The sequence below is a fragment of the Candoia aspera genome, chromosome 2 (genome assembly GCF_035149785.1).
Source record: "Candoia aspera isolate rCanAsp1 chromosome 2, rCanAsp1.hap2, whole genome shotgun sequence".
Classification (NCBI taxonomy): Eukaryota; Metazoa; Chordata; class Lepidosauria; order Squamata; family Boidae; genus Candoia; species Candoia aspera.
In genome coordinates, this window is record NC_086154.1 from 250,376,815 (window position 1) to 250,953,530 (window position 576,716).

A 576,716-nucleotide genomic window follows, 5' to 3' on the forward strand; every position below is an offset into this window, starting at 1 on the left:
GAGAGTTTTCAAGAAGTTTCAACTATGGTGAAAGTCATGTCACAAATATCTTCAGTCCAGAAAGGGCAGGTTTCAAGCATGATTCAGAGGTAATGGGATAGGCTGTTTTTTCTTGGACTCTGACTGTGCTGAAGTATAAAAGTCTCTTGATTCACTTTTGCAATCACACAGAAATAGCAAGCCCGAAGGGGAATTGTAGATGAGTTTTCCTAGTGTCTGTTTGGTAAAGCTGTAGCAGCACTGAAATGCTGATGGAACTGGAAAATAGGGGGGAAATCAGAAATAAGCTCTATCTATCTATCTATCTATCTATCTATCTATCTATCTATCTATCAAATTTGTCACCGCCCATCTCCTCCGAATGGAGGGACTCTGGGCGGTTTACAGCATAAAACAATAACTATACAATAAAATTCCAATATAAAATATAGACTAAAACAATTTTAAAAACTACTGAATATAATAAAATCCTATGTAGTTCTTTTTCAAGTAAACTGTACATATTCCTTTTAAAAGTGCAATGCGTTAATTGGAATTTAAAGAAATCTGTATATGAAATGTTGTTCACTGGCAGGGATATTCAAATGTGATCTTAAAAGTGAACCAATTCAAATTCTGTGCCAAGAAATTGGCATTTTGTAGATAATAGGGGATATACAATTAGTGATTCCAAGACCTTGTATCACATGGCACCCCAAAGAAAGACTTGGATGTAGCCTCAAATCCTTTTCTGAGATTTGGTTAATATACTGTAATGCTTAGTTTTCAGAGTGATAAAGATTCAGGAAATGATTGTGTAGACAGTCACTTCCAAGCTCCCGTGTTACAGTATCAGTGCAGACACTGGCCGCTTTATTGGTTCAAAGAAAGACAGCTGGGGGATAAAAGAGAATATCTATACTCTAAAGTACTATGGATATATTGATTTTCAGATGGGAAGTAATTAAGTTGCTGGAATTCTTGCAACCCTATCTCTTTTCTCAATAAAAGAGACTGTAAGAGTCATGTGTAGCAGTGAAAGACTTTGTATTTCTAGGTGCGAAGATTACTGCAGATGCTGACTGCAGTCAGGAAATCAGAAGACACTTAATCCTTGGGAGAAGAGCAATGACAAATCTCGATAAAATAATTAAGAGCAGAGACATCACACTGACAACAAAGGCCCGCATAGTTAAAGCAATGGTGTTCCCTGTAGTAACATATGGCTGCGAGAGCTGGACCATAAGGAAGGCTGAGAGAAGGAAGATCGATGCTTTTGAACTGTGGTGTTGGAGGAAAATTCTGAGAGTGCCTTGGACTGCAAGAAGATCAAACCAGTCCGTACTCCAGGAAATAAAGCCAGACTGCTCACTTGAGGGAATGATATTAAAGGCAAAACTGAAATACTTTGGCCACATCATGAGAAGACAGGACACCCTGGAGAAGATGCTGATGCTAGGGAGAGTGGAGGGCAAAAGGAAGAGGGGCCGACCAAGTGCAAGATGGATGGATGACATTCTAGAGGTGACGGACTCGTCCCTGGGGGAGCTGGGGGTGTTGACGACCGAAAGGAAGCTCTGGCGTGGGCTGGTCCATGAAGTCATGAAGAGTGGGAAGCGACTGAACGAATAAACAACAACAAGAGTCATGTGTAGAAAAATGTTACTTTTAGTTCAGGCAGATATCAAACAGCCTGAAAAATTTTGTAATTTTTGATAAGTAGAAAATTATTACATAAATTGGAATTAAGCTTGTTAACTACAATGCAGTTTAATTTTGAAGACATTTAATCAATGCAGTTTAATTTTGCAGGCATTTAATTTTATATTAAGTTAAAGCCAATTTAGTTTTTATGTTTGTACTGCCCACTTTTGCCATGATGTCTGCAGGAGCTGCTTTGCAGATGGATGGTTTATGTGGTGGTTCAGAGAGCTTGAAGTAATGGTATTACTTTTATAAAGGGGGGGGGGCAGGGGGAACTGCTGGATTAGGAGAGATTGACCTGCAGTTAAGACCTGCAATAAAATGTGCTCCTGTACAATGTCCCTGAAAATCATATCGAGCATGCTCATTCTCAGTGGGGACTTGAGCTTGAATGGGTTCCTTTGCTATTTTTGTCTGAAGAATGCTTTGTACTTCAGGCCTAAGGATCATTCAGACATGCTGACATCTTCCAGGCAATTAAATCTAATCAGTACTCACCACTTGAGATCATTAACAGAAGTGATAACACAATATACTGTAAGTAGTAACAATAGTTATTTGTTAAATATTCAGTTTATGAATATTCAGACAACTGCCTGAGTTGTTATGGGTTGGGTGGCCTTATAAATTTGATTTATAAATAATAAATAACCTGAGTCACATCTGGCTCATATGACTTTTCTCCCTAGCTGATGTTAATATAGTAGCTCATATTTCTATAACAGTACTGAGGTCATCTTTATAATGGTTTGGTGACACCAGAAGATACTAGAAGTGACTTGTGGAGAAATGGCCTACATCTAGATTGAATCCACTGCTACTTTGAATATTCCCATTCAAAGCAAAGATGTCCTGGTCAGTAATACAGTCCAGCTATCGTGGTAGCAATCTGCTTCCACAATGTCTCTTGCTCATTCAAGTCCACAATCTCAGCCTCTCTTTGCAGGATTGCTATATTCCTGACACGAATCTGGAATGTGGCTGGCATGTTGGTTTCGCTTTGATAGCAGGAGACTTCTCTTATTCCCGATCCTTCTTATGTAGGCCCTCTTCTGGATGACAGCAACTGAAGATGCTTTCTCTGGAATATTTTTTCCTCCTTTTATGATGAAGATAAATGATGATTGTGTGTACCTTTTCTTTTCTTTGTGATAACTGTTGCTTTTGATAAACCTGATCCCTGCTGAATGATAACTAGAGAGTTGCTGACATGTTCTGCATATGTGGTGCATGTCCCCAGTGGCTGAACAGTTTGAGGGAGAAAATCTGTCACCTTAGTAGCCAGGACACAGACGAAGGAATTCATTTCAGTGTTTTTGTTCTTATTTATTGGGAATAGTGATTTTTCTTGATATTCTAAATGTAGTGTTCTATGTAGAATTCGTCACAGACAGAATGTACAGGAGGATTATGGAATCTGACTGAGTCTGGAATAGGAACATTGACCTAAAATATTAAAAATTTCCAGGATCCAAAGTCCAAGGTAGATAGATAGATTTATATTGCTTTATATATATTGCATATCAGAAGGAGATGGTTTATTAGCTGCTTGGAAAATGGAACTGCTTATTTGGTTTGGACATATAAGATTCTGGGAGGCAAATTTGGGATAGGAGATAAACAGAAAGTGCTAAAAGTTATGGCACTTAGGCACTTACCTATGATTCCAAAGCTCTTCCTCCCTCCCTCCCTATTATTAAATTATTTGCATACTGCTTCTCATGTGTATAAATCCTGAAGTCATTTCAAAGAGGGAATAATGCTTTAAAATATTAGGGGAATTAGTGGTCAAAGGATGTATGTATGTGTGTGTGTGTGTTTGTGTGTATGTATGTGTGTGTGTGTGTGTGTGTGTATGTGTATGTGTGTGTGTGTGTATGTGTGTGTGTGTGTGTGTATGGTATTCCCCATAATAACATGGCTGCGAGAGCTGGACCATAAGGAAGGCTGAGAGAAGGAGGATAGATGCTTTTGAACTGTGGTGTTGGAGGAAAATTCTGAGAGTGCCTTGGACTGCAAGAAGATCAAACCAGTCCATCCTCCAGGAAATAAAGCCAGACTGCTCACTTGAGGGAATGATATTAAAGGCAAAATTGAAATACTTTGGCCACATCATGAGAAGACAGGACACCCTGGTGCTGATGCTAGGGAGAGAGGAGGGCAAAAGGAAGAGGGGCCGACCAAGGGCAAGGTGGATGGATGGTATTCTAGAGGTGACGGACTCGTCCCTGGGGGAGCTGGGGGTGTTGACGACCGAGAGGAAGCTCTGGCATGGGCTGGTCCATGAAGTCACGAAGAGTCGAAGCGACTGAACGAATAAACTATATATATATATATATATATATATATATATATATATAACCAGCATATAGTCTTCTAATCAGCCATTTGCTGGCATCCTTTTGAGAATAGGAGAGTAGAGCAATTTGCTTCAAGGGGTCTCCCTTTCCCATTCCTATCCTTATTTTTGAAAAACAAACAAAGGGGAGCAGAGTCATAACCTGAATTTGTTGGATATATCATTCCTCTCCATCCTGAGTCATCTGGAGTGGGTGGCTAAATTAAATCAAATTAAATCAAATTAAATTGTTTCCGTAATGGTGCAAAATAGTGTCCCACTTTCCATCTCTATTATGTACATAGATGGGTTAGGCCTGGAATAACCAAAGGCCCCTCCCATTGGACGGTCCATACTAATTATCCACTATGTTGTTCCTGTGGCTCTGCAAAGTTCTGTCCTTTTGGTATAGATATATAGATAATGTAAAGTGGGTTTTTTTGTCCCTGTCTTCTTCTTTTGTCTGCTTTTTGTCCTGTTGTTGCCAGGTTAGGGGGGTTTTTTTGCTGATGTTTCCTAAATAAAATCAAGCTACAGTATCTTTTTTAGCTAGCTGTGCTGAGTGGTGTGTGTGCTTCCCCTGATCCACATATAGGGACTGCCTGAGAGTATGCAGGGTTCAAACTAAACTGGAAATTACCTATGGTAATTTTCCAATCTTCAGCAAAGGATCGTTACCTTGTCGTGGTGCTGGAGCTTGAGCACCTCAATGATGCCATGAGCTAAACCATGAAGGGCCACCCAAGACGGGAAGGTCATGACAGAGAGGTCAGACTAAATGCGATCCCTGGGGAAGGTAATGGCAACCCACCCCAGTATTCTTGCCATGAAAACTAAATGGATCAGTACAACCAGAGAGATGTCAGTATACCATCGGAAGATGAAACCCCCAGGGAAGATGGTCAAAATGCTACTGGGGAGGAACAGAGGATGAGTTCAACTAGCCCCAGACGTGACGATGCAGTTAGCTCAAAGCCGAAAGGACGGCTAGCGGCCGACGGTGCTGGTGGTGAACGGTGAATCCGATGTTCTAAGGATCAACACACCATTGGAACCTGGAATGTAAGATCTATGAGCCAGGGCAAATTGGATGTGGTTATTGGTGAGATGTCAAGATTAAAGATAGACATTTTGGGCATCAGTGAACTGAAATGGACTGGAATGGGCCACTTCACATCAAATGACCACCAGATCTACGACTGTGGACAAGAGGACCACAGAAGAAACGGAGTAGCCTTCATAATTAATAGTAAAGTGGCTAAAGCAGTGCTTGGATACAATCCAAAAAACGATAGAATGATCTCAATTTGAATTCAGGGCAAGCCATCTAACATCACAGTGATCCAAATATACGCCCCAACCACAAATGCTGAAGAAGCTGAAGTAGAGCAGTTCTATGAGGATCTGCAGCACCTACTGGACAACACGCCTAAAAGAGATGTTATTTTCATCACAGGAGACTGGAATGCTAAGGTGGGCAGTCAAATGACACCTGGAATTACAGGTAAGCATGGCCTGGGAGAACAAAACGAAGCAGGACATAGGCTGATAGAATTTTGCCAAGACAACTCACTCTGCATAACGAACACCCTCTTCCAACAACCTAAGAGAAGGCTTTATACATGGACTTCCCAAGATGGACAACACCGAAATCAGATTGACTACATCCTTTGCAGCCAAAGGTGGCGGACATCTATACAGTTGGTAAAAACAAGACCTGGAGCTGACTGTAGTTCAGATCACGAACTTCTTACTGCACAATTTAGGATCAGACTAAAGAGATTAGGGAAGACCCACAGATCAGCTAGATATGAGCTCACGAATATTCCTAAGGAATATGCAGTGGAGGTGAAGAATAGATTTAAGGGACTGGACTTAGTAGATAGGGTCCCGGAAGAACTATGGACAGAAGTTCACAACATTGTTCAGGAGGCAGCAACAAAATACATCCCAAAGAAAGAGAAAACCAAGAAGGCAAAATGGCTGTCTGCTGAGACACTAGAAGTAGCCCAAGAAAGAAGGAAAGCAAAAGGCGACAGTGATAGGGGGAGATATGCCCAATTAAATGCAAAATTCCAGAGGTTAGCCAGAAGAGATAAGCAATTATTTTAAAACAAGCAATGTGTGGAAGTGGAAGAAGACAATAGAATAGGAAGGACAAGAGACCTCTTCCAGAAAATTAGAAACATTGGAGGTAAATTCGAGGCCAAAATGGGTATGATCAAAAACAAAGATGGCAAGGACCTAACAGAAGAAGAACAGATCAAGAAAAGGTGGCAAGAATATACAGAAAACCTGCATAGGAAGGAGAACAATATTGGGGATAGCTTTGACAGTGTGGTCAGTGAGCTAGAGCCAGACATCCTGAAGAGTGAGGTTGAGTGAGCCTTAAGAAGCATTGCTAATAACAAGGCAGCAGGAGACGACGGCATCCCAGCTGAACTGTTCAAAATCCTGCAAGATGATGCTGTCAAGGTAATGCATGCTATATGCCAGCAAATTTGGAAAACACAAGAATGGCCATCAGACTGGAAAAAATCAACTTATATCCCCATACCAAAAAAGGGAAACACTAAAGAATGTTCAAACTATCGAACAGTGGCACTCATTTCACATGCCAGTCAGGTAATGCTCAAGATCCTGCAAGGTAGACTTCAGCAATTCATGGAGCGAGAATTGCCAGATGTACAAGCTGGGTTTAGAAAAGGCAGAGGAACTAGGGACCAAATTGCCAATATCCGCTGGATAATGGAAAAAGCCAGGGAGTTTCAGAAAAACATCTATTTCTGTTTTATTGACTATTCTAAAGCCTTTGACTGTGTGAACCATAACAAATTGTGGCAAGTTCTTAGTGGTATGGGGATACCAAGTCATCTTGTTTGCCTCCTGAAGAATCTGTATAACAACCAAGTAGCAACAGTAAGAACAGACCACAGAACAACGGACTGGTTTAAGATTGGGAAAGGAGTACAGCAGGGCTGTATACTCTCACCCTACCTATTCAACTTGTACGAAGAACACATCATGCGACATGCTGGGCTTGAGGAATCCAAGGCTGGAGTTAAAATTGCTGGAGGAAACATTAACTATCTCAGATATGCAGATGATACCACTTTGATGGCTGAAAGCGAAGAGGAACTGAGGAGCCTTATGATGAAGGTGAAAGAAGAAAGTGCAAAAGCTGGCTTGCAGTTAAACCTCAAAAAAACCAAGATTATGGCAACCAGCTTGATTGATAACTGGCAAATAGAGGGAGAAAATGTAGAAGCAGTGAAAGACTTTGTATTCCTAGGTGCAAAGATTACTGCAGATGCTGACTGCAGTCAGGAAATCAGAAGACGCTTAATCCTTGGGAGAAGAGCAATGACAAATCTCGACAAAATAGTTAAGAGCAGAGACATCACACTGACAACAAAGGCCCGCGTAGTTAAAGCAATGGAGTTCCCCATAGTAACATATGGCTGCGAGAGCTGGACCATAAGGAAGGCTGCGAGAAGGAAGATAGATGCTTTTGAACTGTGGTGTTGGAGGAAAATTCTGAGAGTGCCTTGGACTGCAAGAAGATCAAACCAGTCCATCCTCCAGGAAATAAAGCCAGACTACTCACTTGAGGGAATGATATTAAAGGCAAAACTGAAATTCTTTGGCCACATCATGAGAAGACAGGACACCCTGGAGAAGATGCTGATGCTAGGGAGAGTGGAGGGCAAAAGGAAGAGGGGCCGACCAAGGGCAAGGTGGATGGATGATATTCTAGAGGTGACGGACTCGTCCCTGGGGGAGCTGGGGGTGTTGACGACTGAGAGGAAGCTCTTGCGTGGGCTGGTCCATGAAGTCACGAAGAGTCGGAAGCGACTAAACGAATAAACAACAAATTTTCCAATAGAACATTCTCACTGAACTTCAGTGGGGTGCTGGAGGGCTCCAAATAGGGTGCTGGGATTCATGCAGTCCACAGCCTATGGAGTGCCTTCCCTTGTATTCAGTGATTTCCTTCCTTTGGCCTCATTTGGACTTCTGCATTTTATTTTATCTGGTCAACAGAAGCAACTGGGACTCAGAGGAGGGGTCTTTCTTTTTGTGATCCACAATCCACTTGAGTGAGCCCCAGGGGAAGGGAAGGCTGAAATGGCTGTTTCATCCTCTTATGTTTCCATCAAGAAAGTCAGTTTTTGGGTTTCTTAGGTCTGGTTTTCTCATAACACTTGCAAATCAGGTCTGGATCTTTCTCAGAGAAAGAGATGGTTCTTCATATGCTTCAGGGCCTAGTTCCATGTATATTTTTCAGTCTATCTTCTGCCTGCCTTAACCAGGTGTCCTAAAGATCTGTCTCAATATTTCCCTCCATTCTTCTCAGCACAAGGGAGGCATTGGCTGACAGAGTTCTGAAGCTAAGGAAGATCAGGACAAGATCCGGTTTTTTTAAAAATAACTTTATTGATTAGTCAAATGACCATATCAGAAAGTTGGGCATCAGCCACTATAAGATATAAAATATAAAATATGATACCATAAAACAGCTAAAATACAGTAAAATTAGCTAAAATATACTATGGTGAGATAAAATACGATAAAATACAGTAGGGTAAAATAGAGATAAAATTGTAAGGTAAAAATGCAAGATGTAATAAAACAAGTAATAAAATACAGAAACAATGTGAGTTTAAATGAATTCATCACCTTTACATGCCACCCCAATACATTATATAAATTGCGTTCTCAGTTGGACAGCCCTAACTATAAACTTAACAGTTCTATTGACCACATATGTATTTATGCTCTGGAGGAAATAACATAGTCTTTTGTTACGGTCCCAGTATGTGGTTCTGTCGATTAATGTCTGAAGGTACTGAGCCCTTGCTGAGGCATATAGTTGGCAGTTAAATAGGACATGTACAATGTCTTCTATTTCGGGTGCTCCACAAACACATGTCCTCTCAAGGTAAGGCACTTGGTGGAATCGTCCATATTTGACCATAGAATCTAGTTGCTCAAATCTTGCTCTAGTAAGAGCTATCCTATGGTATTGAGTCAGACCCATTGTCAGGTATTTTTCTATTTGAAAGGACAGTTTATTCTTGGCCAGCCATTTTGACAACCTATTGTGTGCAAGTGACTCAATGTCTGTTTGGGCATTAACATCCAAGACTCTGAATATTGCCTTGGCCTGGTCTCCAGCTGAAAGTAAGTATTGTGATGAAAAGCCAAGGACTGTGATAGTTTGGAGTTGATTGATCTCCAGGTTGAGGTGTGCCCTCAATCTCCGGGTTGAGGTGTGCCCTTATGTTCTTCAAGGCACATTTTTGGTAGATCCGGTTTTCAGATCTGACTATGGACAGCTACTGAACCAGAATGGAGAGCTGGAATCTGAGCAAAGGGTTTGAATCAGTGAACAAGTGACAAGGCTGAATACCTCAGAGGTTGAAGGAGTTGTTATTGCCCAGATGTGTCTTTTGTGACACATGCAAACAGGTGAGAGATCTCAGTTCAGGCTATGGCGACTTACAAACTTTCCATTACCGCACACCATAGTGCTGGCTGCCCATATTCCAGTGCTAACAATTATAAAATGCTGAACTACAACTGGGGAGCCCCAGGTCCAAATCCATATTTGGCCATGAAACTCACCAGCCAAGGTAGAACCTATCAGGCTCAGCTACCCCATAGGTTTCTTGGAAGGATAAAAGGGAAGTAAGAGAACTATATATGGTATGAAACGCCTGCAAGAAAGGTGTAATATAACTTTAATAAGTAAACTGAAAATAGAAATATTTGCACTGAGGTCACAGAAGGGTGAGGCAAGAGGTTTGCAGTTTGCTTTAACCACATCCTTTCTGCTCCATCAGAAACTGTTCCTCTCACTTCACTCAAGACGTGACACCAACACATGGAAAGCCCCTGCTATCTGAAGATATGACTTCTGTGTTTTGAATTTCTGCTGCCTGAAACCCTCAAACACATTTTAAAAAAAAGAAGAGCTACTGTGAATACACACAACTCCACATGTATTAGAATGTAAATAAATAATTTGCTACATGCATCAGTTGTTTGGATAACCTAGAGACAGCTGCCCATTTTCATTTTCCACTCTACCACCACCTGCAGAGTAGGCAGACTGATCAGATGATGTTAGCAAGATTCCAAAGTATTTACTAAAAGGTTAAGCATAATTTAAGCAGAGGTTTTATTAAGCAACCAGAAATGGAGCTGACTTTTGCAGAAAGCTAACACTGAACTTTGATTGTAGAGAAGTCATCTAAATAACCTGTGTTGTGGCAAAAAAATGAGTCATGTGGTATATTAAACACTAACATTTTTATTACAGCATACTTTTTCATGGATTATAAAATGAATAGAATATGTTCTCAGAATATGTTATCCTAAGAGAGGATCATTATATATACATAGACTTCATATAAATATTTTTGCATTAGGCAAAATTGAAATGGTGATTGTGTGTGTGTGTGAGAGAGAGAGAGAAGGAGAGAGAGAGAGGGAGAGAGAGAAAGTGTATTATAGTATGTACTTAACCAAACTGCACTAAATTAAACAATTTTTAAATAAGGCTATAAGGTGGATGGATGATATTCTAGAGGTGACGGACTCGTCCCTGAGGAAGCTGGGGGTGTTGACGACTGACAGGAAGCTCTGGCGTGGGCTGGTCCATGAAGTCACGAAGAGTCGGAAGCGACTAAACGAATAAACAACAAATAATCATTTAATGAAATATATTTGAATAGATAATGAATAAATAACCTGGGGCTACATCCTCTGTTTTTGGAATGTATTCTAAAATTAGAAGAATAAGAGAAATACTGTACTTCCAGTGGTAAACAGGAAATTAAGAACCCTTTTTCTTTTAATCAAAGTATAATCAGTTTGTACTGATAGATTTCAAATGTATCCTATGTAAAACAAAATAAAATATAACAATACATAAACATAGCATAAAACTTATAGAACTCTCCTTTTCTTGGAAATTTGCTAGCAAATGTTAAGGCTTTCTTCCGTGGGCAGAATAATAGCAACCAGGATTAAGCTGGGTAATCTGTGGCATAGAAAGAAAAATATAAAGACTATTTTGATTAACCAGGCTGAGCTCTATGTTCCTGGAAACTAAAAATTGGATGGGAAGACTGGAAAGATCTTCAGACAGTCACTTATGCTTTGGTCACCTCTCAACTGGATTACTATTGTGTGCTGTACATGGGGTTGCCCTACAGACTACTAAGAACTACAACTAGTCCAGAATGCAGTGTCACAGGCAGTGAAGGGTGGGTCACAGTATGCACATGTGTCCCCACTGCTTCACAAGCTGCACTGGTTGCCAGCTGGCTTTCGGGTGCAATTCAAGGTGCTGGTATCACTTCTAAAGCCCTGCATGGCATAGGGGCTGGATTCTTGAGGGACCACCTGTCTCCATATCTTTCTGCTCATCTGGTGAGATTAGCTAGAGTGGGCACACACCAGGTCCCATCAATTAAGCAGTGTTATCTTGTGGGACCTAGGAAGTGTGCCATCTTGATGGTGGCTCCTGCCCTGTAGAATGATATTCCCCTGGATATTCATACTGGTCCCACCCTTTCGACTTTGCACAAGCTGATTAAGACCTGGTTGTTCTCCCAGACCCTGGGCTAGGATGGTAGTTGAGCCACTTTGGTTGGGTTTTTTTGCTGGTTGACTTTGGTGTTTTGCCTCCAGTGAGTTGCCTTCTTTTTACTTGATACATTTTGTTGTAATTTTTATCTGTATGCCACCCAGAGTTGCTATGGAATTGGGTGGCCTCGAAATTGAAATAATAAATAATTAAATAAAATATCCTGTTGTTTGTGCTCAACTCCTGGTAAAGGTGAAGCCTTCTTTGAGTTGAACTCAACTTCTGGTGATTTCATGGACACATTCATGTAGTTTCCTTGGCAACAATACAGTGTTTTGCCATTCTTTTCTCTTGGGATGGTTTCCCAACTTTCTAATCTAATCTACAGTGCTAATATTTCCTGATGAGTTTCTCACTGAGTATTGTACTAGTCCAACTCTGCTTAATTTTCAAGATCAGCCAATATTGGCTAGACTAGATAGAATAAATCTGGTTACTGCTCCACAGGTTCTTATGAAGATGCAGCAATTATTCAGAAAGATTTATTCAAATATTTACTCCAATATTACTATATTTTCAAAATATTTCATCATGGCTTGGGCTAAAACTATAGATGATTGGGAACTATAAACATGAATGATCCAGTCAGAGTTAAACAAGTTTATGTCCTATTGATTGTAAAGGAAAGATTCATCATGGAGTTAAATTTCTCCCATTTGGGAAAAGAGTCTTAAAAAAAATTAACTTTTATCTGAACATGCTGTAAAGTTGCAAAGCTTCAGTACCACAGGGTATTAGACAAACCTTGTTAAAATTAAACAGGCTTTGCACCAAGTCCTAATGTCTTAGCTTACATCAATTATATAACAATAAACAATCTCATGGGTCATCCCTGAAGATAACTAGAACAATGTGCCTTTATGATTCAGCATAATCATATGCTGGATCAATTTTTTCTGTTATTTGGTTTACTTGTTGATTAGCCTAATACTGAATTCCTTTATGTGCTTCTTTCATTCTTTTTTTCTTCAACCTGTATTTTCCAGACAGAGCAACAAGAAATTGGCACTGAAACCTCAGCATCAATCAAAAAGGATCAAAAACTATTTATAACAGACCCTACATTAGATGAGAGACTTGTTTTCACACCCTCCCATGTAAAAAATGTTTCTGGAGCTGTTGAAAATTCTGCTTTGCAAAAGGTCCACAGGAAAACTGGATCTCAGATGGGCAAAGTAACTTTGGAAAACACTGTAGCTCTTTATGGAAGTGATGGAGCTCATGAGGCTGATGAGCAGAAGCCAGGCTGGGGTCAAGCTCCTCATCTCACAATGGTGTATAATAGGGCAAGCTGTGATTACCCCAATGCCTTATGTGATATTCCAGCGTCCATGTTTGATGTACAAATGGAAAAGGCATGCATAGGAAAACCCCATGAAGTCAACAAAATAAAAATACTCCATGACATTCCTAGGGCTCAACATCAATCCAAAGACAATTTCCAGAGCATCTTGGAATCTGCAGAACTCAAGGGCAGAGATGCTGATTTATCATCAACATGTGAGCACTTCCAGAAACGTCTTTATGGGAAAGAAGACTGGGGCACTGATTTCAGTTGCACCAGGAAAGAGGTTAAAGGTTTAACAGCTGGGACTGCTAGTGCCAAATTGGTCAGAGGACTGAAAACGACTGTGGATGTAAGTGATAGGCAACATGTGCCAGGAAATTTAACAAAAAATAATCAGCATGTCTCAGAATTGGCAAAAGAAATGCAAGTCCAAAGGGATTCTAACAGCTTGCTAAAAACAGATGAAGCATGTACCCATACATCCGAAGTCAATTCCACAACATTACCTGCAGAACCAGATTCCGTAGGTCTGCACTCTGTCTTTCGACATAAAAGAGAAAAGCCATCTGTTCACCTTTTAAGGAGCCATCTCCAAAAGGGAAAATGTCCAGATAAGCAGAGTGAAGCCCGGCACGATCACAATGGATCCATTCAGAAGGCTGCTAATCAGGAAGAAACAGTTACGACTGAAAAAGCTTTCCAGTGTTGTGAGCAAGAACCTGTATTCAGATTTGTAGATGCTCCGGACAACCCTTTAGAACCCAGCCAATTTTTTTTATCAAAACAGCTTCCTAATAATCTTGGCCAGTTCTCTCATACTGAACAGAATGTTAATTGGAAAAGTGACCACATAGCCAAGCAAGCTAATGAGATACCTCTGAAAGAACGAGGTCTAATAAGCCAGTCAAGAATAAAAGACTGTCCATTGAGAGAGAATTCATCCAGAAATTTATCTGGGAAAATTATGGATCCATTAACAAGTAAAGAACACACTTCTGTTATGGCAATCAACAGAAGTGCCAAAGAAGAAATTCAGGGAAGAGGAAGTAAGTCAGAACTGAATGCAAAAAGAGACAGGAGTTGTGGTATTTATCGCAATAATAGTAACAGTAAAGATTTTAAAGCTGTACCTGATGCACAGAATTATATCTACCACATTCAGGAGCATAATTCACTAATGCCCACTGAGCCTAAAGATGACTGGCAAGCACTAGAGAAAACAAGCCAAGATAAAAGTATAGAAGGAGGTAAATTGAGACCCATATTCACAGCATCATACAAAGTTAGATTTTTCACTGAGGTGCTGTTAGAAATTAACAAGAATTTTAAAACCAATGCAAGCCAAAAGTGCACAGACATTGCTGCAAATCTGGAACCAACTCTCCTGGACGCCAAACGTGTCTCAAGGCTGCCACCACCCAATTCCCAACAATTAGTATCAGAGAAAAATTCTACTCCTGTGAAACATTTGAATGAGGGCATTAAAAGCTTAGGTTTGGATTTGGCCTGTTCTCCATTTGAAACAACTACATTAGCAGGTCCAGACACCATGCAGTCTTCAACTCCTACCAGCACTGAGAATTGTGGCACAAGCCAAAACGCTCAGAATGGTGTGATAGGCAAAATAACAGTGCATGGTCAGGATATAAACAAACCAGAAAAAGCATCGGAAAGTTGCAGTGCAAACATACTGTCAATATTTGAACATCTTGGGCAAACTGAATCCATTCAGACTGAAATGGACAGAAGCATGGACACAAATACAATGACACCATGGCAAGATAACTATAAAGGGATAGAAGAAACCCAAAAGACTCAAATAATACAGTCAGAGAAAGAAAGTGAAGTGTTTGTTGCACCTGATCTTGAGGAAGCTGAAGTAGAACCTTATATGAGAGCTCTAATTGATTCAGAACAGGGACATGTTAGTCATGGTGAGTATCAAAAAAGGGAAAGACAAAGTCAGAGCAAAATTATGCCATATGAAATGGATACCAGGGAAACTGAAAAGTCAGTTGGAGACAACCTGGAGGAAGTTGAAGTGGAGCCTTACATGAGGGCACTCATTAATTCAGAACCGATATATTCTTGGCATGATTACCCAGACTCTATGCCTCCATTCATGGATTTTTCCAATGAGCAAGCTGCTGTTCTGGTAGGAAGATTAGAGAGTGGATGTACAGTTACAACCACAGACCACAATCAAAGCAGAGATGGTGAGAGGCAAAATTCTTCTGAGCATGGAGTGGGGATTTTAGAGAGCCCCTTGCCCTGTGCTTCTGAGAACAACTATCATTCTGAAAAAGCATTACCACAGGTCAAAACTCAGTCATGCACATTAGGAACAAATGGAGGAGATATTTGTGCATTAGAAAATGAGAGGACAACATCACAAGAAGCTTCCAAAATCTCTAAGCCACCATCCCCTCACAAAAGTGCTGATGACATGAAGAGTGGGCAAGAAATAGTAAAGAAGATGATGGCTAAGGTGCAGTTTAAGAAACCATGTCTTGAAACGAAGGAAAATGTCTGTAACAATACCAGCTGCATTACAAACATCTGGAGAACAGAGGCTGATTTAATGCCCAAGGAAGATAAGAGAGAAGAACGGAAAATGCTGAGCAAAAAGGACAACAAAGGTATGTCTAGAAAGTTAGGGGTTTTTTTCAGTTATCTTTTTGTCAACAGTAATTCCCTGTAAACGTTCCCCCAGATATTTGGCAGAGGTTCTTGCTTCCTGAGGATATTTGTAAGTAAAGATGCAACTATGATTCTCAGCTTCTCTCCTTGGTTATTCTAAAGTCTGGACCCTTCCAAATCCGAAATTATTTAATCAGTGAGAAACGGAGATGCAGCTTTTGGGGCACAAGGGCCTTAAAGCCGCAGATCATTGGCTGCATTCCAAAATGAGTTGTTTTTAACTAATTAAATTGAATTTATTACATCAGTTAATATAATTTGTCCTCATTAGTGGTGTACAAAGCATTTTAAATTCAGAACATCTTGTCTGAAATTTGCAAAAGTTGTTTCAAGGGCAAAACAGCCTAGTTCATAATCAAAAAGGGTTATTTTCTCCCAAATATTCTGGAAGTGGTTTGAACTTAAAACAGCTTTTTTCTCCTAGTTTGAAATGCTCTGTTTCGAGCTCAGAATACTCCCCAAATAATTAAAATAGCTGTTGAGCATGTGGAGAACTAATCTAAACTCATAATGGGCATTTTAATTTAGGAACTTGGAATTCAGAACTTTTGTACACTCTTGTCCCCTTGTATTTAATATGTCACATTAAAAATTACAACTCAGTGGCTACTTTTAGAGGAGATTTAGGATTTGTGGGTCACCTTTGATGTAGGCGTTGCCATCTGTTGATTAACTATCCCAAGTATGCTTTCGTTATCTCAGCAAAACAGTTCTCAACTGTTCAGTTATACGGTAACCAGAATGTCCACCTAGCTGTATAACTGTGCTCTTTTTTTTAATTAAAAAATACAAGTAGGGGACTTGGAGTTATATGAGATATAAATTGACTTAATCAAAGCATGCTCGGTTAATTAGTCTGCAGATCCCACAGCTTAGTTTCAAATAGGGCTAGTGAGAATTTGGATGGTGGGACACACATTCTGAACTTGGTTGTCTTTTTTGTGAAACTCAGTAGTCTTAAAGGGAACAATTCTAGTGGTCTTATCTATAGTCTAGGTCAACCTTTCTCAAAACCTGGTATCCTCTGTGTTGGACATAATTCCTATCATACTTCGTGAGTTGTAGTTTGGACAGCAAGAGAGTAGACAAGGTTGCTCAAGGATGACATGCAAGAATTTATTTTTTTTAATTAACAAGAACTCCATAAAACATCTATGTTTTCTCTACATTCAATATATTTTTAAGGAATAAATATATATACACGGAGAGATAAATAGTCAATTGAAATGGCTTAAGGGCTGATCAACGCATAATATCTAAATTAATCCTCAAATGCTTCTGTACATACGTTCATCCTCAATAACTCATTTTTTAAAAAATTTCAAGCACCCATACTGCTGAGGAAAATCCAAGCAGAACTGTTTCCTGATTTCTCTGGAAATATCAAATTATGTTGCCAGTTTGGAGAAGTCCATTCAGATTCCACCATTACCTGGACAAAAGATTCTAAGCTTCTTGCTCGAGTTCACAGAAGGTAAGGAGAGCCAGCGTAAGAAGCCTATATTAGCATGTTTTGCAGTGCTTTTGTGAAGCGAAGGATGGGGGTATATATTTTATTTATTTATACTTCTTATTGCATTTTGTGGTGGTGAAGGTGGTTGCTTTTGTCTTGTTAAACCACTCACAGATAGGGGCATCCATGGGGTGCAGATTAAAAAATGTAGAATTTTAGGACAAAGAAGACATGGCAGGCATTGCCTTATACTTTCAATATTTATTAACTTAAGTATGCCTGATTTAATGTTTCCAAATTCTGATGCAAACCGTAAGTGCTATTACTGTGTATGTTCATTCATACCATATTTTCAGGTTTCAGACTGATGCTCCATAGGAGAATTACACTTAAGCCAAAGGGAGTTAAGAATCAAATTATGGTTAAGAAGTGATGAATGCATGATGGGTAAGAAAATAGAAAAATGTTAATTATAGAGAGATTTTTAGAGAATTAAATGATGTATTAGACTGGCAGTATTCAAACTTGACTGGTAAAAGCTGTAGAACTGTTGGGGTTTGGAGGACCCTAACTCTAAGTATAGTGAAGAGAGGATGATGGAGTCCAGACAGACATGAGAAAACCACATTAGGTTTAGCCCAGATAATCTAGGAATCACTGGCTGGGTTCACACTTGTATTCACTTGAATACACTTGTATTCACGTTTAATGCTAAGTCATAAACCATGGTTTACAAACTACATTAGCTGGGTATATATTTCACTGAGCCAGAGCCAGGAAGTTTGCCTTAGCTCCATGTCTGAATGTAGCTGCTGAATAATGGAACAGACCAGACTGAACAGGAATGAATGAAGAGGTAGGTATCTCTCTTATTGTTTTGGTTACATGAAAAAGGAAGGGGTTTCTTTGGTTGAAAGAGGAGAACTATATTACGATCTTGTGAGATGAACTTTTCCAGTCATGGTTGAGAAATGAAAGGTATGCATAATGTGCAAATGGGACTTTCTTGTACTGATGTTAGCTAGAAGTCTCTCATCCTAGTGGCCAGTAAAGTTTTAACAGAGCAGAGAGGCATAACTTGGTTCTGTGCCTTGATGACTTCATTAGGTGAGGGCAGAGTTAGGTAATCTAGTGTTTTCCAGATGTTTTGGACAACAGTTCTCATAATTCCTGACCATTCGGTATCTTGGAAGAAGTTAGCTTGCAAAACATCTGGAGGCTATAAAGAGAAGTCAGTAGTACAAACTGCAGCTATCTTCTTCTGAAGTATGAAACCTTTCAATTTGTATGCAAGGGAAAGGTGTATTAGGAAGTCTGTAAAGGGAAGTGAAGCAAAAGTTCTCAGCAGTGGCATTGCTGGAGGATTAGGAAATAATGATTACACAGTATTATTATTATTATTATTATTATTATTATTATTATTATTATTATTATTATTATATTTAAATGTATGTGTGACCTGACTCCCAGTGGCTCTAGATGGTTGAAGCATTGGAGATGTTTTGCAAAGGGCAGGAAGACAAATGATTAAAGCCTTTTGCAAGGATCATGTGATGCAAAGTAAAAGATGCTGCTGCTTTAATGAACAGAGTTGCTTCATTTGCACTCTTGTAAGTTGCAAAGCACTAGTTCAGATGCATAGCACAGCCCTACTACACAAGTTCAACAACAGTCTGGAGCATTCTTTCCTAGAGATTGTAGGCCTTACAAATGTTTTACACAATTTGCAGAATGAAACTTGTGCCAGGGCTGGGGGAAAAAAAAAGATAACCTTTCAATTTTCTGGCTGCTTTAGATATCTACAATTCGGACATTCATATGTTTTGATTTACATGCCTGATTTTCTGGCATGACCAAATGTGATATTTTTAGTGTTCAACAGAGAGTTGCTAAAGTTTACATTTCCTTGGTTCAGACTTCTAATTGGCTTGGCTTAGTTTTCATCTTAAAACTAAGGCAAGCATTAAGGTGCTCAGTCCCTTCCTGGCTTTAAATCTACACCTGAGAAGATTACCCCATTACTTGGTTGTTGTTCCAACAGAACAGTATTTTATTGCATTCCAACAGTATAGGCTTGAAGGTTGGAAAAAACCTAATAAAATAAGAGGGGAGGGAGACACTTTTAAAGAATTAAAAGACACACGCCTCTGAAACATTAATCAAGTTGTGTTTTATTTTTTGAAAATATTAACCTTCAATGTTGATGTATTTTCTAGTGCAAGAGATGACCTTCCAGTATCTCTGGCAATAGTTCAAGCTGGGAAAAAAGACCAAGGCCTGTATCATTGCTGCCTGAAGAACATATATGGAAAAGCAACTTCAGAATTTAACCTGACCTCTGAAGGTAACATATGATGAATTATTCCTTAAACATAAAACACAACTTCAGTTAACAGTTTATAGTCTATATTCTGACTATATTGCTTTTCATCTCTCTGCAGTTTTGGAACATCTTTCCAGTCTTCAGGATATTGAAGGTAAAAAACTATGTGATGGCTTTTCTATATAAACTGTTGCAGAATTATGGAAAATTATAATCAAATTGGTGTTCATTTTGCATAATTCTTGACAAATTTGAGCTGGGATGCCTCAAGGTTTCACTCCCAAACGTATACGAATTATTTCCATGCTGAAACAAGAAAAATGATATGGAATAAGATAAGATCTATCTGAGCATTTTCTGAGGATCTGCATATCAATACTGAGCAAACTGATTCTAAAGATGAGACAGCTAATCCTGCAGTTTGACTTCATCCTTAAAAAGAAGCACAGCACCTAAGATTTTTCACAATTATGACTCAGAGATGATGCTTCACTCACTTGACATAAGCTGTTGGTTTGCTTGCAAGGTCAGGGAACCCTTTTTGCAATGAAGCATATGAAGAACCACTTAGACGCTTCACTGAAAAAAAAGAGCTGGAACCATGATGGGTTTTGATAAGAGTTTTCCTAGTTCTTGAACACATGTCCTTTGCAAACACCCATGCTATGCAACACTATGGGCTCACATGCATGTTCCCCAAACTAGAGCATGAACATACCCCAGGAACCACTTTTTATTCCATGTTCATGTCATTCCCTTCATCTTAGAGGTATCCTTGGGGGCGGTATTAAAAAAAAGTCACGATGGCAACCATGATGGTACCATCAAAGCTCTGCCTGTTTTTAATGTGCATCATATGGGCAGCCCACATAAAAAAAAGAGTTGATTGCATCATCACAGCCACCATCTTGATGTTTTTGACCAAACCCTAAGGATACCTCTGCTTCATCTTATCCCTAGTCCCAGAGGAGGCAGCCTAAAAATTGTCCTTCAATATTCCAGTTTTAACATAGTGCTTCCTCTGCTCTCCAGACACAATTTTGGTCATATACTATATATAATCTATTAGGTTTATGCCCATTTCCTATATCCACATTTGAAACTGGTCTAGAAGACCCCAATGGTCCTTTCTACTTTAAGCTCCTATAGGAATGACTCCATCTCTCTAGCCTCTGGGAGCTGCTGGTTTTGAAGAGTTTGCTGAAGTCTCAGATATGAAGCTCCAGAGGGAGGAGGAAACATGCTCCCAAAGTTTTACTTTCTTGAAAAATAATTCCATGATCAGGAAGAAGCTGAGAAAAGAAAAATCTAAGTGTATTACAATTTAACTTCCCTGGTCAACTACTCTTGAGATGGAAGAGAAAATTTTATATGTATTGATTTGGGTATAGTAACTCTCTCCCCAACTAAATTGTGGCTTCTCCAGCAATGAGAAGGCCATGTGACCATCTCCATGGGAGTGAGAGATTATTTATCTTAGTTCTGTGCTGCCTTTGCACCTACTTGCTCCTAAGTGCCTTACCAAAGATCAGGAGTAAGACATAGAAAACTTATACAAACTTAAAACAGCAAGCCCAGAGGAGAAGGAGAAGGAGAAGAAGGTAATTAAATCTTGTGATCCAGGTTCTATAGCAGAAAGTAAATCTTGATGAATCCACTGACTGTGGTGGATTTCAGCGGTGCCACTGGTTCTCAGGAAGGAGGGAGCACATTCCAAGGAGGTGGAGGAGATAAGCGGAGGCACAGTCCAGGAAGCAATGGTGGGAAAATGAAGAAGCTCAGGATAGCCCCGCCCTAGAGCCTTCCCAGGTTATTTCCCCTTAGGTGAGGTAGAGTAGCTTTAGTCTGGCAAGATTCTGTCTATACGGTGTGAGCAAATAAAGAACTGGAGTTTGAATGGACTGACTCTTCATTGTTCTTGGGCTGGGCCTGACATTTTGGCTTGTTCCATGGGGTTACAGACCTGGTGAGCAAACAACCATGTCTTTCTGAACCAGGGAGAGATAGCATTTTACCCACCAGTCTTTGAGTCCTCCTGGGTGTCCACAGGATATGGTCAAAATGTGCCAACCTACTTTTACAACAGCTCAAGGACTGGTGGATTGCACTTGAACCTTTCTGTCTCTCTGTCTCCTATCCAAAGAGAAAGGCAACAAATTATGTTATGAAAAGTTTTCCTCATATGTTACTGATTCTTTAATCACATCAGCATGTGGACTGCAGTGTCTGCGCTAAACATAGACAACGCTTTTGCCAACAAGTTTTGTCAATGCCGTATATAACATGTTACTCAAGTTTTGCTTATTCAATCAACTGAATGGTGACTTGTTCTGACTCCTCAAGAAGCAGGATTAATTGTTCCATTCCCTTTAAAACAGGTGCATGGTTTTTCATTTACTAACTGCAAATGTTTCCTTATGTATTTTTGGTCTTGAGATTTGATGTATGCTGGGTGTTGTTAAAAGGGAATTTGTATGAGTTAAACTGAAGATAACTCCTCTATCACAACAAGACAATTGCACATAATAACCATGGGTTCATTATGTTCACTTTTAAGTTCTGGGAAGCAAGAGGTCATAGTGGGTAGACAATGATGCAAAATGTCTTTTGGAGAAGGATTTTGCTGTAATTGGTGTCTGTGTAGTAATGCTTCTTCTTTGTGTTAAACATGTTTTAGAGCTTATTATATAACTTTCTAGCTGTCCCTGCCTCAAAATGTGAGGAATTTTGGCCATTGCCCTATCAAATTTCAGAAGGGTATTCAGAGAGTATGCCGGGCCCCTCAGAAAGGAGATATGCAGGTTGCCACCCATGGATACCTACCATCTGAGAATGTAGAAATTGGCATTCTTAATGACATAACAAATGTTTCCATATATTTATTTGGTGAATTCATTCATCTATAAACTGTCCAGAAATCTATAACCATTGACCAGAATAGCAATGCAATTAATACATAGCTGGATTCTTAGGATGCATGAAATCTGTGATTTTCATGCAGGAATAGAAACTGTTAGTTCTTCTGATGATCTCTCCATGTATATGGAAACATAATCATGTCTACATTCCATCCACGTGGCCTTCTGATACACTGGATTATAATTCTTCCCACTCCCCCAGTATGACCATTGATTATGGTACTTGGGGAATATGGGAGTTGAAATCCAAGATCCAAGTTGGAGAAGGGTAAGGAATGTCCACATGGGAGGACAAAAAAGTCAAGATGATGGCCATTACTTACGATGAAGTTGATTCATCGTAAATGGTTTTCAAATTATTGGAACAATGTGAATGGAATAGACATTTTTTCTGAACATTTTACTCACTTGATGGAAGGCTTCATTGTTTTTTATTATTTTATTGTAAGATTTGTGGTGTGACTGTCCTGTTGGAATAACGCAGCAGAAAATAATGAGAAGAAATACTGTAATGCCACAACAAAGTTTTATGGTAGACTAAACCCAATCAATTAAAGGCTCCATTGATTAATCTCATTTCATTTCAGCTAATTAATTACATTGTGTATTATAATTATCCACTTTGAGTGATTACCATCAAGTTTTGCTTTAACAATGAAAATGAAAAGCCTAACAGATTTCCTTTCTACCAAATTGCCAACATGTTTACCGACAGCTTCTGTGCCCAGACGTTTCTGCTAGTCACGGTGCAATCTTAGGTCCCCCAATTCAGAAATACGTTCCACCAATTCCAATGGACTTTACTCCCCAATAACTATATGAGATTCCTGCCTCAGTTGCATACTATTTCTAATGGTGCCTGTATTCAGCTAAGCAACAGAACTATCTGTTTATGAAGAGCAATATGCTGTCACAAGAGAAAAGCAGTAACTGTGAGTCACAGAGTCATATGAACAGATCTTAAGAGAGGGTTCCAGTTGCTGGGGTTGTTTTAGATCAGAAACCACAAATTTATTGAGCTTCAACAGTGCATCTTCAAGAATTATGAGAGTCAGCAATAGGAAGAACAGTCTGAAACCTCGTATTAGTTTGTAGACATCACCTCCAAACTTACCCTTTTGTTTTCTCCTCTGGATTGGTTGCTTTGTAACATTGTGGTGATTGGGCATTAGAACTGTCAATCAAGGCCTGATAATACAGGGTACCCCATTCCAGTTTAGACTCTGGAGGGCACAGAGACTGAGAAGAAAGAAAGGGATGTGGAGAACTGGGTGGAAGGACAACTCTGGGGGGAGGTTGGAATCCTAGCTCATTGTATGTGGGAATGACCTTGGGAGATGGGATGAAGAGATGCTGCCCAGGGAATGGTCAGATAAGAGACAGCACAGCCCACACCTGGATAATGAGAAGGGCAAGAGGCTCAGAAGGCACCCTCCTTAGATTCTCGGGCTGTAAAGGAGACAGGGGGAGAATTGTACTTTCAGACCTGCAAGATTCTGTTAATATCACTTTACAATAAAGTAGAATTAGGTCATCTGGTTCGAAACCGCGCGGCGGGGTGAGCTCCCGTTGTTAATCCCAGCTCCTGCTCACCTAGCAGTTCGAAAACATGCAAATGTGAGTAGATCAATAGGTACCGCTTCGGCGGGAAGGTAACGGCGTTCCGAGTCGTCATGCTGGCCACATGACCCGGAAGTGTCTATGACAACGCCGGCTCCAAGGCTTAGAAACGGAGATGAGCACCGCCCCCTAGAGTCGGATTCGACTGGACTTTACGTCAAGGGAAACCTTTACCTTTACCTAGGTCATCTGGTCATTTTTCCTGTCTGGTCTACCTAGTAAGGCTGACACCCATCTCGCAGAATTAACAGGTTAATTAATTCAGATAGTGCTCGTTTAGTGACCACACTTGGGACCGGCAATTTGGCCACTAAGTGAAGCAGTTGCCAAATGAAACTGCAACTGTGCTATGTTCTTACTACATCTTTCCTTTGCTTTACAGACCTGCAAAGGTTGTAAATGCAAACATTGGTCATAAAGTTACTTTTTCATCACTGTCCTAACTGCAAACGATAGCTAAACAAAGCAGTCACTAAATGAGGATTACCTGTATATATTTAGTGCCAGGGAAGGCAAGGATGGACAGACCATAGCAACAATGCAATATTAAAGGAACCTGCGGGGGTGGGGGAGAGAGAGAGAGAGAAGAAACAGAAGTGAAAAAAAGTAATTTCCAAATCAGGAAAAGGTTTGGTGGTAGCAGTGAAACCAATACAGATCATTCTAGATTATTGTAATTCTGTTTTAGTTCTGAAGGAAAAAAAGATAAAAATGAAAATTTTACAGCCCCACAACAAAGAGGCTGTATGACAATCTTTTTTTTTTCTTTATTTGCCTTCATGTTGCAGTCCGTACAAGCACACTACCTTTCCTTTCTTTGGATTAATACATTTATTTACCTATTTAGCAGGCTTGGAAGAGATAGAATTCTTACAGCTTATGTTCAGGGAAGACTTCATCTGCGACAGTTACTTGAGTAAAAGTCTGCATGGAAGGATTACAACGGAAGAGTTACATTTTGGGGAAGGGGTGCATCGCAAAGCTTTCCGAAGCAAAGTGTTGCAAGGTTTGGTGCCTCCGCTCAGCCCAGGTCACCCCTGTGTTCTGAAAGTGCACAATGCCATTGTGTATGGGACCAAGAATAACGACGAACTTGTGAAAAAGAATTACAAGTTGGCGCTACAGGTAAGTGCTTGCAGCAGCCCCTTGTAATTGAGACCACCAGGGCAGTGGTATCCATGGGGGGAGAAATCAAAACAGGCAAGACGGTGGTCACAGCATTGTGATAGGTGCTTCACCCCTTTGCACGTTGGTCACTGATATATGTACAAAGGAGCGGGGCTTCACTCGTGATGCTGTGACCACCATCTTGCCTGTTTTGACCCTCTCTGTGGACAGTGCTGCTCCAGGAACAAGCTGGTGTTCAAATATACATGAAACTGACTGACTCCTTTTTCAATGGGTTTTCTCGCATATAGGAATGTTATGTTCAGAACACAGCAAGAGAGTATGCCAAGATATATGCTGCCGAAACACAACCTCTGGAAGGCTTTGGAGAAGCACCTGAGTGAGTAGACTTTTACAGCTTCCTGGAAAAATGAATATAAGCGTTGCATGATGGATGTCACTTAGAAGTAGCTCTGTTGTTAGTAAGGAAGGACCCTGAAACTAACATGTGTCAGCTACTCTCTGCAAAGGATCTCTAGTTTACTCTTAAGCCGTTCTTTTGGGGAATTTATTGGTCAAAGTTGGGAAGATTTATATGTGCATGATTTTCTCCTCCCACCACCAGCAGCCTTGACTGGATGAATGGACTTTTTCTGCATTAGGTGGCATATACATGTTTGGAGGCTTCAGAAAAACTAGAAGGCCTTTAATTAACTTCCTGATCTTCCCAATTATTAAGCCCCACAATTTTAATCAAGTAATAGAATTTTTAAAACATTTGATAAGGAGGCTGGTCCAGAGACCCAGGTGCTCCAGATCCATCCATGATTCAAGGACTACTGCAGACCTGCCACTTGCTCTTAAGTGGAACAGAGTCTCATGTTTTTCTCTATCATTTCAAACTAAATTCAGGTTGAAATGAAAACATCATGTTATAGCCCAACCTAAGTTAAAGCCTTGTGTCCTCAAAAAGTTTAATGAGGAAAATGTAATTAGAGATTTTACTTTCCTGACAAAGCACGATTAAAATGTGTACATTTTCCTGTGTCGTGCCCTGAATAATTCAGTTATTTTACTATATTCCGTGAGCTTTGGTGTCCTTTTTTGCACCCTTTACTTAGTTACATTAGAGGGAGCAGCTGTCAACTGTTCTTCCAATCTGACTGATCTTTTATCGCAGAAACCATATGAGAAAAAGATGGCTTAAAGACAATCCAGTTGCAACTTTCTTTTTCCCTTAACATTTAGTAAACCTTGTCAAGTGGATTATCCCAGGCATGGAAAAAGTTTTATTCACAGCACTGGACATTCTTGAAGGTGTCTATGTTTAGCATAAAAATGCCCTACACGAAGCAGATGACCATCTATAGAAAGGGGAAGCGGGGAGTAGATCTGATTTCTGGGCAAAAAAAAAATATCCTTCCAACCTGTTAAAGAAGTATATGAATTAAGGACAGACAACAAAAATCCAAGTGTTAGAGAAGACATATTATGGTGATAGAGTCCATGGTTTGCACTGGAGTTTGCAAAAATGTTCAAAGGAGGTATTTCGTAGAGTTTATTAGCAGAAACAAATCACCTTTTTTTGGAACGATTAAAGCAGCTGTGTCCTTTGCAGGGCTTATAGAGGGCTGTCCCTGACTGCTTTGTAGGCTGTCCCTGACTGTCCATGTGTAGATACACAAATAATACTACTGCTGGGACTGCTAGCAGAGTGACGTGGCTGCACATGCACACTGACACACGCACTCCAATAGTCAGGGACAGGCTTTCAAGCAGCCACCTGTATTGTCCCCTGTAAAGAGGGTACTATAGAACAGTGTTTCTCAACCTTGGCAACTTTCATATATGTGGACTCCAATTCCCAGAATTCCCCAGCCAGCCTGCTGGCTGGGGAATTCTGGGAGTTGGAGTCCACACATTTTAGAACATTTTAATGGAAGTCCTGACCTCTAAAACCAGTTATGTTAAAATTAACTATGGTTCTTGATATTGACTGTGAAAGCATCAGCTCATCTTGAACTTTGTAAGGAAACACTGCAGTGAATGGCTGCTCCAGCACATTCAGATCTCTTACAAAGAACTTGCTGCTTCAGGATCACCACATACACAGATCAGTTTCACAAAATGGTGCTGGAATTCTTCTTGCCCATAGGTGACATTTGGAATAAGGCTGGCCTGTGGTTTCCATATGACTTGAGAGATTGCTTCTGATAAATCAGAATTCTTTGAAAATGGTGAAGTAGAAGAGTCCGACTTCATACACTGGCCACCCTTGTTAACAAGATTGCTGGGCTCCTGCTCCCATCGTTGCATGGGGGGAGAAGAAAGAGTTCGTTAGAAACTTGCAGAATATCTCTGGCTCTCAAAATTATTTGGGTGATTATAGTATCACGAAGCTGGAAGATACCATGTAGGCCACTGTGTCCAATTCCTTGTCCGTACAATTATGCCCGTGCCTTTCATCCGACTGCTCTTGTTTCATAAAGCACCATTAAAAAAAGAGAAACCTAGCGATGGGCAAACCTCCCCCATTCACTTTTGTCAGCATTCTCATTTTTTAGGCACAGGTTTGTTTCTTGGTCATTTGGGTCAAAAAAGGGCATTTCTCCATGTGTTTTCAGATGGCTGAAAATTCAGGCACATTCTCATACATATTTTCTTCCAATATGTACATTTTCAAGTAATTTTTCTTAATATAGGCCTTTTGGGATATGCATATTTTAAAAAGATGTACGCTCTTTCTATCAATTTTTCATGAGGCACACGGAAATCATATAAGGTGATGGGAGAGCTAAAGGATAATTGTGTTTCGATTTATATGTTAGTTCAATTGTTGCAAAATAGGCTGTTTTATTTTAAAATCTCAAGCATACTTTTTTTGTCTTTGATCCCTTGATAATCCAGCCTACTTCTATTCATTAAGTCTCTTTGCTCTGCGAGGCTGCTACCTCTTTGGCAGTTCTGGGGTTTTAAAAAAGTAGTTCAAACAAGGTGAAAATGCAGAACTAAGAATAGAATTGGTATATGGGGAATCATGAAGGAAAGCTGTGAGCAGATCATCAAAACACATTGTGCTGGAAATGGAAGTAATGATGGAATTGCCTTAGGAGTCTTATGTACATGTCACTCTATCTGTGAAGAATTTTCCATATGAATGCGCAACCTACAAGGGCTGGTGAAATTTGTTACTGTTGAAACAATTTTTACAGTGTTGGGTGCTTGATGTCCTAGGCATACCCAGTGCTATGACCTTTTTCTATTTTTCTCAGAACTGAATTATACCTCGTTTATGCACTGTGTTTTACAGATCCTATCAGTGAAATCTACAAAAAAAGAATTTTGCTTTGTCACATAGAAAATCATAAATTCTAGAAATAAAAATCAGAGCAATGAGGAATTCCTAACACCTGACTTTAATTTGGAAAAAAAAGATGAAGTAATTTAGAACTTTGTGATGGGGGGGATAAGGCATTTTGTAAGGAAATCCTATCCTAGTATCCTCCAAATGTTTTATATTGTAATTCCCATTGTCCCTGATCACTGGTCATGCTGGATGGGGCACACGAAATTAGGGAAGCATGTTTTCTCCATGAAAGCATTGATTATATCCCAAGCTCTAACTTAATAAGTCCTTAAAATATGTTTTCTAAAATTCTTCCTGAAACCATAAATTTTCAGTGTTTTTTTTTCCACTGGTTCTGCTTTCAGAATCATTCCTATTTTCCTTATTCATCGGCCCAAGAATAATATCCCTTATGCAACAGTGGAAGAAGAACTAATTGGAGAATTTGTGAAATACTCTGTTAGGGATGGGAAAGAAATAAATTTCATGAGAAGAGACTCGGAAGCTGGCCAGAAATGTTGCACGTTTCAGCACTGGGTGTATGAAAAAACCAGTGGCAGCTTGCTTGTAACAGATATGCAAGGTGAGAACCTTACCTGTTGGGCAGTGGTTAATGGTAAATGTAGTATTACGGCTAATATTTCCACAAACAGGCGCACAAAGAGACAGTGCATGTCTTGCTATACCCAGATTCTCAGCTGATGATTGCAGATCTTTATTTTCACAGAATAAATTCCACCTGCAAGATAATGAATACACTGTTGTAAATCCAGTTTTGTAAGTATTGTAATATTACCAAACTAATGAAGCCAACAGAAAGCAAATACACAAATGCAAGTAACCTCTAGAGATGCCCATAAATTTTGATTACTGCCTCACAAATTAATCATCTTTTATATCTTTTCTATCTTTTGTTTGACATTTGAACACCTTAAGGGGAACTCAAGATTCATAAAAAATTATTGCAAAGGCCTGATTCCCAATGGGCTGGCAAACAACAGATGGAACAGGCTTTTTCTTTTTAACCTATGTTTTCCCAAGCTGTGGAGAAAGGAAGTCGTGTTTTGCTAGAGCCATCAATGAAAAAGAAGGTTCTATGCCTGTTTTTTTTACAATCAGCTGAAAGAAATTAAGCAGTGTTAATATAAGACTTAGCTCAAGACTCATGAGTAATAACAACAACAATAATTTCTTCAACTTGTATGGCTGCCCATCTCACCTAAGTGACTCTAGGTGACTCACAACAATCAAACAAAGAAATTACAATTAGGAAGGAGCTCCAAAATCGCTACTGAATATTGTAATAAGATGTAAAGTGGAGAAGCCAAGGCGCTTCAATCATATCCAGCAGTTTGAATTGAATCTAAACTGCAACCTAGAGTAGATGATGGAGCAATGCACAACTAATGTCTCATGGATATCAGATGGGTAGGGAAGGGAGAGATCTTTCTCTATTTGCTAAAGTTATTAAAGTTATCCAATTGTCTTCTAAGATAGCTGGTGTACTATATATAGCAGCTATGGGATATCAGCTGATCCATGAGGTCATCAGTCCAAATTTTGCATCAGCCACAAAACCTCTAAGTCACCCTTCCCCGAACTGATGTCCTTCAGATATGTTGGACTACAGCTCCCACAATCCCTAAGTAGCACAGCCAATGTTGAGGTTGATTTTTTTTTCATAATTTTTATTAAAGATTTTAATTACAGTCGTAAAAACAAATACAAACCAAACTCAGAAAAAGAAATAGAAAGAAAAAAGTGCAAAGAAAGAAAAAGAAAAAGAAATAAAATACATAAAGAAGTGACTGCTTCTATAGATAGACTGTGTCCAAAAGATATTAAATCTGATGCAGAAATATTAGAACCAGAAGTATTGGATAATAAAAAAAAAAGTGTGGATTACAAGATAGAGAAGGCAGTTGAAGTGGAATTACAAATGACAAATTACTCACTTTCTGCTTTACATCCTAACCCTTCTTTGCAAGTTCACAAAGGTAAATATTTTATTTTGCCTGTCAAGTTGGCTGCTTTGCCTGCCTGACCCACTCCAGGACATGTTGAAATAACACTTCTGAATATTTCACAAGCTTCAGTCCTTGCTAGTATCAAAGTATGTGTTCTCTCTACCCTACACCATGTTCCCTTTTGACATCAAAAACTGCTCCCCTGCTACACTCATGAAGGTAGCTTTGTTTTGCTTGTAAAGAGGCCAAACCTGTGCCATGTGGATTTGGCAGGTATTCTGTACAAATCCATGCATAAACAATTCAGGATTTGGGAGGTATTTGGTTTGCAAGGCATGCTAACAAATCCCAGATGGTTTCTGAGGCATGTGGAAGGATGTTCATCTATCCGTATAATATTGGCCGACATTAAAAGACTGCTAAGAGGACTAGTGAGATAATGTATGGAAAGTAGAAAAACATGGATAAGTAGAAATACCGTTTTATTGTCTACATTAGTAAGTCAATAATTCTTACTTTGAAAAAAAAAACAATTTACTTTTACAGTTCTCCTTATCATAAGAAGCTTTTGCTAAAAGAATCATCTTTTGCTAATGTACAGTGTGACCCAGGTTCTGCAAGAAACCTTTCTTTTAATATAAATTTACTTGATCTGTTACATATATTTCATTTGTATGTGGCTTAAAAAAAGCTTCACTTGATACTACTGTAATACAGTGCTTCTCAAACTTGGCAGCTTTGAGACATGTGGACTTCAACTCCCAGAATTCCCATTCTTCCTTGAACAGAAAAATAGAAAACACCACAGGTTTACCACTTTTCCTGCCTGTAAAGGGAAAGTGGCAGAATTCTTGTCAATGTCATCCAAGTCTTTAACTGTTTCATCAGTGAACTCCTTAAAAAAATAGTTTTCAACTGTTCCACTGATAAACTTGTGGGAAAAAAGGGCCATGGAAGGCAGGGACAGGGAGTTCCTAATGGTCACTTAACAACCATTCGTTTAGTGATGGTTCAGACTTACAACAGTGCTGAAAAAACTGACTTACAGATAGTTCTCACACTTACGACTGTTGCAGCATCCCAGCAGTCATGTGATCACAATTTGGGCACTTGGCAACTGGTTCACATTTAGGACCATCGCAGCATCCTGCGGTCACGTGATTGCCATTTTTTACCTTCCTGGCCAGCTTCTGGGAAGCAAAATCAATGGGGAACTGCATGATTCACTTAACAACCACATGGTTCACTTAACACCCGTGGTGATTTGCTTAACAACCGTTGCCAAAAAGGTCATAAAATTGGGTTGGATTTGCTTAATGACCGATTTGCTTAGTAACCAAAATTCCAGTCCCAATTGTGGTAGCTAAGTGAGGACTACCTGTAGCCAAGTGGAATGGAGGCCTTGGTTACAATGAAAGGTAGCGCAGGGCCAAACTGGACAGCATCCCTTGAGCCAACACAAGTCAGAAAACATTAGTTTTGACATGTAGTAGAAAAAGATGGGTGGAGGCTGCTTTCTTGGTGCACTAGGTGTTGGTAGAAGATGCCATCCCACACTCTTTGCCCTTGAGAAATGGTTGGTGGCCTGTACCTGGGCAAGATGGTCATGCAGATCAGCCCATAGTAACCAAAGCTGTGATAACACCCCAGCCTTGCCAGGATGCAAGTGATGGAGTTTTGTCAAAATGTAGGGAAGTAGATACTATTGTAGTTTAACCAGGCTGAGAAGCATCCTTATGGTCATGAAGCTCACTTGGACTGCTCCAGTTTGTTAGTGCAACAAGGCTCTTTGGCTGATTTCCCTGGGATCCCATCCTGTGATCTGATCGAAATGGCCAATGGAGGCTGAAAATCTGATGGCTGTCATCACATTACCTTTTCATTTGCCCATCCAGGGCTTGATGTCTGCAAATAGAAAAGACCCAAAATAGAAACAGTCACCCTTCCTCAAGTTGTTGTTGTTTATTCATTTAGTCGCTTCCGACTCTTCATGACTTCATGGACCAGCCCACGCCAGAGCTTCCTGTCAGTCGTCAACACCCCCAGCTCCCCCAGGGACAGGTCCGTCACCTCTAGAATATCATCCATCCATCTTGCCCTCGGTCGGCCCCTCTTCCTTTTGCCTTCCACTTTCCCTAGCATCAGCATCTTCTCCAGGGTGTCCTGTCTTCTCATGATGTGGCCAAAGTATTTCAGTTTTGCCTTTAATATCATTCCCTCAAGTGAGCAGTCTGGCTTTATTTCCTGGAGGATGGACTGGTTTGATCTTCTTGCAGTCCAAGGCACTCTCAGCATTTTCCTCCAACACCACAGTTCAAAAGCATCTATCTTCCTTCACTCAGCCTTCCTTATGGTCCAGCTCTCACAGCCATACATTACTACAGGGAACACCATTGCTTTAACTATGCGGACCTTTGTTGTCAGTGTGATGTCTCTGCTCTTAACTATTTTGTCGAGATTTGTCATTGCTCTTCTCCCAAGGATTAAGCGTCTTCTGATTTCCTGACTGCAGTCAGCATGTGCAGTAATCTTCGCACCTAGAAATACAAAGTCTTTCGCTGCTTCTACATTTTCTCCCTCTATTTGCCAGTTATCAATCAAGCTGGTTGCCATAATCTTGGTTTTTTTGAGGTTTAGCTGCAAGCCAGCTTTTGCACTTTCTTCTTTCACCTTCACCATAAGGCTCCTCAGTTCCTCTTCGCTTTCAGCCATCAAAGTGGTATCATCTGCATATCTGAGATTGTTAATGTTTCTTCCAGAGATTTTAACTCCAGCCTTGGATTTCTCAAGCCCAGCATGTCACATGATGTGTTCTGCGTACAAGTTGAATAGGTAGGGTGAGAGTATACAGCCCTGCCGTACTCCTTTCCCAATCTTAAACCAGTCCGTTGTTCCGTGGTCTGTTCTTACTGTTGCTACTTGGTCGTTATACAGATTCTTCAGGAGGCATACGAGATGACTTGGTATCCCCATACCACTAAGAACTTGCCACAATTTGTTATGGTCCACACAGTCAAAGGCTTTAGAATAGTCAATCAAACAGAAATAGATGTTTTTCTGAAACTCCCTGGCTTTTTCCATTATACAGCAGATATTGGCAATTTGGTCCCTAGTTCCTCTGCCTTTTCTAAACCCAGCTTGTACATCTGGCAATTCTCGTTCCATGAATTGCTGAAGTCTACCTTGCAGGATCTTGAGCATTACCTGCCTGGCATGTGAAATGAGTGCCACTGTTGGATAGTTTGAACATTCTTTAGTGTTTCCCTTTTTTGGTATGGGGATATAAATTGATGTTTTCCAGTCTGATGGCAATTCTTGTGTTTTCCAAATTTGCTGGCATATAGCATGCGTTACCTTGACAGCATCATCTCGCAAGATTTTGAACAGTTCAGCTGGGATGCTGTCATCTCCTGCTGCCTTGTTATTAGCAATGCTTCTTAAGGCCCATTCAACCTCACTCTTCAGGATGTCTGGCTCTAGCTCACTGACCACACGATCAAAGCTATCCCCAATGTTGTTATCCTTCCTATACAGGTTTTCTGTATATTTTTGCCACCTTTTCTTGATCTCTTCTTCTTCTGTTAGGTCCTTGCCATCTTTGTTTTTGATCATGCCCATTTTGGCCTGGAATTTACCTCCAATGTTTCTAATTTTCTGGAAGAGGTCTCTTGTCCTTCCTATTCTATTGTCTTCTTCCACTTCCGCACATTGCTTGTTTAAAAATAATTCCTTATCTCTTCTGGCTAACCTCTGGAATTTTGCATTTAATTGGGCATATATCCCCCTATCACTGTTGCCTTTTGCTTTCCTTCTTTCTTGGGCTACTTCTAGTGTCTCAGCAGACAGCCATTTTGCCTTCTTGGTTTTCTCTTTCTTCGAGATGTATTTTGTTGCCGCCTCCTGAACAACGTTGAGAACATCTGTCCATAGTTCTTCCGGGACCCTGTCTACTAAGTAAATCTTAAATCTATTCTTCACCTCCACTGCATATTCCTTAGGAATATTAGTGAGCTCATATCTAGCTGATCTGTGGGTCTTCCCTAATCTCTTTAGTCTGATCCTAAATTGTGCAAGAAGAAGTTCGTGATCGGAACTACAGTCAGCTCCAGGTCTTGTTTTTACCGACTGTATAGATGTCCGCCACCTTTGGCTGCAAAGGATGTAGTCAGTCTGATTTCGGTGTTGTCCATCTGGTGAAGTCCATGTATAAAGCTGTCTCTTAGGTTGTTGGAAGAGAGTGTTTGTTATGCAGAGTGAATTGTCTTGGCAAAATTCTATCAGCCTATGGCCTGCTTTGTTTTGTTCTCCCAGGCCATACTTACCTGTAATTCCAGGTGTCATTTGACTGCCCACCTTAGCATTCCAGTCTCCTGTGATGAAAATAACATCACTTTTAGGCGTGTCGTCCAGTAGGTGCTGCAGATCCTCATAGAACTGCTCTACTTCAGCTTCTTCAGCATCTGTGGTTGGGGCGTATATTTGGATCACTGTGATGTTAGTTGGCTTGCCCTGAATTTGAATTGTGATCATTCTATCATTTTTTGGATTGTATCCGAGCACTGCTTTAGCCACTTTACTATTAATTATGAAAGGCTACTCCATTTCTTCTGTGGTCCTCTTGTCCACAGTAGTAGATCTGGTGGTCATTTGATGTGAAGTGGCCCATTCCAGTCCATTTCGGTTCACTGACACCCAAAATGTCTATCTTTAATCTTGACATCTCACCAATAACCACATCCAATTTGCCCTGGCTCATAGATCTTACGTTCCAGGTTCCAATGGTGTGTTGATCCTTAGAACATCAGATTCGCCGTTCACCACCAGCACCATCGGCCGCTAGCCATCGTTTCGGCTTTGAGCTAGCTGCGTCATCACATCTGGGGCTAGTTGGACTCATCCTCTGTTTCTCCCCAGTAGCATTTTGACCATCTTCCGACCTTGGGGTCTCATCTTCCGATGGTATACCGACATATCTCTGGTTGTACTGATCCATTTAGTTTTCACGGCAAGAATACTGGGGTGGGTTGCCATTACCTTCCCCAGGGATCGCGTTTAGTCTGACCTCTCTGTCATGACCTTCCCGTCTTGGGTGGCCCTTCACGGTTTAGCTCATGGCATCATTGAGGTGCTCAAGCTCCAGCACCACAACAAGATAACGATCCTTTGCTGAAGCCTTCCTCAAGATAGTTGGGTATTTCCTTTACGTGGACCCACTCATGTTTGTATCAACAATCAGAATATGATGCCTATTGGCAACGGAAAGGAATCAATTACTGCCTGCTGTGTCAAATATTTCACTCCCACACTGATACTATATTGAACTGATATAACAAACGCAGCAAGACATTCCTAGATTATGTCCCTGCTAGAAACAGATTGAAAACAGGGTCAAATAACATAATGTGTGCTTGTAATAGGCATGCAGTGTGTATTTCAGCTCACCTGTTATTCCACTGTCAACTCCTTGAAATAATGAGGGGATGTGGCCATGGTGAGTCTAGCTTTACTCATATTTTAACAGGAAAGAAAACAGTCCATGACCGAATCACACAGTTGCCCGATTCCGCTGGACAATTCTAATTAAGATCAATTGGAGATAAATTGCAACTAATTTCTAGGCTGCTAGTGACTACAGGTAGTCCTCACTTAACAACCATTCGTTTAGTGATGGTTCAGACTTACAATGGTGCTGAAAAAACTGACTTACAACTGGTTTTCACTCTTACGACCATTGCAGCGTCCCTGCAGTCACGTGATCATGATTTGGGTGCTTGGCAACCAGTTCACATTTATGACTGTTGCAGCATCCTGAGGTCATGTGATTGCCATTTTTGATCTTCCTGGCTGACTTCTGGCAAGCAAAATCAATGGGAAACCTCATGATTCGCTTAACAACCATGTGGTTTGCTTAATGCCCACGGTGATCTGCTTAACAACAGCCATAAAAAAGGTCATAAAATTGGGTCAGATTTGCTTAATGACTGCTTTTCTTAGCAACCAAAATTCTGGTCTCAATTGTGGTTGTTAAGTGAGGACTACATGTACTGCACAAAAAAAAATCAATGTTCTGTAATCCAAGAGGGGATGGAAGGCTTTTGGCTAGAGAATGTTGCTGGCTATATATTCAGATGTCATTTCCATGTTATGCAGTCAATATATTGAGGTGGGAGAGATACAGTATCCACCATTCCATGTGCTTTGGCTGTCCTTGGTTTAGGAGACCTGTGAATGAGTCTTCTGTTTACTCTGGCATCACATATCATGATGACAGAATCTATCAAGAGGTTTAAATGTTTCCAATGGTAGAGAAGATGTGCAGTTCAGGGTTGAGCTATTGGGTTCTTGGTGTTCTCTGAGCTTGGTTGTGTTCTTGCAGACATTCCTTGCAAACAAATCCACAGCACATCCTCTCCAGCAACCCATACCCAGAGAAGCAGGTAAAGAATTAGGGAAGAATCAGTGCCATGATCAAAGAATCATCAAGGAAAAAAAAACCCCACAGATCCCAACTGAGACTGGGAGGGTAAGCTAATCAACCAGTGAGCTGTCTCCCATGCACTGATGATGTTACCTAGCCTGGTAATCAAATATCTTCAGGAAAACAACCAAGCTCAAAGAATACCAAGAACCTAACAGGTTTAAATGTTTGGGCTGATTATTTATCAAAAATGAGGTCCTGCCCTTCCAAACAAAGCTTCCCTGGGGCAGCTTGCAAATAGCATACAATCCACCATGCTGCGATGCTATACATGCTTACATGGAAATAAGTCCATTTTAAGTTCTGTGAAGCTTACTTTGGGATAGATCCCTACAGTGGCAGTGGGCATCATTTAATATTCAGTTCAAGATGCTCCTTTACTAATTCACTCCTTAGCTATTGTGAAACAAGCAGTACAGACTTCTGTACCTTTAGGTGGGCTCTGGGACCAAACCTGCCCCACTGAGTTTTTCCTTCTGCTCGCCCATTTCTTGCTTCCCCCCCCTTGCCTCTCTTGTTTGCAGCATTTTCACACTTTCTGCCGTTTCTTCTGGTCTTCTAACTCAGTGGCTTATCTTCCTTTATGACATAGCAGTGGCCCACTTCTATGCTTTTGAAGTGTTAATTGATAACCACTTCAGCATTTACTTGTCCCAAGCTACTTTGAACACATATTGGAAAACTGGCATATGCATAAAAATGAAGGTAATAATAATAATAATAATAATAATAATAATGAAGGTAGTTATCATAAATGTGGGGCAACAGTAATAGTAGGCAAGTCAAGCTGCTGCTTAGATCCCAGAAGCGACAAAGGTTGGATGCCAGAGCTGTAGGGAGCGCCAGCACTGCATTGAAGCCAGGTTCAACAGCAGCTCCAGGAAGTAGGACCTTAAATAAGAGATGTTGAGTACTGTAGGTGAAATATGACAGTAGTCGTCAAACAAGCACAGATTCACTCTCAGGGTTATAAATAAGGGGACATTTGGTGCACAAATCATAAGGCACCTCCATAAAATCCAGGACAGGACATGTGGAGCAAGGAAGGTGTACATTGGTCTGCAAACCCATAACATATATGGCTCCTGATATTGCTTTTTCCCAAGTAACACATCCTTCATGCTTTTTTTTCCAACAAAGCACTAAACCGAGAGCAAAGGATGCTATTAAGAACAAAGCAAAATGAATTGCTTGCCCTGGAGGAATTAAATATTTGTGACAACTTATATATATATATATATAAATAAAGTGATGGATAACATTGGTGATCAGTAGCAAGACCACTAAAAATGACAGTGATGTATTAAATGTTTCTGTACCTGATCTCCTCTGTGGTAATGCTGGCTTGCTGTTTTGTTTTTTAGGTGTAGGAATGAAACTAACTGATGTTGGCATAGCAACGCTGGCCAAAGGGTGAGTGAAAAAAAGCCTATGTCTCACAGGCCTGCTTTGTGAGTTGGGCATCAGTCTTGTGATGGTGCAAACTTAGTAAGAAAGGTTAGCGCACAAAGCATCTATTTTATATCACAGCTCTTGAAAGCAAGTGAAATCTCAGCTTTTCCTATTAACTACCAGTTGATAAAATGTTAATGGAATGGACAGTGAAAGTTAAATCCTTTGGAAGGGGTGGTGATACACACATCACAGAGAGAGTGCATATTTGTCCTATAGATTCATGTCTCAGCTAATTGAAATGATAAGTAACTTAACAGGTATGCTTCCTAGGAAGACAATCAAAAAGAGAGCCAAAAGAGGTTTTCTTATTATGTTATTCAAGTTATAATCTTATTGAAAGATGCTTCAAAGCATATACAACTCAAGATCATATATATAATTTGAGGCCCAGTGCAGACACTGTAGGATTCATGCACAAACCCTTGGTCAGTTTCATAAGCTATAATGGGCTGAATTTACAAAACAGTCTAAGCCTAAACCCACCAAAACACTCTTTGAATTATTTGAAAATAAGTCAGTATCTTGCTGATCATCATATTATTGATTCCTTAAGTATTTAGCACTTGAGCAATTTAGATCTAAATTGTGGCTAGCCTTAATATCATTGCAGACCTGAACATGCACCATGGAGGGAGACAGAATAATTCCACAGTAAGATGTGGAGAAGTGCATTAAACATTCAGTTTAATCTTCATTTCTGAACTCTTAACTTATTATAAGTTCTCTTTCAGTGAATTTACAGAGTGAACACTGCTTTACATCTATATTGTTTAGATTTTTTAAAAAATAGTTGATAAATAACAATTGGATGAAAATTAGAATTTTGATGTAAATACAGGTATTTAAACAAGTTTGTTGATATATTTTGATAAAGAACCAGAAGTTTTCATAGGAAAATTTAACTGATTTTTTTCCCCTCTGATTGTAAAGATTGCTTTTCTGCACTACTTAACAATTTTATCAGCTATTTTATCAACTAGAGGCACAAAACTTTCACCAAGGTCTGTGGCTCTACTACACACTTCTGAAAGGTTGTTTAGATTCAGTAACAGCCTTACAAACTGTAATAAGAAAATAGGGAAGATATAAAGGACAAAACTAATTTTGGGACTTAAGAGGTAGGAATATTTTTTGAAACCATCTGTAATGGCAGTGAATATTGTCCTTCAAACAACTAGGAGGAAGAATCAAAGGATGTAGTAGGGAAGACATATGAAACTGATCACTGCTGGAAGGAAATACAATAATTCCTTGTGACTGCAATTTCAAATTGCCCCAAATACCTTATTATGCAAAGTAGCAAAAAATCCTGAGGGTAATTTGCAAGCAAAATCAGAGGTGGGTGGACAGCCTTTCTGAAGGCTGTGCTGAAATGCCATCCATCTGAACAGGCAAAACACTCTACTGGTATGAGATGTGCTTATTCCTATCTTGTTTATATTGCTTCTGCAGTCACCTGTTTTCATCCAGCCAGGATGAACAATGGCAAGGCCTAATAGATCTTATATACCTTGAGGTGGCTCTTGGATACTGTCAGAATAAGAGAAAATATTGCTTTGCTCCAGCTAAGGGTGACTTAAACCTCTTTCACTCTTGGGTGCAGATGAGGTAAAGGCAATGTCATGGGGACATGGCAAAATAGATGTTGCTAAGGCTAAGCACAAGTGGAAAAATGCCCTAAGGCACCTCAATTGGATGAGGATATCTGGGTAAGTGCATTAGTATTAGTAGTATTAGTAGTTCTGTTTAGTATCTAAGTGCAGTATAAGAGCCAGTTTTTCCCCCTAATAGCAATCATGTGAAATAAGTTGATTGAGAGAGAGAGAGACGCATCCAAAGTCATGCAGTGAACTTCCATGGTGGAGGGTAGAGAACCTCAGTCTCCCAGCTGTTAGTCTGATACCATCACCAAACTAGATCTTGGGCTGAGAGAAAAGAACTGGCCCCAAATCCCCAGGGAGCTTCTGTGGCTGAGCAGGGACTAAAATCTGGATCTCTCTTAGTCCATCACCTTAACCACAGCAGCAGTGACAAATCACCAGTGTTCCAGATAGAATTCAGAAAGCCACAATAAGAGGATGAAACAGATGACAACCGACCTGGCACCCACAGAATGTCATTTTTCATCATGGATATCTGGAACTGCCATGGGTCATTTCCACACTAGTGACTTACAAGTGTCTTTAGAGTACCATCCAGACATCAATGAAATGATATAAATCCTCAAGAGAGGCCTTAAACTATGCAGATCATACAATATTGCTTCAACGTATGCAACATAAGCAGTAGGCTTCTATACCAGGCAATTGTTGTACAGTATCGTTCCTCAACTTGGGGTTCTACACGCATGCTGGACTGCCATAATTTCTAGCCAGCAAAGCCAATGCCAGTGATGGTTGGTAATTATGGGATATGTAGTTCCATCCAGTGGAAGGCACAAGACTGGGAAAGGGTGCTATAAAGATACTTGCCTTGCCCCTCTTTTACCCACTTGTGTAGCTCTGGTCTATTCCTAGCCAAGGATCAGGATGCTGAAATATATTTGAGAAATATATAATATCTTACCATAACTCATTATTCACAGACAAACAGAAAGCATTATGAATAATGCATGAATATTTATTTTCCTTTCTCTGATGTTATATATTTCCAATGAACATACCATAAATGTTCTAGGGAATTACTCTAATTAATATTCTGCATATTGTTCCCAGCTGTAGCCAGAGGCCATTAATCTCTTCTTACTCCTCTTAATACTTAATACTTACTCCCATTAATACTCCTCTTAATACAGGAGTATTCTGGGAATATAGAAGGGGACTGTAGGAAAAAAAATTTCTGGTGGGTCATTTTTTTTCTCTCAGTAATAAAAAAAAATCCCTTCTCACCCCTATGGGTGGTATGTGTCTTCCTCAACCTGGGGTCCTCTACCAGAGGCCTGGGAGTTTGAGGGTTCTGTGCAGGATCTCAGCTGTTCCTAGCACTGCACTCGTCTGGACAGAGAGCTGTGATGTTGCTCCTGGGATCTGTTGGAGCTACTCTCTCAGCTTGGGAGTCACAGCCCCGAGTGCTCCCATCACCACTGGGACCCCTTTGGCCTTCACTTTCCACATCCTCTCTAGTTCCTCCTTCAGGCCCTGGTACTTCTTCAGCTTCTCATACTCCTTTCTGATGTTGCTGTCACTTGGCACCACTACATCTATCACCATGGCTGTCTTCTGGTCCTTGTCTACTACCATGATGTCTGGTTGATTGGCCAGTACCTGCCTGTCTGTCTGGATCTGGAAGACCCATAGGATCTTAGCCCTGTCATTCTCCACAATCTTCTGTGGAATCTCCCATCTGGACTTGGGAGGGTCTAGCCCATACATTGTGCAGATGTTCCTGTACACAATGCCAGCTACTTGGTTGTGCCGTTCAGGGTATGCTGTTCCTGCCTACATCTTACACCCTGCCACTATGTGTTGGACTGTCTCTGAAGCCTCTCTGCACAGTCTGTACCTTGGGTCCTGTCTAGTGTGGTCGACCCCTGTTTCTATGGATCTGGTGCTTAGTCAGGGCTGCAACTAGTGGGGGCAAGTGGGGCATGTGCCCTGGGTGCTTTGCTGGGGGGGCGGCAAAATGAGCTTTGGGGGGGCACCAAAATGAGCACTGGGGGGTGCCAAAATGGGCACGGAATCCATGTTTGCCCCAGGTGGCACAGACCCTAGTTGCAGGCCTGTGCTTAGTGCCTGTTCTTGTGCTATGATCAGTGCCTCAGTGCTGTCTTTTAGTCCAGCCCTTTCCAGCCACTGGTAGGATTTCCCAATATATATACATATATATATTCTCACTATAATACATTTACAAAATAAAAGGAAGGAAGAAAACAACAGCAGAATCTTCTTAATTACAACAGAAGAATTCACTCTGTCCTTTAAATAAGTTTGCGAAAGGGTTTGCTCATAATCTTGAGTCTTGCTTAACAGGAAAGAGCCTTGTTCTCTCTCTGGGGTAGCTATGAGGAATAAGCAAAAGCTTCTATGGCCACTTCCATTGTAGAATAATCCCTGGTTAACATAAAATTTGGGGCAGTCTTAGCTATAGTTTGTTGAAGCAAATTCTTAAACTTTGGGTGGATTGCCTTGTTTGAGTGAAACGGAGGTATGATAGGTTGCAGTTTATCAAGTCTGATGACACTACAAGCAGCAGTTAATCAAAAACGTGAGTGAAGAACCCTGCATTTCCCAGTCGGTTTGGGAAAGGAAATGCATGGGCCAGAGGACTCTTCCAGACAGGGGTGTATATCTATAACAATGGATCAAGCTACCACCCACACACATACACACATATTCTCATTCCATCACCAGATCCATCTGGTTGTGCCAGGTCTCAGTTCTTCTGGCTTCAGTCATGCAGTTTGGCCTGACTAGCACAGTCCAGGGACTACATTTAAATAAACTTCTCTTCAGTTGCCTGAATTAACCATCATGTGATTTGTCTCCGTCACCTTAGCATGTTATGCGAACAAAGCCATTGGAGTCTATTAGCCATGGTTTAGCTGGGGTACAAGCATTGGCATTATTTCAGCAAGAAGCAAGCTTTTAAACCTCTACTCTTGGGATTCCCTGAGGATCATCTACAAGCCATGAGAAAGGTCTGAAAAACTCTTCCCTCCTTATGAAGAAACCTGATTTCTGATGATAGCTGGGTGAAGTTCAGCTCCCTTCTCAAAACTAGAGGAAGGACTTTAGCTATTTTAGGTAGACTTCTTCAGTTCACAAAATCCATATTTAAAAGAGCATGTATGTGTGGGCCTTCATCCTAGTCAGCAAGTTCAAGGATGTCTCTGTTGAGAAATCAGAGTCTAACAGCCCCATAAAGTAGACTGGACTAAGAAAACAATGCCAGATAGGTCAGGACTATCTTTACTGTAACAGTGATAGTAACAGAATCTTGCAAGTCTGAATGTGCTTCCCCCCTTCCACTTTATCTTAGTTTCTTGGAACAGGCTCAAACTCTGCTTGTCTGATTGTTGCCTTGGTAGTGGCTCTTCCTCCTGTCCTACAAGGCCAATCCCTATGCCCTCTGCAGGGGCCCCATGATAACCCTTCACATTCCCAGAAGCAATTGCTGTCCATTGTTATGAAGAAAGGTGTGCTTGGAGCAGGTCCCCCTTAACAGTTCATTGACTGTCTCCATGTACTGACTGCCAGCTGGTATTTCTTGTTGGTAATTGTCGAATACAATTATTTTTATGCCATTTATGTATATAAGTAGGGGTGGTTAGCACCCTAAAGACACTCCCTGGAAATTTAATTAATTAATTAATTAATTAATTAATTAATAGCCTATTAAAATTAATAACCTGGGGGTGGTTAGCACTCTAAAGACACTCCCTGGAAATTAAATTTATAACTACCCCTTGGAACATATTATTTATTAAGAAGATTGTTTTTATTTTATTGTTTTATTTTATTTTTATTGTTTTATTGTATTTTAACTAATATTTTATTCCTACTGTATGTAAACCACCCAGAGTCACTCTCTGAGTGAAATGGGCAGTGAATAAGTTTGATAAATAAATAGATAAAATTTCCTTTTCTCCTGGGTCAACATATATAGACTGATGCAATTCTTTTGCTGGTGTAAAAGTGATAAATCTGCTCCAGTTTCATTGGTTTAAATATAGATTTAGTCTATTAAGCCTGTTATATGTGGTTGCTCTTCCAATTGCTCTGAGGATTGGTATAGTTTATTTGAATGTTTGTAATATAAATGGAAATGCCTCATTCAAATTTTAGCTTTTGAGCTGAAATGGAATTAATAGAAAAGTGTTTCCCAACTTCCTGATCTATGGACTTCAGCTCCCAGAATTCCATAGCATGGCCATTGCTGAGGATCCTGGGAGTTAAAGTCCATACAATTGGAAATGTTTAAGGTTGCTAAACAGTGAATTAGAGCATCCTTTCTCTTTACAGCAGGAAAAGATTAACAGCATGCTATATAGAAGTTTCCTTCCATTCAGCAGGGGGCATACTTTCTCCCCTTTTCAACAAATAGTAGTATTCATCTTCTGAAACACTCAGCGCCAATGTTGGGAAATCAACTTTGGTTAACCAAATATCTAATGAAGCTCACTCTGCAAAGTCCAAACAGATAGATTCTTGCACCGGCCAACTGAACACAGGCCAGATGTGAAAGTATACAGGAAATAGGTCACTTCCAAACAGCCCATGTAGATCACTGGATCTAAGTCACTGCTCAGTGCAGAAATCTAAATGGAAGCCCCTTGACTGATGGATGTCCAACACATCAAGTGAAGGGAAGCCTACCATCTCTCCACAGAATTGGTTCCAATATTGAATTATTACTGTTTGGAAGGTTTTTTTTAATATTCATTGAGAATCTGCTTTCCTGTAATTTAAGATGATTATTCTTTATCTTGTGTTCTGGAATGAGTCTTCTAATGTTAGCTGTGACATCCTTTTATTTATTTATTTTTCAAATTTCTGTTACCCCCCATCTCCCCCAAAAGGGGGACTCTGGGCGGTTTACAGTAAAATCAACAATTAAAACCATAAAAATATAAATTACAGTATAAAGAAACCAATAAATAAGAATAAAATAGATACAAAATCCAAGGGGCGAAGATCTTATTCGTTAGGGAGAGATCTATGGTGCCAGCCACCCCCAAGAAGAACTGTTGCCTCTCCCACCCCAGGTGAGGCAGCAGAACCAGATCTTCAAGTTCTTCCGGAAGGCCAGGAGCGAGGGGGCCTGCCTCACCTCCGGGGGCAGAATATTTTTTTATCCAATACTTTTGGATATATGGGCAATGCTATCATATCCCCACTCAGCTTTCTTTTCGCAAGGCTTGAGATACCGAGTGTAATGGTTGCCTATTCTAAAACACTATCAGACTCATGAGCAGGAATTCAAAGATATCTGATTTATTAAAGAATAGTGTGCAGGATCACAGAGAAAGCTGAGAATGATAAAAGCACGCCAAATGCAAACTAAAAACCCTCGGTGTAAATGAAATCCCTCCCCCTGTAGAATCTTCCCAAGTTCACAATCCCAGGTGCTCCTAACAGTTTCTGATGGTCTGCGGGAAAAGGCCTTGAACAGAGAACATAACCCAAACACATTCCATTGTAATGAACACAGATACAGAGCTTGGTACAAGGTTTCACAGCAGCTCCCTCCCAAACAGAAACGCGCGTCAGCGCCATGGCATGTGAAACGTTACGATGTATCAACTACATTGAAACAGTGAACATGACACCGAGTCTCCTTGTCTTCTCCTCATTGGAGTTTCTAGTCCCCTTATCATCCTCATTGTCCTGCTTTGCATTTGTTCCAGTTTCTAGGAGTCCTTCTTAAAGTCTGGATACAGAGGTTGAGGTAGCGTCTGACCAGTCTGGAATAAAGTAGTGGTATTACAATGTGTTATTTGGAAACTATTCTTCTGTGGATACAACCATACATACATCCAGGCATATCCATTGTCCTAGTCCCTTTTGTGTTAAACAACTGTATGTACAAGAGAGCCAGTTTGGTGTAGTGGTTAAGGCATCAGGCTAGAAACTGGGAGACTATGAATTCTAGTCCTGCCTTGGGCACTAAGCCAGCTGGCGACCTTGAGCCAGTCCCTCTCGCTCAGCCCTAGGAAGGAGGCAATAGCAAACCACTTCTGAAAAACCTTGCCAAGAAAACTGCAGGGACTAGTCCAGGCAGTCACCAGGAGTCAACACTGACTTGAAGGCAAAAAAAAACCCTGTATGTACAGCACTGAGGAGTAAGAAATAGTAAAGACCACCACCACAATTTATTATACTTCTTCATCCTTGCAAACCATCCTTGCTTCAACCATCTCCATAGATGACCAACCACTTCATACACTGCCTTTTGTTCTTTAAATTTCTCACCTCTCTCTTTTCCAAAATTTCATCAACTCTTCCTTTCTTCCCCTTAATCTCAAACCCCTTCATTCTCTCCAAACCACCTCAACCTACTTCTTTTATATTGGTCAGTCATTTTGGTATTCAGTTCACATTCATTCATCTATTCATTCTTGGCCTTATATCTTCCTGTTTTACTACACATACTTCAAAAATATCTCATTCCTACTGTACTCTTGACATACCCAACTCATGCTTCCCTTAAAAAGGTGAGCAGAAACACACTTTTGGGGCAAATGCTCATTCCTCACAACTGCTGTTAGTATGTGTTGCCAGCCTTAGTGGTACCCATGCCAGATGCAGTAATTGCTGCTAATGACATGAACAGGGCCAGCCAGTTTTAGTACATTACGGTCAGTAGTGTAAGCAAATTTCAATTCTATCCAAAGTGGGCTTATGCTGTTGACTGAAACCTAGGATCTCTGTTCAAGAAACTACCTTGCAAGCCAATTCACTGTTGCCTGCATTCCACCAGCTAGGAGCTATATGCCCACAACAGGATGCAGCCTAAACCCACCCTTGCCTTTTTAGCAGCCTCATCACATAGCTGACTCCCGTTCAGGTAATGCTTGGCTACATTCCAGGGCCTTTTCAGAGATACCCTTATCTACCAAGCCAGGGTAAATATTTTTCTCTTTTTCTTAAGTGAAAAACTTAGCATGTGTTTTGGTTAGATTTCATTCTGTTGTTTTCAGCTCATTTCTTTCAGCTCATACCAAGGTTATTTTGAATTTTGTTTCATTTGATAAACATTCCCTGCATGGTCTAGGCTTGTAATGACAGTAAGAATGTCATTGTTTACCTTATGTATGTGGGAGTGCAAGAAATCTGCAGAGTGTACAGATGTTTGAGGAACATTAGGCTATGTATAACCCATTGCAATCTTGAGCAGGCATTACGTGTTTCCTCCCAGTCTGGCGTGTGAATATTTTTAATTAGTCTTTCATTAGGTGGAATGATTGATATTCAGAAGCAATGCAACTTGAAACTTTTTATTGCTTTTTTCATGTTAAAATCTTGAAAGACTGGTGCCAGGTTGCAGAGGCATGCTTGTGTACTTTCAAATGCTTCACTGCTGTCACACACACACACACACACCCATGGAGAATTGCCTTCAGCAGAGATTGTTCGAAATGACAGGAGTCTTCTTAACAGGAGAGTTGTCTTGGAAGAAGCTGTTAGCATTTTTATTAAAACAAGGCAAGGCAGGCAGAACTGAAAAAAAAAAGTTTCTTGCAGCTGTTAACATCACACCATATTTGTAGCTTTTGTTTTCCTCTTATTTCTGTATGGCATCATCTGCTTTTGTCAGAGTGTTGTGAATGTCTCTGACAGAAGAGAGATGGAGAGAAAAAGATGAAATACTAAAGGGAAAAGTACAGGTAGTCCTCGCTTAACAACCATTCATTTAGTGATGGTTCAGACTTATGACAGTGCTGGAAAAACCCGACTTACAACTGGTCCTCACACTTACAACTGTTGCAGAGTCCCTGCGCTCGTATGATCATGATTTGGGTTCTTGGCAACTGGTTCACATTTATGACCATCACAGTGTCCCATGGTCATGTGATCCCCATTTTTTTACCTTCCCGGTTGACTTCTGGCAAGCAAAATCAATGGGGAACTGCATGATTTGCTTAATGACCACATGGTTCGCTTAATGACTGCAGTGATTTGCTTAACGACTGCAACAAAAAGGTCATAAAATCAGATCAGATTCACTTAATGACTGCTTTATTTAGCAACTGAAATTCTGGTCCCAATTGTGGTCATTAAACAAGGACTACCTGTAAATGCAATAATGACATTTCAAGGGTAGTGGAAATGGTTTCCTACCATTGTCTCCTTTCCAAACAATTGTACAATGTTTTCCCCCCATTCCTGGAGTGTGTATGAAAAAGGAAAAGAAAAGCAAATAGAAAAAGATTTCCTATTTTCAGCGTGATTTAGCTTTAGCTAGGAAAAACATGAGCTGCCATACTTCCTCTTCACAAACCCTCGATGGGCTTTGCAACAATTACCAAAATGCTTGTATAAAGGCTTCTTTTGGAGAAGGGAAATGGTTGAATGAAAGATTAACCCAGTTAAAAATGATATGCTGTTGTTAGTTATAAGTAAGCTGCTTGGTGTGCCTTGGCGGAACAATACTTAACTCTGGAATTTTACACCAATACAGAGAAAAGATACTTCCAGAAGATAGATGTTGCATTGTAAAGACTGGCATATTTTCAATATAGACATTTTTATGAATTGCAGATCAGCTTGAAACAATAAGCATATATACACCCATCCATGGAAGGAAGAGAAATTTGAGTAGTGAGATAAGAAGGAAATGAAAAGTAGACTTTATTACAACCCTACACATACATACACATAAAAAGGCCCACCTTATTAGCAGTGATTGGTTTTTCATTTTGTAACCAGATTTTAGTCACATCATCATTTACTACAGGTAGTCCTCACTTAACAACCACAATTGAGACCAAAATTTCAGTTGCTCAGCAAAGCGCTCATTAATCAAATCTAACCTGATTTTACGATCTTTTCTGTGGTGGTTGTTAAGCAAATCACCATGGGCATTAAGTAAACCATTTGGTCGTTAAGTGAATCACGTGGCTCCCCATATACTTTGCTTGCCAGAAGCCAGCCGGGAAGGTTGAAAATGGTGATCACGTGACTACGGGATGCTGTGACTGTCATAAATGTGAACTGGTTGCCAAGTGCCCAAATCATGTGCACATGACTGTGGGGATGCTGCAATGGTCATAAGTGTGAAAAATGGTTGTAAGTCAGTTTTTTCAGCACTGTTGTAAGTCTGAACCATCGCTAAATGAATGGTGGTTAAGTGAGGACTACCTGTATAGATGATGATAAAACAGGAAACAAGTGCCTTTGGTTAATCACTTTGTATTTTGTTCAATATATTGCTGAATTTTTCTTTTATTCTGGCATCAACAGAGGACAGCATTTATCGTACCTACACTGACAAAACACCATTTTCCTGAGGATAAAGTTGGTGACATTCAGTTTAACTAGGGTGATACCAGCAGGGGCTATATGGGTGGATACAGAGAACACACATTTTTCTCATAGCTGTTTAGGAGGATTAAGCATTTTAGTGGAATTTATATAAAAAAAAAAAAATGAAGCCAGAGGATTTAAATTTACTTCTTCTTCCCTCTCCTTTTGCAGGTACAAAGGCTTCAAAGGTAATTGTTCCATCTCGTTTATCGATCAGTTTAAGGTTCTCCATCAGTGCAACAAATATTGTGAGATGTTGGGACTGAAACCCCTTCAAAGTAGTGGTCTGAAACAGAAGAAGCCTGCAGTCTCCAGAATCAAGGCACAATCAAATTCAAGTATTGCAAAAAAAAGGTTTGTCAATCCACAGGCTGCCAAGAAAACATAGGATCATCATTTTTTCCCCCCAAAGAAATATTTAAGACTTTTATCTTTGTAGCAGGACATCTTTGGAACTATATATTGATTTTGTTGTTGTTTTCTGGATTGCAACGTGCCAGCAATGGCCCTTCTTCCAAGCAAACTTTGTAGCTGTAATCAGGCATGTGTGTGGATTACATAAATAGACCAGAGACGGTTTACATCACCTCTCTTTTGGTGGTGGCGCCAAACTTGGGAAAATTTGGATTTAATGGATTCCTTCCATGTAAGTCAGCTGCTACGAAACCACAGAAATATATGTAGGCTGTTTCCAAACACTTGCAATGAATATATTCCACATTTTTCTTCTTGTGGATTTGCTGCATCTTCACTCTAAAAACAGCTACTACTTTTTCTCAGTGTTTCTGGATATTTGCCCCACTGATTAACCTTTTTTAAAAATGGCATAAACAAGAGAAGAGGAATATAACTCTGGAGTTTACATGCATTTTGTTTATTGTGCACTACTGTATTTGGAATTGAGAGCTGTGTCAAATATGTGATAACTGTATTTACAAAACCCAGAGTGGTAATCTTCAGGTGATCTGAAAGCTGCATGGAACTTACGACCACAACAATGTTATTTCATAGAATCCTAGAGTTGGCAGTGACCTCAGATGGCAGCTAGTGTAAACCTCTGCTCAGTGCAGGATCTGTCATTTGTAACCTCATATCCCTAATTTTCCCTGATACAAGTCCTGGGGCCTACAGATACTGCCACTGACTTTAGTGTAGCATAGTAAGTCTTAGTAGATCCAGACACTCAGTGCTTCCTGGCAAGTGTGTAAATGAGAAAAAGAGACGAGGAACAACAGATGTAGAAACAGCTGCACAGAAGAAGGTATGGAGTCCTTGGTGCTCTCTGAGGTTGGTTGGTTGCTTGCAGATGTTTCAGAAGAAGGTATGTCTGCATATAGTATGTGACACAGAGTTTGCAATATGACTGAGATATGGTAACTAGAGATCCCATCAGATCCAATGGAAGTTCCATTCAATCTGGTATCCTGTTTTGTACCATAAACCAGAAGCTTCTAAGATGCTGACAAGCAACATATGAAAGCAATCACCTCCCTGCCTTGCTAAACATGCTGTTAAACATGGAGTTTCCATCAATATATTTCAGGAAGAGAAGGAAATTCTAAGTTCAAAGCAAATCATGTATCATTATGCCAACATACGTACATCAGTGTAGAAATCTGGCATCATGTTGTCTCTTTGCAGTTTGTAATGCATAGATCTCAAAAGAGACTAAATCATTTTATTACACCAGTTAGATATATCTTAGATCTCAATCATCTCTGGTTTTCTTTCCTACTCGTTTGCACAGTTGATACTTCTTACTGTTATACTCATGTTCCCAATTAAATTCTTTCCTCCAATTAATTATGATGACTTCACTTTACATGATGCAGGACTGTACCAGTCTTTTCTGCATAATGGCTTTTAATTCATTGTCAGTCATTCTGATATTTAAAGCAGTTGCTTCTGGCAAAGGAAATGTTAACCTTGAAAGCATTCAGTCATTGTATTGACTACAGCTTCATAGAAGTATTAAGTAAGACATAGTAAAATATTTCATTATTTGTATCTAGAGTAATAACCCTATATTGATTACAAACTGCTATAAACAATTATTGTTGGAGTGTACTAAATCAGCTATTCAGTAGTATAGAGATGCACAGAATAAGAAACAGATGTTTGCAGTACATGAATGTCAGTGGAAAGCTATTTGGACATCTATATGTCACATTTCTGCAGGTTTAAAATTATAATTATTTCAACACTAAAGACATATGTATGTGTTCCAGACAAAATGGAGCACCGCCCCTAGAGTCGGACACGACTGGACTTTACGTCAAGGGAAACCTTTACCTTTACCTTATATGTTCCAGGGGGACGCGGTGGCGCTGCGGGTTAAACCACTGAGCTGCCGATCGGAAGGTCGGCGGTTCGAAACCGTGTGGCGGGGTGAGCTCCCGTTGCTAGTCCCAGCTCCTGCTCACCTAGCAGTTCGAAAACATGCAAATGTGAGTAGATCAATAGGTACCGCTTCGGTGGGAAGGTAACAGCATTCCGTGTCGTCATGCTGGCCACATGACCCGGAAGTGTCTACGGACAACGCCGGCTCCAAGGCTTAGAAACGGAGATGAGCACCGCCCCCTAGAGTCGGACACGACTGGACTTTACGTCAAGGGAAACCTTTACCTTTACCTTATGTGTTCCAGACAAAATGGATGAGTTCAACTAATTGTTGAATATGATGGTGCTCCAAAAGCGACATTGATTCATATGATGTGGTCTTGTGCTATCTGCAGCACATTTTAATTTTATACTGGATGGCTGATTTGTTTTTGTAGATATTCACACTCTTTTGAATTAACAGGAGGACAACAACAATGGACATTGTATGTTTTGATGAACACAGAAAGATTGATACTAGAGAACTAGAAAAATGTCAATTCTCCATAATTATACAATGGCTCAATGTTTTTCAGTCTCAACAGCTTTAAATGTGTGGACTTCACTCTGTCTGGGGAATTCTGGGAGTTAAAGTCCTCACATCTTAATGTTGCTGAGACTGAAAAACACTGCAAGGGCCCAGGGCATCTTAAAATAGTTAGGAGGGCATCCATGACTGGGCAATTGAAACCCTCCCTTTTTTTACATGCAGCACACACAAAAAAGGGGCAGGACTTCAACTAGAAAGGCTGGGCTGCCATCTTAATTCTTTTGATTCCCTCCCATGGTTGCCCCAGCAATGGCCTGAAGAATTCCCTTCTGTTTCTATACTGAACGAATACTTTGTGACCAGCAGTCTGATTGGAAGACTTTTTAGAAATTTGGACTGCATTTACTAAGTTGTATGTTTAATTACCCATTTATTTTTCTATTGTTAAGAAAAAAATATTTAAATGTTGATAATGTCATTATACAGCAATACAAAGTATATATATATGTAAGACTAGATTTTATTAATATATGACAGATGTTTGTTTTTGTGGGCTTTTTCCTCCTTTTCTTTCTTTCTTTATCTAAGTAAGTCACAGTATATACTGAGTCTAAGGACAGTAAATATGAGTGATTTGAAAGATTAATAATTCACTAGTTGGGGCACAGTTACATATAATGATCTACATTTTTTCATGCTGTGATGCAGTGTGCAACTTCTAAAAAAGGTACACATTGCATACATTACCGACTACAACATACACACTGCATACATTAAAGACTACAACATACAACATACATCTCACTTGCAAAATGTATATATCAGAGACAAATTCAGGCAAAAAATGTGAATATTAGAAGAAATCATGATCAAAGCAACTGAGCACAGACACTGATAATGACTGAGTGAAAATGTGCTTGTAGTAACAAGACTCAGTTAAAATAGGGGTGTCAACTGTATTTTATTTATTTATTTATTTATTTAATTATTATATTTATAGAGCTGTCCATCACACAAAAGACTGACTCTGGGTGGCAAATTTTATAGAGAAATTCACAAAACTGGTCAAGAAATTACAGAATTGTCTCTGTATCTACAATAAAATAGATAATTCCTGACCGCATCCTGGTGCAATTAAGGGGAAATACTTTTAGTGATTAGACACATTCACACAGGAATCATACAGCCAGTTTTGTGGAGTCACTAAACCGACTGATTTCTAATCCAAGTCACTCTAAGCAATTCAAATGATACACTGTATATCATTTGCTATATAATTTCCAATACTTTGTTGATCTTGCACCAGATACTTAAAATGTTGCACCATTTGATGAGTGGTTGATGTACATGAACCAGACATATCCTCCATACAGTAATTGCTATTCACTCTAAGAAAGGGTTCTCCATAGTATCTAAAACATCCCTTAAAATATAGTGATTTTCTCAAGGCAAGCTTGACCCATGATAGCTACCTGTCTGTGTCCATGTAGTTTTCTTACCAACATACAAAAGTTATTAATTATTCCCTTCTTGTTGGATTTTTATTTCTTTATTTTGCATTCTGGACTACCATCCTGAGATTTCCTGACTGTCTCCCATTTGTCCAACTCTGTTTTGCTATGTTTCAAAATCAGCCAAAGTTCCACTCAGTGTTCCTACCTGCTCCCTACTAGGAAACTAAATGATACATTCACTATTCACTAAATTCACTGTTATTTGCACAAACATGTATTCAACCTTCTATGTATCCCTTCTACCAGGAGTTCCCAACCTTTTTGAGAGAGCATGTTGGAAGCTTGAGAATGTGAACATGGGCCCTCTCACAAAGCAGTTGCCATGTTTGTGGTTGTGTCTATTCACAAAACATGAAGTTACCACCCCTGTTCTTTACCATCTCAGTTTTGTCTTTTTTTCTTGGAAACATGGGCACAATTCCAAATAAAGCACTAGGCTGCCATACATGTCTTTCCCTTATATGACATCTACAATTGATTCATAACCATTTTCAGTTTACTTTCCATGAAAAATAACCCCATAAGCACTTTTTGAAACTAAAAATGATCCTTGAGGATAACACTTTGCTTTGAAGGACACTAACTTTCCATGTATTGACTTTTTATTAAAATTAAATGTTAATTGAAAGAACCCACAGCAGGTAGCAATACCTGGCTGATCTTGTTTGATCTGGAAGCTAAGCAGGGTCAGGCCTGGATGGTAATTGGGCTGTAGATTAAACCAGGAACATCCTGGAAGAAGACAATGGCAAACTACTTCTGGATTGTTGCCAAAGAAAATACCAGATTTGTCCAAGAAGTCACAAGAATTCAGCATGACTGAAAGGAACCAACTTAATTAAAATAAAATCTCCTGGAGCATGGAAAATATCACCGGGCATGGCAGCACCCATGGACACCTTACACTGTGACTACCTGACTTCCTAGGGATCCTTTGCTGATACCAAAATCAAAGGAAAGTTTCCTTTGGAAAAAGGTCATTTGCAGAACATGAGCTGTCGCTAAGTTTGATTCATTAATGGAACGTTTAACAAGTGTCATCATCAATAAGTGCTGCAATCAGTTGCCATGAAAATTAGCAGTACTACATCCTTTATTTAAATGGACTAATAATGGGGAAAAAAACTGGTGCAGGAACTCATCAGCCTCATCAGAATGCCATTACATACTAGAAAGAGACTAGATTTTTTGCTGTGATTTTTAAAAAAAGACTCTTAAGTTTGAAGTCCTTTTATGGTCTTCTTGCTGCTTTGGAACAGCTCTAAAGTTATTTAAAAAATATCTGGGAAGATTTGCCCTTTGTATATCAAGGCAGAAAGTTTCTTATAAGTCAATCCTTTGCATGCTTACTGAGAATTAAGGTTGTTATTTAAAACTGCAAACTGCTACAAGAAAAGCCACATTCTTTTAAAACAAACTAATAATACTGTTTAACACTTAATGCAAATTTAACATTTCACACAAATTGGCACTATGCATGGATCAATGCACATCTATTTTTATACAAGTTGACTTTGCTTGCATAGTGAGATTTCCCTATGCTTTCCTTTCTTCTGTGCTCCCCTACCACCACCACCACCACCCCATATCTGCTCCAGAGGTCCCACAATTTCTGCAGCATATTTGAGTGTGGAGTTGAAGATAGAAATACCATTTTTATAGTATTTTTCATTTAACAGGCAATGGCCACGCTGGAGGCTAAATATGCAGACCAGGTGTCAAGACAGGGCATGAAAAACATCAATGAAAAGGATCTCACGAAATATATGGCTTAACTTTAAAGTCGTTGGTGGTAAAGCAAACAGCTATCTGTGAGAGAGGAATTCCAGTAGTGAAAGCATCACAGTGACAATGAGAAAATGTGGGCAAGAACCCAGGTGAGTCAGGATGAACAAGTAGATCAGCTTGAACAGGGAAAAAAAAGGGGGGAACATAATGAAAAGAAAAAGGAAGAAGCAAGAAATTTAAGATGCGCAGTTCTTAGGGAATAGTGCAAAATAGGTTTATCTGATGGAGCCAGAAGAAAAAGGAGAGGGAATCAGCATTCTGAGGAGGAAAATTAAAGATAAAGATAAAAATGTTTACACCAGTAAAGAAATAAAGGTACTTAAATGGCAAGCAATATTTTTAGAAAATATTGGTGACAGAGCATCATTTTTCCATCAGAGGAGCAGGCCTGTGATTTGGGGTCCACTTTGGCTCCAGGCTCCTGCTTAGAGCAGCAAGTGGAGGCCAATATGGCCCTACCTGGACCAGAAATGGTTGGCAACAGAGATTCACATCCATAGTGCTACGCTGTTGGACTACTGAACTGCATAGAGCGACTCAGAAGCTACAACTGGTTCAGAATGCAATGGTGGGATGGCTGGTGGGTAGATCCCATCACTGCAGAAAAAGACCTATTCTTGGTCATTGCATTGGTTGCCAGTGTGCTTCCAGGCCCAATTAAATTTGTTACCTCTAAAGCTTTACATGATTATGGCAACCCGCTTGATTGATAACTGGCAAATAGAGGGAGAAAATGTAGAAGCAGTGAAAGACTTTGCATTTCTAGGTGCGAAGATTACTGCAGATGCTGACTGCAGTCAGGAAATCAGAAGACGCTTAATCCTTGGGAGAAGAGCAATGACAAATCTCGATAAAATAGTGAAGAGCAGAGACATCACACTGACAACAAAGGCCCGCATAGTTAAAGCAATGGTGTTCCCTGTAGTAACATATGGCTGCGAGAGCTGGACCATAAGGAAGGCTGAGAGAAGGAAGATCGATGCTTTGGAACTGTGGTGTTGGAGGAAAATTCTGAGAGTGCCTTGGACTCCACGAAGATCCAACCAGTCCATCCTCCAGGAAATAAAGCCAGACTGCTCACTTGAGGGAATGATATTAAAGGCAAAACTGAAATACTTTGGCCACATAATGAGAAGACAGGACACCCTGGAGAAGATGCTGATGCTAGGGAGAGTGGAGGGCAAAAGGAAGAGGGGCCGACCAAGGGCAAGATAGATGGATGATATTCTAGAGGTGACGGACTCATCCCTGGGGGAGCTGGGGGTGTTGACGACCGACAGGAAGCTCTGGCGTGGGCTGGTCCATGAAGTCACGAAGAGTCGGAAGCGACTAAACAAATAAACAACACAAAGCTTTACATGGTATGGTGCCAGGTTACCTTAGGGATGGCCTTTTCCAAAATGAGTGAGCTGGTGTTACTGAAGCCAATTAGTGGACAGCTAGGACCACTGAATTGGAGCAGAGTTTAACACAGTGGAGGAGCTGTGCACAGAAAAAGAATATTATCTTAGTTTTAATGAGCATGTCAGAGAAATACACATTATTGATCTTACACACTCAGTCCTCCCAATCATAAAGAATTACACACTTAGACATAGTAGGTTTAAAAGTAAAGTAAAAAGAGTCTCACTTACTTTTATTCTTGGTTCTGTTATATCCATCTCTGGTGGGAAAATGAAGTTCCTTGTTTCTTCTGTTCTTTAACTATACTTAGTGATCTCTTAGCCCTATAGCTGCTAAGAGCTGTGTGGAAGAAAGGGCTAGGCACATGGCTTTAGGCCCAAGATGGAGACAGAAGCAAAACATGCTTGTTCTTCGATGGTGAAGGAGGAAGAGAGAGAGAGGAAGTGGGAGTGGCAACAAACAAGCATGGAGAGTTGCATCCTGGGAACAAACTCAATTTACATGCTAATTGAGGCATGATGATTTGCTAACACTTCCAACAGTTACAAGGTCATCAAGAGAGGCTTTGCTCAGGCATCATCCCTGTGTGAACTAAGGAAGGACATGGGCCTGAAGACTAACCTCCTCATTTGTGGCCCTATCTTTATGGAATATGGTGTCCCTGAAGATATGTTTGATCTCCTGCCCACCCCATCCCCAGCCGTTAACAAGTTTTAGAAAGAAGTTCTAAAAGTTCTAACAAGTTTTTAAAAGGAGATACTCTATTATGGTTTTTGCTTGTTTTCATTTATGTCCTTGTTCCTATTGTAAGATTCATGTTTGAGATTTAATACATGGCTCAGAGTTTTGATATCGGGAGGTATAAAAACAATGATGGAGTGACTGATAAATACATATATTCATAAGTAAGTATTGTGTGGGGAAAGGATGGGAAACACTACTTTAAATCAGATCAGCTAAATTCAAATTCACAGCCTCAACTGCAGACTGCAGGTGAGATGAAGGGAATGGTGTGAGATTTCCTTAGGAACATTTATTGAGCCATCTTCGTGGAAGGGCTATTACCATGCTTCTCCAGAGGAATAGTTGCCTAACCCCTTCTCAAATTCTTTCTGAGTACAGTAATGCTACTGCAGTGCTTTTCAGCATGCTGGCTGGGGACTTCTGGGAGTTGAAGTCCACACATCTTAAAATGGCAAAGTTTGAAAAACACTGTCCTAGTATATGTGTGCATGCATGCACGCAGAATAATCCATAAAATAATAATGAAGAAAAATGGTAGAATCAGTAACTTCCTGATCCATAATCTGGAGAGCTAAGTTTAAGGCAGCTTGCTGTATTTTTGGCACCGAACTGTCCTGCAAAAATTCCTCCCTCCCTGCCTTTTTCTTTCCCCCTGATTTTCTGGTGGTATCTTCTCTGACCATTTTCAAGCTGTTTAATTTTGGCTGAGTTGGATTTTTAATTTAGTCTCAGTATATTTTACACAATAATTGCTTTTTATTATTGTCTGCTTTATGGGTTTAATAGTTCAGCATGCTCCATGTTCACAGCAGAAAATGCTGTACATATGCATATTGCATAAATAAAAATGAAATGCAAATTCAGCATGGTTTTCGATGGTGCAAGAACAGTAATAAGAAAAATGCGTTTAGCCTTTGAAAAATGTACTTGGCTGATTGGAAATGCAACTAAAAAGAATGAAGAAGTCTAAATTGCAGACTTAATCCAAAACCCATTGCAGCTGTCAGAAACTTTTCTTAAATGTCAACTTTGGGTGTTATTTGAGTTCAAAAACACAGATTTGAGATGGTTGTTTTAAGGAATGCCATGACATTCTGGGGCAGGACAGTATTTTGCTTTGAGAAAAAACAAAGCACTTGTTTTTAACCTTATGAGAGTTAAAGGATAAGATGGGTTTCTACCACAGAACTGAGTCATATTTAGTGCTTTCAGCAAAGTGCTTGGATGTCTTAACCCCTCAATAGCCTGGAAAGCATTGCATCTGTTTTTCAGTTCATTCCTTTAGATCCTTGTCATCTCTTGTACCAGTGTTTCTCAACCTTGGCAACTTTAAGATGCGTGGACTTCAACTCCCAGACTGGGAGTTGAAGTCCACACGTCTTAAAGTTGCCAAGGTTGAGAAATACTGTCCTATATGAATTACTGTAATTTGGTCTACCTGGGTCTGCCCTTGATGACTACCTAGAAACATCAATTTACGCAAAACTCAGAGGCCTGTATGCTTTCAAGACAGTCTTGTTTCTGTCATGTCAATCCTTTGCTGCAGAAACTGCAACGGCTACCAGTCTGTGTAACTGAAGCTACTAATCATTATGACACCCCACCCAGCTCCAGCAGGTTCCCCTGGTCCTGAATGCATTTACATCCCACCATTTTCCTTCTGACTTATAAAATGCTAAATATTTTCAGCTGTATTTTCTCATATGGCAACTGATAAACATGGGTTCTATGTAGGTTTTGGAAGTGTCCCGTGATAGGATCGTATAGAACCACGAGCCCTGGCAGTGGAACATAAGGTAAAGAATTAAAAGAGATGCCAGCCAAGCAGAAGAAATTACATGGGGGACTTTTTTTGAAGGCTTACTAGCTGTTGTTGTTGTTTACAGAGATGGGTTGCAATCCCCATAAATTGGTCCACCTGCATGTTTCTGGCAATCTGTCTGCTAACCTCAAATTCTAAAAAAAAGAAAGAAAAAGAAAAAAAAATCCCCCACAACATTAACATAAAGGCTCAGATAAAATAATTTGCTTTCGTGCACAACTCTTATTGTATTCTCTGCTGGGTGTACAAAAAGACTACCCCATGTAGGATGCACACAAAATGGCTTGCCATTGATTTTGCTTTTGATCCCCCGTGGAAGTTTCTAAGAGTAATACTGTCAGAGTGAAAGACTCTTTGTGTGTAAATCTCTTGAGGGACAATTTGCAAAAGACAGCAAACCTCTCTCTGCTTATTATTCTTTTCACCTGACTGGGGAATTTCTCAACAGTGCTTCCCTTGACTTTTGAAACAGGAGCTGCATTTTCCCTAGGCCTTCCTCACTTTTACATATTTAGCTGGCTTAAAATTTGTCACTCAGTTTTTTGGTGCTGCAAAGTCATACCACCAGCAGAACAATCACACTAAAACCACAATGTGCTTAGGTTTCAAGTGAGTTCGGCTGGTTTCAGAGTCCTAGTTTGCACCTAGTCTCACCTATTTTGTGTGAACCTTGTAGTTAGACTTGCACAACTTGCTAAGTAAAAAAAGGCTGTGTGAGTTCGATCAGATGCTCTGGGAACGTTTGATTGGGGAGCATGACAGCTTTACTAATAGCTAGCTAAGCCCTAAAAACTCTAACATGAACACAGTTTCATTTTAATTGGATGTTCTACTACTTAATTGCTCAAAGTGCTTTCGGCAGTCTGCTTACATTTAGGAGCACATCCTATGACAAGGGCTTCTCTTGAATTCAAATCTCCAATGTCCCCTCTCACATAAGCCCCCTCAGCTTTCTTTAAAAAAATAAATAAATAAAGGGTTGGCAACTCCAGCCCAGTGTATTCTTTAGAAGGATGTCTATCTACTTCTAAAGGATCTAGATAGGTATCCTTTATCCTTTATCTAGATCAGCCTTTCTCAACCTTTTGACCCTGGTGGAGCCCTGGAAATATTTTTCAGGCCTCGGGGAACCCCTGCACAGTCAGGCTCAAATATAGGCCAGAAGTTACAAAATTATTATATTCGTTTCATGGGTAGGCCTGTATATATGCATTAACAGTGTCCTTAAACTGAAAATAAAGAATCAAACTTACTTTTTTAATGTGAAGTTACCCAAATTTGAAATAATATTTTAAATACATTGTGATCTCCCAGAGAACCCCTAGTGACCTCTTGTGAACCCTGGAGTTCCACAGAACCCTGGTTGGGAGACCCTGATCTAAAGGATATCTATCTAGATCCTTTAAATAGGGTGGAAGAGGGACTAGAGGTAGAAGGCAGACAGAATGCTGATTCCATGGCAGCCATTTTGTGAATGGATAAGCCCCCTCAGCAGCCATTTTGTGGAAAAGCCCAAAGATGCAAATAATCTCAGAATGGTTGGGACACCTTGGTTAAAAACCTTCTCAGTAACCGGCCTTTGGAGCACCCTTTTCCCTGGGATCTGGCAGGCCCCAACCCTCCAACCTTCCAAAAAGTCTTGACAACCTGGCTTTTCCTGCAAGAGTTGGGGTAGTGTGAGGCTGAGCCCAGTAAAGTTGTTGGTGGATATATGGGAATGTGTGGTGTTGGGGGGCACCAGGAGTTTCTGTGTTGTTGTTTTTTTTTTTTTACTGTTTGTATTGCTGTTTGTCTTCAGCAAAGGATCGTTACCTTGTCGTGGTGCTGGAGCTTGAGCACCTCAGTGATGCCATGAGCTAAACCGTGAAGGGCCACCCAAGACGGGAAGGTCATGACAGAGAGGTCAGACTAAATGCGATCCCTGGGGAAGGTAATGGCAACCCACCCCAGTATTCTTGCCGTGAAAACTAAATGGATCAGTACAACCAGAGATATGTCGGTATACCATCGGAAGATGAGACCCCCAGGTCGGAAGATGGTCAAAATGCTACTGGGGAGGAACAGAGGATGAGTCCAACTAGCCCCAGACGTGATGACGGAGCTAGCTCAAAGCCGAAAGGACGGCTAGCAGCCGACGGTGCTGGTGGTGAACGGCGAATCCGATGTTCTAAGGATCAACACACCATTGGAACTTGGCATGTAAGATCTATGAGCCAGGGCAAATTGGATGTGGTTATTGGTGAGATGTCAAGATTAAAGATAGACATTTTGGGCGTCAGTGAACTGAAATGGACTGGAATGGGCCACTTCACATCAGATAACCACCAGATCTACTACTGTGGACAAGAGGACCACAGAAGAAATGGAGTAGCCTTCATAATTAATAGTAAAGTGGCTAAAGCAGTGCTCGGATACAATCCAAAAAATGATAGAATGATCTCAATTCGAATTCAGGGCAAGCCATCTAACATCACAGTGATCCAAATATACGCCCCAACCACAAATGCTGAAGAAGCTGAAGTAGAGCAGTTCTATGAGGATCTGCAGCATCTACTGGACAACATGCCTAAAAGAGATGTTTTTTTCATCATGGGAGACTGGAATGCTGAGGTGGGCAGTCAAATGACACCTGGAATTACAGGTAAGCATGACCTGGGAGAACAAAACGAAGCAGGACATAGGCTGATAGAACTTTGCCAAGACAATTCACTCTGCATAACAAACACTCTCTTCCAACAACCTAAGAGAAGGCTTTATACATGGACTTCCCCAGATGGACAACACCGAAATGAGATTGACTACATCCTTTGCAGCCAAAGGTGGCGGACATCTATACAGTCGGTAAAAACAAGACCTGGAGCTGACTGTAGTTCAGATCACGAACGTCTTATTGCACAATTTAGGATCAGACTAAAGAGATTAGGGAAGACCCACAGATCAGCTAGATATGAGCTCACTAATATTCCTAAGGAATATGCAGTGGAGGTGAAGAATCGATTTAAGGGACTGGACTTAGTAGGTAGGGTCCTAGAAGAACTCTGGACAGAAGCTCGCAACGTTGTTCAGGAGGCGGCAACAAAATACATCTCGAAGAAAGAGAAAACCAAGAAGGCAAAATGGCTGTCTGCTGAGACACTAGAAGTAGCCCAAGAAAGAAGGAAAGCAAAAGGCAACAGTGATAGGGGGAGATATGCCCAATTAAATGCAAAATTCCAGAGGTTAGCCAGAAGAGATGAGGAATTATTTTTAAACAAGCAATGCACGGAAGTGGAAGAAGACAATAGAATAGGAAGGACAAGAGACCTCTTCCAGAAAATTAGAAACATCGGAGGTAAATTCCAGGCCAAAATGGGTATGATCAAAAACAAAGATGGCAAGGACCTAACAGAAGAAGAAGAGATCAAGAAAAGGTGGCAAGAATATACAGAAGACCTGTATAGGAAGGATAATAATATTGGGGATAGCTTTGATGGTGTGGTCAGTGAGCTAGAGCCAGACATCCTGAAGAGTGAGGTTGAACGGGCCTTAAGAAGCATTGCTAATAACAAGGCAGCAGGAGACGACGGCATCTCAGCTGAACTGTTCAAAATCTTGCGAGATGATGCTGTCAAGGTAATGCATGCTATATGCCAGCAAATTTGGAAAACACAAGAATGGCCATCAGATTGGAAAAAATCAACTTATATCCCCATACCAAAAAAGGGGAACACTAAAGAATGTTCAAACTATCGAACAGTGGCACTCATTTCACATGCCAGTCAGGTAATGCTCAAGATCCTGCAAGGTAGACTTCAGCAATTCATGGAGCAAGAATTGCCAGATGTACAAGCTGGGTTTAGAAAAGGCAGAGGAACTAGGGACCAAATTGCCAATATCCGCTGGATAATGGAAAAAGCCAGGGAGTTTCAGAAAAACATCTATTTCTGTTTTATTGACTATTCTAAAATTATTGACTGTGTGGACCATAACAAATTGTGGCAAGTTCTTAGTGGTATGGGGATACCAAGTCATCTTGTCTGCCTCCTGAAGAATCTGTATAACGACCAAGTAGCAACAGTAAGAACAGACCACAGAACAACGGACTGGTTTAAGATTGGGAAAGGAGTACGGCAGGGCTGTATACTCTCACCCTACCTATTCAACTTGTATGCCGAACACATCATGCGACAAGCTGGCCTTGAGGAATCCAAGGCTGGAGTTAAAATCCCTGGAAGAAACATTAACAATCTCAGATATGCAGATGATACCACTTTGATGGCTGAAAGCGAAGAGGAACCAAGAAGCCTTATGATGAAGGTGAAAGAAGAAAGTGCAAAAGCTGGCTTGCAAGCTAAACCTCAAAAAAACCAAGATTATGGCAACCAGCTTGATTGATAACTGGCAAATAGAGGGAGAAAATGTAGAAGCAGTGAAAGACTTCGTATTTCTAGGTGCGAAGATTACTGCAGATGCTGACCGCAGTCAGGAAATCAGAAGACGCTTAATCCTTGGGAGAAGAGCAATGACAAATCTCGATAAAATAGTTAAGAGCAGAGACATCACACTGACAACAAAGGTCCGCATAGTTAAAGCAATGGTGTTCCCCGTAGTAACATATGGCTGCGAGAGCTGGGCCATAAGGAAGGCTGAGAGAAGGAAGATCGATGCTTTGGAACTGTGGTGTTGGAGGAAAATTCTGAGAGTGCCTTGGACTGCAAGAAGATCAAACCAGTCCATCCTCCAGGAAGTAAAGCCAGACTGCTCACTTGAGGGAATGATATTAAAGGCAAAACTGAAATACTTTGGCCACATAATGAGAAGACAGGACACCCTGGAGAAGATGCTGATGCTAGGGAGAGTGGAGGGCAAAAGGAAGAGGGGCTGACCAAGGGCGAGGTGGATGGATGACATTCTAGAGGTGACAGACTCGTCCCTGGGGGAGCTGGGGGTGTTGACGACCGACAGGAAGCTCTGGCGTGGGCTGGTCCATGAAGTCATGAAGAGTCGGAAGCGACTAAACGAATAAACAACATTGCTGTTTGTGAGCCACCTAGGGTTATGTTGCATAAGATGAGCAGCTATATAAATCTTTTAAATAAATGAACAAATAAAAAGCCATCATGCCATCCATAACTAGCTCATTAAGAGGTTTGGGAAGATATTTTGTTGTCCTATGGAACAGAACTAGGAGATAAGTAATCTCCTAAGGTGACTGCTTTCAAATCAGGAGGTTCAGCCTAGATCAGAGAGACAGGAAGAGTCTAACCTTCTGATTCCCAGGCATGTTTTTAACTATTTGCTCAGATGGAAAAGAAAGATGCTGCTTTTTCCAATGGAGAAGCTACACATCACAATGTCTAGATGCTTGTGAGTTGGGTACATCATAATCCCTTGCATTAAAATTATTTCTTGATGTACCCTGTGGATACCAAATGGATTTCTTGCTATAAAGTACAGGGTAATATATTTAAGCATGGTAATGCAAAGAGTTGAGAGGCATTTTAGAATGAATGAATGAATGAATGAATGAATGAATATGTACCTGGCGATCCACGTCAGACAATACATTCCTAGAGGTGTGCCTAAGAGGTCTGAAGAATTCCTTTATAAATGGAAGCTGTAAATATGATGCACACATGTTTTTAAACACTTTTATCACACCAAATTAATAGGTGAGCCATGACTGGGATCCCGCTTGAGAGTATACTTAGTAGAAAAACTGATTTTGGTATCATTGCTCAGAGTCAACTATGTTTGGAACAGCATAAAAACCTAATAAGTAAGTACATAAATAAATTAAATAGACTTTAAAAGTACAGTACAACCAGTTGATGAAAAGTACAGTGTTATCTTTACTGATATTTAATAGACATTTTGCCTATATATGAGATGATGGTGATGGTGATGGCGATGGCGATGATGATGGTGATGGTGATGATGATTCCAAATCAGGTTGGGATAATACAGTCAAAGGTGGAAGTTAGAGGTTGAATCCTGATGTGACCATGACAGTGGATTGTACACAGCCCTAATTCCGTCTTCCCATTGATTTCAAAGATAGGTGCAACAATGGAATATTTATTTTGCAGTTATGGGAATGGATCATGGTTACTTTTCTGCCAAATTTCAGACAATGTGACAAGCTGTCTTCTATTCTCTTTAGCATCTAGCTAGATGATGAATGTATTCACAGCTGGGCTGCGTGCAGCTGAGTCCCAAACAGAATTATGCTTTTATGATCCAGCTTATTTATCTAAAGTCAATGCAACAATAGAGCCCCTACTCCAGACTAAAATAGCCATAACTATTAACTTGTTAATAAATGGAATGAATACTTAATATTGGATTATTATGAAGGAAAAGAGAGACAGTTGTGTGTAGGCTGTGTGTTCCAATGAATCTACATAATCATTTGCTCTTGAGCAGTCAAATTTTCCTGCCATTGATGAAGATAAATTTGAGTCATGCCATCTCAGCAAAAGTAGTTGGATCACATATGCACTTTTAAGAAAGCAAATGTATTATTTATTGTATGGTATTTTGGCAATGAAAAGTACAGAGTTGTCACGACATGCCACTGTGGTGTTCTCTCGCAGCTGCCAGAAAATGCATTTCTCAAATATTCTTCTCCTCCTCCGTCACCACCAACACCTCCTCCTCCTCCTCCTTTTTTTTCTGCAGCTGATGGTTTATCTAACAGTAGCTATTTAGTGTGATAATGGCGTTTGACAGATTGGATACAAACACCATTGTCACACTCCAAAGCTCCAGCAGGAGGGAAGTCTCAGAGGAATGAAACTTTCATAATTCTAGATTTATGGAAAACAGCCAAAAGGACCTGCAGTAAAGAGAAAAAGGGTCAATGATCAGAAATGAAATAAAGAAGAACAGGAGAAAATACTATCAATAGAAATGACATAAATCTTGAAATAGCTGTGGACCAATTTAGAATGTTGTTTATTCGTTTAGTCGCTTCCGACTCTACGTGACTTCATGGACCAGCCCACGCCAGAGCTTCCTGTCGGTTGTCAACACCCCCAGCTCCCCCAGGGACGAGTCCGTCACCTCTAGAATATCATCCATCCACCTTGCCCTTGGTCGGCCCCTCTTCCTTTTGCCCTCCACTCTCCCTAGCATCAGCATCTTCTCCAGGGTGTCCTGTCTTCTCATGATGTGGCCAAAGTATTTGAGTTTTGCCTTTAATATCATTCCCTCAAGTGAGCAGTCTGGCTTTATTTCCTGGAGTATGGACTGGTTTGTTCTTCTTGCAGTCCAAGGCACTCTCAGCATTTTCCTCCAACACCACAGTTCCAAAGCATCGATCTTCCTTCCCTCAACCTTCCTTATGGTCCAGCTCTCGCAGCCTGGACCATAAGATCCTGCATGTTACTACGGGGAACACCATTGCTTTAACTATGTGGACCTTGTTGTCAGTGTGATGTCTCTGCTCTTCACTATTTTATCGAGATTTGTCATTGCTCTTCTCCCAAGGATTAAGCGTCTTCTGATTTCCTGACTGCAGTCAGCATCTGCAGTAATCTTCACACCTAGAAATACAAAGTCTTTCACTGCTTCTACATTTTCTCCCTCTATTTGCCAGTTATCAATCAAGCTGGTTGCCATAATCTTGGTTTTTTTGAGGTTTAGCTGCAAGCCAGCTTTTGCACTTTCTTCTTTCACCTTCATCATAAGGCTCCTCAGTTCCTCTTCGCTTTCAGCCATCAAAGTGGTATCATCTGCATATCTGAGATTGTTAATGTTTCTTCCAGAGATTTTAACTCCAGCCTTGGATTCCTCAAGCCCAGCATGTCGCATGATGTGTTCTGCGTACAAGTTGAATAGGTAGGGTGAGAGTATACAGCCCTGCCGTACTCCTTTCCCAATCTTAAACCAGTCCGTTGTTCCGTGGTCTGTTCTTACTGTTGCTACTTGGTCGTTATACAGATTCTTCAGGAGGCAGACAAGATGACTTGGTATCCCCATACCACTAAGAACTTGCCACAATTTGTTATGGTCCACACAGTCAAAGGCTTTAGAATAGTCAATAAAACAGAAATAGATGTTTTTCTGAAACTCCCTGGCTTTTTCCATTATCCAGCGGATATTGGCAATTTGGTCCCTAGTTCCTCTGCCTTTTCTAAACCCAGCTTGTACATCTGGCAATTCTCGCTCCATGAACTGCTGAAGTCTACCTTGCAGGATCTTGAGCATTACCTTACTGGCATGTGAAATGAGTGCCACTGTTGGATAGTTTGAACATTCTTTAGTGTTCCCCTTTTTTGGTATGGGGATATAAGTTGATTTTTTCCAATCTGATGGCCATTCTTGTGTTTTCCAAATTTGCTGGCATATAGCATGCATTACCTTGACAGCATGATCTTGCAAGATTTTGAACAGTTCAGCTGGGATGCCATCGTCCCAGTTTAGAATAACAGATTATAAACTTAACATTAGTGGCAACTCTTCAGCTGATTTAGAATTTGCCTGGGACTGCCTGGGCTGCGTTGGTTGTTGGTTGACCACAGCAACTTTGTGAACTTTCCTGAAGAAGAAAGTCATGGTGTGCTTGTCAATATTTCTGCTTAGTCAACTCTCTTTTTCAACTTTTCTATTACACTTTGCAACGTAGTCATTAAATTGCAGGAATACAGCATCAAAAGTAACAATTTAAAACTCACTATATTCTAAGAAGAGCTGGATCTGCATACTAGACTTCAGAAAAGCAGATTCTGATGAACTCTGAGGGAAAGGAGGTCACATGCCATGTCTTTAAATCTTGAAAGAGAAATGTGTCCACGATGGATGGGCGGTCCCATGAAATGAGATACTGAAGATGCAGTTGCAAATAATTCCAACAAGAAGGAAAAATGGAAGAAATCTAAAGCCAGTGTGGATAAATGCAGAACTCTCTAAAATGCAGATGAAAAAAAGGGACATGTATAAGAAATGGAAGGAAAGGAACATAACCAAAGAAGAATACAAGGGAGACTTCAGAAACTGTAAGGACAATGTCAGAAGAATATTGAATGAACTGAGGCTTGCAAGGGACACCCAAAAGAACAACAAAATGAGTCCTTTGGCTCTCTTAGAAACAAATGAAGAACCAAAGTGACCTGGCTTTTCCTGCAAGAAAACATATTAGACATACTAGACATCAACATACTAGAAAAAGTATTAAATGGAATGCCACTGTCCTAAGCCTTGTGCTATTCAACATTTTTATGAATGATGTAGATGGAGTTGAGGAGAAGCTTATCCAATTTGCAGGTGACAGCTGAGAGGCATGGCTAATAGAGAAAGAGAAAAGATTCAAAAAGATCTGCCTAAGCTTCAGCAGGGGCTGAAATTAATAGGCTGGAATGTAACAGGTGAAATGTGAAGCTCTGCACCTGGGGAGGAAAAATGTAAGGCACAAGTCTAGTAGGTGGTTGGGGGGAACATGGATTGTAGTAGTACATGTAAAAGGGCTCTCAGTGTCACACATGACCCAGAATGTGATGCAACTGCTAAAAAGGCAAATGAGATCTTGAGGTGCCTTAACAAGAGCATAGCGTCCAAATCCGTAGAAGTAATTGTTCCAATCTACTTCGACTTTACTGAATCTCATTTGGAGTACTATACCCAGTTCTGGGCACCACCATACGGAGGATGGTGACAAACTGGAGCAAGTTTAGAGGAGGGCTATCAAGGTCAGGAAACCAAGCCCTGTGAGGAATGATTGAAGGTTCTGAGTGTGTTTAGCTTACGGAAAAGAATCTTAAAGAGAGCTATGATAGCAATCTTCAAATATCTGAAGGGCTGTTACATAAAAGAAGGAGTGAACTTATTATCCATTGTCTTAGAGGCAGGACCCAGAACCAATGGGTTAAAACAACAAGGAAGTAGCTTCAGGCAAGACACCAAGAGGAACTTCCTAACTATATGAGCTGTCAATCAGTGCAATAGGTTGCCACCCAGAGGTCAGTTTTCCTTCACTAGAGGTCTTCAAACAGAGGCTAGATAGCCAATTGTCAGAAATGCTCAAAATCCAGTTATTAGATTTTTCTATTTCTCTCTGCTGCATTTTACTGTTTGTCTGGAGTCTTGCAGCTCAGATCTGGCAGTCCTATACTATCTATACAATGCTTATTTCTAATGATGCTTGCAAGCTCTTTGCTTGAAAGGTTGGGATGTAACTCCATGTTCAAAGAGACTTTGGGTCAAGGATGCAGAAAGTACAGTTTACTAGGATCATTTTTCCAGCTTCCAGAGTTCTCCCAGAATGGGCACAGCTAGAATTTGGCATCTATTTCACCCCCTAAAAACTGCTCAAGCTCCTTCTTCTATACCTGTCCTACTTTGGAGTCTGAACGCCCCCCACCCCCCTTTACAGTACTTCTGGAGTACAGTCCCTCATATGCTAGACACAACATAGTGCAACCCTTAAGCCAAACTAAATTCTAGAGTGGAAATTTGGAAGGGAAGGCACCTGTCCAACTTTCACATGAACAGAATTTGCAACTCTGACTTTAGCCAAAATGGTTCTCCAACAAGACAAGCTATAGGAACAGATACAGAATGAAGCTGTGGTCATGCTTGCATTAGTGAACTTACAGTGTTTTCCTAGCATCACCCAACCATTATTTTGGCATAACAATAGCTTCAGAAGACTCTGTAAATTGCTGGTACAGAAATGACTCTACTGCTGAATAAAAGGAAAATCTCATGAGATAGAGGTGGACCTTAATAGTGTTTCAGCAATAGTCCTTGTAATCTGATTCAACTAGACTTAACTAATCAGAGCAGTAAAATCTTGGCTGTTAGTGATATTGCAACTTCTTGTGTCACCTATCTTATATATTTTTATTGAGAAAGAATTTTATACAGGATTAAAAACTACAAAAACGTAAAGGGAAAAATAGAAGGAAGAAAAGGTATGAAAAAACAAAAGAAAATGTGAAAAACAGTAAAAGTCAAAGAAAGGGGAAGAAAAAGAGAAAGGAAAAGAAAAATATCTGAAGAAGCCACTTCTGATCTTTGCAGCAATTAAAAACATGGTTATTACCAGTTCCACCCTCCCAAATTACATATCATTGCCTTCTTCCCATAAACAACCCTTTTTAATCAGTAAATCCGGAAATCACCAATTCATATTTTGTCCATTTTCAGCCAGAAGTCCATAAAGAGTTTCTAGTAGTTATTGTTCCTTCCCGAATCAGACAACTTGTGTCACCTGTCCTCATTGCTGTTATATCAACATAATGATGATTGGATGACTCTAGAAGGTGCCATAGATGAAATCTGGGGAAATGGCCCTAGATGAGTGCCAACTAGCCTAGCCTTTCAGAGGGAAGCAGCATGTGGGAGAATTGCAGAGTTACTCTGTCCTGAAGAATTTCACTCACTGCTCTGCCTCAGTCTGTGATTCTGAGGCTTCTCTGTGGTCATGCTGGCTCTGTGGACAATGCATTTAGAGGCCACCAAGCTATGGATCAGTGGGATGTAGCTTTGGTTGCTGCACTGCACAAATACTTAACTGACCAAGTCAACTAATCTTTGTAGACTTTTGGTTCTGTGATAGGGTACAATGTTCACTCTCTAACCACTGTTTCTGAGTTTGAAGAGGTGTGTAACACCAGGCAGCATAGCTTTTGCAAACAGAATTACAGTGCAAGTTTATAATTAAATATACATACTTACTACCTAGAAAGCCAGTTTGGTGTAGTGGTTAAGGCACTGGGCTAGAAACTGGGAGACTGTGAGTTCTAGTCTCACCTTGGGCACAAAGCCAGCTGGGTGACCTTGGGCCAGTCACTCACTCTCAGCCCCAGGAAGGAGGCAATGGCAAACCACTTTTGAAAACCTTGCCAAAAAAACTGCAGAGACTTGTCCAGGTAGTCGCCAGGAGTCAACACTGGCTCAGAGGCATGCACACACACACACACACACACACACACACAAAACCCTTATTAATTATCATTACCTTCTTTCTTTTCCCCTTCTTTCTTGTTTGGAGATTTAAGGATCAGCACTGGCACTTCTTCTGCCTCAGACTTTAATATCAATACAGCGTGTACATAATCACTAAAAGTGAAGATGCATTTAAGGAAACTTTCTGGATTTGTCTCAAGCCTTGGTTCTTGACCCACACACTCTGCAAACAGGAAAAGAAAAGCAATTTTAAAAACTGAAGATAAAATCTTCAGTATCAGTTTTACTTTGACTTTTAAAAAAATCTCACTTCAAGACCAGTTTTGTTTTGCTTTTTCCATCTCCACCACTATTTTTTGCTTTTCATTCAAATTTCGCTGCGGGTTAAACCGCTGAGCTGTCGATCGGAAGGTCGGCGGTTCGAAACCGCGCGGCGGGGTGAGCTCCCGTTGTTAATCCCAGCTCCTGCTCACCTAGCAGTTCGAAAACATGCAAATGTGAGTAGATCAATAGGTACCGCTTCGGCGGGAAGGTAACGGCGTTCCGTGTCGTCATGCTGGCCACATGACCTGGAAGTGTCTATGACAACGCCGGCTCCAAGGCTTAGAAACGGAGATGAGCACCGCCCCCTAGAGTCGGAGACGACTGGACTTTACGTCAAGGGAAACCTTTACCTTTACCTTTACCTTGGTTGGGGTGGGGAGAACAGTCTTTTACTAGCCTGATTGAAGTGCCATTGTGAAGTGAGGCCATTTCTAAAATAATTAGTTTTCACTAGGAATCGGCATTTCATTTTAGTAAAGGTCCACTTTTTATCCTCTTCTTAATGAAGAAGAACAGTGAAAGGAGATGTTTTGTCAACTTTTTCAGAAGTAAAATAGAGAAGTTGTCAGAGAACTGAAAGGTACTGTTATCTTGCTATTGTTGAAAGCTTGGCTTGCAGAATACAATAAGGTGGAAATCTTTCTCCTCCCTTCCTACCCACATTTGATTGAATGCTTCTGAAAGAAAATCAAGATAATTTAAGACACTTTGGCTGAGAATCAAAGCCTGAAATAATAGACATTCAACTGAATCAGAGGGGGATTGCCCCAATAATGTTTCATCCAATACAATCATTGGTTTGCATGCATGCATACAGGCCTCTACTTGCACACTTTGTAACAACATGTAATGAAATTATTGACAAGAAGCAATAACAGGTAGAGCATTTACTCTGAATGCATAAGGTACCAGGTTCAGTTCCCAGGATCTCCAGGTAAAAAGAACTGGGTTGCAAATGACAGGAAAGATCCTTCTCTACCTGAACAGCCAACACTAGTTGGAGTAAGTAATATTGGGCTCAGTGAAAAACCTGATGTAATGATCCAGCCAGTTTATTGTGACCTGGCTTCCTCTTACATAGATAGTTCTGGTGATGTACTGGCGCATGTTCCTGGCTTTTTTGAACCTCTGGTTGGGGTCAAAACTGGCAAAGATAGCGTATCAATTCAGCCTTCTCTAGTCTTCCCTACTTAGTACCGTCAGTTGAGTTATGTCGATCCCCATAATTCCCAGTCAGCAAGGCCCTTGGCTCCTGGAAATTATGCCCAAAGCATTTGGAGAACTCATCATCCAAGAAGGCTGTATTAATTAAATCACGGGGAAAAAACAGTTTCCTGTCGGAACAAGCTTCCAAATCAGAAGATTATAGTGCAATCATCAAGCCTTATTCAAGATTTTCTATTTTTAATCAAAGGTTCAAACTTTGATGTTCTCCATCTGTTATCTTTTTTTATTTTTCTCCCTTTTTTCCCAGCACGTTTCTTTCTAGTAAGAACCTTTTGAGGAAGATTAGATGGAAAAACTGTACAGTGCCTTTGGACTGGCAGTGCTTGGAGCCTCTCTCACACTTATTCTCAATGGCCAACGTACGTCTATACAAGTAATGAATTAGGCCCTTTTCTCATTTGCAATTTACAGCAGCACTAGAACCCCAGTATCACATGACACTGGCCTTATCCAGTTTCATGTTCTAAATAGGCTTGTGCCAATCTTTCATGTTGTGGAAAAGAAGCAGTTTTTCCTGCTTCATTCAACACTAAGCCATGGGGTATAAACTTAATCACACTTCCCCCTCTTTGGGGAAGAGGTGTTAGCGTGACCTGTCCAACCTTCATCATCCATTGGTGCATTTGATGGAGAGGTGCTGGGTAGGAGATCAACCAATCAGCATTCTCAGAATATTCTTAAACCCACCTACCCATCTCCTGCTACAAGGAGGATAATCTGTTTTACCAGCCAGCCGGGTCAGCAATGAGGATCAGCAGCAAATCGCTATCCTGGTAAGTTACGAGTAGGGCTGAGACAAATCTTTTATACCTCATCTGTGGAAAAGTAGGGCACGTATGCACACAAGCAGGGGTGTCCATGGGACAGAGGGGTCAAAAAAGCCAAGATGGCAGCTACAGCCATGCGATCAAAGTCTGCCCTTTTTTTAGATGTGCCACCCAATGCGTGCCTCTAAAGGTGATGGTCTTGTCACATAATAAAAGAGGTAGATAAGTACATTTTAGAAAGGAAGATATATTTGGAATAGACAAGGTAGAATTAGGCAGTATTTGCAGCAGATAGCTGAGTCTCAAACATTGTTTAGGAGGATCTAAAAAAAGGAGGCTACTTTTAAGTCTCCTTGTCTCCTGTAGAGTCTTGCACCATAAAAAGAAGCATGTGAGGTGGTGGGAGGGTGGAACAAGGACTGGTAACAGAAGGCACAGCTTGGCTTTTGAAAGCAATGTTGCTGCCAAGCATGGATGCTAAGATGACTTTTTTTGTAGGCAGTTGCCAAATCCAGGTTCAGCACTATATGAATCTTTGCCACCTGGGTCATTTGCTCCCAGTCACGTCTCTCTGAACTGGCACAGTATCTGTAGCCATTTGGGAAGACTGGAGAGGAAGGGGAAGCCAAACACAAGAATCTGTGAACCTGAATCATGTATCTGTGTGCAGAGATTCTAACTTGGTAGTCTGAATAAGATGAAGCACAGGAATGAAGGCATAGACTTAATGTGTAGAATCTACTGCCATCAGAGGAAGTGATGCTATTAATTTAGCCATTTTCAAAATGTGGCTGCAAAAATTAATGGGGGATTTGGCTACCAATGACAACTGGCTTTGACTGCTATTTACTACCTCCTTAATCACTGGCAGTTGCTGGGGGCATTTCAGAGGAGGATGGCTATCACCTTTTTCTCTGTATTTCTAAGCTTCCAGGATACATCTGGTTGGCCGTTGTCTGGCACTGTGGACTGGCGATTTGCCTTATCACAAAGCATTTTCTTTATGTTCTTATGAGATGGAGGCAAGAGATAAGCAGAACTACTCATTTTCTGTCTGTAAAGAATTATTCCCAGAGTTGGGTACCCTTTTATGAAATCTGGGGATCAGCTTTCCCAGAGATCTTAAGGCAGAAGGTTAAACATTGACTCCAAAAGATGCTTCACTAGAAAATGCTTGTGGGGAGTTCGGTAGAATAACAGCTAATAATCTATCCTGTAGACTCTCAAAGAATGTTAGATTATATTATAAGTAGTGTGATGCCACCAAAGAAACCATTGTGTTATAAAAATACATAAGCAGAACCTGCAAAATGTAAAATTGTAGAAAGGGTTGGCCAAGCAAGTCTAGATAGAGGATAGCTAAAGTGAAATGTAACTTAAGACTTGAAAAAAATAATCAATTACTGTAAATGGCTATCAGTGAGAAAATATTACTTTGATTAGCAGCAAAGTGTGAAAAAAAACACAGTTATCAAACAGAGGAAGAAAGAAATGCACAGATTAAGAACAAGAATTACAGAATCCACTTCAGGGATCAGCAGATCCATATTCCAGAGCCTGCTGCCCTCCAGATACCTTGGATTATGGAAAATAGGAACGGCACACACTAATCGCAGCAATACAGTAAGAAAATACATTGTTTGTGCCCCTGTTAAATTAGTAAAATGACCTATATCTAACTGTACCTTGTCGTTGCTATCTCACAGTAAATTATCTCAATGAAAATGCTAAAACGTTTTTTGGGGGCAGAAGGCTGAACCAGCAATGAGACTAAGCTTAAAAGACTGATCTCTCAATTCTTTCCCACTGCATGGAAATCAAGGGCCTGCTTTTGTGCATTAGTTATTCAAAGGGAAGCAAGCAGCAAATGAAAGATGAGTATTGTTCCAATAGCTTATCATTATTTCAGGACTGCGTGACTGCAAGATGTGCAGCTAGAGAAAGGGTTATATGTAAGTACAAAGTAGAGGTCTGCATATTATTGCTGGTAGTTTCTGGGCATCAGAAGCCTCCCTTTCATCAGGTTCTTGATTTCCCCCCTGGTGGACTTCTGGTTGAAAGAATGATGTGAATGCTGAATAAAAATTTCCACTCAAACCAGCAGAGACAAAATGCCAATGAAATACATTGGTATCTTTGAACTGCACAGAACGAAATATTGGAAAAAGCTGCTTGTTGTCATTTATACTGTAGACTATGATGAAAAATATCAAAATACACATATTACAATCATCCTTTGAATTCTGACAATTATGAATCCGTTGTGTTCTTTGTTCTAGAGTTAAGAGCACAATTGTTTTTTCTATAGCAAGAAATCATACATTCAGAGATTAGTTCTACTATTTCCCTGGAGCCAGCAGGAAGAGAGGGGGAAATTTGCTGGAAACTCATAAAATCCTGCCTTCTCTTTCATGAATGGGAAAATCCAATGTGACATTTTTCCAGTCTATAGAGGAAGATCTGCAGTCTTACAAGAGTTCACATCCTTGATATCTGGTCTAAGAGGTTAATTCTTTTTTCCCTCAAAACTTCCTATCATTGACAAAAGGCCTACCGAGAAATTTGGAAAATACTTGAGAGTATGATCTTCCTTCCTTCCTTCCTTTCTTTGTCTACTGCTGATTGTTTGTGTAACCCCTAAAGCAGTTGATTTCAGGACAATAAAACAATCCTATAAAATAAATAGGGCAATCCAATAAATATCTCAATATTATTCTGTCACTTCTCACTAACAGAGGTTTTCTTGAAGAGTGAGTTGTCTATCAATTGTTTAGCCTACAATTCCTTTTTAATGAAACATACCCATAGAAATCACTTACCATCCCCCATAACAGCTGTATGATCCTATACGATGCTCATCCATCTTTTAAGGTTCTGGGGCCTTCACGTTTTTTCTCTCCAAAGCCAAGTGAGAGCTGCTGTCTCTCATATATGTGGCTGCACATGTACAGTATTATGGCAGGAGTTCAGAGCGTCTGTTTCTAAAAACTGACTCTGCTCGACCTTTATGGGATCCAGAGCTTTTAAATAAACAAGCCAGTCTGATAAGTCACATTAAAATATTGATCCTTGTGGGATGGCTCTTGGTCCTCTACATGAATGAGGACTGCTAGTTAGACGTAGTGAACCTAAGCACATGTCCATATGCACAGACACAAGAGCAATCACAGCAACGGTAACAACATTTACTCTTTTTGCTGGGGGCAGGTTTAGAATAACCAGAGAGAAGAAATAAAAAATAAAAGATAATGGGAGGAAATTCACAAGTACTTCCAAGCAAGGTCAATAGAGTCTTCAAATGCCTGTACATAAAAAGTAAAATACTGTAAAAGGTCACACTTGCAGGCACTTTATTTTCTGACATGGAAGATGAGATGATCAGTGGTATCTTTCAGATGTACTGGAGTACAATTCTTACTCCTAGCCATTATGGCAACATTTTCCCCGACATATATGAAAAAGAGGCCTTACTATTCCTATACCTCTTGCTGCAAAAATCTAGCATGCCATAAGATAAAGCATTTTTTAAATCTTCCAAATACTTTCCAGAAGATGTAAGTCATCTTCAGGGCCAGTCCTATCCTTAGAATGATTTCCCTTAGCTTAAATTCTAATTTCCAAAAACGAAGGGTCACCAGCACAGTGTGTGTGGACATCAAGGGGATCCATCAGGCTCTCATCCCACCTACCTTTTTAAAGGAGTTTTTTAAATTAAAAGAATAATAAACCCAACAGTGGACATGTTGCAAAACAAAGCACCTGCCTCTAGCACCTTGTTTATTTGCCTTGAGTTTCATAAAGGTTCCTTTGAGATGGTAGAAGGCATCTCAGGAGGATCCACAGAAAGGATCCAAAAAGTCAAGATTGCACCTGCGACTTCAGGATCACAGATCCACCACTCTTTTTATGTGCATTGTACACACAACACATATTGAAAAAGGACAGGGTTTCAATCATGCAGTTACGGCCACCATCTTGGCTCACCGAATCCCCTTCCAGAGCATCCTGCAGGGCTAGTTCTCCGTCTGATAAATAAGTGTTTTGCAAAAATCTGTTCCCATTTTAGCAGCCATTTAATGAATACCCAAATCTCTGATAGCGACCTTTATGTGAGTACATAACTCTGCTTTGAAAATCCAAACATTATCCCTGGCCCAAAAGGTTTGCCTGTTCCTGCTGCAAACTCCCAAAATGGCAGCTATTATGGATTCAGATGATACTGTGAGCCTAAGGCTCTGGATAAAAAGCTGCACATGATGGTTTGTGTGTCAAACGACAGCATGCACTCACTGACCTTGCTTCTATGCTTGGTGACACATGCCCTCCCTCAGGGGGTCAAAGCTGGCAAGATGGTGGACAGAACAACGTGATGGAACCCCCACCCCGTGTGTGTGTGTGTGTGTGTGTGTGTGTGTGTGATATACATATTAAAAAAGGATGGGGGCTTGTATCATGAAGCTCCTGTCCACCATCTTGCTGATTTTGACACACACACACAAGCACATCCTGCAGACACTGCAGCTCTGTCAAATGTCTCACCACCATGTGCCAGCAGTGCCTCATCCAGCATGAGCCAGTTGTTTAGCCATCACACATATTCTTAGACCTCCCACCACCACCAAGGGGGCTAGGAAACTGTTATTTTTTCCCTTTCTCTCTCCTGTTTTTATATGTATTTTCCACCTGCAAGAGTGAGAAAAACCTGTGATAATATGATTCCTGGTTGGTTTTACTGAGGATAGAGTTGGGTGGGGTCTTATCTATGCCCATCCCTTTCTGTCTTCTTGTCATCTCTTTTTACTCCACCCTTTCTACTCCACCCTAGGAGGGCTGAAAACTGAAATGGCAATAGAGATGGAATACCTAGAAGGACCATTTCTTTTCTGTGGAGTGGGGGCCTTACTGTGGGGAAAATCACTTTCAACCCTCAGTAGCCCTGGGAATGTTTGGGGCTAAAAGCAGCCTGCTCAGGTTTAGCTAGCCAGGTCATTTGTCTGGGTCAGACTACTTGATCACAAATACTGTGCGTACCTACATAATCTTTACAATTTGGCCTTGAACTGGCATTCAAAATCAGGAAAAAAATATGGGTGTATATATGCATGTATATCTTTGTATGCAGTATTATTGTTGTTAATATGCTTCACGGGAATTACTGTGTGGTATCTACCTACCTACCTACCTACCTACCTACCTACCTACCTATCTCACCTATCCATGAGGACCTCAGTATGGCATACTGTACATAACACTCCTTTCTCCAATTTTCCCCCCAAATAAGAATGAAGGGAAAGTAACTGAAAGTTACCAGTGAGTTTTCATGGATGAGAGTGGATTTGAACCAGACCCTAGTCTATTTTAATTGCTCTACCACCATATTCGATTTGAACCATTTAACTTGCATTGATTAGTTATTTGTGGTCTTTACAAGACCCCCATAAGAAAGCATTGGCTTCCCCCAGTATATGTTATTTTTTTCCCCTTGGGGAACTGCACTGAAAAAATCAGGGTGAATTTTGAAGAATGGCTCAAGTTTGGGTTTGAAAATGCAAAATTATTTAAACTTGTGCATAAATGTGCATTGATCAGCTTTCTCATTCTTCCTAATGTATCTCCTAACATTTTGGCTCCAGTGCATATTGTATAGATAAATGTTTTGAACTGCAACAGTTGTTTTAATACAGGCTCTCTGGCATGTGAGTTTTGGTATGGATCACCACCAACAACATTTTTTGTTTCAGAAACTTCCTTTCTCAAGGGCACAATAAATACATCACTAAACATACCGAAAACTCATATTACAAAATAGTTGTCTTCCTAGCTTCAGTGGAAATAAAACTATGGAGATTTATGTGACCGAATAGATTCTTAAATAATGGAGTTTTGTCAGGAAAAGGTAGCGAATACGAGCAGAGGTAAAATAATATTTTTGGTGGCAAGGAGGAGATCTTGACATTTTTAGTGTATATAAATGCTTGTTATTATTTTTGTGTCTCTGTGTGGGTCTGTCTCAGTGTGCGCCTTTGAGTAAGTCTTGACTCCTGGTGACCACACAGACAAGTCTGTATAGTTTTCTTGACATTTTCCGAAGTGTCCTTCTTCGCTGGGCTGAGGGAAAATGGCCAGCCAAGTCACCCAGCCAGCTTCATGCTTAAAGCAGAACTAGAATTCACAGCTTCTACTCCAGTGCCTTTAACTACTATACCAAACTGGTTCTGAGTGCTTTTGAGCCAGTCTTGACTCCTTGCAACTACATGGCAAGTCCCTGAAGCTTTCTTGGCAATATTTTTCAGAAGTGGTTTGCCCTTACCTCCTTCTTAGGGCTGAGAGAGAGTGACTGGCCTAAGGTCACCCAGCTGGCTTTGGACCTAAGGTAGGACCAGAACTCATGGTCTCCCGATTTCTAGTTCAGTGCCTTTACGCAGTCCACCAGACTGGCTCTCTGTAGCAGTCATACTGAAAACAAAATAAATAACTTGGGCTACCTTTCAGGTTGCCCAACTGACAGGCTGCTGGCACAGAGATGCTGTGTGATGGCAGGCTCTCATTGGAGCTAGTTCAGAACATGTAACTAGCATTATTCCAGGAAAGTGGTAGATATGTGTCCCCCAAAACATCAGGTTTATTGGCAGTGGCACAGTAGAGAGGCATAGGACAAAGCAGGAGGGACCATGGAGAGTGCCAGCTGAGCTCTGTTTCACCTTACTGTATATATAGACCCACTTTTTTTGACAGATCAATGTAAAGATCAACCAGATTGCTAAGATATCCCATACAACTCCCAGTGAATGCAATGTAAGTAGCGAGAAACAGCAATCTTAACAGTTGGCTTGTTGATCTGCATAGCAGTCTTGCTGCTGTTCTCCAGTCCTGTTTTTTTTTTTAAAAAAAAGTCTGAAAGAGAAGTGCTCTCCCTAAACACTCTTTCACAAGAGCACTGAACACAAGTTTTGAAAAAGGTCTAGCACTGTTCCACTAGAACAAGGAACAAATATTAACAAAAAGCCCACCCAGAACAGACTTGGGCATCAGAAAGTATGCCCAAAAACAGATGGGGGAGGGTGTTTGCAGCAGCCAATAGGAGCTGGGCAGCTGCTGTATCATAACCATCTTATCTTTCTACCATAATGCCAGAAACTGTGCATTCAGCAGGGCTGGGATTGGGAGATGGAAAATACCAGTTCAATATGAGATCAACGAAAAATGAAATTAGGCAGCCTCAGGTATGAGCTGGGCATCAGATGAAGGTAGCATCCTGAAGACATGTCCTTAAAGATTGGTGAGCAAAGCATCTTTGAGACACCATTAGAGGAATGAGCAAGTGAGCCCTAAGAGAGGAGGCCTGCTGGATATACAGATCTTGGACAAAACATCAGTCATAGCTTTGGGGAACATCTGGCTGCCCTGGATGCCAACAACACAAGCATTAAGTATAGAAGGAAGCCAATACTTTCTGCACTGACAGGAGATACTGTGGGTTTTTTTAATTCTTTTCCATACAATCTCTTTGGCCTTGTGAACTTTCAGAAGTCTAACTGCTATATCAAATGACTCACTGTTAGGATCTTGCGATGGAATCAACCCAGGATTAATATTAGACAATTGTCTTTCTAGAATAGGCAAAATTTTCCCCCCAAGGTAGAAAATTCCGTATTTCAGAACAGGCATGGAGTCAGGTATCACCTTCAGAACTAATGAACTTTATAGGGGCATCAGCTTTTGTGAACAGCAACCCGCTTTGTCTGAAGCATAAAGCAGATTTGCTTAAGTTGCTGCTGACTGTGGTGGCTCTGCCCCACCACTTCCATATTTCAGGTTTTCCACAATGCACTCCCAATTACTGGACAATTGTCTTCAGTGGACAAAAACAATGGAGAAAAAGAAAATTATAGCAATGCAGGATGCAATGAGAATATTGGTGGTGAGGCACTCAAATGAAAGTTCTGAGCCGGGGCCTCTCCTGATTTCAGAAAGATCAAGGGTGAAGTAACCCTTGAACTGTATACAACCTATAAAGTGTCCTACTGAATTAGACCCATGGCCTATCCAGGCCAGTTCATGGCTCCCCCACAAAGAGTTGGGGGCATGTTTCCTTCCTCAGTTCCTCAATCCCCCCTCCTTTCTTTCCATTCTTTCTTCCTGCCCCTTTTCCATTTCCTCTTTCCTTAAGTAATCATTTAGGTTCACTGTAGAGCAAAACAGGGCCTCTGGGGAGGATGGAAAGGGAGAAAGACTAGGCTCTGTTGGAATGAATCAATGAATAAATGAATAAATCTTAAGTGGCTCCTGCTGAATGGGAGGAGTCTGATTTCCCATTATGGGCAGCTGGACTCAGGCCTGTAGTAAACATATATTTCAGCAGGAGCAAGCCAGAATAGGTAAACTCAGTGATTCAGACAACGACTGATTTTAATTCTGTAAGCCTCCTAGAGTTACCATGTGTGAGTTGGGCAGCCATTTAAATTTGTTTAATAAATAAATAAAATAAAATAAACCATAACCCAACAGATCTGGAGGGCACCAGGTTATCTACTCTGCTTCAGATATTGAAGACACACACACAGCAGAGCATCCAAAGAGGTCAGAATCAAATGCACAGGATTGTGGCTGTTCAGATGCATTGTTTGGGCACCTCTGCAATTTGCAGGCCCCACCATCTGCTGATGCCCCAGAACACTCTGCAAAATGGCTCCATAAAAGAAGCAAAAGGTTCAGGGTCCCCCATGATCCCTGCTGCATTCCAGGAGTGCACAGTTGCAAAATTGCTTCAAATGCACCAATGCCCTGTGTTGACAGAGATGAAGAAAGGGCTTTTTATTTGCTTGGGGCTGATAGCGAGGGGGGAGATGCTGGCTCCTGGAGGAAAGAAAGGATGACCAGCTCTTCTGGCCATTCGGTCATCAGACTCCAGACCTGAGTGACAAAGCTATTCAAACAACACTATTCAAACAGATGCTGGCTGTGCAGGTAACATATAACACACACACACACACACACACACAACTGCTTGGTACTGGATTATCCCAGCCTGGTTTCCTTACCGGAAGCAGAAAGGAAAGCAGTTTTCAATAATTGCTGGTGGCTTTTCATGATCTGAGGTTCAACTGCCCCAATGGGTTATATATTGGAGTCTGGCAGGGAACCGTTGCGTAAAAATGAGGTCTCGGCAGGCTGCAAGTAGGCCATGGAGAAAAGTGGGTGAGTGCTGGAGGAATACAAAAGAACCCTGAAGATTCGCAACAAGCAACAAACAAAGAACCCCAACAATCAAACCAGATCAGGCCTGCAGAACTCCCTCTCTCTGCAATGAAACATTTTATGTAAGAGTTGCTATTATGTAATACTTACAGAAAATAATCTAGGAACTTCTTCTACTTTACCTACTTATTGAGCTGCAATTGGTGTTGAGAGCATCTTAAACTGATGGTAAGCTATGAATTTCATGGGAAAATGAGATGTTGGCAACCCAGCCAGGAGACATGTTTATTGTCACCTGAATGCTGAGGCATCTCCTTTCCTTGGGCCCTTCACCCATGTTGAAGAAGGCATTTCTTGCATCTTCTTTTTAATGGAATAATTGGCAGAGTTGTAGCATAAGCATCTCTTACAAGCCACAGTGACATCAAAATGGCATCTGCATAGTGATATTATTGCACCAATGATAGAGTGATGCCATTGTATCCTGATGCCTGACACAAGGCACAATCGCAATAACATCAAACCCCAGTGTTGACGTTGGAGCCCCCTTCCCTCCAGGATGCCACTGAATCCCAGCCATAATGCAGTTTGTTTGGCTGGGACATAGCAGATTGTGTGAACTAAGCTATTTGGGATATGTAAATCATGGTTTATACCATATCATGAAATGCAAAGCCAGCCACTTGGGATCAAAATAGACAATAGCTTATTATAACAGGTGAACCTAGCCATTAAAGAAATAGGGCATCTTAGATTTTAGTACACTCATTTCTTTTCTGTGCATTGTTATCCTCATCGAAGAGGATCCCCCCACCCCAGGTTTCCAAAGCTCCTGAAGATTCACAAAACCTGAAATATGAAGAGTGTGTATAATAGCTGAGGGCAATGATTCATCTCCGTTAAAAAAATTCAATTTCTGTAGCCACACAGAGACAAATATGTAGGACTACCAGATCAAGGCTGCAAAACACCAGGCACTCACTAGATGGTGGCAATGTGCTAATGTTTTCTACGTCTCTTTGCTGCCATCAAAGGATCACCCAGATTTTTGCAGCAGAGAGCAAAAAAAATGTATCTGATAGATGCACACACAAACATACATACAGGCCTGATTCACAAATGGTTGAACCTTTGATTTTTGGCTTGACACGCTAAGGGAACCCCTCCACTGTGGCTTGTAAACCGCAAGCGTCATGTGAACATGGTTGATTGGGGTATGACTGAATGCTTAAGGCACCCATTTAACCTTTTAACATTTCTGAAACTCTTCTCCCACTCTGAAAACTTGGTTCCTCCCCCTTTGAACCTTGGCCTTCAACTTGCAAGAAGATGTGCCTCACCCAGTGTAGCTCAGTCGATGAGTTCAGGCTTCTGTCATGCCAATCCCCCACTCCCCACCAACCAAAGAACCCAAGAAGACAGCACTTAGCTAAGAATCTCATACTTTTACCATGCTGATAAATATCATTTTCTTGAACTGTGTAATTGGATTTCCCTTTGCCACAAATCTGGAAGATAACGATCTCTATCAAAATGGCTGAACTGCTTCTCAGAGCCATTGACGCTCCCCTATCACTGGTGTTAGCCAATTGCCTGGGATGAATGGCTTTCTCAGGAACAGCTGCTGTCTCTACCCATTCATTCCTTATGGAATGAGCCTTTGTTCTCTTGTTTGAGCTCAGTGGAGCAGGGAAGGGAAAGGGGAAGAAATAAGCACCTTTGATTTCTATTGCACTAAGATACATAAGAGTGCAAAAATGAAAAATCCATTGTCTGCATGGAAGTCTTCTGGGGGGGAGGGACATCATGTGATACACATTGTATAATTTGCATTATTTGTGCATTGAAGACATGATTTGCATGATGTCATTGTGCCTTCTCCCATCACCTATGATTGTTTGAATTCCTGCACCCTGAATTCATGGCCCATTATGCTGGGGAAGGTCAAGAGAAGCCATCTTGGCTGAGAGCTGGGAAAGGTCAAGAGAAGTCATCTGTCAGAAGCTAGCATTGCTAAGTGCATAGACAGTTTCAATTTGTTATGAATAATTCCCATGAATATCTTCACCAGATATCCACAACGCCATGCAGTCTTTTAAGGTAAGGTCCACCAAAGGCAAAAGCAGACATGCCATCAAATGTATAACATGAACTACAAAATTATATGAAATTATAATTTCAGCAATGATTTCATGGTATATGATAAACCATCATGTGCCTTCTACTGGCTGTACCCACAAGATTTTTTACAGCCCTGATAAAAAACTTCTCTCTTTCTCTCTCTCTTTCTCAGAAGTAATCTGTAGTTTTTCTCCAATTTTGATACCCAGCAGAGAAAAGTCATGTAGATAATGAATAATAGCCACTTATTTACATAGACCATGTGTACAGAGCTCTTTACAAAGAACAGGTTTGATAGGTTTCCTAACCCAGAGGTTTTGCAATCTAAAAATAGGTACAGGGAAATTTAGGACAAAGGAGAGGCACAGTGAGGCTGGCAGGATACAGGATAGGAATATTTGATTATTTCAGTAACACACCTGCAGCAGTGGTTAACAGTGAATTCAAGTTCAGGTTCTAAATGAGAAGCTTTAGAATCACAGGAACATAGAACAATAAAGTTTGCTTAAGTTAAAAGCATCCATAGGATCTTGCTGCATTTGGCATTGTGACAGAAAACAGTGTCATAATGTGCTGCAAACTCTGTCCGTCTGGGACATGCATACAATGTTGTGGCACACATAGAAAAGGGTGGGGCTTGCATCATGCAACTCTGATGCTGCTGGCTTCAGTATGACCCCCACTGTTCCCCCCTGTTGGTGTCATTGGCACTGTGATTGGCACCAGTACGTATTTTTCATATTCAGAAATTAATATGTGAATGAAGGAATATGAAAATCAGTGTTCTATTTTTATCTCCAGCTTTCAAAATCTTGTTCCCATGTAAAAATTTCCACACATTTTATGATTTATTCATTTATTGAGACCTGGGGAGACCTCCAGAGAGCAAAGAGATACTTGGTGTTTCTTCACCGCACAACCCACTCTGCTGCCCTTCCCAATCTGGTGCTGGCACTGTTTTCTGAAGTTCCAGGAAGAAGCAAGAGTGAATTGGGAATCTGCCAAGTCTATTTTCCATCCAATTGTTCCCCATCACTGTGTTTAGATTTGATGCTTCCTCAGCTGTGGAGATATTCTTACTGGTAGGTTATTTAGTTAAAGACTTACAATTAATTGTAGCATGCATGAAAATGACTCCTAATAAACAAGGATTGATAGTGGAAACCATAATCCATCATGATCTTCCATCTGTATACAATTTCTCAGAAGAGTTGTAAGAGAAGGCTTCAGCATTTCAAATCAGTCCATTGAGATATATTAATGTTTTTTTTCAGAGCTTGGCTTGAACAAGCATTGCAAGCATGAATCTTATTTGCAAAACAAAAGTCCCAAATGACATTTGTCTATATATTATGCATGATCTATTGAGTTTTTCAGAATTCAGAGCACTTCTTGTGTCTTTTTTTAATCCCCTGCCTTGTTGATTTCAATATTTTAATAACTGCTCAAGTTCTACAGAATGGGAACTATCCATCCAAAGAAGACACATATTTATTGCAATAAAAAAAACCCTACCTTTAAGCTAATGGAAACAGTACATTTGCCTTCAAGACATATATTTATTCAAAGGGGTCTGCATAGGGAAGGTATAGTCTTACCTTCCCTATGCAAAACCAAAGGACTATTTCAGAAGTGAGGGCAATACAAATCTGTAATAATAGAACCATAAAATTATGAAGTTGGAAGGAACTATAATGGTCACCAGTGTTCTTGCAAGATGATGCTGTCAAGGTAATGCATGCTATATGCCAGCAAATTTGGAAAACACAAGAATGGCCATCAGACTGGAAAAAATCAACTTATATCCCCATACCAAAAAAGGGAAACACTAAAGAATGTTCAAACTATCCAACAGTGGCACTCATTTCACATGCCAGTCAGGTAATGCTCAAGATCCTGCAAGGTAGACTTCAGCAGTTCATGGAGCGAGAATTGCCAGATGTACAAGCTGGCTTTAGAAAAGGCAGAGGAACTAGAGACCAAATTGCCAATATCCGCTGGATAATGGAAAAAGCCAGGGAGTTTCAGAAAAACATCTATTTCTGTTTTATTGACTATTCTAAAGCCTTTGACTGTGTGGACCATAACGAATTGTGGCAAGTTCTTAGTGGTATGGGGATACCAAGTCATCTTGTATGCCTCCTGAAGAATCTGTATAACGACCAAGTAGCAACAGTAAGAACAGACCACGGAACAACAGACTGGTTTAAGATTGGGAAAGGAGTACGGCAGGGCTGTATACTCTCACCCTACCTATTCAACTTGTATGCAGAACACATCATGCGACATGCTGGGCTTGAGGAATCCAAGGCTGGAGTTAAAATCTCTGGAAGAAACATTAACAATCTCAGATATGCAGATGATACCACTTTGATGGCTGAAAGTGAAGAGGAACTGAGGAGCCTTATGATGAAGGTGAAAGAAGAAAGTGCAAAAGCTGGCTTGCAGCTAAACCTCAAAAAAACCAAGATTATGGCAACCAGCTTGATTGATAACTGGCAAATAGAGGGAGAAAATGTAGAAGCAGTGAAAGACTTTGTATTCCTAGGTGTGAAGATTACTGCAGATGCTGACTGCAGTCAGGAAATCAGAAGACACTTAATCCTTGGGAGAAGAGCAATGACAAATCTCGATAAAATAGTGAAGAGCAGAGACATCACACTGACAACAAAGGCCCGCATAGTTAAAGCAATGGTGTTCCCTGTAGTAACATATGGCTGCGAGAGCTGGAACATAAGGAAGGCTGAGCGAAGGAAGATAGATGCTTTTGAACTGTGGTGTTGGAGGAAAATGCTGAGAGTGCCTTGGACTGCAAGAAGATCAAACCAGTCCATCCTCCAGGAAATAAAGCCAGACTGCTCACTTGAGGGAATGATATTAAAGGCAAAACTGAAATACTTTGGCCACATAATGAGAAGACAGGACACCCTGGAGAAGATGCTGATGCTAGGGAGAGTGGAAGGCAAAAGGAAGAGGGGCCGACCAAGGGCAAGATGGATGGATGGATGATATTCTAGAGGTGACGGACTCATCCCTGGGGGAGCTGGGGGTGTTGACGACCGACAGGAAGCTCTGGCGTGGGCTGGTCCATGAAGTCATGAAGAGTCGGAAGCGACTAAACGAATAAACAACAACAATAACGGTCACCTCGTCCAACCCTCTATAAAGGTGAAAGAAAACCAATTAATTCATCCCTGAGAGGTGGCTGTTCAGCCTTTTCTTAAAATCCTCCACAACCTTCATAGATCCCATTGTTATACATATCTTACCATCAGGAAGTTTCTCCTTACTGTATACTTAAATGAAATCTAGGTAGCTGCCGCTTATACACATTATTTCCTGCCCTAGTTTTTGTGGCAATGGAAAATAGTCCCTGACCATGTTTCATATGGCACTCTTTTATGTATCTGAACACTGATCCCATGTCTTCCTTCAGACTGAACATCCCAGGTTCCTCAGCCTGTCCTCATATATCATCTTTACCACCCTTTGTTAACTTGGGCTCTGTTGGGTTACCAGATGTCCGGCAAAAGGAGGACATGTCCTCCTCTTTCTCCTCATGTCCTCCATACAACAGGCATAGCCTTAAAATCAAATATTGTCTGGATTTTTAAGTGTCTTGGGAGGGTTTTTTGTTTGTTTGGACTGTTTTCACAACAGTAGTCATTCAAACCTTTGTGTATTGTGACCTTGTAAATTACCTGCTTCTTTGTTTCCCTTGTCTGTCGATAAAGACTCAAACAGCCTAGATTTACATTATTTAATTTATTTCCTGATTGCAGCAATCAGCTTCAGTCCAGCCCCTTTCAAATCTATGATCTGTAGATTACATGACTCATCAAATGTTTCTATAGTGAAATTTGAAAAGTGTGTTGTTGATTCTATATTATCACTAGCATTTGTTCTTCAAAATAAAGACTTGTCGAAAAAAAACATTGCAGTTGAAAAACCAGTCTTTCTAATGCTGGAACAAATGATTTCATATATATGTAGGCCTAAGAACATTTTTTTGGCAGTTTTTTTCTGTAACTTTTGTCACATATGACAAGTAACAGTGTGTCCTCTTTTCCCCTCCATTTATCCTCCTTTCTAAATGTCCGTGTCATCCTTTGCCTATTCAGGTATCTGGTAACCCAGCTCTTGTCCAATTTACATGTCATGAAACCAGCTATTCATATTATCACAAAATGTATGGAAGAAATCAACTGAAATTAACATCTTTCAGGTTTCTGAAATCATACTATGATCATGCTTGCTTTTCTATATATCCCCAGTCCTTTTCTCCTTCTATGCTAATTGTCAGCTTGAAAAAGAGTTATACAAAGATTTGGTTGGTCCTAATTCTGTTGATATTTTGATATTTTTATTTCAATAAATAAATGGAGTAGCAAACATTTCAGGAATCCATCAGGTTACTTCAAAACTGTTTCAGTTCGATTGGTTAAGTTTACACTTAATAAACCACAAAGATTGCTTAATTTTTCTTCCCCAACCCCTTCTTTCAGCTTTCAACAGTCATTGTCAATATATATTTAAGAATCTATAGAGCTGTATACTTTTCAACAAAACTTAGTTTTCATTTATTTGGTATGACCCTTTTAATATGCTAAATTGTGCTAAATCCCTAATTCCAGATGCAATGTTTCTCGGAAAGAACTGTAAGATGCTTATGAAATAAGCATTTAGAACCTTCCATGGTTTTTTTTAATTGATAGTCATATATGTCAATGTGGGTGTGGGAGTGTCATGTGTTAGTGAGTGAATGATAAAATGAGAGCAGTATACATTTAGTTTTGAGGCTGTAAATAGCTAGCATTGGCTCCTACTACGTCTGAGATCAATGTTTCTGATTATTGAGTCTCATCGGCTGTTTCATCGGCTGTTCCTCCCTTTGATCTTTGCACCTATGGAACTAATTGTTTTTGTTGTGAACATGTCACACAGAGAAGGACAAATATTTCAACCTTTGGATCACTTCAGATTCAATGCCAAAAAGATGCTTCAGAGCATGCAGGAAGTACAAATGCGCACCAACTATGGGCAGTGACTTCATGATCCCAGGAAAAGAGCTGTCGCTTTTAAAGAGTGGCAGAAAGGTGCTAGGTTTGTTTTCCAAGTGCACTGCAACATATTTTTGGAGAAAAATCTGAAGTCCTGCCCAGCTCTACTTTCAATGTACAGGTAGTCCTCATTTAGTGACTGCCTTAGACAGCGACTGTTCGCAATTAGGATGGTGATGAAAAAGTAACTTTGCAACCAATGCCCGCAATTACCTTTGCAATGTCTCTTTCTCTCAGTCATGTGTTCGCCATGACAGTCAGTATGCGTTGTCTTGTGCCTGACCTGGTTTTTTTCTTTCTCTCCCTCTTAAAGAGTGGAGAGATTGCCTAAATGAGCTATCTCACCCTGAGCTGTTTTCTCCATAGCACAGCACTTCCCTAAAATGGGCTATCCACAAGTTAACAAGCTCAGGCCCACTGGCGGCTGCTGCCTGACACTGACAAGACCCTAATCAGTTTCACACTTTTTGTTTGCCTCCTTAGGGGCCTGGGGCTCACAGCTGCAAGTGCACTAGGCAAGCAGCCAGTGCTAGAGCATTCCTTTCAATGTGTGTTCCCCATTGTGTGCCTGCTTACTCCCTTGTAATCCCTTCCCCTCCAGTGAATGTCCCAAGAACATTGTGCAAGATATGGATAGAAAGTAAGGTAAGTAAGTGATACCTTTCTCCACTTATGCTTAGGCTCTTTCTTACATGGAAAGTTTGTATATGGCTGAAAGCTAGCTTAAGTATTTTATAGAAATAGGCCATTTGCAGTAATACTGAAGTTCATGCAGAATCTCATGAGGACTTTCACCATGTTAAAGCTGTATTCCATCAGTTTTTCATGGGAGCATCAGGGCGGGGGGAGTAAGAGGGAATGGCTTGCTGAGAGAAAGTGACATTTTTCGAATTGGAATGTCCACAGGTCACACACAACCAATATTTGCCAGCCATCGATCCCCCTTTGTTTGTTGTTACTCTTTAACTTCAACCTAAGGTTCAAAGTTCTGTCCTTTTGTTTAAAAACTGATTTCATTGCTAGGGCATGTCCTCTACCTAATCTAACAGATGACAGAGTGCCAAAAAAGGGGTGGGGGTAGAGAAATAAGGCAAAGCTAACCAAGTAGAATTGCCTCCCATACTGGAACAGAAAAGGGCATATATTACAGTTTGGCACATGGACATGACAGAACATGGTTAAAATGAGCACATTATATAGTATAGGAATTAAATGTCATACGTTACACAACACCAAAGCTATATGTTCCTCTGCGTGAGCTTTTCTCATAGAGCTACATTCAGGCGTGTTGGTGGAAGATGGCCATTGCAAAGACATGTTTCTAATGCCCACAGCAGTCATGCTTCAGTGTGCACTGTCTAATGCTTGTGCAAATGGACATCCAAGAATGGAATGTGTGACTTTTAATGGTTTATGCACATTTCCAATACTGAAAAAGTTTCTTCAGCAAAAATCCTCTAGGTCTTAGCCAAGCTTGATTCAGGACTAAAACTTTTTTTTAAATGTTAATCTCATTCATTTTATTAGGGACTATATGTCACTCCAATCCATATTGACCCTGAAAGGCTTGCACACCCATTGTCTCTAAATAGAAGTAAAACAATAGAGCAATAATTACAATCATAACAAAACAACTGCTTTCACTTACGTCCCAAGGAACTTTAAAACTTGGTAAAACAAATGCCTCATTAAAGAAGGAACACATCTGCCCCCAGAGGCTGGTTTCAATGGCTTTCCTAATGCCCAGCAGAATAAGGGCCATTTGGATGTTCAGGAATATATGTTCAGCAAATTTTCTAGATTTGTAGCTGGCTAAGAGAGCAGCACTGCAGGAATTCAGGCATTGTTCTAGTCCAGCCTTTCTCAACCTTTTGACCCTGGAGGAACCCTTGAAATATTTTTCAGGCCTCAGGGAACCCTTGCACATTTAGGCTCAAACATAGGCCACAAGTTACAAAATTATTATATTTGTTTCATGGGTGGGCCAGTATATATGCATTAACAGTGTTCTTAAATTTAAAATAAAGACTGAAACTTCCCTCTTTAATGTGAAGTTGCCCAAATCTGAAATAACTTTTTAAATAAATCGTGATCTCCCAGGGAACCCCTAGTGACCTCTTGGGAAACCTCGGATGCCATGGAACCCCGGTTGAGAAACCCTGCGCTCGTCTGGCCTTGGTACACAGTTGTACCGTGAACCTCTTCCCAAATGAGCTAAACTATGAATTAAGATAATTGCTGGAGGCTATGTTTTGGTAGGTATGTATCAGGGAGTAGGACTTCTTTGCATGGGCATCCAGGTGTGCAACATTTGTAAAAAGGTATGGGGTTTCAATTGCACAATCACAGACACTATCTTGACTTTTTTGACCTCCATTCCAGACATCCTGCAATCAGGTTTCCCTCTTCATTTAGGATAGGGGAACACACATTCTACACAACACATTAAATCACATATGCCCTGTTCCCCAAAGCCTTGGTGTGAACTTTGTTGCCAAACTTCAGTTTTTAATGTGACAGAGGAAAAAAAGTATTACATGTATATAGGGAAGGAGAAGATAATTGAACATAGAACACACAGTGTTCAATTAATTTAATTTTGATCTGGTTATGTGCCATCAAGTTGGTGTCAATTCTTAGCAACCACATAGACAGATCTTCTCCCAGATGAGCTCTCCCCAGCCGGGCCTTCAGGTCTTCCAACAGTGCACCCATTGTTGCTGTAATAGAAAATTTATTTTTAATTAAGGCTATATTATTATCATCACATTAAAGTGAAATAAGGTTTGGCCTGTCTTTGCTGAGGTCTTTGTAGCAGCCCTTCACACTTTTGCAATGCAGCCGGTCAAATGCCAAAAGGTAGTCACCAGTCTCCCCAGTGCTGTAGGAGTGTGCCATGAATAGACCACTATGCCTGTATAGATTTGTTTTCTCTGACATATAACAAATGAAAATGGGAGTCACCATTTTTTTTTTATTTCTTTATTTTCTATCCTGCTTTTTTCTATTTTTATAAATAACTCAAGGTGGGGTTACATACCTAATATTCCTTCCTCCTCCTCCTTTCCCCACAACAGCAAACCTGTGAGGTGAGTTGGGCTGGGAGAGAGGGACTGGCCCAAGGTCGCCCAGCCAGCTTTCAGGCCTAAGGCGGGACTAGAACTCTCATATCACGCCTGATTGGCTCTTGGGCTGAGAGAGGGACTGGCCCAAGGTTACCCAGCTGGCTTTCAGGCCTAAGGCAGGATTAGAACTCTCCTATTACACCTGATTGGCTCTTGGGCTGAGAGAGAGGGACTGGCCCAAGGTCGCCCAGCCGGCTTTCAGGCCTAAGGCGGGACTAGGACTCTCATACCACGCCTGATTGGCTCTTGGGCCGAGAGAGAGGGACTGGCCCAAGGTCGCCCAGCCAGCTTTCAGGCCTAAGGCGGGACTAGGACTCTCATACCACGCCTGATTGGCTCTTGGGCCGAGAGAGAGGGACTGGCCCAAGGTCGCCCAGCCAGCTTTCAGGCCTAAGGCGGGACTAGAACTCTCATATCACGCCTGATTGGCTCTTGGGCTGAGAGAGGGACTGGCCCAAGGTTACCCAGCTGGCTTTCAGGCCTAAGGCAGGATTAGAACTCTCCTATTACACCTGATTGGCTCTTGGGCTGAGAGAGAGGGACTGGCCCAAGGTCGCCCAGCCGGCTTTCAGGCCTAAGGCGGGACTAGGACTCTCATACCACGCCTGATTGGCTCTTGGGCCGAGAGAGAGGGACTGGCCCAAGGTCGCCCAGCCAGCTTTCAGGCCTAAGGCGGGACTAGAACTCTCATATCACGCCTGATTGGCTCTTGGGCTGAGAGAGGGACTGGCCCAAGGTTACCCAGCTGGCTTTCAGGCCTAAGGCAGGATTAGAACTCTCCTATTACACCTGATTGACTCTTGGGCTGAGAGAGAGGGACTGGCCCAAGGTCGCCCAGCCGGCTTTCAGGCCTAAGGCGGGACTAGGACTCTCATACCACGCCTGATTGGCTCTTGGGCCGAGAGAGAGGGACTGGCCCAAGGTCGCCCAGCCGGCTTTCAGGCCTAAGGTGGGACTAGGACTCTCATACCACGCCTGATTGGCTCTTGGGCTGAGAGAGGGACTGGCCCAAGGTTACCCAGCTGGCTTTCAGGCCTAAGGCAGGATTAGAACTCTCCTATTACACCTGATTGGCTCTTGGGCTGAGAGAGAGGGACTGGCCCAAGATCGCCCAGCCGGCTTTCAGGCCTAAGGCGGGACTAGGACTCTCATACCACGCCTGATTGGCTCTTGGGCCGAGAGAGAGGGACTGGCCCAAGGTCGCCCAGCCAGCTTTCAGGCCTAAGGCGGGACTAGGACTCTCATACCACGCCTGATTGGCTCTTGGGCTGAGAGAGGGACTGGCCCAAGGTTACCCAGCTGGCTTTCAGGCCTAAGGCAGGATTGTTGTTGTTGTTTATTCGTTTAGTCGCTTCCGACTCTTCGTGACTTCATGGACCAGCCCACGCCAGAGCTTCCTGTCGGTCGTCAACACCCCCAGCTCCCCCAGGGACGAGTCCGTCACCTCTAGAATATCATCCATCCATCTTGCCCTTGGTCGGCCCCTCTTCCTTTTGCCTTCCACTCTCCCTAGCATCAGGATCTTCTCCAGGGTGTCCTGTCTTCTCATTATGTGGCCAAAGTATTTCAGTTTTGCCTTTAATATCATTCCCTCAAGTGAGCAGTCTGGCTTTATTTCCTGGAGGATGGACTGGTTGGATCTTCTTGCAGTCCAAGGCACTCTCAGAATTTTCCTCCACACCACAGTTCAAAAGCATTGATCTTCCTTCTCTCAGCCTTCCTTATGCTCCAACTATCACAGCCATATGTTACTACGGGGAACACCATTGCTTTAACTATGCGGACCTTTGTCGTCAGTGTGATGTCTCTGCTCTTAACTATTTTATCGAGATTTGTCATTGCTCTTCTCCCAAGGATTAAGTGTCTTCTGATTTCCTGACCGCAGTCAGCATCTGCAGTAATCTTCGCACCTAGAAATACAAAGGATTTCACTGCTTCTACATTTTCTCCATTTGCCAGTTATCAATCAAGCTGGTTGCCATAATCTTGGTTTTTTTGAGGTTTAGCTTGCAAGCCAGCTTTTGCACTTTCTTCTTTCACCATCATCATAAGGCTTCTCAGTTCCTCTTCGCTTTCAGCCATCAAAGTGGTATCATCTGCATATCTGAGATTGTTAATGTTTCTTCCAGCGATTTTAACTCCAGCCTTGGATTCCTCAAGGCCAGCTTGTCGCATGATGTGTTCTGCATACAAGTTGAATAGGTAGGGTGAGAGTATACAGCCCTGCCATACTCCTTTCCCAATCTTAAACCAGTCTGTTGTTCCGTGGTCTGTTCTTACTGTTGCTACTTGGTCGTTATACAGATTCTTCAGGAGGCATACAAGATGACTTGGTATCCCCATACCACTAAGAACTTGCCACAATTTGTTATGGTCCACACAGTCAAAGGCTTTAGAATAGTCGATAAAACAGAAATAGATGTTTTTCTGAAACTCCCTGGCTTTTTCCATTATCCAGCGGATATTGGCAATTTGGTCTCTAGTTCCTCTGCCTTTTCTAAACCCAGCTTGTACGTCTGGCAATTCTCGCTCCATGAACTGCTGAAGTCTACCTTGCAGGATCTTGAGCATTACCTTACTGGCATGTGAAATGAGTGCCACTGTTCGATAGTTTGAGCATTCTTTAGTGTTTCCCTTTTTTGGTATGGGGATATAAGTTGATTTTTTCCAGTCTGATGGCCATTCTTGTGTTTTCCAAATTTGCTGGCATATAGCATGCATTACCTTGACAGCATCATCTTGCAAGATTTTGAACAGTTCAGCTGGGATGCCGTCGTCTCCTGCTGCCTTGTTATTAGCAATGCTTCTTAAGGCCCACTCAACCTCACTCTTCAGGATGTCTGGCTCTAGCTCACCGACCACACTGTCAAAGCTATCCCCGATATTGTTATCCTTCCTATACAGGTTTTCTGTATATTCTTGCCACCTTTTCTTGATCTCTTCTTCTTCTGTTAGGTCCTTGCCATCTTTGTTTTTGATCATACCCATTTTTGCCTGGAATTTACCTCCAATGTTTCTAATTTTCTGGAAGAGGTCTCTTGTCCTTCCTATTCTATTGTCTTCTTCCACTTCCGCGCATTGCTTGTTTAAAAATAATTCCTTATCTCTTCTGGCTAACCTCTGGAATTTTGCATTTAATTGGGCATATCTCCCCCTATCACTGTTGCCTTTTGCTTTCCTTCTTTCTTGGGCTACTTCTAGTGTCTCAGCAGACAGCCATTTTGCCTTCTTGGTTTTCTCTTTCTTTGGGATGTATTTTGTTGCCGCCTCCTGAACAATGCTGCCAACTTCTGTCCAGAGTTCTTCCGGGACCCTATCTACTAAGTCCAGTCCCTTAAATCTATTCTTCACCTCCACTGCATATTCCTTAGGAATATTAGTGAGCTCATATCTAGCTGATCTGTGGGTCTTCCCTAATCTCTTTAGTCTGATCCTAAATTGTGCAAGAAGAAGTTCGTGATCTGAACTACAGTCAGCTCCAGGCCTTGTTTTTACCGACTGTACAGATGTCCGCCACCTTTGGCTGCAAAGGATGTAATCAATCTGATTTCGGTGTTGTCCATCTGGTGAAGTCCATGTATAAAGCCGTCTCTTAGGTTGTTGGAAGAGAGTGTTCGTGATGCAGAGTGAATTGTCTTGGCAAAATTCTATCAGCCTGTGTCCTGCTTCGTTTTGTTCTCCCAGGCCATACTTACCGGTAATTCGAGGTGTGATTTGACTGCCCACCTTAGCATTCCAGTCTCCTGTGATGAAAATAACATCTCTTTTAGGCGTGTTGTCCAGTAGGTGCTGCAGATCCTCATAGAACAGCTCTACTTCAGCTTCTTCAGCATTTGTGGTTGGGGCGTATATTTGGATCACTGTGATGTTAGATGGCTTGCCCTGAATTCGAATTGAGATCATTCTATCATTTTTTGGGTTGTATCCAAGCACTGCTTTAGCCACTTTACTATTAATTATGAAGGCTACTCCATTTCTTCTGTGGTCCTCTTGTCCGCAGTAGTAGATCTGGTGGTCATTTGATGTGAAGTGGCCCATTCCTAGAACTCTCATACCACGCCTGATTGGCTCTTGGGCTGAGAGAGAGGGACTGGCCCAAGGTCACCCAGCTGGCTTTCATGCCCAAGGTGGGACTAGAACTCTCATACCACGCCTGATTGGCTCTTGGGCTGAGAGAGAGGGACTGGCCCAAGGTCACCCAGCCGGCTTTCAGGCCTAAGGCGGGACTAGGACTCTCATACCACGCCTGATTGGCTCTTGGGCTGAGAGAGAGGGACTGGCCCGTCATTTCTTTTCAACCTTAACATTCCACAGTAGACTCTGTCCTGGTCTTGAACAACCATTACAGTTATCCTGCTTCTCCCTTTTCACTATAGGCACCTATTTATCTTTTTTTTAATTTCCTCACAGGAGCTATCGCCTTCTCAAAATGCCTCTACCCTCTTCACTTTTTGCCAGTGTTAAAAAATGAAGAAAGATTTATGCTTAAGCAAATGGACTGTTTGCAAATAAATCTCTCTGAAGGGAACAAGCCAGTTTATGTAGATTCTGTCATGTTATTGGATTGTTATGGTAGTGAACTTTTTCATTAAATAGTAAAATTTACCTTATGTGGAACCTTTAGGAACAATAAATTGTTCATAGCTCCTGGTGGAATATGCTGTAATAAACCAGAGCTTAAAGCACAGTAAATAGGCTCATTTTTAGAGTGCCACCAGTTAAGTCAGCCTTTTTGCTGCTAATATGGTGACTTCTTTGGAAATGAAAAATAATTTCTCTCAATCTATTGTTTCTTAAGCAATTAGTTGATTAAATGTTGCAAACCCTCAGCCACATTGCCCTTTAAAGACTTCTGTATGGGGCAAATAATGGAATAGAGTCTCTTGCATTAGAATTCACTCTTTTCAGCCAGCGTGTTACTGTTGAAGGTCATAATTGAAGGTTAAAACTGCAAATTATTGGCTGCAATCTGTCAGCAGCCCACATGCAGATTTCAAAAACAAGTAAATAGTCGAGATCTACATATCTTAAGAGAAACCCACCCCAACATCCATGGAGCAAGGAGGAAAACTAAAAATTGAAAGATGGCATAAATTGGAATGGGGGGAGATATGTGTTGATTTTGGCGAGGTCCATCTACCACCAGGGTACCCCCCCTCCCACATTACTTCTGAAAGAATGTGACCCTTGACATAAAAAGAGGGGAAAATCTTCTCTTTGCTATTCAGATTTATCTAGCAATATGTCACATTGTATTCAATAGAACATGATGCAAATAAAATGCATACGGTTGCAGCTCACTGACAGATTTCAAGCATCCCAGTTCAGCAAAGCTGTCATACCTAATGGCTAACATCAATTAAACTGAGTAAAGTTTGCCATATTTCTTGACATCTCTCAAATTATGGATTAATTTTGGGGAAGGGAAGTTGTGGATCATAGTGTCCTATAGCATACATAGGTCTTTGTTCATTACATCTATAATCACAAATATGCATATTTGTTTATGTACATTTGTAAGGCAGTATGCCCCTCCATATATATATACGAAGTTCAAAAGAAGAATTGATCCTTTTGAATAATCCCTTCCCCATAAAAACATCTGAACATTTTGCAGGCTAGCTAGTCTCTTGGAACTTAAATTTAAATTTTACAGGCTAGTCTCCTGGAAATGATTCTGTTTAAATACATTTCACTCAATGATAATTTATTTCTTGCAAACATGATTTTTCCTTTATTAGATATTAGTGCTTTGTTTTCAGCCCATGCTGATTGCTGTTTCAGATGGAAATCTGTTTTGCTTGTCTGTAGAGTGTTTTGCTAGCAGTCTGTGATACAACTGTGTAATGATTGCCTTATCCCAATGAAGTCAGTCTCACCAGAGCGTAGTGAATAAAACTGATTTATTGAAAGGATAGTATGCAAATACGAAGAAAGCTGAGAATAAGCAAAAGCGTGCCAAATACAAACTAAAAACCCTCACCTCCAAACCGATCCCGCCCCCCACCCTAACATCGCAACCACCCCCTCCCAGCATCGGCAAGCGTCACACATCGGCCTGGGAAAGTAACCTTGAAAACATGTCATAACCCAAACACACATTCCTTCAGGGTAACGTAAAAATAACAACCTGGCAGGGCTGGAATTCCCCACCCCACAGGCGATAGACACGCATCAGAAACATGACATGCGAAACGTTACGATGTATGCAAACCATTGGAACGATGAACATGACATACCGCCCCCCTTAAAGCAAAGAAATGACCTCACGGAGCAGGCTTAGTGGGATAAGCAGCGTGGAAATGGGCAACTAGAATAGGGGAGTGAACATCATGGGCAGCAACCCACTCAGGATGAGGGTAATGTTTCCAGCGAACCAGATATTGCAAGACAGAACGACATCGTCGGGAATCCAGGATTTCTCGGACTTCAAAGTGTTGTTGACCATCAATCATGATAGGTGCAGGGGGTGGAGGTTGTGGATGCCAGCGGGCTGATTCGTGGAAAGGCTTAAGCAGGCTGCAATGAAAGACAGGGTGTAAACATTTAAGATTAGCGGGCAAATCGAGTTTAAAAGTAACAGGATTAATTTGAGCAATAACAGGAAAAGGACCAATAAACTTAGGTACCAACTTTTTTGACGGTTGCGTAGACTTGATAAATTTGGTGGAAAGATACACCTTATCCCCCACTTGGAAGAGTGGCGAGGTGGATCGCTTGGAATCTGCATGTCGTTTGTAAGTGGCTTGAGCATCAGCAAGCGCCCGTTGTATTGTTGGCCAGGTAGCTGTGAGACGTGTAGCCCAATCAGCAGGTGAAGATGGGGGGGAGGCTGGCTGAGGCAGTTCTGGGATCGGGACAAAGTCACGGCCGAAAACGGTATGGAATGGCACCTGGCCAGTGCTTTGATGAACAGCATTGTTGTAGGCAACTTCTGAAAATGGTAGGAGGTCGACCCAATCATCTTGCTGATAATTGACAAAAGCACGCAGATATTGTTCAAGGGTAGAATTGACCGCCTCCGTATTTCCATCAGTCTCCGGATGCGACGCAGTGGAAAATGCTTGGTTAGTACCCAGTAATTTCATAAATTCCCACCAAAACTTGGACGTGAATTGTGTACCTCTGTCCGTCACCAAGCGGGCGGGGCATCCGTGAATCTTGTACACGTGTACAATGAAGAGGCGGGCCAACTGTTGTGCAGATGGGATGGAGGTACATGGGATGAAATGGGCTTGTTTAGAGAAAAAATCTTTCACCACCCAAATGACAGTTTTCCTCTGGCTAGGAGGTAAATCAACAATGAAGTCCATAGAGATCTCTTCCCACGGGCGGAAAGGATTAGCCACTGGTTGTAATAAGCCCTGTGGCTTCCCTACTTTTCGTTTAGAAGCAGCACATACTGGGCAGGAATTGACATATTCTTTGATGTCGCACCGGAGCGTTGGCCACCAGAATTGGCGTCTAACCAGATGAAGGGTCTTTCCAAATCCAAAATGTCCAGCCACTCTGTCATCATGGGATCGGGACAGAATGGTTTTGCGTAACGTCTCAGGTACATAGAGACGATCACGCTTCCATGCAAAAGCTTGTTTAAAAGTAACTTCGTTGAGGTTTGCTTGCAACCAAGTGTCAGTTTTCAACTCGGAAAGAAACTGTTGTTGCAAGTCTGAGGGAAGAGGCAACCGAGGTGAAACTGAAGCGTCTGAACATTGCGCTCGGGTTTGGCTGCGAGTCACAGCTGCCAGACTCATTTGGGGCTCTGTCCAGAGAGTTCCTACAAGATCTGGCACCGTACTGGCATCCTGAGGCTGGCGCGAAAGTGCATCAGCCAGGAAGTTGGTTTTTCCAGGTATAAATTTCAGTTTAAAGTCAAAACGACTAAAGAATTGAGCCCACCTAATTTGTTTTGGGCTCAGTTTACGAGAGGCTGTCAGTGCCTCCAGGTTTTTATGATCAGTCCAAACTTCGAACGGGTGGGTAGCCCCCTCCAATAAGTGACGCCAGCTTTCCAAAGCAGCTTTGACAGCAAAAGCCTCTTTCTCCCAAACGTGCCATCTCCTCTCCGTCTCTGAAAATTTACGGGAGAGGTAAGCACATGGCTTTAACTGTTCGAGGTTGTCCCTTTGCATTAACAGAGCTCCAATTGAGAAATCAGAAGCGTCCACCTGTACCACAAATGGTTTGTCAGGATCAGGATGCTGCAGAATGGGTTCGGACGTAAATAGCTGTTTAAGGGTCTGAAACGCCCTCTGGCATGCGGGTGTCCATTTCAGCAGCGCTCCTGGATTTCTCACCCTCCGTGTGTCCCCCAAACCTTTAGTTTTGAGTAACTCAGTGAGGGGTAGCGCAATTTCCGCGAACCCCTGGATGAAGGGCCGATAAAAATTCGCGAATCCAAGGAGACTTTGGAGCTGCTTACGCATGCGTGGCGGCTCCCATGCCAAAATGGCTTCAATTTTAGCGGAATCCATTTCAATTCCCTTATCAGAAATCCTATAGCCCAAGTAATCAATTTGCGACTTATGAAATGCACATTTTGATAGTTTAGCATACAATTCTGCCTTTCTCAGTTTGCTCAGAACTTGTCTGACTAGATATACATGTTCCTCCATCGTTTCAGTGTATATTAAAACATCATCTAAATATACCAATACCCCTTTAAATAGGTGGTCATGCAAGACCTCATTGATAAGTTGCATAAAAACCCCTGGCGCCCCTGCCAGCCCAAATGGTAGTACTTTATATTGAAAAGCACCCAAAGGACAATTAAATGCAGTTTTCCATTCATCCCCATCCCGTATGCGAATACGGAAATATGCCTCCCTCTAGTCCAGTTTAGAGAATATTTTCTCCTTTGCCAGATGTGTTAGCATGTCCTTTATCAGGGGCAAAGGATATTTATTTAATATCGATACTGCATTGAGCCCCCGGAATTCTGTACACAGTCTCAAAGTGCCATCCTTCTTTGGTCGAAACAGTACAGGTGCGCCCACTGGCGAGCTGGCCAGTTCAATGAAACCCCTAGCTAGATTTTTGTCAATGAACTCTCATAGTGTTGCCAGCTCCTTCTGGGTCATGGAATAAATTTTTGGACTAGGCAATTTTACATTAGGAACAAATTCTATGGCACAGTCAGTTCTGCGATGAGGCAGCGGCCGGTCCACCTCTTTTTTGCCAAACACATCTGCAAAGTCCTGGTAATGCTCCGGCAGCCCTTCCAACGGCTCAAGGACTTGCAGAGAAGTGGTTGCTGCCCGTCCCACCTCGTTGTCGTCTAGTTGGTCTTTCGCAGGGGCTTTATAAAATCCATCTGCGAACGTCACCGTTCGATGCACCCAGTTAATGGAGGGGTTTTGCCGTACAAACCAGGGCATCCCCAAGATGACCAAAGGTCCCCCTACCGGTGCTACAATAAACGGTAATTTTTCCCAATGGCTGCCCATTTGCAAAGCAACCATCCCGGTAGAGTGGGTAACTGGTTTCCCCCCTGCCATTGTCCTGTCCAACTGGGTAAAGATCATCGGCCGCTTTAAAGGGAACCTGGGTAACCCCAATGCAGTAACCACGTCGGGGTGCATCAAGGACCGTGAACACCCCGAATCAATCATGGCCCACAGTTCTATGGTTCGGGTGCTGGACCCCAACTTCACTCTAACGGTCAGGGTCGGGAAATCCCCACTCACCGAAACATGGTTGTGCCCAACTTCCTCTTCTTCCACCTGCCCCACGGCGCCCTTCAAAGCAGGTGGCTGGCGTTTCCCGCCGGCTCATCGGTCTCCTGTCCACTCTCCTCTCCAAAGAAGGGGCTGCCGTCAGGTTCCACCTCAGCCAGGGCAGCTTTCATCTTCCTTGGTAGGGATGGCGATTTCCCAGCTGATTTAGCTGGGCGATCCTCAGCTCATCTTTTTGGGCACGCCGCCGCCCGGTGGCCTTCCTTCCCGCAGCGCAGACATTGCCCTTTAGCAAAGCGACGCTCCCTCTCCTCTTCCCACGCACGCTGGCTGGGTCGATCTGAAGAGATCGGAGCGCGGGCGCTTTTGATGGTTTTGCCTTGCTTCACTACCTTACGATGGGCGAAGGTTTCCAGGGCGTTTTCAGCGCTGCCCGCTAGTTGAATCCACCCATACAAAGTCTTTGGGTCATCACGCCCCAGAGCCCACCGAAGGACCTCAGTTTCCAGCCCATCTTTAAACAGCTCTACTAGTGTGGACTGGGACCAATCCTCAACTTTTCCGGCCAGTGCTTTGAATTCTAACGCATAGTCTGCCACTGAAAGCGACCCTTGGGCCAGGTTCTTCAGAGCCCGTTTCGCCCTTTCTTGTGCCAGAGGGTCCTCAAAGTGTTGTTTTAGCGCCCACAGGAACTCCTCGAAGTCCTCTAGCTCTGGGGCCTCCGCTTGACACAGCTGGATGTACCAATCCGCCGCCCTCCCCTTCAGCCTATTTGCAATGGCATTGATTTTCCCCCTCTCAGAGCGGAAGCTCTGCTCCCAATCCTCCATGTAGCTATTAGCATTGGTAATGAAGAAAGACAGCTTTGTAGGATCGCCGTCAAACTTCACAGGAAAGGGGGGGGGGTCTCGCCACCTCCAGCCGTTTGGCTGTTCCAGTCACGTCTAGGGTCCTCCTCCCTGTCGTTGACTGTCGGAACCGAGTCCGACCTCTTCTCTGCGGAGATGGGGGTGGTGACTCCGGGTTAGCGCTCTGATCCCTAGCGCCCTTTCGTCTTCCCTCAGCCGACCCCGACTTCCCACGGTGTTCCCTTAGCATTACCGCCAAAGACTCCAACTTCTCCTCCAACACCTTCATTCGCGCGGGGGTGACCGATTCTTCAGCCGCACCGGTTACCACTACCACTGTAGGTGACAACGGAGGTCCTGGTTTCCGGACTTCTTGGGCGTCCCCTACAGCGGAGTCCTCGTCCTCGTCCCCCATTCTATATTCGGCCCCTGACGTACCTGTCGTCTCCGACGTTACCACCTGCTCGCCGGGTTGTAACCCCAGCTGTTCTTGGCGGGCCGCCCTCTCCGCGCGGGCACTCCGGGCCACCCGCACTGTCGTGGTGTCCGGTTCCTCTTCAATCCACTCGGCTTCTCGTAGTAGAGACATTGCTAGCGCTCCCCGTCACAGGTAACCTGGCTAGGGTCTAGCGGGGTAGATTTCTTTGATGATTCTCAGCTTTATGTAATGATTGCCTTATCCCAACGAAGTCAGTCTCACCAGAGCGTAGTGAATAAAACTGATTTATTGAAAGGATAGTATGCAAATATGAAGAAAGCTGAGAATAAGCAAAAGCGCGCCAAATACAAACTAAAAACCCTCGCCTCCAAACCGATCCCGCCCCCACCCCAACATCGCAACCATCCTCTCCCAGCATCGGCAAGCGTCACACATCGGCCTGGGAAAGTAACCTTGAAAACATGTCATAACCCAAACACACATTCCTTCAGGGTAACGTAAAAATAACAACCTGGCAGGGCTGGAATTCCCCACCCCGCAGGCGATAGACACGCATCAGAAACATGACATGCGAAACGTTACGATGTATGCAAACCATTGGAACGATGAACATGACAAACTGTGATTTTAAAAATGAAAAATAGAAAAAAATATATGGAAGAGAAGCACTTGAAATTAAAAAATAACCTTAAAAAGAAACAGTCGAAAGATTACAATAATATCTTGTATTCCTTATATTATAGTAGTGAATTCATTGGTAAACTAGTGACTATTGATAAGTATAAAATATAAGATTTTTTTCCTTCTTAGTTTGTATCTTTAATTTGTATCTTTAATTTTTTTAAGTTTCTTTTTCTTTTTTTGGTAAGATTAAAGATTGTTTTGTTAGAAGAAATAAAAATATTAAATGAAAAAAAATGAAAAAGAAAAAAGAAACAGACCACATCACTTAAAGTACAAACTGTGTCAAATTCCATAACACTTTATTAAACTTTTTAACAGACTGGATCATTTTAGTACAATGCTTCATTTTGTCATATTGACCTTTTGCCATTAGGAAAACAAAAGGCAACCATTTCTTGTAAGAAAATAAAATGGAAAAAGATTATGATCTTCAATTAAAGAGATTTTCACTTTTTGGGGTACCAATATAGCCATATATTTAAACAGACTCCATTGATGAAAATGGACTTATCTACAAGGTTACATCCAACATCATGGATGTGAACTTTGGCTTATGCAGAAGACCTTCTTTTATTCTCTCCTCCACATGCTACTTGTGTGGTTCCAGATCTGATTTGAAAATCTTCCTCAACATTAGAGAACAGATTAGAAGGAACCGGAGGTGACAGAAGGAATTTACTCTCCCACTGGACAGCAATTTTGGATAAACCCAAGTGTGTCATTCCACTCATTTACTTACAAGTATTTATAGACACTGTATGACAAAGATTTCAAGGTACATGTATTACCATCTGACTGTTGGAACCACAAACACTTTGGCAAAAGCATTATTTCAGGTAGCTTCCCCTTTAAAAAGCAGTTGTACAATCCAAAAAGTCAGGACACGTGGCGAATTTTATCTGGAACGATTGCAACCGTTTACTGTTTGGAAGTGATCCTCTTTCAGACTGAGATATTGTTTCAAAACTTCAACACAGCAAGGTCACCGTCCAAAGGTTTCATGTGGATTCTAAAACAAAGACAGATATTGCCGTTCTTACTTTCTTGTTTCATCTAAATCCCAAGAGCAGGAGTTTCTTCAGAAAGAGAAATATTTCACTGACTGGGCTTGGGATATTATGTGCATTGAAAGAATTAAATGAAATTAAAATAAATCTGTAGAAAAGACCAGTTTAGGATTACAAACTGGAATAGTTTCAAAGAAGAAATGACACCGCAACATGTGAAAACGAATGTATGACTTGGTGCATGGATGTGAAGAGAGAACAGCCAAGTGATTTTGTTTAGCCTTTTTTCCCAATGTTTATATAATTGAAGCAAATGAATACAAACTGCACATTCAAGTGTACTAGTAGTGTTTTTCCTCTAAATAACGGTGGATTCCTTTTTCAAAATTCAGCCACAGGCTCAAACTGGCTTGGGAAGGGTCACATTCAATCAGCATTTGCCACTCCTGCTTTACAAAACTGTCTCCATCAGCAAAAGCTGGAAGAGAGATGAGTCCCATTCATGCTGCATCCATCACCTGCCCCTGCTCCAATCCTGCAGTGGCAAGGCACTGAATTATATCCTTGACCAGTCAATGAATGTGTAGTTTAACAACAGAAGGACTTATATCTATGGGATTCATTACCTCTTGTGGGTCTTGAAGCTAGGCCTTGGGCCTTCTGGACACATTGCACAAGTGAAGAGAGTATCTGTAGCTCAGGGTTGAACTGTGGAGTCCTTGGAGCTCTCTGAGCTTGGCTGTTCTCTTGCAGATGTTTCGTTACCCAACTAGGTAACATCATCAGTGCTAGTGAGTGTGGTGTTTGCTCCCTGTTTATGTACTGTTTATATACTTGTTTATAATTATATAATTATACTTATATAATCAAGGAACTACCAAGGAGAAAACCACACCACCACCAACACTGGCAGGGCAAGCTACTGTATGTACTGATCTGAATGGATGCATTGCAAGCCTTCCTAGGCCTATTAGGCTGTATATTAAAGAAGGTCACAAAACATCTGACACATCAGTTCATCCTTCCTCAATTCCTCTGGTTTTCTTAGTCAACAGTACCATAAATCAGGATAAGTTCAGGTGGCAATCTGACTTTCCTATATTTTCATTCCTTACCTACCCTAAGAGGGATACACTACTGACCCAAATGTTTGGGTCTGGCCCTTGGAATCCTTCCAAAATTGCCACCATATTTTAAATTTAAATATAACAGAAAGATTGGGAAATGCTCAAATACAGAGCAAGTAATTTTAATTGAAATTCACCTAATTACATTTTCAATTAAAATAAGTCTCCCCCCCACCCACCACCCACCCACCCCCACTTAATTTTTTGCCAAGTATGGCCATCACCCCTCCTAATTTGGATACACTGCAAGACAGGACCAGCACCTGATGGCACCATAAATTCAGAAAACATGCTACTTTCTCTATCCATTGCAGTACTATTATGCCCACATAACTGGCTAGTAGATTGCAACAAGAATTAGGGAGAATTTGCTTACCACCTTAAACTCTATTAACTGCATATCCACTTTATTTTTAAATTTGTTTAGATTCTCTGGGTTTGTATTTTGTTTTTAAGCATTGTCTTGTGTTTTTTTAAGAGCCTCCTTTTTAATAGCTAAATTAGGCTTAGGTTTTTGGTTGCAATGAGTTGCTGCACCCAATAAAATTTGACCAGTAATTAAGTCTTGTAGCAGTGGGAAGAACTGCTTACTAATTATATGAGATCATGCAGTCTTCAAATCAACTTTGTCCTAGAAAGTAGAAAAGAATGAAACTTCTATGGACATTCTCTAAATTTAGGAGGAAGCTTCACCTCTGGAAGAAGGTCAAGTCCCAAAAATATTCACTTTCTGCAGAAGATGAGCTGTTTTCTTAACCGTTTGGCATCTAAAGCACTGGCAGGCTAGATTCGTTTCTAAAGTGGTTAAATTCATTGATGTAAATATTGCCAAGAGGAAAAAGGCCAGTTAAGAGGAAATATTTGCATTCCATTTACTCTTCTAAAGTTTCATATCCTGGATACCCATGCACACAAATTGGTCAGACAATTAAATAAGTTGCTTTGAAGAGACATCCTATAATTAAGAATAAAACCCTGCAGGCAGGGTTGATAAAATTCTTGCCTAAAATCCTGGATAGCAGTTCGTGTTAGTGTTAGTTAGTTAGTTAGTTAGTTAGTGTTTACAAGATTTAATGGAGCAGTGGGCTGTTGTGCTACCATCTATGACTTTTGCATTTTAGAAGGATATCTGCTGAGAGGAAAGAGGTAGATGGTTCTTAGGCTCTCTGGAAAGCAACACAACCACATCTTGATCAAAACTGGGAATTTGTCATTTGAAACTTGACTCACTGTAGCTGAAGAACATAAAAAGTGATTTAAAAATCACCCATATGGGTAAATAGATGTTTCTGGTGAGATACTGGAAGCTGTGCCTACTTGTGATTTCAGGGCCTTGTATGACACAATAATAAATCATGACATTGTATTAGCTATCATTTCAACTTTGAGAGTTGGGTATTTCGTAGTTATACTTCCCTTTTAAATAGCAAAACAGGTATTTACCAATAGATGTCAGAAATGTAACAACTTGCCTTCAAAGTTTTTGCCAAATTTCCACTTACCTCAATATATAAGAAATAAATAAATAAATACTATATTTTGAATTGAATAGGATCAACAAAATCAATTTAAAAATTAAAACTCAGGACAGGAGAAGGTATACCTGATGCATACAGTACTCCTTTCTGTATAGAAATTTAAACTAGAATTTATCTCTTGTTGTATCAACCTCAGCCATGCTACAGAGAGAATGCTGGAAAACTGAATTTGTCCACAACATCCCCATGCATTTTCCCTTTTAATTTTTAACTTTAGTGTTCTTTCTAGAACTCCAGAGTAATGAAGATCTTTAAAGGAGGGGGGGAGGAGTACTTGAGATTTTAATCTCAGCAACTGCCCCTATTCTGTAAACGTTTATTGGTCTAGCTTGTTTTCATGTTACTTGTAGGAGACTAAAACAACAGAGAAGAGTACTGGGCTGTTCATGTTTCCATCAAAGCATAGAGATAAAGAAATCCAATCTTGTTCTTTCACAGGTTACAGTTCCAAGTGGCTTGCTTATCTGCAGATAGAATGCCAATAAACTACAGCTTTGGAGATGGACAGTCCTGGCGCCACACACGAGTGGAAAGGACAAACACACAAAACCAAATATCAGTCAGATCAGTTGCATATTGGATGCAGAGGAAAGGGCATAGGATGAAGAAATGCACAGATACTTTGCAGAGCAACATCCTCTACTAGTTGCCCAGTCAATGGTCTAAGACACAAGAAAAAGGGGGAAAAGCCAAGATGAAAGAAATACAGGTAGCCCTTGACTTACGACCATTCATTTAGTGACCGTTCAAAGTTATGATGGTGCTGGGAAAAGTGACTTATGATCAGTCCTCACACTTACGACTGTCACAGTGTCCCCACGATCATGTGGTCAAAATTCGGGTGCTTGGCAACCAGCATGTATTTACAATGGTGCAGTGCCCCAGGGTCACATGATTGCCATTTGCAACCTTCCCAGCCGGCTTCTGACAAGCAAAATCAATGGGAAACGGCTTTATTTGCTTAATGACTGAGGCAAAAAAATGTCGTAAAATCAGGTGCTGTCATGTGATGCCTTGCTTAACGAGCACACCACTTAATGACAAATTTTCTGGTCCCTATTGTGGTTGTAAATCGAAGACTACCTTAGAAGAAATACAACCAGAATGTTCCCTAGAGGCAAAGATAACTAGGCTTAGACTCTCATACTTTGGGAAAGTATGGGACATCGTCAGGAAAGACCGATTGCTTGGGAAGGACATCAAGTTTGGTAAAGTCGAGGGCCAGCAGAAAAGAGGAAGACCTTCAATGTGATGGATTGATACAATTACCGCAACAATGGATGCAAACATTGGAACAGTCAGGCATATGGCGCAAGTCCGAACAGCATTTCGTTCTGTTATACAGAGGGTCGCCATGAGTTGTAAACGACTCGACGGCAACTAACAACAGCAACAACCTGTAAGAAGAGCCTTCAAAACAATTCCCTGGAAAGAGTAGTTCCTGGTTTTCTGGGGCAGCTGCCTTGCTCACTCCGAGTTGTCTCCACGTTCCTAACTTTAGCTACTATTTTAAATGTCCACAATGTACCTGATAGAGTGTGGGTCTGGATTGCTCCAAGGGTGACTGGTATCAGTGCTGATACAGAAGATACAGAAGACCCACTGACTGAGACAACAGCACACCGGAGATTATTTAACTGGTTATTCCAAGCCTGGAGATAGTTTTGCTTCCCAACGCTATCACTCTTAAGGCCCATTTCCACCATGAGGTGCCTTTCTAACATTATCCTTTGGTAGTACAATGCCATTCCAGGTTGTTACCAAATCCCCAAAAGAGTTCTCATGACATGTGAAGATGGCTCCTTTTCACACAATAGCAGTTCGCTTTCTGGGAAGGAAAAGGGCTATCTTGTAGCTGCTTTTCTGTCTTAGGTGAAGCCTGTGATTGAACTAGGAGCCTATGCTAGATATGGGTGGGGGAGAAATCTAAGCTATGAAGAGATTGGAATTCACTTCTATACCCTCTCATTAGCACCTTCAGGGCCGAGATATGCTAAACATTTATTTCCAAAAATGCAAATAAATGATACCATTTGGGGAGGAGGATAGGAATTATGGTAGACCACCTGCTAGAAAGGTGCATTGGGACTTATGGCTCAATGTCAGAAGAGATGGAAAAACAAACATTTTTTTGGATTGGCTCAAAGTTAACTCAGCTGAATGTTTGTTCTCCCCTGCCAACCAAAATTCTGGCCTGCTTCTGTACTTATCAGTGTACTTTGACAGGCCAAAGTTTCAGAATTTGTTCAGAGAAACATCTGAAATGAACATCTGAAAATTCCAGAATTTGTTTATATATACAGGACATCTATAATTTCCAGGCAAATGACTGAAGATGGATCAGGAAGAGAATAATATAGCAATGCTGTAAAGCATAATAGTGTACAAACTTAAGATGCTGAATTTTCCCCAAATAATTATTTGTGAACTAGAAACAAGGTTGTCTATACTGACTTAAAAGACTTGAGGAAGATGTTGAAAACAAAAGAAGGAGCTAGAAGTGCAAATGACTGCACACCACCTCACTGCTTGAGGGTAGTTGAGTTTGAAGACTGACACTTGGAGCGGCTGTTTGCTTGGTGAATCCAACCGTTTCAGAATTCCTTCCCTGTCCAATTATTATGGCAGCTCCATCAAGATTCACCCCACCTTTGTCTTTCATTTCATCCCAGAGCAGCTACATTTTGCCTTTACACCATCTCCAACCTCTATTTAGGGGGGGGGGTTGTGTATTTTTGTGTTTTTGTTTGCCGTTTCATCTGGAAAAAGGGATAGGAATATTTGTGTGTGTTTCTGTAAGGAAGGTTTAAGAACAGAGAATGGTCAGTCTCATATATAGATATGAGATCACTGGTGCCTTATTTTATAGGAAACTAAATTTGATCAGGAGTTATAAATTCAATGACTATTAATCTATCTTGTTGCCCTTGCCCTGCCCTTCTTTGGCTCCTAGCAGGAGCACACAGTCACACAAACACACACACAAATGTTATGGGCACATATTTATTCAGGGGACAAATTTATTTTTGCTGAAGTTGGCAAGCCTAGTTGACAAAGAGGGAAGCTGGGCCTTGCACAGGACTTTTGTCTGGGGTTATAATTCACATCTACTCTTCCTTTTTTGTGGAATGGATCATTTAAATTTAGGGTCTTCTTCCTTTCAGGTAAGTATGAGAATAAAGGCACAATAATGGTCTGAAAGGGACAAAAGAGCAAAACTAATGGAAGATTATAGAGAATATGTCTATTTGGGCTGCCATAGAGTGGAGATGCTACTTCATATCTTTGTACATTCACAAAAAGTATGATATAAAGACTTCAGACATTTCAGAAAAATAGGTCAGTCTTTAGAACTCAATTTTGTGACTCCAGAGTTGAACAACCAAGATAGTCTTCTCCAACATGGCATTATTGCCACCCTCAGCCATCTTGCCTATTGCTAAAGCAAGACCAAAGCAAAGATTTGTTCATCTGAAGTCCTATGCCAGGCCTCATCAAGCCAAAGGCAAGTCAAGATTTCTGTTTCAATGAGTTTTTTCCTTTGGGCAATTACTTCCATTCTGCTCCTCCACCCCCCAACAATGTTCTCCATTAATTTCAGACCCTAACTCAGAGCTGAGCTGAAATATAGCTTTATGTCTACACAGACAGACAGACACACACAGATGGAATGTGTTCCTGAAGGAGGGGGTGATGTGGTGGAATTCCACGCTGCTGCCCTTGATTCCCAGGAAGGAGGGAACACGTTCCAAGCTGATAAGAGGACTTGCAGTCTACAGAGACTTGGCAAGGGGGTCAGAGAGACACAGGGTAGCCCCGCCCCAGACTGTCCTAGGTTATTTTCCCATAGGTTAGTTAGGATAGCTTTAGTCAGGCAAGATTCTGTCTATACGGTGAGAACAATAAAGAACTCGAGTGCAGAATACATTGACTCAGTGTCGTTCTTGGTCCAGTCCTGACATACACAGAGCAACTCTTTTTGTCGATGGGGCCAATCATTGCCCCATTCCTTAGGCTACAGACCTCTTACGGATTTCAGGGGCTCTGCACCACAGGTCACCGGATGTGAGACCCTATTCCTTAAACTGAGCTCTAGGATCAGTTGGGACTGTTGCTGCTGTACCAGCCTCTCTGCTTGAGCTCCTTGACACCATTTATGGGCTGGCAGTGGAGTTCCCCAGACTTATGGTCTTGGGGGACTTCAATCTGTCTTCTCTAGGAGTGGAGACTGAGGTGGCTCTGGAGTTCATGGCCACTATGACAGCTAAGGGCCTATCCCAGATCATCCAGAGCCTGACACAGGACAGTATTCACACACAGGATCTGGTGCTCCTGTCAGAGCAGTGGCTATGTGATCTGAAATTGGGGGAGTTCTTGGTGTCTCCCTTGTCATGGACAATTCACGCCCTGATTACCTTGGGGTTCTCTAGCATCACTATCCACTGCATGGAGGCTAGACACATTAGATTAGTCCGTCCCAGATTGATGGACCCAGATGGGTTTCAGAGGGAGCTGGAGGCTGTTCCTGCTGGTTGCTGCATAGTCCATCTGAAGCCTTGGAATAAGTGGGCAGATGAGGCTTTGGATCAGATCATGCCAATGCAACCTCTCCCTTCTCAGGGATCCTGACACTCTCCATGGTTTACAGAGGAGTTGCGGGAGATGAAATGGGAGAAGAGACATTTAGAGCGTTGCTGGCACTCAACCAGGGATGAACTTGACCAAACAAGAATTAGAGCCAGTATTAAGGCCTACCTTGTGGTGGTAAGGATGATGAAGCATTAGTACTTCTCCACTCTTATTGTGTCCACAGATAGCTGTCCCATGGTCCTGTTTTGGGTTACACAAGCCTCTTGGATGGGGAAGGGGCTTGAAGAACCTCTTGCAGGGATGTGGGGAGGAATTTGTTCAGCATCTGTCAGACAAGTCATTCAGGTTCGCTCAGAATTGGACGCTGGCCTTGTTGCAGGTCTGGAGGAGATGCCTGGGGAGAAGTCTTGCCCAGTTATCTGGGAATGGTTTGAACCTGTTGGGCCTGAGTGAGTGGACAGGTCCTTAGGACTGTGTCTACCTGCTCTTTAGATCCATGGCCCTCCTGGCTTAATAAAATGGCCCAGGGAGTATTGTGTACATGGGTGCTAGCAGTGGTTAATTCTTCTTTGAGTGAGGGGGTTGTTCCTTTACATCTTAAGTTCCTTTACCTTGGTTATCCCCCTCCTCAAGAAGCCATTGCTGGACCCTATACTGGACAAGTTTTGTCCAGTATCTAACCTCACCTTTTGGGGGAAGGTGGTTAAAAAGGTGGTTGCACAGCAGCTTCAGAGGACCTTGGAAGAAGTGAATTATCTGGATCTCTTTCAGTTGGGATTCAGAGCCAAATATGGGATTGAAATGGCATTGGTTATGCTTTTGGATGTCCTCTGGTAAGGGCAAGATGGAGGTTGTGCATCCATCCTTGCCCTACTTGACCTTGTGGCAGCTTTCGATACCATCAACCATAGTATCCTTCTGGATCAGGTCAGAGGATTGGAGGTTGGTGCATGGTGTTTCTCCAGGGTTGATTCTATTCGGTGGTGATTGGGGAGGACAGGTTCCACCCTCGGCCCCTACTATGTGGAGTGCCTCAGGGTTCGGTGCTCTTTCCTCTTCTATTCAACATCTACATGAGGCTGCTGGGTGAGTTCATCCATCACTGTGGGGTGAGGTATCATCAGTACACTGATGATGCTCAATTATGTATCTTTGCCCCTGGTGAACTAAGTGATGCCGTAAATGTCTATCCTGGTGCCTGGAGGCTGTGAGGGTCTGGATGGGGAACAACAGGTTTCAGCTGAACTCTGGCAAGACTGAGTGGCTTTGGGTATTGGAGCCTGCTGGGTCTAGGGCTATGCCACCTTTGGTGCTGGATGGGGTTGCACTACCCCAAACAGACCCTGTGTGCAATCTGGAGGTCCTCCTGGACTCACAACTCCTGCTGAAAGAGCAGGAGGCAGTTGTGGCCAGGAGGGCCTGTGCATAGCTTTGTGCTGAGCCCCTGTTGCACCTATTCCTAGATCAGGGGCTCTGCTCAGTCACTCACGCCCTAGTCACCTCCTGATTGTCATGTGCTCTACATGGGGCTGCCCTTGAAGAATATCTGGAAGCTTCAGCTGGTGCAGAATGCAGTGGCATGGGCAGTTATGCATGCTTCTAGAACAGCGTGTTACACCTCTGCTCCAAGAACTGTGTTGCTTGCCAGTTTGCTTCTGGGTCCAATTCAAGGTGTTGTTTTTGAATTTTAAAGCCCTTCATGCATGGGGCCGGATTATCTGAGGGACCGCCTCTCCGATTATATCTGCGTGTCCCATCAGATCTGGCAGATAAGGCATCCTGCCCATCTGCTAGGCAACTACACTTGGCAGGTCCCAGGAGGCAGGCCGCCTCTGCCGTGGCGCCTGCCTTATGGAACGTTCTCCCCCCATGAAGTGAGATTAGCTTCATCAGTTAATGTTCCCGAAGTCCCTCAAGATCTGGCTTTGTCATCAGCCTGGGGGTCCCAGAGGACCAGTTAAACCCTGAGATGGCTCTATGGTTAACTTTGACTCTCTCTTGTACTTTGTGGTTTTTATATTTTAATAATGACTATTTATATATATTTATTGTTTTAATTAATTGTTGCATGCTGCCCAGAGTCACTTTTTATGAGGTGGGCAGCTATATAAATTTGACAAATAAATCTCTACCTGAAGAATCCAGAATTTGGGAATACAATATCCCAACATGGGAGAGCTTATCTACCTGTATTTCCAGAAGCAATGCATAGACTCCCAAAGCAAAAAATGTGTACCATTTCAGGCTCAAGGTCCATAATAGACTTTTAACAATGTGCAGAAGCAGTATTTCTCAACCTTGGCAACTTTAAGACATGTGGACTTTCAACTCCCAGAATTCCCTGGCCAGCCTGGCTGGGGAATTCTGGGAGTTGAAGTCCACACATCTTAAAGTTGCCAAGGTTGAGAAACACTGTGCTGAAGGTTTATACTCCCAGAAAAAGTGGGTGAGGTCCAAACAAAAACTGACTTGAATTCATTTCACTGGCATTTATATTTGAAGCAGTTAATACCTTTACATGAGGGAGTAATTGCATTTAATACTTCCCCTCTTCTGTGCCATTAAAAATTACAATTGTTAAGAGTTTCTGGACTTCTCAGGTTATGCAACTCCGTATTTGTCTTATTTCACAATAAATGTCCATAGTAGTTTTCTGCCTGGCCCTTCTTTCCACCCTCCTTGTCCTCCATTGTGTTTTTGAGGCTGTCAATAAATACAAGAGATTTAGACCTTATTCAGCATGCTTCTTTGATCCTGTCTGCTGCCTTCGAAACAACCTATAAGGAACCGGGCTGTCAGAACTGTGGCAGATGAGGATAAGAGGGAAGAAATACGTAAGCAAGATTTGACCCAATTGGCAATGTGATTGCTCAACTTTTCCCCCCCAGTGAATTGGGTTGTTTTTTTCAAAGAATACACTCATCTGAGCTTTCCACTACCTTACTAAACATTTACTGACCCTTTTTCCATGTTACAAAATTGGTCCTGTTAAGTCTGTGTAAGGTGACTAGCCTTTTTTATAAAGCCTCTCATTGAAAAACTAACACCAGAATAACTTTCACATTGTCAGGGCAGGGCAAAGAAACGGCTTTCCATCCAGCCAGGACACCATGGCAGTCTTTAATAGCACACTACTATCCTATTTATTTTTAATTATTACTTCTTTAAAATGTTTTATCCCATCCTTCTACTTAAACAATAGTCAGAAATGTTGTTTTAATCCTCACAAACTACTGTGACATCCTTTTTTCTCATCTCCATTTTCACTAAGTTTTTTAGTCAATAATCCTATATTTCAGCCTTTCTGATCTGGCTGACCATGCTGCCTCAGAGTTCTGGGAGTTGTAGTCCCAATCTGGAAGACACCTTCTTGGAAACCTGTTGTAGCCATTTACCTGGGACTAAGCCCAGCTGAACTCCATGGGTCTTATTTCTGAGAGCATGTGCCAGAATATATTGTCAGCACAGGTGGGAGAACCATATATTGAGAAATGAAGGTGGGCTGAATGAATACAGAGCCAGAGTAGACTGTCATTAAATATTTTCAAAATGTCCAGGTAAGTTGAAAGAACAGGAAGGAAAAAGATGCTGTATTCTACCATGGATATCCAGTAAAATCAGTTAGTCTTGCATCTACAGCATGACAACATCTGAAAGGTATACAGAGCTTAAAAGAAATCCAATTAATTAGCTTGTCTTCAGCTTTGAGCCAGAAGGTCCTTCTAATCTAAATTGGGTTGTACGAACACTTTAGAGACAGAAAACAAATCAAGAGGGAAGGAAAAGGGGAAACACCAATAAGAACCTTGTTTTGTGGAAATACCTACATGTAATTACTCAATGGCATTATGTTCAGCAAACAATACATTTTAGGTAGTGAGTACATTTCTAATTTTCAGATGGTGCTGAAGGTGGGTACTCACAAAATAGTTTCCACAGGGCAGGTCTGTGCTTTAACAAAATGGCTGCCATGGAGGATATAATTTTCCTCCAACTTGTTTTGCCTTTGAAGATGCTTTCTGCAACTCCTTGCTTTCTTTAAGTGTACCTCCCTCTCAACCCACAGATAAGTCACAGTGTATCTACCCAGCAGTTCTTATTTTATAAGAATGACTGTGAAGCCTATATGGTGACCCGTTATATCGTTGGGGGCAGAGAGCAATGTCAAAGACTGGTCCTTTGCTTAGCTGAATGCCAACATGTCCATTAATCTATTTTTTTATTAAAAGCCATATTTAGAAAAACCAAAACTTGGGTGTCAAGGGAGATGTTTGCAGACTGTCTAGCATCACCCTAGTAGTCTACTTAAGTCAGCAGCCTTCGTTGAATTGTTACCCATTGGCTGATTTTAGATTTGAGGGCAAAGACAAGCAAAGCCGCCCTGAATCAGCTTTGTGATTTATCAAATATGTTCTGTGATGAGTCCTCTTCCAGTGGATTAGAGAAACTGTTTGTTCTTTCCCTCTTAAACTATTACATAACATTTACAAGACAAGCATTATCATTTATTCATGCAACATGTCATACGTTATAAAAGTGGCTAGATAACTGCATTTATTAAATAAATTTTGGTGGGGGTGGAGCCCAACACCACAAAATACAACTATTATCTCTAAGTTCAGCTCTCTCTAGCTTTTTCTGTACTTTGTCAGCCATTGCCAGGTTTCACAACTGAAAGATATTGCACCAAAATGACATGGGCAAGGAGAAGGCATACTATCACATTAATATTTATGATTAAAAAAAAAAGATCTCCATGTGGTACATAAAGTGCTTCTAGAATTGGTGCAATCAAAAATAAAGGGGGAAAATCCTTCTCATTTAGATACTAACAAATGCATACAAACAGAAAAGTACTTTTTACAGCCTCGAAATCAAGCAAGATCAGGATTCATTCAAAATGCCTCCACTTTGCAAGAGGAGAGAATTAGTAAAACAGTCACTATACAACAAACAATCAGACATTTCCCCACCCCCCCCATGACAACAGTGCCCAAACCCATCACCAAAAATGCTATAATACATATAAATACTATTAAGAAATAGGGAGGGAATTTCCTTATTGGAGGAGAAATTTGGCATGCTGGAATATGTTATGATCTTCCTGTAAATATTCTGATGATTTGTAGAAATATTGTCTCCACCCCATCACAAATTTTGCTTTCCTTGCTCTCTGGAAACCGCAATGCACACATCTAAAAAGGCATTGGGAACTTTGGGGTATTATTTCCAATTGCAGAAAATACCTTACAAAAAAATTACTAATTCTAAAAGACCAGAGGTGCATGATGCTAAAAACAAAAAGCATATTTGGGGGGAACAGAATGCTTCTGGCATACAGTCTAGACAAATTAAGAGGAAACAAAGTGAGTTCATTCTTCCAGTACATTATTGTTTTTTAATTGCAGGGAAATAAAACTTGAAAATCATTGTTCCAAAGTAAACGTGAACTGTAATACTATACCTGTAAAATGATTAATTCCATTCATTGCCATTAGAAAGTATGTAAAACATTTATTAAGGGCTTTTGCCTACAGAGGCACAACATAAATAGACAAGTCCTGCTGAAATGTCATTAGAGAATACATCAACCAGTTGGTAAATTTGTTGTGGAAATTTCAGAAATGCTATCCACAAGTGAAAGAAAGTTATTTCCCATTGCTGGATTTAGACATCGGCACTGGACAGAAGCTCCTTGCTCCATGAACCATCCACGGTGCAATTGTTCTGCTCCATCTCCTGCAAAGGTCTGCCTGGCAAATCAAAAAGTGCTTCCAGAACTTGCTCCGAGAACCGAATCTTTGTTTTAATAATAATAATATAACAATCATAATAACAATCATAATAAGCAGGAGCAGCCACCAACTTAATCCACTCCTTCAAATCCTTGAGCATTTTCAACGGCCATAAGGAGCTTCTCTCGCAGTTCTTCAAAGGATTCATACGGAGGTAAGTCAAGGCGATTAAAGCTGCAATGGAAGGGGTGGGGGGAAAAGGAGCAAAGGCAGGTTTGCATTCATTTCAGATCAGTATCTGTTTTTCAGAGTGTGAAGGGACTCATTGCGTTTCTGGGCAATTTCACCTTAATTGTTTGTTGTTGTTGTTGTTGTTTTGGAAAGGAACCTGTCTGAGAGGTGACCAAGGAGCAAAATTCCTAGCAGGACCTTGAGGCAGGACCTGGTCAGTTTGGATTCTGCAGTGTAGGGGAGATGTGTATGACTGTGAGCTCAGAGGCTGAAAAACATGAAAACCTAAGGTTTGCAGTATTACTTCTGGCCAATTGACAGACTAAATCTGAGTCCATATGTGGACTTGTAAGGAACTGAAATGGAAGAAAAAGGGTTAAGCTCTCACAGCTTGATTAGATTCCTTGGGTGGACTTCTGTGGGTGACATGCCACAGTGGTAGCCAATGGTGGCTTTGAATTTTTCCCCATTAAATCCCCCTTTTTTTGCCGCTGGCCCTCTCGCTCTATGCCATTTCCCAGTCTATCCAGAAATATCTCCCAACCCTGAGATGTAACTTTTCAACCAGCACAGGAAGACACTTTCTGCTCCTATAAAGCCACTGCTAGATACATTGCTAGATACTAGAACTGTATTTGCCCATGTTAGCAGCGTGCTAGACAAAGCTAGAAGAAATGCGTTAAAGGCAAAAATTGAATTTTCATTTAAATCTAGCTTAAATAGAATTAATATTAGTCCTCATTTATTTAATAATACCACCATGACCCAGTTATATTAAAAAGTACACTTTGATGCAACTATGGGACCTACACCCAAGGTTTCTGGAAATCATCCTAGATTTCTGGAACAATGAAAAGTAACCATCTTTCCAATTTAAGTTTAATAAAAACTCCTTTCCTCCCAAATCACTGTGCCATGGGTAGACAACGAGTTGCTCTCTGGATCTCCTGAACTTCAATATCCATTATCCCTAACTGCAAGTCCAATGGAGAGGATTTCTGGGAGTTGTATTCCAAATTTTAAGGATGGCACCTTTCATCCCTGCAGAATGTCACTGCAGGTGCAAACTAGCTATGTTCTGCAGCTGATTAGCCTCATGGCAGCAACAGAAGCAGAAATGCTTGAGCAGCTGGCTGCCATGAGGCTATCCTTACTAGGTATTTCAAAAGGCAAGGAGCAGTCTGTGCCTAAGGAGAATTGCTTCTGAAATATCCTTTGTTTCCTTGAAGGGCACATACTTCAATACTGGGGTGGGGAGGCTGGGGGGGAAGAAAGACAAGTTTTCTTGACTTGGAGACACCTTTCAGATAATTTCATCTACGCATGAAAATATCTCAGTGGACCTGCTGAAAAATACACTTTCTTCAATATGTAGCTCAACAAGATCTCAGCAGCTGCAGCCTCTTACAATGAGATGTCTTCAGTCTATGTATTTTTCATTCACATGTTTCCCACAAAGTTTTCTCCCTCTCCCCCTGCACCCCACGCCAATTTTCCAGGGAAGAAGTAGATCTCTGCTCTCTCAGATCTTTCTCCCCACCTTCCTTTTTCCCTCAATTTATTCATTTTTTTATAATGAAGGAAAGGCAAGGGTACTTATTTGATCCTACTTTTAAGGCAGTGCACTGAGAAATGCTTAAAGCTCTTATCAAACTTGACTTCTTTCTCTAAGCATTTTTATTTTCAAGAGTTTTGGTAGACCGTCTTAGGATTAACATTAACAAATATTTCTCCCTTTCACAAATTAGCCTGGAAATATGACATAAGGGTTGTCTGGAAACTTGCAGCTTGAAAGCTTCAGGACTGGCATGTGAGAGATGATCAGGTTCCCTTACATAAGTACCCACGATATATTAAAAAGGGGGATTGCCCAGACTATACATTGCCCGATATACATTCGTAAGGTGAAAGAACCATAAGGAGGGATTCTTTAACAATTGATCTTTTGGAGCTCAGAGTACTATGCTGTTGTCTCCCCTTCCATTTCAAGACTGGCCAGCTGGGGGAAAAATTCGTATAGATAAAAAGAAGAGGCAAAAAAGATCACCAATCCCCACAGATCCTTTTAAGGAATTTCAGTAGTATGAAAATGAGATCCTTTATTGCTGCCTTCAGAATAATTAAAAAAAATAGCAAGGGGGGATTTATAGATGCAGTTGGGGTAAATGTAGACTCTCTAGTGCTCCATTCCTCAATGGAAGTGGATCAGGATACGCAGAGCATTTTTGAACTACATTTTGATCGATTAAACTGCAAATTCCAATCCAATCTGCAGAAAACCACATATCATTAAGAAACAGTAGAAACTGACTCACAGAAATATTTTAGATCTTTGTTGCCCAAGATCTTTTACCCCACAAGATAGGGTTTTATACAGTGGAAAGAAGCTTTATTCAGACAGATTTCAAAAGTAGATGTACAAACAACATCAGGATTTTTCAGTGTGCCTAGTTTGTTCTGCCACGAATATATAAGGAATTCCTCAGATAGACATTTACAGTGGCACATGCTGTTCTCTTATGATACAACTTGCTATTTCAAATCAATCTTGGCAAGCCTAATTCAAGCTGAATACAGATTTTACAACAGCGTTAAGAGCAAGAACATTTTAATCACTTCTTTTGGCATCTATAAATACACCCATCTAATATATGAAAGTTAATGTGGAAGGTTTACATTGGGAAAAACTCTCATCATACTCAGCTGAAAGTACATTCCTTGGAGATTTCTAGAAAAATGTCAAATTTAATTACTGCAAATATCATGCTTGATGTTTTATTACTCACCATGTGTGAGCTCTGGGTAACTTATCAGGGCTTCCCCATTGCTCTATTGTAAACAGCTGAGGACCATTTGAACCTGGTTCAAGAGAAGCACAGAAATGGATCAGATGGTCATAAGATCAGATTTGTAACCACTGCAGCTTGTCTACCTCTTTGACTTCAGCTCTGCTTTCCAACCAAGTTAGCAGGAGTTTTAGCAGTTCCAATATGCCTAGAGGGGAGAGGTTGGGGAAGGTTATTCTAACTTAGCTTAGATCCCTAAGGAAGAGTGGCTCCACCTGGAAATGTATCTAACACTCAAATATGTCTAAGAATGTGTCTGCTAGGAGTGAATAAAATACTTTCCCTATTAATGAGTTGAACAGTGATGAGGAAGCCAGAAGAATTAACTAGGTCGAAAGGATCAGGATGCTTGGAACAAGATTGTGAATATGCCCAAGAGTGAACTGAACCTAAAACTTTTGAGTCAGTAGCATTTAAAGTAGAAGAAAACACCACATGGCCAAGATGCTTCTGAAAGATTCATCCTATCTATACCATGATCAAGCCATACTGTGTGTTATGGGTTGAGAACAAATGAACAAATGAATGAATGAGCATCCATCCATCCATCTGGCTCTGTAGACATTCAGCGCATTTAAAGCAAAATTCTTTGTATGCTGAATGCCTAAATTCCAATCTTTAGCAATTTCCATTGAAAAAAGGATTTGATAACAAAGCTGGAAAGTTCATTATCTGGAATTTTGGCAAGTAGGAGGAAGTACTCTTACTAGAAACAGTAATAATAATTTGATACTGTAACGTTGCTTTATAACTTTCACAGAGTTCTCTTCCTTATTTCTCCAATTAATTGTTAAACCTTAGCACCAGGGTGGCTCCAAAGCAAATATGCTACCAAACATACGCAGTGGTGCAAGCAGTAATGGGTACTTCCTGGTTTGCCCATGTGTTACTGCTGCTACACAAGGTGCATTGGTTGCCAGTAAGCTTCTGGGTGCAATTCAAGGTACTGGTCGCCACCCATAAGGCCCTTCATGGCACAGGGCCTGGTTATCTGAGGAACCACCTATCTCCAATTGTTTCTACCTGCCCAGTATGTTCAGGCAAAGTGGGTGTGCTCTAGGTCCCATCCATCATGTGGGATTGAGGAAGTCTGCCTTCTCTGTCATAGCCCTTGCATTCTGGAAGAGCATCCCCACCGAGGCACCAACAGTGCCCTCTCTCCTGGGTTACAGAAAGCCCTTAAGGCCTGGTTGTGTCCTCAGGCCTGGGAGTAAAGTGGTTGTTGTCTACTGGTGGTCCTCCATCCTATTTTTGTACTGTCTGTAATTCTAGTTGTTGTAGTTCGGGCTGCCTGTTAATGTGGGTTTTAACTTTATAAATGGTTATACTTGGTTTTTTTGTGTGCAGATTTTGTAAACTGCCCAGAGTCTCCTGGAGTGGGTAGCCATATCAAATCGAAAAAATTACATTAAATTAAGTAAGGGAAAAATAACACAGGATTGGGGCTGTGTGTGGCTTTGGTTTTGGAGGGGAAAAGGTGGAGTGTGGATGCTTGAAGCATCTACCTGCAACTTCAACCCAAAAGCATCTTTTCCTGATATTGGATTGCTGTTGCGATGCAATGCTAGGAAAAAGATGCAACTCCTTTAATGAGTTGGGGATGGGTGTTACATTCCCACTTCTACATTCTCTGAAGCACCTTTTTCCCTTCAAATCCAAAGCACTACACTTTTGCTTATTGATTTCATTCCTGTGTTAGTGACCTAGGGTGTGTGTGTGGTGGTTTCTCTTAGATTTGCAGCTTCTGCTAGAACAGCAGGTGGAGGCCATGGCTGGGGGCCTTCACCCAGCGTTGATGGGTGTGCCAGCTTCAGATCCTACCTGGATAGGAGGACCTTCCTATAGTGACTCATGCCCCTGTCACCACCATTTAGACTGCTACACCCTGCTGTACATGGGGCTGCCTTTAAAAACCATTCAGAAGCTGCAGCTGATTCAAAGTGCAGCAGCCTGGGTACTAACTGGCATTCACCTGTGGCAGCACAGGTACTAACTGGCATTCACCTGTGGCTGCACAGGCTTCAACCCTACCCTGGTTACCAATATGCTTCTGGGTTCAATTGAAAGTGCTGATGCTAACTTGTAAAGCCCTACATAGCTTGGCATCAAATCAACCTGGCTGATTCAATCTATGTGAGAAAAGCTGCTAATGGTCCCTCAATTTAGGAGGGTGGGGTGAAGGTTTCATGAAGTTGCTTTTTGGCTGGAACGGCCCCCAGCGGACATCTGATTCCCATCTTGATAGCTTTCCAGAAGCAGTTCAAAACAGAACTTCTTCTGGAGGCTTTTGGGCTGTGGTACCATCTTAGTTGGGTTATAGATTGGCTTTGTAATTTAATTTGTATTCTTTTTATTAATTGGTCTGTGGATCTTTTAATTGTGTACTTTTATTGTGTATTTTGTCCTGTGAACCACTGAGAATCCTTAAGGATTATGGTGGTCTATACACGTGATTAGTAAAGAAATATTTTCATATAATTGTATTTAGGATGGAAAGAATATGGCAGCATTGTTTAAAAGAGTGCGATATTCAAGATATCCCATGCAAAAAATTAGAGATCGTTAAAATCACTTTCACAATAACTCACCATAAAGTTCAGCAAATCCATTCATAGGCACTCGTGATGTCCCAGTTACAAATTGCAAAAGCCGGATACGTTTCTCAGCATCCATCAGTAAAACAGCCTATAAAACATATTGTTATGGAAGCTGATGAATCCGTTCCCAATGAATCTCGCACCCACAGGCTTACTGCTTTTAATCAGGACTTTGTAACTGATAAGGCAATTTGAGAACAGGCTGAGATCTTTTCAAAAAAGTAATGTTGGTTAAAACAAAGTGGTCAAGTGTTGGAGTTAAAGCACAGCATCAGAATGAACCAGTGTTACCTTCCAAAACCACTGAATGACAGGATGGTTTGGACAATATCCATTCTTGTAGATCGCATGTTGTCTCCAGTCATTCACATCAACATCGCCAAGGCCGCACATTAGCAACTGTGAATGAACGAACAACATTTTTGAGAAAGGAAATCAGGTCATGCACTATGAGAATTTTTTTTCTATAAAATCACAGAGTTGTGATCAGGGAAGTATATGCAGGTGCGTGTGTGTGTGTGTGTGTGTATTGTGCTACAAGTTCTTGTAGACTTTGCACCAGCTGATACTCCGGAATCATTCTCTTTCAGTACAGTACAGTACTGTGCATAACCAGCTATTTTACTTCTACAAAACATCTTCATGAAAAAAATAATAATTTCAGAACAAATGTTGCAAAACATCAGGCTCAGTTAAAAGACAAGCTAAAATATACTAACCACAAACAATCCTCTCTGTGTTCACTGAGGACTAAGGGTTACTGTATTACTGTATAAAGTACTCTATGTCAATGAAGATTCTCAGTCGTGCAGGTGGAATTGCCTGTAGGTTGAGTCACGGCAACTGGATTTCCTTCTTTTTGGTAGAAACATTTCGCTGCTTGTCCAAGCAGCTTCTTCAGTCTGGGCAAAGGTTGGTGAGGGGCCACCCTGGAAGATCTATATGGGGTCCCCTCACCAACCTTTGCCCAGACTGAAGAAGCTGCTTGGACAAGCAGTGAAACGTTTCAACCAAAAAGAAGGAAATCCAGTTGCCATGTATAAAGTACTAGTACTTTAATATTACAGACTAAGGCAGTCTGCACGGGTTTGATTACCTTTTTGTATGGGAAAAAGGCAAAACGTTTTTATTTAGTTATAGCATTCATATCTTTTTTTTTAACATTACTTGAAGCAAAATACAGTTTGAAAACCTGGCACACGTTCTAAGTTAGTTTCCTTCATTCCTATTTCCCTCATTTACTCATCTGCATACTATGTTTCATCTGATCCAAAAACTGAAAGCAGTCATTGCTTTTACCTTTGCCTACTCAGCTAGGAGTAAGCACCACTGAACTTAGCGAGACAATTTTCTGAGTGAAATCTTACGTCTGTCTGTGCAGAAGTCAATTGCACAACTGCAGCTAAGAAGGCTCAGGGAAGCAGCCACAAATGTAAATTAAAAAGGAGTTGATATTATGGAGCCAAGTTAAATTTTTGAATGAATGAATGAATGAATGTACATTCACACACCTATGCTGCAACCCTAGAAACTGAATGGGCCTTTCTAATGATCAATGATGTAATATAATGTAATAATCAAGTACAGGATTGGGCTACGGGGTTGTTTTTTTTCCTGAGGTTGCTTAAATGTTTAGCAGGCAATATAACTCTGAGGACAAGCTTGTGTGTTATTAAAAAGCCCCATCTAAAGCAAGAGAATTGTAGGACTGCTAAGCATGCATGGAGACACTTTGCAGAATTTAGGCCAATAGGATTTTCCCTCCTCCACCTTGAGAGATGCAACAAGCTTTCCAGTTGCTTCCACCAAAGAAACTCCTATGTAAAGACAAAGTCAAAAGGCAACTAACCTCTAGTTCATTTTCATCAAAAATTTTAATTAAGTCAGTGGGCAGGAGTTCTGTAAAACCCTGAAACCGGAATGGGAGAGAAAAGAGAAGACAAATGGATTTCAATACATTTTCAATATTTAAGTCTCACAGTTGAGCACCACTGACGCATCTTAACATTTCAGAGTGAAGGAGAGGGGAGAACAACAACAAACAGCTTCTCATTCAGAGAACATGGGCGATGTGGGGAAAAAAGTGAAACCCTGGAGGTCTGAAAGAAGGTGTTCTGTAATCTTAGAAATTTAGGCAGCTTCCACAAGGAGTTGCTCATTCTTGCAAAGAGTAACTCCATGTGACAGATGGTGTGCCTTCAGCTCTCCACAGGGTTCTTGGGTCTGTTTGAATCGGAGCTAAAATGGTACATGCCAGTCAGAGGGAAGAAAGAATGACAGGCAATGTTCATCCGTGTCTTTTGTTTCTTGGATCAGAACATAAAGAATTATCGTGCAGAAGTCAGAAGGATTTGGTGGTGAAGGAATGCATGTAATTGTTAAACCAAAGTTCAGTGTTCTGAGTAATGAGCATGGCTGGGTCATACTGCAATGAACAATTTTTTCTCTGTATCACAATTTTGTTTTTGAAGGCGTGGCACTCATTTCTTACTCCGCTGCCCCTGAAAATTTTCCATACAGAATCCACTGTCTTTCTCTGATTTGCAAGGATGTAGGAAGGAGAAATGGAAGATGGCTCTACTGAGCTGAGGGAGGACCCTGTACTGATTTTTTGTATGTGTTCATATAAACTCCTAATGTTTTGAAAGCCTGCTTGATCCATCCATCCATCCATCCATCCATCCATCCATCCATCCATCCATCCTTCCATCTTTCCATCCATCCATCCATCTCCCCAAATCTGATTCTTCAACAGAGCGGACCAGGTGGCAAAAACAAAGAACAAATCATTAGTGAAATGTCTTACCTCAAGAAATGCATTCATCTGCTTTTGAACCCGGTTGACAAATCTCCACTGGATGACTAGGCTACAGGACCCAAAGAAAAATGCAACGTGAGTTTTGTTGGGAGAAAACATGATTATTTAAATAACTTATTCACCCTAACTTTTTCTGGCTTTCCATTTTGAGCTTCAGCAATCTTTCATTTCACTGAAGTAAAAAATAAACAAAACAGATGATGCAAATACAATCCTTCCCATTTCAAGATCCAATTTCAGTATCTGCAAAACACATGAATACATACAGCCTTTTGGTGCCTCAAAAAGGCTCCGATGTTCTTTCAGAGCCCAGTGAGATGGTTAAAGAATATTACTGATGAACATAAAGGAGTAATTCAAAGAGAACTCTGTTCCACTTTTACAGCCTGGCATTTAAATAGATTTGCATATGTGCCTTAAAGTGTAAGATATAACCTTTCCAAGAAGAGGTTTGCTGTATAGAAATGGGCTGAAATTAATTTTGTGTCTTCTATGCAGATGACAGTCAATGTATTGTATTTGTGTAAGAAGAATTAAATTCTCTATTTAAAAACTGCCTACAATGGGGTACTTTAGGGAGATATTGCCTACATTTCATAATTAGGCTATGCTATATATTACATTTGGACTGAAACCTTTTTCAGTGGAGGTAATTTAATATAATTCTTTGAATGCACAAAATACTTTTGTTCTCTCCTATATACTCATGTTTAAAATGTCAAATTCTTTCCATCACACTTATGAAAAAATATGCAAATTTTTGTCGATCATTGACTGAATAAATATATATTACTACTTCATGACATGATATTTGTCTTGATAGGTCGTTGGTTGCCATGCCTCTTCAAATGAAATAAATTACAAATGCTTTTTATAGAGTTTCAGGTATGAATTGTCACATAAAAAAATAATTACGTTTTTATCTTGGGCTTTACACACAAAGAAAATATTAAAGTGTGAACTTCAACTCCCAGAATTCTCATGGCTGGCTGGAGAATTCTGGGGGCTGAAGTCCACCCATCTTAAAGTTCCCTGTTGCTGTAGTTAAGCAAGGATCGCAGGTCCTTAAGCAAGGATGTCACGTGACTGGGACTTGCAACTTCTTGCCAGATTCCAACAAGCAAAGTCAACAGGGAAGCTGGCAGCAGGTCCCAAGTCCCAGTCGTGAGAAGCCTTTCCTTTCACGGCTTGCAAACAGGCTGGCAGGTGGGTGAGTGCTATGAAACGCAGGCAGGTGAGGGGTGGGTGCTTCGGCATGGCACAAGTGCAGGTGGGTCTCCTTGAGAGAAAAAGCAGCGGGAGCAGGAGCGACTTACTTTATACAGTATTAACTTTACATTAACTTTGCTTGCTGGAAGCCGGCAGAGGTCACAAATGGTGATCAGGACGCTGTAACTGTTGTAAGTATGAGCTGGTTGCCAAGCACCTGAATTGTGATCACGTGACTGCGAGGGGTGCTGCGAAGGCCGTAACTTTGAGGACTCGTTGTAAGTTCATTTTTTCAGCGCAGCTGCTAACTTTTAATGGTCGCTGAATGAATGGATGTAACTCAAGGACTGCCTGTTCTTTTAATCTCTTTCTACCACAAACCCTAACCAGGTTTTCTCCAAATAGGTATCCAGCTAGATATTAAGTTCTGCTGAAGCAGGGAGTCACTCATTTCAACAGGTGGAAGCTACATGTGGGAAGACAGATCATCCTGATTATGGAAACCCTTTCATTGAAGGTTTGACTGGCACCAACAATTCCATTTCAACACAAGGTTATTTAAACCTTACTGAGTGAAGTTTAGTACGTTATGCTCTATTTTAATAACAACAGGGTTTGGCCTTTCATCAATTTAACCTGCCATGGCATCTATATTGCAGAGGAGGTAAGAAATATTTTAATAAATAAATAAATAAACAGAAACAAATGATCATGGTGTTGTGGTGGCCAAGTCTAAAACTGCTTCTATAAGAGTTTTAACTTGGTACCGTTTCTGCGGTAGTCTTCTTGAAGTCCATTTTTACCATCTAAGCCATCCAGATTGCCAAAACATTAAATTAAGTAAATAAATAAATATATATATTTAAAAATATACACACTCTATATATTCTCTTTTATTTTCATTTGTGACCATGATTTCTGACCCATTTGGCTTCAAGTCAACTTGATATGTCTGCAAAGATAAAAAGATAAAGAGACCTATTTTAGAACGTTAAAAACCGGTTACAGTTACCAGACATCAATCCATTACATTTTGAACTGCATCAGTTCTCTGCTTTTCTAATACTTTTTTACACACAATATGGGTCAAGCTATTTATAGAGGATTCCAATTTTAAATTTCCTTTTAGTTATTTAATTATTTTAGTTGTTACTGACAAAATGTTCTGTGCTTAGATTCCAAGAAGGGTTGAATAGATGTAGTGTCATTGATAAATCAGAATCAAGCACCATGTTTCATTAGCAAGCTAAAGGGAAGACAGATTGGCAAGTCATCTGTTCTGTTATAAAAGAATTAACAGTGTTCAGTAGGGACATAGATGGCAGTTTTGGAATGCCAACTAAGTACTGTTTGGTGTCTCTTCAGATCCAATAGCTTTGCATTAGCTGTAGGATTAAAACAAAATGTATGTGGTTCTTCTGGGATGGCTTTAACATGCGTCAAACAAACAAACAAATTCCAAGGCAAAGCATGCTGATCGTGAACAAGAAGTTTCTTAAGTTTTTTAAAAAACAAACTGGAAGGCATTTGTGTGGCAACACACAAGACAGCTTTACAAAGTAACAAGAGGTAGTGAGAAAAATTGCAAGCCGCAATTTTTGTTGTACACCTGCGTAAAAATGCAAATCTAAAACTGTGTGTTTGAATAAAATTGAGTCACGCATGTCTTTTGAGATTGCTGTATGAAATGAGCCTTAACAATGTTTCCAACACACACACACACACAAACACAAATGTCACGCTTTCAACTTAAGAAGAGGGTCTTTCAGAAACACATTCATGAAACTTTTAATCAAAATTTGAAAAGTACATGTGGATTTCATGCGATGTTTCTTTTCATGGAATTTGCTTGTATATATATATTTCCTTCTAGATCATAGCAGATTTTTCTTTCAAATATCAGTGGTGTGAATTTGGTTCAAATTTAATTTGAAAGCACCCACTCAGAAGAAAAATATATTAAATCAGACTGGGCCTTGCAGTATTTATGTGAGCCATAATGTGAGCTTGGAGTGACCAGCATGAGCATTTCCTTCTTTTGGTTTCTCCTCTGGGACTTTAAAGCAGCCTGAAGAGCACTGGACCACACCTGGTTTCCAATTATAAAAGGAAAATGCGGAGTGCACCAGAGCGTGGATGTGGAGCTGTGTTGTGTTGGAGAACAGAAAGGAAGACTTCGCAGCTGAGGAAGTGGAGCAGCCGTCAGTTCAACAGACAACTGATGATAAAGCAGGAGCAGGCTTGGACTTCACCAAACCAGCAGCAGACAAACTGAAAGGGAAAGCAGGACCTGGCAGCTTCACCACTCCAGCCGCAATCCTGAGAAGTGCCAGCCAGCAGCTGGTAAAGCACCTTCTTTTTCTCTCCCCAGCACAGACTGAAACTGCCAAGCCAAAGCTTTCAGTTTAGAACAGCAGCTGACAGTAACAGAAGCCAACTTGAAGGTGGGTAAATGGTAGCTAAAGGCTTTGGTGTAAGCTCCAGCAGCAAAGGAGAACAGAACTGTTATAGACATTCAGGAATAAAATATACACATAGGTATAGACATAGGTGTTATACATGTTAGTATAAGTATTACTAAGCATAGGCTTAGTAATAAGTGGTAAGGTAGAAGTTAAGAAAATAAGTAAATTTGCTAAATGATTTAATAAAAGCTTCCCTGGAAACACAGGGAAGATACAAACATCTGTTAGTTGCTGGTCTGTACTATTTCCCCTAGGACCCCCTCACACCATATGGAGATCTAAAGTCAGCAATCATAATTTCTTCTGAGTCAGGAATCTCTGCAGTCATTGGCACAATTAAATAGCCTGATAAAAATTCAGACTGAATGTAAACTGCAGAAGCATGTATAAAGAAAATCAACTAGAAAAACCTTTTACTCAATATCCTCCCAATTTATTGGTCTCCAAATGCAACAATTCTGTTAGCCAGACTGAATGGGAATTATGAGAATTGAAATCCAATACATCTGAAGGGCACCAGGATGAGAAAGGGTTAACACTGGGGAAGGAAATTTCTCCTCTCAAAAGGTAAGACAGAATATAATATAATATAATAAAAATAAGATTATTGCAGTGATTTATGGCCCCCAGTTCAGAACTCGCTAGCTGGAATAAATGTATGTCTTGAAGCACATAATGAGCTAAGTCTTCCCAGGAGATGGGGAACATGACTGCTTCTGCTACGCAGTTGAGACACTCCAAAATGTACCCCAGGTGGGCTAATTTACAGAAAAGTTTAGACTTAAGAGTCACAGCAGAGGATAGATTAGCAGCAAGTTTAAGGAGAATGAGCTACACAATGGGGAATAGAGGAGAAATGCCAGTTGAAATAGGTAAGGAAACTAATGAGAACACCTAGCTGCTTTGAATGAATTTAAGTCTCTAGACGGGGTGGATAATATCCCAAGGTGCTAAAGAAACTGTCTGAGATCTCTGAGAACTCCTGGAGAACAGGGGAAAGGCCAGAAGACTGGAGAAGAGCTAAACTTGTTCCCATCTTGGAAAAAAGGGTGTTACAGGTTCTCAGCTTTGAGTATAAAAACAATATGGTACAAGAGGCTTCAGTGGAAAATTATAAAATTTTCCATGTATCTGTCTTCCGAAGTCCCAAAGGAAAGTTGTTTTAATCCAAGGAAAGAAGTTGAACAAACTACTGTAGTTAGATGCAATCTAAATCTAACTTCAAATCAGGTTCAAAGAACAGTATTTATTTGAAACAACTAAGGTACAGAATTCTGGCACTGTATACATTACGGCACAGATGCTGAACAATAGGAGCCAGCATTGTATCTCCAAGGTTGCAAATAATCAACATAGTCAAGGGATTTGTCTGGGCAAGCTTTTCATCCTTGAGGGAAAATAAATGTTCTGAGAAGCTCCAGCTAGCAAACATGCATTTTGAATGTAATATTTTTCATTCCCACTTTGTGAGAAAGCTCAGAATTAAGTATTAAAAATTGTAACCCTGCCATGGTAACCTAATTATAAAGAAATATAATCATTTCTATGTTTCCTTCCTCTGTTCCAGGGACCTCAGGTTCTCAAAAAAAAAAAAAAAAAAGCACTGTACGATAACAATAATAATAATAGTCCATTGGAGTTGGGCACCTAATAAATTCAAAATAATAATAATAGGACAAAAATGCCAAACCACTCTAAACATCAGGCTGTGTAATTATTATTATTAAACTTATATGCTTATAACATCTACCATGCATTCTAGTCTTCTACTAAAAAGCCTTCACCTTCACAATTAAGGATGCTGTAATGGATACTTTTTCAAGTTCATCACAAGCTTATTCATCTGTGACTTCAGATGTGGTGATAAGCTCTTGCTAGGTACATTCTGGCTAGCAAGTTTAAGTTTTTCTCAAATCACAGCATTTCACAGGAACATCAAGGGTGACTGTCAGCCTGAGGGGTTACCCAGGAAGGACATTTTCATACCTGACATTAAACACCAGCAAGTGAACTATCACATTTTGTCTATCGTATATGAAACTTCTTAATGAGAATAATTCAGAGAGAAAAATTACTGTAATGCATCTCCCAGCAAATCTAGAATTGAGATTTATATAAGAAGGTTTTAAAAAGACTCATATATTTTTATTTACAATACTTTTATCCTAGTTTTATGTAAAAGAAAATTCAAAGCAAGAGCTAACAGTTTAAAAACCTATTCATGACTGCAGTAGAAAACCTCGGTCTGAATGCCTTTTCTTTAAAAAGATTGAAGCAAGGGTTTTCAAACTTTGGGATCTCTCTCTCTCTGGCAAGAAATATCTATCTATCTAACTATCTATCTATCTATCTCACTTATTTTTAATATTTACAATTTAATCTATATATATTAGGGGTTATGTTATATGTATAGAGAGCCAGTTTAGTGTAGTGGTCAAGATACCAGGCAAGAAACCGGGAGACTGTGAATTCTAGTCCTGCCTAGGCACAAAGTCAGTTGGGTGACCTTGGGCCAGTCCCTTTCTCTAAGCCCCAGGAAGGAGGCAATGGCAACCCATTTGCAAAAAAATTTGCCAAGAAAACTGCAGGTAGTAGTCACTAGGAGTCAACACTGACTCAAAGTATGCATGTCCATGTGTGTGTGTAACCAATGTGTGTCTGTCTTTGTGTGTGTGTGTGTACCAAAAGTCAGGCCCCATCACAATATGTTTTCTTTATTTTCTTTCTAGAGAAAATGTTACTGTACTTAGGTATGTTCAAAGGTCATGCCTTAAATGAGTAAGGAAGAGTTTAGAAAAAAATAGCAACCAATTCAAACGTTTAATGTAATTTATATAATAATTGTCTACGGGGATGGATATACTGTATATATACTGCAGTTCTACTGCAACTACCCAATGGAAGCCATCTGCCACAGGCAAAGCAGAGAGCAAGCTTGACAGTGTTCCCACTTTCCCTGGGCAGGCCTGAATTTTTCAGTTGTTCATTCTCCCCTAGAGGATTCTGATCCAGAGTTTGAGAACCCCAGAACAATGGTGTTCTGGGAAGAGCAAGCCCTGGAATATTTATTAAAAAGTGTGCTACATTTGAAATCTTATTTATTATGCCACAAACATCTTCGCACGTATCATTCTGTTAAAAATTAGTTATTCTTTGTCCAGTCTCTCTTATGTAAAAAAATAAACAAACCCAAACTGAGATATTAGGAGCAGATTGTTATTGTGGAGTGCCAAATTTAGCATTAATTTTTGTTTAAACTTGTTCAAATGTCTTATCCATTCTCATGGTGAAGTATATAGCACAATACAGTAATTTTTAAAAATGCAGACCAACGTGTTAGAATAATGAAAGAAAGCTGCTGGAATAACATGCACATACCTGCCCAAAGTTTTCTTCATCTATGCAAAACATAAGATCCAGTTCTGTAGGGTCATTTTCCAGAATCCATTTCAGGGAATTATAATATTCACTATCCTGTAGAAACAGCATTGCTTTCTATTAATCATTGTTTTGGAAATGTAACAATGTATTGAAAGAGGTCTACCAGCTAATTTCATTTGGGTCAATGTTCTTGGCATACTCCTAATAGTCTTAAAATGTGTCGCAACATGGATGAGGTGAATGTTATGGAACATTGATATCAAGGCTTTAGATCTTTCAAACAGCAAATCTAACTTCCCAACTGCAGGAGGGTCCTTTGGATCTTCCAAATGTCAGACAGCCAACTTGAAAACCTATCAAGTGAATCACTTTTGTTAGTCTTATACCTGGGCTTCTTCAGCAGTTGCCTTTTCTTGCCATTAATCCTGTTAGCTATTTGGAGTTCAACAACAGAACAATGAAGAACTACTTTGACTTTCTACGAAGTGAACTTATGAAATGGAATAGCTATATATTGTAATTTTTTTTAAAGGCTCAGCATAGTATCTGGCAAATTTACCCTCACTTTATGGGAGGTCAGCATAATGCGCACAAGACTGAATACAGCCCTCATGTTCTAGGCAGCCCTATTCTCTAACAGAAGAGAGAAGAGAGAAACTCAGACAAACAATCAAGCAGTCAACAACGGCCTAATCAAGGAACTACCAAGGAGAGAACACCACCCCCAGCAGGTCAGGGCAAGCTACTGTAGATAAACAGAGAGCAAACCCCACCCCCTTCTAGCACTGAAGATGTTGTCTAGTTGGGCAACGAAACATGTGCAAGCAAACAACCAAGCTCAGAGAGAACCAAGGACTATTCTCTCTCTCCTTGTTACACCTACATAGGGCCATCCTGTGAAACTATTGTGTATGATAGTTTAAACATGGGTCCAAGTGCAACATTTTCATCAGTGTATCACAATGCTTGAGGTGAACAGGATTCATGGTCGTCTTCACCTTTTATTAAAAGAGTGCTAAACTTATTCAAGAAACTTAGAATGCTCATATTTTCTTTCATGGACATGCTTCCAGCGACTATCAAACTTTTAATTAAAAAACCCTACCAAAATATTTTGCTAATTGTTCATTTCATGTTGAATCTAATCATGTCAGGAATTTGAAATTGTTACCTTGGTAGTTTTTTTTAAAGCTATATTAGAGAATTAGAAAGTAAAATCCAAGCAGCACATATCCCTGATCTCATGATGCTAGTCGAGCTCCAAACTTTGAAGCTTCTAGGGAATACTGACATTTCAAAATTTCCCCAGAGAAGAAGTAATGCACATAATTGAAAATGTTAATAGGGTTTTCAGTGTTCACTCACCACAGACTCCATGTCTTTTAGGGTTATTGGTTTTCCCAGCATCATCTTATAAAAGGGCCTAATGAAGAAACCTGTGCACAAAGGAACAAATTTTAATTAAAAATGGCTCCCTCCTGCAATATCAAGATAATGTAGAGAGGATATTCTCAGTATTAAAGTGGTAGAAAAAAAGACATAATGGTAGATTATCAAGCAACATGTTAAAACTGTCACCACCGTCAATACTGGAGACAGTCAATACTCTGGAGAGAAACCATGATGTATAACCAATATACTGTATACTCATAGTATTCCTTAGGAGTAGAGCCAGTTTGGTGTAGTGGTTAAGGCACCAGGTTGGAAACTGGGGAACTGTGAGTTCTAGTCCTTCCTTAGGCACAAAGCCAGCTGGGTGACCTTGGGCCAGTCCTTCTCTCTCAGCTCTAGGAAAAAGGCAATGGCAAACCACTTCCGAAAATCTTTCCAAGAAAACTGCAGGGACTCATTCGGGCAGCTGCCAGGAGTCAACACTGACTTGAAGGTACAAAATATATAAATTAAAAAATCCTTAGGAGTAATGCTGCTCAAAGGTATTATTATCCCTAAAATTAATTCCTCACTTTCTCATGATTTTCAATGAGGAGTCAAAGGGTCCTCAAGTAATATTTCTTTTTATGCAAAGGTTCCCTCTTTTGAAAAAACAGAAGCCCTGACATGCTGAAAAGCGAAGTACCAGCCTTTACATCAGGTTAATTTACAATAATATCTTTGGACCCCTGACAGATTGTATAGGTATTCTTAAAAAATAAAAAAAATTGAGGGTCTGCAGCCAAATGCTTTGTTTGGAAGTATGCCCAGAAAAATGTCCCAATCTCAGCTCATAGAAAAACCAAGGATAGAATCCCTGGAGACTAACAAGGATAACAGCAAGCATCCTTGCCAAGTTTTTTCCTATTAAATGGATGTGGTGGTTGTTTTTGTTTTTTGTTTTGCAGCAATCTCCATGGCTCACACTTTGTGAATGTGCTCACAATTTGCTCTCAGTATTTCAAGTTTCTATTACCCTAAAACAGTGTTTCTCAAGCTTGGCAATGTCAAGACTTCAACTTCCAGAAATGCAATTTTAGTTGCCCTAAAAGATGACCTATATGAGTTCTTTCATATTGTCTATATTACTGCAGGGGTCTTCCTATCTATTCTTCCCAAGGTTGCTTTTCAAAACCTGAGAGTAAATAGAACTCTAGCATAAACTACCCTCACAAAACCAAATCTACAGATTGTATGTTGTTGTTGTTTATTTGTTTAGTTGCTTCTGACTCTTCGTGACTTCATGGACCAGCCCACGCCAGAGCTTCCTGTTGGTCATCAACACCCCCAGCTCCCCCAGGGACGAGTTCGTCACCTCTAGAATATCATCCATCCATCCATCTTGCCCTTGGTCGGCCCCTCTTCCTTTTGCCCTCCACTCTCCCTAGCATCAACATCTTCTCCAGGGTGTCCTGTCTTCTCATTATGTGGCCAAAGTATTTCAGTTTTGCCTTTAATATCATTCCCTCAAGTGAGCAGTCTGGCTTTATTTCCTGGAGGATGGACCAGTTTGATCTTCTTGCAGTCCAAGGCACTCTCAGAATCTTCCTCCAACACCACAGTTCAAAAGCATCGATCTTCCTTCTCTCAGCCTTCCTTATGGTCCAGCTCTCGCAGCCATATGTTACTACGGAGAACACCATTGCTTTAACTATGCGGACCTTTGTTGTCAGTGTGATGTCTCTGCTCTTAACTATTTTATCGAGATTTGTCATTGCTCTTCTCCCAAGGATTAAGCGTCTTCTGATTTCCTGACCGCAGTCAGCATCTGCAGTAATCTTCGCACCTAGAAATACAAAGTCTTTCACTGCTTCTACATTTTCTCCCTCTATTTGCCAGTTATCAATCAAGCTGGTTGCCATAATCTTGGTTTTTTTGAGGTTTAGCTTGCAAGCCAGCTTTTGCACTTTCTTCTTTAACCTTCATCATAAGGCTTCTCAGTTCCTCTTCGCTTTCAGCCATCAAAGTGGTATCATCTGCATATCTGAGATTGTTAATGTTTCCTCCAGCAATTTTAACTCCAGCCTTGGATTCCTAAAGCCCAGCATGTTGCATGATGTGTTCTGCATACAAGTTGAATAGGTAGGGTGAGAGTATACAGCCCTGCCGTACTCCTTTCCCAATCTTAAACCAGTCCGTTGTTCCGTGGTCTGTTCTTACTGTTGCTACTTGGTCGTTATACAGATTCTTCAGGAGGCATACAAGATGACTTGCTATCCCCAAACCACTAAGAGCTTGCCACAATTTGTTATGGTCCACACAGTCAAAGGCTTTAGAATAGTCAATAAAACAGAAATAGATGTTTTTCTGAAACTCCCTGGCTTTTTCCATTATCCAGCGGATATTGGCAATTTGGTCCCGAGTTCCTCTGCCTTTTCTAAACCCAGCTTGTACATCTGGCAATTCTCGCTCCATGAATTGCTGAAGTCTACCTTGCAGGATCTTGAGCATTACCTGACTGGCATGTGAAATGAGTGCCACTGTTCGATAGTTTGAACATTCCTTAGTGTTTCCCTTTTTTTGGTATGGGGGTACAAGTTGATGTTTTCCAATCTGATGGCCATTCTTGTGTTTTCCAAATTTGCTGGCATATAGCATGCACTACCTTGACAGCATCATCTTGCAAGATTTTGAACAGTTCAGCTGGGATGCCGTCGTCTCCTGCCGCCTTGTTATTAGCAATGCTTCTTAAGGCCCGTTCAACCTCACTCTTCAGGATGTCTGGCTCTCTCTCTCACTGACCACACCATCAAAGCTATCCCCAATATTGCTATCCTTCCTATACAGGTCTTCTGTATATTTTTGCCACCTTTTCTTGATCTGTTCTTTTTCTGTTAGGTCCTTGCCATCTTTGTTTTTGATCATACTCATTTTTGCCTGGAATTTACCTCCGAAGTTTCTAATTTTCTGGAAGAGGTCTCTTGTCCTTCCTATTCTATTGTCTTCTTCCACTTCCACACATTGCTTGTTTAAAAATAATTCCTCATCTCTTCTGGCTAACCTCTGGAATTTTGCATTTAATTGGGCATATCTCCCCCTATCACTGTAGCCTTTTGCTTTCCTTCTTTCTTGGGCTACTTCTAGTGTTTCAGCAGACAGCCATTTTGCCTTCTTGGTTTTCTCTTTCTTCGGGATGTATTTTGTTACCGCCTCCTGAACAACGTTGCGAACTTCTGTCCATAGTTCTTCCGGGACCCTACCTACTAAGTCCAGTCCCTTCAATCGATTCTTCACCTCCACTGCATATTCCTTAGGAATATTAGTGAGCTCATATCTAGCTGATCTGTGGGTCTTCCCTAATCTCTTTAGTCTGATCCTAAATTGTGCAAGAAGAAGTTCGTGGTCTGAACTACAGTCAGCTCCAGGTCTTGTTTTTACCGACTGTATAGATGTCTGCCACCTTTGGCTGCAAAGGATGTAGTCAATCTGATTTCGGTGTTGTCCATCTGGGGAAGTCCATGTATAAAGCCGTCTCTTAGGTTGTTGGAAGAGAGTGTTTGTTATGCAGAGTGAGCTGTCTTGGCAAAATTCTATCAGCCTATGTCCTGCTTCATTTTGTTCTCCCAGGCCATACTTACCTCTAATTCCAGGTGTCATTTGACTGCCCACCTTAGCATTCCAGTCTCCCGTGATGAAAATAACATCTCTTTTAGGCGTGCGGTCCAGTAGGTGCTGCAGATCCTCATAGAACTGCTCTACTTCAGCTTCTTCAGCATCTGTGGTTGGGGCATATATTTGGATCACTGTGATGTTAGATGGCTTGCCCTGGATTCAAATTGAGATCATTCTATCGTTTTTTGGATTGTATCTGAGCACTGCTTTAGCCACTTCACTATTAATTATGAAGGCTACTCCATTTCTTCTGTGGTCCTCTTGTCCACAGTAGATCTGGTGGTCATTTGATGTGAAGTGGCCCACTCCAGTCCATTTCAGTTCACTGACGCCCAAAATGTCTATCTTTAATCTTGACATCTCCCCAATAACCACATCCAATTTGCCCTGGCTCATAGATCTTATGTTCCAGGTTCCAATGGCGTGTTGATCTTTAGAACATCAGATTCGCCATTCACCACCAGCACTGTCGGCTGCTAGCCGTCCTTTCGGCTTTGAGCTAGCTGCGTCATCACATCTGGGGCTAGTTGAACTCATCCTCTGTTCCTCCCCAGTAGCATTTTGACCATCTTCCGACCTGGGGGTCTCATCTTCCGATGGTATACCGACATATCTCTGGTTGTACTGATCCATTTAGTTTTCATGGCAAGAATACTGGGGTGGGTTGCCATTACCTTCCCCAGGGATCGCATTTAGTCTGACATCTCTGTCATGACCTTCCCGTCTTGGGTGGCCCTTCACGGTTTAGCTCATGGCATCACTGAGGTGCTCAAGCTCCAGCACCACAACAAGGTAATGATCCTTTGCTGAAGACAGATTGTACTTAGTGAAGGACAATGCTTAACTACTTTAAGGGAATAATCCACAATCTTGTGCACTTCTCTTCCAGAATGGCCTCAAGGTAACTGGAATTTTCTGCTTTTGCTTTAGATCAATAATAGCTTAGTGTTATGACTGAACCTGAAATCATGATTACTCTTATTGGAGTTAGCAAAAAAATACAATCAATAGATTCCCCAAATGCTTCTCCCTTCATGAAAGGATAAAGGGGGAAATGCCAAATTGCACAGAAATGTTCAGGGTTGCCTTATTTAAAATTAAACATGCTTCCTTTTTCAGATTAAATTTTCTTGTCCTGTATATGGGGGAGGGATAGCATGATTTGCAAGAGTTTTTCTATGCATCCTCGCAACAATATTACATTTTGATAAGACATGAAGATGGGCCCAATTCCATTACCACACCAAGCCAAGATTACAGTATGGCAGATGGGGTTTGGCATGTCTTTGTTGACATTCCGTGAGTCATGAACGTAAACTAGAACCAAAAATTGCGTGAATGGTACAACATATTTTTCGACTGATAAATTACAGTATTAATGTGGAAAAGCAGAGAACGAAAGCAGGTAAGTAACAATAAATATTCTACTGATTGCTTGGAGATAATGATGGGAGGAGATGGTTGGTGATAAATTTGATAAATAAACAAACTTCAGTAATTGACCCAAGTTCATTTCTTGTAAATGAACAGTTTATAAGTTTACAGTGTACAAGTTAGGCTTTCAAAATATTAAAAATGGATCGTGTGCCTAGTTCTTAATTTATGAACTGATTAGCCCAATGTGCGTGCTAGGAAACTTCCATGGAGTTCCATTTCTTGAAACCCCAGAAAGAAGTGAACAATTTCTAATAGAAACAAGCTCTTATCATGTGAGAGCAACAAACCAGTCATTGTGGGGAAAAATGGTAATGTTTCTCTGAATATGGGGATATAAAATGTTTCTTACTGTAGCAACAGATAAGAGCAAAACAGCTTCAAAAAACAGAAACCATCCTTACTATGGATGATCCAGATTTAAAAGATGCACTGGTAACTATTTCAACTGAATGTTGTTCTTTATTGTAAGGAAGAATGGTTAGAATTTAGCTCTTTATGGCAAGCTGTTAGCAGTGCGCAAAAAGAATATGACAATATTCCTCCCTCAAATATGGGTGCAGGGAGGAACAAGCTGGTAGGTCTCTGCAATCCACAGGGTAGCTGGGTCCTGAAGAAGATAAATGATGTTGGTTTACTGCTACACAAACATATTCAATGTGAATAATTTTCTATCTGAGAACAAGCTTAATGATTCTCAATGAAAAAGTTCTCCAGAGAACAAAATTGTACACTTTCTTTGTATGTCCTAGTAGTCTAGGTTGAAGTCACTAATCAACATTCAGTGTCTATGCCTGTCTGGAGGATCCCAATACTCAAGGCATTACTTGAGTCATGTACTTGAGATGGGGAGGTTACATAAATAGAATAATTAAATAAAGGCAGAGAGAATATCTACATAGCTATGTGATGTAACAGCTAAAGCACTAGGTTGAAACTCAGGAAGCCCATATTCTAATCCTTTCTTAATTGTGTAGCTTCAGGAAATTTACTGAACAACTTGGTAGAGGTCTTCATCTTATCCAAGCAATCTCAAAGGACTGCTTTTCACTAGGAAGAAGACACAGAAAGATTATACTCCAGTGTACATCTAGCTATCTTTTCCAGAGATTTTAAATACTTCCGCAGACAAAGAAAAAATGTAGCTCAGAATGTAGTCCAGTTTATTGTCTTTACGAGGCACTTGTGGGGTGGGGCAACCTTGAAAATGGTCTAGGACAGTTATTTCTATTATTTCTATAATATAACCAGGGTTCCATGTCACCCTAGGGTTCCATGAGAGGTCACTAGGGGTTCCTGGGAGATCATGATTTATTTAAAACATTATTTCAAATTCAGGCAACTTGACATTAAAGAGGTAAGTTTCATTCTTTATTTTTAGCTTAAGAATACTGTTAATGCATGTATACAGGCCTACCCATGAAACGAATATAATAATTTTGTAACTTGTGGCCTATATTTGAGCCTGAATGTGCAGGGGTTCCCTGGGGCCTGAAAAATATTTCAAGGGTTCCTCCAGGGTGAAAAAGTTGAGAAAGGCTAGTCTAGTAGCTGCAGCTGGCCAAGCACCATCCATGTGTTGAAAGAGCTACACTAATTGCTGATTGCTTTTGAAGCTAAATTGATGTAAAATCTTTTTGTGGCTTAGGCGCAAGTTATCTGCCGGCCTGCCTATTTCCACATAGCCTGCCCCACAGTCTTACATCTTCAGCAGGGCACTCTTTGAAGGTTTACTATAGGTATGTCTAACACTGATAATAAATTCTTTAGAGGACTGAAATGCACATTGTATTATAACTTAAGAGAGAGTTTTTACAAAATGATGTACTGTTGGTATATGACACCAGATAAATTATCTAAGATGTATAAAGGTACTTCTAGTCAATGCTGGAACTGTGAAAAACATGAAGGGACATTTTATCATGCGTGGTGAACTTGTGAAAAAGCAAAAAAACAAAAACAAAAACAAAACTGCAAACAAATACATATGATGATACAAAGAATGTTGAAGATAAATATTGAGATGAAAACCGAACTCTTGTTATTGGGATTCATGGACAGTCAAATAGAAAAAAACTTATGGAAGACTGATTTTATATATGGTAACTGCAGCAAGATTATTATATGCACAATGATGGAGAAATACCGAAACACTCACAACGGAGGAATGGATTGTGAAAATGGCAGAATTAGCAGAGATGGCAAAACTGACCTGTTTGGTCAGGGACAAAGCAGTAAATACTTTTATAAAACCTTTTATGGACTTTTTGCTGAAAATGGAAAAAAGTGACATGGTGGTTTTGGGATTTGATTACTGAAAAAATATTGAATAAGGGGCTGAAGAGATTATTGCAATGTTAAGGAGGGAAGAGGAATAATGAGTTTGCAACTGCTATAAAGAAGGGTGGAAGTTGCTTCTTTAACTATCTTTTCTTTCTTTCTTTCTTTAACTGTATTCTTTTCTGCATTATTTTTCTTTTTCTTTCTTTTCTTTATATATTCTGTATTTGTCTTCTGGCTACATAAAAACTTTTAATAAAAATTATGATGATGATGATGATAATAAATTCATTAGAAACAGCCACCCAGTGCTATTTGGAAATGGGTGGCATATAAATGTATAAATAAATGACTGAATAAAAAATCTTCAGCTCAACGGTGAAAAGACAAATAAAAAATATTTAAAAGCAGCACATGGGAAGATTTATTTCTTGCCTTTTTTTTAACACATACTTGCTGCTTTTTCAGAATCCAGCTCCATCTTAACAATTTCATTGTTTCTTCAAGTCATTTATGGGCAGGAAAAGATATTTGTACTCACAGATCCTCTGAATGATTTTCATCAGTTACAGTATTTTACTCATGTAAAGCACTATACTTTTGAAGCCAAGGCTCTCTTTTATGGTTATCCTCCATTATTCAACTCACCATCTAAAAGCTTCCCATGATATACAGCCAATCCAGCAACACGACCAATAAAGGTGAAATAAGACAAATGGTCTTCATTACAAAGTCCAGAATTAGGATTGATCTGAAGCGTGTAGTTGTCCCTTATTGAAAAAAGAAAGACAAAGGAAAGGATTGAAAATGAGTTTCATGCATATTTGATTTTCATTTTCCATCAAGCTGCAAAAATATACCTTTACAGTGTTACTTGAATGGTATAACTTATTTGATACATACCAGAAACGTACTTGCTTCCAAACCAAGCCAGCAGACAAAAACAAACTTAAGAGTACTTTGACAACTAAAGACTAACAGATTTCATTGCGGCATATGTTTTCATGGTCTAGAAAATGTTATCCTCATTTGGAGGATGAATATTTGATATAGCTAAATAAATTTGACCTTTGCATCAAAAAGTCACAGGTTGTACATCTCCTGGTCTTTTGACTCCAGATTTATTTCTTAGCAGAGAAGCTGCACTGAAAATGATTTTACACAGAAGACTCTGTGACTACTCTGTTGAAATCAAAGTTCAACAGCAGCAGCAGCAACAACAAAGAACTTAATAATCTGGGACCTATTTTGACATAGCCGTTTTGTGTAAATATGAGAGCAAATTCTTGGTAAATCAGCCAATAAATGCTAAACTATTGTTGTTCTATGTGATATTGTTCCAATCCACAATCACAGTATAATGTTATAGTGACAATGCAGCTTGATTGCCTTCTTAAAACATTTGCTTTAATATATGAGAGCCTGAATCTAGAGAAGAGGACTATTAGGAACAGGATATAATATGCACACTCTTTGACCTCTAGGCATTCATCTAGGAGATCTGAAGACAAACCGGGTAGCAATGGCTTGAACATGAATACAGCTTTCCTCAGGATCCCAATAAGTTCCCAGAACATGCCAAAGAGGTAGTTGCATTCAAGTAAATGTAAGTAAGAATGTCTCTTCAGTTCACCCACTGGACCCCTGGAGGTCTGGGGTTCAAGGCCACTAGGTATGTCCCATTTTCTACTTGGAAAGAAGCTCTCCATTTGTACAACTGAATGCCAAAGAGGGCTACTCTGTCGGTGAAAGTACAGCAACATCTATACTTTACCAAGAGTGCTATTTTATATCCTGTTCCTAATACTCCGTGTCCTATGCAGACTGTGAAAGGAAATCAGTACAGTATTGAGCATAGGGAAGCATCTCTTTACCTCTAGTGACAGGCACATTTTCCAGTATGTTCAATCCCTATAAAAGCTATATAATACAGGTATGGACATCTTGCATGACAAGTGTTGGCTTTAATGAATAGATAAATCTTTTGACTAACCTGTTAAGTGCCTAAGCAGAACATGGAAAAAATGACTTTAAAAATGAGATAATACTTCTAGGGGAGGGACTCTTATCATGACAATGCCTTTGTGAATGTATTACATTAATATGTAGTAATTCACTACTAGCACTGTGATATTGTTGAGACATGACAGGTGAGAAACTAATCACGGCTCCAAACATGGATTTCTACTGGATATGCAGCTTAAGATATTGTAGTCTGTATGGGTTTGATGGAAACCATCTACCTTCCAATACCTAAGTCTATTCTGCATGGATCAACCATATTGAAGCAAGTTTAAATCAGCCTGGCATCCAAAGCTGCTCTTGGCTAGTATGCAATAGTATTATGAAGGAAAAAAGTGTGTTGATGTAGCAGAAGGAGGTATTCTGATGATCTATTGCATGGTTAGGACAGTTTTAACACAACAGTGTGGGAATAAACAAGATGAGGTGAGCTATTCTTGGGTTAGGATTATGAAGTTTTATCAGTATCTGTGTGCCTATACCTGAATGTATAACTAGTACATTTAAATAATAGTTTATCGCACCCAGAGGGATGTCTCCAGGTTCTAACATAATTCTGTGTTGTTTCTTGAGAATCTTTCAACTGAGACACCAGTAAAGGAATTAGGAGGAGAGCTTCTGTAGGTGAAATATATTTTTCCATCAGCAATCAGGCCTCTCCTTAGGTAAGAATGCTACTAAAAATTCTTACTCTCCATGATAAGAAGGCTCCTGGAATGAGTTTTGTATATGTAGTACTTGGAAATATCTGGATTAGAACTTGCTTTTACACTTCTGACTTTATTGGGGGGTGGGTTATTTATTCTAATTCAAAATTGGGGAATGGGATACTACAAAGTCTGTACCGCTCTTGCTTCTTTCATTACCAGACAAATTTCACTTGAGTTTGTTAACTACCTTGCATCTGATTTTGAGCAGAAAGGAAGAAGATAAACTGAAATAATGAATGAATGAATGAATGTTTAGTTTGAACACAGTGGAATGTGTCCAGACTGGCAATGCTGCTTGATTCACAGAATTCTTGTTTCCTGTCATTAAGGGCTGTTTCAAAACTATTCTCTCCTTTGCACTCTGTAACTGCAAAACTCCAGCAAAAGCAGCTGGTCCTTAATTAAATCTCTTCACAAAGGAAAACTTTCTCGCAAATTAATACCAGACTACATAATATACATGAATAACAAACAAAAGGCAGAAGCTGGAAACGACTGGCCAAAATCAGTATGCCATAGTACAACAAACTGTTCAGAGTTCAAAAGGGTACATCTTCTGTTGAGCAAGCACATTGAACTTTTAAATATAAACACACAGAGTGAAATGTATACATGGCATGTACTATAAAATTCGTAGTCCAAATTACACACTGAAAGTGAAGTACAGAAAGAAGGTCACAGAAAACATTCAGTACAATTAAAGATATTAACCTCATATGTGGTTTTGATTGTACAGAATGTTTTTTATATTACTGGTCTGTCTTTCCCTTGTTTTCATCCACAATATACTTACGTTGCTGAATATTCGAAGAGGCCATAGTAGGGGTTAAACATTTCTTTGGACAACAGGAAGAACCATTCTCTGGCCACTCCTCCGTAGTCAAGGCCTTTTTCTGATTCAAATTCTATCCAGAGTCTGGCTTTTAATACGTCAGGTCTCTTCACTGACATGATTCTTCTATACGATTCTTCAAAAATATTATTTCTGTGGAGTTTCATCTCAAATCTGTTTGGTATATCGGCCTTCATGGAAAAAAGCATATTCCATACACTGACTGGTCTGAATGCATTTACTACATCAGCTATTTATAGAACAAATAGTACCAATCGAAGCAAAAATTTATAGCTAAGGGTTGAACTGTGGAGTCCTTGGTGCTCTCTGAGCCTTGTTGTTTTCTTGCAGACGTTTCATTGCCAGACTAGGCAACATCTTCAGTGCGAAGAGGAAGTGGGCCTTGCTCTCGGTTTATATTTATTTATTTATTTATTATTCACATTTCTATCACCGCCCATCTCCCCCTAAAAGGGGAGAGATACTGTGGCTTGCCCTGCCTAAACAACGTTTACATACCATTCAAAAGAGACAATAGAAAAGCCAAAAGACCAGAACACCTCCTTGCCAGCAATCAACACCCAGATATACAAAAATCAACACTAGGATTAACACCAGTTGAACCATCAAACACCACAATACACCCTAATCAAGGAACTATTAACTCAGTCAATCAACCAAGCAGCAAACAACAGCCCAATCAAAGAACTCCCCAGGAGAGAACAACACCCCTACCAACACAAGCAGGGCAAGCCACAGTATCTAAACTGAGAGCAAGACCCACTCCCTCTTTGCACTGAAGATGTTGGCTAGTCTGGCAATGAAACGTCTGCAAGAAAACAACAAGGCTCAGAGAGCACCAAGGACTCCACAGAACAAATAGTCTTGCTAAGAGTGTGACCAAGCATTATTCTTTTCTTTTCAATACAGTGGCTGCACAGGTTCAATTAAGAACATCTAGAATTCTTCTAGGTGACAATGTGTCCTGCTGAACTGCAATTATTCTATGAAATACATCCCTGTTTGTCACTCACAGGCCTTTCTCATGGCCAATCAATGAGCAGGTGTCCAGTCTCTCTCGCTGCCAAGGCTAAAAGGCCATAGAGGTACAGTGTCTAGTGACTGGACAGGGAGGGGGTGTTTCCACAGCAGACTTGCTGAACCTGAAGCTGAGTAAATCACTGTTTTTGGCGGTGTCACCTCCAGGCTCATGCCCGAAGTCTCTTAGATTGTCTACATGGGAACTGTTGTGATGGAAGAAGAAGGAAAACACCATTTCTAAACTGGGACAACTAAAGACAAGTCTATGCTGTCTTAGCAGTGGGCTGGGGATGACACAGAGGCCCTCCGAAATGGTTCTTTGACGAACAGCTTCTTTGACAAACTCTCAGTGGCAAAAATCTATGTGAATTTGGTTGTGTGGGACCCTGCTTTAGAGGGAAAGAAAAGCTGTGAGCTGATTAAATGGAAACAGTGGACAGCTGGAAGAATATGGAACAATGCAATGGAAGTTGAAAGAGAAAAAAAGGGAAAAGAGAAAAATTATGCGTAATTAGAAACTGCAGCGTGGCATAGTAAAATGTATTGTAGAAAGCAACATATGATAAGAGGAAGGTTTCCTTCCCTATACTAAGGCTACCAACTCTATCACAAAATAAGTATTTACTTACTGGTTTCTTTAACTTCTTCCTGAAGTAGTCATACTTCTGTTTAAACTCCCTGGAATATGGAACAGCCTGGAAGACATGAACACTGTACTGTTAGCTTAAAGCATCAAATGACCATGGAAGATCTACATTGGGACCACCCACTTCTCTTTAATTACTCATCTCCTTAGCCCTCACTTGATGCCTATGGGTCTATACGATACATTCACAAGTCTGTTTAGATATGTTATTTCCCACCCCTACAGGAGCTGAATGTTGAGCATTTTAAATTGCCTACTTGTCTCAATATACACTGAAATTCTTCTGGTTAGGTAGTTACCTAAGAAAGAAAGAAAGATGCAATTTAAAAGAAAGCTTGGGCTGGACTAAGACTTTCACCAGAACCAGAAATGGATTGAGTTTTTGTGTGTTTGCATTCTGAGGTTTCATCCCAAGCTCAGGACAAAACAGAATGTGCGGTTCCATGTTATTTTGAGTGTTCTGCCTTGCAGAACAACAGAAACATGAAAGAAAAGTTTGCTCCCTTGTTTTTGATTTTAGAAACAAAAGTAAATGAGGTAGTTGCCCATATTCAGTGCACCCTAAACAAACAAACAAACAAACGTTTAAAAAGCCATTCCTTTGGCCATAGAGTCACTGGTAGGTAGCAGTCAGCATGGACACCCATCTACCTTGGTGACTGTGGGATGAAAAACAATGATTTGTTTTAAGTTGACGGTGGAACACTTTGAAGCTTTTTTCATTGGAACCCAACTCATTCAATATGTTCCAATGGAATGTTCTGAATGGAATAGTTGATTTTAAGCTTAGAATAAAAGGGTTTTTTTTTCATATTTGCATATTCCTATAGGCTCCAAGCCTTCCTAGATATCTCCATTATTTCTAGATATCTCCATTATTTTCAAGAGAACAAGAAATTTTGCTCTCTTGAAAATGCTTAATTTTCTACTAAAGACATAACCTATTTGCAAACTAGTTTTATTATCTCCTTTGGGAAAATGAAGACTCCTGTCATAGCTCCAGAAGGATGCATGGATGAAATAAGATTCCAGATATGCCGAAGCGGGAAATAGCCATCTGCTTGCTAATGCTATTTCCTCACAATGGGAAAAATTCTGTGCAGAAGTTAATAGAGCAAAACACACACTATTCGTCTAGTCAACATCTTGAAAGCTATTTGTTTTGCAGTCTACAATGAAGATAGGTAACAATTATGCTTATATTTGATTGTTGGGTATGGAAAAGGGCAAAACAGCCCTTTTCCATACCCAAACTGTAAGTTTTATCTTTTTTTCCTTCAGGAAACTGAAAGTCATAAAGTGAGGTCAGGGTAGTGGTAGTAATGGGTCAAAGTAAAACTCTAAATTAGATTCTTAAAAACAACTCTTTTGTGAGTTTATGGAGGAGCTAAAAGAAAACTGGTTTCCATCCTTCAATTTATATCCAAAGCTAGTTTGAACTACAGCAACCTTACAACAGAGAGCATCCTATCTGTTTTCAGTTCTACAGGACACTCTAGCTCAGCGTTCTTCAAACTTGGCAGCTTTAAGATGTGCGGATTTCAACTCCTAGAATTCCCCAGCCAGCATGAAATCCACACATCTTAAAGCTGCCAACTTTGAAGAACACTGCTCTAGGCTGACATTGGAACCATACTGTGTACTCAGTATGGTAAGGGGTACTCAAGTACTGGCATCCAGTTGGCATCTTCTTTCAGTAAATCTGGAATAATGGTTGATATGGGATTAGATGGACCAATGTTTCTAACTTCAGAAAAGGCTGTTTCCTCTCTATCAGACTGCTGATAGGTGAGTAAGAATGGAAATTTGTGTATGATTTGGAATGGGTTATATTCTCTCTGCAAAACCAAGTTCACTGTTTGGGATTCTTTTTTAGCACTTAGAACTATCTAGAGAGCTAAAAGGTTGGATGAGAAAAATGGGTGTTATCAGTGCCACTATAAGGGTGGACCACAGGTTCAGCCTCCAAAGTCAGCCATCCTCTTTACTCATGATGTTCTTTCGAAGTTCAAAAAGTAATCACAGCAGCCTTTTTGCAAAAGAATTCAAGCTTTCTGGGTAGTACTTACTGGACCTGTAATAGCAGGATTCTGCAGTCTGGGGTCTTCCCACTGGGTAATTTTATTATCTGAAAATTAAACAAGAAAAATTGCAACACGAGTTCTTTTCTCACATTCCATTTTTAAAACAAAAACAACCACAACAAAACAACAACAGTAGATGCTCAGGTACCATCGAAGTAAAAAGGACTTTATAAATGAAAGGATCATTTTAATCAGCAGCAAGGAGCAATCAACTTTCTTTTGGTTTCATCTAGCTATCTGAATCCCATGTAAACTGACTCTATCATGCAGAGATTCCATTCTAACAATGGGCAAAGTATTTTGAATTTAACAATTTAAACCAGCTGTTCTGAGCTTGAAACAGCTGTCTGATGCTCAAAATGTTTCCAAAGTGGTTGGGTGGGGGGGAACCCACTATCAATGTAAAACAATTGCTTTGCACTTGGAAATTTTGAAATCTGAATGATTTGAATTCAAAATATTTCACATTTGGATGGCACATACTTTAATGTGATCCACTAAAAGGAAAATATTTGAGTACACTGAATGTAGCATGATTGCAATAAATTTATTACATATATTATGTAATATATTTGCAATCCCTAAGCAGCACTTTGAATGGACTTTAAGTCTGGGGATGTGGCAGTTCTAGTTCAACATATCAGGGGGAGGGTGGATGGGTGCCAATTTGGGAAATGCTGATTTGAGTGTTCCAATCAAGCTTCTGTACAACACAGTCCTTAAACAAACATTTAAGTCCTTTCCAGACTACCTTTCTGGCTTCCCTTTGCTTCTCTTTCCAATTTTAGTTCTAGTGAGGCTCCATCCAGATCCCTCTAGAACATACTGATTTGCCTACAATTAGGGAAAAGATTTCCTTATTCTGAAATCTTTATTACAAAGAGCAGAGCAAGGTTAGGAGTTTAAAGACTGCAATAAAGAAGTAACTTAAGACAATCCAGAGAAAGATCTTCCCTGAATAATTTGTCTAACAGTTTTTTTTTAAACAGGGCATTTTATGATGGTAAAAGATTAAGCAGAGGAATGAACTGCTGTGCATGCTTTGATGAACTGGGGAAGCACCGAAGCTGGTACCCAAATCATATGATTGGTTTTCTCCGGATAGGAGAACCACTGTGCAATTCTGGGCACCTAATACAAAACTTCTTTCCACAGTTAGTTGCCAAATGTATGTATGTACGTTGCTGACTTCTAATTGCTGGTGATCTGGCAAGATCTAATTGAATTTTTGAGAAAACAGACTCTGTTTTTCATTCCCTAGTATAATAGAAACTATTTTGTTTGTTTTATACTTTTTGGAATCCTCTTTTTCACTCTGTGCTTAACATATTTTAATAAGGAACAACCACCCTTCTCCCATACAAATAATTTAATACCCGATGCTCACAAAATATTTGTATTAACTCAATTTCTACATGTTAAGCCTTGCTGCCTAGAAGACAGCTTTACCCTTCCCTTTCTTTCCTTTATCCTCACATTCTCCTCTTCTCCTCTTCCAGTGAGGGAGAGGAGGAGGAAGGAAAGAAGGAAGGGTATTATTCTTCCAACTACCAAGAAAGGTTAATTGGACATGTACCTTCTTACTAAATAGAATTTGGTTAAGGTGCAGAGGTGATGAAAGGGAATATTGTCTATTACTTTTCCCTATGTAGTCTAATTCAAAATTCTTATTTCACAAAATAGATTGTAGATTTTCATAGTACAATCTTTTTTCTTAGGAAATAAGCTTTTGGGCAGCACCCACAAACAAGGAAAAACCCCCACACAATTTGTCTATAATGCATAACATTGATATGGATTCCGAAGTACAAACTGCATTTTTCCAGGAAAAGGCCTAGCACAACATCACAACGCTCTGATGACGTTCAGAAAGCTATTAAGGACCTGGCTATTCTCCCAGGCTTTGGGGCAGAGTGAAGGTTGAGCCCCTGCTGGATGGGTCTTTTGGGTTACATGTTGTTTTGGGATGCTCATGATTTCTTTCTGTCTTTTGTAATTTTTTAAAAAACTTTTTAAATTGTAAGCCACCCAGAGTTGTTGGGAATTGGGCAGCCTATAAATTGTATGTTGATATGAATAAATAAATAAAAACAAAATAGCACTATTGTAATCCTGTGCTGTATGACTGTGGCTGTATTCCTTTCCCAAAGTTGTCAAGGCAGCTGCAAATATTGGTAAAGCCTAGAAAGCTGTTCAACACTGATGAGCTTTTAAACTGTCCTTTATCAGAGGAAAACTATGAATGGTTCACATTGATGACACCCCACTCTGCTTTGTTAATTGGCAAAGTGGTTTAGAAGAAGTGTTGTTTGAGAGTATGATGCAATCAAGAATGCTTTAAACTGATTTTTTTTAAAACAGACAGCTATAATGGTTATCAAGAAAAACTCCAACATTCACAGTCTAAAAATACCCTTACTTTGGCCCTACTAAATGAATTTCCCAGGTGTAGCTGTTGGAAACAGTGAAATAAATATAATTAAGATTTCTCTCAAATTTTCAAGTGTTTGCAACAGAATGTATTTATTTGCTAGATTTATATCACATCTGTCCTTTGGGAGCTTAAGGCAGCGTACACAACACCACCTTCAATTATTCCACATCAAACCAACCCTGTATGGTAGGTTGGGCTGAGTGATAGTGGTGATCCAAAGTGACCCAAAAGAGACAGATTACAAGTACTTTATCAATTAACAATTGTAATGTGTTAAAAACCCATTGTGTTTGTTGAGACCTTCTGAGATTGCCTGAAAGCTTTAGGTGTACACAAGCTCAACAATTTCTCACTTGATGGGGCTGTTAAAGACCCACTTTTCTAAAACAGTCACTGTTTTAGATAAACTGTGTTTTGTGTTTTTTAGAAAAACAGTATTGTTTAGTGTCTTTTTAGAAAAGACTGTTTTGTGACTGTGGTATCATCACTTTGGCAGCCGGGCTCAGAAGATCTCAACCAGTCTTGGAATTTAGAGCTGGTGTTTTTCCAGTTGGGTTATGATTACATGCAACCTGCAACTGCAAAACCAACGTATCTCCCCTCCTTACCCCACCACCCCCACCCTGCTGTTTCATCCCAACTGAAATCTTAGATCAGTCTAGCCACTCTATGATGAAGATCTGAAGTGAGTTGCTCATGAAAGCTGATGCCCTTTACTAAAATGTGTTAATTGGAAAAAGGTGCTACCAGATTCCTCCTGATTATTTGCTACCATAGACTAACACAGCTCTCCTCCTACAATGCCAAAGTTAGACTTGAGCCTGCGTCTTCCCAGTACTAACCCAACATCTTAAACCCAGGTCCTTTCATTAACAAAGAGCTCCAAAGAACAATCTGCTCCAGTCCTTGTGACAGAAATGCTGGTTTTGACCTATAAAGCCTTACATGGCACCTATAGGGCTAACTTTTCCAACCAGAACTGGAAGTGCTGGGAAAAGCTGTTTTCCTTCCTGGGAAAGCTATTAATCATTCCCCATTTCCATGAAGTGAGGGGAGCTGAGGCCAGGAAGAGTTCTACTGCTGCCCTGGTCCTATGGATAGTCTCCCCCCAGAAATCAGGTATGCTCCTTCCCTGATGGGATTCCAGCAAATGCTACAAAGATTTAATGCACAATTGCTGCCATTGTTTTCCTGGGATTGTTTGTGTGTTGAGGTTATGTGGTTTGGAATATCCTGAGGAGTGAAGGCTCTATTTGAGCTGCAGTAGCTTATTTTAACATACATTTACTTTTATTGTGACATCTTAATTTTTAAGGTTTTCTTACATTTTCATTATTGTATTTATAATGTTTTCTCGTGTTTTTATTACTGTAAACCTCCAGAAATCCATGGTTGATTCAGTGGGTTATATAAATGTGATTAATAAAATAAATTCACTGAAATAAAATAAAATCTGAATCTAGCAGTGAAACTGGCATGGCCATCAGTCTTATTGTGCAAGAGAAACAGATGCACCACGCAAGGCAAGAGACATATAAGCTTGCATGACTGCAGTGCTTCAACCAAGCTGGTTCTAAGACACTTTTAATTGCAAACAGGGCAGAGATTCACTGAGCTGTGCCTGATTTTACTCTGCTCCCTTTACAGCAGCAGAAAAAATATCTATTGATACTGCTGCAACGAAAGACAAGGCCTTACAACTGATGGCAACAGAAAAGAAATGTTTAATATGCAGTGCGCCCACTTCTGTGCCAGTGCAAGATTTAGAAAAAGGAGATCTACTATTCTGAGGCTGTTAACAGAGGCTCAGACAGACCTGTTTTGGCCTGGAGTAACAGACATTTGGGGAAGCAGAACTATTTAAGAAGAAAAGGAAGGTCAACAACAGAAAAGGTAGACCCTAACTACTGTCATTTCTGTCTTCCAAAAGTAATAATAAACAGAGAATTGGTCACATAGCATTTAGGCATTTCTTAGCTAATTCTGTAACAATTCTCTGAAGAGCTTGATCTGGTCCCAAATACAGACTCCATTCTTTATTTTAAAGAATATGATTCTACTTAAAATCTATTCATGCATTTTCAAGATTCAGAAGCTATTTTATACAGGCAATCTTTATAAATAAATAACTTAAAATATTATGCAATTAAGTATCATGGTTAATTGATGGATATTCAAAGACAACAGAGATGACAACACTGGTGCAATATTTTTAAAGGGTTAATTTTTCAAGTTTCATACAGCTGCTTTCCTTTCACATTCTAGCTGAAGATGTTGAACAATTATTTATGAAGATTTAAAAAAAATCACAAACATTCCCAGCTGAAAAACAATTATTTCTGTTGCCACTTGAAAATCAAAACACAACAAAGATCCACACACTTGTTCAGAAGTGCTGTAATAGGACATATCTACAATGAAACGCCATTTAGACTAGGACTTCAAGGAACAAAAGTGGATAGAGATTAACAGGGTGGGTGCAAACTAACATGCCACAAATAGAAAATAAGGTCAGAACTGGCGTTGCCCCAAGACCTTCTTTAATTAATTTGTGAGGGGAGATTCTATCAAAAATTTCTTCTACTACATATGTATATACAGACTCATGGCTACATCATTTGTTTTTTCTCATCTTATTTTCTATTCCTAGGGTGTGCTTCCATTTATTAATAAGTGCATATAAGCCATGGGATCCATCCACAACACCAAAGAGAAAAAATAAAAGAAAATCCAAAAAATTCAACAAAAACAACCACAAAGAAGAAATGTTAATGCTTCACAAGATCAAATAGGGACAAAGCTTGATGAGCCAATTAAAGCAAGCTTTTGGTGAATTGTACAGTACCGTAAGAGGGCACTAAGTCTCGGGTATGAATCTCGCCACATAGCAACACCTGGCTTCCTAAATGAAGAGTAAAATTACAAAGCTTTCACTTCAATAATGATTACCTCCCTTCATCTATTTGCTGTAGAACCTGCATGCCTACTTACTATGATCTATATAAAATGTTCTTCCATCCAAATGAATCCTTTCCTCCCAACCAGGCTGTAATTAAGAAAAAACAACAAAAACAACATCAGAAGCAGAGTTAATATTTATTGCTGTATGTTCAAACACTTCTTTTAAAACAGGCATATACTTTCACTTATTCTCCCTCTCCTTCTAAAGGATGTTTCATGCATTATACCCTTAAATTGAAATTGTAGAGTTCACCAATATGCCCTGATCCATGCTTGGCACAGGCAAATTCTTTGCAAACGCTGCCTTTGGATATTGAATAGGAAGAAAACGAATTCTACAGAACTCCATGGCGATTTGCTTCTTCTAGTAAACAGAAGTTGTTGTAACCAGTGATTTATAAGTCAATCCCCTGACTCATGGTGCTACTGAAACTCGCCCCCCAAATCCCAGAGCATACGTAGAACACATAAGGAAGGGAAGAGAAATTACTGTTCAACTAGTCCAGATGTAGCAACCTTTTGAGGTGGTAGGCATCTCTATGCAGTCTTGTACATTGTTACCAACTCTCTCCTGAACCAAATTTATGCATTAAAAATACATAGGTAAAGGTAAAGGTTTCCCTTGACGTAAAGTCCAGTCGTGTCCGACTCTAGGGGGCGGTGCTCATCTCCGTTTCAAAGCCTTGGAGCCGGCGTTGTCCATAGGACACTTCCGGGTCATGTGGCCAGCATGACTCACGGAACGCCGTTACCTTCCCGCCGAAGCGGTACCAATTAATCTACTCACATTTGCATGTTTTCGAACTGCTTGGTGTGCAGAAGCTGGGACGAGCAACGGGAGCTCACCCCGCCGCGCGGTTTCGAACCGCCGACCTTCCGATCAACAGCTGGGTGTAATTAAAAAAATGAAAGGTAGCCAAAATATCATAAAGTCTAACATAAGGACATAGAGATCTTATGAAAATTGGCTACCTTGTGCATTTTTTACCACCTTAATTAATTTTATAATGTTGGAGGTCAGGTAATAAAACATTACCAACCCTTGAGCTACCTCTTTCCAAGACATATTATATCACTTTGCTTCTCCAGGAGCCTACAAAATCTCAAAGAGAGAAGAGAGAAAGTACATCTTCCTCCTTCTACATCAGGAGTGGGGACAAGATGGCTTCTATTTCATTAAAAAATATTTTTTTTAAAAAAAGAAGATAATATATAAATGAACAAATGAACGAATGAATGACAGCCAGACAGTTTGGTGTAGTGGTTAAGGCATCAGACTAGAAACTGGGAAACCGTGAGTTCTAGTCCCGCCTTAGGCACAAAGCCAGCTGGGTGACCTTGGGCCAGTCACTCTTCCTCAGCCCTAGGAAGGGGCAATGGCAAACCACTTCTGAAAAATCTTGCCAAGAAAACTGCAGTGTCTAGCCAGTCTTCGAGAATCAGACATGATGGAACAGATAAAACACACACACACAGAGTATGTATGTATGTACGTGTGTGTGTGTGTGTGTGTGTGTATAAAATGTTATTAAAAGATATACACACACACATATATACTGTGTGTGTGTGTGTGTGTATATTCTATTTCACAAGTTGTGCATATGCAGAAAGGGCCAAAAGTACAGTTGCTCCTGCTGCTGCTTCCAAATCCCATCTGTTACCACACCCTAACTTTCTTTAAAAAATAAAATAAAATAATTTCTTTCCCTCTCATTAGCATTTTGCAAGAGGGAAGAGTAGGAAGCCATTCCTGCCTTTTTCAGAAAAAACCCAACTTGTTGGATGAAAGCTTCCATAGAGAAGATGGTAACTTGGCACTTTTTGCAAGAATTCAATTCTGTTTGGGAAGGACACCACTTTTTCCTTTTCTCCATGGGGAGAAAAAGAAAAGAAATGGTGTCACTCCCACATAGAACTTTTTTGCAAAAAGTTGCCAGGTATCTTCTTCCTATCTACTCACACTGGGGTACAGTACGTGTGAAGTCCCTGTTGGTTGTGTTTTTTGGTATATGGGGTGTGGTTACCTGGATGCGTAGGATTTTCTCTTTACTGTTTTCTATTTTTAATTGTTAGCTATTCAGAGTCATTCTGGAATTGGGTGACTTCTAAATCCAAAAAATACCAGCAACAATAATATTGCCGAAAATTAAAAAAAAAAAAAAAGACACATGCCCACAAAATAATATAATGGAATGGTTAATGAGCTAGTCCTTCTTTTCTCCAACAAGGACAGGACTCACAAGGATTGTGACAGTTCCTTCCCATTGTGTTTTTTGCAAGAGGGAAGAGCAAGACACGACTGGCAGTTTCTGCATTGACTTTAAGCAGAGTAAAACCAGTTTCTTTACTCCTCACAGTTGAGGAAGAAAAAAAAAGTTTTTCTAGTGAACTGAGGATTTTGGAGACAGTAAGAAGAACAAAATCTGAACAAAAAAGGAAAGAATCTACCTCTTGTTTGTTCTACAGAATGCAGCAAGGAGATGATGCTGGTATGTTACAGGTATTTTTTTAAAACAGCTCAAATTACAGGAAGATACACAACAAAAAAGCTCTTAAAATAGAGCTTTTGGGAGGACAGCAAGGGCTTGCCGAATGAGAGAAGGCATTCACCTAAAGAAAGATTTATCTAATTGTACTTGCAACTAAAGGAACGTTTTACATATAATCTGGAGTATTTACATTCATAAGAACAGCATGATAAGGACATTAATCTGTTCTTACATTTGAGAAATGTAGAATTAAAGTACAGAGATAATACAGAAGGTACTGTTGAATTAAAGTACAGAGATAATACAGAAGGTACTGTTGAATTAAAGTACAGAGATAATACAGAAGGTACTGTTGAATTAAAGTACAAAGATAATACAGAAGGTACTGTTGAATTAAAGTACAGAGATAATACAGAAGAGCAAAAGAACCATAGCTTTGCTGTGCGTGCAAGACAGGGAAAGGAACTTTTATTCAGTTCTCAAAAAGCTGGATATGAATATTCTCAGGTTTACAATATAATATACTCTAGTATTTTATTTATTTATTTATCAAATTTTTATCACCGCTCATCTCCCCCACACAGGGGACCCTGGGCGGTTCACAATAAAAAAACAACTGTTTTCTTAACTTGAAAACAGTATTTACCTTGCCTTAGCCAATAATCAAAAGGTGAGTGAACTGTTCTAGGGATTCAGTACATTTTTTTTTTAAATCTGGTAATTAAAAACGAATCTAATCTTCTTCCTAGAACAATTAACATAGAATAAGATAATGACACTAAGTACAGAAGGCCAGGTTTGGAAAATACATCGATATTAAAGATGGCTTGATTGAATTACTATCTACTGCAACAAGAGTCTACACAAAATGACTTCCTGTTGGTGGCATAGTTTATCATTATTTTTAAAATGAGAACCAGGAAGAACACATGGCTAGACAAGGGCTCAGACCATAACCTTGGACAGAGATTCCATACCAATAATACCTGAAAACTTATGGATTCTGGATGAGAAGTTCTCAGTAGCATATTGTAATGGTTACTGAAGCTGGGTTGAAAGAGTGCGCTTGAAAAGTGGACTTTTTTTTTTAGACACAAATAATAGCATAAATATTGTTATTTATAAAGATAAGGTCTTTACTCAACAGTAGGCTCACTGAGTTCAGGTCAACTTGCTTTCAGTTACTTGCTTAGCTCAGTGTTTCTCAACCTTGACAACTTTAAGATGTGTGGACTTCAGCTCCCAGAATCCCCCAGCCAGCCATGCTGGCTGGGGAATTCTGGGAGTTGAAGTGCACACATCTTAAAGTAGCCAAGGTTGAGAAACACTGTCTTAAACCACTGAGCTACATTAAACCAACCTGTTTGTCTGTTCTTTTAAAAAAAATTAAATGTATAGATGGCTAGCTGTGATGAAACTGTGGTTTATCTTAAAGAGGCAGACAAACTGAGAGGGGGAGAATCCAGACCACTGAAAATAGCAACAGTGGTTCTATTCTTTCTTCTGAAAAGAAAGCAAAATGGCAGCATCTTTGCCTCTAAGTGTAATCTTATGGGGAAAAAAACGAACAAAACAAAAGCTAAAATTGCAAATGAAGTCAACCAAATAATAAGCTGAGTTTGTAAAGGCTAATAAAACACAGAGAAAATGTAAGCAGACATTTAAAAGCAATCTGCTGTCTATATTATGAAATTAGCCAAATTCTCACATGGCAAGTAGCATTATTCCTTCCAATTAAATCCTGTTTACTGGTTTTGTTTGAGTAGTAACCATCATATATGCAGGACCTGCAAAGCCATAACCATCACTTACGGCTATTGTACCATGTTGTACATCACAAAGAAAACTCAGAGGAACCTATCTTTTCACAGTGAAGCTTTTTAATGTTGCAATCAAACCAATGACTATTGACATAATCATACGAACAATCATTCTCTCTCTCTCTCTCCCCCCGCCCCCTGCACCTGGGTACTTTCCAGATAGGTATGCTCAGCAATTCTTTGCAGGGTACCCAGGCAAGGAAAGGTTGCCCAACTACAGTGGCAGCAAGCACAAAGGTTTCATATGTTCAAAGGTGCAATACAGATACTTACAGGAAGGGGCCCCAAGTCGTTTGGGTTTAAAGCCGCTTTTGACCGCAAGTGTACTGGAAATTTCAGTCGGGGATCTTCCTGAAGTGATAAGCAGATTGCTGTAAGAACATCCTTACTGAAGCTACATCCTTATAAGGGCCTATGACACTAAACTTACTTTCTTGTTCAATCACACTTAGATTTCAGAAAGAATAATCTTTGGCAGCAAAACATTTAACATTACTACTTTTGCAGGCTAACGCAAGCAAGTTATGCAGCCATTTTCAAGAGATTGTGTTGGGTTATGTAGTTTCTCTCCTTTTCAGTAAATTAGGCTAGAGATGACCACATTTACCAGGAGATTGCATAGCAAACCATTTCTTTCTCCCTTATACCTGCAGAACACCTGGAGCTGAGAAGCACTGCATTATGCCTTGGCTGTGATCCTGTCAGACCTCCAAGGGAAGAGGTTTCTATGGCAGTGAGCAGAATCAAGTCATTCTGATTTCCCCAACCTGGTGTTATCCAGACATATTGCTTTGTGGCATGTGGAGAGCGTCAAAGTGGGGAACCTTTGAAGGTTGATACACATCTTTCAGTTTCTTCACCTTACAATAACTTTGTATACTGAAATCAGATGTATCCTCATTTTTTTTTGTTCTGTGTTAAAAGAAGTCAACACATGTAATATTTGGCAGAAAGAGGCTGAAGGGACAACTTAGATGTAATACTGTAGTTGAAGCAGTATGTTAAAGAAAGAGCATGCAGGTATTCATTGTATCTGTACAATGTTCCATCTTTGCCAGGATAAACTCAAAATTCGGACAGTCTGTTCACAGAGCTTCCAGCCTTCATTTGAGAATCCTAATGTATCTTATGAGCTTCATGAGAACAGGGTAGAAACCATTACCATTTCCCTATCCTTCCAATATCAATGGTTAATTACAACTGTATAATTATTTTATTGACCATACAGTAATGTATGAACAGCTGACCCTATTAGATTTGGTTGGATAAATAGCATTTCACTCAGCACAGAACTGGGCTATTGATGTCATTTTAACAATTTTTATATTTCATTTTTATCTGTAAAACATATGGACCTCTTTTGTTGTTGGCTGCCTTACCTCATGGCTCCTTATTCTACAGATATGTGAATAGCCACACCGGAGTTAAAAGGAAAAATCTCAGACTGCCCTGTATGTTTCTTAAGACAAAGGTAACCCTCACTTCCTTCTCTTTTATATTAGTCCAAAATGCTATGTATTATGATGTAATCATTATTTGCTGTTGGAAACTATGAAAAACTGGTTATTTTTAGCCAGAGCATGATTTTGGGTAGGAAAGAAAAGAAGAGGACGACCAGCAGCAAGGCGGATAGACTCAGTTACAGTAGTGATGACCGCACCATTGGAAAAGCTGAAGGACCAGGTTAGGGATAGACCATCATGGAGAAAATCTATCCATGTGATCAGTAGAGTCAACAATGACTTGATATCAATCAATCAATCAATCAATCAATCAATGATTTGGGGTGCAGTGGCATATGTTTAAAATATTGTAAACTGAATCTGTAAGAGGAGAAACATTGTTGAAACTTGTTACCAGAAAACAAAAACTAGCAAACTGAAAAAAAATACAACCTTAAGTAGCAAAACAACAACAACAACCTTTACTAAGTGGAATTACATTTAAAGAATAAATAAGTTGTCTAATAATTGTGTGGACCCAATCTTTGGATTGTCCTCTACTGAACAATTATTTGGATGCAGTGTTTCACCCTTCCCTTATCCCACCCTTCCCTGATCACACACATACCCAAGAGGTGAAAGTTCATCTTACCCATGTAGTGGTCTTGGTGTTGTGATCAATGAAAAAGGGTCTGCCATTAGGTGCTATTCGCATCTCCCAGCCAGGAGGTAAGAAGCTTTGTGTCAATTTATGCTGTGGTTTTGGAGAATTATATGGAGATGGCTGAGGAGACTGTGGATTGGAAAGGGTGTCCTTCACAGCTCTTCGCACAGGAGAGTCCTTGAGAAGTCCCTAAAGAAAAGAGAAATTTTAAGAATTACAGCTATCACTTTGGAGTGTAGTATGAATGACAATCAGTACCATGACCTACTCAGATCCAAAACCAAAACAATGGAAGATGTCTCCACCATTGCAGTGCCTGGAAAAGAACTAATTACATTGTCATGAGTGTGCACAACATATTATTTCTTTTAAGCTAGGTAGGTTTTAGTCCCAGTAATTAGACCACTCCTCCCAGTCCAAGAAGTGGGCTTGTCACAGGACTGAACATGAAGTCTTGATACACCCAGTGACAAAAGTTGCACTCTTCTGCCTGTACTTCTGATGTATCTGTCTCTAGGAGACAGTGAAGCTGCTGTCTCTGCAGAACAGGTCCTGGGAAGCCCATGGTCATGGGCTGGTGTTGATGCTCCAGCCAGAAGCACCTGCACACTCCATTCCTATCAGACCTGATCCAAGGCCATTGCCTTGTGCTGGGCTTGCAGATGCTGCCACCCCACCCCATGTATGGAGAGTCCTTCCATCTGAGGACCCTGGAAGGGTGAGGGAGCAAGACTATGACAGCCTGGGCATCTGGGCATGGAGGTGTGATCTCTTTTCAGCCTACAGCCTAACAAGGAGACAATGGGAGCAGTCAAATGGGTAAGAGCAGGTCCTGGCCTTGGCCCCAGCACTGGTCCTGATGGTGCCTTGAGTGCAGGGGCCCCATGGCCTGCCCTGCCTGAGCATGGAGGTCTTCTCAGTGTAAGAGAAGATCTAGTACATGGTGCCTGGAGAGATTTCAACCTCTGCCTGCTTCCAACAATCATTATTTTGCTTCACATATGAGGCACTATTACTCTGAGCTCTATCTGAGGTAGTCCTTGCTTAACAACCATTAGTTCAGCGACCATTCAAAGTTACGACGGTGCTGAACAAATGGTAGTTACAACCAGTCCTCGAAGTGATGGCCGTTACAGCACCCCTGCGGTCACATAATCAAAATGCAGGCACTTAGCAGCCGACCTGCATTTATGACAGCTGCGTACATGTCAACTCCCTCCCACCTCTGCCCTTTTGGCTGCCCTGCACTCCACCACCACCTACCCCTGCCACCCCCAGCTGACCACCATCTTCTTCCTCCCACGACTAATGAGGCATGCCCGGCTGAGGCAGCTGCTGGCCCTTTGCAAGGCCTCCCGGACACCACGCAGGCCTCCCTGATGCTGCTTGGGAGGAAGAAGTTGTTGAAGATCAGCTGGAGGCGGTGGGGAGCAGCAGGGATAGGCAGCCGCGGCAATGTGCAGGACAGCAAAGGGGCAGAGATGGGGGGCGATAGGTCGTGGGGAGTTGAAGCAGAGGCAAGCATGGCAGGGCAGAAGTGTGAGGTCCTTGCCTAGTGATGATGTGGTCCTCGGCTAACAATTGCAGCTGGGACCACTGGGATTACCGGAACTGCCATCACTAAGTGGTGTGGTCACATGATGTTTTGCCTAACAACTGCTTCGCTTAGCGATGGAAATTCTGGTCCAAATTAGGGTTGTTAAGTGAGGATACCTGAATCTTCTTTTGAGGTTGATGACCAGTCTTGCATACAATATCCTGAGTCTAGTTGCATCATATATTTATAAAAGCATTTCAATTTTTATCCCTTTATCAATGATTCTCATCACATTCTTAAAAATATAACTGGGTTTAAGCCCTGCCAAGTTTTCCACTAGAAGTCAAGATCCCTTTTCCTTGCTGGTCATCACCAGCTCAAATGCCATCACATGAAATTTGGATTCCCCTCACCTTCTATATGCATCTCTTCACATGTGCTTATGTTGAACTGTATTTGCCACTTTAATACAATTTTTCCAGTTTGAAGAGTCCCTTTTTGTTGCATACGAGATAACAAAGAAATCATAAGATCATCTGCTCTACCAAAGGGGTGGGATAAATGACTTTTCTAAAACAAAGAAATCTCTCTTTCTCTCCTTCTCTCTCTCACCCAACCTCCACCAGGAGGATTCTGCAGCTATGCAAAATGCAAGCCATGGAAGTGCGTGGGAAGCTCAGAGAAGGGAACCAAACAATCCAGTAATTCCTGAGATGGATGGATTTATCAATCAACCAACCAACTAATCAACTTGCATGCCACCTCAACCATGAAGTGATTCTAGGCGTTTTACAGCATGAGATTAGAACATCAAATTCAAAAGGAAAAAGGGACCAAAGTCAGTACCTTTCCCCTTGGGGAAGGGCAGTTAAACAAACATTCCACATCAACCACCATGAGGGGCCTCATTGCTACACCCTACCAAGTGGATGTGAGAAGAGCCAGGTTTTTACAGCTTTATGAAAGTACAACAGGACTGGGGCCATGCCATCCTCAGGGGGAACACTATTCCACAGGGGTTGCATCATAAAGGCACCAGAAATCAAGCCCTAGCTTATCAAGCCAATGGAAATAAAGCAAGTATATTGAAAGTATAAAACATCAGATATGAAACATGAAACTCAAAACTGAAATACACACATAAAGCACTGAAATGTGAAGAACATTTCTAATACAATGAGCTTACAAGATGTGAAGGAATACTCGAAGGAGCACATTACCTATTGGAAGATGAACAAACTAAGGGTGAAGGGAGATAATCAGCTGGAAAAGCAATCCAATCTTAAATTGTTAAATGTGGAAAACTGGTCAGAATAAGCAAGGGTAATATTACAAAATGAAGACAAGTACAAACATGACTGAGGTGCAAACAAGACATTGTACAGCTGGCTGGAGAGCAGAAATGGTGAAGAGAATTAATGAGATGGGAAGAATGAAAATCCAGGAGGCAAACAAGCCTGGTTTGGGGGAGAGAACTTCTCACCTCAAGTGGTGCAGATAATGTAACTGTGGGAGAACTGAGGCTACGAGGCCGTCTTATCTGAGGCTCGCTTAGATGGTTGTTACTGTTTGATGCTGACCCAGAAGCACCATCTTCAGCAAGCTATATCAGAGGCAAACACAAGTTAGCTACAAGTTATGACCTCCTTTACTGAAAACTAAACTATGGTATAATAAAGTATGTCCAAACTGGACAAATCATTATTAACACACCCACCCAACCACTCCTGCTTTCAATAAAGCATTCCAACGTAGGAAACATACTATAAACTTCTATATGCATCCCAATATGCTTATTTTAGGGGCATTTTTGAATGAGTGTTTTCTCAAATTAGAGGTGAATAACTATTGACTTCTGCATGTGTCACAGAAGCTTCTATCTAGAAACTCATTCATGACCTTGTGCTTGAAGCCATCTCTGGTCTATAAATCAAGATCTGGAAAGACCTCCCGTTATGTACTGTTACCTATAAATTCCTTTTATCGGTGTAGGTTCCTGCATATTTATGTAATCTGTTTTCAGCAGCTTCCTCTATACTAAATTTACTAGCCCTTGCACCCTTCCATTTTCCTGGATAAATCATCTACATTTTATTTCACTTTATTTCTTGACTGATGAACTATACGCCTTAAGAAGTTCCCTGGAATTGATGTTAATTGCAGATAGCCAAGGAAATACAAGAAGGAATAAGTTTAAATCAAGATTTGAAAAGGATTAGTTGGAGATTTATCAGAAAATCCTGCTTAATTTGACCTCATGTTTAATGCTGCTAAACTGTAATTAAGGAGTGGGTTTACTCCAAGGGGTGTGTGCAGTTTGGAGTTAGCTCCTAGTTTCTTAATTGCAATTAACTATGTTACAGCCCCTGGAAATTGCAATTTCACTCACTGCAAGCTGACAACTAGAGTTTCATTGAAGTTAAGCAGGAAAAGATAAATCTGCTTTTAATCATCCAGTTGTAAGTCAGAACACAGTCTTCCATTGGCCAATTTCCCCCCTTATCACAAATGTGGATGTCAAGGGTGGGCCTGCGTTACAGTGCAGATCTTCCAAAGTTTGATGTACATGGAATCTGGCACTGGCCCATGCCACAGCAGATTCTGCCATAGCTAATGCACATCTTTTCACTGAGAGATAATTATTTCACCAGAAACTGTCCTCCCACATAGCTTTCATCCTGAAATCTGAAAAAGCTGCAAATGATTATCAAGGTCCAACTGCTTTGCTGGAGAAGAAGTCCATACCTGCATGATAGGCCGAGTCCAAGTTGTAGTGCGATTGTTATGATTGACATAATAAGTACGTCCCTTAGTATCTTTCCTCTCTTCCCAGCCTGAAGGTAAGCCCGGTGTAGTATGAACATAGGCCACTGATGGCTGTTTATGCAAGAAATTACCATAGTGTTAATTTGTGGCAGTTGGTCATTCTTACAATCAGTATTTGCAACAGAATAACTGAGAGATATGTGTCGGCAGATCCCTTCCTTAAAAGTGTCACTTTCAGGAAAATAAAGATTCAGGTCCATTCCCAAAAGCAAGGTTAGTAAATTCACAAGTAAAGAGCAAGGCACTGAAATGTACAGAAGCTATAAAAGCTATCCAGTCTGACAGGGGTGACTGCGATTTTATCTTTGCTGAAGATGAGATCTGTTCATTAAAGGTAGACAATCAAAACAGCGGAAGAATATAAAAAGCCTGAACATAATCAATGCACAACTACTAGGAGGACTGAGAACAAAGATGGTTAGAAAAGCATTTATACTTTAAATGATGAAAAATTGACTTCATTTCCTTCACTAAAATGGTACCAATCAGACAGAAATGGTCCCTAGTGGTTTACTATAAATGCCTTTGGCTGGGTCACAAGCTGAGTAGACTTCATTTCAAAGATGTTAGTTCATAACTAAAATGACAGGCTCATTAGATTGCTTAATATATGAAATTTCTGAGAACCTGAGCATTTTCTTTAAAACTTCCTGCTAATAGCTGCATTCCCTTTGAGCTGCACTTTGATGTAATTAAAAGCTTCCATTAGGAAGAACTGTCCTGTAATGATCAACGTTGGAATCGGGGATTCTCATCCTGCAATATGTTGCCTCTGAGTTTGCATACTGAACCCAGAAATAACTGGAATATTGAAAACCTGGTCATTCTTAAGACTGACAAATAAGATACCTCCATGAGATTCTGCCTGGACAAGAACAATCAACCACGTAAACATGCATCATTGCATGCAGCTCTGTATTTGTATGCACTCAGAGATGGGTACATATTTCATGAGCACATATGCATGTGTGCATGATACATTTTTTGTTTTTTAGAAGTTAATTAAACAGACAGGAGCCAGGGAAAGCTTTTGATTGAAGCTAGACAATCTTTACAAGTACCAAAGAATGCTTGTAGTTTTTGCTGCAGCAAGCTAAAACATGGTTACTTGTGTAGATTATAAAAGGTTATAAAAAGATACTATCCTTTCTTCCTTCTCTGATTTTAAATGTTTGCAATTTTGACATACTGATTCTATTACTCTCTGATTCAAAGAGTAACTGCTATAAAATAATAGCAGGCCAAGCAGATTATTAAAGTTTGGGATCTTTCTACGGAAGGAAAAACATCTTGAAATAATGTCTCCAGACACAAAACAAACAAAATTTACCATTTTTACATGGTGATGCTCTGACATATATTTGCTGGAATGAAAAGAAACATTTTTAAAAAACTTTTAAAAAAGTAGCTAAGGAGAAATATTTCCTGGTTCCTAAAAACATGGAATTCTTTTTAAATGAGAATAAGGATCATTGCATAGGCCTGAGATGAAAAAGCCAGGAAAACGGGTTACTCAGTGACATCAAGTACAATAATAGAACAATGCCAGAGTGTGTAAAATCAATTTTAAAGCCAAACAAACTTTATTCTCGGGTGGCACCTCATTTTTATGCATAGGCTTTTGTTCTAAAAATGGTTCCCTTGACTTGAAAAAACCCCTAATATTCATTTTTTGCAGATGGCAAAGGATTCCTGGAATGTTCTGAGGCCACAGGACGCTCTAGTGGTTCTTCCTGATTATTTTCTATTTCTCCCTCAACTTGAGCTATAATTTTTACCCCAGATTCTAACATCAGCATAAATTTGGTAAATTTAGAACCTTCTTTCTGTGCAGGTAAGCCCTCCCTTCTCTGATGGGTGCTACTCTAACTCACTGTAAATTGATCCACAGTTGATTCATCCAACTGTCTCAGATAACAATGCATAGCAGCTGCAAAGTCAAAAATATTCTATGCAGGAAAATTGTCTAGATTTAGCTGACATTTCAAAATCTATAGTTTTAAATGTTGATAAGGCCTCAATAAACCGATTAGTAGAGAAGAGAAACAAGGCCTCTTGGAATAAAATAATTATTTGCTATTAAAATAAGAGACTTTTCATAGAATGTTTTTCCCCCAACCCATGGTATACAAAGAGTAAAAACAGTAAAGCTACATTTTAATAACAAGACATTTCTCCTGGTTCCTCCTATTATCATTACTCCTCCTTTATCCTCCAATTTATAAGCAATCATAGATAATGAGAAAACTGCCTCCCTCTCTTCTTGGCATCTATATTCCTGAAGAACAACCACTGCTAACAACTGGAATTAATTCTGGTTACTTGTGTTGGCTGTTTGTGTCTTACCTGTGGACACGTTTTGGATTTTTCCAGTCGTTTGATTTATAGGTTTGGAGTCTGGGAAATAGGCTGTGCAAAGCATTTGCAGGAGGTGGTTTCCAACACCTGCAAACACAAATGAAGCATCTCTCTCCAAATAATTAAAGCCGTCGTGTGTGTGTGTGTGTGTGTGGCCCATATGGTTACTTGGAAAGAAGTTCATGTTTGCCTCCACACGTGTGTGCATGCAAAGCCATTTCGCTTTGCTGCTGATCCCCCAGAAGCACTGAGGGATCTGCTTGCATGCACAGGTAAGTTCAGACAATCCACAACAGGCAGTTGTGCCTGTGGCAAGGAACCTGGCTGGCTTAACAATTCAAAGAAAGGTGCTTGGTTTGCGCTAATACATGTTGCAAACCACCTCTTTTAAATGCTTTGCACAATTTCACCCGTACAGGCCAAGTAGATTTCTTCCAAATTTGTTTTAGGAATTTTCTATGCCTTTCTGTTATCTAGAAATTGACATTCCCATTTATGTTGTAATTATCCATTCCTACATTGCAATATTCTCTGCATGATTCCAATGAGAAAAGCTCACACAGGTGCATCCCCACTACACAGAAGTCAGAGATGGGATAATTACTTGCTCATTAATATAACCTACAGATTGTGGGGAGTAAGTTCTACTCCACCTCTAATTTTTCTGCATGTATGCACACACAGACGACTGCTTGCTTTTCAGCTATTTCTCCTTCAGTATAAGAAGGAATTGGGAAGCAACGTTTTAATCAACTTTCAAAATGCCACAGTTAGGGGCAGGGAGGAGAACATAAGTAACGCCATGGGAAGTAACAAATTAGATGCTGAGGATGTTTCCATAACAAGAGTGTTGGCTGAAGTAGCTGAACAATTACAGGAGATCCTCAAGTTGGGTGAACGGTGGGAAGAAGCACTTTATTTTACTACTGAGGTACGTAAGTGTGGTATCTGCAGAGTTGCACATGCAGATAAACTTCCAAAACTGAACTGCGCACACTCACAATCTAAAAGCGGAGGCATCTCCAACACACCACAAGGCCAAACTGACAAGAGGTGTGAGGTGATGTCACCATGCAAATCTGTACCTGCCCACATGCCCTCCAACGTCTGATGGAAGTATTTTCATTATGACATCCCATATGTTTTGTCACTTGCCCCACCTATCCCTGACACTCATACCTGAAAGACTGATATGCTTACAACAAAGGAAAAAGAAAAGGAGAGAGATCAGAATGACAGAGGAGGAGGATATATATTTGGCTGGATAAAAGTATTATTACCGTTGACTCTTCACCCCCAGTGACAGTGGAAGAACGAACTCTCCTAGATGGGCCACTTGGCTGTTAAATAATAATAATTGTTATAGTTAAGGGATGATCATGTCATATATTGTTCACTATCTTCAGGAAAGAGAAGAAAAAGCTCTCCTTTTACATTTGGGTAAAGCACTGCATTAACTTCACAAGGAAGGAAAGAACCTATCTGACATTATAATGAAGTGAAAGTATTACTTATTTGTACAGTATTGTATCTTTCACAACTTACTAATTTGAAATAATGGCAGCTTGATAAACATTTCTGTCTTCATTTTACACCAGAGATAACAGCAGCAAATAAGGTCAATTCTAGAAATAGATGTTATATATATGCTTTTAGTCACATCATTCATGTCCATTACACGCTAGGACCCACCAGATTTGTTGAGACTGCAAATTACAGAATTGCTTGCCACCATCCTGGGAGGGTATGCTGAGAGCCACAGACCCAATATAGATGTAGGCACCAGAAAGAAGAAGGCAATGTGTTAAAGATCATTAATTTTTTTCCCCTGGAGGGGATACAAAGATAATACCTACAAGGGAAGTGTGAACAATTAAATGAAGCAGGTTTGATTTGGCCACAACAAATGCATAGGTTTCAGGAGAGTCAAGCTGAAAAGAAAGAAGCTGATGCTGATGATTTTACCAGAAAAAATCTTAATAGAGTGCAGAAGAGCAGAGCAAAAACCTTAGCTGCTAAAAGGAGAAAAATGCTGGCAGTTTGTTACAGTTCAATCACATACAGGAATCCCAGATTAAAATAATTAAGAGTATATTCTTGCCCACAAAATCTGCCAAAGGTTAGCGTGAAATTTGTGTTTGTAGAATACATCCTCGTAGAAACAAGAACAGAGTAACTGAACAGAGCGTATTGCAGGATAATTTTCATATGGGTTACAGTGAGAGAGGATTTATTGAAGACTACAACAGATCACGTAATCAAGAGGTATAAGCCAGAGATCTAATTTGCAGTTACCCAAGACTGACATGTAGCAGAGAGTTATTCAAGTTTGCTCAGAAAGAGGGATGTGTAAATATTTGTTTAGTCCATATTTGAAGTGAACCGGCCTTATCTTTTCTATCTAGGACAACATCTGGTCTGCTTCAGATGTTGGACTGCAACATATATCAGACCCAATTAGCATGAACAACAATGAATAGGATTGATGGAGTTGCAAATCATGTTGAAATGGCTGGTCTAAGCTAACTCATGGATTACACTATTGTTATTGTTATATTTTATCGTAGCTCTGGATTCCAAAGTTACCAAAAACATATAAAAAATATGTATTTCAGGATAAAATACACATAGCAATGACTATTTCTTGATAAAATAGTTATCTTTATTCTTCCGGAAGAATTTGAAAACCTGGTTCTGCTGCCTTGCTTGGGATGGCGCCATAGTGCCCTCCCTATTGAATGAGAGCTTTTTGCCACATGGATCTTATATTTATCTATTTATAATGATGGTTTGTATTGTAATTTATGTCCTACGGTTTTAATTGGTTTATTTTGTTGTAAACTGCCCAGAGTCTCCCTTTGGGGGAGATGGGAGGTGACAGAAATTTGAAATATAAATAAATAAAATACTTTCAAAATACATATACTGACATTTCATATGGTTTTCTTTTTTAAAAAATAACTAGAGTGGAAAAACTGTTTTCAAGGGTGACACGCACATCTTAAATACATCCCTAAATAAAAAGGCAACAGGAAAGAATGGATTTGCAAATGGACTCTTGCAAAAATGACACAAGCAAGCTGTTCAATTGGGCTCATTTGCAGATATGATTTTCTCCTAGTAAGCAAGAATGTATTTTATTTTGTATTTTCAAAATGATGGTTATGTATGGGGGGAGAGGGACATTCTCTAAAATATGCCCATCCTGCAATTATATGACCTGGGGAAAAAAATCTAGTCCCCAAAATAAAGTATGGTACCTCCAAACTCAGGGGGAGTAAAGTACAATAACTGGTGTTTATTTTAGAAGGAGAAAAGCAAAGGAACTTTCAGATAGATCAACAATTTAAAACAATTCTTTAAATAACAAAGAAAAAAAAAGCATTGTGGAGTACATAAGATTTTTTTAAATATCATGTTTAAATGGTTTCAGTCCCTTATCAATAAATAATATGTATATTGTACAATATGTTTGGCAGAAAATAGAAGATTGCAACATTTAGTGCTGTTCTTTAGAAATGAGATGCTCTCATCTTTCTGCCTGTTTGCAGACTCTCATATCAATCTCCCCTTTCCTTATAAACTCTCTTAACAGTACTTCTAATCTCTTGATACCTTTCCCTCTTAAGAGCCATCCTAAGAGTCCCTCCTTCTAGCAGACAAGAAAAGTAGATGGTTGGGTTCAGGTAGCCACCAGGAGCTGGAGCTCAACTCGAGGGCAACTTTAAAAAAAAAATTACACACATGGAAATACATCTATTGTAATAAGGAAAGAGATATACCCATGCATCTCAGAACTCAAGTACACTGTGACACTCTGAATTATATATCAAATCACCACCCAAATGGAAAAACACCAGCCCTAAATTCCAAGGATGGTTGAGAACCTCTAAGCCCATGTATCAAAGTGATGATACTTCAGTCACAAAAATGACTTCTCCAGACAGTACAAAGAACATTTTTGCTATGTATTTACTGAAGTTAAGCTTCCTTTTCATTAACCTCTCTTTTCCAGAACCTCGATTCTATGCCATTTTGCACTAGGGAAGTAGGCATTAATATGGGTGAAACTGAAATAATATTCAAAGCAAAAAAATACCATGCAGCCAAACACGTTTAAAACGGAAGTTGGTAACACAAATGCATTCTTGAAGATTCCTAAAAAAAACAAGAAATAAGAAACTCCTACTTACCAGCGATAAATGGGACTGATCAGCAACTGCATCAGTTACACTACAAGATCGCAACCTTGCAGAAGGATCTCTTTGCTGGAATACAGAAAACAGAAAGGATTATTTTATTTACATTGTGACCACCATTTCCCTTGGCACCATATATTTACTTTACCCTTCTTTCAGCCACTCGATTTGATTGCCAGAAATCTTACTTTCCATTTCATGAACAAAAACCATGAATTCAATTTTAAATGCCAGAAATATGTATGTATTTATGTATGTATGTATGTATGTATGTATGTATGTATGTATGTATAGTTTTAAAAAATTGCATAAATTAATATAGTATTGGAAGGAGTCAGCATGGACAAGAAGATAATAGTACCATTACTGGAAATTTAGTTTCCTCAATCCTGGACAGACAATTGATAGGACAAAATAAATAAAGCTGTTCATGAGTGAATTTTTTAAAAAAAACAACTTTATTTCATCTTCAACACTTCCATTTATTATTTGGGGAACAATTGTGAGTTTTCTCAGGATGGTCCAGAGAAAAACTTAAAATCTTATGAAGCATCTTCTGAAAAGATTCTTGCAAGATTGCAGAAAGAATATTTGTCTTTCAAGAGTATTCTACTAGAAAAAACCTACAATAAATAAATAACTTAAAATACTTTTTCATGACAGTCTTCTGTTTTCTTACTAGTAACAGCAATCCTCCTATTTTTCACAATGGAACACTTAAATTATATATCTAATAAATCCATTTACAAAGGAACAATTTTCAGAACAATACAGAATGATTACTTATTGCCGAAAGTGCTGCAGTACTGATAACATCTGTAAGAAAGTTCCATCTGGTGGGGTCCAGGAAGCACGCCTTCTCTGCAGTGGCATCCGCCCTTTGGAATATTCTTCCCCCAGAGATAAGGTAGATTCCATCTCTTGCGGCTTTTCGTAAACAACTAAAATCCTGGTTTTGCCACCTTGCTTGGGGCGGGAGGGGGAGTAACCACTCCTGGAGATGGTTAGTGCCCTGCATGGCCTCTTAGATATATGTGAGCGATTTTCCAACTAGCTTTGTCATCTGGATTTCATATTGTATTTGTTTGTATATATTTGTATTTATATTTTTATGGTATTTTAATGTTTTATCCTGGCTGTAAACTGCCCAGAGTCCCCCCTTTGGGGGGAGATGGGTGGTGGCAAAATTTGATAAAAAAATAAACATCTTAAACCCTTTCCTTACTGTAAAACTGGATATATTGGTATTAAAGCACCTATATAACCAGGTGTCTAGAAGAATCAGAATACCTGCTACTTCCTGGTTGATAAGAGAGAGGAAAAAAAAGCCCTGCTTTTGCCTGGGTCATACATGTATACTGTTTTTAGTTTAGGAATTAATTATTGGACCTTAATTCCCTTCCTATTCCCTTTCAAGTAAAGCTCCTAAAGCCAACACAATTCTTCCCTATTGGTAGGGTTAACAATGCTGGAAAGACAAGCATTTCTAAGAAACAACCAAGAGAGAAAATAGCTATGAATGCTTTGTTACATTAACTAGGGTCAAAATTGCTCCTTGCGGTTTAAGGAGAATCTGAATTATTTTTTATCCAGCTCTTTTAGAGAAGATGAAGCCTACTTGTAAATAATGGTAATGATGCAATGATGATTGTACAGACAGGCTACATGTCAGTCAAAAACACAACAGATTTATCAGTCTGGTTTGCTTTGTCTGGCACTCACAGCATTCACTTGATCAGGAAGACAGTCTGTAAGTGATTTACACATTTCAGGAAAATTTACATCAATCATAATAATTTATGAGAAATGTGTTATATGGATCCCCAAGCATATAGTACATATAACTGTATTAGAAAAGGTTCATTGAAAGCATCTTCTAAATTCTATCTCCAATTTTTTTTAATGGACTCATGCATAGGAATATCCATTTATGCAGGACTTCACAGCCTGCTTAACAACAAAGCAGTCTTTTATTGAATTTTTTCTTTGAACTTAATATCTATATTTGTTGAGGGCTTGGCTTGACAGCCAGATAAAATGTGAGACTGACCTCTGTTGCGTAAAAGGACTTAAATGAAGAATATTCTTAGGAAAAAGCAGAAATAAGCCTTCAGAGAGTACACAGATTTTTTTTCACATTAATAGGGGCACAACGCAACATCAACAAAAGCAAAATGGAGATTAGGAATGTCAAATTTATTTTGATAGATTTCAGTTGAAACAATTCATATTATTGGAAAGCTAAACAAAATGGTTAACAGGTAAAAATTGAATTTGCTCTTGACTCTCCATTAGTCAAAACTGTTATAAACCCATAATCACAACCATCATTACAAGCTTGGTTAAGATAGAAACATATTTTCATTTCACTATTCAAATGCAAGGAAAAATTGGCTCCATTTAATGTTTATCACAGAAAGAACAGAAGCAAATTCCAATGTCGTTCAGATTAAGCAGAGTCTATTCTTCATAAATCATAAATTATTTGAATAGTGGCATGATTATTATTTTTTAATCATAAGGAACTTTCATCAATTTTGTATAAAGAATTTATATCTCAAAAGTCTTGAAAACTTTGATACCAGGATTAGATTTTAAAGGAGAGCAAACTTCATGGAATTTTGCTCTCCTTTAAAATTCTTAAGAATGCTTAAGAATTTATTTTAAAGACATTTCAGCAAATCATCAAGAAATGATTTTGAAATGATTAGACTAGACTAATAATTCACTGGTAGCATTATCTGCCCATGACACTGCATTATATTAATCTAAATCTTTTTAGACTGAGATCATAAGCAAGTTTTGGTGGCAATGCCCAAAGTTTTTGATTAAAAGTTGTGGATGAAATTGAGAACATTTCCCAAAACCATTTTAAAGGGAATCCTGTAGTATGACAGTTCTTTGTATTTCCCAAAGTACACAAAACAACGCAAAACTAAAGTATTTCCTAAGGTACACAAAATTAAGAAATTAATTCAACTTAGATTATTAATAGCTAGATTTGTTTTTACTAAAGATTGAACAAGGAAGGCACATTATCATTGGCTCGGTGGTAATCCACAGTGTCAAAATGACACTGGGAAAAGCACTAACTCAACAATTTTTTTTAAATAAATCCTATTATAAAGAACAGGCTTAATCATACATGGACACTATTTATTATTGATATTAATCCATGTTTTCCTGATAGATTACGCCTATCAACACAAATGTCATTTTGAGTAATGTTTTTATTTTCTTCAACTCTATCTGTATTAACTTTTTATACACCTTTTTAATATAATTTTTCTTCTTTAGTATGGATTGTGTATTTTTGTTGTTTCATAATATTTAATTTTGTAGAGACCCTGTCTAGTTTTATTTTTTCCCACTTTGGTTATGAAAAAATATATATTTTCCATATTTTGGTTTCTTATTACCTGAACATTAAAAGGCAAACTGATAAGGTGTCCTGTTAAATTTATATACGGCAATTTTGTATATAACAATTGCTGATTAAAACTGTTTGCCTTCCTTTATAGGATAGGAATCTTACATTCACTGATACTACCAGCCAGATGATATTCATCCTACCCCATTAATGCAATTGCTGAGTTAAGGGAGCAGGCAAAAGTGCTTTTGATGTACTAACATCCCAATACACAGGTTTTAGTATAAATTATCCAGTTATATCCTTTTGCCATATTTACATATGAAAATAGATTCTGTTAAAATTACTATACGGGCATAGCTTTTAAAAATAAATTAGAAAAGAAAATTCCACCTGGTATTTATTTATTTACTAATCTCAATGAAGCATTCAGAGAATCTCTACTTTGTTAGTCCAGTTTGCTGACATCACATTTAAGAATAAACATCTCTTTCAAATGAAGTTACAAGACACAAATAATAGCATAAATATTGTTACTCAGTTATGGTCTTTACTCAAAAGTAGGCTCACTAAGTTCAGGTCAACTTGCTTTCAGTTACTGGCTTAGCTCAGTGTTTCTCAACCTTGACAACTTTAAGATGTTGGACTTCAACTCCCAGAATTCCCCAGACAGCATGCATGCTGGCTAGAGAATTCTGGGTGTTGAAAACCACACATCTTAAAGTTGCCAAGGTTGAGAAACACTGGTTTAGCTGAACAATTGAATTCATTGGAATTTGCCCCCAGGTAAGTATGCATCGCATCACAACCGTGATGTATTGTAGAATGGTCCAATAATTTTAATTAAACTAAGAGGAACACACACACACCCTTGTAGCCTGAAGCCCCATGCACACACAACATTATTGGTTGCATTGACCCTGAAGTAAGTTCTACAAATCAGAGTAAGCATGTTAGAAGAGCAGTAAAAGAAGTGTTCAAGTCCCTTACAATCATAGAAGAGAGTTGTTCCCCATTTGAGTCAGGAGTGATCTGAAGTCTTCTGTTCAATTCCTCAGAGAACTCCTGAGGGCTGGTCCGAGAGACAGGGGAAGCAGGTGGGGGTGGCAAGGACAGGCTTAAGGAATCACCAGTTGTGTTCACTTCTTCAGAAATGGTTTCCCAAGGCTGAGAAAAAGAAAGTGCACCAACAGTGAATAGGCCAAAGAAACCATCTTCCCTACAATTTGCTTGGCTACCATCTGAACCTAAAACAATCCCATATATACCTTTAAGATTTAGAACACGATTAACATCTGACAATCAACTTTGGTTCTCTATATGCTGTACTGTGAGTATTACGTAAGGCAGTGTTTCTCAACCTTGGCAACTTTAAGATGTATGGATTTTAACTCTCAGAATGCATGCTCGCTGGGAATTCTGGGAGTTGAAGTTCACACATCTTAAAATTGCTAAGGTTGAGAAATACTGATATAGGGAGCAAAAATAAAGCTAGCAAGTAGCAAAAACCAGGGTTCTTACAAAGGATTGGAAGTCTGCCATGGTCTTCCTTTCCATCCCCCACAGGTGGAAACCAAGGCAGCTGTGAGATATCCCCCCCCTTACGTTTATGGCCTGGTGGTGGATCACAGAAGTATTTAAACTTCTGAGGAGTGGGGGATAACAGGTGACCTAGAAAATACACACTTTAATGGCTATTAAATACTCCACAGACTTATACAATTCATTACCTATAATTTCCCTTTATCCTGCAGAAAGAGCATCTACTACAGTAGTCTTTAGCAGAGTCTAATTCAGAAACTCAAACCCTTTGTTCAGGTAGTTTACTGTTGCAAACATAAAACTATTTTTCTGCAGGACTTTGGGCTGGGGCTGATATGTAACCTGTTGTTGGGAGGCACTGACTGGCAGTTTAATGTTTTATTGTATTTTATCTTTGATAGCATAGATCAGCCTTTCTTAACCTTTTGACCCTAGAGGAACCCTTGAAATATTTTCCAGGCCTCAGGGAACCCCTGCATATAGGCCAGAAGTTACAAAATTATTGTATTTGTTTCATGTGTGGGCCTGTAGATATGCATTAACAGTTCCTAAACTAAAAATGAAGAATGAAACGTACCTCTTTAATGTGAAGTTGCCCAAATTTGAAATAATTTTTTAAATAAATTGTGATCTCCCACGGAACAGCTAGTGACCTTTCGCGGAACCCTAGGGTTCCACAGAACCATGGTTGAGAAACCCTGGCACAGATAGTGATTTTAGCAGCTTTACTGCTTTTGTGTTGTTAATATGGGAACTCCCTGGATTCATTTTGGAGTACAGTGGCATACACAAATTTCAATCAATCGGTGAATCCCAGTTAATTTTTCTTTTTAGCCCAAATATCATTAATTATCAGAGAAACATGACTGGAGAGCAAACATCTACATTATTTCAATATGCCTGTTCTTTAACCCTCTTTAACTGTGTTTTTCAGCCCTGCCTTTTTGCTTGGAAATGACAACTCCAAATTAAGCTATTTTAAAGGATCAGTCTGCCCTGAGTCATGAGAAATTAGGGTGATACAGAAATTTTAACAAGTAAATAAATAAACAAATAAAAAAACCTCAGTTGAGTAAAGCTACTGAAGAATCCATTAAAAATCCAGCACATACTTCAGGGACATCTCCACTCTCCAAAGGTTCAGGATCCAAATCCTCACTAATGTGCCGCCTTGATCGAAACCGTCGGTGGGCAGCCTCTTGATTTATCTGCCTGATGTTGTTGTCAGATTCAGAAGCCACATCCCTGAAATGTTAGATTGGTGAAAGAGTTATGCGTCAGAAGGAAGAAAGACATCATGAGTTGAAATACATCTAAGTTACCACAAGCACGTGCACGCACGCGCGCACACACATTCACCCACTAAAATGTCACAGCCTATCAAATCTCTACTGCGTCTGGGACTTATTAACAAAGGAGACAAATGATAAATTATTTCTCAGAGTCTCTGGCAAGTTAAATTAAATAATGATCAGTCTGTCCTTCAAAGCAAATAAAAGCTTGTAGTCTCAAGCTATTAGCTTGATTAAAGGCAAATTTCAATAATCACAGCAGCAACAATTAAGAACAAGGTCCATGTCCAAGATGGTAGAATACATATGATATGGCATTTAATATAATCCTATTGCCTTGTTGATACAACTGTGTTTGTTATGCATCCCTATGATTCAAGGGAAGCTTAACTCATGCTCCATTGCTTATTTTCTCTTTGATTTTTGAGGAAAATTGGTTTTAGTGAATGTTTAACTTACCACTATATCTTTAATAATAACTGGTTCTGCATGTGAAATAGAAATCTCATGAGCTATTTTCTGGGAGTTTCTCATTTTCCCCTAAGATTTACTGGGTAGGTGGATGGTGTAGTGGAATAGGAAACAATAGAGGTTGAAGGTAAAAATATAACCCTACAATCACAAACACATATTTGTGTACTGAATGAGCACAGTTATAGATATAGCTTAAACAAAATTTGGACACAATAGGTTTCAATATCATATTATATCTTTCTCCAACTGAATAAATAAAGGGAAATGTAGCTTTAAGAAGGATCCACGGATCACTGTCAGGCAACATGCTGTCTGTGCATAAATTTCCCAGTTCAGTTCCTGGCATTCCTAATTAAAAGTTCTCACAGAAAAACTACATAAAACCACTGCCCATATAAAACCACTATCAGAGTATAGAAACAGTTCAAGAAAAGTCTAATTCCTCTCTTTTCTGCACTGGTCTGACTGTACCTAGAATACTGTATCCAATTCTGGCCACTATATTTTAGGGAAGATGCTCTTAAAGTAGAAGGCATCCAGAGGAGAGGAACCAAGATGATCAGGGTCTTGGAAAGAAAAACTTATGATAAATGTTTGGAGGTCCTGGGCATGTTTAGCCTGGAGAAGAGAAGACTATAAGGAGACATGACAGTTGTCTATAACCTTCTAAAAGGCTGTCATCTAGAAGATGGGGCAAAATTTTTCAAATCTGGTCCAGAAGACAGGAAAAAGAAACAATGGATTTCAATTACAAGGGAACAATTTTGGTTGGATATCAAGGAAATACCCTAATGATGACAGCTGTTCAGCGATGTAACAGAGTACCTCAAGAGACAGTGGATTCTCCTTTGCTGGAGATGTTTACAGAGGCTAGATGGCCAGTGGCAGTAATTTGGAATAGATGATGACCAAGGTCTCTTCCAACCCTTACACAGGGCCACAACTAGGGGGGGGGGGGCAAGCGGGGCATGTGCCCCGGGTGCCATGCTGGGGGTGTGCACCAAAATGAGTGCTGGGGGGGGGGCGCCAAAATGGGTGTGGAATCCATGTTTGCCCCTGGTGACACAGACCCTAGTTGTGGCCCTGCCCTTACATTCTGTAATTCTATGATTACCAATGTGATGCCCCACAAATATTTTTGACTACAATTCCCATAATACAGGCTAGTATGGTCAATGATCAGGAATACTGAGCGTTGGAGATAAAAAAAACAAATGGAGGCCACTCGGTTGGGGAAGGCTGCAATCAATCACATTGGGCTAGAGGGAACAAAGGTACAGTTAAACTAGCTTGTAATTCAAATGTCCTTTCAAGGAAGAAAACTCTACCATTAAATATATTCCATATCACAATTCTATCATTTGGTATTAAGAATCCTATATTTCAATTGCCATTTTGTATTTAAATGCCACAACCTTGAGTTTCATAAATCAACTTCCCCTGCCATACTGACCAGTGCAACTAATATTTTAATAATTTGGTAAACAACACTCTATCTAGGGTATGTCTACAACTATAAATTGGATAGAAGATGAAACAAACAAGCTGAGAATTATAATCAAATGGCATAATGAGTCAGACTCAAGGGATAAACAAAACACTTTTCCTGAAATATTTGTATCATAGTGGACAGAAACCAACCACCCAACCAGTTGCTTGTCAAAAAACCTGATATTAAAGTAAAGTCCAGCCTCAGAAAACAGGTATACCATATTTAAATTACAGATGGATTGAGAGTTAAGCTTTGTATGTGAAGAATTTGTGAGTTAGGGTCTACTGAACTAGGATTGCCTGTCTCATAATAATTATTTGTCCTTCCAGAATTCATCTTTATCTACTTTCTTCTAGTTCCTCAATCTCTACTTCACTTTCATTTATTAGTATCAGCCTTTAGATGCTCAAAGTGCAGTGTAAAGGCATGCAAATGGCTTGAGAATAAATCTCGTGTCCAAAGAACAGGCTGGCTAATAATCACTGTTTCATTACTGCTTCCATCACCACAAAGAGTCAGAAACTAGAGGCTATTTAGCTGTTAAAGGGAAGCTGCTCCAGACCAGGGATTAAGCTCTGTGTGTGCGTGTGTGTGTGTACACGTGTGTGAATTTTCTCCTTGGGCTGTTGTGGAACCTCAAAACAGCAACAGTGGAAATCCACAGCCTTTTTCAAAAGCATTAAAAAGTCAAGACAATGGTAAAGAAGAACATATCTAAAAACTCAACAATGACAATAAAATAGGAACAAGGAGAACTATTTTATTTCAGTCCATAGTTTACTGAATCACCATGAGTGGGGTTCACAAACCATACACAGGGGTTCACAAACTACAAGACCAAAAGACTGAAAGAATGGAGAATTTTCCCTCTTGAGAAGAGAAGGGGGATATGACAACTTGGAAGGTCACACTAAAGAAAGCCAATCTTTCCTCCATTCCAGCTTACAGGGTATGAAACAACCACAGGAGGACAAATTCGGTCGGATGTCAGGAACAACCTGTTACTAGTAAGAGCAGTTTGACAGTAGAACCCATGAGCTAGAAAGGCCACGAGTTAATTTTCAGTAAATGTATTCAGTAAATGTAGCCAGAGGTTACACAGCCATTTATCGGAGATGTTATAATTTGGAATCTTGTACTAGCTGGCCCCTTCAAAATAATTCTATCAGTAAAACAGTCTACAGCAGTACTTCTCAACCTTAGCAACATTAAGCTGTGTGGACTTCAACTCCCAGACCTCCTCAGCCAGCCATGCTGGCTGGGGAATTCTGGGAGTTGAAGTCCACACATCTTAAAGTTGGTAAGGTAGAGAAACACTGGTCTACAGGATATGCAAATCATGATGCTGAATCGTAATCAGAAAAGAATGTATAGACTGTGAACAAAAGCTTTAATACCTTTATATAGAAGAAACTAGATGTGTGGCGTAGTGTTATTTTCTTTAAAACTGGAATTTCTTCTAGCTGCATACATGTGTATATCATTAACAACTTCCAGATTTTAGCAATCTGCTCTATTTAGACTTTTCCTTGAGAGGCATTCACTCCTAATGTTCTAAAAATGATTTAATATGGCTTTATTGTTCAATTGCTTACAAAGGTCTCCATACAGGCATCCAGGGTTGTACAGTTTAAAATGACAAAGAAGCATTAGAGGTGCAGTTTAATGTGGCAATATTCCTGGCAATGGTCAAGAGCCTTGTTCCAGAACTCTGTTGAACATGCCAACTGAAAGTGAAACTATAAACTCATCTGCCCACACCCCTTCCAACAGTACTGAGTGTAGGTTGGAGATCTTAGTTGAAGCCTTGCAGAATAAGAATATCTGCTACTGAAAACTTCCTTTTAACTTCCTTTTAAGCTTCATTTACCAATATGAATTGATTCCATAGGATTGTGATCCTACTTATTCTCCAAAGACCATTCACAATTAGTTTCAAAATAAGTGGGTGGGTACTTTGCTGCCTGCTTGATACAAGTCCACCTACTGTAACAGAGCCGAAGATGGTGATTCAAACAAATGTTTCAGCCTTTTCAACACGGTCACCTTGTATAATGTATAAATCGAATAATCTATATATTCTGGTTGCTTTCCATATGTTAAAGCCCTAGGGTTTGTCATATGCTGCAAATACGACATTGCATGGCATTGATATTAGAGGGAACTAGACAACCCATGACCCATTGGGTCATCCTTTCAATGGCAGAGGGGTGCACAGGTGGGGGAGACTTACTCGAGCAACTTGCAACCTTCCCTGCAAGGTTCCCCATTGACTTTCTCCCTGCAAGCTTCCCAGGCAGGAAGTTAAAAGCCCAAACCTGCCACCACGCTGCTGTCGTCAGCCACGGTTATGTGATCCCATTGACTTTCTCCCTGCAAGCTTCCCAGGCTTCCCTATTGACTTGTGGGAAGCTGTCGGGGAACATTAATGAGGGTCACGTGACCACAGCTGACCGTGGCAGTACTGAACAGTAGCAGCGCAGTGGCATTGAAACAGCAACAACTTTCCCAAATTCCACTCCTACAGGAATAATGAGTCCTGGCATCCTGTAAGTTGGCCCATTTGAGGTACCTTCATTGAAAAGATTTTGCCCTATGATGCAGCATTTCACCCAACTGAAGGTTACACAGTATCAAACAGACACAAGAGTTTTAGTAGTATATAGGTAGACTATGAGTGTATTTCTTAAAGTGTTCCTATTTAGAGAGACTGTGATTCATATATCTCTAAGTACTGGTTAGTACAAAGATGGTTTCTTGGGTTAGTTGCCAAGTTCACTCATAATGCTACATCATTAACTACAGTTTCACAAACTAAAACAGCTGTGTTTACACATAGTGCTAAGCCAGCCTTTCCTAACCTGGTGATCCCTAGAATTGTAGAGCTCCCCCTTTACCCTTTGTTGTTGCTATTATTGATTAATCAATTTATACATTTGCAAGCTCTTTACAGATTCTAGGCAGCTTACACTGAGTGACAGAACATCAAGTACAAACTATATAGTATTTCTTGTACAATTTAATTCACCACTAGCAAGACTAACACTGAGAATTAAGGGAACTGTCATCCTAACATGGCCCCTTGTTAGAGAAGGCTCCGCTCAATGAAAACTAAAACAAGCCATATTATGCCTTTGCACAAATGTATGATCCCTGACAATGCCTCTAAGGACCAGGACTGAAGGATGCACTGAGGTTGTCAATGTGTCTGGCCCATATTAATACCCCGGAAAGGGAGGGGGTGGGGAGGAGAGTAATGGCCTATTGTTCTGTGCATGCCTATTAATGCTCTGTACAACAATTATCTCTAAGAAATCTGACCTCAGCAGCAGGATAATAAATTTCCAGACTTGGCATTCCAAATTTTATGTTTGCTGAGTATCATTTGCTTCACCCTTGGCTTGTGTTATGGCCAAACAAATGTTGATCATAATTTATACCATTTGGCTGGGATTGGAATTGACAGATGAAATGGAATTGTTTAGAATAAGAAGGCCATTATTATCTGGTCATGTTACTTCACTGAGTATGCATTATTTTATTGTAAACTGCCTTGGAAGCTGGTGGTCAGGCAGAAAGACAGGATATAAAGATAAGTTCACCATAACCAGATTAGTGCTGGGGATTCTTAAGAAGTAAAGACTTTTGAGAAGGTTCAGTCCCATGCAGTGGTGTTTTGAGGTTTTGAAACAGGTAATTAAAAATGCATCCAGAATGAAGATAGCATGTTCCACATTCTAAATATTTCATGAAGAACTGTGGAAGAAAGAGTTTCCTTAGGAATGGGGAATGAAGAATTCAAAGATAACCACAATTGAAAGCTACTGGCCTGCATCAGGAATGGGCAATCTGTGGCATTTGTTCTAATTTTGTACAGCTTTCAATTTCCTTTTACTGCACAAAGAAGAAGAAAAAAAACATTGAAAAAATTAGAAAAGAAAAGGAAGTTTCAGAAAGGCTTTGGTTCTTGTTTCTGTCCCATCTGTCTTTGGTATTCAACTTTATTCTGGAGAAAATCTGCCCTATTGTAATAGCATTACAGGTAGTCTTTGATTTATGACCATTCATTTAATGACCATTCAAACTTACAATGGCACTGAAAAAAGTGACTTATGACTGATCCTTGCACTTACAACTGCCGTAGTGTCCCCACGGTCACATGATCAAAATTCGGGTGCTTGGCAACAGGCATGTACAGTATTTATGACAGTTGCAGTATCCTGGGGTCACTTGATTAGCATTTACGATCTTCCCAGATGGCACTTGACAAGCAAAATTAATGGGGAACCACATGATTCACTTAACGACTGTGACAAAAAAGGTCGTAAAATTGGGCATGACTCACTTAATGACAGCATCACTTAGCGATGGAGGTGCCGATCCCAATTGTGTCAAGGACTACCTGTATTTCTACTGTGAATGCATGCTACATTCCCACTCCCTCTCTCAAGGAAAAGTCTTAAAAATGAGCATCGCTTGCTGAATCTATTATCAGCAATATTATACCGGAGACAACTCCCAAATAGAGCAATAAAATGTGACAAATCTTTACAAGAGCAAGTGCAAGCTTCCATCCTAAAGGGATAATTTGCTCCTCATTTTGCAGTTTCACAGCCCTGAAGACTTCTGAGAACTAATCAATATGGTGAAGCAGACTACATTTTATGGAATTAAATTGGAATGTTGACATCATAGAGCAATCCTATAATTAAGGCCAAGAATCAGTCTTTTAGAAACTCAGCCAACATCCCAGAAAGGTCCTTTCTTCCAAAGAATGCAAAACCTGACTGAAAAGTCCAGATGACAGTGCATTTAAAAAGCTCCGTTTTCAGACAATGTATATTTATGAACACACTATGTGGCAGTTGCATTGATTTCCCATATAACTCAGGTCTAAGTAGCATTTAAATTATGGAGCCTCACCCCTGAACATAATAGGTTTAACTGTCCAATCAAATGTATCCTTACTCACTGGACTAAAATAGGATTTAACCCTGAAGTGCTTTTCAGATGAGTGCCTGCATGTCTCACTAAGCCTTAATAATTTAACTGAGCTTTGAATTAGGCAGCAAATCACACAAAGTTGGAAGGAAAATAATGAAAGAGGCAAAAGAATCAGGATAAGTATAAAAGAAAAAAATCGTATGAAAACACATTAGGATATTAGACTTTTATAATAACTCTGTCTTAAGTATCACGCTTCATAGTCAACAAAGTTAGGTCCTTCACTTTATAAATTAACAGGATTTAACCCAGTATTTCTCAACCTTGGCAACTCTAAAATCTGTGGACTTCAACTCCCAGAATTCTCCAGCCGGCTGGCTGGAGAATTCTAGGAGTTGAAGTCCACACATCTTAAAGTTGCCAAGGTTGAGAAACACTAGGTTAAGCATTTGGACTTTGCTCTCCTGCAAAGCTACCACTTGAAGATCTAAGGTGCTTCCTCCTCTTGAAAACTTGCATGTGGCTCTTTGAGGCTCTCCTCACATCTTCTGGGCATGCTCAGATTATGCAAAGAGACACTCAAGGAGCTGCGCTGAATCTTCAAGAAGGCCCAGAGCATCATAACTGCAAGCACAGACTCCCTTAAACTGCCCCTCCAAATAGTTTGCACAGCTTATAAACAAACTCTGACTTACCCTGTAATGGCAAAATTAAACAGTGTGAACTGAAAAAAACCCCACCCTTTAAAATCACGATTTCCAAAAGAGTCACTATATAAGTTCGTTGTAGCCACATGATTCTTACAGGCTAATTCATTAACTGCAGCAGAACTTTTGAAAACAATGCCTCCTTTATTAGAGACAGGACTTTAACCCAAGCAATCATTTTATCTCAGCTTAATAAATCAATATATCAAGGAGCCTTTCCACATGCCCACCACTCTTTCATACCTGCCATCATGGTTGAAGTCATCAAACCAAAAAGTCTCTCATTGTCAATAGTTTCCTGTTTTGTCTGAACTATATGGGTACCAGTGATGGAGCAAGGCAGGAAGATAAACCAACCATTGTTTCCCAATCAGGTGAAACAGGAAGCTGAGGTTAATTAGAGGCCTCCTGACCTTCTGTCATGCAACAGAAGGAGAGAAAATGCTGTAGACAGATGTCTACAAATAAGACATGTGCGTGCAGCATTTTTCTTCCTTCCGTTGCATGACAGAAATCAGGCCAGGTTATTACGCTTAGACTATTATTTATTTATAGTTTATCCTACCTTTGTTTTGGTTAAGTCAAGGCAGCATACATACTTAATGCTCCCACTGCCTGTTCCCACCCCACCCCCCCGCAACAACAACCCTGTGAGCTGAGTTGGGCTGAGAGAGAGCAACTGGCCTAAAGTCACCCAGCCGGCTTTCATGCCTAAGGGAGGACCAGAACTCATTGGCTCCCAGTTTCTAGCCCTGAATCTTCACCACTACACCAAACTGGCTCTCAATTAGACTATCTCTAGTTAGCAACAATATATTTGTATCCATGAATGTCTACCAGCAGTAATCTCATTTCAGATTATGAGGAGGAAAGGAATCCTGGTTAGATCAGATCAAACATCCTTGTTTTCAATGATAATGAGCCCCTGAAGAAAACCCACAATTGTGATATGGAACAAAAGGAATCACATGTTTATTGTAGTATGATTCTTTGGGGTTCACTGCCTATGACCACAGAGATTCCAGCTTTTGATAAACCTACCCTTTATGATTAGCCCTTTACATCAGTGTTTCTCAACCTTGGCAAACTTTAAGACATGTGGACTTCAACTCCCAGAATTCCCCAGCCAGCATGGCTGGCTGGGGAATTCTGGGAGTTGAAATCCATACATCTTAAAGTTGCCAAGGTTGAGAAACACTGCTTCAAACCAATGGAGATATCATAAAATCTGATGAAGTTACGTGTTATGTGCAAACAGGAACTTACATTAAACTTGGTCGGTGCCACTGTGTCGTTCTGTTATTATGATTGACATAGTAGGTGCGCCCAAGGTTGTCCACTTTTTCTTCCCATCCAGGAGGTAAGGGAGGTGGGGGTAATTCTTCCTGGCGCTGAGAGGGGGAATCTCCGGAGTCTACCACTTCCCAGCCATGCTTTGAAGGGGACAAATTGAAAAGCTACAGTTAAAGCCTGAAAGCCTTTATGTGTGCAATTATCATTATACACAATGGAAGGAATTGTTCCTTGCCTCCATTTCCAATAATCACATTAATCTAAAAGGAAGATGAGCCAGATTTAAGATGATCCCTTCAAAAATGGAAAAATGGTCAGACAAAACATGTTAAGATGACATTCCCATGTGAAAGATAAATTATTTGGCAAAACACCCACTCTACTTTTCAGAGTAAATTGCCTCAAATCTGTAGCACTTATATATCAAGCATTTGTCTACAAACTGGACAAGATCTCACTTTGGTGAAAGCTAGGATAAAGAACTGGGCTTCCATCCATACATCTAAGACAGTGAGAGGAGGAACATGTTGAAGGAAGTGCTTCTGAAAAGGCACATGCAGAAAAGTGACTGCAGAGGACTTTGACTCCAAACTTTTAACTGAGTCAAGAAACAAACTGCTGGCTACTGCCTCTTCTGCAGAGCATCTCTAAAGTGGAAGACAAGGCTGCAGTTTTCTGTGTTGGGTACTGTTTCCTAGCCATCTTTGAAGGCAGTCTTATGCAGAGCACACTGAAGTATACATGGGGTTACCAATGGTCAAGCTGGAGTTAGCACATGCATCCAAACACTTATATTTCAAGCTATATTATAACATCAAGCTTTGCAGAGTAAGAGTTGCTCCCACCAACCTAACACTGTTAATCAGAATAACAATTCAGTTCTGAAACATGATGCAGGAAGGAATGTAAGCTTCCTTCATATCCTGGAAGAAGAATTCATTCAACTAGGTTTGAAAAACAATACTTCATGCTAAAGGCTATTCTAGTGTAAAGAGGCTAAAATAGCTCAGATCTGATGATCCATCCTGTGATGATAAAAAGGAACTTGTTCTGCTTGCAAGGCTGATTCAGTCTAAACTGTGACATAATGAGGAGGCTATACCTTCAATGCTACTGCTTTACCACCTTCTAAAGTCACAGAAGTCCATCTACTGTAGCAAGAGTTCAAGATATTGGAGGCATCTTCAGTTTGGGCAATTTAAGCCCTCACTGTGACCTAACCAGGAGACCTGCAAAACAGTAGGTCAATCATCTAGACCAGTGTTTCTCAACTCTAGCAACTTTTAAGATGTGTGAACTTCAACTCCCAGAATTCCCCAGCCAGCACTAATCTAGACAATTCAGGAAAAATAAAAACACATATGCCTGATTCAACGAGCTTACCTCTGAATCTTCTCTCTGATCACTGTCATCCTCTTGACCACCATTTTTTGGCATGTAAGCCATCTTCAGCCTCAAAAACCCTTTTACTCGAGATTTGTGACTATGGAGGGAAAAACACCATTGTAAATGAAGTTGTGATTCAGAATACTATTTGGAGCTAGACAAGCACTTTAACACAAAGGAAACTTAAAAAAAGAAGAAGTAGGGTATATAGAAAAGATCTCACCTTCTTGGCTTGAGAAGGAAATCTTTAAACGTATAAGGCCTTTCCATAGTTGGGTCTTCAGTCTATTGGTATAATAAGAAGATCAAATAATTAATGCTGAAGGACAGAAACCTAAATATCTTGGTAATAAGAAACCTACAACAACCTTAACAAATGTTTAACAGAAATGCTTTTTTGGCATGGCAGCAGTTCCATAACTGAGCATTTCCACTAGGTGTCACCCCCAATGCCACTAATTGCTCAGACCAACTATCTCTGCCTTGGTGTAAAAATACTTGGGGGTTGGGGAGGCGAAGACACACATTGTGGAGTGACAACTACTTCAAAATTACACTTCCAGGCATTTACTCAGACTTTCTCTTTAACTATTAACTGGGTTAACACACCACACTTAAAACCATGTGTTGTCAAATAAACTATTATCAGCTGACTCTAAATAATACACTAATAATGAACTAAGGATTGCAAACCAGAATGGCTAGGTTCACACATTACAATTGTCATGTGAAAATACACTTACTTGATGCAGAAACTTTACACAAAGAACTATTGATACCTTACAGAGTATATTGCACTCATGCAACAAGTTCACTACCACCACTGCCTAAAGACTATCATGGAGAGGAAATTTGAAAAAGGTTGTCTGAACATCTTGAGGTGGTTGTCCTGATTCTGGAGCTTGAATAGCCATTGTTCAGTGGCCTCTAAAGTTCAATCCCTGATACCTTCATGCAGATTTGGAAAAGGATATTGTCTGAAAAACTGGAAAACTGTTTCTAATCAGCACTAATATTGCTGAACAGATGAACCAATATTTTTTATCAAGTATAAGGCCATGTCTTACAGTCTTTCCCATCACCGCCCAACGCCTCTGTAACAGATTTTTCCCATAAATCTTGCTTTAAATAATCATCAGACAGTTATTATTTATGAACAAGCTGTGATAATGTTAGGACTCAGAGATGTAATCTTTAGAATGGAAACATGTTTCTTCAATAACTCAGCATGTAAAACATGTTCAAGCAAAGTCACTAACAGTTTAAAGCAGAGATCTGAGAATTATAAAACAATTCAAAATAATTCACATTATTTTGTTGGGGATGTTTTGTCTACAGAAAAAAGGTGCATACTTTCATGTGGAAAAAGAGATTGAAATGGAGAATGGCAATTTTGGTTCTGGAAGAAATTACTCAAGGGGCATCTAGTACAGGTTACAATACTGTCTTTAAAGATGTTCAAGAAAAGGGCATTAAGAAATATTTCAGATTTAAGTTTGCAAACTGGTTTACAATTCTACATGTACATTATCAGTATCTGTACACATGTCAGATTTAAATAACAAATACCTTCTATTCTATTGGAAGGTACCTTTACTTTTACTGTCTATCCAACCTGGTGCTTCCAGACAGGCCCGCAACTAGGGTCTGTGTAACCCGTGGCGAACGTGGATTCCGCGCCCATTTTGGTACCCCCCTGGCGCTCATTTTGGTGGCCCCCCCAGCACGGCGACTGGGGCACATGCCCCGGTTGTCCCCCACTAGTTGTGGCCCTGCTTCCAGATATGTGTTATATCTAGTAACGGTAAAGGTTTTTCTTGACATTAAGTCCAGTCGTGTCCGACTCTAGGGGGCGGTGCTCGTCTCCGTTTCAAAGCCGAAGAGCCGGCGTTTGTCCGTAGACACTTCCGTGGTCATGTGGCTGGCATGACTAAACGGAATGCCGTTACCTGCCCGCCGAAGCGGTACCTATTAATCTACTCACATTTGCATGTTTTCGAACTGCTAGGTTGGCAGGAGCTGGGACTAGCAACGGGAGCTCACCCCGTCACGCAGATTCGAACTGCCGACCTTCCGATCGGCAAGCTCAGCAGCTTAACCCACAGCGCCACTGCGTCTATCTACAGCTACTGTAATTCCCAGCAAGAGTGGTAGAAGGCTGACTTGGAGATAGAGCAGAAAGGAAACGTGAAACCTCCAGGCTGCATCCATCCCTGAAAAGTCTTAGGAAGAATCATCAGGAGACCTTCCAACATTATTACCAAATTATAATGACAGAAGGAGAAAATGTTTAGTGGGCAGAAATTGTATTGACCATCTTTAATTTTCATTTGTTTTAAATATAAACCAATTCAAATCATTTAGATTTGCTCTGGATTCTAGTCCTCATTTTTGGAGTGCAAAAAGGGAGATGTTGCATGTCCTTGAGTTTTGGTGGCATGGTGTGCTGAGAATGAGATTGGCAGCACCTATTCAAATAATACAGTCTCAGTCCCAAAAGGACTGAAAGAATGCTTAGCTTCACTCTCCCACCAGTAACATTTGGACAGCAAAACTGGCCTTAACATGCTGTAGCAAATGACAATATATAAAGTGCACTTTCAGAAGAACAGGGAGATGTGTCATTATTGTTAATCATAATGCTGACGACAGTGGCTTAATTCAGGACCTGCTGAGATAATGACTTTAAAACTCAGAAAATGTGATTGGAAGACTATCAAGAACCATCAAATATCAAGAAATATCAAAAGGGGAGAGAAGTAGCATGTAAAAAATAAATCTCAAAGTAAATAAAATAAAATTCAGATGGTTCCATCTTTGCTTTCCACACCAGTGCAACCATAGTCCTTTCTCACAGGATTGTGGTAGAATAAATGAGATTGCAATGCACTCTGTAACAGTTAACAGTAATGATTAATGATAGGAATAAAGTGGTGTATGCTGATTAAAGAAATTGGAAAGGTCCTGGTCATGTTGTAAATTTTTAATACAGATACTTAGCCCAAAAATGAAATTGCAGAGAGACTTCTTTAAAACTTCCAGTACTTAAGGAAATCAACCAGAACAGCTGCAGCAAAGACATACTAAATTCCCAGACAAAGATGAACTTATACAACTCAGGACACCAATGAAGGCAACAGAAAGTGCTAAAACAGTCTGGAATTATTCTCTTTTTCCTCTCATTATAATTGCAAGTCTCAGCAAAAACTTGGACTCTTTCCTGATCTGATATTTTAGTTGTCTGTTTAATACCCAAAGTTTAATACCCAAAGGATTCTTTACCAAAACACTTGGCATCAAGTCATTCCCTAAAGGAGAACAAGAGTATTTTCCATTATGACACGATATGGTTTCATTTATGAGGAAAAATGCCCTTCAAAACTGTGGATTTGTATATTATCCGCAGGGACCAGTAAAAAATGTCTTCTCTAGTAGGGAAAAACCCAACTAATGATGGTCCAAACATATTGACCAGCATGTCCTTTGTGGGAATACGCCCTCCCTCCTTTAGAAGAAATTCTTGCAAATTCATATGCACAAAATTTTATATTTTCTTGCTGGTTCTCTCACCTATCCAGACACGTCTTACATTTGTTGCTGAAAAGCATGTGTAGTTAAAACTTTGCTATATAGCAGAGAAGCATCTGCTACTGGATACCTCCATAATTGATTCTACACCCTCCTGCAAATTAGATATTTACGTCTTCAGTGGACCACCCCAGCTTTCAGCCTCTTAGGGAACTATAATACTCAAGGCAAATGCAAACATCTTGGAAAAAACAGCTGACAAAGCTCAAAACAGCAAATTAATTCCTACAGAACAGCTGCCTGGCAAGTAATGAAAAGTCTCCATCTAGCCTGTTATTTAGACTGTAGGATTATATAGTCCTTGAAATCCACTGTCAATTCTTCTCCTTGGTCACTCACCCCTAAAAGTTCCTGTTTTTTTCCCATATCAGGAAGATGGAAAAGGAAGCGTCTTAAGAAATAGGCAGGGACGGACCAGGAGGGCCTGTTCTAACACTCAACTCCTGATTCAAGGAAAATTTTAGAGAAACTCTTTTGTGATGGTGGAATAAATGATATTCAGATTAAGATGAAATCAGTAAATTTGATACTGGTGGAAAAAACAAACAAACCGGATTTTCATTGTCTGCAGCAATACCTCTTAGTCTGCTGGAACTTGCCAGCCAAAATCTGTAATTACCCATGTGAGATGGGAAATGTCCAAAATAATTCTTCACTGTTTATTTTCTTTGGAACAAATTCAATTTTTACAAATGCACTATTTAGTAGCATTGATTAGTATTATACAAATGAATGGATGCAAATTTGCAATTGGATGCAAATTTAACCATTTGGCATCGGATTCCACAACCTACCAAAGCTGAAATAAGAGGTGAAATTACTATTTGCATCTGTCCCTGCAAAGCACATACAGATATATGCATGCAGCCGTCTTTAGTGGCTTCAATTTTTTCTTTAAAATCTGAATGATGTAAAGAAATCGCTGCATACTGAGTTACCAACCCTAACCGTGTAAAAGGTTGTATCTAGTGCTGGTCATTCTGTTAATGAGAAATACCTGATAGTGGACCAGGGAGGGCAGCATATGAATAGTGTGACTATTTCATCAGTGCCATGAAAATTCCCTCTTCATCTTACACAAACCAGTAAGTAAACCGCCCAGTGTCGTCATAGTACGAGTTGGGCGGGGAGAAATATGACAGTAAATAAATAAAAGTAACTCATCATGGAAAGAAAGAGAAAAAATATGACTGACTTCTTTCTTTTCAGTAGCTTTAGGAGATCCTAAATTTCTTTCCCAAAGGTTTATTTATTATATCATTATCATTATCATTTATTAAATTTGTTATGGCTGTCCACTCCAAAACACTTTGGGCGGCTTGCAACATCAGACTATACAATTAAAAACAAGACAACATAAGCACCTGGATGAGAAAACAACCGTAATAATCAAATAAAACAAGACAGGGGCTCCACCAACACACTAACCCCTGGTCTGGGAACCAAGCTGGGCTTTAAGGGCCTTCTGGAACTCTCTGGAAAGTATTATTACCCATTGCAGAGCTTGATACATAGCTAGTTTTCTTTAAAATATCAGCTCCATGTGAAATCCTTAATTTGTCAAGTTGCAACACAGTCTTTTCAGTTTTGAACCACTGCAAGCCAGTATCTTCTCAGTAAAAAAAAAAGGGTTTCACTCCACAGGCAAATTGAAAAAAGAATGTGCAAGAATCCAAATGCACTGTAACTGTATGACACTGGGGAAAAAAAGGCCTAAAAATATGCTGGTTTCTTAACTATTTTATCGAGATTTGTCATTGCTTTTCTCCCAAGGATTAAGCGTCTTCTGATTTCCTGACTGCAGTCAGCATCTGCAGTAATCTTTGCACCTAGAAATACAAAGTCTTTCACTACTTCTACATCTGTTGTTCCGTGGTCTGTTCTTACTGTTGCTACTTGGTCGTTATACAGATCCTTCAGGAGGCAGACAAGATGACTTGGTATCCCCATACCACTACGAACTTGCCACAATTTGTTATGGTCCACACAGTCAAAGGCTTTAGAATAGTCAATCAAACAGAAATAGATGTTTTTCTGAAACTCCCTGGCTTTTTCCATGATCCAGCGGATATTGGCAATTTGGTCCCTAGTTCCTCTGCCTTTTCTAAACCCAGCTTGTACATCTGACAATTGTCGCTCCATGAATTGCTGAAGTCTACCTTGCAGGATCTTGAGCATTACCTGACTGGCATGTGAAATGAGTGCCACTGTTTGATAGTCTGAACATTCTTTAGTGTTTCCCTTTTTTGGTATGGGGATACAAGTTGATGTTTTCCAATCTGATGGCCATTCTTGTGTTTTCCAAATTTGCTGGCATATAGCATGCATTACCTTGACAGCATCATCTTGCAAGATTTTGAACAGTTCAGCTGGGATGCCGTCGTCTCCTGCTGCCTTGTTATTAGCAATGCTTCTTAAGGCCCATTCAACCTCACTCTTCAGGATGTCTGGCTCTAGCTCACTGACCACACCGTCAAAGCTATCCCCAATATTGTTATCCTTCCTATACAGGTCTTCTGTATATTCTTGCCACCTTTTCTTGATCTCTTCTTCTTCTATTAGGTCCTTGCCATCTTTGTTTTTGATCATACCCATTTTGGCCTGGAATTTACCTCCAATGTTTCTAATTTTCTGGAAGAGGTCTCTTGTCCTTCCTCTTCTATTGTCATCTTCCACTTCCGCGCATTGCTTGTTTAAAAATAATTTCTTATCTCTTCTGGCTAACCTCTGGAATTTTGCATTTAATTGGGCATATCTCCCCCTATCACTGTTGCCTTTTGCTTTCCTTCTTTCTTGGGCTACTTCTAGTGTCTCAGCAGACAGCCATTTTGCCTTCTTGGTTTTCTCTTTCTTTGGGATGTATTTTGTTGCCGCCTCCTGAACAATGTTGCAAACTTCTGTCCAGAGCTCTTCTGGGACCCTATCTACTAAGTCCAGTCCCTTAAATCGATTCTTCATCTCCACTGCATATTCCTTAGGAATATTACTGAGCTCATATCTAGCTGATCTGTGGGTCTTCCCTAATCTCTTTAGTCTGATCCTAAATTGTGCAAGAAGAAGTTCGTGATCGGAACTACAGTCAGCTCCAGGTCTTGTTTTTACCGACTGTATAGATGTCCGCCACCTTTGGCTGCAAAGGATGTAGTCAATCTGATTTCGGTGTTGTCCATCTGGGGAAGTCCATGTATAAAGCCGTCTCTTAGGTAGTTGGAAGAGAGTGTTTGTTATGCAGAGTGAGCTGTCTTGGCAAAATTCTATCAGCCTATGTCCTGCTTCGTTTTGTTCTCCCAGGCCATGCTTACCTGTAATTCCAGGTGTCATTTGACTGCCCACCTTAGCATTCCAGTCTCCCGTGATGAAAATAACATCTCTTTTAGGCGTGTTGTCCAGTAGGTGCTGCAGATCCTCATAGAACTGCTCTACTTCAGCTTCTTCAGCATCTGTGGTTGGGGCGTATATTTGGATCACTGTGATGTTAGATGGCTTGCGCTGAATTCAAATTGAGATCATTCTATCGTTTTTTGGATTGTATCCGAGCACTGCTTTAGCCACTTTACTATTAATTATGAAGGCTACTCCATTTCTTCTGTGGTCCTCTTGTCCACAGTAGTAGATCTGGTGGTCATCTGATGTGAAGTGGCCCATTCCAATCCATTTCAGTTCACTGACGCCCAAAATGTCTATCTTTAATCTTGACATCTCACCAATAACCACATCCAATTTGCCCTGGCTCATAGATCTTACATTCCAGGTTCCAATGGTGTGTTGATCCTTAGAACATCGGATTCGCCGTTCACCACCAGCACCATCGGCTGCTAGCCGTCCTTTCGGCTTTGAGCTAGCTGCGTCATCACGTCTGGGGCTAGTTGAACTCATCCTCTGTTCCTCCCCAGTAGCATTTTGACCATCTTCCGACCTGGGGGTCTCATCTTCCAATGGCATACCGACATATCTCTGGTTGTACCGATCCATTTAGTTTTCATGGCAAGAATACTGGGGTGGGTTGCCATTACCTTCCCCAGGGATCGCATTTAGTCTGACCTCTCTGTCATGACCCTCCCGTCTTGGGTGGCCCTTCACGGTTTAGCTCATGTCATCATGGAGGTGCTCAAGCTCCAGCACCACGACAAGGTAACAATCCTTTGCTGAAGATGATATTCCTATTTGCCTAAATAATGATAGTAGATATGGAACATCTGCAAATTCCTTTCTCTAACTTCATATTTTCAAATTCTTGAATTCCCCTACTTTTTAGAATAAACCATGGTGCGGCATTTAATCCAAATTCATTTAAATACTAGTCACAATGTTACAATAAGCATTTAGATGTCTGCAGGTAGTGCTTGCTTAACGACTACCCTGTTTAGCGACCATTCAACGTTACAACAGTGCTGAAAAAAGTAACTCTATGACTGGTCTTTGCATTTAAACTGTCACTGCATCCCCACAATCATGTGATTGAGATTTGGGTGCTTGGCAACTGGCGGGCGTTTACGACTGTCACAGGGTCCTGCAGTCACACGATCACCATTTACACACTTCACAGCCAGATTCCGACAAGGAGAGTCAATGGAGAAGCCAACAGTAAAATTGCAAGTCACGGTCATGTGATATTTCACTCAGCAGCCATGTCGTTTAGTGACAGAGTTGCCAGTCCCAATTGTGGTTGTTAAGTGAGGACTACCTGTATGCTTTGATTCAGACATGCGCACATCTATAGAAGCCACTGTCAATGCTGAGTGCTATCCTAATAAATTGTTTGAAATTAACTACTGTTTGCATCAACAGTAATGGCTATGCAAAGTGGCGCTATAGCTCATTTGGAAATGGAGAAAATTCTCAAGAAAGGGAGGAAAATTATCTATTGCCTCATTTTATCTAGCACTGGTCATAAATGTGGACATCTTGTCCTTTGTTTTTTCCCACAATTCTTAAATGTGATCTTCTCTCCTCTGAGTTTTTATTATAAGTGAGACAGCAGGGTCAGAATTTTAGACAGATACAGTTTTAAAGAAAGGTAGACAGCCCTTTCAGTGGGACCAGTTAGTTTGCATATGTAGTATCTAAAAGGGTAATCAGTGAGACTGAAATAAATGGAAATCACTATTTTTATGGGAGCACAGTGGCATTCTTTCCTGCAAAAAACAGAAAGCTAGAGAGAGAACGAAATCCTCAGTATGAAATATCTACAATAAAGTCCCTAAATGATTTCATTTTAGAACAATGACTGGCAACTTTGCAGATGCTTGATGACTGATTAATTTCAGTATAGGAGATGAGGCACAAAGTCCTGCTCAGTCATGAAAATGGAAGGTTTTGACACAGATACCACTATGAGATTTTATTGAGCATTATTATTATTATCTAGCTTGCTTGCTTGCTTGAGGTGGCTGTATGAATAAAGGGTGACATAGAAATAGCTTAAATAAATAAGTATGAATAAATAAAGCAATTAAAATTGAAATGAATGAAGCACTCAACTTTTTCCTATAGAGTGGCACATCACCAATATGTTGGGTAATGCTGTTTAAGGCAAGGCTGACTAAAGCAGCACTGGGATCTATTAGTAAATCCCTGAGTAATTTGCAAGTCATTTCCCATTGGCTTAACCATGACAAGAACAAACATTTTTTTAAAAATATTTTCAGTTAGGATCTAAAATCAAGGAAGCTTGGAGGAAAATGAGTATGTTTCTCTGTCAAAGTCAACACATGCAAATTTCCAGTTCTGGAACTTGAAACATATTCCTGGGCTGAGGCTCTAGAACGGAGTTTCCTGTCCTTGGAAACTTGAAGATGTGTGGACCTCAACTCCCAGAAGACTTCTAGGAGTTGAGGTCCACGCATCTTAAAGTTTTCATGGTTGAGAAACACTGCTCTAGAAAGTGAACCTTGTGGGTTTCCAGTGAAAAACAACAAAGATCTTGCAAACAAACTCTGTGTAATGGTTGCCTATTCTAAAACACTATTAGACTCACGAGCAGGAATTCAAAGATATCTGATTTATTAAAGAATAGTGTGCAGGATCACAGAGAAAGCTGAGAATGATGAAAGCGCGCCAAATACAAACTAAAAACCCTTGGTGCAAATGAAATCCCTCCCCCCGTAGAATCTTCTCAAGTTCACAACCCCAGGTGCTCCTAACGGTTTCTGATGGTCTGCGGGAAAAGTCCTTGAACAGAGAACATAACCCAAACACATTCCATTGTAATGAATACAGATACAGAGCTTGGTAGAAGGTTTCACAGCAGCTCCCTCCCAAACAGAAACGTGCGTCAGCGCCATGGCATGTGAAACGCTACGATGTATACTGTACATTGAAACAGTGAACATGACATACTGCCCCCTCAAAAGAAAGAACACATTAAGCAGCAGGCTTCAAAGGGTAAGCAAGGTGGAAACAGCGAACTAAATCAGGAGCATTAACATGACGGGCAGACACCCATTCAGGATGAGGAAAGTGTTTCCATCGGACCAGATACTGAAGGGTGCCTCGAAGCTTGCGAGAATCAACAATATCCTTGACTTCAAAGTGTTCTTGGCCATCAATCATGATTGGAGCAGGAGGAGGAAGTTGAAGATGCCAGCGTGAGGAGCGGTGCATAGGCTTAAGCAAGCTGCAATGGAAAACAGGGTGCAAACGTTTCAAATTGTGAGGCAGGTCCAATTTAACAGTAACTGGATTGATAAGATCAACAATAGGGAAAGGACCAATGAACTTGGGAGCGAGTTTTTTAGAGGGTTGTGGTGACTTGATAAATTTAGTAGATAGATACACCTGATCCCCAACCTTGAAGTCATGTTGTAAGGAACGATGCTTATCGGCTTGGAACTTGTAAGCAGCTTGGGCATCAGCCAAAGCTTGTTGAATCACCGGCCAGGAATCAGACAGCTTAACAGCCCAGTCAGATGCAGAACATGTTTGGGAAGGGGGCTGTGGCAGTTCAGGGATGGGAACAAAGTCGTGACCAGAAACCACACGAAAAGGGGTTTGTCCGGTACTTTGATGGACGGCATTGTTGTAAGCCACTTCAGCAAAAGGTAATAACTCCACCCAATCGTCCTGATGGTAGTTAATGTATGCTCTAAGAAATTGTTCAAGAGTGGAGTTCAAAATCTCAGTAGAACCGTCAGTCTCAGGATGGGAAGAAGTAGACAGCGTTTGTTTGGTGCCAATCAATTTTAAAAATGATTTCCAAAACTGGGAAGTAAACTGTGTCCCGCAGTCACTGACCAAACGGGAGGGGCTACCGTGGAGGCGGTAGATATGGAGGAGAAATAGGCGTGCCAATTGTGGGGCTGACAGGAGGGAGGCACAGGGAATGAAATGCGCTTGCTTGGAGAAAAAATCTTTTACAACCCAAATAAGTTTTTTTCTGACTGGGAGGAAGATCCACAATAAAATCCATAGAAATCGCATCCCACAGATGGGTAGGATTGGCCACTGGCTGTAAAAGCCCCTGTGGTTTCCCCCCTTTCTGTTTTGACATGGCACAAACAGGACAGGAAGCAACATAATCTTTTACGTCATGTCTCAATGTTGGCCACCAAAATTGGCAGCGAACCAAATGTAGGGTTTTTACAAAACCAAAGTGTCCAGCAAGTTTATCATCATGGGAACGATGCAAAACATCAGCTCTTAAAGCTTCAGGCACATAAAGGTGGTGGTCCACCCATGCCAGACTGTTTTCAAAAGAAACATTGTCTCTATTAGCTAGCAACCAAGTGTCAGATTTCAGTGCCTGGATAAAGTCCCTCTGTAACTGAGAAGGCACTTGCACTTTCTGCTTTTCAGACTGAGCTGGGGGCGGGGTTGCCCGTGCATGGATCTGGCTCCGAGTGACAGCAACCAAGCCCAGTTGTGGCTCAGTGAGAACAGTCCCAACCACATCTGCCCCCCTGGTCAAAGTCCTGAGGTAAACGCGACAAAGCATCTGCCAGAAAGTTTTTCTTTCCCGGGATAAATTTTAACTGGAAATTGAAACAACTGAAAAACTGAGCCCAGCGAATTTGTTTAAGACTGAGACGCCAGGGGCTGCGGAGGGCCTCCAAATTCCTGTGATCGGTCCAAACCTCGAAAGGGCATTTAGCGCCTTCAAGGAGGTGACGCCAGGTTTCTAAAGCGGCTTTTACAGCAAACGCCTCCTTTTCCCAAACATGCCAATGGTGTTCGGTTTCAGAAAATTTCCTGGACAGATAAGCGCAAGGTTTAAATGATTTTCAGAATCCCTCTGTAACAAAATAGCCCCGACTGAGGAGTTAGAGGCATCAACTTGGACCACAGAGGGGCGTTCGGGATCGGGGTGCTGTAGAATAGGCTCAGCAGTGAAAAGGGATTTCAGTTTTTCAAATGCTGCCTGGGATTCAGGTGTCCAATTCAGCACTGCCCCAGGGTTTTTTACTTTGCGTGTCTCCCCCAAGCCCTTGGTATGGAGCAAATCAGTGAGGGGCAAAGCAATCTCAGCGAACCCCTGGATAAATTGGCGACAGTAATTACTGAACCTGAGGAAACTTTGCAATTGCCTCCGGGTGCGGGGACGTTCCCAACTTAGAATCACCTGAATTTTTGCAGGGTCCATTTCAATGCCCTTGTCAGACACCCAATAGCCCAGATAGTCAAGTTGGGTCTTGTGAAATTCACACTTGGAAAGTTTGGCATAGAGTTTGGCATCTCTAAGCTTGCGTAACACCTGTTTGAGGAGGCGTTTGTGTTCCTCCTTGGTTTCAGTATAAATGAGAACATCATCTAAGTAAACCAGGACCCCTTTAAACAAATGAGCATGTAAAACTTCATTAATCAACTGCATCCGGGTGCCCCTGCTAACCCAAAAGGAAGGACTTTGTACTGAAACGATCCTAGTGGGCAATTAAAAGCAGCTTTCCACTCATCCCCAGCTCATATGCGGATGCGGAAATAGGCTTCGCGAAGATCGAGCTTGGAGAAAATCTTGCCCTTTGACAAATGAGCTAACATGTTCTTCATGAGCGGAAGAGGGTACTTGTTGAGAATTGAGACAGAATTTAACTCTCGATAGTCCTTACAAAGTCGAAGCATGCCATCTTTCTTTTCCTGGAATAGCAGAGGGGCCCCAACTGGGGAATTAGCAGGTTCAATAAATCCCCTTGACAGATTTTTGTCAATAAAGTCCCGTAATGCCTCAAGCTTCTTCTGAGTCATTGGATAAATTTTTGGCTTGGGTAATTGAGCATTGGGAACCAACTCTATTGCACAGTCAGTTTTCCGGTGGGGGGGGGTAGCTGATCTGCTTCCATTTCCCCAAATATGTCTGCAAAGTCTTGGTATCGATCAGGCAAGCCTTCTAAATGTGCCAAGTTAGGGCGCGGCGTGGCGATCGCAGCCCTTCCAACCCCCGCACGTGCAGCTCTCTCCGCTGTGGGAGCTTGGTAAAACTCATCTTCAAAAGTCACAGTTCTGTGTTCCCAGTTTATATAGGGGCTTCGATAGGTCAACCAGGGGATCCCCAGAATTACCAAGGGATTGCCAACAGGTGCTACAACAAATTTCAAAGTCTCATGGTGGCTGCCCATTTGCATTGCGACAATTCCAGTGAAATGGGTTGCTGCCCCCCCCCCCGCCGTTGAACCATCCAACTGAGTGAAGATCAAAGGCTGCTGGAGGGGAAAGCTAGGCAGGTCCAAAGCAGCAACCAGATCAGGGTGAATTAGACACCTGGAACACCCAGAGTCAACTAAAGCCCAGACCCCTGCAGTTTTCGTGCAGGAGCCCAATTTCACTTTTACTGCTAAAGTGGGACAGTCAGCACTCACCATAGCATCTTCACGTCCATCCTCCTCCACCTGCCCGCAGACGCTTTTCATGGCAGATGGCTGGCGTTTCCCCCCAGCTCCTTAGAGTTGTCTTCAGCCTCTCCCAAGAAGTAGAATACTTCCTCAGCGTCGGCTGCACCCTTGGCTGCTGTCATCCGCCGCGAGGGGTGGGGGCGATTTGGCTGGCGGCTTCCCCACTCGATCCCCAGCCTTGGTGTTTGGGCAATCAGCTGCTCGATGCCCTTCCTTTCTGCATTGGAGACACTGACCCCTCGTGTAGCACCTATCTCTCTCCTCATCCCAGGCTCTATAGCTTGGCCGGGCAGCAGTCACAGCACTTCGGGGTCTCCTCATGGTGGCCGGTGGTCTTTCAGATCTTCTAGCGTGCATGAAGTTATGCTGAGCATGCTCAGCCTTGCCTGCCAGACAGATCCATTCATACAATGATTCTGGGTTGTCTCTACACAACGCCCACTGTAGGACGTCCTGGTTGAGTCCCTCTTTAAACCGTTCTATTAAGATTGACTGAGACCAGTCGGGGATTTTCCCAGCTAGAGCCTTAAACTCTAGGGCATAATCAGCTACGGACATTTGGCCCTGGGTAAGATCCTTCAGCGCCTGCTTAGCTCTTGCCTTGGCCAGAGGATCCTCAAAATGCAGCTTTAAAGCCCACATGAATTCATCAAAATAATCAAGTGCAGGGGAGTCAGTGTCACTTAATTGAACATACCAGTCAGTCGCTCGTCCCTTCAACTTGGTGGCAATGGCAGTTATCTTAGCCTCTTCAGAAGGGAAGTATGCTCCAAACTGCCTCATGTAACTTTTAGCATTAGTTAAAAAGAAAGATAACTTTGTTGGATCCCCATCAAACTTGACAGAAAAGTCTCTCACCCCCAGTCCGGTTGGAGCAGAATCGGCAGCTACTTGAGTGGTTGGGCCCCAGGTTACACTAGCTTTCCCTCTTCGGGGTGGGGACACTGGTGATCAAGCCCTGTGGGGTGGAGATTCGTCCCGGAGCCGTCTCCAGCCCCGCTCTGCCGGCAGCCCGGATGGGAGGATGGGGGATGGTTGCGGGAAGCTGGGATCTCCTCCGCGTCTCCCCTGCTCCTCCAGTGATAGAGACAGGTTTCTTAACATGTACTCTATCGATTCTATTTTGGCTTCCACCACTCTTAGTCTCTCAGGGGTTTGAGAGCCCTCTCTCCATCGCGTGTTCGGCTTTCTCTCTGTGGACACCGTAGTAGATTCTTTGTCTGGGGTTAGCAGGAACCAATACTTCCGGGATGCCTGGGACGTCCCTGGCTGGGGTTCTCCCACTTCATCCCAGGTGATCAACTCTGTGAGCAATTCGCTGGGTGCCAGTTGCTCTGGTTCTCCCCCATTGTCAGATTCCTCCACCTCAGGACTGGAACTCAATTCATCCCAGAAATCTGAAGGTTCTGGGGTGAGGCTCAGTTCTCCGCTCTTGACCGTTGACTCGGGCATCAAGCTAGCCGTCTCCTCAAGTCCCCCGGTCATGAGCTTGGACTTGGCCATCGTTAACTATTTTCCCTCGCAAGAACTAATCTTGGTAGAAGCTAATGGTACAACTTTGGTGATTCTCAGCTTTATGTAATGGTTGCCTATTCTAAAACACTATCAGACTCATGAGCAGGAATTCAAAGATATCTGATTTATTAAAGAATAGTGTGCAGGATCACAAAGAAAGCTGAGAATGATGAAAGCGCGCCAAATACAAACTAAAAACCCTCGGTGCGAATGAAATCCCTCTCCCCGTAGAATCTTCTCGAGTTCACAATCCCAGGTGCTCCTAACGGTTTCTGATGGTCTGCGGGAAAAGTCCTTGAACAGAGAACATAACCCAAACACATTCCATTGTAATGAATACAGATACAGAGCTTGGTACAAGGTTTCACAGCAGCTCCCTCCCAAACAAAAACACGCGTCAGCACCATGGCATGTGAAATGTTATGATGTATAAACTACACTGAAACAGTGAACATGACACTCTGCCTACCTTTGACTTAGATCATTCTTCCATTACCTTCTACAAAACAGAGGGATGAGAGAAGTAAAAAATCTTACCGGAAGATGATTAAGTGGCACATCCACTTGACCCAGAAAGTCGTCTCTGGTCTGTTAATGAAACAGAAAAGACTTAAAATGATTTGTTATTAAATCAGTGTAGTCACTGGCATTAATTTCAAGTCAGTTTTTGTAATCACCTTGAATTATAGTGTAATTATTGTACATTCCAAAATCTTGGATTTGTCAGAGAATTCCAGCTACCTGTATTTCTTATATTGTTTTTGTCCTTGTGCAGCCTGAGTACGCACACACACACACACACACACACACACACACAGAGAGAGAGAGAGAGAGAGAGAGAGAGAGAGAGAGCCTAAAGCTAATATTAACTTGGAAATACTTTTATTTCCCCCCTTAAATTCAAGCAAGCCACAAAAAGAGCTGCAGCACTAAATCTTGGAATTAGATGAAGTGACTGATCATTTTATTTTCTTTGACTGATCTCAAAACAGGCACTCTACTCTTTAATGATAATTTTAATAATAATAATAATAATAATAGTAATAATAACAACAGCAGCAGCAGCAGTGTTATATATATGTACAATGTGCACTCCAGGGTGTTCCCAATGATTATCAGGATTTTCATGCTGGGAAAAGCAAGTTATTCTGTCTGAAAAGATTAATGTCTCATTTAAGAATTACGTGAACACTCCTTTCCTGTACATGTCATCTTCCCTGTTTGCTGCAGTAGACAGATCTAGCTCACATATGGAAAGCACCAAGCAATTTCTCCAGGAAGGCAGGCAGACAGGCTATACAGAGATAAATTGTGTGTGCATATCTGAAACACAGGAAGCTGAGGCAAATTTTGGGTTCCACTAACTTAATATTACCTTCACTGCATGGATCTCCTGACAAGAATCTTCTAGAGATGCCAAGATTTGACTTCTGCATGGAAAATGTGCTCTGCAATTTAACTACAGCCCTTTCCCGTTTGACAGTAAACTCTGGATTGGGAATGCCAGGGCTGGCCCTACCTGTAATGGAATGTGGGAATGACCTTGAGAGATGGGGTGAAGAGATGCTGCCTAGGGATTGGTCAGGTAAGAGACAGCACAGCCCGCAGCTGGATAGTCGGAGGGGCAAGAGGCTCAGAAGGGACCCTCCCTAGTTTCTCAATCTGTAAAGGAGGCAGCGGGAGAGTTGTACTTTCAGACTTGCAAGATTCTGTTAATGTAGCTTTACAACAAAGTACAATTAGCTCATCTGGTCGTGTTTCCTGTTTGATCTACTGATAAGGCTGACCCTACCATCAGGCAGTTTGAGGCAATTGCCTCAGATATCAGACATTGCGGGAGTGGCAAAACTAATCTCCTAGCTACTTCTAACCCCTTTGCAAACCTCTACTGAAATAGCTGCCCTGTATCTATTGCTCAGATACAGTGGAGGACTCTAATCTATAATCACAACTGAAATTAAACCAACTGCCAGTCCAGTGCTAATGATTACTGGATATGGACTGGAAGGGGCTTGGAATATATTACAGCCTTTCCCCACGTGCATCTAAATATGGATAAAACATGCCCTAGCAACTTTTTTTTTCCTGCTGTCCTCATGATGGACCGGCTTCTGGACCAGCTTTAGGGGTTAGTTCTAGGGGTACAGTCTTGTGCCGGGTCTATTTCTTCTTCCAGGGTAAGTTTCAGCCAGTTATGATCAAGGGCTTGACACTCTCCTTGCTCCTATTTAACATCTACATGAAGCCATTGGGTGAGATCATTCCATAGTATAGAGTACAGTATCATCAGCATGCTGATGATACCCAGTTGTATACTGCTCCTCTATCCTGGTATCTGGAGGTTGAAAGGGCTTGGATGAGGAAGAACAGGCTCTAGCAAGACTGAGTAGCTTTGGCTTTTAGGGCTCCCCAGATCCAGGGATTTTCCATCATTAGTTCTGGCTGAGATTGCACTCCCCCAGACACAACTGGTGTGCAATTTGGGGGTCCTCTGGATTCATGGCTCCTGTTTAAGGAGGTGGCAGCTGTGGCCAGGAAGGCTACGCACAGCTTTAGTTGTCCATGAATTGTGCCCTTTCCTGGACTGAAGAGTACTGCACATGGTCACTCATGCCTTGGTCCCATGGAGTATTGTAATGTAGTCTATTTGGGCTACCTTGAAGAACATCTGGAAGCTGCAGTTGGTTCAAAATGCAATGGTAGAGGCAGTTCTTGGTGCTTCCTGTTCACCCATGTAACACCTTTGCTAGGTGAGCTGCACTGACTGGCTCCCAATAGGCTTCAGGGTGCAATTCACGGCATGGGCCCTGGAGCCTTGAAGGACCACTTCTCTCTGGTAGTTTCTACTTGCCCTATAAAATCTAGTAGGAAGGACATGCTTTGGTTCTGTCAATTAAAAATGCTACCTTTCTATCTGTGAATCAGCTGTCCAGCAGGTTTGTCTGACAGTGGGATTAGCTTAGGGAAAATCAAAACAAAACATCCGGCAGGTGATCGCTGGAGCTGCCAAGTAAAATGGGAGAACCTTTCCCATTTTGCCAAGCAGATTCTTCTCCCTGTGGATCAGCTGTCTGTCAGGTTTGGGGAGATACCAGGTTCTGCAAATGGCTAACCTGCAAGTCTAGCCATTTTTTAAATCCATCCCCCAGTCACAACGGCCTTGTGATTAGCAGATGGCTTTTCATGCTGCTAACATTCAGAAAGCAGGAGGGCAGCAATGGCCCAGGCTTACACCAATGATTTCGCTTGACTTGTCCTGCATCCCCAAATTCATAACAGCACCACCAGCACCCAGCAGCACACCAGAACAGTGGCCATGCAGACAAGATAGGAATCAGTGGTGAGCACAAAAAACCTATTTTGGTATAGTTTTCTGTCTGCTCAAGAATGGCTGGAAAGCATTTTAACTACCACACAAAGAAAGGCCTGTAGACGGTATTTATTTTAAGATAGCGAAGAACAGACAATCTCTAACATCTGAGAGTATTTTGGCAGATGAAAACAGAAGGGAGGTACAAAGATGCCGCTACACAGAACTCTGCGTAACTATTATAAACAATCTCCCTATTCCCATCTGGTAAACCTGAAAACTTGCAATCTCAGCAGTGCAAATTCAGAACCCGAGAAGAGTTTCACTTCACCAACAGAGGCCCATAATGCAATTAATATCCACAAAGCCGAAAAAGAGCATCGTATCACAAAAATGTTTATTCTCACACACTTTAGAGAGCTGAAGTTTTGCTTGTTCGTATTTTCACATTTTTGTTATACTTGGTGAGTATGTTTTTAAGTACAGGTCCCTTTCTTCACATTACAGAAAATGAAAGACCCTGAAGCAGAGAAACCTGAATTGTACCTGTCTAGGTAATCGGAATCCAGACTTGCCTATAGAACAGAGTTATTAGAAAGCATTTAGAAACGTGAAGTGTAAGCTAACGCAATGGCTAATTCCCACACTTCATCAAACCTTAATTCATTTGGTTTGGATTTAATGTGATGTGTGAACTCGCCCATTAGGACTTAGCATCCCGTGCAAACAAACATGTTATGGTTTGCTTAAGAAATCACAGATAAATAATTCTGGCTTAGTGATACACATGGGTGCAGCCAGGGTTTTACAATCTTAAAATGCATGTCAGCTTTACCCTAATGTGACACTGAAAACAACAACATATTAATTAGCTAGCTTGTTTTTTTAGCCAGAAAATCTGAAGAAAAAAAAAAAAAGGCCTCTGGAACAATATAGAATAGGATCTCCCATTTCAATTTTTTTAGATTTTCCATTTTTATTTTGCTCCTGAAGAAATAAGGTTCTGTGCATTTCTATCTGTGTGTGTATATGTCTCCTTATCGTGTCATTTCCTATTATGGAAGGAACTCTTTGTGTACACCACCATACACAAAGAAACACCATACTTCTCTAGCTGGGAACCACCCCACTGGTGTTATTTGCACGGTTAATGAAAACAGAATCAAACAGAATTCTGTTGAAAGCAGAATTCTGGGAATTGAAGTCCACACATCTTAAAGTTGCCAAGGTTGAGAAACACTGGTCTCAGAAATAGCCTAAGAGAGTTGCCTCCAAACTTCATGTTTCATTCCACCTGTAGTGTGCTTCCGCTTTTATCCTTCCTGCATAATTAAGAGCAAATAATTCGGATTGGAAACACAGAACATCAACTGGCAGGAATATACTTTCCTTCCTTAGCTGTTTTGGTTCAAGAATGTCCCACTTAACCCTACGCCACAGGGATATACAGTAAATGCAGGAATTTAAACAATTTCCTGTCTGATTGGATTCTACAGATGAATCTGATTGAATGTTAGGAAAAACTTCCTAACCATTAGAATAATTTGACATTGGAACCAATTACCAAGCAAGGCAGGAAGTTGTTGGATGTGCTGAGGGAGAAGCTGGGCATTCAATCTGTTGGGGACATTTTAAACTGGATTCCTGCACTGAGCAGTGTTGACTCTGATAACCTCAATGATCTCTTTCAATTCTGATACCACTGGAGGAGGGGAGAGAGAGAGAGAGAGAGAGAGAGAGAGAAAGAGAAACACCATCTAATTCACCTTAATTGGCAAAATATTTTGAGCTGGTTCTTTTGACCTCCTACAGCCTACATTCCAATTTTCCTCTTCTCCTTTTCTTCTGTTGTCTAACCTATTTCATATTTAGGCTATAAGTTCCTGCAGGTTTTTTCCTTAAGTTGTTTTAAAATGTTGCTTTTAAAGGTCAAGAAAATTGATATAATAAATGCAAATAGAAGCCATGAGACTGGGTGCAAGTTGGTTCATGTATTGCCCCAGGCTAGTTACTGTTTGCTACAAGTTTTTCTGAATTATCCTTGGTACATTCATGGGGACTATAGAGACTCTGGCTGATCTAGAAAGCCAAACAGGGCCAGTCCTGGTTAAGGTCTGGATGAGGAAATAATCTGGGAAGTCAAGTACCAGGAAGTCAAAAAAAAAAAAAAACCAGAATAAGGCAATGACAATTCATTGCTATATCACACCAGGGAAACTGCATGGATGTGTCTGTGTAAGTCATCAGGAGTCAAGCTTGACTTGGAAATGACTATACATTCTTTAGGTCTAAATGTATCACTCTCTGCCTAAATTAAACTCTGCTTCTTCATTCAAAATAAAAACTAAAATTAGACCTTGGCTTCTGACATATTCAATTATTATGTCAAACCAGAAACTGCCCATTATAGCTAAGAAAAAGCAAAATGACTTGAATTTCAATTGCTTATTCCAGTAAACTGAAGTAGGGGGAGAGAAAAATATGGTCAGCAACACCTAAATTAAAGTGTGGGGTACAGATCACAGATGGTCAGTTGAGGTCCATGTGGTGGTTGACTGTAGCCTCCCCACATTCACAGGAGAGTACTTGCTTGGCAACTCAACCCTTGTTTCTTCTGTACCTTGATGGTCTACTGAAGAGCACCTTCTCAGTGATTTAGTTCCTACCTCCCCATATGTTCTGACAGTAAATTGGTTCACAAGAATGAAATGAGCAGATTCACTACAATCTAGCACAAGGAACCCCAAAAGAATCTGTCAGAATAATACATACAGTCCAGTTTTCTTTACGTTCTGAGAGAGAGGGGGGGGGAGAGGGAGAGGGAGGGGGAGAGAGAGAGATGTATGTTATGTTCCTGTTTATGAGGTTTTACTTGATTTCTACCCCTTGTTGAGGAGGGGGAAAATTCTCCATTTTTACATAGTGTGGTGTTTTCATTATATTGGCCACAGGAAGCAGCACATGAGCTGTTTCATCCTTATCAGAATTGTCCCCTAGTTACGTACATCTGATGATTCCCCGTAAGGATGAAGTCAGTCACATACTGCCTCCTAAGGAACCCAAAAGTAAGTGTGAATTGGAAATACAGTGATGAATATCTAAAAGAGGAACTAATGGCTGGTTTACGAGATGAAATAGGACAGGGCAGGGCAAGATATGATGATTTGCTAATGGTGATCCAGTAAGTTTAATGAGTTAGAAGTAAAAAAATTAGGTTTCTCAGTTTTAAATTCAGTCCTTTCCCAAGCCTACGACTTTGGATCCATTGTTGCTACTGCTACTGAGTCTTCAGCAATACGTACTGCAAAGATTAAGGCTGTAATCCAATATAGTCATTTAACATTGAGTTCAAGATAGAAGATTAGGACTTTCATCTGATTAACTGTTCACAGGATTGTGCTGAAACATGAAGCTATGATCCAGCAAAACGGACAACCTTGCTGCTTTTCAAGAAAAAAGCTAGCTCATCTTCTGCAAAAACAAAATTGCAGCTTTTAAAGCAATGCTCTGTCCTGTTCCCTCTAAGACTACACTCCAAATATAGTGTAACTGCTTGTTAAATCACACTAAGGGGATTCTTCTCATTAGTCAGAAATATCTGTCACCTTTGTATACTGCAGAAATCACACATCGCAAATCAACGAACAAATCAAATCGCCATAACTTCAGATAACTGACGTTCTTGTAGCTGTTTTTAAGGTGCTAAAATGCTGCCAATGCCTCCTACCACCTAAAGTTATCACCTACATCACTGTATCCGTTACACAAACACATATTCACACATACAGTACATCTGTGTATGTGTTACGTGTATGTGCAGAGGTGTCTGCAGGGGTCCAAAAAAGTTAATATGGGGTCCGTAACCATGCAGTCAAAGCCCACCCCTATTTTAGGTATGTTGTGACGCACGTTAACAGGGGGCAAGGCTTTAATTATCTGGTCATAGTTGTTATCTTGACTTTTTTTGATGCCCTCCATGGATGCCCCATGTATGTGTATGCATATATATATTATTACAATTTATATGCTGCTCTGCTTCTGGAGACTATGAATGCTTTACAGTATTAATATCAGAAGACTGAAAACAAAAATCAATTAACAGAATTATAATCAATTAATCCATTGCACCACTATTTGGGGTAGAATTTTTGCGGGGGGCTCCAAGTTAGTGTTGACTCCTGGCGACAAGTCCCTGCAGTTTTCTTGGCAAGGTTTTTCAGAAGTGGTTTGCTACTGCCTCCTTCCTAGGGCTGAGAGAGAGTGACTGGCCCAAGGTCACCCAGCTGGCTTTGTGCCCAAGGCAGGACTAGAACTCATGGTCACCCGGCTTCCAGCCTGATGCCTTAACCCAGTGTTTCTCAACCTTGACAAGTTTAAGCTGTGCGGACTTCAACTTCAATGGCTGGCCGGGGAATTCTGGGAGTTGAAGTCCACACAGTTTAAACTTGTCAAGGTTGAGAAACACTGGGTTAAGGCATCAGGCTGGAAACCGGGTGACCATGAGTCAAGGTTGGGAAACACTGCCTTAACCACTACACCAAACTGGCTTGTCAAAATTGTCTCCAATTTCCCTTCTGAAGAATCATGTGTTTGCAGAGGAAGAAAGGCAGGAAAGAACTGAGCGATTATAACTTCTAGCCCTCTGGTCCTTCTTAGGCATGGAAGTCAAATGGATGACTTTGGGCCAGTAATTCTCTCCCTGCCCAACCCACCTCACAGGGTTGTTGTTGTGGGGAAGATAGGAAGAGGAAGCATGGAACTTCTACAAAATAAAGGTGGAATAGCAATCTGACAAATAGATATATCTCCTTTACATATGAGACAATGCCAGATGCAGTGCATGCACAACATTATATTTATGTTACAGGCAAGTAAAGGAGAGAACAATGTTATGTTAAATTTCTAGTTACAGCTTTCTTACAAAAGAGAAGGCAGCGCATTACATGGAAGTGGTCATAAAATAAATGTGGCTGTCAATTTATATCTTAAGCATTAGGAGGGACTAAACTGAGACCTCTCCAAGTCCAATGTAAAATGTAGTAATTCTTAAATGCCACGACAGTTTCAACAGTGCTGAACAAAGAAAAAGCAACTATTTGTAGAATGCACCGTGCAGTATACTTTGTGACCAAACATATCTTCACAGAATCATTGCTGCAATTTTAACATGTTGCTTCTCTGTAGTTTATTAATATTATGTTTACTTCCAACCAAAAGCAGTCAGCTGTATGTTCACCTAAAACAACTGGCACAGCTATGTGTTAAGTGATTGTTAATTGACTGAAGCATTTCTTCTCCTTTTCAAACAAGTCTCGGTAACAGTTACCCTATATAAAGTACCTTATTAAGCAACTCATGGCCTTTTGGTATCAGTTGAGAAGGATCAAAACAAAAGATATTTTTCCCCACACCACCTTTTCTGAAGGATTGCTCACTGAAGGTAAATTCCAATTTTGGAGAAGATTCTGAAGTATTGTCTACTATGCTTTTAGATGCAAAAGTATTACCTGAAACTTGGATAGAAAGGTACACACAAATAGTCCTCTCCCAATTTTTTCTTACAATTATTCTTTCCATACAAATTGTTACTTGCTATTTTCCACCTTATCCTTCCATTTTTCTTTTATGGTTCATACATAATCCATCATGGGGTTTGTGTTTTTGGTTTAGTGCACTGTGAAACTCCATGCCAAGGAAGAAGGCAGAGTCTATAAAGCCACAAGAGGTACATTCACACCCCAGTGTATGAAACAGACCGACAGTATACAAAAGATGCATGGTTTCTCTGCAGAATTTGAACATAGTCATAGAGATAAAACAGTGGGAATTTCAGTGGAAGAAAAGTACTACATGTATTTTGAACATCATACTTAGAATTGGTATAAGATATTCTACCATTGGTACACTACTCTAGTATTGATTGACGAAATGAATCATCCCTTTTCTAAAAAATGCTGGAAATGTAACAAACAGATTGGATCCTTTTTCACATGTGGTGGCAATGCTGTAAAGCCCAACAATACTGGATAGTAATTGATAGCAGAATGGAACAGATTTTGAAGGTTCTAATTCCATTACAACCTGAGATAGTCTTATTAAATTTCACAAATCCATATATTCCTTCAAAATTCACTGAACTAGCATTGTATATAATTTTCTCCCTTTCAATGCAAAAACCTAGTTCCTCCTTAAACTCCACCATCAGTATCAATAGCCCTCAAGGAGGTTATCATCTCTGAGGAGGACTACACCCTTGTTGCTCTTGACAACTCAGAGGTAACCAGCACTGATTATTATCGTTTCAATTTGTAGTATGAAATCCAGCCCAGGTGGGTTAGATCCCAGTTCTCTGGATTCTAGTCTTACAATGAAAACCACATATAATTTCATATACCTCTAAAATGTATTTATAATTACTCTATTGTTTGTTGGTCTTTCGAGGGCTTCTTTGAACTTTTGAAGCTTTACAACGTTCTCCAAAATCAGAGCTTCCTAGAGCCTTTGCACCACTGTTATGTACAAAGGCATTATGATACCAGCAATATTGTTATTATTCTTATTTATGTTTAACTAATTTAATTGTTTCAAGTGGCTTTTATAATATGTTTTAATTGTTGTTTTTATTGTATGCCACCCAGTCACCTTGTGTGAGATTGGCAGCCGTATAAGTTTGATAAATAAATAATGCTATTTTTTACTCCATTGTGTTTTCTTTTTTGACAGCAAAAGTAAACTGGGTTGACTTTTTTCACAGGGCTATCTAAAATAACCCTAAGGTAACCTTTTGTGGTGAACCATCAGTTCAGACTCTATCATTCTTTATGTGGTAATCATTTTTCCTCCTATGTCCATTATTTTCCATTTGCTTACTTTGAACGACCTTTGTCATGTTAAGGCCCATTCAATTTGAAGAGTTCCCTTTGAAGCTATTTTCTTTGTGTTTTAACTACCCTCTGGAATTATCTGCAAATTTGAGCACTTCACTCTCAAGTCTAATTTTAGAAGATTTAGGAAAGTTAAAAAGCAATAGTTTCAGATCCCAGGAGGTCTCCATTAATCACATTTCAACATCCGACTGTCAATTTATTCATTCTTTCCTTTCTGTTCTTTAACCAGCCATCAGTCTATTAAAAACTCTTTCTCTTCCAACAGCTAAAATTCTTGATTGGCTTTATCAAAGATCTTCTGAAAGTCCAAATAAACAATGCTGATCAGTCCACCAGTTGCACTCCTAAAGAATCCGGAAATGCTACTGAGATAAGAACTATGTCTTCAGCAATACTTTCTGTTCCACACATTAAATAATATTTTACGGAATAATGATTGTAATGATTGTAATGAAGAATTAGTGACTGCCTGCTGTTTTAGAAATCTGTTTGCTTCTAACATACTGGGCCTATGTAACTGCAGGAAATAGATACTACAATAATATTTAAGGCTCAACTAGTGTTCCAATTGCAATGAATCTAAATACAATGTATTATGTTCCTGGACATCTCCAAACAAGGTAGAGCAGAGAGCAGATCACAAGTTACAGAAAGAAGGGGCCTGTCCCAGAATGGACAACTAAAGGAATTCAACTGTATTATTTTATCAATGTATGTATTTATATACTTATTATACAGTAGATCATCTCCTAAAGGGCTCAAGGCAGTTTATGTATTTATTTATTTAAAAAGTATTGGCTGCCCCATTCCAGTGGACTCTATAATATCACACAATGAAATTCTCACAGTCTAGTTAACTAAATAAAGCAGCCCAAGACTATCAGCACTCAAATGGTCTGTGGAATAAAAAATAAATTAAGTTCTTCCTGAAAACCAGAAGATTAGGGGCATTTTTCATCTCAGCAAGCAAGGTGTTCCAAAGGGTGAAGAGCAGCTGCATCACTAACCTCCCACGCCTTTCACCTTCCATGGTGTGGGAACACTCAGCATTCATGCCCTTGAAGATCGTATGGGCTGGGCCAAGTCCGGCTAGTCCCAAGCCATGTAGGACTTTCAAAGTTATAACAGTAGTTAGAACTTTATGTGAAGGGTTGTACGTGGGTGTGTTAAAAAAGTCAAGATGGCAGACATAACTGTGTGCATTACAAATGCATCACTCAGTCACGGCCATCTTGAATTTTTTTGATTTCTCCTCGAGGAGACCCCGTGAATGCGGAAGCAAAGTGGTAGCTAAGGCAGCAACAACATTCTAGATATTTTATTAATTCTGCTAAATCAGCTCTCCCCAGTTAGCAGACAAGCAGTTCCTTGAATCTTTCCCCTCAGCTTCTAAGAACAAATGAAATACATTGAGAGTGCCTGACCAACTTTATAAAATGAATTTTGACATTAAGAAAACTTTTATTAGGCAATTAGCATGCAAACATTTATGTTCTGCAGAAGGCTTTGGGGAAAATGGTAAAGCAGGTAGCTGGAAAGAAGGCAAAAACATATCTGGTGTTCTAGCCACAAAGTCTGCCTTTAAGTGCAGTCACAAGATGAAAAGAGGGACATTCAGATTAGACCCCTATCACCAGCTGAGATGTTTTCAGGTTGCACCTAGCCCTGGATGCTATTATAGTGGTTAATTTGAATGTTTTCAGCCTTCTCTTGTTGCATTTTAGAACAGCAATCACTAGTCATTTCTTCCCCTTTATTTACCTTCTTGCCTGATGAAGGGTTTTGGAGAGCTGAAAAATTTAAAACCTATTTTGTCAGGACAAAGGCACAAAATAACCAAATGGTTAACACTCTTTTGCCTGAAAAGAAATGTGATCAAGCTGGCATTTGTGATTCCACTATCAGCCTAACTTACAGTACATCTTAAATATAGAAGCAGAGGAGCTAAGTTGCGCCTGGAAGCCTAATGCAATATTCTCCAGAATTTATCCTCCAAACAATCCTAGGGAGTTACTGGGCTTGTGAGTACAGAAGAAGAGTTCTGTATGCAGATTCTGGATGCTTGTTCCTAACTTTAACGAATGAAGGTATAAGTTAATATTATTTCTGGAACGTTCTCTCATTTAAGGCTTAAAAGACTGTGCTTGGAATGAAGTTCTTATACCTCTTTGTGAGAGTCAGCTGCTCCTAAAATGACAATCCTGGCTTCCCAAGCAAGACAAAAATAAGTAGAGGAAAGGTACTAAGGAGATATTAAAACAACAGCAAGCATAAGCTTTTTAGGAGGCCAGATAGCTGGTAGCTCTTTAACAATGAGATGTACAACCTAAGACACAAGGATCTGAACACCAATTTTGCTATAAATAACACATTTGATGCACAGCAACCACTAAAATTCTTTTCTAATGGCTTCCTAGCTTTTTCACAATAATACTCCTGAGCAGAAGTTCCTTGATTCTTGTCCACCTATTTTAATGGTTTAATTAAATTGTTGAACTGGTCCAGCTTGCAGGGAGAAGCTTAACATACAGCTGCTTTTTAAGGCGGAGGGTGTGTGTGTGTGTGTGATTTGTTGTGTATGGGGTTTATTTGCTCACCATCATTGTTTTCCAAATCCCAGCGTGTCCAGAGTGGGCAGAATATAAATTTGGTTTACTGGGCCACTGCGCCATATCTGATTCACAAGTGTATTGGGAGGTGGCATCTTTTACCACCACAGTTTATGTATAAATAAAAAGAATATTATCGATATTTAATTTTAATTACATTAAAATGTTTTTACAGTTATGTTGACGCTGAAATATTGGCTTCATCCGCTATTTTTTGAAGTGTGGCCCATTGCACTCCATCCAACTGTTGAGTGTAGCCCTCTTATTTGAAAAAGTTGAACAGCTCATCAGGAACCAAATTAATGACTGGAGTGGTTTCTAATCAAATGTGGGATTTAAAAATAAAAACAGATATCCAAAGAAGGTGTATGCCTGGGTCCCCTGCCATAGACGAGGCAGACTGAGGAAGGTCTCTGTGTCCTTCTGTGCATGAATGTGTAGATGCTAAGAAATGAAAAGGAACAGAACTGAAAATCCCAGTTGGGAAGAGAGAAATGAAAGAGAAAAAAACAGAACTGGGTTTTGCTTTGGGAGCCACTGAGAATTTGATAGGGCCAATAGATTTCCTGCTAAACTTGTTTATATATAAATAAATTGAAATGCAACTATAACAGCTGTCTCTTCAACAGGAAGCCAACTACAGGTACGCACTGCCCTTGAAGCTTCTCGCCACTCTGAGAAGCCAAGACTGAGAATACATGATATTCCACAAATCTATCTTGATACAAGAGGGACGCGGTGGCGCTGCGGGTTAAACCGCTGAGCTGCCGATTGGAAGGTCGGCAGTTCGAAACCGCGCGGCGGGGTGAGCTCTCGTTGCTAGTCCCAGCTCCTGCTCACCTAGCAGTTCGAAAACATGCAAATGTGAGTAGATCAATAGGTACCACTTCGGCGGGAAGTTAACGGCGTTCCGTGTCGTCATGCTGGCCACATGACCACGGACGGGTCCTTACGGACAACGCCGGCTCCAAGGCTTAGAAACGGAGATGAGCACCGCCCCCTAGAGTCGGACACGACTGGACTTTATGTCAAGGGAAACCTTTACCTTTACCTATCTTGATACATGTTCAGCTTTTCCATTGCTCTCTTTCTTCTTGCCATTTTCTTTCATTTATCATTTTGTCTGGAAGTCTGCACAATAGGAAACTGTTTTACTTAAGTCCCCTCACTCCGCTAACATCCTCCCATCCCATTTCATAAAAATCTCTCTCAGCATTGCTTCATAAATCCCACCCACGCTCTTCCCGACAAAAGTTCACATTGTATTTGAAAAGGCTAAGGATATGCTCTTCCACACACACACAAAATCACCCAAGGGAATTAGAAGACTGAAAATATTAGCACCAGCAACTGGGATTCTGATTTATATCTTGCTTTGAACTTTGTGAGAAAGCTGCATGGCAAGGCAAGGATCACACGCTCAGCTGAAAAGGCCCATCAAGGGACTGGTTGCAGCCGTTAGTAAAAACCTTGGCAGTACAACAACCAACGTGCGCTGCCCTTTGGAACGGCCAATACTTGTGTAAATGTTAGCATCATTGTTCTTCTGACATCTGTTTCTGTTCTGTGTCACTATCACAGACCAAGGGAGATAAGAATGGCATATGGCTTGGAGGTTGGAGGTGAGACTTCAGGATTGAGTGGGAAGTGTTGAAATTCCTAGAACAGGACTCTGCTGATGTGAGGAAACAACACTTCAAGGTTACTGACCTGGACCAGCACATTCATGCTCAGTGTTAGAGTACAGATTTCATTTAGTGTTACATGACAGTTTACTATCTGCCTGCACCAAAATGAGAGTCTATCACACTTACAATGTGTTTGATACAGGAAGGGAACAGACCAAACGAATGGCAAAATGTGAATGTTGCTTTAATACCTGAAATACTGCCTGGAATACTTTATAGAAAGTTAGGATATATATGCTAAAAATAAAACAAGATGGAGAAAGTATGCATAGCATGGCTTCTATAACACTTTCCAGCTCCTTTACCAGCATCTGTATTTTCTTCTGTATAATGAGGTAATCTGTTGTGATTGTGTGTGGTGTTTCTGATCTCCTTTTGTCTTCCATCTGTCTGTGTCTGTCTGTCTGTTTGTTGTATGTGTTTGTCTGCACTGGGAAATCCAGGGCAGGCTGCATCCGCTCTGCCGTGGGTCCTGTGACTGGGTGGGAGGATGGAAGGAAGCTTAGAAAGGAGCAGTTGGCAATATTCTGAACCTCTGCCCAACTGGTCCTCCTACATGGATGCACTGGGAGAGTTTTCTTCTCTGCAGCCTCCAGGTGGACCTGACCCATTGTCAAACACTACCTTTCTTTTGCCAGCTTCTGTTGCCATACCAATATTCATCCTCTTCTGATTTCAGATGGTTAACTTGCTGAAAGAGTTCTGAAACCCTTTACATAATTTCTTTCCAAGATACTGTTGGGTTGGAAAAAAAATTCTGGAAAATAGGACCACATTTGAGACAATCTAGAGATACCCTGTGGATATCCTTGGGACAAGGTTTCTGCCAAGAGCATAAGCTGCATTGACTACCATTTGTTAGAGCATCCCTACTTAATTTGGACAATTCTACCAGTTTAAGTTTGTACTCGGTTCCAAAGATTATTTTGCCACACAGCTAAGCTGTTTAGGACTAACAGCCGAACATCCAGGAAGTTCTCCAAACTGGAGAAAGCACAGGTCAACAAACCATACAGTCTTTCAGAGTACTCATTATTTAAGAACTAATTTATTATATTACATCAGACACTTCTGGAAATGAAAAAAAAAAAAAACCTTTGACATGAGATACTGTAATAAATATGTTTAGACATGTCACAGTACAAGAAACTTTGTTCATAAGTGCAGATTTAGTTTTCAGGTACCCTGGAAAAGTATCTTAGCTTTCTCTAACCTGGATCCTTCTAGATACATTGGAATTCAACTTCCATAATTGATGACTAAAGTTCTGATGTCTGAGACCCTGATGTTCCAGCATTTTATGTGCCAGGGAGTAATTAGGATATATTCATACCCAGTTCCAGTTATCAAACTTTTTGAGAGATGTATGAATTATGGATAAGACTGACAAACCATGAAGAAATCTGAAATCATATCGCATTTATGGAAGAGGCAGAGGAGAAATTTTGTCATACACACTCCCTTGGTGTACTGTATATTATCGCTCCAAGTTGTTTAACCCTCATGAGATTCAAAAGTCAATAAGTACATTTTAATAAATACAACCTTTGTAATTTGAGCTAAAACTTTAAAATTGGCTTATGATAAGCTCAGTTGGCACTAGGATATTTTCATATGTTGCTTTCAAATTAGCTGCTTGCTCATTTCTGGTGACAACTAATTTGGTTTACCTCTCTCTTATCAGTGTGTAGAATTGGAGCACCTTTCTGTATTTTACATATTTCTATCTTTACAAAGCAGTATTTACATATACATTTGTAAACAGGGTTTTTTAAAAAAAGGAAACGAACAGAAAGGACTGAACACTTGTGAAACAGATAGGGGTGAGGGGGATCTATGTACCTATCCATGCCTATGTTGCACTGATATATATGATTCATGAATTATGGCCATTCCCAAGTTCAACATTTGGTCTTAGACAAAAGCTAAGAAGTAATCCAATTTTTGCTTCTTTTCCTTTTACTGGTTAAGAGTTACACATATTCATAATTTTAATGAAGCAAAAATCTTGTGGTTGTTTCATTGCTTTTCCAACATTCCATCATCAAAAATGCATGAAAATCAAGCAAAACAGGGAACTCATTTTTTACTCTGGAAACAAACTGGCATACAATCTTCCCCCAGAACTGACGCATCCCTATGAAAAACAGGGTCACCGTGCCAAACAAACAAACAAAAAAAGTTAAAGAAATTGAAGCTGCTGTTAAATTTCTAGGAAAGGAGTTTGAGGAATTTTAGGACTTTGCTGTTTTTCTGCCAGGCTTATTATTTCTCAGTATTACAACCAAGTTTTCTTTTTTAAAGAGAACTATGCATTGTTTCTCAAAATTTGCCCACCTACATTTGTGCTTAAAAAAAAAAGTGCAGTGCATTAGCTATGTTAAATTTCAGATTTTAGTTCGTTCAGTTGATTTAGCAACTGCATTGCAAACAAACAAAAAAAACTTCACACATTATTGTGCAATCTAAAAGGAAAGAAATTTCAATTATAATAACTCATTGCCATCTTGTCAACTTTTTGTCTCATCAAATGCTATAGTTATGCTGCTACACTCATTTGCACATTTCTCCAGTGGGGCACTGCATGAGCGCTGGCTATCCAATTACTCCAAGATATTTTTAGCCTGAATATTTAAAATAAACATTTTATTCTCCACTGTCCTTTTCTTTGTAAACAGTGGATCTTGCAGCAGAATGAGCCTATTCTTTTCATAATGCAGTGAACAGGACAGTGATTGAAAAGGGATGAATATCCCAGACGGAGAATGTTACAGAATGTTAAGCAACTGTTTGTTGCAAAAGCTCTTGTTCGCTTCTAGTTTTGTAATACAAGTAAAAGATTCTGGTGCAGACTAGGTTAACACAAACCAAGTTCACTTAACTTGCTAAGCATGGCTTTGCCGAAACATGGCTAAATCTCTCACTTGGTTAACACAGAGGACCCAGCAAGCCACAGTTGGCTATAATGTGCTATTCTCTCTTCTTTTTTTTATTGCAGCCCCAGCAATCTTTATCCTGGCTAGCATTTCCTAACTTTCTTTTGATTTTCACCTATCGTGATCTGATCCGGGTTTGGGAGACAGCACACAGATTGAGAGTGAACTAATCTTTCTACTAATCTCTCTGTTTTCCAAAGCAGCCCTATCATAAAACCAAGTGGCAGCTAGTCTCTAGCTCAACCTTGGCAACTTGAAGGCGTGTGGACTTCAACTCCCAGAATTCTGGGCTGGCTGGGGAATTCTGGGAGTTGCAGTCCACATGTCTTCAAGTTGCCAAGGTTGAGCAACACTGCTCTAGTTTTATTTGAAAGACCAGTGAAAATTAGGAAGTCACTTCCACAAAACCTTCTTAAAGATAAATGAATCTAGCATGTGGATTTGAGTGACAAGATAAAGCAGTCCACACTGAACCCAAAGTGGTTCAAATTTGAAACATTTTGCACAGCATATTGTACAAACATGGTCCTGCTTCCCCATAGGAAAATATATTTAAGAGTTATGATTAGTTCTAAGTCCTTGGATCACAGCTTATGTCAGTGTTTCTCAGCCTTAACGACTTTCAGATATGAGGACTTCAGCTCCCAGAATTCTAAGCTGCTAAGGTTGCAAAACACTGTACTAGCAGCCATGCGAGGCTTGGAACAATCCAAAGGCAAGAAGTTGAACAGTCACCACAGGTATTTCTCCCATTCCTACCCTCATGGCAGAAGACAGAACGGAGAAATCTTTTGTAACACTTAAGAGCACATAAATGCAGACGTGAAAATACGCCTCCCAGAAGAAATATGTGACCTCTGAAGCAACCGCAAATTACACATCGAAAGGAATGCTGTAGAACTGGAAAAGGTACTAGAAAACACAACCCAAATTATTGTGGCCCTTGCAAAAAAGGCAAGTAAGGAGGATATGACAGAGACATATAAAATAATGAAGAAAAAGAACATGGAAGAAGTTTCCCCAAAGCGGAGGCTCATATCATGACTCTGAAGATTGGGCAGTTTGAAACTGATAAAAGGAAGCATGTGGTCAACAAGGGAAGTAAATATCACACAATACAGGAGCAACCATCCAGCTTTAAGGAGGGATTAAGCCAATTCATGCAGGGTGAGATTATGGATGACTACTAGTTATGATGGCCATGTATTCCCTCCAGGATCAGACCCAGGATGCCTCTCTGTGTCAGTTATTGGGAATCAAGAGCTTGACTGAATTGGGTTCACAATTGGTTTTCCATAAGATTCTGGTTGGCCAGGGTTAAAAGAGAATGATGGATAGGTCAGACTGAGGAACCTGTGGTCCTCCAGAAATTGCCAAACTACTAGTTCGACCATCTCACTCAACTGATCTTGCCAGCTAGGACTGCTAATGACTAGAGTTCAACAACAATTAGAGGATTATTTGGTCTGACCTAGCAGGGTTCTTCCTATGTTTTGAAGTTTGAAGTCTCTGAGTATCTGGCTCAACTCCACCAACAGGCTGAAGGTACTGCAAGCTAAAAATACAGCTCAGCTTGGTCCATTTCAGTAGCAATTATCAATAGCTGCATATAAAGTTACATCTGTTAATGATGCTGCATAGTGTCTGGTAGTGCTAATAGGTTCTAGAGCAGTATTTCTCAACCCTGGCAACTTTAAGATGTATGGACTTCAACTCCCAGAATTCCCCAGCCAGCATGTCTGGCTGGGGGATTCTGGGAGTTGAAGTCTATGGGTCTACAAGTCTACAAGTTGAAGTCTATGAGTCTACAAGTTGAAGTCACCTATTAGCACTACCAAACACATGTGTGGACTTCAACTCCCAAAATTCCCCAGCCAGCATGGCTGGCTGGGGAATTCTGGGACTTGAAGTCTATGGCTTAAAGTTGCCAAGGTTGATAAACACTGTTCTGCAGACTGCACAAGGCATGTTATGTTGTTTGTTCATACTGTAAGGGTATATTCTCTTGCTTCTAAAGAACTGAAAATAATGTCATTATGTTCCTATTTTGCATTATATTTGCATTATATTTTAACATGCCCATGCCGTATGACTGTTACTGCAGGGCCAGTGGCAGTAGGTACCTTTTCTGAACAAGCTTGTTCTCTGCAATGCCACCAAACTGGCTGTCCATGACTTTAGGAAATTCAAGTGCAGTATATATGCAATGAACCTGCGTTCTCGATAAAGTGATCTTACCAGTCTTGGTCACAAAAAGCTGCAACCAAGCATATATGTGAAGAGGCAGGGAAAAAAATCAGGGGAAGAAAATGGGGTTAGCTTACCCATGCTTTTGTCAAGCTGTAAAATGATGGATTTATGCACTTTTCAGTCAGCATCAAAAGAAAAACAAAAAAGTTGTAGCAATGCACACAAACAGCCCACATATATTTGGATCATGGGACATTCAGGCATTATTTTCTCTGTATGTTTCAGAGCACAATGTGCTTTCTAAGTCTTTCCTGGAGTCTTTTCATAATATAGTTTTATTTATGTGTTTATCTATCTGGGTTCTACTCACTGTTCTGTCCTCAGATACTCAAGGTGGTATTTATTTATTTCTACCATAAGGTAATTTCGACCATTATAAAAGACTTGCTTAGTGCCGTCCAGCAAAAACTGAGCTGTGTTATCAATTGAATCAAATGGTACATTTGTCTCTGTATCTGGCCAGTCTAAACTGCTTATAATTTTAGAGCCTTTAAATAAACTAGCCACGCACTGCCATCCTACCCCCACCAATCCTTTTTTGTTGTTGTTAATTCTGTTGTGTTTTGTTCAGGACGTGTCCTTAGGAGGGGACTCAAGTGCAAATCCCATCTACCATCTGAAATAATATAGATTAGAAAAGGACGTGCCATATTTGAGTTGGCTTTGAGCTGCCTGGCACGACAGCAAGGCTAACAGGGTGCTCCCACCGCTCAGTGGCAGAGCATATGCCTCGCATGCAGAATTTCTCAAATGCAATTCCTGCTACCTCCAACAAAATATTCTGGCACCGAGAGGAGAGATTCTTCCTCCCTGATATCAAGAAGTCGTTCTACGTGCAAAGGTATGCCCTGCTCTTTCTCTCGGCTGAATGCTGTGAAGGTATGCAGCGATTTGATGTGACCAAATAAAGGATATTTATACTATTAAATGTAGAATGTTCACCTTCTCGGTCTCTATTTCCATTTCCAATAATAAAAAAAGTCTTCGCTGCTAGCTTGGAAATATGTAAGGGGAGTTTCATAAATTAGAAGATACTTGCTTTCACACATGGCTTTCAGGAACAGAAGAAAACCATGCAAAGTGAAATAAAACGATGGCTTTGGTTGCTGGGCCAAATAATACACATTGCAGAATTCAGCTTTTTACAATCAAAAGATTGAGTTACTTGGTATAAAATGTTGGGCTTTTTACGCACAGCACAAACACATACTTCTGAAGCAATATTTAAACTCTCTAGCGCACAATTTCTGCTTCCATCATGACGCAGCATGGAAATATTTTCCCCAACTTCTCTTTACATCTCCCCCACTGCAACATGCTAATTTATAAGCCTAACACATAATACATAGGGACAAGTAATCATGGAGAAAATCTATTTATGTGGTTGCTAAGAGTTGACACTGACTTGATGGCAACCACTATATTTGTGTCTGATAATCAAACAGACACAAATATAATACACAACTTTCTCTAAATTATGCACAGCCAACTTTTTTAGAGGCCTCTAAAAACCATGGGTGAGGGTGGAATAGAACCATGAAGAAATCAGCTGAGGGGCTGGGGGCATTTTTAGGCCTTTTTGGAGGAGCGGGGTGTTGATGGATTGAAACCAATTATTTGATGAACTGGAAAGTTGTTAATTTTTGAGAGAGAAAGGTCAGAGGGAGAAATGAGTTAAAATCCACGGAGTCTTAAAATACCAATTTTGCCCCTTATTTTTTGAGTGAAAAAAGAAAAGAAAAATTATCAGTCTGTCTGTATCTTCCTCCCTCAGCTTTTTTTGTCAAATTTCAATCTGGGGTTACAAAATGGATCCTTGTAGGCTCTGCGCATTGGTTGTTTACCGTATTCTAAACAACATTTGCATCTTACCCCAAAATCTTAGGATTCCTATTTCTGCTGTAACACCAAAGCAAGAACATATCCAGCAATTATGTTACTTTTGCTCCTATTTTCCCATTATTGAACTCCAGGTATCCTGAGTCAGGTGTTTAGTTTCAGTAAGATTACTTCAAACCCTGCATAACGAACCAAAATTAATGTGCTCTAGACACCATCTCCAGCACCCAGATTTCAGACTCCAATATTTAACACTAAGTATGCAGAATATCTTACCTATCCTTAAATCTGCTGCCAATCTTACTTTGATTCTCTGGTGGTTGATGATGGTTGTTTTGTTCCCCAAGAGTACAGAGTAAAAGTGTGCAAGATATTTTAAATTCAAATTATGTTAAATTCAACACATCCTGTTTTGAGTTTGAAACAGTTATTTTGTGTGCAAAACAGGTATTTTGCATTGGAAACAGGGCATTTCAATCATTTTTAGAAGTATTTTCAGCTTAAAGCATTTCTATTATAATTGAAATACCCTGTTTTGAATATAAATCAATTGTTTCACTCTCAAAACAGTGCATTTTGAATTTAAAAGTTGTTTAAATTTGAAATATTTTGCACATACCTGTAGGGAATCTCAGAGCAAAGATCAATACTGCTTGCTTTTCAGTTTTAAGTTCTCCACAAAGACCCTGAAGCCTGAGAATACTGGAAATAATTACATGCATAAATATTCTGCATCATTCATGAATCAGTTGGGGGAAGGGAAGTGGGGAGGAAAATAACTAATCATTCAATTTTGAATTTTTCCCTTACCAGTGAATGACAAGAAAAATTATACATACATACACACACACATACATACATACATACGTACTGGAAAACCAGAACAGGTCCAAATTGCAGAATAATGTTGACAAGAAAAACCCATATAACTTACTATTGTCTCATTTGGAAATAACTATTTTAAAATACCTGTCAAAGTTTGTTTACAGATAAATCATCTGTCCTCAGATGTTTTGAACTTCATCTCCTACTGTCCAACAAGGTCGATGGCAAAGGATTACAAGAGGTGTGGGTCAAAACATCTGGAAAAACTATTCTTCAGACATTCTGTCTGCTAAAGCACTTCATAACCTGATAAACTTACACAAGAATGAGATATGATTATTTTTCAGTCACGTGCAGATTCAGAAAGAAAAAACAAGACCTGAAGGAGCCAAATGACCAAAATAGCAACCGTTTGCTCTGCGTGCACAGTATTTGAATGGCCAGCTGTAAAAAAAGCAGCATATGAATGGGCCATTCTTTAACATTCGTCCTTTACCATTTGCCTTACACATCTGGCTTTGATGGTGACATTATACTCAAGGGTCAGCAGGCTAATCACACACTATATTTTTCTGCGTGTCACATGTAGGGTAACATGTTATAAAATTGCAATAAGCAACGGCACTTGGGGAGTCAAGCTTTCACAAAATAGAGCAATGCTGATACGGATCTTCCTCTATGCAAGAAATTTGTTCTGTGCGCTAGGCACTGGCACTAGGTCCTAGCGAGAGAATGCTGTACAAAATAACGAAGTCCTACAGAACCAGCACCACACAATCACAACCGAAATAGCTAAAACTGTTCAGTCCCAGGAGCGCTAATGGAGAGTCTCTTCTGAGGGTGAGTTTGCTTGGGGTTGCAACCAACATATTTTATAAAGTTCCAGAGTGTTACAAGGGCAATGAGAAATAAGCTATACTGTCCCACAGATTTTAAATTTTAATTCTAGAGTGGCATTTTTTTTTTGGCCAGGATTAAATTGTTAAAAAACAGCTGTAGCTATCTAGCCTGGAAACACAGAGTTGGTACTAGATCTAGTTGGTACTAGATCTAGTTGGTACTAGATCTAGTTGGTACTAGATCTAGTTGGTACTAGATCTACAAACAATGTTTGACACTCATTATCTGTAAAATGTTTTTCTACAATGAATATGTGAAACAGCAAATACACTTCATCTGAAAGTACAGTTTGTTGTTATTTATTTAGTTACAAGTAAGTTTTATATAATGACCATTTGTCCTCTCCCATCAAAATGAACAGGATTTTGAAAAGCAGCCTGGCTTAATCTCAGTGCACTTTATTAAGAAACATGCAGGGCTTCTCTGCAGTCCCTGAATTATAACATCAACATCACAACAAAAGAATAGATCCCACTATCCCTCAAGGAGGAGATAAGCATTTCAAATAAAACAGGTGGCAGCACCTCACCAACTTTGTTTGGGTTTGGAAAATAAGCAGGGTGGAACCTGGTTAGTATTTAGATTGAAGGCCACAAGGGAATACCTTCAATTCTTGGTCTAAACTGAAATCAGTTGAAACAATAGTTTATGAGAAGCTGACAAAACCTAGAAATCAAGGTTTCTAGCTGGTTGGAAGCTGGTTTGCAAAACACATTGATTGATTGATTGATTGATTGATTGACTGACTGACTGATTGATTGATTGATTTTATTACTCATATTTAGCCACCGCCCATCTCCCCCAGAAGAGGGACTCTGGGCGGTTTACAGTAAAATTCCCCATAAAACATAAACATTAAAATCACATAAAACAATTATAATAAAACCTAATAAATAAATAAAATCCAAGAGAAATGTAAAATCCAGGCTGGTGGGAGGGACTCTAGGGTGCGAACCATCCCCAAGAATGGTTATTCCCTTTCCCGCCCCAGGCGAGACGGCAAAACCAGGTCTTCAGGGCCTTCCGGAAGGTCAGGAGAGAAGGGGCCTGCCTCACCTCCGGGGGCAAGATATTCCAGAGAGCGGGGGCCACCACAGAGAAGGCCCGCTTCCTGGACCCCACCTGTCATGAGTACTGATGGCGAACAGGAGGGGGCCTCTATCCAGGGGGGAAAACGCATGCGTAGTACTGAGGAATTAAACAGCCATTCAAAGAGACACAGATCAGACCCGCCTTAACTTTTGGGGTTTATCTGTCTGGGTTTTCCCATGCTTCTTCGGTTTGTTAGGATTCTGTCTTATGTAGCAGTAATAAATACTAGAGACCTACTCCTCGTCTCAGTGTGATTCCTGACTGTTAGGACACCACCAGATGAAATTCTCTTATGGACGGGGTCCTTAACATGCCCTCTCTGGATGATTGGGTGGGGCGGGCTGATGTAATGGGGATGAGATGGTCCCTCAGGTAACCTGGCCCCGTGCCATGTAGGGCTTTAAAGGTAATAACCAACACCTTGAATTGGACCCGGAAGCAAACTGGCACCCAGTGCAGCTCACGCAGCAACGGTGTTATATGTGCCCACCTAGGTGCACCAAAAATAGCCCGCGCAGCTGCATTTTGGACCAGCTGAAGCTTCCGGATACTCTTCAGGGGCAGCCCCATGTAGAGCACATTGCAGTAGTCTATATGGGAGGTAACCAGGGCGTGAGTGACTGTTCGGAGGGCTTCACAATCCAGGAATGGGCGTAACTGGCGCACAACCCGAAGTTGTGCAAAGGCCCTCCTGGCCATGACTGCCAGTGCCTCCTTAAAGGTGACCGGGAACACCCCCTCCCTCAAGGATGTATTTACCATCGCTTGGACCCAACCACACGTCACCTCCCGAGCTGCCTTCACCAGCCAGGAGGGGCATGGATCTAAATAACAGGTGGTGGCATTCACAATCCGGAGGATCCTGTCCACTTCCTCAGGTCCAACCGGATCAAACTGCTCCCAGATAACAAGGCTAAAACGTTCCCTCGGTATCTCCACAGACCCTGCTTCACGCATGGAGTCCAACTTAGACCGGATCCAAGTGATTTTATCCTGCAGATGCTCAGAAAACTCTTCCGCACGGCCCTGTAGGTGGGTCACTGGGCCCACCTTCCCCAAAAGGGTACGTGTGATCTTAAACAGGACCGTTGGACGGCAATCTGCGGATGCAGTAAGAGCAGAGAAATACTGCCGTTTTGCCGCTCTTACCACCACAAGGTAGGCCTTAATAGTGGCCCTAGCTTGTGTTCGGTTGGATTCGGTCTTCGTCTTCCTCCAGCGGCGCTCTAGGCATCTCTTAAGCCTCTTCAAAACTCTCAGCTCCTCCGTGAACCACGGGGAGTGTTGGGTTGGATGAGGCAAGAGAGGCCGCACAGGCGTAATCCTGTCCAAGGCCCCGGCCACTTCCCTGTTCCAGGCAGCAGCCAGGGCCTCCGCTGAACCATACAGCAGATCCCTGGGCACCTCCCCCAGCTCCCTCTGAAACCTCACTGGGTCCATCAGTCACCGGGGGCAGACCAATTGAATGGGTCCTGCCTTCCTGTGGAGCGGCATAAGAGAATCTCAGGGCCACCAGGGCGTGATCTGACCAGGACAATGGGGATAGATGCAGCTCTTCCCTCAGATCACGTTGCCACTGCTCCGACAAGAAGACCAAGTCCGGAGTGAGACCACTGTCTCGAGTCGGGTCCCGAATGATCTGGGACAGGCCCATGGCTGCCATGGTAGCCATGAACTCCCGAGCTGCCTCCGAGGCACACCCCAGGGAAGGCAGATTGAAGTCCCCCAGAACCATATGTTTGGGGGGCTCCACCGCCAAATCTGAGACGGCCTCCAGCAGCTCAGGCAGGGAGGTTGCTACGTAGCAGGGGGGCTGGTACAGTAGTAATACTCCCAGTTGTTCTCGGGAACCCAACTTGAAGAAGAGGGTCTCATACCCGGCAACTTGTGGGGCAGGGTGTCATGAGTACTGATGGCGAGCAGGAGGGGGCCTCTATCCAGGGGGGAAAACACATGTGTAGTACTGAGGAATTAAGCAGCCATTCAAAGAGACACAGATCAGACCCGCCTTAACTTTTGGGGTTTATCTGTCTGGGTTTTTCCCACGCTTCTTCAGTTTGTTAGGATTTTCGGTCTTATGTAGCAGTAATAAACACTAGAGACCTACTCCTTGTCTCAGCGTGATTCCTGACTGTTAGGACACAGGGCCCCCGAAGGCCACAAGAGACTCTCGGATGACAACAGCCACCCCTCCTCCCCTACCCTGGTATCTCGGCTGGTGCCACACCCAAAACCCAGCTGGGCACATTTCCGAGAAGGCTACCCCACTTTCTGAGCCCAGCCAGGTTTCAGTGATACACGCCAGGTCTGCCCCCTCTGCGATCAAATCGCATATGAGGGGGCCTCTGTTGTTAACTGACCTGGTGTTAAGCAGCAGCAGCCGGAGACCAGGGCCCTCAAGGATCTGCTGTCCAGGGCTCGGGTCTGAATTCGGCGGGCCGGAACACGCCACCGGTAACAAACACCGGGGCTGTCTTCCCCAAAGATGGCCCGCCCACCGGTTCCCGTCATAGCATCCCTGACCCGTCACCACCTTGATGATATACCCCGTTCTATAGCCCCCAGATTTCCAGGCCCGGTTGCCTCCACTCCCAGACCCCCAGAAACCCTGGGTAAAAATAAGGGTCTCCTCCCCCATTCACCCATTCTCCCGAATCAGTCAACAGCCGGGCAATGGACTTAACTGTGCTTTGTCACAACTGAATTCATAAAGCAGAGATGAACCACGGTTTCTGATGTGACTCTACTGGGACAGACTGTTTCATAGAGATGTAAGCCAATCTATAATTGGACAACAAAAGATAAAATAGCCCAGAAAGACAGTACACAACATTGACTTTTTTGAAATCTCAAATTCTGATGCTGAGAATGGTTTGCTGACAACTACAGTTAAGACCCAGACCAAACCTAACCATTCATCTAGCCCAGCGCTCCACACTCTGGCTTGACTGCAGCATTCCAGGAACTCCCCATCATCTGCCACTTGATTCTCTTATAAATGAAACGCTACTGAAATCCCAAGAGTTTCTGCTGCAAAGCTTGTATGGTGTGAACTGAGTTGTAATTCTGCTAATGCTTCAATAAGGATTTATTTTTCACTTTCTCTTGAAGGCCTAGCTGATGGTAATGTCCTAACGGTGAAGAAGTTTGAACAGTGAACAAGGAAGTATGCCTGATGCTTGTTTATTTATAACATTTATATGGCCACCCAACTCAGCCAAGGTTACTCTGGGAAGCTTACCCCTCTCCCCCAATCAACAAAACCTAACAAAAAATAACACAAAACCACAATATATAAGCCTACAAATAGTAATGAAAGCTTGTATCTTATTTCAGATTTTATTTCCCAAGCATTTTTAATCTTCCGGACCTGGATTTGGGGCTATGCTATCATCATCATCATCATCATCATCATCATCATCATCATCATCATCATCATCATCATCTTGCATGGTGCCCTACAAACTCTTGCCAGAACAGATTATAAATGGTTGGAATTAAATTTTGCGTAGACTGTCTTTCTGCATCTGCATCTATTGACCACTAAAGACAACAAATGTAGAAAGAGGGACTTTGCACTTTTTCCTCCTCTCCTTATCTAAAAGACTTACTTTTCATGCCTCAAATGTTACATAACTCCTATTGGTTAGACTCATATTCTCAGGGCTTCCATCATTTCCTTCCTCTCTAAATTCAGTTCTTTCTCTTCTGTCTTTGACCTGTGCAGTCTTTGACCTGTCTTACTCTATCCCTTTTACAAAAGAAAGCACACTACAGGCTCTTAGCTGAAGATAAACTTAAGGAAACCCAAGTTTATTTACCTTCCTATCACCATGCTGCTTCCTAAATAAGCTTGTTTTTATTTTTCTCTCCTGCAAGCACCAGCCTCAAGGATATTTTCTTATAAAAGTTACTACTCCTAACTGTAGTGTTTTTCTCTCCATGCATTTTGTATAAAGCTATCTGCCACCCAACATAAATCAAAGACACATACATGTGACATCTGGAGCTACTGCTTCCTAAATTCAGCTAGGTCAATTCCAATCTATTTTTTCTCCAGTTGAAAAAACAACAAACTCGTTTCGGTAACAGGAAAATCGTGCAAGGAATTTAAGGAGGTTAGAGCTCTTCAGGATGCATAATTTTACAATTCTGAGGTTGCCCTACAGGATATTCTGGTTTCCTTTTCTCTTGGATATAGGCTTCTTTTTTTTTTAAATTAAAACTAGGGCTATAAAAATCCAGACAACCACAAGATGACAAGAAAGAGATACAGAAAACTGTAAAGCTATCACTTAGTGGTCCTCCAGATTTTGGCACCTACACGTGACAGCTCTGAGCATGTCATTATAGTATTCAAAGTTCTTCCCAGAGGGTTCCACAATCCCTAAGTTGCAAGTCAGTTTTACAGCCTTAGAACCTGTAATTACAACAACAAGCTTTTACCACCTCGAAAATATGTTACCACTCTGATAGTAAATTTAGCCTAGAAACAGATCTTTAGGAAAAATCATAATCAGAAACCAAAGTAAACAAATAAAACAACAACTGCAAGAAGTGATGACAGGTTGGGTAGGTGGAGGAAGAGAAAACAATCAAGAATCAGGACCTTCAGCTGGCCTGAGTTGGTTTGGTCTAGCAGACTTGCCAGCCTTTTCAAATCATATTAAGAAAAATGAAGCAAGTCCACCCTTCTTGTTGAATGATTGAATATTTCTGAGAACACCCCAAGGACAAGTCTGCTCTCATTCAACCCCGAGCTCTTATGTGAGAAGTCTTTATTACAATAATTCTTTGGCATTGTTTCTGTCCTTTAAGGGCAGTTCATTAGGAGCTGCTACCATATGGACTCCCAAGATATTATGAATGTCCCGATCAAAAGCCATGCTCTGGCATTCTTTTGCAATGCCTAGCATCCAGACGCTGGACCCACACGGATTAAGGCAGGTTGGAGCTTCTGTGACCAAGGGAATAGGGGCCCCTAAAATAGTCACAGCTGAGTGAAAATAAGCACAAAACACAGACAGACCAGCCAGCACCAACAATTAGATCAGCCTTGCTGGAAAATGCCTTCTCTCCAGATGTCTGGCCATTCAGGAGTTTTTCCGACATATCTGAAAACCACCAGGCTACAGAAGTCATCTGTCAACGTCTTGAAGGCAAGCTTATTTGTACTCCCAATAATTAAGGAGATAAATTCTGAAACTTGTGAGGCTTAGAAGAAAAGTGAGAATGGCAGGTTGTGATCTAAATAAGGAATGCAAAATTAGCCTAATTGTCTTCTCCTGGCATTATACTTGCGTAGCAGTTCTTCAGAAAGTCTGCTTTCAAAGTGTGTGTGCAGATGCGTTCCTAGGGACAGACACACACACCTTTTTAAAGCATAAGGGAATGGGGATATAGACCCAAAGTCTGACATGCTATCTCGTTTTTTTGTCCTTAAGTATGAGAAAGGGCAGAAGATTCAAAGCAGAACGTTTAATATGCATGCAAAAAGCTCCCAAGTTCAACTCTCTTCCTCTGGCAACTCCAGCTATGAGGAAAGAGGCGATTTGAAGACCTACTGATGGCTTGCTACATTCAGAGGCCATCCAGAGACTGGAGAAGTCTGTCTTAGAATATCTAGAGCAGTCCATACTGTTCAGCATTCCAAAAGGCCTGCAACTTGCATACTGTGAAACATGGTTTGCAGCAAGTAGGTTCCAGGTTCAATCCCAATAACCTCCAGATACAGCTGGAAAAGACCCTTGGCTGAAATTTAAATTACTGCCTGTCAGAGAAGTAGTACTAGGCTAGATATATCACAGTTCTGACTTGATTTAAGATGGCTTATGTTGTTAAAATTCATAAGCAGGGACCTTGAGTAGAATTGGAACCGAATCCAATAGCAAGGCACTTAGCTTCATTATCATATGCCAAATGGTTATAGATTGCATTTAAATGCCCTCCTGCATGTAATTAGGCACATATCTCATTCTTTGGCATATACAACACAGTGCTTTGAAAAAATATCTAGCAATTCTTCCTCTTATTTTCAAATGAGAAAAGATCCCTGAACACTTCATATCGAAAGAAAATCTGTACGTACGTACATGTTGGTAAAGGTGTATACAAAGGTTTAAAATGTTTTTAGAAAATGCTAGCACAATCTACATTCACTTGAACTATCGTGGCAGAGTGACTTTGACAATCAAGAATATGAATTCCTGCAATCCTTTCTGCTTGTCTATCAAATACAGTGAAAGAGACATTAAACAATTCACCATCCTAATGCTTTAGCCTGCAAGAAAGCTTCACTCCATAAAATTGTTCACAAAAAGGCTATTACTTCTGCTCTATGTAGATGGAAATTTGGACCGGGATGCAAAAGAAAGTCACCAAATTCTTTGAGAGCACAATCATGCTCTGTTGTGACAGAGAGCGGGAATGCCTAGATTATAAGCCTCTGTCATTTCTGGCTCAAAAAGTTGCAAAAGGCCATTTGATGGGTAATTGTGTACAAGAGAAATCATGCATTTTGCAGGTACAAATACTGTTCATTACATAAAGTCACAATACCATCACATACAATTTTTATTTTCCTTTTTTAGGAAACATTTGGGTGGAACAGAAAGCATTATTTTCTTTTCCATCCAAGTATTTGCTGGAAATAATACTGGAAGAGAAAATAGGTACTCCTTGTTTAGCAACTTCCTCACTTAGTGACCGTTTGCAGTTACAACGATGAAAAAGTAATTTTGTGACCAATCCTCTCATTTATGACCTTTGCAGGTCTGTAAAGCAAAGGAAAACTGAAGTAAGATTGTAAGCACAGTCACAGTTTCACTTAGTGAGCACTTCACTTAATGACCAAGTTGCCAGCCCCAACTGTGGTCGCTAAATGAGGACTACCTATAGTTAGAAAGTGCAGGCAACAGTAAAATAGAGACTGGATTTGTCTGATCTGCACATCCCAATTAACAAGAGAGAACTGTGAAATAATATTCTCCAGCCTGATGCTCTTCAGATATCCTGACAACAACTTTTACCCACTCATGCCTCTGAGCTCTTGGCTGATGGGGATTTCAGATCAGAACAGGCTGGGACTGGGTAAGAGAAATGCTAAAAAAATCAGGCTAAAACATACAGTAGCATATAATTATGCAGAGAGATTGCTTCACTTGAAAAAATACCTGGCTTGTGAATAATCCCACCATTCTATTAATCTCTGATGAACAATAGCTAACAGCCACTCACTTATGAGATATTGTATCTATTCTATTTCATCAGTGTAGGGCACCGATTTATTTATATGTGCCAAATAGGAAATAGTTGGCGATGATCTTTGGACACTGAAAAATTCAGATCCAAAGTAACCTCAAGAAAAGCTCTTCCCATATTCTTCTCTCTATGCCCTAAGCTTTGAAGGAAAGTCCTTTTTTTATATTCCAGGCACTGTTGGAGTCAAGAGAACGGATCTTGTATGCAGCAACATCTATACTGCAATGTATTCTTTTAAAAAAATGTATCTTGGAAAACTAAGCTTTCTCATGATATTCTGTCACACAGAAACCTCTTTTCTGCTTAGTTAAGTGTCAGAGAGAAAACTTTTCATGAACAGCCTATATTTTATCTGCTACAGTTATCTCTTTCTTCTTAATTCTTAAAAACAAAAGCCTAGAACATTTTCATACCTTGTAACTAATTTTAGTTGTTGCTAGCTACCCTGAGTGGTAGGTATTTCATTAAATGAAAAAAACATTAAATGGTATAGAACGTTACTCCACAATTTCATCTGAAGCTCTGAATTCCGAAAGAATTATCACAGTACTGGTTTAGGAGAGAAATGCATGGATTGGGTTGCATTTACAGTTAGATGCATTTTTATCTGCACTGCAGGATGGATGTATATTTGTATGCACATCCAAATGTGCATTCTTATTCATACTCTGGATCAGACCGTAAATAAGTAGGAACATATAGTATACTTCCACAGGAAAAAAAATCTAGAAATTTCAGGCAGAGCTGAGAAAATCTTCTGCATCTTTACACTTGAGCTGTTCCAGCACAAGATGGGGATCTTACATATGCTGCTTAGCAAAATGACACCAGAGGAAAACTGGCTAATTCAGCCAACTACAATTCTCACTCTCTCATGGGATTTGTACACTCATTTTCTAACTCCATCTTTTCATCATCATTCAGTAAAAATCACCAGTGTAGCACTTCAGTCTCTGGAAGATGCCATGAATTTTGGCCAACCCTACCTAATGGAAAATCCCAATGAATTAAGTTCCAGGGATGTGGCTCTATTACTCTACTGCAGAAAAACAGTGACTAGATTTGTGCAGTCGTAACGGCACAAACTTCCATGAGTCACAGATTATTGTAAACAGGCATGAAATGCTCAAAGGACAGACAGGCATGAAAATATGATGAGAGACTCCCAGCCAGGGAAACAATAGGTGAACTGCAGAGTTCAAATGGCAGTAGAATCCAACCCAATAAGGTAAGATGCAATTAATATGAACATGACTCACTTTTAACTGGTAGTCTCTGGAAATGAATAGCCATAGCAAGGTCAAGAAGTTAAGTGAACAGCTAAGGAGGACCAATTACTTACTGGAGTGAGCTAGCCATTCCTGGATTCTGCTGAGTCAGAGTTCTTTGGTGTCACATTTGCTAATGTATTCCAACTCAGGAAGGCCTTGGAAACTCCTGGAGTATAAGATTAATGACTTTAAAAGCTCTGTTGCAACATGCATGGAGAGATATAACAGCAACTCTGCTGCAAGTGCTATCACCTTCCAAGCCTGGTTTGTGTCTGTCTGTTCTCTAAACCTAGGACAGCCTATGTAGGCCATCTAAATGACAGAAAGATATTGCTAGGCTTATAAGCTTCATTTTGTCACACAGAAAGGCCATCGTCTTCTATGTTAATAGGCCAATAGAGGAGCACTTTTCAGAAATCCTTCATTGGTCTGGATCAAGGTTCAGTGTTTGCAACCGACATAATAACCCCATCCCCAGCCAGTGCTTCAAGGAGGGTTGAAAGAAGCTACTGAATTGGGGAGGCTATGAGGAAAAGGGAAGGGGGTAACCTTGAAAATACAGTGGAGGCACCTTCTGCAAACTGAATGGAAATCTCTCATTTCTCAACACAGTGGCCTACCATTAAGGTAAAGGTAAAGGTTTCCCTTGACATTAAGTCCAGTCATGTCCGACTCTAGGGGGTGGTGCTCATCTCCGTTTCAAAGCCGAAGAGCCGGCGTTTGTCCGAAGACACTTCCGTGGTCATGTGGCCGGCATGACTACACGGAACGCCATTACCTGCCCGCCAAAGCGGTACCTATTAATCTACTCACATTTGCATGTTTTTGAACTGCTAGGTTGGCAGGAGCTGGGACTAGCAATGGGAGCTCACCCCATCATGCGGATTCGAACCGCCGACCTTCTGATTGGCAAGCTCAGCAGCTCAGCGGTTTAACCAGCAGCGCCACCGCATTCCTTTTTGGCCTACCATTAGGCAGCATTAATATTTCTCTTTGTACAGTATCAGGAGGACAGACATGGGAAGAAAGGGTTCTTCCATTTGGTACACACCAGAATCAGATGCAGTCTGTTGCAATTAACAGTTCTCCATCCTTTTAATATACATGAAGATTTTTCAAAAACCTGTAAGGGCTAAATTTTAAAATAAGCACACTGACGTTATGTGACAGTATTTTTTTTTTTAAAAATTGTGCTCAGAACATCATCTAAGTAGGTATGGGGCAGCCCAATGTATATTTTCAGCCATACTGAAAATGGAATGAACACTTGTAATCAAGAGGCATGTGCCTCTGGATCAACCGATTCCCTATGGAGCCAACTTCAGTTCTCAGAATGGATGGGAAAGCCCAAGCTGTAGGCAGAATAAAGCAGCTACCTCGGAATAAAGGAGCTGATTTTGGAAGTCATGAAAGAACAGCAATCTCTTAAATATTTATTTATTTATGATTGCATTTTTACTGCCCTGGAAGAGAAGGATTGTCTATGTCCTCACTACTGGAAAGATTGCCATGTGTTAAGAATAAGATCATTCTGTGCTAGTTGCAGAGTTATGGCATGTCATACTCTGTGAAATCCATGACTGGATTCACTCATCAAACTACTGCACAGAGTCCCTCTCTGGGGTTAGATGGGCGGTAGTATAAATCTGAGAAATAACTAACTAACTAACTAACTAACCCATGCTTTGCTTAAATAGGATTTCTTGAATAAACTACAATTACTTAGGCTGACATGCATTAAACCATAAACGATGGCTTGCAAAACACAATGGCTGGATTCACACACTATGCTAAGCCAAGCCAAGCCAAGCCAAGCCAAGCCAAGCCAAGCCAAGCCAAGCCAAGCCAAGCCATTATGGTTTAGCAATGTGTGAATCAGTTCTACTTAAAGCAAATAAGTAAGCAAAGTGTACATTTATGTGAATGAATTATTTCTATTCAGCTTAGGGTTTCTTTTTACTTCATAACCGATGCCACAAATTGGCTGTTACTTTAAATTAAACTCACAGAAATCAAAGTAAACCTAGAAGTTTTGTGGATGTTTATTATTTGAGGACTGTATCCAATATATAAGCCTTACGCTAAGCTTTTTTATACACCCTAACAAGTTCAAATTATTTCTAAATTATTCAAAAAAGATTAACTATTCCCATTACAAACTCTGCTGATAAGCTTATTGCTCAGTTTTTTCAATGTTTATCCATTTAAACCATAAGCAGTTTCTCATATGCTATATGCTGTCATTTTTCTTTGAGGAAAAAAAAAGATCCAGCTGTTTTCTTGCAAGCACTTTGTCTATTTAAGCTTATTTTTGTTGGAGCAAAAGCAAGTTCCCTCACAGGCTTTTAAATAAGTAAAGAACCATATGTCAGAATTATCCTCTTAAGAAAGCTCTGTTGAAAAAGTAGCTACATTTGATTTTCTTTTAAATAAGCAATTGTTTGTTCTGGAATGTCAGGACTGGCCATATTTTAGTAACATCTTGGCTGGACTATTGAAATACCCCTATTCAGGTCTCATTTTGGAAATGTCGACTCACGCATGTTATGATAGCAGGTTCTCCTGGGTTTGGGGAGAAGCTGAACTAGCTCCAATTTATCTGTAATTTTTTATTTTTTATTGTTATTCCCTTGGTTAAAAGACCCCAAATAAGCTATAGGTCTGAATGGCTCTTCCTTGTCCTGCCCTTCTTGATGTATTCTCAATTCCTTTCTCAGTCTGCTTTAGTACGAAATATACTTAGCTCCTTGTATTTAACAATATCCAGTTCCCTATTACTCAAGTTTTGCAAACCAAATTCTGATTATATGATATTAGTGCTCATGAAAAAAAAATCTACCCAACTCCTGAAACAATACTTTTGCTCCCCATTGAAGGAATAGGATACCCCATTTTCCTAATAGTTAAAATAGATGATTTTCTGCTATTTCATATTCTTTCTAGCATTTTTGACACTGTAAACTGTTCAGGGCACAGAGAATCATGGGTAATCCCTGCAGGGCTTTGCAATTGACTTTAATATCACATATAATACTATACTGTCAAATGATCAGAGCTAGTTTTGAAAACACCATTAAATACTTTCACTGAACCTATGAACTAGCTTAATAGCATACCTAGAACAGTGGTTCTCAAAGTTGGTCTGTGGACCCCTGAGGGTCCCTGAGGCCCTCTCAGGGGGTCCACAAAGTCAAATAAATGAATAAACAAACAAACAAACAGATAAATCTCAGTTTTAATTTCTAATACAGTAAATATTGATAGATATTACCCACATAAACCAAAGCTCTTTGGGGTCCTCCTTCATTTGGAAGAATGTAAAGGAATCCTGAGACCAAAATCTGTGAGAACTGCTGACTTAAAACATACAGGAAAACAAAAAATTAGCCATCACTTACCCAAGCTATAATTCCATTGTGGAATGAGAAGTTTATATACCAAGATACCAGAAGCATAAGATCTTTATCAGAAACAACAACAATATTCATCTATTGCAGGGTTTCTCCACCAGGGTTCCACGGCACCCTGGGGTTCCGTGACAGGTCGCTAGGGGTTTCCTGGGAGATCACGACTTATTTAAAAAATGATTTCATATTCAGGCAACTTCACATTAAAGAGGTAAGTTTCATTCTTTATTTTTAGTTTAAGAACATGGTTAATGCATATATACAGGCCTACACATGAAACAAATAGAATAATTTTGTAACTTCCGGCCTATGTTTGATCCTGAATGTGCAGGGGTTCCCTGAGGCCTGAAAAATATTTCAAGGGTTCCTCCAGGTTCGAAAGGTTGATAAAGGCTGATCTATCGAGTTGAAGACAGGAGCATACTACCCTATAGTTGAAGCGCATGGAACTGAAAAAAGGAAGGTCAGTTCACATCATAGGAATAAATTCTGTATCTGCTGCTCTGCAGAATAAATGCTTTGAAATAGTTCCCTATCTTTCCAAACTTCCAGATGATGCATCAAATAACACTGTTGGTTTCAAAGAACAGAGAATGGCAGAGAGGAAGACTCATAGGGCTATTTAATAGCTTACTGTACAAGGTGTTTTTTTTTTAAATCACATTTTGACTAAAAGCCTGAGTGATTAATTAGGCTGTTTCTATCATTTCTATTGCAAATAACTACTATAAAACTTGTAGATAGCATGCATTTCTTTACAAAATCATTCACATTTTATCGTACACGTTTTAAAGATCTGTACTGTGACCATGTCTGCACTGTGTTGTGGATAGCAGTGCCACAGTGGGATTGATTTAAAGCTATTCTTTTAACTATACGTTAATCTCTGCAGATTTATTTATTTATTTATTTTAATCCCACCTTTATTATTTTATAAATAACTCAAGGTGGCATTTATGCAGTTTATTTATGCAGTTCATCGACTAAGATTTCTTTAAAATCAGACCATATTCCTGAGTAAAACCCAGCCTGAGCCACTTGTCATTTTAAGAAATTAACCAATGCATTTTTAAGGATTAGGCTGTATTAGTATAAATTAACTCTATTACTGTTGCATGGTAACACACCGTGTTTTGCTATTTTTATAGGAGCAATTCAGTTCTGGACAGAAGAAACACAAGATTTCAACAATAACTGAAGAAATCAGATGGGGATTCAAAGAAATGGCATTTTTACTAGCAGCGCAACCCTATTATGCATGTTTATTCAACTGCAAATGCTGCGGCATTCAACAAAACTTACATTTAGGTATGTTTCTTTAAGAACAAACTTTGTATTACATCATGAACTTCAAGCACTACAAAAAATTGCCACTGGTTAGTAATTATGAGTGGGACCAAAGGGGAAAATATTAAACATACTCAAACACAGTTTAATTTATATACTTTTATTTTAATTTAATTTAAAACAGATTTCTTTCCTGCCCTGTCTTACCTACTTTTCTGTTCTGCTCAACCACTGGCATGCAATTCAAAGGCCATGTGTAGTCTTCAGCATCAGAAAGCTGAGCATCTCACCAGAACTTATTGAGAACTTACTTCTCCATATGCATGCATAGGATTAGTCTATTATTTGAGGTCAGAAGAACCCACAAAATAGTCTACTTAACTATGTGAGAAGGATGTGGCACATCACTGAGGAAGATACTCATGCCATACTGAACCACTGCAGAAAGCCAGGCTGCACATTGAGCTCTTCCTTCTATTAGTAACCAAAGAATAGTTCTGATGGATCAGGCTAACAGCCCATCTAGTCCAGCCTTCTGAAGGACATACTGGCTAACTCAGTGTTCTGAGAAAGCTCACAAGCATGGCTAGAAAGGAGATAGCTCATTTCCACTGTTGCTCTCTAACAGCTGGTATTTAAGGCACGTTGCCAGGGATTTAGAAGGTCGTAAATGGCCATCATGGTGAGCAACCACTGATAGCTTGATCCTTAGTTCAACTGTCCACTCCCCTTTTCAAACTGTTTAAACTGATGGCAAATATTGAGACAATTCCAGGCATGCAAAAGAAATACGCTCACCAAAAGTATTTGCAAACTGATAATTGTCCCCAGGACTGATGCCATGGGAGATCTGAGCTCACCCAAGTCCGCTGTATTATGATTAATAATTAATATGTTGACAACTGTTCTAACTAGTAAAACCATTTATGTAGTTCTTTGTAAAATGGTTCTTCTGGAGACTACGCTTTGCTTGCCAGGCTTGCTCTACCGATGTTTGCAATTGTTATGGTGGCACAAACACTTACAAACTTTGCCATGTATCTGGAGAAACAATTATGCTGATGCCTGTGAAATTCCTGGCATGATGAACAGACCACATCTACATCATTTGTGTATATAAATTAATAATAAATTAAATCGTCTAAAATGAAATCTGTTTTATCAGAAAAGGGAAAAAAATTAACCCTTCCTCCCCTATTTTTTAAAATAGAAATCCTATCAGGAAAAATTATTGGAAGAAGTAATAGCTGAAGCTGATTTTTTGAAGGAAGGAAGGATGGAAGGATTCAGAGAGGATTCATCCAGCCCTTTGCAAATAACTACTCACAGACGTAGCTTGAAATTTTAAGCAATATAATGACAGGAAAGGGAACAATTGTGGCTTGATGTTAAGCAGAGGGGAAGGAAGGTTAACTGCTTGATTTTGTAGTTTTTCTAATAGTGTGAAGAGTGGGGAGTCAACCATTATTCAGCCTTTCACTCAGAAGCTCTTAGAGTTAATAAAGTCTAATCTAATGTAACACGCTATAAATGTTTGGGCTCCAAGTCCATGGCCTATTTTTTTTTAAATACCTTATTTTCATTACCATCCAGCTTGTTTAAGAATTCAGATGATCTCTCCACCCACAATTTTCTGTTCCTTTAATTTTGATTTATCTTAATTAAACTTTCCCCTATTGTGGATATAGGCAATACAGGTAGTCCTCACTTAACGACCACAACTGAGACTGGAATTTTGATTGCTAAGCGAAGCAGTCATTAAGCAAATCTAATCTGATGTCACAATCACTGTATACAAAGTGAATCACTGCAGGCGTTAAGCAAACCACGTGGTCATTAAGCAAATTATTGTTCCCCATCGATTTTGCTTGTCAGAAGCTGGCTGGGAAGGTTGAAAATGGCGATCACGTGACCATGGGATGCTGCGATGGTCATAAATGCGAACCGGTTGCCAAGCACCCAAATTGTGATCACAGAACTGTGGGGATGCTGTGATGGTCATAAGCATGAGGACCAGTCGCAAGTCAGGTTTTTTTTAGCACCATCGTAAATCCACACCATCACTAAACAAATGGTTGTTAAGTGAGGACTACCTGTAGAGGTATTGCAGGTGGTTAGGAATCCTGACTCATTCCACAAAGCCATTAAAACAGAATATTAATCTTCAGGCTGCCCTAGATCTGTTAAACCAGCCCAGCAGCACTGGTCTGGGGACCATATTAAAGTGGCAGAAGACCCTCCCCAATAGCCAGAATATAGGAAAATGGGAATCCTGCAGCCAAGAGCACGTGCGATTACAGTCCAAACCACAAGGGTCTTCCTCACTGCTTCACTGTTTGCCAGGGTTTCCATCCTTTGGGCTAAATATCTAACTCAGCTCCTCCAAAGCACAAAAGATGAACAAGCAAGCTACAGGCACTGCCTTCGTGGTGGGCTCTAGTCTAAATAGTGCCCAGTCCTCAGCCAGAGACACGGCAGCCAACATGATCACCAGGAGGCAAGACTATCTGTGCTCTTACTAATAATTCAAGGTCGGTTCATTCAGCTTGTTGTTAGCCTCCAGAGTATTCACAAAAGGGTTGGTGACTGTCATGGCCCACTTCAGATCCTAGGGATAAATGTGTATCCATATATCTATATCTATATCTATATCTGCTTATCAGTCTCCACTGATGGAGAATGAAAAGAAGGACCGTCGAGGACAAGGGCTACTTAATGAGTATGCTTCTTCCAAGACACAACCTACAGTACCATTCTGGATACCTAAAGAGGCTTAATTTCCTTGTCAAAGGAGGGAAAGGAGACCATCAGCAATTGGTCATGTCAGGTTCTTAGATCCAAGGCAATATGGACCTCCTGAACTATGAGTAGCATGCCTTGCTCTGAAGAAGTTCCAGATTCTTCTTAAAAGGTGACCATGTCTTCCTTCTAACTTAGATGAAGGTAAAACCTACCTCAAGAGCGAGGGAGGCAGAAGATCAAAGCCTGCTACTTTTGCATGGCATATAAGAGCACCAATATCTCTATGAACACATCCCTTGACACACAACAGGCTCCCTGGTATGTAGCAGATGGGTAGGTGTGTGTTGTATGTAGCTAAAAGTGAGACGCTGGCATACAGTAAAGCAAAGCACTAGCCTTCAGCATCCCCTTTACTATAAATACTGTTTCTGGACCATAAATGAACCCTACAAGCTTTCTCAGAAAATAAAAACAATGGGAGGCTGCAGAGTTTGTGTGGGAATGTGTCTTGCTGCCCAGAAAAAGGATAAAGCTAAGCAGATGTGGTAGAGAATATCCTGTGACAGAAGGTACACAAAGTGTGGCATTCTGGTAAACTGATGCTTTATAAACGGCTATAGCAGCTCTTTGTGAGTGCATCCACCACGTTTACAAAACTCCAAATGTGCCCACCAGCCCCCAAACATAGGGGACCTCAGGTTTAGACCAATGTATGAACCCAATCAATATGGTTTAATGGGTGGTCTTTCAGATCCCATTATCAATCATGTTATCATCTATTGCAAGAACTAAATTATGTACATTACTATGCACATGAATACTTTTATACTTGTTTATTTGAATATAATCTGTACTTCAATGCTATTGGAGGTGATATTCAAAGTAGGTACCAAAACAATTTCAAATCACACATGGTTTTAGTGTTCTTACCACAAATAGCACGGGGTTTTTAATGAGAATACGGAGATCCCATGGTACGAGATGAGCCTGTGATGGTAAAACCTGAGACTTCAGCCACTTTTAAAAACTATGGAGGCTGGTTAAACAGTGGTCCATAAAAAATTAAATGATGATGCAGAAGTCCATATAAAAGAAGAAATTGGCCACTGCCTTACAACAAATCAGCACAGTAGGCCAGTGTTATGACTTCCTAGGTTTCCTAAGCAATTTCATTATACAGCTGAGATTCAAAGCTAGAATTACTTGATCACATTTTATGCTCTTGGAGACATTGCTGCATAAAGTTTTCACTGGGACTGTGCTGCTGCATGAACTAATATAAAAGGTTAGAAGAAAGCCACTCACTTCATTTTATATAACAAAAGCTGAAACTTCACACATAGTTACTTGGGGATAAATCTTGATCTCAAATCTCTCTTTAAAAAGCACCAACTGGCGAATGCAGTATTTCTTGTACAATCCTGTCTAAGACTTTATCATTTGCTATAAACATAAAATCAATTATTCAAGGCTCCCTGCATCCTCAATTATTTCACAAGCATCCTACACATGAATTTCCACTTTTGAGATCACTTACAGCAGTAAATAAGAATGTCTAGAGTAAGTGTTAGTAATGAAATGTCTTTTAATGGCAACAAACATTTGTAAAGTCATATGTAGACATATGTGTCTATCAGTGAGTAAGAAAGAAAGCATAAAGATGTCTTTATTTCTCTTATTTAAGCTGTTCCTCAACAACTTGAGACAGGTTTATAATCTAAAAGACAAAACAAAAGAAAAAGAGAGAGAAGAAGAAAATAGGCAAATTTGAGCAGCAATCATTTTATTATGAACAAATAAAATGGAAACTGGTCTCTCTGCAGAGCTGATGGAAAGGATTTGCTTTTCAACACTTTGCTGACTGCCAGATGCAATACGCATGGGACATATGTTGATATATTACATGCATATCAGGCCTCATAGAATAGCTGTCTTGATACTAGCTGCATTCCACAGAAAATACCCTTCTGTCCTCCTTTTCACATTTTCTCCATTTCAACCAAACAAGACAGTTCTGAAAACCAATCAAATTACAAACACTATAAAATCTTGGCTTCTGGGAAGTCTTTTTTTCCCCCCAGAACAAACTGTTAGTTCTTGATAATGATCTCAGAAACTACGGGCAGTCTGAACAGGATTTCAGTTTCAGGAGGTAGTGTTACGAATGTCCTGCACTGACCTTTTTGACCTTTCCCCATGACTAATACAAAGGCAATAAATCTCGCAACCTACACAGATCTAGGCAAGTATATTCTTAATGTGCTGCTTTTTTTTTTTTTTTTTTGCAGTTACAGAATTCAGTTTTAACTTGTGCAGAAATCTACTTTTTTCCTCTCAGAGGGATACACATTCAGGAAGGAACTGCAGAGAGAGGTAAAACCCAACAATACTTTGGTGATTTATGGTCTCCCCCACCCCCCACCCCCCGTACTACAATCAAGGAAAGGAGGAATTTTGTACAGGCCACACTTGTCTAAACTAGACTTTGCCAGCCTGACACCTTCCAGATGTGTTGGACTGCAATTCCCAGAATTCACAGCCAACGATCTAGCCAAGAATTCATAGAACTGAAACTAATTACATCTGGAGGACATTAGGTGCACAGTCGCCAACGTCTCAGGCTAAGTCATAAAGAAGTTTTCTTTAGACATTGGCTTAGCAATGTGCTGTGTGAGCCCAACTGCTAATGGATCTCAATTTAGCATCTAGGCATCATCTCAATTAATGGGCAATGTTTGCTACCTTTTATATAATCCAGGCAATTCATGTAATTTTACATCATCTGTATCTATTTAATTCATTTGTTTAAATTAATGCAAACGATATAACTTCATGTTTAACAGCACCCTTTCCCCAAATGGTCTGTTAAACGTAAGTTTCACTATAATTTGTGCACGTGTTTAGTTTGATTTAGTGTGTGAATCCAGTAGTAGAAATGAGGAGATGCAACGGTCCAGAGCCACCTCCCTCCATATGAGGCCCTCCAGATGTGTTATGGTACAATTTGTGGCATGGAACCAAGTTGGGGAAGGTTGTCCTAGAGCAGGGTTCTCCAAAGTGGTCCATATTGATTCCCAAAGGTTAATGGGACTATCCAAGGGATCGATGTTGTTGTTGTGGTTGTTGTTATTTGTACTACTATTAAAGTAGTATTTATTACATTATTTTCATATAATAAATGTTTGAGGGTCAATGAACAATTTGAAACTTCATGAAGGGGTCAACGAGTTGAAGAGTTTGTGGACCTCTACTCTAGAGTTACTCTCATGAAATCTTTGAGTTTACCCACTGAGTTTGGAAATAATTTGCATAGCTAAATATAAATTATTAATTTCAATTTAATTAAGGCCAGAAGCCACATCTTGCTCTTACACACATAAATGTATCATTTATATGGTAAACATCATTCACTGTCACATGGCAGAATAGGCTTGGACTTCCTGAATGGGTCCAGTGAAATAGGAACTTCAATACAACTACAATCATGTAATTGATCTATGCAACAGGGAGGAAAAATGTTTGTTGACATTTCCTGATCATATAAAATCATCAATGTACACCATTTGATTGTGGTATAATCTTAAATCAAGGCCATTAATGGTTTGTAGAATTCACAGCATGGGAAAAATGAAGGCTTAAAATAATAGTGGAAGAGAAACAATTATTGCTACTCCAGTCCCGTGGAAAATTAAGCTGGCAGCACAAATTAAGGACATTGGCTTCTTTGTCCCTCCTCCTGTTCCAACATCTGTTTTGGCTGCCCTCAGAGGCAGGCATCCTGATCAATGTCACCTAGCCAGAAACTATTGCAACTTGCTATTCAAGCAGAATACACACCAGAAAATGTATGCAAGATCACAAAAGTCAAGAGAACAGCAGCTCCTTGGCAGTCCTAATGAAAACCTTGCTGCTTGGCACAACCAACACTTCTTTGAATTTCCTTCCCCTAGCCTTGAAAAGACACAATCTTCTAAATATTTCCCTTACTGTATTCATGTGTAACAAAAGGCTGGGAAGCAAATGGAAAACAAGCTCTCCATGTTAATGATGATGAAACTTCGGCTTCTGCCTACTAGGAAAACATGGTATATTTTTTCAAGTAGTCCTGGGAAAATGGCTTATGGGAGCCATTCTGAAGAATGGAACTTTAAATCAGGACATCAAGCTTCCAGGCACAGAATTCTCAGTGAAAGATGAATCAGTTTGCTTGAACTTAAGCCAAAAGATCTGTGCCATCATTCCTGGTTTATGTCTCTCACACAATCAAGATCAACTCCTTCTAACACTCAGAGCAAGCAGACCAGATGAAGGTTCAGGTCCAAAGGAAAAATATTTGGATTAGAAAAAAAAATCCCCTTGTAAATAAAAAGCTATTCAGGTAGTCCTCACTTAATGATCATTCATTTAGCAATGGTTCAGACTTATGACAGTGCTGAAAAAACCGACTTACAACCAGTGCTCACACTTATAACCGTCACAGCATCCCCAAGGTCACGTGATCACAATTTGGGTGCCTGAAAACTGGTTCACATTTATGACTGTTGCAGCATCCTGTGGTCATGTGATCAACATTTTCAACCTTCCTGGCCGGCTTCTGGCAACCAAATCAATGGGGAAACCACATGATTTGCTTAACAACCACGTGGCTTGCTTAATGGCCATAAAGGTCATAAAATTTGCTTAATGACCGCTTTGCTTAGCAACCAAAATTCCAGTCCCCGTTGTAGTCATTACGCGAAGACTACCTGTATAGAAATAGGGACCTAGTCAACAAGAGGAATTGTGTCTACAGCAGTGTTTCTTAACTTTTGCTATGTTAAGATGTGTGGACTTCAACTCCTAGAATTCGCCAGCCAGCTATGCTGGCTGGAATTCTGAGAATTGAAGTCCACAAATCTTAAAGTCGCTAAGCTTGTGAAATACTAGTCTAGAGAGACTACTAGATTGCTGAAATAGGGCCTGAGTATGATCCAGGAATATTCAATAGTCAGACTTAAAACAGTATGAACTAATTCAGGGCCAATTTAGATACAGTGGTGTTTGACTGACCCAGAAGCCCATTTATAATTTCTGTTTGCTTGCTTTGTCCTTTTTCTGAATTCTTGTGGCCAAACCTAGGTTATTTTCTTAACCACGCTTCCAGTCGATTATGAGTTTTCTATACTCTACCTACACCAATCATGAGATAAAGTTTTTTGAGGATTTTGAAAGCAAAAAAGAACAGATCAGAATATCCCTTTTGCTTTGCTATTGTTTCAAAATATTTTATTTTTCTAACAGAAGTTAATTATACTATCCACAGAATAAAGCACAAAACAAATCTCTGTACAATAAGCAATGCCTTAAGACCAGTCAGGGAGGAGAATGTTTTTATAACTTACATTATTTTACAATAGCCTTCCCTTATCTGATCTCCTGAGAGACTGGAAATCCCATAATTCCCAGCTGCCTTTAGGAATGGCAATCCCAATACAGGAGTGTGCCTGATGGAGGACATCAGGTTAAAGTAACTTAATTACTTACTGCATTTTATATCTGGCTCGGTGTCATGACTACAGGACTGAAATCAAGCAAAGAGCAACCCATCTATCTGAACTAAAAAATGATACATAGAATGGGCATATTGCCTTCTTTTGTCCCCTGTGCAGTTAGGAATTTCAAGGACCTAAAACCTCTATGAAATTTCTGTTTTGCTTAGAGCTCCTTGGCAGGAATGTTTATGTCCTAAGAGTGCCTTTCCAAAATTGCTAAGCAATTTCCAGTGTCATGAATCCCAGAAGGTGAATTTTCAAGACTGTATCTTTGTGAAAACTGTTCTTTCTGAAGACTGCCCTCACAAATATCCTAAGTATTCAATCCACGTTCATAGTGAAAATTCATAATTTGCTTCATTTGGGAGGGGGGGATGCATTTTCAAAAGAAACAGCATCAAGCATCTTAATTTCTGAAGGAAGCCCTGCCAATAGGATTTGTGTACCTTGTACCCAGACTTAAATGGCTGCTTTGAAAGATTAGTTTCCTCAAGCCAGATTGACAGCTTTTTTTGTGGAAGTGTAATGCGCCTAGTTCCCTTTCTTAAAACTGAGAAGCAAATTGAGTGTCCTTGTACTTAACTATCCTCCTTTGTAAGGAATGTATAGCTCATTTCTAAATTTCCCAGTCTTTCCCCCATTTTTACAAAGGGAGAAGGGTTGGGTAAAAATTACTTCTCTTTCAAAAAAGGCCCTGCAATATATTATCCCCTGACAAAGAAAAAGAGAGAGGGAAAAACTTAAAATCAGTTTGAAGGGATTGGAATATGCGATGTGCCTGCGGCAAAGTGAAATCTTGTTCTGCAATCAAGTGCTGCTGTTGTCCAAAGGCAAATTGGGACAGGCCGCCTGCTAAGCTAAGCCTGTAGCCAAAAATGATTCCGGCAGAGCTGCTGCTGAGGGCAGCCTGACCCCACAGGCGAGTCTTGACATTATGCTGCCCTATCCAGAAAACCTTTGCATGGGGTAAAGCGTTGTTTAGTGTAACAGTGGGACCATTATCTGATGCAATAGAAGACAGGTGCAGGCCACTGTACGGGCATAACACAATGACATTCCAGGGCTCTGTGAGCCTCCACGTCACCCTCAACACTTCCTTAAGAATCCAAATGTTAGCACGTCACGTTATTTTCCAGTTCCAGTTCTGGGCGAGCATCATTCACGCCATGATCAGTTGCCTACGTGCTTCTACAGATTGCTAGGGCTTGAAGACATAGGTCCAAAAATTCACATATCCCAGTGTGCAAAAATATGGCTCCCCCCCTCACTCTCTAATATAGCCAGATAAAAATATGGGTGAGACTTGTGATATTATCAGCTGAAGAAGTCTGCAAGATGCCTGGTGTTAACAAAAAGATCTTACATTTACGTGGTGGGCCACAGGTTTTATTTTATTTCTTGTTTTCTGATAGTACATCCTGGCTCCTTCAGATATCTGAAAGGTCATAAACACTCTGTGGCACTAGGACTACAGACGCCCGCATGCATGTTTTCACTCTAGATAAATAAGGCTTGAAGCAGCTGCTGCCTACAGACCAAATCCTGGGTCTTATATCAATCAAATGCACTCAAACTAGCCAAATTGGACAGGATAAAACACATTTTGTCCAAACAGCTTTTGTAAAATTTATGCTCCTCTGCTGTTTGGGTTGAAAGGAGATGACAGGCGGGACAGACTATTCCAAACAAAATGGAGGTCATATGTAGCTATCCTCTCCTAATAGCTGCTTGAAATAGGAGAGGTCCGTTTGTCAGCCTCCTTGTACTGGTGCAGTGTTACTAGTTTGCAGACACCATACTGGAGAAACTTACTGGAAACTTCTACTACGGGCAATGGGTAGAAAGGAGACCATGAGTGGGTAATGGAAAAACGTCCTTGTCATTAGGTATCCCCACAATTATCATTAGATATGGAGCTGTAGTATGTGGTGGGAACAAATGCTACATAAAACAGGAACACAGCCTCACTTTATAAGCATTAATTCAAGACTGAGCAATTCTAATAGGGTAACGGGGCAGTGCTTAAAAGTCATTCCAACTATCAATACAGTTCCTATCTTTTTTACTGTTTAATTAAAAAAAACAAGGTCCTTGCCCCCAAAGAGATTGTAGTATAAATAATTGTGTTACATTGAAAGGACAATTTCAATTACACAGTTCATTTAAAGATTATTTCCCAATGTCCTTTTTGCAAATGGAATTTTGTGGGCAAGCCTACATAACAGCAAAAGTTCACATCTCCAGCAGAGAAGAAATGATGTTGAATAGATGGTCCATCTGTCTAATTGTAAGGCTGATACCTATTTTATTATAAATCTAGATATGACTTTGGAAAGGTTAATACTGATGTCATTGTTAATAAAGAAGATCGCTCAAGTGAAAACCGGCCACTTGGTTTTGGAAAAGACATTTATGGAGTAGATAAGGTGCATATATGCAGAATTAAGTCATGGCAGGTATCAAAATTATCTAGATCATACATTTCAAAAAGAAAAAAAAATTCTTGAGTTCCCCATCCTTCAGATATTTGACTAGCTCTACTTCAAACCTATTACGATTCTAAAAGAGCAATCATGCTAGATGATTGTATAATGAATAGCCTAAACACAATCGTTCCAACCTTCCTTTAAAAGTCTTTCTTCTAATTGTGTAAATTTCATAATAGTAAGTCCTTATTCCTGCAACTTCTTTAGTATAATAAAACTGGTGTATATCCTGCAACACCTCAGAAAACCTTAGAAAAAGTAAACAATAACCTGGTTCAGATGTAATGGTTAATTACAAGATTAGGTATTATGAGAACAATCTTTATACTTTAATACTCCTCTCTTTCCTCCTCCTGTAAGGTGAGAATAAAAATTAACATCCTTAGTTTATTGCCATTAGTAAACAAGCCACATTCAAAGCCATGGTTTGGATTAAATACAGATGGGATAAAAAACAGTTTTCTGAATTTCAAACTTGCAGAAAGTTGTTCACGAAAAAAGAAAAACGGAAGTTTGCTGTTGACTTAAGTGAAAAGGTGGAAAAAGGTGTTCAACACAGTTTATTCTGGTTTAGCATCAGATCTGACTGGGTTACCAACCTGTCTCCCCCTCCTCTCGTAATATATAACATAATATAAAATTGAGTTCAGATATTGCATTGAGCCATTGCTCATTCGGTTATGGTTTACTGAATGAACCTTAAGTGGCTACATTTGCACAGCGCAATATGTCACAAATGATGGCTTACTAACCACAATAAATGGATTCTGAAGGCATATCAGGGCAAAACAAACTAACCACTTTATGGTTTAGTGAAAAGTAGGAACCCAGCTGCATATGTTGACAATTAAGCATCCTCATCAGTTTTCATTTGTAAGCACAGGATTTTTTCTTTAACATTAGACTGAGTGAAAAAGCCACAGGCAATTTAGATGAATATCTGGGAAATGCTTATTTAAAAGAATATTCTAGCCACTATTCAGCCTCCACTCAAGCATCAGTGTTAACATACAATGAAAAGCATAAATCAGTTCTGTCCACCCTCGAATTCTGACAAGGCGCTCAATGCTATTCAGAATGTGAAAAGAATTAAAACAAACAAGCATTATAAAATACAGACCAAAAGAACATTAGAGTCGTTCCTGTATAGTACCATAACATGGCCACTTCAGTGGGAAATCTCGTACAATAAACACCTAGCATCTGACAGGCCTTTATAATTTAGGAGGCAACGTTGTATAATCTGATTATAATTTGCACGATTCCACAACTTTACAACGGTGAATAACAGTGGCGTGGCAGTGAACAACAAAAGGTGAAGAAGATTGTTTACAAGCAAAATGGTGTTAAAGTTGGAAACTTCCCCCAGAAATTTACTAAACTACACTAAACAGAATTATACAGTCTTGTCTAATTCTACATACACAGACCCTTCAGCAGAACCGAGAAGACGGCCAAATACAAATCAATTATAACTATTACATATAGAACCGACACCATCAGACAGAAGAGATGAGCAGCAGCTCTACAGCCAATCACATGGGTTCAAATGGATGCTGAACACCTCACTCCACTTGCACACTCTGAATTGAGAACTACGTTTATTCCTAAGGTAAGGGTGGTTTTCCTTGGGTCAATGATTCCCAGTATACAGGCTGATAGATGGAGGAAGAACCAATGCAAACTTTAGGTCCAGAAAAATCTTACATGCAGCGTGGCTCTTATGATATTCTACAAGCCCAAGCCAAATTTGGGGAAATAAAATATTTCAAAGCAAAATGGACATTTATTGGCATTAGAAAAGTTCAACTCAAATGGGCTTCCCCTGATTTCTTTGGAAAAACTCCATTTGTTTTACCCCCTCATTTTATATCAGCTTGAACTGACCACTGTAAATGGGCTCTATTTAAATATAAATGGTTGCCATTTCTGTACTTCAGAATCCACATACTTTTCAAAACAGTATTATAAGATATAAGAGATCATTTTGAGTAGCCATCGGCTCCACATGATCAGGTTGACATGCTGCAATTCACCACAGATGGGAAGTATCTGTCTTTCTTGAATTATTTTATATAATTCATGAGATTCAATGGCTTAATACCAGCTACTATTAACTTTCTCATTATGCAGTTTGCTTTTAAGTTCTGAAGAGTTATTAGAGCAAGCCTCTTAGAATCTAAGATGAGACAGACATAGATTTAAAAAAAAATCCTAGCTGTATCTGTAGTTAGTAAACATATACATATATATAAATACCATACATAAATATGGTGAAGTCCTCATCTTGTCAACAATACAAGTTTAAATTTTGGGCTGCATTTTAATCATACAGTATAAAATGCATTTTAAAAAATCAGCTTCTATTTTCCTAACTGAATTTCTCTGTTCTTCTGTCATGAGCCCTTTAAAGGGTATGCCCATCTATTTAATTCAAAAACCTCTGTGACCCTTCGGAACAGGGAATTATGTACATTTAGCAAATAACATTGCAGAAAATGTACACAATGAAGTTAAAAATTTCTAAAATTCTTTCAAATAGATCCTCACAAGGTGGCGGAAAGCCTTTACCTACTATTATTTACTCATTGATTGATTATGTGCCATCAAATTGTTTTTGACTCCTAATGACCACACAGATTTTCTATTCTATATTCTATGAAGTGATATTCTATGATATTCTATGATACTCACTCAAGTGTTGTGAAATAAAGGCCACTCTTCCAGCCCCTCTTTGTCAAGTGTTCATGATCTGCAGCACAATTTAGGCACTTACTCCTCCAAGGTCCTTGCCCTTCAGCTTCCCTCAAATACATACTTTACATCTCCTTTTGAAACAATTGATGAAAAATCTTTTTTTTTAAATAGAAGCATCAGTGCAGAACCCTTATGATTTTTTTAAAAAGGACACCCCCAGAAATTAGCTCAGATAATCTTAGTGTGATTTCAGTATGCCCGCAATGAAACCTGAGGGATGTGGCAGGGACAGTAAAATCTCAGGAGGAACCAAATAGTTAAATTTGGGGTTCTTCACTTTTCCCAAAGCAGATAAGGAAAAATAACAAGGACTGTTATGGGCACAACTTGCATTATATAAAGAAAATAAAAGTTACTAACTTTTCTATAGGCTCAAATTTTGTTTCTATAGGCTCAAATTTGGCTTTTACTGCTAGGGTGTCCTGAATCTTTTCAAAATACACATGCCCCAAGAATTAAAATTAGTGTGGAATAAAGCTTTTAGTGTAACTCCTGCTATTAAAGCAACATGTATTACTTCCTCCTCCTATCAGCAGGCACTGATTGTGTTATACACAAGCTATGGCAACAAGAAGGCCCCAGACCTGGCATGCTTTCACACAATATTTATTATTCCAGAGCCCACATCACCTGGCTTGGAAACTCCAATGACTAGTGATTAACGGCAGCAATACTGGAACTACACAGTTACACTCAGGCCTTAATCTTTCTTGATTGATTTGAGTTTTTATGCCACCCAATAATGTAAGGGTCTCTGGGGTATTACAGTAACTCAGAACACATGAACAAAAACCTCAATCAATATAAAAATACATAAAAGACTGTATAAAAATGTGTATTAGAAAATAACCGATCCGTGCAACAGGTAAGACAAAAAGAAGGGACAGTAGCAATGAATACAGCATGAATTCTGTATTCACTCTATGAAAGCAGAACCCAAACAGTGAATTTTGAAAATACCAAAATGGTTCTTCAAATGCTTGGAAAAATACAGTGTTTTCACCTGGAGCCCAAATAGGCCAATATGCGAGTAGCATAATGTAGAACCCTGGCAAAGCTTCTATGTACACTATGCCACAAATCCAATACCTATTATATTTCAAAGCTGAATATTACCACAAAGTGCTTGTTCATTGTTACATCTAACGGCTGTAAAACTGAACTGAACTGAACAAATCAAAACATTTTGAGGTTTCATGCAGCTTTTTCAAGGTGCTAGAAATTTATAACTAGGTATCAAGCAGCCCAATGCACAGCGAACAGCTTAATTAAAAGCGTTCCTATTTAAACAACCAACAGTGCAACTATTTAAACAACTAAAAATATTGTAAAACTGTTAATTTTAAACTGTACCCTCAGTTCCTTGATAGTTCAGTTCTGTCTAAGTGTATATAATGTGCACGTCGTATATTAACCACATTTCAATTATTTGAGGCTACAAAGAGCACTGAATTTTTGAAATCCTAATTTATCTGCAAACTTACAAAGGGGCACTATTTATAAAGAGTGATATAGCAGTTTACAGATCTGTTACAAAAAAAATCCAATTGTATTTAGATGATGTCACATTAAATTAACATTTGAGTCAGTAGCAAATATAAAAACACTCCTCTGGATGTAGTCGTAGCTTAGCAAAGAAAGATGCTCTAGGATTATTCTGGATGTATACAGTTCTTTCTAGCAGCACAGAGCTGTGTTGCAGAATTGCATAATGCACCCTGGATTTATTTGTTTGCTTATCTATTGCCCCAATCAGCAAAGTGGACATTTAAGTTGCCAGGATATTGGCGTTTCTACTTACTGATGAGTTGGCTGCCACTGGAGCAGCTGTGTTAGAATTTTCTTGCCCACAAGGTTGATTTTTCTCATTAGTCCCATGAGTTACAAGAATTCTGAAATGTTGCTGCCTTGAGTTTTGATCCGGACAAATTTTAAATGTGCATCCTTGCCCTGGGGAAACCCGCTCAATTGAATTGCTTCTGGACATTTCGGGGCCATGCTGGTCATTTGCACAATGTACCGAATTCATGCCATCTTCTTCCATGGGGCTAATGCGCTCTGCCTGCGGCTGAACTGGGTATGAGGTGCTCCTCTCCAGGCGTATCCGTGGGTACCGGACCAGCCTGTCACCTTTTGTTCCGGTAAAACCAAAATTATAATCTGCTCCTGCACTATTTGACTGAGACTGCTGTAACTGAAAAACAAATAACTTTTTCCCAGAATTGACTGACCCATCTGGCAGGTGTTGCAGAGACCAGCGTCTGGGTTCTGAGGAAGGAGCATTATTTTGGGTCTCTGGACCAAATGGCATCAGCGTAACATGAGGCATATCCACACTTGAAGCTCGATGCTGAATCCTTACCCCACTAATGTTTAAATCCAGCGCCGGTTTGTTTGTGTCCTCATCTTGACCACTGGCTGCACCCTTGTTATTCCAGTTGTTAGAAGGTATTGTACAAAATATTGTGTGGTTAGAAGGTCCTCCATTAACCTCACGGCCCATGCTCTCCAGTTCCCGAGGTGGAGAATTCTCTGGAGTTACCTGTGAACTACTTGGAGAAGAATGGCTTCCATCAAGAGATGTACAGCGCTCTCCTAGATCAGAAAAGTTACATGACTCCTCTGGAGGAGACCCACATCCATCAGCATGTCCATCTACAGCGTTGCGCTGAAGGGAGATCTGCACGGATGAGCTCCTCATGGGACGCGCATCAATGCTGCTCAGAAGCTGTGGGATAAACATGGACGTGCTTCTTTTCAAGGAGTTACCTTCCTGCAAACGGCCACTGCCATCTTCGCAATCAACTCTGCGCCTGGAGAAAGGGTGAGGCCCATTCCTTCTTGGCAAAGTGTGGAATGCCATGAAAAAGTCGTCATTATCTTCCCTCTCGTGGTCTAGGATCTCCAGTTCAGGGGCCGTGTTGCTTCGTCCTGAGCCAAAATGAAACCGCAACCGATGGGCCATGATCTCGGGCGAAAGCAGAGGAGAGGGAAGGCAACAAGCCCAGGCACTGCCAGCAGTTAAGAACTAAAGACATAAACTCCAAGAAAAAGTGTCCCATCTGCCAAAGGGTTAGCACTGCTGCGCTGATAGCGACAGATAGCAGAAATAGCCCAAGTGGCAAGCGACATTCCACGCGTGGTTGGGTAAGACCAATCGGTGCTGCTCCACACTGTGACATAGGGTAGGAGGGCTGGCATCACATGACCTGTTTTCCCCTCTCCAATACAAGCGACTATTTTTTTCCCCCTCTCTTCTGGTATTAAAGAGCCTGAAACAGCACCTTCCCAGCTGCTCCTTTTCCATCAGAAAGGATCGGTCCCAGCGGGAGATCTCTCACAGCTGACTAAGGCAGCAAACACACTCAGCTCTGCTATAAATCTAAACTGCATCTTATTCACAGAACGCTTTTGCGTTATGCCAAAAAAGAAAGAAGAGGAATGGAGTAGGGGGAAACCACACACACACACACACACGAGACTTCCCCCCTCCCCGGTCAAATTGCCCTTGATATGCTATCAAAATTCTCAGGCTGACCAGATATTGCCGAAATGGCTGGGGGAAGGCATGTGCCTGCACACACACAGACGCACACAGAAAAACTTCGTTTATTTAAGCCTCCCTATGTCTTTTGACTATTGCAAGTAAATATCAGCAAAAGGGTAGGAACTCACTCTTTCTCCCCTTCTGCTGAAAAGTGACTTAAGCAGTCCTCTCTCTGCCGTAGCAACCGACACAGATATCAGGTTGCCAGTGCAAACAAGCTGTAATAACCTACTTCAAGCACATTCAAACTTTTTCAGGAGAGAAAAGGAAAGAGACTCTTACACGCACAATTCAAGAAGCAACCATCCATCTTCCTTTCCCTAGATTTTAGGAGGCAGAGCAGGCAATAATAGCTGGAACAGGGGTGGGCATGAAGAGAGCTGTACAGATTTTGACTTAAACCCCATACTAAACGGTGGCAGCCTTCCAGCGAGAAAGTGAGCAGTATTTGAAAGGTTGAACTGCCGGCGAGAAATACAGCTCGGCTTTGTTAGGAGCCAAGAAGCATCAGAAGAACAGACGGATAGACTGTAACCCAAAATTAAACAATGCCCGAATTCGGTTCTGCTGTGAGTGGTAGTTCAGAAAGGGGTGGGCAGATACAGCCAACCGTCGGTCTCAAAATGTGCGTGAATTAAAAACTGGTCAATGAAACCAAACTGTTTGTTACAGAGATAAAATAAAACCACTTGCTTCGTAAAGGAGAACCTCCTTGCAAAAGCTATAGGGAAAAAAAAAATACCGGGAATGTCAACCCAGAGTGATGTGTTGGATATTTAAGACTTGGTTTTCTAATGGTTTATTTCACATGGAGAAAGAAAACAGTCCCCAGAGGGAAAAAAGCTTTCAATAATTAAAATGCCAAAGGTCAGCATAACCCTGTTTTGTTGGACAGGCAAGATAAAAGCAGGAATAGCAGCAGTAAGGATCATCATCTTCTGCTGCCGGACTGTTGCTTGCCACTGAAACATCTTTGGTGTATTTAACACAATTTGGGGGCATATTTCCATCTTATTTGATTAATCAGCGTAACATGACACTAAAACTACCTTTGTAACCTTTTTCCAACAGCTTTAGAGTTTATTCTAATCATTTTAAGCACTTACAAATATATGTTTGGAACTCCAGAAAGAATATACATCAGTAACAAGTGAGTTGTAATGAATACAGGCTAGCAATGTACAGTTTAAATATCCATTTACTTCTGTTTCTACTCCAAAGCTTTTCATTTTCTTTGAAATGTATCTATAGGCTCCATTACTTACAATGTGCATTTTAACTTATATATTCAATTTAACACATTTTATATCCCCACTTTCTACCAGTATAGGTATCTGCAATAATTTACAACCACCTACATTGTCCATTATAACAAAATCAGAGCAAAATTCCCTGAGGAGAGGAGAGGAAAGGAAAGGAAGTAGATAGATTAAAAAACAAAAATAAATGGGCACTCAACATTCATTCGATCATATAGAAAAAGAGCATTACATACAGTTTTTAAAGACGGGCTTGGTTCAAATTTTTAGTTGAAATGTCAGCAACGCAGAGACTATGTTGGGCAATGAGTTGGGCTAAAGAAGTTTGGGAGCTACCATAGCAAAGCCTCTACATCAGTGTTTCTCAACCGTAGCAACTTGAAGATGTGTGGATTTCAACTCCCAGAATTCCCCAGGCAGCATGCTGGCTGAGGAATTCTGGGAGTTGAAGTCCACACATCTCCACATTGCCAAGGTTGGGAAACACTGTTCTACATTTATCAGCCCCTTACTGGAGGAGAGACAAAGGAGTTTTTCACCTGAGCGGATTAGTATCGAAGCCTGAAAGCCACGCCACACTGTTCTTCAGTGATTATAAAAACCAAGTGTGTGGCAGCCAGCTCAAGTTAGTTGACCCTTTGTTAAACTGGTCTCTCATCTAACACTTTTGAACATCCCCTTTCCCGATCCAAGCCCAGAAATCTTACTGCCTAAATTGAATTAGCTTATTTTCTACATTTCTATTACATTTGACATCTCTCTCCCAGTAGCAAAAAAGATTTACCACCATTAAGTCCAGGTTCTGAAGCCACTGAAGGGCTTAATAGCTATTTACTCTCTTCTTGTCAATCTGCAAGGGAACTATATTTGTTAGCCTCTTACTACTAATGCATACTACATCTCTCCACATCCCACTTTTAAGAAATATTTTCCCCAGTGGGGAGAGGGAGAGAAGGGAAATTTAAATGTATGGCACAATGTTCTCATGTGTAAAGTCAATAAATATAGGAAAAAAACACTCACCAATCTATTTTCATCAAACACTTCAAACAGCAGTCTATGATTAGATGGATTTACCTATAAGAGAACAAACAGAATTCTATAAATCTAATCTCATTTGGCTCTTGCTTTTCTTTCACCCATGATGCTTCTTTTAAAAATGGAGTTTTATTTTCTCCAAGACTTCCACACTGGGTCTATAAAAGTGCATACGGAAGAACCTCCCCCCTTAGGTCATATTCTTTACTAGGCCCACCCCCATCAGGTGCCAACATTTAGATGACTTTGGTCAATCCCAGAAAGATAAACAGGGTCAAATCTGATTAGGATGGGATGGGATGGGAGAAGCCAGGACACCCCAAGGCTGTAAGCAGATTGAGAAGTTGAAAAATTTCTCAAAAGGGAGCAACAGCCAAGCACCTCTTGGTCTCCTCTCCTGCAAACCAGAGGGAAGGACAGACAAGGTGGCCAATGAGATCTCCAGGTTGAAACCTGGCAAGACAAATGCAGGACTGAAAAAAGGAACAGTATGAAACAGAGGTCACATATCTACTCAAAAAACCTTTCTGCAGCTGTACAGGTTGTCCAGCTTTTCATTCTGAAAATTGCTTCTCTAGAAGCAATTTCTCAGCCTCATTAATTCAGAGTAAAGTACTTATTGTCCATAATATTTTACTCCAGTGAATAAACCTCACACGAAGATGATGGAATAAAGGAGCCACTGAGGAATTCCATGCTCTCTTGTGTGTGCATGATGAATGTCATGGAAACTAGCAATGACCAATTCTCTCTCCCAGCCATGGTCAGGGGATGGGAAAAAAGGAGATGCTTGGACAATACTGGTTGACAAATTAGGCCTAAACATTGAAAACAAATGAATGAATGAAACCTGACTTTAAAAAAAAACCAAAATAAAGCAGCAGTATCCATAATGTGCCAAGTGTTATATAACCAGAGTAGACTGTAACAGTAATCTAAATACAAAAAGGGAGAAAACTCCAAAGCCAAATAATCAAATGTTGATCTCTTAAGTTCTAAAGTCTAGCTGAGTATAATCTGTTCTCAGGATCTTCAATATGCTGGACCATTCTCCAGCACCAGACAGGTTGCCTGCCCATTCGATTTATTCAACAGTAATAACTACATGGGATGTAGGAATATAAGAACATAACCAGTGCCCTGCTGGATCAGACCTCTGCCCCATCTCATCAAGAATTTGCCTCCTTTCTAGACTAAAAAGCCCACCAGATGTTGCGATGTGATGGAATGCGAGGGCGACCTTGGAGAACAGAGGGAAGAGATGCTGCCCAGGGAATGATCAGATAAAAGGAAAGGGGGTCCGAGAGAGGGTGACGGTCTAAAGAAGAAACTTAGGAAAGATCCGCCTTGACCACTCAAGGGATATATAGGGAAGGTGGGAGATTTGTACTTTCAGACTTGCAAGATTCTGTTAATGTAGCCTCACCATAAAGTAGAATTAGTTCATCTAGTTGTGTTTCCTGTCTGGTTTACTTGGAAGGGCTGACATGCAACCTTTCCTGGTAGGGAAGGTGATCCATCCCCTTGATCATCTTACTTGCCCTCTTCTGAACCTTCTCTAGTTCCAGTATATCCTTCTGAGGTGACCAGAAGTGCACACAATATCCCACATGAGGCTGCACCACTGGTTTATATAATATTTATATTATATAATATTTATGCATTTATTATATATTTATAATATTGGCATCTCTACTTTCGATACTGTCTCCTATTATCCCTAATGTGCCATTGGCCTTTTTTTTATAGTGGACACACACTGTGTCATCACCTTCCTCATCAGCTACTGTTAGTTCTGATCCTATTAGTTTGTATGAGTAGTCAAGATTTTTGGTTCCAATAAACATCAGTGACATCAACTGTTTTGATGCCCACTCCCTTAATATCCAGAAATCCCTTTGGAGCTGTTCCTAGTCAGCAAACCTGGCTATTCCACTAGTCATACCTGGTTCTGATAACCATAAGTTATGGTTATAACTTATGGTTATAATTTATAACCATTTATAAATATGTTAAAAAGCACCAGTCCTTTGATTTTCCATTCTTTAGCCAGTTGCTTATCCACAAGAGGAGCCGCCTTTTTATTTCATGGCTGTTAAGCTCACTGAGAAGGCTTTGATGAGGGACTTAATCAAAGGCTTTTTGAAAATCTAAGTAGCTGATACCTGCTGGCTTGCCCTTATGTTGATTAACACCGTCAAAAAACTCTTGCAGATTAGTAAGACAGGACCTTCCCTTACTGAAGTCCTGTTGGGTATCCTTGAACAAGGCCTGTCTCTCTAAATCAGTGTTTCTTAACCCCAGAAAGTTTAAGATGTGCGGACTTCAACTCCCAGAATTCCCCAGCTGGCATACTTGGTCCAACAGTCAGATAATGACACTCAGAATGACCACATATGTCCCGCACCCTTGCTGGCTGCCTACCTTCGTATCTATTTTGAAAGATATCTATTTTATTTAAATTTAATCTTGTTTAGTCTGGTTCCTAAATTTCTGGAAGATCAATTATTATTATTTTTTTATTTTTAGGTTTGAATTTTAGCCCCTCAACCATCTCAAGAGCTCTCTGATTTCACCCCCTGGTTGCTAAGGAACAGGAAGTCCAGGAGCTAGCCCAAGCCAGAAAAACATTCAGAAATATACTCAGAAACCTCACTTAACATATGGATAAATCTCCCCCCAAATCTCACACTTAATTCCTTCTCTCTGTGTCATTTCTTTATGACCAGTTTCTACCCAAGCTTCCAAGTTTAGCATTCTCCGCTTCTTCTCTGCTCCAAGCAGCTCCGAGCAGCAGCAGGTGCTCAGCCTTAATTACAAAGCTAGGCACCACCACAGACACGCTTATAAAAGTGTAAATAGTAGATAGATGCAGCTGAATGCAGTCGTCATCATCATCTATCCATCCAACAAATAACAAATATCAGTCTTTACATCTAACTATTATCTTTTAGTAAATTGGGCATGCTCAATTTGGTGAACAGGCAAGCCCCTACAGATAGTAATCATTGTGTTAGGAGGCCATAAGAACTCTCACATTTCAGATGTGTTCATGGCATCTGGTATATTTCGCCATTCCTCAATTCCATGTTCCAAGTTTCTGCTGCTGGGCAAAACAGCAACACCGCTGCAAGCAATGGACTCCAGGGTTGGTTCCTAGCATCTTTCAACAGGAACAGGAATGACAGCACCTCCCTGAAAAGAGCCAGTCCGAAGACTTCTTTAACCAAATACTTTTCAGATGTCCACCTAGCCCAGGATGGTTTACTCTAACCAGCAGTGAGTCTCCAGAGTCTCAGTCAGAGTTTCTTTCCCTTGATCACTGCAACTCGAGATGCCAGGGATTGAATCTAGGACCTTCCATATGCAAAGTAGAAGCACTGTTCTTGGCTATACTGATAGTCCTCATTTAGCAACCACCATTGGGACCGGTAACTTGGTCATTAAGCGAAGCAATCACTAAATGAAACTGTGACTGTGCTTATGATCTTACTTCAGCTTTCTTTTGCTTTACAGACCTGCGAAGGTCATAAATGTGAGGATTGGTCATAAAGTAACTTTTTCAAACTGCAAAACAGTCTCTGTACGAGGCAGTCACTAAACAAGGACTACCTGTAATTCCTCTCACTGATAGTCTAATCCCTCTGAGGTTAGGAGAAGCTTCCCCTACTGAATACTAAGGATAAATTGCCACATCTTTTTTTTTAATTCAGGTTAAAACTGAATTAGCTTCAGGGCTGTTCTGGATATTTTATAGTTAGTGAAATGTAATTTACAACAGTTTGGAATTTATTTTACTGAACAGATGTGATTGTGTCTAACAGTTGTCAGTTACTTTTCTTCCTCATGTCTTGCTTTGCAGGGGTGAAGAAGTCCTACAAAACTAATGATATTTGACCCACTGACCCACAGTTCCTGGAACAGCTTTATTTTTTTTTCCTTTGTAGCCTTACCATTTTATGAATTTTATCAAAATATTTTATCAAAATATTATCAAAGACTTAAAGTCCGACAAACACTCGGACTTAACCAACTGTATTAAATGGTGAATGTGTGTTTACTTGGAAGCAAGTTCCACTCTGCCCTGATGGGACTTATTCCCACATAAAAATGTACAAGATTGCCATCTCAAAACTGAATCCTATGCATGCTTACTTGGAAACAAGCCCCATTGCGATTAACTGGGTTTACTCCGCAGTCCGGGAGTTTGGCATTGCAAGCTTTATTAACATAAAGTGCAAACTGACCAAACACAAGTTCTGGTAGAAAGATTCCTATGTATTAAACTTTGTTATGACTGGAATGGAAAAAGCTGGGACTAGACATTCAGTGCCAAGGCAATTCTTAGGGATTGTGCATTACTAATCAAAACAAATTTGATCCACCCTCAACTCTGTCTCTCCCTCACCCCTCCCGGCCATTGCCTTGGATTAGAGAACTCAGTGTAACTACGATATACCTGCAGAAATCAAATCTTAATTCCCACTGTTTAAACATGCTGTAGAAAACCTGATTGAAAACCACTTACAATGCTACTAGTTGAGACAGTGCCAAAATATTGTTTCTAGAACACTGAGCAAAAAGCAAGCCAACTGCACAGACACTGTCTGAAAAAGACAGTAGCAGTTCAACAGCCTACAATGCCCCAGTCTGTTGGCAGACAGCTGCTCCCAAAGATTAAATTTAAATTGCTGGAATTTTACCTTGCCCCCTTCCTACTTGAGTTTTTTCTTTCACTCTCTCTTTTTAAAGAAAGTGTGAAGGGAGAAGTGAAACAATACACTGCTCGGTGTTACAGAACTTCAGTTGATTAAGTGTGAAATGGTATAATTTCTAGCTAACAAATACTTGCTGCCTTCTGTAGCATAACCCAACTCCAAGCAAGTGAGGAAGATGTTTGTTAGAGACCAAGAGGTGGTTGGTGTTGGTGTGTGTGTGTAAAGAAGTCTGTAAGCATGTAATTATAGGGATACGGGACAAGTAACACAAAGAACAGCAATTGTCAATCATGGAACTGTGAAAATATGGAAACATGACTGGGGATCGTATTACAGCCACACCAACAACATACGCTAAGGATGCCAATCTGGATCATGTACACCAAAAGCAATCATGTTTTGTGGCACATTTGGACATGACCAACGCACCATTTTCTATCTAGATGCTCTGAGCCATGTTGTAGCCCAATAGTCTGGCCTTCTTCCCCTAATCTGTGTTTTGCAGCTCAGTAGATTAGGAAATCAAGCATTCTACTCCAGAAGCTGCAGGTTACAATAGGGACCAAAATGTAAATTAGAGGGCACCAGCATGGATAAGTTTTATAGGCTACCAATGCACCATTTTCTATCTCCCATTGGTTTTGTTTAAGTGACATGAGAACGCAAAAGGCATTCTAATAAAGAGGAGGCATGCTTGGTGGCAGTCATAGCAGACTACATATATCTCAGATTTTATCCCAAATAGTTCCATTTAGAGGGGGGGGGTAGGACTAAACCAGAAAAAAAAAATCATCCATGGAGAGAAAGTGCAGATAATGCTAGAATGGGATGGCTCGGTATGAAGCTGCTTCCTATGTTATTATCCCCTCATATAAGTAAGGTTCTCCCATTTTAATATGTGTCTTGCAGGACATTGGATCCTGGTTTCTTTGACATGCCTTTGTTTTTTAAGGAGGGAGGATGCACTATCACAACTACAGAGAGATGGGCAGGAGTGTGCAGAAATGGAAGCTAAGCTGTCTCCTACTCAGTGTGTTTACTTCTACCCAAGGATGCTAAGAATTGGTGGCAGTTAGATCAGCATGATTGGGAATGGAAATTCTCATTTGAAACTAACAGGGATCAGCAAGGGGAATCTTGGTTAGCCACTACTTTGAAAGTGTGTGATTGCTTATTGCCTTGCCACAGTCAGTCCAACCCTCATGGGACATCTAGTTTATCATCAAGCACACCACTGGCCACTGGTAATTTTAGCCACTCTCTGCCACTGATAAAAGCCAGCAACTCCTCTTCAAACCTTAATACCCCAGTGATTACAACTAGAGCTTTCTATAACTATATGATTATCATCAAAGATTGCAGGACACGTGCTGCATGCTGCGTTGCCAAAACTTGTGCGTCTTTGTAAGAAACAACACTTCAAAGTGTTCCTCTCCACCACCCAAGAGTATGCATCCCTTCTGAACAATCTCTAAAAATGTCCTTAGCTTTGCTTGCATGAGCTCTTGAGAAATCAAGCTATGATTAACCAGAAAGTGGCTCAAAGGGGAGATGCAATAAATCTGGGAGATCTGGTTGAAGATCTGGGACTTTAGATCTGGTGAAGATTTGGGTCTTTTCCCATGCACAGATACAATTTCAGCTCTCCCCTCTGTAAAAAAAAAAAAAAAAAGGGAACACTAATCTAGCAGTTTTCAACTTCTTAAAACCTGGTCCATCAACTTAAATACCAGCCTGCACATTAGGACCTGGTTCTTTTTAACCAAATATGGTTGCCTTTTTTCTAGTCTGCTCTTTTTGCCACCTATATCTGTTTATCTTTTCTTCACCCCTTTGTTCTAATTAAATAAAAAATCCAACTAAGAAAATGAGGATGCTGCAGCATTCTGGCCACCACCCAGAGCTGTTTCTGAGACTCTATAAACAGACTACAAAACATTTTTGCAAATTGCTGGTACATACGTATTATTGAATGACATTCAACATAGAGTAAAATTTCTTAAAACCAAAACTTACTCTAAAATAAAATTCCTCATTCCATTTTGGATTTAGAGTCTGTAAGAAAAAAAGGGGTGGAAATTTTAGTAACACAAAACTTTAGAAAATGCTGCAAATCTACAGTACAATTCATGGTGAATTACAATAGAACAGAGAGAGGGAAGAAGGAAGAAAATTCACAGGCACAGCTTTCATCAGCAATAAAGACATTGTTGTCAAAAGGCTTCGAGTTCATTTGCTGAGCAAACTTCTTGTGGGTAGCCATGTGAAGTGGGATAAACCAGAAATAGATGCCACTATTATTAGGAACTGCACAGTGGGAGTTGATCATTGATGACCTGGGCAGAGATGTCTTAATGAAGACAGTTAAATGCTTTATTATTAAAATTCTTCAGCATGTCATTGGGGAAGTTACTGGAAGATACAATGAAGAATATGCCAGCAGAAAGATGATTTAGATCCCCCAAAGCCAAGTTATTTACACAAACATAATTTATACCCCCCACCCTGAAAAAAAGAATACCAAAAACAACATTTCAAAATACGGTTTGATAATCTTATTTATTTGTATATTTTCCAAATGTATGTTCAGTCAGTTAGCACACTGGGGGTACCTGAGATAGCTTATAAGAAAAACCTTTATCTTATAAGCTAAAAAACTAAGTTTTTTTTAAAGCATGAAAAACATCTCAATTTATATTTTTTCCCAAGCAGCAAGAGCATCACAAGGAAGAGAATAAAAAGAAGCTGGGCAGCTGATCATCCTTCTGAAATAACAATCTTTATCCAAACAAACCAACCTGATAAACTAGGTTTGGTAAAAAAAAACTGAGAAAGTGGATACCAACATTAACAAAGTCCTAATCCTTAAAATTGCTGGGTTTCTTTCTGAAGTTCAGGAGAAACGGAGCAAAACATCTTTTCATATATTCAGATAAATATGTATAAGTTAAGATATCAGGTGATCTTTACCTGATCTTAAATCTAGACCATTAATAATTACATTACTACCTACAGTGACTAAAAGGTGAACTTGGTTTTGGCCTAAAATTCAGTGACACTGTTTCAGAATTGATGTAACATGTTCTTTGGCTGAGATTGAAATTCAATGTTTCAATTTCAGTGATAGTTTTCTCACATACTATGCCAATGGAATATTATTAGTGAACATGGGCTACAAGGGCTTTGCTAAGGCTGCCAGATTTAGACTGCTGCAAAAATTCAAACCACCACCAGATGGCAGCAAAGATGCATAAAACCCTATAACACTTTTCTGCCACCTACTGCCCCATCAGATTTTTGTTAATTCTAAATTCTGCAGCCTAGATTTTGAGATCACTTCAATAGATCATCATCAAAGTCTAGCAAACCAGCTGATAGGCTTGTAATAGACTTTTTCAAAAGTGACTCCAGCTCTATGGAATTCTTGGGTATAAATCTTTCTTATTTAAATATAAGGAAGAAATCCCAACATTTAGCAATTTTAGTAATTTTGATAGCCAATGTGTTGCATTAAATTCAGAATCCAGCTGAGATCCCCATTCAGATCATGGATGCCCATGGGATGGTGACATCACACATGGCATGATATCATCACACAAATTTAGTAATTTGTGTCAGTCCACAACTACTGCAAATTGCATAATTCACATCACTTAGGAAATTTTATTATGTCCCATGTGATGTCACTTGGCTTGAATCAGACACCTGTGATTCAGATACAAAGATTTAAACAACTCATTTTATTAAAATAGAGGACATACTTAAAAAAGAATGCCCTTTTTGAAAGAAGTGTGAGAAATACATGTTTGCAAATGCATGCTTCTTATTTCTACTTACTTTTTTAATAGTTTTTGTTTGCACCAGGGCAAGTTCTCGGTTTTCATCTGCTACATACAATGAAAGTTTCACATACGGATCACTGCAACAGAAAAAATTGCCATTAACATTGCATAATTTAATTTCCTCAGGCAACCTGTTGTCAAGCAATTGTATTTATATATTTATGAAATTTGTATGCCAGCTAACCAGTCCAACTCCCTGAGGCTCGCAACAAAATAAAATACAACAAAACATCCATCATAATGAAAATAAAAACAAGCATAAAACTTCCATGACTCACATACACATACATACATACAATCATACTTAAAGAAAACTATTGCTTTCCCCCCAAAAGGAGCTCCTGACTGTTTCATAATTATTTAAAGTGGTAACTACTTTATTTTAAAATGGCAATCCTAAATGGTCATATATTACGGCTCATTAAACCCAATATGTCTTACTTCTGAGCAACTATACGGAGATTGTGCTGTTAAAAGCTTTAATGCTTTGGATATGACAAACCAGCATTACTCATTGCACAAAACAAACACATTATCAACAGCAGAAAACAGCATTTTCATTTTCTCCTGGAATAGGCATACCTTTCAGGAACCAGGCCAAGAACCACGCTGAGCCAATATTTCCAACTCTAGTCCGTTATTGTTCTCACCATATAGACAGAATCTTGCCAGACTAAAGCCACCCAACTAACCTAAGGGAAATAACCCAGAAGGGCTCTAGGGTAGAGCTATCTTGAATCTCTTAACCTTCCCAGCAACAGTGTCCAGGCTGCAAAGCCTCTTATCTGTCTAGAATGGGCTTCCTCCCTGGGAACCATCGGCAGCGCCAGAATCCACCACAATACCACTGTCTCTTGGCCTCAAAGGATAAACTTAAGAATGGATACAAAGGAAAAGGTTTGCCACCCTCTAGGGATGATGGATGGATGGATGGATGGATGGATGGATGGATGGATGGATGGATGGAAGGAAGGAAGGAAGGAAGGAAGGAAGGAAGGAAGGAAGGAAGGAAGGAAGAGGGAGTGTGGAGGGCAGAGGGAATGGCCTTGAAGGCAGGAGGAAGAGCCGCTACCAAGACAACGGTCAGATAAAAGAAACCTGAGTCCAGGGCAGAACTGTACTCCGAGTAAGCCACTCAAACAAGACCCTCCCTAGTTCTCACGAAGATAAAGGGAAGGAGGGGGGAAGTGCATTCAGACTTGTAAAATTCTCTTACTATAGCTTTACAATAAAAGTAGTGTTGACCTACATGACATTGGATGCCTAGTCTGGTCTACCTTGAAGGGCTAACAGGGCTGGAGGAGGGAGGAAAGGAAGAAAGTGGGTGACCATCCTAGATGTCATGAGTGCCGTTGAGCTAAAGTCATCAGCGCAATGGCACTCATGACAATGACAAGGAAATAGGTGAAGGGGTACAAGTTAAGTAGCCATCAACCCACAACGACTAACGGCTAACAAACAATAGCTAAACGGATCACGGAGCCACCCAAGCCATCAGCGGCAATACAACGGGGATCGCCCAGCTGAAAGCAATCAGCAGAAGAATGAAAACCTGAGGATGGCCGATCCTGGAAACCCTCAACCAATGGCAGGGTAACGCATGGGACAAAGGGGGGTGACGTGACCGAGAGCGAGGGGGCGCTGACCGGCGCGGGGTATTTAAACCTCGCCCCGGCGCGCTCCTGTCACTCTCAGCTTTTTTCTACCAACGTTGTACCTACTCTGAAATAAACCAGAGCCTGCTTTGCAAACCAGTGTCTGAACGTTATTCAGAGGTAGGCAGCGCATGACATAAAGCTGAGAGTCATAAACTCAGCCTCGCCGAGCCCCACCGGACGACAACGAGCCGCGGGAGGAGTAGACGGCGAGAAGACCAGCAAGATGAGGCCGGAACGACGCGGGCAAGGAGGGCGAGCCGCGCGGCAAGAGACAGAGGAGGACCGACCGAGGCCAGAGGCACCGCGGACTCCCGGAGCCATGGACGCCCACCCCACCCGACCCGAGCCTCAGCTCCAACCCCAAGGGGAGATGGCGACGGAGGCAACCCGACCGCGGGAGGGAGCAGCACGACTTCCGAAACCAGCGGAGGACCCCGCGCCCCACATCGCACCCCAGCAACGGGCGTGGAGCGACAGCCCCACGATGCTCGACACGGAGGAGGACGACGGAGACACCCATCAGACGGAGGAGGAAGCGGACCCGCGGCGGAGGGACGATGAACCCCACCGGCAACCCACCCCCGAGGACGCGCCAACGGAACCGGCCCCAGCGGCGGCGCGGGCTGTGGACGAGGAGGCACGAGCTGAACTCGCGGCCATGCGGGCTCAGCTGACGGAACTCCGGACCATGCTCCAGGCGCTCATGCCCCCCGCGCCACCCAACGACGTCCCCGCACAAGCCCACACCCCGAGCGAAGCACCGAACACACACGGGCCAGCGGAGAGCCAGCAGACGGCACAGGCGGCCGACACCACACCCCGGGAAGCGAGAGGCGGGGCCGCACAAAACGCCCGGGCCCCAAAGGACTTCCCCATCTTCTTCGATGGGACCCCCTCAAAACTCTCGTTTTTCGTGACCAACGCTAGGGAGTTCATGGGGAGGCACGGACACTCCTATGACTCCGAGGCCGACAAGATCGCCGCCGTGGCGATCAAACTCCAAGACAGGGCGGCGGACTGGTACGTCCAACTGTACGAGTCCAGCTCCCCCGCCCTCGCCACCTTCCCTGCTTTCATCAAAGAGATGAAAACCTACTTCGAAGACCCCCTAGCTAAAGTACGGGCGAAAAGCGCACTCCAGAGACTTAAACAGGGCACACGCACGGTCCCTGACTACGCCCTAGAGTTCAAAGCCCTCGCGGGAAAGGTCTGCGACTGGTCTGAGACCACCCTGCTGGAAATCTTCAAAAGGGGGCTCAACCGCGACGTTCTCCAATGGGCCCTCTACCGCGACGACCCAGAAACGTTACACGGGTGGATCCACCTCGCGGGAAAAGCCGAACACGCGCACCGCACCTTCCTGATGACAACCACGGAAGACACAAACTATGTCGGGAAAAAGGTACCCGCACCACACGGGGGGATGGCCGGCCCCATATACCCAAAAAAGAAGTTCAACCGGGAGCCCTGCGGGAGGTGTGGCAAATTAGGGCACAAGACGGCGGATTGCTTCGCCAACCGACCGCCGACCAGCGCGCCCAAGCCCGCCCCGAAAATTAGCCCCAAACCACCCAACCCGGGGCCGCCCCCTCACCGCCGAATGACCGTGGCCACAGCGACACCGGAAGAGGGCTGGGACACTTACTGGGGGGAAGAGGACAATACCGACCCCGACCAGCCGGCGGGAAATGCTCCCCGCTTGCTCTGAGACGCGTGGCGAGGCAGGCGGTGGGACAGCAACGCGGACCACCTCAACGAAACGACAAAAGCTCCGTAATATTGGCAGCAATTCAACTCTCTGCCGGCAACGGAGCCACCACGGCCGCGGCACTAGTGGACTCGGGGTGCTCAAAAAACCTCATCCACCCCGACCTAGTCGCCAAACTCGACCTCCGCTGCTTCCCCCTCCCCACGCCGCTGGCATTCCACCAGCTGGACGGCTCTACAGCGGGAGGGAAACCAGCCACGCTACAAACCGAGCCGGTCACCCTGCAAATGGGCACTCACACCGAGCGCACGTCGTTCGTAGTCACGCCCATCGGACGGCCCATTGCAGTCCTGGGGATGCCATGGCTCGCGAAAAACAACCCGCGGATCAACTGGGCGACCCGCACCTTCACATTCGGCGACGGCGAGTATCGAGCACCAGTACCAGCTGGCGAAAGCAACCCCACGGTAGGACGAGCGGAGGCGACCACACAAGACAACGCCGCTACCACAGCAGACCTACCGGAACAATACGCCGACTTCTCCGAGGTCTTCGGAGAGGCAGAGGCAGACCAACTACCCCCCCACCGCAAGACGGATTGCCGGATCGACCTACTGCCCGACGTCCCCCTACCTAGACCAAAGATCTATTCGATGACCCCGAAGGAGATGGCAACCCTCCGGGAGTTCATCGATAAAAACCTAGACAGGGGATTCATAGAGCCAGCATGCTCACCGGTCGGAGCCCCCGTCTTATTCCGGGAGAAGAAAGACGGGACCCTACGGCTCTGTACCGACTACCGGGGCCTAAACGCGGCTTCCCTGTCCAACAAATACCCCTTACCCCTGGTGAAGGACATGCTCGCCCACCTGTCCACGGGCAAAGTCTTTTCCAAATTGGACCTGCGCGAGGCGTACTATCGCATCCGAATCAGGGAGGGGGACGAATGGAAGACGGCGTTTAACTGCCCCCTAGGCGCGTTCCAGTACAAGGTACTGCCCTTCGGACTCGCGGGGGCCCCTGGGGTGTTCATGCAGCTCATCAATGAGGTACTGCATGAACATCTGTTTAAAGGGGTCCTGGTCTACATCGACGACGTCCTCATTTACACAAAAACATACGAGGAACACGTAACCTTAGTCAGGCAAGTCCTCGACAAGCTCAGAAGGGCGCAGCTCTATGCAAAGCCCACAAAGTGCGAGTTTCACAAAGAGCGCCTAGACTATTTGGGGTATCGAATCTCCGGGGACGGCATCGAAATGGACCCCGCAAAAGTCGAAGCGGTGCTAAACTGGGAGCGGCCCCGCAACAGACGGCAACTACAGAGCTTCCTGGGATTCGCGAATTTCTACAGGTCCTTCGCCCGGGGGTTCGCTGAGATAGCCCTCCCCTTAACGGACCTCCTCAAAACCAAAGGGGTGGGGGACACCCGACGCGCCAAGAACCCAGGCACAGTGCTGAATTGGACTCCCGCGTGCCAGACCGCATTCGACAAGCTGAAAGCGCTGTTCACGACGGAGCCAATCCTCGCGCACCCGGACCCAGAACGGCCGTTCGTGGTCCAAGCCGACGCCTCAGACTTCTCCCTGGGAGCCATCCTGCTACAAAAAGACTCCACGGGGCTCCTGAAACCATGCGCCTACCTGTCAAGGAAGTTCTCCGAGACAGAGAGGCGATGGCACGTCTGGGAGAAAGAAGCCTTCGCGGTGAAATCGGCACTAGAGACATGGCGTCACCTACTCGAGGGAGCCACCCAACCATTCGAGGTCTGGACGGACCACCGGAACCTCGAGGCCCTACGAACGCCTAGACGCCTTAGCCCAAAACAGGTCCGATGGGCCCAATTCTTCAGCCGCTTTGATTTCCAGCTGAAGTTCATGCCGGGAAAGAAGAACTTTCTGGCCGACGCCCTCTCCCGGCTGCCCCAAGACGAAGAGCCCGCCCCAGACACCATTGGGACGGTCCTATCCGCCTCGCAACTGGGGATGGCCGTGACCACCCGAAGCGGCGCACGGAGGCAGCTCGACGCTACGGCGCAGCCGACGGCGGGACAACCGGCGACGGAAAGAAGGCAACCGCAACTACCAGGGGGAATGCGCACGGACCTCGCCGCCGCCCTCAAAACCGACCCCTGGTTCCTGGCAAACCCCGACAAGGTAACAATGGCGCAAGACCTGGCATGGGGGGAAGGCAGAATCTACGTCCCGGACTCGCAACGCCAGGCGATCTTGCATAGGTCACACGACGCCAAGCAAGCGGGACACTTTGGGTTCCTCAAGACCCTACACCTAACGCGGCGCCAATTCTGGTGGCCCGCGCTCAGGCGAGACGTAAAAACCTACGTGGCGTCCTGCCCAACGTGCGCTAGGGCCAAACGGGCACCAGGCAAACCCGCGGGGCTACTGCAACGGGTGGCAGAACCCTCCCGCCCATGGGAGGAAATCTCTATGGATTTTATAGTGGACCTCCCACCCAGCCAGAAGAAAACGGCCATTTGGGTGGTGAAGGACTACTTCTCAAAGCAGGCCCACTTCATCCCCTGCACGTCGGTCCCATCCTCGCAACAACTAGCCAAACTCTTCCTCATCCACGTGTACAGGCTACACGGATGTCCCGCACGTGTGGTGACCGACAGGGGCACACAGTTCACCTCCAAATTCTGGCGGGCCTTCCTGAAGCTGACGGGGACCCAACAGGCCCTGTCTACGGCTTGGCATCCGCAGACGGACGGAGCCACTGAGGTTCTTAATGCCACCTTAGAGCAATTTATACGATCATATACGAACTACCACCAAGACGACTGGGCTGAACTGCTCCCGTTCGCCGAAGTCGCATACAATAACGCCGTCCACACGAGCACGGGGAAAACCCCGTTCGAAGTAGTCTCGGGGCGCGACTTCGTCCCCATCCCGGAGCTACCTCAACCCCCGGAACCCCAGGTGGACGCCAGCGACTGGGGACGGAAGATCGCGGAAGCATGGCCAGTAATCACGGCGGCGCTAAAGGAGGCACAGGCTGCTTACAAAGAGCAGGCCGACAAGCACCGGCGCCTACAACCGACGTTCCAGGCGGGGGATATGGCCTATCTCTCCACCAAGTTCCTAAAGTCAACCCAACCCTCGAAAAAACTGGGGCCTAAGTACATCGGGCCGTTCCGAGTCACGCAAATAGTGAACCCGGTAGCAATACGCCTGGACCTGCCACACAACCTCCGGAGGCTCCACCCGGTGTTCCACACCAGCCTCCTAAAACCGGCAACCACCTCCCGATGGCACCCAAGCACGCCACAGCCCGCACCGCTTATGATCGACGGGCAACACCACTTCGAGATAAGGGACATCCTCGACTCCCGCAAACAACGAGGAACCCTACACTACCTGGTCAGGTGGAAACACTTCCCCCACCCTGAATGGGTGGCGGCGCATAACGTTAACGCGCCTGACCTGACCAGAGCATTTCACCGGGCATACCCCGACAAACCGCAACCAAGGTCAGCAAAACCAAACCCCCCCCCGCAGGCCTCCCCCCGCCTCCCGTGCCCCAAGGGAAAGGGCCCCCCCCAAGCCCGCGACTTGGGTGGACCTTCCCCCCCCCGGGACTCACTCCCCCCGCCCCGGGCCCACGGGGTGGTGACAAACGATCGCCAGCACCCTCCCCCCGCCCCCCGGCCGCGGGGGAGTGGCAAGCAAGTCAACAGGGCAACCTGGGGGCAACGCCCAAGAGACACAACAAAGGCGACGCACTCTAAATAAGAAAAGAAGGGCCCTACCTGGAGCTGAGAAGCACCCGACCAGCCACGCCTCTCGCCTCGCCGAACTGAGCCAAACAAACAGGGTGTGGCTGGAGCATGCGCACGCCAGGTCAGAACCCGAGCATGCGCACCATGGACACACCCTGGGAAGGCACGTGGTAGAGGGAGGAGCAAAGGGAGGGGCGACAACTACTCCGGCGGGAACTTTGAAAAAAAAAAAAAAAAAAAAAAAAAATGTGACATTTTGACAGCTCCATGGGGAAAACCCAGAAACCCGGGGGAGAACACTATTCGGAAAGGGGGCAGTATGTCATGAGTGCCGTTGAGCTAAAGTCATCAGCGCAATGGCACTCATGACAATGACAAGGAAATAGGTGAAGGGGTACAAGTTAAGTAGCCATCAACCCACAACGACTAACGGCTAACAAACAATAGCTAAACGGATCACGGAGCCACCCAAGCCATCAGCGGCAATACAACGGGGATCGCCCAGCTGAAAGCAATCAGCAGAAGAATGAAAACCTGAGGATGGCCGATCCTGGAAACCCTCAACCAATGGCAGGGTAACGCATGGGACAAAGGGGGGTGACGTGACCGAGAGCGAGGGGGCGCTGACCGGCGCGGGGTATTTAAACCTCGCACCGGCGCGCTCCTGTCACTCTCAGCTTTTTTCTACCAACGTTGTACCTACTCTGAAATAAACCAGAGCCTGCTTTGCAAACCAGTGTCTGAACGTTATTCAGAGGTAGGCAGCGCATGACACTAGAGCAGGTTGTCCCAAAGGGGCTATTTTCCAAAGCATTTCAGGAGTGAAATCACTACAAGATTCTCCACCTCCAAATGTATTTGGGAGTAAAAGTTGTTCTGACTAAATCTTAGAAGTTCAAAGCAATGCCAAAGGAATTGCTGTATCATGTCTGGTATATAGCAAAGAAACTTAGCACCAGCTAAGTGATAGATACAAGCCGAAATAAGCAATATTCACAAACGAAAAAATTTATAAACTATTTAACGATTAGGAAAATACCTGCATAGGTCTAAGATGCTTAAGATGATATCCATATAATAAGAGTGTGTTATACAAAACTGTACGTTTACAACAGATACTAAGGTCAAAGGTCTTACATAAATGCCTTACAATAACACCATCAAAAACAGAACCTCCCTGTCCCCCTTTCCTTATGTTTACCTCTATCCATACTCTCTACTTAACATCTTTTAAAAACAAGTTGTTTTAGGAGGTTTAAAAATAAGGCAATGTTACCTACCCTGTCTGTATTACTACAAGCATTTAAATAGTGTGTTCAGGGAGAAACCAACTAGTCATGAATCGTATCATTGGTTGGTTTCACATCCACATCCACATCCACATCCAGCATGGTTTCACATCCACAGTCGCAATCCTGGATTGGCATTTTCATTTTCTCCTGGAACAGGCAATCCTGGATTGGCCTGTTGCTTTTGGCACATTCATATCTTAATCTCATTCAGATGATCCTCTCAGGCCTATTTTGGAAGATCAGGAACAATCAGCAATAACCCTCAGCCTCCCCCATTCCCCCAACTTCAAAAGAGGGGATTAGCAGCTTCCATTTCTATGTTCCATGGTTTGCTGTGATAAACTATGGTTTGCTTCTAAGCAGAAAAAAATACATCCAAACTCTTCCCTTCAACATGGAGTGAGGGCTTAGGCCTAATGTTTCCACGATGATAATGATGGTCTGATTATCACCAGCAAGCTGGCTGGGGAATTCTGGGAGTTGGTCCACACATCTTAAAATCGCCAAGGTTGAGAAACACTGGTCTGAATACTGTCATGCACAAGTTTTCATAGAATGATACAGTTAGAATGGACCTTGGAGGTCTTCTGGTCCAACGCCCTGCCCAGTGAAAACCTCCAGTGAAGGAGCACCCACAACTTCAGGAGGCAGACTGTTCCATTGCTGAATTTCTCACAGGAAATTCCTCCTTAGTTCAAGTTGGGTCTCTCCCTATAAGGTTTCCACCTACTGGTTCTTGTATTTTTTGTATTTTACAAGTCGCACTATTTGCAGCTTGTTCCTTTTTATAACCATCCCCATCCCCATTTATGGGTTTGATATCTGCACATAGCCTTATTAATCAACTTCGACCTGCTGTTCTGCATAATGCATGAGAACAAACTTTAACTTTCTCACAACTGCCAAATCCAATTAGCTGTCTTTGCGTATAGAGAGGCATCTACCTCAATTCATGCCAGCATTCCACAGAATCCTGTCCTCAGCTCTGAACCTCTTTCACCAAGCAGCATTCTGGAAAAGTTCCTAAAATAGAGTTTTGTTCCTCTGCAAGGCCATCCTAATATATTACCCAGAGGACCTCTGGTTTGACTTCTTTCACAAAGCAGGGAGCCCGCTCGGCAGGCAGGGATGCAAAGGGGAGCTGACACATTTGGAGAGAAGGAGAAGGAAAATGGCAACCCTGGGACTTAATATTCATTGATTGATGCAATGATGCCAGCTCAGAAACACAGTTCTAACTCACACAAATTATTTACTTCCCCTCAGCTTTGTAAGCATCAATAGCCAGAAATCAAGAATCATATTTGTTATTTCTACCTTAATGTACTAGTTTTGCTGCTATAGAAGTCCTGAGTCTGAAATATTTGGAATGAGCAGAGAAGTAGTTTCTAAGCAAGAATAGCCCGGTATCTGTTAAGTCAACAAAATATGAAAAATTAAACATGGTAGCTGGGTTTATACATCATGCTGCACCTTAACCATAGTTTACTGAATAAACCATTATTGGCTAGGTTTACACAACATGCTAAATCAAATCCAAATGACATCTGAACCTATTCAGTCATAAATGATCACAACATATCATTCATTAGATCACTAATTTATGATCTAGGTTGAATAACTTATGATGATAGTGGGTGAATGGATCTGTTAGTTGGATGTGCCTGCCCTGATTCTACATAAAGAAGAACGGATGATGCTACTTGCTTCTCACAGCACAGAGTCCATGTGGGCTAACTCCTCACATATACTGTTATGAACATGATGGAGGAAATTGTGCTCACTTGCTCCTCCACCTTGGGACAAGATCTTTGGCCCAAGTTAATATCTGAAACAGGACCTGTATTATCAGTACAGTTGTAGCTGATGCTAAAATTCAGTAGACTCAACGTTCCTGTGCTTCCCCCCATCCCATCATTGACATGAACCTTGGACTTCAACAGCATGAGCCCTCCAAGCCAATGTTTCAAATTCTACCCCTCCCGCCAATTAAATGTTGGAGTGTGGATAAGAATGCAATTCTATAGGAGTGTAGAGAAAACCAGTTGCACAAGGCATTCTTATTTTAATGGTCACCGTATTGTGTTCTCTCTCTCTCTCTCTCTCTTTCCACTACACCACTTGTTAGTGATGATCATTTGATGTAGCCAGTACTCCCAGCAATAGCCATACTGGGTGGGACTCGGGGAGGAAAAGTTCCAACACATTTAGAAGTTAGCTTGTTGAAGGAAAGTGCCATAAGCGGACAACTAAGGTGTTAAACAGGAACCTAAGAAAATAATGCTCAGAAGAGCCATCCTTGGCAGATGACACAGAAGAATGCTACGGTTGGGAACAGCAAAAGCCAATGAGCAGTCTAGTAGAATCAACCACACTTTGTTGTCAGTGGCTGCTGTCCATCAGGGTCCATCAGGGTGATGGATATGACCCGTATCTATCATGAAACCAGGACCTAAATCACACTGAAATGTACTGTACCTAGATAATTCATTTAAGAGCTTCTGCATTTGGCAGAGTGCACTGAGTCCAACATTGCTGACTCTAGAATGTAGTTTTTTTGTTTTTTTAAGGTGGCTTTATTGCAGACATCTAATTGAGAGTAATCTCTTCTCTCTAAGGAGTCAGTTGCAAATTGCTCAACCTGGCTTGCTCTCTGTGTACTTCTACTCTGATTATATAACTTTATTATAGAAACTATGGATGAGCTGGCAACTGAATTTGCTTATTTTTCTCTTCCCTCCCCATTCTTTCATTCTTTTCTATGTATCTTAGATACATAGACAAAAGTTTTATAAAAGTAATAAACTCTCAGGTGCTTTGAGAAAAATGTAGTATATAAGGCAAAGCAGAAGCAAAGGAATACATGCTTTGCTATTTTGGCATATAATTCTACAATATAATAATACAGATAGTGGAGTCCAGAACTATTAGAGTTGGGCTGCAATTCTCTGGAGAACCACTAGATGGCAACAAAGGAGTTTAAGTTTTCTGTATCTACTGGTGTAGGCTTTCACAGCCAGTATCTATTGACAGTGGTGGGCTTCAGGGTTTAGTAACTGTGGTCTAGACCACAGAATTCCTGATGTTCTGTATCTCTTTACTGCCAACTTGTGGTCACCCACATTTTTGCAGCCCAGATCTGGTAGCCCTTGTAGAGATCAATATCATATGAAAACAAAACATTTTTTTTATTTGAGTGCCTGATACACATTATATGGTGAAATATATATTGAAAAAACTAGCTAGGATGAGGTCCTCCAGAAATTGCTGGAATACACCTCTTAGGAACTTACATACTTCTCCATATTAGTGTCATGAGCACTGATGGTGAGCAGGAGGGGGCCCCTATCCAGGGGGGAAAACGCATGCGTAGTAGTGAGGAGTTGAGCAGTCATTCAAAGAGACACAGAACAGACCCGCCTTGACTTTTGGGGTTTATCTGTATGGGTTTTCTCACGCTTCTTCAGTTTGTTAGGATTTTCTGTCTAACGTAGCAGTAATAAAACACTAGAGACTTATTCCTCGTCTCAGCGTGGTTCCTGACTGTTAGGACAATTAGACACAGTTTCTGGCAATAGTTGTTCAACACCTGGAAGACCTTTGGTAATTTATTCGAGAGCTGGGATACATTAACAAAAAATGATATTCTCCATACTTTAGCCAACTTCAGAAGTTATCTATGAAGAGCACTCAGTTTCTCATGCCTTGGTCATTTCCCAAATGGACTACCTTAATGAACTCTACATGGGGCTGTCCTTGAAGAGTATCCTACTCTTCAGCTAGTGCAAAATGCACCATACAGTTACGGTTGTTCCTAGGATACATGTTATACCTCTACTCCATGAGCTGCATTGGTTGCCAGTTTGCTTCCAGATGCAATTCAAGGTGCTGGTTTTGACCTTTAAAACCCTACATGGCATGGGGCCAGATTACCTGAGGGCCGCCTCCTCCCCATTACTTCTACCCATCCCATCAAGTCCAGCAGGAGAGGCATGTTGCGGGTCCCGTCCACTAAGGAATTCCATCTGACAGAACCCAAGAGATGATCCTTTTCTGCTGTGGCACCCACCCTCTGGAACATCATTCATTCATTCATTCATTCATTCATTCATTCATTCATTTATATAAATTTATATCATTGCCCATCTCCCCCAAATGGGGGACTCTGGGCGGTTTACAATAAAAGTAATAATAAAAACATGTAGACCTAAATTACAACCTAAAAATATAAATAAGATAAATAAATGTAAAATCCAAGAGGAGATGGAATCACAATCAATAGGAGGTGCTATGGTGCCAACCACCCCCAGGTGGAGCAGTTACCTTTCCCCATCCCAAGCAAGGCATCCTCCCCCCTGAGGTGAGATTAGCCCCAAACCTTATGGCCTTTTGGAAAGCCCTAAAAACATGGTTTTTTCATCAGGCCCGGGGATCCCCTGACAGCAGAGAGCCTGCGTGTTGGTTGCACCATATATGACATCTTAATTAAGCCTCTCACAATTTTGGCTTTACTTACGTTATTTAATTGTTTTAATTGTTTTTCATATTCGATTTTAACAGTTGGTTTTGCTGTACGCCACCCAGAGTCACCCTATTGTGCCACCATATAAATTTGATAAAATAAATAAAATGTGTTTTAAAGAGGCTTCTTTTAATGCTGAAAATCTGTCAATCAGCATCCCTTTATCTCAAAGTTATATAAGTTTGAAACACTGGGCCATGACTAATATACAAGTATATTTAAATGGTTATGTAACTGTGACTTATCCATACTGATTTGCAGTTCCTCTTGTACAGAAGGCAAGGAAACGTAAAGAAAAATCCATCAATATGGATGGTTTACAGTATCATGTAGGATGAAGGATTTGATTTAAGACTGCTAACTTAATTGCAAGTCTCTACGATGTATATTTATAACTGGGGTTTAGCAAGTCTCCAAGACGTAGAGTAAATTCATAAAATCAGGTTCAAGAAAAGTTGCTCACAGCAAGCTTTTCTTATTTTTCTTTTCTTCTCTAGATGTTCCAGCTACCATTAAGCTGCAGTCTTAAAACAAACTTGCAGCAACAGATTTCATACCTGCTCTTCTCTTAAGACACTGCTTTTAAATATAGTTTATTTTGATTTGGCATTGACAAGGGCCAGGTGGAACCATGAAAGAGTTTGACTTGCTTTAAAATGACTTGGAGGTGAGATTCCAATCAGGGTCTTGCAGATTTGTTGCTACACTGTCCCAGACTAAGTACTTACAGACTAAGGAATATGTTTAATAGTTTCAAAATAGGTTTTTGCCCCATTCTAAATTCTTACTGCTGACTGAAGCTTCTTGGTATGCAAACTACAGTTATATTTCGTATTTGGAAGGTTTCTACACTATATTTTAAAATTCAGGAACAGGAAGAGTATTTTAGAATAATTTTGTAACCATAACACTGAAATATTGCATGACTTCACTGATTTTAGGAATTAACAGACAATACTTTGCCATATATTCCTTAATGAATTAAAATGCACCTGTTATCCTCCATTGGCACATATTGGAGGAGATAAAGGGGGAGGCTTTGATTTTTAATCATAAAAGGGCTTGAATCTGGAAATACATTTCAGTAGTTCTTTAAAAAAAACTGATTCTGTTCAAATGACTGAATTGAAGGCTTCATGAGTCAGATCTCATTTTTGACAATTGCTTTTGAATTTTATTTACCTTCATCTGAAAAAGCCCCCAGAAACATGCATGCTTTTTTTCTCTTTCTGTCCTCATAACTCTATGAAGCTACATTAATAAACATGAAGATTGGCTCCCATTTCTGAAGATAGTTCATGCTTTATGGAGGACTTGAACCTAAACCTCCATGGTTCTACCCCAACTTTCCCCAACATGGAGCCCTCCAGATGGATTGGACTTCCACGCCCAACATTCCCCACCAACACAATTATGCTCTAGTTGAGCCTTAACCCACTACATCTCTTTAACTTTTACTGTAAGCCATCTAAAAAAGTTTAGTCACTGCATGACCTATCTCCATTGAAAGGACTGATCTCCATTGAAAGGTAGCAAAATAAATTATTTTGGGACATGGAACTGTTCAAGTTATGCTCACAGGAGAATCACAAATCTTACTTAATGCCAAAGTATAGATAAGAAAGCTGCCACTAGCCCTGTACAACATGGGGGAACATTTAATCAAGCAGGACTATCAAAGAGCAACAGCCTAGTTTTCCCAGTCTTCTCAGGATGAACTCGTAAGTTCTTTATTTTCTGTTCCATGCCTGACCTCAGGACACAAGAGACTAGCATGGCTGCATAAGGTCAAGGTACCTTGTATGTTTAGGTAAAATCTCCTTTGTAGTTTATTTGAAATACTATAATGCATGTGCGGACTTTGAAGGAGAAGGATAGGAAGAGTACTGATGCTTCTGAACTTTGGTATTGGAGAAGACTCCTGAGAATGCCATGGACAGCCAAGAAAACAAACAAATGGATCATCAAACAAATCAACCCAGAGTTCTCCCTCAAGGCACAAATGACCAGGCTCAAGTTATCCTAGCTTGGACACATAATGCAAAGACCCAGCTCTCTGGAGAAGGCTCTAATGCTGGGAAAGGTGGAAGGAAAGAGAAGAAGAGGCAGCAAGGTAGATGGACTCAGCTGGACTCAGTTACAGGGTGATGGGTGCACCACTGGAAAACTTGAAGGACCAGGTTAAGCACAGATCATGACAGAGAAAATCTGACTGCTAAGAGTCAACACCGACTTGATGGCACATAATTAAAACTATACCAGCTCAAAATGTGTTTTGTGAGCCATGACTGATTAATATTATGAGTGACCCCATAACAGACTTTGTAGCTTTATTGAACAGACCATGTTTAAAATAAACAATAGTGTAGCACAATGAGTAAACCCAGGTTGTGAAAGAGTTGGTATCTAATTCGCCTTTTGAACAGAGCCACTGAGGTATACTGGTATATTGTCTGTCAGCAGAGAGACCAGAGTTCAGCCATGGAAGCTCACTCCGTGACTTGGGACTATCCTTACTCTCTCTCAGTTCAGCTCTGAGGGCTGTTGCAGGAAAATGGGAGGAAGGAGCAGTTTGTATGCCACCTTAAGTTTCTGCATAAAAGGAGAGATATAAACCTAATAAATGATGTAATATAATCAGCACGCAAATCATTATTCTAAAGTCCAATCCATCTTAAGCTTCTTTACAGAAAGGAGACATATAATGGTAAACACATAAACAAAATTCTGTTGCTTGTTTGGTTCCCTACAAGTTCATCTTGCAAAAATTAAATTTAAGCTTTTTCCCAGGGACTAGATCTTGTCTACAGTTGGTTGAAGGAGGAGGAGAGACCTGAAATAAGTCCAGCCATGATCAAGCAATCAAATGCAGTCCCATTCATGTACATGCGATCAATTATTTGGGGGCTATTTAAAGCCACTGTAAAAAAATGTTCCCTTTTCATCAATTTGTTCAGATTTTATTGGGGTCAGACTTGGTGCATGAGTGAAATCATAATGCCTGGCTTTCTGGTTGTACGAAGACTTACTCAGCCTTGCTATGGACTGGAAACTTCAACGCACATTCCGAAAAGGACAAGGACAAGAAGCTTCTTTTGATTATATGGGTTCCAAACTGGTAACAATGTGCCATTTGGATAATAGTTATTGGTAAGCATAGTGGGACTAGTGGGCACATTTGGAATTCTGAAAGCCCATTTGGGACACTTTTGCAAAATGGCTTCCAAGTATTAATTAAAATCGTTGTTTTAAAAATGCAGAAAGTCAAGTGGGGCAGATAGTGAGGTAGGACCCAAGAAAGGTGTCTATGACCACTGATAACCACTGGTGACATGCAAGAACTGCTGATCATTTATTGGTCACTGACTGCATGAGGCTGGAGAATTTCAGCCAGTCCTGGGACCTGTGAATCAATCAAGAGTCACTGGAGGTTGAGAGGCATTTATTACGGTTGGTTGCAGAATCAGCCAGATGTTTAGACTGGACATGGCATTTTTAATCCGCCTATTGAGTCCTTCCCAAGGACCTAGGAAAGGCAGATGTTGCTGTCTGATGATATTAAAGGTCTTGTCACAGGATGTAAGCTGTTCCTAGTAAAGCTGCCTTTTGCAATTGACTGATGGTGATTATTGAAGCCAGAATAACTGAAGAAATCTGAGACAAAGGACCATTACAGTCTCTGTTCCTTGCAGGAACCACTAAGGTAGGGTGAAGATCAAGGGAATCTGCTTTGAAAGAAACTTTACTGTGTGTTAAAAAAACCTCTGAAATAGTAGGGACCAGAACAAAGACCATTTCATTAAAGGTTAAGCAATTTAACTCTACCATCTGGAAATCAATACACAAACAGTTCCCTCAATGAGCACGCAACTTTGGGTACTTTATAAGCTTGCCATTATGCAATATTAACCCCATCATGCTCATATAATGAAGCCAGGTTACTGAGTTTTTATAAGACAGAGAGCTATTGTTGGTGGAAACAGTTAAAGGGTTATAATACTGTGACTGGGAGTTCCACAGGCACAAACCTCCAAGTTTTTTAAAAGGGTAGCACGCTGTTTCATTTTAAAACTGAAAACCGATGAATGAAAAACTACATTGTTCAGCTTCTAATGGAAGATAGCCTCCTGCTCCCTTCATCCAATGTGACCTCCCCTCCTTCCTCCTTTGTCTTCAATCTACTGTAATTGATCCAATGGCTAATTTCTGATCCTCAGACTTTCCTATCTGTATAATGGGATCCCAATCTATAGTTTGGCTTATCCACAGCTGTAATGGTAAGTGGGAATGACCTTGGGAGACAGGAGGAAGACAGACAGCACAGTCAACAGTCTGGTAAGAGGCAGCTCAGTCCGAAGGCGGGGGGGGGGGGGAGCATGTGAAGCGTTTCAGAAGGGACCCTCCCTAGTTTTCCGGAGACTAAAAAGAGAGGAGGGGAGGAATATTTTCAGCTTTGCAAGATTCTGTTAATGTAACCTTACAATAAAGTAGAAATAGTACATCTGGGTGTGCTTCTTGTCTGGACTGCCTCGCAAAGCTGACAACAGCCCAACAATTTAAAGCTGCTCAGCATGTAAAACTACAAAAACATGTCCCCATTCCCCTACTATGCAGTCCTTTCCTGAGGAGTCCTTGGTGCTCTCTGAGCTTTGTTGTCTTCTTGCAGATGTTTCACTGCCAGACTAGGCAACATCTTCAGTGCTTTCCTGAGATACCCAAACCCAGAAACCATAACAGCATGGAAATATCATCCCATCTTCAAAAACAAAGTTTGCATGGTCAGGAGTTAGAGGCCTAGGGGCTGACTTCCATCATCCTTCCTGAATGAGTATTTCCTTCTTTGTCAAAGCCACAGTCTGTCACAACCTGGCACCTGTTTTATCCTGATAGGGAGGAACCGTTCAAGCTGCAGTTTGGTGCCCCTGAGAACTATGATTCTGATGAGCAAGGAAATGGATGGAGGAGGAGAAAGAACATCCTATGGTTGACCCTCCATCTTCCTTCTGGGGGCAATTCAAGGTGCTTGTTGTCACCTTTTCAGGATTAATGGCCTGGATATCTTGGGACCAACTTGACCCAGCAGCATCTCCTGCCTGATAAGACCTAACAGAGCAGACTTTCTCCATGTTCTCTAAAGTAGAGAGTGTCATTCACAGGGGCCACAAAAGCATGTCTTTCTAGTCATTTCCCCTCCCTCTGGAATAGTATCTCTCCAGATGTTCAAATGACTTCCTCCCTCCCAACTTTCAGAAAGTCTGAAAAAAGACTTGGTCGTCCCATCACGTCTTGGGGGATGGGTTGTTATGACTCTTCTTCTGTTTAATGACTTGATTCTTTGATTTTAAATGTTCATATTCCTGGTTTATGCGTAGTGAATTCTGGTTTATGGTTTTTAGTTCAATTCTTTTGAACTTTTTAGTTCTATTGAGGGTTTTGGAGTAGGTGGCCATAATAAATTTTGATAATAAAAACAATAAACACACATGAACAGCATGATCAGATGTTACTATTTCTGATCATGCTGCTGACGTATTTTTCTTTGTTCATTTTTAACCTAAATTATGGATTTGGGGAATTGAATGCTTCTCAGGATTGGTCTGACTGGAAGGGCTTATAGAGCCCTGCAAATAAATAAATAAATAAATTAGAAGATGGAAAATCTGACATTACAATGAACAGTGACAGTGAATTCATGAACAGAAAAATCACATTTTGAATCCTGATTTCTAAATATGTTTCAGCCGTTCACTCATACTGGTCATTCTGCATTACTAATTTCCAGAAATGCTATGTAACTTGAACGATGCTAAGTTCACATATTGTGTTTCAATGATCATGCATGTTCCCTTGAAGATGTGTTGGCCAATCAACATTTTGAACAGACAGAACTAAAACATCTGGGCCTTTTAACTTCCCGGGTGTGGCCTCTCCCAGAATAGAAACACGGGGGTTGAAATGTTCAAGAGTGCAGATATCTATCAGCATAAAAATAGTGAGGTTGTTCATCCAAGCACCTAGGGCACAAACTTGTTCACTTTAAGCATTTGCTTCAGCTGCAGATTACAATTTCCTGAACTTGCAGTAGTTGTAAGCAAAAGGACTAACAACCTAACTCGATTCAAGGATCAAATCTAATCTACATATAATACCTGATGAAAAGCCCTAGGCAGAAAGCTCCACCATAATGCCCGGTGGGCTGGAGCAGAACAAAAACAAAGAAGAAAGGTAAATCCAAGATTATCAATTAGAAAGGGCAAAGAATAAAGTATTTTCGGAGCACTGTAAACAAGATAAAGGTGTAGCTCTCTCTGGAATCCCATTTCTAGTTTTGCACAGCATTTCAGCAAGAGATTATAGAGCCAAAGGGGCCACAAAGTCATTTTAAAATGACCAAAGGTTTTAAAGAAAGCTTTAAAAAAATGTTTTCTAATGTTTACAGTGGGGGAAGGGGGAGAGAGCAAAACAGAGTGAACTAGCTAGAGGACTAGAAGAGACATAAGAACAAAAGCAGAGAAAATTAAGAGAATTGTTAGTCTCTTTTCAGAACATCAACCAGCCATGTCTTCCCGTGACATCACCTAGCAGGAAGTTCCAAGCAAAGAAACAAGTTCTGCATTATACAACTTTTACATCGACTCACTTATTTTATTCCTATGATACGCACACCAGGCTGATAATTTAGACAGATTATCAGACGGCTTTGGGGAGAGATGAGGCCTGCTGAGAGCTAAACTGGACCCTTCCTATTCAAGGACAATCTTAGGACAACCCTACCAGGATGGAAGATGTTGAAGACCACAAGAGGCATGGCTTGCCATGGCTTCCTAGGGACTGTGTAACCGATTCTTTGGAGATTCTTAGCAGGAAGAATGAATAATCATACCAGAAGTAGAAAAGAGCAGAGTTAGAGGAACCCCTTTAACTACTCTCTTTAAACCTTTCAATCACCTTCAATTCCAGATGTAACCCAGCAGTTGCATATGCCCATTTTCTGCTTTCTAAAGCTCTGAGTGGCCTATGTTAATTAGACAATCCTCTGCTCAGAGAACAAGTCTAAAAAGACATATACCACAAGGCTAATGAGAGAATAAACAACAACACATTTGCTTCTATAGAGCAGCCTCAGCAGCAGGCCTGCAGCACAAGGTGGAAGCAATCAATTAATAAAGTGCAAATTCTCCATATGGATAGAAGGAATGACAAGGTTTCTTTCCTCCTTACCTTCCTCCTTCTACTCAAAGCTACCCTGGATTCAGGAGCCATGCAGCCGCCCTCTTCTTCCAGCTGGGAAGAAGATCCTTCCAAATAACTTCCTTATGTACGTTCCTTTCTAGATACCAAAGGACAAAAGGCACACCTCCACCACTCTCTTAGAAATCTTCCAAGACTCCCTCGCACTGCTGGGCTGAAATTCAAGGAGCTGCAAGCTATACTGATGATGACTCACAGGGAAGACAGCAATGCCTGTCTGTGTGAAGGAAGCTTTGAGCAAGCCCATAACAGGCCCCACCTTATGCTGCCTCCACCAGACAAGGTAGTAATTTACAGCCAGACTTCCCCAACTGGGTGCCCTTTTCAAGTGTTCCCTTAAAACCTTCCAGCAGCAGGGCCAGAGCAATCTAGAACAAATGAGTCTTCCCCATCGAAAAGAAAACATGGCAAGGGACGGGAGGGAGGAGCAAGCTTTCCAGTGTTGAAAGTGGTTCAGGCATTCACTGGAGCCTGTTAGAGCACGAAGCTGGACCAGGAAAACCAACCCAAGCCCCAGCCACTCGATGAAGTTCTCTAAGTGATCTTAGGGGACCCTTGTGCTCTACGGCTGATCTACACTGCAAGGTGGTCGTGACTCGGAGATTATAACATGGTAACCAGATACCCTTGCAGAGAAGTGAGTGATAACCATCCTCAAAACATGGGCCATGTTTAAAGGGGATTCCCCGAAAAATCTTTCCAGTACTGGAAAGAACACATAAGTCTGGACATAAGTCTGGACTTCTCTAAGTTTTATGTAAGTAGAGGGTGACCTGCCACTGGCTGTATGTTACTTAAGACCAGTGTTTCTCAACCTTGGCAACTTTAAGACAGGTGGACTTCAACTCCCAGAATTCCTCAGCCAGCCATGTACAAAATGAGTGTTTCATGTCCCATATGGAAACTATTTTGTGAAAGAACAAAAGTCCATATCAGGCTGTCAAAATTCCAGAAAGATTGGGGACCAGTAGGATCCAGATGCATCTCCATCATTTTTATTTTATTTTCTATCCCACCTTTATTATTTTTATAAATAACTCAAGGCACCTAACACTCCTTCCTCCTCCTATTTTCCCCACAACAACAACCCTGTGAGGTGAGTTGGGCTGAGAGAGGGGGACTGGCCCAAGGTCACCCAGCCGGCTTTCAGGCCTAAGGCGGGACTAGAACTCTCATACCACGCCTGATTGGCTCTTCGGCTGAGAGAAAGGGACTGGCCCAAGGTCACCCAGCCGGCTTTCAGGCCTAAGGCGGGACTAGAACTCTCATACCACGCCTGATTGGCTCTTGGGCTGAGAGAGAGGGACTGGCCCAAGGTTACCCAGCCGGCTTTCAGGCCTAAGGCGGGACTAGGACTCTCATACCATGCCTGATTGGCTCTTGGGCTGAGGGAGAGGGACTGGCCCAAGGTCACCCAACCAGCTTTCATGCCCAAGGCGGGACTAGAACTCACAGTCTCCTGGTTTCTAGCCCATTGCCTTAACCACTAGACCAAGCTGGCTCTCATAACTTAATTGTCCCTCATTTACTCTTATGGGAGAAAGAAAACAAAAATGTTCCAGACATTTCTAAAGGAATGGAGGAAAAAGAAGAGGAACCCCTTGCTCGCTGAGAGCTAGTAACTTGGCATTTCAACTCTCCAGAATCTCCCAATCTAGAACTAACCTGAGTGCAAAATAGCCCATTTTATTGGAGTCATCACTTTCACCTTCAATTTACGTATGATTAAGCCAGGATTCCCAGCAGGGGAGAAAAAAAATGCTGGGAGATTCCTATGTCATAAAACTCACAGAGCCTCGTTCTTAAGAACAGGCAGTTCTACAGAGCCTGGGCACTTTTGCTCACCAAAGCATAGAAAGCTTTTGAAGAACACTTGAATTATAAACAAAGGAAAAATGGAGGGGAGGGGAGGGTTGACATAAAATCTGTGAAATCCAATTCACAGATGTCAGCAAGTGCGCGCAGAAAGAGGCAGAGATGTTTAACAATTAAGAGTAGAGATTTCTTCCCCCACTGGCTTGCTCCCATGGTAACTCTGGCATGCACATACATCATAATGAGACGAAAAAGGCTGTGGCAAACTCCAGGCTCCTTGCTGCATCGAAAGAACAGATGGTGCGCTTCAGCCTGCCTCCACTCTACGATGATATAAAAGGGGCACTGTTTACCTTGACGTCCCAAGGAGGAGCCACGCTTCGTGTTTAGCTCTAGGTATTCCTGAGTTACTTAAAAAATTCTGACCCTGAGCCTTCTCATCCTAAACAGCAAGCCAGATTTAAATCCAGAGAAATACAGGGATGGGTAACCTATTGGGCCTTGTAACAGGTGCCAAGGGAGGCCCGAAGGGCAACTTCTGTTGGCGCACACATGAGAATGAGCAGCACACAGAAGCACAGGCACACCCATGCACATCTCCTCACAGTTCTGTACACACACAGACACACCGCACAAATCAGGGGGCAGCAAAAAGCTTTCCCTTTTTCTGCCAAGGAAAGAGGACAAACTCCGATTCCTGTGAATGGAAGCGATGAACAGGTGGGACAATTTCAGGTTTTCTTCATTTCACATTCATTCTTCCAAAGATGTCAATTTTGTGGGGCTGAGCTGCAGCATTTTTCTCTCACCAAGTTCACACCATCATTTGCATGTCAGCAGGCAATTTGATGCTAATGTTGCCAAACAGGGGCTGATTTGTTTCCAATTTTGCCTTGGCATACACAGCCTTTGCAAACCGTTTTTGCCAGTATCGTGCATTTTTATGGTGATTCTCATGAAGTCATGCATTTTGCTAATTTCCCCACCACCACCACTATATAGTCACTAATCATTATTACTGAACTGCATTCTGAAAATTCAGAGAACCGTGAATTTCAAACGGCAAGCAACTTTCAGCCTGTGCACTGATCCAAAAAAGCAAAATCGTTAGGAATGGGACAAAATGTATTTCGTTTGCATCAGGATGCAACCCTAACGAATGAAATGAATTTCATTCCCCATTCCTAGTGAATGGCTCTGGAAGCAGAGCCTTTTTGCGGAAAGGAGGAGATACCGCCTATTGATCAGCTGACAGATTGCCCAAGATATTCACAGCTTCCAAGGGCTTAAATTGTCCTCCCTACTTTCCAGAAAAGAAATCAGATCCCACTCTAAAGGCATCCTTTTGCAGAAATATGCCATAAAAGAAGAAAGGTAAATTGGATGAAATGTATGTTCTCTTCTCTTCTCTTCCTTCCTTCCTTGCCTTTGAGACTGTTTTTGACTCCTGGCGATTGTGTGGACTAGTCCCTGCAGTTTTCTTGGCAAGGTCTTTTTTGGAAGTGGGTTGCCATTGCCTCCTTCCCAGGGCTGAGAGGGAGCGACTGGCCCAAGGTCACCCAGCTGGCTTTGTGCCTAAGGTGGGACTAGAACTCACGGTCTCCCAGTTTCTAGCCTGGTGCCTTAACCACTATACCAAACTGGCTCTCTTTTCTACAGAAACTCAAACCTGGGGAATCTCTCTTTGTTTTATTTTCACAACAACCCTGTGAGGTAGGTTTATCCCCCAAGTTTCCTGCATCTCTCAGTCATAGGCTATCGACTGAACCCATTCATACCACGCTGGCCCTTGTACAAACCAAGTGTAATAACAGCTAAGAAAGTAAAAGCCAGGGTTCCCTATGAGCGGGGGGGAAAATCAGATCAGTAGGGCTCATAGCATCACAGGTATAAATTTGTCTTTCTCCTCAGCAGTAGCCCAAAGCAATGGCCTCTTGGAAAAACAAATAAATCTGTCGAACACTTTGATACCAAGGTGCTTTAGCTCTTGTGTGAGTGTCTACCTAGCAGCTGTCTGAAATTCTTTAAACCAAATGTTTATTTTCCCAGGATTGTAATGCAACTACAGAGGGAGGCCGCACCATCCCAGGAAAAATTTAAGGAGTTGCAAACAAGTGCAACACGCACAGATCTGTGTGTGCCAAAGCACCTTTTAGCCGTGGAATCTGAAGCACAGCCCAGTCCTAGAAACGGGCCCTTATTTGCACTGACACCAAACTTTGCCTCTTTCTGACACAGAACAATCTGCTTCTCAAGCCATTAAGAATTCTCTACTTTTTTTTCCTCTCTGATTGTGAACTGGGGCTGGTTACGTTATGTTAAGTAAAGGTAAAGGTTTCCTTTGACATTAAGTCCAGTCGTGTCCGACTCTAGGGGGCGGTGCTCATCTCCGTTTCAAAGCCAAAGAGCCGGCGTTTGTCCGTAGACACTTCTGTGGTCATGTGGCCGGCATGACTAAACGGAACACCGTTACCTGCCTGCCGAAGCGGTACCTATCAATCTACTCACATTTGCATGTTTTCGAACTGCTAGGTTGGCAGGAGCTTGGCCTAGCAACGGGAGCTCACCCTGTCACGCGGATTCGAACCGCCAACCTTCCGATCGGCAAGCTCAGCAGTTTAACCCGCAGTGCCACCACGTCCCTTACATTATGTTAATTTAGATTTATATAGCTGCCCATCTCAACAGCATGATTCTGGGTCACTTACAACAATTGAAAAACTGTAAAAGGAGCAAAATACAATCTCAAAAGATATAAAAAGCCTATAAAACCATAAAAAAACTACAGTAGGTGGTTTCTTCTCTTGATTGGTAGAAAGGCTACCTATTACTTGGCAAATGAGAACAAGAAATCCGGTGGTCAATGGGCAAGCATTTTTATCATTTAGAGCAGGGTTTCTCAAGCAGGGTTCCATGGCACCCTCGGGTTCTGTGAGAGGTCACTAGGGGTTCCCTGGGAGATCACAATTTATTTTTAACAATGTTTCAAATTTGGGCAACTTCACATTAAAGAGGTAGAGTTCATTAATTATTTTTAGTTTAAGAACGCTATTAATGCATATATACAGGCCTACATATGAAACGAATATAACAATTTTGTAACTTCTGGCCTATATTTGAGCCTGAATGTGCAGGGGTTCCCAAGGCCTGAAAAATATTTCAAGGGATCCTCCAGGGTCAAAAGGTTGAGAAAGGCTGATCTAGAAAGATGAATTTTTCAAAAGTAGAACATCTTATTCCTTGCAGCATGTCTTATATACATTTGCTGGTTAAATAAAACTGTTCCACCTTTTTCTCTATTCCAATATTTTCCATGACTACCTCCAAAACTCCCCTCCCTTACACACACACACACACAGACGCACGCACGGACACAAAAGACAAAGCCAGCTCTACTATTAGGTAAAGGAATGGTTACTTCAGAGGGTGGGCCATATATGGTGACAATTTGAAGGCTACTCAATGTGTCACTGGAGTAGATGGTTATCACTTCATAAAAACCACTCTGAGGACCTCTTCTGAAGGCTGGCTGGTCCGAGCTGCTCCGACCAGAAAAGAGAAAGGCTATAGGAAGAATAATAGAGACAGTGGTAGATGTTCCTCACACCTGAAGGGCAAGTAGTCTTAGGTTGCCCTGAAGAAGTGGAAGCTAGCTAACAAGGAATCTGATGATGGCTGATATCATGGGGGAAAAGGAGGAAAAAAGGGAAGGGAATTCAACAAAGGAGAAGGAACATGAGAATTAGTCAGCTCAGAGGCCACATTAAATGAGAAGAGATCCTAAAATCTCCAACAGCTTTTCCATGAAACCATCAAAAGAAGGTGGCTTCCAAATTTCTGTGTTGATTTAACAGTTGACCCAAAGTGAAGCTGATTTCACCACATGGGGTTACTGTCTATTTCTCCGATGGCAACAAAAATATACTCTACAATTTTTTCACATCCATGATAGGGTTTCCTATCAAGTACTTCAGTAAATGATGTTGAAACACTGAGATGGAAATTTAATTACAGTTCTGTGCCAATATGAAAATCGGTCACTTTTCTTTTTAATTCTGGGTTGCAGGACCAAACTACATGTTATACTTACTAAAGAATGTGCAATCACAGTCTGATTTTTTTGATAACATAATTTACAGGCACATGAAGAGCAGGTTTTTGAACATAACAAGGGAAGGGCTCATTTGCCATTCACATTCTGGGTTAGATCAATAAACTCATGTGGTTTTTGTTGGAATTATCAGGGGTCAACTCAGAATTGTCTCATAAGCATAAGGGGGTCTCTCTAGCAAGATATATTTCTATTGTGTTTGTGGGATGTCACATGGGTCACCTGATTTCCTCTTCCTCCTTCTTCTTGGGCTTGGGGATTAACAGTCTCCATTACCCTTCTGGGCAGACATGCAAGCAGGAGCTGCTGCAGAAATGCAGCTCTCCCCTTTTTTCACCATCCAGTGATGATTAAGTGCTTTCTACTATGAACCTACCTGTATCCAGATCTACTGAATAAAAGTAAGCTATCTCTCTTTTTTCTTCATCTAACTACAGTGTGAAGACTGAATTTATTTCTGAACGTAATTAAGCTTAATGTGCAAGTTCTCTTTTGGTACACGCTTCTACTTTGCAAGATTGCTGTTAGCTGCTTGGAGTTCTTTTATTAACCTTTAAAAACTCCATCAGTTTTATGGAAAAATACTCCCACTGAGGTAAACATTTTTCCTAAAGTTTGTAGTTGCACTTAGAGGCAGAAGATTATAGCTAGGATGCACACTGGTGGTCACGCTGGTTGAGACCTGTAGGAATTGCAATCCAACACATCCTTAAGGTTTTGCTATGCAGTAAATGTAATGTGTAGGTTGACCCTCAGGGGCCTTCGGCATATTTTGACAATGGCTTGCCCAGACAATGAGAAGAATGAGGTGACAAGAGGTGCCATTCCTTCAAGCTGCACAGTAGAGATATTATTTTAATATTCTCTCACATTTTAAAAAAAAAACCTTTTCTGCTATGATGCAGACTCATACACAAGCGCACACCAATTTTTAGCATTTATCACATAAACTGCTTTTGTCTCCATTTTTTTTTCAAAGAGTGACTTTCCGTGTCATAAGGAGGAACATGGGTTTTCCGAAATAAAACTTGCAGCCGCCTGCATCAAGTTTCAGCTTTTAAAACTATGGTGCTCAAAGCAATTTGCCAGATAATCCTAGTTGGACTTGCAGCACTGCTTTTACTGCTAGGGATCTAAATATGTGTCACTACAATCTCTAGCACATACTATTGATTTGAGCAGACCAAACCCCACAAGAATTATACCGACTTTAAGCCTATTTAGTCACATTCAAAATCAATTTGAGTGCACTACAAATAATCCAGCAAGCATTACTCCCACATACACAATGATCCACTATCAGAATTTGGGGCCAGTCATTTATTAAATGCTTGTATAGATTTTTCAGCAAGGTGGATTGGATGTTTTTGTTCTTTTCTTCAGTAACAGCAGAAGGAGAAGAAGGGAAGAGTCACACCTGAATTATAAACTCACCTTCTGCCTTGACAGGTCAAGCATCCAAATACCTTTCTCACGGAATTTAGTCCAAATGCTACGTACAAAGAGGAAACAAGGAAATCTCGAACCAATGTATTTCCTCCAGAGAAAGTATCAAAGTGTTGTCCTGGGCAGTTTTATGAACAGATGCAGGACACTGAGCAATTCAGGTACAGAAAAGTCGCCTAAGAGACTCCCAGAAGGCGCCAAAATTGGAAGAATGAAAAGGAGCAAATACTGGAGACACAGTATGCATCTAAAGAAATCAGAGTGTTTTAACATCACAGCTATGATGTAAAGCAGTCTTCCTCCAGCTGATGCTTCCCTACCACCCAAGTTGCTAGGAATTCTTGGAGTTGTAGTTCTAACCAACCTAAAGGGCAGGTGCATGGTGTCAGCTGTCAAGAATACAAAGCGAATGTTCCTTTCTCCATTCAAATGATCCCTCTTAATGCAGCAGCGTGTCCCAACAAGAACTTAAATCCCACTGGAAACTTCAGGACTGCAGTCCTTGCACCATCCATGAAGTCTTTTGCTTAGAATATGTCTGCTGCTTCCTTCATCCAAGTGGCCCAGCTGCAAAACCGCCCATCAATGGTTGTTTGGAAGATAAACAAATTTTGCAATGGCTTCTTCCAGATTTCAGTAACCACAAAACAAACCCATGGCTTGCTTTAAGTTAGGTTAAGGAGCCATCCAAAAAGTAGAAGGCAGCATTACTATAATGTCATCGTGCAATCATTGCAAACAATGGCCAATGACAAATGAATCTCTAGAGGATAATTTTTCTCTAGAATGCCTTATTCTGGCACATTAATTTGAAACCATACCCTAACTAAGGAAGAAGTCTAAGAAACAAGCTGGATATCTTTCAATATGGAACTACAATAAAAGTAGTTAGTTTTACAAATGCCTGGTTAAGAGACTCTGGATGCAATGGACAACATTTTTCAAACATTAGTCTCCTATCAACAGACTAATTGTGTTGTTTCTAAAACTCTACAGGCAGTTGGCATATGTGATGCTATCTGCATGCATTTACATCATTTGCACACTTATGTGAATGATATCAAGTAGATCAATTACATATATTCAGCTTTAACAGACACTCCTTCCCCGACAATAGTCTATAAAAAAGTTTCACTGTACGGAGGGATGTCATGTTCCCCGTTGCAAGGCATATGTGCATCACAATGGGGAACATGCAGATTAGGTAAGAGGAAGGGATAAGCATAATCCCTAAATCACTCAAGCACCCATATCCAGAAGGGAACCCCCAACACAATAGATAAGCCCTTCAGACCAAACTTAGCGCCCATCAAGAGGCAAGGGGAACGCCTTCCCATTCCCCCCGGGGATGCATTCACACCTCCCTCAGGCACGCATGTCCACAGAGTAATGCCCAACATAATGGGGGCACCCATCAGACAGTAGTTAACGCCTATCAGAAGATAGGGGAAACACCTTCAGGGGACGCACCCGGTCCGGACGAAGACAGGGAGACAAAGGAGATCGCCGGGATCGCCCATCAGCTGACGCATCGCGGTCTCAAGCACCCATCCGGTCCTGGCCCGAGGGTAGAGAAGCACAACGTCCGCCAGCAAAGTATAAACAGGGCACCCTGTCACCACATAAGGATTCCCATCTTTCTCTTTGCACGCACACCGTTCAAATAAAACCAGAAATCCTTAGACCTTCTAAGTGAGTCTGAGTCTAATTCTGAGCGTGGCTGCCTTGACAGGGATGATACAATTAATCAACAGCTTAATCCAACTGATTTACATTTTAATGCAGTCTTCCCCAAGGGAAGCTTTTAACTTGAATCCTGCATTCAGCATTCTGGCTGAAGAACTATGGGAGTTGATGTTCCATGCATATGAAGGGCACCCCACTGGAGAAGGTTATTCCAATAGACTTTGCACTGACCCACAAAGTCCATCGACTTACTTCAGTAATCCAACGGATATATGGGGGCTGTGGCCTGGAGGAGATCATATTATGCACCATATCACACCAGGTATCTTCAATGTTACATGGAACACAGAGAAGAGGTGTGTTAGTGGGTGGGAGCAGATATGCCTTTAAGACAATAAATTGTTTGAATTTATGGTTTCGCTTTAGGTGACTGGCACTGCATGTTTCCATTGAGGTAGTAAAAATACTACCCAACTTAACTAAGTTCCACCCTTGAAGCACTGCTCACACATTTTTATAGGTGTGCCCTGAATCACCAGCAACCAAAAAAGTACACAACATGATTTGTTTTCAAGTCACATGGGCCACGGAGTCCATTAACGACCTGAGCAATGTTAAAGCAACCTTGAGTCAAAAGCTGAATCCATCATAAGGAAGAAAGTAACCAGATATGCAGTACCTTGTCACCAGGAAACTAGCCCCAGATTGGGATGCATGAACAGGGGGGAAATGTGAGAACACTGTTCATCTGGGTTTGGAACTGAGAAAGGTATAAACGTCATCACTATCCTATCAGTCAGCTCAGTCCTAAATATAATGTGTCAAAGTCCAACAAGGAAAATAACACAGCTTAACATATATGTTTACTAACATATAAAGTACAGCCAATGATGAGATCATATAGGATTCACAGCTACCATATCGCATTTAATCCTTCAGATGTCAGCATCTGCACTTATAACAGCTATGGCTGGAATCAAGTCCAAAGCAACTCTTCTCCTATCAAGAGTGGTCCCCTTATTTCTCTCTAACTGCTCCTGTCCTTTCAGTGGGTTTAGGAAATCCTACCGCATGAGCAAAATACTTTCTTCTTTAAGATGAAACTAGCGCATACAGTTGCCTTAAATTTCCAGGTGTCATCCCACCCTTTTTTCAACAGAAGATTCAGAGCCCCTGAGATGAAAGACTAGGCAAAGTGATTTGTTCCCAGAAATCCTGAGCTGATCACTGAACCGAGGGAGACCATTTCAGAATCTGAAAGGCTAGAAGAGATCTTGGAAGTTCTAGGCTGATTTCAAGTTGGAACATCCCCAAAGTTTGTCCATATGAGCTTGTAAAAATAGACATTTTATTTCTCAACATGTCAGAAAAGGCTTTTGAGAATTGCACATTTAAGGATGGTTTTGAGGAAATGGATGCTCATGTGGTTATGCAAGTTCATTTTAAAGTTTATATGAAATCCATATGAAATACACCGAATGACCTTTTTTTAAAAAAAAAATAACCCCACACTATTAAGCACTCTTCATCTCCTTTACATTCAATAATCTGATATAGTGGCTTAAAAAAAACTAAAGTTGTTGTTAGAAAATTATACTTACTAGTCTGTGAAAACTTTTTCAGAGTGTAGAACAGACCCCAAACACACTCAGAAGGAAGTTATTAAAGCTACTCAAAGAGAAAGGAACAACATACTGCACCTATCAACTATAAAATTACTACTCCTAGGCTATGCAAGAAAGAAATATTCTTGTAAACTCTGATCCTTCCACTGAATTAAGCACTCAGTCCACTTTTCATCATGGATAGTCAGAGATTCATTCCTTTTGTTGACTTCAGGGTGAATTATTTGCATGTATACTTGTACATGCAATGTGCTCTGCTCTGGGTGGGGACATAAAGACTATAGAAAGCTGTACCTCCCAGTAGCAGAATGGCCCAGTGAGAATTAGCTGATCACACCAGAGCACAAACTACAATACTGATACGCCTTCACTCTGCCCTGTAGCAAAGTAGCTGATTGCAAGAAAATCTCATTGACTTCAACAGGCCCAGGGAAATTTACTTAGGATTTCAGTCTTTGAGGGCTGAAATCAGATCTCTCTATTCAAAAAACTTCAGCTAAAAATATATATCAACTTGTTCCAGCTAAACAAGTTGATGGATTTTGTATTATCAGTTTTAATTCAACTAACTTCCAAACAAGAGAATGCAGACACTGTATTTAAAAAATGAATTAAACACACTGACACACACAAAATGTGTGGATTGATGATGGGGGGATCTGAAAGGTAGGAATTGGAAAGCAAACTTCCTTGATTATTATCTCCTGGAACACTTGTATATTGGACATGATCCTACTTAAGAAATGGTACTATTTCCAGTAAGTTATTTCGAAGTCTGCTTCTTTGAAGGACCAACCAAGTAAGAAGCTAGAGATATTATAGGAAACCTTCCCTGTTTTTCATTATAATGTACCAGAAACTTGTTTTTAACAACTGGGGAAGTATTTCAAATATCCAATGAATCCCAAATACATATGAAATCTATCTATGTGACTCAGTCATGACAATGACCATGGTTATCATCTGTACTAAAAAATATTTTTTTTTGCATTTTTGTAGACCTAATTCTATGCTAAAAAGAGTTACACTGAAATTAATTTAACATTTACATCCACAGTCAAAGCAATCCAATAAATATTTCTGTATCAGATAAAAATATTTACTTTGCTCAAGGGCTCTAATAAGAGCACTGAAAATCCAGCTTGGAACCAGAGACATAATGCTGTACATTAACTGTGGGGGGGGGGGGGAATAGTGCATTCCAGATGCTTTGATTTACAACTATCACAATCCTTTACCACTGGTGTGATGGGTCAGATTTAGGTGATCTCCAGAACATCTGAAAAACATCAGGTTGCTTACCTCTGAATTAAATGACTGGTTTTCAGTGGGTCAACCTTTCATAGATGTAGCAGTTGAAGCTGGCCCACGAAGTCCATTGACTTACTTCAGTAATTATCAGACTATCCACACCCCTGGTGCAGAGATACATTCCACATTGTTGAAACAATGACTCCTGACTTGAATTGTTTTAACAAGCCCCATAAAACACAGTAAACAGCTGTTCTGTTCTCCCTCTCAATAGCCTTATTGTGTGCACTAACTAAACTGGGCTCATAACTTCACTACTCTGAAACTGACTGTTTATAAAATGTAAAGGGCACCAAGGACAACATGTGGAGAACAAGGAAGAGAGAACATGGATTTCCACATGTTAAAAGGGCTTGCTTGGCTTCCAAAAAGGATCTGGGAAGAGTATGTTCACCACAATATCCCCAGTGTACCAAAAAACACTAAACAAAATGAGAAGGAAGTAACCAGGATCCCAAAATTAGAAGGTCTTTTGCATTAGAAGGCCTTCCCAAAGCCTTGGGTACAAACGTCCAACCCCTCCAACTATTTCCAATAAACTCTTTTCTAAAAAAAATAAATAAATCTGACATAACGTGCTTATTAAACATGAGAGGAGTTACATTATTAAATATAAATTCAACATTAAGACAAGATTATGTTTTGTACAGGCCTGCTGTTCTCCTTCCAAGAACATCACAAAAAGACTAAGTGAAAATTATTATGGACTTCTGGTTTAAGTTGATGAGTTTTCTGGAGGCAACAATCCTTCTTTATTCCAATGAGAAATAATCTCAATTTTCTTGAAGGGTAAAATGAGCAAATGTGAGGCCTTTCTGCTCAAAACAAGTATAAATGACAAATGGCCATCTAGTCAAAAAACACTGATTTCCTCTACAGCCAAAGACATTTAGTGTTAAATGTCTTAGACCCTTAAAGAAGTTAAGCCTAATGTTTGGCTGAAATCTCCTCACAAGGATACTGGCACTCACGGCTTCTAGTCCTGCCCTCCAAAGCAACTAATAACAAGCTCTGGCCAGTTTTGTACAGGACAATCATATAGTTATTTGTTATTAGATTTACATTCTGTCTTTATAACTCCTTCCTTGTATTTTCCCCACAACAGTCCTGTGGGATGGGTTGGGCTGAGAGAGAGTGACTGACCCAAAGTCCCCCAGCTGGGTTTCATGCCCAAGGGAGAACTAAAACTCACAACGTGGTTTCTAGTTCATCACCATAATCAATCTGGCTACCCTCTCAATTATATGATAGATTATTATATCAATTATACAATACAGTCAATTAAGGGATTAAAGCACCATACATTTGTATATAGTCAATACAGTATTTCCAGTGCAAGAAGGATCTTCTTTTGTTTTTAGATACTATTGTCTTTCATTCAATTTCTGCACATGTAGTAACAAAGATTCCTGAATGCATTAAAACGTGGAATGCTATGATGAAGCATTTGCCTTCCATAGTTTTATTTATTTAAAACTATGGGTTTTTTTAATAAAAAAAATACCCTGTTGCATTATGAATTGAGAATTCCTTTTATTTTCTTATTTTTTTAATTAATTCATTTGAACCAGTTGATTAAGCAGAACAAACCTAGATTTCAATCATTACAACCAATGAGATCACAAAATAACCAAGTCAGATTTTTCCTACCAGCAGGAGACTTGGTTCACCAAAGGCCTGCCTTGACAGAAAATCCAAAACCAGAGCATGCTCAGAACCTAGTCTACTTTAACAGGCAGGGAAGAAATGTTTTTTGCAAGTATGGCTCCACTTTCTGTCTAAGATGCGTCCAGACCACTTTTAAACCCATGGGAGCTTTTAAAAGTTACAAGAACTTACAAAACAAAAGAGTGCCATCTCATCAGCAATGAATGTACACTCTTGAAACAAAGAAGGGGAAGGCACTGACATTCTAACAGCTACACTTCAAGTATGCATTCTTAATCATTTTCAACAGGCATAATATGCCACCAAATGAGTTTTGCATGTTTTTTTAGAACATTGCAGCTTTTCGGTGGCTAAAGCGGAATCATGAAAACTAACATCAGACTTTCACATTCCAACCTTGCCATGATGAGCCCTGTAGAATATTAAAAGCCACAGCAAGAAAACAGAAAGCTTGTCAAAAGCTAGATCCACCACAAAAAATGCTTCCAGAAAGGCATTTATTGAGTAATCGCCTTGCCTCAAAGCATGGAATCTTACAAGCGTTACTGATGACACAGTCTCTTACTTCTTTGTCTCTATCTATAGCAGTGTTTCTCAATGTTAACAACTTTAAGATGTGGGGACGTCAACTCTCAGAATTCCCTAGCCAGCCATCTTAAAGTTGCCAAGGTTGATAGGAAGCTATCACTGATCTATAGCTTCCTGTCTTTATCTATAGCTTCTTCTGTCCTTCTATCTTACCACAGAAAAGTCCATTAAGAGGGGTAAGTAGGAATTGCTACAAAATGCCTTGTCACTGAAAGTCGAAGGAGTTGGCCTACCAGGCAACTAAAAATGATGTAACTGAAAACACCAAACTGGCCCTCAAGACTGGTATTAATCTGAAGAGAATCAAGCAAATGCCTTTATCATGACTTAAATGTTTCCTTATAATATGGTGAGGCCTCACGAAGATATTGAAGTGGTGGATAGCTTCTGCCTTTTAGGATCAACCATCAACAGTAAAGGAGCAAGCAGTCAAGAAATACTCTGCAGACTAACAGTTGGTAGAGCAGCCCTGAAGGCCTTGGAAAATTACACAAATGCCCTGATGTGTCTATACATACTAAGATCAGAATCATGCAAGCCATGGTATTCCTTGTGACACTCAAAGGAAGTGAAAATTGAACTTTGAAGAAGCAGGATAGGAACAGTATCGACATTTTTGAACTCTGATGTTGGAAAAGACTCCTAAGAATACCATGAATAGTCAAGAAAATAAACCAATGGATCACTGAAACAAATCAACGCAGAGTTCTCACTCAAGGCACACATGACTAGACTCAAATTATCCTCCTTTGGACACATTATGTGAGACCCAGCTGGGAAAAGAAAAGGGAAGCTTTCAAAACCTAGCAGATGAGTATTAAAGGTGATACCCAGCATCCTGAATTGCACCCAGAAGCTGACTGGTAGCCACTGCAACTCCTGGAGGAATTACATGGGTGAATATACAGTAGGTGCACCCATAGCTACCTAGGCAGCCACATGCTGCACTAGTTTTAACTTCTGGACAGGCTTCAAGGCAGTAGTCCAAACATGAAGTGACAAGGGCACGAGTGACTGTGTATAGTGCCAGAAAAGAAAGCAACTGGCACATCAGACGTGCAAGATTAACCTGTCCAGAACATCCACCTCTATTCCAGCAGGAGCCCCCACATTGCAAACCAGTTTTGAACAGGGGAGCACAACTCCATCCAGAATGAAAGATGCACAATCTCTGGATTCAGGAGGCATTGTGTATAGCTACTAATGCTCTTGTCACCACACAGTTCAATTATTACTTCTAGCTTGTTACTGAAGGTGGGTGAGTCTTTGTTTGGTTTTGTTTTTAATGGTTTAGCAAGCTACATAAAACTAGCCCATCTAGTTAGTTTGGAGCTGAGCAAATTGAGTGAACCCTGAACATTGCCAGGCTCTTTAGAAGCAGCATAAAAGTGAACCTGATTCTTTCCAAACACAATTTTCAGAGTTCATTTGGCAAGATTTATTAAAAAGAAAGGGATGTGGTTATAAAAAATCCATTCAGCTGAACTATTCTCCAGTAACTAAGTTAAGCAAGATTTATTTATTTCTTTATTATTTCAATTTATATGGCCACTCATCTCAAATTCATGACTCTGGGTGGCTATGTAAAAGCAGTCTTGTGTGTACGTTGTGACATTGTCTTGGAACATCAACACATGGCACTTAAAATAGGGGTGGGCAACCTTCTTGTTGTAGACTCTCAGAATGGGCATAACGTATGTCTGTGATGGCTTGGCTCAGCATTCATTCTCCATCTAACCACATGTTTTATTTCCTTATTAATTGGATTTGTAACCTGCCTTTTTTCTAGGCAGCATATAAAACACTTTGTCCTCCAGTCACACAGAAAATTGCCCTCAAAGATTGCTTAGGTAATCTCTCAAAGCCCTCAGTATCAAATCAGACAGATTAAGCACAGGACCTGGCCCCAAATCAGTCTCGCATTAACCCAGGACTCTGTTTTAGATTCAACTGTACATGCATCCAACCCACATGAATAGCAGCAACATAGGACTGATTAGCAAAAGACTAAGAAAGGTCAAAGAGAGTACTTAAGGGATGAAAGTCTCATTAAAGAGTAGCCCAGTATATCTGAATGACCTTGGGTCTAGATATGGCTTAACAAGCAACAGCTAAATTAAGGTTGTTAGCTTAATATAGTTGGATTACCTTGCAACCAGATTAGGTTCAATGGGTACCAGGCAAGGTAGCTGAAGTTTCCAATATAAAGCTCTCTATTTAAGCTCATCCTTGGAAGAATCATTTACTACTTGTGCAATAATTGACATTTGAACCTCCAAAGCAATATTTCTCAACCTCAGCAACATCAAGAGGTGTGTGTAAGGATTGCCTAATCTAAAACACCATCAGACTCATAAACAGGATCATAAAGATATCTGATTTATTAAAGAATAGTATGCAGGGTCACAAAGAAAGCTGAGAATGGAAAAAGCGCGCCAAATGCAAACTAAAAACCCTCGGTACAAACGAGATCCCTCCCCCCGTAGAATCTTCCCAGGCTCACAATCCCAGGTGCTCCTAACGGTTTCTGATGGTCCGCGGGAAAAGACCTTGAGCAGAGCAATAACCCAAACACATCCCATAGAAATGAACATAGATACAGAGCTTGGCACAAGGTTTCACAGCAGCTGCCTCCCAACAGAAACGCGCATCAGCACCATGGCATGTGAAACGTTACGATGTACAGTGCACATTGAAACAGTGAACGTGACAGTGTGGACTTCAACTCCCAGAATTCCCCAGCCAGCATGGGGAATTGAAGTTGCTGAGGTTGAGAAACACTGCTCTAGGGCATACTGACTAGTTCCTGCGTGGAACCTGACCTTCCCTGCCTTATTTTAGCCTCTGACTAGATTGGTTTGGCTTTTGTCAACTGGACCAATTTACTGACTACTCTTCTATGCCACTTCTCTGGTGATGAGTAACCTTTTGGGAATTAGACCTCAAATTGTATCAGCACAGCGTTACCCCTCCCAATCCCTGATGTGACTTGGGACAGGAATTTTTGCCCCCCACAATACCCTTGTGAGGTAGGCTGAGCTGAGAAACAATATGTGGCCAAATGTTTCCCAGTTAGCTTCTATGGCTGAGGATTCAGTTGAACTTGGATTTCCCCAATCCTACTTCAACATCTTAGACTACATTGGATCACCTAGTAAGCCCCTCCTCATGGTTCTTACACCACATAAGCATGCCACAATATGGCTTAGCATGATGTGTGAACTTTTTTTCTGACACTCTTCTTCTTCTGTCATCTTCTTCTCGTAGCACACCATCGGGAAAGGAATAACTGAAGTCTGAGCTGATTGTCTGCAGAGAGCTTCTGAAAGCCATATTCAACCTGTCCAAGAACTGCCTTTGGCCCTAAGACTGTAGATTGACCATCCCTGGCCTAAAGCATGCATGCATCAAGCTTATTCCACCTCAAACTGCCTGTCTCCCCAGCGCCTGCCTGCACACTAAGTCAGAACCTTCCATGGCTATTGTTAAGCATCAAGTAGAACTACTGAGCTGTTAAAGAATGATAAGCCATTGCAATAATTGCATCATAATATAGGGATGGGGAACTTTTCCACACACTCATGCTGACGGTAGCTAGAACTTCAGAATACAGTACATTGTGATAGCTCTTCTCTCCCTCCATCCTGCTGGAAGAACGGCAGATTCCCTTGCCAGCATTCTCAACTGATCACATCAAGAGACCTCTTGGAACCAGATAACACACCAGACATTCCGCAACAATAATATATAGAATTTTTTTTCAGAGTTCAAACTGTTTTGTGTACAAGGAGCCCTAACAACCACTCCCAAAGTTGGTTCACTATTATTATCCCATAAAAAACATGAGGAAGAATTGCTTAAGGTGGGTTAGGTAAGGCTTTTAGTCAACTACATTTTCACCCTTTACAGTAAAATAAATTTACCTATTATCTAAACATCAACAAAGGTGCTTCGGATCTTCAGTCGCAAAAGGCTCTAAGTGGCATATGTAAGAGTATCAGTAACACAAACCCAATACAATATCATAAATACAGGTAAAACATTATCGCAACAACATCAAAACTTCTCCCTATCTGCACTTATAAGTCATAATTAATCAGCCTCTGAAGGTCTTCCAGAACAGCTGAGCATTAACATACTCTGCAAAGGCCATAACAGAGGGAGCCACCCTTATGACATGGTATATGAACCCAAAAGAAACTGCATCAGAGAGCAAGAATAACAGAAATCACAGCATTCTTCTTTATGTATTTCTAGTTTGCATTCTTTTGGGAAACAAAAACTGCACTGCTAACACAAAACGAAGCCATTGTCCATTATCACCCAACAACATCAACAGCACAGCATACACACCTGGCTCCAAAGATGTCCTTTTTGGCAAGATCTATTCCAGCTACGACTTTAACTCGAAGGATACGAGATTCCTCCTGTTGTGTGAAAAAAGAAAAAAGAGAAAATTTAATTTTCATTCATTGTGTTTATCTATCACAACGCAAGCTGCATTTGAATTATATCAGAAAGCTATCTCAAATACAATGTCCTCCAGACATTACGGGCTATCTTGCCTGACCACAGAGCATACCAAAAGAGGCTGAGGGAGTTGTAGTCCAAAGCTTATGGAAGGGTTCTCACCAGAGTAAGAAAGGTTGACAAGAAAAGGCAGAGATATCAACCTTCAATGTGTCTGTTGCTTTTAAAAATGGACCGATACTATAGGTTTCTTTCATTTTTACAAGTTGGACACAAAACAGAATGCAGAATCTCTCAGTATGATGCTAGGACAGAAGTAGTTATTCCAGATTTGTTAATATAGAAAGGATGCAACATTCTGAGCAGTCCTTATTACCATGGGCTGTTCATGAAAACAAATGTTTTATCTCCATTTTCCTTCCATATGAAGCTGAGATAGCTTTTTTTTGCCAAAAACCATGCTATAGGAAATATATAGTTTATTCACTTAGACATGGGCAATCCTGCCAAAATTCATTTTTCCAACCTTACGTCTATTCCATCCATTTTCCCTGTTTTACGTATGTTGACAGAATTTTGCCCAGTGTAAATATTTCTGCAAGATGTTCTCTTTAACGCAACTGTATATTATCTTGTATATTTTATTCTTTAATGTCCAAATATTTTCACTGTTAGAGTCCAAGGAGCACAAAACACTAAGGGATAATTGTGTTCCAATTTGCATATTCTGGTCATGTGGTATTTTCAGTTATGCAAACTGAATGAAATTCTCTCTAATGGGGAGATATTTAGAAGTGAAGAATAAACTGATAAATGCTAACTTTTTGCTCTTTGATAAAGTGACTTTATCAAGAGATTTATTCACTGCCTAAAAGAAACTAAAGATTTCACAAATGAATTGTAATGGTCTAAACCAGTGTTTCTCAACTTCAGCAACTTTAAGATGTGTGGACCTCAACTCCCAGAATTCCCTAGCCAGCATGCTACCTACCACTGAAGTTTGAAGTGGGCCATCCCAAGCAGAGATGGAGCAGGCAGCAAGGGAGGAGTCTATGGGTACACTGATAAGGCCCCAGGCTGTCTTCTTCCCCCACATGATGAAAAATTCTGTTTAAAGTTTTAGATCAGTGTTTTCAACCTTGGCAATTTTAAGATATGTGGACTTCAATTCCCAGAATTCCCTGGGAGTTGACGTCCATACATCTTAAAGTTGCTGAGGTTGAGAAACACTGGTCTAAATTTTGTAGTTGCACTGTCTTCTACAACCTGTGTTCCTCCAGCTTCCAGGGGCTGCCACAAAGGCTAGGGAAGGGATGAAATCTCTTAAAACTGGGCTTTGCTATTGCATATATTGCACCTTTATTTACTCATGGCAGACACCCAGCCAAGTGTAACCTAAGTCCTCATGAGAACAACTGGAGCATGAGTTTGGGCATTCCACAGGGAACATCTGAAATGGTTCTTGATCTTCAGCTAGGGAAAGAGATGGCAAAAAGTCCTAAATCCTGAAACTCTTGCTTTATGCTCAACCTCAGAAAGAAATTTACTTTAAGACTCACAGTTGGATTCCCCCCGCATCCCCCCCCATTCAATTGTTTCTTGCTTTAGTAACACAAAGCTGTACATATGCTGCCTTCACTTTATTCATGCTTTCAAAAAGCAGTCAGCCAATTCTGGCATGGCATACTTTCTTCCTATCCCAAATTCTTAGACTGCATGTGGGATACAAGGCACTTTACAACTTCTTTGTTGAGATGTGTGCCAGAACAGATGGCAGAACCTAGCTGACCAGGGCTGATCTCAGATCAGGTAAGCAGGGTTAGACCCAGTTGGCACTCAAAATCCCAGGGCTGGGATGGGAGTCAGATCAAAATCCCAGGGCTGTATGGAAAAATGGGGAGTTAAAAACAAACAAACAAAAAAAAAGGGAATTGCAACTACTTCCATAGCCTTGCCAACAAAACATCTTGGATGTGCCCATAAACACAGCTCAATGGAGAATTTACCTTGCCCAGACTCCTATTGTTTAATGACAATAACAATAAAAAAAGCTTTTCCCCAAGAAAATTTAGGTTGCCTCTCCAAGTGGGAGAAGAGTGCATTCTTGTGCACAAGGACTTAGAACGTGGGACCAATCATAAATTCCTGGGTTGAGCAGGTAGAATTTCCCATTTCTTAATCCATATCATCTTTTTAGGCCACTATTTTGCACTGTGGTTCTAAGTGAAAAATACAAGTAGTCCTCGTTTAGCGACCGTTCACAGTTATGATGGTTATGAAAAAGTAGATATGACCAATCCTTGCATTTACTATCTTCTCAGGTCTGTAAAGCAAAGGAAAGCAGACATAAGACCATAGCACACATAGTTTCACTTAGCAACCACTTCACTTAATGACCAAGTTGCCAGTCCCAATTGTGATCACTAAACAAGGACTCTTCAGCAAAGGATCGTTACCTTGTCGGTAATGCTTGAGCACCTCAATGATGCTATGAGCTAAACCGTGAAGGGCCACCCAAGATGGGAAGGTCATGACGGAGAGGTCAGACTAAATGCGATCCCTGGGGAAGGTAATGGCAACCCACCCCAGTATTCTTGCCGTGAAAACTCAATGGATCAGTACAACCAGAGATATGTCGGTATACCATCGGAAGATGAGACCCCCAGGTCGGAAGAGGGTCAAAATGCTACTGGGGAGGAACAGAGGATGAGCTCAACTAGCCCCAGACGTGATGACGCAGCTAGCTCAAAGCCGAAAGGACGGCTAGCGGCCGACGGTGCTGGCGGTGAACGGCGAATCCGATGTTCTAAGGATCAACACACCATTGGAACCTGGAATGTAAGATCTATGAGCCAGGGCAAATTGGATGTGGTTATTGGTGAGATGTCAAGATTAAAGATAGACATTTTGGGCGTCAGTGAACTGAAATGGACTGGAATGGGCCACTTCACATCAAATGACCACCAGATCTACTACTGTGGACAAGAGGACCACAGAAGAAATGGAGTAGCCTTCATAATTAATAGTAAGGTGGCTAAAGCAGTGCTTGGATACAACCCAAAAAACGACAGAATGATCTCAATTCGAATTCAGGACAAGCCATCTAACATCACAGTGATCCAAATATACGCCCCAACCACAGATGCTGAAGAAGCTGAAGTAGAGCAGTTCTATGAGGATCTGCAGCACCTACTGGACAACACGCCTAAAAGAGATGTTATTTTCATCACAGGAGACTGGAATGCTAAGGTGGGCAGTCAAATGACACCTCGAATTACAGGTAAGTATGGCCTGGGAGAACAAAATGAAGCAGGACATAGGCTGATAGAATTTTGCCAAGACAATTCACTCTGCATAACAAACACTCTCTTCCAACAACCTAAGAGACGGCTTTATACATGGACTTCACCATATGGACAACACTGAAATCAGATTGATTACATCCTTTGCAGCCAAAGGTGGCGGACATCTGTACAGTCGGTAAAAACAAGGCCTGGAGCGGACTGTAGTTCAGATCACGAACTTCTTCTTGCACAATTTAGGATCAGACTAAAGAGATTAGGGAAGACCCACAGATCAGCTAGATATGAGCTCACTAATATTCCTAAGGAATATGCAGTGGAGGTGAAGGTTAGCCAGAAGAGATAAGGAATTATTTTTAGACAAGCAATGCGTGGAAGTGGAAGACGACAATAGAATAGGAAGGACAAGAGACCTCTTCCAGAAAATTAGAAATATTGGAGGTAAATTCCAGGCAAAAATGGGTATGATCAAAAACAAAGATGGCAAGGACCTAACAGAAGAAGAAGAGATCAAGAAAAGGTGGCAAGAATATACAGAAGACCTGTATAGGAAGGATAACAATATCGGGGATAGCTTTGACGGTGTGGTCAGTGAGCTAGAGCCAGACATCCTGAAGAGTGAGGTTGAGTGGGCCTTAAGAAGCATTGCTAATAACAAGGCAGCAGGAGACGACGGCATCCCAGCTGAACTGTTCAAAATCTTGCAAGATGATGCTGTCAAGGTAATGCATGCTATATGCCAGCAAATTTGGAAAACACAAGAATGGCCATCAGATTGGAAAAAATCAACTTATATCCCCATACCAAAAAAGGGAAACACTAAAGAATGTTCAAACTATCGAACAGTGGCACTCATTTCACATGCCAGTAAGGTAGTGAAGAATCTGTATAACAACCAAGTAGCAACAGTAAGAACAGACCACGGAACAACGGACTGGTTTAAGATTGGGAAAGGAGTACGGCAGGGCTGTATACTCTCACCCTACCTATTCAACTTGTATGCAGAACACATCATGCGACAAGCTGGCCTTGAGGAATCCAAGGCTGGAGTTAAAATCTCTGGAGGAAACATTAACAATCTCAGATATGCAGATGATACCACTTTGATGGCTGAAAGTAAAGAGGAACTGAGGAGCCTTATGATGAAGGTGAAAGAAGAAAGTGCAAAAGCTGGTTTGCAGCTAAACCTCAAAAAAACCAAGATTAGGGCAACCAGCTTGATTGATAACTGGCAAATAGAGGGAGAAAATGTAGAAGCAGTGAAAGACTTTGTATTCCTAGGTGCAAAGATTACTGCAGATGCTGACTGCAGTCAGGAAATCAGAAGACGCTTAATCCTTGGGAGAAGAGCAATGACAAATCTCGATAAAATAGTGAAGAGCAGAGACATCACACTGACAACAAAGGCCCGCATAGTTAAAGCAATGGTGTTCCCTGTAGTAACATATGGCTGCGAGAGCTGGACCATAAGGAAGGCTGAGAGAAGGAAGATCGATGCTTTTGAACTGTGGTGTTGGAGGAAAATTCTGAGAGTGTCTTGGACTGCAAGAAGATCAAACCAGTCCATCCTCCAGGAAATAAAGCCAGACTGCTCACTTGAGGGAATGATATTAAAGGCAAAACTGAAATACTTTGGCCACATAATGAGAAGACAGGACACCCTGGAGAAGATGCTGATGCTAGGGAGAGTGGAAGGCAAAAGGAAGAGGGGCCGACCAAGGGCAAGATGGATGGATGATATTCTAGAGGTCCCTGTGGGAGCTGGGGGTGTTGACGACCGACAGGAAGCTCTGGCATGGGCTGGTCCATGAAGTCACGAAGAGTCGGAAGCGACTAAAGGAATAAACAACAACAACAAAAAACAAGGACTACCTCTAATGGCAAACCAGGAGATTTGGCCATCTTTTGCTGTTCACAATAGCTTGGGCAGGTTCAGATAAAATTGGAATTCCATTTAAGTTTACACTGTTTGCAGCCAAGATACCACCCAATATCCTCCCTTTATAAGAAATAAAGATATATTTCCATCTAAAAATACATCTTTAAGAAATTTGGACCTGTAGTTCCCATCATTACTGACCACTGGCCACAAGCTTTTAAGTTGCTCTCCAAAAAATGAGTACTCTGTCTTGAAGAAGTCTGTCCCAACCAGCTTGGATCCAAGGTAATGTAAAGAGTAAAGTGTAGATCTCCTTCTAGGTTCAGTTTTCACTGAGATGGAAAACCTGACATTATTACTTTCAACTGCAGGTGTGAACTCACCTGCTTGAAACTTCTTGGGAAAAGTATCCTATACACATTCTAGAAAGAAGCTAGATTTTAACTTTTCTTCCTGGTTCCTGATTATTTATTCATTCAACTTATAAGGGTGTGCAGAGCATGGAGTACTTTCACACTCAAGAGCACTCCAAATTATAAGCCTACCATTGTACTCTGAAGTGGTACAGCCCAAGCACAGATGGAGTAGGCAGCAAAGGAGGTGTCTATGGGTACATTGACAAGGTCCCAGGCTGTCTTCCTCCCCTCACATTATGAAAAAATCTGTTTAGTGTTTTAGATCAGTGTTTTCAACCTTGGAAAGTTTAAGAAGCTGGCTGGGGAATTCTTGGAATTGAAGTCCACACATCTTAAGGTTGCCAAGGTTGAGAAACACTGGTTTAGATGATTAAGCTGGAAGCTGGGATGCTGCAGAAGAAGAAGAAAAACAGCCTCAGTGCATCATCTTTTACTTCCAATAGTTCCCAGGCACATAAATAATAGTTTTTCTTTGCTCCTGTGGCAAGGAAGTTCTTAATCTTCTCATAAATAGCTGCCCAAACTGCAAATATATCCAGTGGGCCCCAAAGGAGCTATCCCTAGTTCAACTGTACCTCACCCGTATTTTACTTTCTCCTGAGAAAGCATGACTGGCACCTTGTTGGATTCTCTTTCTTTCTCCAAGGCACAGGTAGCCTCAGGAGGTTTTTTCATTCCTGACCTCCCAGAAATTGATTAAAGCCATTTCATTCCACTGAGCACTTGAAGGTTTTAGTCTCCATCTCTGATGCTACTATTATTGATCACCTGTATTGTTTGTCTTTTAAAATGTGTTTCAGCTAATTAATCTTCTCGTGGCCTGACAGGCCTTGGAGAGACCTTTCAAACTGGAAAGGGAAAAAAATAGTTTTCCAACAATTACCAAATCTATCAACTATAACAGCAGAATTCTAGAAACTGCAGGTCAATTGGGGAAGCAAGCTGGGAAACTATATTATGTTTCTGAAATGAAGAAAATTTAGGTTAAATAGGACAGAACTTCTCCTTAGAACAGTGTTTCTCAACCTTGGCAACTTTAAGATGCGTGGACTTCAACTCCCAGAATTCCCCAGCTGGGGAATTCTGGGAGTTGAAGTCCACGCATCTTAAAGTTGCCAAGGTTGAGAAACGCTGGTTTAGAAGGACTATAAGCTCCATTCAGAACCAGTAAAGAATCGCTGGGCAGTAAAAGACAGAACAGACACATACATCTATGCATCTTTGCTGCCTCACAATTAATTAAGCCCAACACTTCTAATAAACTATTTATTAGACTATCACCCAAATTCTTTTCTCCTTTGAAAGGGAATCTGAAAACCATTCTCTTTCATCAGTTGGTATATATAAGCTTTCTCAGTTCTCCAGAATTTTCATGAGGCTACAAAATGTAGAAGACACAGAAGGTAATCTGAGGTATGCATCTTTTTTTTCAGTTTTTAGGAACTGGATAAATGCAAGACCAGTTGCCACCTAGAAACATATGTTGGCCTTCTTTGCTCCTGCCTTGAATTGTTGTTCTAGTAGTTTGTTTGTTTGTCTGTTTAAGTAGAAGCCAGCCCAAAGCCTGTCTTATTTATGAATGGAAAGGGAAAAAAATCCAAAAATGGGATTAAGTTTAGAGAAAACTGAGCACCTTTGTAAGATCAATTTTTAAGCCGATTTATCACACTGGTGTTTTAAAACGGATCGGGATAATACTTTAATCATCGGGGAAATGTTTTCAAAGGAAAAAGGTTTGACTGCACTAAAATATGCTTCAAATACCTTGTGGTGCAGAGAATCTCTCTTGGTTATTTAAAGCAAATACATTACAAAGGGAAATACTGGGAAAAAGGCAACAGGAGAAGAAATTACCTTCACAAAGGCACACTTCCCCTGCAGTGAAAGAGGCCAACTCTCAAAATAATCAGAATTGATTAAAACGTTCACAACTTTAAAGAGTGAGCAAAGTCCTGAACTACACATTGGTTGGTATTTTGGGCATAGGGCAGTCCTAATTTGTTTTCTATTTTTTATTATTATCACATATATGCAGGTTTATACCCCAAACATACCAAGAAGCAATAAAAGTTAAAATGCTACCTGCTTCCCCTTCCCCCCCCAAAGCTAATTAAACAAATTATGACACAGTTAAGCACTGTGTGCAAACTCAGTCTCACCTTCTTTTCCAACACCTTTTTTTTTCCTGTTTTCTTCCTCAAGCTACGAGGGACAGTTATAGACAGGGAATGCATGGCCTGAGCATCAGAGAACAGCAAAGAAATGCCAGCTTTCCTGCTTCCCTCAACTACCTTTCACAGGTGTGTTCGGGAATAAAAGCTTGCATCAGAGGAAATGCAAGTCCAGATCATCAGTTCAGATATTTCAGCCATGAGGTCTGCAATTTAAACTAAGCCTGAAGATGGGCATTATACACAGTATCCAGTCACCAGGGAAAGGTTCCCTCTGGAGTCCTCAGGAGATCTGGAAAACCTGCGAACGTTTTATGTGGTTTTGCTGGAATCTCCTCGTGAAGATGCTGCTTTACCTTTTGAAACAGGCCACCTCGTGGCCCAAATGGCTGATTGCAAGGCGTATTTTGAGTTAGGAACTGCCTGGATGTTAAAACGTGGCCATCCCTGGAGCAATATTCAGCATGACAACTCACAGGTTGCAAAACTGGCCACCCAACTTTGGCAGAAACCTTTAAGGCAGTGTTTCTCAACCTTGGCAACTTTCAGGTGTGTGGACTTCAACTCCCAGAATTCCTCAGCCAGCACACCTGAAAGTTGCCAAGGTTGAGAAACGCTGCTTTAGAGTTACAGATAGGCTGACCACACACCCCAGTTGGCCCAGGTCAATCTCAAAACATGCTTATCATCCCAACGAAAATAAATATTAGCCCACAATGTTCGAATAGCTACTTTCAAAGTTTCTCTCAGAGAAATTATTCCTAATACCTTTCTGTAAGAGTGAACTTGCACAGAATAACCAACCTCTCTTTAAAAAATGAGGAGTTTTTGTTGTGGATGGTTGGTTGGTTGGCCATAAGCTTTTTTTTGTCCCTTCCTGTGGGAACAGAACACCACCAGTGTGCAATTTTCTTTAATCCCAAAGCTGCTGCTTCTGAGCTAGAAAATGATTTCTTTTTCCCCTCTTTAGCACAATCTAAAAATAGGCTAAAAATAAACATTTTATTCCCCAGGCACAAACCTATATACTTTGAAGAAGTATACGAGCGGATGCAAAACATCCTCTACCCACTTCTCCAAATAACCTCAAAGAAACAACTCAGCACTTTATTTACAGGCATGAAACCTTACTAGATGATGCTGTCACTCTAACTAATAAATTACGGCAGAACTAACTGCTTTGGCCAAAACCAAAAACAAACAAATGACCTTATTTCTACTTTTTCATGCAAATCCTCTGAAACACGGCCCTAGAATGTATCAGATCTTGACATTATGAGCTTTACTCCAGAACATATTTCTCAATTGCTGCAGACAAATTCAAGAGAACAGATTTTCGCTGTAATTACTTATTCCTCTTGCATGTCACATAAGAATTGTGGAGGAATTCAGTCAGTCCCAATTATCTTATAAACTTATCTGATTAATACCTCCAAATCTTATACACAAAGCAGATTCTACTTCCATGCCAAATTCCATCTTTTTCAGAAAGTTCTGGCACTATCCTAATATACAATCGTATCACATCTGTGTTTATATTATGGGGGCATGTATTAAGAAAAACTATCACACACACATTAGGAAGATGAAATTACACGCATTGGGAAAAACACATACAGGCTGGATGCAGAATATCTTATAAAAGAAATTACCAGTAGAAAAAAGTTATAATGAGAAGAACAAGAAACTGAGGAGAATTGAAACGGACATTTCACTTATTCTTAAACAACTGCTGTGTCATCCACAGCTGTAATGGTGGGTACAAGCTTAGGAGAGATTTGGGGTAGTGTAGTCCTCATACATCTGGAGGGTGTCAGGTATGGCATGACTGGCTTACAGATTTTCTTCATCAGTGTGAAACCTGGATCTTTCATGGCCTTAATGTCCACCCGCTTCAAAACATGTCCTCAGCCATGATGTTCCTCAAGATGGTATTTGCACAGCTAGTTCAAAGGAACTGCAACCATCCATTTTTCCTTGTGATGAACAGCTGCAAAGTAGTAGGAGTGAGCTTTCCACACCCTGCCGTGTGTCCCAAAACTGCCTGCTAGGTGAGTTACTTCCAAACAAATCTCAGGAAGGTAGAAAGCAGGAAAGACTCTCACAGCTTTTATTCAATCTTAAAAACTCAGGAGAAAAACATGTCAACGGGGTACTTAAAATGTCATGCTGATTTCTTTGTCCAGCAGGACTCAATGTACATGTTGAAAAAGGGTACCACTAGATACAGCTATCTGGCAAGGTAAGGCTGATAAACCCAGCAATTAACTTAATTGGATCCCCTATACATGGGAAGTGCTGACATAAGAGACAGAAGTGACATTTATTGCTGGACTTGGTGCTGTCAGCAATGCAGCTAACAACGCAATCTGTTGCTCCCTATTCACAACATCTCCTACAGCATTGATTTTATGATTGGCAAGTGCTGCTCTCTTATCACAGAATCACAGCGTTGGAAGGTTCCTCATTGGTCACCTGGTCCAGCCCTTTGCTCAGCGAAGGATCTGCTAAAGCATTTCAGGCAGATGCCTAGCTAGCCTCTGTTTGAAGACCTGCACTGAAGGAGAACATACCAGTTCTCAGGAAGTAGCTCTTGACCTCAGGAAATTCCCCTCATATCTAATCTAAATCTACTTCCCTTACCTTTAACCCACTGGTTCTGGTCCTGCTCTCTAGAGCAACAGAGGACAAGTCCATTCCCTCCTCTAATGACAACCCTTTGGTATCTGAAGGCTGCTATTGTATCTTCCTTCGTTCGTCTTTTCTGCCAATGAAACAATTTCTTAAACCATTCCTTGTAGAATTTGATTTCTACTCCCACACCACCTTCACAGCCCTCCTCTGAACTTGCTCCAGTTTGTTGGTGTCCTTTTTGTTGGAGGTCCTGGCAAATCGGCATGCCTCATTAGCATGTAAATGAGTTTGTCCCATGATGCAACTCTCTGTGCTTCTTGAGGAAGCTGTTTGTTGTCCCTCCCACTTCTTCTTTCTTCCTCCTTCTACCGTCGAGGAGGCAGCATGCTTTTGCTGCTCTCCCTCCGTCTTGGCCACATGCTTGGGCCTTGAATAAGATTTTCCCCCTTTTCTCCATGCAGCTCTTGGCAGGAATGAGGGCTGAGAGTTCATTAAGTTTAGGGAAAGAACAGAAGAAACAAGGAACATCGTTTTCTATTGAGGATGGATGTAACTGAACCAAATAAATCAGTAAGACTCCTTTTACTTACTTTTGAACCTACTTTGTCTAAGTGTGTAATTCTTTATGCTTGGATGGGCTAAGTGTGTAAGATCAATAACCTATATTTCTCTAACATGCTCATTAAAGCTATTTTAGATAATATTCTTTTTCTGTGTGCAGCTTCTCTGCTCTGTTAAGCTCTGCTTCATTCAGTGGTCCTAGCTGTCCACTAATGGCTTCACTTTTAAGCAGCTGAACAGGGTTTTCCAAGTGAGGCCTGACCAGGGCAAAGCAGAGTGAACAATTACTTCCTGTGATCTGGACTCTGTGTTCCTGTAAAGGCGCCCCAATATTGCCTTTGCCTTTTTAGCAGTTGCACCACATTACTAGATCATGTTCAGCCTGTGATCTACTAGGACACCTAGATTCTTTTCACAATAGCACTGCCAAGCCAAGGTCTTCCCCATTCTCTACTTGTGCCCTGCATTTTTCCTACCCAAATGCTGGACACTTCCCCACCAAAAGTCTATTACTATGTTGGTGCAACATACTAACCGTAGTATACCGTCGACCATGGTTATGGCACTCAACAAGTAGATGCATCCCCAGATGAAACAACACAACACACCACAACTGGTCATGATTTATTAGCTCCCCCCCCCCCATTTTGTTCAGGCTATCATTTCCTATTATTCTTATTATTACTACCACTTGGAATTAACCAAAAAAAAACCCTTGATCATGATCAAACCCATTGCATGCAAGGTGGAGAAAGCTAACTCTTCCTATATCACAGGCTGTTTTCAACTCTCCTGCATATCCAAGAGAATGAAAAACACAGTGGGAACAATAGAGATGCTGAGGCAAGAGCAGCTCCAGTTTTAAAGCCCATCTGTCATTCTACAATATGGCTTATTGTGAAAGCTGGCTGGGTGACCTTGGGCCAGTCCCTCTCTCTCAGCCCAAGAGCCAATCAGGCGTGGTATGAGAGTTCTAGTCCCACCTTAGGCCTAAAAGCTGGCTGGGTGACCTGGGGCCAGTCCCTCTCTCTCAGCCCAAGAGCCAATCAGGCATGGTATGAGAGTTCTAGTCCCGCCTTAGGCCTGAAAGCTGGCTGGGTGACCTGGGGCCAGTCCCTCTCTCTCAGCCCAACTCACCTCACAGGGTTGTTGTTGTGGGGAAAACAGGAGGAGGAAGGAGTATTTGGTATGTTCGCCGCCTTGAGTTATTTATTAACAAAAATAATAACGGCGGATAGAAAATAGCCACCCAGAGTCACTAGTTTGAGATGGGCAGCAATATAAATTGAATGAATGAATAAAACAAACAAACAACCTGGTTCACCCAACATGCTACGGTAATGGCTGAGTTCACACAACATGTTGAACTGCGAAGTACCCACTCCATTTTAGCTGAATCTAGCATGTTGTGTCAACTGCAAATCTTAATCACTGAGTGATGGCAATTTTAAGAAAAAGCAGTAATATTTTCATTTTAGGAAATCCAATCATGGCAACAGCAGCTTGCCTCAGGTTACCAAGGAGGCTTCAGCATCAACCTGAGATTTTAATCCCTGCCTTCCAGTTTCATTGTGCAAATGTGAATTATGGAGCTACATCCATGGCTAATCTAATCCAGAATTAATAAACCCAGGGGTGGGGTCACTGCATTATGGGGGTGGGATTTCATCCCCCATCTCTTTGTTTTGAAAATCACCTACACATCAGCAAGGGTGTAAAAAGCCAAAGAGGAGGACTTGCTCCATTGTATGGACGTTGTTTCCCCACATCTTACCTTGGAGGACTAACAGCTGCTTAAACTATAAATTCGCCATTTATCCAGGTTCAGATGATATACTGGACCCCATCTAAGTTAATTTAAAAGAAACCACGAGTACAAACAGCAATCAAGGTACTCCTTAACCACGGTTTATATTCACAATGACAAGCTAAGCCAAACTGAAATGTGGCTTACTGCATTATGCAAACCAGGTCAGGCTACATTTACATACTATTCGAGGCCAAAAATTCTGATTTCACAAGCTAGGATGGGAAGGAGCAACAGACCAGTTCACACACGAGTCGATAAGCAGACGAAGAAGGGGAGAGTTCTTTGTGTTATCCCAAGCTATGATATCCCCAGAGAATGCCAGGAGTCCTTCACCAACCTGGCTGACTTACCAGGGCAGCTTGCTCAGATGCAATAAGCGCGACTGTTCAAAAGATGGAGCAAACTAGGAACATATATCTGCGCACCAGTCACTTACTCACAGCGTGGCTTATTAGGGGAACTTACAGCGGAACCAAAACATAGTAAGGTTTCAGTTAAGGGACAGCAAGGCTAGCTCTCCCACCAGCAGAGAGCAAATGCTCTATACGCTTCCTCGTCTGCCTATCAATCACCAGAATGCCCCAAGCAAATCCCATGAGGCAAAAAATCCACATCCTCTCTCATAACGGTAAGAGCCATAAATGAAACTGTCGACACGCTAACGATAGCTAAGAGCTGCAGCTGCCTGCATCTTCATCTATTTTTCCTCTGGCAGCTACATGGTTAAAAAGGAACGTGTTTGGTTTTTCTCAACCTATTTGCTTCGGGCGGCAAATTGGTATAAATAGTTGGCTCAAATGGTGATGACAGTCCAGTTACTTATGCAATCATTTTAATTACTTGCTTTCTCAGCCACTGTTTATGGCAGGTCACCAAGACTGGATATTTATGAACTTGCCACTAGGATCCCTTACTGCAGTGCTTCTCAACCTTGGCAACTTTAAGATGTGTGGACGTCAATTCCCAGAATTCCCCAGCCAGCATGGGGCTGGCTAGGGAATTCTGGGAGTTGAAATCCACACATCTTAAAGTTGCCAAGGTTGAGGAACACTGCGCTAAGGGATACTAGGAACCAAAAATATAGTTTAGGCTAAACTATAATGGAGTCCTTGCAAGCTACCACAAGTTGAATCAATGGGAGCAAAGCAACCTGCAGATCCCAACTACAATGCCCAGAGGCAATACCGTATGTGCCTCACAGCACTGCCAGGCCCTCCACCCTACTCTACTTGGACATTATTCATGTGGTCCCTGACTTACGGCTGTTCACTTAGCAACCATTCGAAGTTGCAACCGTGCTGGGAAAAGTAACTTGCAACAGTCCTCACACTTATGACCATCACAGCGTCCCTGTGGTGATGTGACCAAAATCGGGCGCTTGGCAACCAGCATGCATTTATCATAGTTGCAGTGTCCCAGGGTCATGTGATTGCCAGTTGCAACCTTCCCAGCCAGCTTCCGACAAACAAGATCAATGGGGGAAGCTTAATGACCACATGATTCGTTTAACGACCATAGCGGAAAAAGTCGTAAAATTGGGCAGAGCAACATGATGCCTCCCTTAATGACTGCATCACTTAGCGACTGAAGCAACTGAAGTCCCAACTGTGGTATCAGCAGCAACAAAACAGTAACTAGAACATTGCAAAGAAGAACAACAGCCATTGGAAAAACCTTCATTTGCAAGACTGTCAGTTTAAAAAATGAAAATGGTGAATGGCTATACCCAAGCACTTTGTAAATATGCCAATCTATCCAAAAAAAAAAAAGAAAAGACAAAAAGGTAGAGATTGATAATAAGCTTAAACAGAGGGGAGGGGAGAGAGGATGGCTGGGATCAACTTCATCTGTTTCCTTTCTGGTTAGTTGGTTGGTCTGTCCGTCCATCCATCCGATTTCTAGGCCATCCAACTCCAGAACGAATCTGAGTGGCTTCACAATGAAAAACAGGTAAAAACAATATAATATAAAAAGAAAAGCAGTTGCCTGGAGGGAACAATCCAAAAAACACTCACCTGACTTAAAAGGGCCTGTTCACACACTAACTGAAGACTTGGCAGAACAACCAGTTTTTTAAGGGTTGTTCAAAGGTGAGTCGGGTGGGAGCTGTATGAATCTCTGGGGGATGCTGTTCCAGGTACAGCAAAAGAGAAGCCTTGCTACACTTACTCACTACAGCAGTCTTTGTGTGAACAGAAAGGGTTCTGTTAGTGACTGGAAATTCTCATGGAGGTTGGTTTGGTTGTTGCACACTCACACTGCTGGATTCCAAAATCAACTGTTTACATTTTCAGAGCAGGAATGCAGAGAATGTAAACATACAACTACTTTCAACTAATGGTTCAACCACCAGTTTCTGAAGTGTGAGAAAGCAAGACAAAAGAAAAAAGCAGAAAGAGCATGAGAAGGCTCTAAATTGGGAATGGGTATGAATTCTGTAGCACCTCTTTCACTCACTCACTGTCAACTGGTTGTAATGGCTTCCATTCCTAGGTTCTAATAATATAGATTTAATTCCTAGCTGTCTTCATTCATTCAAGTTATTGGGAAGCTGAAGGTGCATCAACAGTCTGTGTGTGTGTGTGTGTGTGTGCGTGTGTGTGTGTGAGGGAGGGAGGGAGGGAGGGAGGGAGGATAAGGGAATCAAAACAGGCAAAATGGTAGACACATTAACACAATGCTGCATCTGCCATCTTAACAATTCTGACCTCCCCCATCTGTGAAAGCCTCCAATTGGCAGCCATTTTCTTTGAGTACCTACAAGATGCTCTCAAACAGCCCCCAGACCAAAAATGTTGGGGATTCCTGCAATCTTGAGCTGCTCAATATAGTCAGCAGGCCTCACTTTTAGAGGGATCATAGGAGGTCACCACTTTGTCCTACTGATGCATTTGCATGGGTGGTGCTTCATCCTTTTAGTTGTTTGTTTTGCTGTTGCTTGGTGGTGCACAAGCCAGTCATGTGTCCAACATTGTCTGGGACTCTGCAAACCCAGCAGAGGGCTGAAAACTGGCCAAGAAAAAAAGCTTCATTGCTGTTTTCACATGTTCCTTGTCCCCTCCCCACCACCACCATTAGAGATGCTCGCCAAGGGGACAATTTTTCAATCAAAGAAACATGACTTCTGCTATGTCTGCTCGCTGAACAGCATTATGTACTTGCAATTCATCCCCTTCTCACACCAGTGATTATTGCTTCAGCTTTCACTACCAGCTATTTATTGCACATATTGCCAATGGCATTTTTTCATCTGCTATATGCTGCATTGACAGCCTGACCTGATTTAACAGTAGCATCTGGTATGTGTGTATTGCCTCAGAACAATCTTCCTTGATCTTCGGCCCCTCGGATACATTGGATAAGAACTCCCATTATCACCGCTGGGGTCAAAGGAAGTTACAGTCCAACACCATCTGAAGCACATTAAGGCAGAAAGGTTCCTTAAGAAGATACTCCAGCTTTGATTAACAAGGAAGGGAGTGATTGATAATTCTAAGGCTTAACCAGCAAGCAAATAAGCATGTAGAAATGGGCATTCTCCATGCCAACACCACTGTATGTCTTGGCATTGCAGAGACATGAAATTAGATACTCAGGCAGATAAAGCAGGATCCAAATTAGGAAACCAAAATAGTTACCATCATTACTACACAAACTGGTTCACACCTCATGTTAATCTATCCAGTACTGAGGCAGTTGTGCAAACCCCATCAAGCAGGGTTTCTTCAGTGAACCAGGGTTAAACAAAGCATGGCTAAGTGCACTGAACAACCTGAGCAACAACAGACAAGTACATCTGAGTCACTGTTATGAAAAGGCTATAGTCTTCAGAATAAACCTTCCCGGTCATTCTTGCTTAGCTGAATCTGTGCAAAATTTAATTTTCAGCCACTTTAATTAAATTTATATAAAGATATATCTTCAATGAGGGCATGTAGCGCACCGATTTTCCATAGCTGATGAAGCTAACCTCTCACCAATAAAAGTCCTTGTTCCAGTGTTTGCATCTTTTTTGTTTTTTTATTTTCAGTTTTAATTCATGACTCTCAGTGCAAACAGACTGCTGCATGGTCCTTCTGAAAATTTATATATTGTGCCTTTCAAGAAAGCGATGCAAGTCTAGCATTCTGTTTCAAATCCAGAAGCTACCAAATGAGATACAAAAGAGAATTCACACTAAGCCACCATTTGGCTGAGCTGAAAACAAGCTGTCATTGGCTAGGTTCACACAGAATACTAAATCAAAACCCATGTTTTATAAACCATGTCTGGGTTCACATAACATGCTACACCAAAAACAAGCAAGCCACATTGATGGTTAGCAATAAAATATGATCTCAAGTTGCTGGTTTCCAACCCTAACCACCCAAAGCGTTAGTTGAAAGGATGTTGTCTAGCTGAAGTTCTCCAAGCTTAGGAAGATGAGTACCAAAGCAGAGATCAAGTTTTTTGCAGATGTTTTGCTTTGCGTTCCAGCTGTTTATAGCGTTTTTGAGTTTATTTCTTGTTGGAGGGGACAGAGATGCTGTGACAGTTTTCTGTCACATGTCTTTTCAACATTCCTACACTTATTGGCTCCCCACACTTCCCAGTCTTAAACAAGCTTCATCAAAGAGTGGAGAGCCAAAGAGTTGCCAATTGCTGTAGAGATAGTTGTATAAATCAAAAAGAAGACATTTGCACACACCCTATGTAACTGGGTATGTCCAAGAACACTACACCCTATCCATGAGAATTCCACCACAATTCTAATCTCTTTTAAAAATAAATTTTGAAAATGCAAAGACAGTGAGAATGGACAAGCAAAAAAATGCAGCCAAAATAATATGCTGGCTCAGGAGTTCTGGGACTTGAAGTCCACACATCTTAAAGTTGCCAAGTTTGAAAAAACACTGCTCTAATTCAAATGAAATTGTAATACTATAGGTCTACTTCCCGAGCCTGATGTCCTTCTGTACATTTGAAGGGGAAGCTGGACCAATAGTAGCCTATAGTAGCCAGACCTACAGCCTGCAAGTCCCAAATTCCCAGCCACATGACAAGCAGATTGGGGAAATCTGACCTTCTGCTAGTCCTTGGGAGGTTATCATTACTTACTTGTTATACCTTTAACAAGTAAAATTAAGTTCCCTCTGGAAAGTTCAAATATTGTATTTTGACAAGGACTCTTTAAAAAATAAATAAATAATGGGTTCACAAATGTACTTCACAGGTATGTCTTTTCTTGAAAATGCCTTATTTGGACTCCACTATTGGTTGTCATTCCCACAGAAGGCCAAAGCTGCATACAAAAGATAAAAACAATCCTCACTCTTCAGAAAAATATAAAAATTAAAAATACAGATCATTTTAAAAAAGCAGATTGAAAGGCAGCCTGATCTAAGAGCAGCTGGAATCCTATAAAGGCTTGAATGAACAGACACATCCTCTGTTGTTGCTTAATGCAAGGCAGCATGGGGTCAGCTGTAATTTATAGCAGCAGAAGCCAATTTGCCTTAGTGCTCCAAAGAATGACTGCCATATGCCAACTCTAGATCCTTACCAGGCTTTATATGGCTTTTTGTTTTTAATCTGTTCAATCGTACCCGATTCTCAGAGACTACCTGGAAAAAACACCTTTCTTGGCAAGGTGTTTCAGAAGTGGTTTGCCATTGCCTCTTTCCCAGGGCTGAGAGGGAGCGACTGGCCCAAGGTCACCCAGCTGGCTTTGTGTCCAAGGTGGGACAAGAACTCACAGTCTCCTGGTTTCTAGCCTGCTGCCTTAACCTCTACACCAAACTGGCTCTCTTACCTGGCATACCAAGGACCATATTCAAAAAGCGGGCAGGACTCAGGTAGGGTTTTTCAGACGAAATGGCACACGAACCCTCTGCAAAGCTTTTGCACTTATTCCCACTTCTCCCAACACTCATAATAAACAAGGCCAAATTTCCTGGGTCTCTGGAGGCCAAATAATTCCAAAATCTTTGGGAAAGAATGCAAAGCAGCATAATTTTAAGAAGAAAGTAAAGAAAAATATGAAACCATTTCAATTATATAAGCACTTGAGATCTGTTTGAATGGCCCAGTTTTGGAACCAACCTTAACAATTCCCTCTCAGAAGATACTGGATATAAGTGAAGGTAAGTAGTTCAGATCTGAGGACATTTCAGGCATTTTATTTACATACCAACATCTTTTCTTAAGGTATCTGCAAGGCAGCCCACAGAACTGTTACACTGGGAGGTTTCATCCAAAGCTGGGGCTGCTGTGCTGGCAATAATATACAGACTTTAAAACTATGGGCAGAAATATTAATTATTGTATTGGAAAAGACTTAAGGGCATCTGGCTAAAAACTGAAGCACCAGAAACAGCTTCTTGTGGTGATGAGCTTGGCATAACTAAGGTAAATACCAGTCTGTTTAAGTAATCCATCTTAAAGAGATAAGATTCTAAATGTACCAGGAATTCCAAGTTAGCTCTTTACATTTTCTCTTTCTCCCTGATAATAATCTATATTTACTAAGCCTAAAGTTTTTCTCCTATAGCTTCTCTTACCTGTCCCGATCAAGTATTCCAGGTGAACCTCCTCCTACAGCTCCAGAATCATTTAACCAGCTTCACTTACCTTTTCCAAGCACTCACTCACATTCACCATCAGGCAACTGCACACCGAAGACTGAACTGTGTCCTCATTGTATTAGCCAACGCCACTCCCACCTCAACTTAAAAGCCGAGAACTGAGCAATAGAAACCACCCCTTCCATCAGCTTGGGTGTGCCACCTTTACAACAGCACTTGAAAATCCTGGAACTCTCCTGGCATTGAAAATTAGGCCCTGATCCTAGAGCTACGGTGCTACCTCGATGGGGGTATAAATTGGGCTATGCAGTGCTAGGTGTTTTTCAGTTGGAGAGAAGTCGCTTTGAAACTTCAGCCTGACATTAAACACCTATAAAATTAATTAACTGAAATTAATTAAAGATATTCCACCAGGAAACACTTCACCTACGTCATTTCTCTGTGACTGACCCTGATAAAAGATTTAGAAGCTAACCCAGTGAAAACAATTGCCATCTCAATGCTATTTTTTTCCTTTGCTGTTGATGTATAATTAGCTTGTAGGTTCTGATGAATGCTAATTGCAAAAATGAATGGTGGCTTGGTTTTCCTGTTTCAGAGAGAAAACTGCCACTCGTATTTTATTACAGGTACATCTCCCTGAAAACCTCATCAACCGTGTTCCTTGCTACGTAACTGGATTTCTACAATTGTAATGTTTACAACTAGGGCTGGGGACCCTGCCATCTTGCTTAGTTTTCGATGCATTTTTTTTCCACTCACAACCTCCTGGTTCAATTTCATCACTAGCCAAACCTGATGAAGATTTCTGGAGAGATTTGCAATCTTGCACCCTATTCTGGGTGATCATAAAAGAGAGATTAATCTTTGCAGCTATGGATTTTGTTCGCTGTTCATTTTTATCTTCTAAAACAGACTAAGGCTATCTCTTTCAAAGCATTACCATTATCTGTCTGTCTGCTTCACTCTTGTGCACTCATGTATCAGAGCCGAGGGGTGATTCCCAAATATTGAGCACAGTAGTGCTGTACATTCACACCCGAGTAGACAGAGGCCTGTGTGTGTTCATTCCAGACCATTATTAATCAGATCTTTATGCGACCAGATACAGAAGCCTGCAGAAGGGACTCTGCAGAGTTTTTAGATTTTCTCAGCTCTTTCACCCCGCACAGAAAGCAAACTTGCTCTGAAAGAGACAGAAAGTCCATGGATGCAAGATGCAAACAAATGTCCTAAAACAGGCAAAGTCAGCCTTCGTTAGCACAATCCTACTGTTTCTGTTTGGTACAAGCAACTAGCTGCTCAGGTCTAGATCAGCCCAACCCATAGAACAATTAAACAACACTGAAGAGCTTGAGTTGGAAGGCGCCCAACTAAGAACGCAATATCTGGAATGAAAACCATGCGCGCTAGACTCCTGAAACATTAGCCCGGCCTACAGAGAGTTACTCCAGGTTGCAGTTTTCCAGCTTCTTGGGAACAAATTTATAACAAGTACATAACGGGTAAAGCATGAAAGCCGGCTGGGTGACCTTGGGCCGGTCCCTCTCTCTCAGTCCAACTCACCTCACAGGGTTGTTGTTGTGGGGAAAATAGGAGGAGGAAGGAGTATTAGGTATGTTTGCTGCCTTGAGTTATTTATAAAAATAATAAAGGCAGGATAGAAAATAAAAAATAAACAAAAAATAATCAAAAATAAAAGCAACTTTTAAGATATTTTACTATTTTTGGTACAGCTCTAGGCCCTCCTGAGAAACAGTAATATAAAACTGAGGAGGAGGAGGAGGATCAAGCCTTTTCAGGAGCAAGGTCGCTTGCTTTAGGACTGCCTTCCCCAACCCAGTGCCCTCCAACTGACATGGTACTACAACTCCTCTTACTCATTGTTTGCACAAGCAGCAGCCAGGCTGGGAGATACCTGGGGTGGGCTGCCTGAAGCATGTGAACTACTTCAAGGTCAAAGGGGACGAGAGGATGAGGAAGCAGCGCATACAATAATAAAAGAAAATTGTGTGCATTCATTAGTTTTTTTTATACCCCACCTTTTTATCTGGCACATAGTTAACAGAACTAAAGAAAAAGAAAAAAGAAAATAGGCTGCAAAAGATGGTACCTCCTGTTATTCTATGAGGGGAGTCTGCCCCCATGTGAGCCATCCAGAGCAGAAAAGATCCACCTCCAAAACAGAGCATTCACAGATGCGAGGAAATTTCTCTGAGCTGGCCCCTAAACACTTTGATTTCTGACTCTGCTGTTGCACAGCATCAGTGAACAGGACTGGCCTCATTGCCTCATATTTGAACATACCATGAGCATGTTCACTTTAGTTTTAATATGTGATGGCAAGGGAGGAGAATAGAGAGCTTCTACAGTAGTGTTTCTCAACCTTGGCAAACTTTAAGACCTGTGGACTTCAACTCCCAGAAGAGTTGAAGTCCACAGGTCTTAAAGTTTGCCAAGGTTGAGAAACACTGTCTGGAGGTATAATCTAGAAATCAATACAAAATGGGCGAATCTCACTTAATGTATGGAGAGTTTTTACGCTGCCTGTATTATTTGCTGGATTGACTAATTGGAGGATTAGGAGGGGCAGCAGACTAAGCCCAGTAGCTAAGTTCAATTTCTCAGTGATTTGATATCAACACAGTAAAGCACATGAAATACTGGTCACAGAGGACTGGAAACTCTGATCAAGAAACACTAGCTGCCATTTTATTTTTTAATCCCAAGAGGTTTTTAAAGGACTTGGAGTTTTACCTCCATTGCCAACTGTTGTATTCTTTACTTATCCAAATTAAACAATTCTTGGGGGGGACCTTCTTCTATCTATATGTAGGTAGATTCTGGGTGCACTGAAAGGGGCGAGGGTCTTCACAGGGGAGTGAACAAATACATATCCACAACCGCAACTGTGTGATTAAAACCCTGCTTCTTTTTTTTACAGTCATCACACACACAAAACACATATTTTACAAAAAAACCTTACACAACACATTTTACAACAAGGGTAGGGCATCACACACACAACACACATACAAAAAGGGTGGGGCTTTGCTCATGCAGTCACATTCACCAACTGGATTTTTTTGACACACATGTATACACACACATGTGGACACCTCTGGCTCCTCTTGAGGCTAAACATGTCTAATTACAGCATCATGTGCTATAAATTATCTTAAAAGTATAGAACTTGCCCTTTGGGAATCAAAGATAATCCAGCTGTGAAACGATTCTCAAAAATTACAGCCTATACTTGTGGGAAAATTGAATTTCATGCAATCGTTTCATTTGTTCAATACAAACAATAGGAGCTTTTCATGCACACTAAAACACCCTTAATCTTTTTTTTAATCCCCTCTGCTACTGTGTAAACAAAAATAAGAGCAATAAGGGTTTTTTTCCCCCCCTCATCTATAACCAAATTAGAGCAAGAAACACTTTCGCTGGGGAGTTTTGAGAGATGCTTCCTGGCACAATAGTTTCATTAACTTTCTGTTAAGCTCCAAAGAGCATAAGATTTCATGAAAATTATTCAGCTAACAAATTGAGGGGGAAAAAACAGAATACACAATTAAGTAGCAGGCAAATAATGGATCACAGGTGCTCCTTGACTTACGACCACAATTGGGATTGGAACTTCCATCGCTAAGCGTGGCAATTGTTAAGTAAGCCTGATTTTACAACCTTTTTTGCTGTGGTCATTAAGTGAATCACATGGTTGTTAAGTGAAACACATGGTTGTTAAGCGAATCCAGCTTCCCCTGTTGACTTTGCTGGGAAGGTCACAAATGGCAATCACATGACCCTCGGATGCTGCAACCATCATAAATACATGTCAGTTGCCAAGCGCCTGAATTTTGATCACATGACTGCAGGGATGCTGTGATGGTTGTGAGAACCAGTCATAAGTCACTTTTTTCAACGCCGTCATAACTTTGAATGGTCAGTAAACGAATGGTCGTAAGTCAAGGACTACCTGTATTGATGAATTCATAAACCCATCAACAAAGTTCAGTAAGATGCATTTCTGTTGATTCCAATTACACACTTAAGTTTATGATAAGGGGATGAACCAGTCTTCACACTTATTTTTCTTCCTAATTCCTGACATGTAAAAGTTTTTTAAAAAGTCTTATTTTTATCATATAGTCTCCGAGACACTCCATCCACAACCTGAAGCCAAGCCTTTGCTTAAATTAGTGCCTGATCCAAATCCTTTTTGATTGGAGCGCTCTAAATCAAAGTACTCTTTTGTTCTTTTCAAGAAATTCACTTTTAAGGAAGTGAAGTGTCTAGCTCTCAAGAAGAAAAAAATTCTAATTCTAGTTGTTCTAATAAAAGACCATTGCAGCTGCCAAGTGATTCTGGACAAAGGCACAGCTGCATTAAGATACTGCAGACAGGTGCTATATATACATCCTAAGCACCTTTTGGAATTTCAGTCCAAAGCACTACCCAGTTGTACTACACACACATACACACATACCCCTACATACCTCCTATGGAAGCCACAGAATTAAAAGAAAAAGAGAAATCAGCATAAAGCTAGCCAGCAAATCTGCAATATTTATGACCCAGCAGGCACAATTTGGTCCTTCAACCATATTATTTGCATATTATATCCGTTGAGCCCATGGACACCAGATACAATTCTGCCTGAATGTCACACCAGTGCAGAAACTTGCAAAACTGCACCCTTTCTTGAGCACATGGCACATTAACCACTTGATTCCTGAACTGTATGCCAAACGTTCTGGTGCTTTACAAGTGCATTAAGCCCCTGGAATGCGGAAGCTTCAGAGAACAAAATAGTAAATTTCCACTGCCAAGGGAAGCAGGTGAAAAGCCTTAGCTTTCGCACACTTTGGTTGAAGAAACATTTACAAGAAGTTTCAAGAATGAAACCCTTCATCACAAATTTCAAAGGGTGCAGGCAAAGAGGAAGACTCTTTCCGACAAAGGGGAACCAAAAGTTTTCCCTGGAATTTCCCTTGCTCTCTGCCCTTCATCCAGAGGAAGTGTGTGTGTGTGTGTGTGTGTGTGTGTGTGTGTGTGAGAGAGAGAGAGAGAGAGAGAGAGAGAGAGAGAGAGATGGACAGACAGACGGATGGAGTGAGTGGTGGTGTGAATTTATGGAAGTCATGGGAATCAATGGCTACTAGCCTTGATGGCAGTGTGATGTCACCTGTTGGGAGATTAGTGGGCTTCCTTGTGTAGTTGGTTGGCCGCTGTAAGAACAGACTGCTGCGTTTGAGCCAATCATTCTCTCTCGGCCCTACTTCAGAGGATTGTTGTTATAGGGGAAATAGGAGCACTACCTATAGCTGCTTCAGCTCCTGAATTAAAGTCAGGAAAGAAATCTAGCAAACAAGTAAATAAACAGGAGATAAACTATAAGCGCTGAAATTGCCAGTTTCCCACTTCTTTAGTTGAATGGGTCTGCAGATCTCTGCCTGAAGACCAACCTTGATCACACCACTAAGCCCTGAACAGTAATTACATGCCCTCATCCTTTGACTGCAATGATGCCAGTTCACCACCAGCACTCTCATGCCCCATTTCACTAAACATTTAGCTTAAGAAGGGATACAGGAAGCTGCCTTATAGATTTGCCCTTCTGAACGTCCCCAACTGGCAGAAAGTAAGCTTTGAGCCTAAAGCAGGAACTCCAGCCAAGTATCCCAGGGGTGTCCACTGGGGGACAAGGGGGACAAATGAAGAAAGCAGCTTTGCGCTGAGGTGACCCAAGCTCTCCTGCATGTATGAAACAGGTAGAATTGGGGCTGTGCCAGCATTTTTGTCACCTTGATGAAAATAACACAGATCCGCAGATCCGGGAAACGGATCTGAAGTACGCCCTTCCCTGTGGCAAGAGAATGCCATTTTTTCTAGGCCAAGGGCTCTGAGTGGCATTCCAGGGTCACACCATGGAAATAATGGGAGGTGGCAGGAAAGATTTAGGCAATCTGAAGAGAAACCAACCAACATGGAAGAGGGCTTTATCAGGCCCCAGATCCGCATTTCGGGTTCCTTCAGCAAATCATTGAACCATGGCTACCCTGTTCTGATTTCCAAACTAGTCTAAGCCTGGTATCTAATGCAATCTTTCATTCATTCATTCGTTCCATTTAATGATTGTGACGCTGTTTTAATTGTTAGTTGTACACCGCCCAGAGTCATGTTCAGTGAGTGGGCAGCCATATAAATTTGATAAATAAATAAATGCCATAGTCCATGGATTTTTATCAAATGGGCATGTGCCATTGTCCTACCTTTCTTCCATCTGAGTTCTGAAATTTCACCGAGCGTCCACCTTGGCCAGATTGGACCCTCTGCCCTCCATTGGCCTGTGGGGCCATCTAAAATTATCCCTCTGTGGGGACACCTCTGTGGAGCTCTGAGCCACGCGCTCCTTGGTTGCTCTCTTTACAGGGAATTTCAGGTGACGTTCATCTATCCCCTTCTGAAGAAATACCATGGTAGGGAGAACAAACTTATTTGTCACTTCTTCTGTCTGACCCAGTCTCCGGTGTATCCTCCCAGGTTGTGCTTGTATTTGTTCTACTCATCTCATTACAACGGAAGAACAGTATTATTCTTAGTGATTGTCTCTGTGATAGTTTTATTATTGTTTAATGTTAGTTTGTTGTATTTTAGGCTTACTTTTTATTTATATTCATAGGTTTTTGTGGTGTGTGTTTCTGTATACGTCTGATATGCATATCTGATGTATACTGTATTGCGCTTTCTGGCTGTAAGGCCATAACAAAGATTAAACCTAGGGCAACCCTGCTCTAAGGTCCTGAGGAAATTCTTCACCCTGCATTCTTTACTCATTCATGCATGAATAAGAACTTCCTCAGTGGCCAACTCCAATGATCACTCCCAGATTATACAATTCTTTAAGTAGCTACTAAAAAATGCAGGTACAGCAGTCACAGAGCACCACAGTCTCTGTGGGACAGAACCGAGGAAACAACCACACTCCAAAGCTCTTGGCCAGCTATCTTATTCATGGCCATGGAAACTCCAGTAACCATGTTTGTTTAGAAATGGCAGCAGCATGGAGGCACTTGAAGAGACATTTGTGGTAGAACAGCTTTAAAAAAAAACTAGAAACACTGGGTACCTGCAAAAATCCTATGGATTCGTAAGAGACATTTGGAAATGATAGTTTAGAATTCTATGCCTGATCTTCAAGTTTATGCTTTATTTATTTATTGGACTTATGTCCTGCTTCTTCTCCAGGGCTCAAGATGGCTTAGATGGGGATCTCCCTTCATTTAATCCCCACAACAACAACCCCATGGAGGTACGTTGGGCTGAGAGAGCAATTCTCTAAATCATTCTGTGAGTTGCCATGACTGAGCTGCACTCAACATTCTTCTTTCTTTTCTTCATTTGTTGCAAACCCTAGTTTTCCATTCCATCTTCTGAAGAACCAAGATGGGAATTCAGACAAGGCAGCATGCAGATTATATGCATACCATAGTTGGCCAATATGGATGAAATGATCTGGTAAGATTTGCCTCAATTCAGAAAAAGAGGAAAGGCTTCCCAAAATGAGATATATACAACATAACCCTGTCAACCCTTGTTTTATAAAACTACCAGCTCTCATTCTTTTATTTCACTTAAGATTTTAAGTACTCTAAAAAAGTATTATAATAAATGTTTAAACGAGATTTAGATGGAATCTTACAAGAACAAAGAAATCTCTCATGAGTTACCCCAAAATTTTAAAGTTTCTCACATGAGGTCTTGAGTGAACTTAGCTGAAATGTAGCCATCTCATAAGATTTGGGGGATAGAGAATCACAGTGCCTCAAGGCTGTGAATTAAGGAATACTTGAGAGCTATCAAGAACAACTACACTATAGATCTGCCAACAGCTCCTGCCTACTTGGGATATAAAGGTAAAGTTGTCTTTCAAGTCAACCTCAATTTCTGGATCCTTCACAAACATGCATTCGTAGGGAGCTTTGGACAACAATATGTAATTGATTCACTTGTGCCACCTTCTAGGACTTTTTTATACCTAATCAGGATACTCTATGGAGGTCTCCCATCCAAATACTAACCAGGCCAGACCCTGCTCAGTTTCTATGATTAGCCAAGGGGGCTAGAAGCTGAATGGATATGTTTAGCAAGCAACATTACTGCAAATTCAACTGGGATAGCAATGAAAAAGGAACATAATCGTTTATTATGGAAAGAGGCAGATGTAAAAAATTAAAATATAGAAATAACGTGTAAATCCAATTTTTACTAGGGTGACATGCTGACTCAAAATTTCTGGCAGCAATGCTAAAAGGTGGATTTTCCAAAATGAAACGTTTTCAACATTTTTTCCCATATAGCTCCCCCCCAACCCCAGTTTTCAGATATCTACTTATCCACAGCACGAGCGCCTGCATTATTACTACAGCTCTTCAGCCATGCTAAACTTAGTAACATAACAATACTCAGAAATTTCATTTGCTTAAAACCTTAATAATGTAAAAGCAATGTATGCTCCTGAAGTGGGGTGGGTGGGGCGCATTTAATCTAATTTTAAGTTAAACCATGAGAGCTAGCCTGGTGTAGTAGTTAAGGCACCAGATAAATGCAGGGACTAGTCCAGGCAGTCACCAGGAGTCAACGCTGACTCGATGGTACAAAAATATAAAAAACAGACCATTGGCTAATTGTATTATTATACAACAGAATTTCCTAGTATGTTAAATATAGTAATAATCAAGTGCGTGCTACTGAAGGTATAAGTATTCCAAGAAAAGCTTATACTTTCAGCCACACAATACACACCTTGTTATTTCTACCCTTTCCTCCAAACCAAATATTTTAATTCAACCACTTGACTACTCAAAAAATAACCTCAATATTTACACTGTTGCAAGTCAAAGTTAGCATGGTGTACATTTTTGAAACAAAGACAAAAATGGAAGTAAAATGAACACACCTAAATCAGAGCTCCCTGGAATTAAGAGAGAAACTTTTCTGACTGTTTTTTCCCCCAAAGCTCTCATATGGCTTGCCTGAAAATTTTAATTGAAAGGTAGTGGCATATCTGCTTCGTGAACTCTTTGTACTTTCAAAGAATTGGAAATGAAGCGCTTTGAGGTACTCCGAGGCTGACAAAAGACAGTGATGACTTACCACCTGCCTTCATGTCCACAGCAACACAAATCAAAATACCAGCAGGACAATAATAAAAAAAAAAAGTAAGATGGTAGTCACAACCATGTGATCAAGGTCCCTTTTTGCACACATAAGAGGTGGGGCTTCAATCACATGATCATGGCTGCCATCTTGATTTTTTGACCCCTCCCCCAGAGGATGCCTCTGAAGGCACGTGGCCATGAACTACAGATTTGCTTGCAATGACCCCAAATGTTTAAACTCATTTGTACTGTGACAGAAAACAGTAAATACATGGAGCATAGTAGACATATTAAGTTGCATTTAATTCATTAACTTCGATTTAGACGTCACCTAATTCCAAATTAATTCTGGGTGGCTCCCAGCATTAAAGCACAATGACAAACCTACAATCCACAATAGATAAGAAATTAAACAAGATGGCAAATCCAGTTAGCAATAACCCAACGTATCATACAACCAGCGTGGGGCTGCAACCTTTAATTTAAATTACATTTATGTTAAGTTGAATTTAGTTTTTGTCCTGCAGCCACCCCCTTAAAGGCCAAGTGTGGCCCTCAGCCCAAAGGAGATAATTCCTGCCGCTAAATTAAATTTCTTCTCAAGATGGATCACCCACCTTGATTGGCAGTGGCTCTCCCAGTTTGAGCCAGAGTTTTGCTGGTTCTGCCACTAATCAATTGACTCTCGCCAAGTAGAAAAGCCATATCATTTCCTCCGTATCTGATGTTCAAGCTATGAGGGGCCTTGCTTATCGAATCAAATTGGCACCACTGATGCACAGAAGGGAAATATTGCAAATTTGGGGATTGCCTCTACCCCAAACTTGCAGAAATAAGTACACCAAAACTTTCAGGGGAAAATTCTTCAGAGGACTGAGCATGCTGATGGATGGGATTATCATAGAGGAGGTGTGCTTGATTTGCCTGCAAAGTGCATGTGAGTCACAGTATTAGTGTAGAAGCATGCATAGGAAACCAATACGCCATGTATCTGGAGGGAGAGTTGATAACTAATGTGAACTAGTGTTACAGATAGAGACTTCAGCCGTTCCCAACCTTTTTGGCACCAGGGACTGGTTTCATGGAAGACCATTTTTCCACGGACCGGGGGGTGGGGGGAATGGTTTTGGGATGATTCAAGCGCTTCCTCTTTTTCCTGACCTTTTATTCCTTTTTCTTCATGCTGTTTGGAGATAGCAGCCAATGGGCTTGCTTCCTCTGACAAGAGGCGGAGCTCAGGCAGTAATGCGAGCGATGGGGAGAGGCTGTAAATACTCAGGCTGTAAATTTGCTCGCTCACCCACCACTCACCTCCTGCTGTGCAGCCCGGCTCTGAACAGGTCACAGACCGGTACCGGCCCGCGGCCCGCGGGGTGGGGACCCCTGTTCTAAACTACCAAGGTTCAAAATAGCTTTTCTTTCCTCTGTATCCTGGACATTAAATGAGACCACCTAGGAATTAAAACCAGGCACTACCTGAGAGGCAAGATATGCAAGCCTCTTCCTGGAAACTGGGTGACATTAATAGCTGTGCAAACAGAGTAATGGTCAACTAATATTAACAAGGTTCAGAGAAAGTTTGAGGTCAAAGCTTAGAAGATCAATCATAATGTGGCACTTGGGTTACATCACATTTCAAATAAAAGATGGTCACGTCCTGACAAAGGGGGAGGTTTTTTCACTTTTGTTTTTAGAAAGTATGTTCTTTGAGTACTTCTGTGTAAATTAGATTTTCAAAAGGAGATCTGGTTTTCCACAGTGCCTGAAGATCCATCTGGGGTGTTTTTTTAATCAATGACCTTATTCTGTGTAAAACAACAACAACCCCGAAGCATTATTTCTTATAACTGAGAGTTTGTTTTCACTAATATAAATGTTTTGATTGTTTCCAAGATATTTCAAATAGACAGCCAGGGCAGTACATAATGGAACATACTGTAGTTTGTAGAACTGAATTGTGGGAGCAGGAGAAATCTCACTTCTACGTCAGTATTTTTTATGTTTTGTTGTGTGAGCCAACTGTTACACCAAATACCAATCCAGGAACCAAACAACTGGTTTTGCCTCGTTTCCTAACTCATGGACTTCCCAGGAAAACACCCAGAAACAGAATGCCAGATTAAATGAGCTTTTGGTTAAAACAAACAAACAAGCACGTTTTCTTGCTTGCAAACAGGATTTTCTGATGGAAAAGACGCTACAGCCTTGCGTTTAAATATTTCACTGCAAGAGATCAAACATTCTGGGCCATCCTTGAAGACGAGAAACACATTCTACTGCCTGTAGGGTCACTGCATTCAAGCCGCTCTGCTTGCAGTTTCAAATTCATTTGTACAAAGGAAAGGCAGCATTCATCGAAACTCCTAGCAAACCTCTCTGCAGGGCACCAGGATAGCAATGTTTAAAGTCTGGGCTGTTATCTAACAAGTGCAGGAGAAAAACAGGAAAGTGGCTGCAATGAAATCTTGAGGTTAGAACTGCTCCCGATTAAGAACGGATTTCTTAAGGAAGCCAGTTTAAGGAGGAGAAACATAGAAAAGCAGTGAAGAGCTGGGTTCATGTTTTATTCACATTTTAATAAGTTAAAATCATTCAGTGCCAGATAAGAACAAAATGGATCTGGTGCTCCAAGTGTAAGACAGGAGAGTGATTTAGGATAACAATTCCCAAATGGCATATTTAGTCCAGGAGTTAAATTCTCTACACATTAGTAGGAGAGGAGAAAAGAATCATTCTGCCCTAAAATGAGGTAAATTCTCTAGATAAGTTATAAATCTGAGTTGATCTTATTCTGAAATGGCAATGTTTACTATTTGCTCTTTCTAGCAAGGTTTCACTGTCTAGCACAGGGTTTCTCAACCAGGGTTCCGTGGCACCCTAGGGTTCCAGAGAGATCACTAGGGGTTCCCCGGGAGATCATGATCTACTTAAAAATTATTTCAAATTCAGGGAACTTCACATTAAAGAGGTAAGTTTCATTCTTTATTTTAAATTTAGGAACACTGTTAATGCATATATACAGGCCCACCCATGAACCGAACAGAATAATTTTGCAACTTCTGGCCTACATTTGGGCCTGAACGTGCAGGGGTTCCCTGAGGCCTGAAAAATATTTCCAAGGTTCCTCCAGGGTCAAAAGGTTGAGAAAGGCTGGTCTGGCATTTAACCAGCCACATACTGTACCTCTGCTTTAAAGAGCAATCTCCTATCTACCTATTCCAGAAACAGAGCCCAACTGAATTCAGTAGGATCATTCGTATGGAACTGGACAGAAGGCTAGGGCCTATATTGATTGATATACAGCAGTGACAGACAGTTCGTGAACCCTTCAGAACTATTTGTAAATCCAGGCATACGCTGGCATACAATGTGACTGGAGAGTCATCTAAATCCTACGAACAAGTAAAGAAATGTTGGAGAAGCAAACAACACTCAGAACAGTGTATTGTGTTGGTGAATACGTGGAGCCAATGTTCCCTGACTTTTCAACCTCTCACAGGTTCATGAACTCTTTCTCCACCGCTGTACCTAGTAGCAGACTGGTGTATATGTTATGGCTTACTTTGCTGCCCCAAGTCAGAAACAAGCAGGGAAACACACAGAAGTTTTGATTACGCTGACATTATATGAACCAACTTCAGGGAGGCCTTCTCATAAGAGAAAACAAGACTGCCTTTCCCACTGGCAGCAGAGCAAGAGAGGAATCAATGCACTACGGAGCTCCCTGTCTAGTACTAGCTACATATTTTGGCCAGACACCACTGGCGTCCCCAGCTAGCCATGATGTCGCCAAAATGGTGCAATGGGTTCGCAACATCATAACAAAGCTCTACCTTTTGTACTTGTGTTGCAACATTGCACGCGTGTAGGGTTGTCATCCTACAGGACCCTTTATAACAAAGATCTCCAGAGCCACAGGAATCTTCAGACCACTGGGCTGGCCCTCATTCCCTTCTCCCAGGAAGGGCCCACCCAAACTGCCATCACTATCACCAGGGAACAGAAGAAGAGGGAAGGAGGCACATCTTCCCACACCAAGCGGCATAATATTTTGCACCACTGGTGGAGCGAGTGCTCCAAATACTCCCATTTCCTAATGCACTGAACATGTTCTTGCAGCATCAAGGCCTAGGAACCTTATTCCATAAAACAGAAGACAAGATGAGTAGGAATTCCAATCTTCTACCAAATATTGATAGCCTTTTCGGGGGGAGGGTTAATGGGAATTAAAAATATATGGGGTATTAATAAGAGTGCAGGGAATAAGCTAGGCCAATTTCACAGCAGCAGAGCTTCCTAACTGGTGAGGAAGTGAAATACAGGTAGTCCTCGCTGAACAACCACAATTGAGACCAGGATTTCAGTTGCTAAGCAAAGTGGTCATTAAGCAAATCCAACATGATTTTACACCTTTTTTGCAGTGGTCATTAAGTGAATCACCTTGGTTATTAAGCAAATCATGTGGTTCCCCATTGATTTTGCTTGCCAGAAGCCCGCTGGGAAGGTCGAAAATGGCGATCACATGACCACAGGATGCTGCAACAGTCATAAATGCAAACTGGATGCCAAGCGCCCAAATCATGATCACGTGACCACAGGGACACTGTGATGGTTGTTAAGTTTGAGCACCGGTTGTAAGTTGGTTTTTTCAGCACCGTCATAAGTCTGAACCATCACTAAACAAATGGTCATTAAGTGAGGACTATCTGTAGCTTTGCAATAAAAGATAACAAATTCAGCTCATTTAAATACTATATCTAGCACTTTTCTATGCTTCCAGAAGGTCAGCACAGACGCTTAGGAACACAGAACAATCTCTATGGTAGTAGTCAACCCTGCCATGCTCAAAAGACTACAGAGCTAGTGCCACACTGCCTCTCAAACCCTAACTTTTTTTTTCAAGGTGCCAAAGTTCTTTTTAAAGAAGGAACTCCTGGTAAAAGAAGGAAAGAGACTTATGTTTTGTCTGTTACGGCACATCAGAAACAAAGAAGCCAAAGGACAGCCAGGGCAAAGTATCAAGCAAAGAAGAAGTTGCACAACTTTTAATTGAGAGCAAAGTCTTGCTTGGGGAATCAGGATGTGAATGTCTTTACGCAGGAAATGTCTTTCTGACATTCCAATCGCAGCTGGAGTGCACTTAAAGCTATTCATCTTAAGAGGTAACTTACCTAAGGAAATACAAGAATTATGCAAGTGAAATAGGGTAGCAGACAAGTATTCACATCCTGTCACAGGTTGCTACCCCTTATCACAGATACAGTTATTTATTTAATACAGAGCAATCAATTCATTCCAAAGAATAATGAATTATAGGAAACCTGTGGAAGGAGCTCCACAATTCAGATGCCAAACCAGGTGTGCCCCTGTGATGGATGGTTGGAATTTAAAGGGCTGGCTTGCAACTACTGCTCTGCAGCAGCATCAGTGCAGATGACTAAAAGGTGAGATAATAGCTCAAAGGGTTGCGCAGCATTTTGGATTCGACTGCAGAGAAGCACCTGGGGTTGCAAGTACAGCAACCTGCCTGCAACTCCTTGAAACAGCTGAGTCTTTTCCCAAATGATGCAGCTGCTTCAAAGAGTTACATACCAGTGCTCTATGCATATCCCTGTGCATCCTCAAGCAGCCTTGGGGAATCAAATCTGTAGTGCAACAGTGTTAGCAATTACTAATTTAACAGGGAATCGATCCACCCAATTGCACAGAGCAGCTGACTGTGGCTTGGTTACTCCGTTTGAAAAAGTTCATCTTTAAGACCAGAAGTAGTGTCCAGGCAACCATGTGGCTTCATATATCTTCTTGCATGTGGCTTCATATATCTTCTTGCTCACCAGGCTCTCTGTTTAACCTTTTATTTTAATACCCAAAAAAAAAAAGCTGACATGCTGTAAAGAAAACATCTGCTTCTAACATATTCATTTACAAGAATATCCTTGAGCTGCACAAAGTTTCCAATGGGATCAAAGTGACCATTGGTGCATAGTTGGCCTTCTGGACACTTTGTTGAAGTCATGCCCACCATCTTAGCCATTTTATGACTGCACCCTCCACATTCTCCCAACATTCAACATGTATCCTTCGTGCAAAAGAGTTACCTACCCCAGCTAACAATCCCACCTGTTCTCTGCAATGGCTGTTCCCATCTGCTTCTAGATTAGCTTTAACATAAACAAATAAGAAAAGCTGTTACTAAGGGAAAGACAAGTCTTTATTACTTTCCATAGACCAAACATTGGTTTGTACTTTCACTGAGCCAGTAGGTTTTTCTCTATTCTTTTGTCATTTTTAATTCCTATTTTATTTTTATTTTATTTATATTTTGAATTTTGTCACCACCCATCTCACTCAAACAGCGATTTTAGGTTTTACTATAGAAGAAAATATGTGTTGTACTGAGAAACTATCAAGAGCAGGATAAAGGGGCAGGAAATAAGCTCAAGGCTATTATAAATGGGGTAATGAAATACTTATTTACTTTGAGGTTTTGATGAATTGCACCCTAGGATACTGAAGGAAGACATTGGGGTCTTTGAGAAATCCTGGAGAACTGAAGTGTCAGATAACTGGAAGGGAAAACAAGTACTATCCCTATTTTCAGAAGTGAAAAAAAAAAGACAACTTCAGATTGTAGTCTAACCTCAATACTTGGGAAGATTCTAAAACAGATTATAAAGAGTTAAATTTATAAGCAATTTGAAAATACTGCAGTAATTACCAGATGTCAGTATGGATTTTCAAGAACAAGTCTTGCCAGATTAGCTGTATTAATTTTTGTTTAATCAGGTAACTTCCTTGGTAGATTGTGGGAATTGTGTAGACATAATATACCCTAAATTCAGCAATACACAGAAAGCACAAATAATTGTTAATGGAGATCTAACAAAACCCTGAGAGATACAAAAGGAACAAGACAGGGATGCCCACTGTCTCCTCTCTTGTTTATTTTGGTTGTTAAAATACTGAATAGAGGAAATAAAAACAAGATGATTGTGGGAGTAAAGTTTAAAAAAAAAACTTAAAAGTTAAGGGCTTTTGCAGATGACTCGGTATTATGGTTTTGAGGATTAGACAGGATAGATTATAGAAAGAAGAGAGTCATGTTATAACCATAGAGTAAGATGTAAATTTATAATTATACTTATAACTGCTGTAAAGAAGATCGGAAGCCACTTCTTTGCATCTTTTTTCTTTCTTTAGCTTTTTCTTTGATTTCTTTCTTCCTTTCTCTTTTCTTTTTCACTTTATAGTCGTTAGTATTAGTCTATCTTCCTTTCTAAATTTTTAAAATAAAATTATATATATAAATATATAAAAAAAAGAAACTAATAGGTATTTTACCACTTTTTCTAGTTTGGTCAGACTTCTCTTCAAGGGCTCTTGAAGAGAAGTTCTTGAAGCCAGTTTTGGTTACCTCACTTTAAGAAGAATGCAGAGAAATCTGAATAGGTTCAAAGAAGGTTAGGGGATTAGAAATTAAATCGCTTTACCCCTTGTTGCCTTGGCAACAGAGCTTGCATATCTCCGTCAAGGTCGTCTTCCCTACACCAAGATCCAAACGTACTGAGGAGTCAGAGTGAGAGACCAGGAACAGTCTGCTCAATTCACCTTCTGCTGAATGAATGCTCTGCAACTGTTCCCACCCAGTATGAAAACCATCTTGCTTACTGCCACAACATATTCCCTAAATTTTAAAGGTGCCTACCAACAGAACAAGAATGCTTATGTCTGCTAACCTCTGAACATCAGAACTTAAATTAATATATGCCTAGCATTCTTTTAAACATGGGACCACGCTGCATTTATTTATTTATTTATATTTCAAATTTCATCACCACCCATCTCGCACAAAGTAAGTCTGGGTGGTTACTGATACTAACAATAGTTATCAGTAGTATACAGAACATGGGCATATTATAAAGACTCTGGGTTTTCACCTCTTCCTCTTTCTTTTATGATCAAAAGTGAATGGCATGACATTTTCTTGAAAGGTTTTGCTATAGAACATTGAAAGGATCAAAAGATCTTCCTCAATGCTCCCTTTGATGGAGATGTGGAGCTTTTCACTTCTTGGAAGTGTTGCTTTTCACCAAACTGGGAAAGCTTTCCAAAGGTAATTGCAACCCAATGATCTATCTTATAACAAAGAAAATGTAAGAGCCCAATTTTGGGGGATATTCTGAAGTTTTCTCTAACAACCCCCCACCCACTCGGTTATTCATTGTTGTCAGTTCTAGTATTCTTCTTTTACATAGCTTAGCCTGGTGTTTCTAAACCTTGGCAACTTGAAGAGGCGTGGTTTCAACTCCCAGAAGTTGAAGTCTGGGAGTTGAAGTCCACACCTCTTCAAGTTGTCATGGTTGAGAAATGCTGGCTTAGCATGTAGGTGCATCTTCAAGGAAACTAATCATATATGATTTGGTCATATTGAAAAATAATAAAGTTCGAATTTAGGGCTTGTAAAATCTAGGCCATATCAAAGCTATTATTTGCTGAGTGACTACAACTACTGGTGAAACAGTGGACATTAGTGATCCAGACTGTCCTACTGAGTGAAGAAGGGAGTCTTAACTTCTTGAAGATAACTCCTATCTCTGTTCAGATGGAAAGAACAAAACCAAAAATAGGATTTCAGAAGAGTGGTAAGATTTTCCTGTCTGCCTGGCAAGGTAACTGAAAATGACCAGCTAATGTATGATTGTATCCACAGTGTGGAATAAATTCTGATACACTTCCCTTAATATTTTTAATACAGAATTTAAATCCATTTTTGAAATGGCAAATGAAATTCCCAAAGAAATGCATCTTGTGCAAACATTTATTGAAAAAGCCAAATCTAAGTTTGGGATTCAGCCCAATCAGACTGGAAAAAATCAACTTATATCCCCATACCAAAAAAGGGAAACACTAAAGAATGTTCAAACTATCAAACAGTGGCACTCATTTCACATGCCAGTAAGGTAATGCTCAAGATCCTGCAAGGTAGACTTCAGCAATTCATGGAGCGAGAATTGCCAGATGTACAAGCTGGGTTTAGAAAAGGCAGAGGAACTAGGGACCAAATTGCCAATATCCGCTGGATAATGGAAAAAGCCAGGGAGTTTCAGAAAAACATCTATTTCTGTTTTATTGACTATTCTAAAGCCTTTGACTGTGTGGACCATAACAAATTGTGGCAAGTTCTTAGTGGTATGGGGATACCAAGTCATCTTGTATGCCTCCTGAAGAATCTGTATAACGACCAAGTAGCAACAGTAAGAACAGACCACAGAACAACAGACTGGTTTAAGATTGGGAAAGGAGTACGGCAGGGCTGTATACTCTCACCCTACCTATTCAACTTGTATGCAGAACGCATCATGCGACAAGCTGGGCTTGAGGAATCCAAGGCTGGAGTTAAAATCTCTGGAAGAAACATTAACAATCTCAGATATGCAGATGATACCACTTTGATGGCTGAAAGTGAAGAGGAACTGAGGAGCCTTATGATGAAGGTGAAAGAAGAAAGTGCAAAAGCTGGCTTGCAGCTAAACCTCAAAAAAACCAAGATTATGGCAACCATCTTGATTGATAACTGGCAAATAGAAGGAGAAAATGTAGAAGCAGTGAAAGACTTTGTATTCCTAGGTGCAAAGATTACTGCAGATCCTGACTGCAGTCAGGAAATCAGAAGACGCTTAATCCTTGGGAGAAGAGCAATGACAAATCTCGATAAAATAGTTAAGAGCAGAGACATCACACTGACAACAAAGGCCCGCATAGTTAAAGCAATGGTGTTCTCCGTAGTAACATATGGCTGCGAGAGCTGGACCATAAGGAAGGCTGAGAGAAGGAAGATCGATGCTTTTGAACTGTGGTGTTGGAGGAAGATTCTGAGAGTGTCTTGGACTGCAAGAAGATCAAACCAGTCCATCCTCCAGGAAATAAAGCCAGACTGCTCACTTGAGGGAATGATATTAAAGGCAAAACTGAAATACTTTGGCCACATCATGAGAAGACAGGACACCCTGGAGAAGATGCTGATGCTAGGGAGAGTGGAAGGCAAAAGGAAGAGGGGCCGACCAAGGGCAAGATGGATGGATGGATGATATTCTAGAGGTGACGGACTCGTCCCTGGGGGAGCTGGGGGTGTTGACGACCGACAGGAAGCTCTGGCGTGGGCTGGTCCATGAAGTCACGAAGAGTCGGAAGTGACTAAACGAATAAACAACAACAAATCTTATTTCAGCATCCTGTCCTATTACTGTAGCCTACTCAAGGCATGGAAAAAATCAACTTTCCTTTCTTATTCCGAGTGAGTTATTCTTCAGAGTGGAAATAATTTGGATAGTGATTTGTTACACAATTTTAGAATGAAAACTAGTCTGAGAGCAAACACAGAGACTTCTAAATTTTCTTTTGGGCAAACCCCTCTTCCCTTCCCCACTTCCAATCCATCTGGAGTTTAGCAATCTTAAGACGCCTGCTTTATCTCAGCTATATATAAACAGTACCTTTGAGGAATTTTACTCCTGTTTCTCTTCCTTGAAAGGGAAAGAGAAATCTGTCACTCTCCACAGAAATCCACCGAAGTCGGCTAGCTTTAATACGATAGCTCAGCAGCACAGCACTAACTTGAGTAGTGCCTCTTGAAACCAGTTACACTGAATACAAAATTAGGGAATCTTCCTTCAAATGGTCTGGTGTCTTTATAAAATTGGAAATCTGAACGCGTGAAGCTGTCCTCTATGCTATCCCAATTGCACCTATTCAAGAACTCCTACCTGAATGAATGGCCAATGATCAGTCCATAAAAGACACTGAATACATGCATAGTAACTAATATTTGTTATGAAATGTATTAAATTAGCATTCCAATCAACCCCCTGCACATTTTACCACAGGATCTGAGCCAGCTCCAGCAGCCCCTCTTTCTCCCTCATTCTTTTTGTGGAGTGTAAGAGCTGAGAATGTTTGGGGTACTGCTGACTTTTAAAAAATTGATCCATAAGATGAACTCTGGGGTAAAATGCATTAATGAGATCAAAATGTTCCTCAAAGATAGAGCTTAGGCAACATGGTAAACAATGGAGGCCATCTCTCGTTTCTATCCTTTGGAAATATATAAATATGAGCTTGCTGAACCTATTCTAGCGTTCCTTGTCACATGGCTGGGTTCAGGCAGCACACTGAACCGCAAACTAATCACATTTTAGCCTAATGTAATATGCAAACTCCATCCAAGAGGTTATTTTAAAGTATGGTATGTATCACAAACCTTAAAAAGTGGATTAACTGAGTAAACCATGATTCAGTTAACTATGGGCAAGCATTTTCTTTAAACCCAGCTACAGTGGCTATGCAGGAAGCTCACAATATGAACAGGATGGTGAGAGCAATGTCCAAAGATCCTCACCTTGAAGACATTGAGATATTAAGATACCTGTGATCAAGAGGTATCAAACAGACATAAGATCAGTGGGCAGTAATTATCTGATCCTCCATGAACATCTCCAGTCCCCTTTTAGACATGTAACTATTGTTTGTAAACTGCCCAGAGTCATCGTTACAAGATGGGTGGTAAAGAAATATGACAAATAAATAAATAAATAGGCAGCCATCAGGGCATCTAATGGCCACAAAGTTCACACTTCAATCATGTGCTCCAGGCATCTCAGCAGATCCCATGTAAGGACTGACAAGTGGTTGTCCCACAATCTGCCGGCTCATGTGGTAGGGGAGAGCCACCAAAGACTTTCAAAGCAAATGGATTTTAATTGAATCTAATACAACTGAGAATTGGCTTGCTCTGGTTGGTGCCTGCCAACAGTGACCTCTTTTGGATGAAGCGTGGAACCACAAGAAAAGAAAAAAAACTTCCCCCCCCCCACTCCTCAAAGGTCATGTGGGTTTGTGCTGCCTAGCATGAAAGGTATTTGCCCTATATTCCTCCGGGGGTGCAAGTCCAAGTTTGCTATTCAAAGAACACCCTTTGCCAAAAAGAAAAAAGAAAAGATGCACAGGTTCTTCTTTGCTATTTATGCCCACCTCTTCTTCAAATAGATCCTAGCATACAATAGGAAGGACAGAAAGAGGAGGGAAGGAGGGAGGGAGGAAGGAAAGGTTTATAATATTAAAACCAATTAACTTAAATAAATACAACAGAAATCTCCAGCATCAGCAATAGTACTTAACCAAAAAATTGACACTACTGGTTTTATCCTTTGTGAGCCATATCAAAGAGGGAGGAGAAAGATATTATGGGGAGGACATTCCAAAGCCTTGGCATCAATACAGAAGAGGTGACATCTTGCTCCCTTGCTCCCCTGACCACTTGTGGTCATGGCACAAAGAGAAAGAGTTTGATCCCTGAACACTGCAGACCAGCGTTAACACCCTTCAGATGACCAAGCCCAAGATAGTTTGGGATCTGCATTCATCCATCTGGACCATACTACTATTCCTACAATCTTGAACATATGTTAAACTGGTAGGGATGAGGGAAAGGCTGCCATACAACATATTTGGAAGGCACCATGCTGGAAAAAGTCATTTATGGCTTCAGTTGAACACATGATTTATACATGTATAAACAGCTTTGCAGAACCAATGATCTTGCACATAGAAGAGTCTTTGAAATGCAAGCATATTTCTCTGTGTGAATCCAACTCTCTAAAGAAAAGGGTTAGTAGTATAATCTCCAGCCTTTGTGGCTAGCTTCATTTAAAAATAGGAATGGCCCATTCATAACCTGTCATGGTAACTCCCCATCACCATCCCCTTGAAACTCAAATACAGGTAGTCCTTGACTTACAACCACAATTGGGACCAGAATTTCCATTGTAAGTCGTTGTGGTTGTAAGTAGAGTGAACATGTGACTGGACCCAATTTTACAACCATTTTTACAGCAGTTGTTAAACGAATCCAGCTTCCCCAATGGGCGTTTTTGCCAGAAAATGGCAAAAAACATCACAAAACACGATCACATGGTCACAGGACGCTGCAACCGGTTGTAAATGCAAGCCAGTTGCCAAGCACCTGAAATGTGATCATGTGACCGCAGGGGGTGGTATGATGTTTTGCAATGCTCAGAAGTGCTTTACAGGCAATAAAGCACCCACTCCGAGGCCATCATAACTTCAGACCATCGTTAAACGAACAGTTCTAAGTCGAGGACTACTTGCACCACACCAGGATTCCAAGTCACGCTTGCATTCTTCTTTCTACAAGGCAGGCAGGCTAAGAAGCAAGAGGAAGAGGGGATAGCCAGACCCCCTCTCAGACTTTCCTTGGCTGAAGGCTGACCATCTCTGCACGCAGATCCCTTCCCGTCTGCCAACTGTTCTTCTGCTGCTTCTCCTTGGAGTGCACCATGCTTGGCAGCACTCCCCTGCTGTGCCCTCGGTCCCTAGGCTCTCTTAAGTCTTCTCAAGGCTGTTGCACACTTGAAAAGATAGTGCAGCCATAACAGTGGTGTGCCAAAAACAATCCTAGAGTCTGAAGGGGCGACTGAGACCACGGAATCCGGCATTCTGTTCAGTGGAGGGACCCAAATTAAAGCATTCCAGACAGATGGCTACTTAAGCTCTGCTTGAACACACCCAATGAAGAAGGAGCCCACCTCATCCCTGGGTAACTGACTGCACTGTCAAACTGCTCTTACTGTTAGGAAGTTTTTTCTAACATTCAGTATCTGCCTTTAATCCATTATTCCACATCCTGCAACATTGAACATGTCTTGACCTAATTTTATGAGGCATTCTTTCAGATATTTGAACAGCGCTCTCATATTCTTCCTTTTCTCAAGGCTGAAGTTATTCAACTCCTTCAATCTCTCTTCATAACACTTTGTTTCTGTCCCCTGTTTACTTTTGTTGACCTTCTCTGAACCAGTTTCTATTTCTTTACACTTTTTTCAAAGCTTAAGGCCTAGAACCAGACACAATATTCAAGATGGGTCTGACCAAGCAGAATAAAACAGAATCATTCTTTCTTGCGATTTGGAAATTCTATTTTTGTTGATGTAGCCTAAAACTGAATTTACCATTTTTACAGCTATATTACATTGCTGGCTCATTTTCAGTTTGAAATCAAGTACCATCCCAGAAACATTGTCACTAGTACTATGACCAAGCTAGGTATCCCCCATCCCATACTGTGCATTTGACTTTTGTTTCTTAAGTGAAAAATTGTGCACTTGCCTCTGTCACTTTCAGCCCATTCCTCTAACTTAATAAGGTCATTTAGAATTTTGTCTTATACAGAAAGGTATTAGCTAACCTACCTAATTTTGTGTCACTTGCAAGTTTAATAAGTGTTCCTTCCATATCTTCAACTATGTTATTAATTAAAAAATACTAAAGAACCTAGAATTGATACTTAATGGTGGTCATCTGAAAAGGACTCAAGGAGCATATCTCAGACAAATCCACAAGCCTGTAAGATGTATCAATGGCCACTCTCCTCTTGACAGCCCTGTTGCTCAGCTTAACCAAGGTTGTTCTCTTTGTTCCACAAATAAAGGACACCTCAAATGCACAAAGGCTGGACATCAACTTCCCACAACAATTTCTTGCTTGCACCATAAGTGAGTTCCTTTATTCAGGGTTGCTGCAGGGACTGGGCTTGCACTTTGATGGAACAGGACTGGGGTCTCCCCCAGAAATAAATATGAGTAAGTTATCATATAATAATCAGAAACAGGTGCATAGCATTCCCAGGAAGGAAGGAAGGAAGGAAGGAAGGAAGGAAGGAAGGAAGGAAGGAAGGAAGGAAAGAGAGAGAGAGAGAGAGAGAAAGAGAGAGAGAGAGAAAGAGAGAGAGAGAGAGAGAGAAAGAAAGAAAGAAAGAAAGAAAGAAAGAAAGAAAGAAAGAAAGAAAGAAAGAGGGAGGGAGGGAGGGAGGGAGGGAGGGGAGGGATTGTCTTGTTCTTAGAAGACATCTAATTACTCATGTTCCATCTTTGTCTTTAGGCAACAAAGCTTGAGAGTGCATACAGGATTTGGCTGATCCCAAAGGGGAGGGGGCTGTTCAGAACAGATTTTCTTTATTTAGGGTACAGCAAGAGGGACCTGAACTGTTCTGTTCCCAGTGTCCATTTCCCAACCATTTTGCCACAACACTGTTTTGCATCAAAAGGGCAGGCAGGTAACGGCGTTCCATGTAGTCATACCGGCCACATGACCGCGGAAGTGTCTACGGACAAACGCTGGGTCTTCAGCTTTGAAACGGAGATGAGCACCGCCCCCTAGAGTCGGTACCCATCCTGATTAGCTTCTCTGCTTTCCAGGTGACAGACAGCTCTTGGTGTTTTCCAAATATTCACAGGAGGCCCCTACACAACCTAAGATTATAACCTCTCCCTTGTACAACAGTCTCTGTTGACCATATTTTGAAAAAAGCCTGTGCTTGTTCCCCTTGAGCTGAATATGCCAACAAGTGCTAAATACAGACAGCCTGCTTCATCGTGCCAGAATAAGCAACAGGCACATGTTATCTGAGAAAACACAAAACTTGGAGTCAGAGTAAATTCCCAGCAAGATTTTTATTTGTTGACAAGATTCTCAGGTACTAAAAACACAACTTCCCAGATGACTTTCTTTTTCTTTTTGGCCTGCTACCAAAAAAAAAAAATTGCAGGGGTACAACTTCCTTTAAATGTCAGAGAATTCTGGTTCGGCACCTTCTGTTAGTGTGAACTCAAGCATTATATGCAGACTCAAGAAAAGTATTTCCTCCTAGCATGAAGGCATAATAAGATTCAAGGAAAAGAATATTCAGAGAGGAAAGCTACTTCTTAAACCAGTGAGTACACTGATACCAACTCAGTGAGTAGCAGCATCCTACCACCAAGAAGTTAAGTAGCAGCATCCCACCACCAAGTTAACCTGGTTAGCATCTTGGATGGGGACCCACTGAAAATTTCATGGTTATAGGCTAGACTGGGAAACCAGACAGAATCTAAGAAGACACCAATGGCAAACACTTTAGCCCTGTAGCCAAGGTAACAGCATCAACATAACTGCAGCATCACCAGGACTTGAGCTTGACTTTAAAAGGAGACTTTACCCTACTACTACTACTACTACTTCTTCTTCAAATTTAATTACCGCCCATCTCCCCCAAAAGAGGGACTCTGGGCAGTTATACTTATATATTTCAACTTCAACAATCCAAGAACCAGATTGTTTTTTTTAGATTCCCACTTATGCAGTTTGCTAAAAACATAACCTTTGCTACTGTATTTACATTTACATATCACAAAATAGCCAATGCCCAGTGGAAAATTTATAAGGAACTTAAAACCATAAAATATATGCCTGGGATATGATGTCGCAATAGCAAAACATATATTTTATTTATTTATTTTATTTTATTAATCAAATTTATCACCGCATATATAATGCTCACAGCTTCAAACATTCATTTTATTATTTTAATAGCAAGCTGATCACTTTTGAAGTATCAAAACACAAGAATAAAATCCGTAAGAGATATTTAGGGGTCATGCACCATCCTAAACCTGACCAGCATATGATATCAGCTTAGGTTCATGTATTTTACTTACCCAGAATAAACTTATTCCACTTTTAAAGCTATACTATCTCATTTATAGCCAAACACATTTCTTCTTTAATTATGAGATCTTAACTTATCAGTTAAGGAAGTCATCCTTATTCAAACAGTTGAATTCACTGTACCTAAACCATAAAAGATTAGAATATCTAACTATTTTTCTTCAGGTAGTCAAAGTCATTCCTCATTATAAACGAAGTGTTAAATATTAAGGGAAGCCATCAGGGAGACATAATGGGATGGGATGGGCCCTTCATTTTCAATTCAGGATAATGCAAAGCCTTCTGAGTGAAGACTTCCACAACTCAGGTTAAATCTCTGATTAAACCCCCTGAAGGACAAAGTGACTGTTCACCTAGAAATCATCTGGTTCCAGCATAATTCCAACTTTATTTCCAGGTTGTGCACTCCTATGGAAGTTGATCTTAGTCTGGAGGTTCTCCTGGACTCCTAGCTACAGCTCAAGAAGTAGGACAAGAGAGTGGCCAGGAGAGATTTTCCCTATTTAGGCTGGGATGTGGTCAGTCTTGAAGCAGAAGGTTCTGCTGCCAGTCAGTCATGCCTTTATCCCTCCATATTTGGATTACTGTACTACACTGTACTTGGGGCTGCCCTTGAAGGCTACTTGGAGACTATAATTGGCCCAAAATGTAGCTATGCGCTTGTTAACAGACTGTGACTGGTTTTGTAACACTGGTGTTTAATAACATTGGTATTAATATTACAGCAGCAATACGGGCTGCCAACAGGTTTTTGGATATAATTCCAAGTTCTGTTTTTTTTCCTATAAAGCCCTTTATGGCTTATGTCCTCTCTACTTGCAGTAACATCTTATTTATTTATTTGTTAGTAAAATTTATATGGCACCTATCTCACAAAAAGCAACTCTGGGTGGCATACAACAGTTATAAAACAGTAAACATATAAAAACATTCATTATTAAAAAAAATTAAAAACCGCAAGTCATAAGAGAAAATAGATATTAACAGCAATAATGGAGCCACCTCAAGATCTCACTGGTCCCCTGGAACCACCAGGCCTGATGACATAACAAGATCTTGAGTGACTTCTGGAAAATCAGCAGGTATGGAGATAACCGCACTTCGTGTGGGGGGGAGTTCCATAAGGTGGGTGCCACAGCAGAGAAGTTTTTCTTCTGATAGAGCCTTCCCACCGTGTATCAGCATTTTAAGTCTTCTTCCATTCCCCTGCTGATTAAATATAATTGTGTGCATGTGTGTCAGTAATTATACCTTCCAGCAGAAAGGAATTACTGCTGAATTATTCAGTACAGATTAAATAGATTCCAGTACTTTCTCTCCTGATGCACTTAAGAAGCTAACGCACAGGTAAAATATACTGTAGCTATGTTATCAGGCAACTGACTTGTGTCAACATATCCAGCCTAAATAAGATGCAGTAACAGCAACAAAAAATCCACTCCATTATTTTGGTAATGCAATGACGAGGTAACAAAAATTCACCCCAGGTAATGAAAATTGACTTCAAGGCCCATCTGATTTCACAATGCCCAGGCTAGGCTTAAGTTTGGGTTCCCCAAGGTGATGCTTCCAGTTGAGTTGGGACTATTGCTCCCAGAATGCCCAGCCAGCCTTATGGGGGGAATTTTGGGTCTAGTAGTTCTCAACCCATTGGAAGATGATAATGTGCTGCTGAAGCTATCAGGAGCAAGACCACAAATAAGGATTTGGCTACCAAATACATCCCTCAGCTAATGCCATATTTTCCCCTCTGTTGCTCCTTATACCAGCCTTGGCGTCCAAACAACATTCTAAATAAACAAACACATAAATAAATATCCGCAAGAAATATCACTTGCCTGCAAGCAAGAACTGGTGGGACCATAAAATAGACAGAGTAATGGAAAATGAAGAAGCTAAAGGGCTCTGGGACTTTAGAATTCAGACAGACAAGCACCTGCCAGATAACACCACAGACTTAACACTTGATTTTTTTTTTCATCCATTCAATTGTGTCCAATTCTCAAAGACTGCCTGGACAGGTCCCTGCAGTTTTCTGGGCAAGGTTTTTCAGAAGTGGTTTGCCATTGCCTCCTTCCTAGGGCTGAGTGTGTGTGACTGGCCCAAGGTCACCCAGCTGGCTTCGTGCCTAAGGTGGGACTAGAACTCACAGTCTCCCAGTTTCTAGCCCAGTGCCTTAACCACTACACCAAACTGGCTCTCATAACAATTGTTGATAAGAAAGCCAAAAGTCTGGAGAGTGGACATCGCAATACCTGTAGACAGCAGAAGAGAAGAGGAAAACTGGAGAAAATCACAAAATATAAAGACCTGCAAATAGAAGTAGAACGACTGAGGCAAAAGAAAGCAAAGACAGTAAAAGGCACCTTAGGTGCAATTCCAAAACATCTGGAGAATCACTTGAACCTCATCGGCATGGACAAAATCACCATCAGTCAATTGCAAAAGGCAGCTTTACTCGGAACAGCTTACATCCTGCGACAATACCTTTAATATTATGAAACATCTACCTATTCCAGGTCCTTCGGAAGGACTCGATAGGTGGACAAAAATGCCAAATGCAGTCTTAACACCTGGCTGACTGTGTGACCAACCATAATAATATATTAAACTTGTGTGCTGCCCAACTCTCAACAACTCTGGGTGATACTACTATACTCCACATCTGTCTTTTTTTAGTAAAATCTTTTGCACAACCCTCTGGTTTTATGCCACGCTGGGATACATCAGGCAATACTTCGCCAAAACTGAATCTCCCCATTCAGTCAGACCATCTAGAAAAGGTAGGTTAAGTGTCCACAGTTCACAGTTGCAGGTCTTCTTGTTGGTAGCGCCCACCTTCCCCCAGAGACTTGAGCAGTTTCAACATTGCTCAGCTTTGTTGTTTATTCGTTTAGTCGCTTCCGACTCTTCGTGACTTCATGGACCAGCCCACGCCAGAGCTTCCTGCCGGTCGTCAACACCCCCAGCTCCCCCAGGGACGACTCCGTCACCTCTAGAATATCATCCATCCACCTTGCCCTTGGTCGGTCCCTCTTCTTTTTGCCCTCCACTCTCCCCAGCATCAGCATCTTCTCCAGGCTGTCCTGTCTTCTCATTATGTGGCCAAAGTATTTCAGTTTTGCCTTTAATATCATTCCCTCAAGTGAGCAGTCTGGCTTTATTTCCTGGAGGATGGACTGGTTTGATCTTCTTGCAGTCCAAGGCACTCTCAGAATTTTCCTCCAGCACCACAGTTCCAAAGCATCGATCTTCCTTCTCTCAGCCTTCCTTATGCTCCAGCTCTCGCAGCCATATGTTACTACGGGGAACACCATTGCTTTAACTATGCGGGCCTTTGTTGTCAGTGTGATGTCTCTGCTCTTAACTATTTTATCGAGATTTGTCATTGCTCTTCTCCCAAGGATTAAGCGTCTTCTGATTTCCTGACTGCAGTCAGCATCCGCAGTAATCTTCGCACCTAGAAATACAAAGTCTTTCACTGCTTCTACATTTTCTCCCTCTATTTGCCAGTTATCAATCAAGCTGGTTGCCATAATCTTGGTTTTTTTGAGGTTTAGCTTGCAAGCCAGCTTTTGCACTTTCTTCTTTCACCTTCATCATAAGGCTCCTCAGTTCCTCTTCGCTTTCAGCCATCAAAGTGGTATCATCTGCATATCTGAGATTGTTAATGTTTCTTCCAGCAATTTTAACTCCAGCCTTGGATTCCTCAAGCCCAGCTTGTCGCATGATGTGTTCTGCATACAAGTTGAATAGGTAGGGTGAGAGGATACAGCCCTGCCGTACTCCTTTCCCAATCTTAAACCAATCTGTTGTTCCATGGTCTGTTCTTCCTGTTGCTGCTTAGAATCTGTTATACAGATTCTTCAGGAGGCATACAAGATGACTTGGTATCCCCATACCACTAAGAACTTGCCACAATTTGTTCTGGTCCACACAGTCAAAGGCTTTAGAATAGTCAATAAAACAGAAATAGATGTTTTTCTGAAACTCCCTGGCTTTTTCCATTATCCAGCGGATATTGGCAATTTGGTCCCTAGTTCCCCTGCCTTTTCTAAACCCAGCTTGTACATCTGGCAATTCTCGCTCCATGAATTGCTGAAGTCTACCTTGCAGGATCTTGAGCATTACCTGACTGGCATGTGAAATGAGTGCCACTGTTTGATAGTTTGAACATTCTTTAGTGTTCCCCTTTTTTTGGTATGGGGATATAAGTTGATGTTTTCCAATCTGATGGCCATTCTTGTGTTTTCCAAATTTGCTGGCATATAGCATGCATTACCTTGACAGCATCATCTTGCAAGATTTTGAACAGTTCAGCTGGGATGCCATTGTCTCCTGCTGCCTTGTTATTAGCAATGCTTCTTAAGGCCCACTCAACCTCACTCTTCAGGATGTCTGGCTCTAGCTCACTGACCACACCGTCAAAGCTATCCCCGATATTGTTATCCTTCCTATACAAGTCTTCTGTATATTCTTGCCACCTTTTCCTGATCTCTTCTTCTTGTTAGGTCCTTGCCATCTTTGTTTTTGATCATACCCATTTTTGCCTGGAATTTACCTCCAGTGTTTCTAATTTTCTGGAAGAGGTCTCTTGTCCTTCCTATTCTATTGTCTTCTTCCACTTCCGCGCATTGCTTGTTTAAAAACAATTCCTTATCTCTTCTGGCTAACCTCTGGAATTTTGCATTTAATTGGGCATATCTCCCCCTATCACTGTTGCCTTTTGCTTTCCTTCTTTCTTGGGCTACTTCTAGTGTCTCAGCAGACAGCCATTTTGCCTTCTTGGTTTTCTCTTTCTTTGGGATGTATTTTGTTGCCGCCTACTGAACAATGCTGCCAACTTCTGTCCATAGTTCTTCCGGGACCCTATCTACTAAGTCCAGTCCCTTAAATCGATTCTTCATCTCCACTGCATATTCCTGAGGAATATTCGTGAGCTCATATCTAGCTGATCTGTGGGTCTTCCCTAATCTCTTTAGTCTAATCCTAAATTGTGCAAGAAGAAGTTCGTGATCGGAACTACAGTCAGCTCCAGGTCTTGTTTTTACTGACTGTACAGATGTCCGCCACCTTTGGCTGCAAAGGATGTAGTCAATCTGATTTCGGTGTTGTCCATCTGGTGAAGTCCATGTATAAAGCCGTCTCTTAGGTAGTTGGAAGAGAGTGTTTGTTATGCAGAGTGAATTGCCTTGGCAAAATTCTATCAGCCTATGTCCTGCTTCGTTTTGTTCTCCCAGGCCATACTTACCTGCAATTCCAGGTGTCACTTGACTGCCCACCTTAGCATTCCAGTCTCCTGTGATGAAAATAACATCTCTTTTAGGCATGTGGTCCAGTAGGTGCTGCAGATCCTCATAGAACTGCTCTACTTCAGCTTCTTCAGCATTTGTGGTTGGGGCGTATATTTGGATCACTGTGATGTTAGATGGCTTGCCCTGAATTCGAATTGAGATCATTCTGTCGTTTTTTGGATTGTATCCAAGCACTGCTTTAGCCACTTTACTATTAATTATGAAGGCTACTCCATTTCTTCTGTGGTCCTCTTGTCCACAGTAGTAGATCTGGTGGTCATTTGATGTGAAGTGGCCCATTCCAGTCCATTTCAGTTCACTGACGCCCAAAATGTCTATCTTTAATCTTGACATCTCACCAATAACCACATCCAATTTGCCCTGGCTCATAGATCTTACGTTCCAGGTTCCAATGGCGTGTTGATCCTTAGAACATCGGATTCGCCGTTCACCACCAGCACCGTCGGCTGCTAGCCGTCCTTTCGGCTTTGAGCTAGCTGCGTCATCACGTCTGGGGCTAGTTGAACTCATCCTCTGTTCCTCCCCAGTAGCATTTTGACCATCTTCCGACCTGGGGGTCTCATCTTCCGATGGTATACCGACGTATCTCTGGTTGTACTGATGCATTTAGTTTTCACGGCAAGAATACTGGGGTGGGTTGCCATTACCTTCCCCAGGGATCGCATTTAGTCTGACCTCTCTGTCATGACCTTCCCGTCTTGGGTGGCCCTTCACGGTTTAGCTCATGGCATCATTGAGGTGCTCAAGCTCCAGCACCACGACAAGGTAATGATCCTTTGCTGAAGTGCTCAGCTTTAGAAAACAATTAAAGCCAGGATTGTTCTAACCTGCCATTGGCCCTAGCTGAGTATGGATGGACAATACAGATAATGCCATTTAAACTGTTCTTCTGTTGTTCTTTTATATTTTTTCTATTTCTGGGTTTACTTTTATTTCTGCTGTAAGACATTTGGACTGGGGCAGATTATAAATACTGTAAAATAAATTTTATAAGAATGAGTGGACTGTGGTTTAGAAATCTGAGTTTGATGCAGCACATTTTTTTTAACCGTGATTTGTTGAATAAGCCATTATGGCCTAGTTTACATTTGCCAAGCCACAGTGGGAAAACTCCTGCTTAACATCAACCCAAAACCCGTGGGACTGACTGTGAAGAGCTCCAAGAGAACAGACCTTTCTCCATTTTCTTCATTCGTATCATTTAGAACAGGAGGACGACGATTTTGCTGGTGGTACTGTTGAACAGCTACATTTCAAAAGCCTCTTTTTCCATCTCTTTCAACTGAAGAACATGCCACTGAAATGAAGGCATACCCTCTCCTCTTTACTCCAGCCTCTTCAACTTGCGACTCCTCATAATGAGTTACAAGCCACAGGTTCCTCAAGCAGGGACCTGTCCAATTGTAAAGCGCTGCACACACTGTCCCCATAACAAGGACAAGGTGCTTCTGTGCTGATGGATTTGCTCCCCATATCAGAAAGAAGCTCAACATGGAAATACAGATCTGCCTCGTTACCCACATATGCTAATAATTACTTTCGGATTATCCACAGTGAGGATAATGGTGTTTTTGCAAACTGGACAAAGCTATAATAGAAATTGGGGTACAACTGGATTAGTAACTTGTTGAGGACCATCTGTACTCCTGCTGATGCTACCAAGGTGAAGACCTAGTATTGGCCAGACACCCATCATCACATTATTTATGTTTCCAGCAAGTGTTCAACACCCTACATTCAGAATGAAGCGATCATCCAAACTGATGAGGTGGTGCTAAGGCTGCTAGGAGAGGCATCACCCTCTCCAAGATCCTTCCACTTGCTGTACCAAAGCTTTGCTTCTCCCTCTCTCCTGAGCTCCACCACCTTAACAACCTCTTTGTCATGCTTCACCCTCTCTAGGCATCGTTTGCCACCACTCTCCCCCCATACCCTGTAACTTTGTCTTCTTCCTGCCTGTTCTGTGTATGTAGCACAGTGCTTCTCAACCCCAGCAACTTTAAGGTGCGTGGACTTCAAGTTCCAGAATCTGGGAACCCCAGAATTCTGAGAGTTGAAGTCCACGCATCTTAAAGTTGCTGAGATTGAGAAACACTGATCTAGCAGAACAAGACAGGAACAAAACATGAGATGTCTGGCTCATGATTTCAGAATACGGGGGTATCACTTGTTGAAATAAAAATGAATTCATGTAGGATGTCAGTCTGGCCACAAGCAGTCCTAAGGAGCTTGTGATGCTGGACAGTATTCACAGAGAAAAAGAAATCATTGTAACGCAATCCTTTTTTGCAATGCTTTGAAGTATTTTTAATGTCAGTAATGCTTTGCAATGTCCCATTAGCTCTCAAAAAGTATTAATTTGGGCTGTGCTCAAGGCGCTTCCTATGTTCCAACTGAGATCTGCCTTTTTCCTTATGTTTATTTTTTTCCTTCAGTTTTTACTTTCCCCCTGTAAAGGTAAAGGTAAAGGTTTCCCTTGACATTAAGTCCAGTCGTGTCCGACTCTAGGGGGCGGTTCTCATCTCCGTTTCAAAGCCAAAGAGCCGGCGTTTGTCCGTAGACACTTCCGTGGTCATGTGGCCGGCATGACTACATGGAACACCGTTACCTGCCCGCTGAAGCGGTACCTATTAATCTACTCACATTTGCATGTTTTCGAACTGCTAGGTTGGCAGGAGCTGGGACTAGCAACGGGAGCTCACCCCGTCACGCGGATTTGAACCGCCGACCTTCCGATCGGCAAGCTCAGCAGCTCAGCGGTTTAACTCGCAGCGCCACCGCGTCCCTATTTCCCCCTGTACAGCCATAAAAAATCAAAATCATTTTTTCATACTGATGTTTAGGCATGAAACTTAAAATTGCCAAAAAATAAAATTATCTTGAGTAATATCCTCATACTCACTGCAATGATCTTCTGGTGCATAACAGATTAAGACATGTCCCTTCATATAAATCCCTCTTAATTCTTTCAATTAATCTTTCCTAATTACCTTTGAGCTCATTGGAAAGCTGTGCACTGACCATTTTATATCAGATTTCATCCATAATATTTGCATAATGTTTTTCATCTCTTTTCCTTCTACTGCATGTTATTTCCCTTTCACTGAACTGACTTTGAAAGCATAAAGGTCAAGTTTCCTTCAAGTCAGGTTCAACTCCTGATGACTTCATGGACACATCCTTCTGGCTTTCTTGATAACTGTATGGAAGCGGTTTGCCATAGCCTTCTTCCAGAATTTTTTAAAAATTTCCAGCTCAGCCTACAGTTCTGAGATTTTTGGACAGGCTCCCATCCACCCATCAACCAAATCCATTGTCCTAACAGTCAGGAATCACGCTGAGATGAGGAATAGGTCTCTAGTGTTTATTACTGCTACATAAGACAGAAAATCCTAACAAACTGAAGAAGTGTGGGAAAAACCCAGCCAGATAAACCCCAAAAGTTAAGGCGGGTCTGATCTGTGTCTCTTTGATAGGCTGCTTAATTCCTCAGTACTACACATGTGTTTTCCCCCCTGGATAGAGGCCCCCTCCTGCTCGCCATCAGTACTCATGACATCCATCTCGGTTTAGCTTTTGCCAAGATCGGGCAAGTTTCTGAAACAATCCACTCCAGATTTTGTATATCCTATTTTCTAACTATAGATACAAGAAAAATGTACTTGTAAAGGAAACACACTATAAATCTCTCCCTCTCACTGCAATTTTTTGGACCTAGTTCATGTGCTTTAAAAAGAGTAACATACTTAAGTAAGCAGTTTGGAACTACCGCCGCCAGGAACAGTATGACTTTCTCATATTCTCAGGCTCCTAAATACTACCTGAAGTAGAACTACTATTTAGTCATGGAGCTGGCCCAAATTCCAAACAGCCAAATGATTTGGCCTTTGTCCATATACCCTAGCCTAGATTCTACTGCTTGGTCTACATGGAGTTCTCCAGATAAGCTCGGACCATAATACGTGATTAGAAAGTCACAGTCCCAATACTTTAGAAGGGTACCAGGTTGATGAAGGAGCAGGAATTATGCCCACATATTTCCAAAACTCAAAAACCATCTTAAGAGTAAGGATGTAAAGACTGTCTTTTGGGGACAAGGTCAAAGAACAAGTCACACATGGGTAGCTTCACATACAACACGGATTAACTGCTTCACCTGTGTCAAAAACAATTTTAATGAACCCAATATGGACAACCAGAAGTCTTTAGAGGAGATCTGTGTAGCAAAGGGGTACACAACCTGAAACTTCAGGGCTTGGACACCACCTCCAAGGGCCCTGTGGCAGTCACCATTAGGTTAATTGTACGTGTGTCTGTTTGTGTGTGTGAATGGATGTATGGACAGAGAATCTATTGAGCTGAACTTAACTCTTTGCCCTATGTCAGCCCTTTGAGGCTGTCTAGACCAGGAAACAGACTTCACAAGAAGATCTAAGCTTTATTGAGTTAGGCTGTACTAACAATCTTGCAAGTCTGATCCCTCTTATACCCCAGGGAATCAAGGAAAAGCCAACCTGAGTCTCTTCCTAATACTATCTCCTTTCCCAGGACTCAAGTCATGCTTCTGCTCCTTTTGTTTTTGTAATGGCTTCTGAATATTTCCTTAAAGGCCATTTCTCTAGACCAGTGTTTCTCAACCTTGGCAATTTTAACATGTGTGAACTTCAACTCCCAGAAATCCCCAGCCAGCATGCTGACTAGGGAATTCTGGGAGTTGAAGCCACACAACTTAAAGTTGCTAAGGTCGAGAAACACTGCTCTACACGCTTATATCCTGCTATTTTTCTAAGGACCATGGTAGTTTTCTCTCTTCTAATTTTATCCCCATAACAACAACCGTGTCAAGTAGTTTGGGCTGAGGGAAGAAGAGTGAGCACTCTAAATTACCAATGAGCTCCATGGCCTGAGCGCCTAGAACTGGATCTCTCTGGTCTAGCCGAACATGGATCGATCAACATGGCTAGCAAGGTTTAAGCTAAAGCAGTGTCTCTCAACCTTGGCAATGTGTGGACTTCAATGCCCAGAATTCTCTGGGCATTGAAGTTGCTACGGTTGAGAAACACTGGGCTAAAGAAATGCTTTCTCTCTTTACAGAACTGGCCTGAAGATATGCAAAACAGAGAAGGAAGGGGAACCAGGACCTTATTTTGCAGAAACGGGTGACTGGAATATGAGTTTTTGCAGTGAACAAAACTGGGATCTGAAGGCTGCAACTCGAGTCCCTCCCAAACAATTCAGCTGGGTTTTTTCATTCAGGCGCTCATTGATAAAATGGTACTTGACACTGACTAGACTGGGAAGCACTCATTAGAAAACCCAGCTCTTGTTTCCAAAGACAAAGCATCAACACTGTATAATGGAGGGGCATTCTGGTCACAAAATGCAGCTCATCCAAGCTGAAGAAAAACCACATTCAGAATCAGCGGGCTGCAGAGGGGTGGCAGCGAGTTCAAACATTCATGAGAAAAGAAGAGGGCTTTGTCCTTGGGTGACACAGATGTGCTCTCTTCCCCACCAACCCCAGCAGGGCAGCAGAAAGGGGGAAACCAATCAGCCCAGTAACAGCTCAGCCTCTTCTTATGCCCCTATGCACGCTGCACCAATGAAACCCTCTTTTCTGATATTCTCTCTCTTGTGCACATGCTGTCATTGCATTTCCTGCCAAGATCCCCTGGTTTTCTCAACAACAACAAAAAAAAGGCTTTATGAGAGATGCTTTCCTTGGACTTCCTGGCTGTGCTAAGATTCACTTGCCCCTCCCTCTGGTCAATCTTACCTGGGACATGATGCCATCTGTATCAGCTTAGATTGTACAGTTCTTCCAAGCGATCTAGGAGATCAGGCCATTTGCCACCCTTGCCATGTGTGGGAGATTGCGGGGAGGCCGGGAAAATGATGGAAGGGAGACTAGACGTAAACAATCAAGAGGCAGAAGGAGAGTCTGCTGGGAGATTATCTAATAAATGGCAACTCAGCAGAGGTGGCAAAGAACCAGGGAAGGAGCATTTCAGATCATTCAAAGAGACTTTGTCTTAATGAATTACAGTACTATAAATGAGGGCCAGGAAATTCTTCTTGCAGTTTCCAAGATTCTGTACTGATGAGCATTATGGAGACCTTTCTGAAGTCTGCGTAGGAAGGCTTCTTCCTTAAGTCTTGCTTCCTTGATCTTGCCCAGCTGGGCGGAGCATGAAACCACTTAAGGCTCCAAGCTAAATGTCCTGAATCATCTCTAAAATTGGATCTTTTGGATGCATCCACTGGTTCCCATACACTTCAATGAATGCAAGTTGCAGCTGGTGCTCCTTAAGGATCACTTTTTCTTAATCTGGATTCAATGGCAGATTCCTACATTAGGTAATTCGTTTAACCACCATTTGTTAAAGCAGTTGTGGCTGACCAGCACATCACAGAAGTCATAAACCAGGAGATGCACAATTTTTGGAGGCAGCGTGGCATCAAGGACTGCTTATATCATGTGCAAGGAGTTCAAAAATTAGGTGAGATCAACTAAACAGGATTGTTTTTTTTAATTATTAAGTTTAAAATAGTTAAAGTTTGATAATTATTTTGCCCAGTTAGGTGACAATGCCTGCAGATCCCCAAAAGCTAAGCAGTTAGTATTTGGGTGGGAAACCACCAGGAAATGCCAAGAGCATAGGCTAGACTTGGAAGACAGAAAAATATCCCAGAAGAAGTGAAGTTGTTGCTAAGAAAATTACATGGGTCTGACCATGAAGTCACCAGGGGTCAAACTCAATTTGAAGACTTTACGTTTAACTGACACATAATCTCCCCATATATTTAATAACTTTTCCATCACACTAAAAAATAAAGGGGGGAGGGGCAATTTTGTGGTAAGTTTCTAAAGATGGTCTGATGGCCAAGGCCCTGGGTCCTCAGACTGTCCATCTCTCCACCAATCATGGTTTAAAAGCCACCCTTTATACATCACCATGATGGGACTCACACAACACAAAGCCCAAACCAAACCATCAGTATTATACCTCAGCCGAATGTGTACACTCAGCCTCTATAGATTAGCTGAGCTGGAGACAAAGCAATAACATGGGATTTGTGGGTCGAATATCCACAAGACTTCTGGCAACTCAATACTTGCTCTCCCTGAATTACGGGTTAATGGAAATAATACATAAAGAAACATGCAATTCAAAAGCATTGTGGGCAGACTTCAGGCTTTCAGGATCTAATTTGCGGCTTGTTGTTTTTTTTATTGAAACAGAATGCTAGAAATGCCCTGGCTGGTACAGAAGATTCAGGATTAAAGAATGGTGAACCCAGAAGACCTAGATTTCTGTTCCTTCAAATCAAGAGGCATCTGAAAACACTTCAACATGGACATTTGTTCTTGGATTAACTTGATGCTGGACAGGGGCCCATGTTCTGGATGCTATTCACTCACTTGCCAAGAGGAGCATCTATTGGGGAGATGTTGTGTAAAAAAAAAAGTCAAGATGCCATCCATGACCATGTGATTGAAACCCTGCCTGATTTTTACATGTGTTGATCATCCCCAGCCCTCACTTCCATGGATATCCCTGCTTAACAATCTACCGCAAATCACCCAAACATCTACCAGAAGTTTGTACTGCAAAAGACCCAAGGATTTGCTGGCTAGCAAGATAAGACAGATATGGATCCAACTTTGCTGGATGACACTGATGAGTCATACCCTTCATATTAACTTTTCCCAACCTGGCTGTTCTCCAGATGGGTATATTTCAACTCCCAGTATCCTCCAGCTGTTGCTGAGAATTCTGAGTTGTCCCACACCTCTGGAAGATGTCTAGGTTGGAGAAGGTTGCACTACATTGGTAAAAACCAATTCAAGCATATTCTCCAAGACTCTCCTGAAGCTTGTTAAGCCAGGATCTGCATGAGTCTTTTGCCCCTTAGTTGTCCTTTCACAATGCAAAGCAGTCAAATCAAGATGCCTGTAGGTTCCTGTTTTTCTGAGCCAGGAAGCTATTTTACCAGCTTTATATCAAGCCAGGACTTCAAGAATGAATTTCAATCCATGGAATAATAACCTGATTTATTATTACCTGTTTTGGACAACACATATTACCGAGATTCCGATTGCAGCCTGTTACAGAAAGGAGCCATGCAGGTGAGGCAAGAAGCTGAAGAAGTCAAGGTAGGATCATTCAAACCTGGTTAGCTTTTATTTAAAACTAGCAATCCCAGAGCCCAATCTAACAAGCTTGAGTTATAAATCACAGCAGGTACTAAAATGGCTCTTGTGCCTGAGGGCAGCATTCTGGATCCACCAGGCTATTAACCACCTGAAACAATTCAGCTGGATGACAGTTTACAGAGCTCCAGGGAAGGAAAAGGTACTTGTTGCCACCGCAGCATCAGGAGCCCATTTAGCAAGGATTTATGCTGCAACTTTTGGCATGAGCTGAACACCATCTTCCAACTGCTCTGCTCCGTTCCCATTCCATTAGCTTCCTCTCCTCTGTAGGAGGGCATAAGGGCTGATTACATGGCAGCGGGCTTGCACATCTCAGCCTGTTGCTCTACCGCTGCAATTTGCAATCTAAGGAATGGTTGTCAGGCTTTCAAAACAAGGGAAAGTCTGCAACGATTTCTGGTATCTGACCAAAGGTCCCTGGGAATGGGGCAGATTAACTAGACCATCATCTATCACAAACGGGATAAAAAAACACAACCCTGTCTGATGCAGATTCCCATTATTTGCTAGCAGTGTATATACGCTCACCCTAAATAGAACAGTTAATATGAAAATAGTAGTTGACTTAACGTGCACCATTTCAAATAAAACTAGTGATCTTCCTGTCTAGAGCAGGGAATGCATTTAGTTCCAATTAGACTTCAGGCAGCAACAGCAGAACAATCACATAACTCGTTGCATCCAATTCACTTAGGAAAATTCACACAGCAACAGATGAGCACCAAGTGATTTCTCATTGGGTCAGGATAGCTAGGTTTGGATATTATACTAAGCCATGATGTGTTCGTTGACACTGGAGTTTATGAGTGAACCAGGCCTCTGTGGCCAAGTCAGTACACCCTGACTGTCATGAGCACTGATGGTGAGCAGGAAGGGGCCCCTATCCAGGGGGGAAAATGCATGCGTAGTAGCGAGAATTTGAGCAGTCATTCTAAGAGACACAGAACAGACCCGCCTTGACTTTTGGGGTTTATCTGTCTGGGTTTTCTTACGCTTCTTCAGTATGGTAGGATTTTCTGTCTAATGTAGCAGTAATAAAACACTAGAGACTTATTCCTCGTCTCAGCGTGGTTCCTGCTTGTTAGGACAATGGCCTAGCTCAAAGTGTGAATCCATGGGCTATGTAGCACTGGCATCATTCACTGGCTGGTTGCAAAGATGCTGTGCATAGGCTGCATAACCTTTGTTCCTATTTACATCAGTGATTATTTTAGTGGTTCAGTTACCAAAAGCGATGGCTTCCCACCATTCTTAGGCATGAAGCACAATAAAGCTATTATTTAAGCCTTAAAATAGGCTTAACTAAACCTTTGAAGGAAGCACCCAAACTGCTCCAATGGGAAAAAACAGGAAAATCAATCCCACAGCTGCTCAGATGCATGGTATAACTATTCCCACTTTGTACTTCTACTCTTGGGGTATCCCTTGACCTTCCTAATCAAAAAACAGAGTATGCTTTAGCATCCAAAAGTTGCCATTTTCAGCTCCTTTGTTAATCCAATCCAAACAAACCATGTAAGTTCAATTTATGAAACTAATCCATTATCTTCTATATAGTATATGTACGTACAAATTCATGTGTATCTCCCTACAACAATCTTTACTTAGATATTATTCTCAGATTTGCCAGAATTTCAGTGTCCAACTCCCCTTCTCTTTGGGAACAGGATGTGGTGTTGAGAAAAATACTGGAGAGGTAGAGTGAGTTGTTCCTGGAATTGGTCTCAGGCCTCCCCATTTTGCTGACCCCGGTCTAGCCAAAGGAAATTGCACTGTCAAATCTTGAACTCTAGCTTGTTAGCTCCAGCAAAACCATGGTCAAAGTCAATAAAAGAGGCTATCTACACATTTACCAGAGGAGATTTGACTGTATTTAAGACTTTGTCAGGGTTTGCTTATCACTGAAACAACATTCAAAAGTGCACACATGATGCTTCGTGAGGAGCTCTCCGAGGTGCTACCAGTATGGCTTGGGCTTGATTATCAAAACTTACATCATACTTTGCTTCACATCATCGCATCAGCTCCAGAATTCAGATTTGATAAACTCTGCCTTACTTCCTTTCCAGGAACTAGAAGTCATACTAGCAGAGTACTTTGAGTTGTCAATTCAGAGGGGTGACAGGGAAGGAGACTGAGTCAACTGAATGAACCAATGTTTTAACTACAGGTGGGTGACGCGTAGCCCTTCAGATGTTGCTCAAGTATAAATCCCAGCCCTTCACTATACCAGCTAGTTCAACCACAATGCTCCTCCCTGCATTTAAAACATTAACCTTGCTTTGTTTTTGTTTTTTAAAAATTGTTTAATATGTACATTTAACTTCTTCACAGATGATAAATGGAGCAGATTTAAATGGAGGTGATCGTTCCTTGTTCCTGCAGCAAAGGATGGAATCAGAGATGTCCAGAGCAGGGGCTTTTGCCAGTAATGTCTCCGTAATGTTCCACAGTTAAGGGAGCAGTCTTGATTCTCCTCCAGCTAACAAAGGGAATCATAATGAAATCAAGGCAGTCAACTCGCTGTTCATATAGGACCGTACCTGCTTTTACAATATTTGGCCACAATGGGGTCAACTTAAAAAACTCAATCAATCCCATCATCTGTCTTATCAGTACCTGCAACTGTATCATTTTCTTAGCTGAACCGGTACCAGTATAGCATCCTAACACCTACTCATTTCTTTGGAATCCTTTGCAGCTGCTGATTCTTTGGCTATGAAGCTAAAATCTTCCAAATACCATTTTTGGATGACCACCATCTCACATCCAGGCATAGAAGAATGACTTTAGTGAATTTTTGACACCAAGCAATGCAACTACAAGCACAATACAAAATTCTCAGCAGATAAGAATGCCCCCTGCAAACTTCATCCTAGGACACCCAATTTATACTCAGCATTGTTATTGGACTTTGAAGAAGCAATAGGAAGATTATTGTCATCTTTGAATGTTGCTGTTGGAGGAGACTCCTGAGAATACTGTGGACAGCCAAGAAAACAAACCAATGGATCATTGAACAAATCAACCCAGAGTTCTCACTCGAGGCACAAATGACCAGGCTCAAATTATCCTACTTCAGACACATTATGTGAAGACCTAGATCTCTGGAGAAGGTCTAATGCCGGGAAAGATGGAAGGAAAGAGAAGATGAGGACAACCAGCAGCAAGGTAGATGGATTCAGTTACAGTGGTGATGAATGCACCTTTGGGAGTCCTGAAAGAACAGGTTAGGGGTGGATTGTCATAGAGAAAAATCTATCTATATGGTTGCTAGGAGTTGAAAACAACTTGATGGCACATAATCAATCAATCAATCAATCACTGGATGTGTATGGACAGATTGGTTCAGTTTCATAGTGGTAATTCCCTACAGTCAAGAAAATTTTATTAGTGATAGGACTAAGGAGATGCTACCTATGATCTCATAAAGCTTTAGCGCATAAGGTAGAGCAAAAATCAATGTTATGCATTCCAACTTCTACCCCACCCCCAAGAATGTAGGGAACTGCATTTTGCACTTAAAAAGAAATTTCCAAACTATCTTTAGTTCCGTATATACAAAGAGGGTGATTATAGTTTTAAGCTTAGATGCTACGTATAAGCATGTATAATCAATGAACCCCACCTAATGCGGTCTGAGTGTTCCTTAATTTAGCACTCTCCAAATGTGTTTTAACTACAACTCCCAGAATTCCCAGCCAACGTGTCTATTCATAAAGTTGGTTGGGAATTCAGGGAGTTACAATCCTAGCACATACGTAGGGCTAGCATTATTTTATGACTCCTTAAAATGAGAAAGACAACAATTAACAGTTATCCTGAGAGCCAGCTGCATGAAAGGTAGACTATTCACAAAATATAAATTAAGCTAGCTATGTCATATTTTTTTTTCTTTTGAACAAGATTTAAATGGCCAGGAACACGAGACAGAGATTTTCCTGTATATTCTGGCACCCCTATTTTTAGAAGGCTGCCTGAATTAAAGCATATCTTTATCTCTGTACATAAGAAACAGTTCCTGACAAGAAGTTCTCCAAAGCCAAGAGATCCTGCTCAGCCAGAACTGACAAGCCTTCAACTATTAAATGCCTCATCAGAAAAGAGTGAATACAGCCAGCGGAGCTGTATTCTCAGAGGGCCGAAAAAAATGACAAGCACACCAAAGTAGGCACTTCTCTCTCTCTGCTCTACCACTCCACCACACTCACACTATTGGTCATGTTAAAATTGGACCTGTTAATGCATTTATTGAAGAAGGAACTTGTGACTGAAGAAAGCAAGCTCCGTGATGATCATCTGCCTGATTCTGACAAGCCACCTGTGCTAGTAAACAAACATTTAGGATCCTAATATAGGTTGCAGTGATTCCTAATACAGAATACAGAGCCACAGGAGAATCAGCTGCAGCAATCTACTTCCCCAGGCCCAAAATGTTACACACCCCAGGCAACAGAGGAGCAGAAATCTCATTCAAGCACAAATAAATTTGAAGTGGAGGAGTATCAGCAAATCAATTTCTGCAAGGTTGGGTTCAACATACTCAGTCAAAAGGTGGATTGCTTGTTAGTAACCTAGTATGTGTTGTGACCCAACCTAAGTGTGCATCCCCATTTGTAAGCTCTCCATCTGTTTAAGAGTAGAGGACCGCACTCAGACACACGCCTTCTAAAAAAGTGATGTGGTCCAACAATGTCCATCATATGTTCAGTGGTAAGATATCTTCACATGAGCATTCACATACGTATGCAAAAGACTTAGACCTGGTCTCTAACCCAGCCAACTTCGCGGTATGCACTTCTAAATTTTTGACAAGTGAGCGACAACAACAACAACAAAGCATCCATGCGGACAGTGGGAAAAGCTAATCTGTGCCCAAGCCCCTTTGGGGAATGTCTGGGGGTGGGTGAGTGGGGAAATATGTTCACAGAACTGACTATGGCTGTTCTTACCAGCTGGCTCAATGTCAGGAAGACAGAAGGGAAGGTTAACAGTTAGTTAATCTCCTCTCAAGGTAAGGATAATACACGGAGTTCAGAAGAAGGTGGGTAACCACAGGACAAAGCATATTCTCCCACTGTGGCAAAGGATTTTCTTCCTATTTTATAAGAATGCATTAATATGCAGATTTAACTGGAGGCTGGGTCTCATCCATGACTGAGTATAGTTTAAACCACTGCTAACGCCTGACCTCCAACAAGGATGTGAACGTATAACTCAGTGTTTCTCAAACTTGGCAACTTTCAGACGTGTGGACTTCAACTCCCAGAATACCCTAGCCAACCAAGCTAGCTGGGGAATTCTGGGAATTGAAGTCTACACATTTGAATGTTGCCAAGGTTGAGAAACACTGGTATAACTACATACAAGTCATGGTTCAAGGCATGTGCCGTACCTCTGCTATCTTTCTTGGCACAACAACAAATGGTTTCCACAGGAACACGGCTTAGCATTGGAAATCAACTCACTCTTGTAGTATGGGGTTGTTGTTTTTTTGGCTCTCTTAACCAGGTTAAGACAACCAGTCACAGCATGCACTGAACATAAATGTTACTTTTGCAGTCAGCCATAGTGGCAAGCACACATTCTGCTCACTTCATCTGAAAAATCTGTGGATCTACGCTAGCATATACTACAGACAGCTGCTTTAGAATATATTTTAGTACATTATCAAGTCTGTATGGCTTTCATCTTTATAGAAAGATTTGATATGCATGAATTAGAGTTAATTTTTTTTCAAAAAAGGCAAAGATTGTGTTTCCACAGCAACTCTTCATGCACCAAGCTTTGATTCCAATTGTTAATGAAAAGCTAGTCTTGATATAAATGCTTCTTGTTAGCAGCCTTCAGTTCATCAGGGAGACTCCTTGGTCTTCATGTTTTTAAACCCTGGAAATACCATAAAGGAAGGGTTGGGAAGAGAAAGGATTTCCCTCAAATAACATGCCATAAAGGAACAAGAAGGAGACAGCTCTGCTGCTTTGAGGACCGGTCAGGTTTTCTTATTTGACCCTAGTAGACTGAAGGTGGACACGAACTTTCCATTCAAAGGCAATGAAGACATAAAGAGAACCCACAGAGTAAGTTCTACTGGGAAAAAAGAGCAGAAATTGAGGACAAAGGCTGGGGGAGCCAAGCATTCAGTATAAAAGGCAGCTGCAAGGAGGAAGGATGTGAAACTTCTCCATCTCAAGAGCTTTGTTCATCTGTGTCACTACTTTTCTTATTTCTTCATGTAGCAGCTCTGACAAAGACCTAGGCAAACACTGTTTGGAGGGCAAAGGATCACAGAAGGGTCAGCAGAGATGCAAACCAGGTGGTGCCAGAAGACATATATGGGTGGGATTGGGTTCTCATTTTCTTCCTTGGGAGAGGGGGAAGAATCTAATCTGAAACACCATGAGAAGACAACATTTATTTTGTAGAACATGGGTTGATCCTAATGGAGCAGCCTGGAAGCCTATAGATCTTGGGGACTATCATTCTTGTCAAGACCTGGCTCCATCATCTCGCTTGGGGCAGGAGAGGGAGTAATAAATTGTGGGGGTGGTTAGCGCCTTGAAGAGGCCCCAGGGAATTATGTGTATTTAAATTGAGATCTTTGGATTTGCCATCTTGGATTTTATATTTTATATTTATATTTACATTTTTATGAAGAATTTTGCTTTTATTGTATTTTAATCTGTAGTTATTTTAATTTTATTGTAAACCACCCAGAGTTGCTCTTAGTGAGACGGGCAGTGATGAAATATGAAATATAAATAAATAAATAAATCTTATCACCTCTGCTGGCTTCATTAATTAGAGGTGACGACAGTCCAACAACATCTGGAGGACTTAAAATTGGAGAAGAAGCTAGTGCTAATTGACCAAACAAGTAGCTTCACCGAAGGTTCTGGTCTCCAAAGAGGATGGTGAAAAAAAGAAAAATCTTCCTCCCACTTCACCAAAAGAGAAGAAAAAAGTTGGCAACATTCAAGTGGTATGGGATTCTAGCATCTTCCTCATCTTTTTGCAACAATAAAGTCAAAATCTGAAAGTAGGGAGGGGGGGGAAGGAAGGAAGGAAGGAAGGAAGGAAGGAAGGATCTTCTACAAAGAAAGAAAATTTTCAGGGAATTAGAAAACAGATTTTGATAATAATTATAAAAAGAACTTTTGCTGGATGCTATTTTATTTAAATAAAGATTTGAAATGCACAGTATGGCAACTCAGCAGCTGCAGAAAATTCTCTTCCCACACAACGCAAGAGCAGGATTGCTCACAAACACCTCTCCCAGGTGCAGAAATCCCAAGGGTGTAGGCAAAAACTGGCAGTTGAAAAAACATCCCCAAAGGTGGCAGTGGGAAACCACTCCAGTATCGCTACCAAGAAAAGGCCTTACAAATCCAATCAATCAATCAATCAACATAAATTTATTCATTTATCTATATTTCAAATTTAGTCACCGCCATCTCACTCAGAGAGCAACTTATCAATGTATTCACTAGGAGTCATGCTCAAAATAAATAAATTCATTACATTTATTATAACCACCCACTCCAGCGGACTATAGGTGGCTTACAAAATATAATACTAAATTAAAACAATTAAAAACATAGACATGACAAAACAAAGCAAAGCAAAACAAGGTGCCCCAGACTAAAAACAACCATTAAAACAAAGCACGACAGGGCCCCCCAAGACACATTAACCCCTGTATGTGCATGTGTGTATAGATATATAGATACACACAGAGAGAGAAAGTTATACCCTAGAGATATTTCTGAGTTTGCAACTGATCATCACAAATTCCAAGTTACATCCTTCTCAATATCTGTTACGAAACCCACCTTTCCTCTCCCCGGCTTTAAACACTTCGACACTGATCATCAAAACTTTTGGGGCCAGGGTTGCTGTTACTGTTGCTTTCTACTCTACAAATAGAGAAATTGAAACTTGCAGACCGCATGCTGAACAGAATTTCAGAATGCATTCTCTTCTATTAGGAAATATTCTCTTCTATTAGAAATTTCAGCATGCATTCCAGGACCTCCTGGTTGCTACGCAGCCCAGCTGAGTACCATGCCTGTACAACAGACTGGGAACCGGGTGAAGCAAAGTGATAATAAATCCTGCAGACTTGCAGGATAATCCTACAGGCGGCAGGTCTTGGGGCACACAATCATTTGAAACCTAAGGCACGTCACCTGCCCAAATTAAACAATTGTCAGCTGATGCGCCATTCAGCTTTTCAACTGCATGTAAACAAATGGCTGCAATGCAGCCTGCCAAACTAAGTTTGCAAAACCAGCTGTGAGAGAACTGCCTGGTGCAAGGCGGATGGAGACAGCCCCGCATCTCCCAGGCTGCCCTGAATATCTAGCTGCCCTTGGAGACAGCCACGTTTATCCCCAGGGAACAGAAATGCTTGCTCTCCAGTGCAAGCCACTATTACCAAAAGTCTCCTAGAAAAGAAACTCCCCTATAAATCAGAAAAAGATATTACAGAAAGGAAAACACATTCCAGTTAAAGATAGGAGTATCTGCCTCCCGAACAGGCTTTTCATTGCAAAATGTTCCTCTTACTGAAACTGAGACTAGCTGCTATTGGATTCCAGTGTTAATCTGGAAAAACAGGGTCACCCAAGAATGTGGGGGGGAGTTTAAATTAGCATTAAAAGGCAAAACTAATCTCTGATTATGGCTGTTTTATAAATGCCTATGGACTACTCTCCTTGACCACCAGCTATTCAGCTGAAGTCAGGAAGACTAAAGGGAGACAGCTGCATAATTCAAGGTGCTGGTTGTCACCTTTAAAGCCCTTCATGGTTTAGGACTGGGTTACTTACAGGACTGTCTCTCCCCAGTTGTCTCTACCAGTCCTACCCAATCTGGCAGGAAGGGCACGCTTTGGGTACCACTGGCTAGGGAGTGTTGGCTGATGGGGCCCAGAAGGAGAGCTTTTTCTGCCGTGGCACCTGCCCTTTGGAACATCATCCCCTGAGATTAGATTGGCCCCATCCCTGTTGACCTTTCGTAAAGCCTTGAAGACCTGGTTTTGTTCCTCCAAGGTGGCACATCTGTGGTTCAGAAAACAAGTCTATAATTCAGCTACTGTTTTACTCACATGCTGAACACGACAGGGTGAGTGTTTACGTTCAACAATAAAAACCACATTGCTGGAGTTACAGGTGTTGTTCTGTTTAGTGTAATAAATTCTGCCCATCCCATGTTCTCCACTGCGACTGTCTCCCAGAGATAAAACACTTCAGTTCACAAGGATGCAGGCAAGGCTGACCCAGCTGTGGTGTAGAATGTATTGAGTGTTATGGACGGCAGCTCTACAGCTGATTACGTTCTATGTTTTTTAATAGGGTTTTACCGTATGGTTTGATATGTTCTTTTGGTTGCTTTTATTCGTATTTTGCTTATTGTCTTTTGGTGTTGTTTTAACCGTTGTGAGCCCAGAGTCGCATATGTGAGATGGGCGGCTATAAAAATTTAATGAATAAATAAATAAATTTTTTGAATACTGTTCTCACTGTTCATCTGCATAAATTTGGTGGCTGGGGATATGCTTCTACAGGAAGCTTGCTAGTAGATTTGGAGGAACCAGCATAGGGTAATAAACACACTCTAGTTGGCAGTAGCATCTAGCCCCTTTGGCTGAGCTCAAAGAAAGCTAAGCAGGGAAATGCCAAATCACCTCCATACTGCGGCTGAGTGAGCCACATGCCCATATCCTTGTAGTCATCATGTTGGGCTTGACTGGAGAAACGAAAATGAGAAAAAAGAGGTCTGAATCCAAAGAATTTAAAAACAAAAACAAGGAAGAAGAGAGGAATGAAGTTAATAAGAAGCTATATCTAAGTATTGGGATTACACATACTTTAGCTCAAGTATAAGAAGAAACTGACAGCCGAGTAATGTGGGCTGCTCCCCAGCACAGCAGTAACTTAAGGAGTGTTGGTTTGGGCAGTTTCTCTCCATCCCTACAAGTGCTGATGGAGTTAATCTGGCAAATTCCATACATAGTGTGGCCATCACTTCTCTCCCTAAAGGGTCCTGTCTCTGCAGACTTGGAGAATGAGTGTGAGTTGGGGGACATCTTGAGGAAGTGTAAACCACACAGCGGGTCTGATCAAGAATGAGAATGAGAAGTTTTTACTAGTAGTGCATGTTCATCTCAAATAGAAGGCCACCCCTGGAGAGAAGCCATGACTGATATTTAAAAAATAAAAAACTAATACCAAAAGAACACCACCCCCAGATATCTTGGGAAGGAGAAGTTTAAAAACAACTCAAAGCAATGAGGGCTTTTCACGCCAGACATTTGGAATTCCTGGAAACGGGAAACCTAGGCAGAAAAATAAAGGTGGGCAGAAAGATCACTGGTTGCAGTTAGGAATGTTGGCTGCCAATTCTCCCTTGGATCCCAACCAAAACAAGCATAGAACTAAAAATCCCAAAAATTAACCACCCCTGGCTGCAATTCATCATCTCTACTAATCAGGCCTAATCTTCTCCAAGAGCTTCATAAAGGCCTTTTGTGTTCCCTGCAAAGGTTGCCTCTCGCTCTGCACTACTTTTCTGACTCTATTGAGCAACAGAAGAACAGAAGATCTAAAAAACCAAAATTGGCACAAAAGATGCCTTCCTGGTCCTTCTCACAACTCAGCAGAGCTAACTTTGGATGAATAATAGGGCTCACAGAAACTGTATTTGCTGGAGTTACAGGAGCTGGAAAGGGTGCACGTGAGCAAAATGATTACAGGTGGTCCTCACTCAATGACCATTCATTTAGTGATGGTTCAGATTTACGACGGTGCTGAAAAAACTGATTTACAATTGGTGCTCACACTTACGACCATCACAGCATCCCCACAGTTACGTGAACACAATTTGGGCACTTGGCAACTGGTTCCTATTTATGACTGTCACAGCATCCCATGGTCACATGGTCACCATTTGCAACCTTTCCAGCTGGCTTCTGGCAAGCAAAATCAGTGGGGAACTGCATGATTCACTTAAGGACCACATGGTTCCCTTAACAACTGCAGTGATTCTCTTAATGACCACTGCAAAAAGGTCGTAAAATCGGGTCAGATTCGCTTAATGACTGCTTCGCTTAGCAACCAAAATTCTGGTCTCAGTTGTGGTTGCTAAGTGAGGATTACCTGTAGGGGGTTAAAGCAGATTTTCTATGAGTTTTCTGGGGGCTTTTTACCTTAAAGCAAAGGCATGTAAGAAAAATGTAAAAGCATGTATTGGATGGGAACAGAGATGGTAGAACGTGGGGTTATCCATGAACATTACTCGCCAGGAGAGAAGAAAGTACTTGGTGACACAGTGCAAGTTAAACTACAGAATTTGCTGCAAATGCAGAGATGGTTCCCAATTTATTCAGTCTTAGATGCTAGACCAGTATTTTGCAACCTTGGCAACTTTAAAATGTATGGATTTTGACTCCCAGAATTCCCTAGCCAGCCATGCTGGCTGGGGAATTCTGGGAGTCGAAGTCCACACATCTTAAAGTTGCCATGGTTGAGAGACACTGTGCTGGACAAATTTAGGGAGAACCAGACTCTCACAGGCTATGAGTCTCACTGACCATTAGCTATCTTCTGAATCAGAGGAAGAATGACCTGAAAATGCAGAGCTTTCTCTTGGAGCTTCCAGAACGAATCTGGTGGCTCACCGAGTGACACAGAATAGACCATTCTTAATCTGGCTTGAGCTAGAATTCAAACTAATTGGCCTTCCCCCCATTTAGATGGAATGGCATGGATGTTTGCCATCTATTATTCTGGCACCACTGCAGAGAGGAAAGAATGCCACCTTGAGTTTTCTACCCGTAACCATGAACTATTGTTTGATATTCAGCCCAAAGAGTTTCCATACTGGCTGTACAAGAGGGAATTCACGACTGATTTTCCACAGTCAAATCGTGATCTGATTTTCCACTGAACCTTGCTTTATTTTTCGTGTTTGAACAGATCCATCCATTCAATCAGTTCCCCTGAAATCACTGAGGAGTACTTTATTAGCTGCCTACCTAAGATGTTAGCAGCCTCCGTTTCCACCTTGGTTATGTGGAGGAAGAAGACAATCCCTCTTGTACAGCCAGTGTGGAAACTTTTAGGGCCACCCAGATGTGGGTTGTAAAAATCTAGGCAATTGCTAAACATCCGCAAAGAGGTCCGGGTAGGCCTGGTAGCCCTGGGGTGCCTGAAACGAGAGAGCACTTTTATCAAACTAACACCTTAGTTGAAATGCCTTCCTATTCAGAAGCATCAGGATGATGGTAGAGAGAACACTCAGTTCATCCTCCATCCACTAATTGCTTCTTCACCTGTTCCATATCCTTGGTCATCTCTGTCCACAAAGGCCGGTTGTTAAATGAAAGGCTAGGCTAAATCCTCCAGAAAATAAGTGTTTACCTAAGCCCCACATGTACTGAATAGGGTCAAGCCCCATAACTTTCCATTTATTCCTCTTTAGGAGAAAAGGAAAAAAAATCATCACATCACAGCCACAGAGGGAAAAACAATGCTGAAAATAGAATGGTGTGTTTACAAAACTGTACCTTGACATTTATCATTATAGATACGTATATATAACATTAGGCTGAGGTTGCTTAGCAGCATTCTCAAGCTCCCTGAAACACGCAGAGAAACCACCTTCCCCCCCCACCCCCACCACCAAAATCAAATGCAGCAGTTAGCCGAGCATAAGCCACTATAAATAAAAATGCATGCTCATCACAGTTCCTCATCCAAGGTTTAAAAGTATTTAAACTATTATACTTGCTGAGGTATGGATCTATTGTTCATCCTTACCAGGCCTAAGCTTTCAATACAGATCAGTTGTTTTCAGAAAAGAAAGAAATACTAGCCCTTTGTCAAGAAGGAAACGTGGCCAAATGTTACATTTGAAGAGGACGTGTGGGGAACGATGAGTGTGAAATCTTCTTCCTGTTCACCCACTTGTGTTGGCATTGGCAACTAGAGGTAAAAAGTAGGGCTTGGTGAAAAGGAAAGTGGGCAAGCCGGTTTCTCTTGGCCACTGCTAAGCCACCATTTCATTTTCCTACAGTGCTCAAACACAGGAAAGCACTGTGGGAAGTTGAACTGATGTCCGCCAGAAACTACAAATAGAGGTGTTGGGGGGACAGGTGGAAAAATGGGGGGAGTTCCTCAACCCTGTTTTTCCCTCCTGAAGGCTTCCCTCCTCCCCTTGGAATAATGGAAATTTTCTGGAACATAATGGAAAAAACAAAGCTCCAATGAACTATTGTTATCCTTTGGAATGAATCAATGCTTTATAGAACAAGGTTTTAGTCACTCATAATGCATAGGCTGAAAATTAAAAAAAAAAAACCTGTCTCCAGTATTAAAAATCGAGGACTCCTGAGAATCTTGAAGTTCTCAAAGAATCATAGAAAATGTGAGTTGGAATGAACTTTATAATCATCTAGTCCAGTGTTTCTCAACCTTGGCCACTTTAAGCTGTGGGGAATTCTGGGAGCTGAAGTCCACACAGCTTAAAGTGGCCAAGGTTGAGAAATACTGATTTAGTCCAACCCTCTGCTCAGTGCGGGAATCCACTAAATCATCTCTAATAAGTGGCCATTTAAGCCTGTTTGAAAACCAAGAGCTTCACTGCTTAACAGCTCTTACCATCAGAAAATTGCTTCTAATATTCAGCCTGAAGCTCCTTTCTTTTAATTTCAAGCTGCTGGTCTTCATCTTGTTCTCAGTTTAAACCGAGAGCAGGTCCATCTCCTCTTTTGCTTGACAGTATCTCTAATATTTCTAGACTGCTGTCATATCTCCCCTTAGCCTTTTCCTCTGCAAGCTAAGTGTATTAAGTTCTTCTATCTGTTCCTCACAAGACTCTGTTTCCAGACTCCTTACCATCCTGGAAGCTTTCCTTGAAACCCATCCAAGCTTCTACACAACCCTTTCAAAGTGCAGTGCCCAGAACTAGACACAGTATTCCTAATATTCAGAGTTTTCTAACCAGCACAAGGTACAAAGGAATAATTGCCTCTTGGGATCTGGATTCAATGTTTTGTTAATGCATTCCCAGATTGTATTGGCCTTTTGAACTCCTGCAACACACAGTTTGCTCGTGTTAAAGCTGTGGTTCACCGGTACTCCTAGATACTTCTCAGCGTTGTTACAGTTCTGGGAACTGTCATCCAAACATTGGGTTTTTTTTAATCCGTTCAAGCGTGTCCGATTCTCGGAGACTGCCTGGACAAGTCCCTGCAGCTTTCTTGGCAAGGTTTTTCAAAAGTGGTTTGCCATTGCCTGCTTCCTAGGGCTGAGAGAGACTGACTGGCCCAAGGTCACCCAGCTGGCTTTGTGCCTCAGGTAGGACTAGAACTCACGGTGTCCCAGTTTCCAGCCTGGTGCCTTAACCTCACTACACCAAATTGACCCTCCCATATAATGGTGATAGGGAGCTGAAAATGATACTGGATCAAACTCAGATTAGAAGACAGCTGCATAAACGAACACTTTACTGTATACCGCAACTATGTGGCTTGCAATAGACAAATGCTGATTAGTCATTAAAACAGCTTTTAAAAGTAAGCCTTTGTAAAAATGCAGAATTACCATGCTTCAGAGACAACCACAAACTAGTAATTTTGTTATTATGTCACAGCAAGAGAATAGGCACTTTCATACACAATCACTTGCATCCTTGACACAATTTTGCCATTTGCTTGTTATGCACGTGCAACTAAAGGAGATGCTCCTTGGCACAAGCTGGAAATCTTGATCAAAGACTTAATGGCTCCAGATTATCATCTTCAAGCCAAGGTTTACTCTACTTTAGAAGCAGAGGGAAGAGAAAACAAGATACACATACAAATATGCACAGAACCTAGTCTACGAACAATTTATAAAGTACAAAGTGAGTTCATCAGGCAGGTGAGAAGTGAACCTTCCTTTATATCTGACATCTCTGAGCTGGCAAATTGTGGGGACGAGCAAGACAATAACTTGGGCAATATCACTCAGGGAAGGGTTTTGGAACAGGAAGAAGCTCTCAACTTCTATTTTAGTCTAATCTCTGCAGTGACTTATCCATCCATCTCTTGGAATTATCTGACTGATTACACCATCAAGTCAGTGTTGACTATTAGCAACCACATCAACAGATTTTCCCCAAGAAGATTTGTCTCCAACCAAGCCCTTCAGCTCTTCCAGTGGTGCACCACTGCTGCTGCATTTCTTGGAAGAGCCAACAATATCATTTCTGTAGGTCCATCATAAAACTCTTGTGCCCAATTCAGAGGTATCTACAGAGGGAGGTCAAGGGGAGCGAATGACATCAGTGTTGCATCATAGGCTCTACCCCTTTGACCATGCATCGTGATGTGCATGCATATACGTTGTGTTGGGACGACACTGTTTTTGTCATTCTGAGTTGGATCCTGCAAATGCCTCTGGAACAATTGGAATATGGATTAGTGTCTCTCAGCTTCCTTAGTGACCTTTTTTAGACTTTTAGACCACCCGTTTTAGTCTTTTTATCTGTATGGCACATTAGAAATATTATATAAAAGTAAGAAAGTCCCAGCAGATTTTGTTCCTTTTCTCCGCAACGTAGCTATGATTCCCTACTAGCTACCCTCTAGATGTGCTGGGGAATCCTGAAAGATATAATCCCAACCCATTCTGAGTGCACAGCAAGGGTGGGGAAGCTGATCTGCTGCAGAGGTATGTGCTTTCTGAAAATTTTTGAATCAGAAAATGTTCCTATGTAAATGAATATGATTCTAGTTTATGACATTCATCTCAATACTCATAGTTTGCACAAGTATTGGGGCTACATTATTTGATGAGAAAAAATATATATCTAGCCTACTTCGTGATATATTCAAAGAAACTAGATACTTTAATGTGTGGAAAAAATTATTTTTACTGAGATGTTGGAAACGTTAGGATCCCTGAAAAAATTATAGGCTTCAGAAGACATAAGTTAAATCTCCAGGGCCGAAAAAGACACAGCGTCCAGTGTCTTTTTGGTTTCTCCGTTTTTCAGAATAATCACCTAGAAAGCAAACATCCTACAGTGCTGAAACTGCCAAGTGGAAAATGACCCCAGAAAATTTTCCAGCCCACATGAGAGTTAGAATGCATTAAAATGAGAACATGGTAGCAAACACTATTCTTATGTTAGACCAGTGTTTCTCAACCTTGGCAACTTTAAGATGCGTGGACTTCAACTCCCAGAATTCTTGGCTGGGGAATTCTGGAAATTGAAGTCCAGGCATCTTAAAGTTGCCAAGGTTGAGAAACACTGTGTTTGATTAAAAGAAGGCAGCCTGTAGCCCTCCAGAACCAGCTAAGCTCTTCTGTGTATTCTTTAGACACTGGAGATTTAACTTACGTCTTCTGAAGCCTATAATTCTTTCAGGGATCCTAAGTTTCTCTATTTCTGGAAACTCACTACATGGTGATTTTCCTCCTGAAGTTGTTTGGTTGGTTCTTTGAGTAGACAGGAAGAACTAGCAGAAAATAAAGACCTATGATGCTGTCAAGGTAACGCATGCTATATGCCAGCAAATTTGGAAAACACAAGAATGGCCATCAGATTGGAAAACATCAACTTATATCCCCATACCAAAAAAGGGGAACACTAAAGAATGTTCAAACTATCCAACAGTGGCACTCATTTCACATGCCAGTAAGGTAATGCTCAAGATCCTGCAAGGTAGACTTCAGCAATTCATGGAGCGAGAATTGCCAGATGTACAAGCTGGGTTTAGAAAAGGCAGAGGAACTAGAGACCAAATTGCCAATATCCGCTGGATAATGGAAAAAGCCAGGGAGTTTCAGAAAAACATCTATTTCTGTTTTATTGACTATTCTAAAGCCTTTGACTGTGTGGACCAGAACAAATTGTGGCAAGTTCTTAGTGGTATGGGGATACCAAGTCATCTTGTCTGCCTCCTGAAGAATCTGTATAACGACCAAGTAGCAACAGTAAGAACAGACCACGGAACAACGGACTGGTTTAAGATTGGGAAAGGAGTATGACAGGGCTGTAAACTCTCACCCTACCTATTCAACTTGTACGCGGAACACATCATGTGACACGCTGGGCTTGAGGAACCCAAGGCTGGAGTTAAAATCGCTGGAAGAAACATTAACAATCTCAGATATGCAGATGATACCACTTTGATGGCTGAAAGCGAAGAGGAACTGAGGAGCCTTATGATGAAGGTGAAAGAAGAAAGTGCAAAAGCTGGCTTGCAGCTAAACCTCAAAAAAACCAAGATTATGGCAACCAGCTTGATTGATAACTGGCAAATAGAGGGAGAAAACGTAGAAGCAGTGAAAGACTTTGTATTTCTAGGTGTGAAGATTACTGCAGATGCTGACTGCAGTCAGGAAATCAGAAGACATTTAATCCTTGGAAGAAGAGCAATGACAAATCTTGATAAAATAGTTAAGAGCAGAGACATCACACTGACAACAAAGGCCCGCATAGTTAAAGCAATGGTGTTCCCTGTAGTAACATATGGCTGCGAGAGCTGGACCATAAGGAAGGCTGAGAGAAGGAAGATCAATGCTTTGGAACTGTGGTGTTGGAGGAAAATTCTGAGTGTGCCTTGGACTGCAAGAAGATCAAACCAGTCCATACTCCAGGAAATAAAGCCAGACTGCTTACTTGAGGGAATGATATTAAAGGCAAAACTGAAATACTTTGGCCACATCATGAGAAGACAGGACACCCTGGAGAAGATGCTGATGCTAGGGAGAGTGGAAGGCAAAAGGAAGAGGGGCCAACCAAGGGCAAGATGGATGGATGATATTCTAGAGGTGATGGATTCGTCCCTGGGGGAGCTGGAGGTGTTGACGACCGACAGGAAGCTCTGGCGTGGGCTGGTCCATGAAGTCACGAAGAGTTGGAAGCGACTGAACAAATAAACAACAACATGGTGGCAGGTCCCTCAGCTTGCTTGCTCTCATACTGCAAATTCCACACCTCTTCTCTTCCTCTTTTTGAGGGGCCCTTGGTCAGGCTGTCTGGAATCCTCATCTTTCTTGCCCTACTTCCAGTTGGCTTCAACAATTCTGCTGTGTATTACATCATACACCAAATAACAAAGCTGGGTTTATATAACATGCTAAGCCACAAAATATTGTCCAAGGTTGACACTGATCAAGTTTAACAGCAACCCTAAACAAGCGTGAGAGCCAGTTTGGTGTAGTGGTGAAGGCACCAGGCTAGAAACCGGGAGACCAGGAGTTCTAGTCCCGCCTTAGGCACAAAGCCAGCTGAGTGACCTTGGGCCAGTCACTCCCTCTCAGCCTCAGGAAGGACGCAATGGCAAACCACTTCCAAAATCTTGCCAAAAAAAGCTACAGGGACAGCAGTCGCCAGGAGTCAACACTGACTCAAAGGAACCAAAAAAAAAAAAAAAACCTTTGTGAATGCAACCAAAAGGATACCTCAATTTACTAATGGAAGAAGGATTTCAACAATCTTCAATGGTGCCTCCAAAAAACGATTTTTCCTAACTTGAATCCAGAATAGGTATGAAACTTAATATACACAGAAAGTGTGTCAGGTGTACGCTCTCCCAACTACGACTCAGAATTAAATCACAAAGCTCCAGTCTTTATATGGCTTAATTAAATTCCCATGCTAGGTCTTGGCAAAAGTTTCAAAGACACAGTTCAGACAATAAAGACCTTCATTGCAAACAAGAAGGTAGCCAAAGAAACCAGGTGACTGCCACTAACTGTATGGGTCTACAAGTGCCCCTCGTACCCACAGTGGTTCAAACCCATAGCTTTATCTTTCCACTCTTCCCACAAGCAAATGCAGGATACCTGGAGCCTCAAAGCTGAGCAGCTGTTAAGCATTTCTGTAACCGCCAGCTCTGGGCACAGAACCCCTGGCTCTTATTTCTGACACCCAGTGTTAGAAGGATTTTTTCCCCCACTCCTGTCCATGACAGCTCTTCTAGGCAGGTTCCACTGGGGACAGGGCCGGGTAAGAAATCAATACTGCATTTCCTTTTAATAATTAAATTTTACACTTTCTATTATAGGAGTTCTCAAACTTTCCAATACTGCAAGCAAATGCAAATGGTCCACCCAAGCAAAGTAAGAAACCACTGACAGTGCTCCTGGTTGCCTGCACATCCATCCATCCATCCATCTACCCTCCCACCAGTTAGCCATGACTCCCCAGTTTGAGAACTTCTGCTTTAGGCTACTGGGTACATTACTCTTGCAAATTGGGGCTGAAAAGATGCAAAATATAAGACGTGGCAGAGATGGGCTGAGAGAGGAAAAAAGAGGCTGTCGTTTCTACAGTAGCTGTTGCCTGAACAAAGCCATTAAAGCTAACCCTTTAACCAAACATTTAGGTTACTAAATACCAACCAACCTTAGAATGGCAGCTTTACTTCATTTCACTTGGCAGACCAGCATTGTTTCCACACTCAAGACTCAGTTGCTGGATACACCCAGGCGTCTATTTAACAGTGCCATCTTGTGGGACCCAGGGAGGATGCCTTCTCTATTGTAATGCCTGCCCTCTGGAATACTATATTCCCTGAGATTTGTTCAGCCCTGATCCTTCTGCAAGACTTGGAAGACCTGGATGTTCCCTCGGAGTTAGGATCTGGAGGATGAGCGAGCCCATCAACGTGATTCTGTGTCGTGCTACAGTTTGAGCTAGGTTTATCCCTGGCTGCCATTATTTTATTATTAATTTGTTGCTTTCTTCAATGTCTTTGGTTTGGGTTTTTAACTGTGTGCTCACCAGCCAAAATCTTTAGTACGAAATGGGTGGCCATATAAACTTATATAACAAACAAATAATCAAAGCTTCAGTGTATACTTTGCATCCTAATGTCTGGCAATAAAATAGCCATTTCTCATAGGCATGGGGTGTTTTGGTTTGGTTTGGTTTGGTTGGTTTGTTTTCTGTTTCCCCTGTTTTAAAAAAATCGCAGCAAATACATTAAGCTTCTGTAATAAGAAATATACCGTATGCATTTCCATACACAACACGCTATCCCCCAAAGCAAGAAACACAGAAGGAAAAACTTCAGTCCTGATCTCCTGATGGAAAAACACCCCTCCCTACAGCCTCAAACCAAAACAATAAAAGAAAGAAAGAAAATCATCTTGCAATCTCCAGGTTGCCAAGGCTGATTACCCTTTACTAACTCTGGCTCATCAAATAAATTTCAGTGGACTGTTTCTCACAGCAAACTAATCCAAGATCCACTGGTTTACAGACCACAATGGCTTGGTTCCTGGTATCTCTCAAATTCAAAACCACCCTCTTTGTGGTGCATGTGTTGGAAGACTCAAAACACAACAGCTTCCCTGGCACCAAGGCAGAGATTCATGGGTGCTGAAGCAACCTCAGATGCCACACAGAGATGCCAAGTTCATACAGACTCTGAGATCTGCAAACATGTCCATGTAGTCAATAGCCTCAGTTTATGAAACCCATTTCCCCTTTCCCAAACTTGCCACTCTACAACCCTTGCACTGAGGGAGACTTAGCCCACCCACCAGACATCCTACAGAGCTGGTTCACAGTTGACCACAGCAGGCAGAACAGATGGACCTCTGGCTTCACTTGCTTTGTGCACCTCTACATTCAAGGAGAAGAACTGAAAGCCTCATGTCAACTCCAAGGCACAGAGCCTGCCTCAAAAAGAACTGAACCGTGACAAACTATGTTATTTAGATCCCTTCCTCATTTCTATCTGACACTAAGAATCAGACAAGAAGCTAACACTCACAAATTAATACACAAGCCAATTCCATGCATGTCCACACAGGGTGCGTGAAGGCACTGGCATAAATACCAGGGTTCTGGGCCTGGCTTATAATGCCAGCTGAGTCACAAAGTAAATCAAGAGATTAACAAATTCCATAATGTAATTTACCTGAACTGTCAGCCTGATTCTCCAGTCTATGATACAAAGAATAAAGATGGGTAGTAATACCAGAGTGGGCAGCCTTTTCACAGACCATGGCATTTACAGATGCCGACAAATGGAAACCCCAAATACAAATTTTAAAAAGTAAAAAAGTGATCTTACCAGATCACCAATCACACAGGAAACCTCTCTGCTAAAAATCTCGCAAATTTTCTCCTGAAATTGTGTGAAACTTCATGCAAAAACAATGACATCGCATAAAATTTGTCTGTAATTTAGGGATTCTGAAAATGCCACCCAGAGGAGATGACCATACCATGAGACAGGCAGATGTGCCCTGGAATGGGTCAACAGGAGGATTATACTGGCATGCTATGAATACTTATGGTGTACTACCACAACATGGGTGAGCACACCAGTTTTGCACCATGCAAAAATGCATCCAAGGTAGATCAGAAAAGAAACAATTAGGTACCATGTAGTTATGTTTCCAGTTAAGGAGTAGTTGGTCCAGAGGCAGCTGGGTGTGCAAAGAGGGTGGCCGGCACCATCGCCAAGTTGCTTTATCTGGCCTAGAATCAGTTTAGAATTGGTTGAGGCCTAAAATGAATTAAATACATAAATCTGGCGGAGCTTGAAACCCTTAGCCGCATGCATCTAGGGCAGGGTGAAGGCCAGCCCCTTCTTCTGCCTCTACATCTGTGGACCCCCTGCACAGCCTTATCACTGGGTTGAGATGTGGGCAGAGATGTAGATCACATGGTTTCAGGGTGCTGCCATCAAGCCGCTGAACAGGGACGTGGCTGAGGAACTGCTGGGCAAAGCCATTGTCTCTGGGGTGGGGTGGGGTTGTGCATCTTCTTGGAATACTTGCACCAGAGCACCAACAACAAGAAGGAAGATGAACTGGACAGATCTCCTGGGCCTGCAGGAGCATGTGATGGAGTTCAGTCTGACTGTGAAGAATTTGCATGCACAGCTGCAGATGAACTGAGTGCTAGTGGGGGTCTACCCCTCCTCCAAGAAGTAACATCCTGCTGCCTCCCAGAACAGTGCCCATGGTGCACTTCCAAGTATGGGTTTCCCAGGCTATGGTCCAGGGAGAGCTATGAACATTCCTTCACATACAGAAATGTTAGGACTTGGGGTGCCATGATGTACTACAGTCCACCTCAAGCTGAATTACTTGGCCTTTTCCTAGAATGTAAATGCTGGATCGATTTTAAAAAGAGGAGAAAGAGAAAATCTCTCCCTCTCTCTCTCTCTCAGAATTATAATGCACATTCTTTTTCTCCCTCTCAATTAAATTCATTTATTGATTTAATAGGTTAAATCATTATGGCACAATTGCTAGTGTTCACTTTCCCTTGGGGAAAAAAAAAAGGTAAAAATGCTACATCTGGTAGGCACAGCGTATTTTGGGTAACATGACCAACCCTCTTGTTTCTCTTTCAATTTTTAGACAGCCACTCAAAATGTTTTGGGGATGAGAAAAGTTCAAAGACCAAATATGCAGGTATAATACCCTTGTATCAGCTGTTAATGTGCTTCCATGGATTGGAAAGTCTTACACAATTCTTCCAGAAAAATGCCAAAGGACAGATCAGTAGTAGACAGTCCTTAGCTTCTCTCTAAATACTTCTCCGCATGTCACTGACAATCTCATTTAAAACATGGAAGGCTCTGAAAAGATGGTGCCCACAGCAGGTTGAAGTCAATACGAGTACACTAAGAGCCGCCTTAACCAGGTCAGACTACTGTCTATCTAATCCAGTTGTCTGTTGGAAGTAACTCCCCAGGACATTAAATACAGATCTTCCACATCAACAGCTACCCAAGTCTCTTTCTGAATTCAGAGCACATGTTCCTATAGCTAAGAAAACAATGACCAGATTCACATTTTATGCTAAGCCAAAGCAGGCTTTTTCTGTTTGGAGCTTGGTGTGGCTTATACAGCATGGCTTATGGCAGCATTTCTCAACCTTAGCAACTTTAAGATGAGTGGACTTCCAACTCCCAGAACTCCCCACCCAACCAACTCTGGGAGTTGAAGTCCACCCATCTTAAAGTTGCTAAGGTTGAGAAACACTGGGTTATGGCTTTGCATGTTGTGTGAAGCTTGTCAATTGTGTTTTATTCAGCAACCCATGGCTTAATGTATGAGCCAGCTCAATCTCTGAAGCATGCCAAGACCCAGAGGCTTCCACTCTGTCAAAATGCTATGGATTGGCAGCATACCTTCTGGAAGGTTGATGCCACCATACGTGTTTCAGGCTTCCAAATCTGAAGGGCCCTGCTCACATAAGTGAAGATGAATCATATTCTGTATTTTTCTGCTCATTTTGAAGCAAGCATCTTACCTTTCTAGTGTTATCCAACCTAGTACTGCAAAAAATTCTACTAACGTTAACTCACCAAAATGATGATGATAACAACCATTTTTAAAATTTATTTATTCAATGTATATAGCCACCCATCTCACATTCGTGACTCTGGGCGGCTCACAGAATTAAAAATAACAAAGCACATACAAATAAATAACAAAAGCAATAACCAAAACCATTAAAAACTAGTTAAAATAATCAACCACAAAACATAAAATGCAGGAGAGTGCCAGCCAGTAGCTCACAAACAATACAGCCATCCTACAGGCTCCCTACTTCCACGGGATTCCCAATAGCAAACAACTAGTCCTCCTGTCCATATCTATCAATATTTATTGTTTTGTGATTAAGGGATAGTTTGGGAAACGGCCAACTTTTTCATGTTATACGTATTTTGCTTCTTGGTCCCGTTTTGAAGCAAGATGTAGGAAAAGACACTGACCAGGTACAGGTCTGATAAACACACATGGTAGAGCACACGGTTTGTAGAAAAAGAAGTTCAAAATTCAATTGCTGACACCTGCAGGATAGGCTGGGATTAAGATTGTGGAAGGATGCTGCTCTGCAGAAGAAAAACCACAAAGCTTGATGGATCAGTGATCTAACTTAGTCATAAGGAAGTTCCTTATGCTCTGATGACCACAATATGTGCATCTTTCAGTACAACAGGGATACATGAAGGCAACAAGGTTGGTGTGTATTGGTCAAAGTCCTAGAAAGGAATATGATGAGCATGGGGCATGGAGTTGGCATTACTGCACTGGTGTCATTCCACAGAATCCTAGAGTTGGAAGGGGGTCATTAAGAAGATCTAATCTACCCACCAACTCCATGCAAGAATCCAAATTATAGGATCCTTGACAGGTTTCTATCCAGTCTGTGTCTGAACACATTCAGTGAAGCAGATCTTGCCACTCTTTGGAGAACTAGTTTTGCCACTGAGCCACTCTTACTCTTAGGAAAATTAATGTGTGCTTTGTGTTACTACTGAATCATTCATAATATGGTTCCTTCTCCTTGTACAATGGAAACGTTCATGCAAGGCCAGAGATGACCATGTAGTACAATGATTATAGGCATCATGTCACTCAGAGGCTACTTCAAGGTAAACCTGTAGCACAACATAAAGGCTAATCCTCCCTGTTCACAGGGGCTTTTTCAAAGAACTGGAAAGTCACACTGCAAATCTTTTGTGCTTGCAAAATTTACTCTAAGTTTAGGATTTCCACTGCACAGAAGTGATTGCCTGCCCTGCTTCAGAGTTACTCAGTGGATTGATAATTGGAGGAAACAAGACTATGGATATAGATCAACCTGGTGCTCTCCAGACTATGAATGGCCAAACTCTCAGCCTGAAGGACAGCAGTCCAGAACAGGCTAGATTAGATAAACCAACATTTTGATTTGGCAGGGCTTCTCTGTACCTTGTCCAAAGTAAAATTCAACACTGATTTGGTGGAAGGGACCTATATGGGGTATCCCCACACTGTTCTGGGGAACATCCATCTTTATCAACACTCCAGTGCCAAACTCCTTAACACAGAGATGGCTAATATGTGCTGTGTAGATATTGCTTTACTACAATTCTCAATATTTCTCATCTGTCTGAGCCCATGAATTGGTAGCACTTACGAAGATGCTTTTGGTACTGTGTTCTGATATTATAGGATGCTTCTGCAAAGACAGAACAGCTTCCCTCCAATCTGGTGCCAATTCTAGTGCACAAGTTGCAACAGGCTGGAGAAGCCCACAGCTAGACCATTACATCCTCACCTAAGAATAGGCCATAGAAGAACAAACTCAGGAAATTCAAATGGAGAACAGCTTTATTGAACCTTTCATAATTCAAGGGTTACAGAATCAGTTACAGTGGATATAGAAAGTCTACACACCCCTGTTAAAATGCCAGGTTTTCAAGATGTAAAAAAAGTCAGACCAAGATAAATCACTTCAGAATGTTTTCCACCTTTAGTATAACATACAAGCTGTACAATTCAACTGAAAAACAAAAGAACCTTTTAGGGCAAAAAAATAAAAATAAAAAACTAGAATGTGCACACCCTTAAACTAATACTTTGTTGAAGCACCTTTTGATTTTATGACAGCGTTCAGTCTTTTGGGGTAGGAGTCTATCAGCATGGCACATCTTGCCTTGGGAGTCGTTGCCCACTCTTCCTTGCAGGAGCACTCCAAATCTGTCAGATTGCGAGGGCATCTCCTGGGCACAGCCCTCTTCAGGTCACCCCACAGATTTTCAATTGGATTCAGGTCCGGGCCCTGGCTGGGCCATTCCAAAACTTCGGACTTCTTCTGGTGAAGCCATTCTTTTGCTGATTTGGAGGTATGCTATGGGTCATTGTCATGCTGGGAGGTGAACTTCCTTTTCATCTTCAGCATTTTAGCAGAGGCCTGAAGGTTTTGTGCCAAAATTGACTGATATGTGGAACGGTGCATAATTCCCTCCACCTTGAGTAAAGCCCCAGTTCCAGCTGAAGAAAAACAGCCCCAAAGCATAATGCTGCCACCACCTTGCTTCACTGAGGGCGTGGTGTACTTTTGGTGATGCGCAGTCTTGTTTTTGCACCAAACATACTTTTTGGAATTATGGCCAAAAAGTTTAGCCTTGGTCTCATCAGACCACAACACATTTTCCCACATGTTTCTGTCAGACTTGATGTGGGTTTTTGCAAAATGTAGCCAGGCTTTTTTTGGTAAGAAAAGGCTTCCATCTTGCCACCCTACCCCACAGCCCAGACCTATGAAGAATATGGGAGGTTGTTGTCACATGTAGTACACAACCAGTACTTGCCAGAAATTCCTGCAGCTCCTTCAGTGTTGCTGTAGGCCACCTGGCAGCCTCTCGGACCAGTTTTCTTCTTGTTTTTTCATCAATTTTGGAGGGACGTCCAGTTCTTGGTGATGTCACTGTTGTGCCATATTTTCTCCACTTGTTGATGACTGTCTTCACTGTGTTCCATGGTACATCCAATGCCTTGGAAATTTTTTTGTACCCTACTCCTGACTGATAACTTCCAACAATGAGATCCCTTTGATGCTTTGTAAGCTCTTTGCAGACCATGGCTTTTGCTGTAAGAGGCAACTGAGTAAATGTCAGAAAAATCCTACTGGAACAGCTCAACTTTATATGGGCTTGATCAGAGTCACTTTGATGGCAGGTGTGCACTGACTACTATTTAACATCAGTCTGAATGTGACTGGTTAATTCTGAACACAGCCACATCGCTACTTATAAGAGGGTGTGTACATTTATGCAACCACATTATTCTAGTTGTTTTATTTTTCCCCCCTAAAAGATTTCAGTTTGTTTTTCAATTGAATTGTACAGCTTATATGTTATATTAAAGGTGAAAAAAAATCTGAAGTGATTTATCTTGGTCTGATTTTTTTACATCTCAAAAACCTGGCATTTTAACAGGGGTGTGTAGATGTTTTACAGTATATCCAATGTAAGCTTGACTGCTGAAGGAACAAAGTGTTCAGCTAATTCAGTGTCAAGATCCACGAGACATTTTGGCTGATCATCAGGTTACCAAACACCTATAGGATTTCATTTCAAGCATTTTGGGAAGGAACTAACAGTGGCAAGAAATACCAGACTTCTACCTAAAAAAAGCAACCAACTATGGCAAATGTAGTAGACCAAGCAGTAGAATGCTCTGACACTAATAATCTGTGTGACTACCAGAATTATTCTTTGTTAAATTTAAACCCTGCCTTTCCTCCAAGAGAACAAGGCAACTTCCATAGGGATCTCCATTTTACTCCCACAGAGCAACCTTGTGAGGTAGAGATTGAGACACAACCAGCCTAAACTCACCCAGTGACTTTCCATGGCTGAGAGTGGACACAAATCTGTTTTTTTCCATCCTTGTCCAAACATCTTAACCACTACCAGCTGTCACAAAAAGAAAGCAGGCTTTAGGGTAAGTGACAATAGATGTTATGGAAGAAGCAGAGATTCCAGAAGATGTTGTTTCCTTGAGACAGTGCTGATCCGCTTGCTATTTTTCATTTGGCCTACAAAATTAATTTTCATTTGGAATTAGCTGGTGCATACAGGGGATGAGAACCTGCGCAGCTGATTTCATTCCATCTTCATCCCGATTCTGTAAGGCTTTCTCTCTTCTCCTGATTTATGCACAGGAAAACATTTTGTATCATAAACCACATTACTGAACGAAGCAAGTCTCACCCACATATAGATGCAGGCACACACACAGTCTTTCAATCTGGTTGGAACAAAATGGCACAGCTGCTAAACTGCAACAAAGATTCCTCCATTCAGGAAAAATACCCTTTGAATGTTATGTGTATGCCTATCAAACTTAATTCTGGGATGCTGAGAAGATACCACAAAGATCTGTGTATTAGTACAAGCAAATTCAATTAACTGTCAGCCATACTTGTACACCTTCTTCCTCTTAAGGATCTCTGGGCCACATGTTTGAGACGTTTCCTTATTTCAGCCTCACATAACAATGAAGCAACAGCAGCCAAAAATAACAGGCTCAAGATGTTATGAATTTCTGGGGGAATTTCTAAGCTCTGCTTGTCACTTTCACATGCTTTCTCTTGGGTTCAGTCTATTAGATTTATGTCTGGTCTGTGCATAACAAAGATTACTTGCACGTAGCTCTTGCTATTACCATATTTTACAGGATGGGTTGGGAATGCAGAGTTTTCCCAATGTTGCTGAACAGCAGCTCTCTGGCTATGCTGGCTGAATCTGCCAGCTGGTGCTGGTCGGCAACCCCAAGACGACCACAAGTTCTTCAGGTCTGTTTAGGTCAACTCTAGGAAACATCCAAGCTCCCAAGAATGACTTTCAATATTTCTTTCAAACTTTGGGGGCAGGAGCATACAATTTTGTATGGGCCAAAATCACTCATTCATTCACTCGCACAGCAGCTAATACCAGTAAAACAATAAAATTATACATTTTATATACACAGTAAAATGTAAAATCAATACAGCGTAACACTATGAACCCAAGCAGGTCGATTCCCCCTCTTCCAGATGTTCTACAGAAGGGTTGTTTTCATCAACTCCCAAAATGCCATTAGGTAGGAGTTAACCTGGCCACAGGCAGGAACCTATTCCATAAAATTTGGGCTACAACCAAAAAACATTGTCTTAACCTCTCAAACTCGGGGACCACTAACAGGTTTTGTAGGGAGCAAGTACCAAACAGGTCAACTGCACATGAAGAAGGTGGTCCCTCTGCCTTCTATATGGGGCTTTATAGGTTAAAACCCGCACTCTGAATTTCACTTGGAATCTATTGTTAGCCAGTGCAGGCCCACAACCAAGATGTCACATTATTACAGTGATGTTCTTTTGCCAAAACATGAACTGCTTCCTTCTGAGCCAACTGCAGCTTCCAAATGTTCTTTGAAGGCAGACTGTTGGGCTGTATTTGTGATATAAAGCTGTGTATCATCAGCATACACAATGAAAAAGTACCTCCTCCAGTAGTTTAATGTAGATATTAAAAAGCAGGGGGAAGAGTATTGAACCCTGGGGTACTTACTGGGCTGACCTTTCCCCTTCCACTGACTGCAGCCTGCTCAGGTAGGAGTGGAACACAGCGAGTTCGAAGATTCAAGGAGGATACTGTGGCTGGTAGTAGTGAATGCTGCTGAGAAGACTACAGGAACAAAAAGGGTGCATCTGCCCCCCATATCCAGGGAACAACAGAGCGACCAACCCCATGCCTGTGCCTGACTGCAGACTGAAAGGGGTCTAGATAATCCACTTCTTCACTCTACAGTTGACCTCCTACCACCTTCTCGACAAACTTCCTCAAAGATGGAAGGCTGGAGACAGGGCAATACTCATCCAAAACAGGGTCCAGAAGGACTCTTGAGGGGGACACCACTGTTTCTTTCAAGGAGACTGGCATTCCCCACCCCTCATTCCTCAGAGAGGCACCATCTCCTGGCTTATCTCCATCACAGCCTTCCAAAGGAGCTATAAGGGGTATGGCTTTAACCCCATGGGGCAGAGGTCATGTCAGATACTTGCCCTGGAGGACAGACACTTCCAAAAGCATGTGAGGCTCAGACAAGAAAGAAGAAAGAAGAAGCCAGTACAAAAAATATATTTGACAAATTATCCACAATGATTTGTCCTGAAATCACCCAATTCTCATAGGGATTCCAGGACCTGCCAAGATAATTAAAAAGTTGCTGATTTAGACTTCAAGCAGAAAGACTATGTCATATATTTTCCTACCAATTTTTACCACTGCTATCTTAAAAAAAAGCAAGTTACATGGGGAAATAAGCAAAAGAACAGCAGTAGGCTATTTTGCTATGGTCAATCTTTCCCAATATCTTGTTTTCTGGCTGTGATATATGGAATTCTAGAATTGAATCCCATTGTATCTGGAACATACCTTATGTAAGAATGTTGGCCTATGCAGTAACATACACTCAACCAGCAGATTACTGTTTTTAATGCCTTTATTGTTGTAGTTTCCAACTTTCTAAGTCTTGTGGCCCCTCCTTTTTTTGCCCGTAAGGGTGCCCAAGACTTGGCTGCTCTTATGAAGGACGATCTACACCTATTGTACAGAATTATCTCAAGCAAAGGCTGATAAGGCAGGTTTTCTTTCACATCATGTACTCATTTCACCTCTGGCAAACATCCCTCCATATAAACATATCCCATTCATAACACAGAAGGAAACTGCACTCCTTTACAGAGGCCATAAATCATCTCTGGTGCCACCAACTGCCTTGTCAGCTTGGAGGACCTCACCTCCTTGCTTTAAAATGCTGGCAGACAGGAGGATTCACCGAGCGCCTCTTGATGCCAATAGATTCTAAACTGAGTTCTCTTAAAGTTCCCAAGAATCAAAGCTGCCATTCCTAGACCAGAAGACTGATCTTAGAAAGGCTGTTGAAAAAAAAGTGTAGCTGTCTACTGGCTCCTGCTTATGCAACAGAAGAGGACTTATTTTAGGCTGTGTTCATCATCTGCAGAAGGAAGAACAAGGTCCAAGAAAGCTAAAAATAATATCGCTGATCACAACAAACTAAGAAATGTGAAAATGGGCTCCCTGATCAAAAAAAAAAAAAGCTTGAAGATAGTGGTTCACATAACCAACTATGGGGCACCAAACTATGCAACTCACTTAAACCTCTTACAAGCATCCCTGAAGAGTGGGTGCAACAAACAAGTTCAGCTGCAAATGGCTGATCATTAAACTGAGGATAAATGACTTGGGGAAGAACGGAATGAGCTTTCACTTGTTAACAACAATCCCACTGATATCCATGGGAAATACCAACAAGTAAGCCTGAATAAAGAACGTGGCCTTCACATTCTTTGTGATTCAGATCTAGTCACATGCAAAGCCAAAACATACTTCTGCTCAAGGTTTCCCTACTTCCCATGCTTTAGTAATAATTAGGAAGAATGGAATGGAGGTGTGGATGCAAAACAGTGTGGAGGTGAAAGAAACAGCTCCTTGCTTCGAAAACCTGCTTTTCAGAACTAGACGTTTCACTCGGCTTCCACTCAGAGATGAAGCAAAAAGACAGTCACTTCAACAAACAAGACTGTCCAATCCTCCTCCAGAGCTTGCCTTGGCAAAGAGGTCCCCAGATGTGCCGGTCTACAGTTCTCACACACCTTGATACAGTGCTTCTCAACCTTGGCAACTTTAAAGTAGGTGGACTTCAACACCCAGAATTCCCCAGCCAACACAGCCAGCATGGAGAATTCTGGGAGCTGAAGTCCACCTACCTTAAAGTTGCCAAGGTTGAGAAACGCTGCCTTGATAACTTAGAATTGTAAGCTGCCCAGAAGTGTCTGAATGGAAGCATAAATAAAATAATTGGTTATGCTGGCGATCACAGTACAAACCCAATGGAATCTACCTGTTTGCTTAGTCCATCTGCATAAGAGCAGGTCTTTGACGAGGAACATTCCTCCTTGTATGTACACTTTTGCCAAATCAAAATAAGTCATCCTTACTCTTTGGACATCACACTATTACACCACATTACACTGGTTTCAAGTCAAGTACCACTGACTTTTTCCCCAGGATTTCCACATTCTCATCCAAACGTATCTTCTAATGATTCCATTAAAATGCAGGACCAAGACTCAACAAGGACTGTTGTTATAGGTATATAAACCATTATGATCCTCCACTAGCAGCCAGCAACAGATGTCCTGACAAGCAGGAACCACGCTGAGACGAGGAGTAAGTCTCTAGTGTTTTATTACTGCTACGGTAGACAGAAAATCCTACCAAACTGAAGAAGCGTGAGAAAACCCATGCAGATAAACCCCAAAAGTCAAGGCAGGTCTGTTCTGTGTCTCTTTGAATGGCTGCTCAACTCCTCACTACTACACATGGATAGGGGCCCCCTCCTGCTCACCATCAGTGCTCATGACAACAGACACCTTAAATCAGCCTTTCTCAACTTTTTGACCCTGGAGGAACCCTTAAAATATTTTTCAGGCCTCAGGGAACCCCTGAACATTCAGGCTCACATATAGGCCAAAAGTCACAAAATTATTTATTTATTTTTTATCCCGCCTTTATTATTTTTACAAATAACTCAAGTTGGTGAACATACCTAATACTCCTTCCTCCTCCTATTTTCTCCACAACAACAACCCTGAGAGGTGAGTTGGGCTGAGAAAGAGTGACTGACCCAAGGTCACCCACCCGGCTTTCAGGCCTAAGGCAGGACTAGAACTCATAGTCTCCTCGTTTCTAGTCCAGCACCTTAACCACTAGACCAAACTGGCTCACATTTCGTTTCACTTTGTTTCATGTGTAGGCCTGTATATATGCATGAACAGTGTTCTTAAACTAAAGATAAAGAATAAAACTTACTTCTTTAATGTGAAATTGCCCAAATTTGAAATAATTTTTTAAATAAATCGTGATCTCCCAGGGAAGCCCTAGTGACCTCTCACAGAACCCTAGGGCTCCACGGAACCCTGGTTGAGAAACCCTGGCTTAAACCAGAGATTGATACATTCCATTGCTCCAGAGTTATTTTCTTCTTCTATGCTGACAAGGAGGAGGGAGCTGGGAAGCAGTCTTAGGAACCTCCAACTTTTTCACTCTCATAGCGAGGTCACTATCCCAGAAACAAAGAGAGAGTGTGCTCTAATGCCACACTACCCATAACAAAATAAATATATTTGGGTACCAGAAGTACAAACTGTGACAAACTCATCTTCAAAAAGTACCAATTTATATTTGACCCTGTTCAGGCACAAAAGGCTCTTGTACAATTTAACAGCTTGCAGTTTTATCTCCTGTGAATTTTATAGTGAATAACAAACAGCCAAAAAAATCTGGCTACAGCAGCAACCAAATGTTCTTACAACATTAGATAGGACAAGAAGCAATCTTTGGCCTTTGCTACACAGAAAAAGCTGATTTTACACAGCAAAACCTTTTTATGAATTGAGATTGGGTGATACCTTTACACATGCTCTCCTTGTTTCATATCAATTTCATGTTTGTCTCCAGAACTGTGAAAATATTATGTTGGCTGATCATTTCAGGTTTTTAAAATCACTATCAGATTTTACGAGTTAGACAAGGAACTAAACAGCAAGAATGAATTAATAACAACGCTGCCATAAGATCTAATCTGTCAGCTTCCCAGATAGCCTAACTATGGACTCCTACCCAAATCCTGTTTTTTGTTGACCTACTGTACACTGGGTTCACTTATTACCAAGTCAAAATGTAGTTTGTTTAGTTTGGGTAAGTCCAGACTATTGTCATCAATATAAACCATGGTTAAACAAATTGATTTAGTTCAATACACTATGCTTTAGATTTTAACCAGTGCATGCTACTTATCAGTTACTGATGTGTTTCTAAACAATCCAAAACAGAAAGATATGGTATTTTTAATCCAGTATGTGTGTGCTTTCAAAACCACCCTTAATAGCCTCTTCACATGCAACAATACTTACACACTGAAAAAAAGTGCATATATTAAGCAGAACACTGAACATTGGCAGATGTTGATGGGTTCATGTCTATCGCCTCTCCTTGGAAAGAGTGCCAAAAAAGCAAGCAATGGAAAGTAAAGAACGGATTCTCCCAGAAACACCCCACAAATCCTATCGATCAGTAAAGGGCAGAACCTGGGAAAGCACCTCATGATCTTTCTGTAGGCACATAAAGATGGATGGGTCCTCCTCTCAGCTCAGCTTATGTTTCTTGACTACTGCCTCCCTGTGCCAGCCTTCCTCCCTCCCACATGCCACTTTCCGAGCGGGGGGGTGAGGGTCCCTGTGCAATTCAACAAAGCTGCCTTCAGAGGTCTACCCAGCAAGCCTTGGCTTTGAGAAAGCAATCACTTCAACAGAATAATGGGGAGGCGATGCCCAAGACTTTAGGCTCTGCCATCCTCTCATCTCCCAGGCTCTGGCTCCCAATCAACTCTCAAAAAACTGGGACTTCTTTATTGTTTGTGGTTCCTATCTCAATTTCCATGTGAATCTGCCCCTTGGAGAAGAGGGTGGAGCTGGTGGCTCTCCTCTGAAGAGGTTCTATTTGAGCCACAGCACTGACCTGTCCACTGACACTTTCTAACAGCAAATATAAAAAAATTACTTCCAGCAAAAGACTCAGTATTCTAGGAAGTCTGTTCTGCAATGGTTTTAATCCTTTCCTGCAAATACACACCCAGGCACACAGAGGGAAATATGCTCATTATTTCTTTGCTATTCACTAGTGCACTAACCTTGCCACGGATATAAATTCCCAGGGTGGGGGGGAATGTCAAATATGCAAATGGTTTTCCCCAATTCCATCCAAAATGCAGGCGTTGTCCACTGGATGGCTATCTTTAATTGGGGGGGCGTGTATTGGAAGAGATGCAATTCCCCACCCATTCCTTTTTCCCATTCACCTGCCCCTTCAAGAGACAGCATCTGTTCTTTTCTCCCTTCATACTTTCCATTCTTAAGCCCCTTGGCTCGGAAAGGAAGCCGAACCTGTTATATTCGAAGGTCTTTAATTTCCACCTCTTCATCCTGGCCGCGTCTTAACGTTTAATCTTTATTTTATTTTTATTTTGCCTTGGAGAAGCAGATGCGTGCGCCAGGAGGACTGCTCACGGGCATACCTTCCCTGGAGGGGAACCCGCTCTGCACAGCCCTTCCCCGCTCCCGAGAGAGAGAGAGAGAGAGAGAGAGAGAGAGAGAGCGCGAGAGAGAAGGAAGGAAGGAAGGAAGGAAGGAAGGAAGGAAGGAAGGAAGGAAGGAAGGAAGGAAGGAAGGAAGGAAGGAAGGAAGGAAGAAAAGGAAGGAAGGAAGGAAGGAAGAAGAAAGAAAGAAAGAAAGAAAGAAAGAAAGAAAGAAAGAAAGAAAGAAAGAAAGAAAGAAAGAAAGAAAGAAAGAAAGAAAGAAAGAAAGAAAGAAAGCTTTCCCTTCCCACCGACTTGGTCTCCCGCAGTTCGGGCAGTCTGCTTTAACAGAGACCGCCCGAGCGCTCTGGGAAGCTCGGAAAGCCCACGCCCTGCGCGCCGGGGGCTTTGGGGAGAAAGGGGGTGGGACCCCCAGTCGCGCGGCGGACACCCATCCCTCCATCCTCCATCCCTCCCGCCGCCGGCAATCCCGCTCGCCCCCCCGCACGGACCAGCACCCCCTCCCCGCGCGGCGGGGACTTCCCCGTTCAGCGAGCCGGAGGAAGGAAGGAGGGAGGGAGGGAGACGGGGGAGCCGAGGTCTCCATCGCGCCCAGCGCAGCGGCCGCCCCCCCCCCTTTCGCGACGCCGGACTTACTTCTTCTTCCGAAAGTCCGTATACCGGCTCGACCACACCGGCCGCCATGGGTGCGGAGGCTGCAGCGGGGCGTCCCCCCGGGAGCGAGGCGAGAGGCTGCCCACAAAGCCCCGGAGGAGCGGCGGATCCCCGGGCAGCCGCGGCGCGCCGCCGAGAGGGAGTCGGGAGCTCCCCGAGAGGAAGCGAGCCGTGGAGCAGTCGGCAAATTCCAGTGGAGGAAGCGGGGACCCGCCTTCCTCCCCGCTCCAGAACCGCGGGGAGCGCCGGCAGCGCCGCTTACCCTTCTGGCCGAGGCTGCCGGAGGAAGACCCCGCCGCCCGCCGCCGCCTCGGGGGCTGCAGCCGGAGGCTTCCGCCGCTGCTCCTTCCTGCTTGCACGGGGCGCCCGGGCTGCTGAGTTTGAGGCGGCCGCTGCACGCAGCCTTGCCCGCTGCACGCAACCGCCAGCGAGGGCTCGGCTTCCCCAAGGCTGGCGAAGGCGGCGTGGGGGGGAGCGGAGCCGCTGGCCGGGGCGGGGAGAAGACTGCGCGGCGCCCAATCGCAAACGGGCCCAATAATAGCGGGCGAGGCTCGGGGAGACTTCTGGGTTAGGTTGAGCGCCGGGCTCGCCTTCTCTACCCATCTACCGCCCAATGGGGGGCGCGGGTGGAAAGCGGGAGCGGCGAGAGCTTGAGGAAGGAGGGAAGGCAGGCAGGCAGAGGTTGCGGATCAGAATTCCTGGTTACGTTCCCACTGTTTGTAGCTTGTAGGATGGCAACATTGCTAGTCCCGAGTATCCGTCGGGTAGCATTAGCTGCTGTATGGTACGAACTCCCTTTTCAAAATGCTCGAATACATCTGAATCTATGGAGACGTGCGGGCGTGTGCGCGCGCGTGCGCGGGGGGGGGTGCCTAGCCTCGCATTAGTTGCATTCACAGCCTTGATTGTTTTATCCCGCTTTATTCACGCGTGTACCGTTCTCCCGCGGAACTTGCAGCCCGCGCGCCTCTGGGTTCCCGAGGCGATCTCCAAAGGAAAAGGCGCCTCTCGGCGGACAAGTTTGGGAATTACCGCTGTTGTTCTGGAAAAAGAGGAACTAATTTGCCAGCCAGCCCTTAGAAAAAGTGAAGAAAAATGCTGCAATACGTAGAGTGTGCGAGTATGTCTGAATAAGAAAACGGAGAAATCTTTCGCCAGGGATTGGATCTCTAGGGATCGTGTTGAATTGCCTTGGGCAATTGATGCATTCCGGAGGTGCTGATTTCGGCTTCCAAAATGCTCGTGAAACCCTCTGAGAGCGCTGCGGCCCAGTGAAGGAAGGCTGGGTTGCATAGTCTCTTTTATCATCTTGGTAAATCTTAGATAGACAGACAGACAGACATAAAATAAAATAAATCTGTTCTTTAAAATAACTCCGTTCTTTCCAGGGCTGCAGTGTTTCTGTTAGAAACCAAAAGGAAAGATGTTTAGACCCAAACAAGTGCCTTTCTCAAGTGTTTATGTTTCAGTTCATTAAAACAATTTTCTTCATGCTGTTCATTGAGCCAACAAACCTTTATTTTGGACATACTCCTTCAGTGTAGTGTAAACTTACTAGTTATTAATGGTTAAGCCATTTATTTTCATATTTTCATTCCTCGCCTAATTTGATGGCACTGAGATATTACATCTACTTGAAGGAGAGGAGTATTGGGGGAATCTGGATAAACACACCCACCCACCCCCAAAATCAATGATTCAACTCTGCTAACAGTACAGTATTTTTAAACCTTTAGGACAGTGTTGGCTGGGGAATTCTGGGAGTCGAAGTCCACACATCTTAAAGTTGCCATGGTTGAGAGAGACTGTGCTGGACAAATTTAGGGAGAACCAGACTCTCACAGGCTATGAGTCTCACTGACCATTAGCTATCTTCTGAATCAGAGGAAGAATGACCTGAAAATGCAGAGCTTTCTCTTGGAGCTTCCAGAACGAATCTGGTGGCTCACCGAGTGACACAGAATAGACCATTCTTAATCTGGCTTGAGCTAGAATTCAAACTAATTGGCCTTCCCCCCATTTAGATGGAATGGCATGGATGTTTGCCATCTATTATTCTGGCACCACTGCAGAGAGGAAAGAATGCCACCTTGAGTTTTCTACCCGTAACCATGAACTATTGTTTGATATTCAGCCCAAAGAGTTTCCATACTGGCTGTACAAGAGGGAATTCACGACTGATTTTCCACAGTCAAATCGTGATCTGATTTTCCACTGAACCTTGCTTTATTTTTCGTGTTTGAACAGATCCATCCATTCAATCAGTTCCCCTGAAATCACTGAGGAGTACTTTATTAGCTGCCTAGCTAAGATGTTAGCAGCCTCCGTTTCCACCCTGGTTATGTGGAGGAAGAAGACAATCCCTCTTGTACAGCCAGTGTGGAAACTTTTAGGGCCACCCAGATGTGGGTTGTAAAAATCTAGGCAATTGCTAAACATCCGCAAAGAGGTCCGGGTAGGCCTGGTAGCCCTGGGGTGCCTGAAACGAGAGAGCACTTTTATCAAACTAACACCTTAGTTGAAATGCCTTCCTATTCAGAAGCATCAGGATGATGGTAGAGAGAACACTCAGTTCATCCTCCATCCACTAATTGCTTCTTCACCTGTTCCATATCCTTGGTCATCTCTGTCCACAAAGGCCGGTTGTTAAATGAAAGGCTAGGCTAAATCCTAGATTGAGAAGCACTGCTTTAGGATATCATTATATATTGGCCGACCACCTCCGCTTTCAAAATTTTCAGCTGGATACATTCACCCACTATACTAAGCCAGGATTTGTCACTCATGGTTTATTGAATAAATAACAGTGTGCTGGATTCACACCATATCCTAAGCCATAAGCCATGTTTTTCAGACCATGATATGGCTGTTTGAGTCCAGCCGCCGTTTTCTCCAGACAAAGGTCAAAAGTATATTTGGCTGCTTTTCAGAGATAAGGCTCCATAGCTTCAGAGTTGGAAGTTATGTGCTCGCTAGTACATGTACAAAATCACCAGAGATTACTGTTTATTCATAATATGTATATTCATTATAATGTAAAAGCAGTTTTCTTGATTAAGGTAAATGTTGGACGTACGGTAGACTGCCATAACCTGCATAGAAATCCTTTGGGGCGCAGATTCAGCCCAGGAAACACCTTTTTGAAACTGCTGTACTTTTGGCACCTAAACAGCAGCGTCTGCAGGGTGTGGTAATAAAAATCAAGATGGCGACCATCACCATGGCATTCAGACTCCACCTGTTTTTATGTGCATGACATCACCACGGCCATCATCTTTTTTTCATTTTTATTTTACATTCTTAACATACACAGTGAAAACAATCTTTAAACTTAAAAGAAAAAGAAATCAATAGAAATGCAAAAAGAAGGTGGTGATGGATTCGTCCCTGGGGGAGCTGGGGGTGTTGACGACCAACAGGAAGCTCTGGCGTGGGCTGGTCCATGAAGTCACGAAGAGTCGGAAGCGACTGAACGAATAAACAACAAAAAAGAAGAAGAAATAGAAAAAAAAACCCAACCCCAAACTAAAAAAGGGGGGAACACTACCTTTTATATTATACTTAGTAACAATCACTGGTTTACTAATAAATATACTCCTATAATCAATACAAAATATTGTCAAATATCACAACATCTCTGCCATAGTAACACATCTTGATGTTTTTTTACCATGATTGCTGCAGACACCTCTGCATCAAGTACGATGGTTTAGTTGTTTGATAGGATTCATCCATATAAAATTTGTTTTTACACCTGGACCTTGATGCAGAATTATGGAACAGAGTATTGTAATAGTTTACATTAAAATAGGGTAATAGTTTTGTCCCCTGGGCTAAGACTTCTGAACTCAAAAATCCCTTCTCACTCCATGGGTAGACGTGCTGTGTATAGGACTGATATTTATTAGGGATCAAGATTAGAGGAGTGGAATGGGTAAAGAATATATATTACATATAGTAATTATGGTATTATTGCTCGAGCCAATTGCAATGAAATTTCATTTTAATGTATACTTTGGTGTATAGTGAAATGACAATAAAAGTTTATTCTATTCTATTCTATTCTATTCTATTCTATTCTATTGACTTCCTTCAGCATACTCCATTCCATATGCCACGCCTTCTTATAGAAAGTCCATGTTTCACGGCTACTGAGCATGCCTTGAGTTCTTTTCAGGAGGCAGCTGGAAAACTAATTTTTATTAGTTTTTCTAAAGATTTTCTTTCTGTTCATGCCTAGCTAGGGGTACTCTCTTAGCTTCCTGGCATGCATTTCCTGTGTACAGATGGTAATTCTAATAGTAATCTTGCAGAATATAATTATTTTAAATTGTGCCTAGTAAAATGTATAGACTATATTGTGTGTGAGCTTTGAGTCAGTCTTGACTCCTGGCGACTGCCTGGAAAAGTCCCTGCAGTTTCCTTGACATTTTTGGAAGTGGTTTGCCATTGCCTCCTTCCTAGGGCTGAGACAGAGTGACCGGCCCAAGGTCACCCATCTGGCTTTGTGCCCAAGGCAGAGTTAAAACTCGCAGTCTCCCAGTTTCTAGTCCGGTGCCTTAACCACTCACCAAACTGGCTCTCATACTGTATATTATCATTTGTTCATTCATTCATTTACTTATTTCAATGTATATGGCCACCTATCTCAACATCATGACTCATTATTTCAATACAATATAAAAATACACCATTACTAGAAAATAAGAGCTGACTCTGATCAGATTAATCAGCTTGATTTCATATAATCTCCCACATTCTGCTGATCTAGGTCATATAATAACAGAGTGTTAATTTTTTACCAATGACCTGAGACTGATAATCAAGGAACTGTTAATGTATGAACAATCATGAGACTACTTTGGAAGAGAAGCAATATAGAAATAGAAATAATCATTTCAAAATGGACTATAATCTTGAAATAATAAAGTACTATCAATGGATCTAGGGCTAAATTGTACGCTTTCATATTTTTAATTTTATTTGAGATTGTGTCTTAGTAATACATGGTTTTTAAGCAAGACCAGAAAAGATACCCATTTTTGCATATCATTTGCTTCAGAACAGATCTGAAAAGTGTCAAATGCCACCTACAAATAATCATTTAAAAGCTTTCTTTAAAAGTAGTGCAGAGAATTACTTGAAGTATGAATCCAGATTCACTTCTCTTTTTTTAACAGTATTTCTCTAAAGAAATCTTCCATTTCATATTTTGACCAGTTTTAATTATTATTCTCACATATGGCTAAATACCCTGTTTTGATCTGTTAAACAGTAACAGAGCTTTAAAACCAGAACATCCACATCACACACACACAGGCAGTGTAATAATAAGATGGCTTACTTACAAATATTGTAAAAAAAAGGAAGCTGGCCTTACTATATTTCTTGTTTAATGTGGTGATAATGTACTTTTCAACATACCCTAGTTTCTATAAATCCAGTCTATTCACAGAGTCTCATATTTCCCAATACAAATGTGCTGTATTTATTTCTTCTTTGTACTTCATAGCAGGGAGATGTAACACACCTGGAGTTTTTCTTCCTTCAAGAATCTAAATTGCTAGTAAGAAGTGACTTTATTAATCAGCTATATATTCACCTTATGCTCTAGTTTATTGATCACAACCTGGGAGAGAGTGCATTTGTGCTACAGGAGAGAAGGACCATATTCAGAGATCTAGTTTGCCTTCTACTCGAACAGTGTTTCTCAACCTTGGCAACTTTAAGATGTGTGGACTTCAGCTCCCAGAATTCCCCAGCCAGCATGGGGAATTCTGGGAATTGAAGTCCATGATGGAGTTTTTAAAGGTTAATAAAAGAACTCCAAGCAGCTAACAGCAAACTTGCAGAGTAGAAGTGTGAACCAAAAGATAACTTGCACATTAAGCTTAATTATATTCAGAAATAAATTCAGTCTTCACACTGTAGTTAGATGAAGAAAATAGCTTACTTTTATTCAGTAGATCTGGATATAGGTAGGTTCATAGTAGAAAGCACTTAATCATCACTGGTTCTTGGTAGCAGAGGATGGCTGGGGGAGGGCTGCATTCCTGCAGCACCTCCTGCTTCCATGTGTGCCAGAAGGTTAATGGAGATTGTTAATCCCCAAGCCCGAGGAGGAAGTGGAAATCAGGTGACCCATGTGACATCCCACAAGCACAATAGAGATGTGTTTGCTAGAGCAACCCCCTTATGCTTATTGAGTTGATCCCTGATAATTCCAACAGTCCACACATCTTAAAGTTGCCAAGTTTGAAAAACTGGTCAAAAGGTTTCAGACTGCCTCAGAAGGCCTCAACAAACACAATGGGTTTTCAACGTATTACAGTTGCTAACTAATGAGATGCGTGCAGCCTCTCTTACATGTAACCTGCATCTGCAGCCACCCTGTCTTCCCAATTTGAATCTTACTTCAGTTTAACCACTTTTCATGCATCGGATGAAGTGAGCAACAGATCATGAAAGCTTATTCCTTTTAATAAAATGTGTTAGTCCAAAAAGTTCCTACCAAATTCCTCCTGGTGTTGGATGATCATACACTAACACCACTCTCTCCCTACACAACCTTCACAAGACTTCCATTGAGACCACTGACATCATGTAAAATTTTGGTGGTTAAAAGAAGAACATTTGTTTAAACTACTTGGTGCCTCAGTGCCATTTGAGAGACAGTGGATGCCCTGGAATTTACTCCACCAATGTTGCAAGTCCGGACCTGAGAAAAAAAATGAAGTATCTAAATTTTAAACTGTGAACATAATTTCTCTAGTATAGCTTAGAGTCACTGACCAACCTCTTGTCATGAATATGCCTGATTCTTAATTTGAAAAATTGAAACTCAGTCTAAGAAATGGTCTGGTGGCCCCTTAAAAAGAAACACATTTATTATTGCAAGTTTCTGTGGATGGCATTTCACTCCATCAAATTCATGGCATCTGTCTGGATCTGAGGGCAGAGAATTATACATGCAGGACTGTTGGTGAGTGAAAAGAAAGGGAATGATGAAAAGAGAGTCCAAATTGCCTTGAGTGACCATTAATATTAGCAGGTGCAACAGCAGACCTTCTTGCAGTGAATGGCTGACACATGTAGAATAATAAACATTGTTCTCTGTTCAGTCTATGAGAAATGGATGAATTCTTGTTCAGCTCTTTTACAATATCTTTGCAATTCTTTTTCTCAAAGAAGGCCACCTTCAAATCAGTGGTGGAGTGTCCGAGGGATTTGAAATGACCACCTGCCCTTTGGTTTTTGAATGTTGCTGCTTCTAGTGTTCAAAGAAAATCTCATACAGAATCCCAAATTCTGTACAGTCCACCCCCATTCCATTTCACATGGCCTTCTAGAAGAGGATCAGATGGGATTTCCTGCAGAAAAATGAAATACTGCTGGCTGATAAATGACTCTGTAACCCAAATGCAGAAAAATTAGCACTCTCTCACATATGATGGTACCAGGATGATTGGCTGTTTGCTGCTTTAGCAGTGATAAATCTCATTTATCACTGAGATTACTGGTTTATTTTCTTGCAAAGATTACATGCATAATTCCTCTTTAGATATTATATACAGGATAATGGGTGGCTTTAGAGTAAATATCAGCCTGGAGTTCACCTACACGATCCTGCTAATAACCACTCCAGTGATTTATGAAAAGTCTCCAACTTCTTGGAAGGTGAATTAGATCCCCTCCAATACAAAAAAAAGTCCATTAATTATTCACATTTCTCCCAGTAAGAAATTAGATAGAATATAAACTTCAGAGGAGACTTCACAGTGATCAGACAAGCACACCAGACACACCAGTTCTTACAGAGGATGTCAGACACACAAGGGTACAAGCATGGAATTTGGCTAGAAATGGTCAAAATCTAGCATTGTCTATGCAGGATGGATCAAAGATTACTCTCTTCCCTCCACCTCCAGATGCATTTAAGAGTGATTTGTAAATATTTAATAAATCAGATTGGTTGAAGTAGTTGTGAGCAGATGCTGGAGGTAGGGCTATTTTGCTGTAATTCTTATTAATAAAGTTAGATGGTAGATAGGTTCCAAATTGTGTGTTACTGAGACTGTAAATATATCATCGTGTATACTGATTTTGTTGCTTTTGTGAAATTTTGATTGCTATTGGGTTTTGTGAATTTTTTATTGTGGTTGACCCTTGCCAGGGGGGCATCATAAATACAATTTACTCATAGGAATTCTGCCTTCAGTCCAGACTTGAAAGGATCCCAGTCCCTGCCCCCACCCTCTCTTAGGCCAAGCTAACCTGTTGGCAGTGACAATCCATCACTGGTCACTGGTGGTGGACTCTGATTTCACGTGGGCACACACCACTTCAAATCCCCCTCTGTGCCACAGAAAGAGCCACCTATAAGTTACTGCTTGGAGCATCATGGACAACTAAACATTCCCTCTCTTCTCCACTCCCCCTACCCCTCATCCAAGGTCCTTCACTTAAATATCTCATAATGTCTCAGAGCAATATTGTTTCAGGCACTGGCAGTTAAATGGAGACTTAGTCCATTGGCAACTTATTCATGCCCAGGACAAGCATAAGCAAATACAAGATTATGCATAATGGGGTAGAGGGGGAGAGAAAACAGAAGCCGTAGACCATGAACATCTGCATAGCCAGAGATTCTTCAATCCCAAGAGGACAGTGGTGTTTTCTTTGTGAATTATGGCATTCCCATATGCCTGGAGAAGAAGCCGTGGTGATTTATGTATCTGAGGGTTTAATATTGTGGCAAGGGGGTAAAAAGGTATTCCTTCTCAGCCACAGCTGTGGCTCAGTTATGACCTGAAGCACCATCTACATAATGAAAAACCTACAGCTGTTATTCCATTCACTCAGATGCCTAATCCACTCTTTTCTTTGTCCCAACAAAACCATTTCCTATGTAATATCTTCAAGCGGTGGTGTTCCTTCCATGCTGCTGTATTAAGACCACTTCTGTCTGTGGAAAATTCACAGCTCCCAGCACACTACCTACCTCAATGCATAGATATTAAATATTTCAGCAGGGGTTGCATCCACAGGACTGTAGGAAGAAGGTAGGGAATAACATTATTTTTTAGTTATTTAAATTTATTACAGCTGCCTACTCCAATAGACTGTGGGAGGCTTACAAAATCCAAAAAAAACCCAATAAATGATTGAAAGCTATGCTTCACCTTGAAACAATAGCAATACACCAAGCTGTACAGTAATTGTGAGATGGATTTGGCACAATTACTTTGCTAAGGGTAACGGGTGAGCCAGTTTGCTTTAGTGGTTAAGGCAATGGTGATCACAGGTGAAAATTTTGCCTCTGATTCATTGGTGGAGCTGCTGACAAGCATCAATGAGCCAGATTCATTCTCCTCATGGAGCTTTGGCTTGCTTTAACCATGGTTAAATAAATCACACCTGGCTGTGTTTACAACACCAAAACCAAGCAAAACATGATGACTTGGCAGAATGTGAAATCCTAATTTAAAATATTCATGATGTCATGTGGTCTAGAATGGCAAGACCCAGACTTTTCCTTGAGTGATCTGGTTCACATTAGTTTCCCAGCTTGGCTAAACCATAAGCTGTGATTTACAAGCCACAGTAGCTAGATTCATTTCACCTGCTAGTCCAAATCAAACAAACTACAGGCTAAACACAACGGGCAAACCAACTCTATATCTAAAATTATGAACATGTTGAGGGTGAGCCAGTTTGCTTTAGTGGTTAAGGCAACGGGCTAGAAACCAGGAGACTTAGGTTGAGAGCCAGCTGGGTGACCTTGGGCCAGTCCCTCTCTCTCAGCCCAACCCACCTCACAGGGATGTTGTTGTGGGGAAAAGAGGAGGAAGGAGTATTAGGTATGTTCCCCGCCTTGAGTTATTTATAAAAATAATGAAGGTGGGATAAAAAGTAAAATAAAAATATTTTTTTGCTTTGTTGAAGAAGTTATTAAATGGGGAGGTGTTTAATCCTTTATTAAGTAATTAAACGCAGGTCAATGGTAGCACATTTTTACACTAACAAATTTTATTAAAAGGCATGAGCCACAGCTCACTTTAACAGCTTCACTAGCTTGATTAATAACCATCCACCCTGAAGGAGATTCTCTGAAGCAACAAGAAACAACAGGACAATGATGCTAACGGGGGGGGGGGCTAGATTCTGCTACAAACTCAGCGGTCTACTTTGCCCCCATATTTATGCCAACACCACGACAGGCCCCAACAACTTCAAAGATTAGAGGTACCTTTATAGGTTCTTCCTCTAATACAATATATGTCATCATTCACCAGTAATGCCCCTCTGGATTCAACGTTGGACAAACAGATAAAAGAATTAAAAGGTCCAGGTTTGGCATCAGGACTTGAAGCAAGGTCAGAGTAATATTAGAGCATTTTCACCTTCCAGGATACTCCATTACAGATCTCAAGGTAGCTGTTTTGGAGCAAAACTACACCAGCACTGCACAGTGAGAGGTTGCTGAACTTACATCAACATTTTCAGTTTCCCTTAGAAGGTGTCAACAAACACAATGGGTATTGAATATGTTACAAATGTTAATTGATAAAGTGCTGGCAACCTGCATAACCACCCTGTGCCCCCAACTGCCTCATCCCAATTGAAATCCTACATCAGTCTAGCCCAGGGTTGCTCAGCCAGGGTTCCGTGGCACCCTCGGGTTCTGTGAGAGGTCACTAGGGGTTCCCTGGGAGATCACAATTCATTTAAAAATGTTTCAAATTCAGGCAACTTCACATTAAAGAGTTAAGTTTCATTTATTTTTCATTTAAGAACACTGCTAATGCATATATATAGGGCCTACCCATGAAACAAATATAACAATGTGGTAACTTCTGGCCTACATTTGGGCCTGAATGTGCAGGGTTCCCTGAAAATATTTCAAGGGTTCCTCTAGGGTCAAAAAGTTGAGAAAGGCTGTTCTAGCCCATTGTTTCTCAACCATGGCAACTTTAAGATGTGTGGACTTCAACTCCCAGAACTCCCCAGCCAGCACTGGGAGTTGAAGTCCCCATATCTTAGAGTTGCCAAGGTTGAGAAACACTGAGCTAGCCACAATATGCATCTGATGAAGAGAGCTGCAGTTTGTGAAAGCTGATGGCTTTTCCTACAATTTCTTAGTCAGAAAAGGTGTGACTTGACTCCTCCTGGCTACATAGGCTAATACGGCTCTCCTCCTACAACGGTAAGCAGTTAGGAAATACAGCTGCCCTAAAGTAGTCAAGACGGTCTAATAATTAGAAATGATTAATCAATCTGGCTAGCTCAGCCCCATAAGCATTTCATTCAGTGATAAGCAAGCTGATGCCATTTAGATATTTTTTGAACTGTACAGCTCTTGTCATTTCCCACGATGGTTGGCTTAATAGGATTTTAAAAAACTGGAGCAGATTAGCTTGGCTGTCCTTGAGTTCATTAGTAGCTGGTTTAATTATAGATCAAAAAATGCTTATAAGATCACTGTTCCTCAAAGTGCCTGCCCATCCTTTTCACAGAGGCTCCATCTGTTAAAAAAAAAGTCAATAAATTCCCAGTACTGAGATTTTCCTTTCGACTTTCTAGAGGATGAAAAAGATGGAGATTACAAAGGAGCAATCGCTTAATTCCCACTTTAAAAATGGTCCCCACATGCATGGTTTGCAGTGGGGAGAGCAATCTCCTGGTGAGGTTTGCATGACGTGGTATGGGAGCTTGTGTTCCCAGTCCAGATCTGGACTATACTCTGGCTTGCTCCAACATGCTTGCCTAAGCATCTCTTTAGGTGCAGTCACTGAGCTAATCTGGGGAAAGCTGCAAGCAAATCTACAAGCTGGCTTTCTTCTATTTCATTTTGGACATTGTGAGATAGAAGCAACAATAATTTTTCCCACAATGCTCTTCATCAAGTGCTTAATTGAAGAAATGAAGGCAGCCATAGAGGCTCAGGTATAAGAAGATGTTATGTGTTAACCTGGGAGAGAGTTCCCATCATCTTAAAGGAACAGACTATACAATTCAATGTGGAAATTCTGCTTTTGCTCCATGTTTAATGGGGACATTGACATATCTTTATTCTTCTAGGACTACCTGGGTTTTGATAGGCTCTATATCTCTTAAACACAGCATATGTATGGTAAAATAGATACTTGTGTGTCTTTGGAGCTGGTACGTGATTTTTCATAAATGCCTGAAGGAAACAGTATAAAATAAGGATCTCGTTGAACACAGTGCCAGGGACAAGATTCAGCTCTATTGCATTTGCATACATGCATCTATCTACATGCCAGGATTGTGTATATGAATAGAACAAACAATCCAGGGGAAGAAAAATGTGCATGCATAGGATTTTTGTGTTTGTGTGTGAGAGAGAGATTAAGAGAGAAAATGGATTCACATTGTCTAAGGCAGTGTTTCTCAGCCTCAGCAACTGTTAAGATGTGTGGACTTCAATCCCAGAATTGCTGATGCTGAGAAACATAGGTCTAAGGCATAATCTGTTTCAATCATGGTTTGCTGAACAAACTATAAACTGGCTTCATACAACTCACTAAACTATATTTTTTGTGGTTTAACATCTATGAACCAAGCCATTTCAGTTTTAAAACTGGTTTATGGGTTAGCATGTCTTGTGAACTCAGCCAGTGATAATTTATTCAACAGGCATGGTTAAATAAATAATGGCTTAACATGATGGGTGAATGTCTGCTGTTAGCCTATGAGCTGTTTCTTGAGCCCCCTCTTTAAAATGGCAGAGAATGTTTGCATCTCCCTGGCCCTTGAAAGCATTAACTTTCAATAATAACAGCCAGGTTCATAAGATGCATGGAGCAGACAACAGAGGCATCTGTGATTATATGGATTAGTAAAAGAGCAGTGAATAAATTAGACAAACAAGGTGAGAGCCATAAATAGCAGTGATTAACCAAAACAATAGCAACAACCTGAGGCAGGGATAGAACTACAATAAATCATCTGACTATTTGCAGTGTTGTGAAAGAACGGCATAATAGCCTTCCAGATGGGATTGCTGAAATGGACAGTATTCTTACCAAGCACCTGAGCAGGACTGGTCTGCAGTCAAAAATGTGATCACCTGCTTCAGGTCAATATATTTTTAAACGCACAAACCTCTCTTATGAGCAATGAGACCCATCAGGGAGCCATCATTTACCCAACGGTTTGGCTAGAAAGAGGTCACTGGAAGCTTACAATGTGTCTTCTAAACTCTACAGATTATCCCAAATACACAAGCTGAGGATAAGATAAGAGTTTGCAGTATTAACTCCCCATCACACTGCTAGCAAGAAAGCATAGTATAAAAGGACAACCTAGAGCTGGCCAGAAGGTTAGACTACAACTCCCACAATTTCCTATTTTGGTAGAGGTGGCTCAGGCTGAGATGAAATCCAAATATCTGGAAGGCCTCAAATTGCCTATCTCTACCATTGGAATTCCTGTCGATGGTGAAGTCAGCTCTCTCTCTGTTTTTCAGTTCTGGCATATATGGTCTCCCTGCTGCACAAACAGAATTCACCCAACTCTCTTCTAATAAGGGGGAAAAATATTAGACCTTCTTGCATCTCGCCTATATCCTGTGTGTCCAACATGGCACCCATGGGCTTCAACAGGCCCACTGGCATGTCTCTTTGAATCTGCCAAACTTCTCTCACTTGATATTTTTTTATTCTTAAAAATTAATGGGAAGCTAGCATTGCAAAGAAAACCATCAGATGCCTCAAGCATAATCTGTACTATCAACAATTCCTCTAGGTCCCACATAGACTACAGAGGCATTCTTAGAAAATAAAATGATAGCTGCATCTGAATACTCTCAAAATGTGTCAACCTGTCCTCAAAAAAGAAAAAAAAAATAACCTGACTTAGCCAAAAGCATCCAGGGAAGCTAAAGGAATTAGTGGGAAACCACTTCAGGAGTGTGCCTTCTGGGAAACATTTATTTTTTTGTGCATCCAAAACATGGTCTCAAAATCCAATTAGGCCCAAGGCTTAAAAATGTGCCTGCTTCTTCTAAGGCCCTTCAAGCTCCTGTGGAATGTTTTACCACATTTTACCCTTTATAAGAGCTTGCTTGTCACATTGGTAGGGTAGTTCTCCCCACAGAAATCTTCAATTCCAAGATTACAAAGGGCTGAAAGAAACATGTCTTTCCCTGGGATTGGATTGCAGCTGCAGAGGATAGCTATACAATCTTGGGAAGCTGCTGGTTGAAGATAGGCCTATGCTGGCAGCCCTGTGCACGCCAAAATACCTTTGCTTTTCAAAGGGAAGCGTTGTGGAGCCCCCTTCCCCCATCTTATTCAATGCCAACAGAAAGCCGTCAGTTACAGTTCTCCCAGACCATCACCTCTACAGGTAGTCCTCACTTAATGCCCATAATTGGGACCGGAATTTCAGTTGCTAAGCAAAGTGGTCATTAAACAAATCTGACCCGATTTTACAACCTTTTCTGCAGTGGTTGTTAAGCAAATCACTGTGGGCATTAAGTGAATCACACAGTTCCCCACTGATTTTGCTTGCCAGAAGCCAGCCAGGAAGGTCGAAAATGGAGATCATGTGACCATGGGACACTGTGACAGCCATAAATGTGAACTGTTGCCAAGGGCCCAAATTGTGATCACATTACCATGGGGACACTGCAACAGTTGTAAGTGTGAAAATGGTCATAAGTTGGTTTTTTCCAGCACCATCGTAAGTCCGAACCATCACTAAACAAATGGTTGTTAAGTGAGGACAACCTGTTCAGCTTGTTTTCTCTCATGCACATCCTTCTGATCCTCCTTTCTTCCTCTGAGCCAATCTAGCCCTCTTTTCTTTTCTACCCTCCCTTCTATTTTCTTAGGCCTTGATCTTAGCCTTTTCTGTCTTTTCTTCTCCAGACTCCTCTGCTTTCTCTGCTCCTTTGCGTCCTAAAAGCATCTAACTCAATAACAGCCAAAGACCTTCCTAATACCATAGTTACTATCATAAAATCCATTAGGGCAACTTAGATGGAGATAAACTGGCCATGGCAACCTTCATTAGCACCCACCAAGTTCTCTTTCCTACCTGACTTATAAAAATACATTTTAATAATAATCATAATAATACTGCAAAGGAAGGTGACATGTTTCAACATGGTCTTTATTTCCAAGAATTCCTCTGTGCTCCTCTTCTGCTCCATTGCCAGCAGAAAGGAATGTGATGAACGCCTCTATTGTAATACACAGCATTTGGAAGGATGGCTACCTGCCCATAAAAAATAAATGCAGTAGAAAGTATCCTGGAAAGCTAGAGACACATTTTTTCATACCATTCTGTGGATATAAAGCTCTCCTATGGCACCACAGCATGCTTTCACAATTCCAAATGTGCTTAATGGATTTCAGAACTTTGTGCTGGCTTTAGGCTACAGTTCTATTTATCCAGGAACAAAATGTGTTTAGATTGATGGGTCTAAGTTCTGAGCAAAGATGCATAAGATTTCCTTGTTCAAGGTAAGACAAGCCAGCTGTTGTCCCCAGAGGTTTGCACTACAGTTGTCATCAGTCCCAGACAAAGCAGTTTTCATGATTTCATCATAGAAATAATGATAATTATGTAATTTGTGTGAAGTCAAAATGCAAATGATGTTGTTATAGCGTCTACCAGACGCCTATGATAGGAATCCTAAAAGTATTATTATGGGAAAAGTATTATTATGCGGTTCAGTTTTCATCAGATACATCGGTATTTACTTCTTAGTTTGCTAAAAAAAATCTTGCACTCACATTATGTATTAACAACTTTACATTGGAAAGTAGAGTGGATAGTCTATTTCAACATGGACCCCAGTGAAACACAATCATTCCAAAGGATGATAAGGGGCTTGGAGGCTAAATCCTACAAAAAGCAGTTAAAGGAACTTGGTATGTTTAGCCTAAATAAGGGAAGGCTAAGGGGAGATGTGATCTCAGTTTTCCAATACATGAAGGGATGTCACAGGACAGAAGGTGTGGATTAATTCTCCATAGCACCCAAGGGTAAGACAAGAACCAGTGGGTGAAAGCTTAGCAGAGGGAGATCCAAACTTGAAATACGAAGGAATTTCTTAATTATGAGAGCTATTAAGCAGCGGAACAGCCAGCCCCCTGAGGTTGTGGGTGCTCCATCACTGGAGGTTGTCAAGAAAAGATTGGACCTCTGTATGTCCAGGATGATATGAGAATTCCTGCACTGGGCAGGGGTTAGAATAAATTACCTTCAATGTTCCTTCCAACCCTATGATTATATGACTTTATGATTTCCTGTGAATGAAAAATTACTGCTCCTTTAGCTATGGGACCTATTAAGTGTATTAACAAATTAAAGCAGCATTATTTGTAAATATCAGCCCATTCCAATTGTCGTCTTCTCAAACCAGAAGAAGATAATTCGTGTTAAAAAAAATCCAGAAGTCTGAACTTCACCTTGGTAGATCATATAAAAGAGAGCTTGGCCAAGCAAGAGTGGCCTATGAGCTTAAAATGTGGGCTTTCTGGACCACCACCAATTGCTTACATAATAAGGAACTTCAGTATCTTCAGCTTTCTGAAAAAAGGAAAGGTGGAGTGACAGCAGAGATGCTGTAAGGTATGTGATACTAATTACCCAGAAATGCCCCAGGATAGCTTGTTGCCTAATTTAGATGCTGATCTAAGGAGGAAGTACAGAGCTTAGGGAAAATATAGGGGAAACTATTTTTCAACTGTTGTTGAAAGACATCACTCCCAGAGATGTCTAATCAAAGGTCAAGAACTCTGGCGAAGCATCAGTCTAGAAGATTGTCTTGAAATTGCAGGTTTGAGCTCAAGCAATCAAGTTTTTAGTTTGAACTCTCTCTCTCATAATCAAAAGAGAAAAATGTGCGGCATCAAGGGCTGTTAAGAGACTCAAGGACTGGATCACTGTAAGAGGCTTGTATACCAAGGTTTTATTTTTAGAGATGTATTTTCATATGTAGAACAATACTTCCTTGGATATAAAAGGTCTCTGTCTAAGGCAGCGTTTCTCAACCTCAACAACTTTAAGTAGTGTGGATTTCAACTCCCAGAATTCCCCAAAGATGCCAAGGTTGAAAAACACTGGGATAGAACATCAGGACCATCAGTAACTGCTAGCTGCTGAACCATTGAGAGCATACTTGAATCCTCAGGCAATTCTTTTCCTGTTCATGATTGAAAGCTTTCCACATGCATCTGGCCAGCTACTATGTGACCCAGAATGTGAGGCTGAATGGGCTATTCTTATGCTTCTTAGGAAAGCCAGTAGACTTAGCTTTAAATATCCTACAGACAAATTTTGATCGAAAGAACCATACCTTAGAAAGAGAGATGATTGCTTTTGTTCCTGGTGACCTAAACCAGTGTGTCTCAACGTTGGCCACTTTAAGATGCATGGACTTCCCAGCCAGCCTTGCTGGGGAGTTGAAGTCCACACATCTTAAAGTGGCCCAGGTTGAGAAACACTGACCTAAACTTTCCACCCTGCTCTTGCTGCTGGTGTCAAGAGCAAATGCTTTCCCCAGAATCATATGGGAAAAGGCCCTGCATTAAAGAAATAAGAAGAAAGGCAGATTGTCAAAGAGTGGGTGACACAAGCAGAATTAATTTTGGCTTTTTCTCTACCCCAACCACATAGCAATTTCTCAGATAGGTTGGTTCCCACATGCAGCTGAAGCTCCTAAAGAGAAAAGCACAAGGTTTCAGGCCTGCCAGAAATATGCACACACATTTCCAAGCCTCTGGAGATAAAAGGGCAAACTTTCCTTATACCAGTCCACCTTTTGTCTCCCCCATTTGACTCTTGCAGGTGGGAGCAGGAGGAAAGGTAAATGTGTGTATCACCTGTGCATGATGAAGCTTCTTTCCTCAACGCACATACCCTGTATTCACAGTTAGAAGCCAAAACAAAAAAAAACCCTCATGCTGAGGACTGATTAAGACAAAATTCTTTACTAAAAACAACACTAATGGGTAGAGGAAACTATTCATAGTGACAATGATAATTACATAGCTATTGCTGCAGGGCCAAAATGCAACTCATATTTCAGTGGGAGCATACTTCTTTAACCTTTTCTTTTAATTAAGTCTGCCAGAGCTCTTATTGCACCACAGTTGGCTTCAGAACTTGCAGTCTTTGGAAGTTAAGAGATTGTCAGGGCAGCCATGCTCAGAATAAGACTCAGACTCACTTAGAAGGCGTTCGTGCTCGGCTTCGTTCTCAGAATAAATTAAAACATTGTCAAGGTAAACAAGCACCCCCTTAAACAAGTGGTCGTGCAAGACCTCATTGATTAGCTGCATGAACACGCCCGGTGCCCCAGCTAACCCAAACGGCAGAACCCGGTATTGGAACGACCCCAGCGGGCAATTGAAAGCCGTTTTCCATTCGTCCCCCTCCTTTATTCGAATCCGGAAGTAGGCTTCCCTGAGGTCTAATTTTGTGAATATTTTGCCCTTTGCGAGGTGGGCTAGAATGTCCTTTATTATGGGCAGGGGATATTTATTTGAAACGGATGCGGCATTGAGCCCGCGGTAATCTGTGCAGAGCCTGAGGGACCTGTCCTTCTTTTCCCTAAAAAGGACCGGGGCTCCGACTGGCGAGTTAGCCGGTTCAATAAACCCCCGCGCCAAATTCTTGTCAATAAAGTCCCTTAATGCCGCCAACTCCCTTTGAGTCATAGCATAAATTTTCGGCTTTGGTAAGGTTGCCCCCGGGATCAGTTCAATTGTGCAGTCTGTTTTTCTATGGGGGGCGGGGAGTTTGTCAGCCTCCTTTTCCCCAAAAATGTCGGCAAAGTCTTTGTATCTGGCAGGCAGGCCCTCTGGGGTTTCTGCCTCCAGGTGCATTGAGGTCGTTGTCACCCTCCCCATTGCGACGCGGGGAACCCGATCTCCTGTGGGTGCTTTGTAACGCCCGTCCGAAAAGGTGATCTCTCTTGTTGCCCAATTTAATTGAGGGTTGTGATGTCCCAGCCACGGGATCCCTAGTATGAGTAGAGGTTGGCCCACCGGTGCCACGATGAAGGGGAGGCTTTCCTCGTGGTTGCCGAGCCTCATCGCAACTCTCTCTGTGTATTGGGTGACCGGGCCCCCTCCCGCTGCTGATCCATCCAACTGCGTGAACACCAATTGGTGCTGAAGTGGATAGCAGCGGAGGTTAAGCGTGGCCACCAGGTCTGGGTGCATGAGGCATTTTGAACAACCCGAGTCGATCAGTGCCCAAACCTTCTCTGTTTTCCCCCCAGGGGCCAGGGTGACTCCCACATATAGGGTAGGACAGTTGTCACTCACCCCAAAGCCGTTGCGCCCTTTGTTATCATCCACCTGTCTTTTGGTGCTCTTCAAGGCAGGTGGCTGGCGTTTCCCGCCGGGTCGTCACTTCCGCTTTCCTTGTCATCGGTGACATCAGGGAATTCCCTTGCCGAGGTTTCCCCCTTCGCGGCTGGCCTTTTCTTTGGCGTTGGGGTTGGTTTGTTGGGAACCTTTCCCGGGCTGTCTCTTGTCTTGCTTTCGGGCAAGCCGCCACCTTGTGGTTCACCTCTCCACACTTGAAGCACTGCCCCTGGGCAAACCTGCGCTCTCGTTCCTCCCCCCAGGGTCGGGGCACCGGTGTCGCTGGAGCACCGCCGGATCGGGGTCCTCTTGCTGTTGCTGCGGGTTGTAGGGACCTCTGGATGTGCCGAAAGGTTTCTTGAGCGTTCTCCGCCTTTCCCGCCAGCCAAATCCATTCGCGGAGGGTGGTGGGGTCATCCTGGTTTAGCGCCCATCTTAAAACGTTTAAATTAAGCCCCTCCTTGAATTTTTCCGTGAGGGTGGATTGTGACCAGTCCCGCACTTTGCCCGCAAGCGCTTGGAACTCGCTTGCGTAAGCAGCCACGGAGCGCTGTCCTTGCCTGATTTGCCGTAATGGTCTCTTCGCCGTTTCGGTCTCGAGGGGGCCTCTGAAATGGGAGTCCGGAGCAACCAGGAACGCGTCCACATGCTTGAACTCTGGGGCGTCTGCCTGGCATAGATGGACGCACCAGTCAGCCGCCCTCCCCCTGAGTCTGTTGGCAATGGCGTTGATCTTTCCCTGTTCTGTCCGGAAGCAGGGTCCATATTGAGCCATGTAGTTCCTCGTGTTGATCAGGAAGAACGACAACATGGCTGGGTCACCGTTGAATCTTGCCGCGAGGTCTCTCACTCCCATTGTGGGTGGGCTCCAGGGCACCTCCGGACATGTGGTCCTTCCCCCCTCCGGTAGGAAGCTGTCGTCCCAATGTGGGGATTCCCTCAACCAGGCTCCAGGTGGTGTCGGCTCAGCATCCACTCGCCTCCAGCCTCTTCCCAGCTGATGCCCTGCGGAAGAGGGGGGGGGAACCCTCTCCCAGGCAACCCAGTACGGTATGCTCCGGCGTGGTCGGCTCCCTCCTCCCGTGCTGCGCCCTGCCGCTGCAGCCGCCATGCTTCGGGGTCAAGCGGGGGTGGGGACGAGCTTCTGGTGCTCCGTTTACATTCACCCCGGTCGCTGCCTCCGCGCTCCAGCGCTAGTTCTGCGAGTAGCCGCTTGATCCATGCCAGGCGTGCTTCCGTGGCTCCGCAGCACGCGTTCTCCATGGCGCCTCCCACGGCTTGCCCGCTCCGCTGGCGATCTCTGCCTCTCACTGTGGGTGCGTTCCATTGCTCCCCCGCTGCTTCGACCATCACGGGTAGGGATTCCCCCGTTGCGTCGAGGGTGACCCATTCCGCCTGCGACTCACCGGTGGTCACTCCGGTCACGTTGCGGCTCAGTTCCTCCCCCGCTGGGCATCCGCTGGTCCTTACCGCGAGGTTGCAGGTGCTGTCGCCGGTTCCCGGGCGCGGCTTCATCGCTGCGTTGTTCCCTCACAGACAAGTCTGGAAAGGTGCTAGCGAAAAAATTTGGGGGGGATTCCCGTCTTTATGTCAGGGCAGCCACGCTCTGAATAAGACTCAGACTCACTTAGAAGGTCTAAGGATTTCTGGTTTTATTAGAACGGTGTGCGTGCAAAGAGAAAGACGGGAATCCTTATGTGGTGACAGGGTGCCCTGTTTATACTTTGCTGGCAGACGTTGTGCTTCTCTACCCTTGGGCCAGGACCGGATGGGTGCTTGAGACCGCGATGCGTCAGCTGATGGGCGATCCCGGCGATCTCCTTTGTCTCCCTGTCTTCATCTGGACCGGGTGCGTCCCCTGAAGGTGTTTCCCTGATCTTCTGATAGGCGTTAACTCCTGTCTGATGGGTGCTCCCATTATGTTGGATATCCCTCTGTGGACATGCATGCCTGAGGGAGGTGTGAATGCATCCCCGGGGGGGAATGGGAAGGCATTCCCCTTACCTCTTTATGGGTGCTAAGTTTGGTGTGAAGGGCTTATCTATTGTGTTGGGGGTTCCCTTCTGGATATGGGTGCTTGAGTGATTTAGGGATTATGCTTATCCCTTTCTCTTACCTAATGTGCATGTTCCCCGTTGTGATGCACATATGCCTTGCAACGGGGAACATGACAGAGATGTTGGCTTGCTTTATTCCTGATATCTTTGCAAGAGTTTACAGCCATCACCGCCACCTCTGTTATTTACCTCAGTTCAGGAGAACCTTTAATGCCCTGTGGACATCTCTCACTCACGGGAGAGTGGCCTCAACATACTTTAAACATGTCCAAATTGATTATCATATGCTCCACAGAACTCCAACTTGGAAGAAAAGAATAATCTTATCATGGTTTCACGTATACTGCAGTTGCGCCAGAAATAATGTTCTCTTGGGGATTGCTGATGTCATTGGGGATCTTCAGAGAAAAGGGTCAGATTGCAGAAGAGACTTCCCATCTGGCAGATCTGATAGACTATAATTCCCATCCTTCCCAGCCAACAATAGTAGTCCACAGAATGCCTGAGCATTGAAAAAAAAATGGCCTACAGCAGGGGGTCCTAAACTTTTTGCCATCACACCTCCCTTTAGTGTAATCTTACTGTACACGCTCCCCTAAAAATCCAAACACCAAAATGAACACAAATGAACAATGAAAGCAATACAATGAAACTTTGGGAAAGGTGGATTTATTGTAACAATGCAGAACTAAAAGGTTCTTCACACCTGCCCTTAACTCCATCTGTACCTCCCCGAGGGAGGTACATCTCACTGTTTGGGAAACCTTGGTCTAGAAGGAGGTAATCTGGTTTGCCTGTTAGGAGTATTTTCATCTAGTTCCTGATCAGTAGAAAATCCCACTTGCCACATCAACCATGTTCCCTAGTTGGAAGAACAAGTTGCTTCTGCTTTTAAGCATTTCATCTCAACTAGCAAGAAGTTCTCAACAGTTTCATGAGAGCCAGAGGTAGGCAGTGGCTAAGAGTCAAGTTCAAAGGCAGTGCTTACATAACATGTTGTCAGCCCTCCCTGGTAAACCAAACAGGAAACACAACCAGATGAACTACTACTACTTTACTGTTAGGCTACATTAACAGAATCTTGCAAGACTGAAAGTACAAATCTCCCACCGTCCCTTTTTACCACCTGCCAAGTACAGGTGGATCCTTTCTATGTTTCTTCCTCTGCCCATTACACAGTTGCAGGCTCCTCCCCCTTTTATCTGATCATTCCCTAGGCAGCATCTCTTCCCCCATTTTCCAAGGTCATTCTCAGATTCCATTACACATGTATACTCATAGTTAAGTTCTTCATGGTTTCTTTACTTAACTCAATTTTCTGGGTTACTGTGATATGGAGAACCATAAATTAACCACAAACAATATTGGGTAGGTTTGCACAATAAACTAGTTGATCTGGTTTGTGGTTCAATCCATCATGCATATACAGCTGATGGCTCTTCACTCAAGGGGAAGAAGACAAAAACAAGTTTTTGCATGTGCCTTGTCTTGGCTGAGAATGAGCAGGAAGGAGTAGAGTTTTTAGCAGGTTTTCAACCCCTGGAATTAAATAGTATGTCCAAAAAAAAGAAAAATTAATGAAAGAAAATCATTAACATATGCCTGGGGAAATAAATGTTAGATAATTAAGGGATAATTAATAAGTAACAAAGACCAATGAATAAGTAAATAAGTAAACTAGTCCAACACATCTGGAAGGCATCAGGTTGAGGAAGTGCTGTAGAAAATCAAGAGTTTGATGTATAATAGAAAATTGAAAGCAGGGATATTCAATTGGAGGGGCAAATAAGCTGCACCCTGAAAAATAATGGGTGGTACAAGGACAAAGACTCAAACTGATACCATTATACTGGTGCCTGAGTTCAACTGAAGTAAATAAATATAATTAACCTCTAGTCATTTATTTAATCTTTTTTTTTTTCCTTTAGGTCACATTCAGAATCACAGATTATTTTCAAGTTTTGCAGATCTTTAGGGCCTCAGCTCGTGATAGTTGTGCCAGTGAGCTGAATTCCTGGTGACTGCATGGACGTAGACTGCCCTTCTTGACGTTTTATAATATTATCTTACTTCCAAGGACATTCCTATAATCTCTTTGATCCCATTCGTCCACTTGATCCATCTTCCTCTTCTTCCCTCAACTTTGCCAAACATTATGGTTTTCAGTCTATTGCCTGTTCACATCTACATGCCAAAAATATGTGAATTTCTGCTTCCATGTTGATTATCACCTCAAGAGAATGGTCAATCTTTATGTAGACCAGAACATTGGTTTTTCTTATACTCCTTGAAGTTGCCATCTTGGTAACCATCTCCAAATCCAGAATTCAAAGGAATTTTTCTTCTTTCTCTCACACCATCTCAGAGTCCATCTTCCATAGCCGTACATCCATAAATGATTGCTTCAATCATTCTGATCCTTGTGATACTGAAATATGCTTCATGATTTTGTCTTAATTTATTGTTGCATTCCTTCCTATGTAGTTTTTGTTTAAAAATTGTTTTCTGAAAGCACAGCAGAAACACTGAATTCTCTCTGAATATGACGGTGGCTCATCTTCAAATGCACCAGCTTCTGCTACAGAATGCATTGCAGCAACTAGATGCCAGATTTTTTTTTCCATGACTTGTCTTCTTTTTTTGGTGATCCATTCTTTAGATGCTAAACTGAACATTCCTATGAGTGGAATGATCACTCTGGTTTTGAACAACCTGCCAGAGGTTATTCAAACAGTACAAGATTAATGGCTCTTGATGTCTGGAAAATTTTGTCCACTCTGGAATGTCAGAGCTTTCAGCTAATGGGAAGAGCAAAATAAATGTCAGCAGCTGATTGAGAGTAGGGTGGGGAAGTTGAGATTTCCCAACAGTTGGCTGGAAATACAGTTGAGTGCATTTCAGTTTGGGGTAGCAATATTGAGAAGGATCCAAGTCAACTTGCTTCCCAAACTGGGCCATTCTAAAGCTTCAAATATGACAAAAATACAATGTAACTTGCTAATGCCTGTCCCTGGAATTTTTTACTGCTTGGGAAGTGGGGTGAGTCACCCCTCTTTTGTAACAATACCATAGGCCACTGCCAATTTATAAAGCCCATATGAAAATAGAATACTACACTCCTTTCAGTAGGCAGTTGTTTATTGCAACATTTTGTTACGCTTTCCTACAAAGGACTGCCTGGTGATTGCAAGGTATGTCCATACAGAGCGTTTTAATTTTAAAAAAAACACTGCAACTTACATTTTTCTGATGAAACAATGTCATCTGTAATGCAGTGGCCAAGTCTGAGGTGAGCAAATATTGTGCCAGCTGTTGGAACAATAATACCAACACAATCAATGCAATCTCAATATTAAGGGAAAGATGCTGAAACTGTGACTACCAAAATTTGTTTAAAAGGTCCTAGAACAGTGCACCAAAAGGGAAAAGGCATTTGCAGCTTTGCAGTGAGGGCAGACCAAGGCCAAATCCTGCCCAGATTTGGTTTGTCCAATGCAATCTTGAAGGGAAAAAAGACTGAGGGTTCCTGCCCCATGAAGGGTGGGAACTCAGCAATGAGCCTTATCAGGGACTGTATCTACTCTTGTCTACTGAGATGAGGAATGTCCCCAGTCTTCTGGCTTTTAGGAAGACATTAAAAACATTTTTATTCTGCAGAGCATTTGAGTGCTGGTGATCCTGGGTTGCCTTGGTTAGTTAGATGGTCAGTGGTTTTAGTTGCAAGCCACTTGGAGTCCTTTGGGAAATTGGTAGTCTAACAATAAGTGTGTGGGGTGTGGGAGGAGGGATGAGATTCCATGGGGGGAAAAAGCAATAAAATGGCCAGCTCAGGGTATTGCAGAAAACCATGAAAAATGCAGCCTGAAGAACGCTTAGAGCAGGAGTTGAAAATGTCCCTTTTCCACCAAAGCAGGAGCCACCAGACTTAGATGGGATTTTGATTGGCGAGGCAATGGAGCTGTTCCACAGAGCAGAGAAACTCCTCTCAACCAAGTTTGGTGAAATAGCCAGATTGTCCAGTTTTGTAATGGAGACAGATTTTTCAAATGAAGGTCGTGAGCAGGAAGGGGTGCTGCATTACTTTCTCTCTCTGAGAAGAACCCATTTGAGGAAGTCTCCTCAGAGTAGTGAAATGGGCCAGGCTCTAGCACAGGTCCAGACTGGAATCAGTCCCCTCTAGCCTGAAACCCTCTGCCATGGGCTCTGCAACCCATGGAAATGATGCCTCTGGTGAGTTGAATACAGAGAGGCCCCAAAGTGCTAATTTATAGGGGAGAATATTGACATAAAGGGTACTTTATGTCAGAGTTGTGCAACAAACCCAGTCGGTTTAACCTTAAGACACAACAGATGAACAAGGGCAGAAAGCTCTCTCTTCCCATATAAGACTGTAGTGAGTATAGAGCATGGCTCTGAAACGTAGAGGGAAGATCCACTACCAAAGCAACAGTCAGATAAACAAGGCCTGAGCTCGGGCCAAGAAAGTGGTTTATGAAAACACCTTTGTCACTCACACACACACACTGCCCACTAATTCACATGAAGATTCAAGAGGGAGGAAGGGAAGCACATTCAGATTTGCAGGATTCTGTCATTATAGCTGTTCTAATAAGAGTAGCTTTGGGTCTACACGGTGTCTGTTTCTGAGACTGGTCTACTTGACAAAGGCTCTCTGTTTAAGTGATTTCTTGCTGGTGATAACTCTGCTTAACAGACCTTTTTTTACTATCTGGACCCTGAATCTCAGAATTGTTTGGCTTTTGACTTTTGGACCAATTTACTAATCCCTCTTTTATATGCCTCTCTGGCTGAAATGATAACCCCTTTTGGAACTAGAGATGACTCAGATATGGGGGTGGGGGGCTTCATGTTGCTAGATGTGCAGTATGACCTTCTGGTCTGGAATGCTGTTCAGTCTCACTCCTATCTGTAATTCTGGGGGAATTTCTTTATGGCCTTGAGCTGGTACTTGTATCATTAACCAAGATGTACTAAATCTCCCCAAATATGCAAAATATGCACTGGGAAGTCAGGCAAGTTTCACTTCTTCTGCTTTATTCTTATATGTATTAGGTCCATATTAGGTCTCTTTCATGGAAAACATCTCACCCAGTTCTGGCTCTGGATTGGCCTTGAGCAAAATGGACATTTAAAAAGTGATAAATATATACATCTAATGCAGTTTTCTCAACCTTGGCAACTTGTGGACTTCAACTCCCAGCATTCCCCAGCCGGCATGGAGAGTCCACACATCTTAAGTCCACACATCTTAAAGTTGCCAAGATTGAGAAAATTGATCTAATGCAATCTATATCTTCCCCTATTCCAGAGAAAAAGTAGGATAAAAGACCAGGCTACGAGTTGAGTTAACAAGGTTGGAAGCATCTTCTCCAGCAAGAATTTAGCACTGGTGAAAAGCAGTTGGGCATCCATGTTCAGCAAGAGGGATGAGAAATTAAATCTAGGTGGAGGAATGAGTTATTCTGTTCAGAAGATCAACCAGTGGCTCTGAATAGCAATTAAGATCTCACTGCTCAGAGAACATGCAACAGTATCTTGTTTTGTGATATTCCCAGGTACACAAGCTCCTCCATGTATTTGGGGATTTTATTGTGCTGGATTCCCAGGCTACATAGATTTGTGTAAGATGTGCAGAATAAATCTGCCACTGCATGATTGATGGTTCTTTTTATAGCTGTGTGTGAGAGAGACTCTAAGCAGAACAATTTCCTCACAGAGACTGAGACTGTGCAGGCTTTCTTCTTTCTTTTATCACGTATAAGTATATGTACAGGAATTAGGGAAAAACAGAATTATTTACAACAGTGTGTCAAAACTTCCCAGTAGAGAGTCTCTTTCTCCTTGTCTCTCAAAAGGCTCTAACTTTCTCTGCCTCTCTCCCAAAGCTATTTGCTACCAACCACCTACTCCACTGCTTAGGCACCAACTCCTTCCCTTTCTCCTCCTTCCTCCCCTTCAGCTTTGCACAAAGAAAGAGAAATAAGAAGGGAATTGGCTGTTTCGATTGGGTGGTTGTTTGACGCATCTCCCTCTGGGTCTTCTGCTCCACCCTTCCCAGACTGGGCTTCCCCAAGGTCTCCAGGCATCCCTCTGCAGGCAGCTGCCTCCCTCTGTCCCCGTCTGCCTTGGGTTTGGGGTGAAGCACATCCCTCTGTCTGGGTCTTCGCTTCTCCTCTCCCCGAGAAGCCTCCAGCCGGTGTCTTCACCCAGCAGGCAACTGCCCACTCCGATGGCCCAGCAGGCTCACAGTGACATCTCTGTCCAGCCACCAAGTTCCTGCCCAGTCTCTACAAAGGCACTAACTGCCCCAATGCCTCTGGGCAGCTCAGATGTAGAGACATGTCTCTCCATCTTTCTTCTCTCTCCCTCTCTGTCTCTCTCCAGTTCAGACTGGCAGCATCTCCCCCAGCAACTGAGGAGGTAGGTTTCCACCAGGGCTTTAGACCCCAACACCTATATACTAGGCTTGGCCAATGAGAAGGTTTATTTATTTAATTTTATTTTTATCCCGCCTTTATTATTTTTATAAATAACTCAAGGTGGTGAACATACCCAATACTCCTTCCTCTTCCTATTTTCCCCACAACAACAGCCCTGTGAGGCGAGTTGCCTCCATCTGCCCGCCCGCCCCAAGAGCTAGCACCCAGGACAGCTCATCTGCCCTCCTGACACCACCGCTGCACATACCTGAGCTGCTTCTCCCCATTTTTTCTCTTCTTCTGCTGGGTCACGCCCACCCAGCAGCAGCCAATCTGGCCATAAAACCCATAAGCCATATTCTATCTCCGGGAGTTTGCCTGCATACTTGTGGGATAGTTCTTCTTCCATCCCCTAAAGCTTATCAGTTGTCTGTTTTATGGCAGTGCCTCAGACAGATTGGAGTGGATTCAGAGAAGAACAATGCAACATCACCAGAGAAATGGAAACAAAGATCCTACAAGGAGAGATGGAGAGAACTGGTTATCTTTGGCCTTGAAAAGAGAAGATGGAGAAGTAATGAAACTTCATTTTTGTACATGATAACTGCAGCAAGATTACTGTATGCACAAAGATAGAAAGATTCAGCATTACCCACAACGGAGGAATGGTTGGTGAAGATGATGGAACTTGCCAAGATGGCTAAATTGCCTTCCTTGATCAGAAAAAAGACAATATCTACATTTATTGCTGATTGGAAACCCCTTATACACTTTTTGCGTGAAACAGAAAAAAATGAATGAATGAAACTTATGATATATGGTTTTGATGATTAGATAGAATAGATTATAGAAAGAAGAGAGGTATGTTGTAACCACAGAGTAAGAATTAAACTTATAATTGTATTTATAATTGTAAAGATCGGAAGCCACTTCTTTGTATCTTTTTTCTTTTCTATTTTTCTTTTTCTTTTTTCTCTTTTCTTGCACTTCTAGCTTCCCCTTTGATTTCTTTCTTTCTTTTCTTTTTCTTACTTCATATTAGTTTGTATTAGCTTGTATTATCTTTTTAAAAATATTGAATAAAACTATATTTTAAAAAAAGAGAAGATGGAGAGGGATATAATAAAGAACATCTGAAGGAAAATTGCCAACAATAGGGAGTTTCAAACTTTTTCAGGCCACAGAACCTGTTAATTTAAAAAACGATTCCTCATCTACAGGCAAACTCTAGTGATAAAAGATTGATTGCTTTTGAGTGATTTTTTCCCCTTTGTCTCTCGTGAAACCCCATTAAGTTCTTGCAGAACCTTAGGAATTTGCAGAACACAGTTTGAAAAACCTTGACCTAGAAGATATAATGACCTCTTATCTAATATTCCAAAATGCAGGATCTGGATTAACAAATTCTGGTTAATTGTTAGGAAGATCTTGTTTTCTCTCTCTCTCTCTCTTTCTCTTTTATGAGAAACCAATAATCAATATTTTATTCTAACAATGAACATGAAAAATTATTTGGGAAGCTCCATAAAGCATTTGTCCAATATTTATGTTTTTTTCCCTGGTTCCATCTTTCTCCCCCAATTTTAAGGTTGCAAATTTAAAAAAAACGTCGACGATTTGGGTAATGCAACTTCCACAGCTTATCAGAAAGGCATACATCTAAAAAAAAAAAAAATAGAGTGGTAGGTCCAATTCCATCTTATCTGTCTGAGTGAGCCATTCCTGGTCTGGTTGATACCACCATGGGCCTGGATGGGAGTCTCATCATTGGTGACCCTGGCATCATTGGTATATGTCCTCCCATGGGTGGTCTCATTCCTGGAGCAGGTCCAACTGGCATCATTCCTGGAGGAGGTGGTCCCATCACTGGCATAATTGGAGGTCTACCCATATGGAGTGCCGGCATCATACCAGACCATGAAGGACCAGGGATATTAGGTGGTGGTGGTATCATTGCTCCCCCAGGAGTTCGAAGGAAGAACTTTCTAATGCTAGGAGCAATTCAGCAGTAGATCTAATTATGTAGAAAAAGAGAGAGAGGCTCCTCTTCATTAGATACCTACAAAAAAATGCTGGATAAATACTTGCTGGGGATGTACTGCACTGAGAAAAGGTTTGGATTCCTTTGATTTAGTCCAAACATCTCTTTTCAGCTCCACAATTCCATATACTTTGACACACAGACACAAAATGTTGAGCATGTAGAAAAAGTACAGCTTAGTCTGTAATGTAGCAGCAGCGCCCAAGAATCTTTGTGAAAATGTCCTTCTCCCATCCAGCTTTATTCATTTTGCTTGAAGCCTATATTGCATTATTCTATTCTTTCCTCATCTTCTTCCCCATTGCTATTAAGCTTCATATTAGAAACATTAACTGGCTGTTAGTGAGTAATCAAGCACAAGAAATTTAGATCTGGGCAATTTCTGGGCATTGAGGTTTTATTGTCAGTTGGTTTTATGGTATGATATTCAAGAAACATCACTTTCTATCTTTTCACTACTTCCCAGCAGTAAGCAAATGGCATGAAAAAAGGCGCAAATTAATTTTTAAACACCCCCACACCAGTAGATAAATTACATTAGGCATTTACAAAGAGCTATTATAAAATAAGAGCCAAAGAGTGCATCAGATTTGACTTGAGAACTAATAAGCTAAAAAGCTCTGGGGACATGAAACTTCTATTATTGAAAAACTATGGACCAATCACATTTTCTCTCTAACTGATTGATTGATTTTGTGCCACCAAGTCAGTGTTCACTCTTAATGACCACACAGATAAATTTTCTCCAGGAGGGTCTGTCCCCAACTTGGTCCTTCAGATCTTCCAATGGTGCATTCATTGCTGTTGTAATCAAATCCATCCATCTTGCTGCTGATCATCCTCTTCTGTTTCCTTCCGTCTATACCAGCATTCTGGACTTCTCAGGAGAGTCGGGTCTTTGCATAATGAGTCTGAAGTAGGATAATTGAGCCTGATCTTTTGTGCCTTGAGTGGGAACTCTGGGTTCATTGGTTCAATTTGTTGTCTTGGTTATTTTCCCCTTGATTTTCAGATCCTCCTCTCCATTTTTGGATTCCTACACCAGGTAGACATGCTCCTTCAAAGTATTGTCTCTTCCTGTATGCAGAGTGACTCCTACATCAATACCTTTCCATGATCTTCCACCACCCAAGAACCTGCATCTCTTCAGCAGTATGACACTGCCTACATTCAACTTAACTCACCAGTCATCTTCTCTTCCTCTCTTTTCTCCCAGCTCCCTAGCCATTTCAATTTCCTCCCTCCTCTCCATAAGAGACTCTCTATTTGTGTTATTTTCCCAGACAAAGTTGATTACCTGCAGGCTACAGCTTGTATGTCTGGAAGATCACATGAAAGGATGGCAGATAGTGTTTATCTGTTTCATTCTGTCACATCCCCAAGCATTTTTTAAATGATGCTGAAAATTCTACCCTTGCTCCTCTGGGGACATAATCTAGTCCCTTGTGGCCCATAGAGAACCATAGATTCATAAGGTTGGATGGGTTCTTGGAGGTCTTCTAGTCTAACCCCCCATCCAGAACAAGAAATAAACAGAAGTCTGATGATTGGGAGAAAGACTATGACACATGTAAACAAAATATTAATGTGCAGAGGCATCACAAGAACAACAAAGGTACATTTTGTCAATGCCATGATGTTCCGATTTCAACTTCTTGTAAGAACCCAGATTTTCACCGTATAATAATCCAACAAGGCAAAAAAGCCCATGCCTAGAATAATCTACTAAGTGTAGTGATGGTAGATTCACCAGAAGATTGGTGAGGAAGGTTGTAGGATGGTGGTATGTACCTCTTTCCTTTAGGTGCATAGTATTGTACATAAAATGTTATATTCCCATGTAATGGTTGAGAATGTAATACAGAATTAAGCAAGCATGAATTTTAGTCATTAAAGAGTTATGCTCTTTTGTCCTATCCATGGTATGGAACACCTGTGTAGCGTGGGATGATTTTTCTCAACTTCAGTGCTCCTTAACCTTAGGATGGTCTCATTTTTGCAGAAATATGTAAAGCATTGCAAGGACACAAAAGATCAACTTATCCTCTTTTGCCTTGGCAAAATGAAGTGAGATGATGTTATTGGAAACAGGTGCAACTGATTATGTTTTGTTCACACATACCTGTGAGATGGAACTTTGATGAAGATGTGACTGGCAGAAGATGTTTCACATTCGCTGGCTAAGAGGTCCACCTGTTGTCATCTCTTAGGGGTTCCCTTACTGGAAGAAGGGACATCAGGTCTTTCCTCTTTCTTTTGTTCTTCAGTATTCTTAAATATTCTTTGATTGTTGTATTATGTTATTGTATTTTCTCATGCTGCCTTGGAATAAAGCCTTGGATATTCATGCTGGTGTCGTCATTGTTTCTGAATCCAAAAGTACCTGTGACCCATTCCTGCTGGGCTGGGGACAGAGCAATACACTAAGGAAAAGATAGACTTTTTGATAGACTGCTGCTTTTGTGGACTAGCCAAAAATAGAGCGGGCAGAGGGACTGCCAACCTATAGATAAGACTGAGGGTGACAGTGTTTGGTAAGTCAAAAAATGGTGCTAATCTGTTCTAACTATACTTTTGGGATATTTTCAACAATCAGGTTTTTCCCAGGCAGACTTCACAGCCACTAATTATCAGCTCAGATGACATCCATCAGATTGTCAGTTTGTTATATTTCATGTATTGATGTCATTTCTCTGCAATTGTATAATGAATTTTTCCTAGTACTGAAACCAAGAACTGGAAACTGTTTTAGATTGGTTTGTTTTTGTGCACGTGCAAGTGCATGTTGCACTTAGTCTAAGGAACTCAGGTTCAAGTTTCCAAATGTAGGGGGAAATTTGGGGCACTCCCTCTTTCTCAACCCAACCCATCTTCATAAGATGGCTGCTGTGATATAAAATTAGAGGAGACCTCCATGTATCCCACCTTGGATCTCATAGAAAAGGTAGGATATAACTGCAATGAATGAATGTAGAGGTAAAACATATGTTTGCTTAGAGTTGGGCTTAGTCAAGTACCTGCCAAGGGCCCAGGTATAAGAGCTCACTGGCCTCCAACTGTGGGTGCACATGTGGAAACTTCCAAATGGGCAGTTATTTGAAAGAGATGGATTGCATTTGGGAACATCTAAGATGGCAGCTGGCCAACATACAGTACAGCCAAGTGCTGATTCAATTTACTGCTCCCCACCAATGCCAACAGCTTCTGACCTTACAAACTTCCTCCTGAAATGTTTTCTCCAGCCAAAGGTTGGGATCGGCTCCTTCAGAGTGTGACACAATGGAGGATGGAAAGTTTGTTGCAAAGAGAAAGCACTTGTCTTCAGGGGCAAAGTTTAGTGCTACTCAAAAATAATATCTAGGGTGGCATCCGCAGCAATGTTGGTCAGGCCCCAGCAAAAGTACTGTATCTGGTTTGGAGCACCACACTTTAAGAGGGATTCAAACTAACTGGAAACAAAGGCAGATAGCGGCAATGAGAATGATTAGAAATTAAGTCCATGAGGAGAGAGTGAAGGAATTAAGTATGTTTAGCCTTGAAATAAAACCACTGAAGGAGACAGCATTCTCCAAGTACAATATCTGAAGGGGCAACACACCCAAGGGGGAGATTACCTGTTTTTTAAAAAATTTCCTAGAGTGCTGTCCATGGAATAATGGATTGTAGGAAAGCAAAAATTAGTTGGATGTCAAACAAACAAATCTTTATTATGGTCAAAGACCAGCATAAGGAAGGTGGGGTACAGTTGGTTAAAAGCATAGAAGGTACATTAAAATCTAATATAGAAAGCTAAAACACAAAAGTCTAGAGGAAAAGGAGAAAGCAAAAAGGAAAAGAAAGAAAATCTAGGGGGAGGTGCAGGAGCTTTAGATGAGTGTGGGGGAGCATAAAGGTCAGTATATCTGTAAATACTGTACTCTGGTAAATTAAAGTAAATGCTAGTTTGTGGCACTGGTCATCATCTGGTGGGTTGGATGTCAGGAAAATTCATCCTAACAGTAGGAGCAGTTCAACAATGGGATTGAAAGAGGAGATGGGCTCCCCTTGGCTGGATGTGCTCAAACAAAGGCTGGATAACCTTGTAGATTCTTTAAACTGGATTCCTACATCAAGCAGAAGTTGGAGTTGATAGCTGGAGTGGCTTCTTCCAGAATTGTCCCCTCCTGATTGTTAATTGTTCTTCTGCCACCTTTTTTCTCCTCTCTGTTATTTCCAGACACACAATCGCTCTTAAAAAATCCACCCACCTCATAGAGCATAGCTATTCACCAGAAGCGAATTTTACTCTGCCTCTTTCTTTATACTGGATCTAGAAAGTTGCTGTTATTAAATTCTTTTAGCACAAAATCTTAAAAGGGTGTGAGTAGAATTACTAATTCAAACATTGCTGTAACTCCTGTATAAAGGCTGCTGTTGGTTTTTAATGCCCACCATTCTGATCTGATCAATAATCTATCCATCTTCTTCTGGGTGGAGGCTTATCTTAAAAATGCCATGCACTGTAAACAAATTGAAAGATTCTGGTAGCACAATGGAAACAAAGAATGTGGATTTTGGACTGATGGAAAATTGACTAACAAAGTGGACTGACAGATACACAAGGAAATCCTCTGAGGTATAGTTTCCCTTTCTGAACTATATTTAGAAAAATAATGATAGCATAAAATGACCAACCATGACCTTCTGAACTGAATCGGTTACTTTAGTTTTAGGCTAGTGTGACAGGAGATACTTTTGGCATACTAGGGAAAAAGGGAATCACCCAGCCCTTGGAAGAGCCCATTTGGAGCCTTCTACTATTGGAAATGCTGCTGGTAGTCTAGTTTATACCAGCAGAACTTTCCATAGGTCTAACTGGGGCTTCCACTACTGAGTACCACCACCACCAATGGGACTTCCTTGCATCTTCCTGTCCCATTCTAAGCCCTCTTAGAATGTGTATTTAGAATTGCTCTCCTTACTTATTTTATAGCCTTAATAGGAACTGGGACTATCATTTATAGGCCTCAAAGATCCAGATCACCACTCACTGGCAGCAAACAAATACAATAAACATCATTTGCTACCATCTACTGGTTATCCATGAGAGCCAGTTTGGTGTAGTGGTTAAGCACTGAACTAGAAACCAGAAGACTGCCTTAGGCATGAAACCAGCGGGGTGCCTTTGGGCCAGTCGCTCTCTCTCAGCCCTAGGAAAGGGGCAGTGGCGAACCACTTCTGAAATCTTGCCAAGAAAGCTGCAGGGCCTAGTCCAGGCAGTCACCAGGAGTCAACAATGACTCAAAGGCATCCAAAAAATTAAAGCACCAGCTGGTCGTCCAAGTTTTTTCAGCTCAGATATGGTAGCCCTAATAGATGCTGCCTTCTGTTTAGTTTTGTTATCTTCTTTTCGTGCAAGTAAACTTGTGCTGTGCCTCATAGTTCTTTGCTGCCAGTAGAAGCAAATGCATTTGACTATTGACATCTGTGGCCTGAAGAATATACCCAGGACCAATCAATGAAAAATACAAAATGACCAGAACAGGAATCTTTGGAAGATTTACTTTAAGACAAGACTCTCACATCCCACTATCCCGTGTTCTATTTAACTTTAGTTTGTTGAATATGCTACCATTGGTTTTCACAACCTATAAGCCAAAAACCATGCTTAAAAAACTGCCGTGACTGGAGTTTCCAAACAGGATAAGACAAAACCAAAATAACCTCCCATTCCAGCCTGGAACAATTTATGGACCCCTCTAAATCTCAGTTGAAGCTGTCTGGGCCTCTCCTAAAGAGGTAACCTTTATTTGAGCTTCACAAATCAATAAAAAGGGTGTAGAAGGCTTCGTCCTTTCTCTGTTTATGCCTCTCTTTATCTGAAAGCAACAGCATCCTAAACAAGCATTTCCTGGCATTCTCCTAGAGGACTGGACTTGGCAAAGGAAGTTGAATCACACAGATTGGAACCTTTCCTCCTAACCCTGTACATTCTTTCGGGCACAAAGAGTTAAAGGCGAAGAGGAGATGATTGTGCACATGGTTTATGAGTCTGACATGTTCAATCAGGCTGTAAATGAACCATCCAGCCAGTGATAAAAGAATGTTAATGTCCCTTTAATGATTGCAGATGAGCCCTGAATGGGCAATTTGCATCCTGGAGAAGCAATTTTCAAAGGGTCTTGCAGAATCCCTGCTTCTCGGTGGTGTAATTGCAATTTGCAGCTTTGGTACAAAGAGGCAAGAAAAAGGTGGAACGCTTTGAAATAACAAGAGGTGGGCAGTAAGAGGATGAATGCCGTATCACATAAATTGACTGTATTATTTGTAATTATGGAAAGTTTAATTGGTGCCAACAAAAACAACAACAAAAATGAGGGGAAAATCATTTTTTGGCATTTGAATGCCAACTTACCTCATTGCAAAGTTGCAAACCAATTCACAAAGTGTATTTTACAGGGCAGTTCTCCATTAAAAAAAAAAGATACGTTACATTTAAAAATGTAAATGCTGCATAAAAATCTGTGTCTCCATGAAAATAATGTGCAGAAATGTTTATTAAGGAAGGTTTGCTCTAAAAACCATGCCCATTAGGTTAACTCAGCAAATGTTTATGTTTTGGAAAAAGCAGGCATAAAAATACATATTTTTAGAAGACTGTCTTTTAACTACAAATTGAACTTATACATGAAAAAAATAAGGATTCGAGAGGAACCCAAATTGACAATTTTGAAATAATAGAAATGGAAGTAAACCCTAACTGACAGATTGTAAAAAATGAGAAAAATGGACAGACTTCAAAAATTAGAAAAATTGATATTGACAGATTCAGCAATTCTGCTCCTCAGTAGGTCTGTGCCAAGCTTCAAAAAGGAGCTTCCGTTTGATGAAGATTCAGGAGAAGTGCCCCTTCTGACCTGCTTTGCAAGGCAATGAATCACTCTAAGACTCTTTCTGGCAGTTCCAGCAGCAGGAGGGGCTTCTGGCTATGCTCTGCACATGCACAGAAGTCTTTTCTGATTCTGCCAGTCAGCTATTCAAAGCACTGGAGAAAGCATGCACAAAATGCATGTTCTGGTCCTTCAAGTGCTGGATGATAGGCTCAAGTCTCGTTCACAAGAAGGATTCAGCCCAGAGCAGTGTTTCTCAACCTTGACAACTTTAAGATGTGTGGACTTCAACTCCCAGAATTCCCCAGCCAGCATGGGCCAGTGGCCTAGAGATTCTGGTCAGAAACCTTAGCATCTAAGGTTGAGATCTAATTTAGTTAGTGCCCTAGGACTTGTTTTTGTTGAAAGGATGGGTGGGTGGGATGGGTGAGGCTGACTGTATGTGAAAGTAAAGTAAAAAACTTTCCCTTTTCTGAATTTTAATATTTCAAGGATTGGGATCCATTTGGAAGGCTGAAGCTTTTATCAGCAGCATCAGCAGGATCTCACTGGCAAAAGAGTGTCATGGCATCATGCAACACTCCGAGTCTCTGGGGCATGAGTGCAACAACGCATCACATGTAGAAAGGAGCAGTTATGTAGGACATAACTCTGTACCACTGTTTCATCAATCTGCCCCTCTTTGCAACCCCTGCCCCCCAATGCTGAGGGCCTTTACTGTTACTGACTCTTTGACTGATTGTATAGGAATTGTTTTTAACACATTCTTATACTTAGCGGGATATATACATAAACACCCATATGGGATATAAATAACATAGTAAAATAGCCTGGAGAATGGAAAAGTTTCTCATAGTAAGTGTCCTTTGTATAAGGAAACTTTGAAAGCCTTTGCAGAGAATTAGGAAAGAATCAAAACAGTAAATAGATCTGATTTAATCAGTGCTACCCATCTACCCTGCACTAATAGTTAAGTCATTCTCCGAATGCCAATTATTTGGTAGCACCATCTATTTACAAGGGGATGCATTCTTCAGGCTTGGAAGATCTCCAAGTTTTCAAGAAGGTCAACCCCCCACTTTCTAGCCCCTGCCCCAACCCCAAATGGGAATAAAAAGCAAAATAAAAACCTCCTAAGGGCTAGATATGCATGGTAGGCCTGTGCCAGCTGACTGTTAGAAGAGGAAATGAGGTAGGACAGGTGCACTAAGCATTGTTTCTGATGGAGTTTTTCAAGGTTAATAAAAGAACTCCAAGCAGCTAACAGCAATCTTGCAGAGTAGAAGCGTGAACCAAAAGAGAACTTGCACTTTAAGCTTAATTACGTTCAGAAATAAATTCAGTCTTCACACTGTAGTTAGATGAAGAAAAATAGAAATAGCTTACTTTTATTCAGTAGAAAGCACTTAATCATCACTGGTTCTTTGTAGACACTTTCTATGTGGAATAGAAAGTCTGCATGCAAGCGAGATGGTTGGGGGAGAGCTGCATGCAGCAGCACCTCCTGTTTGCACGTCTGCCAGAAGGGTAATGGAGATTGTTAATCCCCAAGCCCAAGAAGGAAGAGGAAGCGGAAATCGGGTGACCCATGTGACATCCCACAAGCACAATAGAGATGTGTTTACTAGAGCAACCCCCTTATGCTTATGAGACAATGCTGAGTTGACCCCTGATAATTTCAACAGTTTCTGCAGTTCTTTCCAACTCTTAATAGTAGCTGACCAGGAGGTAGGAGGGGAGGGGCTTAGAATGGAGGAATCACCAACATTCCAACTGCATTTCCCACAGGGATGAGTGGGGATTTTTTTCCCCCCTGTGCAGCAGCCCTTGACTTGATCTGGCTCATTTTCCAATTCAATCTTTTTTTCCCAGGCTTCTTCCCCCATACCAAATTTTGTTCAATGTTCTGAGGCTTATTGTGCTGATGGACAGACAGGCGAGCAGGGTGCTGAGCCTCTTTACATAATTTATTTCCAACATCCCACTGGGGTGGGAAAGAATAAAAATGGAAAACTATGGAGGAGGAAAACATGGATGGTATGTCTTCTTCTAGAAGACATGGGAAGCTGGCTGAAGGCCTGAATGTTTTGTTGCAAGTCCAAATAATACACTGAATGAGAAAATGAAGGCACAGAAAGGGAAAAAAGACTGCAGTGAGTAACCGTAAGTAGGAGAGGAAAGCTGCAGTGTGGGTGGATGTGAAAAATGACACCAGGTTAGAGGCAGAAAAACAGGAGTACCCCCCTCCAGTGGCCACTGAATCATAAGACGTTTATGACTATCTAACTCTGTCCACTTATACTTTAAAAACATATCAGAATAATTTGCTTTCTGTAAGGATGATTTCCAGCCCAAACCATGTTATATAAAATCAATATTCATTGCTGTGAATTCGGCAATGGACGATGAATCATCTCATGGATACATCCGTGTATGAGAGTAGTTGTTCAAAATAACGAGTTTGCTGACATTTTAAGCGTGAGCTAATGATAATAAAGGGATGACAGCTCACAAAAGGACAAGTGAGAAGGGGTCCTAAGAGGATTTGCATCATACTTTGGAAAAAGGAGAAAACTGTCTCTGATCCATCCTCAATAACGTGGTTACAGCAAATCAAGGTTGGGGCTGCACGGCACCACCAGCAGGTTCGCTGTAAGAAAGGATCCACAAGTTTAGTCTTCCTCAGTCAGGTGCTCACCAGATGCAGTAGGACCACAACTCCAAGCCAACGTGCATTCTGGGAGTTGTAGCCTAGACACCTAGGTACATATTGGGAAGGCTGTACTAGTATTTATTTGTTGATTATGAAGTCTATAGGCTGCCCCAATCCCTTACAATTCTGGGCAGATTACGAAATGCAGCAGTAAAATACAATAAAATACAGAAATCGTTAAAAGTCCATTTTAAAAAAAAAACGCAGTCATTTAAAAACCAGATCGCCATACAGAGGCCTGAGGATAGAGCCTGTCTTAAGGGTTTCTTTAAATAGGAGAGGATGGGGGACCTATGAGTCTCGGGGAGAACAGTGTTCTAGAGGCAGGCCCCATAGCAGAGAAGGCCTGATTCCTGAGTCCTACCAGAAAACACTGTTTAATTCAGTGTTTCTCAACCTTGGGAACTTTAAGATGGGTGGACTACTCACTGTCACTCATGCCCTCGTGACCCCCCATTTGGACTATTGCAACGCGCTGTATGTGGGGCTTCCCTTGAAGAGCATTCGGAAGCTTCAGCTGGTACAGAATGCAGCTGCCCAGGTTGTAAACGGTCTCGGCTATTCAGCACATGTAACACCACTGCTTCGGGAGCTGCGTGTGTTTCTGGGTGCAATTCAAGGTGCTGGTTGTCACCTTTAAAGCCCTTCATCGCCTCGGACCGAGTTACCTGAGGGACCGTCTTTTCCCAGCTGTTTCTACCCATCCAATCTGGTCCGGCAGGATGGGCATGCTCCAGGTCTTGTCAGCCAAGGAATGTCAGCTGGTGAGGACCAGGAGGCGCGCCTTTTCTGCCATGGCACCTGTCCTCTGGAACATCCTCCTTCCTGAGATTAGGATGGCCCCGACACTTTTGGCTTTTCCAAAGGCCTTGAAGACCTGGCTTTGTGCCCAGGCCTGCACCGGTTTAATGGTTGTGCTGACACCAATGGTGTTTACGATCTCTCAGCTGTATTTATATTCAATTTTTTGTATTGTTTTTATTGTCTGATTGTTTTTATTATTGTAAGCTGCCCAGAGTCACTGGTCTGAGATAGGCGGCTATATACAATGAATGAATGAATAAATAAATAAATAAAATTCCAGAATTCCATGGCCAGGATGCTTAATTGATAGAAACCCAGAGCATGCAGACTCTGTCAGATGGTGAGGCATGAGAAAGAAACAAAGGGCAGTGTTGATTTTGGGTAGGCTTCATAATTTTTCTGTAAGGATCCCTAATGGTTCCTCCTCAATGACTGTATTGTGAATTAACCGTAACTCTAAGTATTCCAGCTTAATTGCTTTGGGGCGAGAAAATATTTTATCTTCTTCCAAGAATCAGAGGATCCTGACAAATGGACTTTGGTGGGTAGGGATGAAGGGGAAAGGGAAGAAGAACTAGATTTGGGGTGAGGTCACCATAAATCAGGTCCCATCATTCTTGGGAGGCACTTTCTGGAGGGAGGGAGGGAGGGAGGGAGGGAAGCTGGAGTGGGTGGAGAAGTTGCTGTCTGGATTCAACCTTCTGACTGAACAGGGGACAAATTAGGTTTGACCAACTCTTAATAGCCAAAATATATGTGAGAGCTCAAAAACAGAAAGTAAAAATCTCTTGGAAGAAAAAGAAAAGCCAGGTTGGCATGTTACAAATATGAGGATGACACCAGGAAGGGGCTCTTTGAAAGAAGTACATGGGCAGGACTATGCAGAAGAAGGTGCAGAAGAGTCAAGCTATTTTGGTTTTCTCACATAAAATCAGAACTGCACACAGACATGAGTAGGCAGCTAATTTAGACTGTAGGCACACAGAACTGGAAAGAACTTTTTAGGTTCTTTGCTTAGTGTAGGAATCCAAATTAGTTTCCATGATGGATGGTTGTCCAGCCTCTGTTCAAACACAACCAGGGAAGGAGAATCCTTACCTTCCTTGCTAATTGGTTCTACCATTGACTGGCTCTAACGGGAAGCTTGACTTAATCAGAGTTGCAATGGTGGAAGAAGTGGAACAGGTCTACAGAAATCCAGTAATAATCATATTCCTGATGAACTGAGATAAAGTCACACTCCTCTCACTCTTTTAACTTCAGTTTTATAAAAAATATAAACTCCCCCAAACTGGCATTGTTTTCAGAGAACCTTTTAAGAGAGAAATACTTTTGCTTAAAAAGCATAGATTTTATTGTACATGATATTGTGGTTCAGTTTAAGTGATGTAGTATAAGGGAAATAACAAAGGTCATTATTTCACATTAGGCATATCATTTAAGCGGTTGTGAAAACGTTCAATTTTAATGGAGTTGACTTCTCCAAAAGATTTCTCTAAAAGGCACATTATCCACCGTTCATCATGTTCTTCAGGGAAGTATGAACGAAGTGTCTAAAATGAAAAGTGAATAGTTCTGAGGAATTTGGAGGTGATGATAGTAGAATTTGTTTGGCCTTTAATTTATAAAGGAGAAGTTAAAGATTCATGATTCTCAGAGCAAACATTTTAAAGTACTGTATTATGATAAATCCCACCTAGAAAACTGTGAAATAGAAGGCCAAAGTCAATGGATTCGTTTGGAGATACAACAATAAAGATGAAGATGATTTACAAAGGCTGTGGGAATGCCTTATTATCCAACATTATTGGACAAGGAACAGCTTCATAGGTCACAGCATGCAAAATCCTCATTCAGGCTTGTATGGAAATGATGCGAGTTGTAATCCAACTATCTGGAGAGCTTAAATATACCATAACAACAATATTAATCGACAGCAAAAGTCAAGCTGGCATACACACTAAAGGGAAAAAGGAAGCTCCCAAACTCACAACTGTTTATAGCAGTGTTTCCCAATGTGTGGTTGGTGGTCTGGTGGTGGTCCTTGTAAAAAATACCAGTCCTTAGAAAATATACAATTAATTGCTCTCTTTCCCATCTGGCTTAGGCTACTGGGAGACTTAAGCCTTAATCATTTACTGTGTTCATCTGTAGAAGCCCTCCTGCCATTCTGTACAGGCATAAAGTAACAGAAATAGGCTGGGAAAAAAAATGGTGAGAAAAATGCTCACCCTGTTATATAAAGGTTGGGAAACCCTTGTTTATGAAATCACACAATTATAGATGTGGAAAGAGCTGTCAAGTCCAACTTCCAGTTTAGCACAGAAATACAACTAGAACAATTTAAGAATAGCTTTCTACAGCTCATTGGCAGATAAAGGTCTAGAGCAGTGTTTTTCAACCTTGGCAACATTAAGATCTGTGGACTTCAACTCCCAGAATTCCCCATGCTGGCTGGGGAATTCTGGGAGTTGAAGTCCACAATCTTAAAGTTGCCAAGATTGAGAAACATTGGTCTAGAGCAATGTGCAAACAGTTACACAGGTTTTAGTAGTGGGATGGAGGTACTTAAAAGAAACGTACTTCTTTGGAGGAGCCATTTATGATTAAACACACAGTCTTACCACTGCTTGATGTCTCCCTACGAGAGTCCTGAGGAACTACAGTTTTTAAAGTTTTCACAATGGGTGGTAGTGTTTAGTATTAGGCTTCTACAATTCTGTTTTCTTTCTCTGTTTAGTATTTGTCATATTGCACACCAGAAGTAGACCACCTTTTTCTGGCTGGAGGAGGGCCCAATTTTTTTCTAAAGCATTTTTGCCCCCAGCCTTCAAAACGTAAGGGTGTAGCCAAGACAGGGTGATATCATCAGAGGGAGTGGAATCACAGCTTTGTGTTTTGGTTTTGAAATCTGTTTTGAAAGTGTGTAATAAGTCAGTTGGAGACTCCTTACTTTTTTACAAACAGCAAAAATCATGTCTCTGGATTTTGGCATCAGGATATGGGGAGAGAGAGGGTCTTGCCCTAAAGTGCTGAGAGATGCATGTGATTATGGGGCTTGAAGCATCCTCCCCTAAACCAAGAATTGAAATCTATTCAATGGGATGTTTTGTGGCTCGTCCAATCTTTTTTTCCTAAACAGGGGCATATCCAACTCAATGAATGCAAGCTTTATCTTTCCAGCTTGATCCCGGGGCACATACAAGTAAATGCATGCATACGGGTGAACCATGCACATTTTGCTGTTTAGTAGTCACTGGGCTGGTCTAAACTCTTTCATGGATCAAGGCAATTAGAGAGGCCATTCATGGTGTGGGCAGAGCCGTGTGTTTAAGAAAGAGAACGTGACTCACTGCTGTGGTATCTCTTTTACACTTGGAGTGGAACCTGCTGAAATCATGTGTCAGCTGATCTGACTAACCCATCTGTAGAACAATTCATTTCTTTTACTGTTAAGTCATGAGACTATTCCAGGCTATGTTATGCATAATTTGGATCTTTCTTGGATGTTTGAACAAACATCTGACTGTAAAACAAAACACTGCAGTGGAGGGCTTCTATTCAGATTTTTAGGATACTCCATTGTACCACCAGGGCAGTTTTTTATTCTTTGTCCCCCAAAAGTCAACTGGAATTCTGCCCACACACTGCCCTTTTCTTAGAGTTCCTTTCCCTAAATATTCCTTGTAGTTCTGTAGGTACCATCTCTACTAGTAATCTATATAAGCCCTTACTCTTAGGAATGACTGACTTCCTACACTGTACTAAGATGTCATGTACAAGTCCAAGCACTGGAGTTGCTAAACCATGATTTATGTCTTAATAATCATGAATCTAACCATAAGAATAGTCCTGCTGGATCAGGCTAAGGCCCATCCTAGACCAGAATTTTGTTTTTCACAATGGCCAACCAAATGCATCTGGTGTGCTCACAAGGAAAAGGCAGACATCCTTGTTTCCCGGTAAGTGGCATTTGGAGGCTTATTGTTCCCACCCAAGACCACCTCTTGATAGGGCTGGCCTCCATGAATTGATCCAATCCCCTTTAAAACCATCCAAGTTAGTAGCCATCACTGCTTTGTGGTCATGATGGCTGGGTGGTATGTTTAGGCATGCTCTGCTAGTTAATGTTTGTTCATTTACTATCCCGCCTTTATTATTTTAATAACTCAAGGTGGTGAACATACCTAATACTCCTTCCTCCTCCTATTTTCCCCACAACAGCAACCCTGAGAGGTGGGTTGGACTAAGAGAGAGGGACTGGCCCAAGGTCACCCAGCCAGCTTCCATGCCTAAAGTGGGACTAGAACTCTCAGTCTCCTGGTTTCTAGCCCAACACGTTAACCACTAGACCAAACTGGCTCTCTAGTTAATGATATTCTTTATGAGCTGGGTTGTCTTATGGTTTTTGTTAAATTGTTATTGTTGTTTTGACCCCTTATACATTGCTTAGAGTCACTTTTGGGAGATAGGCAGCCTTATCAATTGTTTAAATAAATAAATATGTGCTGTGTGAAGAAGTGTCTTCTTTTGCTTGCTCTAAATCTCCTTCCCAGTAGGTTCATCAAATGGTCCCTTGGTCCTAGGGCTTTGAGAAAGAGAGAAGAACTTTCCCCTGCCCATTTTCTTCAGGCCATACATCGTGATCATGTCTCCTTTCCCCCAATGACCTTTTTCCCAGGCTATACAGTTCCAAACATTTTAGCTTTTTCTTGTAGGGAAGACATTTGAGCCCTCTGATATGGGCCCTATGGCTTAGTTGACAAAACACTTTTAAAATATCTCATGGCTCAATGCATTGGGTGAAGCTTTAACAGTTGTTTATTGTTGTCATATTATGTTGAACTTATGTGAACAGTATAAACTGTTGAGTACAGTATATTTTTAATATTTAACAGCTTTCCCCAGTCTCTCCCTTTCCAGATCAGAAAAAAAAAAGTAAGATGAAGATGGCTATGGTTTATGGAAACACATCTGGAGAGCACCAAGTTGTTGAAGGCTAAGTTATGGTTTAGATCAGCCTTTCTCAACCTTCTGACCCTGGAGGAACCCCTGAAATATTTTTCAGGCCTCAGGGAATTCCTGCACAGTCAGGCTCAAAGATAGGCCAGAAGTCACAAAATTATTATATTTGTTTCATGTGTAGGCCTGTATATATGCATTAACAGTGTTCTTAAACTAAAAATAAAGAATGAAACTTACCTCTTTAATGTTAAGTTGCTTAACTTGATTTTTTTTTTTAACAAATTGTGATCTCCCAGGGAACCCCTAGTGACCTCTCGTGGAACCCTGGGGACCCATGGAAACCTGGTTGAGAACCTCTGGTTTAGATATTGGCCAAAGCCAGGCTGACTATCTAAGAAAGCCCTTAGTTGAAAATATTTTCCCTCTGTTTGCTTTTGCTCAGGCCTTTATTTTGGTTCTCTTGAGGATTTCTGAGTCACTATTTTTTCTGTTGATTTTTGAAGACATTATCACTTTTGTTGGAGTCCTAAACCATTAGTGTAATTTATGGATTTGATTTTATTGCATATATGCATATAAACAGACATACTGCTATAAGCTGCTTTGAGTTTCAACTCAAGCAGGATATGTTTCTAAAATGAAGCTGGATAAACAGTGCTGTGTGAAATAGACCTTCAGTGTAGTTAGTGAGTCACAATCTACTTCTTTCTCACACACCCCCAGCCTTTCAGTGATGTCCTTTAGTAATGACTTTATTGGATGCAGGCAGATCTCTTGTTTCTAAGACATCTTCTCTCACACTTCCAAAACACAAGGCCTAAAGTGTGCTGTGGGGGTGCTTAGAGAGTTAGAAGAAAGTTCAAATCCTCTCTAGTTGACTTTTAGCCCATCACTTTCTTTCAACCTAAGCTACGGTACCTCAAAGTTTCTTGTAATGGTAAGTGGGGGCTGAGGATGATGGATATGCAGCTGCAATAAGTACATACATAAATCTCACACCTGAGTCATAGGTTCCATTCACATGGGTAACCACTTCTGTGGGATGTGATCTCACCTACTGAGTCAGGTTTTTGGATCATGTGGCTGTGTCACTTTGAACAATGGTGTCTCTTGTGTCCTTCCCTCCCAGTGGGGTAAGAATGGCATGGAAAAATCCATAATGCTGGGTCTGGCCCTGGATGTTCATCATTCACCTGATACTCCAAGTGTGCATGGGGACAAATCCTAATGATCTTTGTATGTTTCTCCTTCTCCCAGAACGCTTTTAAAAGTGTAGACAGTGAACACAATTGCTTTAGGTCTCACACCTGAAGGGGCCCCCATCCAAAATATCATTTAGTATTTCTAATGATCCAGTGACCAATCTTTTTCACTGCAGGGAGCAACATTAACCAGTATTTCAGCTTTCCCCAGATACTACCAGTTGTGAACTACTGAGGTCAGTGGATAAAGTAATTTAGAAATAGTTTCCGTCGATGTAGGATGCCAAGAACAGAAAGTGGGGAAGGAGCGGGAATGTTCAGATGAGCACATTGCTATGGGTCTTTCACAGCCTTAAAAAAGGCCCTGCCTCGTTTGGATGCCAATGCTAGCTTCTTGCTAATTATGCAGAAGATAAATTAAGGTGAAGCATCTGAAATGTGAATTGGTGATTTGCACCTTTTAAGTTTCAGTCACATTATAAACCAAATTTGTGGTTAATTGTTCCAGAAGCCTCTTAAGACCTGGCTCCATTCCCAGCCTTGTGGTTAGGGTGTTTGTGGAGCTCCTGTCAATTTTTTTCTGGATGTTGTTTATGAGGTTTTTCTGGACAGTCATGTTCCTTTTAAATATACATTATAAATTATAATTTTTTAAAAAAATACTGTAAGCTACCCAGACTCTTTTTGGAGTTGGGGGGCCTTGAAATCTAAGTAATAATAATTAGAAAATTAAGGCTGAATGTATGCATCACATTAAGCTTGACATGTTTTTGTCTGGCTTATGCTTTGTGTGAACAAAGCCATTTGGTTGATAAACCATGGTTTATGGTGTCATGTACTGAGCAAACCCAGCCAATTCTGGTTAATTTAGTAAGCCACCATGCCTAAAACATTCCTATGATGTAACAGAATACGCAAACTTAATCTTGGTCCACAAATCACACTGAATCACAGAAATTATGGGAATTGCTTGGGAGTGGGAAGGCACCACATTAGATAATGTCCTAAAACCTCACACTCTTCAGTGGAGCTGCCAGATCTGGGCTGCAAAAACCACACCAACCTTTAGATGGCAGAAAAAATGTTTTCTGCCTCTTTGCTGCCATCCACTGTTTGTTCCAATTTTTGCAGACCAGATCTGGTAACCCTGCAATGAACCATGAACAGGTTACCATGAAAGAGTTTAGCAGAGGATGCTGGGATGATTACAGCATGTCCACTAGGGAGAGCCCTAATATTCTATTAAAGGAAACCTTGATTTTAAAGAATCTAAGACAGTGTTTCTGAACTTTGGCAACTTTAAGCTGTGTGGACTTCAACTCCCAGAATTCCCCAGCTAACGTGCCACCTGGGAAATTCTGGGCGTTGAAGTCCACACATCTTAAAGTTGCCAAGGTTGAGAAACGCCAATCTAAGAAGTTACCCCCTTCTCCCCTTTGGTGAATATGTTCATTATGCAATCAGTGAGAAGCAAAGTACGTCACCGTCAGAAAGCCTTTACGTGCTGCAGGGCCATGTTATAACTGCTGATCAAATTGCACCTGATGTACGTGTCCTAAACTTCAGATAAGGTAAAAATTTGAGCTGAATTTCAAAGTGAAATGAGGAAATGCCTGCAATTTCTGCCATACTGTTTTGCATCTACTTTGAATTTTTTTCCCCATCTCTTTAGATACCTTGTGACAATGTCTTTGGGGTGGGAACCCACTTAGGCATTATTGGAAGAGAGCTGTCATTTCAGCCCAAGGATGGGTCATTCTTATGAATGTGTATAAAATCATGTGATTAAGTGAAGACCGGTTCCGCTCTGGTAACCATCTTTCCTTCTGAGCATCGATTTAACTTGTGGAAGCCATGGTAGGGAGGGAAGAAAAACTACGCTGATTCTCTCATGGAGCATTTCTCCAATTTACATCTGCATCTTGTCCTTCAACCTCTCCATCTTTTTAATGCTTCTGAGCAGTCTGTCCCTATGTGTGGATCTCCAAGCCAGATTTCTGCAGGAAAGAGAAAGAGGATTGATTTCTGGACCTGCCTCTCTGTTGTGAATATATTCCTGCCAATTAAGCTGCATTGTCCTTTGACGGATAGTCAAGGAAGCAGCCAATGCAAACATGCAATCTGGATGGATTACATTTCTGTTTCCAGTCAATTAAAATTAAGCACTGTTAATTTACTTTTCCCTCCACTTTTTAGTAATGTAGTTAGTAATGTTTTGCTTTCTTGTGCATTACAAGTTACAGTTCAACAGCAACATCTGGAATTCTCTGGGGCCACACCCAAGATTTTATTTATTCATCATAGTTCTTCCCCACTGTAATCAAAACAATTCTGGCTTATAGTATTGCAGGGGGCTGTGAGACTCTGCTTGAGATAGCGATGTGTTATTTCAGTTGCTAAATAGGTGCTAAATCAGGCCAGCTACTCTGAAACTCTCTGGTTAATTCTGCTGAGTGAGGTTTGGATCTTGAATCTTACCATGACAGAATTACTTCTGCTGGCTGAAGTTATCTTCTGTATTTTCTGTATTTGATTGAATGGATTCAAGTCCATGCTCTTCCCTTAATGCAGGCATCAACAAAAGCAAAGTGAAGATGCAACAAGCAATCTCTGGCAGATTTTCAAGAGTTCATCAAGGATTCTACACTCATGATAACCACAGTACTTAATATTGATGATAATCTGCTTTTCTGCAAAATTTGATTGTTGTGAGGGAATGCTTAGTGCAGAGCTATCTGCTTTCCCTGCAAACTGGCACACAGACCCTCCAAATGAAATTAAAATAATTTGTAAAAATGAAATTTCAAGAGATTAGCAAAACTCCTGAAATATTGGTGATATTGCCCCAAATCTTACAAGATTTTAACAGTGTTTTGGGGAGGGATCTGCAGATGGTGGATCTAGAAGTGATATTGCCTGGTTTGAGGAAAAAGTAGTATATTTTAATGCAAAAAAAAATCTTGGGATGAGCATGGACTTCTGAGTTTTATTTAAAATAAATGTAGATCCTATTGGCCAAAAGACTAGTTCAGTAATGTCTTCCTAATGAAACATATTCACCCTTATGTGAGTGGTTTTCCAGTTTAGTTTATCATTTAGTGTGCTGTGTGAACTGAGACAAATTTAGTAAAGCGCAGTTCTGTTAAACATAATCGGTGTGGTCAAGCACAGCTCATGGTTTGTTCAACAAATCACTGTTGAAACAAACCATAGCTTAGTGTGATGCAAAAACCCAGCTAGAGAGAAGCAAGTCAGAAGAGGCAGCTATTACTATGATGGTGCAGGAAGTCAACTAAGCAATTATCAGAGCAACAAGATGGGAGTAGTAACATATGGCTGCGAGAGCTGGACCATAAGGAAGGCTGAGAGAAGGAAGATAGATGCTTTGGAACTGTGGTGTTGGAGGAAAATTCTGAGTGCGCCTTGGACTGCAAGAAGATCAAACCAGTCCATCCTCCAGGAAATAAAGCCAGACTGCTCACTTGAGGGAATGATATTAAAGGCAAAACTGAAATACTTTGGCCACATCATGAGAAGACAGGACACCCTGGAGAAGATGCTGATGCTAGGGAGAGTGGAGGGCAAAAGGAAGAGGGGCCGACCAAGGGCAAGATGGATGGATGATATTCTAGAGGCGACAGACTCGTCCCTGTGGGAGCTGGGGGTGTTGACGACCGACAGGAAGCTCTGGCGTGGGCTGGTCCATGAAGTCACGAAGAGTCGGAAGCGACTAAACGAATAAACAACAAACAAGATGGGAGTAGTTTGCAAATTCCTTTTTGCAAGATGTTTTTTGACTTCCCAGACAAACCTACAACCATAGTATTATCTGGCAGTCTCCCATCCAAATACCAACCAGGACTGATCCTGCTTAGCTTCTGAGCCCATGTAAGGTTGATCACTTGCTGCCATCTCCTGAGCACTTCTTACAGTTGCCTATGTTGCCTGTGATGGACCTCCTAAAACAAATATAGGCCCTGGAACCAGCGTGTATGGGGCAGGGTTTACATCTTCCTCTCCAGTACTCACTTCTCAAAGACCTATGGAGATGGCATGTTTAACTAGGACAGAAGTTAATGTGTCGGGGATACTCTAACCTAAAATTCGCCCAGAGAGGGTTTTGAAGTTTTAACTTCCCTGTATGGGTAGGATTTTTTACTCTAGTTCTTTAAAAGCCTTGATGGGTATAAATGGAAGCTTTCACCCCATCTTTATAAGCCCCAAAAAGGAAATTTCAGAAAAATCTGGATCATGGACCTATGTTTGTTTTTTTTAATGTAATTGCAAACAGGGTCACCTGCATGGTCACACAGTATGCTTAAGAAGACACCCACTAATGCCCTGTCATGCCCAAGGATCAAGTGGATGAATGTGTTCTCAGAACACACTGCTCCCACCCTTGTCCCAGTTAAGTATGTTGTAGAAATCCAGCCATTGTGACATTTGATTCTAGAGCTTGGACTGGGTTTGAATACCTATTCAGCAATGAAAGTCCCAGTCACTCTCTGGTCTCCCCCAGGCTGGCCTTTCTAGTATGTAAAACCATGTTGGAGCCCAGAACAAGTGCTGAGAGCAAATGCAGACATTATTGCAAGCCTTATTGCTAAAACAATCCTGCCTTCTGATTTGACAGTCTGTCCTGAACACGGCAGGTTAGATGCTAGAGGACTGATCAATTCTTTAGTTGTAAAAGAGCAGCAGTTTCCACATTTTCAAAGATCATACCTTTTTGACCTCATTGCATTGAAAACATTTCCAGCATCAAGACAGCAGAGGGCAACACTTAGCTAAGGTTGGCCAATCCTGAAACAGCTAAACAGGGCTAGATCTGGTTACTACTTGGGTGGGAGACCACCAAGGAACTCCTGGGATGTAGGCTAGATTGGAAAGTTGGAAATACGTTCTGGCAAAAGGTAATGGGAAACAGGTTCCATGCTGGTGCCAAGAAATCAACGTGTATGCACATACCTGTAACTGCCAGCAATTGAACTCAACTCAATGAAGTCTTTTATCTTTACTCTTCAGCTTAAACTAAGGCTAAAAATTAACATTGGTTGTGCTTTAGCTTGGCCAGCACAGAGAAATGGCACATGTCTAGCAATATGATTTGTCTCAACTGATCAGTATTTGGGTTTGCATGACACAACTAATCCAGAGGGCCACTACCTCCATGAGTCAACAGCAGATGTACAAGGGTGCCCCATCAAAAACGGAGGTGACCATTTCTAATGGTAAAAAGGTAAATCTTCAAGTTGAGCTCAACTTCTACATGTCTCTGCAGTTTTCTCTTTTTAAAAAATAAGCGTATCAGTTTTCTCCAAATGGCAAAGGAGAACACACACACACACACAAAAGATATGAAATGTATAAATGCCATTCCACCAGTTCAAACCTGACTGACAGATTATCGGTGTGTCTAGAAAAAGGAGACAAACTAATGTGGAAAGTAGAATGAGAAAGGAAAAAATACAAAAAATAATAAAGCTTTATTTTTATATTATCAAATAAGTAGACAATGACATCTTTATGCAAATTAATAGACTTCACTTTTTAAGCAACAAAATGAGCTTTGACCTCATGGAATTGTATTATCTGAACTATCCTTTCAATTGATCAAGAGCCAACTGAAAGACTGAGAACTGACAAATTTCATTAAGCCAAACCTCAGACTCTGGCACTCACACATCCTTCCAAGAATATATCATCACTGCTGATCATCACCATTTTTGCTACAGCCCCAGCACAATATATCCAAAGCTCTTCATATGAAAATGGATGACAGATTTGGGGGATATAATTTAATGGTGCCTTAACATCTTTAAACCTGAACTTCCTCCCAAGAACCCAATTCAATTTTATTATATTTCCAACCTTCTTTCAAACATCTGTTGGGAAGTCCTATATACACAAAGAATTGTTTGCTGTTGTTGTTGAATTAACCAAGTTAATTAGTTATAAGAAACATACTTATCATTTTTTAAAACTCCAGACTATCAGCTTTGTCATATAAGACACTCCCATTCCTTATTCCAAATATCTTATATATTATCCAAATTTATTTTTGTAAGATTTTTTTAAACGGTTGATACTGTTTGATTGTGAGTTTAAGATCTATGAATTTTTTCTCCAATACATTCAAATTCCTCCCTCCATCCCTCCCTCCCTCCCACCATGCCAGGCATATCAGGGCTAGAGATCACAATTAAGAATCCTGAGAAGTTCACTCAGCTCCTTCCTGGATTATGTCTGTGTGTGAACTGAGAAAGAAAGTTCTTAGAGCACCCCCACTTTCTTTGAGGTCATGCCAAGGCTCCTCTTTGTGCTAACAGCAGAAGGAGATGGCATCTGCATTTATTTTTCTAGGTTTCAGATAATTTCATTACCAAAGAAAACTATAACCAACCTGCAATGTGCATATTACTGAATGCCTTTAATCACCATCATGATTGATGATGTGCCGTCAAGTCAGTGTTGACCACCTAGATAGATTTTCTCCATGATAATCTGGTCCTTCAGGTCTTCCCATGACACACCCATCACTACTGTAACTGAGCCATCGACCTTGCATCACTATCATAGATTTTTACAAATATAAAATTTGTTTACCATATGGAACAATATAGTTACCATTATGCCAACATTACCAATGTAATTAAAAATTCTTTATTAGTAAAATACCAGACACCTTACATCTGTAATACAAAAATCCTGACCACAAGTCTTGCTTTCTTGAGTAAAGTTGTGTGAAGTCAGTTCTCTCACTAACATCAAACATTCTGTACTATTCACAGATATTATTATTTAATCTAAGCATTTAATTTTCCTACATAGAGGATAAAAATTCTGCAAATAAAGTTCTGTTCATTTAAAAAAGGCTAGCAACCAAGTGATTTCCCCAACTTTCTTTAAAGCAACAATAGAACATTTCTGATTTATTGAAAGGCATAAATGTAACTCATAATTCAATCCTGCCAGGAACTTTGTGCCCAGCCTATCAACCCTTCTGGCTTTTCCCTAAACCATTTATCTTCACTAAGTTTACTTCCTATTTTACTAAAGGATCTGTTTCTATACTTTATGCTTTTCTACAATGTTCCCTTCTCTACCTTTTTTGCTTACTGGGTTACCTACAGTCATCCAGATTCAAAGGCAAAAGTGATTAAGAGCATATTTGGGTGTGCCTGTGTGTAGCACCTGTCGGGATCATGGTAAACCAAAGACACATTTTCTCAGCATTATGTGACACTTCTGGAAGGTGATCATGCGAGACCAGGAGAAGATCATGCTACTTTAACATACTCCTGGGGAGCCCTAATATCAATTCAGATCCCCTTTTGTTCCTTTTGACCATTTCATCCATATTCAGACGAGACCAGGGACAGTTAGTTTAGCCCCAAATGACTCTGGAACTGTTTTGTGCTACAACCTCCTCCTCAAACGCCAGTGCTTGAATATGTTTACCCTCTCCCACTTGACCCCATTAAGCATAGCAGGGTTAGTGTGTAGGAAAAACCACATACAAAGCAACTTTTATAGGGACTAGGTGAAAGAATCAGACTTTTGGTAGAAGGTGAGCAAGTGACCAAGCCTGCTGGCCCTCATTCCATTTGTAAGCATTGGGGCCTAACAGCTTCACTCCAGTAATCCAAAATTAAGAAGGAACAAAACAATCTTAACAATCCAAAGGCCATATAGTTGCAAGGCCTGTATGGCAGTCTATTTTTCACCTTTCCTGTTGGGTCCTGGAAAGGGGAACAGAGGTTGAGCAAACATTGACATGCCAAATAGAGAATTATGCTGTAAACACGCCTTAACAAATTTCATTTTGACAATGCAAAGGGGACAGGCCATACAAAAAGTAGCCACAGTTGGCCAGCTGCTAAGTAGGTAAAGGCTTCCCACTGATTAAATCCCATTTTCAATCTTTTAGATGACTTGCATAATGTGCTCTAGGTCCATCTCCATTTATAAATGGTAGAGGTCTCTATGATAACTTTGGAACTTGTGATCTTCAGGATTTAACTAGATTACAACTCCCATCACCAATAATAATTGGAAATGATTGATGCTGAAGGATATCAGAGTCCAACAACTGGAGCAACGTAGGTTGCCCAGACTGATAGACAACTTCTAAGGGTTCTATGAGGAGTTGAACAGTGATTCTTTCTCCTGTCCTTTGGTCCTGCTAGACTGTGGAAAAAGCAGATTGTTCTTAACCAAGAGTAGGCAAGGGCCATATTTGACTTTTTGGGTAGAAAAAAGTCCACAATATAGATGGACCACATCACACATATACACAGCGCTAGGGCATAGGTGGAATGTGTTTGTTTTTATTGTTATTGTTTGATGTCTCTGCAGGTGGCAGTGCCTCACCAACTTTGACTGTCCTTGGAAGCTAAGGAGGATCAGCCTTGGTTAGTGCTTGGATTAATCATTTATCTCCAGGTCTGTTGGAAAATGAAAAACAATAGAAGCAATGGCAGACCACTTTCATACCACTGTCAAGAAAAAGGCATGATGTAGTTCCCAAGAGTTGAGCTCAACTCATCTTTACATTTATACTTACAGTATTCAAGAACTTACACAGAAGTTTTCCTCTGTTTCCCTAGCTGGGACTGTGTATTCCAGTGTCATTGTCAGAGATGGCTCTGAGAATCACAAAAAGGGAACTCACGGGTTGCATTTGGCTCTGGAACCTGAGGTTGCCTATCCTGTATTCTAGACAGTGCATCATTCTAGACCAGCCTTTCTCAACCTTTTGACCCTGGAGGAACCTCTGAAATATTTTTCAGGCCTCAGGGAAACCCTGCACATTCAGGCTCAAATATAGGCCACAAGTTACAAAATTATTATATTCGTTTCATGGGTAGGCCTGTATGTATGCATTAACAGTGTTCTTAAACTAAAAATAAAGAATGAAACTTACTTCTTTAATGTGAAGTTGCCGGAATTTGAAATAATGTTTTAAATAAATTGTGATCTCCCAGGGAACCCCTAGTGACCTCCTGTTCCAGACCAGTGTTTCTCAACCTTGGCAGCTTGAAGATGTGTGGAGTTCAATTTCCAGAATTTTGGGAGTTGAAGTCCACACATCTTAAAAGGCCAAGCTTGGGAAACACTGCTCTGGGCAATATTTCATTCTGGATCCCCTTGCTGGGCCAACATCTATTCTGGATGCCCTTGCTGAACACCATTCACCTCTCAAGAAACAAGACAATGGAGGTGGTGAAATGCAGCTGAATGTGTTGGTTAGAAAATCAGACAAGAGACTACAGGCCACGTCAGCATTCAGGATAACGCTTGCTTGCATAGTACCACTGTGTTTGGTGTCAGCTGAGATTTCCAATACATTCCCTTTTCCGGCCCTGGAGAAAGGGAATATTTCATTCTTGTCTCTGTTGCTGATTTCACGGCACCGTGCATTAAACATCTCTTCGTTTTCTTACAAATCATTCACCAGATGGTATATAGCAATTGTCCCATAAGACAAATTAATTTTGCGTTAATTGTAGCTCAGAAAACTGGTAGTACATAATATTTTCCAAGCATATTGAGAAGAGAAAAATGCCTACTCCTATTATTTACTCAGCTGGATTCTTTTTTTAACCACACGGCTATGTGCTTCAGTTTAGTCCCCTGATCAGGAAAGGCAAAAAAGCTAAATAAAATTATGTTGTATAGGTTTTTTTTTTCTGAAAATGTTCTCTTAGCCCCAATGAATGGACCCTCCCAAAGAGGGGCAAAAAGTTTAGCCCTGTTCAGTCTCAGGAATTATTTTGCAAAACTAATTCCAGCTGTTGCTGTCTATTTTCTCTGAGCAACTGTGGAATTACAGCATCTTTTCTCTACTTTCGCTCATGCAAAATGGATTGGGCCCAGAAGGAATTATGTCATAATAAGTACAGGAACCCAATATGGACATAATATCTAATCCTTCCCACCTAAAAAACAAACCTATCCTTGTATCTGTCCAAAAATAATGCTGTTGACCCAAACTGATTATTATACAAGGACAATTTTCTATTCTGTATCATATTTACAATACGGACTATGCTGGGTTTTGTGCAATTGAAATTTATGTTGTTGAAAGTTATGCAACTTTCTGGAGGAAATTTTGCTCTCAAGGAGCCAGCGTTCAGCTTTTAAAACTACAATGGAAAACTCAAGTATGAGATCCAACTGTCTAAGAGCCAGCTTTCTTTAATATCGTATGGGATGGAGGTAGCTGAGGAAGGGGGCAGAGGCTGGCTAGAGTTCAGCATACTGGGGCCCACAAGGGAAATAGGAATAAGCAACACGAGGTTATGAAACAGGAAAGCACACACATGCAGGAATTGCCATTCTGGATTGCATTAAAGGGAAGCAGTTCAAGCGAGACAACTTAATGGAAGGTAATGGGATTGCTCAACTCAGCTTTTGGATAAGTGGGAATTTTCCAGTGTGGGTCACCATATCAGGAAAAAAAAAACAGAATGGAAACAATACAGAGAAGTTCATAAAAAAAAAATTGACACCAGGAAATGGACTGTGTAAGCGGGCAGCAAACTGATGTCAGTTGGTTCTTTTTAAGAGCAGGGAAATGAACACCGTCTCCTTTGGTCCTTGCCAACTCAGTGATTCCATCCATCCATGCAATGGGGAAGATAAAGGTATTAGGAGAATTTCTGTTAAAAGCTTCACGGTGAAATGTTCTACAGAAGAGAAAGGGAATTGGCCATTAGCAATAAAGGCTGCGGGCTCCACCTTACTGGATCTGGGGACAATTAATTAATTAACTGATTTATGCAGGTTCATAGATCATAGACTCATGGGATTTTTTTTCCTACAACTTTTAAAAACCCATTACGCCTAACACCTCTCAATGCATCTTGTAGTAGCAAAGATCCTATATTTGTTTTTGGTTGATTTTGCAATTGCTCCTTCAAGTCGGTCTTGACTCCTGCAAGTCCCCACAGTTTTCTTGGCAAGGTTATTCGGAAGTGGTTTGCCGCTACCTCCTTCCTAGGATTGAGAGGGAGCAACTGGCCCAAGGTCACCCAGCTGGCTTTGTGCCTAAGGTAGGATTAGAACTCATGATCTCCCAGTTTCTAGCCTGGTGCCTTAACCACTACACCAAACTGGCTCTCTTGGTTAGGCATTCTTAATGAGGTGCTTTATTTTGGGCTGTCCTAAGGTAAAGGTAAAGGTTTCCCTTGACGTAAAGTCCAGTCGAATCCGACTCTAGGGGGCGGTGCTCATCTCCGTTTCTAAGCCTTGGAGCCGGCGTTGTCATAGACACTTCCGGGTCATGTGGCCAGCATGACGACTCGGAACGCCGTTACCTTCCCGCCGAAGCGGTACCTATTGATCTACTCACATTGGCATGTTTTTGGACTGCTAGGTGAGCAGGAGCTGGGACAAGCAACGGGAGCTCACCCCGCCGCGCGGTTTCGAACCGCCGACCTTCCGATCGACAGCTCAGCGGTTTAACCTGCAGCGCCACTGCGTCCCGTCTGGGCTGTCCTAGAGATACCAAATTAACTTAACCTGCCTATGTTACTGTAGCATTTGATGAGGGAATGGTAAATAGATTAACCAGCCTCTTATGCAAGAATAGCCTCTGAATTATTCTTCTGCTCAATAACTACCTGCATTCACCCTCTTCTGGATTAGGGATGGAGTTTCAGCTTCAAACTCACAGATTCCTCTTTGCATTGGAGGAATCCCTGCAGGCAGAGTTGGGGAAAGAAACTAAGCCCATGAAGAAACGTTGAACAAGCTTTGGGTTTGGGTTTGAGAAAACATGATGGAGGAAGTAGGGCAAGATAGCGCTCTTCAAATACTTGAAAGGTGGTCTTGTAGAAGATCAGTACCTGTCTGCTGTTGTTTCAGAGTTGGGACACAAAATAATGGATTTAAGTAATGGGAAGGAAGATTTGTCTGAAAAAACCTCCTAACAGTAAGACCAGAGGGGGTGGGGGGGGCTCTTTTTCACTGAATGCATTCAAGCAGAGGATGAACACAACCTTGGGGACACTTTAATTTGGATTCCTGCACTAAATAAGAGGTTGGACTTAAAGGCCCCATCCAATTCCACAATTCCAAAGAAATTGTTGCAGCTGGTTAAATTAACATGCCAAATTCTCCCTGATTTTTAAGCCTGTGTAGAAACCTTTCTGTGGTCTCTTCTGCCCTCTAATGGTTAACTTTAAAAAACTTTTGGTTCAACATTAAGAAGCTGGAAGTTCTTTGGAAATAATATTAGTGATTATTTTAAGAGAGGTGATTTTATAGCCCTTTTTGATTCCTTTGGCAAGACTTAACTTTAATCTGTGCTTGGCCTTGAAAGAGAGGACTAGATGATAGCTATCAGGTCAATGGCTGAATGCCAACAAGGTTAGTGTTGTATACACAAGATGGTTTCTCCCTTGGAAGAGAAATTCTGATCTCCCTCTCTGCCAATGCTGCTGTTTTGCACAATGCACTGAACCATAAGCAGATGGGCTGGGATCTGACAACATACTAAGACACATACACACAAATCCTAAAATAAATCCTAAGCAAGTGTAGCATGTAATTTGAATCTGTTAGTTTCTGCTAGGACTAGATAAGTGTGTTGTCTGAACAGAGTTTCAAGTTACATTTAGAAGTAGGAAGAAATTGCATTAATAACTTGAAGAGTGCTGCACACTATCCTGGATCTAATATTTATTTATTTATCAAATTTGTCACTGCCCATCTCCTCCCATAAGAGGGACTCTGGGTGGTTTACAACAAAGGTAGTCAATTGAAACAGTAAATATAGAATACAAACACAATATATAAAAATATAAATACCATCAATAAATAGATATAAAAAAAGAGTAAAATCCAAGTGGCAAGATCTAATTCAGTCCACGTGAGTGAGGAGCGCTCTAAGGTGCCAGCCATCCCCACGTGGAGCTACTCCCTTCTCTGCCCCTAGCAAGGTGACAGAGCCAGGTCTTCAGGTTCCTCTGGAAGGCTAGGAGGAATGGGGCAGTCTCACCTCTGGGGGCAGCGTGTTCCACACGGTGGGAGCTACTGCAGAGAAGGCCTACTTCTTGGACCCCACCAATCAACACTCTCTCATGGATGGGGTCTGCAACATGCCCTCTCTGCATGATTGGGTGGGACCAGTTGATGTAATGGGGAAGAGACGGTCCCTCAGGTAACCTGGCCCCATGCCATGAATGGCTTTAAAGGTGATAACCAACACCTTGAATTGGACCTGGAAGCAGACTGGTATCCAGTGCAGCTTGTGTAGTAGAGGTGTTATGTGTGCTGATCTAGGAGCACCAAAAATAACCTACATGGCTGCATTCTGGACCAGCTGTAGCCTCCGGATACTCTTCAAGGGTAGCCCCATGTAAAGCACATTGCAGTAGTCTATGTGGGAGATAACAAGGGCATGAGTGACTGTTTGAAGGGCTTCCCGATCCAGGAAAGGGTGTAACTGGCGCACAACATGAAGCTGTGCAAAGGCCCTCCTGGCCATGGCTGACCTCTTCAAGCAGGAACCATGAGTCCAGGAGGACCCACAAGTTACACACCGGGTCTGTCTGGGGCAATGCAACTCCATCCAGAACCAAAGATGACAAAGTCCCAGATATGGAAGAGCCATTAACCCACAGCCACGCTGTCTTACCAAGGTTCAGCTGAAGCCTGTTGTTCCCCATCCAGAACCCCACAGCCCCCAGACACCAAGAAAGGGCAGTCACGGCATCACTTACCTCACCCGGGATGGAGATGTATAAATGAGTATTGTCAGCATATTGATGATACCTCATCCCGTGGTGATGGATGATCTCACCAGTGGTTTCATACAGATATAGAAGAGGAGTGGAGAGAGAACCGAACCCTGCAGCACCTCACAAAGGAGGGGCCATGGACCGGATCTCTTGCTCCCTATAACCACCAATTGGGACTGGCCCTGGAGGAAGGAGGTGAACCAGCACAAAACTACGCCACCCACCCACAACTCCCTGAGCCGACCCAAAAGGATACCATGGTCGATGGTATCAAAAGCTGCTGACAGGTCAAGAAGAGCAAGGATGGATGCACTGCCCCCATCCCGCTCCTGCCAGAGGTCATCCATAAGTGCGACCAATGCCATTTCTGTCCCATATCCAGGCCTGAAACCTGACTGAAAGGGGTCTAGATAATCCATTTCATCCAGAATCCTCTGAAGTTGTAATGCCACCACTTTCTCAACCACTTTCCCCAAGAAGGGGAGGCAGGAGACTGGATGAAAATTTTCCAGAACAATAGGGTCCAGAGATGGCTTCTTGAGGAGGGGGTGTGCCAACGCCTCCTTAAAGGCAGCCGGAAACACCCCCTCTCTCAAGGATGTATTGACCATTGCCTGGACCCAACCACATGTCACCCCCTGGGCTGCTTTTACCAGCCAGTAGGGGTATGGATCTAGATGGCAACTGGTGGCATTTACTGTCCTTAGGATCCTGTCCACTTCCTCAGGTCCAACAGGATCAAACTGTTCCCAGATAACTGGGTAAGTATGGTCTCCCAGTATCTCCCCAGACCATGCCTCATGCTTAGAGTCTAACTTGGACCAGATCCAAGCAATTTTATCCTGCAGGTGCTCAGCAAACTCCTCTGCACGGCCCTGCAGGTGGGTCACTGAGTCCGCCTTCCCCAAAAGGGATTGAGTGATCTTAAACAGGGCCGTCAGGCAGCATTCTGTGGACGCGATAAGAGCGGAGAAGTATTGATGCTTCACAGCTCTTATCGCCACCAGGTAGGCCTTAATAGCGTCTCTAACCTGAGTTCGGTGGGATTTGGTCCTCACCTTCCTCCAGTGGTGCTCTAGATGTCTCTTAACCTTCTTCAGAATCCTCAACTCCTCTGTAAACCACAGGGAGTATCAGGTTTAATGGGGCAAGAGAGGTCGCACCGGCGCGATCCTGTCCAAGGCTCCGGCCAGCTTGTATTAATGTTAGCCGTAGCTGGGGAGTAAACCATGACCGGTGAGCTTCACAGAGTATGTGTGATAGAAGATCTTACATATATTGAACTTACATACAAATATATTTTATATTTGGTATTAATATTTTAGAAACATTTGCACTTCTATTATGGCTCTGAAACCATGCTTTATTTCTTTGAAGAGTTATGTTGGCGTCCTTACTCGTCCTTTCTAACAGGCCTTGGTAGATAGCTGTGCCCATAGAAACAAGATAAGGTGTACCTTCCAAGGACAGCTTCTCCAGAGGAAAGGGGTTGTTTAACAACCGTCAAGGGGCCCTAGCAAGGATGGAAGGAAGTTCCTTATATGGAGCGATGTTAAGATGGCGGGAAGGAAGGAAGTTCCTAATATGGAATGATGCTAAGGTGGAGTATGGGTAACAGATAGGGGTGGTATTCTAAAGGAGGAGTTGAAGGGAATGTGTATAATGTGCTGTGAGGAGGGGGTCCTGAGTGATCGCCCACCTAACAGCTTGCTGTCGTTGCTTTTGCTCTTGGGGGAGGAATAAAGAACTTAATTTCATGCAACTGCCTGTTTCTTCGATCCCAGCTCAGAAGCAAACCTGGTAAGGAAATAAAAAAATTCTAACTTGTGAAACCAAAACCAAATAAATCACATTATGGCACAGTATGTGAACCCAGCCTGTTTTAAAAGAATCAGCTTCTGCTTTATGATTTAACAGTAGAATAAAGGTAGGCAAACTATCCCATGGCGTTAAGTAGATGCCACAGAAAACTCTCACTGAGATGAAACAAACTTGTAGAACTGGGAGAATTTTAAAAACTAAAATATGTGATACCAAGAAGAATTTATAACCTTATTTAGGCAAGTATTACTAGGCTAAAAATTTCCATTAATGGCTCTAGCGAGAAATCAGCCTGTTCTTTTGATAGATGAGAATGAGATTTCTCTGTATTAATTTAGGAGATCCTGACTAATATAAGTATCTGACACCCATAAAACTGAAGATGCTCTTTCTGGTAGAACAGTGCATTAATTTTTTTAAAAAGGCATTTATAACTTTGCTCCTAATTATAAAGCTAGTTGCAAACAGTTTAAAAGATGAGAATGCAATTTGGTTCTGGAACCAGCTCTTCTGCAGAATTGGGGTTTTCACTTCATTCCTTCCTGCCCAGTCAAATTATTTTTTTTTTCTATTTTCTCAGAAGGTACGTTCCTAAAAATGTGCAACATACACCAGGAATTGGTGGCTGTAAAGCTCTGAAACTTCGTCACAGCCACTCTTTGGCCATGTTTTAATGGAATCTCAAAGCCAGCATCAATTTGCCCGCCCAAGGAAGTGCTAGGAAGTGATGTCACTATTGCCATGGCATCAGCAATATTGTGTAGGGCAAAGGAGGGAAGATATCACAGCTAAAACCCCAGGCAGGAGGTTGAAAAATTGACACATGGTAGATCTGAGTTAGGGACAAGTTTGGCTTCTCACATATGATTGAGCAACAGCAGCAGAACTCATGAGGAACTCTCGGTGAGAAGGCAAAGCTACACCAGGAAGTGATGTTCTCCTGGAAGCTTTTACAAGATTGTCATGAGAAAACAGAGAGTAAAAATTGCAAACAGTTTCAAATTGGAAGACTAAAGTGATTGCAAATGTGAGGAAATTCAGCTGAAGCACTACTCTGTCAGCTATCTAGTATAAGTATACAGTAGGAATCAGTAATAAAAGATCTCCAGGGTAAATTCAGCTTTTGAGAGATGCTGGCTAACTCTCTAATGATGGACTAGTAAAGTCTGGGCTCACTAGCAAATCCCTTTAAACCTCCCAACTTGCTTTCATCACAAGACTTCTAGGAAAAATAATTGCTGAGACAGGATTAGATCATCTTGTGTGCCTTACGGTCAGTTGGTGACCTGAATGACAACCTCATAGCATTTGACCAGCCAAAACAGATTCTAGGTGAAGAAACTTTGCTCAAGAGGAACACAGTGGTATGGAACTTGCCAGACCCTATCCTGTCCTTATAGCCTCTGTTCTGGCTTATCACCAGAATGGAATGGGGGTGTCCTTATTTTTGGGTGTCCAGATCATGCTGTGAGAGACTGTGAGAAGCAGGCAGAGAAGGAGATCACTGGATGTAAGAAGAAGTGACCCAGCCCACAGGTGAGGGACATGGGAAACATTTCAGAGACCTTGCCTTAATTGGCTTGCTAGGAGTCTGGCTGGGAATTTACTTCCACAATTTTCAAGATTGTTGCCAAGTCCCATATAACTGGCGAACTCCAAAGCAAGAACCACATAGATTCCAGAGTGGCATCTTTAATACTAGTAATCTTGATTCATTCAAAGGCCAAAAACTTCCCATGTGGAAACATATATTCTGAGGAATTGCCTAATTAAGTAATTATATAGTTATCCAATAAGCCTTAGGCAAGGAAGGTGCGCTTCTGTAACGTCAGACGTCATGTCATTCTCTAGACAAGAGCCTGGCAGTCAGGATTAGTTTTGCTACACATTCTACATCTACACAGATTGTTGCACACAACTTTCAAGTTAGCACAACTTTGAATGAATCCTTATGGTGCAAAAATCCAAAGAACCACTAGAAGGCAGCAAAGAAATATTTTGTTGTTGTTTATTCGTTTAGTCGCTTCCAACTCTTCATGACTTCATGGACCAGCCCACGCCAGAACTTTCTGTCAGTCGTCAACACCCCCAGCTCCCCCAGGGATGAGTCCATCACCTCGAGAATATCATCCATCTTGCCCTTGGTCGGCCCCTCTTCCTTTTACCTTCCACTCTCCCTAGCATCAGCATCTTCTCCAGGGTGTCCTGACTTCTCATTATGTGGCCAAAGTATTTCAGTTTTGCCTTTAATATCATTCCCTCAAGTGAGCAGTCTGGCTTTATTTCCTGGAGGATGGACCAGTTTGATCTTCTTGCAGTCCAAGACACTCTCAGAATTTTCCTCCAACACCACAGTTCCAAAGCATCGATCTTCCTTCTCTCAGCCTTCCTTATGGTCCAGCTCTCGCAGCCATATGTTACTACGGGGAACACCATTGCTTTAACTATGCGGGCCTTTGTTGTCAGTGTGATGTCTCTGCTCTTAACTATTTGATCGAGATTTGTCATTGCTCTTCTCCCAAGGATTAAGCATCTTCTGATTTCCTGACTGCAGTCAGCATCTGCAGTAATCTTCGCACCTAGAAATACAAAGTCTTTCACTGCTTCTACATTTTCTCCCTCTATTTGCCAGTTATCAATCAAGCTGGTTGCCATAATCTTGGTTTTTTTCAGGTTTAGCTTGCAAGCCAGCTTTTGCACTTTCTTCTTTCACCTTCACCATAAGGCTCCTCAGTTCCTCTTCGCTTTCAGCCATCAAAGTGGTATCATCTGCATATCTGAGATTGTTAATGTTTCTTCCAGTGATTTTAACTCCAGCCTTGGATTCCTCAAGCCCAGCATGTCGCATGATGTCATGAGTACCTTTGAGCTGAAGGCATCAGCACAACGGCACACATGACAATACCTAGGAAGCAGAGGAAGGGATTTAAGATAAGCAAAGCATGCACAACAACAGACTCAGACCCCGAGGAGAAGGGAATGACCCCGGCCGGATGACCCAGCCATCAGGACACAAAAGAGGAAGAAGGAAAGACAAAGACAGGGCGGATCACGAGGCACACCTGAAGCTGTCAGCAAAGCGCAACGGAGATCGCCCAGCTGACAGCAATCACTGGCCGGAGAAAGAAACCGATTATGGGCGAAGCCCGGGGCACCAGCAGGGGCCCTGCAACCCTTCACCTACCGGCACGGAAGCATGCAGGACAAAGGGGGGATGACGCAACCCAAAGTGGGGGGGCGCTGACCGGCGCGGGCTATTTAAACCCCGCACCGGCGCGCTCCCTTCACTCTCAGCTTTTTTCTCGTCTAGCACTACGCTGAAATAAACCTGAACCTGCTCTTCCCTGAATCAGTGTCTGTGTTTCACTCAGTGGTAGGCAGCGCATGACACATGATGTGTTCTGCATACAAGTTGAATAGGTAGGGTGAGAGTATACAGCCCTGCCGTACTCCTTTCCCAATCTTAAACCAGTCCGTTGTTCTGTGGTCTGTTCTTACTGTTGCTACTTGGTCGTTATACAGATTCTTCAGGAGGCAGACAAGATGACTTGGTATCCCCATACCACTAAGAACTTGCCACAATTTGTTATGGTCCACACAATCAAAGGCTTTAGAATAGTCAATAAAACAGAAATAGATGTTTTTCTGAAACTCCCTCGCTTTTTCCATTATCCAGCGGATATTGGCAATTTGGTCCCTAGTTCCTCTGCCTTTTCTAAACCCAGCTTGTACATCTGGCAATTCTCGCTCCATGAATTGCTGAAGTCTACCTTGCAGGATCTTGAGCATTACCTGACTGGCATGTGAAATGAGTGCCACTGTTGGATAGTTTGAACATTCTTTAGTGTTTCCCTTTTTTGGTATGGGGATATAAGTTGATTTTTTCCAGTCTGATGGCCATTCTTGCGTTTTCCAAATTTGCTGGCATATAGCATGCATTACCTTGACAGCATCATCTCGCAAGATTTTGAACAGTTCAGCTGGGATGCCGTCGTCTCCTGCTGCCTTGTTATTAGCAATGCTTCTTAAGGCCCATTCAACCTCACTCTTCAGGATGTCTGGCTCTAGCTCACTGACCACACCATCAAAGCTATCCCCAATATTGTTATCCTTCCTATACAGGTCTTCTCTATATTCTTGCCACCTTTTCTTGATCTCTTCTTCTTCTGTTAGGTCCTTGCCATCTTTGTTTTTGATCATACCCATTTTGGCCTGGAATTTACCTCCGATGTTTCTAATTTTCTGGAAGAGGTCTCTTGTCCTTCCTATTCTATTGTCTTCTTCCACTTCCACGCATTGCTTGTTTAAAAATAATTCCTTATCTCTTCTGGCTAACCTCTGGAATTTTGCATTTAATTGGGCATATCTCCCCCTATCACTGTTGCCTTTTGCTTTCCTTCTTTCTTGGGCTACTTCTAGTGTCTCAGCAGACAGCCATTTTGCCTTCTTGGTTTTCTCTTTCTTTGGGATGTATTTTGTTGCCGCCTCCTGAACAATGCTGCCAACTTCTGTCCAGAGTTCTTCCGGGACCCTATCTACTAAGTCCAGTCCCTTAAATCTATTCTTCACCTCCACTGCATATTCCTTAGGAATATTCGTGAGCTCATATCTAGCTGATCTGTGGGTCTTCCCTAATCTCTTTAGTCTGATCCTAAATTGTGCAAGAAGAAGTTCGTGATCTGAACTACAGTCAGCTCCAGGCCTTGTTTTTACCGACTGTACAGATGTCCGCCACCTTTGGCTGCAAAGGATGTAATCAATCTGATTTCGGTGTTGTCCATCTGGTGAAGTCCATGTATAAAGCCGTCTCTTAGGTTGTTGGAAGAGAGTGTTTGTTATGCAGAGTGAGTTGTCTTGGCAAAATTCTATCAGCCTATGTCCTGCTTCGTTTTGTTCTCCCAGGCCATGCTTACCTGTAATTCCAGGTGTCATTTGACTGCCTACCTTAGCATTCCAGTCTCCCGTGATGAAAATAACATCTCTTTTAGGCGTGTTGTCCAGTATGTGCTGCAGATCCTCATAGAACTGCTCTACTTCAGCTTCTTCAGCATCTGTGGTTGGGGCGTATATTTGGATCACTGTGATGTTAGTTGGCTTGCCCTGAATTCGAATTGAGATCATTCTATTGTTTTTGGGATTGTATCCAAGCACTGCTTTAGCCACTTTACTATTAATTATGAAGGCTACTCCATTTCTTCTGTGGTCCTCATGTCCACAGTAGTAGATCTGGTGGTCATTTGGTATGAAGTGGCCCATTCCAGTCCATTTCAGTTCACTCACGCCCAAAATGTCTATCTTTAATCTTGACATCTCACCAATAACCACATCCAATTTGCCCTGGCTGTCCTAACAGTCAGAAATCACGCTGAGACGAGGAGTAGGTCTCTAGTGTTTATTACCGCTACATAAAACAGAATCCTAACAAACTGAAGAAGCGTGGGAAAAACCCAGACAGATAAACCCCAAAAGTTAAGGCGGGTCTGATCTGTGTCTCTTCGAATGGCTGCTTAATTCCTCAGTACTACGCATGCGTTTTCCCCCCTGGATAGAGGCTCCCTCCTGCTCACCTTCAGTACTCATGACATCACCCTCCCCTCCAGATTCACATTCCATTTCAGCCCCCTCCCTTCCAGAGGCTTGATAAGAGTCTATGTCTCCTTCTAAGCTCCCATGGGAACTGGGCAACGATGGAAAGTCTTCAAAGGAAAACTCCTCCAAGGACGAATCAGTGCTGCTCTTTAGGTCTGATAACTCTTTTGGCTCAGGTGGCTGCTGCTGGAAAATAGCTAGATAATTAGAAGAGTCGTCCCCCCTCCCCCCTGGGAAATGCAAGCCTGAGGTGGAGGGCTGCGGTTCCCCCACCTCCTCTGTTACTGGTGTCAAGGCTTCAGGTGGGGGTGGAAACTGCAAACTTACGAACTCCTGTGCTTGGGGTTCCTCTGCTTGCTCAGCCAAGTGAGGAATCTCTGGTAGAGTACGAGGCTTGGGTTTGTGAGGGAAAAGCTGATGGAATCGATGAACCAGTGTTGGTGCATGCACATCTCTGGCATTCTCCCACGTGCGCTCTTCCTCAGGGTACCCTTTCCAGTGTATGAAATATTGGATGCCCCTTCCCCTCCTCCTAGAGTCCAGAATTTCCTCTACTTCGTATTCCTCCTCCCCCTCCACAATTACTGGAGGTGCGGGGGGGGGGCAGTTGCGATCGTAAGGCACTTGGGGGAGGGTCCTTGGCTAGCAAGGCTCTGTGAAGGACTGGATGGATTTTCATGGATGCTGGCAGCTTTAAGCAAAAAGCCACTGGATTTATCTGCTGTACCACAGTGAAAGGGCCCACAGACTTAGAGTCCAACTTCTTGGAGGGCCTGGTAGAGGTCAAAAACTTGGTAGAGAGCCACACTTTGTCTCCTATCGCAATCGCTGGCCCCTCTTGTCTGTGAGCATCTGCAGCTCTCTTGTAAGCACTCTTTGCCCTGTTCAGCAGCTCCTTTAACAATTCCTGTGCGGCTTGTTGCTCTTTAAGAAAATCAGCCACGGCTGGAACAGCTCCCTGCTGTGAAGAGGTGGGCAACACCCGAGGGTTAACCCCGTAGAGTGCTTGGAAAGGAGACATCTTGGTAGAGGACTGTACAGAATTATTATATGTAAATTCTGCCATGGGGAGTAGGGCTGGCCAATTGTCTTGCTGATAAGTGGTGTAACACCTGAGATACTGCTGTAACCATTGGTTAATTTTCTCGGCTTGCCCATTACTGGCAGGATAATGCGCTGATGACAGGTGGATCTGGACCCCTAATGACTGGAAAAGGGCCCTCCAGAACCTGGAAGTGAACTGTGGGCCTCTGTCACTCACCAAGTGATTCACCATGCCTCTATACCTAAAAACGTGGTCCATGAACAACTGCGCTGTGGCTGGTGCAGATGGGAGGCCCTTGCAAGGAATAAAATGCGCCATCTTTGTGAAAAGGTCCACCACCACCAGTATGGAAGTCAGCCCCTGGACCGGGGGTAAATCAGTGATGAAATCCATGGAGATTGTATCCCAAGGCTGACTGGGGGTGGGTAGGGGTTGCAAGAGTCCTGTGGGCTTCCCTGGGAGAGGCTTGGCTCATCTACAGGTATGACAAGAAGCCACATAGCCCTTTATGTCTGCAGTCATCTTAGGCCATCAGTAGTCTCTCAGAGCTCTATGGAGAGTTTTGAAAACACCTCCGTGGCCTGTCGTTTGATGGTCATGGCAAAGTCTCAGTACTTCTTCCCTCGATCAGGGGGGAATGTATAATTGCCCGCTATGCCAGAGGATTCCTGCCTCCACATTGAATGGTGAGGCAGTGTCTTGCGGGCCCCTCTGGAGGTCATCCATCCTGGCCCTGGCATACGGGTCCTGTTGCTGCTGAGCTCTGACTCTTGTAAATAGGTCCTCTGCTTGTCTGCCTGCTGCTAAAATCTCTGTCTGGTTCCCCCTCATAGACTGCTCAAAGTTGTGAGGTTGTAATATAGTAGCCTGGACCTCCTGGTGAGTAGCGGGGGTTGCCTGAATGGATTGAGACAGGGCATCTGCCAAACGGTTCTGCACCCCGGGAACATAAGAAATAACAAAATTGAAACGGGAGAAAAACTGGCTCCATCTGATTTGGCGTGGGGTGAGGGATCTGGTGTTTTGTAGAAGCTGTAAATTCTTGTGATCGGTGCAAACTTTCACAGGAAAGGCTGCACCTTCTAGCCAGTGCCTCCGCTCTTGGAATGCTGCTTTAATTGCTAGCAACTCCTTGTTAAAAACATCATAGTTTCTCTCTGCTGGTGAGAGCAGGTGTGAAAAAAAGGCACAAGGAAGTAATGTATTCTCGGTTTTGTTTGTATATTGCAATAACACTGCCCCAATGGCAATATCGGAAGCATCTGAATGCATTATGAATTGCTTCGTGGGATCAGGGTGTTTTAACAGCGGCTGGGATGCAAAGAGTTGCATGAATTCTTGGAATGCTGCTTGCTCCCTCTCCCCCCAAATGAATTTTGATCCTTTCTTCAAAAGCTGTGTGAGGGGTCTAGCCCTGTCACTAAAGTTTTTTATGAACTGCCTGTAAAAATTGCAGAACCCTAGAATTCTTTGTACATCTTTCACATTTCGGGGGGGTTGCCAAGAGAGAATTGCCTGGACCTTAGAAGGATCCATGGATATGCCTTCTGTTGATATTTTATAGCCCAGGAAATGTAATTGTTAAATCGAAGGCACATTTCTCTAGCTTGGCAAACAGCTTGTTCTCTCTCAGTCTTTGTAAGACATTACGTATATGGGTCACATGAGTTGTAGCATCCTCAGAGAAAATTAATATGTCATCTAGATAAATGACCAGATACTTATCTAGTAAATCAGAGAAAATTTGATTCATAAATTGGGAAAATATGGCTCCTGCATTAGACAAGCCAAAGGGCAAAACAAGGTACTCAAATTTACCAAACCTGGTGTCGAAGGCAGTCAGATATTCATGCCCCTCTTTCATCCGGATCAGATTGTACGCATCCCTGAGGTCCAACCTAGTAAAAATGTGTGCTTTCTGTAAGTGATCCAGCAGATCAGATATTAATGGCATGGGATAATTTTCTTTTATTGTGAGTTTATTTAAAAAACTGAAATCATGGACCACTCTCATGGGTGCCTCCTGGTTTGCCGGTGCCAACGGGTCAGGCTTCTTTGGTACGAAGAAGGTAGGAGCAGACCCTGGGGAAGTAGATGGTCAGATGAATCCCTTTTGGAGATTAGAATCCAAGTAATCCTTTAAGGTGGCTAGTTCTTTGGGGGACATGGGATATTGTTTCCTTGCTGGAATCTTGGCTCCTGGTATCAACTCAATGGTGCAATCACAGTCCCTATGGGGGGGTAGTGCTGTGGCCTCTTGTTCACTGAAAATGTCTGCGAAATCTGCATACTTGGCTGGCAACTGGACCCCCCCCCCCTGCTTCCGTGACTGCGTTGGTTGCTGGAGAGAGGAGAGCGGCTTGAATCTTGTGGTGCTGGCATTCCTTAGCTGGGAAGGAGATTGCTCCCGTAGTCCAGTTCAACAATGGGTTGTGGGTTAATCGGAGCTGGTTGTTGTAACTGCTGTAGCATGGCAGCTTGTAATGTGTTGATCTGGAGATCTACTTGTTGTTGATGTTGTTGCAGGGCTGCTGCCAATTGTTGGATGGCTTGCTGAATTTCCTGGTTTTCCAAAGACATTTTCCAAATGTCTCTCCTTTATTTTTCTTTGTTCCTCCCTCTTTCAATGGGAGTAGGAGTTTGTTAGGATTGATGTCCTAACAGTCAGAAATCACGCTGAGACAAGGAGTAGGTCTCTAGTGTTTATTACTGCTACATAAAACAGAATCCTAACAAACTGAAGAAACGTGGGAAAAACCCAGACAGATAAACCCCAAAAGTTAAGGTGGGTCTGATCTGTGTCTCTTTGAATGGCTGCTTAATTCCTCAGTACTACACATGCGTTTTCCCCCCTGGATAGAGGCCCCTTCCAGCTCGCCATCAGTACTCATGACACTGGCTCATAGATCTTACATTCCAGGTTCCAATGGTGTGTTGATCCTTAGAACATCAGATTCGCCGTTCACCACCAGCACCGTCCGCTGCTAGCTGTCCTTTCGGCTTTGAGCTAGCTGCGTCATCACGTCTGGGACTAGTTGAACTCATCCCCTGTTCCTCCCCAGTAGCATTTTGACCGTCTTCCGACCTGGGAGTCTCATCTTCCGATGGTATACCGACATACCTCTGGTTGTACTGATCCATTTAGTTTTCATGGCAAGAATACTGGGGTGGGTTGCCATTACCTTCCCCAGGGATCGCATTTAGTCTGACCTCTCTGTCATGACCTTCCCATCTTGGGTGGCCCTTCACGGTTTAGCTCACGGCATCATTGAGGTGCTCAAGCTCCAGCACCACGACAAGGTAACGATCCTTTGCTGAAGGCAAAGAAATATAGAAGATTCTAATTTTTTGCAGTCCTAGTGTCCTTGGTTATGGAGGACCATGAGGGATAATGGAGGGCTCAGTCTTCGAAAACAAGTATGTGTACAGCTGGATGTAATTCTGGAAACACTTTTGCAATCTTGAATACAATGTACCTCCCATAATTATAACTGGAATATGAAAGGTATTGTTTTAGGATGATGGATGGCTGAAATATTTCAAACAGGTTCTCTAAAAATCCATACAGACAATAACTTTCATGTATGGATTTCAGCATTCAAACAAATAAAACTGTTACTAGGTGGTCAGTGTACCAAGTCTAGTTATGGTATTACTGTTTTGTCTACATTCGTAATTCCAATTCCCAGGAGATTTGGCAGCCTTTCAAGATTCTAGCCATGTTGTGCATTTTTTACATTAATATTACTTAATCTGAGAAATTTTAGGAAAGTGGGGGTCATTCTTTGCCCACAAAAGTTGGCTTCCTATCTCCTTTTTAATCAAAATAACTACCCTTTTTCTACAGAGTGAAAATATTCACTATAAGCACACAATGGAGAACAGTATTATATATATGGAGACGCATTGCAAATTCTTGCAGCACACCCCGAATTGTGCAAGGCAGCCACCCATGTCCCTTCACCTTATATTCCCTGTAAAAAGAAAACTACAGCGGTCATGACTTTCTGCTTACTAGATGCCTTTGATGAAAAGGTTTGTGCCCTCACATCTGACTAGGCTATTTCCACAATAATGTCAGAATGAGTACAAGGTCCCACCTTTTGCCCTTAAAACAGATGTATAAAAACTTCTAGGAGGTGAAATGCTGTAATTCTTCACACTTCAGGAAGTATTTTCAGCTATGCTTCTGAATTTGATTTATATTGCTCTTTTGTTTTTCTATGTCTGCTTGCGCACCGTTGCTTGCTCGTATTTTAGATTCAGCTCAAGAATTTCAAGTAAAAGCCTTGAATGGTTTAGATGCAATATATGGTCTGTTCCAGGGTTCAAAGTTACCTTGGGGAAACTGCCAAAAGCTGCATTTTGTTAGAACTGAACAGGCTCATCATAAACATCATAAACAATATCTGGTTCATCGTGGACTCTCACCCCTTGGGTTTCCTTCCCTCCTACGATCTCCATCCAGAGCTAGAAGAAGGTGAGACGACAAAATCTTCTAGCAGGTCTGTGGGAATGAAGCCTTTTCAAGCCCAGGGCATTATACTCATCAACAGAAAGAAGAAGAATGTGGAATTACGATTAAGCAATGTCATTGTTCTTGGGAGGTGTTATTATCATGAACCATGTCACATAGATAGTACAGTAAATGACTCTCTGGGAAAACCACCGGATATGAACTTGCTCAGCCTGACTAGCTTAACTTCTGTACATTGTGATAAGGCATACTGTACCATGGTTTGTTCACTTCTGACCTTTTGAGCGTGTAAGGCGGGTACAATTCACTTCACTCTAAAGCAGGGTTTCTCAACCAGGATTCCATGGAATCCTATGTTTCTGTGAGAGGTCACTAGGGATTCCCTGGGAGATCTCCATTTATTTAAAAAATGATTTCAAATTCGGGCAACTTCACATTAAAGAGATGAGTTTCGTTCTTTATTTTTAGTTTAGGAATACTGTTAACGCCTATATACAGGCCTACACATGAAATGAATATAATAATTTTGTAACTTGTGGCCCATATTTGCACCTGAATGTGCAGGGGTTCCCCGAGGCCTGAAAAATATTTCCAGGGTTCCTCCAGGGTCAAAAAGTTAAGGCTGCTCTGAAGCTTCCATTAACCAGAAGAGATTTCTACACGGGCTGTTGGATTTGTTGACTTTAGCACAAGGCAACTTAATCTGTAAAATGTTCTTTAAAAGCAGAGGGGCTGCATTGCTTCTGAAAGCAGCTCTTAAGTGATGCTTCCCTCCAAGCATCAAAAGGAAGCAACCTTTTGAAGTTATTTAAAGCCCCAGTGGCTTAGCAGGTCATGTCAATTCACTGTGGCTAGGAAATCATAGTTTAGGCTTAGCACGTGTAGCTGTGGTTTATTCATCCAACCATGTTAAACAACCCACACACTTGTGCAGTATTTGAACCAAAAAGATCAGGACAGCAGATAACAGCAACAGCAGCAATTTAGATTAGCACAGGGTTTATTCTTTTTTTTTTTTTTAAAGAACTTTATTAATTTTTAGAGTATAATTAAAATACAAAATATAGAATATAGGACAGATGGAATACAAAGCTAAAGGAACAAGAAAAACTATAAAAATGCAGAACAGGGAGAATAGTGAGTAGTGCGTAACTTTATTGATTAGTCAAATGACCACATCAGAAAGTTGGGCATCAGCCACTATAAGATATAAAATATAAAATGTGATACCATAAAACAGCTAAAATACAGTAAGATTAGCTAAAATATAATAGATAAGATAAAATACAGTAGGTTAAAACAGGGAGAGAAAGCACAGGGTTTATTCTAAGGCTGAGAAGCAGGTACATTCAGGGCAGAGTGGAGAGAGAAGATACAAGAAACCGCAATGGGTAAAGCGGTTATAAAACCAACGGAGCCAGAATCAGAAAAGGAACAGAGGGGAAAAAACCCCCCACCCTAACATTTCATACCTTCTAGGCGTCCGAATCTTATACCAATATCTCCCAGTGGAGGCTTCGAACTTCTTCCCCATATTTTGCAAAACACCTCCGTTTTAGTCCTCCCCCCACTCCTTTAGGATCCGGTTAAACCGGCGCGGGAGCAGGAATATTATACACCCCGGATCCTCCTCAGCAGCCCCAAACGAGTCAGTCCCCCCGCCGCCCCAACGCGCAAGCGCGCTCCTGCGGGCCCACGGCTGGCCAGGTGCGGCCGGGCGCCTTGGGGTGGTTCTTCGCACCTGTTCTCGCACCGCCGGCGCGCGCGCCTCCTGCGGCCGCTCTCCTCGGAGCTGGAGCCGCTCTCTCGGGGCGAGGCGAGGCCGGGGGCGGCGCACTCCGGCCGCGGCGCTACCTGAGCGTCACGTGGGCGCTTCCCGGCACGGGGATGGGCTTTCGCTTGTCAGAGGTGCCGGGGAGGGACGTCGCCGGGTGTGTGTGCGCGCGTGTGCACGCGTCTTCCTCGTTTTCTTCCCGAGTGTCCAAACTGGACCTCGCCTCGCCCCGCCTCCTGGGTCTCCTCGCGGAGGAGGAAAACACCTTGCGTGCGGAGAGAAGGGGAGAAAGGAGGAAGAGGAGGAGGAGGAGGAGGAGACGAAACTTGGGAAACTTGTTCGTCAACTCCCCGGGCTGTGCAGCCGCTTGTGGCCGGGGGGAGAGCGGGCGAGGGAGCGCGCGCGGGAGCATGAGAGCCGACTGAGCGACGGCGGCAGAGGAGAGGGCGCTCCGCCTGGAGGCGCGGCGGGTGAGCGAAGGGACGGCGAGGGCTTGCGGGGAGGACGGGTGCCGCGGACCGGGTGGCGAAAGGGTGGGGACCTTCGGGAGCGAAGTCCCGGCGGGGCTTCACCGGGCTTTGTTCTCACCTGACAGTCCGCTGAACGCGCCGCTGCTCGACAGCCGCCGCGCTCCGTTTCTCCAGACAGACCGGTCGCCCGAGCGGGCTACGAGTCCCGCCTTCCCCGCCGGGCTGGGCCGTGGGTGTGATGGAAGTTCTAATTTCAACATCTGGTGGGCACCAGGTTGGCGAGGGTCCTCGGCAACAAGTGGCATATCAGAGGCTGACTTGAGCTGCGTTGCTGGAAGCTGGGTGTCGCCCCCCTTCTCCCGGCCCCCCCGCGCCCCTTTTCCCCAGATCCCATTGCTCTCGGCTTTGGTATGGATGATGTTTTTGTCATTTGTACTTGTTGCCCTGGATTTGTGCAGGCAAAATTGTGTCCCTTGAGTCCACAGTATTTCCTGCTGGCCAGCTGAACATGTAATAGACAACTTGTAGCTTGGCCTTGAACTAGTAACTTTGTGCTGAGTCCAAGTAACTGTACGTGTGTGTGTGTGTGTGTGTGTGTGTGTGTAATAAACCAAACTTCATGCTGGCTCTGATTTACTCCTTTCCCCTTTAATCTAGTTATCTGTTTTTAATCTGTTTTCTGTGACTGACGATTGCAATTTTTTTTTTCCTTCCCTCTATAATTTCTCAAATGGATCTTTTCCCTTTTCTGGCTTGAGGATGTTTAGGGCTGCTTACAGTATTCCTTTCATTAGGTGGATTGGTAGCTAATAGGCTGACATAGTCCATTAGCACCTGGGGCAAATGGGCTCCTGGTGGCTGAGAATCTCTGTGCTTCTGAACAAGACACCTGGTTGGTATTTGCCTAAGGAGACAGGATGCCCTCCTCAGATGGGCAGAAACTGTTACTGCAGTTAGGAAACTGTCCTTTGCCCTTTAAAAAAAAAGGCAGAAAGAGAAAAAGTTGGCAAAGCACTGAGGGTGTAAAGAACTTTGGGATAGATGATCTTGGAAGAATCTTGACTTTGTCACACCACTTGATCTTTGCTGGGATGTGTGTCAGTAAAGCAATTTACACACTCAAATATCCTGTGCTTCTCCACTGCTCAAAGAAATGGGGAATGAGCAACAATATTATCCCTTCTTTCTAATCCAGCAGTTCAACAAGGATCTGAGTATCCTGAGGAGGTCATCTAATACTATGATAATTTTCATATCCTTCACTTGTTTCTTTGTGAGCAAAAGTCTTATTTTATTATTTCAATTTATATGGCCACCCGTCTCAAATTCATGACTCTGGGCAGCTAATGCAATTAAAAATAGCATAAAAAAACCCATAAGACCATAAAAACTACAACACATGTACAGTCCACAGCCAAGATAAAAAACAGGACCAACACCAACAAATCAACGTAACCATTGCACGGGCTTTGCCATTCATCTGGGTCCCCAGGCCCAGTGACAAAACTAAGTCTTAGTTTAAGGCCCTGCGAAAGGCCGACAGGGTTGGGGACAGTCCAGTCTCTGGGGGAATTATGTTCCAAGGGGATTTATTATTATTCAGATGAATTAACAGCACAAATACATTTTTGTCTATTGCTTTTGAATTTTTCACAACATTTAGGCTGAGTTCACATGACACAGTATGGTTGCTTAGCTTGAGGTTTGTTTAGTATACTATGTGAACCTAGTGAATATAGTAAATGTGGAAAAGAAAAAATGGAAAAGGAAAAGAGAAGACAAAAAAGGAGATAGGAAAAAGAAAAAATAAAAGAACAGAAAACATGAAAAATATATAAAGAAGTGGCTTCTGATCTTCCTCTCGGCAGTTATACATACAATTTTAATTAAACCTCTGTAAGATAAGGTTACATCAGAATTCCCTTCTTTCTATAACTTATTCTTTCTAATCATCAAAACCATAAGTCACAAAATCATTTTCTTTTTTACACAGGAAGTCCATAAGGGGTTTCCAGTCATTGATGAATGTCAATAATGACCTTTCCCTAATCAAAGAAGTCAGTTTGACCATCTCAGCAAGTTCTGCCAATTTCACCAACCATTCCTCCATGGTGGATCCATGCTGGGTCCATCTTTGTGCCTATAATGATCTCGCTGCGGTAATCATATATTGAAATAATCTTCTATGACTCTTTTCTGACTGTGTATCCATCAGTCCTAAAGGGAAAAGTTCTGGCTTCAACTGAATATTCATCTTTAAAATCCTCTGTATCAATATATGTATTTGAATCCAATTTTTTTTAGCTTTTTTACATGTCCACCAAGCATGCTAGAATGTCCCTTCATGTAGTTCACATTTCTAACATACATTTGGAATGCCTTTATATATTGTAGATAATTTATCTGAAGTCATGTACCAATGATTCATCATTTTATAAAAATTCTCTTTAAGATCATAACGTAATGTAAACTTCATCCCCTTTGACCACATATTTCCCCACTGATCCATCTGCATATTATAACCAAAATTCTTAGCCCATTTTATCATACATTCTTTAACCTGTTCTTCTTCCATTTCAAATTTCAACAAAACTTTATACATTTTAGAAATTACATGTTCATCATCGGCACACAATTGCACTTCAAATTCTGCCTTACTTTGCTCCATACCATAAGTCTTTTTATCTGTTTTAAATCTTTCTGATAACTGTAAATGGGAAAACCATTCATAACTATATTCTTCTGCTGTTAGTTGCTCTCTTGATTTAATTTTATATTGCCCTTGGTGATTTTCCAATATTTCCTGGTACATCAACCATTTGTCTTTGCCTGTTGTTTTTCTTCTGCAAAATGCTGCTTGTGCTGAGATCCATACAGGTGTTTTACAGCCTGGGTTTATAGCTATTCCATATAGATATATACAATGTATTACAACATATGCCCTACTTTAAATACAGTGTGCTTAGAGCAGGCCTTCTCAACCTTTTGACCCTGGAGGAATCCTTGAAATATTTTTCAGGCCTCAGGGAACCCCTGCACATTCAGGCTCAAATAGAGGCCAGAAGTTACCAAATTACTGTATTCTTTTCATGGGTAAGGCTGTATGTATGTATGTATGTATTTATTTATTTATTTTTCCGCCTTTATTATTTCTATAAATAACTCAAGGCAGCGAACATACCTAATACTCCTTCCTCCTCCTATTTTCCCCACAACAACAACCCTGTGAGGCGAGTTGGGCTGAGAGAGAGGGACTGGCCCAAGGTCACCCAGCCGGCTTTCAGGCCTAAGGCGGGACTAGAACTCACAGACTCCTGGTTTCTAGCCCGTTGCCTTAACCACTATTAATATTAATATTAATTAACTATTAATATGCATTAATAGTGTTCTTAAACGAAAAATAAAGAATGAAACCTCTTTAATGTGAAGTTGCCTGAATTTGAAATAATGCTTTAAATAAATTGTGATCTCCCAGGGAACCCCTAGTGACCTCTTGTGGAACCCTGGTTGAGAAACCCTGGCTCAGAGAGCTTAAGGGATGCTGTTTAAAGGGAGGGGGGACTTTTGCTGGTCATTCCACACTCTCAAACATTCTTCCCTACAATGTTCACTATGCATAAATCCTGCTGTTATTAGGCACCCAATGAAAAGTATTGTATCTGCCTCCACCCCCATACTTTGTTTAATGACTTCATGCATGCACTGAGGTTTTTGTTGTGGCTGCTTTTATTAGCTTAGCTTTTTCTATTTTTATTACATTCAGTTTATTAATGTTATAAAAACATTTGTGAGTACAAGTAATGGAAAAGTGGCATTCGAAATTTCTAAGAAGCCTATTTTTAAAAATTATTTTTACCTTATTGCTGTACTCTAAAAAGTGAATTCCAAATTCAAGACCATCGCTATAATATTAAATTTTATTCAAATTCAATTCTTTTGCCACTATCACTTTTACAGAAAAATAGCAGTAGTTATATACAAAATTTGCACAATCAGGAGACTTGAGTGGACCCTCAGGTTTTCAGAAGTACCCCCCAAATGGTAACAACTTCATGGAGAAAACAAAAATTAAGGGCCTACACAATGCTGGCTGACTAACTTTTGCAAGGAAAAAGAAGGTGAGGAGAGATGGGTGGAGTTGCTGAAACCTTGAACAGGAGTGCTCTACACTGCAAATTTTTGCTGCAGGGCTGTTCTTGTGTGTGGGTATATGTATTCAAGGTTTGGCATTCACCCACGTTGTACAGTTATTTGGGATTTAAAAAAAAAAAAATCCATTCAATTGTGTCTGATTCTTGGAGGCGGCCTGGACAAGTCCCTGCGGTTTTCTTGGCAAGGTTTTTTCAGAAGTGGTTTGCCATTGCCTCCTTCCTAGGGCTGAGAGAGAGTGACTGGCCTGAGGTCACCCAGCTGGCTTTGTGCCTAAGGAGGGACTAGAACTCACAGTCTCCCGGTTTCTAGCTCAGTGCTTTAACCACTACACCAAACTGGCACAACTAAAGCACAATTAAACAGAACGGTTTCCTTCAGACTGAGCCATAATATGATTTGTTCCGTTTGCATACATCCGGCTGTTTTGTGTGGCTTTGTATTGTACGAACACAGTTGAAGATCTCTTATTCAGAAACAGTGATTGATCCATGGCTGAATAATGAGAATTTAAGCTTTTATTATAGAACTAAATTAGCTGTTCAGGAAGATTAGTGTAGAAATCCTTTCCTGGTGTGATGTTGCTTAGCTCAAGAGATATCTGTTGGTGATTCAGCAGAGCAGGTATTTAAGCAAGTTGCAACTAGACTCGAAAAGTGAGCTTGGTCTAGAGAAACCACTGTTTAGTCCAGAATTCAGTATGACCTTCAAATATGTGCACTGTTTACTCAGAGATTCAGATTTTCCATGTTACACATGGCAGATAAATTAAAAAAAATTTTAGAAGTAAAAAGAGGTTATTTTCCATTAAACAATAGCATAGAGGTTTGGGTAGGTGGAATTGTGACTCTTCCCCATGTCCCTGACTGTGTGGCTATTGGCCCCTTGCTGTTAAAACAAGGCAATTGTAGAAACTTCTTTAAGTTTTTTTTTTCTTTAGGAACACTTACTTATTCAGCAAACATGCTGGGACTGGCATAGTTCATGTTTTGTTTTTATAAGGAAGTATAGTTTGTAGCAATTTTTTTTTAAAGCATCCAAATGCATTCCTGTACTTACCAAGCTAATTGACTTTAATTAAAGACTATATTGGAGAACAAATTAGATCAGAGTTTAACTATATCATGTCAATTTTTAGCATATTACAGTTGCACTGAATTGAAGATTTTCTAAAATCATGACATGCCTTGGGAACAATATAGAAGTGGTTTGCCACTACCTTTAAGGATTTTTTTTCTTTTTTTTTTTCTTTTCCTATCTTGGGATTTCCTAGTGGTCTCCTGTCCCAATACTAACTAGCTTTGATGCTGCTTAGCGTTTTTCAAGATTAATCAGGGTTGCTTAAGTTCTACCCCACTTGCTGTAACCTTTGGGCAGTATCTTTGCTAGAAGGTTTGCAGAGATCAGAAGAACATCAAAGAGTATGAACAATTTACTGGTTCTGAATAGTCAGTATTGTTTTTTCCAATCTTTTCTGCATTAGCTTTCTTGTGTTCACTGGCTCAGAACAGTGGAGTTGTAGTAGGAACAGTGGAACAGTAGTAGGTTCTGCCTGTGTAACTAAAGGACATTGATATGAGTTTGTTCCTTGGTACATTGTCTTGGCTTAAAGAACATCCGTTTATCGTGCAATTATTTCTTTTGTTGCAACAGGAACAAAATAGAAGAAAGTACAGTAGTGGAAGTATGTTATGGATGCTTACCCCACACTCAAGCACTTTATGTATATTCAGCCAGTGAAAGCAACTGAAATCAGAAATCTGTACACCTTTACATATTTTGAATTACACAGGAATACACATGTATGTATTCTGGTAAACATGCAGATGATTAGATGGCAAATCTGACATCTTAAGCAAACTACAATACATGGTTACTGTGTCCCACTACATTCAGTTTACCTTGAATGTAGAATTGTGTTTGAGCAGAAATCTGAGAAGTTTTGCCAACGATGGAAGTCAGATCTGCAATTCTTTTCATTGATTCAACATAATAAGACAGAAAGAGAGAGTTTTGTTTTTGCAAAATAAACTTGCAAACAAAAGGACAATACATTATATGTGGGAGGAATAATCTGTTCACTAGCTCTGAAATAAATGATACTCTTTAATTAGACCAATTTCAGCTTATAAAGTGTTACAAATAGGTTAAATCAAAACTGTAATTTGGAAAAACATCATTGCTTTGTGATTGATCTAATTAACTTGTACGTAACATGAGTAATAGGTATCTAGACTTTGATGGGTTTTATATACTGTATAGCTGTTGTGGGGTAAGCATGTGTATATATAACTGCTACATTAGTAGACCAGGAAATAATGCCCATTGCACAAGTTTTCTTTCACAAACAACTTTTTTAAGTATGTAAATTAACACAGAATGTGATGGACAAGTAGTTCTTTGAAAGTTCATCTTTGGAAGTATAGATAGTTTAAATTACATCATTTGGGGCTCTGAATTGAACAGTTTCCACATGGAAGGAAATTAACATTTGCAAAACTCTTGAATGAGATGGATTAGGAGGAATCACGACCCAGGAAAATGGTTTATTTTGCTGTAGTGTGGATTCTTATCATAAGACCAGGGCTATAAATGGCTTTATTCTGAAGAGTATGTTTTGTTTAAGAGTATTTAAGAGTTTGGTGTAGTGGTTAAGGCATCAGGCTAGAAACTGGGAGACCGTGAGTTCTAATCACGACTTAGGCACAAAGCCAGCTGGGTGACCTTGGGCCAGTCGTTCCCTCTCAGCCCTAGGAAGGAGGCAATGGCAAACCACTTCTGAAAAACCTTGCCCAGAAAACTGCAGGGACTTGTCCAGGCAGTCTCTGAGAATTGGACACGATTGAACGGATTAAAAAAAAAAAAAGAGCAATAATCCCTTGCTTTAAAAAGGTGTTAACTTTTCCACTATATTTTGCTGCTTGCCTGTGCGAAATAGAAGTAAGATTTGCCCCATTGCAAAGGTGGGAAGCCAGTGGCTCTACAACTGTTGCAAAAGTCAACTTCTACCATTTCTTACCGCGTTGCCTGTGGCTGCAGTCCCAGAATAACTAAACAGATGTCTCTGAAAATTTAAGAATGGAATGAAAATGATGGTTTGCTCTTTGTTTTTCATTTTTTTATCCTCAGTGACTGGTTCAAACATTGTACTAATTGGCTAGCCAAATTAAGCCAAAAACAAATAAACTAACTTTGCATTATATGTGAATTAAGGTAGCTGATTTAACATTCTAAGATAATGGTTTGCTCACCAAGGTTTATTGGACAAATCACCATTAATATGTTCACCCAACCCTGAGCCACAAACAAGCAAACCACTTAGCTTTAGTGTAGTAAACTCAGAGTCTAATATTCAGGGACTTAATACATTTATGGTCACATTTAGGGTGATGTTCAAACTGTAGTTTAGACAGGTGAGAATAAGTCACAATGAGACTTAGGTTCATATGCCTCCCTTTCTTGTCCAACACAGTCATGATGAAGTCCTTGCTTCAGATTTCAGCCAACCACAGTTTAGTGAAACTTCCAAACCCTAAAGGACTGGTTTCTTTTTTTACTTCCCAGTGTTGGGATTGCATAGTGGTCTCCCATCCAAGTAGAAACAAGCCCCAGGTCTGATTAGCTTCAAGGAGAAACAAGCCCCAAGTCTGAGCAGCTTTTTGAAGATCAGCCAAGGTCACTCACTGTGATATGGCATGTTGTAGAGCAGTCATATTCACACATCACCACAGTCTAATGCATGCGAGCCTTGTTCTTACTTAAGCTATGCCTAGATTGGACTATGTTTAGGCCAAATTAACCTGATGGCCATCGTTAGAATCTTGTAGCAGATTTCAGAAGAAGTGCCAATAGTGGAAGGTGAAATTATGGCAGTTAGTTGAAAGGGGAGGAGACAAATGTGACAGTATAGTTAAACTCTATTCAGGATACTTTGTAAAAAAACAGCCTGGATTTGGAGTGGCAAATTTTCCACTTGAGAGCAGTAATGACTAATTAGTCATAGTTTATGCAATTCTTAAACAATGAATGAGGGCACATTCATGGACCCGTAACATCAGTCACTGGGGGAAAATGACATTTCTCATGTGCCGAAACATATGACATAAAAATATAGAAGCGAGGTAAGTGAGGAATGGCTGATTCATGATTTGTTTTACTCTGATGCCTTAAGAGCAAGGTGATAATAGGAAGAAAATCCAGTAGAGCGAATTTGTACAATCGGCCACCTTTATTATAAGAGCCATACGCAAAATAGAATTTCAGCCAAGTAGAATCTATCCAATGAATCTGATAGGGAATCAAAACCCGCTTGACCATTTTTACTGGATCAAGCTGACTTCTAAGACTGATTGTGAGATTCTTTTGATTTGAAAATGATTGCTTCCAAGGCTTTATATTTCATCTTCTTCTGAAAATGTAGGAGTTGCATATGTTTGTGGGCTATCCTAGTAAAGAAGGTTAGTTATATTAACTGGTGTGCATTGTTTGATCTTTCTCCAGAAGGGAGCTGTGTCCATCTTTGAAACAAAGAATAAGAACCTTGTGGCACTTTTAATGGCAGAAAATATATAATCTCTAATTCAGTGTCGGCAGACTTTTCAATTCTCTGTGCAGAGGTGTGTTATCTTTACCCAAAGATGTATTACTTGAAGCTAATATAATGTTTTCTGGATGTTCAAAGAACTTCATATGCACCGAAAGAAAACCTTACAACAGTCATTAATGCAGACCAATATTATCATCCTTGCAAATGGAAGATTATGGATGACATTTAAATGAGTTTAGAAGGTTCTTGACAGACTCACATCAGCCATTCTTAAATAATATTCTTTACTTACTGTAGCTCTTCATTATTGTGCAGATTGTAAAGGTTAAGTTGTTTGTTATTCTTTGGGTTATAGCAGTGACAAGCAAGTAGAACTGATCACAGAGATCCAAAAATCCAAAAGAATCTGGTAGCACCTTTTCCAACTAACAAATTTTGTTAAATGACATCAGCTTTTGTGAGCTCACTTAGGTGCAGTGAGCGACGTGTGTGAAGTGAGCTGTGGCTCACGAAAGCTCATACCTTTTGATAAAATGTGTTAGTCATAAAAGGTGCTATTAAACCCCTTTGGATTTTTGGCTACCATAAACTAACATGACTCTCCTCCTACAATGCCTTCACAGAGATCCAGTAACTTTTAGAAGATTTAGTGGCTTATTTGCACATTTCTTTTCCAGTTGCTGCCAAACTTCATTCATTTCTTAAATTGTTTTCTTCGCTATTGTCCCCTGGGCAGTATTCTGGTCCCAAAGCTTGTATTGTGCAGTGGAGACTTAGATGAGCTTGGCCTCTTGCTCTTTCCAGCTCAACGATATAAAGAGACTCAGGACTCTGCCTGTCCATCAGCAGGCTAAACCTAGGGGAGGGGAAAAAAAAACCTGATACGGTGGGAGAAAAAAAGATCAAGCTTAAAATGGGCTGAATTTGGCTAGGGGCTTCAGAGAAGTAGAATCCAGAAATTTTTCCCCAATAAATCCCAATGGAGAGGCCAGTGGCAAAAGCTCAGGATGTTGACAGCTCTTCCATGCTAGGTTTCCCCCTTCCTTCTTCTCCTGGTCATGTGATCCAAAGTGGACCTGCTATTAAGGGGTTGGAAAGAATTCCAGAAGCTGTGCTCTGCATACTCTCCCTACCTTGTTTAATCTGGGATTTCTGGTGCCGCCTGAGCTATTTGTGAGGCAGCAATAAACATGGGTTTGAAAGCTGTATTATTAGGGCTGCCTGTGTATTTAACTTAAAAACCCTCTCCAGTCATCCTCAGTTTATCTTTTGGGATGACTTCTAAGTTAACTCTTTTTATTGTAGGTTTTAAAAAGCAACAAAATAATTCTGGGAATGAAAGGGAATAATGTACTCCCACTGCTTTGTTCTGTAGTTCAGCACTTGTGTAGAGATTATCCTTTAAAAAAAACCAAACCCTGAAATCTATGAAAGTTGAGATACATTAATTAAGCTTTGCTCCTAAACTTCTGTTTCAGTGGAAGTCCTTGGTAAGCATTATGCCATCAACCAGTTCTTACAGCATGACATTGCTTCTTAATTCACATATATTACATTAAGCCACGTTTCTGCATGTCATGGTATAATCTCATATTTTTGCGTGCTAAAAATTAGGAGAGAGAGAGAGAATGTGACGTCACAAGAACCCATGTGTAAATACTGAAAATTCGGATTTGAGACCTCTCAAGATTTAAGCTTTATTACTTTGATTTAATTTGGGCATTCTGGGAATGTAATCTAGGGGTGTTGTTAGCACTTTGGTGCCTTGATAGTGTTCTACCAACTCTTGTGGTTTAGCCATAGTTTGCTGAACTGCGATCTGCTGAATCAAAACTTTTGGTTGGCTAAGCCAAATTCAAGTAAAATTGCATTATGATGTGATGATGAACTTAGCACATTATTCTCCCATCACATCCAGACACAATTTTAACTGAAATTTCTACTTGCATATTGTATGCACTACGCCTGAGTAATATTGTAAGCAACATTGTTTAACGTTTTTTTTTTGTTTATTTTATTTCTGTGCATAAAACATATTCTTGCTGTATTATGTCATGCAAGAAATCATTCTATAACAATGCTGTGTTCAGTCCTGCACACGTGTTCTCCAAAATGGATGGCTTTCTGTGAAGACATGTGAAGTTCAAAATGCTAAGTGTTTCACTACATTTATACTGAAAAGCTTTGAAATGTTAGTTTGTGCATGCTTACAATCCTGTTTTCTTCGTCCATCTTCCTACATTATAGCATTTTTAGAATGTATCTGATTTCACATAAAAATGAGATAAGTTATATTCTTATCAGCTCAGTCCTGTTAGTACCATCAGAGAAATGATGTTAGGCAAACCTTGCTTGTAAATGATTTATTGGCTTTCAGTCTTTAACAGTTTTCTGTTCTCTTACCATTTCAATGGGATGTGAGTTCAGCTTGGATCTGGTTTATGAGAATATGTTTGAATTATTTTGAATACACATTGCCCAGGAGTTTATTTATTTCCACCATGGAGCTTAGAAAAAGACTTCCACCTTTAATCCAGGGTGGAACTATCACAAGTTAGTCTTTGTTCACACATGTACATATTTCTAAAAGAAAGAATTCCTCTAACATGATGGTAAAGTTTAAGGGATATTGCCTAGAAAGGCCAAATTAAACCAATTAAATCTAAAAAAATCATAGACTATGAAAAGGTATTATAAAGAATACATAAATATGTGCATTCACATATAATAGTAACACATTTAACAACGGTTTAACCATTGTTTAGCCAAGCCATAATATATGGGTTCATGTACCATGCTAAGCCATAAAAATGCTAAATGAAAAACAAACACTATAGATTGACTGTGTATGCACGTCAGACTGAATCACAAATCAATTATATTTCAGCCGAGCATTGAGAGAATGCAATGTTGGCAACTGCGTTGTGTGAATCCAGGCAGTCATGTTAATTCTATAAGCTATCTTCAACCATAGGTAGAAACACAGCTTGTGTAGGTTTAGTAAAGTGTGACAACTCAGTGACTTTTCCTGACACGTGCTTGTGAGCAAGATTAGTTTGTGCTGGTTCAGTCCTGAATAATTTATAGCACAGTGTATTTTTATTCATCTCAAACCCTGCCCTCGAAGCGACATTAGGTTTAAGGGTATTTTCTGCTTGATTATAATAGGCTTGAGTGGGCTTTCAGTATATGGGATTAAAGACGTGTGTTCATTTATTTGCCTTCAGTGGTGTATACAAGTAAAGAACCTTAGACATCAGTCTGGCAAACGCTGGTTTACTCATGGAAAGTTTGTACCTATGAAAGCATGCTGAGCTGTACTGGAGGATACTTTGTTAATTACACTGATTTCATTTTGTTTTAGGGAAAAAATTCTGTTTACCGTAAAGTACTTTTAGGAACATGCAGTTGAGTTAGGCAAAAAGCCATAATTAATTACGTGTGGCGCAGAGTGGTAGGCGGCGGTATTGCAGCCGAAACTCTCCCCACGACCCGAGTTCGATCCCAGCGGAAGCTGGATTCTCAGGTAGCCGGCTCAGGTCGACTCAGCCCTCCATCCTTGCGAGGTTGGTAAAATGAGTGCCCAGCTTGCTGGGGAAGGTGACGACTGGGGAAGGCAACGGCAAACCACCCCGCTCTATAGTCTGCCGAGAAAACGTCGCGAAAGCGGCGTCCCCCCAAAGGGTCAGACATGACTCGGTGCTTGCACAGGGGACCTTTCACCATCACGAGGAATCTAGAGCACTTTACGTATCTTAACCTGAAGCGTCTAAATTGGCTTTGTATCTGATTGTCCTTTCACTCAAAGTAAGGGATCTTTGTGAGGTTTTTTTTAAAGGAGAAATTGTTCCTCTCTGTCATGTTAAATGTCAGTCTTTTGTTCATACTAGGGTAGTGAGACTGTTTTATGCCTTCTAACTGTGGATTTGCTTACAGTTAAGAGTTGAGGTATGGAATGATGACTTTTACATTTGTTAATTCATGTTATATTTTAGGGCTCTGTTTGGGCTTTTGCTGATACCTGGATTGGAGAAGACGTTACTTATTGGATTCACCTATAGTTAAGAGCTGAGTTATGGGATGAACAATTTTATATCTGTTAATTAAGAGGAGGTGAAGAGATTATGAAATTGTTTGTGCTTGTGATGTGGGTGGGAAGTCACTTTCCTAGGTTTTTTTTTTTTCCCTCTTTCTCTTTCTCTTTTTTTCTTTTCTGCACCTTTTGTTCCTTTTTATTTTTTTTCCTTTTTAGTTTGTATCATTTTTTACTATCGTAGTTAAAACTTTTAATAAAAATATTTTTTAAAAAAAGAAATCTAAAGCATGGGCACATTCACACTGTATACAAAGTGATATTGTGGTTTCTTTTAGCATGTTGCCAAAATTTGGACTAGGGCCAGATAGTAGCTAAGATGAAACACTTAAATCATAATTTGTACACATGGCTTGCCTTGGCTTACCTAGCATGTCATCTGAACCTAACCTAGACAAGGAGTGGACTGCAAGAACTAGTTTAAAAAATTGGGGTTTTTCCCCCCTGCATTATCATCTGTGTGGTTCTAGCTTTGTTTTTATCCTTAGTCCATCACAAAGAATGAAATGAAACAAATGTGATTTCATAGAAATGACACTATGATGATGATAATTTAAAAATACACTTCCCGTTCTGTTTGACAGATTTTTTTTTTAACCATTCAGTGTATTAGGGAAGTACACACACGCACGCACACACAGGTATCCCTTTCAGATTTGCTAAAAAAAACCAACACCCTTTCCCAAACCTTGTTCCACCTCTTGTGCTTCTCAAATTGTATTTTAAATTTCTTATATGAAGATGCATCCCTCTGTCCTACAGTTTTCAAAAGCTTATCTCTACCCTGCCTTTCCTTCCCTTTTTGTATCCCATCTATCAGATTGAAATTGACACTATATCTGTTTAGTATCTTTGTAATTTTAGATGCTCCTTAATAATGAGTAGATTATAAAATCCCCCACTTTTATTCTTTAAGAATTTAAGAGGTTGTCGGATCTGGATCCACAGCTCGATTGCTTTGCAGGCCTAAAGGGGATTGTTCTATTAACTGCACCATAAAAAAATTTATATGGCCTTTTTTGGGAGGGAGAGCAAAAGCAGGAAGGGCAGGCGGTCTTCCTTAACCGAGCTGTGCTGACTTGAGAAGCAAAGCTGAGAGAAGATTCACACAACCCTGTTGCACTTGAATGTTCCAGAAAGCCTTTGGGGATTGATGGTATATTGATTGATTGATACCTGCAGTGTATGAGAGGTGCTATTAGGACTGTTTCCCTTGGTGTTTCAGTGGCTAGGAATTAGGCTGACCATATTTCCTTGAGACAAAAATGTGACATTGGGATGGCAAAACGGGGCAGGGCTGGGCGTCGGGCTGGATTGGCAGGCAGGAACTTCTCTGGTTTTCTCAGGCTGGGAATCTTTGGATTCCTTCGTTTGTGAGAGGCAAGGCTGGGCTGGAGAGTCTAGTGAACAGTTGTCCCTGACAAGCTGTTCCTCCTCTGGCTGTGCTTTTACATTCTTTTCTTCCCGCCGTTTCAAGGCAGGAGCCAATCAGCTCGCCCTTTGATCACTGCCTATCAGCTGATCCTGGGTTGAGCTCTGCAGCTTTTTTCCCCTCCATTTCTGCTGAGCTCCCCCTCCTTCCGCTCAAAGTCAGACTGCATTCTGACAGGTTCGCGGGAACTTTCAAATTTTTAAGTAAGGTTTTTAAGAAAACGGGACAAAATGGACATTTATATTAAAATGATGGGGCAGTCTGGAAATGTTAAAAAAACAGGACTGTCCCGTTCAAAACGGGACATATGATCAGCCTACTAGGAAACCTATTATCATTAGGGTTTAGGGGACTTTAAATGTTATTTTAATTTTTTCTCTTTTACTTTTGTATTATAATAAGCTGGTCAGAACCTTATTGGAACTGAGTGACATTTTAGTTGCAGTAACAAAATGAATAAATAAGCCTGATGCATGATAATGCTGTTGTTTTGTTTTTGGCTTAGTTATAGCCTTTCTCAACCTTTTGACCCTGGTGGAGCCCTGGAAATATTTTTCAGGCCTCGGGGAACCCCTGCACATTCAGGTGCAAATATGGGCCACAAGTTACAAAATTATTATATTCATTTCATGTGTAGGCCTGTATATAGGCGTTAACAGTATTCCTAAACTAAAAATAAAGAACGAAACTCATCTCTTTAATGTGAAGTTGCCCGAATTTGAAATCATTTTTTAAATAAATGGAGATCTCCCAGGGAACCCCTAGTGACCTCTCACAGAAACATAGGATTCCATGGAATCCTGGTTGAGAAACCCTGCTTTAGAGTGAAGTGAATTGTACCTGCCTTACACGCTCAGAAGGTCAGGAGTGAACAAACCATGGTACAGTATGCCTTATCGCAATGTACAGAAGTTAAGCTAGTCAGGCTGAGCAAGTTCATATCCGGTGGTTTTCCCAGAGAGTCATTTACTGTACTATCTATGTGACATGGTTCATGATAATAACACCTCCCAAGAACAATGACATTGCTTAATCGTAATTCCACATTCTTCTTCTTTCTGTTGATGAGTATAATGCCCTGGGCTTGAAAAGGCTTCATTCCCATAGACCTGCTAGAAGATTTTGTCGTCTCACCTTCTTCTAGCTCTGGATGGAGATTGTAGGAGGGAAGGAAACCCAAGGGGTGAGAGTCCACGATGAACCAGATATTGTTTATGATGTTTATGATGAGCCTGTTCAGTTCTAACAAAATGCAGCTTTTGGCAGTTTCCCCAAGGTAACTTTGAACCCTGGAACAGACCATATATTGCATCTAAACCATCCAAGGCTTTTACTTGAAATTCTTGAGCTGAATCTAAAATATGAGCAAGCAACGGTGCACAAGCAGACATTTAAATAAATTATGATCTCCCAGGGAACCCCTAGTGACCTCTCGTGGAACCCCAGGGTCCCATGGAGCCTTGGTTGAGAACCCCTGGCGTAATGTCTTGCATAGTGTGAGCACAACTATAAAAGGAAAGCAAGGATTTTTGTGCTTCTGACTCTTGTGAAGAAGGGAAGTATTTGGTAGGTGTAACTTATTCAAACAGTCTGAAAAAAGATTTATCAGGGAGTGTTCTTTCTTTCAGCAGTCACAAGTCAAGAGCCCTGCCCTTATTTGCATGTATTCATCTTGGAGAAGGTACCTGGCTTTTACACAAAAGCAAGCACATCTGTTTCCATGTGATACTTATGACAGTTCCAATTGCTCAGATTCTTTTTTAGAAGCAAATGTTCATTCTCTAGCTGGATGCCTTGCTGTTTAGTGAACAGCATTCACATTTTATAGACACACTTTGCATGACACATTTCAGATAATAAGATATACTCTGCCTTTATTTAGCCTCCTCCCCAATGAATGTGTACAGCAAGCCCTTTGAAGCAAAATATGATGGTTGTGCATTATATAATAGGAGATGTATTTTCTGTGTTTTGGGAGATGTGTATAATTATAGTGACATAAGTGGAATGTGTTCATTTGCATATGTGTGCATGTAGCTAAGTGTTACACAGAAAGGAGGAATTTTGTACAAGAGATTTGTCTTGCTGTTTTAAAGTCATTCTGTTAGACTGGAGGCTTTTATTGCTTGTCATAAAATGTTCAAATTCAACATATCCCTTAGGTAATGCATCTGTAATGACATGTATACTTGCACTAATTGTCACGTATTTCCCATTAACTGAATGGGGACTTTATCTTCCTTTCCTTGGCTTCTCCAGCCAAATCTCCCCCCCACCACACACTATCTTTCAGAATACTTTAGCAACTTAAATTCAGGAGGGGTCTGGTAGCACCTTTTCTGTTTAAGGAATTTTATTAAAAGGCGTAAGCTTTCATGAGCTACGGCTCACTCCAGCAGTTGCATAGACTGGATAAACTGATGTAGGATTTAAACTGAGATAAGGTGGAGGAAAGGGAAGGCAGGTTAGATATGCAGATGTGAGTCAAATTACAAGTACTTTATCAGTTAACTAATGTAATGTGTTAAAAACACATCATTATAATTAACAATTGTAATGTGTTAAAAACCCATTCTGTTCGTTGAGACCTTTTGATGTATATGAGTTCAGAAATCTTTCAATCATGCTGTTAACGTTTCATTTTTCCAAAGTGGTCAATCTGAAATCTTCTCTAGAGTGTCCAGGGAAGTTGAAATGCTATGATACTACTTTGTCCTTGTTTTGAGGCCTGTGTAAAATCTGTGTCCATTAATTCTTTAGCACAAACTTTGTCCCATTTATCCTGCATAGAATCCAGAGGGGCTTTGCTGGCAGATGATGGCATATGTCACGTTAGATGAACAGCATGTGAAGGCGCCTCAAATTTTCTCCTCCCTTCCCCACCTTTGCCTCATCCCAATTTAAATCCTATATCAGTTTAGTATCTCATAAACCTTCATGAATTTTAATGCTGTACTAAATGTATTCACCTTTATGATGTCACAAGGTTCTTTGCTGGTTCTGTTAAATTATGGGTCCCTAACGCACCAACCCTGTCCCCTCCTGCTGGATATCTATGCTGCCAGAAGTGATGGCAGAGTTGTAATAGTGATGCATGCAGGACGTCTATATGGAAACTTCATCTCCAGTTGTAAGAAAAACGAAAGGAGAAAACAGATAACAGAAAAAAGTTTCTCTACTGCAAATGTTGGAGAGTTATTGCTGGAAGCAGTACTAGATGCAATGTTTAAATGGTGTGGTCTGCTAGAAATTGCACAGCAACTTGAAATTTTTGAAGCTGCCATTGTTGTTCTTTGGTTTTATTCTATGTTGAGGTTCTTTGCGCTGTATTTAAAAATTATTTTTCTTATATATTGGTCAGAACTTAGAATTGATGGTAAAGAAGTGAAAGGTGTAGATACCGTAGTTTTGTTTCCTTGGGCTGAAGAACAGAAGATGAACAGCATGCCGAGAAGTAAGGAAGAGATTAATCCTATGGAGGAAGAGAATGGCCAGTCATGAAGAAAATGGATATTTCTAAGGCAATACAGAACCACTGGTTTTTCCCGTTGTTAAAGCCATTAGTCTTTCCAGAAATTATCTTGCCAGTGGTAATATCCAGCTGTGGCAGTTGAATACTAAAAAAGTATCAGAAAAAATAAGATAGGTGCCTTTACCATTTGGAGATGGTTACTGAAAGTTCCATGGAATCAAAAAGAACCAATGAAACAATACTGGACAAAATAAAGACTTAACTGTTCTCTTGGGGTGATGATCAAGAGAGATTATCTGCTGGGAGATGAGTGGGCTTCCTTGTGCAGTTGATTGTCCACTGTCAGAACAACTACTGGACTAAATGGGCTAGTAGTCCAATCCAGCAGGGCAGTTTTTATGTTCTTAGTAAGTCTGTATAGTGATCCAGATTCAAAGAAGTTGTTTAAAGAATATAGCACCTATTGACAACTGTTTAAAGAAACTATGTTTTTTTTCCTTCTGTTCATGCATAATCCCTAGAAAAGATACCTTTGATTTAACAAGATAATAAGAGATGCTAAGTGCAAGCTTGTGTACCCTCTAAATCATCTTTTATCTTTGAATCCAGATTGCTGTATAGACATGGTAAGTAGGAAGAAGAAACTCAATATGTTGTGCATGTGATGCAAGCAGCTAAAGAACTAAAAAAAACGATTATACTTGGCAAGATTGAGGGAAGCAGGGGAAGACAATGAATAAAATGGATGGATGGGATCAAAGAGATTACTAGAATATCATTAAAAGAGCTACAAGTTAACACCAGAAGCAGATCAATATGCACATCTCTATGTAGTCACCAGAAACGCAGTGATGGCATTTATATGTCTGTGTGTGTTTATTGTGTATAAAGTTGCATTTATTTATTGCTTATTTATATAAAAGAACTGAGCAGAATGAGTCCCATCCATAATAATTCAGACATCATCTGAAATGAAATGGTGTATGCTTGCTGCTAGAAGTCTAGCAATCTGGTTGGAGTAAAATTGGCTTAACCTTCCACCTCTTGCAAGGTAGTCTATGAATATTTTGGTGCCCCTGTGGAGAAAAATCTTGGTTCTCAGCCCACAGTGAGCTGAAATACTGGTGACATAGTCCATGTTTTAAAAATCATTATGTCAGGAGTTGTTTTAAAATCACGGAGACATTCCTGCCTGTGATTTATAGAACACTGAAAAGAATGAGTTATTGTCACTTAGCTTCCCATACTCATACTAGGAAAATGACCAGCAGTTCTAGGACAATAATAACACAAGATTTATGTGTCTTTGACACATGAGTCTGAAGGCTTGTTCTTCTGACTACCTTGGCACGTGGTGGAGATCTGAAAAAGACAAGTAATGTGTGGTAGTTGGCAGCATTGTCTTAGTCTGTGGCTGGGCAGCTGCCTGACCAGCTGCCTGACCAAACTTTCTTCACAGAGGTATGCTTAGTAGCTCAACTTTTATTATTTGGGCATCCAGTGACGGCAATTTTATTTTCCTGGATTGTTCCTTCAGCGACAACATGACTTTCAGCTAATGGTACAGGTATGGGATTTGATGTTGTTTTCCTTCTATGGGCTATTGTTCTATAATGCTTTGTCTTAAGCTGTTACATTTCAATTTTGCCCAAACATTTTATCGTAGAAGGACAGGCTCTAACTTATTTTAGATAAGTAAATGCTAAATTAGTAATCAACTTATGAGGGACGAACATTTAGTGTAATAAAGAAAAATAAGAGGATGAACTGGTCACCTTGCCTCCTCAGTCTCTGCCTTTGTCAAGTTTTATGTTCTGGCTGAATAGATTCAGTCTAAAATCAACATTCCTTGCTGCCAAATGTGGTCAGAAGGTACCAAGCTCCTATACAAAAGCCTAAATAAATAGTTATAAATTTAACTAACAGGATGTATGCTTTCCAGAGCTAAATGAGGTGTGCCTGGATTCTATCCCAGGATTTCTCAACCAGGGTTCCATGGCACCCTAGGGTTCCACGAGAGGTCTCTAGGGGTTCCCTGAGAGATATCACAACTTATTTTAAAAAATGATTTCAAATTCGGGCAACTTCATATTAAAGAGGTCACTTTCATTCTTTTTTTTTAGTTTAAGAACACTGTTAGTGCATATGTACAGGCCTAAACTTGAAACGAATATAATAATTTTGTAACTTCAGGCCTAGATTTGAGCCTGAATGTGCAGGGGTTCCCCAAGGCCTGAAAAATATTTCCAGGGTTCCTCCAGGGTCAAAAGGTTGAGAAAGACTGGTCTATACTGAGCGAATCAAATCAAATCTTTATTATAGTCATGGACCAGCATAAGGAGAGTGGGGTACAGTCAATTAAAAAGCATGGAAAATACATAATGCATAATCATGAAAAGCTAAAATAAATGGAAAGCTAAAAGACATAAGACAGTATATATAAAAACAAGTCTAAAAAGAGTGGTAGGAGCATTAGATTGGTGTGGGAGAACATATAGATTAGTATGTGGAAGTCTGTATCTATATCCTGAGTGTATATTGGCATGCATGCACTTAGCAGAATCTCATATTGCTTTGCTATTCAAGTTGCCTCGTTGAAGAGGTGGTCATTTTTATATATTTTTGAGATGCTGCTATGAATGCACCTGACATAAAAATAAACGTTACATAGCATACTCTCATAAAGTTCAGTATATTTGATCTACTTACAGTAGAGAATAGTATGTTTCTTTAATTCCATCCCATCGTTCAGCACACCTTGCAGCTTCATCTCCTTGCTTCTCTAGCCAAATAGTTTTACAAGCAGTCATCACCACTAAACTAAGCTGAAAAAGTGTTTACATGTCTTTTAAATAGTCACAGACTAGATTTTCAAGCTTCTTTCTGCAATCCTGGGCATGTGATGTCTCTCTTTCAAGGAACAGAATGTGATGCTCCGACAGAAGAATCTAGAATGAGTTTAGCCTTCTTCGTGTTAGCAAAACACTATTTTTCCTTCATTTTTGAGGACTGTCCATGCAAGCTGTTGTACACTAGCTGAGTTAACTCATACTTCTGGGAAGTTTCTGTGGCAGATTCTGGGGTAACAGCATGAATAAAGAGAGAAGATAAACCTAGTAGCATCCAGAAAGTACAGCTGTGGTAAATAAAAGGTAAAAGGTAAAGGTTCCCGTTTAGCCGTGTCTGACACTAGGGGGCGGTGCTCATCTCCGTTTCATGGCCGAAGAGCCAGCGCTGTCCAAAGACACTTCCGTGGTCATGTGGCCAGCATGACAGTCATGGAATGCTGTTACCTTTCCGCTGAAGCGGTACCTATTTATCTACTTGCATTTGCATGCTTTTGAATTGCTAGGTTGGCAAGAGCTGGGGCGAGTGCAGGAGCTCACTCTGCTGCGCGGTGCTCGGGTCTCGGACCACCGAACTTGCAACCTTCCGGTCGACAAGCCTGGCATCTTAACCACTGAGCCACCACACCCCCTTTCTAAGATACAGCTGTGGTATCTTAGGGTATTGCTAGATGATGATCCCAGTCTGACAAAGGATTACAATGAATCTCTCTTTGATCCATTGATGTCTAGGTGGTGTGTTATGTATTCCCACTGTTTTTGTGGTTTGGAGAAAAGCCACAGATAATGATAGCAGAAGTTATTCCCCCCACCCCCACCCCACTTGAGCTGTATTTCTGGCAATTAAGGCAAATCAGCAAACCCTGTTTTCTGCTTCTCTGTTTTCCCATCATTGTGTGGCATGCCAACTTGCAAAGGAGCTGAAATGCAGCTTTGGGTTTGCCAGGCGCAACAGCATCCTCTTGTACAGAGCATGGAAGAATAGAACGTAGAAACATGGAAAGAACCCACAACATTCCCAGTTTCTGAAATGAGCAGCCCAGCTCAGGGCAATATTATGTCATTTTAGCAGCTGACCTGAACACAGCCACAGCCGGTAGTGGATGCTAGGGCCTAATTAGAGTCCTTTCCATTTTGTCATAATAATCAGTTATAGCAACTGTCCTATCCAGTATGTCTCACAACAGGGTAAGAAGTCTAGTGAGACCATTCTTGGTTTAAAAACAGCAGGAAATAGAGAAATCGATAGGCAAGAACATGATCAAGACCTTCTCCAAGGTTCAAGGCGAAAGGCTCCAGTCTGTGTAGCGACACTGAGGGGTTAGCAAGATCTGTTGTCAAAATTCTGATAGAGGTCAATTTATCCAGGGAGTCATAGCAGGGCTTGGCTTTAAAGAACCTCATTGTCGTAGACATTGTTTCAGTGCTTGAATGGACCCAGGCCAAGAATTTTATCTTAAAGTTTCATGGCCTTCATTCAATCACAAGTGGTGCATCTTAGATTAAAGTTCAGTATTTGAGTTATGGGAGAGCAAGTAGATCAGTATTTATTTCAGTATCTGAGATACGGGAGAGCAAGTAGACCACATTTCTCAGTAGACCATTACTTCAGTCTGGCAATTATCTGGTTTCTGGTGCCCATTCAGAAGCGGCACTGCTTTCATGAACTGGGTGGTTGGATCCTTGCGTCAGAGTCTGAGGCCAGGATTGAGGGTGGCCATCTCCTTAAAGCAGCCAATTGAACTCCTAAAACTGGGCTGCTTTAAAGAGGGGCTGTGTTCACTTTCCCAAACATTCTGAGTCATGTCTTCCCAATCGTTTCTGAAGCATGCACAGCCCCAATCTGCATACAGTTGGCATAAATCTTCATTTAGTTATGTAGGTTATATATGTTAAATAGAAATCTCTCCCATCATACTGTGGAAGACTGACTAATTTGACCTGGGTCTGCTTGACCCGCAGTCCAGGCACTAAGTGCTTTGGCGGTGACCTCACAGTTCTGCTTCTTCATGTTTTTTTTTGTTTTTTTTTAGTCTTGCATATTGACTTGGAGTAAGTAGTCTTTCTTGATCTGGACAGTGCAGGCCTTTTAAAACTAGGGCACAATGGCCAAGTTTGCACATGCTTAACCAGATCAGTTAAAAGCCTAGCAGCTATTGCTAAGCTTGACTGATTTTAACCTTGTGTATTTCTCTGTGTGTGGGTGTATGGTTGTGTTTAATGACCTTGTGTATTGGGCTATCCCAGCCTGTTTGATTATTTTGCTGTTTGGTCTATTGTGTGAACATTGACTTATTCAGAAACTAAGTTAACCAAGTGGAGATTTGCCATAATTTCTGGATACATTCAAAGAGTTAAGATTAATTTTAACCATCACAAGGGATCTGAATGACTCAATTTGTTTCAACTTTAGATGACAGGGTGGAAATATTACAGGCTTTTGGCCCAGGAATAACAGTTCTATATGTTTAAGTTTCACTTTTTTTTCTTCTCTCCATTTTGTGTTTGGTTGCTTTATGTATAAAATGGCTTGGGGATTTCAAAGAGGCAACGGTAAATTTAATCCCAAAATTTAGCCTTTCCTAATCTGATTTCCTTATGATGTTGTTGTTGTTGTTGTTCAGTCTTTAAGTCATGTCCGACTCTTCATAATGTACTGAACAATAATTCATGTTATCCCCAATCAATATGGCTATGTTGGTTCCACATGAGGTTGAAGAAGGCTGATCTAATACAATACCTTACACAGTATTACAAGCCTAGACCAATATGCAGCAATCTTGCTGCTCTGCATATCAGATCTCCTTGCTTTGATTCAAGTAATAAATAGAAGAATTGTGAATACGTGTTTTTGCCTTGACCCAATGAATGTTGTATTTACCTGCACTGAATTCTTGTTAATATTTTGGAAGCATATCTAGTTGTTATTTAGACTCTTTCTGGCAGAATCTCTTGTTAAAGGAATAAATAGGACATCTTTAAACAATTGAAACATCTAATACAACTTTAATGAAGGATAGTATTGCATGTGGCTTCTTGGTTGGTATGGCTAGAAGTGACTGATCAATTGCTTATCTTCAATATACTCCAGATCTGGCAGATTCCTTTGTCAAAGGTTAAAAGGATTAGAACTGTAGAAGGATAAGAAGAACTGTAGGGTTTTTTTTCGGTTTGTTTGTTTTTTGTGCTTTGAGTCATTCTTAACTCTTGGTGACTGCCTGGAGAAGTCCCTGCAGTTTTCTTGGCAAAATTTTTGGAAGTGGTTTCCCACTGCCTTCTTCTTAGGGCTGGGAGAAAGTGACTGAGGTCACCCAGCTGGCTTTGTGCCTAAGGCAGGACTAGAACTCAGAGTCTCCTGGTTTTTAACCTGGTGCCTTAACCGCTACACACCAAACTGGCTGGCAGAAATATGTTACTTGCTTAATCACATTTCAGCATTCATCTATGTGTGGTGTAATGGTTAAGAGTGTTGGAATGGAACTTGGGAGACCTGCTTAGGGTTCCATAGATACCAATACTAAATATAATTTGAAAAAACCATTGCAACTTTAAAAACTCACACTAACAAAATATTAAGGCATTCTAATAATTCCTATATTGCTCTATTCATCTCATCTTGACTATATCATCTTCCTCCCTAAGGAAAGTGCTGCCACTCAACCATGAACTTGTAGCTGGGACAAGAAGTTTCTTTATGTAAAATAATTAGAGATCTGGTGTCCTGGGACTTAGCATGCAACCAGAGCTAAATCAGGAACTACTGTTGTGATTGTGTATTACTACTGATACGGCTTTGCAAATGTAATTCACTGCAGCTGAATTAATCAGGGATCCCCAATCTTTTTGGGGTGGTGTGCATCTTACTGGTTTCACAATCTCACAAATGATTGCTTGTACTCAATCACAAAACAACCATATATAAGAAAACAAACACTACCATTGTGTTTTCTAAGGGTATTTCTGGGCTCACAGAGCATTGTTGGAAATAAAAGTTAAGCTTGAGGCTATGCTTTGCTTTGTTACTTTTCCATATATTTATTTTCACTTAAAAGAATCTAAAGAAACAGGTAGAGCAGGGATCTTGTTAGGCATCAAGGAACAAGCCAGAAAGGATTCTGTTCTTCCGTGGCACAAGAAGAACAAAAGTAATTTTTGAAAAAAAGCTGTTGTGTAGCACATAGACGGTACTGAAAGCTGTACTGACTGCTGAGTGCAGGCCGATTTATATATTTTCACACACACACACAGATACACTATTAGCAACAGGAATCCAGTCATCCAGTCTTCACCAAACCACTCACTGTTGGAGATTCGTTTGTTTTGTTTCTTGTCATTAACAGTAGCGGGAAACCAGCAGTATTGCAGATCATACTGATTATCTGGCCAGTGGGAAAACTAGATGGAATTGCCTTGTAGCTTTTGGGTCCAACTCTTAATGAGTAAGGGTTTCATTCCTCCTCCAAAGGTTGACCACAGATACTGTACAAATACCATCCCTTCCTTCCTCTTAACATTTGATAGACTTTTGTTGTGCCCTGGCATTGTTATACTGAATATTTCTCTGTTTTGGTTTTTGGTAGAGCATTTTACTGGCCAGATTTGCAAAATTATTATATGTATACCCATCGATATTAAGTTACCCTGATTTTTGCAACTCTGGTAGTCTCCACTTCTAGTATTTTAGTACTGAAATTTAACAGCAACATTATGTACTTGGCAGTGCAATTTTCTGCTTTTTAAAAATATGCTAAGCTATAGGCTCAAAGCTTAAAAAAAGGACAAAAAAGTCAGTCCTTTCATTCCAGTGATGTCAGAATGTGGGTTATGCTTTTTATGATAAAACAAAAACGGAACTGTTCTCTGTACCTCCAATAACAATTTCTTGGTGTACTTCCTTTGTTTGTTTGATAAGCCAGAGTAAAGCCTGCAGATGAGCAAGGCTGAACAGTTTGTATTTTTCTGACCAATTCCTTTTTCTCCCACCATTTCTTTCATTTTCTGTGTCCCAAGCAAACAATTCCCCCTGCACTTTAAGCCAGCATTAGACTCAGTAAGCCAACTATGGATTTAAATTATTGATCTTATTTACACAATCCCAAGTGCACAGTGAAAGCCAGTGTGGTATAATGCTCAGGTATTAGACTAGGATCAGGGAAAACCAGGTTCAAAGCTTCACTCAGCCATGAAAGTAACTGGTGATTTGTGGACATGCACTCCCTCAGCTCAACCTGTCTCATAGGATTGTCGATGGGATAAAATTAACTGAGGTTCTGGAGAAAAGATGGAATATAAACATAAGAGATAAATACAATAGGTCAATCCAATTCAGTACAGAGCACAAGATAATAATACTACTAGACATTATGGAATGGGTATCTTACAAATAACTGATTCTCTTTGTACTGTCTTAATATGACATGCCAGATCTTCATGGAGGAAAATCTATTTTGTCACTAAGGGTTGACACCAATTTGATGGCACGTAATCAATAAATCAGTCTGACGTGTAGTTGCCTGAGAATTAAGAACAACTTCCAATTTTTCTATTTTTTTCATATTAACATAAAGTTTAGCTTTATAGATTTCTTCTTTTTTCCTGTTCCCCTTTGAAGTAATGATATGAAATGCTCGATAAGAAACAAAACTATGTCAACTTTGTGCCAGGAGGCCAGTAAACTTATGGAGTGCAAAGTCTGAAAACTGAAATGTACTTTTCTGGAATCTCCTTAGTAGCATTGTGTGTCTCAGTCTTTAGTCTCCATTCTGTATTCAGATTTTCTCAATTGCAATAAATATGTACCATTATTTCTAGTCTCATTATTTGCAAAATGTGAAATAAGTATCAGTGAGACCTTTCTCTGCATAGGAACTCAGAGATCTTTCTTTTCCTGGATAGTTGAAGCATGAGCAAGCTTAATGCAACAGGTTTGTGCATCTGTTAGGGCTTCCTTCAGGAAAAACGTGTAGTGTTGGTGACATATATCCGCCATACACTGGTGTTGGTGTTTTTCCTAATTTTGTTGTGCAATTCTTCAATTGAAATATGCATTCAAAATGTGTATGGGTAAAAATATTAGACACAATGATGACCTACACTTAGAAAACTGGGAAGTGGAGTGCAACACTTGCCTACCACTAAGTTGGCTAAATACTGTCACTGCTGACTCAAACATAAGTTTGTAAGAACTCAAGCAGTAGCTTACAGACAATCCTAGAAAACTGAGTGCATCAGATCACAAAAAGTTGGAAGTATCTGAATGACTGAAAAACAGTAAAAATGTGCTTTGCTTGGATGTCGTAAGCCATAGTTGCTGCTACACCCACAGGTGTTAAAAGAATGTGTAACTGCCATTTATGATGGAAATCCTGGGAGGAGTGGTTGTGCAATGGTGCTCTACCTTCAGCAAACAGTCTTCTGTTAAACTGTGGAATCACTTTCACTGCCTACCTTCTCACCTACTCCTCTGATGTTTGCGGTTCAGAGCTCTAAACTGTTTAATCTGTCCTTAGTTAATCTGTCCTATCTCTGTGCAAACTCAGGGGGTGACCTGCGGAGGATGGTGGGGGCAGGAAATGAAATATTCCCTCCCAGCTAATTAATCCTGAAAGGATGGCTCAGAGGAAGGAACACCTGTAGGGAAAGAGTAGACAAATGCTTTTTCTTCCTCCGTCACAGTGTTAGAATTTGGGGTCCACTGTTGGAACTAAATGCAGGGAAGTTCATGGCTGATTAAGGGAAGTTTTTCTTAAAAGAATAATTTTGCATAGTTCAGCTGAGGAGTGAGTGGGCTACTGACAGCTGAGATGAAGGGCATCATCTTAAAGGATTTTAAAAGGAGACTAGACAAGTCTGTAGCTGTACACTCAATTTGCTGTTTCTCAGTGAAATCCCTTGGTATTGCTTCTGGATTGTCGTCATTGTAGCAAGCTTCATGCATTCAGTGAAAAGAAATGTTTAGTTTCCACTTCCAAAAGGAATGGTTGAATATAAAGCAATACTTGCACCTGAGGGCAAATGTTATTATCCTTGTTCAAGCGTAGAAATACAGTAATCTAATAAATGTAGAAAAATATATCCACCTCTCCCCCTATTGCATTTTTAAAGGCATAGCAATATAATTAATTGTGTGTTCTGAAAGTATAATTGCTATGAGTTATTTACTTTGTGCTGTAATATTGTCACAACAAACCAATGAGACAGCCATGGGGTTTTTTGTTGCAAAGCTTCAGGAGGGAAGAAGGTGCTTGTTCTGGTCAGACAGTGGGATTCATGTCTGTTACATTAAACAGCATAATATATTGCTCCTCTTTTTTATGGGTATTTACAGTCTAATCTTGTTAGGTTGTGGACCTAGAGAAACATCATTGTGAATGATTACTGAATTCACATTTAGAATTCTATACTTCTCCGTATACCAGATTTGTTTTTCAGACCCATAACAGATTTTCATTTTTGCTACACCCCTTTAAAAAACAAAATAAATCACAGCAGTTCTTTTTTAAAAAAAAAGCTGCTTAACTTACCCCCCAAGAAAGCAAAACTCCTTTCCTAGAAGAAGTTCCTAGAATGCCAATTACAGACAGCTTTTTCCATATACTATAGAGTAGCCTTTCACATTAAACTGAATAATTATGAAGATGAGGAAATTGGATTCTGGATTATTACTACCCAGATTATGGGAACCTGCCTTGTGTTAGGTAATATCATTGCTCTGCCTAGTTCAGTGTTTCTCAACCACGGCAACTTTAAGATTTGTGGACTCCCGTGTTGAGAAACACTGGTCTAGTTTGATACTGCATATCCTGCAGCAGCTCCCCTGGGTTTTGGGTAGGGCTCTGTGCTAAACCTGCTGAGAGGTATCAGGGATTCGAATCCAGGGTCACTGTATCCACCACAAGCATTCCCCTGCTGAGGAAAGAGAGAGAGAAGTTAACACAAACTTTTCTGGAGACAGTGTTTTTCATGGTGTCTTAATCTGTTATGTGAAACATTTGTGGGAGGAAAAAAACAACTCTTCTCATTCCAAAAGTTTGCAATTTAATATAAAAATTAAGAAGGATTGCCCTCTTGCATGCCAGCTGCTTGCTCTTTTGTAGTAGTGTCAGTGTTTAATAGAAAAGGAGGATCTGGCTGTGGGTGGGTGTGTAGACAGTTTGCAGAGCTGAATTAACTCTCTTCTTTCAGTATCTTTGGGGAAACAGTCAAGGTCATACTTCCTTTTCTTTGAGAACATCTAATATGCCACACAAAGAATTGCAAAACAGTTGGCTGGTTTTTTTTAAAATCACCCTGTTAGGCATTAACTGTGCCACTCCCTACAATATAAATCAACCAGTGTTTGTAGAAAAGTAGGTGCAGAAGTGCATCTATGTGGATTATTTGAGTTCAAACAGAAGGGAAGCAGCTGCCTAGGGTAGAGATAAAATACTGGCATGAAAACTTGATTAAAGTCCTGTAGAGCAGAAGAATAGAGAAGGAAGGCCTGAATTATGATACACATGTCTCTTTGCAGAGTAGGACTGTGGACCAAGGGTGTGGAGCTTAATGCAAGGTCTCTTTTCAACACATCTGGTGTCTTTTCTTCTTTTGTGATACCTAGAATTAAAATAAATACTTTGCCAACATTTCAGATATAATTGAAGGTGCCAAATTATCCAGAAATTCAGCTAGCCTTTCTGAACCTAGTGCTTTCTAGATATATTGGAGCTCTATCTTGTAGAGTTTACAGTTAGGATATTTAGTCAGGAACTTTGGTATATGTAGTCCCATCACATGGAGAATACTAGATTGGGCAAATCTGGTTTAAATTGTACAGCTTTAGTACATAGAACAGCTTAAAGATATGCAATTTATCATTGAAAACTACCAGACAGATAGGTGAAAGCCAGCGTTAATCGACAAGAACCACTTGAGTTTGTGAAATAGTTAAAGTGGCAATGAGTGGGAGACTTGAAAGAACAGGCTAGGGATAGATCGTCATGGAGAAAATCTAGGTGGTCGCTAGGAGTCAAAAATGACTTGTCAATCAAACAATCAATTAGCATCTTCTATGAACCTGTTCAAATGAGATGTAATAAACCACAATTAAGGAAATAGGATGAACCCTGTTAGCCTTTTGCAGGGCTCTGAAGACCTGTCATTTGGGACTGGAGATTAGGTGAGCTCTGCTGTTGTTGATGTGTCTACTGTTTACTGGGCATCATGGATTTTATGCTGTGGTTTTTCTTAATCTTTGTACACTGTCCAGAGTCACTTTTGTGAGATGGGCGGCCACATGCATTATTTAAATAAATGAACTAACTAGCCTTATCAATACCTGTTATGGGGATCGCTGGCAAAGAAAGGGGGACCTCTCCAGGGGGAAAAGCGCATGCGCAGTGTGGAAACCCTTGGGCTGCCAGCCAAGAAGATCAGAAAACAACCGCCTTAGTGTTCTGAGGTTTTTCATTTAGAGTTTGCTAGTTCTGTTTCAGTTTAGCAGGATTCTGTCTATTAGGGTAGAGCAATAAATACTAGAGTACCATTCCTGACATAGCGTAGTTCGTCGCCCTATTTCCTGACAATACCCGGAGGCTGTTCCATAGTGTTGATGCTCCCATGGAAAAGATGTGTGCCTTCTTGCTTCAGCTCCCCCGGACCTCCCAAAAATGTGTGAACAGAACCATTTCAGTTTGCTCTAATTGGGTAGGTGGCTACTGGTTGGAGTAGGTAGTCCCAAAGCTCTTGTTTATGGAATATAATATGAACTTTTTAAAAATGTCATAGCTGCTGTAATAATTATATAATTACAAAAAAAAGTTCTCACCCCTATGGGTGGTATGTGTCTTCCTCAACCTCGGGTCCTCTACCAGAGGCCTGGGAGTTTGGGGGTTCTATGCAGTAGGTATATGTAAGTTATAATAATATAATAATAAATGTAGTATCTATAGGACACTTGAATGATTTATAGGCTGCCTGACTCCCAATGATTCTGGTGGCTTACAATTTATATATATATATATATATATATATATATATATATATATATATATATATAAATTGTAAGCCACCAGAATCATTGGGAGTCAGGCAGCCTATAAATCATTCAAGTGCCATATATATATATATAATTCAAGTGTCATATATATATACATATACATACATACATACATACACACACATACACACACACACATACATACACACACACACACATACATACACATACATACATACATACACATACACACACACACACACACAGGCGTGAACGTCACCCCTGAAGATGCCTTGGATAGAGTCAAATGGAGACAGATATGCCGACAAGTGGACCCTGCCATAGCGTGGGAATAACACTAGGAAGAAGAAGATACACATGCACTCACACAAAATATATCATTTTGTGAAAAATATGTAAATTGTGCGAACAAATTTTTTATAGATCACTGAGTTGGTCAGCCAATAGGGCAGAGTGCCTTTCTGGAATGCTATATTCCTCTTGCGTATACAACTTCTATGGTTAACTTTGTACAGAGGCTACTCCCTACCACCACCACCATATGCTTTATGTAGTGAAATGCATCCCTGGCATTTGCAAAAAGCGAGTTTGTTTCCAAGTCACTCAAGTGTAGTTTAGGGCTAACTGATAGATGATACCAACTGTATCAAATGGCAATCTACATGTGCAAATAAATCATTTCAGCTGGCCCACAGAGGTGAGCTATAGTTCTATTTTAAACTATTGTAGATACTTTAAAAAGTCCATCTCTCTATATATGAATTAACAAACGCAGCTGGTCTAAACAAAATCAGAGCAGGGACAGGCCTGGTTACTTCTTGGATGGAGGTCTCCAAGGAATCCCTGACTCTAGATTAGACTGAAATTGGCAAAACCACTTCCATATTGTTGCCAAAAAGACTGCATGAATGTGCCCATGAAGTTGCTAGGAGCTGAGCTCAAGATTTCAGCTTTGCACTCTTTCCTGATGATACGGAAATATATATTCTGCAGGGCAGATGAATATGCTCCTGGTTTTACATGGTCCTTTGAACTTCTGAGAAAGGTTAGAGAAATGTTAAAAATCTTCAGCCAAAGTGGACAATGTAGTGGGAAGAGCATTGGACTATGGCTGGGGAGACCCAGATTCAAGTACCTGGGCGTGCATAAAGCTCATTGGGTAACTGGGGGCAGTCGCACTTTCTCATCCAACTTATCATGATGTGAGAATCACATCGGGATGGAATTCTTTGTAGACCCTTTGAGTTCCTGGAGGGGAGGAGAGTACAAATACCAATACCAATATTAATCTTAATGATAGATTTAATTACTGTACCACCCTACTGAAACAAGAGCCTCTGGCCTTTTCTTAACCTGTTTGCTTTTCTCCCAGTCTGAGACTTCTTTTCTAGAGCATATATCTACATCATCTACATCGACATTGACATCATCTACAAGTATATCTGTATCTAACACACACACTGTTTATTTACTTTTTTGTTCATTTTAGTATTGATTTGGAAGTTTCTAAAGAGGTTCAGCTTGCATTTTGATTTTTGTTTGTTTGATGATTGAAGACTCCTCTTTCGTTCGCGAACTCATGGTGGCATCCAGTATGTAGTTCTCTTTCCAAATATTCTCCTCAAGAACCGCCCTGTGAGTTAGCCAGTGCCTGAACCAGAGTTTCCATGGATGAGGGTAGATTTGAACCCGAGTCTCCCCAGTCCTAGTCCAGTCCTTCAGCCACTACACCATACTGTTTAATATTGGCTCCTTAAGTTTGGTGTAGTGGTTAAAATATTGTGTAAAGTATTTACACAGAAAGAAACTTGTGTGCCTGTCTCTCCTGAACGTTGATCAATATGTTATAGCCATCTTTGTCAACATGATGTTTTGAATTACAACTGCTATCAGTTCCAGCCAGCTTAATCAGTCAGATTGATGGGAATTGTAGCCCAAAATAATTGTAAGGCCCAAGTCTGAAGAAGGCTTCATTACAGAATAAGATTTATTTAATTAAATAAAGTTTTTACCAGTTTTTGTTATTCCAAATCAAATATTTGGGCCTGGCCAGGACTAACTTGGTCTTTGGGTAGCATGCCAAGGGGCCAGGACAAAAGTTTGATTTAACCTCATTTAACTTTAATTAAGTTAATTACAGTACCTACATTTAATATGATGGTTCACCCTGTATTTAATATTTCCACATTCTGCCATAGTGAACATTTTGAAGGTTTCTGGGAGGTGGTTTTCAGAAGCCAGATCTCTCTAAAATTGAGCATCCTTGATTTGTATTGAAGGTGTATAATGTAGTGATGGAAAAATAACCAGATTTTGGTACTGGACTCCATTCATCCATACTTCTTGCTAATAGCATATTCCATGTCCTATTAGACTGGAAATTTGAATTCATGCATCTATTCATGACATTGTATATAACATTAGTAGAGAGGGAGTAGAGAGGAAATGGTACAGCACAGCCACATTAATTGAATTTTTAAGACCCTTAAATTATTTATCTTGGGTTCTGTAACCTCTTTTGTTGTTCCCTACTTTTATCATTACAATTGAACATGTTTTATAAAGTGGCCATGCATAATTAAAATTTCAATCTGTCAATTGAAAGAGGGGTTTAGTATCCACACTTTTTGTACCTAAAATATAAAGATTTCTAAAATTATCCTGTTAATTATTGAAATGCATATTGGTTTTGTCCCATCATGCCTGAGTGTTGGAACTTCGCTCTCTCTGACTGTGACACATTTGAACCATTTGATGGAAGCTGACCCATTGGCCTCTCCTCTTTCTCCCTTCACGGGGATCACTTGAGATCTCTTTCTAAGAAGGGAACATTCAGCATGTCAGAACTCTATCTTTCTCTACCTCTCTCCCAGAGCTATTTGCCAGCAACCACCCACTCCATTGCTCAGCTAGAATGAGGCTAGAGGTTAATAAAATGGCTTGTTCTGAGAGCGGTTGTAAAAACCTCTGTAATTGCAGTTCTATAGTACTTATCTGAAGTTTTTAAATTATGATTTTTGTTTGTTTTCCTGTGACACACCAGAACTTCAAAGCCTTAAGACTTCATTTCTTTATAAGACATTTTTACAACTGAATTTACTTCACTATCCCACTCCAACTCTGAAATTTCATGGAGGTTTAATGCCATGCCGTGATGGATATAGCTGAGAAATGCAGAGTCACTCAGAAAGGCTGGTTTACCTATTGTATCACCATGAACCTTCCACCTCCAGGGACATTTGTTTATATTTCTTATAATCCATCTTCCTTTGTCACTAGCTCTCAAATAGAATTATTATAATTATTTGCAAACCATCTCCATGATATTCTAGATCCCTTGTTGTCTGCCCTATAAGGTAGACCAGACTAAGAAGCAGAGCCCATGCAGATGTAAAGCTACTTTTATTAGAACATCTATAGTAACAGAACATTGCAAATCTGAATGTGTTTCCCTTCCTTCATCTTTTATCTTCATGTGAATGAAGGGGGAAAGGGGGCTGTCTGAGGTATTTTCATAAAACATTTCCTTGGCCTGGGCTCAAACCTTGTTTACCTGATTATTGCCCTGGTAGCGGATCTTTCCTCTGTCCTTTAAGGCCATCTTCTGTGTTGACTAGTTGTCTAATTATTTATATTTTACTATTAGTATTTTATTCTTTTTACATCTCTTTTATTTCTTTTTGTTTAGCCACCTTCTCCAAAATATTAAATTAAAACTAAAAAAAAGAGGAAACCTGGAAAAGTGCATGAATTGTGGTGAGAGAGGAATAAGCTTTTGAGTTATGTTATTTTAGTGGCATGGGATAATGGGATTTGTATCCATTCACAACAGGATACTGTGAGCATTGATAGGTTGGTGTTTTGGGCAAACTTTAGACAGACACATATAGACAAGGCCAAGATTACTGTACTACAAATATCTGCATTGAATTGAAAAACGTAAAGACAAGTTGGAAGTATTTTTAATTCTTTTAAATGCTTGTTGTAAAGGCTTGGAAGTCAGGTGGGCTAGCAGTCTGGAAAGCTTCAAAATATGGGACTTTGAGTCCCACTAGTGAGCTACAGTATTCTACAAAGGTGCTAATTAAGAATAAAAAGCACACTTTATATATTTATATTTCCCAGAAAATATCTCTAAATTCATGCAGAAAAGTAGGCTCAGAAGTGGGTAATTGCATTTCTGTATTAATTATGTACTCACACAAGACCCAGAGTTGGACAGACTTTGCCTTTTCCCAACAGAGGTTGAATGAGTTATGGAGAAAGGTTTGACGTCACAGGAATCCGTAATTACTTAACTTTTCCCAAAGAACACTTGCATTCTGGCAAGGGCAGTGCATGATCTCTTTGGGAAATAACCAGCATCTTCAGCATCTTGCTATAGCCTTCCATAATTTCACATCCTGACCCCGTTTTATTTTCACCTCTCTAATTGGCTGGATCTGGAAGTTGATGTTTGTAATTTCCCAAGGTTTTAATTAGTGAGGCTGTTAGGGGCACTCCAGAAAACTGTAAGAGTAATTCATAATCCAGTGCTAATCACTTGTTTCCTCACCTGTACAGGAAAGGATCTATTGACCAAAGAGAGGCCATTAGAGGATCATTTACTAAAGGCTCCCCAAACTGGAAACAGTCCTAGATGTTTCACATTCTAAGTCTGTCCACAGTTTGTTACACTCTCAAAGTGATCAGAACAATTCAGCTGAGACCAGCAAAACAAAACCAATATTATGATAAGAGAACAAAAGTATTAACAACTTTGGAAGTTAGTTGTAAGGTGCATGTTCAGCAAATTTGTTTATGGAAATTGGTCAATGAACAGAAAAGCACAATTCACCAGGCATTTATCTTGCTTGAACTAGTGATGATGTTTATTGCAGGAATAGGAAAGCTGCAAACTATACCTGTGGACCACTGGCCCAAAAATATTAAAGACCCCTGATCTAAACAGTTAAGTCTAAGGCACACAAAAGTCTGCTTTCTTCAATATAGATAGTCTTCACCTAACAACCACAATTGAGACTGGAATTTCAGTTGCTAAGCAAAGCGGTCATTAAATAAGTCTGACCTGATTTTACGACCTTTGTTGCAGTGGTTGTTAGGCAAACCATGTGGTCATTAAGTGAATCATGTGGTTCCCCATTAATTTTGCTTGCCAGAAACCAGCTGGGAAGGTTGAAAATGGCAATCACGTGACCATGGGATGCTGCAACAGTCATAAAAGCAAACCAGTTGCCAAGCACCCAAATTGTGATCACTTGACTGCTGGGATGTGGCAATGGTCATAAGTGTGAGGACTGGTTGCAAGTCAGTTTTCCCAGCACCATCGTCAGTCTGAACCATCACTAAACGAATGGTGGTTAAACGAAGACTACCTGTATGAATTCTGCCTATCTTTTAATTGTACTTTGAAGAGTCCTGAGTATCCCCATTATCAGATAGTAAGTGAACTTTTCAATGGTTGATGTCATTAATGGAATAGCCTTCCTGAAAATACCATGAGGCATGATCATTGGTGTCCAATAGTTAACGTTATTCAATTAATCAGCTCTTATAATCAAGTAATGGGAGTTCATTCTGGATAGCAGTTTTGGGTTGCTTGCTTTTATCGAATTTCTGCTGGTTTTGTTTCTCCTACCATCATGAAAATCTTAATTGATCAATAGGATTATTTGCCATTTAAGTTGATTTGGAGAGTTTTTAAAGAGAAGTGGCATCTAAATGTAGCCAAGCATGACTGGCTGGTACTCAAGGCCAGAGCCCTTAATTAGCTGCAGAGCCTTTACAGTGCACTTACACCCTGGATACCACAAAAGGATTTCATGACTAGGTTCTTTTTAAAGCATAGATTGAATAAATTTGTTCTAGCTGGTAAAGTTTGGCATGATGAAGCATGGCAGAAAGGAATCCCATGACAGGTTGATATTGATCTACCTTTATTTTTGCCTTTTCAGGAACTGTTAGCAGGATGAATTCAGAAAGAGATTCTGAAACTACCTTTGATGAAGACTCTCAGCCCAATGATGAAGAGGTTCCATATAGTGATGATGAGACTGAAGATGACTTGGATATTCAACCTGAGATTGAGCCAGAGCAAAACCGTATTAACAGAGAGGTGGAAGTAACTCGAGATACCCTTCGAAAAGGTGAGAATGAAAGAAATTATTACCAAAGGGAAGTGATTATTTTGAAGGATTTTTTTTTTACTGACTTGTTTGCAAAGGATCGCAAAGTTATCACTGGATTGATCCAACAGAAAGTGTAATCAAGATAGTTTGGGAACTGATTGAAGTATTAAGCATGGTTGGGCAAGTTGGGTAGAGTAGTCCAAGATAATTTTTCTTTATTGGCCATATCCACCAAACATAGGTGTACACACACACACGTGTGTGTGTGTTTATCGGAATTGTTTCTGAAGCAGTCACTGTTACCAGCATATTTGTTCCATCTTCCTTTCTTCCATGTTTCCACATTACAGAAAAAATAACACCAAAAGTAGAATGCATTTTCAATATTTTTGGAAAAACAAGATAATTATTTACGTTGATCAATTAGTTGCTCAGTAACAAACTGACAGCTAATCTAATTTAGGTCTTGTTAGATGTCTGGGATCTTTAAATCTTCCTTCCCCTTTTTGATTAACAGAGGGAAACTTCCATCATCATCAATAAATAACTAATTAATTCAGAACAATGAGGAACAATAATTACTTCAGAACAATTCTGCAATAAGGAAAAGATTATCAAGGAGATTTTTCCCCACCAAAATTCAGTACATTAATTGAGGTATATTTTGGGGACATTATTCATGAACAAGTAGCAACAGATACTTACATGAATAAGGATTAAGGCACAGAAAAAGTTATTAGATTATGTCAACTTCTCAATTGGATTTAGTAACTGCATAGCCGGTAGATGTGTCACTACAATAACGTTTTAGCAAGCTTTTCAGTCTCTATTTAAGTAAGAAAAACAAATGGATGACATAACAGTGTTTTTTTTAGTAAGGTGTTCTTTTTTTCTCCAGGTACAATTAGTTTTACCATTCAGCAGCTATCTTGTTCTCCCACTTTTAGCATTTCTCTGTCAATAGTGTTTTGTTAGTTCATTAGTACTGCTAGTTTGCATTTATGGAAGCAAAATTGGATACCATCTAGATATTTCTGAATGTATGCATAATCAAGGATATAATGCAGAATTTTTTGGCATGCTCTTTTGATAATTTTCTCATGACATTTTGGAGATAATGGGAACATACTCCATCTTCTTCACAATTATATTTAGCCAAGTTCTAAATGCACAGTTCTTGTTGCATTTTCGTTTCCTTTCCTTTTGATCATTCACATTTGTATGGGTATACTAGAAGTGCCAAAGCAATACAGGTAGTCCTTGTTTACTGAGTGCCCCATTTAGTGACTATTTAAAGTTACAGTGGTATAAAAAAAAAACTTTGCGACAAATCCTCACATTTATGACTGTCGCAGTGTCCTGCGCTCACATGATCGCCATTTGGGTGCTTTGCAACCAGCGTGTATTTATGACCATCACAGTGTCACAGTATCCCGCTGTCATGTGATTGCCATTTGTGTGCTTCATAACTGGCTTGCGATAAGGTGTAAGTAAATTTGTACTTAACAGAGAAGGCACAAGTAAAATTTTAAGTTGTGGTCACGTGATGTCTCAATTAACGACTGTGGTGCTTTGCTTAATGACCAAAGGGGAAGTGAGGTTGTAAGCCCATCGCAGTCATGCAATTTTCTGCTTAGCAACCATGGTACTTAGCAGTGGAGTTGCCAGTCAAAATTTTGGTTGCTAAGCAAGGACTACCTGTACTACGCAATCTAAGTAATAATATATGGTAGATCTATACCAAGACTTCAAAATACAATTGTAATAGAGATTATTCAACTGCCATTGCAAATCTGGTTGATTGTCAAAATGTACAGGCTTTCAGCTGTTTGCAATGAACAAATCAAACAAAAGCAGTTGAAATAGGTCAACACAACACATGCTTCAAGTGGTGTCCCCAAATTCAACTGAAAGTGCAACTTATAATGACTTCTCTAGTCTCAAAATTATTCAACCCCCTGAATAGAACCGGTCACAACAGCACACGTACAGTGTGCAAAACAGGTGTTGTCTCAAGCGCACCTGATGCAACTAATCAAGGGATTCATTAGTTGCACCAGGTGTGCTTCAGCTGGAAGACATGAAATACCTGAGCTGGCCAGGGGTTTGTTGAGTGTCACGTTTGACAGCATGTTAGAAATACAGTATGGCTAAGTCAAAAGAATGGTCCAAAAAGGTAAGAGAATAGATAATTGCCCTTCACAAACAAGGAACAGGATACGAAAAGATAGCAAAGGCACTGAATGTAGCTAGAGACACTGTTGGAAGCATAGTTTGCAAGTTCAAAGTTCAAGGAACAGTGGCGACACTGCCTGGATGGGGCAGAAGAAGGAAGCTGTCAATGGCTGCAACCAGATTTCTGAGAAGGCAGGTGGAGAGAAACCCTCGAGTGACTGCAAAAGACCTGCAGCAAGACACAGCAAGACTTGGTGGCAACAGGCACTGAGGTTTCAGTGAGCACAGTAAGGCGCACACTAAACACAGAAGGTTTCCATGCCAGAATGCCAAGACGTACACCACTACTGACCCAAAAGCACAAGAAAAGTTGGCTCCAATATACTCAAAATCATATAAATAAGCCACAGAAGTTTTGGGATTCTGTTCTGTGGAATGATGAAACAAAACTGGAACTTTTTGGCCCAATGGATCAGCGGTATGTCTGGAGGAAGAAGAATGAAGCATATGCTGAAAAGAACACTCTGCCTACAGTTAAGCATGGTGGTGGCTCGGTGATGCTCTGGGGCTGCTTTGCATCCTCTGGCACTGGAAACCTGCAGCGTGTGGATGGCAAGATGGATTCACTGAAATATTAGGAAATCCTAAGAGACAACGTCATGCCGTCTGTAAGGAAGCTGAAGCTTGGGCGTCATTGGACCTTCCAACAGGACAATGATCCCAAGCATACCTCAAATTCCACTAAGGCTTGGATGCAGTAGTAGTCCTGGAAGGTTCTACAGTGGCCATCACAGTCACCTGACTTGAACCCCATAGAAAATCTCTGGTGGGATTTGAAGAAGGCGGTTGCAGCACGCAAACCCAAGAATATTACTGAACTGGAGGCCATTGCTCATGAGGAATGGGCTAAGATTCCTCAGGAATGCTGCCAGAAGCTGGTGTCTGGCTATGCATCTCGTTTGCAGCCGGTCATAACAGCAAAAGGATACTCTACTAAGTACTGAAGGTGCTTGCCATGAAGGGGTTGAATAATTTTGAGACTGGAGAAGTCATTATAAGTTGCATTTTCAGTTGAATTTGGGGACACCACTTGAAGCATTTGTTGTGTTGAGCTATTTCAATTGCTTTTGTTTGTTTTGTTCATTGCAAACAGCTGAAAGCCTGTACATTTTGACAATCAACTTGATTTGCAATGGGGGTTGAATAATTTCGATTACAGCTGTAGGTGCTTTGCATTGCGAAGAAGCACACACAAAGCATTTCAGTAAAACAGCTGTGTCGTTTGCAAGACTTGTGAGGCTGCTTCAGAAATTGCTCCTGGTGTCTCTGCATGTTATCTATATGCCCAGGGACCCAGCCAGGAAGTTTCCAAAGCAGCCTTGTGAGCTGTGCAAATGGTGCAGCAGCTTTGAGAATTCAAAACAAGGTAGGTGTCATGATTGGCGACATCGCAACGGCTCGCATGACAAAGCAAGAAAGCTTGCTAATGACTGGAGAGGGATGGGTGATAAGACAGGACAAAGACAGTAATGGGTCTGGGAGATCTACAAGCTCTCATCACCCGGTAATTGGCCATTAACACCTTTATCAAGGAGAGAATCAGGGCGAGAATTGGAAGGGCATGTCCGGACACTTTCGAAGAATTCTGAAGCCTAATCGCCCGGTAACGAACCATTACGCAGCGGAACAGAAGATGGAGCAATGCCCGAGGCGATTGGGGCTGGACGACCCCTCACCTAGCAAGCATGGATGACGGGTCACCCCGTGGAACTCATGGGGCACACCCGGGGAGTGTGGGGGTGGAGCACTGTTTGGTGCGAGGCTATTTAACTCAACTATTGGCGCGCTTCCCTCACTTTCAGCTTTCTACTGGTGTGCATTCTACTCTGAATAAAAGTCAGAACCTAACTTTGCTTTAGAGTCTGAGTCTTTTATTTAGTTTAAGGCGCACCTCACATAAAGCTGAGAGAGTCTTTCAGGAACGAACCTCGCCGGCCTCTACCAGAAATTTTTTTTCTTGTGAGAGAAGCAGCTGGCGATGACCGAACCGGGGTCGAACTTGGAGTCAGTGCTTCAGAGCGGAGACGCGAAGGACTCAACGAGGGGGGGGGGAGAAACCAGACAGCTCCTGGAAGCGGCGCTCCCGAGATGGGACACGAGCCCCTTCCCTACCCACACCGCACCCCAGTTTGGAGCCTGGAGCCCCAGCACAGAGTGGAGGGCCTCGATGGAAGGAGTCGTGAGCCACCAACACTTCAGGTGGGACGTCGTTGCGGACCCCCGGCCGGGGACACCCCACACCACCTGGAGACTCCAGTACCCCCAGACGCCCGAGAGGGAATCTGCAGGACTGCCGATCAGGCAGCAGCCGACAGCAACGAGGATGGACGATCCCGGCACAGCGGACAGGATCAGGGCTCTGGAGGACAAAGTGCAATCACTGGAGCACATGCTGCGGTCCATCTCAACTGTGGTGAGTGAGCTCACGAAGAGTGCTGCTACGCAGGGTGCAGGGAGGGGTCTCGGCATCCCACCCACCCTATCGCCGGCCCCGAAAGGAAGGGGTCAGGCGCAGGACTTCTTCCCAGGACTCCATGGCTTTACTCCGGTAGGGGTCACCCCTACTAACTCACAGGCTGGGGTTGCTTCAATTGGTGGGATCGCAAAAGACTTCCCAGTAAAATTTGATGGAGATCCCACGAACCTGTCATTCTTTTTAACGAACGCAACAAACTACATACAGATATATGGACATTGTTTTGCGTTGGAAGGGGCCAAAATCTCGGCTATTGCCACAAAACTTAAAGGCAGAGCCGCGGACTGGTATGTCCAAATGTCAGAGTCCGGAGCCCCAGCCCTAGCTACCTTCCACATCTTCCTGACCGCCTTGAAGCGGTACTTTGAAGACCCCTTGGCGAAGGAGAGGGCTAAAGGTGCACTGAAAGAACTTAATCAGGGGCAGAAATCGGTCGCAGATTACGCCCTAGAATTTAAAGTCTTAGCAGGGAAGATCCCTGAATGGTCGGAGGCCACCCTGATTGACATGTTTAAAGATGGACTCAATCGAGAGGTGTTGCAATGGGCACTGTACCGAGACGATCCAGACTCACTACATGACTGGATCTGTCTTGCCGGGAAGGCTGAACATGCCCAGTGCACCTTCATGCTGGCAGCTAAGAGGGACAAGCTTCCTCCCAGCGGGAAAGGGCCAGTGCCACAGCCGGGTCCAACATGGGATGCTGAAAGACAATGTCGATTTGCCTGTAGGCAGTGCATCAAATGCGAGAAGGCTGGTCACCGGGTGGCGGAATGCCACAAGGCTAGGATGGCGGATTGCCCATCTAGACTGACGCAGAAGGCTCCACAGAAACCGCCCAACCCCCCCCCCCGACGGCTGACAGCAGCACTAGCGACCCAGGATGAAGAAGAGGACGTCTACCTCATGGAGGACGAAGTGGCCGCCCTGAAGCAGCCGGCGGAAAACGCCTTCCACCTGTCCTAAACAGCGCCGCTGGACAGGTGGCAGAGAATGGGCGCATTAACATCAGGGTGAGTGAGGACTGTCCCAACCTGACCGTGACAATTGAACTGAGCTACTGCTCCAAGACCATCGAGGTCGAGGCTTGGGTGGACTCTGGGTGTTCCAGATGCCTGATACACCCCAACCTAGTCAATGCGCTACAGTTACCCTGTTTCCCGCTCCCGAAGCCGCTGCTCTTGCAGCAGCTTGATGGTTCCACGGCAGGGGGGGGACCGGCCACTCAGGGTACAGAGAACGTTACTCTAAAAATGGGCACACACAGGGAAACCCTAGAATTTGTGGTTACCCTGGTGGGCAAGCCTGTAGTGGTTCTGGGAATCCCCTGGCTAACTCACCACAATCCCTACATTAACTGGAGGACCCGTACGATAACATTCGCGGATGGGTTCTACCAAGCACCGGCCAAGGAGAAATCCCCCACTTTGACGGTAGGGAGGGCGGAGATTGTCGACACTCAAGTTCAGGCTTCCCCCATGGAGGGGTTGCCAGCACAATACGCGGAGTTCGCGGATGTCTTCGGGGAGGAGGAGGCGGACCAGTTACCCCCCCATCGCAAGACAGACTGTGCCATCGAACTGCTCCCTCATGTCCCATTGCCGAAGCCAAAGATCTACCCGATGACCCAAAAGGAGTTGGCGGCATTGCGGGCCTTCCTCGACAAAAACCTCGCACGGGGCTTCATCGAACCGGCAAACTCGCCGGTGGGAGCACCCATGCTGTTCCGCGAAAAGAAGGACGGTACCCTAAGATTGTGTACAGACTGTCGCGGGTTAAATTCAGCTTCCTTGTCAAAAAAGTACCCCCTCCCCCTCGTGAAAGACATGTTGGCACACTTGTCAACTGGAAAGGTATTTTCCAAACTTGACCTCCGCGAGGCATATTACCGCATCCGCATCAGGGAGGGGGACGAATGGAAAACAGCTTTTAACTGTCCCTTGGGCTCCTTCCAGTATAAGGTACTGCCGTTTGGTCTCGCAGGGGCCCCGGGGGTTTTCATGCAACTAATTAATGAGGTACTGCATGACCATCTGTTTAAAGGGGTACTGGTTTACCTGGACGACGTCCTGATATATTCCAAAACCAAGAAAGAACACAAAAGAATGGTCAGACAGGTTCTCACCAAACTCCAGCATGCTAAACTGTACACTAAGCTTTCCAAGTGCGGGTTCCACAAGTCGCACCTGGATTACTTAGGCTACAGGATTTCAGATAAGGGCATAGAAATGGACCCTGCTAAGGTCCAGGCTGTCTTGAGCTGGGAGCTCCCACACACCCGGCGCCAACTCCAAAGTTTCCTGGGATTCGCAAATTTCTACAGAGCCTTTGCAAAAGGGTTCGCAGAAATTGCCCTGCCATTGACCGATTTGTTGCGGACCAAAGGCATCGGGGAAACGTGCAAGGTGAAAAACCCAGGGGCTGTGCTCAGTTGGACTCCCACCTGTCAGACTGCTTTCGACCGGCTGAAAGCTCTCTTTACAGCGGAGCCAACTCTAGCCCATCCCAACCCCGAACGGCCTTTTATCGTGCAGGCTGATGCCTCGGATTTTTCAATTGGGGCTATCCTACTGCAAAAGGACCCTGCCAGACTCTTGAAACCCTGTGCATACCTCTCCCAGAAATTTTCCGAGACTGAAAGGCGCTGGCATGTCTGGGAGAAAGAGGCATTTGCAGTAAAAGTGGCACTGGAAGCTTGGTGTCACCTGTTAGAAGGGGTGACTTGCCCTTTTGAGGCCTAGACAGACCACCGCAACCTCGAGGCGCTCCGCACACCCAGGCGCCTCAGCCCTAAGCAGATTCGCTGGGCGCAATTCTTCAGCCATTTTAACTTTCAGCTGAAGTTCGTCCCAGGGAAAAAGAACTTTTTAGCAGATGCACTTTCCTGACTGCCCCAGGACGTGGAGCCTGTCTCCGATGTCGTAGGGACTGTGCTCTCTGAGTCTCAATTAGGTTTGGCCGCTGTCACCCGGAGCCGCGCTCGGGAACAGACTTCCCCCCCCTCGCAAACGACTCCGGCGCAGCCCGTCCCGGGCCGCCGGCAACCACAGATGCTGGGTGGGTTGCATACCGATTTTGCGCTAGCGTTAAAAACTGATCCCTGGCTCCTTGCCAACCCTGACAAGGTCTCCATGGCACAAGACCTCGCCTGGGTGGAGGGTCGTTTATACGTCCCTGACTCGCAATGGTCGGCTGTCCTCAGCCGATCTCATGACAGCAAGCAGGCTGGTCATTTCAGGTTCCTCAAATCCCTCCACCTGACCCGACGCCAATTTTGGTGGCCCTCGCTAAGGAAGGATGTCAAAGCTTATGTGGCATCCTGCCCTGTTTGCGCAATGTCTAAGTGACCGGCCGGTAAACCCCAGGGGCTGCTGCAGCCCGTAGCTAACCCTTCATGCCCTTGGGATGAAATCTCCATGGATTTCATCGTAGATTTACCACCCAGTCAGAAGAAAACAGTCATTTGGGTAGTCAAAGACTACTTTTCCAAGCAGGCTCATATTATCCCCTGTGCCTCTATCCCGTCGGTGCAACAGCTGGCGAAGCTCTTTTTGGTGCACGTGTACCGCCTTCACGGCTGCCCCTCTCGCTTGGTGACCGATAGGGGCACACAATTTACTTCATGGTTTTGGCGAGCTTTTTAAAAATTAATTGGCACCGAGCAGGCATTGTCAACCTCCTGGCATCCTCAGACGGACGGATCTACTGAGATCCTCAATGCCACCCTGGAACAATTCCTACGCTCGTACATAAACTACCAACAGGAGGACTGGGTGGATTTGCTCCCCTTCGCAGAGGTTGCATACAACAACGCGGTACATCAAAGCACGGGACAAACCCCCTTCGGGGTGGTGTCGGGTCGGGATTTCGTCCCCATTCCTGAGCTTCCACAGCCCCCATCTCCAGTAGTGGTGGCCTGTGATTGGGGTTCTAAACTCGCAGGCTCCTGGCCCGTCATAAAGGACGCCCTCAAGGAGGCACAGACCGCATACAAACTTCAGGCTGACAGGCACAGACGCCAACAGCTGCTCTTTCGAGTAGGAGACATGGTTTACCTCTCCACCAAATTTATTAAGTCACCCCAACCTTCCAGGAAACTGGCTCCCAAATTCATTGGCCCCTTTCAGGTTACACAAATTGTGAACCCAGTCACAGTGCGTTTGGATCTACCTCATAATTTGAAGCGGCTGCACCCGGTGTTCCACTGCAGCTTACACAAGCTGGCCAGTGACCCCTCCCGGTGGCATCCACGCGCTCCCCCCCCCCACCCGTCATGATCGACAGACAGCAGCACTTCGAAGTCAAGGAGGTTCTCGACTCCCACAAGCTTCGTAGCTCCCTCCAATACTTAGTGCGCTGGAAACACTTTCCCCACCCTGAATGGGTCGCTGCCCGCGACATTCAGGCCCCCGAACTAATCCGCAACTTCCATGTAGCATATCCCTCCAAGCCATCGGCTTGATTTTCTTTAGGGGGGCGGTATGTCATGATCACCGGTGCGATGTTGGCGACATCACAACGGCTCGCATGACAAAGCAAGGAAGCTTGCTAATGACTGGAGAGGGATGGGCGATAAGACAGAACAAAGACAGTAATGGGTCTGGGAGATCTACAAGCTCTCATTGCCTGGTAATTGGCCATTAACACCTTTATCAAGGAGAGAATCAGGGTGAGAATCGGAAGGGCACGTCCGGACACTTTCGAAGAATTCTGAAGCCTAATCGCCCGGTAACGAACCATTACGCAGCGGAATGGAAGACGGAGCAATGCCCGAGGCGATTGGGGCTGGACGACCCCTCACCTAGCAAGCATGGATGACAGGTCACCCCGTGGAACTCATGGGGCACACCCGGGGAGTGTGGGGGTGGAGCGCTGTTTGGTGCGAGGCTATTTAACTCAACTATTGGCGCGCTTCCCTCACTTTCAGCTTTCTACTGGTGTGCATTCTACTCTGAATAAAAGTCAGAACCTAACTTTGCTTTAGAGTCTGAGTCTTTTATTTAGTTTAAGGCGCGCCTCACAATAGGTCCTACACACGCCCACGTAATACATGTATAGAAAGGAACCAGTTCTCTACTTCCATGTACTTATATATTAAACGTTTTGCTGTGTTTTCAGATTGCAGTTGGCAAGTTAAAGCAAATGACAAAGCTTTCTATGAGCAACCCCAATTTAAGAAAACCACATTCCTTTGTATTCAGAAAAGTAAATATGCGGTAAGTAAGCATCTCTGTATGCAATAGTTTCCAGTATTTCTTAGGCCTCTCATCTAAAGAAAGCAAGCTTAATTGATTAAAATTAATGAAATAACCAGAAGAGTGTCAAGATATCAGATCAATAAGGATAAAATTCATATGTTGACATGGAATTTAACTGAGGAAGAAAATCAATACTTCTACCAAATAATGAGATTTAACATCATGGTAAAAAGATTCAATAGCTGGGAATTTATTTGAGAAAAAACAATAAACTTCTATTTAAAAATAACTACTTAAAGATCTGGAAAAATATACAGATTTTTTTAAGATGGAGAAAGTTAAAACTGCCTTGATTAAGAAAAATTCTACCAAGGTTTAATTTTCTGTTCCAAATGCTTTCAATAAAAATTGAAAACATGGTATTAAATGAATGGCAGAGGCAACTAATTTTATGTTGTTTAATAAAAGACCAAGGATTAAATTCAAGACATACAAAGACATCCATTGAAAAATTAAGGCAGTCTGGCAGCCCCTAACTACAGTATATGCTATATTATTAAACTAGCTGCTTAACTTGGATTATAGATTGGATTGTGACACCTGAAGGTTGAACTGCCTCCACTGAGGAAGTAGGACCCCCATGTGGTCTGCACAAATATCTTTGAGCTGATACTTAAACATTTATAAAAGATTACACAGTAATAAGTAGCATACTAGACGTTTGAGGTAAATACAGAAAAAAGAATCAGTCCAGGCTTATCACCTCTTGCCTCATTACTGAATATTTATTTTCCATGAGAAGGAAAGTACAACAAGTCATATGCATTCCAGGATTTCTTGATTAAAAAGACAAAGATAACTGGATTTGATACCTTCCGATAAGCAATATACCTTTAAAAGAAATGCAAAAAAGGGGGGGGAACATGGAAACACTTGCCTGAATGCAAAAACTCCCTAAAACACAATTTGGAGCACAATTTTCTGGGCCTTATTTATAAATTGTGAAATAATGAAACCGAGCAAGCTGCAGACTGTATGATCAGATGCATTAGCAGAAGAATGGCTAATTAAGCTCTGGGAATTATGCCTGGATGTTTGAAATAACCTCATATTCCAAAAACCTGACACAATGTTTAACTCCACTTGGAAAAATAATGTTGGATTGTAACTCTCTGTATGGGCTTCTATTACATCCAAAATTTGGGTTTTCTCAACACTGAGTCTTTATTACTCAGACAGAACATACTGTAATTCTCAGTCCTCTCTGTAAAGTGTATTACAGAGATTGGGAATTGTTAATGAGAAGGTTGTTTCAGGCATCTTTCAAATGCGCCCCTGCTTTTAATAGGATACTGCATGGAGAAAAGTCTGTAGGCCCCGAACTCTTAGATAGCTTGATCTTAGCATCCAGGCACTTAAAAATATATTAACAATCTTTTGCTTGAATGATTTGGGGACATTACATTTGGTAGATTAATTTTTTATTCTAACCAATGGATAAATTAAGATAACAGTAATATGCACACTTCAGCTAGAAGTAAATCCTTTTGAACAGAATTTCTTTAAAAAAACATGCATATGTTTAAGTCGTGAAATTTATAACCCTCTTGGGTTAATTATGGAGCTATGCCTTAGCCTTAAGTGATTGTAGTTACATACAGTGCAGGTTTTGCATCATGGTGTCTTCTAAAACAGATCTTGAGTCTGGTCCTTACAGCATCAAACTCTGTATTCTGACCTTTGAAACAGAGCAACCGATTCCCAATTTTGAGACTAGTTTGTTGGTAGGAACTGTCAGAGAACAAATTGAGCAGCAGATTTTCTTTGGATGGCAAAATAAAACTCATCACTTCCAAAAGTATAGATTGCAGGGAATATTCACAAAACATGAGACAAGTTAGAACAGGAGGTAGTTTAGGCTTCCCAAGGCAGCTTTTCAATGCAGGTAGTCCTTGCTTAATGACCACAATTGGGACCAGAATTTCGGTTGCTAAGTGAAGTGGTCATTAAGCGAATCCAACCTGATTTTATGACCTTTTTTGTGGTGGCTGTTAAGCGAATCACTGTGGGTGTTAGGCAATCCACATGGTTGTTAATCACACGGTTCCTCAGTGCTTTTGCTTGTCAGAAGCTGGCTGGAAAGGTCAAAAATGGTGATCATGTGACCACAGGATGCTGTGACGGTCATAAATGTGAACCGATTGCCAAGCATCCAAATCATGATCATATGACCTGACCGCAGGGATGCTGCGATGGTCGTAAGTGCGAGGACCAATCGTAAGTCGGTTTTTTCAGCACTGTTGTAAGTCAACCATCACTAAATGAATGGTTGAAGTGAGGACTTCCTGTATTTGATCAAACAGTGAACAGAATAGTATGCAGTAGGATAAGACTTTTTTCAAAACATTAAAATCCCAAAGTCTGTTTCATGTGACTTGCTCAAAATAGTCTGGTTTGTATAATGCACTTGCATGCCAAATCACTTTGATGGATAATGTTTTATATGAAATGCAAAATGAATTTATATGATTTCTATATTAATGCTTTGCCTAAAATCATTATTTTTTTTTGTCTTCAACAGGGCAATGCAATCAAAACCTACAAGTATAATCCACTTACCTTTTTGCCATTGAATTTGTTTGAACAGTTTAAAAGAATCGCCAATTTCTATTTCCTTGTTCTACTTATTTTACAGGTATAACATATCTTTGTACTTTATTATGGAGTAAGCTCCATCCGTAGTCAATTTTTAGAGCTCCAGATTGACTTGATACACGTTTACCACTGATGGAAGCTGGTTGACAATCTAGGAGACTGGATTGTAGGTTCTTGATTTTACACACATACTTTGTGGTTTTAATCACATGAGGAAAGTACTTGACTAAAAAGGCATTTTCTATGTTCATCTGGGAAATGCTAAATTTTCAGAAATAAAAATTACGTATATGAGCAATTTGCATCTGGGTGCGTGGCACATTACACAATTCAATTTATGGTATTGTATTGGTGTAGCGACCTTTGAACGTGAGCTGATCTAAATTTCCTTGTTTAGCTTACTGTAGTGTGGACCTACAGACAGACATCTTAGCCCTGGAGGATGTGTGCAATAATGGAGGATTTTTGTGTTGATACAGAAAATCAGTACTTCCTGATATGGGAACAGGGTTTTCCTGCTTCATGGCTGTTAACCTTTAACATCCTCCTTTTAGTAGAGCAACTCTCTGTTGAGTTGCTACAACTTCTTACTAGCTCTATCTAGTATTTATCACAGCTCACATGAATTAGACTGTTGTAATAGCTAAATTCCAAGCTATTACAAATCCCCTAATATGCTCTGTTAAAAGGTATTCATACCTAATGTAATCATTTAAGATACTTACAAATAGTATTATACTACATACTTTTGCTGAATGAGCTTTTCAGATCTACAGACTAGAACAGTATTATACAAAAAGGAATTAGGAGGTATTTTTCACTCACACCATTTGGATGCACTATATTTGAATGAAAGTGTTTCTGTGTAACTGCAGTACATAAATTGGATCTATCTGGGGTAATGATTACTTTATAGCAATACTTTTAAAATTACTAAATACAAGAACCATGAGTAAAGTGTTTGGTTTGAGGGTGGCATTCTCAACCTGATTTAGGACTCTGATTCATTGCTGCAATTATCAAATTCTACATTGTTTTTTAACTTTGACCAGCATTGAGTTACTGTCCGTACCATATAGATACACATTGCAGCTATCAGATCTGTCCCTAGGAATCTGTCAAATAGTAAGCAACCTTGGATATCTATGCAGTGTCTTACAAAAATAAGTAACTGGTGGGTTTTGTTCTTTTGATTGCAGACAATTCCTCAGATAACAACGCTGTCTTGGTATACTACGATGTTTCCTTTACTCCTGGTCTTGGGTATCACTGCAATTAAAGATCTAGTGGATGATATTGTAAGGATTTTTCTCTGTTGTGTTTCACCTTTTTTCAAACCTCCTATTAAGACTGTTAAAAGATTTTCAAGAGGGCAGCAAGCAAACAAAAAACAGAGCAGACTGCTGGGTTTCCTAAAATAAAGAAAGGAAAGGCATGATTGTGCTTCCCAAAACAGTATATATAAATCTTTTGCAATTATTATGCTCATTTTTTTTAATCCATTCAATCATGTCCAATTCTTGGAGACTGCCTGGACAGGTCCCTGCAGTTTTCTTGGCAAGGTTTTTCAGAAGTGGTTTGCCATTGCCTTCCTCCTAGGGCTGAGAAAGAGTGACTGGCCCAAGGTCATCTGGCTTTGTGCCTATGGCAGGACTGGAACTCACAGTCTCCTTGTTTCTAGCCCGATGCCTTAACCACTACACCACACTGGCTCTCAACCTTGCTGTTAACAAATTATTTAATTGCCTGTAATACTATTTTCTGCCTGTGGGCCTCTGAAGTATTAGATACATCATCCCCATCCACCAAAAGTAGAACCTGTAATGAGAGGGATCTTGTGGGAGGAGAGAGACTTATAGTGTTACAATAGTTGTTATTATTTCTTCAGTCTTTTTAATTTCTTTTCATTCACTCCTCCTTTAAGGCACGCCATCGGATGGACAATGAAATTAACAATCGAACATGTGATGTGATCGGGGGCAAGAGGTACTGCAGTGAGATATTTCATCTAATCTATATTGCTTTCTGCAGGTGCAATGGTTATTAACTGGGGGGCAGGAAAAGTGAGGACACTCATGGCACCCCCATGGAAAGCCTTCAAGAGCTACAGACTATAGTTTGCATGTCTGAAACATGCTGCAAATTCAGAGTAAACTTTGTTGTAATCAAGAATACACGTTGCTACTTCAAGATATATTGTTTCTTGGAAGGGAGATAAAGTGACACCCCACCCCAGGAATCAGGACCATTACAAAATCATCATCATCTGGTTCTATGGGGGAAAAAAAGTCAGGGTTCCCAGCCAAAAAGGGTAAAACAACTTTTAATTTATTCACAGCTCTTCTTCTGTCAAGATTTATGAAAATAAAGTGTGTACTGGGGGTGGCGATCAGATTATACAATCATCAGGACAAAGGAATACACTTTGATAATACGAAGATTATGGTTCTCAATCTATTTTTGCCAAGGACAGCCCATATTCTGATCTGGTGGAGAATTAAATGCATTATATCAATGTTTCTCAACCTTAGCTAATGCTGGCTGTGGTATTCTGGGCGTTGAAGTCCACCCACCTTAAATGGCTAAGGTTGAGAAACATTGCATTATACCAATCTTTTTTATCAATGATTCCAGATAGTAATTTTGGTTTGCACAGTATGTATAAAAATCTATTAAGCCAAACTGTGTAGCAGTATCTGGTGGTTCTTTCTTTATTGTCCCTTTCTCATGGTGCCACCTGAAGCAGATTGTTTCATTCTGCTGTGGAATCAGCTATCAGGGATTGTGCATGTTATTCACAATCCAAGTGTAGAATTTAATATTCATGATACTTGAAGTTGTTAAAGATTTTATTTCTGTCTACAATGGCTATGCAAATATTTGATTCTCAGATTCAAGCAAATTTCTGAATTGAACCAGGTTTCTGAAGTAAGTCAGGTGACAGCTTCAAATTGGCTCAGTTTAACCTACTGCACGGCTTTTTGTGCAAACACACAATTACTTTTAGCTTTCAAACTGGTTTGATTTAATTTGAATTGATTTGGAAGTCCAGACTGGATAAGATTTTCAAATCAAAGTCTTGGATCAGATCACCTTAATCTGAATTGAACTGGTGATCTGACTCACATCCAATTTGTACAAATCTAATGTTTACAACCTAGCAGTTTGAAAACATGCAAATGTGAGTAGATTAATAGGTACCACTTCGGCGGGCAGGTAACGGCGTTCTGTTTAGTCATGCCGGCCACATGACCACGGAGGAAGTGTCTACGGACAAACGCCAGCTCTTCGGCTTTGAAATGGAGATGAGCACTGCCCCCTAGAGTCGGTCATGACTGGACTTAATGTCAAGGGAAACCTTTACCTTTACTAATGTTTACTAAGTGGTGAGTTTGCATCAGTTGATAGATAATCTTCAGCCATGTGCATAACAAATAACTAAATAAACAGGTCCCCTTTATTACAAGCTTAATCATAAGTTATGATTTTAACTTCAAGTTTTGGAGAAATAAAATAAGGAGGAAAAATCAGATTTATACATTTTAAACCAGTCTCTGTAATCCTGCAGGTTTATGGATACGTAAGCACAAATGTTTTAACCTTCTCTGATAAGAAGGTCGATATTCAAATAAGAAAGAGAACATGAGATTTAAAAAATAATAAATTGTAATTATTTCTTTTCACACTTTTTGTGTTATGCAGAATTGTCCGCTGCCCAAAAAGGTTGTTGTTTCCTGAATAATACAGTGTTTAGTGTGCATGTTATACATTTTAAAGTTTTTATAGGGAAGTTTGCATTATTGTTCTATATGTTTTTTGAGCAAAATGCCAGAGGCTTCACTTTAAATTTCATGTGTTTATGTAAATATCTTTTTACTTAGGTTTCAGAACACAAAATGGAAAGACATTGTAGTTGGTGATGTTATCCGTTTGAGGAAAAATGCATTTGTTCCTGTAAGTAGAAAGGCTTTGCACGTGTTTAAATTTGCATGGAAAATTTAATGTCACGATTATGTACATTTAATTCATTTCATTTATTTAACCAGGCTGATATTTTATTGTTGTCCAGTTCAGAGCCCAATAGCCTTTGTTACGTAGAAACAGCTGAATTAGACGGGTAAGTCTGTTTATTCTCACTTTCACTCCTCAAATATGCCAAAAACAGTGCTTGTGTGTTGTCTTAACAACAAATCTATATTTTTACGGAGGGAATTTTAGGGGATATATTTAAGCTTGTTTTGTCCATTATTTTTGATTCCACTTGCCTGCATAGGACAAGAAGGAAGTAAAGCTGAAGAATTGTTGTTGAAAACAGTATTTTGGCTGTACATTACAGTTCATTATTATGAACATACATACTGTAGATCTTGCTTTTAAGAACCGCACAAGTAATTCTGTCCGGAGGATGTAAAATATGAACGAGACAAATGCAGCATGACCAATCTGTTAAACATATAAATTGTGTTTTTTCTGTACATTATGGCAAGGCTACTGCTTATAACTTCCTCTTTTAAAGAGGAATTCATCACTCCTGTGGTTCAGTTGGTTTGGTTAGTTGTTGCTCTCTTATCTGGTCCATATAATCACAGCATGAATAGCATGAACAAGTTGACACAAACAGCCACAAGCAGCCATTTCCCATTGTGATACAATGGAGGGAAAAAGAAGACAATTAGCCATGTGGATGTGAGAGCTGGCTTTAAATAATTCCCATTCCCATCCCAATCCTAATTTCATCAAAACTATATTCTGCAAATTTGTTAAGAAAACCTGTTTTTGTTTTCCTTAGCAAAATGATATAATTCCCCAAAATGACATGTACCAACATATCATATTTCTGTCATCCTATGCAACTTATTTTTGCACTTCGTTAACAAAATGCATTCTGTAAATTAGACTTAATGGAGGAAAACTGTAGAACAGCTTTTAATCTACTGTTTAATTACCTGGCTGTTGTGCCTGTCTAGAAGTTGGAATCCAACTCATTTTCAGATATCAAGCAGGGAAAGCCTCTTTTGGACCTATAGATTTTGCCACTGTTGCTTTATTCTTCATATATTGATTTATCACATTTTAAATAAAATAACCAGAGAATAAGAAAGACATAATGGAAGCACAAGTAAATATATGCAGCAAACTTAAAAAAGAACTGAAACACTCCATTTATCTTGTTAAAGTTCTGCCACTGCGACTGATGTTATTTTTTCCCCTCTCTGCTAGTGAAACCAACTTAAAGTTCAAAATGTCACTGGAGATAACAGACAGATGCCTTCAAGAAGAAAGTGCGCTTGCAGCATTTGATGGTTTGTTCAAGCATACTTTCCTTTTTTTTAATATATTAATTATCTTTAGAGATTTATCTTCCATCAAATCCAATTTGTCCAGTCTTTAAGACAAGGATTTTTCACATGTACATAGAAATACATTTATTTTATTTATTTTATTTCTTATTCAAATTTCTATCACCACCCATCTCCCCCCAAAAAGGGGGACTCTGGGCGGTTAGCAAACTCAATAAGTAAGAAAGCCCCCTTAACATTAGGCATTGCTGTTCCCATTTATTTCTTAATCAGGATGCAGAAGCTAAGTAGTTAAACAGAAAAGAATCAACAAGTGCCTTTATTTAATGGAAATATAATTAGAACTTAATGGCTTCTACTAAGAAATAAAGTAACAAAGAAATAACTCACAAAAGTCTCAGTCATTTGTGAGTTTCTCCATAAACTGCTTTATTAGGTGAAATTCTGCAAGCGATGCTTACATTGAACGAAAAAAACGGAGTGTGTTCCCATCACACATCATAGAGTGGAAAGTATTCAGTTTCTGCAGAATTCAGTGGGTTGCATCTAACCTCATGGGAATCCCATGGGACCAATTCTCTGTATTCTTATCCCAATAACCTTCCTGGTCTCCCACGTGGAAGAGAGCATTTGGGAGCCCCTCTAAATAGGATAGACATGAACACAGAATGAGGGGGAATGGGCAGTCCCTAAAGACTGGCTGGAATCACTATCTTTGAAAAGAACTCCCATTCAGCATAAGGTGTCTCCATTTATTCTGGGGAAGAGGGATGTCCCTGCCCCTTAATCCCTGTGCTACTGTTGTTTGCAGACGCAGTTCCAGAAGCAGTGATATTTTGCACCTTTTATCTTACTGACATTAGGGGAATTAGAATAAAGATTCTAATTCCCCTAATGTCAGCAAAGATTCCCTGCTGGTTCCTTTTGTTCTGCTTTTTCTGGAAAGACAGATACTCTTAGGTGCACCCTTCCAGCTTGGCTCCGATAAGAAGAATGCTTTACTTCTTTCTTTTTTCTCCTTTTTCCCTACCACGAGATTAGAAAGCTCAGAGGTGCAAGCCTTCTGTAGCAGGAGGTAATTTCAGTAATAAATTTTACTTGTTACTTTGACTATAAGCCTCTGTCTCTAAAATGGTATTCAGGAGCTTGTTTTGGTTCATACAAGTAGGCTGTGCTAAATACATGCCCCTGGTGAATGATCAGGAGGATTCCCACTAGGGTTCTTCAGATTTTTCATGCATGACCCGCCATTTTTCAGAGGCCTTCCAATGTTCTAGGCAGCATTTTCAAGAGGCTCTAAAATGGGTCAAGAAAAGGAGTAGCACCTGGAATCCATTCCTACTTGTGAAGTATAGGTAGACCTTGTTTAGCGACTGCCTTGTTTAGTGACTGTTTGCAGTTTCGATGATGATGAAAAAGTAACTTTATGACCAGTCCTCACATTTACAACCTTCACAGGTCTGTAAAGCAAAGGAAAGCTGAAGTACAGGTAGTCCTCACTTAACAACCATTTGTTTAGTGATGGTTCAGATTTACAACGGTGGTGAAAAAACTGACTTACAACTGGTTCTCGCGCACAACCATCACAGCGTTCCTGTGGTCACATGATCACAATTTGGGCGCTTGGGGACTGGTTCACATTTATTTATTTATTTATTTATTTACTTATTTATTATCCCACCTTTATTATTTTTATAAATAACTCAAGGTGGTGAACATACCTAATACTCCTTCCTCCTCCTATTTTCCCCACAACAACAACCCTGTGAGGAGAGTTGGGCTGAGAGAGAGTGACTGGCTCAAGGTCACCCAGCCGGCTCTCATGCCTAGGGCAGGACTAGAACTTCCATACCACGCCTGATTGGCTCTTGGGCTGAGAGAGAGGGACTGGCGCAAGGTCACCCCGCCGGCTTTCATGCCTAAGGCAGGACTGGAACTCACAGACTCCTGGTTTCTAGACTGTTGCCTTAACTACTAGACCAAACTGGCTTTATGACCATCGCGGTGTCCCATGGTCACATGATTGCCATTTTCAACCTTCCTGGCCAGCTTCTGGCAAGCAAATTCAATGGGAAACCGCATAATTTGCTTAACGAACATGTGGATCACTTAACGACTGCCACCAAATAGGTTGTAAAATCGGGTTGGATTCGCTTAATGACCACTTTGCCTAGCAACTGAAATTCTGGTCTCAATTGTGGTCGTTAAGTGAGGACTACCTGTAAGATCATAAGTACAGTCATGGTTTCACTTAGTGACCACTTCGCTTAACAACTGAGTTGCTGGTCCCAATTTTGGTAGCTAAACAAGGACTACCTGTATTGCATGTCATCTACTGTTCACTTTTAAACAGAGCAGCTTGCCATGAAAACATTTAAATACAATGTTGTGATCCAGAATTTTTTCTTTCCTCTTGCTGCTCTTTTTAACAACCTTCTAGGTTTGATAGAGTGTGAAGAGCCTAACAATCGTCTAGATAAATTTACAGGCACCTTGATATGGAAAGGAAAAAGTTATGCTTTGGATGCTGATAACATTTTGTTACGTGGCTGTAAAATCCGAAACACGGATGTGTGTCATGGACTTGTCATATTTGCAGGTATCTATGTAGTAACTGGAATATCACTGTTGCCTTTTTGATGTAAAAAAAAAACATTTTTTTTTCACAAATTTACATTCAGTAGAGTTTTTGACATGTTAAGACTATGATAAATAGTACAACATACTTAAAAATTGCCAAAAGATTCTTCGTATGCATCTAAGAAAATAAATATATATTATTAATATGTGTCTGAGAGTCTGAAAGAAATGACATTTACACCGTAGTTTTTATGTGCTTTTAGGGGCAGACACAAAAATAATGAAGAACAGTGGGAAAACGTGGTTTAAAAGGACTAAAATCGACTATCTAATGAATTATGTGGTGTACACGGTAAGATATTTCAGTTTACTTTTCCTCTTTGGCATTTAGAGTTAACAAAAGCTGTTTTGTTTGTTAATCTGTGTAAGTCAAACATTTATTATGGTATCAGGGAAGTAAGCTATATGTTTCCTTGCAACCAGTACTGACAAAGAAAACCCAGGATCCATATTTATGAGGAAGCATCTTCAATGCATCAATATTTTATTTTATTTATTTATTTATTTTCTATCCTGCCTTCATTGTTTTTATAAATAATGCAGGGCCCCCGCCTAACATACCTAATTCTCCTTCCCCCTCCTATTTTTCCCACAACAACAACCCTGTGAGGTGGGTTGGGCTGAGAGACGGGGACTGGCCCAAGGTCACCCAGCCGGCTTTCAGGCCTAAGGCGGGACTAGAACTCTCATACCACGCCTGATTGGCTCTTGGGCTGAGAGGGAGTGACTGGCCCAAGGTCACCCAGCTGGCTTTCATGCCTAAGGCAGGACTAGAACTCTCATACCACGCCTGATTGGCTCTTGGGCTGAGAGGGAGTGACTGGCCCAAGGTCACCCAGCCGGCTTTCAGGCCTAAGGTGGGACTAGAACTCTCATACCATGCCTGATTGGCTCTTGGGCTGAGAGGGAGTGACTGGCCCAAGGTCACCCAGCTGGCTTTCATGCCCAAGGCAGGAGTAGAACTCATGGCCCCCTGGTTTCTAACCCAACACCTTAACCACTAGACCAAACCAGCTCTCTTTATATGTCTCTTTATATGTCTCTTTAGCAGCAGCCTATTTAGCAAGAAAAGAAAAAAGAAACCCTAATCTTCTGCATTTCATAATGCCTCTTCTTAAATGCAAACAGTGAAGGAGAGAGCCTGCTGCTCCCTAAAGAAGACCAACAGCTCTCGCTATTATGAAGTTCTTCCTAACATCTGTTCAACCCACTGATCCTTATCTTGCCACCTGCAGCAACAGACAGTTGCTCTGCCCTTTGTCCTTTATGACAACCTTCCTCAGTTATTTAAAGATTATCAGATTGTTATGAGAGTTACCTTTAGACTTACCTTTGCAAGCTAAAAGTGGCCAATTCTTTCAGCCGTTTCTTGTAGGGTTTGAACAGTGAGTTCAAGCCACTGTGAAGATTCTGGAAATAAAAAGGAATGCATCTAATTATTGTTATTTCTCTTGTGCATTATACTATGCAATTTTTGACCTAATTGTTTTGGATTCATATCAATAGTGCAGATACAAGGTGGTAACAGATGTAGTTTTGATACTGATTCAGTCTCTGTATTGCTGAGTTGCCCATACTAAGTCACTTCTTAGGACTCATTAGCACCAGTAGTGACCAAGTCTGTATTTTTTCCCCACTTCAAGCACCAGTGTGTTAATCTGAGATTATTCATGATATCTGTTGTTGTTCAGTTGTTAAGTCATGTCCGACTCTTCGTGACCCTATGGAGCATAGCACGCCAGGCCTTCCTGTCCTCCAGTCTCCCGGAGTTTACTCAGATTCATGGTCATTGCATCGGTGATGCTATCTAACCGTCTCATCCTCTGCCATCCCCTTCTCCTTTTGCCTTCAGTCTTTCCCAGCATCAGGGTCTTTTCCAGTGAATCCTCTCTTTGCATTAGATGGCCAAAGTATTTGACCTTCAGCTTTAGTATCTGTCCTTCCAATAAGCAGTCAGGGTTGATTTCCTGTAGGATTGACTGATTTGACCTCCTTGCAGTCCAAGGGACTCTCAAGAGTCTTCTCCAGCACCACAGTTGAAAGCATCAATTCTTTGGCACTCAGCCTTCCTTATGGTCCAACTCTTACAGCCATACATCACTACTGATATCTGGGGGATAGAATATTATTGCAATAATAGCATTGTTTTGTTGTGTTTACATTTCAGATTTTCGTATTACTCATCTTGGTATCCGCCGGTCTGGCTATTGGACACACTTACTGGGAACAACAGATTGGCAATTCTTCTTGGTATCTCTATGACGGTGAAGATACATCCCCTCCATACCGTGGTTTCCTTAACTTTTGGGGCTATATCATTGTGCTTAACACCATGGTTCCCATATCCCTCTATGTGAGGTAAGAAAGACATGAACCTTCATTATGATTGGAGTATAAGCAATGAAGTTGTTCTAATAGGTCCCAATCTTTTGGGAGCCAAGAAACAGATTTATGTTTGGAGAGTATGCTGGGACATGGCTGTGAGGATGGCATGGGCAGTCATAAAATACCCATATATATTAGAAAGCAAACTGGTGAGATTGCTCCCCACCACCATTTCTAGTCTTTGAGGATGATCTCTCACCAACTCAGCTGACTTCTATCCTTTTCTCTAAACAAGTGACTAGACTTCAACTTGTATAAAAATGCCTCTGGGCATATGTGGGGCCCAAAAGTGTTCATGGAAATAATAACTATGTTTGAGAGTATTTATATATTTGTTTAAAAGGATTTTTTTTTTTTAAAAAGTGAGCCATGGTGATTGTAGCCTTAATCCCACAAGAATTCTTTGTATCTTGTTTCTCCTACAAAACTTAGAGGACAGGAAACTGGTACATGTAGACAAGAATCAAAGCTGTTTTCCACAGTATGACATTTACCTAAAAGGAAGGCAGCTTTGAATTTAAGATGGCCCAAGAGGAACAGTAGAGATTAAAAGCAATTATTAACACAAAGATCTCCTTTCACTCTCTTCTCCATTCCTTTTTCCCTTGAAAGAGAGGAGAGGGCAGAGGGAGTACATTGTCTGAGGTCAGTGCAGTTGGTCCTGAATCTTAGTATTATAGAGTAATTGGCTAGACTGGGCTGTCTCCACATTGATACCGTAATCAGTAGGGACAGATCTTATCCTCTAAGCAGGACTAAGGAATGGACAACATCCTGGCTGGGATTGTACAAGATGCTAAGCTAGGGAAGATTTAACTTGGTTAATTTCTTTTCAAGAAATCTTTTTTCTTTTATTAACTGAATACAAAAAACAAAAGGAATACACAGAATTATAAAGAAAGGAGAAAAATGCTAAAAAAGGAAACAAAAGACATATGGGCCAAATATTCACAGACACACTTGGGTTAATTTTGTAAACCAAGGCTAAAACTATCCAAATTTAGCATATTGTATGAACACAGCCACCAGCTGCTGTCTTTATTTTCTTCTTTCTTTACATATTCACAGTGGTTAAAGAGAAGCAGAAAAATTTCTCCCTTCTCTGATTAGGGATGTGAGTTGGCAGCTTTGTAAATGCTAATGTAAGAAATATGTATTCTGATAAAAGATTGTTTTGAATTTAGAATGCCAGACAGTTTTTCTTAGCATTTATAGAATCTTAAGAGTTGGAAGGTGGATTGTTGAGACACATCTGTATTTATTCTGTGCAGGACTCCAGATCCAAAGCATCCTTGACAGATGTCTGTCCAGCCTCTACTTATACATATTTGGTAAAGGGGAACTCATCACCTCTCTTAGGAATTGGCCCAGTTTTAAAAATCCAAGTTGATTTATATATGAAAATGCATCTATTAAGACTTCACATAATTCTATAGTTTTCAATGGCCCCTTCAGATTCAGGAGCTGCTTGATTCATTGGTCATTCCACAGTCCTTCTATAGAATCTGCAAGTCTTGTTAAATGACTTTTGTGCACTGAAGTTCTGAAAACTGGGTAAACTTTGTTGTTTCTTACTCACTAGTGTTGAAGTGATCCGTCTGGGCCAAAGTTACTTTATCAACTGGGACTTGCAGATGTATTATCCAGAGAAGGATACAGCTGCGAAAGCCAGAACTACCACTTTGAATGAACAGCTGGGACAGATCCACTACATCTTCTCAGACAAGACAGGCACACTGACACAGAATATCATGACCTTCAAAAAATGTAGCATAAATGGACAAACTTATGGTAAGCCTCAGTTTCACAACAAATGAAATTGATTACCAAGACATTCATGGCATCATGAAAGAACTGAACAATTCGTTGACATGAAAGTCATACTGAAAGAATGCTCATCAGAAGTTCCTCATCAGATTAAGGAGGTTTGAGGACCAAGTGGAGTGCCACAAGGATATGTCCAGAATCCCCCACTCTTCAGTATTTTCATTAATGACTTGGATGATGAGGTGGAGGCAATGCTTATCAGATTTGTACATGATAAAAAATTGGGGAGAATAGCTAATTCCCTGAAAGGTAGAAATAAATTTCAAAACTAGGGTATTGACAGGTTGGAGAAATAGGCTGGAAGTAACAGTACGAAGCTGGACAAATGCAAAGTTCTTCACTTAGGAAAGAAAGTCAAATCTGCAGGTATACGATGTGGACTATCTAGTTAAGTAATAGTACTTGTGAAAAAAATGGTTGGAATAGTTGATTTCAAGTTAAATATGAGCCAGAAGTGTGATGTGATTAAAAGAGGGCAAGTGCAGTTTTAGAACAACAACATCAACAAAATTGTACTTTCCAAATTATACATTTCCCTCTGCTTGGCTTCAGTCAAACCCCAGCTCGAGTGCTGGGTACAGATTGGGGCACTACATCTCAAGCAGGATCCATCAAATTAGAACAGGTTCAGAATTGTTCAGGGATTAGAAAGTAAGACCTAGAAGAGAAATTGAAGGAGTTGTTTATGGTTAGCTGTGATAAAAGACTATGGTATATAATAGGACTGTTCAAAACCTGAAAGGGTGCCACATAGAAGAAGGTCAAAACCTGTTCTCTCTTGCTCCAAAATGCAGGGTATGGAATAATAATGGAAGGCAGATTCTCACTGAGTGTTAGGGAAAAGACAGTGGGCTCCTCTTCATTGGATTGTTGAGTATTCAGGTGAAAGCTAGGTAGCCATCAGTGTGAGATGCTTCTATTTGGATTCCTGCACTGAGCAGAAAGGTAAATGCAAAGACCTAAATTGCCCTCCCTACCTCTATGATTCCATGAACTATTCCTTCACCAGTTAGTATAATTAACTTACAGGATTGCCTGCTACAAAGATAAGGTAGCCTTGAGTGACTGTAATAAAACATTAGGCAAATGAATCTAATGATTCACAATATGGCAAAACCAGATGGTAACTGTGCAAACAAGTATTTCCCATTCTCCTGGAAACCCTTAGAAGAAGTTCAGGTTGATCTACCAGATATTATTAGCTATGTCTAATGGCTGGAAGATGAAATTGCTGATAATCTTGCCTGAGCTGTGCAAGATTCCCTTCATGGTCTGTTTCTGTGCATCTTTGACAGTCTACTAGTAGAAGCAGATGGTTGAAGTAGATAGGTTCTTTTGATAAAACAAGATAGTGTTTGCACCATAGTGGATATTTTATTTTGTTTTGTTTTTCAGGAGACTGTAGGGATAAAACAGGCCAAGAGCATAATCATCCAGAGGTAAGTAATTTTCAGTAGGAAACAATTTATCTTAAATTGGCAGAATTCCAGGAAAGAGTGTCTGTCTCCTGCATACATCTCTTACTACTTCAAGGAGAGAGGAAGGGGGCAGGTTCATGCTGTTTCTAAGTGCATAGACCAGTGTTTCTCAACCTTGGCAACTTTTAAGATGTGTGGAATTCAACTCCCAGAATTCCCCAGGCAGCAGGCTGGCTGGAGAATTCTGGGAGTTGAAGTCCCCACATCTTAAAGTTGCCAAGGTTGAGAAACACTGCTCTAGCTTATAGAGTTGTTGTTGGAGAAGATAAAACAAAGGGCAACCCCATTGTTTGCCACTTGGAGCTTCCAGAAAAAAGGCTGATTATGATGCCTGGCTGGGGAATTATGGGAGTTGAAGTCCACACGTCTTAAAGTTGCCCAGGTTGAGAAACACTGGGGTAGATTATGGACTGAGACTCTGAAAAGCATGGGAAGCAGGTGTTTTTTTGAACCTTGGGCTGTAGATGGTGAGCCAGTGTCTGTGAGTCAATATTTATTATCTCAGAGACAAACTAGATAATACTTGGAATATGTATCACCTTGCTCCATTTCCTTATTTACTTGCATTAAATTTAAGCACTCAGTGAATCAATCTGGATTTAATTCATCATGAAGGAAACCTGGTATTTCTCTTTTTCCCTTTTCTTCTCAAATTCTACTCCCTGCTGGAGCCAGTGGAAGTATCTAAAGGAGAGTAAGGGATGGTTATAAAAAGGCAGGGCCACATGTGAGAAATGGAAAGGATTAGTTTCTCTCCTGGTCCTGATTGAGGTCAGGGAAACTTAAAATTAATGAAAATAAAATTGGAAGCTGGATAAAGTGATACAAATTTGGTGGACCATCTAATTAACCCTAAAGAAGGTTATTTACTTGGATTCAAGGAAGCCATACAAGATGATGATGATGATGTTGCTACATGTAATATGTAGTTTCTGGGGTTGAGTATGGCAAATTTTAAAATGTGTTATCATATGGCAAAGTTGAGCCAGTGCATATTTTTCTATTGATGCCTCCCAGTTCAATAAATCACAGTATACACAGGAACTGCTTATGTTTTACCTTAGATGTAAATTAATTAGGCTAAGTTAATGAGGCTAGGAGTCCTCAATCTTTTGGGGCTGGCAGCCCCATGAGGAATTTTAAGAAGTTTTGGCCTTGTGAACCAAGTGGCTATCAAGGTTTTTTTTTTTTTTTTACCAAAGTACTCTCCTAGCCTCTTAGGATGCTATTATCTCAGGGTTTTTTTTCCCTGTATTTTGTTTCAGGAAGATGGGCATACTTCAAGGCAGCACTGGATATCAGCCCCTTAACATTTTTATTTTCTGAAAGTGCCATTGGAGTATATGTGAAGCCCAGAAGAGATCTGAGAAATAAAGATGATAGTTCAGGTTATCGTTTTGTGTTGCAGCATGCAGATGGGCAGATTGGTGCCATGGGTGCTATATTAGGGAATCGGACCAAGGGATTCGTCATTATTTAGAAGAATGCCTATAATTACCATGTTGTCTTCTTATATTTTATAGCAAGTTGATTTCAGCTGGAATACGCATGCAGATGGGAAACTCAATTTTTACGATCACTCCCTGATTGAAAAAATTAAATCTGGGAAGGAAACTGAAATTCAGCAATTCTTCCTCCTTCTAGCAATTTGTCACACAGTGATGGTGGATGCTAGTGATGGTAAGTGCTGCCTGGTATGATCTAATGTACTCCTACTTAATGTACACTGTATGGTGCCAAAGGATCTTGTTTGTTTGTTTATACAACTTGAATAGCCTCTCATCTCACATTTGTGACTCTTTTTAGAAGGCGCTTATTCCTTTATTTTTCCAAAGTATACATTATTGATAGGAACATCTGACCTAGTATCTCAGATATGACTACCACATGACAATTTGTTAGCCAATGTTGGCATTGCCAAGAATCCGTTTTGCTGAAATTTGTGCTCAAAGCATTCTACTCCCCATTATCTCATAATTCTCCACCCCACAAACTCTAGCACATATTAAACAAATTTATCTTGGCTTAATTAACTGAATCAGAAACATGCCTGCATGCATAAAACTTCCTTACTTGCTTCTCAGTCCTGTGTGAGATCTTTAGTTAGCTATGATTTTGTAGTATATCTGAATTGAGAAACAATAATTAACTAGATATGGAATAAGTCAGATTCTTGCATCAGCTTCAGGATTGGTTTAATGGCAGTGAAGATATCTTTTGGCCTTCTTACTTGTCCAAACCATATTCTCATGATAGAGCATTTTGCCTGAGGATCTCCTAAAATCTGGGGCACAGGAGTCACTCTAGATGGTCTTATACATTATATATTTATTTAGCACATTTTTCCACCACCCATCTCAATTTAACACAACTCTGGGCAGCTTACAATACATTAAAACAACAACAGTTCATAGTGATTAAAAACATAAAATATAAATATACAATATAATTTTAGCACTATGGAATGGACACATAAGCACAATGTGCCAGTCCATGTAAAGCTGGTGTAATGTACCAGTTAAGATACTGTTTTGGACTAGGGAGAATCATGCAGAAGTCCTAACTTGAGGCTGGGCCGTTGCTCTTACTTAGCTCAGTCTAGCTCAGTGTTTCTCAACCTTGGCAACTTTAAGATGTGGGGACTTCAATTCCCAGAATTCCCTAGGCAGCAGGCAGCAAGGTTGAGAAACACTGCTCTAGCTTATAGAGTTGTTGTTGGAGAAGATAAAACAAAAGGCAACCCCATTGTTTGTCACTTGGAGCTTCCAGAAAAAAGGCTGATTATGATGCAATAAATAAATGAATGAATAATAAATAAATACTAGGGATCAGGAACTTCAGCTCCATTAACACTTAATGTCAGCTTCTCCTCTGTCCAACTTTGTCAACCGCAGCATCAGTTTACAAAGAATGTGGTTCTTGTGTCTGTGAGGATTTCTCATTTGCTCTTATCATCAAGGTGCGCTCAACTACCATGCTGCTTCTCCAGATGAAGGGGCATTGGTAACTGCTGCCAGAAACCTCGGTTATGCCTTCCTTTCACGGACGCAAAATACTATTACTATAAGTGAAATGGGAACTGTAAGAACATACGAGGTGCTTGCCATTTTGGACTTCAACAGTGACAGAAAAAGGATGTCTGTTATCAGTAAGTAAACTGTTTTTTTCCAGTTCTAGACACAGTTAATACCACGTCTTTCTATTTAAGGAGGAAGATGTCTCAGTTTCTTTTGTCTGTCTTAAAGAGATGCTCTTCCGGTGTAACATCATACAAAACTGTCTTATTAGCTGTAAGCCTTAGTCCTCCCATGCAGTCATCTTCCATGTTGTCTAAACCTCCCACATTCCTGCTGAAGGCTAAGCTGCCTCTTATCTGACCATTCCCTTCGCTGTGGCTCTTCTTCTTGTCTCCCAAGGTCATTCCCACATACCATTAAACTACTCCTCTTTAAGTCTTCTGTATACCTCCGGACAAATTACAGGAGATGAATGTAATCAACATTCTCTGCCCACAAATTGTTGGTGCCCCTTTGCAGTTGGGCACTTTGCAAAGTATATTTTTTGCTGATTGATTCCCAGTCTCTCCTATGATTTTGAATTATCTTCACAGCTGCAAACTTCAGAAAGAAGAGAACAACATGAGCCAATCAATGCCCTCTAACCAGGTGACCAATGGGAGAGTGCAAAATGCATCATCCAATCAGCTCTCCACCCTAAAACAACCATCACCTCACCTGCACCTGCATTCTATGCAAAAAGAAAATAAATTACTGCCACCTATCACATCCCCATTTACTGTGTGCATATGGCCTTATAGGGGATAACTATAAAAAGATAACTGTTATTGTTATAAATTGCTATAAAGGAGTAACTGCAAAGCTGCCAAGCACCATTGCTCTGTGTATTTAAAAGTTTGTTGCTAACTTAGAAAGGATGGTGCTTTAGTAGTTTTTTACCCAGGAACTCTTGTTAGGAGCTACAGTATAAACTTCATTGCATGTGGCTTCAGTGACTAGACTGCAGAGTGGGGAAGATCTATTCTAAAGAATGGCTAGAAACAGGCACTATGAACAGGATATTGACAGTTGCTGTGGTTGGGAGCAGAGGGTAGAGAAAGATGGTCCTGGAGCAACAACAACAAAATCTCTTCACCTCATCTGTTCTGCATCAGTCCTCTACTAAAAAGAAGGGAGAATCAAGCCTCTGATCAATTTTATCCCAACTGCCTTCATTTAGGCTACTGTGAGAGAACAATTGTCATGATCTGAAAGAGTCAAAACAGCTCAGATCAATCCTGGTTGCATTTTAATGTGGAATCAGTAAGGTGGTGTACATTTGTCTAATCTATGCAAATATCTGTCTTTCTGGTCATTGTGAAGTAGTGGTGGTGCCGGCTGCAAAGCTGTCAGTCTGCTATTGTCCTTAAAGGACCTGTAAACAGAACATCTAATGTTCTGGAGCTGAGTGAAGGCAAAATTCCTGCCTATGGGAAAACAGCCTCCCAAATTCTGCAGGGCTTCATTGTTGACAAACTGAAAGGTCATTCTTTTTGCAGCTGAGTTAGAAAATAATTGGCTCACTTACTGATGACGACAAAGTTCTGGAAATGATTCCAGAGTGCTGCAAAGATTCCTGGGGCAATGCTCAAGTGGAAGACTGCATGTATTTTCTGTAAAATATATCTGTTTTGATAACATAGCTTCAGTATAGATATGGTTTATCTTTTAACTCTTTCTGTTTGCTTTTTGTAGCAAGAGACCCCAATGGGGCCATCAAACTTTATTGCAAAGGAGCTGATACAGTGATTTTTGAACGGCTGCAGCCAAGAAATCCTATAAAACAGCGTACCGAAGATTCACTGGATGTAAGTTGGGATTTATTTGAACAGATCTTATCAGGTTAACTTACCACTTCAATCTTCCTGCACAATTACCTGATGTGAGCTAAGAACTGATAAATAGTTTCAGTATAACATTTTTCTGAGACTGAAGGAGAAAAACTTAATAAATAGTTGGGTTTACTAAGGCTGCAATACTTCAATTCCCTGAAGACAATGGATTTTCCTTGTATCAGCATAAAATTGCACTGTTTTGAAAAGTTGTTGTTGTTGGTGGTGACTTTGTACCATAGGTCCAGACTAAGCATCAATTAATATATATTTTAATTTTTCCCCTTCATAGTTGAATTTCCTGAATATCCCTCCATTTTTCCCCCCCTCTACAAGACATCCAGTATTAATACAAATGAAAAAGTCTGACTTCCGTAGTCACCTTGTGGCATGACTACGGCTATGTGCTCTACATGGAGGTACCCTTGAAGACCACCTGGAAGCTTCAGCTGGTCCAGAATGCAGAAGCACAGGCCGTAATGGGTATTCCTTGGCATGCCCGTGTAACACCTCTGCTTCGCAAGCTGCACTGATTGTCAGTTTGCTTCTGGGTACAGTTCAAGGTCCTAGTCATTGCCTATGAAGCCCTACATGGCATAGGGCCTGGTTACTTGAGAAACTGCCCGTCTCCTTTAGTATCTGCCTGGCTGTTCTGATCTGGCAGAGTTGGCGTGCTCTGGGTTCCTTTGGTTAAACAATGTCATCTATTGGCACCCCAGAAGTGTGCCTTCTCTGTAGCAGCACCTGCCCTCTGGAACAAGGTTCCCCACGAGATCCAGTTGGCCCTGCTCTGCTGTTGTTTAGAAGAGCTATGAAGACCTGGCTCTTCACTCAGACCTTGTGGTGGAATGTGTCTCTGAACGGGGAGGTGATGTGATGGACTTTAGTAACGCCGCTGGTTCTCAGGAAGGAGGGCATATTCCAAGGAGGGGAGTGAGATAAGAGAAAACACAGTCCAGAGAGGGAACATGGGAAGACTAAGAGGTTCAGAATAGCCTCACCCGAGAGCCTTCCCAGGTTATTTCCCCTTAGATCAAGTAGAGTAGCTTTAGTCTGGCAAGATTCTGTCTATATGGTGTGAGCAAATAAAGAACTGACATTTGGCTGGATTGATTCTTTGTCATTCTTGGGCTGGGCCTGACAGACCTTTGGCAAGGGAAAGTGAGACCCCTTGCTTCATTCCATCTGGTCTGTCATTCCTGCCATATTTTATCTTTTTTTAAAAGTTGGTTTTCCGAATTGCAGATAAACCAAGAATTTTAGGTGCCAAAATACACCCCCCAAAATGGGTTCAGTTTATGCATGGATGGGCTTATCCACGAGTATATACGGTAATACTTTTTAAAGTACCCATATATCCCTTAGATACTCGCAGATAAGTCCATCTGCGCATAAGCCAACCCTCAAATTTTAAAGGAAAAAACCATGAAAAATGTGCCATCCGCAGATAAGCCAGTTGTGACTGTTAAAACATACGAAAATTTTGAGGGTCGGTTTATCTGCTGATGGGCTTATATGTGAATATATACGGTTCTGTGTTTTGATTGTTGTGAGCTGCCCAGAGTTGTTGGGAGTTCAGCAGCATACAAGTTTAATAAATAATAATAATGGTAATTAGGATGATTAAGGTTATTATTCTTATTCTCAAGGGGAACTTTTTCAGATCAGAAGCAAATAGGTTCTTGCAACCATTGTTTCCCTCTCTTTGACAGGCCTTTGCAAATGAAACCCTTAGAACTCTGTGCCTTTGCTACAAGGACATTAGCAATGACAAATATGAAGCATGGAATAAAAAGTTCATGGCAGCTAGCGTGGCCATAAGAAACCGCGACGAAGCTCTAGACAAAGTGTATGAAGAAATCGAGCAAAATTTAATTGTAAGTCTGATGGAGAGCTGAGGTGGGAAGCTTTTATTCTTTGACACTGCATTTGACCTTGCAAATGTTTCCTATGGGGTGCGTCCCATGTTACGTTTTCCACCTTGATTTTCCGATCTGTCTGCAATGCTGCTAAAGGTACATATTTTCTCCTGTATGGTTTTGTTTATTATTCATTCATTTATTATTTTTGAAAGCATACGAGTAAAGATAATATAAGTAAGAGAAATATAGAACATGCCTGAAAACAGGAAATAAGGTATGAATGATAAAGCATGGGTGGAGAAACAATGGATCCAAGGCATCATAAAAACTAATATATTCCAGTATATCATTAAGGACTTACAATACTGTAGAATATTTCGTATTCTTTCTCTAAACAAAACTTGAATATCCCTTTTGGGCTTAAAGCTAAGCATACTTGTTTAAATCACTGACAAAACTACAAACAATAAGCAGTACATCAAACCAATACTGGAAATTATAGATCAAATTAAGATATAATCCTTTGATGATAAACTCAAAAGTTGGATGTGGAACAAATCCATTTGTAACATTATGCCCCCAAAATAGTTTCCAATAAATTTACATGTTTTCATCCTTCTAGCTAAAGCACCCTTCCCCAACATGATTTATCCAGTAAGTGTTAGACTTCAATTCCCAGAGTTCTTAGCTTGCGTAGCTGAAGACTAGGTATTCTGGGAGATGAACTCTAATACATTGGGGGAGGGGGCAGCTGACCTAGAAAAAAATGTAACCTATAAAATGAGCCCTAAGATTGCCAACTATGGCCTCTACAGGGGCTGCAGCACAGAAAGAAAAAAAGACAAGTGAGATGTTGATTATTGTTTACCTCCTCCACCTTTTGGTACTGAAGGCTAGAGGTACTGTCATATTTAGAATGTCAAAGTAGGAATTGGAGAAACCTGGATTCAAATCCACATATAGTCATGAAGTTCATTTGATGATTCTGAGATAGCCACTCTCTTTCTCAGGGTAACCTAACTCGGGACTCTAATCAGGATGGGGATCAGAAAGTGCTTGTTTGGTTTATAAGAAGAATATAGCACAAAGCTAGAGTGATGTAATTTAGGTCCTGGATTAGGGAGACCCAGATTGAAGTTCCCATTCAGCTACAGAGCTGAACTTGATGATTAAGTGACTTTGGGCCTTCTCTCAATCCAGCCTATTTCATAGGCGGTTCTGGAGATAAAATTAGAGAGACCCTCATGTAAGACAATTTGAGCATCAAAAGATAGGGTGGGAAATAAATGCAATAATAAGTAAATATTACCTCAGTACAGTAATATCCATGGTCATCTTCAGTGTGTAGCTTTTCTCATGGGATAGCCACCTTTAATATTTTGGTAGTCTGTATGAATGATAAACCATTAATGGCTTAAATGTAGCTACTGTGTTCATATTAAATAAGCCTCATCCTTTCCTAATCTGCAGCTTTTAGGTGCCACAGCAATAGAAGACAAGTTACAAGACGGGGTGCCAGAAACCATCTCCAAATTGGCAAAAGCAGATATTAAGATCTGGGTTTTGACAGGTGACAAAAAAGGTAATTTGCATAGTCAGTTGCCACTTATTTTCCCCAAGGTAATCTCTACATATGTGCAGTAAATAATTCTAAAGTTTCTCTTATTGAATTGTTGACTAAACATGTTCACATGCTTGCATGCATGGAAGAAATGAGAAAACAAACTGTGACATGGCATTCTCCTCTTACAGAAACTGCTGAAAATATTGGTTTTTCCTGTGAACTTTTAACAGATGAAACTACTATCTGCTATGGAGAAGATATCAGGTAAAACAATTCTAATTAAGAGATTACATTAAAAGTGATCTGAATGTTTTGGATTTGATTCTAAAATGTGCTTTGGACTCCCCAGGACACAATGACAGCACCTCTCCGCATTTGACTCTAAGAAAATAAGCAGCAGCTTTGAGAAGGGCAGATGGGTGCTATATCTTCATATCTCCAAATATGTTGGGACTGCAGCTTAGAGAATTACAAGCAAGAATGGCCAGGGGCTGGGTAGATCAGACAAATTGGTGGTTGAACATTTTGTGAGTTGAGGGAATCAGTCTGGGGAATGCTGGGCTGGAACATTTAACTTGGACGAAGAGTCTCAGGTTGGAATCCAGGCCTAGTCACATTTCTGACTAGGTGATATTGTGACAGTTGTGCACTCTTCATCTAGGTTCCTCCCAGGATTATTGTTAAGATGAAATACTGTGAACATCGTATCTTAGTCATATTTTAGGTTGACTGTGCTGGTACTAAAAAGATTCCAAGGCATTCCTGTGTACCGAAGCCACTTTAATTGACAATCAAAGAATAGTAACACATCTTCTTTGGCAAGTAATAGTGCAGCTCCAGAGTAATATATGAGGTTGTGCTATTCTGATGCATACTATAGTACACAAATGGACTTGGGGTGTGGAATTTTGCATCTTTAGTGTTTCTTTTCCTATGTCCCATGACAAATACACTTTTCAGAATCTTATTTACAGAAAAAGTTGCTCATACATTCAGGCCCGCAACTAGGGTCTGTGTCACCCGGGGCAAACATGGATTCCGCACCCATTTTGGCACCCCTCCCAGTGCTCATTTTGGTGCCCCCCCCAGCACTCATTTTGGTAACCCCCCAGCATGGTGCCCAGGGCATGTGCCCTGCTTGCCCTCCCCCCCAGTTGTGGCCCTGCATACATTGTGGGATGAGAAAAACGTGGGGAGGTAGGATTAAGTATCACCTCCCTCCTGCTGTTTCTCTGCGTCAACTCAACAGTTGCCTGTTGAGTTGAAAAAAAGATGGTGTGTTGCTTCTGGAAGTTCTTGTTTGGGTAGATAATTTTTTTATGATGAAATCCAGAGATTACACAATTAAATTAAGTTATTTACTCACCATTGGGGTTCTAGGAAAACAGCAGATATGTAAGTCCATTAATACGTTGTACACCTTAAATTGCAAGAAGCCATCTGCTAAATTCTAGTGGTTGTGTTTTTTAAGACATACTTAATTCTGTTTTCAGTCACCATGATTTCTTATGTTTTACATGTTGGATTTCTAAAAAGATTTCTCCCCTTGCCTCACCTCCTTTAGTGCCCTTTTGCAAACAAGGTTGGAGAACCAGAGGAACAGAAGTGGGGCAAATGCGAATAAATCCAGTACCACCAATGAACCCTTTTTTCAGCAGGGTGGAAACCATGCATTAATTATCACTGGATCATGGCTGGTAAGTACAAGGTACTCACACCTGCGACTTTGGTGTGAGAGAACTGTCTGTAACCATTAATAATGGAAAAAGAGAGTTCTGCAACTTGGTACTATCAAGATGTGTTGAGTGTTGACCATCCTGGGGCGTGGTGGTGGTAATTCTAAGAACTGTAATTCTACTGCATCTGGAGAAGCATCGGGATGAAAAAAGTTGAACAAAAGCTTGAGATCTAGTGATCTCTCAAAGCACATGTTACTTTTACAGAACCAGCATAGTTCCACTCCCTGCTTAACAAAATGCATGAAAGAAGTTGTGGTGTAATTAAGCTGCTATCTTTTTTTTCAATGAATCAAGATCTTGTTCCTTTCATGGCTCCTTCTGGGAAATCATGGAATTTCAGTTGCTTTCCCCCCTCTTTCTCTGGCTTCTGTAAAAGAATTTAGAGACAATCTTGGGAAACATATGAAAGCTCTTAATGAGGGACTTGGAGATTACACAGTCAAGAAATGGAAGCAAGCATCAAACAGAAACACAAAATAACCCTGCCTTGATTCTGTTTGGCATAAGATGGGACAGGAAGAAACAGGCCTTCAGGATTTGGTTGTTAAACCCTACAGTTATAAAGTAGCATTCCTGGAATCCCTGCAGTGTCTGTTTTTTGGCCTGGTCTACCTTGAAAGGCTGACAGTTTCATATGTACAGTATATTTTCACAGTAGTGGCCATTTGCCAAAGTTTCCTAACTGCCTTACAGGATCAAATAAATGGTTGGTTTGGATCAGTATCCATGTATTTGAAGCAGATATTATTTATAGAGATGTATTGAAGAATCAGGTGGCTCATTCATAAATAATGTATTTGGTGAATGAATTTGTAGAAGCCTTAGTTGTCGTTGGATTATCATCACTCATAATGATCAAAACTGGACCATAAATAGATTTATAGGACACTTCCTTGACTAGAAAAGTCTTACAAGAAAGAATCAATGCAACTATTAGGTCACATACTGTTTTGGTTCCAATCCCATGTTCTCTTGAAGTCAATATTGCTTACTTTTACAGTCAGTTTCTACTGATAATAGACATCTGTCCTTTTGGTATGGTTAATGTTTTCATGTCTTTGCATAATATGTTGCTATCTGAAAGATTATCGAGGTGAAACTTTTTTACAGAATGAAATTCTCTTGGAGAAGAAAAAGAAGAAAAAGAACCTCCTGAAACTTAAATTTCCCAAAACAGTGGAAGAGAAACAAAAGCATATGGAGAGCAAGCGAAGAGCAGACTTGAACAAGGAGCAGCAGCAACGAAACTTTGTTGATTTAGCTTGCGAATGCAGTGCAGTGATTTGCTGCCGAGTAACCCCCAAACAGAAAGCCATGGTGGTTGATCTGGTAAAGAGATACAAGAAAGCCATAACCTTGGCTATTGGAGATGGTGCTAATGATGTGAATATGATTAAAAGTAAGTTAGGCCTAACATTATCTCTTCTTGTGGGTTTCCTGCATACAGCTGGGTTCTGTTTTCTGAGGAAGATATGAAGGCTCTCTTCATATCTTCACACTGAATCAAACCATTGGCCCTCCTAGTGCATCATTGTCTGTTTCAATGTGGGTCCAAGGCTGGGCAGTAAACACTGCTGGGCACAGCTAATAGATCCTGTCTTATCCAAATTATGCTCCTATGCTGCTGCTCTTGCGCAGGATTGTACAACAAACTTCAGACAAACTTTTTGAGTTATCACAGCAGAGAGAGGGGGTCATTATCTGGCCCATTAGCTACTTTGTCTGCCCCAGAATACACCTTGAAAGACAGAACACTGGTAGATGGGGCCTCTGCCCTGATTTTCAAGGTCTAGTCCCTTTCTCTGGGGTGAGAGAGACATGAAAGACAGAGACAGATTGCCCTTAAGGAAAAGGCCTTAGTGTGTCAGGTGAGGACGACTTGCAAGTCAAACCTGACTCATGACTCCCTGTGGGAATTATACTGGGAGCTTGAGTTTCTCAGGGCAGAAATTCAGCAGCTAACAGTTCCTTAGTTCAGAGGCTGACAAATGCAACACCATCTGTTGAATTGTTGGAAAAACACCAAAATTAAAGTACTGTAGGTATAAGAACATTCTCAACTTTGTACTGACAGAGGGCACGCTTAAAATGGCTTCAGCCTAGTATGCAATAAAAATTCTTATGTCGCCATGCTGGGTTGAATGTCTGGACAGCTTCTCCCTGTTTCTAGCAAGGTAGCTTGGCACTCCTTATCCTTGAGAAACAGGTGGATGCAATAAATAAATACGCTATTGGTGTGTCAGTTCTGTTGAAGTACTTTCCATATTCTAAATACAGTAAACCCTAAATTTAATGGATCTCAATTTAACAGAATGGGGTTTAATGAAAAAAGTCTGCTGGATCCAGGGTTTGTCTGAATGTGAGGCAATAATGGACCTGCCCCATTGTTTGATGAACCACTCCAGGCAATGTTCATAGCGTCCCTCAAAATAGACACTCACTGTCATCATAAAGTAGGTTTTCTCATGCACAAATATGTTTTGGGGCTTGAAAAACCCCATTCCCCATTTAATGGACATTTGGCTTGGCTCTAATATTAGCCTGTTAAAGTGAAAGTTCGTTGCATATATCTTGTGAAACAGGTGGTATCTCTGTTATTCTCCTGGGTTCGTGAGAATCAACCCCAGCCCTCTGTTCCTCTCAGACCTGGCAGTAAAGTCAAGTCAGACTTGGAAGTAACATCTTTAAATTCCACCCCACCCTTTGTGTAGTGGAAATTTAAAAAAAAAAAAAAAAGTTTCTTCAATACTTTGTCACTTCTGGAAAAAAAAATCCATTGGCAGCTTTTGGGTGGAAGTTTATAAAGAGAAAGGTTGAGATAAGTTTGGAGGCTGAGTTTTTCCTTGCTATTGTCCCGTAGTTTCTATGCCTTAGCATTTCCATTGCTCTAGTTCCCCCTTCACCAAATTCTTTCCAAATTCCAAATTCTTTCCTCAAATCCCCCAACCCTCTGATTAGCCAGAACAAAAATTAAGAGCCAATTTTGTCAACTTCTTTATGAAAGCAGAAAATACATTTTAAAAGCAGGCAACATTTTCTTTGGGAACTTAAGCTGAATTTGGACTTTGGAGTTTGAATATCAAATCTGAATCAGAACTGAAGGAGAACACCTTAGCTTTTATTCCAGACAGTGTTACGTTTAAAAACCTAAGAGTTTGGGAGCAATTATGTCTTTGACTGACTGATACTTAGTCCATATCTTCTCTGTCTTACTAAAAACTGAAATCCTTGATTGACCAAAGAAAGCCAGGATGGCCGCTGGAGATCAGTATCTCTGAGTCATCTGATGAAACTAGTTTTAATTATGCTTTCTTTTCTTACATCATGCCTTTAATTTATTTGCTTTACTATTTCTTACTCCCTTTCTGAATGTTGCATAAAGTTCGTTACGAAGAAAAGGAACAATGCCATGAATATGTATGTATGCATATCTCAAACTTTATTGTCATGGTAGCAATGGCTTTAGGAAAAATATTATGTTGTGTTTTATTCAGTTCCTTAACCTACACATTCCTTGTATTCTGGGTTTACCTTTTTGGGGGGAGGGGTCTGCTGTTTCTGAATTTCACATTACATTACACAATGAAGTTTTGTTAAAATGTTAATTTTGGAAAGGTTTTTAAAAATAGCGAGTGCTGTCTGCATTCCTGAAGTGCACTGTACATTAAAAAACAAATCACCGTATACTTTTGGGAAAATGCAGAGATGATTGACATAAAAATGATAATGAGGCTACATGACATGTAACATACATAAAAACAGGAATTAAACTTGTCTTGTTCCATAATGTTTCTTGAAACGTATTTATTAATTATTTTATTTATTTAAAAAAAATAACTGCCCAATAGCTGAAGCTCTGGAGGTGCTGTATAATAAATTAGCTAACTCAATGGTGTGTATTTTTCACTCTTATTCTAGCTGCACATATTGGCGTTGGGATAAGTGGACAAGAAGGGATGCAAGCCGTCATGTCCAGTGACTACTCTTTTGGCCAGTTCAGATATCTCCAAAGGCTGTTGCTAGTTCATGGTCGATGGTCTTACATTAGAATGTGCAAGTTCCTTCGGTATTTCTTCTACAAAAACTTTGCTTTTACTTTAGTCCATTTTTGGTACTCCTTCTTCAATGGCTATTCTGCTCAGGTAAAGGATCAAAAAGGCTTGTGAAACTCCACAGCAATCAGTATTTACAAATATTTATGAAATTATATATTTCTGTTGATTTGTGTCATAAAAAGAGACTGGAATGCTATTATATCAGCTTTGTGCATAAATGTTCAAGTACAGGTGGTCCTTGCTTAACAACCACTCGTTCAGCAACTGTTCAAACTTAAGATGGCGCTGAACAAGGGGTACTTACAACCGGTCCTCGAAGTTCTGGCATTGTAGCATCCCGCAGTCACATGACTGCCATTTGCAACCTTCTTTGTCAGCTTTCAACAAGCAAAGTCAATGGGGAAGGCAGCAGGAGGTCACAAGTGGTGGCCATGTGACGTCCTTGCTTAACAACCCATGGTGATTCACTTCAAGACAGCAACTGGAAGTGCTGGAATTTCTGTCACTAAGTGGTGCAGTCATGTGACATCATGCTTTATGACCGTGTTGCTTGGCAATGGAAATTCCGGTCCCAGTTACTGTCATTAAGTGTTTAAATGCACGTCAGCTGATTCACCAGGCAATAATCGCTCCTGGAGAAAAATATAACCAGGTTATAGCTATCCATAATCTTGTAATACCTGCACCAGATTATTGCAAAGAACTCAGGCTATATTCACAACGTGTATTCAGTCAAATCAGATAATGGTCTAGCAGCTGCATTTGCACAATAAGCTAAACTTATTTAGTGCTCGTATTGATTTGGTTAGATTTTTTGTGTGCCTTAATTTGTTTTGCAAACGCAACCCATTTGATTTGTTTAGGACTCAAGGTGTTATGTGGGCCAGGGAAGGGGTTAATTCAGTAACCTGGTTAAACATGTTGTGTGAATACAGCCATTGTGTGGTTTCCTTTGAATTCTCTCTAGAAACTACAACAGAAATGACAATAAGTGTCAAGTGTTAGCACCCTAGTTGCTCTCTGGCTCTGGTATTATAGAATTTATTTTGCTTATTCTGGCTGCGCCAACCTAGCTTGTGAATCAGTTCTGATTAAGTTAGTAGCTAGAACTGCTTTAAGTATATTTTGCTCCACACTTACCTCCAGCTTAGTCATAGAATGTACACATGTATGTATATTCAACAATACACAAAGTATTGTGATCTGTGTTTATTTCAACTGACCTTCATTCCTTGCAACAGAGTAGATACTACCCACTACATTTCTTCATTATTTGCACATCTTAAATTATTCTCATCCATTTCCCCATCTTCAGTAAGCATTCTACCAAGGAATACAAATTCATCTATTTGCTGTAAGGTAAAGGTAAAGGTTTCCCTTGACGTAAAGTCCAGTCGAGTCCGACTCTAGGGGGCGGTACTCATCTCCGTTTCTAAGCCTTGGAGCCGGCGTTGTCATAGACACTTCCGGGTCATGTGGCCAGCATGACGACACGGAACGCCATTACCTTCCCGCCAAAGCGGTACCTATTGATCTACTCACATTTGCATGTTTTCGAACTGCTAGGTGAGCAGGAGCTGGGATTAACAGCGGGAGCTCACCCCGCTGCGCGGTTTCGAACCGCCGACCTTCCGATCGGCAGCTCAGCGGTTTAACCCGCAGCACCACCACGTCCCTGGCAATACTATTTGCTGTAGTTTTTCATAATTTATGTATGATTTGCAGTTGCTTGTTCCATTTTTCTTATCAGCTACTGTGTTCTTTGCCACATGAATGTTCAGATCTGTATGCCTTAGTCCATCGCACTATCTAACTTTCACTGCTGACTATTTAGATAGCCAACAGTATGGCATTTTCTTGATAGCAAAACACACATTTATTCACGTCCCCAACCAATTTACCTCTAGCGTCACCACGACTATTCCTAATGCCATTAAGAGCCAGAAATACGTAGTTTTGCTTGGTTTTGACTTGATAATTTAACACTCTCATCCCTTTTGGATTTAAAAGGTGTAATATGTTTTCTTTGCAATTACAGACAGCTTACGAGGACTGGTTTATCACGCTGTACAATGTATTATATTCCAGCCTCCCAGTTCTTCTTGTTGGATTACTTGACCAGGTATATCTGAATAATAAGCTAAAAGTTTATCCTTAAAAATTGATAGCTGTTTCTGGGTGCCATGAAAACATTGCCTCTGAATTTTCTATTGGTTAAATTCACATGGTAATCTTCGATTGGTATCGCCCAGTACAAGTCATGATGTGGTTTGTTTGGTTTTGGCTTAGCGCATGGTGTGATTTGTAACCAATTGTTTATGGTTTGATAAATTGTTTGAACCCAGCCTTCGTGGTTTATTCCACAAACCAGTTAAACATTGCTCAGCACAGAATGTGAACTCAGCCACTATGTCAGTGTTATCCATTCTGTTGCAAAACCATTTCCCAATGGTTGGCACTATATTACATTAATATTGGAGAAATAGTGCCATCATGTGGCTGCTTTCTGTATTAATGCCACACCTTTGGAGCTGCCATTTGCCTTTTTTTTAAAAAGATTTTTTTATCCTGCCTTTATTACTTTTATAAATAACTCAAGGCGGCGAACATACCTAACACTCCTTCTTCCTCCTATTTTCCCCACAACAGCAAACCTGTGAGGTGAGTTGGGCTGAGAGAGAGGGACTGGCCCAAGGTCACCCAGCCGGCTTTCAGGCCTAAGGCAGGACCAGAACTCCCATACCACGCCTGATTGGCTCTTGGGCTGAGAGAGTGACTGGCCCAAGGTCACCCAGCCGGCTTTAAGGCCTAAGGCGGGACTAGAACTCCCATACCACGCCTGATTGGCTCTTGGGCTGAGAGAGAGGGACTGGCCCAAGGTCACCCAGCCGGCCTTCATGCCTCAGGCGGAACTAGAACTCACAGTCTCCTGGTTTCTAGCCTGGGGCCTTAACCACTGGACCAAACTTTGAAGTACCCATGTAATGCAACAGTCATATCATTAGTACCCTTTGTAGGAAATCTGTTCATGCCTCTGCAATGTTGCTAAGACCTGAATGCTAACTCAGTGAAAGAACAGCATAAAACATGAGCTCATCACTTACCAAATATGTGTCATGTTCACTGTTTCAATGTGCACTGTACATCGTAATGTTTCACATACCATGGCGCTGATGCATGTTTCTGTTTGGGAGGGAGCTGCTGTGAAACCTTGTGCCAAGCTCTGTATCTATGCTCATTTCAATGGAATGTGTTTGGGTTATGTGCTCTGCTCAAGGACTTTTCCCGCGGACCATCAGAAACCGTTAGGAGCACCTGGGATTGTGAGCTTGGGAAGATTCCCCGGGGGGAGGGATCTCATTCAGGGTTTTTAGTTTGTATTTGGTGCGCTTTTTTCATTTTCAGCTTTCTTTGTGATCCTGCATACTATTCTTTAATAAATCAGATATCTTTGTGATCCTGCTCATGAGTCTGATGGTGTTTTAGAATAGGCAATCTTTACAATATGGTGTGGAAATTAACAGTTATTTTTCTTGTATTGGTTCAGTTTGGGAGTTCGGGTAGTCCTTGTTTAGGGACTGCCACATTTAGCGACTGCAGTTACGACGGTCATGAAAAGGTAACTTTATGACCAGTCATCACATTGACGACCTTCACAGGTCTGTGAAGCAAAGAAAAAGCTGAAGTAGGATCATGAGCACAGTTGGTGTTTCACTTAGGAACCGCTTTGCTTAACGACTGAGTTGCTGGTCCCAATTATGGTCGCTAAACAAGGACTACCTATATTTGTGGCTTTTTTCAGCTGTAATCCCTGATTATTAACTAACTGTCACAAGATTCCCTTTAAGAGACTTACTTAATTCTTTAAATGAGGTTGGAGATCCCTTCAAGTGTTATGGGCTTTTGTGATGACTGGGAGTGTGACTGGCCACATCCCTAGCTTTGGGCATGTCACTGGTCCCCTCTGAACACCTTTATGTTGATTTGGACATCCACAGGGAGAAGGCCTGTGCATGAACATTGTGAGGTGGGTCTTAGGTTCTCTACTTTTTCTATAAGGTGGGTATGTGCAAGGCTTCGAGCGAAGGCAGAGCTCTTATCAGGAAGTTAAAGTGTTACCTCTCAAAAAGCAGAAAGGTGAATCTAGCTTCTTTTTCTAAATTTCTGTAGACACTTTACGTTGGCAGCTCATTTTTGCCCACTGATGCCTTAGCTGAAATGTGGCTATTTTTCTATTGTATCTGATATTGCACATCTGTTACAGGGATGCATAGCTTGGTCAAACACAACTGGATTGTAATTTGTCATAATTCTTTCAATTAAGGATGTGAGTGATAAACTGAGCATGAAGTTTCCTGCCTTGTACATCTCGGGACAAAAAGACTTGCTTTTTAACTACAAGAAGTTCTTCTTAAGTCTGCTGCATGGTATTATAACATCCCTGATTATTTTCTTCATACCGTATGGTGCTTACCTACAAACCATGGGGCAAGACGGAGAAGCTCCTTCGGATTACCAGTCATTTGCAGTCACTGCCTCGTCTTCTCTCATAATTGCAGTTAATTTTCAGGCAAGTCAATCAGCCTTCGCTGTTCAGTAACTCCTTTAAAATGCCAGCTTGACATTCACAGTTCACATTCAGAGGATGTGTAATTTTGCTAATGTCTTTACCAAGACAAGTCCTCCCCTCCCTTCGAAACCAACCTGAAAGATTTGAGCCAAGAGAGGAAAAATGCGGGTGGGATGAACTAGAGGCCGTGAAGTCAGCAGGAAGGAAAATTGGCGGATCTGTGTTTCTTCCTGCTCAAGCTGAAGTGGAAGTTGGACAATAAGTGAAGCCAATCAGTTTTCCACATTAACCACAAGGGGAATTGCTTCTACTCCAGGGGCTCCAGGAATTTCTCTGATTCCCTCCTCCCAAATAAAATTAATGATTTAATTGGATTAGGGCAAGCAATAAATATACCACTCTCTTTTAAACATTAAAAGTTAATGTTATAGATTGTAGGGGGTTTCAAACTGCCATTGCTCATCAGGACTTACACAAGCAAAACTTGGAACTAGCTTTGATAGCTCTCCCACTTGGCTGACAAGGTTTTTTTTAAAAAAATCATGACATCTCCTTTCCCTTCCAAATTTCTCATGATCTTCCCAGGGAGCTGACTGATCCACAGTTTCAGAAACGTTGCTCTCTCCCATTCCTCTTTCCCAGCATCTTCCTAGCTTATTCTTTATGGATCTCATATTTCTCTCTCACTTGTTATCCTGTTTGCTTGTAGATTGGAATGGATACATCTTACTGGACATTTGTTAATGCCTTCTCAATATTTGGGAGTATTGCACTTTACTTTGGCATTATGTTTGACCTGCACAGCGCTGGGATCCATGTTCTTTTTCCTCTTATATTTCAGTTCACAGGTTGGTACTGATTTTTTTCTCTCCAGCTGCAAACAAGTTACTCCCTAAAATGTCAGAATCATATATCCCAGTAAATCTGCTTTAAAAAAGAGAGAGATTAGTGCCTTGGGTTGGATTGAACAAGGTTGTAAGTTTCAAAAGGTAAAGAACTAAAATGACCCTACATAATCTAAAGAATGTAATGAAACTGATAGTCATCACAAGCATTCTGGACACTAGAATGCTGGATTATGATATATGTTAGCCATTTTATGAGCCTATTATTTGATTTAATATTTGAACTCATACCTATTTTGTTTTGATTTGGTAGGTAAAGGTAAAGGTTTCCCTTGACGTAAAGTCCAGTCGAGTCCGACTCTAGGGGGCGGTGCTCATCTCCGTTTCTAAGCCTTGGAGCCGGCGTTGTCCATAGGACACTTCCGGGTCATGTGGCCAGCATGACTCACGGAACGCCGTTACCTTCCCGCCGAAGCGGTACCAATTAATCTACTCACATTCCCACAACAACCCTGTAAGGGAGGTTGGGCTGAGAGTGACTGGCCCAAAGTCACCAGTAAGCTTCTGTGGCTGAGGATTGAATTGAACCTAGGTCTCCCTGGCATTATGCCAACACCTTAACCTCTGCTTTTATTTGGGAGTTGAGAGTTTATACTTTTAAAAAAAATTCTTGTTAGGTTTCAATAAAAAACATTTTTTTTAAAAGCACATAGCTAGACTCACCCTTTGCTTAAGCCACAGTTTGGTTTAAGTATGATTTCTGGTAGAAGCGGTAGTGGCCTGGTTCATACATTCCATGTAGCCAAACAACGAGGTTTTACAAATCAGAATGCTAAGCCCAAAACATGCAAACAAATATTTGTACTTAGATTATGCGTGAACCAGCCATTATGTTGAAAGACAACCTCTTGCTCAGCTGTACAAAACTTGTGGACAGAGAACAAGTGCAGAAGGATCAAAAGCTTAGTGTTAAAGCATATACTTTAAAAACAGAAAGTTAACACACACACACACCACGCCCCCAAAGCCAGTAACATTTATGATAATCGCTGCGCAGGGGTCTCTGCAGGATCTGATGCATTTGTCCAAACAATGATTGGACAATTGCACCACTGCAATGGAAGCTCTTCCCTTCGTTCTTGCTTATATGGGAGTGGATCTCATGGAATGTGTGGCTTTCATCATTTGCCAGTGCCTCTGGGATGCCTCTGTGATTGCATACTAAAGATTGCTTTTTGTTTTGTTGGCTTGAGGGAAGTCCACATCTGTCAGCCACCTACTGTAACTGTCATGTCTCCTTCCTAGGTACTGCTTCAAATGCCCTCCGACAGCCATATATCTGGTTGACGATAATTCTGTCTGTTGCCCTTTGTTTGCTACCTGTTGTTGCCCTTCGATTCTTGATGATGACTATCTGGCCTACAAAAAGTGAAAAGGTACGTAGGAAATTCTGCTTATTAATCCAAGTTACCAACAAGTTGCAGAAGATCTGGGTGGGTCTTTTATAGCCATAAATCCCTGGCTGCATTCATGATTTATGATAATCAGAACAAGCCTGGCTGTGGGACCCTTGCTTTGTCTATCTGTATGTCCTCCACCAGTGTGACCACAGGGAGGGGTTCAGAAGCTTTCACTTCTAAGTTTGATTAAATGTTTGTTGTATTATCTATACCTGCAGAACCATGGTTCAAACAGTTGGTTATGGAGGGGGATTTTTTCAGCAGACACCCTGATCACAGATATGTTCTGCTTTCAATTGCAATATATTTGATCTATAATTAGATTATTATAGTCTAATTTCAGGAGATTAATACTCCTTTAATTTAAAAGCTGTGCATCCCAGAGTGAATATGGAGCCCAGAGATGGTGACCACTCAGATCTCAGAGAATGGGATTGAATTTTACAGAGGGACAACATGTTGAAAACATGTCAATGGGAAATGACAGCAAAGGAGAAAGGAGCTTTCATTAGGGAAAGAATATTCAGTGGGGAAATAGCTTTTAAAACAACAGTGCCGATGGAATAGTGATAAAAATGTGAACAATGTTCATGAAATACTCATGGGAAAAATAACAGTAAATGGGGCATGGCATTGCCTGGAAAAGGAGCTATTGTTGGGGACGTAGACTTCATTGAGATATACATAGCGTATAGCATGTGGAGGGAACAGCAATGAATAATTCCTGGTGGTTAATAGTGTAACAGGATGCACAATGCAGTTTCAGGAGGCAGCAGGTCCAAACCTTCTGGAAAAAGAGAGGTAGTGTGTTTTGTAGAAGCAAGAGAAAAGGAGAAGTGGCCCAGACAACTGGAGGTTGGGAATTTTGAGGGAGAAAGAAAAGGGGGCTGAGAAGATGGTTTGTATGCAAAGACAGTAAAGTGGGAGGAGGGGAGAAGACTGGTGTACCTTTTGGTCACATGGTGGTTCTTCTTGAGGATAGTGGTAGATGGAGCTTCCAGAAGAAGGGCTGTGGAAGAAGGAGAAAGGGAGGGAGGGCTGCTCACCAGTGTCTTCTGGCTGGGTCAGCTCATTGTGCTCCTTGACTTCTTGAACCCATGTTCCTCTTGGAGCTGGGGACTCAGATGTGAACATAGGGTGAACATAGGTATACTGCTCCCTTGTCAAATTTGCATCCAGCAGATCAGATGAAGCTGGCTGGTTCTTCCAGGCTTTGAAACCCAACCCAGCAAGGATTGCTGCAGGGACATGCAAAGGTGGTGCTTTGGTGGTCTCCCAAGGCTGTGCACTAAAGAGAATAAGTTCAGCTCCAGAAATGCCCAGTGACCTCCTTGGGCGGCTGCAACTGCAAGTCCAGCTCAGTGGAGGACCCTAACAGGCCTTTACTGGTTTTAGCCACATCAGCTGGACTCATGCTCAGCTCATTAAGGAGACTTGGGCTCAGATAGCTTAAAGAATTTATCTAGGGTAAGCAAGGGGAGTTCAGATCTAGCTACCCAGCTGATGTAGTTCCCCTGGAATGTCTGCAGCTAGAGATGAGAACAAATGCTCAGAATGAAGCTGGGGTTTTTAAATATTATTTGTCCAGAGTGGGTTATTTGGAAGGGTTGATGAGTTAAGTACAGAAAAGCTTCCTAGGCTATGATTGTCTTGCAGATGTGATTAGGGCTCCTTGCAGGATTATCTGCTTTCTGTTACATTCAAGGTGATCAGCATTGAATAGATGTGTAATCCCATCAGCTTTTCAACAGGATGCCTATGTTCTTGCTCCATTCCCCCAAAATGGAAGTTATATCCATATAGGCAGCTCTGGCATTAAAGATGAGCAGAAGATTGCATGGTGGGGAGAGGAAGGAAATGAGGATTCGTTGTAACATTATAACCATCATAATCCCCCCTCCCATCTATTCCAACACCTGCCACGTTATGAAGGCTTTTCTTCCTGTATCGGCCTAAAAAGTCGCAATATTGGGATTTCAGGAATGAGAGCGTAATGGTCTGGGAGAATGTCCTTGAGAGACAGGAGGAGGAGGGGAGGAGCCCAAACTAGGCAACGGTGACATAAGAGGCAGCTGAGCCTGCAGAAGGAATGGTTGGTGGTTGGTGCTTCTTGTCTGGACTACCTGGAAGGGCTGACAGAGAGTCACTTAGGACAAACTGAAAAGGAGGAAGTTTCAAGCTGGAGGCTTCATTACAAGCTTCAGAGGAAGATGTGCATTCTTAAAAAAATCCATGATAGAGCTCCATAAATCATGGGAGGCTCACAAGTTAACTCTGCTCTAACAGCTGCTATTGCATCTCTTTCTACCTCTTAGTTTTAATCTATTCTACACTTGTCTCGTTTAAAGATTCAGAAGAACCGCAAGAAGTACAAGGCTGAGGAGGAGAAGTGGAAGCGAAGACCGAGCGTCTTCCGTCGTGGGGTAACTGGCCGTCGTTCTGCGTACGCCTTCTCCCATCAGCGAGGCTATGCCGACCTAATCGCTTCTGGGCGGATCCTGCATAGAAGGCGGGCATCCCTAACTGCAGTTCTGGGCAACAAGTTGGCAGGAGTCAGGCAAGCTGAAGAAACCAGTTGATGACGTCCCGTATCCCACAGAAAGTGGAGGGAGGCTAGCACAAAAAGTTTATTTTTTTATGAAGGACGGCAGATTCTTTTTTTTTTTAAGCATGTGCAAGATTATGAAGAGAGTCTATTTTCCCCCCCCACGGAGTTACTTTGTTTGGGACTATAATTGGATGGACCCGATTGCGGAGTATTTTTAATTCTTCATCCTTGCATAAACATTGCTTCCACTTGAAACTGAAGGATATCGTTATTCCTTGGACCTAAAGCCTAACGATTTTAAGGGTTTTTTAAATGGTACTTAGTTGTTTTTTTTTTAAAAAACCCAATTCTGACAGAGGTTTTGTGCCTCAGCACCAAAGATGAACCACTAAGCAGCAACATTATCTGAGTGCCATTTCATTCCATTAATTTATTCCGCTGTAATGGCCATTCTTCTTCTTCTTCAGCAACCTAAGAATTTTTTTCCAACTAGCTGTGCATTTTTACGTTGCAAGCATTTAGAGCATAATGCACTATGCAGCAAAGGTTGTGCCAGTCCATCGGGGCTGCATGCTTTTAATAACATTCAGACATTTGGGCAGAGAAAGCTCAAAGAGTTCTGGTTCTTAATCAGATATGCTTTCTCCAGAACTTCCTGCCAAGGAGACAATGGCTTCTTATATATATTCAGTTTGGGCATTTTGGGGAACTCCCCTCTCCAAATATGTAGCAGCTCTGTAGCAGCAAGAGTTAATGTGCCTTTCTGGCAGTGTATTTTATACCCAGTCTTCTCACCTTTACTATAAATCTTACTGTGTGATTTGTATCTGTTTGAGAAATAAGAAAGATTCAATCAGTGAAGACCTTCCTCTTAGATGTGTTGGTTGGTTTCATACTTGATCTGTTCTTTATCAAAGCCATCTAGCAGTTAAACAGTATGGGGTGATTCTTATATAGCACTGTCTTTTATATTGGAATTATTTCTGTGGTAGGAACCATGTCTGGGCACCATCATGCTTGAAGATGACATTGTTATTTTCACCACGTTTATGTGGCAAAATAGATGTGTGAAGATTTACCATACTTCGAAAACTGCTCCCGTGTTATACACGTAATGAAATCTATGAAAGGGCAAACATCTTGTCTGCGGGAGTGGGGAGAATGGTTTGAAGCACTGCCTGGATCAAGGGAATAATTCACGTTTATGATGAATCTATTGCATGGTTTTTAATAGTAAAAGTAAGTATGGTGTTCTTTTTAAAACTGTATTCATCTACACATTTCATTGTGTTGGGACTTAAAAATGGTTTACATTTCAAAACTCTCAGCATGCACCAATTGATCCAGTTCAATATTCACAACTGTTCCTCACGTTTGGGTAGGTGGGTGAATTGAGCTCATCTGCTAGGAACGTGTCTTGATACATTCCTTCATTATTACTACTGAATGTGGAAGTTTACAGCTTTTCGGTAAATGACAGCAGATTGTATTTTGATTCAAAGATTGATTTCTCTATTCAGAGATTAGAACCTCTTCAGAGGAAGAGGTTAGCCTTATGTTTTAGACTTCTAATCTAAGTGCAATATTTGCATCTTTAGTACACTGATTGTACACTTGTATCTCAATTATAAAGTGTAAATATTTTATTTCTTAAAAGATTTACTTTTAATGTTTTTATCTGGTATGAAAAAAAAAAGTATTTTAATTGCTCTGAATGTTTTTATTAAAGTGTCCTTGGTATTGTAAGTGTGCATACATGTCCATGTAACAATTGCTGATTTTTATAACACTGGGGTTGGTAAAAAAGGAGTCACCCATATCCCCCATTCTCTTGGTTTAATTGTAAGCCATCCAGAGTCACCACCCGGAGTCACCGTGTGTGAGTCCAGCGGCTATATAAATTTATTAAATAAATAAAGTGGAAGAGGAAGGAAATTCTAATGTCAGGTTGGAGTCAACCTAAAATATTTATTTCAAAAGTTATCAGGATATTTACAGTTATCCAAAACCCTACTCTTAGTCTTAAATACAAATTGATTTAGATACTCATAAAAATAACAAAATGGAACACAACTTACTTCCGATATCAATCATTTATTTCTCATCTAAATGCCTGAATCAAAAACTTGTAAATCTCACCCTGAGCGAGGTCTAGAAGAGCCAAATGAAATAAGTAAGCTAGGCTGGTCCTCAGTTAACGACTGCTCCTTCAACAACTGTTTAAACTTGCAATGGCACTGAACAAGTGGTACTTACAACTGGTCCTCGGAGTTCTGGATGTCACAGTGTCCCTGCGGTCACATGATTGCAATCCAGGCACTCAGCTGGATTCCAGGAATGCTGGAATTGTCACTAAGTGGCATGGTCACGTGACATGCTTTACACCCATGCTGCTTAACGATGGCAATTCTGGTCCCAATTGCCATTGTTAACCAAGGACTACCTGTAGCTTGGATTTTAACAAAACTTGATATTATAAATTCCACATTGCAAAAGAATTTAATCTTAGGAACGCTTACCTGTCTACAGAGTAGAAGAAAATAATCTCTCCCATTACGTCATATCTTATAAACTTTATTTAAAACAAAAACAAGAAAACAGATGAGTCTTATTAGTAGCAGTAGCAAAAGTTGTTTTATAGAGTGTTTGTGATTCATGGACTAGCTCTCATACGACACTAAACAATAACAAGGTCTGTTTAATTTTGGCTTACTGTGCATGCATAAAGCAAATTTTAACTGCTATAAATTTCATATTACAAAGACTTTAATTAGCCTTAAGCATAAATAGAATTCATTGAGTAAATTTATATATTATATACACCCTGTGGCCTAATTCTCATCACACCCTAATCCAGCGTTTCTCAACCTTGGCAGCTCAAAGAAGTGTAGACTTCAATTCCGGGAACTGGTTGGGGAATTCTGGGAGTTGAAGTCCACACATCTTCAAGCTGCCAAGGCTGAGAAACACTGCCCTAACCAATGGTTCGCTGAGTACATCACATTAGCTGGGATCATACAATGTGCTAAGCTGAAACCAAATACATTTTTCAGTTGACATGCTAAACCACTTCTTAAATGTTCTGGTTGGAGATTTTGTGGACACATCAGATGGAAAGGCTGGGCTACATTTAGCCAAAGGACAGGGGCAACAGTGCATTTATGAGACCTTCCTGGGCCTCGCATGCAAGCTATGAAAACGTCCTCTTTTGTTTGGAATAGTGGGTAAGAGGAGACATAGTAGAATAAGAACTGAGTTCTCATTTTTCAAAGTGCAGGAAGAAATCTCTGTGCTTGAAGAAGACCTTAAGTGATGGCAGAGTTCTGACTTCAGTTTGCAGAGTGGCATGATCTAACAACGATCCAGAGTTGCTAAGCAGAGAAAGAAGAACAAGAGGGAAGTGCATGCGAGAAATAAGGAATTGTTTTTGCTTCTGATCCCAAACAGAAAAGGATTTTGGAAAATGTAGCACATTCCTACTCAGGTTCTTTCCCCATTCTCCTCAGTGGGGAAAGCCTGATTTTGCAAGAGAGACACACAGCTCTCCATGGCAAGCAGGATGCGGCGTTAATGCTAGCCACGTTCAGAAAGCCTTTTGGAACACCTGTCCTCTCAAAGGAGCATGGCTGAAGATGAAAGCTTCAGGAAAACACAGAGAGGTGGTAATGAGATACATTATGAAGCTGAAGACTGGGGTTTTCTCCAGTTAGGTTTACTGCATTTATTTGTTGGTCAGAACAAAATATTGCAAAATAAAAGAAAACTTAGCATTTCTACTTTTAGCAGCCAAATTAAGTATTGCGATAAACCATGAGAATATCTAGATCAGGGCTTGTCAAGCAGGGGTCCGCGAGAGGTCACTAGGGGTTCCCTGGGAGATCACAATTTATTTAAAAAATTATTTCAAATTCGGACAACTTCACATTAAAGAGGTGAGTTTCATTCTTTATGTTTAGTTTAGGAACACTGTTAATGCATATATACAGGCCCGCCCATGAATATAATTTTGTAACTTCCAGCCTATATTTGAGCCTGAATGTGCAGGGGTTCCCCGAGGCCTGAAAAATATTTCAAGGGTTCCTCCAGGGTCAAGAGGTTGAGAAAGGCTGGTCTAAATATCTCAGTGGAATGATGGCACCACACAAGACCAGCTGGAGAGTTTCTGAAAAAAAATCCATTGTTTGAGAATGCAAAGTAGCAAATCGTCATTTTAGGAGGAATGGTGGGATTTGATTGTTTATATGAGAGAGAAGCATGCTTGTAACTGTATCAGATATTATGATAAAGTTAAAATATCACTTAAAATTTAAATTTAATAAATGTAATTTAAAAATTTTAAAAAATGCTTTGATCCCTGGATATATTTATTGGCTTTATCAGATCTTCTGACCCTCCCAACAAATTGTGGCAAAAAGTTGGAGAGGGGAGCTAAGGGGGTACCCCCATTCCCACCCTGTATGACAAGGGCACATTTAATCTATGAAATGTGCTGCCAGTTTGGCCACTTTAAAAGGCAAACTGGGTGGGTTCATGGAGGATGTGGCTACTAATAGGGAAGGCTGTTTGCTACGCCCTGGATCCTAGCTTGCACATCTTAAATACGGGTGGCTGCGAAGCAAAACGGGACAAGCTTGTGCGCTTCCCAAACGCATCCAACCCTCCGCTGTATGATACACGGAGGCCGAGCCTCTGGCTGACCCAACAGGGCTCTTCCGACGAGGCTCCCGGTTTGCGCTGCTCACATTAACACGACCACCGAAGGGTTCTGTATCTCGGGGACGCCATCCAGGGCGGCGGAACGGAAAAGGTCGCCCGGGAAGGCTGGGCGCTCCCAGCCTCCCTTCTGACGACGCTTCCTCCCCCAATGAATGAGCGCCGGCGGGGTGGAAGAGGCGGGCTCCGTTGCGGCAGGGCCAGCCGCGTCAGCCTGATGCAATCGCCTTGGCAGCTGGCATCAGAACCGGGAGCCGAGCGAGGAACGCGCTATCGAGCCAGCCGCGCCCAGCCTTCCCGGGCGACCCGTTCCAAAAGCGACCATGTCGGCGGTCATCCTGGAGAAAACCGACAGGCTGCGCTTGGGTGAGTGTGCAGGGAGGGGGAGGCAGAGGCAGCGGCCTGGCCGCCCCCTCGCTGGTCAGGGCAGCCGGGACCGACCTCGGAGCAGATGCGGCGCGGGAGAACCAGGAAACGAAAGGGAAACCCGGCGCGCGGATCGGTGCAGCCTTCCCCAGCCTGGACCCTCCGGGAACACAACTCCCAGCGTTCCCAGCCAGCCTGGGACTCCGAGCAGCAGCCTCCAAACGCTGCCGCAGCCTCGCGGCGTGTAGGAAGCGGGCGTACCTGGGCACGCTCGCGCCCCGCGGCCGCTTCTCTCCCGCGGGGGATAAACGCGAGAGGAAGAGCGGGAGGTCTCCCGTGCCGCCCCCTCGGTCCGGTGCCTTGCCTCCCCCCGCACCCGTTGCAAAGATCCCCGGCTAGATCGCCTGCTGGGCACTGCAAGGGACGGTTAGCGGAGAGATGCGGGGTGGGGGCCGGCGCCTCTGGTCTCCTGTCTTTTCCGTTCCGCCTTTCTGGCTGCCAATTCGGAAGGCAGAGCGAGACGGGCCGGTCATTCATTCATTCATTCGCCCGTGGCGTGGCTTTGTATTCCATCTTCGGTGGCATTCAAGAGATCCCGAATATCAACCTTCCGATTCATTATGGAGAAAAAGTCTCCTTCAAAGCCAGCTTGTCCACTGGTACCTTAATGAACCAAACCATAAACAGTAGTTTGCTGTTGCCTTCTGCTGTAATGTTTTTTGAATCTCAGCCTAGCCTACAGCTCCGAAATTTCATGGTGCTTTTCCATCAAGTACTAATCAGGCCTGGTTCTGATTAGCTGAACCAAGACAAGGTCAGGCCAGGGCCGCAAGTAGGGGGGGCAAGCGGGGCATGTGCCCCAGGCGCCGCACTGGGGGGGGGGGGCGCCAAAATGGGCGTGGAATCCATGTTTGCCCCGGGTGACACAGACCCTAGTTGTGGCCCTGTGTCAGGCTGGTGTTGCCACCTAAAGAGATCTCAAACAAGCATGAAGACCTTTGCTTTCTTATATTTTTAAAGTTACATTTAATAAAGCCCCTAAGGGAGAGCATGAGAGATGAACTACAACAGCCACATTTTAACAGCAAACTTCACTGATCCAGGGAATTTATTTCGAATGGATGGGTTTGCGCCTGCCTGCCTTGGAATCAATTATCTACTGCACGGATTCTGTGAAGGAAGGAATATTAAGCACTGTGGAACTCCTGCAGACTGTTGGGCCTTATTTGTCTCCCCTGTGTGGAGAATACGTAAAGAAGATGCCCAGGACATTCTCCTGCGGCTCCTGTTCCACCAAGGATGTTCACAGACTAGAAACTAAGTTTTGCAATCAGAGATTTGAGGACATTGATGTTTAGCTTTAAGAGGGGAATAGGATAGTATTTTTCAAGTCCGTAAAAGGGGTGTACGCAGAAGAAGATCCAAGATCAGTTTTTAGTAAGTCTCCTCAAAGAGCAAAGAAAATGGCCTTAAATGGCAGGAAATTAGATTCTGGTTGAAGTTAGAAAAAAGAGAATGAGCAGTTTGACACTGGAACCAGCTGCCCAGAGAGGTGGTGGGCTCCCCTTTGTGGGAAGTTTTTGAACAGTGGCTGGACAGCTTTCCATGGGGATGTCTTAAACTGGATTCCTGCACTGAGGAGATTGTTGGACCTGAGGGCCTCAGTGGATCCTTTCAGTTCCAAGGTTCTCTGAACCTGCCAAAGCTTTGAATCCAGTGGGATCAAAGATGGGCAGGCTAATTAATCCAGAGACACTCCCCAAATGCTGTTGGGTCTTACAGTTACCCTGCCGAAAAGGCCTGCTGATACCATAGGTGACTGAGCTGAATTCCTTGGCCAGGAAAAGTTTAGGAGACTGCTTGTTACTTTGGCACACCTGAAATCTGGAAGATCAAATGGAGTCTGTTGAGTGCAAGTCATCCTTTTCCTTAAAGCGACCCAGCGACACATGCTGTCTAGGGGTGTGTGTGTGTGTGTGTGTGTGTACTTTGTGTTTAGCAAATAACAATTCTATTTGTTTCTTTGCAGGAGAGGTTTATGTGTCTGATCGAGAAGGATGTGACGGCACAGGTGACGGGACACAGGAGAAGCCTTTCAAAACAGCTTTGCAGGTACCTTTGATTGATCTTATTTTTCTGGATGGGTTTCATGTCAAGGTAAGCATCTCATTTTCCAGGAAACTAATGTTTTTACCCAGTCAGTTAATTTACTTGCCCCATTTTATTCCCGGTTTTCAGGCCAACGTTTCCCAAAGTTACTTTCTACGTACAAAATATTTAGTGCAGTGCTCACGATAAGCTCGTTGATCAGGCATCACAAAAAGTAGTACAGGAAGGAATGTGCTGATAGATTTGTTCGGGCCAGCTTGTTCCTCCTAAATTAAATTGTCCAAAAAGACAATTTGGGGGGAAGAACTACTATTGCACATATTATCAGATATGGTCCAGGTCCAGGTCCACCTGCTGTATCTGATATTTATCCCCAACTCTGGACATTAAAAATCAGGGGACTGCTATTCTAAAAAAATCACTTACCAGCCACATTTTTAGGCTGCCGAATAACTAAAGTTTTTTGGTAATAAGCACATAAACACATATAACAGCACAATTTACACAAGAAGACTAAGAAAAAAAGTGTTAAAATCAAAATGAAACTTGAGTCTGCCTTTCTCTGCTGTGTGTGAATGAAACATGAGGCAGGTATGGTTGAGTTGATTGTGATTCCCAGGACTTCACGGACATATACATGTAGTTTTATTGATAACAAAACAGTAATAGTTTATTGTTGCCTACATCATGGATATTTTTTCTCTTTCCCAGTCTAATGGACTATCTTGGAGTTTCTGGGTTAGTTTCTATCCCAGTATTAACCGGGCCCCAGGAACGAAAAATGCAAGAGGCAAGAATACTTTGACATGATTAAGGGAAAAAAAAACACTAATTGCCTAAGAGAGAAAGAACCAGATTTGGGCTTTGAGAGTTTTTCAAATGAACTGCATTTTGACAGGTTGAATGGTCCTGACCTTTCTTTGGAGTAAATGCCCCAGTGCAAACCCACAGTGTGTAACCAGGGTTGTGCAATGGGTAACCTGCAATGGGTAACCAGTAATGTGAACTTTCAGGAAAAAGTTGGTCCACTGATAAATTCTAGCCGTGTATGTGAGAAAATCTAGGTGGTTTGATAGGTACAAACAATTCATCTTGTGAGAATCCAGCACTTAGGACTTTTAAAAGTTACTAAAATTAAGTACATTTTATCTATTAACAAGGAAAATCCTTAACACTTTAGGAATAGGTGTCTTTAAAAAAATAACCCAATAACTAATTGTCCTTTTTTTTATTATTTCAAAGGCTTTGATATCTACTGGAAAGGAACCATTTCCTACTATCTATGTAGACTCACAAAAAGAAAACCAGGTTGGTGAAGCAAATAATTACCATCTTTTCCAAAAGCACCAAAAATATTGGTGAGCAGTTCAGAAACTAACAAGCATGAACCCATCACTAATTTCCGAAATTCACAAGATGCAACTGTGGTCTCAGCTTGGATGGTTTTAAAATTGGAGTCTTAAATAAACTCATGGAAAAACAATTTTAATTATTAAAACTAAGACTTGCTACAACATGTTGAAGTGTGGAATGTGGCTATTATTTTCTCAAGATAGGCAGAGGGAATATATTTTGTTCCCTCTCTTGCCCTCTTCACCTTCTGATCTCTTCCCAAAGTTTCCCTCTGTTCTGCTGAGCATGCAACTCATTCGTATTTCGTATTAAATGGGGGTGGGTGGGTTGAGATGCTTGGTATAGTCGCAAATCATTGGGGGTCACCAATAACCAAAAGTTAGACCCCAGAACTTGCACAGGGTCTTACAATAACATGCAAATTAGGAATGCATTCCAGAAGATCTGCTGATCCATTTTGGCTCAGCCCCTGTTCAGCGAAACCAGAACCACCTGGAATGGTTGGCCTGTTCCAAGTTTCAGCTGAAACAAAATTGAGATGGACAAGGAGGACAAGTCTGGCCTTCACTGCTAATAAACGTTTATTTAAGTAGTTTGCCCTTAGGAGACAGTAATTTGGAATGGTGATGATGATGATTCTCTGCTGCTGACACTTCTCTGTTCTGCAGTGGCTACATAAGGAATGGCACTTACTGCCTTGGCATTGGGAAAATGGGAATGGTGGTTGAATCAATGTTCCTATTCCAGTTCCAACTGAATACCTGCTTCTGTGAAGCAGCAGCTAAAAGGGACTCCTTGTCTAAGTTAGAAATGGGATAGTGGCTTAAGGTTTTTCTTGTCCGCCTCAAAAATCAGCCGTGTGACTCTCGTTTCTCTTTCAATCTCCCTAGAGATGGGAAACTATCTCCAAGAGCCAACTCAAAAATGTGAAAAAACTATGGCAAAGAGAGCTACAGAAAAGTGAAGCCAGAGAAAAGAAAGAGGTAAGTTGGCAACTAGGATATCTATGTCTGTCTTCTGACATGCTCAAGGATGACGTGTTCTAGATGTTGTTCTAATTTATTTATTGCAGCAAATGAGAGAGAGAAATGAATCTGAACCTTCTGTGGCATCAAGTGATATGGGAGTGAACCACCCTGGGTCAGTCCCCAAATCCACAGATTTCCATGTCACCATACACCGCAGGGATTCTTGCAAAGCATCAGCTGGGCTGAAGCATTGTCCTAAGCCATCATGGCATTTGTTTTCATTTAATGTGTTGTGTGAACCTTATCAAACCACAGATAAGCAAACCATGGCTTAATATAAACTGTGGACCCAGCGATCTGCTGATGCTTGCATAAACCAGCATTCCAAACCAGTGCTACTTCTAATCCAAGTGGAGGCTGCTTTAAATATAGTCCTCCTGGAGAGCCATCACAGACCTTTGCATTTGTGTTCAGAGCTCTTGGCAATGACAGCAGGGCTCTGAGTGTAGCGATTAGAAAGGAAAGAGTTGTCAAGAACCATCATGGTGTAACAAATACACTGGCTATTTGGTGTCAGGTTCAGATCTTCATGTATTCATTAAACTTGTAGGGAAACATTTGGCAAGTCATCACAGGTGGTTCAGACATAAAATGAAACGGTAATGTGATTTGTTTCCTTCTGGCTTACAGTGAGGTGCAAAGCCATCCATTATGCCTTGTAATAATGTGAGAACCAGCTTGCTCTGGCTGGAGTAACACTTCATGCTAGGCTAGCCTTCCCCCACTTGGCACCATCTGGGTGTTGGACCAACTCCCAGAATTTTCTAGCGAGCAGGACCATGAGAGAATCCTGGGAGCTGAAGTCCACACATCTGAATGGCACCCAGGAAGGGAAGCTGCCAATAAGGGATGCTTTGTTTTAGTAAAGTTACAGTGGCCTCGTTCTCACATCAAGATAAGCCATGTGTCATAGTTGATAAGTGTAATGGTATGTGGGAATGACCTTGGGAGATGGGTAGAGGGGAGATGCTGCCTAGGGAACAATCAGATAAGAGGGGCCATAACCCGCAGCTGCATAGTGGAAAGAGAAAGAAACTCACTAACTTGCCAGGCTGTAAAAAGAGATGGCGGGAGATTCATACTTTCAGACTTGCAAGGTTTTGTTAATGTAGCCTTACAGTAAAGTAGAATTAGCTCATCTGGTCATGTTTCCCCTCTGGTCTACCTGGGAAGGCTGACATCAGTCTTGCAAGTCTGAAAGCACAAATCTCCTGCCTTAGGGAGGTTCTTTTCCGAGTGTCTTTCTCTGCCCGTTATGCAGCTGTGGGCTACACCCCCTCTTATCTGATCATTCCCTATGCAGCCTCCCTCCACCCACAAGGTCATTCCCACATACCATTACAATAAGCCATAAACTATTATTTATAGGACAAAACCTAACAAGACACAGACAGCACTGTGAGATCATTGGCTGAATGGGAAATTGGACCTGGGTCTCCCGAGTTCTAATTCAACTCCCAAATCTCTATACCTCTTCCGTGTAATGGTCCGTATTCCACTGTAATTTAAATGTCAGGGCACCCCATGAATTCAGCGATTCCAGACTGCAGCCCACTTGTTTTTATTCCCAAGTAGAGTGCAGGGCCGAGTACACTTTTTTAATCAAATTCCCAAACCCAATCTATAGGCAGAAGATTTGTTGCGCCGTGAAAAGAACTTAGAGGAAGCGAAGAAGATTATCATTAAGAAAGATCCCAGCCTCCCAGAGCCCAAATGTGTGAGTAAAATCCTCAGGAAAACAAAGCAATATTATGAATTTGCTGTGGGAAAATGGGGGGCAGGGGGATAAGCTTGACTGCTCACTGGGCAACATGGTTTCTTCAGGCCCCAGTTTGCCTCCATGTTTCTCCCTATCCCACCAGACTCTCTTAAATACTTTTAATTAACATAATTGACTAGGAAGTGGGGACACTCTGGCATCATTCATGTTTTCAGAATTTCTTCTGGGTCACATTATGGTGGGAAAGAGCATTTGGGGGACTAGATCTGTCTTTTAAATGGGAGTTTTGTGCTTGGTGTGTCCCAATGGCAGCCCTTTGGTATACTGGTGCATCTCCTGTGGCACCCATTTTATGAATGTGTGTTTACACTATGCACCCAAAATTCCAGATATACCCTGGCCCCAGACAGTTGCCTTCTCCCAGTTTTTCCAGTGGGAGGGAAAGACTGAATTGCTATGCAGTTCTGTGTTGACTTTAGAGAACCACAGTCAACTTTCCCCAGCTGATTCCAACAGATGTCTTGGGACTGCAACTTCCAGAATTCCCAGCCAGGTAGTGGGATGTTGGGAGGGGTTTGCAAGAAACTGTGAATATGAAACAGCCTCTGCTCTCTTGGCACTCTCCAAGGGATGGTTGGAAGTGTTGAGGTTTGCGTCAGATTGGGGAAGGCTCTTCTGGTATATCTCTAGCTCTGTAGCCCTTTCTAAAGGTAAAAACCCAGCTATATTGAAAGTAGCCTCAAGAGGAAAGAAGTGCTTTCAGACTGAAGTGCTCACAGGGAGGACATTTGAAAAGCCACCTGTTTTGGAGTGTCATCCCCTTCAAATGCAGCCACCATCTTGCCTCTATTTTTTTAGTCTTCCCCTTGTGGATGCCCCTGTTTACAGATTCTGAGCTCATGCTGGCAGTTACTCAATGCAGATTAAAATCGGTGTTGGGTTTATGCCCTGGAGATAACTGGACCTTACCCTGATGGCATGACTGGATGACCCAGGAGCGGTCTTGG

The 576,716-nt window shown here is 41.3% G+C and overlaps 5 protein-coding genes and 1 long non-coding RNA gene across 8 annotated transcripts in view; 4 read left to right on the plus strand and 2 right to left on the minus strand.

Moving 5' to 3' along the window:
- Positions 1 to 12,898: 12,898 nt before the first annotated feature.
- LOC134490262 (uncharacterized) lies at positions 12,899 to 20,422 on the plus strand. Its single transcript, XM_063293176.1, has 5 exons — positions 12,899 to 15,605; positions 16,993 to 17,140; positions 19,336 to 19,463; positions 19,561 to 19,596; positions 20,403 to 20,422. The coding sequence occupies exons 1-5, from the start codon at positions 12,950 to 12,952 to the stop codon at positions 20,420 to 20,422; spliced, it is 2,988 nt and encodes a 995-aa protein (XP_063149246.1). The 5' UTR covers positions 12,899 to 12,949.
- A 4,412-nt stretch (positions 20,423 to 24,834) lies between these two features.
- On the plus strand, positions 24,835 to 52,695 carry LOC134491798 (alpha-protein kinase 2-like). Of its 2 annotated transcripts, XR_010067362.1 has the most exons (6): positions 24,835 to 25,105; positions 25,399 to 25,487; positions 28,799 to 29,016; positions 38,243 to 38,291; positions 49,469 to 50,558; positions 52,389 to 52,695. XR_010067362.1 is itself a non-coding variant. In XM_063295782.1 (5 exons), exons 1-5 carry the CDS (start codon positions 24,860 to 24,862, stop codon positions 49,683 to 49,685), a joined length of 819 nt encoding a protein of 272 aa, XP_063151852.1. In that variant the 5' UTR covers positions 24,835 to 24,859; the 3' UTR covers positions 49,686 to 51,594. The 2 variants fall into 2 exon arrangements, 1 of the variants encoding a protein (XP_063151852.1); XM_063295782.1 differs by lacking the exon at positions 52,389 to 52,695 and having other exon boundaries at positions 49,469 to 51,594.
- Positions 52,696 to 65,054: 12,359 nt separating this feature from the next.
- LOC134491799 (uncharacterized) lies at positions 65,055 to 76,608 on the minus strand. The gene is made up of 3 exons (XR_010067363.1): positions 76,465 to 76,608; positions 71,380 to 71,550; positions 65,055 to 66,255 (listed from the first exon to the last, which is right to left on the minus strand). It is a non-coding gene; the product is annotated as an uncharacterized LOC134491799 (long non-coding RNA).
- A 41,819-nt stretch (positions 76,609 to 118,427) lies between these two features.
- NEDD4L (NEDD4 like E3 ubiquitin protein ligase) lies at positions 118,428 to 402,891 on the minus strand. Of its 2 annotated transcripts, XM_063295785.1 has the most exons (31): positions 402,648 to 402,891; positions 308,839 to 308,912; positions 270,061 to 270,142; positions 268,240 to 268,278; positions 261,491 to 261,544; positions 205,122 to 205,172; positions 189,884 to 189,945; positions 189,658 to 189,757; positions 188,248 to 188,414; positions 179,185 to 179,317; positions 177,521 to 177,697; positions 173,155 to 173,229; positions 170,242 to 170,301; positions 166,523 to 166,654; positions 165,261 to 165,380; positions 162,229 to 162,429; positions 160,408 to 160,485; positions 155,856 to 155,910; positions 150,416 to 150,474; positions 148,330 to 148,395; positions 146,621 to 146,850; positions 143,744 to 143,865; positions 135,704 to 135,774; positions 134,336 to 134,431; positions 129,371 to 129,444; positions 127,272 to 127,332; positions 126,315 to 126,374; positions 124,757 to 124,864; positions 124,457 to 124,553; positions 121,809 to 121,881; positions 118,428 to 119,025 (listed from the first exon to the last, which is right to left on the minus strand). In XM_063295785.1, the coding sequence occupies exons 1-31, from the start codon at positions 402,693 to 402,695 to the stop codon at positions 118,923 to 118,925; spliced, it is 2,928 nt and encodes a 975-aa protein (XP_063151855.1). In that variant the 5' UTR covers positions 402,696 to 402,891; the 3' UTR covers positions 118,428 to 118,922. The 2 variants fall into 2 exon arrangements, with proteins under 2 accessions (XP_063151855.1, XP_063151854.1); XM_063295784.1 differs by lacking the exons at positions 261,491 to 261,544; positions 268,240 to 268,278; positions 270,061 to 270,142; positions 308,839 to 308,912; positions 402,648 to 402,891 and adding an exon at positions 257,463 to 258,641.
- A 111,635-nt stretch (positions 402,892 to 514,526) lies between these two features.
- On the plus strand, positions 514,527 to 566,166 carry ATP8B1 (ATPase phospholipid transporting 8B1). The gene is made up of 27 exons (XM_063295789.1): positions 514,527 to 514,713; positions 524,525 to 524,622; positions 527,186 to 527,299; positions 528,459 to 528,557; positions 529,184 to 529,245; positions 531,141 to 531,213; positions 531,306 to 531,376; positions 532,480 to 532,562; positions 535,000 to 535,158; positions 535,403 to 535,491; positions 537,367 to 537,557; positions 539,167 to 539,375; positions 540,807 to 540,850; positions 542,413 to 542,569; positions 543,849 to 544,037; positions 545,641 to 545,753; positions 547,490 to 547,654; positions 549,110 to 549,221; positions 549,392 to 549,467; positions 550,768 to 550,900; positions 552,053 to 552,341; positions 554,861 to 555,084; positions 557,036 to 557,119; positions 559,322 to 559,567; positions 560,277 to 560,415; positions 561,718 to 561,848; positions 564,221 to 566,166. Exons 1-27 carry the CDS (start codon positions 514,536 to 514,538, stop codon positions 564,449 to 564,451), a joined length of 3,759 nt encoding a protein of 1,252 aa, XP_063151859.1. The 5' UTR covers positions 514,527 to 514,535; the 3' UTR covers positions 564,452 to 566,166.
- Positions 566,167 to 569,349: 3,183 nt separating this feature from the next.
- Positions 569,350 to 576,716, plus strand: part of NARS1 (asparaginyl-tRNA synthetase 1) — a 24,704-nt gene continuing 17,337 nt past the window's right edge. Inside the window, exons 1-5 of the mRNA XM_063295791.1 lie at positions 569,350 to 569,499; positions 571,529 to 571,611; positions 572,851 to 572,916; positions 573,852 to 573,944; positions 575,617 to 575,706. Coding sequence (XP_063151861.1) covers positions 569,457 to 569,499; positions 571,529 to 571,611; positions 572,851 to 572,916; positions 573,852 to 573,944; positions 575,617 to 575,706 — 375 coding nt within the window. The 5' untranslated portion in view covers positions 569,350 to 569,456. The remainder of the gene's footprint in view (positions 569,500 to 571,528; positions 571,612 to 572,850; positions 572,917 to 573,851; positions 573,945 to 575,616; positions 575,707 to 576,716) is intronic.

What these genes read in the sequence shown, in the direction of transcription:
- LOC134490262 (XM_063293176.1), top strand. Translation starts at nt 12,950, where the DNA reads ATGGTGTATAATAGGGCAAGCTGTGATTACCCCAATGCCTTATGTGAT. An exon ending in GAGCAAAAAGGACAACAAAG is followed by an intron (nt 15,606 to 16,992) that starts GTATGTCTAGAA and finishes AAAAATTTCAAG; the next exon opens with CACCCATACTGCTGAGGAAA. An exon ending in ATTTAACCTGACCTCTGAAG is followed by an intron (nt 19,464 to 19,560) that starts GTAACATATGAT and finishes ATCTCTCTGCAG; the next exon opens with TTTTGGAACATCTTTCCAGT.
- LOC134491798 (XM_063295782.1), top strand. Translation starts at nt 24,860, where the DNA reads ATGTTCAGGGAAGACTTCATCTGCGACAGTTACTTGAGTAAAAGTCTG. An exon ending in ATTACAAGTTGGCGCTACAG is followed by an intron (nt 25,106 to 25,398) that starts GTAAGTGCTTGC and finishes TCTCGCATATAG; the next exon opens with GAATGTTATGTTCAGAACAC. An exon ending in GCTTGTAACAGATATGCAAG is followed by an intron (nt 29,017 to 38,242) that starts GTGAGAACCTTA and finishes TTTGTTTTTTAG; the next exon opens with GTGTAGGAATGAAACTAACT.
- NEDD4L (XM_063295784.1), bottom strand. Translation starts at nt 258,626, where the DNA reads ATGGCCCATCGGTTGCGGTTTCATTTTGGCTCAGGACGAAGCAACACG. An exon ending in AACAACTCTCTTCTATGATT is followed by an intron (nt 173,230 to 177,520) that starts GTAAGGGACTTG and finishes TCTGTATTCCAG; the next exon opens with CAAAGAGATCCTTCTGCAAG. An exon ending in AGATGAATGCATTTCTTGAG is followed by an intron (nt 126,375 to 127,271) that starts GTAAGACATTTC and finishes TTCCGGTTTCAG; the next exon opens with GGTTTTACAGAACTCCTGCC.
- ATP8B1 (XM_063295789.1), top strand. Translation starts at nt 514,536, where the DNA reads ATGAATTCAGAAAGAGATTCTGAAACTACCTTTGATGAAGACTCTCAG. An exon ending in AAAAAGGATGTCTGTTATCA is followed by an intron (nt 544,038 to 545,640) that starts GTAAGTAAACTG and finishes TGCTTTTTGTAG; the next exon opens with CAAGAGACCCCAATGGGGCC. An exon ending in AAATCGAGCAAAATTTAATT is followed by an intron (nt 547,655 to 549,109) that starts GTAAGTCTGATG and finishes CCTAATCTGCAG; the next exon opens with CTTTTAGGTGCCACAGCAAT.